The sequence below is a fragment of the Mobula birostris genome, chromosome 15, assembly GCF_030028105.1.
Source record: "Mobula birostris isolate sMobBir1 chromosome 15, sMobBir1.hap1, whole genome shotgun sequence".
Classification (NCBI taxonomy): Eukaryota; Metazoa; Chordata; class Chondrichthyes; order Myliobatiformes; family Myliobatidae; genus Mobula; species Mobula birostris.
The window spans coordinates 28,529,073-29,105,788 of record NC_092384.1 but is presented as its reverse complement, the minus strand read 5'-3'; the positions used below and the strand labels follow the sequence as shown (position 1 = coordinate 29,105,788).

At 43.0% G+C, this 576,716-nt stretch overlaps 4 protein-coding genes across 5 annotated transcripts; all 4 read right to left on the bottom strand.

The window, feature by feature from the left end:
- Positions 1-95,262: 95,262 nt before the first annotated feature.
- LOC140210517 (leukotriene B4 receptor 1) lies at positions 95,263-98,538 on the bottom strand. Its single transcript, XM_072279526.1, has one exon. It carries the CDS (start codon positions 98,488-98,490, stop codon positions 97,489-97,491), a length of 1,002 nt encoding a protein of 333 aa, XP_072135627.1. The 5' UTR covers positions 98,491-98,538; the 3' UTR covers positions 95,263-97,488.
- A 40,729-nt stretch (positions 98,539-139,267) lies between these two features.
- Positions 139,268-140,626, bottom strand: LOC140210275 (leukotriene B4 receptor 1-like). Its single transcript, XM_072279149.1, has one exon. The coding sequence runs from the start codon at positions 140,624-140,626 to the stop codon at positions 139,610-139,612; it is 1,017 nt and encodes a 338-aa protein (XP_072135250.1). The 3' UTR covers positions 139,268-139,609.
- A 100,748-nt stretch (positions 140,627-241,374) lies between these two features.
- LOC140210274 (leukotriene B4 receptor 1-like) lies at positions 241,375-243,477 on the bottom strand. Its single transcript, XM_072279148.1, has one exon. It carries the CDS (start codon positions 243,363-243,365, stop codon positions 242,352-242,354), a length of 1,014 nt encoding a protein of 337 aa, XP_072135249.1. The 5' UTR covers positions 243,366-243,477; the 3' UTR covers positions 241,375-242,351.
- Positions 243,478-260,453: 16,976 nt separating this feature from the next.
- bcar1 (BCAR1 scaffold protein, Cas family member) lies at positions 260,454-522,088 on the bottom strand. Of its 2 annotated transcripts, none has more exons than XM_072279525.1 (7): positions 521,607-522,088; positions 350,259-351,023; positions 282,578-282,754; positions 280,751-280,873; positions 277,166-278,416; positions 266,009-266,098; positions 260,454-262,975 (listed from the first exon to the last, which is right to left on the bottom strand). In XM_072279525.1, exons 1-7 carry the CDS (start codon positions 521,616-521,618, stop codon positions 262,466-262,468), a joined length of 2,928 nt encoding a protein of 975 aa, XP_072135626.1. In that variant the 5' UTR covers positions 521,619-522,088; the 3' UTR covers positions 260,454-262,465. The 2 variants fall into 2 exon arrangements, with proteins under 2 accessions (XP_072135626.1, XP_072135625.1); XM_072279524.1 differs by lacking the exon at positions 521,607-522,088 and adding an exon at positions 378,928-379,167.
- Between the last annotated feature and the right edge of the window lie 54,628 nt (positions 522,089-576,716).

Here is a 576,716-nt window from a genome sequence, read left to right as displayed (position 1 = left end):
TGGATTTTGCAAAGATAGGTAGGGTGGAGGGTGGTGCTGGGGAAGCAAGGGGTCTGCAGAAAGACACGGACAGATGGTCATACACAGAAAGATGGTCATACACTTTGGTAGAAACAATAAAGGCTGGACTATTTTCAAAATAGGGAGCGATTTCGGAAAGCAAAGGTGCAAAGAGAATTGGGAATCCAAGTGCGTGTTTAGCTTGCAGGTTGAGTTGGTAATAGGGAAGGTAAATGCAAAGTTAGAATTCATTTTCAGAGGACTAGAATATAAATGCAAGGATGTAATGCTGAGGCTTTAGAAGGCATTGGTCAGACCACATTTGGAGTATTGTGAGCAGTTTTGGGATCAATATTTAAGAAAGGATGTGCTGGTATTGGAGAGGGTCCAGAGGAGGTTTACAAGAATGACAGGGCTGACATATAAGGAGCATTTGATGGCTCCAGGCTGATACTCATTGGTGTTTAGGAGAATGAGGGGAAATTTCATTGAATTTAAAAACGCAAACATGAGGAAATCTGCAGATGCTGGAAATTCAAGCCGCACACATCAAAGTTGCTGGTGAACGCAGTAGGCCAGGCAGCATCTCTAGGAAGAGGTACAGTCGACGTTTGCCTCGCCTGCTGCATTCACCAGCAACTTTGAAATTTCATTGAATCCTACTTTATATTGAAGGGCTAGAATAGGGTAGACATGGTGAGGATGTTCAAATAGTGGGAGAGCCTAAGACCAAAGGGATACAGTCTCTTTAGAAGAGAGACGAGGAGGAATTTCTTTAGCCAGAGGGTGGAGAGTCTGCAGTGAATTCATTGCCACAGATGACTGTTGAGGCCAGGTCATTGGGTATATTTAAAGTGGAGGTTGATAAGTTCTTGATTAGTCAGGATGTCGATGATAATGGAGAGAAAGCAGGAGAATGGGATTGAGAGGGAATAAATAAATCAGCATGATCAAATGGTATAGCAGACTCATTGGGCTGAATGGCCTAATGGTACTCCTGTGTTTTATGATGTTATGGTCTTATTGAACTATCGTACTTAGCTGAAGAAGTCTACAATATATGAAATACAAAGCTGCCTTTTGTGCAGTGTAACCATTCCTGAGTTTCTTAATTGTTCTGGTGACAATTTCCATTGGCTGTCCCAGCTGTGCACAGCTGGACTCCTGTGTACATTTCTGACTACCACCCTGCTGGAAGGATCTGAAATCACTGAATATAGGAGAATAGGGTTGAGAGGGAAAATAAATCAGCCATCATCGAATGGTGGAACAAGCTCGATGGGCCATTTGGCCTAATTATGCTCCTATGACTGCACATTAATGTCGTGGCTATCAACGCAGCCAGAGGCTGGAGGTGCTCCAAAGATTGTCTCACATTTTGTGAACTTCCTCTCTTGTCAGAGTTAAAGGTGCAGCTTTGTCAGCACCAAGTACTGAACTCTAAAGTGGCCTGGATGTCCACAAAGGATGGCAATAGGATTTTGCTTTCATTGGTTTGCATATAAATTGGAACAGTCCACCACCTAAAAATGAAAGGGGCAACTGTGAGATTCCTATAGTCCCTTGCACAGAACCAGACGCAAGTTTGTATTTTTCCTGTCTGAAATCTGTTCAACAGTTATATGAAGTAAGATGGGAAGTGAATGGTGATTCATTGGGAGCTTTCATAAACTGACACCTGCAGGACACACTATGGAATACTTAGGTGATTACTAGGCCCACCTTGACTGCACCAGCTCTTGAACTAAGTTTCCAGCTGGTTCCAGTCTCTGCTTTTTCTCCATAGCCCTGAGAATTCTTCCTCTAAAAGTACATATCCAAAACCATTGCGTCTACTGCCACCATCCTTTCAACCAGTGTATTCCAAGTCAGAACAAACTATTGAATAAAAAAGATCCCCCTCACCTTGCCCTATCCATTTTTTTTACCACTTGTCTGTAATCTGTGGCATTTGGTACCATACCTCCTGCCAGTTTCCATCTCTCATATTTATCACAACATCTTGAAGCTTTGAGCATATGGATGAGTATTTTCATAGTGAGCCAAGTTCAATGTCTGAATATAGTTAATACCTTGAAAACCCACAGCCCCCCAGGCAAGAAACTTTCATGAAACCTTCAGTGTCCTCCTCTGGTTCACATCCAAAGGAATTAAAACTTTCTCAAAGTAAGGAATTTGAAATGTTGAATTGCAGGTATGCTCAAAGTGCTATCTGGGAAAGAGATACCTGTAGGAAATACCTAGTCTTACTAAATTATCATTTCTGAATTGTGGAGTCTGGAAAGATTAAGTAATATGCTAGAATTGTGTGCGTTCCCTAATTAACTGTGTGGTATGGCACGGAGCCGTGTAGATCAGAAGATCTCAGGTTTCAGCCTGCACGCAAACAGTACTGCTGCTGAGTTCCTGATAAAGCGTTTTATCCAGGATGTACTCTAATGCAAGGTTCACTTATCACTGATATGTATAGCAGGCAGAAAGATCACTCTCCATTTCCCCATCCCCGCATGGAGAGTCATGAATAAATGTCACTGATACAGAGATCATATCACCACTTCAGTACCCCAAGGTGAGACCTCTAATAACAAAATGTAAACATAGAAATATAGAAAATAGGTGCAGGAGTAGGCCATTCAGCCCTTCGAGCCTGCACCACCATTCAGTATGATCATGGCTGATCATCCAACTCAGAACCCTGCACAAGCCTTCCCTCCATACCCCCTGATCCCTTTAGCCACAAGGACCATATCTAACTCCCTCTTAAATATAGCCAATGAACTGGCCTCAACTGTTTCCTGTGGCAGAGAATTCCACAGATTCACTACTCTCTGTGTGAAGAAGTTTTTCCTAATCTCGGTCCTAAAAGGCTTCCCCTTTATCCTCAAACTGTGACCCCTCGTTCTGGACCTCCCCAACATCGGGAACAATCTTCCTGCATCTAGCCTATCCAATCCCTTTAGGATTTTATACGTTTCAATCAGATCCCCCCTCAATCTTCTAAATTCCAATGAGTATAAGCCTAGTTCATCCAGTCTTTCATCATATGAAAGTTCTGCCATCCCAGGAATCAATCTGGTGGACCTTCTTTGTACTCCCTCTATGGCAAGGATGTCTTTCCTCAGATTAGGGGACCAAAACTGCACACAATGCTCCAGGTATGGTCTCACCAAGGCCTTGTACAACTGCAGTAGTACCTCCCTGCTCCTGTACTTGAATCCTCTTGCTATAAATGCCAGCATACCATTCGCCTTTTTCACCGCCTGCTGGACCTGCACGCCCACTTTCAATGACTGGTCTATAATGACACCCAGGTCTCGTTGCACCTCCCCTTTTCCTAATCGGCCACCATTCAGATAATAATCTGTTTTCCTGTTTTTGCCACCAAAGTGGATAACTTCATATTTATCCACATTAAATTTCATCTGCCATGAATTTGCCCACTCACCCAACCTATTCAAGTCACCCTGCATCCTCTTAGCATCCTCCTCACAGCTAACACTGCCGCCCAGCTTCGTGTCATCCGCAAACTTGGAGATGCTGCATTTAATTCCCTCATCCAAGTCATTAATATATATTGTAAACAACTGGGGTCCCAGCACTGAGCCTTGCGGTACCCCACTAGTCACTGCCTGCCATTCTGAAAAGGTCCCGTTTATTCCCACTCTTTGCTTCCTGTCTGCCAACCAATTCTCTATCCACATCAATACCCTACCCCCAATACCGTGTGCTTTAAGTTTGCACACTAATCTCCTGTGTGGGACCTTGTCAAAAGCCTTTTGAAAATCCAAATATACCACATCCACAGGTTCTCCCCTATCCACTCTACTAGTTACATCCTCAAAAAATTCTATGAGATTCGTCAGACATGATTTTCCTTTCACAAATCCATGCTGACTTTGTCTGATGATTTCACTGCTTTCCAAATGTGCTGTTATCACACCTTTGATAACTGACTCCAGCAGTTTCCCCACCACCGACGTTAGGCTAACCGGTCTATAATTCCCCGGTTTCTCTCTCCCTCCTTTTTTAAAAAGTGGGGTTACATTAGCCACCCTCCAATCCTCAGGAACTAGTCCAGAATCTAAAGAGTTTTGAAAAATTATCACTAATGCATCCACTATTTCTTGGGCTACTTCCTTAAGCACTCTGGGATGCAGACCATCTGGCCCTGGGGATTTATCTGCCTTTAATCCCTTCAATTTACCTAACACCACTTCCCTACTAACATGTATTTCACTCAGTTCCTCCATCTCACTGGACCCTCTGTCCCCTACTATTTCTGGAAGATTATTTATGTCCTCCTTAGTGAAGACAGAACCAAAGTAATTATTCAATTGGTCTGCCATGTCCTTGCTCCCCATAATCAATTCACCTGTTTCTGTCTGTAGGGGACCTACATTTGTCTTAACCAATCTTTTTCTTTTCACATATCTATAAAAGCTTTTACAGTCAGTTTTTATGTTCCCTGCCAGTTTTCTCTCATAATCTTTTTTCCCCTTCCTAATTAAGCCCTTTGTCCTCCTCTGCTGAAGTCTGAATTTCTCCCAGTCCTCAGGTGAGCCACTTTTTCTGGCTAATTTGTATGCTTCTTCTTTGGAATTGATACTATCCCTAATTTCCCTTGTCAGCCACGGGTGCACTACCTTCCTTGATTTATTCTTTTGCCAAACTGGGATGCACAATTGTTGTAGTTCATCCATGCGGTCTTTAAATGCTTGCCATCGCATATCCACCGTCAACCCTTTAAGTGTCATTTGCCAGTCTATCTTAGCTAATTCACGACTCATACCTTCAAAGTTACCCTTCTTTAAGTTCAGAACCTTTGTTTCTGAACTAACTGTCACTCTCCATCTTAATGAAGAATTCCACCATATTATGGTCACTCTTACGCAAGGGGCCTCTCACGACAAGATTGCTAATTAACCCTTCCTCATTGCTCAAAACCCAGTCCAGAATAGCCTGCTCTCCAGTTGGTTCCTCGACACGTTGGTTCAAAAAACCATCCCGCAAACATTCCAAGAAATCCTCTTCCTCAGCACCCTTACCAATTTGGTTCACCCAATCTACATGTAGATTGAAGTCACCCATTATAACTGCTGTTCCTTTATTGCACACGTTTCTAATTTTCTGTTTAATACCATCCCCAACCTCACTACTACTGTTAGGTGGCCTGTACACAACTCCCACCAGCATTTTCTGCCCCTTAGTGTTATGCAGCTCTACCCATATCGATTCCACATCTTCCCAGCTTACGTCCTTCCTTTCTATCGCGTTAATCTCCTCTCTAACCAGCAACGCCACCCCACCTCCTTTTCTTTCATGTCTATCCCTCCTGAATATTGAATATCCCTAAATGTTGAGCTCCCATCCTTGGTCACCCTGGAGCCATGTCTCTGTGATCCCAACTATATCATAATCATTAATAACAATCTGCACTTTTAATTCATCCACCTTGTTACAAATGCTCCTTGTGTTGACACCCAAAGCCTTCAGGCTCGCTTTTACAACTCTCTTAGCTCTTATACAATTATGTTGAAAAGTGGCCCTTTTTGATGCTTGCCCTGGATTTGTCGGCCTGCCACTTTTACTTTTCACCTTACTACTTTTTGCTTCTACCCTCATTTTACACCCCTCTGTCTCTCTGCACTGGTTCCCATCCCCCTGTTGTGAACTAACTTCCTCTCGCCTAGCCTCTTTAATTTGATTCCCACCCTCCAACCATTCTAGTTTAAAGTCACCTCAGTAGCCCTCACTAATCTCCCTGCCAGGATATTGGTCCCCCTAGGATTCAAGTGTAACCCGTCCTTTTTGTACAGGTCACACCTGCGCCAAAAGAGGTCCCAATGATCCAAAAACTTGAATCCCTGCCCCCTGCTCCAATCCCTCAGCCACGCATTTATCCACCACCTCATTGCATTCCTACTCTCACTGTCACGTGGCACAGGCAGTAATCCCGAGATTACTATCTAACTCCCTGTACTCTCCTTTCAGGACCTCTTCCCTTTTCCTACCTATGTCATTGATACCTCTATGTACCACGACCTCTGGCTCCTCTCCCTCCCACTTCAGGATATCTTGGACGCGATCAGAAATATCCCGGACCCTGGCACCAGGGAGGCAAACTACCATCCAGGTCTCTGGACTGCATCCACAAAATCGCCTATCTGACCCCCTTACTATTGAATCGCCTATTACAACTGCCCTCCTCTTCCTTTCCTTACCCTTCTGATGTTTTACTGTTGGGGCAGCAAGGTAGTGTAGTGGTCAGTGCAACATTTTACACAGCGGTCACTGATGGGGTTCAATTCCTGCCCCTGTCTGCAAGGAGTTTGTACCTTCTCCCTGTGACCGTGTGGGTTTACTCCCACATCTCAAAGACGGACAGTTAAAGTTAGGGTTAGTGAGTTGGTGCTGGAACCATGGTGACGCCCCTGGGCTGCCCCCAGTACAGTCCGAGGACTCTGGTGGTTGTTCATTCAAATGACCAGTCACTAAGTTTCTCACTGGCAGGGAGACTGAAGGAACAAGACTTGGTGCAGCTCGTCACACCAAGAGATGCTGGAAGTCCAAGCAACACGCACAAAGTGCTGGAGGAACTCAGCAGGCCAGGCAGCACCTACGGAAAAAAGTAAACAGTCGACGGTTCGGGCCGAGACTCTTCATCAGGACTGGAGAAAAAAAGATAAGGAATTAAAGTCAGAATGTGGCGGGGAGGGGAGGAAACACAAGCTGATAGGCAAAACCTGAAGGGGGGGTGAAGTAAAGAGCTGGGCAGTTGATAGGTAAAAGAGATACAGGGCTGGAGAAGGGGGAATCTGATAGGAGAGGGCAGAAGACCGTGGGAGAAAGGAAAGGGGGAGGAGCACCAGAGAGATGGGATAGGCTGGTAAGGATGTAAGGTGAGAGAGGGAAAAGCGGGTGGGGAATGGTGAAGGAGAGGGTGGGGGGGGGTACATTACCAAAAGTTTGAGAAATTGATGCTCATGCCATCAAGTTGGAGGATGGTATAGAAGGAGTTGCTCCTTCAGCCTGAGAATGGCCTCATTGTATCAGTAGAGGAGGCCATGGACTGACATGTCAGGATGGGAATGGGAAGTGAAATTAAAATGGGTGGCCTCTGGGAGATCCCGCTTTTTCTGGCGCTCGGTGAAGCGGTCTCCTGATCTACGTCTGGTCTCACCAATTTACAGGGGGCCACACCGGGAGGACAGGATACAGCAGATGACCCAACTGACTCACAGGTGAAGTGTCACCTCACCTGGAAGGACTGTTTCTGGCCCTGAACGGTAGTGAGGGAGGAGGTGCAGGGGCAGGTATAGCACTTGTTCCGCCTGCAAGGCCAGGAGGAAGATCAGTAGGGAGGGACAAATGGACAAGGGAGTCACGCAAGGAGTGATCCCTGTGGAAGGCAGAAAGTGAGGAGTGAACGGAAAGATGTGCTTGATCGTGGGATCCTGCTGGAGATGGTGGAAGTTAAGGAGAATCAAGTGCTGGACACACAGCTGGTGGGTGATAGGAGATGTCAAGAGGAATCCTATCCCTAGTGGGGTGGCAGGAGGATGGGGTGAGGGCAGATGTGTGCAAGATGGAAGTGATGTGGTTGAGGGCACCGTTGATGGTGGAGGAAGGGAACCCTTTTCTTCGAAGAAGGAGGACATCTCCTTAGATCTGGAATGAAAAGCCTCATCCTGAGAGCAGATGCGGCAGAAACGGAGGAATTGAGAGAAAGGGATGTTGTTTTTACAAGTAACAGGGTGGGAAGAGGTATAGTCCAGGTAGCTGTGAAATTCAGTGGGTTTAAAATAGACATCAGTAGATAAACTGTCTCCAAAGAGAGAGACAGTGAGATCGAGAAAGAGGAAGGAGGTGTCAGAAACAGAGCAGGTAAATTTGAGGGCAGGGTGGAAGTTGATGAAGTCGATGAGCTCTGCATGGGTGCAGGAAGCAGCACCAATGCAGTTGTCGATGTAGCGTAGGAAAAGTTGGGGAGTGATTCCAGTGTAGGCTTGGAATATGGTCTGTTCCATGTAGCCGATAAAAAGGCAGGCATAGCTGGGACCCATGCTACGCCTTTTGTCTAAAGGAAGTGAGAGGAGCCAAAGGAGAAATTATTGAGAGTGAGGACAAGTTCTGCCAGAGGGTAGTGGTGGAGGCGAACTATTTGGGTCTGATGTCCAGAAAGAAACGGAGAGCTGTGAGGTCTTCTGGGTGGGGGGGTGGAGGCGTGTAGGGACTGGACATTCAGGGTGAAAAGAAGATGATCAGGGCCTGGGAACTTGAAATCATTGAAAAGACCAAGAGGATGTGAAGTGTCATGCTTGTGCTGCTGCCTGGGTCAGCGAGGTGTCGGAGGTGTCTGTGCACAAAGGCTGTGTGCAGTCTAACAGCGAGTGCTCATCTTATTCACTGTTCCAGTGTTGGCAAGACCCTGCTGGACATTGTTAACATGGAACACTGCAGGTCCAGTTCACTGGTTAATTGCAGGTGTGGATGGCGGGGCAGCTGCGTGGGCTCGGCCGTAGTGAGGAGAAAGTCTCAAACCGTGGTGTCGCTTGCTTACAGCCACCCAGGAGAGAGGTGTTGGAGTCAATGCCCTCCATGGAGTGTCAGGGGCAGTGTGGCATGCCGTCCAAGCTGGAGTTGGTGCTGCCCCCCAGTGCTCGCTGGGCAGATGACAAGCTATATTGTGTTCAACTGCAGAATGCTGGAACATTCGTGGATTCAGGGTCTTAGACTTTTCTTTTGTGTGACTGACTGTATTTTACTGATATCTTATATGCGCTTGCCACCTTATAGAAACATAGGTTTTTTACAGCACAATACAGGCCCTCCGGCCCACAAAGCCATGCCGAATATGTCCTGACCTCAGAAATTACATGTGTTATATTCGCCTTGTGCTGTGTATGACTGTTGGCACTGTGTTTTGCACCTTGGCCCCAGTGTAATGCTGTTTCATTGGCTGTGTTCATGGGTATTCATGTATGATTGAATGACAATTAGTCTTGAACATACCTATATGTTTTGATGTACATGTGACAAGTAAAGTGTATCTTTAATCTTTAAAGTGCAGGCAGACAATAAGGTACAAGGCCATGACAAGGTAGTGCAAGTTTTGTCTAGAAGTCCCTTGCTTGCTGTATATAAAAGCCACGAGAAGCAAGCCCCAGTCACTCCTCCTCTCCACCCTGTTTAGAGCTGTTCACAGCACCAACTGGCAGAAGAAGGGAGCCAGCTGAAACAACGGTGCTGGTGTCTCTAATGGAGAAGCGAAGGCTCAAGGCCTGTATTCTCTCTTCATGGGTCCTTCTGCTCTTGAAGCGTCTGACGGCCTCTTTTGATGTTGCTTTTTAATCGATATCAATATCATAAAATACTTCAGCTTGCCCCTTCTTGACGGGGGAAGTACCACTGAGAACCTGGACAGCAAATTCCAAAAACCGTCAGAAGTTGGAGCGGGAGATGACCCCTCAGTCACTGAAAACAGAATTCAGTCCAGTATCTCAGGAGTCAGGTAGTCAATCGATTACTCCTGGATAAGGTAAGTTCCTGAATAGATAAATTCCTGGGTGTTAACATCTCTGAAGACCTTTCCTGTGCCTAACATATTATGAAGAAGGCATGTCAGCAGTTATATTTCATTTGGAGTTTGAAGAAATTTGCTATGTCAGCAACCACTAGAAAATTTCTACAAATGTACGGTGGAGAGTATTCTGACTGTTTGCATCACTGTCTGGTATGGAGGGGCCATTGCATAGCAACAGGAAAGGCTACAGAGGGTTGTAAACTCAGCCAGCTCCATGGTGGCCACTGGCCTCCCCACCATCAAAGAAATCTTCAAAAGGTAGGGGCGTCAAAATGGCAGCATCCATCATTAAGGGCCCTCATCATCCAGGCCATGCCCCATTCTCATTGTTACCTTAGGGACAAGCTACAGAGGCCTGAAGACCCATACTCAATGTTTTAGGAACACCTTCTTCCCCTCTGCCATCAGATCTCTGTACAGTCCATGAACACTACTTCTTTATTTTGTGTTCTTTTGGCACTACATTTTTATTTTTAATATTCCTTATTTTAACTTAGAATGATTTTTTATATATTTTTTATATACAGCCGTAAAACAACATATTTCATGACGTTTGTCAGCCATAGTAAACCTGATTCTGACTCATTAGATACAAAAAGGAATAACCACTGTATTGAATTGAATTGAATTGACTTTATTACTTACATCCATCATATACATGAGGAGTGAAAATCTTTACATTACATCTCCATCTAAATGTGCAACTTATAGTAATTTATAATAACTAGTATGTATATCAGGACAGTCAATATAACATGGAAATACAATTGTATCAGTATGAATTAATCAGTCCAATGGCCTGGTGGAAGATGATGTCCCAGAGCCTGTTGGTCCTGGCTTTTATGCTGCATTACCATTTCCCAGATGGTAGCAGCTGGAACAGTTTGTGGTTGGGGTGACTCAGGTCCCCAATGATCCTTCGACCCCTTTTTACCCAGCTGTCTTTGTAAATGTCCTGAACAGTGAGTTCACATGTACAGATGTGCTGGGCTGTCCGCACCACTCTCTGCAGAGTCCTGCGATTGAGGGAAGTACAGTTCCCATACCAGGCAGTGATGCAGCTGGTCAGGATGCTCTCAATTGTGCTCCGGTAGAAAGTTCTTAGGATTTGGGGGCCCATATCAATCTTCTTCAACCATCTGAGGTGAAAGAGGCGCTGGTGTGTCTTTTTCACCCCACAGCCAGTACGTACAGACCACTTGAGATCCTCGGTGATGTTTATGTCAAGGAACTTAAAGCTGTTCAGCCTCTCAACCCCAGATCCATTGATGTCAATAGGGGTTAGCCTGTCTCCATTCCTCCTGTAGACCACAACCAGCTCCTTAGTTTTTGTGACATTGAGGGAGAGGTTGTTTTCTTGACACCACTGTGTCAGGGTGATGACTTCTTCTCTGTAGGCTGTCTCATTATTATTTGAGATTAGGCCAATCAGTGTAGTATCATCAACAAATTTAATTAGCAGATTGGAGCTGTGGGTGGCGAGACAGACATGGGTATACAGAGAGTAAAGGAGGGAGCTTAGTACACAGCCCTAAGGGGTACCTGCGTTGAGAGTCAGAGGGGCAGAGGTGAGGGAGCCCACTCTTACCACCTGCCGGAAGTCCATGATCCAGCTATACAAAGCAAGGTGAAAGCTGAGGTCTCTGAGCTTCCTGTCAAGTCTGAAAGGAATTATGGTGTTGAATGCTGAAGTGTAGTTCAAGAACATCTTTGTTATGAATTTGGAGGGTGAATTGGGTAATAATAATAATGAATTCCAATTTGACTGGAAGCAAAATGTGATCAACAGTCAGGTGGTTAACCTTTCCCTGAAGGCAATTACATAAACTAAATTATACAGTATCATCTTTGGGTAAACGCAAGATTGTTCAGAGCCAGACAGGGCAACTGCCGCTGAGAATGTGTGTGTGTGTGTGTGTGTGTGTGTATATATATATATATATATATATATATATCTCCTTTTCTGTTGTTTGCTCTGTGGAAGAGACCACCTTGATAACCACCTTAGCATTTTCAGATCCACAACTTCTTCCACTTCATCATCTCGCCCCATCCTGGTATCTCACCAGCTGCCCTTGAGGACTCAGTTAAGTGATTATAAAAGATGGTCACCTCATGGATCATGAGAGAGAATGGGAATCTGGGAGAACAACTGAAGAGAACCATTTTTCATCAAGAACTATGAGACTTTTAACTATAGCAGGGGTAGAGCTAAAGGGAGTGTAGATTCCTTGGGTGGAGAATTCAGGAAGCTTACTTTGCGGCACTCTTTAAGAATGCAGTTTCCTTTGTTCTCCACTCCAAATTAGGCAATGAGTCAGAGAAGAAGTCAGGTAATTGTTTAAGCTCTCATATAAAAAAACACCATATAGGTGTGGGCCCACATCTCAGCCATGACTCATGTCCTTAGATGAGAAAGTGGATGCCTCTGCACCATTCAAGTCATCCCTACTGACTTCGACTTGCCTCACCTGCTAATAACTTGCGGCAAGCTTCCACTGGAGATTTCTCCATTAGAACCTCCATCATACAATAGTAGAGTTAAGTTAGTTCAATCCTCACCTCAGGTGCTGTCCACATGGACTTTGCATGTTCTTCCTGTTAACATATGGACCACAAGAGTTTGGTGCTTTAATTTCCTCTCACATCCCAAAGGTGTGTGGGTTGGTAGGTTAATTAGCCACTGTAGATTGGCATAGCCTGTAGAATAATGGTTGACTCTGTGGCAGTTCATGAGACAGTGGGCGAATAAAATGGGCCGTGTGTAGGATTGGTGCAAACAGATGCTTAATGATCTACATGGACTTGATGGGCCAGTGATTCTGTTTCCATACTTTATGATTTACTTACTAAGCAGCAGACTATTCAACACTGTTTAAAGGACTGCAATATTTGTTTTCATGGGTACATGTTGGAGAAGTTGTAATGCAAAGCCAAGTGGTTGGTAGAGGTGTTATATATTGAAATTTCTTTGATGTAACATCAAGTATCTGAATTATTGTGCATGTGTTTAACATAATTATTATCCTGACCTGGTTCCATTGGTAGGTTTGACATATCTCATATTTCAATCCTGTTGACAACTTTGACTATCTACTTGTGAATAATGATTTGATCTGTTGTAGATGAAAACTTGCATTGACCTGACTGGGAAACTACAGCTGATATTTAATAAATATCTTAGCTCCTTCCTGCTCAGTCACACATATGAGATGGATGCGGGATCTCTATGAGGCTGAATTCTTGTTGTTCCTTTGAAAACATTTTATCTTTATAAAACAAAATATCTTATCATTTTTATGACGTTTGTCCTGGCAATTATTTTGCCATCAATCAGAAACTTTGAATCACATACACTAGTCAACAAATGTATTGAAGTTTCTCCAAGGAAAGAGATTTATTTCCTTCCCAAAAGTACATTAAGATTTTTACCTGCTGAGGTGGGGTATATAAAAATATCCAGGCTATACATCTGCATCCTTCCCATTCACTGTTACAACCCTTAGTGTTTTGCATGGCATTAATATGTTCTCTTGCTTTTTTTTTGATTCTCCTTATGATAAAATATTAGTCAAATACATGACCTCATCAATAAAAACCCTTTATCACTTTGCAAGCCATCAAGTGATTATAAGGGCTGAGAAGTTTGTTTACCCAGTTGTACATTTGTAATACTGGAAGATGAAGAGGCAATGATAATTCTGGAAAATATGTTTTTAAAGCTCCACTGGGCTGCAGAGGAGATCAATTCCAGAGAACAGAAAGATTTTTGCTTGACCAAGAATAAGCAATCCCATAACCATGCAATGATTGAGCTATTCTGGGAGATTAGCAAAGATACAGACCATTTGAAAATGAAAGAGTGCGTAGAATAATTAGCATGCATCATATATTAAGATTTGTATAAGGCAAAGGCTGGCATTTATAGAGATTGCAGAAGCAATCAAATACATTCTATATTTAAACCTTTTCTGTAAAGTGCTGGAGCCATTTGGGACATTGTCACAGATTTTGACATAGAAGTAATTGAGGGAGGTGAAGCTTAGAAATTGGGTTTAGGATTTATGGTACGAGGTTAGTATTAAAATTTTAAGTTTACGGTTTGCAGTGTTTCTAAGTTAGGACTTAGAGTCTAAGGATTAGTTTTCTGGTGAGATTTAGAGTTTAAATTTCTGTTTTGGTGTTAGCACTCGTGGTGAGTGGTTGGGGTTCAGTGTAAGAGTTTAGTATTACTTTGAAACAATAGGTCTAAGGGTTAGGATTATGGAATATGGGTTTGGAGGCAAGGAGTGCAATGATCAAATTCCCTGGCAAAAATCAATTTAACATTCCAGCAGCAAGTTGAAAATCTCTCTCAACAAGATTTAGCATCTTATCTTTGACAGGATGGAAACACAATTAAGTTTAGCACCAAAGCAAAAGAAGACATTGAAGCCTACGCATTCCTCGCTCTTCAAGATCATGTTATGTGAACGAGTTAAGCAGAAAGTTTGATCTCTTTCTTGACATTCAGTGAACTTTTCCTTTAGTCGTTGATTATATTCCATTCAGACAGAAGTCAAATAGCTTGCAAAAATCATCGTGCTACATTTTTAAATTTGCATGTGGTGCATGAATAATGAGCTGCAAGTGCCCCTACTAATTAGCATCAAGAGAGATCATGAGGGACGATGAACTGTGCAACAGCTGGTTGGTGGTATCTGAGCTAAGGCTGTTTGCTTGACTTTTCAAGCAAATAAACCTCATTATTTCTAACAATGGTTCTACATTCAATAATAACCCAGCTGCCGTGTGACTTGGGCATATTGTCTGCTTTTAGCTGCATTCTGCATATTCCAAATGTGCAGTACTGCAACAGACCTGGCATCAGGCCACTTAAACTGATCTCATCTGCTGAAACATGTGACTAGCTGATGTTTAATTACCTTAACCTTTATGGTTTTGGTAAGCTTAAAATGTGTTACGCTTCCTCATTCAGTTTGTGTTCAAATAAAGCAATGGGTTAATAATTGCTACAGACAGCTAACTTCCAACCAGTTCTCAATCCATTGGGATCAATGAACTCCCTTTGGCTTGGATATTTATTTGAATTTAACTCAAATTGGCCCAAACCACCAAACTAGATACAAGACCAGAAGACCATAAAACCATAAGACATCAGGCCAGAGTTAGGCCATTTAGCTCATCGAGTCTGCTCCACCATTTCATAATATCAACGACTAAAATTGTCCAGTCACAAATTCAGAATCAGCATCAGGTTTAAAATCATTGGCATATGTCGTGGAATTTGTTGTTTCATGACAGTAATACAGTACATTGCAATATATAATAATTAAAAAGTATAAATTACAATAAGAAATACATACATAAAATATTAAATTAAACAAATAGTGCAAAAAGAGAGCAAAATAAGATTTTTAAAAAGTGAAGTAGTATACATGAGTTCATTGTCCATTCAGAAATCTGATGGCAGAGGGGAAGAAGCTGTTTCTAAACCTTGAGTGTGTGTCTTTAGGCTCCTGTTCCCCTTGCTCGATGGTAGCAATGAGAAGAGGGAATGTCTTGGGCGATGGGGGGTCTGAATGATGGATGCTGCCTTTCTGAGGAGTCACCTTTTGAAAATGTCCTCAGTGCTAGAGAGGCCAGTGCCCAGGATGGAGATGGTTGAGTTTGCAACTTTCTTCAGCTTTTCCGATTCCGTGCAGTGACTCCTCCATTGCAGATGGTGATGAAACCCATTAGAATGCTCTCCATGGTACACCTGTAGACATTTGCGAGAGTCTTTGGTGACAAACCGTCGTTTCAAATTCCTAATGAAGTATAGCCAGGGTCGTGCCTTCTTTGTAAATGCATCAATGTGTTGGGCCCAGGATAGATTTTCAGAGATGTTGACAACCAGGAACTTGAAACTGCTCGCCCTTTCCATAGCTGATCCCTCAATAAGGACTGGTGTGTGTTCTCTCAACTTCTCCTTCCTGAGTCCACAATCTATAATCAATTCCTTGGTCTTACTGACATTGAGTGCAAGGTTGTTGTTGTAACACCACTCAACCAGCTGATCAATCTAACTCCTGTACACCTTCTCGTCACCATCTGATATCGTGCCAATAATAGTTGTTGCAGTTCAGATAGTTAGCTCAGGCAGCTGCAATTGACTTTGCTTTAATTTGAAAGTCTTGCATCACATATTTTCGACATCTCATGATCAACTCAGTGGCTGCTCAGTATCATGGCCAGTCTTTACCTCTTCCCCTTTCCCCTCCCAGCTTTTTACTTCACCCCCCTCCCCCACTTACCCACTTTCCCTCTCAGCTGGTCTCACCTATCACTGGCCAGCTTGTACTTCTTCCCCACCCCCACCCCCTTATTCAGCATTGGGCCCCGCTTCTTTCCAGTTCTGATGAAGTACATCAGAACTTCTGGCCCGAAATATCTGTGGTATATTCCCCACCATGGATGCTGCCTGACAGGTTGAGTTCTTCCAGCAAGACTGTGGGCAAGTCTGAATAGACCTGGTTAGAACTGAAGATCCATACAAACCCATCCCAGACATATCTGTAAGTAGAAGCAAGCTTCAGTAATGAAGTGCAATCCTGACAGAGGACACAAGTGGTACAGCAAGATGAACAGGTTATATATCATAGATCAGAGATTGGAATTTGAGAAAGCTTGGAGGCGTTTGAATTCCACTTGATGTGGGATTGTTTGAAAGCTTGCTTGTTCACGGCCGGTATTTTCCAGCACTTTTGTTTTAATGCCTTGATGTTTAAAAGGTTCTATAAGACAGGTTGTGATTGCATTTTAAGAAGTTTTGCTAAATGTGTAACCCTTGAGAGGAAGTCATTTACTGAACTAATTTGTGTGAATGGTCCGTGAGCAATAAAATGCTGCATGAGTTGGGACCACTGAAGAGAGAATGAGAGAGAATGTGTGAATGCTTGAATGAATAGCTGTTACTTGATTGTTAAATCTGTATTGAAAGATGCTTAAATTAATTCTGTGTTCTCGAAGAATTCAGCTGCAAAGATTCTTTTACATAATGTGAAATCAACTTGTAGGCAGTGTCTCTTCTAGAAGACGTGTGAATATGTGAGTGCTGGAGAGCCACATCCAGTTTTAAACAGAAGAGAGTTTGCAAATGCTTGAAATCTTGAGCAACAAGCACAAGATGCTGAAGGAACTCTGCAGATCAAGCAGCATCTTTGGAGGGCAATAAACTGTGAACGTTTTGGGCTGAGACCCTTGATCAGGATTTCCCCTCAATAGACACTGTCTGACTTACTGAGTTCCTCCAGAATTTTGTGTGCATTGCCCGTCCATCCTTTCTTTTCCGTTACTCTTTGGAATATGCATTAAAGATCTTCATTGCAGAAGTTAACTGTGATTTGCACACAAAGTGCTGGAGGAATTCGGCAGGTCAGGGCTGATGAAGGGTTTAGGTCCAAAACCGACTCTTTGTTCCTCTCTGCAGGTGCTGCCTGACCTGCTGAGTTCCTCCAGCATTTTACTCTTTGTGTGTTACTTTGGATTTCCAGCATCTGCAGAATCTCCCATGTTTATTATTAAACTGTGTATTTTAGCTGTTTCAGTTGCTCGTGAAGATTCTAAACGAAGAAATGTGCAAGCAAGGATATTTGTTTTTTCTCACGTGTTTGAAGTTTGTGAACTTCCATTTCTTTCCTTTGGAGTTGATGTGGGAGAGAAGGAAAGTTTTCCTAAATGTTTAAAGTATATTTCGGGTGGCACGGTACAGTACCAGCAACCCAGATTTAATTGCCATCATTGTCTGTGAGGAGTTTGTATGTTCCTCCTGTGTCTTCTGGGTGCTCCGGTATCATCCCGTATTCCAAAGACATACGACTTAGCAGGGTTAATTGGTTACACAGGTCACAATGGTATAATGGGGCGCCAGGGGTTTGTTGGGCAAGAGGGTGCTGTACCTCTAAATAAAAAATAAAGAAACTAAGTAAAACACTGTTTATTGTTAACACCTCATTTGAAGTTTTAGAATCCTTTTGGAAAGTTTTCTTATGTTGTAAATAGTTTTTTTTTGTGACTTCAGTGGGTTGTCTTCTAAAATTCAAAATGAACTGCCAGAATTCAGCTTATTCCTGTCTCCTAGAATGCAAATACGTAATGTGCTAGATGTTTGGCGTGTGTCTGGTAAATGAAAATGCAGATTCAGATTTGATCAGGGATCCATTCATTGCTGAGCACAGGGAACCAGAGAGAGAGAGGGCAGACCACGTAAGAGTCAGTGCACTAACAATCTTGCTACAAGAAACATTAGTAACAAACACCCACCCCTGGACTCTTAACTAACTACTCCTGATTGAAGCAGACGATAGATTCAGGGAGAATGAACAAAAATGCAGAAGATGCGGTTGTGCATGTCGGTAACCCGTGATGGAAACAGTAAAACGTGCAAGTAATTGTATTTTGTACTGACTGCAGATTCTGAGTGTTAGATGTCCAATCGTTAGATCAGGATAGAAGAATAACAAGAAAACAGATGGAAAAGGAATCGAGTTATGGCAAAAATGGGCTAGATCCTCAACCATGTAGGCCAGGCAGATCGAGTTGAAAGACAGATAGAAGAAATTTGCTCTAAATCTCAGAGGGCAGTATTCCAGACCGATGACATGGGAATGAACACAAATGAGCGGGGCCCTCTTGGTGGCAGTGATGAGCGAAATATACCAGGAGGAGGTGCCTTCAAGGTGAGATCCTTATTGCCACTCAAATATAGACCAGCGCAAATCCTCCTGAAAATGGATCAAAGGGACCTTCTGAGAAACGTGTGAATATTCTGAACTTTACATCCCCTGTCATAGATGTGAACTGTTGCTTATGATCTTCAACCCGAGACAAGCTAAGAAGGACTATTAGTCTTAAAATCATATTGCAATCAAATGGGTGAAGATAACTTTGCAAAGGGCCAGCATGGGATAAACTTAAAATCTTGATCTTGGGATAAGATAGCGAAGTGCCACGAACGACGAAGCCACTATCTTTAAGCACTGGTTGAATTCACCAAGAGAATGTTATCAAATGCCTGGAACAATGGTTCATTGCCATCACTGCTAGGTTCTTGTAGACCGCGAGGTAGTTTGATTTATAGTATCTACTGTATCGTCCCTAACAGGCTATCTACATAGTAAATGTAATTCAGGACAGCATCCTCCATGAAGGGCTTTTTGCTGCCTTTTTGAAATTGGAACACTTGGTTAGATTTTGACCTCCCTGGGACAGATATCTGTCTGGGTGCCCCACGGATGGGGTGGGGTGGTGATGAATAAATAGGCTTCAGTTTCTGTGTGGCTTAGTTATGGTCACAACACCCATTATACCTTTAGAGAGGATGTTCTGGCATTTTGACTCAACAACAGTGAAGCAGTGACAATAATTTTTCAAGTCAGAATGGTGCATGGCTTGGAGAGCAATGACTACATGGTAGTATTCCCATGCTTTTGCTGCCCTTGACCTTTGAGATGGTAGAGGTTTGGGCATGCTATCCGAGGAGTCTCGGTGAGCTGCTGCAGTGCCTCCTGTGGATGGTAGAAGTGGCTGCCACCATCCATCAGTGGCAGGGTGAGTGAATGATCGTGGATAGGATGCCCAACAATTGGTGTCAAAGTTCTTGTTGAAGGTGAGCTCACCCAGGCAACTACAGAATGTTCAAGTATACTCCTGTCTTGAGCATTGTAGATGGCTGACAGGCTTGGATGAGTTAGGAGGCAAGTTACTCTTCTCCTAACTCACCAACTCGCAACACAGTTTGTGGTTGGGGGTACCTCAGGTCCCCAATGATCCTTTGGGCCCTCTTTACACACCTATCTTTGTAAATGTCCTGAGCAGTGAGAAGTTCACATTTACAGATGCTCTGGGCTGTCCGCACCACTCTCTGCAGAGTCCTGCGATTGAGGGAAGTACAGTTCCCATACCAGGCAGTGATGCAGCCAGTCAGGATGCTCTCAATTGTGCCCCTGTAGAAAGTTCTTAGGATTTGGGGCCCATACCAAACTTCTTCAACCGTCTGAGGTGAAAGAGGCGCTGTTGTGTCTTTTTCACCACACAGCTAGTATGTACAGACCACGTGAGATTCTTGGTGATGCATTTGCCAAGGAGCTTAAAGCTGGTCACCCTCTCAACCCCAGATCCATTGATGTCAATAGGGGTTAGCCTGTCTCCATTCCTCCTGTAATCCACAACCAGCTCCTTTGTTTTTGTGACATTGAGGGAGAGGCTGTTTTCTTGCTTATTAAACAGCTGCATTAAAATGGTACCATGTTAAACTGGTGAGTCTGGGACTGACTATCTCCTCATAAGACTGTTGCCAAATGGTCTCAGATCAACCTTGCCTCCATGTCTGGGTGGATGAGTGGGTGCCTAGAAAAACTTACTGTACATTCCCAAACCAAAAGCCATAGATGAACCAGGAGGTTCACCGTCTGCTGAGGGCTACATCTGGGGCATTTAAGTCTGGTGACCCAGGTCTGTACAAGAAAACTAGGTAATGACTTGCATAGGTCTATTTCAAGAACTAAGAAACAATTCCGAGAGAGGTTAGAGGCGGCGTCGGATGCACGTCAACTTTAGCAGGTTTTGCAGGCCATGACTTCCTACAAAGCAAAACCCAGCATCATGAATTATGGGGATGCTTCACCTCCAGATGAGTTCAAAGCCTTTTATGCATGCTTTGAAAGGGAGAATAAAACTACAGCTGTGAGGATTCCTGCAGCATCCGTTGACCCTGTGATCTCTGTCTCAAAGGCTGACATCAGGTTGTCATTCAGGAGGGTGAACCGTCACAAGGTGAAAGGCCCCAATGGGGTAATTGCTAAGGCTCTGAAAACTTGTGCCAACCAACTGGCGGGAGTATTTTCAATTTCTCATTGCTGTGGTTGGAAGTTCCTACCTGCTTCAAAAGGGTAACAAAGAGCAGTGTAAGCTGCTTTAATGGTAATCGTCCAGTAGCACTCATACCTACAGTGATGAAATGCTTTGAGAGGTTGGTCATGGCTAGAATCAACTCCTGTCTCAGTAAGGATCTGAACCCTCAGCAATCTGCTTATCACCACGATAGGTCTATGGCAGATGAAATCTCAATGGCTCTCCATGTGGCCTTGGATCACCTGGCCAATGCAAATACCCATGTCAAGATGCTGTTTATTGACTACAGCTCAGCATTTAAGACCATCATTCCTACAGTCTTGATCAAAAAATACAGAACCTGGGCCTCCGTGCCTCCCTCTGCAACTGGATCTTCAACTTCCTAACCAGAAGACCATAATTTGTGCGGATTGGAAATAATATCTCCGCCTTGCTGACAATCAACACTGGCCACCACAAGGATGTGTGCTTAGTCCACTTCTCTATTCTCTCTACACCCATGACTGTGTGGTTAGGCACAGCTCAAATGCCATCTATAAATTTGCTGATGATACAACCATTGTGGCAAAATCTCTGATGGTGTCGAGAGGCTGTTCAGGAGTGAGATATACCAGCTAGTTGAGTGGTGTTGTAGCACCAACCTTTAGTAAGACGTTAGTAAGACGACACAACTGATTGTGGATTTCAAAAAGGGCAGAACGAGGGAACACAAACCAGTCCTCACTGAGCAACCAGAAGTGGAGAGAGTGAGCAATTTCAAGTTTCTGGCTGTCAATATCTCAGAGGACCTCACTTGGTCGCAACATATTGCTGTTGCTATAAAGAAGGCAAGACAGTGGCTACATTTCATTAGGAGTTTGAGTAGATTTGGTTTGTCAACTAAAACACTCTAAAACTTCTACAGATGTACCACGGACAGCATTCTGACAGGCTGCATCACCGATTGGGGGTGAGTGCTACTGCACAGGACTGAAAGTAGCTACAGAAAGTCATAAAATTAGTCAGCTCCATCAAGGATACTAGTCTCTGTAGTACCCAAGACATCTTCAAGGAGCGGTGCCTCAGGAAGGCAGACTCCATTATTAAGGACTCCCAGCACCCAGGACACACCCTCTTCTCACTGTTACCATCAGGAAGGAGGTACAGAAGCCTGAAGGCACACACTCAGCCATTCAGGAACAGCTTCTTTACCTCTTCCATCCAATTTCTAAATGGACATTGAGCCCATGAACACTACCTCACTTTTTTATTTATTTCTGTTTTTGCAGCCCTACTTATTTTAATTTAACTATTTAATACATATATATGCTTAATGTAAACCAGCTTTTTTCCTATATTTATCATGTATTGCATTGTACTGCTGCCACAAAGTTAACAACATATGCCAGTGATAATAAACCTGATTGTGATTCTGATCAACATACACTAAATGCTGGAGGAACTCAGCAGGCCAGGAGACATCTAAAAGAGTATAGTTGACATTTTGGGCCAAGACCCTTCATCAACACTGGAAAAAAAAGATGAGGAGTCAGAGTAAGAAAGTAGGGCGAGGGGAGGAAGAACCAAAAGGTGACAGGTGAAACCGGGAAGGGATGGCGGGTGAAGTAAAGAGCTGGGAAGTTGATTGGTGAAAGAGGTACAGGGCTGGAGAAGGGGAAATTTGATAGGCGAGGACAGACGGCCATGGAAGAAAGAAAAGGAGTTGGAGCACCAAAGGGAAGTGATAAGGTGAGAGAGGGAAATGGGAAGCAGGGGAGGGGGGGTGCATTACCAGAAGTTCGAGAAATCAATGTTCATGCCATCAGGGAATGGGAATGGGAAGTAGAATTAAAATGGGTGGCCACTGGGAGATCCCAATGGAGCACAGGGACTGGGCGAAGAGGTCTCCCATTCTACGTCCGATCTCACTGATACACAGGAAGACACACCAGGAGCCTGATGGCATGAACATCGATTCCTTGAACTTCCAGTAGTGACGCCCCCACCCCCCTTCACCATTCCCCATTCCCATTTCCCTCTCTCACCTTATCACCAACCTCTGGCGCTCCAACCCCTTTTCTTTCTTCCACGGATTTCTTGTCCTCTCCTCTCAGATTCCCAGCTCTTTACTTCACCCGTCCTCCTTTTCCGGTCTCACCTGTCACCCTGTGGTTCTTCCTTCCCTCCCCCACTTTCTTACTCTTGACTCCTAGTCCTTTTTTCCAGTCCCGACGAAGGGTCTCGGCCCGAAACGACAACTATACTCTTTTAGATGCCACCTGGCCTGCTAAGTTCCGCCAGCTTTTTGTGTGTTGCTTGGAGATCCTGCATCTGCAGATTTTCTCTCATTCCTGATTCTGATATCCTTTTACAATGATTCTAACAGCATGAATTTGTGAATTGTTCACTGTAATCCTTCTGTTGAATTAAACCTCATTAAGCATATCCTGACTGAGAATTCTAACATGGTGCCTTGCACCATATTGCAATTTAAAAAAAAAATTAAATTGCAACCACAGATTTCAGAATCAGATTGAGGTTTATTGTCACTGATATAAGTTGTGAAATTTGTTGTTTTGTGTTAGCAGTACAGTGCAGGCATTGCAATTACAATTAAAAGCAATAAAGAGGAAGAGTAACACACATAAAAGTCGCTGGTGAACGCAGCAGGCCAGGCAGCATCTCTAGGAAGAGGTACAGTCAACGTTTTGAGACCCTTCGTCAGGACTATCTGAAAGAAATGCTAGTAAGACCTCCCACTTTCAAATCTCTTGCCACTTTCAAATCTCTACATTTGGGTGCTCCAATTTCCTCCCACACCTGGAGGTTAATTAGCTTTCATAAATTGCCCCTAATGGAGGGGGTATGTGTAGGAGTTGGGGGCGGAGGGTTGGAAGTTGATGGGAATATGGGGAAAATAAAAACAATGATTGAAGTTGGGTTAGCATAAATGTGTGATTGATAGTTGGTACTGTGTGTGCAGTGGGGTGTTCCATAATAAATTGCTTTGTGAGCACAAGAATTGGACAAAAATAAGCTTACAAGCTGATTTCAAATTGTGAAACAGGCTTTTGGTGCGCTTCTATTGCCAAGAACATTAGCATGGACTTGGGAGTGCGGTGTGGGGGTGTGGACTGTCTTCTCATTTCACCTCCTGCACTTACCATGCTTCATTTCAGCCTGAAGACTTGCCCACTTTTAGGCTTTGGTTCTAAACGTGACCTACAACAGAAAAAGGAGGCCCCCACTTGGCTGTTCTCTTGTGGATTCCATGAGATGCTGAAGGCAAATTCCCGCTGCAGTCCTCTTCTGGTGAGAGGAGTGAGAGCCTCCGTCATACGGACAGGAATCCCAGTCCGCTGTGTGAAATCCAGCCCGACGGAGTAGGGGATTTGCCCACTCACTGAGCCAATTGCTCTGCCAACTCACTAATCACCGATGGTCACAGATAAATAGCAGGATTACAGTGCGTCTGACAAGTTTATTTCTGATCTCCCCTTGGCATATGTTGGGTAAGCTCATGGGTTCAATTCTAGATCTGCTCAATTAGCTGATGTTTTCTGGAGTATTCATGGTTTAATTGTTTTGATCCCATGGACAGAACACCAGGAGAAAGAAAACAAATCACAGATGGTACCTGACCAATGGACACTGTGAGAATGTCAAATTAGAGGACAGGGTGAAATCCGTGTTGAGAGAAGCACGGATTTATCCAGCGAAGAAACAGGATCTTTAGCCTGCTGAGTCCACACGCACTGACTCACCATTTTATTCCATCTGCATTCTCGTCAGCTCCCCCCAGGTTCCTCCACTCTCCCACTCACCCATAGACCAGGGCAACCTATCAACCCGTACATCTTTAGGAAATCGGAGGGAACTGGAGCATCTGAAGAAAGCCCATATCTCTGCTAAACCACCTAAGCTTTGTGAATATCATCCAAACTCTGAACCCAGCAATGGAAAATTGATGGTGAGGCCTACCTAACATCAACTTAATTCCACCATCAAGGTGCAAAGTGTTGTTGCTCACTCTTCAACCCTGGGTTATCTGCATAATAATGGCAGGGAGGGATACGAGATTCCCTTCCTGGCTTCCTGTCTACCGCCAACAGGAGTTCCAGAGGATAGCCCCATTGAGACACCTCTTGGAGAACATTGGCCCAATAATGAACATTTGTTTCACTCTGAGAACCTGCCTGCTTTTTAGGCTTTGGTCCTGTTTGTCATTACAGAGGTCCCTACATGGCTCTTTCCTTGTGGGTCCCTGCTCCCTGGTTAGTACTGAGAAAACCCTTCATGGTAACAGGAAGGTCAGTCTGCTGACATCAAACCCTGAATGGAGACAAAGTTCTGCCTTGCTGTGAACAGCCTGTAAACATTGCCACTATGGTTAGTTCATGGTGAGGTGGAACAAAGTGAGCCAGAAGTGATCCTCTGGATGTAGAATGGTGCTTTGCCATCCCAGGTAACAAGATTTAGGGATGAAAGTAAATTTGAAAAGGAAACAAAGTTTGCTGGAAAAACGCAGATATGATGAATAAACTCTTATCGGGCTTCCAACCAGATACAGGTATCAATTTTAACCGACGTTTCGATTACAAACTCTTCCATCTTCATCAGAGATGGGCATGTCCAGTCTGGTGGCATTTATACCCACATGGTCCGTCCCTCCTGATTAGTTAGTCCTCATTCAACCAGGTTTCCGCTGTCCCACCTGGTTTACAATTGAATTCCGGTTCTTACTTAGAGCAACACCTTCGTCTTTATTAAAATTCTTTTCTTCTAGTTTTATTTCAATGGCACCCTACACTAAAGCCATTGGTGCAACACAGTAATTTTATGCTGTCAAAGTCAATCCTATGGCTATAGGGAATGTAATGTTCTGCTACCATTGATTTCTCTGGGTAACCCAAACGGATACACCTCCTGTGCTCCTTGATGTGGGTTTCCACCGTGCATCCCATCTGACCGATATATGCTGCTCCGCATTCACAGGGAATCCTGTAGATTTCCTGAGTCCCAGATCACCTTTGGTAAGGTGTGATTTGAGCTTCCTTATGGGTTTGTATGGTATTAATCCGTTACTTCTTCAGGATCTTGGTGATCCTTCCAGAAACCATGAAAATATAGGGAAGACGGGTGGTAGCGATGGGTTCCTCCTCGCTGTTAGGTTTCCTGGTTTCTCCATCAGCCCTTTTAAGGGTACAACTGATTTTCTTCACCTTGTGGCCATTCTGTAAGAACATCATGCATAAACATCTTATTTCCTCGTGAAGACTATCTGGGTCCGAAATTGTTTTCGCATGGTTAATCAAAGTAGAAAGAACCGCTCTACATTGGGAGGTGTGAATGTGGCTGTTATTGTTGAGGTATAAGGCCGTTGAGTGGGTTTCCAATAGACACCATGTCCGAGGCTACCATCCAGTTTCCATCGTATTAGAATGTCCGGGAATGGGAGACAACAATTCTTCTCCATCTCCATCGTAAATTGAATGTTTAGATGTATGCTGTTCAGATGGTCGTGGAACTGTTGGAGTGCCTGGAGTTGATGAGGCCACACTGTGAAGGAGTCATCAACATATCTGAAGAAGCAGTTGGGCGTAAGGGTGATGAACTCAGAGCCCTCTCCTCAAAGCCCTCCATGTAGAGATGAGCAATTGCCAGAAACAAGGGTGATCTCATGGCCACTCCGTCCGTGTGTTCATACTAGTTCTCCTTTTAGAGGAAGTACATTGATTGAAGGGTGTGTTCAAAAAGGTCCATGGTACCCTTGACCGCAGGAAGACCAAACTGTCCTTAATGGGAACTCTCGTGAACAGGGACACCAGGTTGAAACTGACCGTTTTGGACTTGCCTGGTGAAGGAAGCCATTGAAATAAAACTAGAGGAAAAGAGCGTTAACAAACATGAAGGTCTCCCTCTAAGTAAGAACTGGAATTCAATTGTAAACAAGATGGGGATGAGGACTAACCAATCAAGATGGGGATGAGGACAACAGAGGTATTAATACCACTGGACTAGATGTGCCCAAACATCATCCCTGATGAAGATGGTAGAGTTTGTCATCAAAATGTCTGTTAAAATTGATACCTGTACCCGGCTGGAAGACCGAGAAGAGTTTAAATATTGTTGGCTTTACAGCACATTGAAACAAAAGCTATCGTTGTTTCACTGTCCTCATCCATGCAGTATACACGAAAGGGTTAATAATGGGTGTGCAACTAGAGGCAGGGTCAGGGTTTGCAGCATCCGGGGCCAAGAATACGCGGTCAAGATCCGGAATATAGGCTGGGTGTGCAGCTGGGGCCAGAGATCAGGAATACTGAACAATTGGGTGTGGGTCATATGTGTGCAGCCAAGCTGGGTTTGGGATTGGGATCAGGAACACTGGAGTTCTGTCATATGGGCTGGCTGTGCAGAAACTGGTTTGCATCGACGTTATTATATCCATGGAGGGGATGATCCAGTGTCACTTCAGACTTTGTTGTTGTTGCCAGCAGCCTTGATTTAATGCATGTTCTTTTGTTATTCATGAGAAGACAATGTTTCTCTGCGTCATGAATAATGACTAAGTGTACTTAATTAAATTTAGAGATCATGTAGTGTTAAATTTTGTTCTAATCTTTCAAGCATTCTAATAACTAATCAAAAATAAAACTGCTTGCTAATTTATTCATGGATAAAAGTTGCAGTATAAAAAAAAACTTGATATAGTTTGTCATCAACCAACAAATATTATGTGGATTATAGTCTTATATTGAACTAGAAATGACCAAGGCAGAGAACAAATAAAAATTACCTTCATATCAAGGGCCTGTATTATGCTGTAGGTTTTCTGAGTTTCCTACGACCACCAATTGCTCTCCAAGTGAGTATTATAGCAAGTAGTAAATTAAAAGGAAGGAGGTAATTGGAAGTTGAAAGAAGCCTTTTCTGTTAGTCATGCCCCAGTCCAGCAAGGAAAACCTGACAGAACATGTTGAAGCAGCTTGCGTAATCAATTTTTTTACAGGTGAAATAAGTAATTGAAATACAACTATATGTGGCGGGCCTCTCCTGTAGTTTTGTACCTGACTCACTGTAAGTAATTGCTCAATAAAAATTTAGCTCAACACCAAGTGAAAGATAGCCACATCCTGTTGTGTTGCAACATAATCATTCATGTAAAGATAAGCTGTTGATTTAGTTGTATAAAAAGCAATGATTTTTGGACTTCCTGAGAAATGCCAGCTGCACTACATGGAGCTCCGGAGCTTCTCTATGAAAATGGCACCAATTCCCAGATATCCATGTGAAACTAATGTCTTAAAATTATGGACCTTCTCTGGCCATGTCCCAGCAGTTTCTGATATTAGAACACTGCTCCTGTCTATTTCAATGAAGAGGAGTGACTTACAAAAAACTTTGGGGAGCACGAAACTATTGAATTAATTGAGATCACTTCAAGTTCAAGTTCATGTTGTTTTATTGTCATTTCAACTATAACTGCCGTCACAGTACACAGTAAAACAAAACAACGTTCCTTCAGGACCATGGTGCTACATGAAACAACACAAAACTACACTAGACTACCTGAAACAAAACAAAATGACACTAGACTACATGAAACAGCAGAAAACTACATTAGACTTCAGACCTACACAGGACTACATAAAGTGCACAAAACAGTGCAAGACAGTACAATAATTAATAAACAAGACAAATAGGCACAGTAAAGGACAAATTACAATATAATAATAATAATGTTTTAGCAGGAATTGAGAAAGAAATGAGCAAAAATTGCAGAGGGAGTGGAGTGGTGTTCAGTTGAGCGTGTGTCTGTGTCTGTATAGGTTGGTATCAGACTAGACCCTGGGAATTGAGAAGTCTGATGGCTTGGGGGAAGAAACTGTTACACAGTCTGGTCGTGAGAGCCCGACTGCTTCAGTACCGTTTGCCAGATGGCAGGAGGGAGAAGAGTTTGTATGAGGGGTGCGTGGGGTCCTTCACAATGCTGTTAGCTTTGTTAGTTTAATTTATATTGTTTTAATATTTTAAAAACAAGTATTGTTTAACTGGTTTTAGTAACTTCTAAATAAATGGCTACTCCTCTCTCCATGTGCTGGAGCTATGGAGACTGCCCCGGCTGTGGTGCTCTGTGCCGGCTGATATGATGAGCTGATAGGCGAAGCTTTGGGCCTGCTCTGGGCTGCTCAGGGGTTCGGATCTGAGGACTCAATTTTGGTTTGGAAGCTTGTTGTTCGCTTCAATTGTTTTCACGTTTTGTGGAGTTTTTTTCTTTCTCTTGCGCATCAGGTGTTGGTCTTTCATTTTTTTTCTTTAATAAGGTTCATTGGAGTTTCTTGCTTTATGGCTACCTATGAGCAAGCAAATCTCAAGATATGTCCTTTGATAATAATTGTACTTCAATTTTGAAGCTTATTGTACGTCAAGGACATGCTTGCTAACTAGCTTAGTCAAGAGGCGTGGCTTAGTAACCTGTCAAGAATTTATTAACCTGGCCGACCTATTGTCTCAGCTTGCTCCTGCCCCACCGAACTCATTTCTGCATACCTCGACACTGTTTTATCCCCCCTTGTTCAATCCCTTCCGACCTATGTTCGTGACACTTCTCACGCTCTTAAACTTTTCAATGATTTTAAGTTCCCTGGCCCCCACCGCTTTATTTTCACCATGGATGTCCAGTCCCCATATACTTCCATCCCCCATCAGGAAGGTCTTAAAGCTCTACGCTTCTTTTTGGATTCCAGACCTAATCAGTTCCCCTCTACCACCACTCTGCTCCGTCTAGCGGAATTAGTCCTTACTCTTAATAATTTCTCCTTTGGCTCCTCCCACTTCCTCCAAACTAAAGGTGTAGCTATGGGCACCCGTATGGGTCCTAGCTATGCCTGCCTTTTTGTTGGCTTTGTGGAACAATCTATGTTCCGTGCCTATTCTGGTATCTGTCCCCCACTTTTCCTTCGCTACATCGATGACTGCATTGGCGCTGCTTCCTGCACGCATGCAGAACTCGTTGACTTTATTAACTTTGCCTCCAACTTTCACCCTGCCCTCAAGTTTACCTGGTCCATTTCCGACACCTCCCTCCCCTTTCTAGATCTTTCTGTCTCTGTCTCTGGAGACAGCTTATCCACTGATGTCTACTATAAGCCTACTGACTCTCACAGCTATCTGGACTATTCCTCTTCTCACCCTGTCTCTTGCAAAAACGCCATCCCCTTCTCGCAATTCCTCCGTCTCCGCCGCATCTGCTCTCAGGATGAGGCTTTTCATTCTAGGATGAGGGAGATGTCTTCCTTTTTTAAAGAAAGGGGCTTCCCTTCCTCCACTATCAACTCTGCTCTTAAACGCATCTTCCCCATTTCACGTACATCTGCTCTCACTCCATCCTCTCGCCACCCCACTAGGAATAGGGTTCCCCTGGTCCTCACCTACCACCCCACCAGCCTCCGGGTCCAACATATTATTCTCCGTAACTTCCGCCACCTCCAACGGGATCCCACCACTAAGCACATCTTTCCCTCCCCTCCTCTCTCTGCATTCCACAGGGATCGCTCCCTACACAACTCCCTTGTCCATTCGTCCCCCCCATCCCTCCCCACTGATCTCCCTCCTGGCACTTATCCGTGTAAGCAGAACAAGTGCTACACATGCCCTTACACTTCCTCCCTTACCACCATTCAGGGCCCCAAACAGTCCTTCCAGGTGAGGCAACACTTCACCTGTGAGTCGACTGGGGTGATATACTGCGTCCGGTGCTCCGGATGTGGCCATTTATATATTGGCGAGACCCGACACAGACTGGGAGACCGCTTTGCTGAACATCTACGCTCTGTCCGCCAGAGAAAGCAGGATCTCCCAGTGGCCACACATTTTAATTCCACATCCCATTCCCATTCTGACATGTCCATCCACGGCCTCCTCTACTGTAAAGTTGAAGCCACACTCAGGTTGGAGGAACAACACCTCATATTCCGTCTGGGTAGCCTCCAACCTGATGGCATGAACATCGACTTCTCTAACTTCCGCTAATGCCCCACCTCCCCCTTGTACCCCATCTGTTACTCATTTTTATGCACACATTCTTTCTCTCACTTTCCTTTTTCTCCCTCTGTCCCTCTGAATATACCTCTTGCCCATCCTCTGGGTCCCCCCACCCCCCTGTCTTTCTTCCCGGACCTCCTGTACCATGATCCTCTCGTATCCCCTTTTGCCAATCACCTGTCCAGCTCTTGGCTCCATCCCTCCCCCTCCTATCTTCTCCTATCATTTTGGATCTCCCCCTCCCCCTCCAACTTTCAAATCCCTTACTCACTCTTCCTTCAATTAGTCCTGACGAAGGGTCTCGGCCTGAAACGTCGACTGTACCTCTTCCTAGAGATGCTGCCTGGCCTGCTGCGTTCACCAGCAACTTTGATGTGTGTTGCTTGAATTTCCAGCATCTGCAGAATTCCTCTTGTTCAAGAATTTATTCAGCAGTTTTCTGGATGGGGTCTGTTCTGTTTCTGCCAGTGCTCCAGTTACTTTGTTTAAAGTCTTGCCACTTATGAAGGACCTTTCCACTGAGGGTTCGAGTAAGATGGCGGCGTGCTCAATTGCAGCGGCCTCTCTGGTTCCAAACAAAGGAGTAACTGTTCGCCCTTTCGCTGGGTTATTAAGAACATCAAGTACAACAGGTCTACCCCGTTAGTGAGTTGCTCGATAGCGTGGAGCTGGACTTGTGTACTGAGTTCCTGCCTGCTACAGCACCTCAAGGAGGAAGGGCACGGTCCAACAAACAGTGCAAATGATTGCCTTTTTTCTTGTGGGCATTGGTAATGTAGAACACTGCAAGTCCGGTTTACTGATTCACTGGGGGAGAGGGGCTGCGTGGTCTCAGTTGTTGTGCGGACCTCGCCCTCAAGCTGGGGGGGGAGGGCGCCCGTTGCAGCCACCCGGGCGAGGAGACATCGGAGGCGGTGTGGCGCAACGGGTGTCCAAGCTGGGTTGGGCGCTGGCCCCTCCTATCAGTGCTGCTCTCCAGCGTACGCTCAGTGCAAGAGAAGCTGGGTCGCCTCGCCGGCGGCTGCACTAACATGAGATGAGGAATTGCTGCTTGTTCTTGCAGAAAAGGTGGCTCCAGGCCAAAATCCCATGCACCGTCAACCACTCGGGGACTCGGACTATATACATTTCTTGTCGTTGTACGTCTTACTGCTGTTGAAATTATCTGTGCGTTGTGCTGCGTTTTGCACCCTGGCCCCGGAGGAATACTGGTTTGTTTGACTGTATTCGTGAATGGTCGAATGGCAATTAAACTTGTACTTGATTGAGCCAGAACTTAACAAGAGTGTTGGGAACAGTGGATCCACAAAAGGCCCAACACCTGGATGAATGATGTGCACAGGTTAGAAGCTCTCTGTTGATATTGAAAGACCACAGACAGCAATGTCAAGTCAGATCAAGACACTGCACTACTGAAGTTTCCTGGCTCCTTGCCTCATAGAAGATACACATTTCATAGTCTGTCCATTAAAAAATACCAGAACAGGAATATCATTCCTTTGTCCTCTACGGAACCACGCTGGAGCAATATCCATGCACATCGTTCTCCACGCTGGTTATGGGTTACCATCAGCAAGACATAAATATGCCCATGGCTGCTCAGATCTATCTGAAGGGAGAAAATTAAATTATTCAACGGTAAAGCTACCCCACAAACAGGAAAAATGACAGCAGATAGTCTTCAGTACAAGGAATGTCTACCATTTAGGATTATCTTTCTTTTGGCAATTCAAAGTTCAAAGTAAGTGATCAAAGTACACATATTTCACTGTAGAGATTTACTTTCCTGCAGGCAGTCACAGTAGAACAAAGAAATACAACAGACTCAAATAAAAACCACACACAAAGTCTGACCATTAATATACAAGAGGAGACAATTCTGAAGATGAGTCCTGTCATTGATATTCAGTTTATTGCTGTTATGACTTTAGACGCCATTGTCACAAAGGTCTGTTTTCCAGCATATCCACTCCAAAATCCTGAGCTGCTATGGCCTCTGAACGAAGCCTCTGACAACTTTACCATTTTCTTGCAACTCTACTTGCCATGTATGCCCTTTACTTATTCTCACCATCAGTGCTAAGAGGAATACTTATCCACATCTGAGAGCAATTGGTTTATGACCTCTTCCTATATGCTGAAGCAACTTTGGACAATTATAAATAGGATCCAAAATACATGCCACTTTTGCCACAGCTAAAGGATAAGCCAGCCATTAGCCTGTAAGCTGTTGATGATCATAACACAGGTTGAAGTTTTACCTGCTGTTCATATTGTGTTCAGTTAAGCAAGTTAGAGAGAGCAAGCACTGGCAGGTGGGAACTCTCAAATGCACACATCCCACATGTTGACCTCTTTACAAATATAGAATTCAGCACAATTCTCATGTTCATGCAACCCATTACATAATGGGTCTCAAAAAGTCTTAAATTTTCAGACAATTTAACTATGAGCAAGTATGAAGAAGTAACTTTGCTCAAATATCTACAGAAAAAAAATGCAACAACATAGTCTCATCTACAACAAAAGAAAATCTGCAGATGTTGGAAATCAAAGTAATACACGCAAAATGCTGGAGGAACTCAGCAGGTTGAGCAGCATCTAGCAGCATCAAGCAGCATCCTGGCCTGGCCTGCTGAGTTTCTCCAGCATTTTGCGTGTATTACTTTGATTTCTATCAGTTTTTGTTTACTTTCCATTTTCCTTCACTTTCCTTCCATCCCTCTCCTATTCTACTTTGTTTGACCTCAGCCAGTGCTCCTAAGATCATCATTAGACCTGAGTTTGCACAACATTTGCGAACATGAGCTTTAAAATGTTGTTTTGTTTCTGAGTAAAGCCACCCCTTATGATATTTATTAGCATTACGTCTGGTGGATATGGTTTCCCTTTTCTGTTGAATAACTGAACCACAATCTTCTTCTATGCAGAGTCAGGTTTATTCTTGCTGACATACAGTATGTTGTGAAATTTGATGCTTTTTTGCAGTAGTATAGAGCAAGACTTAAAAATTGCAATGTTACAATAAATAAACAAATAAACAATAAATTAATAGTGCAAAAAGAAGAACAGCAAGGCATTGTTCATGGGTTCATGGATCGATTGATATCTGGTGGCAGAGAGGAAGAAGCAGCTCCCAAAAGTCGAGAGTGTTTGAGAGCATCCTGTTTGGCTGCATTATTGTGTGGTGCAGAAGCTGCTTGGCATCAGATTGCAAGACCCTTCAGAGCACAGTAAAGATTGCCAAGAGGGTCACTGGGGCCTCCCTTCTCACTATTTGTGACATTTACTGGGAGCGCTGTATACGAAGGGCCCAAAGCATTGTTGAGGATTCCTACCACCTATCCCACAATCTTGCTGACCCACTACAATCAGGAAGGAGATGCCGAAGCATCAGGACTAGGACTGTCAGACTGGGTAACAGCTTCTTCCTCGGGCTATGAAATGGATGTTTACTGTGTACCACCGGGGTTTTATCATTAGGACAGCAAGCTGTTCACGTCTTACTGTTCACCTGTGCTGTGCACGACATGCATTTTGAATTATATTCTATGAACTTATTTTTGGTAATACTTTGTTTTATGTGCTGTGTGTGATATATGGCTTGTGGGTGCACCGTGATCCGCAGGAAAGTTGTTTCGTCTGGTCGCAAGTGTGTACAGTCAGATGACAATAAACTTCAACTTCAACTTGAAAAGTTGTGTGTGCATCCTCAGGCTCCTGTACCTCCTGCCTGACGGTGACACGAAGAGGGAGGTATGCCCTGGATACTGAGAGTTTTTAATGATGAATGCCTCCTTCTTGGGACACTGCCTTTTGAAGATGTTCATGATGGTGGGGAGGGTGGAGTTGCCGGTGTCTACAACTCTCTTCGGCTGTTTTTCGATTCTGATCATTGGAGGCTGCATACCAGGGCATGATGCAACCAGTCAGATTGCTCTCCACCATGCATCTACAGAAATCTGCAAGTCTTGGTGACATACCAAATCTCCTCAAATCCATCAGAAGGCTAGTGTGCCTTCTTCATGGTTGCCTCACTTACCTTCCTGGTTACTCTCCTCCTTCCATTTCTTCCATGGTCCACCATCCTCCCTTATCAGATTCCTTCTTCTTCAGCCCTTTACCTCTTCCAAATGTCACCCCCCCAGATTTTTACTTCATACCTCCCCCAAATCACCCACCTCCCCCTTCACCTGATCTCACCTATTACCTTGCTAGCTTGCACTCCTTCCACCTCTCCCCCCAATACCCAGCCACCATCTTCTTATTTTGGATTCTGTCCCCTTCCTTTTCAGTCCTGAGGAAGTGTCTTGGCCTGAAACGTTCACTGTTTATTCCTCTCCACAGATGCTGCCTGACCAGCTGAGTTCCTCCAGCATTTTGTGTTCGTTGTTCAAGATTTCCAGCATCTACAGAATCTCTTGTGTCTTGTGTTTGTGAGTTTTCGGCTTTCTCAAGACAGCAACAGCTACCTCTCATGCCTTCACATTAGAAGCAGGCTAGTTTTAAGCAGAGTCCCATTAACAGCTCCTACAATATTGTGCTCGTATTACTCAAGAGGTTCTGTAGATGCTGGAGATTCGGAGATTTCCACACAAGAACCCCTGATGAGGCCAGTCCTGATGCAGAGCCACAGCCCAAACCAGCAGCTCCTCATTCCTCTCCATCATTCCTCCAGCATTTTGTGTGTGCTATTGTGCTCCGATACATGTGTGCAACCAATTAATTGCACTGTTAGTGCTGGTTAGATGCTGAAATTATTGAAACCAGCCTGAAGCTGCTATGTTGCTTTTGCAGCTATCAAAGATGCAATTGAACTGTGAGTCACATTTACTACAACAGACATAAAAGTTGCTGGTGAACGCAGCAGGCCAGGCAGCATCTCTAGGAAGAGGTACAGTCGACGCTTCGGGCCGAGACCCTTCGTCAGGACTAACTGAAGGAAGAGCTAGTAAGAGATTTGAAAGTGGCAGGGGGAGGGGAGATCCAAAATCGCAGTAGTGAATTTAAAAACGCAAACACGAGGAAATCTGCAGATTTATATACACATATTCTCTTAGAAGATTTCCTCGTGTTTGCGTTTTTAAATTCACTACTGCGATTTTGGATCTCCCCCCTCCCCCTCCCACTTTCAAATCTCTTACTAGCTCTTCTTTCAGTTAGCCCTGACGAAGGGTCTCGGCCCAAAGCGTCGACTGTACCTCTTCCTAGAGATGCTGCCTGGCCTGCTGCGTTCACCAGCAACTTTTATGCGTGTTGCTTGAATTTCCAGCGTCTGCAGATTTCCTCGTGTTTGTGTCACATTTACTATGTCTAGCTGAGTACAGGCAGTATGCTCCCGTGGGGTATCAAACCTATCTCCCATAGAGTTCCACTGCTTTGGCACTTCTATACTGAGTACAGTTCAGTGGTGCATGTGTTATTAGTTTCAACTGACAGATCTGATTTTAATGCCTGTGACTTACCTTTCAGTGGTCCACAGAAGGCACAGGCGCTTCTGATGTCATCGATCTTGGTGATGCAGGGTTTAGGTATTTTGCTCTAGTCTCTATTTGGGCAAAGTTTTAAAGTGAATTTGTTACACATAGATGAATGGTATTACTGTAAATAACAGGAGAATAAAGGTCTCCTGAACAATAGATCACAGAAGTTTTGATAGAATGTGTTTTATATAGGGTGCTACTGATATCTCGTGACTAAGAATTTGGACCACACTAGGGCTGCTTGGGGAGTCTAATCTTTAATCCACAATCCAAAAGGTAATGGCTTGGGTCCTGGATTTAACATTAGTAATTGCTTGATACTCAAAAAAGAGGAAATTACAGAACATTTTAACTACACTACATCTTGGTACCACTGTTGCAATATTGGTATTCAGCAGTTTTATAACTATTGCAAAAGCAATTGTCAGAGTAAGGGACTCCCCTGCAGAAACTTGCACCAATTTCACAGATAATTTATGTATTTAACCCAAGGTTAGTGTGTAAAATTTCTGAAGTACATCATTCACAGCAGCTTGATAGGCCAGTCACTCAACAGCTGCTTTGACAGAGTAATGATTGCCAAGGCCTCACCCAGTTCTCACAGATGGTTGCCAGTGCTGACCACTGTATATGGCTTCTATGGATTAAAGATTAATCCCTCTCATTTTCGTATCTTATTGCCGCGACTGATATCCTCTGGTGGTGAAAAGTTTGTTAAAATGTTCAGCTTTCTGAAAATATATTACTTAATACTTCAACTATTCAAGCTCTCAAATTAATTACCGTTCTGAATTTAATCTATAGTGATTAAACAAGACATTTTGGATTTATTTAGTACCTTTTAGAGGCTGGCTTCATAGGAAATATTTGCACATTTACAAGGATCCACAAACCATGGTTAATTAAGTGCCCAGCGGATCTATCCATTGACTTGTGACTAAAGCCTTCAGCATCCTTTAGCTTATAGTGAGTGGTTCCATCAATACTGTGCTTTGATGCCTGGACATTTCCCCCAGTGAGCTTCCCTGGTTGGGTCTACATTTTTCCAGCAGCCCTACTGGCACATTTGCAGTAGCAGCATAGCCCTCGTTACATTCCTTTGGCACTTTTTTTCCGGATCATTCACATTCTCTTTATTTCATCTTCACCCAAACAAGTACACAATAAGTAGAGCAACACACATCAAAGTTGCTGGTGAACGCAGCAGGCCAGGCAGCATCTCTAGGAAGAGGTACAGTCGACGTTTCAGGCCGAGACCCTTCGTCAGGACTAACTGAAGGAAGAGTGAGTAAGAGATTTGAAAGTTGGAGGGGGAGGGGGAGATCCAAAATGATAGGAGAAGACAGGAGGGGAAGGGATGAAGCCAAGAGCTGGACAGGTGATTGGCAAAAGGGATATGAGAGGATCATGGGACAGGAGGTCCGGGAAGAAAGACAAGGTGGGGGGTGACCCAGAGGATGGGCAAGAGGTATATTTAGAGGGACAGAGGGAGAAAAAGGAGAGTGAGAAGAAGAATGTGTGTATAAAAATAAGTAACAGATGGGGTACAAGGGGGAGGTGGGGCAGTAGCGGAAGTTAGAGAAGTCGATGTTCATGCCATCAGGTTGGAGGCTACCCAGACGGAATATAAGGTGTTGTTCCTCCAACCTGAGTGTGGCTTCATCTTTACAGTAGAGGAGGCCGTGGATAGACATGTCAGAGTGGGAATGGGATGTGGAATTAAAATGTGTGGCCACTGGGAGATCCTGCTTTCTCTGGCAGACAGAGCGTAGATGTTCAGCAAAGCGGTCTCCCAGTCTGCGTCGGGTCTCACCAATATATAGAAGGCCACATCGGGAGCACCGGACGCAGTATATCACCCCAGCCGACTCACAGGTGAAGTGTTGCCTCACCTGGAAGGACTGTTTGGGGCCCTGAATGGTGGTAAGGGAGGAAATGTAAGGGCATGGATTCCAGACCTAATCAGTTCCCCTCTACCGCCACTCTGCTCTGTCTAGCGGAACTAGTCCTTACCTTTAATAATTTCTCCTTTGGCTCCTCCCACTTCTTCCAAACTAAAGGTGTAGCTATGGGCACCCATATGGGTCCTAGCTATGCCTGCCTTTTTGTTGGCTTTGTGGAACAATCTATGTTCAGTGCCTATTCTGGTATCTGTCCCCCACTTTTCCCTCGCTACATCGACGACTGCATTGGCGCTGCTTCCTGCACGCATGCAGAGCTCGTTGACTTTATTAACTTTGCCTCCAACTTTCACCCTGCCCTCAAGTTTACCTGGTCCATTTCTGACACCTCCCTCCTCTTTCGAGATCTTTCTGTCCCTATCTCTGGAGACAGCTTATCCACTGATGTCTACTATAAGCCTACTGACTCTCACAGCTATCTGGACTATTCCTCTTCTCACCCTGTCTCTTGCAAAAACGCCATCCCCTTCTCGCAATTCCTCCGTCTCCGCCGCATCTGCTCTCAGGATGAGGCTTTTCATTCTAGGACGAGGGAGATGTCCTCCTTTTTTAAAGAAAGGGGCTTCCCTTCCTCCACTATCAACTCTGCTCTTAAACGCATCTCCCCCATTTCACGTACATCTGCTCTCACTCCATCCTCCCGCCAGCCCACTAGGAATAGGGCTCCCCTGGTCCTCACCTACCACCCCACCAGCCTCCAGGTCCAACATATTATTCTCCGTAACTTCTGCCACCTCCAACGGGATCCCACCACTAAGCACATCTTTCCCTCCCCCCCCCCCGCTTTCCGCAGGGATTGCTCCCTACGCGAGTCCCTTGTCCATTCGTCCCCCCCATCCAGAGAGACAGAGAGACAAAGGGGTGTAAAGTGAGGGTAGAAGCAAAAAGTACTAAGGAGAAAAGTAAAAGTGGCAGGCCGACAAATCCAGGGCAAGCATTAAAAAGGGCCACTTTTCAACATAATTGTATAAGGGCTAAGAGAGTTGTAAAAGAGCGCCTGAAGGCTTTGTGTGTCAATGCAAGGAGCATTCGTAATAAGGTGGATGAATTGAAAGTGCAGATTGTTATTAATGATTATGATATAGTTAGGATCACAGAGACATGGCTCCAGGGTGACCAGGGATGGGAGCTCAACGTTCAGGGATATTCAATATTCAGGAGGGATAGGCATGAAGGAAGGGGAGGTGGGGTGGCGTTGCTGGTTAAAGAAGAGATTAACGCAACAGAAAGGAAGGACATAAGCCGGGAAGATGTGGAATCGATATGGGTAGAGCTGCGTAACACTAAGGGGCAGAAGACGCTGGTGGGAGTTGTGTACAGGCCACCTAACAGTAGTAGTGAGGTCGGAGATGGTATTAAAAAGGAAATTAGAAATGTGTGCAATAAAGGAACAGCAGTTATAATGGGTGACTTCAATCTACATGTAGATTGGGTGAACCAAATTGGTAAAGGTGCTGAGGAAGAGGATTTCTTGGAATGTATGCGGGATGGTTTTTTGAACCAACATGTCGAGGAACCAACTAGAGAGCAGGCTATTCTGGACAGGGTTTTGAGCAATGAGGAAGGGTTAATTAGCAATCTTGTCGTGAGAGGCCCCTTGGGTAAGAGTGACCATAATATGGTGGAATTCTTCATTAAGATGGAGAGTGACATAGTTAATTCAGAAACAAAGGTTCTGAACTTAAAGAGGGGTAACTTTGAAGGTATGAGATGTGAATTAGCTAAGATAGACTGGCAAATGACACTTAAAGGGTTGACGGTGGATATGCAATGGCAAGCATTTAAAGGTTGCATGGATGAACTACAACAATTCTTCATCCCAGTTTGGCAAAAGAATAAATCAAGGAAGGTAGTGCACCCGTGGCTGACAAGGGAAATTAGGGATAGTATCAATTCCAAAGAAGAAGCATACAAATTAGCCAGACAAAGTGGCTCACCTGAGAACTGGGAGAAATTCAGAGTTCAGCAGAGGAGGACAAAGGGCTTAATTAGGAAGGGGAAAAAAGATTATGAGAGAAAACTGGCAGGGAACATAAAAACGGACCGTAAAAGCTTTTATAGATATGTAAAAAGGAAAAGACTGGTAAAGACAAATGTAGGTCCCCTGCAGACAGAAACAGGTGAATTGATTATGGGGAGCAAGGACATGGCAGACCAATTGAATAATTACTTTGGTTCTGTCTTCACTAAGGAGGACATAAATAATCTTCCAGAAATAGTAGGGGACAGAGGGTCCAGTGAGATGGAGGAACTGAGCGAAATACATGTTAGTAAGGAAGTGGTGTTAGGTAAATTGAAGGGATTGAAGGCAGATAAATCCCCAAGGCCAGATGGTCTGCATCCTAGAGTGCTTAAGGAAGTAGCCCAAGGAATAGTGGATGCATTAGTGATAATTTTTCAAAACTCGTTAGATTCTGGACTAGTTCCTGAGGATTGGAGGGTGGCTAATGTAACCTCACTTTTTAAAAAAGGAGGGAGAGAGAAACCGGGGAATTATAGACCGGTTAGCCTAACGTCGGTGGTGGGGAAACTGCTGGAGTCAGTTATCAAGGATGTGATAACAGCACATTTGGAAAGTGGTGAAATCATCGGACAAAGTCAGCATGGATTTGTGAAAGGAAAATCATGTCTGACGAATCTCATAGAATTTTTTGAGGATGTAACTAGTAGAGTGGATAGGGGAGAACCAGTGGATGTGGTATATTTGGATTTTCAAAAGGCTTTTGACAAGGTCCCACACAGGAGATTAGTGTGCAAACTTAAAGCACACGGTATTGGGGGTAAGGTATTGGTGTGGGTGGAGAATTGATTAGCAGACAGGAAGCAAAGGGTGGGAGTAAACGGCACCTTTTCAGAATGGCAGGCAGTGACTAGTGGGGTACCGCAAGGCTCAGTGCTGGGGCCCCAGTTGTTTACAATATATATTAATGACTTGGATGAGGGAATTAAATGCAGCATCTCCAAGTTTGTGGATGACATGAAGCTGGGTGGCAGTGTTAGCTGTGAGGAGGATGCTAAGAGGATGCAGGGTGACTTGGATAGGTTGGGTGAGTGGGCAAATTCATGGCAGATGCAATTTAATGTGGATAAATGTGAAGTTATCCACTTTGGTGGCAAAAATAGGAAAACAGATTATTATCTGAATGGTGGCTGATTAGGAAAAGGGGAGGTGCAATGAGACCTGGGTGTCATTATACACCAGTCATTGAAAGTGGGCATGCAGGTACAGCAGGCGGTGAAAAAGGCGAATGGTATTCTGGCATTTATAGCGAGAGGATTCGAGTACAGGAGCAGGGAGGTACTACTGCAGTTGTACAAGGCCTTGGTGAGACCACACCTGGAGTATTGTGTGCAGTTTTGGTCCCCTAATCTGAGGAAAGACATCCTTGCCATAGAGGGAGTACAAAGAAGGTTCACCAGGTTGATTCCTGGGATGGCAGGACTTTCATATGAAGAAAGACTGGATGAACTGGGCTTGTACTCGTTGGAATTTAGAAGATTGAGGGGGTATCTGATTGAAACATATAGAATCCTAAAGGGATTGGACAGGCTAGATGCAGGAAGATTGTTCCCGATGTTGGGGAAGTCCAGAAAGAGGGGCCACAGTTTGAGGATAGAGGGGAAGCCTTTTAGGACCGAGATTAGGAAAAACTTCTTCACACAGAGAGTGGTGAATCTGTGGAATTCTCTGCCACAGGAAACAGTTGAGGCCAGTTCATTGGCTATATTTAAGATGGAGTTAGATATGGCCCTTGTGGCTACGGGGGTCAGGGGGTATGGAGGGAAGGCTGGGGCGGGGTTCTGAGTTGGATGATCAGCCATGATCATGATAAATGGTGGTGCAGGCTCGAAGGGCCGAATGGCCTACTCCTGCATCTATTTTCTATGTTTCTATGTTTCTATCCCTCCCCACTGATCTCCCTCCTGGCACTTATCCGTGTAAGCGGAACAAGTGCTACACATGCCCTTACACTTCCTCCCTTACCACCATTCAGGGCCCCAAACAGTCCTTCCAGGTGAGGCGACACTTCACCTGTGAGTCGGCTGGGGTGATATACTGCATCCGGTGCTCCTGATGTGGCCCTTTATATATTGGCGAGACCCGACGCAGACTGGGAGACCGCTTTGCTGAACACCTACGCTCTGCCCGCCAGAGAAAGCAGGATCTCCCAGTGGCCACACATTCTAATTCCACATCCCATTCTCATTCTGACATGTCTATCCACAACCTCCTCTACAGTAAAGATGAAGCCACACTCAGGTTGGAGGAACAACACCTTATATTCCGTCTGGGTAGCCTCCAACCTGATGGCATGAACATCGACTTCTCTAACTTCCGCTAATGCCCCACCTCCCCCTCGTACCCCATCTGTTACTTATTTTTATACACACATTCTTTCTCTCACTCTCCTTCTTCTCCCTCTGTCCCTCTGACTATACCCCTTGCCCATCCTCTGGGTTCCCCCACCCCCCATCTTTCTTCCCGGACCTCCTGTCCCATGATCCTCTCGTATCCCTTTTGCCTATCACCTGTCCAGCTCTTGGCTCCATCCCTCCCCCTCCTGTCTTCTCCTATCATTTTGGATCTCCCCCTCCCACTTTCAAATCTCTTACTCACTCTTCCTTCAGTTAGTCCTGACGAAGGGTCTCGGCCTGAAACATCGACTGTACCTCTTCCTAGAGATGCTGCCTGGCCTGCTGCGTTCACCAGCAACTTTGATGTGTGTTGCTTGAATTTCCAGCATCTGCAGAATTCCTGTTGTTTGCACAATAAGTAGAGAATAAGTTTCCATGACTCTACAGTAGAGAATTCCAAATATTCAAGACCATCTGGAAAAATAAATTAATTCCCATCTGTTCTTCAGATGTTTTACCCCTTTAGCCTGAGGCTGTGACCTCTAAGCTCTAGATGCTGTCGCCAAAGAAAACGTTATCCTTTTATCTACCTTTTCAAACCCTGTGAAGGTCTATGTACATTCCAACATGATATCCTCTCATTCTTCCAAACTCAAGCAGGCATAGACCTAGTCTGCTCAACCTATCCTCATGGGACAAAATCAAAACCTGAGAACCAGCCTGGTGAATTTAGGTACACTGCCTTTATCAGCAGTATATCCTTCCTTAGGCAGGCAGAGCAAGCTAAAATATAATAACTTAGTCTGTTTATACCAAGGCTATATGCAATTGGAGAAAGACATCTCTACACATCTACATAAATCCCCTTGCAATAATTGCCATCTTAGTGATGGCATTCCTAATTTCTGCTGGCTTTTAGGTTTCAAATACAAGAACACTCATGAATTTCCAGATACCTACAAGCACCCTACCTCCTCATTTTCTACCACATTTTATAAAACATTCCATCTAAACCATCCTTGCCCATTCAGTCCATCTGACTACGTCCCCCAAAAACCTCCTGGCATCCTCCTCACAGGCAATACTGCCACCTAGCTTTGCATCATTAGCATTGTACCACTTTAAGTTTCTCACTGAAAGATGACCTTTGCACCAAGCCATGATGTTTGCCTCCATTCCAGTTCTAGGTCCTGCTTTGAGCCTGCTCACTATCCAATTTAGAGGATGTTTCCAGTAATGGAGGGAGCATCTAGGACCAGAGGACACAGCCTCAGGATAAAAGGACATCCCTTTAGAACAGAGATGAGGAGGAATTTCTTTAGCCAGAGGAGAATGAATGTGTGGAATTCACTTCCACAAACGGCTGTGCAGGCCAAATCACTGGGTATATTTCAAGCAAATCAAGGGAGAAAACACACCCTGTCTAACACCTCTCTTGATTTTCGTAAACTGACTCACTTCTCTATCTATTCTTACAGTGGCAGTTTGTTCCCAGTACAGATTTCCGATTAGGCGGAGGTCTTTCAAATCTAGATCTAGAGTTCCCTGTAATATTTCAAGTAACTTATTGTGCTTCACAATATTACATAAAATAAGAGACATCTTGGGAATCAAAGTTGGTGGTGAAAACATCAATAATTTCAGATATGCAGATGACACTGTGTTAATTGCAAGTACGGAGGAAGAACTACAAAACTTAATTGATATAGTTGTTGAAGAAAGTGCAAAAATGGGTCTATCTATCAATTGCAAAAAGACAGAATGTATGGTGATATCCAAAAAGAAGGAGAATCCTATCTGCAGGTTGAAAATAAATGGGGAAGACATAAAACAAGTACAGAACTTTTGCTACTTAGGAAGCTGGTTGACATCAGATGGCAGGGGCAACATGGTGTTGCAATGAGGTGACTGGAAGCGGACCCAAGTGCAGGACACAGGCATGGAGAGCAGGTTAGGATTCTTACTCGGACTTGAACGTTGACTTGGACTCAGAGCCTGGACTTGGACTTGATTTGAACACTGAGCCGGGACTCGGAACTTGGATACAGATACGGAGCTTGGACTTGGACCTGGACACGGAAATGACAACACCATACAACGACAGATAATTCGTATCACGGCTCGGAGCAGTGGCAAACAGCCTGCAATACTCAGCCAGACGCAAGACAACAAAAACAAACGACAGACAATTCGTATCACGGTTTGGAGCAGCGGAAAACGGCCTGCAATACTCAGCCGGACACGAGACAACAAAAACCAACAACCGCAGTCCAGTCGTATCTCGACTCCGGGTAGCTCATGAAGCAGCAAACGGCCGGCAAACTCAGCTGGACGACAGGCTCTCGATTCGACCCAGGAACTACAGACAACAGGCTCTCGTCTCAACCCAGGAACAGCAGATGACAGGCTCTCGACTTGACCCAGGAACTACGGACAACAGGCTCTCGACTCAATTCATTCTCAGCAGCCCAGAACGAGCATAGCCGCACTGCTGAGGTGACGAACCAGCAGCGAGTAGATGAAAGCCAGAGTTTTTATGCTGCCCGTTCGAATGAAGATCAGGTGCCCTAATCAAGGAGCCCAGTGGAAAACGGGGAAAAGGAAATTAACTGAAATGAGGAGTCAATGGACCAGACCGTGACATGTGGACATCAAAAGAAGAATAGGGATGGCAAAAGACACCTTTATGAGAATGAAGAGTATACTGACCAACACTAAACTAGGCATGACAACCTGCCTCAGAGTACTGAAATATTACGTTTATCCAGTCACATTATATGGTTCAGAATACTGGACAATATCTAGTAACTTGAGGAAACAAACTGAAGCAGCAGAGATGTGGTTTTTGGGGAGGATGCAAAGAATATGGACGAAATGAAAATCTAACGAGGATGTCATGAAGAGAGCAAGAACAAAAAGAGAAATAATGTATGAGATCATGAAAAGGCAACGTAACTTCATTGGACATGTGATTAGGAAAGCGGAGTTAGAATGCACAGTAATTATGGGAAAGATTGAAGGGAAGAAAGCAAGAGGAAGACAAAGACAAATGATGATGGAGACAGCAGCCAGAGAACTGGAAATGAATACCAATGAATTGACCCATTTGACCGGAAACAGGAGTGTGTGGGCCAAGGCAGTCAAAGCTCAAACTGGGCATGGCACCCGATGATGATGATGATGATGATGATGATGATATTTAAAGCGGAGGTAATAGAGTCTTGATTAGTAAGGGCATCAAAGGTTACAGCGGAAGGCAGAAGAATGGGGTTGAGAGGGATAATAGATCAGATATGTTCGAATGGTGAAGCAGATCTGATGGGCTAGATGGACTAGTTCTGCTCCTATGTCTTATGGGTTTATGGTTTCAATACAGTCATGGCTCATCCTCTGTCTCAGTAATGTTTTCCCATTCTTTCTTGATGCTTTTTGTGAATAGAAATCAATCCCTCGCTTCAAATGTACTTTGATCTCCACCACCTTATCTGGTGGAGATTTCCACTGGATCACCACCTTCTGAGTGAAGAAGCTTCTCTTCAACTTAGTCCTACATTCCCACCAATTCCATCCAGATTCTGTCACATTCATGTGGTCAAGGCAATTTACAGCAGCTGAATAACCTACTAAACCACACATCTTTGAGATGTGGGAAGAAGAAAGAGCTTCTCCTCAGAACCTACACAGCCACGTGGAGAATATGAAAACTCCACACAGAAAGCACCCAAGGTCAAGAATACAATCTGGGCCACTTTCACTGCAAAAGCGAAGCTCCAGGAGTTGCACCACGTCATGAAAATGTCAGTAATACTGGATTGTTTTTGTTCCGATGGATTTATTCCAAATGCAAAATGCCGTAGGCACTTTAGGGTCTGATTTCTATGCAAGTGGATGGCAATGGAAGTTTATTTTTCACCATGTGCCGAAAAGTTGATGTGAAGGAAACAGCAATGCCTCAGCAGATTAAATTACACCTACAGTTTGAATGTGCGCAAGATACAGATTAAACAAATCCACAGTCCTAGTACTTACTAACTTAACAGACGCACTTAATGAAAATATGCTAACCTTGTAATAAAAGCACACTGTTACTTTAAGCAGAGAGCACCATCAATCTCATGCATTAAATGCACAGATGAAGAGAATATGCCAGTAACGCTTTTATTATCCGGGGAATGTTGATTCATACATACATGTATTTGAATGATCCTGTTTACTGAAACAGAACATTTGCTCGGCCGGTTCCTGACATATTTTAAGGTGTTTCCTCAGCAGGTACAATTAAAAAAATTGAACCTTTTTCCTGTCACAGGGCCGTTCCCATTTGGTCACAAGCTACAACTTACAATGGTAGATGAAACCCCTCTGGGGTGGCTTTTTAACCTATTACTTTGTTCTCTATGCTGTTTTCTGTTAACTGGTGAAGCTGGAAAGCTAGTCCACTCTTTGTAAACAAAGTATCTACAATTTCTATTACAGTGCCTCAGTTTAATCACAAGGAAAACAAATTGAAGTCAGTGTAACACACACAAAATGCTGGAGTAACTCAGCAGGTCAGGCAGCATCCATGGAAATTAAACAGTCGATGTTTCGGGCTGGGACCCTTCATCAGGACATAACTGAAGTCATTCATGTGAAGGCTATCAAAGAGTCCGATAGTATCTGTGTTACTTTTGGGTCATTTTCTCTATAAACTTTGGCATCTTTATTTCAAATCACCTGTGATCCTTGCTAACTCTGATATTGAAGTAAATTTTAGTCCAGAACAATGAACCTTTCTGTAACTTGCTCTACTTACGTATTTAGAACCATCAGCAGGGTACTTCAACATCAGACCATGATCTCAATTTTAATGACACAATTTTGCTGAATAATAATGAATCAATGTACAAAATTAATGCTCAAAAAGATAAGTGCCCAAGCCAATGGATTATAAGCCTATTGTAAAGGAAAACCTACAGAGCTGCAAGAAGTCCACAGTTTTCCTTCCAAGTGCCCCTTCTGTTTATTGTACTAGTTCACACAGCAGATGTCATCTCATTGGCTTTTCACTCAACCCTGGAACATCTGGGTAGCAAAGATATATACATCAGGATGCTCTTTATCGATTACAGCTCAGCATTGAATATTAGCACCCCACAAAACTTACCAACAGGCTTCAAGAACTCGGCCTCAATATCCCCTTGTGCAATTCAATCCTTGACTTCCTCACTTACACTCCCCAGTTAGTTCAGATTGGCAACAACGTCTTCTCCACAATCTTCATCAGTGCACCATAAGTCTGTGTGCTTAGCCCCCTGCTCTACTCGCTTATGACTGTGTAAATGGCTCCAGTGCCATATTCAAGTTTGCTAATGACACCGCTGTCATAGGCTGAATCAAATTTCATGACAAATCAGCATATAGAAGGGAGATTGAAGATCTGGCTGAGTGGTGCCACAACAACCTCTTACTCAATGTCAGCAAGACCAAAGAGCTGATTATTGACTTCAGGAGGAAGAAACCGGAGGTCCGTGACCCGGTGCTTATCGGGGGATCAGAGGTGGAGAGGGTCATCAATTTAAAATTTCTTGATGTTATCATTTCAGAGAGCCTGTCCTGCCTAGCATGTAAGTCAATTATGAAGAAAACATGGCAGCATCTCCACTTCCTTAGGAGTTTGCAAAGATTAATCAAGACATTCAAAACTTTGGAAAACTTCTGTAAATATGTGGTGGAGAGTATATTGACCGGCTATATTACAGTCAGGTACAGAACCACCAATGCCCTTGAATAGAAAATCCTATTAAAGATAGTGTATACAGCCCAGTCCATCATGGGTAAAGGTATCACCTCCATTGAGCACATCTACATGAAATGTTGTTGCAGGAAATCAGCAAAAGGGGCCCCCACCACCCACGCCATGCTCTCTTCTGCCATCAGGAAGAATCTACAGGATACTCAAGACACCCACGACCAAATTCAGGAACAGTTATTAAACCAAAGCAGATAACTTCACTTGCACCATCACTGAAATGTTCCCACAACATATGCTCTCACTTTCAAGGACTTTTCATATCATGTTCTTGCTTATTTATTATTATTATTTCTTTCTTTTTGTATTTGCACAGTTTGTCATCTTTTGCATGTGGCTGAATGCCCAGTTGGTGTGGCTTTTCATTGATTCTGTTATGGTTTATTATTCTATTATGTCTGCAAGAAAATGAATCTCTGGGTTGTGTATGTTGACATACAGTAAATGTACTTTGGTAATAAACTTACTTTGAGCCAGAACTCTGTGAAGGCCTGAAAGAAAATAAATCTCAAGGTATGTGTACTTTGATAATAGATTTACTTTAAACTTTGAACTTTGAAGATCTTTTTTTATGAAAAGCCTTCTGCAAAGGAAAACTTACTGCAAGTTACTACTTACTTGTAGAAGCAGAGGGTCACAGCATTTCCAGTGCAAATCCCAGTTATGCTGTCCAGCACAAAAAAACTGACTTGCCATAAATTCTCTTAAAATAATACATTTCCTTATCAGGGCCCCTCGAGCCCAACTCCCTCTAACATCTGATTTGGTGACATGATCCATATAACATATAACCATATAGCAATTACAGCACGGAAACAGGCCATCTCGGCCCTTCTAGTCTGTGCCAAACGCTTACCCCCTACCCTAGTCCCACCGACCTGCACTCAGCCCATAACCCTCCATTCCTTTCCTGTCCATATACCTATCCAATTTTTTTTTAAATGACAAAATCGAACCTGCCTCTACCACTTCTACTGGAAGCTCATTCCACACAACTACCACTCTCTGAGTAAAGAAGTTCCCCCTCGTGTTAACCCTAAACTTTTGCCCCTTAACTCATGTCCTCTTGTTTGAATCTCCCCACTCTCAATGAGAAAAGCCTATCCACATCAACTCTATCTATCCCCCTCATAATTTTAAATATCTCTATCAAGTCCCTCCCCTGAACCTTCTATGCTCCAAAGAATAAAGACCTAACTTGTTCAACCTTTCAGTAACTTAGGTGCTGAAACCCAGATAACATCCTAGTAAATCTCCTCTGTACTCTCTCTATTTTGTTGACATCTTTCCTATAATTCAGTGACCAGAACTGTACGCAATACTCCACTTGGCAATTTCATGACTTTTGTTGGTTCAACAGCCCACGACCTGCTCATTGTGTTGATCTACTTAACACACCCTTCCTCCACCCTTTTAATGATCTGCCAGTCGACAACCACATCATCCCAACCTATTTTATTTCTCTCAGGAATGGTAAAATCACTGCAGAAATCCTGACTGATTATAGAGTCTAATTTCCAAGATAAATCAGAGAGAAAAGAGTTTTATCCTTCCAACCTGTTACTACCTTTCTCATTACTTTTGTATTTTATAATGGGTAAGAGCCAACTCAATCCAGTGCATAGTCAAAGGAACAAAGTAACTCAGGTCTTTATAGACTTTGAACCTTCAAAGCAAATTCCTGAATATCAATCAATTAAAAGTAATTTGGCTAGTTTAGTCACCTTAAAAACTCTGATTATAGGAAGCACATTGCTTCATTTCCTTATCTTGAACTATAAATCCTGTGACTCAGGGCAAACAGGACTCTGGAAAATGCATTGTAATACACGCTTAATGGCCACTTTATTAGGTACAGGAGTGGACTCCAGTGTTGTCTCCTGCTGCTGCCTCAGCCTATTCACTTCAAAGTTCGGAGTGTTATGCATTCAGAGATGCTCTTCTGCACATCACTGTTGTATAGCATGGTTATTTGAGTTACTGTCATTTTCCTGTCAGCTTGAACCAGTTTAGCCATTCTCTTCTGACCTCTCTCAAACAAGGCATTTTTGCCCACAGAACTGCTGTTCGCTGGATGTTTTTCATTTTGGTTTTTTTTTGCACCATTCTCTGTAAACTCTAGAGAATAATGTGCATGAAAATCTCTGGAGATCAGCAGTTTCTGAGACACTTAAGCCACCCCATCTGGCACCAACAATCATCTCACAAAGTCACTTAGATCACATTTCTTCCCCCCAGTCTGGTGTTAGGTCTGAACAACAACAACAGAGCCTATTGACTAAGTCCACATGCTTTTATCCATTGAGTTGCTGCCACACGATTGACTGATTGTATATTTGCATTAACAACAGATGTGCAGGTGTACCTAATAAAGTGGCCACTGAATGTATAGAATCAGATCCTCAGTCTCAGAGAAAGGTCCCACTGTGCATGATATTTTTTTTCATTTTTGAGTTGATTAGTCTCTGACTGAATGCTTATGGACTTTGCTGGCTTTGATTCCTTCATTCTTTATTTGTTTACTTCCGTAAAGTGAAATTTTGGGAACACAGTAGAGTCTGAAATAATAAAACATAGTATAATCAGTAGATTAGATGGCATTTGCCTAGAAATCCCATATACCAGAGCAGCCTGTTTAAAGATTTTTTCAAAGTATATCAAAGATGAGATGTTATTTTTTTATATATATTTAATAGGTGCTAGATTTTAAACTGATTCTAAGCAGCATATTTGAAACACAATGGAATGACTATGTTATGTTTACAGTTTGAAATCCTCAGGCATTTATTACGATGATGGCAAATAACTTTTCACTGACCTCCGATTGTTAGCTTTCTAAGCTAGGTTTGGCTGGAGAGATACCCAGGGGAATGAGAGGGTTAACATAATATGAGGAACGTTTGTCCACTCTTGGACTGTATTCCTTGGAGTTTAGAAGAATGAGGGGGGACCTCATAGAAACATTTCGAATGTTGAAAGGCATGGACAGAGTGGATGTGGCAAAGTTGTTTCCCATGATGGGGGAGTCTAGTATGAGAGGGCATGACTTAAGGATTGAAGGGCGCCCATTCAGAACAGAGATGCAAGGATATTTTTTTAACCAGAGGTTGGTGAATCTATGGAATTTGTTGTCACAGGGGCAGTGGAGGCCAAGTCATTGGGTGTATTTAAGACAGAGATTGATAGGTATCTGAGTAGCCAGGGCACCAAAGGTTATGGTGAGAAGGCGGGGGAGTGGGACTAAATGGGAGAATGGATCAGCTCATGATAAAATGGTGGAGTAGACTAGATGGGCCAAATGGCCGACTTCTGCTCCTTTGTCTTAGGGTCTTATGGTCTTATGGAATTTCAGAAGTTAGTAATGATCTCAGTTTAGGGAAATTGCACCTACCTCAGCAGATTTTCTGAAATTGCACTACCCCTCCATGTCCCTCAGAAAAGTTGAGAAGGCAGTTATTGTGAAGGCACATGTACTGCAAATGAGTGGGTGGGATGGAGTTTTCAGAATTAGCACCATTTTGGTCTCCGAGCCATATTGCAAATTGGCTGTGGTGGTATTGGTATCTTTGGTGCAATCATGGAATTTTTAGTTCGCTTCTAAAATTAAGAAATATTTAAGTCGCCTAGTTGGATTTTTTTTTGAATTAACTGATGCAGCTCCGACAGCGTTAGTGTTACTGATGTAAAACACCAGGATTTAGACATTTGTCAGGGAAGCAAACCTAAGGCTCTGAGAGTCAAATCATCATCCAAATGGGGCTCCTTCCACTTCTGACTCTGTTATTTTTATTCATTGTGAACGTATCTAGTTACAGAACATCGTTTTCATTTCACCTCAGATTTTGCAGTCAACATAGTCTGATGCCATGCATCACTTTTTCTGCACACTTGTTTCAGTCACATAAGACTTCCAGAGTGCCACATTTTTGTTAGCATCATAGAGTCATGAAGTGGAGAGAAAGGCCTTTGAGCCTACCGTTTCCATGACAACCACACAATCCAGTTTTTAATAAAAATAAAACTTCCATGAAAACAGCAAATTTGTCAGATGGTTTGCAATTTTCATTATAGAGTCTCCATGCATCCTGATAAGTAACAAATGGAGGAAACTGGATAGGTACCATGGTATATAACTTCCGATATATACAGTATATTAGGGGATATCTATCTATCTACCACCCAAGCCTTCTACTCTGCAGCAAGCAGGCTTCAACCAATAACTTGACAAGCAACTACAGGCAAGCTGCAGCTGAATGATTTACTTCAAAATACCTAGGTTATACTCGTTCACCAGTAACTTTGTGAAAAAGTTATTTTATTATCTGCTTCACACGAAGACACTGAACGGCTGCCAATACAGGGTAAATTATCACAGAAATTTAAACATTGGTCATTTCAGGTTAAGTGTCCTTTTAATGAGATAATAATTGCTAATTACTTCCAATCAAGCAGTGAAAATTAACCATTTTGATCAGGGTGCAGTTTCTGAGGATCTTAGAAATATATTTTAAAGAAGAAAGGTACGTCTCATCCGGAGTTTCTCCGGTTAGCGGACTATTTCCCTCCACGCCTCTCTGACGTAATGGGGAACGTCGTACGAGGCAAGTTACAGCAGTGGTTTGCCATTGCCTTCTGCTGGGTGAGTTTCCAAAGAAATTACCAGCTCGTAACACAGCACGGATGGAAAGCGTGCAGGGGAGCCGGCTGCATTCGAACTCAGGACCTTTCGTCCTGAAGTCTGGCACTGATATTTAAAACAACGGTTTTTATTAACTTTTCCTTTCTGACCTTCTTACTGTCTCTCTGAGTCAATTCTTTCTTTCCCTCCATTACTTGTTTAGTGCCTAATCTGACACTGAATTTGCCAACTCCAATTAACACTTCTTCTTGACCACTGTGCTGTCTATTTCAGCACTCCTATTATCTCATTACTTAAGGAGATACACAATTGTTTGCCTTCTTCAGTCAGATCCACAATGCCTTTTTCTCAATATCAGAATCAGGGTTAATATCAGCAGCATATATCGTGAAATTCATTAACTTTACAGCAGCAGTACAATGAAATATATGATGAATAAATATGGAGAACTACTGAATTACAGTAAGCATATATATGTCTATTAAAAGTTAAGTTAAAAATACGTAGTGCAAAAATAAACAAATACTGTAAGAAAGTAGTGAGGTGGTGTTCATGGGTTCACTGTCCATTTAGACATCGGATGGCAGACAGGAAGAGGGCATGGAAGAGGAGAGTATTACTATTATCTCAAACTTTCACTGAGATATCATGCAAAAGTTTTAACATCCGAAGCATGCAAGGATAAGATGAGTTTCTGGTCCCCACTACAGCAAATTCTGGTCCACTACAATTCCTGCAGCAAAACAGAAATAACATTGGAATCATAAAACCCTGGAGTAATTGAAGATTAAAACCAATGTTTTCTGCTTTTTCACACATAAACGGTGGCGCTTGATCTGTATAGTGATCTAACCAAACTTATGTAAAAGCAGTCCTTAAGGCAAATCAGTCCATTACAATACAAATTTGTTGATTGTGTTGAACACTGACGTATTCTAAGTATTACTATTGTCCAAGCGATTGAAGGCCGAGTGGAAAGCCAGTGAGATTGTGTCTGTTGTAGATCTATTGCAGTAATAGGTAGATTTCAGTGGGTCCAGGTTCTTGCTTAGGCAGGAGTTGATTCTGGCCATGACCAACCTCTCAAAGTACTTCACAGTAGATGTGAGTGCAACTGGGTGATAGTCACTGAGGCAGCTCACCCTGCTCTTCCTGGGCACTGACATGTTTGTGACCCTTTTGAAGCAGGTGAAAACCTCTGGATGCAGCAGTGAGAGACTGAAGATGTTCACCAGTTGGTTAGCACAGGTTTTCAGAGCCTTACCAGGGACACCATCAGGGCCACCATCATGAAAGATGTTCGGACGTCAGCTACCAAGGTGTAGATCATAGGGTCACAGGATGCTGCAGGGATTCGCAAAGGAGTAATTTTATTCTGCTTTTCAAAGGATGGAGCTCATCTCGGCGTGAAGTATCACAACCATTCATGATGTTAGGTTCCGCTTTGCAGGAAGTAATGGCCTGCAAACCCGGCCAGAGATGACATGCACCCGATTTCATCTTGACCTCAATCGGAATTGTTTTATCGTCCTTAAAATAGCCTTCCATATGCCATACCTGGACTTTTTGTACAGTTCTGGATCATTGGTCTTGAGTACCACAGATCTAGTCCTCAGCAGACTATGAATCTCCTGGTTCACCCATGGCTTCTGGCTTCAGTAAATCCAGTATGATCTCGAAAGCACATGCTCACCCACACAGGTCTTGATGAAGTCGGTGACAACTGTAGCGTATTCATTCAGGCTCGAAGATGAATTCCTGAATGTTGTCCAGTACACTGACTCAATTACGTGATTATCAATTGACTATGTGCATTGTACTGTGTTCATGACTACAGTACATTCGACAATGCTTTTGTGAAGGTTTGGTGCATTTAAATAGAGCTGGATGTAAGGATCTTTAACATATTTGCCTCTGTGGCCAGGGCAATACATATTCATTTGCCACTGCCTGTTTTGTTTGTGCTGATCTATTCAACAATCTTATGTATGTTAAGATTTATATTAAATACTAATATAATATAACAGACTAATTACCTTAGGCTGCAAGAGCAGCACCTCATATTCCGTCTAGGAATTCCACCAGCCTGATGGAATGAACATTGATTTCTCCTTCCTGCATTTTTTTCTCTTTCCCCCGCCGCACCACTGCCACTTACTGGCCAAGTGTTAAAGACCAGAGCTGAACAAGTGGCAGGAATATGCACTGAGATCTTTAACCCCTCACTTTGGCAGTCCAAGGTACCCACCTGCTTCAAGCAGACTTATACCGGTTCCTAAGAAGAATGAGGTAAGCTGCCTCAATGATTATCATTCAGTAGCACTTACACCCACTGTGATGAAGTGCTTTGAGAGGTTGGTGATGAAACATATCAACTCCTGACTAAGAAGTGACTCAGTTCCACTCTAATTTGCCCAATGGCACAACTAGTCCACAGCAGATGCGATTTCATTGTCTCTTCACTTAACCCTAAAGCATCTGGACAGTAAAGGTGCATATAGCAGCATGTTCTTTATCAAAAACAGGTCGCATTCAATACCATTGCCCCCTCAAAATTAATCAATAAGCTTAAAGACCTTGACTTCGATAGCTCCTTGTGCAATTAGATCCTTGATTTCTCAATTACAGACCCCAGTCAGTTCAGATTGGCAAAAGTATCTTCTCCGCAATTTCCATCAGCTTAGGTGCACCACAAGGCCGTGTGTTTAGCCCCCTGCTCTACTTGCTTTACATTTTTGACTGTGTAACTAAGCACAGCTCCAATGCGATATACAAGTTTACTGATGACTGTCGTGGGCTGAATCAAAGGTGGTAACAAATCAGCATATAGGAGGGAGATTGAAAAGCTGGTTGAGTGGTGCCACAGCAAAAACCTCTTACTCAATATCAGTAAGACCAAGAACTGATTAATGACTTCTGAAGGAGAAAACGAGAGGTCAATGAGCTTTGATTCATTGATTCTTTCATGGTTATTATTTTTTGTGAATTTATTTAGTATGCCTGTAAGAAAATGAATCTCAAGGTTGTATATGATGACATATATGCACTTTGATAATAAATTTACTTTGAACTTTGAACTTACTGAAAGTACAGTCTATGTTTTGGGCCAGGACTCCTAAACAGCAGAAGTGTCGACTGTACTTTTTTCCATAGATGCTGCCTAGCCTGCTGAGTTCCTCTAGCATTCTGTGTGCGTTGCTCGGATTTCCAGCATCTGCAGACTTTCTCTTGTCTGGAATCTCCAAAGTAACTGTATGTTGACAGATACTGTAGGTTATTTATATAACATATAACCATATAACAATTACAGCACGGAAACAGGCCATCTCGGCCCTTCTAGTCCGTGCCGAACTCTTACTCTCACCTAGTCCCACCGACCTGCACTCAGCCCATAACCCTCCATTCCTTTCCTGTCCATATAGCTATCCAATTTAACTTTAAACGACAACATCGAACCTGCCTCAACCACTTCTGCTGGAAAATTCCACACAGCTACCACTCTCTGAGTAAAGAAGTTCCCCCTCGTGTTACCCCTAAACTTTTGCCCTTTAACTCTCAACTCATGTCCTCTTGTTTGAATCTCCCCCATTCTCAATGGAAAAAGCCTATCCACGTCAATTCTATCAATCCCCCTCATAATTTTAAACACCCCTATCAAGTCCCCCCTCAACCTTCTACGCTTCAAAGAATAAAGACATAACTTGTTCAACCTTTCTCTGTAACTCAGGAGATGAAACCCAGGCAACATTTTAGTAAACCTCCTCTGTACTCTCAATTTTATTGACATCTTTCCTATAATTCGGTGACCAGAATTGTACACAATACTCCAAATTTGGCCTTACCAATGTCTTATACAATTTCAACCTTACATCCCAACTCCTATACTCAATGCTCTGATTTATGAAGGCCAGCATACCAAAAGCTTTCTTCACCACCCTATCCACATGAGATTCCACCTTCAGGGAACTATGCACCATTATTCCTAGATCCCTCTGTTCTACAGCATTCTTTAATGCCCTACCATTTACCATGTATATCCTATTTTGATTAGTCCTACCAAAATGTAGCACCTCACATTTTTCAGCATTAAACTCCATCTGCCATCTTTCAGCCCACTCTTCTAACTGGCCTAAATTTCTCTGCAAGCTTTGAAAACCTACTTCATTATCCACAACACCACCTAACTTAGTATCATCTGCATACTTACTAATCCAATTTAGCACCCCACCATCCAGATCATTAATATATATGACAAACAACATTGGACCCAGTACAGATCCCTGAAGCATGCCACTGCACACCCTCCTCCAATCTGACACACAGTTACCCACCACTACTCTCTGGCGTCTCCCATCTAGCCACTGCTGAATCCATTTTACTACTTCGATATTAATGCTTAATGATTCAACCTTCCTAACTAACCTTCCGTGTGGAACCTTGTCAAAGGCCTTACTGGTCCATATAGACAACATCCACCACTTTACCTTCGTCAACTTTCTTAGTAACCTCATCAAAAAATTCAGTAAGATTTTTCAAACATGACCTTCCACGCACAAATCCATGTTGACTGTTCCTAATCAGACCCTGTCTATCCAGATAATTATATATACCATCTCTAAGAATACTTTCCATCAACTTACCCACCACTGATGTCAAACTCACAGGCCAATAATTGCTGGGTTTACTCTTAGAACCTTTTTTAAACAATGGAACCACATGAGCAATATGCCAATCCTCCGGCACCATCCCCGTTTCTAATGACATTTGAAATATTTCTGTCAGTGCCCCTGCTATTTCCGCACAACTTCCCTCAAGGTCCTAGGGAATATCTTGTCCAGACCCAGAGACTTATCCACTTCTATATTCCTTAAAAGCACCAGTACTTCCTCTTCTTTAATCATCATACTTTCCATAACTACCCTTCTTGTTTCCTTTACCTTACACAATTCAGAACCCTTCTCCTTAGTGAATACCGAAGAAAAGAAATTGTTCAAAATCTCCCCCATCTCTTTTGGCTCCGCACATAGCCGTCCACTCTGATTCTCTAAGGGACCAATTTTACCCCTCACTATCCTTTTGCTATTAACATAACTGTAGAAACACTTTGGATTTATTTTCACCTTACTTGCCAAAGCAGCCTCGTATCTTCTTTTAGCTTTTCTAATTTCTTTCTTAAGATTCTTTTTACATTCTTTATATTCCGAGTACCTCATTAACTCCAAGCTGCCTATATTTATTGAAGATCCCTCTCTTTTTCCGAACCAAGTTTCCAATATCCCTTGAAAGCCATGGCTCTCTCAAACTTCTAACCTTTCCTTTCAACCTAACAGGAACATAAAGATCTTGCACCCTCAAAATTTCACCTTTAAATGACCTCCATTTCTCTATTACATCCTTCCCATAAAACAAATTGTCCCAATCTACTCTTTCTAAACCCTTTCGCATCTCCTCAAAGTTAGCCTTTCTCCAATCAAAAATCTCAATCCTAGGTCCAGTCCTATCCTTCTCCATAATTATATTGAAACTAATAATATTGTGATCACTGGACCCGAAGTGCTCCCCAACACAGACCTTCGTCACCTGCCCTATCTCATTCCCTAACAAGAGATCCAACACTGCCCCTTCTCTAGTTGGTACCTCTATGTATTGCTCCAAAAAACTATCTTGCACACATTTGACAAACTCCACACCATCCAGCCCTTTTACAGAATGGGCTTCCCAGTCTATGTGTGGAAAATTAAAATCTCCCACGATCACATCCTTGTGCTTACTACAAATATCTGCTATCTCCTTACAAATTTGCTCCTCCAGTTCTCGGTCCCCATTAGGTTGTCTATAATACACCCCTATAAGCGTCACACCACCTTTCCTATTCCTCAATTCCACCCAAATAGCCTCCCTAGACGAGTCCAATAATCTATCCTGCCAGAGCACCACTGTTATGTTTTCTCTGACGAGCAATGCAACACCTCCCCCTCTTGCCCCTCTGATTCTATCACACCTGAAGCAACGAAATCCTGGAATATTTAGTTGCCAATCACACCCCTCCTGCAACCACGTTTCACTAATAGCTACAACCTCATATTTCTGGGTATCAATCCATGCTCTAAGCTCATCCACCTTTCTTACAATGCTCCTAGCATTAAAATAGATGCATTTAAGAAACTCTCCACCTCCTACTCTCTGTTTATCCCTTAATGGAGAAAACAACTTTGTTATCTTTTTCTTCCTTGTCCCCTACATCTTTGGTCTGAGTGCTCCTGACCTCTGTTCCCTGCCTATCCTCCCTCACACACTGTCTACCTGCTTTCTCTATTTGTGAACTAACCTCCTCTCTCCTAGTCTCTTTAATTTGATTCCCTCCCCCCAACCATTCTAGTTTAAAGTCACCTCAATAGCCCTCACAAATCTCCCCGCCAGGATATTGGTCCCCCTAGGACCTTTTTGTACAGGTCACACCTGCGCCAAAAGAGGTCCCAATGATCCAGAAACTTGAATCCATGCCCCCTGCTCCAATCCCTCAGCCACGCATTTATCCTCCACCTCATTGCATTCCTTCTGTCACTGTCGCTTAGTACAGGCAGTAATCCCGAGATTACTATCTTTGCAGTCCTTTTTCTCAACTCCCTTCCTAACTCCCTATATTCTTCTTTCAGGACCTCTTCCCTTTTCCTACCTATGTCATTGGTACCTATATGTACCACGACTTCTGGCTCCTCTCCCTCCCACTTCAAGATCTCTTGGATGCGATCAGAAACATCCCAGACCCTGGCACCAGGGAGGCAAACTACCATCCAGGTCTCCGAACTGCGTCCACAGAATCGTCTATCTGACCCCCTAACTATCGAGTCCCCTATTACTACTGCCCTCCTCTTCCTTTCCCTACCCTTCTGAGCTACAGGGCCAGACTCTGTGCCAGAGGCACGGCCACTGTTGCTTCCCCATGAAACATGAAAGTTCAGAAACTGATTTAAATCCTTTAAACAGAAGAAAAAAAGAAATTTTAATATGAGCACCAGAAATTAGTGAACAAGAAATTTGAATAAATGGTGTCTCATGTGATTAGTTCACCACATCTGTGCACCTCCATTATATTATCACAACAAGGATGGTGCCGGTAGATTAGGTGAGCCGTTAAATGGGCAGAGCATTGCTTCAGAACTCTTCCCTATTCATTTTATACTTTCACTTCATCAGTCCTGCTTGAAAAACAGGACAACTTTTTAAAAAAGGTCTTTGCAGCATATTGTGCTTTCTTTCTCTTGCTACTTTATAAGTGCTTATTTCTTGTACCAACTTCATCCTGTGTGACCAGGAAAACAATAACAGGAAAGCAAGTTTGGTGCTCTAACCCCGACAAGATCCAGCTGAAAATGGCCCGGTTTGTTTGGAAGGTCATAAACTTGGCAGTTTGCAGTACAGAAATGAAAAGACTTGCAACGAAAACATGCAAATAAGTATTGAATATTATTCCATGAATTTATTTCAGTAACAAGAAAAACTGCCCCCAACAGCTGTCAAAACACTAGTTGCAAATGAAGAGACCCACTTCAGCATAAGGTAAAATGCAAATGAAGTTATCTGGTTCTGTGCAGTCAGTGCCTGATGGATTTTTATGCTATGAAACTCTGTGCTATAATGGATTGATCATACCCAGCTACTTCTGGTAGGCATAGGCCACCTTTCTGGGAAAAACCCTCCTGAATCTGACTGACATTTGGGGCAATAACTATTCCTGTTACTTTGCACTAACAGGAGAGTGCAAACCATGCACAGCTTATGCATTGAATTTTAATCAAACAGTTACATTCACATGTCAGCAAAAGATGAATCTTCTAAATGCCCTGTTTGTGTATATTATTCAAAAATACATCCTTCCCCAATGCCTAAGTAAACTTAACTTAGCTGAAGACAAAAAGAACAGCCATAAATATGGATAAATTTACATTGCATTTGATGCATTTGAAAGTAAGTACAATCTAACTTTATCATTGATTGTGAAAAATGACACCTGAGGCTAAAAGGTATGAAGTATATTAAGGTATAAACATTGGCAATTGTTCTTGATTTGTTTTGTCAGTAGCAGATTAATGTGAATCATTTCACTTGAAATCAGCTTTCAAGAACAGTGAAAGCCAGATATTAAATTATAAATAAATGCTTATAGCACTTCAGTATGATCATCAGTGGAGATAAGAGAGTCTTCTCTCCATGAATATATAATAATAATAATAATGACAACTTCCATTTGTTGCATTTATTACTAGGGAGAAAGAGGATTAAAGTACAGAACCATGTAGGACTTTCAAAGTTCAAAGTAAATTAATGATCAAGCTACATATTTGGCACTATATGCAATCCTGAGATTTGTTTTCTTGCAGGCATACACAGTAGTTCTAAGAAACACAATAGGATAAATGAAAGACCACACCTGCCAAGACAGACAAGCAGCCAATGCACAAGAGACTATAAACTGTATAAATACAATAAATAAGTAAATAAGTACATAAATAAGCAATAAATACAAAAAACATGAGATGAAAAGTCCTTGAAAGTGAACCCATATGTTGTGGAAACAGTTTAGTGACGAGGCAAGTGAAGTTGAATGAAGTTATCGCTTCTGGCTCCAGAGCTTGATGGTTGAGGGTTAATAACTGCTCCTGAACCTGATGGTGTGAGTCTTGAGGCCTCTGTAACTTCTTCCTGGCAGCGGTGAGAAGAGAGCATGACCCTGGTGGTGTGGGTCCTTGATGATGGTTGCTGCTTTCCTGTGACTGCGCTCATTGTAGATGTGCTCAATGGAGGGGCCATATCCACTTTACCCCTGATGGTTTGGGCTGTACCCACTAATTTTTGTAGCATTTTCCATTCAAGGACGCTGGTATTTCCATACCAGGCTACGATGCAACCAGTCACTATACTATTCACCACACATCTATAGAAGTTTGTCTAACTTTAGATGTCATGCCGAATCTTTGCAAATTTCCAAGGAAGTAAAGGCAAAGCCATGCTTTCTTCGTAATGACACTTATGTACTGGAGCCAGGACCGAGCTAATGAAATGAGCATGTAGGTATTAAGAAAAAGGATGTGCTGGAGCTTCTGGTAAACATCAAGTTGGATAAGTCACCGGGACCGGACGAGATGTACCCCAGGCCACTGTGGGAGGCAAGGGAGGAGACTGCTGAGCTTCTGGCGATGATCTTCGCATCATCAGTGGGGATGAGAGAGGTTCCAAAGGATTTGAGGGTTGTGGATATTGTTCCATTATTCAAGAAAGGGAGTAGAGATAGCCCAGGAAATTATAGACCAGGGAGTCTTGCTTCAGTGGTTGGTAGGTTGATGGAGAAAATCCTGAGAGGCAGGATTTATGAACATTTGGAGAGGTATAATATGATTAGGAATTGTCAGCATGGCTTTGTCAAAGGCAGGTCATGCCTTAGGAGCCTGATTGAATTTTTTGAGGATGTGACTAAACACATTGATGAAGGAAGAGCAGTAGATGTAGTGTACATGGATTTCAGCAAGGCATTTGATAAGGGTACCCCATGCCAGGCTTATTGAGAAAGTAAGGAGGCATGGGATCCAAGGGGACATTGCTTTGTAGATCCAGAACTGGCTTGCCCACAGAAGGCAAAGAGTGGTTGTAGACGGGTCATATTCTGCATGGAAGTCGGTCACCAGTGGTGTGCCTCAGGGATCTGTTCTGGGACCCCTACTCTTCATGATTTTTATAAATGACCTAGATGAGGAAGTGAAGGGTTGGGTTAGTAAATTTGCTGATGACACAAAGGTTGGAGGTGTTGTGGATAATGTGGAGGGCTGTCAGAGGTTACAGCGGGACATTGGTAGGATGCAAAACTGGGCTGAGAAGTGGCAGATGGAGTTCAACCCAGATAAGTGTGAGGTGGTTCATTTTGGTAGGTCAAATATGATGGCAGAATATAGTATTAATGGCAAGACTCTTGGCAGTGTGGAGGATCAGAGGGATCTTGGGGTCCGAGTCCATAAGACATTCAAAGCTGCTGCGCAGGTTGTCTCAGTGGTTAAGAAAGCACATGGTGCATTGGCCTTCATCAATTGTAGGACTGAGTTTAGGAGCCAAAAGGTAATGTTGCAGCTATATAGGACCCTGGTCAGACCCCATTTGGAGTACTGTGCTCAGTTCTGGTCACCTCACTATAGGAAGGATGTAGAAACCATAAAAAGGGTGCGGAGGAGATTTACAAGGATGTTGCCTGGATTGGGGAGCATGGCTTATGAGAATAGATTGAGTGAACTCGGCCTTTTCACCTTGGAGCAATGGAGGATGAGAGGTGACCTGACAGAGATGTATAAGATGACGAGAGGCATTGATCATGTGGATAGTCAGAGTTTTTTTCCCAGGGCTGAAATGGCTAGCACAATAAGGCACAGTTTTAAGGCGCTTGGAAGTAGGTCTAGAGGAGATGTCAGGGTAAGTTTTTTTTACGCAGACAGTGGTGAGTGTGTGGAATGGGCTGCCGGAGACGATGGTAGAGGTGGATATGATGGGGTCTTTCAAGAGACTCCTGGACAGGTACATGGAGCTCAGAAAAATAGAGGGCTATGGGTAACCCTAGGTAATTTCTAAGGTAAGGACATGTTTGGCGCAGCTTTGTGGGCTGAAGGGCCTGCATTGTGCTGTAGGTTTTCTATGTTTCTAAATAGCATCTGAAATGACAACACTGAGCAATTTAAAATTGCTGACCATCTCCTCCACTGATTCCTCCAGTGAGGACTGGCTCATGGACCTCCAATTTCCACCTCCTGAAGTCAATAATCAACCCCTTGGTCTTGCTAGCTTGGAATGAGAGATTGTTGCTGTGGTACCACTCAGCTAGATTTTCAATCTCTCTCATATGCTGATTCATCACCAACTTTGATTCAGCCAACAACAGTGGTGTTGTTAACAAACTGAAGTATGGCACTGGAGCTGTGCTTAGGTACACAGTCATAAGCACAAAGGGAAGAGAACAGGGGCCCAGCACGCAGCTTTGTGGTGCACCAATGCTGATAGAGATCTTGGAGGCACAGGGTTAAGAAGATTAGAGTTAAATGCGTGGCTCAAGGATTGATGTGGGAGAAGTGGGTTTGAATTCATGGCAAACTGGCATGGGGGAAGGAGAGAGATGTTCCTTTGGGATGGGCTCCACCTGAACTGTTAATGGACCAGGATCCTGGTGGATCGCATTACTAGGGTTGTGGATCAGGCTTTTAACTAAATAGCAGTGGGGGTGGGTTCAACTGATGGGAGAAGTATGGATAAAGTAGAAGAGAAAAGTGTGGATAAAGTAAAAGCAAAAGTTAAAAAACAGAAAACTAATGTGGAGTGCAGAAAAGTCAAATGCATAAGAGACGAAGATCACTCAATTTTAAAGGCACAATGAGTGTAAGGGCATTTTTTCAGAATTCCCGTAGTATTCGTAACAAGGTCAGTGAACTTGTGGCACAAATCAGTATAAAGGGGTATGATTTAGTGGCTATTATGGAGATGTGATCACAGGGTGGAGAGGATTGGGAATTAAATATCCAAGGATATCAGGTAACATGGAAGGATAGGAAGGAAGGTAAGGGAGGTAGGGTAGTGCTCTTAATTAAAGATGAGATCAGGGCGAGAGATGATATAAGATCTAAGGAGCAGAATGTTAAATCCATCTGGGTAGAGATTAGGAATAATAAAGAGATAAAATCACTGTTGGGAGTTGTCTAAAGGCCACCGAATAGTAACATTACAGTGGCACAGGCAATAAACCGAGAAATATTTGAGGTATGTAAGAACGGAACAACAGTTATCGTGGAGGACTTTAACTTGCACATGGATTAGGTGAATCAAGTTGGTCGAGGCAGTCCTGAGGAGAACTTCATAGAATGCATCCACGATAGCTTTCTTGAACAGCATTTTACTGAACCTATAAGGGAACATGCTATCTTGGATCTGGTCCTGTGCAATGAGACAGGTAAAATTAGCAAATCTTGTAGTTAGGGATCCTCTTGGAAAGAGTGATCACAGTATGATTGAGTTTCTCATACAAATGGAGGGTGCAATAGCTCGATCTAAAACCAGTGTATTATGCCCAAACAAGGGAGACAACAACAGGACGAGGGAGGAGCTGAATAGGGTAGACTGGGAACACCATGATGGGATGGTTAAAGAACAGTGGAGGGCTTTCAAAAAGATTTTTCATGGTGCTCAACAATAGTATATTCCAGTTAAAATCAAGGACAGTAAGAGTGGGGAGAGTCAGCCACGGATAAGGAAATAAAGGAAGGCATCAAACTAAAAGCTTGTGTGTACAAAGTCGCCAAGAGTAGGAAAACTGGAAGATTGGGAAAACTTTAAAAGCAACAAAGAACCACTAAACAAGCAATAAAGAAAGAAAAGATAGATTATGAAAATAAACTAGCACAAAATATAAAAACAGATAGTAAAAGTTTTTATAACTATATAAAGTGGAAAAGAGTGGTCAAAGTGAAGGTCCCTTGGAGGATGAAACAAGTGAATTGATATTGGGTAGTGAGGAAATGACCAAGGCTTTGAATGACTATTTTGTGTCGGTCTTCACGGTGGAGGACATGTCTAACATGCCGAAGAGAGGTGACATGGATGTGATGGGAGGTAAGGACCTCGATACAATAGCTGTCACTAAAGAGGTAGTGCTCAGCAAACTTATGGGCCTAAAGACAGACAAGTCCCCTGGTACTGTTGGAATGCATCCCAGGGTATTGAAAGAAATGGCAGAGGTTATAGTTGAGCCTTTGGTGATAATTTACCAAATTCTCTGGACTCTGGGCAGGTCCTGGCAGATTGGAAGAAGGTGAATGTTATGCCACTGTTCAAAACAGGATGTAGGCAAAAGGCAGGTAACTATAGGCCAGTTAGTTTAACATCTGTAGTTGGGAAAATACTTGAAGCTATCGTTAATGAAGAAATAGTGAGGCATCTGGAGAAAACTGGACCCATCATGCAGATACAGCATGGATTCAGCGAAAGCAGGTCCCGTTTGACAAACTTACTGGAGTTCTTTGAGGATATAATAAGTACAATGGATAGAGGGGAACAGATGATGTAATTTACTTGGATTTCCAGAAGGCTTTTGATGAGGTGCCTCATAAGAGACTTATCCAGAAGGATGCATAGTCTTGTGGGCGATATATTAGCATGGATAGAGGATTTGTTAACTAATAGAAAGCAGAGAGTTGGGATACATGCGTATTACTCTGGTTGGCAATCAGTCGTGAGTGATGTGCTTCAAGGGTTGGTTCTGGGCCCATAACTGCTCACGATCTACATTCATAATCTGGAAGAGAGAACCGAGTATAGTGTATCTAAGTTTGCTAATGACATTAAATTGAGTGGAAAAGCAAATTGTGCAGCAGATACGGAGAGCCTGCAGGGAGTCATAGACAGGTTAAGTGAGTGGGCAAGGGTCTGGCAGATGGAGTACAATGTTGGTAAATGCGGGGTCATCAATTTTGGAAGGAAAAATGGAAGATCAGATTATGATTTAAATGTTAAAAGATTGCAGCATGCTGCTGTGCAGAAGGACTTGTGAGTGCTTGTGCACGAATCACAAAAGGTTGGTTTGCAGGTGCAGCAGGTTATCAAGAAGGCAAATGGAATGTTGATCTTCATTGCTAGAGGGATTGAATTTAAGAGCAGGGAGGTTATGCTGCAATAGTATTGGGTACTGGTGAGGCCGTATCTGGAGTACTGTGTGCAGTTCTGGTCTCCTTACTTGATGGAAGATATACTGGCTTTGGAGGCGGTGCAGAAGAGGTTCACCAGGTTGATTCCAGAGATGAGGGGTTTAGGCTATGAGGAGAGATAGGGTCACCTTGGACTATACTTGCTGAAATTCAGAAGGATGAGAGGAGATCTTGCAGAAACATATAAAATTATGAAAGGGATAGATAAGACAGAGGCAGGGAAGTTGTTTCCACTGGTAGGTAAGACTAGAACTAGGGGACGTAGCCTCAAGATTTGGGGCAGTAAATTTAGGACAGAGATGAGGAGGAGCTGCTTTTCCCAAAGAGTGGCGAATCTGTGAAATTCTCTGCCCAATGAAGCAGCGGAGGCTACCTCAGTAAATATATTTAGGACAAGGTTATATAGATCTTTGCATTGTACAGGAATTAAGGATTACAGGGAAAAGGCAAGTAGCCATAGTCATACTTTATTGATCCCGGGGGAAATTGGTTGTCGTTACAGTTGCACCATAAATAGTTAAATAGTAATAAAACCATAAATAGTTAAATAGTAATATGTAAATTATGCCAGGAAATAAGTCCAGGACCAGCCTATTGGCTCAGGGTGTCTGACCCTCCGAGGGAGGAGTTGTAAAGTTTGATGGCCACAGGCAGGAATGACTTCCTACGACGCTCTGTGTTGCATCTCGGTGGAATGAGCCTCTGGCTGAATGTATTCCTGTGCCCAACCAGTACGTTATGCAGTGGATGGGAGACATTGTCCAAGATGGCATGCAACTTGGGGGACAGCATCCTCTTTTCAGACACCACCATCAAAGAGTCCATTTCCATCCCCACAACATCACTGGCCTTACGAATGAGTTTGTTGATTCTGTTGGTGTCTGCTACCCTCAGCCTGCCACCCCAGCACACAACAGCAAACATGATAGCACTGGCCACCACAGACTAGTAGAACATCCTCAGCATCGTCCGGCAGATGTTAGAGGACCTCAGTCTCCTCAGGAAATAGAGACGAGTCCATGGTCAGATCAGCCATGATCTTATTGAATGCCGGAGCAGGCTTGATGGGCAAGATAGCCTATTTCTACTTCTGTTTCTTATGTTCTTATGCTTTTTTGCCAATCTGAACTTACTGATGTCTGCAATTGAAGAAATTCATTCCACCGAGATGCAGCACAGAGTGTCATAGGAAGTCATTCCTGCCTGTGGCCATCAAACTTTACAACTCCTCCCTTGGAGGGTCAGACACCCTGAGCCAATAGGCTGGTCCTGGACTTATTTCCTGGCATAATTTACATATTGCTATTTAATTATTTATGGTTTATTACTATTTAATAATATATGGTGCAACTGTAACAAAAACCAATTTACCCCAGGATCAATAAAGTATGACTAAGAAACCAAGGATCCAATTGCAGAAGGAGGTATTGAGGCCAAGGCCCTGAAGCTTATAGATTAATTTTGAGAGGATGATAGTGTTGAATGCTGAACTGCAGTTGATGTAGATCATCCTGGTGTATGCACCTTCACTGTCCCGATGTTCCAAGGTTGAGTGAAGAGCCAATGAAATGGCATCTGTTGTAGACCTGTTGTGCCAGTAGGCAAATTGGAGCAGATCCAAGTTGCTTCTCAGGCAGGAGTTGATATTTCATCACCGTCCTCTGAAAACACTTCATTACTGTGGATGTAAGTACTACTGGATGATAGTTATTGAGAAACATGTTCTTCTTAGGCACTGGTAAAATTGAAGCCTGCTCAAAGCAGGTGGGTACCTTAGAGTGCCAAAGTGAGAGGGTAAAGATATTCGTGAACACTCCAGCCAGTTGATCAGCACAGGTTAGTGCTCATCCAGGTACTCTACCTGGGTTGGATGCTTTCCCTAGGTTCACCCTCCTGAAGGATGCTGTCATGTTGACCTCGGAGACTGAAATTCAGGAAGAAATAGCGAAACATTTAGAAAGGAGGGGTTCCATTAGACAGATGCAGCATGGATTCAGAAAGGGCAGGTCCTGTTGACAAACTTACTGGAGTTTTTTGTGGACATAATGACTGCAGTGGATAAAGGGGAACAGGTGGATGTCATATACTTGGATCTCCAGAAGGCGTTCGATAAGGTGCTGCATAAGATACGGATGCATGGAGTTGGTGGAAGTGTATTGGCATGGATAGTGGATTGGTTAACTAATAGAAGGCAGGAAGTTGGTATAAATGGGTGTTTCCCCAGTTGGCAGTCAGTGGTGACTGGGGTGCCGCAGCTGTTTACCATTTACATTGATGATTTGGAAGAGGGGACTGAGTGTAGCGTAGCAAAATTTGCTGATGACACTAAACTGAGTGGAAAAGCAAATTGTACAGGGGATGTGGAGAGTCTGCAGAGGGATTTAGATAAGTGAAGTAAGTGGGCCAAGGTCTGGCAGATGGAATACAACATTGGTAAATGTGAGATCATCCACTTTGGAAGGAATAATAGAAGAGCAGATTATTATTATTTAAATGGTGAAAGATTGCAACATGCTGTTGTGCAGAGGGACTTGGGAATGCTTATTCATGAATCGCAAAAAGTTGGCTTGCAGGTACAACAGGTTATTAAGAAGGCAAACAGAATGTTGGCCTTTATTGCTAGAGAGATTGAATTCAAGAGCAGGGAGGTCATGCTGCAACTATACAGGGTACTGGTGAGGCCACACCTGGAGTACTGTGTGCAGTTCTGGTCTCCATAATTGAGGAAGGATATACCGGCTTTGGAGACAGTACAGAGGAGATTCACCAGGTTGATTCCAGAGATGAAGGGGTTAACCTTTGAGGAGAGATTGAGTCGCCTGGGACTATACTCTCTGGAATTCAGAAGAATGAGAGGGGTCTTATGGAGTCTTGCTTCAGTCTCTCCAGGGCACAGGCCTTGGCAAAGTTGTATGGAAGACCGGCAGTTGCCCAAGCAGCAAGTCTCCCCTCTCCGCACCACCGATGTTGTCCAAGGGAAGGGCAAAGGCCAATACAGCTTGGCACCAGTGTTGTCGCAGGAGTTGCCAGAACGAGGTTGAAAACAACGTCGGACTGCCTTAGGGAATCCAGCTCTGGATTTGTCCTCAGGGTTTACTCCCAAAGCCTTTCCCATGAGTGGGTGTAGCCACAAGGCAGTGGAGGTTTGAAATCAGAGCTTTCCCTCTCTTAAAAAATGGACTGCCTTCCCAGGCTGACGAGCTCCATCTACCCGAAGCACTGGTTTTAGGGCACCAGGACCTGCCTTCGCCCCTTCTCCTGTCAGTAGAAACAGTTCCACCGGGCTTAGAGGCTAAGCCACACGAGAAGGCCAGGGGCTGGACTTGGTTGTCAGAGGCTATTTGAGGCATATGCATGAGGAGCACTTTTAGGTAGTGGGAGCTTGTCCCCACTACCACTCCTCGACTTGACAACCTTGGAATATACAAAATTTTGAAAGGGATAGATAAGATAGAAGTAGGAAAGTTGTTTCCATTGGTAGGTGAGACTAGAACTAGGGGACATTGCCTCAAGATTCAGGGGAGAGGATTTAAGACGGAGATGAGGAGAAACTGCTTTTCCCAGAGAGTGGTGAATCTGTGGAATTCTCTGCCCAGAGAAGCAGTTGAGACTTCTTCACTAAATATATTTAAGAAACAGTTAGGTAGATTTTTACATAGTAGGGGAATTAAGGGTTATGGGGAAAAGGTAGATAGCTGGAGATGAGTTTATGGACAGATCAGCCATGATCTTATTGAATAATGGTGCAGGCTCGATAGGCTGGATGGCCTACTCCTGCTCCTGTTTCTTATGTTCTTATGAAATTACAGGATCATCGGGGGCTGTGGGAGTTTGTGAAGTTTTCTCAAGGTTTTGATGGTCACAGTGAGCACAGAAGGCATTGAATTTATCTGGAAGTGAAGCTTTGTTGTAAACCTGTGTCACTTGGTTTCACTCTGTAAGAGGTGATAGAACTCAAGCCCTGCCACCACTGTTCAGCATCCTTCATTGATTCAAGTTTGGTCTGGAATTGGCACTCCACATGAGAGATGGCTTTCCAGGGATCTAACTTAACCTTTTGCTTCTTACTTGGTCACCAGACTTGAATGCCACTGATGTGTCCCTCCGCAGATTGTGGATCTCATGGTTCATCTAGGGCTTTTGGTAGGGGACAACTCTGAATGATTTAGTGGGAACATACTCATCTACAACTATTCTTATAAAGCCTGTGACAACCGTGTTGTATTCATTCAGATCCTCTGATGAGACCCCATCCACCAACTTGAAGCTATCCCCTAGATGATCCTCTGCCTCCCAAGACCACCTCTTTGTTGTCCTAATCTCCAGAGCCTTGCTCTTTAGCCTCTGCTGGAATGCAATTAAGAGAAGGACAGCTAAGTAATCAGAGTTCCCAAATTGGAATCTGGGTATGGAACAGTGGGCATTCTTAATCAGAGTATGGCAGTGGTCAATTTTGTTGGAACCCCTGGTGCTGCAGGTTACATGTTGATGATAATTGGGCAGAGATTTCTTGAAACAAGCCTGAATGAAGTCCCCGACATTGATTTGAAAGATGTCGAGGTAGTCTGTTCCTTGTTTGCTGATGGCAGCATTCAGTATGTCAAGTGCCCACATAACATCAGCCTTTGGCAGTATATAAATTGCAGTTAGGATCACAAGAACTCTCTTGGTAAGTAGAATGGTTGGCATTTAATTGTTAGATGTTCCAGGTCAGGGAAACAAAAGTGCAACAGGACCACTGCATCTGAGCACCTCAACGATTTTATCGTGAAACACATAACCCCACCATTTGCCTTCTCTGCATCAGCAGACCGGTCCATCTTGTGCATTGAGAAGCCCTCAGATATTTCCCAAATATCCGGCATATCTAGAGTGAGCCATGTCTCCATGAAACACAGAACACAACAATTTCTCATTTCCCTCTGATACAGTAAACTTGCCCTTAGGTCCTCGATCTTGTTCTGCAGCAACCGTACATTTACTAACAAGATGCCAGTGAGGGAAGTTTCATTCTGCAGATTTGTATTTATTTATTTCTTACATCCAAGGGAGTAAAAACCTTTATTTTGTATCTAGGTTACAATGCACAAGCAATAAAGAGGGGAAATGTGGGAGGATACTTCCCAAACACTACGATTGTATATTTGGAGTCCACCCCTCCTCCTTCTCTTACGGCAATGGTGACATACCTTCGTCTACTTAAAGGTGCCGTACCTGCATGCTTGAGAGTTCACTCTGTTGAGTCTTTCGGAAGATTGTGAAATCGCCAGTTCATTAAGATGGTTCAAAAGTACGTTTCTTAAAGGGAAATTTCAGGCTGCAGATTGCAGAAAGAGTTGTTGAGAGAAGTGTATGTAGAGGTTTTGTAAGCTTCCTGTAACATGTTGCCATGGTTCACTAGTGCCATCTTGCTACATCTTTGGCAAAACCATAGCAACATCTCTGGTGGAGTTAGCACATCTTCCCTGTAATCATTTGGGCTTCCCCCAGGTGCTTTAATTTTCTCCAAAAACGAGTGGGTTAGTATGTTAAGTGCTTCAGTAATTGAGATGCTGGAATCTGGAGAAACGCTCTGCTGAAGGAGCACAGCAAATTGGGATTCATATTGGTATTGGTTTTGGTATTGTCTCATGTGCCAGGATACAGTGAAAAACTTGTTTTGCATAGTGTTTGTACTGATCAAATCATTGCACAGTGCTTTGAAGTAGAAAACATGTATCAGTAATGGTGGCCATGAAACAATAAAGTTTATATAAATAACCTATGCGATTCATTAATGTTTTTAGGGAAGGAAATCTGCTGTCATTACCATCTGCTATATATTTGACCACAGTATGGCTCACTAGCTATTTTCTGAAAGCCTGTACCAGACTGCAACCATAATCTTCACTTGAAGGTTGGCGATATTATCTCCTCCTCACTGACCATCGCCACAGGTGCAAGCGAAGGATGTGTGCTTAGGCCCCTGCTCTATTTTCTATACACTCATGACCCTGTGGTTAAGCACAGCTCCAGTGCTACCCTCCAATTTGCTGACGACACTACAGTTATTGGACAGATCAGAGGTACTGATGGGTCAGTGTACAGGAACAAGTTGTGTACCTCAACAATAATCTCTCTTTCAATGTCAGTAAAACTAAAGAGCTGATTGTTGATTTCAGGAAGAGGAAAGAGGGTGAACATGCATTAATCTGCAGTGGGAGATGGGCAATGGAGAGAGTCAGCAACTTTAAATTCCTGTGTGTTAACGTATCAGATGACTTGTTCTGGGCCCAACAGGTTTGTAGATGCGGAGGAAGAAGCACCAGCATCTTTACTTTCTTCGGAATTCAAGAAGGTTTTTTTGACAGTTTACACTCTATCAAACTTCTACAGGTGGACCATTGAAAGTATCCTGGTAAGTTGCATAGTTGACTGGTATGACAATTCAAATGCACAGGATCATAAGAAGCTGCAAAGAGCGGAGGACCCAACACATACTTCACAGGCACATTGCTCACACAATCGAAAGTATCTGCATAAGACCATAAGACATAGGAGCAGAATTAGGCCATCAAAACCAGTACAAGAGCTACCATTTTATTAAGTGGCTACTGGGTGTAAATCTGTTGACCAAATGAGAATCAAAAATGCTGCAGATGCTGAAACTCTGGAATTAAAACAGAAAATCTGGAAGCACATAGCAGGTCAGCAGGCTATTCTTTAGAATTATTGAAGACAATTTTTAAACTAAAATATTTTAAACATTGACCTAATTTTGAATATTTCTTTTCCATCTCTTGTTTATCTCTTTTAATCTAATCTTTCATCATTTCTTTAATTTTTTTTATTTGACGTTGAATCCTTCTGCTAAAATTTGTTCATTTGCTAATCTATTAGCTCCATCGCTAACTCAGATCCCCTATGTGCTGCTCTCCTCACTGTGCTGTTAAACCCATACACCCCCCCCACCCCGCCACATCCAACTCATGTGGGCAAAGAGATGTTAAAACGAAATATGCATGAATAAGCCTAACCAGGCAGGCTCCAGCAAACTGTGGCTGATTTGGGCTCAAGAAATTAACACGGTGATGGAATGCACTGCTTGTGAGTGCAAATAGATCAGATATTGCAGAAGATGAAATTGATATCAGACTACTTGAACACATTTCAGATGATTGCGCATTGGACAATAACAGCAGACAGTTCTACAGTTTCCTCTATATCTGCTAAAATCTGTTTGTTTGTTAATCTATTAGCTCCATTGCTAACTCAGATCCCCTATGTGCTGCTCTCCTCACTCTGCTGTTAAACCCATACCCCACCCCAACCCCCACACCCAGCGCGTGTGGGCAAAGAGATGTTAAAACGAAATATGCATGAATAAGTCTAACCAGGCAGGCTCCAGCAAACTGTGGCTGTCTTGGGCTCAAGAAATTAACACGGTGATGGAATGCACTGCTTGTGAGTGCAAATAGATCAGATATTGCAGAAGATGAAATTGATATCAGACTACTTGAACACATTTTAGATGGTTGTGCATTGGACAATGACAGCAGACAGTTCTGCAGTTTCAGCCTCACCCCTACACCCCAGGCGTCGGAACATGTTCTTTACAGTGGAGTTCGTGTTGCTCTTGGTCTGTGAGAAGGTGGCAGGTAATCTGATGTGTTGGATGTGTGGATTTAACCCTGGAATTTCAGGACATAACCCTGATTACTAGAACGGTTGTTAAAATTCTTTTTATTCTTCTATGGCGGGTGCCTCATCTGCACAGGTGATGTTATACTACAAGGATGAACACTGATGTTTTCCCTCCATAGGGTTTGAGTGCCGGAGAAGGAAGATTGTTATGGAAACAACTTGGCAGCTGCTGTTTTAAAGCGGCCATGTTACAATCAGGTTATTCCTGCTGTTCGGGAGCACTGACTGCTTATTTCCATATCAAACAGGTGTCTTTGTAACTGCCTCTCTCCTCACCAGATTTTGAAGCACAAAAATACTTTTTACTGAGCTTTTAAAATCTGGTTTGGCCTCAACTTTGAAAATAAAAGCAAAGTTCATGGAGGAATAATCATAGGTTATGCCAATTGATTCCTAGTATTTATCAGGCTCCTGTGAAAAGTAGCCTGAGTGGCTTACTTAAGCATGTTCAGAAGCTGCTTTAACAGTAATTCTTCAACCTCTTTGCAAAAGAGGAACACCATTTAATAATACTTTTGACATCAGTTTGTAGCTTGTTGTTATTATAGATGTGAATTTATCCGGAGGAATACCTGGGGCTTCTGTGTTATATTCGACAGGCTGCAATCAGTAAGAGAGGTCGTTCGCTGGTGAGGCAGTGCAAGGTTTAAAACGAGCTCTGGTGTTTTTGGTTCTTTTTGGCTGGCTGCAATCAGTGTGGGGAAAATAAAAAGAAGGGAGTTGTAAGCAGAGCGTCCATTGTTGGAGTGGACCAGTGTTAGAGTGGTCAGGCTTTGGCTCAACAGGCTTGGGCAAGCACAGGCAGAGGCTCTAAGTAAGTAAGTTTTGAGTAAGTTTTTTTTTCCGTGAATGCATAACTAGTGCACTGTGAATAGGTTTGGAGGTAGTGGTATGTTCTTTGTACGGGATGTGGGAACTCTGGGAGCCCTCCAGTCTCTCTGATAGCTTCATCTACACAAAGTGCACCGAGCTCATTAGAGACCAAATAAAGGAACTGGAGCTGCAGCTGGATGACACTTGGCTCATACAGGAGAATGAGGAGGTGATAGATAGGAGCTACAGGGCAGAAGTCATCCCTGAGTTGCAGAATGCAGGTACCTAGGTAACTCTCAGGAGAGAGAGAGGGAATAGGCAGCCTCTGCAGAGTACCCCTGCGGCCGTTCCCCTCAATAATAAGTATACAGCCTTGGATACTGTTGCGGGGGGTGTGAAATGAGCTACCAGTGGGAAGCTGCAGTGACCAGGTCTCTGTGGCTCAGAAGGGAAGGGGGTAGAAGAGTTAGAGGAGTAGAAAGCAGGTCCTGTTGATGTTAAAGAGACACGCAGACGGCGTGATGCCTCCCAGGTGCCAGGGTTAGGGATGTCTCAGATCGGGTCCACGATATCCTTATGGGGATGGGTGAACACCTGAAAGTCATGGTACATATTGGTACCAAGAACATAGGTAGAAAAAGGGAGGAGATCCCGAAGAGAGCTTATAAGGAATTAGGCAGAAAGCTGAAAAGCAGGACCTGCAGGGTAGTAATCTCTGCATTGCTGCCTGTGCAACGTGTCAGTGAGGGAAAGAAAACAATAATTTGGGAAATGAATGCATGGCTGAAGAATTGGTGCGGGGGGAAGGTTACAGATTTCATTGGGATCTCTTTTGGAGATGGTATGACCTGTACAAAAAGGATGGGTTGCAAAACTTTTTTTTCAGATATATAAATTGTAAAACAGAGAAAAAAGTGGATATCAGACTGCTGGAAAATGACATTGGAGGGGTAGTAATGGAGGATAAAGAAATGGCTTATTTGGTTTATTTTGACCGCAAGATGTTTGTGACCCTTTATCTGGAACAATGGCTCTTAGTTTATCAATCTCCAACCAGATGAATAAGACTCTCAGTACCTGCCCTCTCAGAATCTTTCATGCCTCAATCGGGTCATCTTCTATTCTTCTATATTCCAGTAAGTAGAAGGCACTCTTACTCAAGTTCCCTTCATAGAACAACTCCCTCCACCCAAGCATCAACTGAGTTGAATTTATTTTGCAATCTCAGGTAAGTTTTTCCTTCCTTAGACAAAGTGACCGAAACTACGGCAATTACCCTGTTCCGTTGCAACATAGGCCCAGCACTTATAGTCATCAATGTACTGGAAAAAAATGGCATGAGACGGGCAGTCTAATTGGGACAGAAACCAGGACTCTTCCACATAGCTCACAAAATGCGCTGTTGCACAGACTCACATGGGCTCCCATCACTCTACATTTGATTTAGAGAATGAGACTGGAGATAGGAATAAGCTTAGCCAGGCAAAAGTTGCGGGGGGTGGCGGTGTTGTGGTCTGGTTAAGTCTGTGTTTAAGGAAGATAATAAAAGCCCCTGAGTTGAACTCCAATTGGAACATAGCTTATTATTAACATCCTTGATCGAAAATCAATTAATGAGAACTAGAAGTGATTTTTATATTCATAGTGATAAATCGGGTAAATTACTGGCTAACCAATTGAAATTTGATTCGGTTAAACGTCAAATTACTAAGATCCGCAAACAGGATGATACTTTCACAGTTGATCATGTTGGGATAAACCAAACCTTTCAAGAATTTTATACCTGTTTATATCATTCTGATTTTCCTCATGATTCTAATTTCATGCATGATTTTTTAAGTAAATTGAGTTTACCGAAACTATCTCCCGAAGATTGCCTATCATTAGAGACTTCCATTTCAGAGGAAGAAATAATAACTGCAATCTCATCATTAAATTCCGGTAAAGCACCCGGTCCCGATGGGTTTACAGTGGAATTTTTAAAATTTTTTTCCTCCATTCTTTCTTCTAAGTTGTCTAGAATATTTAAGGAAGCAATTAGTTTAGGTAAATTACCACAATCATTTTATGAAGCCTCTATTTCCTTAATTCTTAAAAAGAATAAAGATCCTACGGATTGTGCATCCTATAGACCGATTTCTCTTCTGAATGTAGATTCAAAAATTTTTTCAAAAATTCTAGCTACTAGACTGGAGAAGGTGTTACCTCAAATTATTTCCATGGATCAAACCGGATTCATCAAAAATCGCTATTCATCTTTTAATATTAGGAGGTTAATGAATATTGTTTATACCCCCTCACTTACTACCCCGGAATGTATTATCTCATTAGATGCTGAGAAAGCCTTTGACAGAGTTGAATGACCTTATTTATTTAATGTTCTTGAGAAATTTAATTTTAATTTGACATTTATATCTTGGATTAAATTGTTATATTACTCCCCGGTAGCCTCGGTCTGTACAAATAATTATAGATCTCCTTTTTTTCGTCTTTTTCGTGGTACTAGGCAAGGTTGCCCTCTTAGTCCTTTACTATTTAATATTGCTCTTGAACCTTTAGCAATTGCTATCCATGACTCGCCAAATATTGTTGGTATTACCCGTGGAAATGAAATACATAAACTATCATTATATGCAGATGATCTGTTGTTATATATCTCTAACTCGGAGAAGTCAATTCCTGCTATCTTAGATCTGTTAGCTCAATTTAGTAACTTTTCTGGTTACAAATTGAATCTTAGTAAGAGTGAATTATTCCCTTTAAATAAGCATGTACCTATTTATGGACGTTTACCATTTAAATTGGTTACTGATTCATTTATATACTTAGGTATAACAATTACCAAAAAATATAAAGATTTATTTAAAGCTAATTTTTTACCTTTAATTGATCAGATTAAACTTTTATTTACCAAATGGTCCCCAATCTCTTTGTCTTTGGTTGGATTAACGCTATTAAGATGATCATTTTGCCTAAATTTTTGTATATATTTCAATCGGTTCCAATTTTTATCCCAAAATCTTTTTTTGATAACGTGGATTCAAAAATTTCCTCATATATTTGGCAGAATAAAAATCCTAGGTTAGGTAAAAGATATTTACAGAAATCCAAGAAGGAGGGGGGACTTGCCCTCCCAAATTTTAGATTCTATTATTGGGCAATTAATATTCGATATTTAAAATTTTGGCTACAAGATTTGGACGCATCTTTAAACCCTCATTGGGTAAATCTTGAATCTAATTCATTACAAGGGTTTTCCTTGGGTTCGGTTTTAGGAACTTTACTTCCTTTTACTTCTTTTAAATCATATAAACAAATGAATAACCCAATAGTTAAACATACTTTACGTATATGGTTTCAATTCCGAAGATTTTTTGGGTTTAATTAATTCATTCTAGCAAGTCCCATTATATCAAATTTTCTTTTTCAACCTTCCATGATGGATCAAGCTTACTTTGATTGGAAAACCAAAGGTATAATATCTTTTCCCGATTTATTTTTGGATAACTGTTTTATGTCTTTTGATCAACTTTCTAATAAATATAACTTACCCAGATCTCACTTTTTTAGATATTTACAGATTAGAAACTTTTTAATTACTGTCTCTCCTAATTTTTCACACCCATATCCAATGGACACTTTGGAAAAAATCTTAGACTTAAATCTTTCTCAGAAAGGTGTAATAGCAATTGTATATAATATAATTATGAATTTATGTCCTGATGCCTCTAATAAAATTAAAGCTGACTGGGAAAGAGAACTTGAGATTAATATACCGACTGAAAAATGGGAAAAAATTCTTCAGTTGGTGAATTCATCCTCTGTATGTGCTAAGCATAGGTTGATACAGTTTAAAGTAGTTCACAGGGCTCATATGTCCAAAGATAAACTATCTCGTTATTACTCTTATATTAATCCAATATGTGACAGATGCCAGTCTGAGATTGCTTCTTTAACTCACATGTTTTGGTCATGTCCCTTGTTGGAGAAATATTGGAAAGATATTTTTGATATTATTTCAACGGTCCTAAATCTAGACTTACAACCTCATCCAATTACTGCTATCTTTGGATTACCAATGATAGACTCAAATAATTTAACCTCTTCATCACGAAGGATGATTGCATTTCTTACTTTAATAGCTAGAAGGTCCATCTTGTTGAATTGGAAAGAGATCAACCCTCCTATAGTATTTCATTGGTTTTCACAAACTATGGTGTGTCTGAATTTGGAGAAAATTAGAAGTGCAGTTTATGACCCTTCTATTAAGTTTGAAAAAATTTGGAGGCCATTTATTCAGCATTTTCATTTGATGTAATTTGATCATTTCCAAACTGGTTTTATTTCTCTGTACTGTTGTTGGAGGGGAGTGGAGGCGTCGACGCTGAGGTTTTCTTCTTTTCCATTTTTAAGTTGTTAGTTTTGCCCAAGTCTTTTAGTTTAGTTTAGTTTTTTTTTCTTTTGGGATGGTTTTTTTTTTCTTTTTTTTGTCTTTTTCCTTTTTTTTGCTTTATATTATCCGTGATCAGTTCTACATGTATGGGAGTTTTGGTAATTTCCACTATTTGGTTTTGCAATTACTCTTTTTTTAAATGTAACAATACATCTCATATTATTTGTATTATTGCTATGTTTTGTTTCTATATTTTGAAATTAATAAAAAGATTGAAAAAGAAAGATAATAAAAGCTCCAAGGACATCTTGGCATGGGATGGAAGAATTAAAGTGTCCCAAATGTAATTGAGGATAGACTGGATAAAGGAAGCATAGACGTTTTATCAGCTTAGCTCTAAACCTCCACACTTCTTTCCCTTTCCTGTCTTCCACTTCTAACTCCTTTCTGATGTGTATTTAATGTTTAAGTAATACTTAAGTGAACTTGTGTATATATATTGGTTGATTAAGCATTCTTGTTTGTTTAAGTAATTCATTACAAGTTATAAGTATGTATTAATATGTGAATTGCATACGTCATCACACTACCACTGGATACGTGTGTGCCTCGCTTGAAGCAAAACATGAAGTTTGACCTGTTTTTCGGATTCCCATGTCTTCCTTTGAATTAGTTTAATGTTTTGAAGTTATAAAACATAACTTTGCCAAGGAGCTATTTTTAGAATAAACTCGAGATGGCCACCAACCTGTTGAAGCGCAGCAAGACATTTGAACTATAAAAAAGCAGCGAGGTACATCGAGTTTTAAAAAGTGGTAGCACAGCACGTGTTCTCTGGAAGGGAAGACACGATTAAGTTTAAAATAAAAGGCAGTAAATGGAGGAATTCACGGATTCATAAAGAGTGAATACTGGGTGATAATAATCAAAAAAGCAGAAGTGGCTGGCTACATCGGAAAAATTGACACATTTGATTACACAAGAGGCAACTGGAATATGTAGATTTTAACAAAAATTATAATTCTAATTCTAATTCTATACTGAGCAAATTCAGCAGTATTTTGAAGCAAATGAAAAGGCAATGCAGTTTGTTTCAAAGTTTTACTGCTCCAACCAGACCAGCAGATATTACCTTTGCTGATATTGTCACAGTAATGATGAACATTTAGAATCAAAACTGTTGTTGGTTGCAGAACACTTTAGGTTTCATAAGCAAAATCAAAAGTAGGGGGATTCCATTTCAGTGCGTGTGGCCGAATTGAAGAAGTTGTCTGAGCATTGTCAGTTCAGTGATGGGCTTAATGATGCACTGAACGATTGCTTAGTTTGTGGAATCTTACCAAAAAAAATCAAAAATGGCTCCTAATCGAAAGAGCAGCTGTTATCACTGTTTCAATGGAAACCAAAGACAAAGGTGCAATAGAGTTGAAGTCAAGTATGGAAGTGAGAGTGAACAAAATTGCAACATCTAAGCAGAAACCAGTTGGCCAAAGAATTGTGTTGCCATTGTTGCAGGGTCTCACATACACCAAGCAAGTGCATATGTAACAGTGAAACTTGCAGAAAATGGTACAAAGCAGGGTACATGCAGAAAGCATTTTGGGCAGACAAAAATAAGTGGACAGTTCACAAACAGAAAAAGCTAAGAAGCCAAATTACAGTTTCAAAAAGAGCACTAATCTGCACACTGTTGATGAAACATCTGATGAGTGACTCAGGACTGTGTAATGTTGAGATTTACAATAGACAAGCAAATATGGCTTATGCTAGACGTGAACGACAAATTAATTAAAATGGAATTAGACACTGGTTCAGTTGTTTCAGTTATTCCACAAAATGAGTTTGATCAGTACTTCAAAGATACTGAACTGAAGCCTGCAGATATCCAGCTAGGAACTTGTATTGGAGAAAAGTTAACTCCTGTGGGAATGATGCTAGAGACAGTGAAATACGACAACCAACAAACCACATTGAGCTTGTATGTGGTAAAAGCCGGCTTTGTGGGGATGTGATTGGCTGAGACAACTATCCACCAATTGCACGCTGCCTGCCTTCCAATGAAGCCAACTGAAGTTCAAGTCAAGTCGTCAAGTCAAGTCAAATTTATTTATAAAGCACATTTAAAAACAACCCATGTTGACCAAAGTGCTGTACAAACCATAACAAGTAACTAAAATCACAAATACAAGAATATAAACAACAAGGCACACAGCTTATAGGCACAAAATAAACAACACATGAGCCTAGGCACAAGCCAAAAATCAGCCACATCAGGAAGATTCAAACGCTAGTGAATAAAGGTAAGTTTTGAGCCTGGACTTAAAAGAGTCAATGGAGGGGGCAGATCTGATAGGGAGGGGAATGCTGTTCCACAGTCTAGGGGCTACAACAGCAAAGGCGTGGTCACCCCTGAACTTATATTTAGATCACGGGACAGCCAGGAGCCCCATGTCAGCCAACCTGAGGGACCTGGAGGTAGAATAAAGGGTTAGAAGGTCTGTGATATAGGAGGGGGCCAGTCCATTTCGGGCTTTATAAACAAATAGGAGAACCTTAAAATCAATTCTAAACCGTACTGGTAGCCAGTGGAGAGAGGCCAGGATAGAAGTAATATGGTCCCTCTTCCGGTACCTGTCAGGAGCCTGGCTGCGGTGTTCTGGACCAGTTGCAGGCGGGACAGGGACGACTGACTGATCCCAGTATACAAGGAGTTGGAATGGTCCAAGCAGGAGGATATAAAGTGAATTAAGAAAGGTACTGGATGATGCCACAACTGCCTCCATGCCGAACGCCATGAACCATTGCCCAACAGAGGACAAACAGGTGTAGGTATCACTTTCTGTGCCTCTGTTTGGAAAGCATATTGGACTAAGGAAGGACCATGCTGCTCAGAGGAAGTGTGAAAGTGACAAAAGCAGAGGTTTGACTACAACAGTTTTTGTAAGCAACATAGAAGGACATAAGAAATAGGAGCAGCAGTAGGCCCTCTGGCCTGTCGAGCCTGCCCCACCATTCAATAAGATCATGGCTGATCTGACCATGGACTCATCTCCACCTACCTGCCTTTTCCGCATAACCCTGAGTTCCCCTACTATGCAAAAATCTATCCAACCTTGTCTCAAGTATATTTGCTGAGGTAGCCTCCACTGCTTCATTGGGCAGAGAATTCCACAGATTCACCACTCTTTGGGAAAAGCAGTTTCTCCTCATCTCCGTCCTAAATTTACTCCTCGGACTCTTGAGGCTACGTCCTCTAGTTCTAGTCTCACCTACCAGTGGAACAACTTTCCAGCCTTTATCTTATCTATCCCTTTCATAACTTTATATGTTTCCATAAGATCTCTCATTCTTCTGAATTCCAGAGAGTACAGTCCCAGGTGACACAATCTCCCCTCACAGTCTAAACGCCTCTTCTCTGGAATCAACCTGGTGAACTTCCTCTGTACCACTTCCAAAGCTAGTATATCCTTTCATCAAGTAAGGAGACCAGAACTGCACACAGTACTCCAGATGCGGCCTCACCAGTACCCAATACTGTTGTAGCATAACCTCCCTGCTCTTAAATTCAATCCCTCTAGCAATGAAGGTCAACATTCCATTTGCCTTCCTGATAGCCTGCTGCACCCGTAAACCAACCTTTTGTGATTCATGCACAAGTACTCCCAAGTTCTTCTGCACAGCAGCATGCTGCAATCTTTTACAATTTAAATAATAATCTGATCTTCCATTTTTCCTTCCAAAGTGGATGACCCTGCATTTACCAACATTGTATTCCATCTGCCAGACCCTTGCCCACTCACTTAACCTGTCTATATCTCTCTGCAGACTCTCCATATGCTCTGCACAATTTGCTTCACCACTCATTTTCGTGTCATCCGCAAACTTGGATACGCTACACTCGGTCCCCTCTACTAGATCGTTGATGTACATCGTGAACAGTTGCAGGCCCAGCACTGATTCTGCAGCACACCACTCACTGCCAACCGGAGTAACACCCATGTATCCCAACTCCCTGTTTTCTATTGGTTAACTAATCCTCTATTCATGCTAATTTCACCCCTAGCTCTATGCATCCTTATCTCATGGGAAGCTTCTGGTATGTTAATCAGAAGGTTACTTGTGAAATGTGGCTTGGGTTTAAGCCGGAAGAGAGTTCAAGAAAGTTGCAGACATTCAGTTTTTGTGAGTATGAAGAGCCAGAGTCTACTCTATGTGCATTAAGGTCATTGCATGAATTTCAAGCGGGTGACAAACGGCTGCTTGTAAAATAGATGTAAAGACCAAAGCCCAGCTGGATGAAAGGAAAGCCAAAGAGAAAGAAGTCAACTGAGTTAAGAAAACAGAAGATTCATCAGATGATGTTGTGGGTGAGTAAACCAAGAAGAGAGATCTGATTATAAAGAGAGTGAAAAAAAAGGTTTAGTAAGAGAATACTCCAGTGAGCTAAAAGCACCTTCTCAAGATCATGATGCACAAACTAGAAGAAGTAAAAGGATGGAGAACAAAGTTGCCCAGAGCATCAGAACCACTTGCTGCAGCCTCAGAGTCAACTTCTACAACCGTCATGGAGGAGGCCCCAGAACCCGTGATTGTTTCACAGCTGCAAGTCTCACCTGCCAAGCAGGAAAGACTTTATCTCACAGGAGTATGAAATCCACCACAGTGATTAAAGCTTTTCACCTGAATGGGACAATTTAACATTTACTATGCTGTGAATGTCTGTAGGTAGCAGTTGAGATACATTCTCTATTGAGTTGGATTTTATAGCTAAGAAGGGAGGAGCATTGTGTATTTAATGTTTAAGTAAAGTTTGAGTAAACTTTGTGTATATATATTGATTGATTAAGCATTCTTGTTCATTATATGTATAAATGCATGAATTGTATATGTCATAATACTACAATATGATACATGTATGACTCACTTGAAGTAAACCTCAAAGTTTGGCTCACTTATTACATTCCCATATCTTCCTTTGAATTAGTTTAATGTTTTGAAGTTACAAAACATAACACTTTCCCTCTTGATTGATCTATCCCCTTTGTAGAGGATATGTTTGCAAACCAATATGTGATAGGCATATACTCAGCCCCACAGCTACCATAACTACATATCCTCCTGGCCATTTCCCTGAAAGGGCACCCAGATTCTGTGGTTCTGATATGTATCTGATCTGACGTGGAAACCTTCCACACCCGCACTTCTGAAGTGTCTTCCTCTCTGCTTAAACATGCCAGGACTCTCAACCGTGCCTCTTCCATCTCATCTTCTGGCTTGGCACATTACTGCCCTGAGGACTTATTAATTAACTCAATAATTTAGTGAACTAATGCTTCCCATTCTGGACGGTGCTGATAAATGTTTACCAACCTAAAGCATTCACTGTTTATCTCTTCATAGATGTTGCCTAACTTTCTGAGTATTTGTGGCATTTCCTGTTTTCATTTCACATTTCCATCATTAATACCTCGCTGTCCTGTAACGTATGTGAACTTGTCCCCAGCATTGTGAAGTTTGGGCTGAGCCTAGCTGCAGCATGAGGCATCCATTCAGTAAGACCTTGTTGCACCATGCGTCCTTCATTGGAATGTTTCTGCAGAATGACACCTTTGACCACATGTCCATCAGGCCGTGGGCAGAGTAGATCATCCAAAAAGCCCCATGGGAGAAGGAGACGATGGGTGCTGTGGGATGGCTTTCCAAGCAGACTGTCATCAGGATGCCTCTTCACAAGAACTTACCACCAAACGCTAAGTCCTTACCTTACTGAGCGCACTAACCATCGGTTCCTTCTTAAGCATCGGTGCCTCACTCACAACATATGACACCCTCAAGATGACTGTAATGAGGATGAGACAATCATCTATCTCTCTGTGAACCATGCGTTTTCAAAGAAAGGAAGCAAAGGTACTTGTGGAGATTTGCAACTGAGAACACTCTGACCTACAGCTTTTCCCAGGGCTGCACACCAAGGCAGACATCAATTGCTGCTGGAAGATCATCAACTCAGTGAAAGACGAACTCGGCTCAGCTCGATATATCTTGGATTTCTAGTGGAATGAGATGTCTACAAGAGAATACAGCCTCCACAAAGCATTCACAAACAAGAGAAAATCTGCAGATGCTGGAAATCCAAGCAACACAGGCTAAATGCTGGAGGAACTCAGCAGGCCAGGCAGCATCTATGAAAAAGACTACAGCTGATGTTTCGGACCAAGACCCTTCGGCAGGACTGGCCTTGTAGGACTCGATTCTAAGGTTCTGCTGCCACGGGGGCTGGGTCCTGTGTAACATCCTCTCAAATGCTTTATGGGTGCATTGTTTAAAGAAGAAAAAACAATAGTGCGTTGATACTCTGTAACAGTATGTATTGATCTATATTGAACGTATGTTTTCTTGTGAAAGTTGCTGATATGATGATCTATGCCTGGAATGCTTCTGCAAGTAAGATTTTCTTTGCACTTCTGCATATATTTACATACTTGTATATATATGACAATGAACTCTATGTTGGCTTTGGCTTATTAGACCATAAGACCATAAGACATTGGAACAGACTTAAGCCATTCTGCTCATCCTCCTAATTCAGCTCCGCTAGTCAATTATGACTGATTTATTTCCCCCCTTAATCCCATACTCCTGCCTTCTCCATGTAACCTTTGATGCCCTTACTAAGCACAAATCTATCAACCTCTACTTTCAATATACCCAATGACTTGGCCTCCACAACTGTCAGTAGTAATATATTCCACAGATCCACTGCCTTCTGCTAAAGAAATTCCTCCTCTTCTCTGCTCTAAAGTGATATCCTTCTATTCTGAGGCTGTGTCCTAGACCTAGACTTTCTTGTCCTAGACTCTCTCACCATTGAAAACATTCTCACTATATCCATTCTATCCAGGCCTTTCAATATTTGGTGGGTTTCAATGAGATCCCCTCATTTCTTCTAATCTCCAGTGAGTGTAAACACAAAGCAAACAAATATTCCTCATACATTAACCATTTTATTCCCAGAATCATCCTGGTAAATCTCCTCTGCTTCCTCTCCAATCCCAGCACATTCTTCCTTAGATGTACAACTGCTCACAATTCTCCAAATGTAGTTGAACTTGGGTGTTATAAAGCCTCAGCATTACTTTAATATCCTAGTCCTCTTGAAATGGATGCTAATAATGCATTTGCCTCCCTTCCAACTGCAGAGAGTCCGTCCACAGACACGAAGACACAGGCTCAGTTCAGCGCAGGGCCAATTAAATGTCGCGGAGCAGCGAGTTGGCCCGGTCCTTCCCTGACCTTTTCAATCTGGCCTGGTGCAAACATCAGGTTCAGTCGCTTCGATATGCCCCTGGGGCCTGGATCCCAGATCGTCTTGACCTGTACCCATCCTCTCAAATTTAGCTTGGCACAGATCGATCGAACCTTGGGACCTTCTTCACCCTTGGCAACAGGCCCGCTGCCTCGCCTCGCCTCACCTCACCATGGTTCTGCCACATCGAATTGTCTCCAAATCCAAAGGGAAGTTACAGGCTATTGTTTGCAGTGATCATTTACCAGAAAAAAAAAGTGTGATTAGCACTTATTTATTTCCGTAACATGTCCAACACAACATGATGATGAGCTAAAGTCTCTACTGACAGGCTTTGAATGGGCCCTATTTTATGATAAGATGGACTCTTGTCCTCATTGTCTACCTTGTTATGATCTTGCACTTGATCTTTCAACTGAGCTGCACATTTTCGGTAGCTTTTACACTTTATTGTGCACTGTTATTGTTTTACCATATTCTAGCTCAATGTATGGTGTAATGATTTGATCTGCATGAACAGCTTTTCACTCTGTCTTGGTACATGTGGCAATGACAAATCAATACCAATAACAATCCCAATGTACTAAACTTTAATTTTTACATCAATAATTTGGCAGTTGAAATCAAATGTAATTTTCTATGAACTGGTGTGCCATATGCAAGCAATTATTTTCACTCTTAATTCTTATTTTTATATCCAGAAATGTTTTTTAAAAATCATCACAAAACATTTACAAGTCAAGGAAATGTTTTGAAAAGGAATCGCTGTTGTGGGAAATAATTTGTGTATGGGAAATTCCCACTGACAGAAATGTGATAATGATCATAATCTGTTTTGTAAGAAATGTTGATCAAGTGATAAATACTGGCCAAGGCACAAACTTCCTTCTCATCCTTGCAATAACGCCATGGGATATCTTATGCCTCGGTTAATAATGGTTGTGAGCAGTAATCGTTGCTTTAATAAAAATTGAAAATGCAGGAAATTTTCAACAAGCCAGGCAGTATCAGTGGCCAGAGAGACAGAATTAATATTTCAGGTCAGAGGATCTTCGACTGAAAAGTTCATTCTGTTTCTCCTTTCACAGTTGCTGCCCGACCTGCTATATGTTTCCAGCATTTTCTGTTTTTATCTCAGGTTCCCAGCAAATGCAGTTTGATGATATTTCGGTCCTTGCTTTAAGGTTGCCTCTCCTTTAAGGGTTTTATTTCCCTAAATATTAGGTGTTCCAGAGGCAGTCGGTGAAAATCCCTGCAATAAGCTGCACTGCCTTTGATTAATCTCCTCACATTTCACCTGTGTCAGTCAGTAACAGACCATCAGAAGTTTACAACCAACAAAGAGCACTGACGTACATTGGTAAAGAGAATAGGGCTGTTGAAGAGTCATGACTACCAGTATTGTGAAGTTGTTAAGGACAGTATAACTCCATGCATATCATTGGTTGAGTGAGTCTGGAAAGGTAATGATTAATAGTAACAACACTGAGGTCCTTGAGGAATAATTGTGTCGCACCTTCCACCTGTGCTGCAGGTAAAGAGATAAACCTGGAAAGCTGAAGTAGAAGACAGTACAGAACGGCAGTCCATTTCCAGGCTGGTCACATTGTAATTCAAAGTACAGGAGGCCGCCCATTTATACATCAAATGGAGATGTCCTTATTAACATCAACAACAATTTTGAAGAGGAACGTGAGGACATAAGGTTCTTCGGCAGACCAACTGTGATCAGTGGATACTCCATTTATAAAGTAATAAAAGACTGCAACATTGTTACAATTCACACCGTCAGAAAGTGCCAAGACCCGAAATCAGAAGTTAGGGGAAATAATTAATAATAATATCATCATCGGGCAATGGAACCTGAGCACTCTATTGGATTGCATGCTACAAAATAAGTTTACATGTGGACTCATTGGTGAGAGCACCCATCCAAGTTAATAAATGCATTAGATCTAATATTCAAAGATAGATAGGTATGTCTGTCAAAATAGCCTTAAAAATGGATGTAATTTTGGTTGGCATAGAACATTAGTGGAAACATATTATACAAAACAATAGCAGGTGTGAGGCAGGTGTCCAGGATTAAACCACATCTCTAGACTGAGAGTGGGGCAAGAAATAGAACTAGAAGGCGGCCCTCTTCAAAGTTCAAAGTTCATTTTGTTATCAGAGAGCATACAGGTCACCACATACAACCAGAGATTCTTCTTCTGTGGGCATACTGATCAAATCTATACGACGGTAACTGTAAACAGGATCAATGAACAACAAACTGTGCAAACACAGATAAAAATAAATACCAATAAATAACAGACATGAAATAATAAGATAAAGAGCCTTTAAAGTGAAGTCATCAGATGTGGGAACACCAGAGGTAGAATGAGTGTAGTTGTCCCCTTTTGTTCAAGATCCTGATGGTTGAGGGGTAGTAACTGCTCTTGAACCTGGTGGTGCGAGTCCTGAGGCACCTGTACCTTCTACCTGATGGCAGCAGCAAGAAAAGAGCATGGCCTGGGTGGTGAAGATCTTTGATGATGGATGCTGCTTTTCTACGATGATGTTTCATGTAGATGTGCTCAATGGTTGGGTAAGTTCTATCAGTGGCATTTAGCAGACGTGCGTCAGTCAGAGTCACAAGAAAGCTTGGGCTCAATTCCTCTAATATGCTGGTCTAAATAAGTGGAAGGGTGCCTTATAAAGTTCAAAGTACATTTATTAACAAAGTATGTATATGTTATACATCCTTGAGATTTGCCTCCACAAAACATAGAAACCCAAAAGAACTCATTTTTAAAAAGACCATCAAACACCCAATGTGCAGAAAGAGCAAGAAAACAAATTGTGCAAACAATAAAAGCAAGCAAATAGCATTCAGAACTGGTCCACAAAAGAGTGTCTGTCCACAGACACAAAGCTACATCCTCAGATCAGCTTAAATCGTTAACATCAGGTTCTGTTGCTTCGATACACTCTGGGGGCCTGGACACCCCCCCCCCCCCCCACCGGCTCGATTCAGCCTGTACCTGATCTTTCCAATTTGGCCCGTACCTGATCTTTCTGATTCAGCCTGTACCTGATCTTTCCAATTCGGCCCAGCGCTTTAATTAATCAAACCTCGGGACTTCCCCTGCTCCCAGCAGGGGGCCCGCTGCCCCGCCTTGCCACAGTTCTGCTGCATCGAATCACCTCCAAGTCCAAAGGGAAGTTACAGGTTATTGCTCACTGTGATAGTTTACTATTCAAAGTGTGATTAGAAACATAGAAAACCTACAGCACAATACAGGCCCTTCGGCCCACAAAGCTGTGCCGAACATGTCCTTACCTTGGAAATTACCTAGGGTTACCCATAGCCCTCTATTTTTCTAAGCTCCATGTACCTATCCATTAACAAAGTATTTAGTTGTTTTCTTTGGTCACCAGCAAGTATTCAGTAAGCTTCACCAGCGCCATATTAAACTGGGAGCAGAATTACAGAGAGACTTACATAAGTGAAAGTCAAATAATAGCAGAGGCTGGAAATCTAAAACAATAACCAAAGATGTCACAGGTCTGGTTGCAACTGTGGGAAGTGAAACTGAGTTAATATTTTCAATTGGATTGCTTGTTTCTCTTCCTATAATGCAGCCAAACCTGCTGGGATTTTCCAGCATTTTCTGTTTTTGTATTGGAGGTCAACATGCTTATTGTAGAGGCTGAGGATGAGGAGTGTGTGAACTGTATTTTACGTAGCACATCCACTGCAAATGGCCATAAACAAAACAGTAATTAAGGACTAAAGACTAGTAATCAAGACATTAATACACATGATTGGGTTGAGGTGTTCTCCGATCTTGGCAATTTACTTGCAAACGTGTCATCACCATACAAGGAGACATCATCAGTGCGCTGTCAATTGTGGTATGTCCTCCAAATGCTTGGTCTTTACATACTTATCAATCTGCTGATTGGTTGTCATTCTGGAAACACAATTGTGACGCGGGGAGGAAATTTCATCACTGATGGGTTGCGTGATCTAATATTGGCCAAGACCAGTGGTCTACGACATCCAATTTGGGGACGGCAGCAAATATTATGTCGGCCAAAGTGGGAGAAAGCTACCCACAAGAATCCATGAACGTCAATTGGTTGTGAAGCGGCAAGGCCAAATCTCCCTAGTCTCTACTCATGAAGATGGAGAGGGGTTCAAATTCGACTGGGTATCAGTGAAAGTCATGGTGCAAGCAAACACAGCTTGAAAGCGAATTCCTAGAAGCATGGTTTTCTATGAACAGTTCTGTAAACAAACATGTAGACTTTGATCCTATTTATGAGCCAGTGCAGGCAAAATTCCAGACCACAATGCACAAAGTTCACTGCGCAACCTATCAGCAAAGACATTTCCTCCGGAGTTTCTGAAACGACAACCAATCAGCAGATTGATAAGTATATAAAGGCCAAGCACTCAGAGGACTCACCACAATTAACAGCGCACTGATGATGTCTCCTCAAAAGGTGACAAAACGTTTGCAAGTAAATTGTTGATCAGAGAACAGCTCAACCCAACCATCAACCACCCGAGCTACACATTTTCCAAATATTTCCATTAATATAAATATTTGCACAGACACTTACTGCTTCAACATGAAGGGATTAGCTAAGTCCAGAGATTTGGTAGGGAGCTATTAGCAAAATAGTACATTAAAGTTGAGAACATATTCTGATAGAACCCTGACAACAATAGGACAAGTGAAATCAGCAGAAGACTAAATTATGACCTGTGGTGGCTAATAATGTGTACAGACTTAGTCCTTTAAAAAGTTGAACATGGGTTCGAAAAATACACTCAATGGCCACTTTATTAGGTACACGTGTACACCTACTTGTTAATGCAAAGCTCTAATCAGCCAGCCACGTGGCAGCAGCTCAAAGCATAAAAGCATGAAGACATGGACAAGAGTTCAGTTGTTGTTCTAACCAAGCATCAGAATGGGGAAGAGTGTGATCTAAGCGACATTGAACCTGGAATGTTTTTTGATGCCAGACGGGTGGTTTGACTATTTTGGAAACTGCTGATCTCCTGGGATTCCCACACACAATAGTCTCCAGTGTTTACAGAGAATGTTTACAATGAGCAGAAGGTCTGTGGGTACAAATGCCTTGTTAATGAGAGAGGCCAGAGTGGCTCAATTTGTCAGGAAGTGACAGTAGCTCAAATAACCACTTGTTACAATGGTGGTGTGCAGAACAGCATCTCTGAATGCACGTGTCAGACCACGCAGTGGAAGGGCAGCAGGAGGCCATGAACAAACATTCATTGGCCACTTTATTAGGTACAGCAGGGAACTAAAGAAATGGTCACTGAGAGTATATTTAATGTAAATACATCGAAACCATGTTTAAAGAAATTGCTGATTTAAAAGTTTCAAGGACAATATAGGGCACCAAGCACATTTACATGCTAATCCAAATGTTAAACTGATTAAATATAAACTTAGAGATGTACCCTCTGGGCCACTTTCACCAATATCCAGTCGATTAAACAGAAGCAATGCCGGGTATTGAAGATGGCACGGAGTGACTGAGCCACTTTTCATCAGAGTACTGCTTAAGGCAGCACAGCTTCTGTGAAGCTTATGAACTGCTCCTTTATAATAGAGCGGTTGATGATTAGTGGAACCTTCTGCCTATGGCTCAAGCATTGTACTGGACAAATTAGCTGGGTACAAAGACTTTTATCACTGAGTGTATATGGTGAAAGTCAAAGCTACTTGGAATTAAACACCCAGGATGGGTTGAATTCTTTTTTTCTTTTTATTTTGTAATTTATCTTTTATTGAAGTTCATCAACAAACAAACACTTCCATAAGATGTATTTCAGATACTGTACATATATATCATATAATCATATTTGTCACAAATCTCCACATAATACTTATCTGAGGTATACACTTATAGAAAGGAGAGGAAAGAAAGAACGATCGAAAGAAGAAAACTATGTACAAAGTAGGGAGTAATCTTCTTTTAACAACCTATTCATTGACTTGTGAGAATAAAATTAGGCCTATGAGGTGTTATGTAGTTAAACCATTTTTCCCAGTATGAATCAAATTGTTCCAACTTATGATTAACAGATGCTGTTATCTTCTCCATTTTGTAAATGTCCATTGTAATTTCCATCCATACATTTAAAGTAGGGTTCTCCTGTGATAACCATTTTCTGGTAAGGATCTTTTTACCAGCCACCAGCAGTATATTCATTAAATATTTATCTCTTTTCAACCATTCTTGAGGTATATACCCAAAATATATGGTTTTACTCTCTAAGGGTATTTCACATTTAAAGATGTCTTGTAGGGCATTATGTATCCCACTCCAATAGTGTTTGATAATGGGGCATTCCCAGAAAATATGATAATGGTTTGCGTTTTGATTTCCACAATTTCTCCAGCAAACAGGGAGGTTACTATCATAATGGGATAGAATGGGTTGAACTATTATACCTGGCCTCTGTTTTGGGTAAAACCTTGCCAACGATGGATAAGTGAGAGAAAGAAAGAGAGAGAGAGGGGCATATTGGCACTCACTTTACTGGCAGATGTAATGAAATTTCTTGTTTCATGGCAGCAGAACATTTCCATACATAATAATAATAATCTGTAAATGACAATAAGTATATATAAAAAATAAATTAAATAAGTAGTGCAAAAAGAGAGCAAAATAAAATAGTGAGGTCATGTTTATGGGTTCATTGTCTACTGTATTCAGAAAATCTGAAGCAGAGGGGAAGAAGCTGTTCCTGAAACGTTAAGGGTGTGTCTTCAGGCTCCTGTATGAACTTCTTGATAGTAGCTCGACCTGGGTGATGATGGATGCTGCCTTTAGAGGCATTATCTTTTGGAGGTGTCCTTGATGGTGGGGATGCCAGTGCCCATGATGAAGCTGGCTGAGTTTACAACTTTCTGGAGCTTTTTTTCCAGTTCTGTGCAATGGCCCCTCCATACCAGACAGTGATGCAACCAGTGAGAAAGTTCTCCACAGTACATCTGTAGAAATATACAATTGTCATTGGTGACATACTAAGTCTCTTCAAACTCCTAATAGGATATAGCCGTTGTCGTGCCTTCTTTGTAATTGCATCAATATGTTGGGCCCAGGATTGACCTTCAGAGATGGTGACACACAGGAACTTGAAACTGCTCACTCTTTCCACTGCCTGTCGTTCAATGAGGACTGGTGTGTGTGCCCCTCAACTTCTCCTTCCTGAAGTCCACAACCAATTCTTTGGTTTTACTGACGTTCAGTGCAAGGTTGTTGTTGCGACACCACTTAACTAGCTGCTCTGTCTCACTCAGGTGTGCCTCTTCATCGTCATCTGACATTCTGCCAACTATAGTGTCATCAGCAAATTTATGGATGGTGTTAGAGCTGTGCCTAACTGCACAGTCATCAGCGTAGAGAGAGTACAGCAATGCATCTTTGAAGTGCGCCAGTGTTGATTGTCAGCAAGGTGGAAATGTTATTTCTGATCCACACTGACTGGGTCTCCCTTTGAGAGACTAAAGAAGTATTTTAATACTCCCACCAGTTGGCTGGCATTGGTTTGCAGTGCCCTACCAGGTATACCATCAGGGCCTGACACCTTGCGAGTGTTTACCCTGTTGAAAGATACTCTGAGACAGAGATCATAAGGTCAACAGATGCTGCAGGGGTTTGCTCAGGTGTAGTTTTAATCTCCATTTCGAAGCACGCAGAGAAGACACGGAGCTCATCTGAGAGAGAAGCATCACAGCCATTCATAACTCTAAGTTTTACTTTGTAGGAGTTAATGGCCTGCAAACCCTACCAGAGCTGATGTGCATCCGATTCTGTCTCTAACTTCAATCGGAATTGTACGTGTCTGTATGCACACAGGTGTTTTTGCACACATGTTTATTGAAATACATCACAGGATTCAGGAAGTGTATTGGCAGTACTGAATCTACATAACACCATACTTAAAACCCGACCTCTATGCCTCTGTGCAGAAGGATGTGTTACTTAGATCTTCAAGTGGATAAAGCCAATCAAAGAGAAATGTGAGGCCATCATCAGAACCAAAAATATCCTAAATATGACTGAGTTCAAACTGTTATTAGGTCTCATCCAATAATCTGATTGTCACCCGATCATGGTACAGTCTTCCCTTCACTTCATCAACTAGTAAAGGAAGGCAAATTTACAGTAGTGAAGAAGAGATCATTAAATAGTTTCCTAGAATAATAAGTTGGAATCTCGATCTCACAGCGTACCTTGTTAAAATCTTGCACCTTATTGTTTACCTACGCTGCACTTCCTCTGTAGCTGATACACTTTATTCTGCATTGTTACTGTTTTACATTGTTCTACGTCAATGTACTTTGTAATGATGTGATCTGTATCAACAATATGCAAGACATGCTTTTCACTGTAACCCGGTACATATGCCAAACATTCTAATTCCAAATGGATTATTGTGAAAAAGGTCAAAACTACTTTTCAGTACTGAGCACCACCACACAAGACAGGATGGAGGAATGAAGTTCTCTCTTTGCCAAGCACGGTATCCCAGAAAACATCCAACAGGCACATTGTAAATCTATACTTCAGATAGATTCAATTTGATAAGTTTATTAAAGCTAACTGAATAAAACACAATTTCACTTCTCATTACCAAACACTTTGAGCAGTGAAGGAGGAACTGAAGAAACATTGTCAGTGGCATGTGAAACATTGTGATTATTTCTTCACTCACATTCAAATGAAGTATTAACGCAATGGGAAATGGTAATAATGGAACCAGCTTTATCATGTGCTATGCTGAACTGCTCTTATTTTCAGTTTTCTCTTGAGCAGTCTCACCTTGGTTCTCATCAGAAGTGTTACTTGTCCTTTCGTAACTTCAGGGAATAATCATCTTGAGATCAATCGTCTGCTTTGCTCTATTAGGCACTGTCTACTAGGTACTGATTATTAAGAAGTTCTTTTTAATGTATCAACATGCCTGTTCTCCTATCACTGCCTCAGTGTTTAGGGGCCAATGAATGTACCCAGATGTCTGATTGACCCTCTTTGATTTTTTAATTTAACCTAGTGGCAACATTTGTTGACTTGCTTTGTATATTACCGCTCTTCACAGTTGTAATTCTTTCCTGTTTGCTGGATCTCCACCTCTGCATGCCCTAGCCATCCACCCATCTCGCCCGAGAACCCCTCAACTAGGAATATCAATCGTGCCCATCATTAACCCATATGTCACGGGTGGCCACTCTGTTATGCTCCCTGCCCCCAACAGCCCATTTCTCCCCTCAGTTCATGGCCTCTGATTTCCAGAGTCCAATTCTCTTGGTTTCCTTTAATCCCAATCTTTGTACCCTTTAGTTTATGTATCCAATCTTGCTTCTTTCCGGATATATTGCTTTTTTTTAAAATTAAAAGCTCAAGATCAACTGTTTAATTGACAGGTGTTGACCACAGTAGGTCAACATCTATAAATTCCTCTAATACCTAACCCCTGCAGTCTGCCTGAACCAATCCAAGTGCTTAACAATGTCAACAGAGCAGCATGGCTCTGAATTCTATTAAAAGATTTTAAAGACTGAACAAGCTTGCAGATAAAATGTTATCTGGAACTACTGAAGATTAAATTTTATAAACCCTTGTGCACTGTTCTGACTTCCACACTCTAAGCCTTACACACATTAATTGTAACCTGACTTGGAACACAAGTCACTCCGGTGATCACTCAAAGGAGCCCTGTCTTCTGAGTAATTCCCTTGAGGCTGCCCTTCAACTTTAAATATTACTCACTCTTTAAAATATTAACTCACTTAAGCAATCATTTGAAGGAATGTTTTCTCATGTTTCCAGGAATCGGACCCAGCTACCTGCAAGTTGTTAAAGTGAATCACAATACAAAAAAAAGTCACAGAAATCACATCCCTGACAATTTGATTTGATTAGTACAATCCTTTCCTCTTTGATTGTCCCATTCTGATAGCCTTCTGCATTTCCAAGACTGTAGGAAATATAGAAGGAATCAATGTTCAATTATTAGCACAACAAAAATGCTTCAGTGGGTCAAAGTCTGAGTATATAAGTATTCTGCAAGTTTGGCATATAGAGAAGATTCTGATGATTACCACTTTCAGAGGCTGCCAGAGGCACAAACAGCAATGGGATAGACACCATTTTTGTTCCTTCTGTGCTGCCATTTTAATGTTTGTTGGTAGTCCCACACAGTGGCACAGAGAACAACAATACTCAAGTTCTAGCTGTATCCTGTTTGTACTTGCATGAACAATTCCTCAGCGTTTCTTCTTAGTCCACAGTCTGTTTTAAAATTTCTATACATTGTCCTTTGGTTCCTCATGGATAAAAATTGTCTGTTTTTAGTGCACATTGGTTTACTGTCAATAAAGAGCCAATTTGTTGAAGATTGGCTACAATGCTCTTTGCGCACAAGGAAAGAACAGTTTAAAGTGTTGAAGTAATATTTGAAAGGAAATGGGAAAAAATACATGACTTTTATTATTTCATTGGAATTAGTAAATCCAGTCATCTAATAAAGTGTTAGTCTAATTCTGTGACACACAAGATGTAATCAATTAGTATAAACTTCCAGCAAACTTTTCAATGAGAAATCAACCAGGTAATCTTTACTACAGGTGAGTTGAGTCACAAAGTAACATATATTTCTGGGTAAGATATCACCTATTAAGTTCAGCACCAGTGACCCGGTTATCTCTGCTGCATTTAACTTATGTACTATACACATTTTGCCATTGATATTCATGCAGGAGGGAATGGAGTTTTTCATTAACAGCACAATAAAGGTTTAATGATCTTGGGTGCTTTCCATTTTTGTCTCATTAATACGTTCCATAGTATATTCATCTTTAGTGGACCGATCCATTTGCTCAAATATCTTTACCATTACTGAAGATCGAAAGCCACTCCGCATACTCCTGGCAGCAAATGCATAAAGCATAGGGTTAATGCTGCTGCTGATGAAAGCCAATGCCCCAGTAACGTATGATCCAACTTCAGAAATGTGATCCAGCGTAGCTGATGCACCCGAGTCTGGCCTCACCATCAGGGAAGCAAATTCGATCACATTGAAGACATGGTAAGGAAGCCAGCAGACAACAAAAGCAATCACAATGCTGGCAATTAGCATTTCAGATCTGTTTTTACTCTTAAAAGTCATTTTGTTCACCCTTCTTGCAACATATGCATAACAGACAATGAGCACAGTAAAAGGAATCACAAATCCAACAAATGTCTCCAGTGCGAGGCATGTAATTTGTTGAGCTTTAGAGTCATACTCACGGGCTGAACATTGCTTCTTGTAATCTATCATCTGAACTCTTTTAATTGGAATGATAGGAACAGCAAAGAGAAAAGCCAGAATCCAAACAACAGCTATTACTTTGCAAATGAAGCTGACTTTCCGCCACTTTTGTGAAGCAAATGGATAGATGATAGCCATGAAGCGGTCAATGCTCATCAGCATGATGAAGAACACACTGCCATACAGGTTGCAGTAAATGAGATAGCTGAAAATTTTGCAGGAGGTTTCTCCAAAGACCCAGCTGCTGGTGATGGAATAAATCCACAATGGTAAAGTGATCAGGACAACCAGATCGGCAATGGCCAGGTTCAGGATCAGCAGAATTGTGGATGGCCACTTTTTCATCTTAAACAATATAACCCAGATAACCAGTGAATTCCCTGGAACTCCAATGAGGCATGTTACTCCAAGGATGATGCTTGCTGCTATGCCATGTTCTACGCCGAACGACTGATCCGTTGGTTCAGTGTTGTTTGTTGGCTCCATAACTGACTTTGTAACTCCAGCCAACAACACAAGACTATTCTGCGAGATTTCAAGTCTTAAATGAAACTTGCTCAAGGAATTGACAAATCAATGACGTTTCTGCTTTCAGTGTCATGAGTTGTATTACTAAATTCAAACCAAACTTCATTTGCCAGCAGTTCAAGATCAGGAACTGACAGCTAGGAAACGATCAACTGTTTTGCCCCTTTAGAAGGACCCTTGGATTTTTCTGTCTGGATTCACTGTTAGGTTAACTTCTTTCACACATTAAAGCTCTTAGTTCACTGTTAATTCTCTGTTTATTGTTTATTATTACATTTCTCTAAAGTATTTCTTGATCTTTGGATTTCTCTAAGTAAAATCAAGCATTTGCAGTAGACAATAAGAGGAAGTTGGTAAAGTAACCCACAACAACCTGCTTTTTTTTATGAGACTTTCATTTGTTTGTTAGTAGGAATGTAGAAGAAATGCTTTAGCAGTTGAGTAATTGCAGTATCTTGGAATGCGACTGCATTATTTCCACAACTACAGCAAAAAATTAAAAGACTGAAAGAGATTTACAATATATTCCCAATTCAAACTCTTCACCCACTTTAAGGACAGCATACTCGCTCACAGTAATCTGAACAGACCAGTACCATTGTGAACCGAATGCCAGATTAATGTTAACAGTTACATTTATGGTGTCCCAAAGCCAATATTTCAGCATGCTATTTAAGAGGCAATGATTTACTGTAACTTGTTGTATGTTCCATTATGAAATTGCCAGAACAATGTGGTAATAAATTCAATTCAAGTTATTGTAATCCTATACTTCCCCTAATGAGAAATTGGAGAAAATTATTTCCTTCAACTTAAATGTTATGTAAGTTTGGCTACAAACTGCTCCTCATTTTCTGCCTGTAAGACTCCACTTCCATGTCCTTCCTAAGATCTTGAGGGAAAAATTCAGCTCATCTCCATTTTCAAGCACAGCCTGTATTTCACACAGGAGGAATCATCCTCAACATTTCAATTTGGATAAAAGGCTGTTGCCATCGTTATTATAAATGTAACGCTTCTGGGAGGAAAGTCTACTGCCCTTACCTAGATGGTCTTAATGTGGCTCCAAGCACCTTGTAATGTGTTTAACTGTCTTCTGAAAAAGGCCGGTGAAGCAAAAACTTTTGGAGCAGCCAGTAAATGCCAGTCTTGCCAGTGATTCCCATATCTCGTATCCGAATAAATATTGTCTTGACCTTCAGTTGGTGGCTTTGTAGACAGGCAGACTAATTGCAGTGTGCTGCTCAGTTATTTTGTGTCTTCCACACCTGTAATTTGCAAAATGAGATGCCTACCTCAGACTTATACAAACATAACTTCTGTGTATACAGATTTATAGAAGGAGGGATTGGAAACAGCAAGTTTTCCTTGCCTGCTTCTTTCTGGGCACTAGGGATGTCCCTGTTGATGACAGAGTTCCTGACTCCCAAACTCACATCTTCTCACATCAGCACCCTTGATATTCTGACACTGTCACATATAGATCTCAGCAGATGTTGCCAAAACTTTTGCAACCAGATATGAACTCCCCCTTTAAGAACTTGGTGTAAGTTATGATTGTCCTTGATAAAAGACAAAACTTCACGCGAGTTTGAATGTTAATGTATTTATTAACAATCATGACTTCAGGTTGACCACATTTTACTTGGGATACTCCAGCCCGCCAAGAGCATGTGTGACCCATTTACCAACGTCACTCCTAGTTCCAGATGAACTGCTGCACTGGGAACTGAAGTTCTTTTTTATGTATACAAGTTACGAGTTTCTCGAGTTACATCAGGTAAGCATCCAAGCCCCTCAAAGACATCTGTGTGCTCTTCCAAGAGGGTTGCATGGTCACCTTTGACAAAAACTCTTTCCGCCAAGTTGAGCTTTTTGCATGCACTCAGACCTAATATTGGCTGTACTCTCTTTTCAACTATCAGGAGCTGTGCTTTTAGGTGTTGCCCATTGTGCTTGAAGGTCACTATACAGCCTCCTCTTTCTGGAACATTCTCACCAGCATAACCTACCACTTTTAAATTCACTGGGTAAATCTTGCTCTTTGATTTGAGAATTTTGTAATCATCCACAGATAACAGATTTACCTGTGCTCCAGGGTCAAGCTTGAATGGAATTACGGTGTCATTCACAGTCATTGGAATGACCTGTTCTGTTTTATCAGCAGCAGCAGTCTGCACAGAATCCACAAAGACTTGTTCCATTTCCTCAGCAACTGTGTGCACCTTCCGCCTGGTAGCCCAGCTTTGCAGCACTTTGCAAAATGGTTCTTCTTCCCACAGTTATTGCAGGACTTTCCGAAAGCAAGACACATAATGGTAAAGTGCCTACCTCTACATTTGCTGTTTGAGCCTCTCTGTTTGCTATGTTGTTGCTTTGGAAAATACCTTGTGATCTGTCCCTCTGTATGCACAGTTGTTTCTCCTTCGTGCAGCTCCATATCTTGAGATCATGTGGTCTCCACTGCCCTACACATACTCACAGCCTTTTCTAGTGTCAAGCTTTTTTTCACGGAGCAAGCTTTCTCTGGGATCCAACAAACTATTTTGTCTCTGACTAGTGAATCTCTCAAGTCTCCAAACTCACAGGACTTACTTACTCAGTGTGTGAAACTCAGCTAAGTATTGGTCAAAGCTAACACCTTGCTTCTCTTCACAGGAAAAGAATTTATATCTTTCAAGCTTTTTACTCAGGACAAATAGCCCTCAAATTTTGTCATCAAAGTGCCCACTGTCAAAGCTGTCTCATCAATTTGAAAGAGGTTATGGATGTCCAAAGCATCTTCCCCAATTACATGTAGAAGTATAGATGCCCTCCAGGTCTACTTGCTGCTAAATTGCAGTTGGAAGCACTTCCAGTTATCATTTAGGTTGCTGGCCAACTGCATAGCTGCAGAAGTACTTAGGTCATCCATTGTGGAATTTTCAGCACCTCTCCATTTATTCTCTTGGTGACCTTCTGGAAACAATGTGCTCTGTCGCCTCCTTAGCTGACCTGCTGCTGGCACCTTCTGTATTCATGCAGTCTTCTTTCCATTGGAACTTGGCATCTCGCAGCACCTTGGTCACTCGCAGTTTTCAGCTACACTTTGTATTTAGGCATCACGCTGGCTTCTGGCAGCATGTTATGTTTGTTCTTGATTAAGGACAAACTTTGCGTGGGTTTGAATGCTAACACATTTGACGAATAAACTCTTCTTTGGCTTCCAGCCAGGTACGGGTATCAACTTTAACCAACATTTCGATGACAAACTCTGCCATTTTCATCAGGGATCTTTTAAAAATTCCCTCCTGTGTCATGGTCATTTTTTCTCTTTCTTGAAAACCATCGAAAGGAAAGGAGCACACTCTTGCCATGAGTCTTTCACATATTCCCCATCACTGAGTCATTTGCTGCTTCATTTGACAGTGAAGATAGGGTAGATGTTAAAGAATTGAGGGGTGGAACTGTATGCCACATGCCTACATGTCATCGGTTCATCACCCCTGTTCTATGCCCTAAACTATGACAGCCTTATCCACTGCCCAATCTACCATGTTGCTGCTTTCAGAGGATCATAGACTTGAACCCCAAGATTCCTCTGTCTGTCCAAACTTCTTTAACACCTTAACATTTATTGTATATTCCCTCCCTCTATCTGACTTCTCAAAGTGCATCACCTTGCACTTGTTGACACTAAATTCCATCTGCTGATGTTCCGACCATCTAGGTGTCCGCATCTTTGGTCTGTTTGGAAAAGCTGAGATGATTTCTGCGTCAGATACATCTATCAAGGTTTACCATCACCTTAAGATTGGAGAGATTATCAAAGGAACACCCCCAGTCACGATGATTTATAACTGCAGGTTAGTACCTTTTGCCACCCTTATGATAAAAGTGGGTGGTGGGGGTAAATGGAGGGGGATAATTTAAATGGAAAGAGGAGAGGAAATAACCTACACATTTTCTGATTCACTAGATGGTATTTCATTAAACTGATAACATTTTGTGAGTTAAGTATGTCCAACGTCATATAATCAAACAAATTTGGCTGTCACCTTAATGCAGCAGTAAGAAATTCTTGCACTATTAGAGGCATGTCATTCAGACATGCACTGCTTACTCTCTCGGGTGGATTTAAAACTTCTCGTGGCACTATTTTAGAAAGGTGAGCTTATTTATTTTATTTTAAGAGACAGTGTGGAACAGGCCCTCTGGCCCAGCGAACTGTGCTGCCCAGTAACCCACCTATTCAACCCTAACCTAATCACAGGACAATTTACAATGTCCTTGGAGTGTGGGAAGAAACTGGAGTACCTGGAGGAAACCCTTGTGCACGGACTTTCTCACAGAGGACACTGGAATTGAACTCCAAACTCCAGTGCCCCAAGCTGTAATAGCATTGCAATAACCACTACACTATCCTGGTGCCCCAGTTTTATTCAGTGGCCTTCCAATAATTATTTCTCAATCAGCACCACTAACTGGTTGTTATCTGATTGTCATTGTGAAACCTGGCTGAGAAATTGACTTGTGTTTCCTTCACTATAGTAATAACCATACCAGGCAATCAAAGGCCGGTTCTCTAATATTATCATGGAAGGAGGTGGGAATGCCCAGAAGGCCAATGACCTAGAAAAAAGATAAAAAGGGAGACTCAAACCAGTTTGTTCAGTCCAATCAATATTCAAAATAAAATCACATGAAATTGATCTTTCCTTCTTACTTGTCTTGATATTTCTCCTTTTATGCTTTGTTCTATCGACAACCAACACCCTGGAGGCCTATAGACTTCCCACCTGTGTCTTTTTTCTCTTAATATTCATTATTTCCATATAAACGCATTCTGCATCACTATCCAACTGCAGTTATATCATTACTCAGCACCAGATAGAAGACTATGGACAAAGTGGGATTAGTATACATAGGCACTTGATGGTCTGCATGGATAAAGCTGGACTGAAGGACAAGCTTCTATGCTGTATGATTTTATGATTCTACAGCTTTAAGGATGGATATTCACTTTTCTTTTTGCTAACTTTGCTTTCTAATAGGTAAATGGAAAGCAGTAATCAGCTTGAAGTTAAAAACACAGCTTTGCAAACAAGCTCTGCACTTTGCAGATGCTCTGTTTGTGAGGAGCAGATACTAACCCAAAGCACCTGCTTTATTGCTGGTCAAGGTGTAGTATTAGACAATGGGTTGTTTAATTTGAGTTGTCAAAACAGACAAGCTGACTCTAAAGTTGATTATTTCAAGGATGCTTGCAGAACAGATTGACAATATCATGTAGCATATTGATAACTGATGTGTTTATAGTTGAAAGAATTTTATATTCTCAGAAATTAGCTTTACAACATTAATGGTAGCTAGCTAAGATTTTTATCTCCAAAAATGCTTTTAGAACATTTGTGTTAAAAGGATATCAAGGAAATATCAGGTGTATGTGAAGTCATCCAAATGGCTGAAAAGGATATAAATGTGGAGAGCAATTCAGGCTTACTAGGAATGGGGTAAGAAACATCAAAAAGTATGAACGAAGCAGGGGGTGAACAAGAATCCATTCCACCAGCTTCAGTTTCAGCAATGGACGATTCATTGTCTACATTGTGGTATGTCTTTTTAGTTTATACGAATTCTACCTGTGTATTGGATATCCTTTGTTCTTGATGTTGTTAAGAAATGTTTTGAATTTAATAAAACCTTACACCTACAATTTACCCTTAACAAGTGCTTTGTTTTGTGCATTATCCTTTGTATTTAAGAAATGATTTATGCTTTGTGGTTTGGGAATGGTTTTTGTTTTAGAAATAGTTTGTAATTTGGAAATGTTTTATAGCATTTCAAGATACACAGTAGGATAGAAATCCTTTGTGATGTTATGTACCCTGTAACTGGATTGCCAAACCAGCAGAAATGGACCACTTAGTTGGAGTCTGGTTAACAGAAACTAATAAAGTTTTATTAAAGAGTAAGTAACACAGTACTCTAATCGTACGGATATAAATGCAACAGGTTAGCAATGATAGAACACACATGTACACAGAACTAGGGTAATAGGAATCAATCAAGCTCTATCGCAGTCTAGGGGTAAAATGATCAGTCTCAAGTGACACAGAGTTCAGTTCAGCTTAGTACAGTTCGTAGTAATCGCTGTCGTGCCATTGGAGAGAGAGAGAGAGAGAATATGCAAATCTGATTCAGACAGACCTTTGATGTTCTTCGCAGTTAGCTTTCGGGCGAACCCTTTTAATGTCTTCTGTGGTCACCGACTGTGACCCCTCCGTTCCGGATACGACCGTTCTTCCACGGTGAACCCGGCACCTATTCAAGGGCGGACACACACACCAGGTTCCCACCGATCGTACCCTTTTTCACCCTGTGCATCTATGGTCAGTTCCCGTGATCAAACCTCCAAACTCCCACCGACTTGTGGGGGCACACCGCTCTTCCAGGGTCTGGTTATCTCGTGATCTCGTGGTGTGTGTCGTGCCTTAGCGAACCTGTTCTCTTTATCCCCCTGCTGGGGTATCGCCTGTCCATCAAACTTCAAACAGTTCAGGTTCAAAGCAACCGGTCTGTCAATATTCTGAAGTGTGTTTCTTTCTTGTTAATCTCTCTCTTCTCTCTTATTAGCATTTTGAACGTTTCTCCATTGTCTCTCTTATCTTTCTCATCAGCATCAATCTTCTGATAACTTGGTTTGTCGTCACACCCCTATCCTTCAAAGGATTTTTACCGGGGTAAAAATTATAGGCATGAATACATTATTAGATACACACTGATATATAGGGTCATCAGCTATTCGGCTAATACAGACAACTTTAAGTTGTCAACACCTTGACCGACAGTCAACAATCACATTTTCCATTCCTTTTATATGTTTTATTTTAATATCCTCTAAGACCAGGCTCCAACTTAGCAACCTTTTGTTTTTATCCTTCATAGTGGCCAAAAACACTAATGGGTTGTGATCAGTGTAAATTACCAGTGGTTTCCGCCCTGGACAAACATAACAGGGGACGTCCCACACAAACTTAGCATTCTTTGGCAAGAGCTTAGTAAGAGGGAGGGTAATATCCGCAAAGTTTTTGCAAAACTTCCGATAGTACCCCACCATCCCCAAGAACCTTCTCAGGGCTCTCTTGTCTGTCGGGGTGGGGACGTCCGAGATAGCCCGCACCTTAGCCTGCATCGGTGCCAGCTGCCCCTGTCCTACCACAAATCCCATAAAAGTGACCTTCGCATGGCCGAATTCACTTTTGCGAGGTTCACTGTCAGGCTGGCTTCAGCCAGCTTTTTAAACAGTTCTTCTACTGCCACAATGTACTCCTCCAACGTGTCACTCCAGAACACTAAATCGTCAATATATGCTTCTGCGTTCCTTAGCCCTTTTGTCCCTGAATTAATCATCCTGTAGGGGTGTTGCTTACCAGGCTGACCTGATGTGACAACAACACCATGTCCTGGCTCTTTGCATCGCCTCGGGACATCCGGACATATGTGTGTGTGCTGGTTAATTAGCTTTAGCAGCGGCTCACTGTGTTCGGGGGTTAAGTGAGAGAACTCATCAGCAAAGTTGGCCAAAACAATAGAGTTCTCCCATCTGGTCGGCACCATACTTACCTTTTCAAAATGGGTTTTCCCCTTATCAGGTGACACCCTAGCCTCATTAATTTTTGTGATAACACCGACTAGGTCTGCTCTCTTATCATGGCAAGCTGTTAGCATATCAATAGCCTGTAACTGTGTTAGCTCATGTCTACAATAGTCAATAGCATCCTTCCTCCTGTGCAGCCAGTAAAACTCTTTCATGATTCTATCCACTGCCTTCCTCACCCCAAAATGTCCACCGAGGGGTATCTTGTGGGCCAGGTTAAGAATCTCATCCCCATAAATTTTCGGCACTATCACCCCCCATTCCTCATCTGCGGGCATGGTGCGTGGTCTCCATTTCCTCATTAGTACTCCCTCCTTCACATAATAGCCCACTGGCTCCCTTTTTAATTCTGCTTCAGAGACAGCTGTCTCCGCCAAAACCATCAGCTCCTCGTCTCGCTCCTGTGCCTGTATAAATTCCTTCCTTGCTAATGATAAGTCTACCTCAACGTCCATTTCACTATGCCTCTCCTCACTTTCTAACCCCTCCTGGTACAAGGCTGGTAAAAACGTCTCATCTAAAACTATATTCACTTCGGCAGCGTTACTGGACATGCGCCGAGTCACTGCGCAAATGGGTTAAGCCTGTGAGTCCATGGGCGGGGCCTCAATGCTGGCAGGCTGGCTTGTCAATCTTACTGCTGGATACACCTCTCTGCCGGCGAGGTCATTACCGAGTAAGACCTCCACGTCTTCCATCGGTAGTTCGGGCCTCACCCCGATCATGACCAGTCCGGAGACCAAGCCGCTTTTTAGGTGTATCTGGTGCAAAAGCACTGCTTCAGTCCCCTTCCCAATGCCTTTTATCACCCTGACCTCCCCAGTCTGGGTCTCTGAACTACAGTCTAACACACTCTTTAAGATCAATGACTGACAAGCTCCAGTGCCTCTCCAGATCCGTACTGGAACTGGGTTTAACACCCCCCCCCCTTCACCGACACCAATCCGGCCGAGATAAACTTCTCGCGCCCTTCCTGAACTTTATCAGACCTCTTCTCCCCTAGCGGTTTGTTTGCCAGCTTAATACAGCCATTCGGAACCGTCATTTTTCCTTTCCCCGTCTCCTTCTTTGGGGCAAAGCACCTGGACGCAAAGTGACCGGCTTTCCCACAATTATAGCATAACGACCCCAGGAGACTTCCTACCAAACTGCTCCCGGTCTTTCTTATCCTTCTCACTAGTCTCCGGCATACGTTCTGACTTTTCTGGAGGACTCTCTCCGCCCTCTTGACTACCCTTCTGGTAGATTTTACTCGGGGTAAACTTCGCTTTGTGCGTTAACACGTATTCATCCGCTAACTTAGCAGTTGCGGCTAAGGTTTCTGCCTCTTTCTCATCTAGATAGGGCCTCATACCTTCAGGGACACAACCTTTAAACTGCTCAATCAGTATTAGCTGTACCAGTCTGTCATAATCCCCATTGACCCTTTTCGAGGCGCACCAACGCTCACAATACATCTGCATCTCACGGGCAAACTCTAAATACGTGTGGCCCCACTGCTTCCTCGCATTCCGGAACCTCTGCCGGTATGCCTCCGGGACCAACTCATAAATCCTGAGTATCGCCTCTTTCACCACATCATACCTCTGGGCATCTTCGGCAGACAAGGCCAAGTAAGCTTGCTGGGCTTTTCTTTTAAGTATGCTCTGAAGCAAAACAGCCCACTTATCCCTCGGCCAATCCTGACTTGCAGTGACCTTTTCAAAATGTAGAAAGTACCGATCAGCATCGGCCTCCTTAAATGGGGGAACCAGCCTAACCTCTTGGGTCGCCCTGAACCCTCCACTCTGGTTCGGCATGGGCCCCTGCGCTAGCGTCATCCTTAACGTCTCCAGCTCAAATTCCCTTTCCTTCTGCTTCTCTCTCATTCTAACTGCCTGTCCCTCTCTTCTCGCTCTAACTGCCTGTCCCTCTCTTCTCGCTCCAGCTGTTTTACCCGGAACTTGTGCTCGAGTCTCAATTTTTCAATCTGCAGCTGTACTGCTTCTCCACTAGGTTTGCCCATAGATACCACCTCCAGCTCCCCTTGGGGAAACACAGCTTTTGATACATAATGCTCTATGATAGCTCTGTGCATCTCCGCTCTCATCATTGTCGACTTCCCCTTAAAAAGATTCAACCGTTTGGCCACAGTTGCCAATTCTGATTTCCTGGCATCCTCTAATGCCTCCAAGGTTGGCGCCTTTAGAAATTCCTCAATATCCATTTCTGCTGTTTGCCCTTTCTTTCTTTCTGGAATTTTAACCCAATCAATGTACCCAGTCCCAAATTTGACGTTCAAAATCATGGACGAGATCCCCACTTATGTTACGTACCCCGTAACTGGGTTGCCAAACCAGCAGAAATGGACCACTTAGTTGGAGTCTGGTTAACAGAAACTAATAAAGTTTTATTAAAGAGATAAGTAACACAGTACGCTAATTGTACAGATATAAATGCAACAGGTTAGCAATGATGGAACACACACGTACACAGAACTAGGGTAATAGGAATCAATCAAGCTCTATCGCAGTCTAGGGGTAAAATGATCAGTCTCAAGTTACACAGTTTAGTTCAGCTTAGTACAGTTCGCAGTAATCGCTGTTGTGCCGTTGGAGAGAGAGAGAGAGAATATGCAAATCTGATTCAGACAGACCTTTGATGTTCTTCGCAGTTAGCTTTCGGGCAAGCGCTTTTAATGTCTTCTGTGGTCACCGACTGTGACCCCTCCGTTCCGGATACGACCGTTCTTCCGCGGTGAACCCGGCATCCAGGCAAAAGCGGACACACACACCAGGTTTCCACCGATCGTACCTTTTTTCACCCTGTGCATCTATGGTCAGTTCCCGCGACTAGACCTCCAAACTCACACCAACTTGTGGGGGCACACCGCTCTTCCAGGGTCTGGTTATCTCGTGATCTCATGGTGTGTGTCGTGCCTTAGCGAACCTGTTCTTTTTATCCTCCTGCTGGGGCATTGCCTGTCCATCAAACTTCAAACAGTTCAGGTTCAAAGCAACCGGTCTGTCAATATTTGGAAATGTGGGTCTTTCTCGTTAATCTCTCTCTTCTCTCTTATTAGCATTTTGAATGTTTCTCCATTGTCTCTCTTATCTCTCTCATCAGCATCAATCTTCTGATAACTTGGTTTGTCGTCACAGTGATAATTTGGGAAATGTTTAAGATAGAAAATCCTCTGTGAGTTTTAAATGTGTTTTAAGAATGTGTGGATTTAAACTGTTGAAAATAAATTAACTGTATTTTAAACTATGTCAGATGGAAGTACCTTCCACTTGGTAGGGAGAGGAACCCTGTCACTCAAATAGTGGGTATTGGCAGCAGAATTTGCCATGGAAAATAATCAGGGAAGTAAGCTAGCTTTTGAAGTTGGGGTAGGTACAGTATAATATCCCTCTAGTGAGAGTACTTGTGACTATTTATATCTGATAGGGCCTAAAGTCTTTGTTTGAGTTCAGAATCCAATACTGCATAAGTATATTATCCACAGGTTCATGTAACATCAATAGCATCCACTTAACCCTTAAAATGACATCTGCACCTGTAAGCGCTAGAGGAGACCTCTACAATGTTACCCAAGGAGTGCCTCTTACCTCTGATACTTAATTTTCCTTACCTCCTTTACAATGCATCATCAAGCTATGGCTATTTGTTCAGTTGTTTACCAAATGCTTTTTTATTTTTACTTGACCCCACTCTTGTGAAACTATGATCACTGGGAGATTTTACCACATCGAGCTCCTGTTGTTTCTTTTATAGTTTTAACTAAAATCCTCAGCTGAGGTGCAGATTAGTTCTGGATGGAGGAATGAAAGATTAGAAAAAATCATGAGACAAAAAAAATCCGCAGTGAGGTTAAATCAATTCAATACCCGAAGACTTAATTTTTGCAAGTACTTGTGCAGAAAAATATAATTATTTTCTTTGAAATACTCATCTGGAATTTGCTCAGGAAATCCAGAAGTTAAATCCCAAAATGAGATGCATTTCAATGTGATCGTACCAAATAGAATGGTTCCCTTCTCACTGAAAAGGTTCAAGTGAACCAAAAAGGGAGAAATCAGTTATGAGCCACAATGATAGGGCCTCGTTTCGAATATTTAGGGAGAAAATGATTTTTGAGGCACCTTGAAATGAATAATATTAGCTTATCTTTATATGACACAAGTGACGGCCAACCAGTCAATTCAGTGCAACGTCACAGTGTTGATATCTTCAGCACTCCTCTCCACATTCATCATGGGGGAAAAAAGAGTCCGAGTGCTCCAGACACCCAAAACGTCCCGACTGTAGGCATCAATATCCAGTCAAAATATTGGTCCAAACAATTAGCACCAAAGAACTGAAGTGAGGCGGTGTGTTAAAAAATCACTGTCCTTGACATTACGATGGCAACAAGGAACTCTGGTAACACTGTAGTCAAAGAGCATTAAAGGAAAATTTCTCCACTGGCTTGGTTTGTCCCTTGCCCTAGGAAAGATAGCACTGGCTGTGGGGGATCAATCCTCACTACCCCAGATGTTGCTGCAGGAGTTCCTCAGAGCTGTATCAATAGCCTAAGCATCAACAAGTGCTTCATGTATCTATGACTTTTCTGCCACCATGTGGTCAGAACTGGGGATATTTAGCTGATGGTTTTTCAAAGTTCAATTTTATTCACAACTCCTCCATTGATGAAGCAGTCCATAGGAGTGTAAAGCAAGACCCAGCTAACATTTGGGCTTGAGTCTAACTCTCTATCTACTCTTGACAGCCAATGCTTTAACCATTGCCGAGTCCCTCAGTCATCCAGCCTGGGGAGGGGTGGGGTGGGTGTGTGGGGGATGGAGCTAGATGTTCAGCTGGATTAGCCGCATAACACTAAGCTTGGGCACCCAGCACTGGGTGAGAGGCTGGCTATCCTGCAGTTTCTGCCACTCCAGAGCCTTCCCACTCTTACAAGGCATGTCAACAATGTGGTGGAACACTCTCCACTTTTATGGTTGAGAGGAGTTCCAACAGCCTTCAGAAAGGTCAATATAATTCAGGAAAGGGTAAGTCACTTATTTGGAAACCCATCCACAATTCCTAAACATTCCTTTCCTCCAGCACTGGCCCAATGTTCCTCCAATGTGAACAATCTACAAAGTACATGGCAGTTACTCATCAAGGTTACTTTGATGTCATTTGTCAAATCCACAACTCTTCCACTATGTTATAAGGTGGGTGTTGAAGGCGGATCCAAATGCATGACACAGACACTGAAGTACCAGGAGCAGGACAAGAAAGCAAGGGGAGTCAGGAAGAAATGACGCTGGACATGGACACAGGCCCTGGACGAGACAAGGACATCAGGCCTGGGCTAGGACTAAGACTAGGAAAGCGGGACCAGGACAAAGAACTTGGAACTAGGAGTCTGGGCTAGAACTCTGAGCCAGAGACTGGACAGAGACCTGGAACCTGGGTCTTGACTCGGGCTCGGACCCCGGATCAAGGCGAGGACAAGACGTGGCTACAGAACAGGACATGGAACTCCTGCACAGGATGAGGCACATGGAATGGACAGAACGAGAACACAAAGCCTTGACTTGGACAGGATGAGGTTCTAGGACTTGGCTTGGACTAGATGAGGTTCTAGGACTTGGCTTGGACTAGACGAGGTTCTTGGAAGTGGCTTGGAATAGATGAGGGACTCCTGGACAGGACGATGGAACACCAGCACAGGACGAGGGAGCACCAGCACAGGATGAGAAAACTCCAGCACAGGACGAGGAATCTCCAGCACCGGGCTGGGCGAGCTACTCCTGGGCTAGGCAAGGTACTCCTGGGCTGGGCGAGGAACTCCTGATCAGGGCGAGGAATTCCAGCACAGGACAAGGCTCTTGGACTAAGTTTGGCTCCGTTCTTGGACTCGGCGTGATTAGGCTCTTGGGTACGGAGCCGAGACTCTCTTTGGAGTGCAGGGCCGGGACTCTCCTTGGAGTGCAGGGCCAGGACTCTCCTTGGAGTGCAGGGCCGGGACCCTTTCTTGGTCGCAGGGCCGGGATGATTGCCGAGGTAACTGCCGAGGAAACTGTCAGGGATTCAGAAGGGGAGGGGAAGGGAACAGTCCAGCAAAAGAAGCTGAATCCCGAAACCATTTATGTAGCCTGCCCAAAACTAGAATCAGGTTCCTCGATTAAGGAGCCCAACGGAACCGGGGAAAACCCAGAATATGGATCAATGGACTGGACCATGAATCGGAATGTGGAATTCACGGACCGGACCATGACACACTAAGAAAGACGAGGCCAACAAACACATTGCAAAACCACCTGTGGTCCCATTTCCCTCCATTTCTCACAATATCTCGACTTCAGTGATCATTCACTGCTGTTTGGTCCTTAATCCTGAAACACCGCATCCACGAGCACTATGGCACCAGAAGTCCTGCAGTGATTCATGAAGGCAGCTCAACTATTCCTTTCTTAAGGACAATTACCCGTGGAATAGAAATGCAGGCTTTGATGAAAATGACATTGTTCAGGAAATTTCTTTATGGTTATATAATCCTAAATCAAATTGTGGTCCTGGACTGAACCTTCCAGAGCAAAATGGATGCATGGATCATGGGGAAAATAAACCTTTGGGACTCTCTTCAGAGCAAGAGCTACAGCGGAGTTAGATAGATTCTTCACAAGGGTTATCAGGACTATGCAGGAATCAGAATCAGGGTTATTATTTCTGTTTTATATGAATGTGAAAATTGTTGTTTTACAGTAGCAGTACTGTACAAAGATATAAAGTTAATATAAATTGCAAAAGAAGTCAATAGGGCAAATAAAAAGGAAAGATGAGGTAATGCTCATGAGTTCATGAACCACATACAAATGTGATGACAAAGGGGAAGAAGCTGTTCCTGAATTCTTAGTGTGGATTTTCAGGTTCCTGTAACTTCCCCCTAATGGTGTTAATGAGAAGAGAGCATCTCCTGAATGGCAAAGGTCCTTATTTATGGATAAATACTAAGAGATTCTGTAGATACTAGAGACACAAAACAAGACTCACAAAATGCTGGAGAACCTCAGCAGGTCAGGCAGCATTTATTGAAATGAATAAACAGTTGACATTTCAAATTGAGACTCTTCATGAGGACTGGAAAGGAAGGGGAAAGAAGGCAGAATAAGAGGTTCTGGAAGAGGGGAAGGAGTACAAGCTAGAAGGTGATAGGTGAAGCCATATGGGTGGTGGAGGAAGAAAGAAGCAGGGAGGTTATAGGTGGGAAAAGTAATGGGCTGGAGAAAAAGGAATCTGGTAGGAGAGGAGAATGGATCATGGGAGAAGGGAAAGGAAGAGGGGCAGCATCGTGAGGTGTCAGGCAGGCGAGGAAAGGTGAGAGGGAAGCCGGAGTGTGGAATGGAAGAAAAAGGAAGGAGGGAGGGGATTGATGTTCATGCTATCAGGTTGGAGGCTACCCAGATAGAATATGAAACTTGAAAATGGCCTCATTATGGAAGGAGGGGAGGCCTTGGATCAACATGTTGGAATGGAAATGGGGAGGGGGGTGGAATTAAAATGGTTAGCCATCTGTGTTATGTTTTGTCATTTCAAAACATAAAACTAATTCAAAGGAAGAAACAGGAGTCCAAAATGTGGGTCTAACTTCAAGTTTTACTTTAAGTAAGGCATGCACGCATCATGTGGCGACATGATCGTGTATGTAATTCAAGTATTTATACATATAACCCATAATGAATTATTTAAATGAACAAGAATGCCTAATCAAGTAATATATATATACGTAAGATTAATCAAATATTGCTGAAATATCAAATACTCAACCCTCCTCCCTGCTTAGCTATAAATTCCAACTCAACAGAGAAAGCATCTCAACTATATACACAGAATACTATATAATACAACCACTATATACAGACATCCACAGCATAGTAAATTTTACATTGTCCCGTTCATGCCGAAAGATTTAATCACTATGGAGAATTTCTTACTCTTGTGGGATAAATGTTTTTCTTGACAATGGGGATCTCTCTGCTGGGCAGGTGAAACTTGTGGCTGTCAAACAGTCCCAGGTGCTGGTGGTTGGAGGAGTTGGCTCTGAGACTACAGAAGTGGTTCTGACAACTGTAGCCACATTTTTTCTTCTTCCCTTTTCTTCTTCCTCCCTTTTCTTCTTCTAGTTTGTGCATCTTCATCTTGGGAATTCACTGAGGTATTCTCTTATTAACCTTCTATTGCTCCCGTTATGATCTGATCTCTCCTCTTGGTTCCCTCATCCACAATCTCCTCATCTGACAAATCCTCTGCTTTCATATCTCCATTGACTCCTTTCTTTTTGGAAACATCCCCTACAATGAAGTCAACTGAAAGCGAATTAAGGAAGGTACTGGATGATGACACAACTGTCTCCATGCCGAACATCGTGAATCATTGCCAAACTCTGTTTTCATATCTCCATTGACACCTTCCTTTTTTTATTTCAGACCATTTATTTTTGCCTGCCCAACATACTCTTTGTATGTGTCCTACTTTGTTGCATTTTCTGCAAGTTTCACCTTTAAACCTGCATTAGTCTGGTGTATGTGAGCCCCTGCCATAATGGTAACACAATGTGGCAATCTCTTCGATTCACCTACATATCAGCACTCACGTCGACAGTGATGAAATGCTTTGAGAGGTTGGTCATGACTAGACTGAACTCCTGCCTCAGCAAAGAACCTGGACCCATTGCAATTTGCCTATCGCCACAATAGGTTAATGGCAAACGCAATCTCAATGGCTCTCCATATGGCTTTAGACCACCTGGACGACACACACAACTACATCAGGATGCTGTTCATCAACTATAGCTCAGCATTTAATACCATCATTCCCCCCATCCTGATAGAGAAGTTGCAGAACCTGGACCTCTGTACCTCCCTCTGCAATTGGATCCTCAATTTCCTAACCAGAAGACCACAATCTGTGTGGATTGGTGATAACACATACTCCTCACTGATGATCAACACTGGCGCACCTCAGGGGTGTGTACTTAGCCCACTGCTCTACCCTCTATATACACATGACTGTGTGGCTAGACATAGCTCAAATACCATCTATAAATTTGTTGATGATACAACCATTGTTGGTAGAATCTCAGGTGGTGATGAGAGGGCGTACAGGAGTGAGATATGCCTACCAGTGGAGTGGTGCCGCAGAAACAACCTGGCACTCAACGTCAGTAAGACGAAAGAGCTGATTATGGACTTCAGGAAGGGTAAGATGAAGGAACACATACCAATTCTCATAGAGGGATCAGAAGTGGAGAGAGTGAACAGCTTCAAGTTCCTGGGTGTCAAGATCTCCGAGGATTTAACCTGGTCCCAACATATTGATGTAGTTATAAAGAAGGCAAGACAGCGTCTATACTTTATTAGGAGTTTGAAGAGATTTGGCATGTCAACAAATACACTCAAAAACTTCTATAGTTGTACCGTAGAGAGCATTCTGACAGACTGCATCACTTTTTGGTACAGAGGGGCTACTGCACAGGACCAAAAGAAGCTGCAGGAGATTGTAAATCTAGTCAGCTCCATCTTGGGTACTAGCCTGCAAAGTACCCAGGACATCTTCAAGGAGCAGTGTCTCAGAAAGACAGCGTCCATTATTAACCTCCAGCACCCAGGGCATGCCCTTTTCTCACTGCTACCATCAGGTAGGAGGTACAGAAGCCTAAAAGCACACACTCAGCGATTAAGGAACAGCTTCTTCCCCTCTGCCATCCGATTTCTAAATGGACTTTGAATCTTTGGGCACTACCTCACTTTTTTTTAAATATACTGTATTTCTGTTTTTGCACATTTTTAAAATCTATTCAGTATATGTAATTGATTTACTTGTGTATTCATTATTATTTTTTATTTTATTATTATTACTATTATTATTTTCTCTGCTAAATTATGTATTGCAGTGAACTGCTGCTGCTAAGTTAACAAATTTCACGTCACATGCCTGTAATAATAAACCTGTTTCTGATTCTGATTCTATGTATGGTGAAATGAATTCCCCTTCCTCTTGATTTCACTTATGCAACCTAAAGTGTCTGCCATCAACAATGGCTTTGGTTCTAGATGTTCCTGCATCACTTTGACAATATCAACAAAGCTCATTTCAGATGGATTGGTTGGAGTAGTTAAACTTCGAAGCAAACTGTATGCCTTTAAACACAATGCACTTAGCAAAATTGTTACTTGTTCGTCATTGGTTATTTCATTAGCATCAAAATATTGTTGAATTTGCTCTGCATATAAAATTCACTTATCTGCTGTGTCAATCTTTCCGATGTAGTCAGCCATTTCTGCTTTTTTTTTAATGATTATTATCTGCCCGTACTCATGAATTCTACCATTTTCTGATTTTTTTTACTGAATCATGTCTTCTCTTCTGAAGAACATGTGGTGAGCTGCTTTTTTTAAAACTCGACCATCTGAGCACATGTTGAGCTGCATTTTTTTTACCTACCATTGCTCTTACTGGACTTAAACAGGTCAGTAGCTGTTTGGGGTTTGTTATAAAAATACCTCATTGCCAATGTTATATTTTGTAATTTCAAAACATTAACTTAATTCAAAGGAAGGCAAAGGAATCTGAAATACCAGCCTAACTTCGAGTTTACTTTAAGTGAGGCATGCACATATCACGTGGTAGCACGATGACATATGCAATTCACATATTTATTCATATAACCCCTAACGAATGATTTAAATAAACAAGAATACTGAATCAAACAATATATATACAAAATAACATAAATTACTGAAATAATCGAACACACAGCAACTGGGAAATCCTGCTTTTTATGAAAGGAGAATATATGCTCGACAAAGTCATCCTCCAGTCTACATCAGGTCTCACCAAACTATGGGAGGCTGCAGTGGCAGCACCAGATACAACCAATGACCCTGGCAGACTCATAGTTGAAGAACTCAAGCATCCCTTCTGCCATCCAATTTCTGAACAGGCCTTGAACCCTTCTTGCTATTCCTTAATTTTGTACTTAGTATTTACTCTTTTTTTTAAAGTTATGGTGATTTTATGTCCCTGCATTGATTTTGATTCTGATCTCACTATTGAGCAATTCCGTATTGCTGAGTATCAGTTTTGCTGTTGAACCCTGAACCCTGAACCCTGCTCCCACTCTCACTACAGCGTGTGCTGCTCTCTGGCTGTTGTGCCTGTTACAGGCTGACACCCATCTCTGCCTAGTGCACCAGAAACTATGATGGCTGTTTTGATTTTAGCCAGATCCTTCAGTGGACATGCAGGCTATTTCTTAGTATTTCTTTGAGTGCAAATCACCACTCTTCAGTTATTTTTTTTATCAATTTCACAATCTTTTGAGACTTCCAATATGGTGCTGGTGTTATGTGCAAGAATGTTTTAGTACATCAAAATAGCTTAAATACAATTGCTGATCAGTCATGTTCTTCATCTCCCTTTAACATACTTTGTACAGAAGAGAGTGAGAAAAGGAACAAGCACATTGTGGCTAGCTGATTTCCATTGTCTGTGCTTGTTTCACAAATCCCCTAAAAGCAGAACTAACAGTCCATAAACATATTTCACAACATGGAAGGCTGCAATATGTATGTCTGAGAGAAGTTTATTATAAACTGAAGTATGAAAAGTTCAAGTGCTGTTTCTGCTCTCTGCCATATCATTCTCAAATATTGTTGTTTGTCCACCGGTTTCGAATCTGTCTCATTCCTGGGCATGCACTCTCACAGTAAGATGCCAGCGGCCCCACCATGGCATGAGGTCAAGTTATTTCTGGCGCAGTGTGGGTATCAAAAAGATGCCATGCTTGTTTCTCCGACGAGAGAGGGTGGGAAGTCAGCCAGTTCCTAAGTTGATATCAAACTTGCAGTTACGATTGGGTGCTGGGGTAGTGGGGGTTGTGTCTCATTGTAAGATGTGAGTGCTTGCTGCCCGCTCTGCACCTTGGGCCCAACACAAAGATACACTTCAGTAGGAGTTTGAAGAGATTTGGTGTCTCACTAAAACTTCGCCAATTTCTAGAGATGTATGGTTGATAGTTTCTGAGTAGTTGCATCGCCAACTGGTGTAGAGGCTTCAATGCACAGGATCAAAAGAGAGTAGTAAACTCAGTCAGCTTCATCATGGCACAACACTCCCACCTTCAAGATCATCTTTAAGAGGCAGTGCGTCAAGAAGGTGACATCCATCATTAAGGACCTGTACCATCTGAGACATGGCCTCTTCTCTTTCTTCTTTTCTTAGAGATATAGCATGTTAACAGACCCTGCTAGCCCAGCAAGCCATGTGACCTTTTAACCTACTAACCTGTGTTAGGGCGTATTCTGGAGTTATGGTACTGCATATAGCAAATATTAATTTCAACAGCAGCCAGTCTTCAGACCTGAACGTGGATAGTAGATTGAATTTAAAATGCAGCTCTGAACAATGGTCTTCTTGGAGCTGCCTTTTGAGATTTATTGCAGACAAAGAAACACTCCATTTAGCTAAAGATGCCTGCATATGTTTGAATGTGGCCCAGAGTGTCTGGAGGGTGGGTGTGAAGGTGGAGGTGTTAGAAAATTAAATGTAATTCAAAGGAAGCATTGTAGATACAGTGTAACTATAGAATTGTCCTGCTATTACCTTTGATCTTTAGCATATAAAAATGTCATGTAATATTGGGTCAGACAGGCCTCTTCTTCCAAAAGTTCTCAAACATGATGTATGCTGCTCATTTTACTGAATAAAGCCTTTTATATCCACTAGCTTCAGAGTTTCTCCAGTAGCCTTGTTCGCAGTCACATCAACCCGTATGTCTTTCAAATGTGGGAGGAAATTGGAGCACCTGGAGAAACTCCTTAAAGACAACAGCAGGAATTGTACCCAAATTCCTGGCACTGCAAAACATTACACTAAATGCTACACAATTGTGACACTCCTCTTACTAGCACTGGGGAAGAGGAATGGGAGCCCAAAGACCTACAGTTAACATTGTATGAACAGCTTCTTCCCCCCCACCACCCACCGTTGAATTTCTGAACAGTCCATGGATCTCACTATTCATGGTCCTCACTATTCCTCTTTTACACAATTTATTTCGTTTTGAAGCTTATAGTTTTTTATGCCTTGCACTGTACTGCCGCCACAAAACAACAAATGTCATGATATGTATCAATGATAATTCTGATTCTGGACTCAGAAGGAACAATTCTATTCCCTTCTAATAATCACTGGATATTTTACAGCCTTGCTAGGACCCTTATTTCAATATGGATAGGGATCCTTCCCAGAAAGACCACTGGATGTGGAATTCAAACCTCTACTCGACTTTTGACCTGCTGCTATGCAGTTGCACGAGAGCTTCGAATAGATGACAACTAAAAATCTCTCTACACAATGGAGGTATGATTCCATTTGAATAGAGAAGTAAAATGGAAAATCATGTAAGAAAGTTGTTCCTGCATTAAGGGGTTGAAATGGAGAATCAAAAATGTGCACGTGAAGAGGTAGAATGGAAGAATTTCTCCCATGCATTACAGATTGCTTCTTACAATGTGTTATGCATCCTATGTGTGAACAGACTATTTTAAATTTGGTACAAAAACAAATTGTTGGAGGAGCTCAATGGGTCAAGTAGCATCTGCAGAAGCAAAGGGATAGTTGTACATGTTGACATTTGGGGTCAATCCTGCATTAAGACTGAAAGTGTGAAAAACAAATAGCCAATGTAATGTGGTGGGGTGGGTGGTGGAGGTGGAGGTTGGATTCATGAGGATTAACAAGATAACTTGCAGTTAAAGATCCCCTAGGAGGAGGTGACCTCAAAGTGAGAGAATTCTGGATGCAGTTTGAGGATAAACACCACTGGATCAAAACCATGGTCTCCAGATGAAATAAGGAGCAATTATAATGGCATGAAGGGAGAGTTGTCTAAGGTAAAAAGGGAAATAAACTAAGGGCTAATAGAAAGCCATTCATCAGTGTATTTCATCAGAACTACTTGCAATATAGATTCTTGACATAAAACATCAGCTATTCGTATGCTTCCATGTGTCCAGGGAAGTGTTATGGTTGGAAATGAGAAAAAAGAAAGGTATGACCACATTAATGGGGTTATATTACAGACCATCCAGCAGTCCAAGGCATTTAGAGCAACAAATTTGCAGAAAGATCGCAGACAGGGGCAAGGAACCTAAGGTTGCTATAGTCGGTGATTTTAACTATCCACATATTGACTGGGACTCCCCTACTGTAAAAGGATTAGATGGGATAGAGTTTGTCAAATGTACTCAGGGAAGTTTTCTTAATCACTATGTAGAAGTCCCAACCAGTGTGTGATACTTGATCTGCTATGAGGGAGTGAGACAGGGCAGGTGACAGAAATTTGTGTGTATAAGAAATGCAAGGGAACACAAGAAAGAAATCAAGAAGGCTAAAAGAAGGCATGAGGTTGCCCTAAAAGACAAGGTAAAGGAAAGTTCCAAGGGATTCTACAGATATGTTAAGAGCAAAAGGATTGCAAGGGACATAACTGGTCCTCTGGAAGATTAGAATGGTGACCCATGCGTGAAGCCAAAAAAAATTGGGAGAGAACTTAAATAATGTTTTGTGCATCTGCATTTACTCAAGAGACAGACTCATTGTCTATAGAAGTGAGGCAAAGTAGCGTCAATTTCATGAACCCTATACAGTTTACAAGGAGGAGCTGTTTGCTGTCCTGAGGCAAATTAAAGTTGATGTAATTCCCAGGGCCTGGCAAGATGTTGTTTGGACCCTGCAGGAGGAAAGAAAGAAATTGCCAGGGCCCTAGCAGAGATACTAAAATCATTCTTAGTGACAATTGAGGTACCAGATGAATGGAGGAAAGGCAATGTTGTTCAGCTGTTCAAGCAAGGCTCAAAAAATAAATCAGGAAATAATGGGCTGGTGAGCCAAGTGGGCCAAAGTGACTCTATCTGTGCTGTACTTTTCTATGACTCTAAATGCAGCTTGACCCACTTTGTTCCTGCAGCATCTTGTTTTTTTCTAGCTCCAGGTCCCATCACCTACAGTCTCTCACGTCCCTATTTTGTCCAGTTCATCCATCTAACTAACCCTCGTCCTGGTACCCATTCCGTGAATCCATTCAGCATATTTTCCAAACCTTCACATCTGTCCTAAAGTGTGGCATCCAGAAATGGAATGAATATTCTACTTAAAACCAAAGCAACCTTTTGTTAAAGTTTATTATGCCTTTTTGATCTTTCATCATATCTCCATTTGTAAAGTACTAGATTCCAGATGCTTTTTTAACCAGATTTTCAACCTATCATGACATTTTGAATGAACTAGACACATATATCCTTGCGGGCAGGTGTGCTAGAGCTGTTTGGGAGGGTTTAAACTTATTTGGCAGGGAGGTGGGAAACGGAGTGATAGTGCTGAGGATGAGGTAGTAGGTTTACAAATGGAGGCAATGTGTAGTGAGACTGCTAGCAAGGAGAGACTGATGATAGGGTAAAGCTGCAGGATGAATTGCAATGCAAAAGGAACACAAAATCGAAAAGGGTAAAAACAGGACTGAAGGTGGAATATTTGAATGCGTGCAGTATATAGAGTAATGTAGATGCATTTGTAGCGCAGCTACAGATTGGCATGTATGAAGTTGTGGGCATTACTGAATCGTGGGAGCTTAACATCCAAGGATACACATTGTATTGAAAGGATGGGCAGGTAGGCAGAGAGGGTGGTGTGGATCTGTAGGTAAAAAATGAAATCAAATCATTAGAAAGAGGTGACATAGAAGATGCTGAATTGTTGTGGGTAGAGCTAAGAATCTGCAAGAGTAAAAATACCCTGATTAGAGTTATATACAGGCCCCCAAACAGTAGTAAAGATGTGGTCTAGAAATTATGTTGGGAGATTGTGGTGATATCACGTGTCATGTCTAAGAACGTGAATGGACAGAGTTCTGAGCATGCGCAGAGATGACAGAATGATCGAGAAAGCATGGCTGGAAGAAACGTGGTTGCTGTTTGCTGTTGTAAATAAAAGTTCTAGTTTTAATTCTTCCAGGATATGGTTTGTTCTTAGTAACCCACGGTATGTATAAAGAACACAACAGAGAGAGAAAATGTATGTCAAAAGAACAATATTACGATAGTCACAGGGAATTTCAATATGCAGGAAGATTGGGAAAATCAGGTTGGTGCTGGATCCCAAGAGGAGGGATTTCTAAAATGCCTACAAGATGGTTTTCTTAGAGCAGCTTGTGGTTGAGCCCACCAGGGGATCAGCTATTCTGGTTTGGGTGTTGAGCAAAGAACCAGAACTGATTAGAGAGCTTAAGGTAAAGGAACCCTAGGGGTATGTGATCATAATAAAATAAAATTCACATTGTAATTTAAGAAGGAGAAGCTAAAGTCAGACATATCAGTATTTTAGTAGGGTTAAGGGAATTACAAGGCATGAGAGAATTACGAGCCAAAGTTGATTGCAAAGGAACACTAGCAGGGATGACAACATAGTAGCAATGGCTGGAATTTCTGGGAGCAACTTGTAAGGCACAGGATATATATATATATCCCAAAGAGGAAGAAGAATTTGAAAGGCAAAATGACACAAGTGAATTCAAAACCAACATAAAAGCCAAAGAGAGAGCATATAACAGAGCAAAAATTAGTGGGAAGTGGGAAGTTATAGAGGATGGGAAGCTTTTAAAAACCAACTGAAAGCAACTGAAAAGTTATAAAGAAGGAAAAGATGGAATACAAAGGAAAGCTAGTCAATAATATTAAAGAGGATACGCAAAGTTTCTTCAGATATATAACGTATAAAGGAGAGGTGAGAGTAGATATTGGATCACTGGAAAATGATGCAGAAGAGATAGTAATGAGGGATAAGGCACTGGCAGACAAACTGAATAAGTATTTTGCATCATTCTTCACTGTGGAAAATGTTAATAATACGGCAAAAGTTTGAGGGTGTCAGGGAGCAGAAATGTGTGATATTGGCATTGCTAGGGAAAAGGTTCACCTGAGTGGTCTGAAGTTAGATAAGTTAACTGGACCTGATGATATACAGTGCCTATAAAAAGTATTCAGACACCCCTGGAAGTTTTCATGTTTTATTGTCCAAAAACAGATCTCCATTTAACTAATTATGTGACTTCTAAATCAATTGGCTATACCAGTGATGATTTGGTGTGTCGCTTTAAAGGGGGGTGAATACTTATGCAATTAATTATTTTGTGCTTTATATTTGTAATTAATTTAGATCAATTCGTCGAGATCTGTTTTCACTTTGTCATAGAAGAGTCTTTTTCTATTTATCAAGTGTCAAAAGAGCCAAATTAAATCCACTATGATTCAGTTTTGTAAAACAGTAAAACATGAAAACTTCCAAAGGGAGATGAGTACTTTTTATAGGCACTGTATATAATGTATTGATCTATTTCTTTTAGAGCAATGACTTCCCTTAGCACTACTCATGAACCTATGCGAATTGATCTCTTGCTTATGCATCACACTGATCTGTTTTCTCTCTCTCTCTCTCTGTCTCTCTCTCTCTCTCTCTGCAATGTGAACTCACCAGTTAACTTCACCTCCCACGTGCGTGCTTTTACTTAATTGATATGTAATTGTACAAACACAACAAATTGGCAATGAGTACAACCCTGAATGTCAGCAAATATCACCAACTGCACTGATAGTTATGGACAACAGACTTCAGAAGAGAGAGAGACAAAGATAGGAAAGAGACAATCTACATGGAGAAGACAGTCTCAGAGTCATGGATATGAACAAAAGGACACGTCACTAACTGCATAGTACACAGTGAGAGACACACAACTAGCAAAGTTAAAGTAAAAATAACATGCCGATGGCCTTAGTCAGGAAAGATGATGAACTTGATAGTGCTAAAGAGGACTGGGAATTGTTTATCACGAGGGTTGAACTGTATTGTAATGCGAACAGCATAGATGAGAAAAAGAAAGCTTCCACACTTTTTAGCTTAATAGGTGCTAAAACATACAAGCTTGTATGTAACTTAGTAACTCCTGACATGTCCTGCAAGCAAGACATTCGATGACATGTCCTGCAAACAAGGCATTCGATGAAATTGCTACAATTTTACAAAATCACTTGAGCACTAAATCATTGATAATAGCTGAGAGATATAGATTTTATAAAAGAAACCAGTCAAAGGATGAAAGCATTTTTAATACATTGCAGAACAGCGCAAACTCTCCCAATTCTATGACTTTAGAGATGGACTTCCTGATGTATTAAGGAGCAGGCTTGTATGTGGCATGCATAGTCAAAGCACTCAAATGAGGCTACTGGCAGAAAGAGACCTAACCTTAGAACAGGCATTGACCATTGCAATATTGTTAGAGACTGCAGAAAAGAATGCAGCAGAACTACAGAAAAAGAGTTTAGAATGTAAAATGCACAAAATGTCTCCGAATGGTGCAAAAAGCCAAAAATGTTATCTATGTGGCAAATCCTCCCATGATGCAAATGACTGTTGGTTCAAAGAATAAGTTTGCAGGAAGTGTCACAGACAAGGTGGCATAGAAAGTGTGTGCTAGTCAGACAAAAGGCACAACCAAAAAAAAACACACAGAATGAAAAGTTTCACACACAAAGCTAATCAAGTGCATGAAGTGACTAAATGTGAAACAGAATCAGACAGCACTGAGTCTGATAAAAGTGAGCTATCATGCCTAGCACTGCATAGTATTACTGAAGCACATCACCAAATCGCATGGCTCATATGGTGTAAAACTGGAAATGGAGCTGGATACAGGGTCAGTTTTGTCTATAATTTGAGAGGCCGACTACAACAAACTGTTTTCTAAGCTACCAACAGAAAATACCTCAGTGATGCTAAAGACCTACACAGGTGAAAAAGTGTCCCCAAAAGGCAAAATAAAAGTAAAGGTGACATTTGGAGGCCAAGCACAGCAGTTAGAGCTTTATGTGTTGAAAAATTGAGGGCCAGCACTTTTTGGACATGAATGGTTGAGAAAGATCCAACTAGACTGGTACACAATCAAAGCTCTCAATGTGTCATCAACAGGCAACTATGGCCCAAACGGTAACATTATCCAGAGACTGTCACAGCTGCTTAATGCTAATGAGAAAGTGTTTGAAAAAGGTATTGGTAAACTCAGAGGCATGAAGGCCAGAATTGAACTGGATGAAGAAGGAACATGAAGATTCCACAAAGCACATCCAGTGCCTTGCACATTATGTCCGAAAGTGGATGCTCAGTTGCAGAGCTTGGAGGCATCTGGCATTCTCTGCAAGGTTGGGTGGAGTGATTGGGCCATGCCTATTGTCCCGGTGATCAAGAAAGGGAAGGCCGGAGCTGTTCATACATGTGGGGACTTTAAATTGACCATCAACCCCGTGCTGCATAATGTGCAGTATCCTCTGCCACAAATAGAAGACACCTTTGCATCTTTGGCTGGCAGGGAGAGGTTTTCGAAGATTGGCTTGTCACAAGATTATCTGCAAATGAAGATCAAGAGTCAATCAGAAAGGTCCTCATAATCAACATTCAGAAGGAACTGATCCAGTATAACTGTCTTATCTTTGGCGTCAGCAATAAGATATCCCAGGAACACAATGTTACCTTGATGACATCATTGTGACTGGCAAGAATGATGAACAGCATCTCCAGAACTTTGGCAAAGTGCTTACCAGGCTGAGTGAGTATGGTCTGTGCACAAAACGAGAGAAACGTGATATTTTCAAGAATGAATTTTCGTATTGTGGACATGACATTGACAAGCAGGGCTTACATAAGTCACGAGAGAAGATTGAAGCAGTGCTGCAGGCACCTAAACCAGAAACCACATCACAACTCAGCTCAAACTACTACCACCAGTTTCTCCCAAACATTGCTACAGTACTGCACCCATTGAACGCATTGTTACAGACAGGAGCAAAGTGGGAATGGTCAGAAAGATGTGAAAGAGGCTTCAAGGAAACAAAGAGACTAATAACCTCAGATGAATTTCTCATCCATTATGACCCACCTCGGCCCATCAGACTGGCATGTGATGCATCCCCTTATGGCATTGGTGCCATTTTGTCCCTCACTGTGGAAGGTGGATCTGAACACCTGATTGCATTTGCTTCAATTCACTGACGATGCTGAATGCAACTACACACAGATAGACTGAGTGGCCTTTAGTCTAGTATGGGGAATAAAGAAGTTTCACCACTATCTCTACGGACAAAGGTTTACATTAGTGACAAACCATCAGCCCTTTGTGTCCACTGTCAATCCCAAGAAGGGAATCCCAGTAATTACGGCTACCCAGTTACAGTGTTGGGCACTTTTCCTAGGTGCCCACTCTTATGACATAGAGTTGAAGGTAACCAAACAACACAGTAATGCAGGCAGCTTGTCACATCTTCCATTGTTGGCAACAGAAGAAGAAAAGTCTTCATACTGTGACCCAGCAGGAGTGTTCCACACCACATGGACCAGTTGCTGGTAACAAATTCTGAAATACAAAGAGAAACACCAACATTGTCAAAAGTCTATGGCATCACCATACTAGGATGGCCAGCTCAGGGTAATCCTACATTTCCAGAGTTCTCAGTGAGATGAGACCAACTGTCGGTATGTCAAGGAACGCTGATGTGTGGATCTTGTGTTGTCGTTCCTTCTAATCAGCGCACCAGAGTGTTAAAGAATCTGCATGAAGGACACCAGGGTATAGTCAAGATGAAGATTCTCACCCGGAGCTATGTGTGGTGGCTGGGAATAGATAAACAGATTAAAGACTTGACCAAAGGCTTTTCAGGATGCCAAAAAGTTCAGAATGGACCCCCACAGGCACCGTTACATCCATGAGAGTGGTCATGGCAAAGAGTGCATTTTGACTTCACTGGGCCATTCATGGACTCCATGTTCCTGATTGCTGTGGACGCTCATTCAAAGTGGCCAATGAAGTCAACCACCTCAGAAAAGACTGTTTCTGCTCCAAGGACTCTCTTCTCCAGGAATGTCTTACCAGAACAAATTGTGAGTGACAACGGACCACAATACATGTCAGAAGAGTTCAGAATATTCATGAAGAAAAATGGCATCAGACATTTCAGGTCAGCTCTTCACCACCCAGCAGTGAATAGGTTAGTTGAAAGATTGATCTAAGCCTTCAAGAAGTCCATTAAAGCTATAGACAAGGAGGACATTGCTCTACACCACAAGGTGGATGACTTCCTTTGGAGTATCGGAACTCTGATCGTGCGAAGACAAAACAAACACCGGCAATGCTGTTCAAGGACGGAAATCAGAGATCTCACCTAGACCTCCTGAAACCAGATCTACGGACGGAAGTGCAGAATAGACAGTTCAGCCATTTGCCGAGTGAATCAACAAGGAGCTTCGAGGTTGGACAGGAAGCCCTAGTGTGTGATTACCAAGAAGAGAAGTGGATTCCCTGTAGGATAGCTACGAGAACTGGACCACCGATGTACACAGTGGATGTTGGCAATCAGACATAGAGACGTCACGTGGACCAGATACTGAATGCTCAGTCGAAGAGTACACCTGAGTCGACTGCATCCAACAAATCGGACATATTACAGCCACCAGACTTGCCTCTCAGTAGTGATCATGTCACTGACAGCAGTGTGAGACTGGCGACAGAGAAAGTTGTCTTTGACAAGACACCTGCCAAACCTGATGTCACAGGTCCAAAGGCATTATCCTGAAATAAAATGAGCGTCCCCAAAAGACTGAATCTTTAGTATAATGAAGTTAGTTATGGACTGTTATTGTGAAAGCATGTTTACTTGAATACAAGTTGTTAAAAGGAAGTTGAATGTTTTGTACATATACAGTTTTATGTTGCATTAATCTAACAGGGAGGAAATGTAAGTATGGACCTATTTCTTTTAGAGCAATGACTCCCCTTAGCATTAAGTATGGACTGGTAACTTACCTATGCACATTGATCTGTTGTGCACACATGAGCACTGATCTGTTCTCTCTCTCTCTCTCTCTCTCTCTCTCTCTCTCTCTCTCTCTCTCTCTCTCTCTCTCTGTGCAATGTGAATGCACCAGTTAACTTCACCTCCCATGTGTGTGCCTTTATTTAATTGATATGTAATTGTACAGACACAACAGTATACACCCCTGGGTTCTGAAAGAGGTGGCTGAAGAGATTGTGGTGGCATTAGTAATGATCTTTCAAGAATCAATTGATGATTGGCATGGTTCTGGAGGAATGGAAATTTGCAAATTTCAGTCCGCTTTTCATGAAGGGAGAGAGGCAGAAGAATTAAATTATAGGCCAGTTAGTCTGACCTCAGTGGTTGGGAAGATGTTGGAGTTGACTGTTAAGGATGAGGTTTCTGGGTACATAGAGGCACATGGTGACATAGTCTACAGTCGGCATGATTTCCTTCTGGGAAAATATTGCCTGAGAAATCTTTTGGAATTAGTTGAAGAAATAATAAACTATATAGACAAAGGAGAATCAGTGGATGTTGTGTACCTGCATTTTTAGTAGGCCTTTGACGGGTTGCCACACATGAGGCTGCTTAACAAGTTAAAAGCCCATGGTATTACAGGAAAGATACTAGCATGGACAGAGATTTGGCTGATTGGCTGGAGGCAAAGGCTGGGAATAAAGGGACCCTTTTCTGATTGGCTGCTGGTGACTACTGGTGTTCCACAGGGGTCTGTGTGGGAACCATTTCTTCTTACGTGATGAGAACCAACCATCTTCAGCTGCTTCAATGATGACTTTCCTTCTGTGATAAGGTCAGAAGTTGGGGATGTTCGCAGATGACTGCACAATGTTCTCAACCCTTTGTATCTCCTCAGATAGTGAAGCAGCTCATACCCAAATGCAGCAGGACCTGGATAATATCCAGGCTTAGGATGACAAGTGGCAAGTAACATTCAAGTCATACAAATGCCAGGTAATGACCATCTCCAACAAGAGAGGCTCTAACGATTGTCCCTTGACATTCAGTGGCATCACCATCACTGAATCCCCTACTATCAACATCCTGGGGGTTACCATTGACAGGAAACTGAACTGATCTGGCCATATAAACACCATGGCTAATAGAGCAGGTCAAAGGCTAGGAATCCTGCAGCATGTAACTCACCTCCTGACTCCCCAAAGCCTGTCCACCATCTACAAGGCTCAGGTCAGGAGTGTAATGGAATACTCACCACTCGCCTGGATGAGTGCAGCTCCATCAACACTCAGGAAGCTTGACACCGTCCAGTACAAGGCAGCCCACTTGAGTGGTGCCCATTCCACAAGCATCCAATCCCTCCACCATCGATGAACAGTTTCAGCACTGCAACAACACACCAAAGCTCCTAAGGCAGCACCTTCCAGATCCACGACCACTACCATCTAGAAGGACAAGAACGACAGATATCTGGGAACACCACCACTTGGAAGTCCCCCTCCAAGTCACTTACCATCCAGACTTGGAAACATATCACTGTTCCTTCATTGCCACTGGGTCAAAGTCATGGAATTCCCTCCCTAACAGCACTGAGGGTGTACGTATACCCCAGGGACTGCAGCGGTTCAAGAAGGCAGCTCATCACCACCTTCTCAAGGGCAACTAGGGAGGGGCAATAAATGCTGGCTTAGGCTGGCGATGCCCTCATCCCGTAAATGAATTGTTTTTTAAAAAAATGTCAGTGATTTGGATGACGGGATTGATCGCTTTGTGGCCATGTTTGAGAATGAAGATAGGTGGAGGGGCAGGTAGTTTTGAAGAAATAGTGAGGCTACAGAAAGGCTGAAACAGATCAGGAGAATGATCAAAGAAGTGGCAGATGAAATACAGTGTTGGATGTTCATGCACTTGGATAAAAGAAATTGAAGTGTAGAATATCCATGAAATCTGAGTTGCAGAGGGACTTGGGAGTCCTCATGCAGGATTCCTATAGGCTAATTTGTAGGTTGAGTTGGTGGTGAGGAAGGTAAATGTGGTCTTAGCATTAATTTCGAGAGGACTAGAGTATAAAGGCAAGGGTGTAATGTTGAGGCTTAGTAACGCACTTGTGAGGACTCACTTGGAGTATTGTGAGCAGTTTGAGCTCTTTATCTAAGTAAGGATGGGCAGACAATGGAGAGGGTTCAAAGGAGGTTCACAAAATTGATTCTCGATCGAAAGGCGTCATATGAAGAGCATTTGATGGTTCTAGGGCTCAACTCACTTGAATTCAGAAGAGTGATGGGTGACCACATTGAAACCTGTCGAATGTTGAAAAGTCTCAATAGAATGGATGTGGAGAGGGTGTTTCCTGTGGTGAGGAGTTTAAGGTCAGAGGACAACAGCCTCAGAATAGAGAGGTGTCCTCTTAGAACAGAGATCAGAAGGAATTTCTTTAGCCAGAGAGTGGTGAATTTGTGGAATTCATTGCCGCAGGTAGCTAGGCCCTAGTTAGGGTTAGGCCAAGTCATTGGGTATATTTAAGGCAAAGATTGATAGATTCTTGATTAGTCAGGGCATGAAGGCAGGAGATTGGAGCTAAGAGAGAAAATGGATCAGCCATGATGAAATGGCAGAGTAGACTCGATGAGCCAAATGGCCTAATTCAAATCCTATATCTTATGATCTTATGGTTTTATATATCCCGAGGACACACTTTGCCTGCTCTTTTAGAATTGTGTCCATTGGTTTGCATTGCCACTTTTCATTATTCCCAACAAAATGCAATGCTTCATTTTCTTCAACTACCACCTAAATGTCCAATTAATATCTTTGAAGTCTGTGACTATTCTCCGAACAGTTTACTGCGGTTCCACATTTTGTATTATCTACAAATGCACATTGACAGTGATGAAATGCTTTGAGAGGTTGGTCAAGACTAGACTGAACTCCTGCCTCAGCAAGAACCGGGACCCATTGCAATTTGCCCATCGCCACAATAGGTCAACAGCAGACACAATCTCCATGGCTCTCCACACGGCTTTAGACCATTTGGACAACACAAACTCCTATGTCGGGACTATAGCTCAGCATTTAATACCATCATTGCCACAATCCTGCTTGAGAAGTTGCAGAACCTGGGCCTCTGTACCTCCCTCTGCAATTGGATCCTCGACTTCCTAACCGGAAGACCACAATCTGTGCAGATCAGTGATAATATATCCTCCTTGCTGATGATCAACACTGGTGCACCTCAGGGGTGTGTGCTTAGCCCACTGCTCTACTCTCTGTATACACATGACTGCGTGGCTAGGCATAGCTCAAATACCATCTATAAATTTGCTGATGATACAACCATTGTTGGTAGAATCTCAGGTGGTGATGAGAGGACATACAGGAGTGAGATATGCCAACTAGTGGAATGGTGCCACAGCAACAACCTGGCACTCAACGTCAGTAAGACGAAAGAGCTGATTATGGACTTCAGGAAGTATAAGATGAAGGAACACATAGCAATCCTCATAGAGGGTTCAGAAGCACAGAGAGTGAGCAGCTTCAAGTTTCTGGGTGTCAAGATCTCTGAGGATGTAATCTGGTCCCAACATATAGAGGTAGTTATAAAGAAGGCAAGACAGCCTTATACTTTATTCGGAGTTTGAAGAGATTTGGCATGTCAACAAATACACTCAAAAACTTCTATAGTTGTATCATGGAGAGCATTCTGACAGGCTGCATCACTGTCTGGTATGGAGGGGCTACTGCTCAGGACTGAAAGAAGCTGCAGAAGGTTGTAAATCTAGTCAGCTCTATCTTGGGTACTAGTCTACAAAGTACCCAGGACAACTTCAGGGAGCGGTGTCTCAGAAAGGCAGCGTCCATTATTAAAGACCTCCAGCACCCAGAGCATGCCCTTTCTCACTGTAACCATCAGGTAGGAGGTACAGAAGCCTGAAGGCACACACTCAGCGATTCAGGAACAGCTTCTTCCCCTTTGCCATCCGATTCCCAAATGGACATTGAATCTTTGGACACAACCTCACTTTGTCTTTAATATACAGTATTTCTGTTTTTACATAGTTTTTAAAATCTATTCAATATGCTGCATGCAATTGATTTACTTGTTTATTTATTATTTTTAAAATTTTATTTATTATTATTATTTTTTCTCTGCTAGATTATGTATTGCATTGAACTGCTACTGCTAAGTTAACAAATTTCATGCCGGTGATAATAGACCTGACTCTGATTCTGATTAGGATCTGTCCTGTTATGCTCAGATCCATATCAGTAACGTCTGTCAATAAAAACTCTTGAGAAACGACTGTACTCCTCCTTCTAATTTGGTAAAACAACATTTCACAAGTACTTCTGTCCTGTTACATCATCGGTTTTTTGTCCATGCTGTTGCAGAATTTACTAAGCAATGGGTTTCAGTGCTTTTTCTGCAGCATCTTATCAAGTGCATTTCAGAATCAGGTTGATTATCACTGACATGTGGGGAAATGTGTTATCTTGTGGCAGTAGCAGAGAGCAAGATATAACAAAATTACTACAACTCAAAAAAAAAGACACTGGAATAAAAGAAGAATAGTGAAGTAATGTTCATGGGTTCATAGATGGTTCAGAAATCTGACAAGAAAGATGCAGAAGCTGTTCTTAAACTACTGAGTGTGATTCTTCAGGCTTCCTTTCACTTTGTAGTCCTACTCTGGTTTATCCTCCACCTCACACTTGTCTGGGTTAGATTCCATCTACCACGGGGACATATCTATGCTAATTTGCCCCAAGACAGCAAGCACCCCTCTTCTGTTATTTTGTAAAACAATAGACCTTGCTACTGTTTCGCCTCAATTCTAGACTCTGTGTCCATCTTCTGAGTACATACAAGTGTAAAAAATCCACTTAAGGCAACACATACACACAAAAGGACTGATTGAAGGGTGTTGGACTGAAATGGTAACTGTTTACTCTTTTCAATAGATGCTACCTGACCTGCTGAGTTCCTCCAGCATTTTGTGTGTGTGTTGCTTTGGATTTCCAACACTGGTAGATTTTCTGGTGTTTGAAATGCATTTAAGATCTTCCCCATCTCTTCTGGCTTCATGCACAGATTAACACACTGACTAGCTTTGCCCCTTCCTTTTCTTTTGCCCCTAATGTTGTACTTGTAGAAGCCCTTGGGATTCTCCTTCACAATGCCGGCCAGAGCAAACTGATGCCTTCTTTTAGCCCTCCTGTTTTCCCTCTTTTATTTTCTCCAGTATTTCTTACACTCCTCAAGCTCTTCATTGGAGCTTCCTTTTCTGCCTATACCTTCTATGCCCTTCTTCTTTCTTCTTTTTCTTAGCCAGATGCCCTCACTGTTGGAGAGGCTTGTGCTTGTGATGGAACTGGCAGACTCTACAAACCTCTTTCGATCCAACATACTGGAGCCTCCATTCCAGGAGATGGTGCAACCAGCAATGGCACCTTCTCTATCAAAGCTATCTGGTAATCACCCAAAAATAGTTCTCAGCATGAGTTGAGATAAGAAGATAGAACGCCTTCGAGAGGAAATAGACAAGAGAAAACATGCAAGGACACAGCAGACAGAAAATAGGATGGAAAAATTGTGAGGTCATCGCTCTGGTAGGACTATCGAGAAATGTGGTGCATTTTTAAAATGATGAAAGAATGGAGCATATAGATGTTCAGTAGGACCTCAGTGTTTCTGCACAGATTCACTTAAGGTTTGCAAGTGGGTCAGGCAAGTAATTAGAAAAGTGATGATTTGGGACACTGAAGCATGTATCTTTAATTATGTTTACTTACTTCATCAAAAAACTCATGTTGGTAAGACGTTTTCAACAATTCCCTGCAAGTTTTCTTCAATCAATCAATACTGCGACTTGATTAAAAATTCTGTGGCTGCTTATTGTTTCTAGAACTTAACCTACCCATGAAATTAAACTGGCTGTTCTGTAATTGCTGGGTTTTATCCTGCCATGCTTTTCTCGAACTAAGGTATAGCTTAAAGTGTAAGGTTTTACGCAGTTAACAATATCCCAGTCCTCAGGCACCAACCCTGAATCTTGAGATGTTTGGAAGATTACGCCCAGGTCCAGATGGATAAATTAGCCTCTGGTGCTTCCTCTTAAACAGTTTTGAGACCATCCACAATTGCAATGACTCCAACAGTTATCTTCTTCCTTTGCGAATACAACATCAGGGCAATCCCCATGTTATGGCTGTTCGCATTCTGAGAATTCACCAACAGAGAATTCACAAATCACTACCCAAAGAAATCTGAAATAAAGAATTCATGTGAAAAATGTATATAAATGGACACAATTGTTTTTTTTTTAAACTTGCATGCCTTCACATGTGCACAGATGACACAGTTTTGTGATAGTGGAAATCAAGATATGACCCACTTCTAAGAACACAACTCTTCCACTGTAATTAGTTTAGTACCTGATGCATGTTATCTACCTCAGTAAGGTATCCCTTTATGACCGCTAGTAGCTTCAGTCTCTCCTCTGACAACCTTTCTTGTGGTTACACACATTGTACTTACTGCTAGTCTTTTCTCATGATTCCTCTATGCCTCTTTTCCTCTGATGTTTCAGTAGCCATCTTGCTTCTCACTTGTGTCAACAACCTGACCTCTGTCGTATCTTCTTTTTGTTAACAGTTCTGTTGTACTCCTTACTTTTTTTCCCATCTTCCACAGAGCTTTGTCTGTAATTTCCATACCTTTCCCCACATGGATATGTATCCGTTCTTACAACTGAAACGCAAAGGTACTAGGGACTGCAAATATGGAAATCTTGAGCAACAAGCTATTTGCTGGAGGAGACCGGTGGGTCAAGCAGCAGTTGTGGGGGTGGGGAAGTGAATGAATTGTGGGCATCTTGGATCAAAACCTTGCATTGAGACTAAGAATGGAGAGGGGAGATAGGCAATGTAAAGGGGAGAGGCAAAGGAGTGAGAGTGGGGCCTGAGGTGATTGTAGATGGAGGGAGGCCGAAGAATGGCAGGTGGATTGATCTTCTGGTTCTCATCCTACCACTGCCCCCCCCCCCAATTTATACTGGCTACCCTCCCTCTCAACACTCAGACCTGATGCTGTGCTTCAATCCACAAATATCAACAATTCCCACAGATGATGCTCGGTCTGCTAAGTTCCTCCATCAGACTGTTTGCTCCTACAGATGAAACACCTCTGCTTTATAGTTATATCTTTATCTGGGCCTGATGTTTTTATGTGACTGAAACTGGCCCTTCTCCAATGAACCATTGATGTAGGTCCTTCTGTTTTTATTTAAAATTCTATGGAGATTGCTTCCCTGAAAGTAAAATTATTGCAGTGCCTGTTTGTCAGGTGGTTTCCTGTTGGTTCCCCAGGGGGCTCCTGAGAGTTCCTACGGAACTCCCTCATTTTGTGAACACACGAGCTGTGAATCTTGAGTAAACACACACAAAGGAACCTGATTTCGTGGATCCTGGTGAAGGGCCTCGGCCCAAAACGTCAGCTGGTTATTCCCCTCCATAGACTCTGCCCGACTTGCTGAGTTCCCCCAGCATTCTGTGCATGTTGCTACCTCACCTTGTGTCAGCGGAGGGCTCCTGCCACGGACAGTCTGCCAAAGCTGACATCTGTAAGTGCACCTCAGGCGCAAGGAGCTTTAGTCATCACCATCAGTGGGTTTAGAGCTCAAATACCACCGTGCCATCACTGGAATCTTCACAAAATCCTCCGTATCCATAGATACTGTACGGTATAGGGACAGAAATCCTCCGTATCCATAGATACTGTAAGATATAGGGGCAGAAATAGACCATTCAGACTATCAAGTCTGCTCTGCCATTCAATTATGGCTGGTAATTTTTCTTAATCCCATTCCTCCATCTTCTGCACATAATGTTTAACTCCCAATACTCATTGTAAGACACCGGTACCAATGTCAGTGTTCTCTTCCGGACCACAAGATTAGCACTGAAGCCCTAGTTACACACAAACATTGCTCACACGGCCAATATCTGTTGCCTGAGTTACACACTCAGTTTTGAGCTCTGTCATGCAAAAGGATTACCAGGTGGACGGATGAAAAGATTCATTGCTGTGCTCTGAGATAAAGAACAACATAACCAGTTTCTCTTGGGGATATCAGACCATGGTGAATCGATGCAGAGAAGACATATGTAGGATATCAGGGAGAACCTCATGTCTGTGTACTGGAAGCAGATAGAGGCTCAGAGAAGGCAGCAGATGAAGTATATTACACACACACACACACACACACTGAGACACACACACTCACACATGCTCACACTCATGCACACACACACACACACTCAAACACACACACATGCTCACACACATGCACACACACACACACACACGCTCAAACACACACACACACTCTCATGCATACAACTCACACTCACACACACATACTCACACACACACTCTCACATGCATACAACTCACACTCACACACACTCAATCACCCACCCCATCAAGCATCTCCTTCCCCACGGGTAGTAAAGACTACTCTTCCCTCCTGGCCTCAGCGTTCACCTCTAAACCCATAAAACGAGGGTGGAAGTATTCTCTACCCCAAGAGATGACCTAAGAAAGAAAAAAAGTGGTTAGAGCATTCTGACAGGCTGCATCACCGTCTGGTACTGGGGGTGGTGCTGGGGGGTGCGAAAGAAGCTGCAGATGGTCATAGATTTAGTCAGCTCCATCTTGGGTACTAGCCTACAAAGTACCCAGGACACCTTCAGGGAGTGGTGTCTCAGAAAGGCAGTGTCCATTATTAAGGACCCCAGCACCCAGGGCATGCCCTTTCTCACTGTTCCCATCAGGTAGGAGGTACATAATTCTGAAGGCACACACTCAGCAATTCAGGAACAGCTTCTTCCCCTCTGCCATCCGATTCCTCAATGGACATTTAACCCATGAACACTACCTCACTTTTTTAATATATATTATTTCTGTCTTTGCACAATTTTTAATCTATTCAATATACATAAACTGTAATTGATTTACCTATTTATTTATTTTTACTTTTTTTCTCCTATATTATGTAATGCTCTGGTTCATACTTTTACTGTTATACTGTAGGTATTTCATTTCGCAGTTCTGTAGGAGCAGTCTGTTCTGCTGGCAGCTTGTTTGGGTTGTTGTTGAAGATAAGGGAGGATGAGGGATGTGTGCTGTCCGATTAGGATGCCGGGACTGTGGGGAGGTTTTCCTCTCGAGGGACACTAAGGTTGAGCTTGGGGTTTTTTTTGGTTCAGCGGGAGATGAGGAGAGAAGACGTGGGGAGAACGAGTCATAGGATACAACCCAGTGGGCAACCCGTTTGTTTGAGATGGATTGCGAGCGACATTTGGAAGGTGGTGTGAGCTTTCACGCTAACCGAGGGCCCAGTGTGTGAGTGACAGAGAAGTTCAAGATGAACTCCAACTTGTGCACATTAGACTGTTTAATTAGAATGGGCCCCTTTCCTTTTCGTTATTCTTTACTAACCCTTTCGTTAAATTTCATCAATACAATTCCTTTAATCGTACGCAGTGTACTGTCGGTTATTTCGTGGCACTAATTTGTGACAGGGCAGCAAATTACACAGCATCCACACAAACCGGGGTTTGGGGTGGAGGAGCTGTCTGAGTCTCACGAGTTTGGCAGGACCCGGAGAGTGTTGTCCCTAGACTTACGCAGCCAAGGAAGCCAGGGGGTTTCATTATGTCTTGCATTGAACTGCTGCTGCTAAGTTAACAAATTTCACAATAATACACCTGATTCTGACTCCGATTCTAGACTGACCAAGATCAGGGATGGGCCTGAGCCACTGCTGTCAGTCATGGCCAGGGAAAACACCACACAGTCACAAAGGATGAAGGAACAGCTAACCTGAGCCTAGAGGACACCCATTTAGAGAGTTTGGCAAGACGTGAGGGTGACTTCTGTTATGTTTTGTAACTCCAAAATTTAAAAGCTAACTTCAAGTCAAAGACAGGAGTCTGAAATGCAAGTCTAAATTCATGTTTACTTTAAGCGAGGCTTGCATGTATCATATAGTAGCATCATGACATAATCAATTCATGCATTTGTACATACAACCCATGATGAATTATATAAAGAATGCCTACGCAAACAATATATTTACAATATTACTCTAATAGTAAATACACAACAACTTCAACCTGTTCCTCATCTTTCCATTCTGCAAACAGGGAGCTCAGGTGAGCCCGATCTCGGTTTACCATTTTGGTTTTCAGTGAAACCTTCTGAGTGAGGAACTGAACAGACAACTTGAACATGACATAAAGATTTATTCCGACAGCTTTTGCCTTGGCACGTAATTGTTATAATATAAAGAGCAATCTCACAGCAATTACTTAAGGAAGTTGCAGCCTGAAATCAGCAGTTCCCTTTTACAACCAACGTCGAACACATATTTTCACTTCATTTCCCACCTCAATGTTCACCTCATTTAAAAGGAAAAGAGAGAAGGACATTATACTGTACATACTAGAAAAGAATGCAACATTAACAACATCACAGGTTGTCTCAGACCTTTGGACATCTGATGAAAACAAAATCCCATTTGTGCTACCCTTTGATTTCACCTGGTCAGTGACTTCAGCACGTGCCAAAAATTTGCTGGGGCTCCCTTCGAATCGGCTTTTTGTTCAACAACAATAATGCCTTCAAACAAACTTTCATAATACTGAAAAGTCCCAACTTTACCCTATTTCCTGTTCTTTTTGGAAGTAATTATCCTTATCCAACCTTTATTTCATGATCCTTTTCAATCTTAGTACCCATTGACAAAATTCAACTAGATTTGCTTCATCTACAACATGTTCCCCGAAGGATAGGATGAGCAAATGGCAATGTGTCCCTTTGCAGTGACTGCACACTTCCTCCTTTCGATCCATTGGTAAGTTCCGCCTCATGGGTCCAGGAGCCAAGTTTAGTTTCACATTTACACACTTCAATATTTTCCAGACTCTTGCAAGATCTTGCGTTTACCAGCTCTTACTTTCTGCGAGATTTGCGATTTCTTCAAGTGAATGGTAATCAAGGCCAGGGTCCCATGAGGTTTGGGATTTATTGATGCTGTTTTCAGAGGAGCTTTTAATTTTATATCAATATACCTCTCCATCAGCAGAGTTGAACACAACCACCATTATGAGCACTAAAAGTGGGATAAGCTACACAAAAATAAAATCGACTCCTCAGTTGTCAAAATAGAGAAGACTAGGTTTAACTTGCAGAACTGTCAAATGGCACACAAGAAAAACCTCTGTGGAATGAATGCAAGGCAAGACACAACCACACCAGCAAAATGAATAGTTTTGTTCCACATTTGCTCCTTGCTGTCTTACACCCTTACAGATGCCCATATCTCTTCAGAAGCTCAGTCAGTTTGTTATATGGTGGGTAGAAGCATGCTAGGGAAGGATAAACGAGTAAATGCTGAGAATATTGAAGAAAAAGAAACAGTCTCCAGTCTGTATTTTGTTGACACCCAGTTTAAATGTTCTGGAGAGAATTAAGCTCTTCCAAAGTAAAGCTCTTTTTTTCGGTGGATGCATCCTTGCTTTTCTTCCAGGATTCTGCATAAGTCATCTGGTCAAAAAGCTTGCCGAAGGCTGACACTTGAAAACTATTTCTGATATTCCGTGCAGCAAATGCGTAAATAACAGGATTGGCACAGCTGTTGAGAAAAACTAAAGCTCCAGCGACCAGTATGCCATAATCATAGATATCATATAACATATCAGAAATGGCTTTATTAGTCTTGGTCATCAGTGCTATGACTGAAACCAGGTTAACAGCATGGTAAGGCATCCAGCACATGAAGAATACGACCACCACCATACCGATTACCATCCCAGTTCTGTTATGACGTTTAAAAACCATGCCTTTTAATTTCTTACCAATACACATGTAGAAAACAGACATCATCGAAAAGGGGATTACAAATGCAACAATGAATTGCATCATAGTGCATAAAATTTCCTGAGTCTCAGAGCTAAAAGTCCCGTACATGCATTGAGGCTGACCATTTTCATCATTGTCTAGCTCCTTGTACATTAAAACTGGAATTGCAAAGAGAAGGGCCAAGATCCAGACACATAACACCACCACACGCACCACCGTGACCTTGCGCCATCGCTGCGAGGTAAATGGGTAAGTGACAGCCACAAAACGCTCAGCACTCATCACCGTGATGAGAAAGACGCTTACGTACATGTTGCAGTGGATGATGAAGGTCAGGAGTTTGCAAAACACTTGTCCGAATGGCCAGCCATGCACAAAACTGTAGATCCACAGAGGCAAGCTGATCAGAACCAGGACATCAGCTATTGCCAAGTTCAAAATCAACACAACAGTGGGTGATTTCTGCTTCTGCATGTTGAAAGTTATAATCCAGATGACTAGTATGTTTCCTGGGATTCCAAGGAGGGAAGCCAAGCTTAAGATGACGGTAACTGCTGCAGTTTGTGCCACAGATGAGTGATCCACCTCAGTGACATTCAAATCCATCCTGACCGACTGAAGCGTCTTCCAACTTTAGACAAGTGGCTTCTTTGTTGAAGCAACTTCCTGATTTCACCGGAATCAGGCAAAGCCCCAAATGAGAGTAATAATGAATCAAGTTAACTGACATAAAGTGTTAAGATCACATGCAGAAATGCATAAATCCCTTCATACGATTGCTAGGACTATTTATGGTGAAAATATTGAAATAGATAAATGTTGTAAATGGGGAATGCCTTTTATGGCATTCTAGATAATAGCACCATCTGGGTAGCTTTCTTAAAAAAGCTACATAGGTCAAGATGTATAGAACCTGCTGTATCCTCTTTCTCAGATGTTGAGTTATAATGTGGTGAGTTACACGTATAACAAGACAACTTATTAGTCTGTCATCAGCTCCAGCTTCCTCTCTGTTGTCTCCATCTCCACTTCCTGCTGTCTCATGAAAACAGACAACATAATGGAGGACTCCTCCTCTCTGGCTGTTCTCTCCTCTTCCCTCACCCCCAATCAGGCAGAAGATACGAAGCGTTAAAAACTGCTGTTGCAAAACTCTCGGACAAAAATCTTGTACAATAAAGATGAACTCTCACAAAGCCCTGGCAGTTCTTCTACATCTGAATCTTCTCTTTAACTCTAACAACATATTCTACAATCCATTCTGTTATTGTCTTTCCTGTTGTACTACCTTAATATACTTATGTATAAAATTTTCTGTCTGAATGATATGCAAAACCAAGCTTTTCATTGTAACTCAGTGTGTGATAATTTAAAAAAAAACTCATTTCCCATACAGCTTTGTATGGCAGCTGCTCTGCCCAAGACGACAAGAAATTGTAAAGAGTTGAGACTGCATCCTTGCCCATCAAGCAAACCAGCCGTTCTTCCATTGACTCCACCTACATTAACAATGTCTTGGGAAAGCAGCTAACATAGTCGAGAACCCCCTCCACTCAGATCATTTTCTCTCCACCCACTTTCCACCAGCAGAAGATACTAAAGCTTGGAAGTACTACCACCAGGCTCAAAGGCAGCTTTCATCCAACCATTATCAGACTCTTGAACAGACCTTTCATGCACTCAAAGATGTAGTGTTTATCTCCCAATCTAATTCATTCAGGCCCTTGCACCTTATCTGTCTATCTACACTGCACTTTCTCTGCAACTGTAACACTGCATTCTACATTCTGTATTCCTTTTTATTACCTTGATGTACTTATGTATAGAATAACCTGTTTTGGATGGCAAACAAAGAAAAATGTTTCACTAGATCATAGTACTCGTGACAACTATAAACCGATTACCTACAAAACCTCACTGGCTCAACTGGTGGAAGTTCAACCAGCACTTATAAAATGCAGACCAGGGAAGTCACAGCTTTTAGTTTTTTGTTTGGTTTGCTCTGCCTTTGGTGACATCAACCAAGAGAAATGCTCCAAATGGTCCTCAATATGATACAAAAACTTGAGTTATCTGTTTAGGCTTTGGAGCCTTCTGTATCTTTCAATCTGACCATAGTTGATTGGCACCACAGCCAAACTTTCTTTTGATTTCTTGATACTTCTATGTAATAAAAATCTACTGACTTGAATACAAAATACAGAAGCATGAGCAAGCCATTCAATATGACTGTGGCTGATCTATCCAGGCTTCAACTCTTTTGTGCCAGACCCTACAGCCTCAATACTCCATAATGAACTCTTCTTTAAGTACCTCCAATGATCTAGTCACCACAACCCTCTACGGCAGAGAATTCTAGTCATTCAGCTGTCTTGGTCTTGAATCATTTGCTTTTCAGAGTAAGAGAATTCTTGATTCCCACAAACATTTAGGAAAAGTCATCCCTGATTTCAACACTGAGTAGCCCATTACATCTTCACATTTTCACGCTGGTTCCTGGTTTCCCCCACCAGATGAAATAATTTTGCCACAATCACACCATAAGGTCTCTCTAATATTTTATCCATGTCTACCTTAGCACTCCTCAATCGCCCAACCCGTTGGAGCAGAAAGCAAACTTGTGCAACAGGCCCTCATTACCTAGACCAACTAAAGACCACAAACGTTTTGCCCTCCTCTAATTTGCCAAGTAAACCAAGTCCAGAAGGGAGTGTGAGGAGAGTGGCTGAGATACTCAAGCCAGCAGATCAGCAGAAGGAAATTAAGCCAGAAATTAATGTTTCTTCATCACTGAGAGACAAGGTAAACATCCAAGAAACTGTCAAGCTACCAGAGTATCTGTAATGTATGGATCTACTTCTTTCAGAGTAATGTCCACCACCCTTAGCACTACATATTGATCTGTTGTCTGCACATGCATATTTCCCTCTCTCTCACCTTGCAATGTGAATACACCAGTTAAAGCCATCTCCCGCGTGTGCTTAGTATTTAATCTATATGTAGTTGTGCACAGACACAACAAATTAGCAACGAGTACGAACCTGAATGTCAGAAAATATCATGAACTGCATCAACAGTTACGGGATGAAACAGTGAGAGTTAAACAGCATGACAAAGTAGTCTGGATGCTAACAAAGGAACGTGTGAGTAACAGTGAAAGATGTGCTGAATTTAAAGTGAAAATAACGTGGCGATTGCTTCAGTTGGGAAAGTTGATGAATTTGATGGCACTAATGTAGGCTGAGAGTCATATATCGAGAGGGTTGAACTGTATTGTTACGCAGACAACAGGGAGGAGCAAAAGAAAGCCCCAACATTTCTTAGCCCAAGAACGTACGGTCTCTTACAGAACCCTGAAAAGCCGGTAAATAAGATGTCCAGCAAAATTGTTACAATTTTACAAAATCACTTGAGCCCTCACCCACTGGTAATAGCTGAGAGATTTAGATTTCAGTAAAAGAATGAAAGAATTTCTGAATACATTGCAGAACTGCACAAACTTTCCCAGGTCTGTGACTTTAGAGATGGACTTTCTGATGCATCAAGGGATAGGCTTGTATGTGGCATGCATAGTCAAAGCACTCAAACGAGGCTACTATCTGAAAGAGACCTGACCTTAAACAGGCATTGACCATTGCAGTATTGTTAGAGACTGTAGAGACTGCAGCAAAGGATGCAGCAGAACTACGGAAAAGGAGGTTAGAATGTGGAATGCACAAAATGTCCCGATGTGCACCCTATGTACAAAAAGACAAAGATTTTATCAATGTGGTACATCCTCCCGTGATAAAAATGACTGTTGGTTCAAAGTAAAAGTCTGCAGAAATTGTCACAGACAAGGTCACATAGACAGAATCTGCAAGGCAGGCAAAAAGCACAACTGAGTGAAAAGTCTCAAACACAAAATGAAGCAAATGCATAAAGTGACCGAAGGTAAAACAGAATCAGACAACACAGAGTCTGAGAAAGGTGAACTGTCATGCCTAGAACTGAATAGTATTATTGAGCAGATCACAAAATCATCTGGATCGTGATAGATGTGTCTGGTGTAAAACTGAAAATGGAGCTGGTTACAGGGACAGCTTTGTCCATAATTCCAGAGGCTGACTACAACAGACTGTTTTCTAAGATACCATTGGAGAAGACCTCAATGATTTTAAAGGCTTATGCAGGCAAGGAAGTGTTTCCCAAAGGCAAACTGAAAGTAAATGTGGCGTATGGAGGCCAAACACAGCAGTCAGAAAAGTGGAGTGCCAGCACTTCTTGGATGTGAATGGTTGAGAAAAATCCAACTAACCTGGCACTCAATCAAAGCTCTCAATGTGACATCAACAGGCAACTGCAGCCCACTAACCAGAGGCTGTCACAGCTGCTTAATGCTAATCAGAAGGTGTTTGAGAAGGGAATAGATAAACTGATCGAAGTCTTGGCCAAAAGCTGTTTGGGATGCCAAAAAGATCAAAATGCACCCCCACAGGCAGCGTTACATCCATTGGAGTGGCTGTCTTCACCATGGCAGAGAGTACATATTGACTTTGCTGGGCCATTCATGGACTCCATGTTCCTGATTGCTGTGGATGCTCATTCAAAGTGGCCGGAGGTTATGCCAATGAAGTCAACCACCTCAGCAAAGACTGTCTCCACTCTGAGGACTATCTTCACTAGAAATGGCTTACCAGAACAAATTGTGTGTGACAACGGACCACAATACTTGTCAGAAGAATTCTGACTGTTCATGAAGAAAAATAGCATCAGACATTTCAAGTCATCTCCTCACCACCCAGCAATGAATGGGTTAGCTGAAAGGTGTGTCCAAATTTTCAACACGTCCATTTCTGTACAGCAGAAGGTAGACAACTTCCTTTCTGTGTATCGAAACTCTGTTCATGCGATGACAAATCAGGCACCTGCAACGCTGCTCATGAACAGGAATTTGAGATCACACATAGACCTCCTGAAACCAGAACTACAGAGGGAAGTACAGAATAAACAGTTCAGCCAGTTCCCAAGTGAATCAGCAAGGAGCTGCGAGGTTGGACAGCAAGTGATTACCGAGAAAACAATTGGACACTTGGTAGGATAGCTACAAGAACTGGACTGCTGATGTACTCAGTAGATGTTGGAAATCAGACATGGAAACGTCATGCGGACGAGATTCTGGATGCTCAACCGAAGGACACACCTGAGCTGACTGCATACAACGAGACGGACGCATTACAGTCACCGGACTTACGTCTCAGTGATGATGTCACTGACAGCAACGTGACACTGGAAACCGAGAACGTTGTCTTAGACAAGACACCTACCAAACCTGATGCTACTCCACAGGTCCCAAGGTGCTATCCTGAAGGAACCAGAGCACCACCAAACAACTGAACCTTTAGAACTGTCAAGTTAGTTATGGACTGTTATTGTGAAAGCACGTTGATTTGGTATATGGGTTTATGAAAGGGAAATCGAATGTTTTGTACATATACAGTTGTATATTGCACTAATATAAAGAGGGAGGAAGTGTAAGTATGGATCTATTTCTTATCTGAGTGCTACTAGTACCATGTAACCCAGTACTACCTGTCGCATGGTCGGGTGGTCGGTGACTAAACCGGCTCCCCCACCAGGCTTGCCTGGTGAGGAGGGTGGCTAGACACCCTGCAGGATGAAAAACAAGACCTGTCAAAGGGCGGATGAACCCTCTCGTAGGGTCAACGACCATCTAGCAAACTCGTGCCATGAAGCACGGAAAGGGCATGCCTTGCATCAAAGCTTGGTCTGACCATTCACCACAACAGAACTTCCCCCAGCCGTCTTGGACCCCACCATGCCACTGGATCCGAGAGGGGATGCCGAGAGGGTGGGTCTGAACCTGTGCAACCCCCTATTCACCTAAAATCCACTCACGCACACGCTGTTCCTTTCTGAGGATTGGGGTATCCTCACAAACCTCCTTTGTACTCTCTGCAATGCCAGCATATACGTTCTAAGATTAGGGACAAAGCTGCTCAGAATGTTCCAAATGCAGCCTGACTAATGCCTTATAAAGTCATAGTATTGCATCCTTGCACCAGGTCTCACCTATCATCTGCCAGCTTGTATTCTTCCCCTTTCCCCTGCCCCCACCTTTTATTCTGGCTTCTTCCCCCTTTCTTTCCAGTCCTGAGGAAGGGTCTCAGCCCAAAACTTCACTGATTATTCCTCTCCATAGAGGATGCCTGAACTGCTAAGCTCCTCTAGCAGTTTATATGTTTTGCCCAAGATTTCCAGCATCTGCAGAATCTCTTGTGTTTATGATCTGCCAGTCACGCACACTTCCCACCTCCTTGTTGCTCATTCCCACCTCTATGTCCATTCCTTCCCCCCCCCCCACACCCCTCATGCACAGAACTGTTAATCTTCCAGAAAAGCAAATGATGGATGAGGAAGACCTACACACTGGCCATATAAAATGGTTTATTATTGTTACATGTACTGAGGGCCAGTGAAACTCATTGTGCTGTATGTCATATCTACAGATCATTTCATTACAACCATGCATTGAGGTAGTACAAGGGAAAACTGAAGGGTTACAGCTACAGAGAAAGTGCAGTGCAGGCAGGTAATTAGGTGCAAGGGTCATAATGAGATCAATTGTGAGGTCAAGTCCATTTTTATCATGCTGAGGACCATTCATTATGATTATAACAGCAAGGAAGGAGCTGTCCTTGAGTCTGACAGTAAGTGTTTTCAGGTTTTTGTATTTTCTGCTTAACGGGAGGAGGGAGAGGAGAGAATGACATGCCTTGCCCCACGCTGAGTGGGGCGGACAACTTGCAGAGAGGATGGGGGATACAGGTAGGGAGCAAAGGACTGGTCCAGACAATGTTTTAAGGGGGAGGGATAAGTGTTGGGGCCTCTCTTTCAGTCCTTTCCCTCCCCCTTGGCTCACAAAAGGATGTCTACCTCCAAAAACTAACCAAAGGAAAAAAACAGGAGTCAAGGACAACTCATGTATGTTTACTTTTACTTTTAGTGAGGTGCGCACACATGACATGGTAGTATAATGAGGTATGACATTCATGTGCTTCTTATATATAACCCATAATGAACTACATAAGCAAACGAAAATGCTTAGTCAAACACTGCATCTACAATATTACTCAAATACTATTGAAGTATTAAATACACTGCATCTACCTCTCCATAATGTCACATAGTTGCCCTGCACCGGCAACAGGTAGTGAAGTGAAGTTCAGTATTGATATTTCTAGAGTGAGCCCAGAGAGTGAGGAGCACCTCAGAGCCTCTCTCCACCCAACACACTGCCAAAGTCCAGGTTAGTTAAGGCTACATCCTACAGCAAACAAACTCATCTCTGATTAAACCGAACATGCCAGACAGGTAAAGGAGGTAAGGTGAAGGAGTCAGCGAGAGGAGGGTGACGGGGGTTTATGGATGGGAAGTGTCGGAGGACTTGGTAGGACAATGCACAGTGATGGGGAGATGAAGTGCTCAGTAATTTCCCCTTGGGGGCAGTAAGTGTCCTGTAGTGGACAAATGTAGATGAGGAATCTCAGGATAATTCTTAGGCTAGGCCTGCGGTGAGGGGGCAAAGGGTCAGAAGCAAATGGTCAACGATAATTATGTCCATGTCTCCTCCTCCCTCTCCCAGAACTGAACATCAGACACACTGTCCTCTCCGTTTCTGGGAGTGGGCGCTGAACACACTGCCATTTCCCCCTCTGGCAACAGGTGTCAAACACAGTGTCCTCTCTCCTATCTTTGGGAACAGTCATTGGACATGTCACCATCTCCACTATCTCTTGGACACGTAGTCCTCTCCTATAAGGTTGTGTGTGAAAAGGGTAGATGTGTTCGACTGACACAAACACACTGCCTGAGTCGGACAGAGGGAAGCTCCTATGCACCATCCCATCACACCCTCCCGGGAGCAGATACAGAGTGAAGCTCCCTCCACAACATCCTATCACACACTGTCAGAATCAGACACAGAAGCTCTTTCTATTTCTGTCCCAATCTAGAGAATGATTGAGTAAATGATTCAGGAAGACGACAAATCCTTTCATGGGTTGCTTCATTCTTCGATGCACTGAGGAAAGTTCTCTTTTACTGTTCATGTTGTTTATTGGTGAGTTCTCCACCAAGACTAAGCTCTGTGGGAAAGGAGATTAGAGCAGGAGGAAGAACTTCACCCCACTGACCAATTCCTTCCCCTCTCCTGCACTATCTACAATTCTGTCTGCTACCGTAACCACCACCGTCCGGAAAGTTAATGCCACCCTGCATAGGAACTGACAACACACAATGACCGGTTTGCACCCGCTCTAAACAAGTCTGCCTTTACTAGAGCCTTACCTGAGTTCTGCTCTCATAGAGGGACAAGTTTGGTGCATACACTGAGGGCTGAAAAGAAGATGCACAGCATGCTTTCCTCATGAGTCGTGCCTTTGAGTTCAAGAGTCATCACCTGCGTCCTGCCCATCACCAACAACCTGTGCGACTGTGAACCTACATCCCACAGGAGTTCCAGGGTCCTGGGATATCCACAGTTGTGTTTCTGGCCTTCCCAGGGCTACACCAGACCACCGTCACCATGGCAACCTGTTGCCAGAGTGGCTTGCCCCTCTGCATCTGGGCTCGGGATAGCACTCACCATCAGCACCTCCTTCCAATGGGAGGGGACCCACTGAGGTCCAAGGAAGAGGGCCTAAACCCAGTCCTGACAGAAGAGGAGACCCAAGTCAGCGAACAGGATCTTAGCCAGGACCTGGAGTGTGTTCCATCCCACTGCAGAACTCTGAGGATGAGAGCCAATTTCCCCATTCCCTGACTGGGCATTGAGACAAGGGTGGGAGGAGGCTGACTGAGCCCCAAACAAGTTTGGTGTGAGAGATCTGGGCCAGCTTCCCCAAAGGATTCAAATAGCAGGAGCAGCCTTTGAGATGGTTGCAGACAGGATAGGCCCTGCCTCCCTCCCCCACTCTTGGCCAGCCAGCTGGTGTTGGAACTGGGGAGTGGTCATGCTGATGGAGAAGAGAGTAGTGAGAAAGGGGAGGGAGTGGTAGTGAGGATTGAGAGGGGAGAGGTCATGAAAAGGGGGATGAAGAGGGGTGAGGGGGCAGAAATCGATAAAGAAGGAAGAGGGAGATCTGTATTAAGCAATAAAGTGACTCCGTGGAATAAATAGCCTTGCCTTGTGTCTCAGGGTTGAGTTCCTGCCCTTTCCACAGTGACCCAGCCTGCTCCCCACCCCTCCTGCTGTGCTTCCACCTTCCTCCCATCATTATTCCAGCGCCCCTTCCCTCCTCACCGCTCTTCCTATTCCCTGCCTCCCTCTCGGCTGCATCTCCTTCAGGAGCAAGCATTTCGCAAACCTCCCTCTTTCCCCGTCAACAATGAAGGGCATGTGAGGGGTGAGGGGAGGATGAATACAATTTCTTCCCCACCTTCAAAGGGTCAAAAGGGAAGAGCTGGGGGAAGGCTGCAGCAGTGAGGCGTCCTCAGTCTGGCACGACATGCCACTAAACCCTGACCCCAGTTGGTCAAGGACCATGTGGTGGTGCAAGTGCATCAGCCTCCCCATGTTAAACAAAGTCGCACACAAAGGGAATAACCCCACTGGGAGATAATCATACTTGACTAGAGTGATCTCATTACTACTACAACCAATAGATTAGCTCAAAGCCATGCAGTCCCATCACACTGATTCATGAATAGCAAAAGCAATTAAATAGCTGATAGGAGAAGGAGTTCACAGGGATGTTCTGTTTGCAGTGACGGAGGAGCCCAGTGTGTGCAACCTCTGTTTCTGCTGAGCTCTCAACATTAGAGATGGACATTTTCAACCAAATCAATTCATTTCATATCGTATTAAGAAGGGGCCGAGTGCACTTGGTGCAGTAAAGACTAAGGGTCCCCAAAAAGTGTTAGACACCACCAGGGCCATCAATCAGGAAACAAATTGCTAGTCAAAAGGTTCAATAGCACCTTGTACTTTCTTAGGAGGCATGACGAGGAGAAGTAAATGTCATGTGGGAAGTCTGGAAGCTTCTCAGGATCTATTTCATTGCTTGCTGATCTGTTTCACAAACAAGAAAAAAATCTGCAGATGCTGGAAAGCCAAGCAGCACGCACAAAATGCTGGAGGAACTCAGCAGGCCAGGCAGCATCTATGGGAAAGAGTAAACAGTCGGCATTTCGGCTGAGACCCTTCAGCAGGACCGGAGAAAAAAGGTGAATGTGGGGGCAGGTGAGTTGAGTTCCTTGGTGATCTGTTTGTCTGAAGAAAATCACCATTTGTGCAGAAGTCAATAAATGGGTTGGTGCTGGGCCGGCTGGTGGCCCAACAACATTGGCGCCAGACCCAGGAGCGGAGGTTCCTGGGTTCGAAACTAGTCGGGTCCGCTCCAAGTACGCTTTCCACCCGTGCCGGGTTGAGTGTCGAGACCGCAACTCGACCTCGGAAAATAAAGGGAAAAGTACTACGAAAATGTCTGTGTGAGGAGTGGTGCGCCACACAGTCTCTCTCTCTCTTGCTCCGTGTCTTGTAAAAGCCATGAAAAAGACATCATCACGGACGCACGCACGGGCGCACGCATGGACACGCAGACACACATGCACAGACGCGCACTCACGCGCACACAGAAACACGCACAGACGCACACGCAGACACACACGCACAGACTCGCACGCACGCAGGCACATGCCAAACAAAAAATGGGTTGGTGTTCAAGTGTCTACAGCAGCCAATAACGGATATAAACCTTCTTTGGGGGAGATATTGATTTGTACTGACTAGACAGTGGTAAAAGTGGTTTCCTTTCATTGTCTGCACAAAGCCAATGATTCAAAAGAATCTTTATAACACCATGTGCTTTCACTGGTAGGGAGTACGCACTGGATGTGTTCGTTCAGTGTATGACCCACAGACGCACAGGGAGTACTAATTGGGTAGAAACACAAAAACATGGGAAACATGATCAGAAGCAGGCCATTTGTCCATTTGAGCCTGTCCCACCATTCAATATGTTCATGGCTGATCTTCCATCTCTGTGCATTATTCCTGTTCTCTCCACATATCCCTTTATGCCTTTCAAAGACACAAGAGATTTCTGCAGATGTTGGAAATCCTGAGCAGCACAGACAAAACACTGCAGGAACTCAGTGGGTCAGGCAGCATCTGTGGAAGGAAATAAACAGTCGAAGCTTCAGGCCAAGACCCTTGAATTCCTGTAAGAAGTTCCTACATTCTTGCCAAGACTGCATGGGTTTCCTCCAGGTGCTCCGGTTTCCTCCCACAGTCCAAAGATGTACCAGTTGGTAGATTAATTGGTCATTGTAAATTGTCCCATGACTAGGCCGGGGTTAAATTGGGGGTTTGCTTCGCAATGCAGCTCAAAAGGGCAGAAAGTGCCCACTTCGCACTAAATCTTAATCAATCAATCAATTAATTAATTCCTCTAGTATTTGCATGTGTATACTTATATGTATATTGCATATACCTTTTATACCTTTAGTGTCTAACAATCCATCTCCTTATACAAATTCCATGGCAATCCATTTCAAAGAATCCCACAACTCACTCTAATTTCTTCTCACGTCCGTCCTAAATATCTTACAGCAGGACCTGAGATTCTGACCTCTGGTTTTGATTCCACCCCTCCCCTCGCCCAACCCATTCCAGCCCAGCCAGGGCAGTTAACCTCATTGCATCTAGCCTCTCAAACACTGTCAGAATTTTGTGCATTTCAATTCAATCCTCTTCACTCTGAACTCCAGTGAGTAAGGCCTGGTTAACCCAAGCTGTTCTTATGCAACACATCCCGGAAATCAGTCCAGTGATCCTCCATTGCACATCGTGCTAGCTATATCCTTTCTTAGGTCAGGAGAGTAAAATAGATAGATAAATAGATATACGTTATTGATCCCGAGGGAAATTGTGTTTCGTTACAGCCGCATCAACCAAGAATAGAGCATAAATATAGCAATACAAAATCCACAAACAATCAAACAACAAAATGCAAACTATGTCAGATGGAAAAAAAGTCCAGGACCAACCTATTGGCTCAGGGTCTCTCTCTGACCCTCCATGGGAGGAGCTGCAAGTTCGATGGCCACAGGCAGGAACAATCTCCCATGCCGCCCAGTGTTGTATCTCGGTGGAATATGGCCGGAGTCCAACAGCAAAAAGTTCAATATCCGGTCTACAAACACGTTCCTCGATCGCAATATGACCCAGATTGCACCATCCGTTGTTAATCAGAACAGCAAGCCCCCAATTCCTTTATGCTTACCACTCTCAGTGCACTTCCGGTCAGCCCGAACGGTCTGGGAGCCGTCCATGGAGAAGTTTTGATCGGGTATGTCCTCATGCAGCCCCGTTCCAGTGTAACACATAACACTGCACTCCCAAAATGTTCTCTGACGCCTGGCTAGCGCCGTGAACTCGTCCATTTTATTACCCACCTCTTCTCCATAAGTCTCTGTTGTCTCAACCCGGTCCTCTTTCCTCGACTGTGTGATCCCCCTCTGCATCCTCTGTGTGTTTTCCTCCAGATTTCAGCAGGGGTGTCTGCCGCTCTGCTCGCTAAACCGGCCGGCATAAGTGCAATCAGCTGGTCCCTGGAATAAACAATGCGACCACGCTTCTGTCCCGCTAAAGAGATGTGTCAGAATGTAACTATTTCCAGCGCTAAAAACCCAAATAAAACTCTCTCTACCAGCATGTTCGAGAGGGCACAGCTTCGACGTGTTACTGTGCAAAAAAGTACAAAACATAAGTTAAAAAGTAAGAAGAAAAAAGTAAGAATACTGGTCTGGAATGGCTGTAACAGGCTGCATGCACGACCGGCACATGCGCACTGTATTAATGTATTAATAAACTGCATTAATATTCCAGATGTGGCCTCACTCATCATTATCATTATCATTACGTGCCATGCTGTGGCCTCACTAAGGCCCCGTGTAATGTAACAGGACATCCTGACTCTTTCTCTCAAAACCTTTCTCAATGAAGCCCAACTTAATTCGCTTGCCTTACCTGTATATTTGTTTGTGGAATATTGAGCTGTCAGTCCTGTCCCTTCTGATTCACAGAGACAGATTCAATGCCAGAGGCCCGACTGCTGTGGTTTTCCTCTGCCAGGTCATCCCCTCCAACAGCATCCGAAGTGTTGCTGAAGGGGATGGCCACAGGGGTACTCTGCACCCCTTTCCCCTTCCTGACTGTCGTCCAGTCTCCTATGTCCTGCACCTTGGGTGCAAATGTGCTAACTATCACCCCCTCAGCTTCCTGAATGATCCAGAGTTCATAATTTCCAGCTCCAACTCCCTAACGCAGAGTGTTAGAAGCTACAGCTGGAATAACTTATTGCAGGTAAAGTTGTCAGGGACACTGGAGGTCTCCCTGCCTTCCCACATCCCACAAGAGGAGCATCCAACCATCCTGCCTGGCATCCTTACCATTCTAACTGTGCAAATATAAAGAAAGAAGACAACAAATAAACTTGGGGGAAAAATCGAGCTGCAGCTTTTTCACTTTCTTTCACTCAACCCTCTTCCTTGCAGAAGCCCAGAAGAGCTAAAGCCTCAAAGTTTCCACTCTAATCCTGTCCACTCCAACAAAGGTCACTCAGCTTGCCCCTGCCTTATTTTAATTTGCTCTTGCCAATAAATCCGGATTGTTGATCACTGAGACTGGCTCCGTGGCTCTGAAGGGAAGTGGAGGAGCTGTGGTGATAGGGGATTCATAAGTTTTGGGAATGGAAAGGAGAACAAGATTCCTGGGTGGCATGATGCCTCCCTGGTGCCATGCTCAAGAACATCTTAGGTCAACTCCTCAGCATTCTTAAACGGTACGGTGAGCAGTGAGAGGCTGTGGTCCACATAGGTACCAATGACATGAGTAGGAAAAGGAACAAAGTTCTGCTAGGTGAGTTCAGAGAGTTATGTTCCAAGTTGTAGGAAAGGACATCCAAATTCTAAATTCTTATCTAAATTCTGGATCTATTAGTAATAAATAGATAGGAAATTATAGTAGTAAGTTCTTACAAATGCTTAGATAAGTTGAACTGTACTTGAATTAGCCTGATGCTCTGAAGTACAACTATAATACAGCAGCTGTGATGCAAGTAGACTCAGGTTGAAGGAACTGAGAGCAAAAGCTGATTTTGATGACTGTCATCATCATCATCAGTATGTGCCTTGTCATATGATGTGGGCAATCATGGCCTATGACCATGATTACTCTTGGCAAAGTTTTTTACAGAAGTGGTTTGCCATTGCCACCTCCTGGGCAGTGTCTTTACAAGAAGGATAACCCCAGCCATTATCAGTTCTTTTCAGAGATTGCCTGGCCATAGTGCTTGCATAACCAAGACTTGTGATGTGCACCAACTGCTCACATGACCATCTGCCACCTGCACCCATGGCGTCCCCTGACCCTGATTGGAGGGGCTAGTCAGGTGCTACACCTTGCCCAAGGGTGACCTGCAGGCTAACAGAGGGAAGGAGCACATTACACCACCTCCGGTAGAGATGTAGGTCCAATAATTATTGCTATTACAAAATTCTTTGTTTGGATAATGGTAAACAGTTTCCATTTGTGCAATAGCTCTGACATCCCAAAAATATCTTTAAGCATTTAAACAAAAAAAATTGAAGCTGAACCACAGGAAGTAACCAAAAGTTTAATTAAAGAGGATCTTGGAAGAAGTCAGTCGTGAAGGGGTGCAGAGAATGAATTACAGAGCTACTGTACAAGGAACTTGGTAATACTCAAGAGATTAGAATTGCAGAAGTCCAGATATCTCCAAGGGTTGTAGACCTGAAGGAGAAATAAGGAATAGTAAGCGTATGGAGCCATTTAGGTTAAGAATTCTAAGATGAATAGGAGAATAGGACCAATCAAGTGTGACAGTGGAAAAGTGTGTATGGAACCGGAGGAGATAGCAGATGTACTGAATGCATATTTTCATTGAATTGAATGTATTCAATTCGGGAAAGGATCTTGGTGATTGTAGGGATGACTTGCAGTGGACTGAAAAGCCTGAGCATGTAGATATTAAGAAAAAATGTGCTGGAGCTTTTGGAAAGCATGAAGTTGGATAAGTCACTGCGACCGGATGAAATGTACCCCAGGCTACTGTGGGAGGAGAGGGAGGAGATTGCTGAGCCTCTGGCGATGATCTTTGCATCATCAATGGGGACGGGAGAGGTGCCAGAGGATTGGAGGGTTGCAGATGTTGTTCCATTTTTCAAGAACGGAAGTAGAGATAGCCCAGGAAATTATAGACCTCTGAGTCTTACTTCAGTTGTTGGTAAGTTGATGAGATGCAGGATTTATGAACATTTGGAGAGGTACAATATGATTAGGAATAGTCAGCATGGCTTTGTAAAAGGCAGGTCATGCCTTACGAGCCTGATTGAATTTTTTGAGGATGTGACTAAACACATTGAAGAAGGTAGAGCAGTAGATGTAGTGCATATGGATTTCAGCAAGGCATTTTACAAGGTACCCCATGCAAGGCTTATTGAGAAAGTAAGGAGGCATGGGATCCAAGGGGACATTGCTTTGTGGATCCAGAACTGGTTTTCCCACAGAAAGCAAAGAGCGGTTGTAGACAGGTCATATTCTGCATGGAGGTTGTTGACCAGTGGTGTGCCTCAGGGATCTGTTCTGGGACCCTTATTCTTCGTGATTTTTATAAATAACCTGGATGAGGAAGTGGAGGGATGGGTTAGTAAATTTGCTGATGACACAAAGGTTGGAGGTGTTGTGGATAGTGTGGAGGGCTGTCAGAGGTTACAGCAGGACATTGATAGGATGCAAAACTGGGCTGAGAAGTGGCAGATGGAGTTCAACCCAGATAAGTGTGAGGTGGTTCATTTTGGTAGGTCAAATATGATGGCTTGGCAGTGTGGAGGATCAGGGAGATCTTGGGGTCCGAGTCCTTAGGACACTCAGACCTGCTACACGGATTGACTCTGTGGTTATGAAGGCATACGGTGTATTGGCCTTCATCAATTGTGGGATTGAGTTTAAGAGCCGAGAGTTAATGTTGCAGCTATATAGGACCCTGGTCAGACCCCACTTGGAGTACTGTGCACAATTCTGTTCGCGTCACTACAGGAAGGACGTGGAAACCATAGAAAGGGTGCAGAGGAGATTTACAAGGATGTTGCCTGGTTTGGGGAGCATGCCTTTTGAGAATAGGTTCAGTAAACTCGGCCTTTTTTGCTTGGAGCGACGAAGGATGAGAGGTGACCTGATAGAAGTGTACAAGATAATGAGAGGCATTGATCTTGTGGATAGTCAGAGGCTTTTTCTCAGGGCTGGAATGGCTAGCACAAGAGGACACAGTTTTAATGTGCTTGGAAGTAGGTACAGAGGAGATGTCAGCGGTAAGTTTGTTTGTGTTTTTCTTATATGCAGAGAGTGGTGAGAGTGTGGAATGGGCTGCTGGCAGCAATGGTGGAGAAGGAAACAATAGGGTCTTTTAAGAGACTCCTGGATAGGTACATGGAGCTTAGAAAAATAGAGGGCTATGGATAAGCCTAGGTAGTTCTAAGGTAGGGACTTGTTCAGCACAGCCTTGTGGGCCGAAGGGCCTGCAGGTTTTCTATTTTTCTATGTTGTTAAGACCTCAGACAAAGTCAGCAAGTAAAATGTTGAGCATGGTAGGACTAATGTTCTGAGTTGCCTATATTTCAATGCAACAAATATTGTGGGAAATGCGGATGAGCTCAGGGCATGGATCAACACATGGAATTATGATGTTGTAGACATTACTGAGACTTGGTTGCAGGAGGACAGGACTGGCAGCTCAGTATTGTGGGGCTCCATGCAGGCACATTGGTCCATATTCTTTAATAGGTTCAACTTTCTTATTACTTACCGCTGTCAAGGTCCGGTCTGTGCATTCCTCATTCCCGTTATTTCCTTTTTCCCATGTTCCGTTGGGCACCTTGATTAAGGCACCTGATTTTCATCTCGAACCTGCAGCATAAAAGGCTCCGGGTTACAGCTACTCAATGCTGGACCGTCATCAGAAGTTCGTCACCGGAAGCCAGTCATCTCAGCAAGGCGGCTATGCTCGTCTCGGGACCGCCAAGAATCATGGACTCTGATTGCTTCAGTGCCGTGGCCGCTTAGTGAATTCAGTCGTTTTCGTGTCCAGCTGAGTTGCCAGCCGTTTTGCTGCTACTCCAAGTAAGATACGAATTCTGTCGTTTCCATGGCCGGCTGAGACTGAGTCAAGTCGAGAGCCTGTTGTCCGTTGTTTCTGGGTCGAGTCGAGAGCCTGTCATCCATTGTTTCTGGGTCGAGTCGAGAGCCTGCCGTCCACAGTTCCAGGGTCAAGCTGAGAGCCTGCTGTCTTAGCCCTTCCAGCTGAGTAGGCCCGGCCGTTTGCCGCTACTCCAAGTTGGGTATTTTGTCCCTTCGTTGTCCAAGTCCTTCCAGCTAAGTAGGTCTAGCCATTTGCCGCTACTCCAAGTTGAGTAGTCTGTCTCCTCGTTGTTCAAGTCCTTCAAGTCCAGCCTCGTGGTCCGTGTCCAAGTCCAGGCTCCAAGCCGTGTTCAAGTTCCAGGCTCCAAGTCGTGTTCTTATTCCAGGCTCCGTGTTCCAGTTCCAAGCTCCGTGTCAAGTTCCGAGTCCAAGTCGAGATCTAAGTTCCGAGTCCAAGTCCAGATCCAAGTCCAAGTCTGAGTCAAGATCCAAGTTCCGAGTCAAGGGCCAAGTTCTTTGTCCGAGTCCAGATCCAAGTCTGAGTCCAAGTCCAGATCCAAGTCTGAGTCCAGATCCAAGTCCAAGTCCATATCGAAGTCTGGGTCCAGATCCATGTCCAGGTCTGGGTCAAGTCTGAGTCCAGGTCAAGTCCAAGTTTTACCGATTGGTTATCCAACATTTACGTCCATGTTGACATTTTGTCCTCGCTCCCTGGCCTTCCTAGTAACTATCAATAAACACTATTCTGTTTATACTACCTCTGTGTCTGTGAACTGCGCTTGGGTCCACTCCTGTCCCAATGCCTCCTTGTAACAACCGCACAGGATCAAAACATCAAAAACCAGCCACTCTTTCTCCCTTCCTAATGAGGAAGAGAACACCAACTATAATTCCCAGCTCTAGAATGGTGGCACCCATCTGCTGGAACCTGGACTTGATAGTGAACTGAGCCCAGAGCAACATGGGCCAGACCTGGGTTATGGTTCTCCCAGACGTATCTTTGTTCCCGAGCTGGTTTATTTGGAGGTGATCAACTGGGGACAAGCTTTGAAGCTGCTGGACATCTAGGGGTGGCTCACATCCAAGAGTTCATCAAGAGACGTTGCTCCGGTTTCCAAACTTCATTCACCTCCCAGAATTGTTGAGGGACAACCCATTTACACAGTCTGGCAACTTTTGGACACCCGCATTGTCTGAGGTAAAATTTCATGGATTGGGAGGGATATTGCCCAGAAGGAGGAAACTGGATTCTGTCACAGGACACCCAGGACACTACCTCGATAGAGGACTTTCACCAGCACCTGGGGCATCGGGAGCTGGCTGTAAGAGTGGGGTTTCTGTCATGGTCCCAACTGAAGAGCAGCAGGTATCCAAGTTTTGGCGCTTAAGTTTGCCGGAGCATGGTCAGTTGCTGCCCTCCCTTTAAGACTTAGACTGCCAATTATTACTTATCACATTCCATCATAGAAAGACTGCACTTAAAAACCTCATGCCGAGCACCCAGTGCTCAATCATAAGAGTTCCATTTCTACTACTACTGTTTATGATTGTGCCTTTGGATTTCATTTGTGTCATCTTGTTTATTTTGAGTCTGAGTCTGAGTTAATCCTAGACCCTACTCTGCACTTGGGTTCGCCACCATCATTAAAGGAGGACCTGAGTTATAAGGAAAGATTGAATAGGCTGGAACTTTATTCCCTGGAATGTAGAAGACTGAAAGGAAACTTTAAAAAGGTATACAAAATTATGAGGGGTATAGGGAAGGTAAATGCAATCAGGCTTTTTCCACTGAGGTTAGGTGAGACTACAACTCAAGGTCATGGTTTGCAGATAAAAGGTGCATGGGTTGCAGATAAAAGGTGAAATGTTTAAGGGGAACATGAGGGGAAATTTCTTCACTCAGAGGGTGGTGAGAGTGTAGAACAAGCTGCCAGAGCAAGTGGTGGATGCAATTACAATTTCAATGTTTAAGAGAAGGTTGGGTAGGTACATGGATGGGAAGAATATGGCACAGGTGCAGGTTAATGGGACTAAGCACTTTAAATGGTTTGGCATGGACTAGATGGGCTGAAGGGCCTTTTACTGCGCTTTAGTTTTCTATGATTCTATGTTGCAATTTTGTTCATGCTACATTCTTGACTGCAACTCAGTTTTTCTTTGATAATGGCTATTTCAACTGTTCTTTTAAATGCAAGCTGTGCTTCAGTTAGGAGCCATTTAAAAATGCTTTTGTCAAAGACTCCACAAAATAAGTGATCTCTCAGTGCATCATTAAACCTATCACTAAACTGAAAATGTTCAGACAACCTCTTCAATTCCAACATGTACACAGAAATGGGCTGCCCTTCATCTGTTCTGCAATCGAACACATCTATCTATCCAATGCAGCCAACCATTTCTGTTTTTTTTAATTTATGATTATTATTTGTTTATAAACCTGTGAATTTGTCTGTGTTGTCTTTTTTTAAACCTGACTGTGTTCTTTCTCTGCCTTCTGAAGAGATGTGCTATGCTGCTTTTTTTTAACTCGAACATCTCACTGTGCTTTAACAGATCTCTGCTTCAAGTAAAACTTCCTTATTGCCCCACTGTTATATTTTGAAACTCCAAAACACAAATCTAATTGAAAGCAAAAAGGTGAGAGGCCCAGGAGAACTTGTCTTAGTTTCACTTTTACTTTAGCAAGACGTGCATGTATGAGTTGGTGGTCTGATTACACACATCATTCATGTACTATTACAGGTAACTGTATTGAATTATTTAAACAAACAAAGAATGCTTAATCAAACAACGTACAGATTGACCACTGACATTCCAGCGCCCTCAGTTCCCGAGCCTTGCTGGATTAACATTCATTAACTCTTTTTCCATTATAAAGGTACGTTTCTCTAACCCTATGATTAAATCACCCAACAACTCATTTAACTTGTCAGTGATAAATTTTTCAGTTTCATCATGAATGCTGCCACCTTCATCACTTGCAGTGTTTTTGTCAGCATTCAGAGCACTGTCTATGATTTCCGAGTCCATAAGGATATGCACAACAGGTATTTCGTCATTGTCAGTCATCTACTCCCGTAGATTTTCTTCATTAAGACTATTTACTATATGTTTGAAAGCAGGTCCTGTAACACTTTTTGCATACACGGGCAAATCATGAACAACTACTTTCTCCTTTGGTGCACAAAATCCTGTAAAATTATCATCAAGCTTCATTTCAGGTGCATAGGTGGCCATTAAATTGTCTCTTTTAAACTCCTGGATCTGTTGAATTTCCCGATGTCCAGCCATACGGGAGGAGTGATCCCATTCCAGCACTTTGGAATGCATTGCAGCAGGGATAAACAGCCAGTTGGGAGGTCCCCCACCTAGGCCTGGGTCCAACTGGGTGGCCCTCACCTCTGCCTCTGTTCCACAGATCACCGGAGCAGCGATACATGCCTGAGGAAAACTGGGCTGGATCGGCATTGTCCTCAGATCCGTCAAACTGCCGGGAGGGAGCGTTGGCCTTTGTATTCTTGCTGCCGGGACCATAGGAGAGGCTGAAATTGAACCGTGTGAAGAAGAGAGCCCACCGGGATTGACGAGAGTTGAGACTCTTAGCATCCTGAATGTAGGAGAGATTCTTGTGATCTGTCCAGACCAAGAAAGGATGGTCTGCCCCCTCCAGCTGGTGCCATCATTCCTCCAGGGTCTCCTTGACAGCCAGAAATTCCCGGTTCCAAACTTGTAACTCCTGTCGGCCGGAGTCAAGCGACGGGAAAGGAAGGCACAAGGGTGCAGCCGACTATCCGCAGAAGAGCACTGGGAAAGGGCAGCTCCAGTGCCGACATCGGGTGCATCCACCTCGACAATAAATGTCTGTGGTGGGTCTGGGTGTTGCAGCAGTGGGGCAGTGGTGAAACGTCGCTTTAACTCCGAAAACACTTGGTCAGCACCGTCTGCCAAATGGAATCCTGCCGAGGTCTTCTTGGCGAGTGCACTTATATGGGTCATGATAGAGCCGAAATTCCAGCTGAAGCAGCAATAAAAGTTCACAAACCCCATGATGCACCACACCTATTTGACAATAGATGGTTTGGGCCACTCTGTAACTGTCTGAACTTTACTGGGGTCCATTTCAACACTGGGTGGGGTATGTATATAGCCCAAAAACAACACCTGGTCTTTATGGAGCTCACATTTTTTGGGCTTGACGTGCAGGTTATTTTTGAGGAGCCATCTGAGAACTCTCTGGACATGCTGGAAATGTTCCTGATGAGAGCGCGAATAGATAAGGATGTCATCAAAATACACAAACACAAGGCATCCGTTAGTCTTGCGAGACCATGGATCTGCACTTGGAAAGTCTTCACACTCCAGGGCGCAGGCCTGGGCAAGGTTGTATGGAAGACAGGCAGTTGCCCATGCTGCAAGTCCCCCCTCTCCATGTCACTGATGTTGTCCAAGGGAAGGGCATTAGGACCCATACAGCTTGGCACCAGTGTTGTCACAGAGCAATGTGTGGTTAAGTGCCTTGCTCAAAGACACAACATGTTGCCTCAGCTGGGGCTTGAACTCACAACCTTCAGATCGCTAGTCGAATGCCTTAACCACTTGGCCACGTGCCCACACAAACACAAACTGGTTCAACGGGTCCCTGAGCATATCATTCACCAATGCTTGGAGTACAGTGAGGGCATTGGCAAGATCATAAGGCATCACTAGGTACTCATAGTGGCCATTAGAGGTGTTGAAAGCTGTCTTTCACTCATCGCTTTCTCTTATGGAAACCAGATTGCAAGAGTTGCACAGAACAATTTTGGAAAACATGGCTGCTCCCTGGAGATGTTTGAATGCAGATGCCAGCAGGGGAAAGGGGTAGCGGTGTTTCACAGTGATGTTCAGGGGCTGATAATTGATGCAAGGACAGGGCTTGCCATCTTTCCTGCTCACAAAAAGAATCCTGCTCCTGACAGCGAGGTTGACGGATGGACAAATCCCATGGCCGATGCCTCCTTGATATATTCCTACATTGGCCACCATTTCAGGATGAGAGAGGGAAAAGAGTTGGGTCCGGGGAGATGAAGTACCAGTGGCAGCTCAGGCAAATTAACCAGATAGAAATAGAGTTTTTCATGATGGTTGCCTTCAAGCTCAAGTTGGAGGGGTTGGGTGGAAAGGTGGATCTGGCCGGTGCCCAGAGTTCAACCATCCAGCGCCTTGATGTTGATCTTTTCTCTTAATTTCTGAGTTGGAACTCCCCATCTTTGAGCGAGAGAGACGCCCATAAGATTCCCAGCTGCACCAGGGTTGATAAACGCCTTAAGTCCATGGGTCTGAGACCTCCACGACAAGGACTGTACGGGCATTATACAATTAGGGGAAGCTGACTGCAGCAAGAACTGACCCCTCAGAACTCCCCTCCCTGCTGACGGGTATCCTCTTTTACTGGGACATACTGCCCAGAAGTGTCCTGGATCACCACAATAGAGGCAGGGACTTGTTCTCCTGCACCATTCTCGTTCCTCCTGAGACAGGCACATGCATCCTACTCGCATAGGCTCCTCCGTGGGCTGGGTGGTGGGTGGTGGGTGGTGAGGGAGAGGGAGAGGGCGAGGAAAGACGGTGATCAGGTGACACAGAGGAAGCTTGAAACATTCTATCCACGTGCCACTCGGTTACCCGGTTGTCAACTAGAACAGCCAGATTAATCAGGTCATCCAGACTATCCTGCTCATCCCAGACAGCGATCTCATGCTGGACCCCAGCGTTCAGTCCACGCTGGAAGGCAGTAATGAGAGATCTCTCATTCCAACCCATCTCTACTGCAAGCATGCGGAATTTGACTGCATAGGCCTTCACAGTACCTCAGCCTTGGCACAGGTCCAAGAGTCAGTGGGCAGCCTCCTGACGCTATATTGGAAGTCAAAAACCCTCCTTAACTCTACCACGAAATGTCAGAACGACTGGGCTGCGGGGTATCCTTGCTTCCGTAAAACATTGAACAGGCTGAGAGAAGGTCTGTCTAGGAGATTGACCATGTACACCAGTTTTCGTGCATCATCACCAAAATGACCAGGCTAGGCTTGGAATGTCAGTTTGCATTGGGTAATAAAATTACTGCAACCATCAGGATCACCAGAATATCTGCCTGGTGGTGGAATACTCGGTTCCTGTACGGATGCGGGAGTCTGTGGGGTCCGAAGGCGGGACACAGATCAGTTCCAGGCGCAGGAGCGGGAGCATTTGTAGCAGGGATTGTCGGGGCAGCAGAAAAGGAGGGCCTGCGAGACACGGGGAGTGGGACTGAGGCGGCTAGAGGCTGCTGAATTGCGTTGGAGAGAACATTAACAGCTGTCAGCTGACACTGGCTGTCCACAGTGTGCTCGTGGATAGTGGCCAAGAAAGCAGAAATAGCAGACATCTGAGTCCGATTGTCTGCGGTCTACTGTTCAACCGTTGCAGACAGGGATGATACCTGTTCTTCCAGTTGAGACTGGATTTGTCAGCATGAGATTATCTGCCTCATTGCCTCCATGACTGCACTCAGAACAGATCCCATTGCCTGTAGCTTGTCCCCTACCTGAGCAATGAATCTCACAGCCAAGGTCAGTGTCTCTCTCTCTTTGCTGAGTTCACCTTTGTGTGGTGGAGACTTGCTATCAACTGCTTCGGGTATGGCCCAAGTGCAGAACAAGAGACACTGAAGCGGGTCAATAGTTCACAGACTTTAATGTGAATAGAGTTAGAGGGAAAAGAAAACAATAAATGCTAGGCCAAACAGGGCTGTTAACTAAAACTCTCAAATGGAAAACAGAGCCAAGACTGCAGCTGAAAGGAATAACTAAATATAAAAAGAATACCACTAGTCTTCAGAGTCAATTGACTCGACAATCCAATTTCTCAGGCAAGGCCGAATGCAAACAGGCAGCGAAACGTTGCTGTGTTTTGCTCAAGTCTTGACAAGTGCTACGATGAAAAGCATGGAGTCAAATACCATCACAATTAAATAATTAGCTGGCACGTGCATATTCACAAGCGCAATTACCATATCTACTGTGCTGCCAAATCCGTGGTTGTGACGCCTTCATGTTAAACTCTTTAATAAATGTCTGTACAGAATTGCCAGTATTCAGCTCATCTAACAGACGTTTCATGAAAAGAGAGCGGCACTTGGCCTCGTAATTTCATCAGAATTAAAAGAGGTGCCGAACCATCAGCTTCCGGAAAATCAGTGGACAGCCTATATTTTCAATATTATTGAAATATTAAAAACTGCAACAAAAATATTTGGGCATCATTATGCCAAAAGATTTGGAAAAATTATCCGAATGCAATTATCAGCCTATATATAAAAAAATTAAGGAAGATATAACAAGATGGAACCTAATTCTTTTTCTTGGTCTCAGTTCAGGGATTGAATCTATTAAAATGAATATACTGCCTAGACTACTATATCTCTTTCAGACCCTACCAATAGAGATTAACCAGAATCAATTCAATGAATGGAACAAGATGCAATCAAGATATATATGGCAAGGTAAAAGGCCTAGAGTTCATCTCAAAACTTTGCAATTAGCCAAGGAAAAGAGGGGATGGGGCCTAGCTTCTCTTCGAGATTATTATTTTGCAGCACAGTTGAGAGCTGTGATATGCTGGTGCAACCCATCATATGACTCTCAATGGAAAAGCATTGAGGAGAGGATACTTTCCATCCCCATACAGGCAATTTTGACTGATAACAACCTACAAAGTTACATACATAATATTGACAACCCGTGGGTGAAATTGACTCTTAAAATATGGAAAACTATTATAAAAGAATATAAACTTGAGAGAGACATTGCGATTCTTAAATGGTGTGCATATGACTCGGATTTTACGCCGAATAAACTAGATGCTAGATTTAAGGACTGGACAGCGAAAGGAATAACAGCTATTTGCAATATAATGAAAGAAGGAACACTGTTCAGTTTTGAAATGCTCAAAGAAAAACACTTATTAGAAAAACAAGACTTTTAAAGATATTTACAAATGCGACAGTATTTTAATAGGTCGGTTAAAAATTTAACCAAGGCAAGTACATGTCTGATAGAGCTATTTAGAAAAGCATATAATTCAGACAATGGTAGTGGAATAATTTCAAGTGTGTATAAGGGTTTGTCAAATCTTAAAACACATTCAACTTCATACATTAAAACAAAATGGGTGAAAGAAGAAGGGATAATAATATCTGAGGAAGACTGGACAATAATATGGAGGTAGCAATGGAAGTGTACCAGTTCACAGAAATGGAGGGAGTTTGGGTGGAAAAACTTGATAAGATATTTTATTACACCCTGTCAGAAATCCCATGATGATAGTAACCCCCCTGTTTGCTGGAGAAATTGTGGAAATCAAAATGCAAACCATTATCATATTTTCTGGGAATGCCCTGTTATCAAAGACTATTGGAGTGGGATACATAATGCCCTGCAAGACATCTTTAAATGTGAAATACGCTTAGAGAGTAAGACCATATATTTTGGGTATATACCTCAAGAATGGATGAAAAGAGATAAATATTTAATGAATGTACTGCTGGTGGCTGGTAAAAAGACCCTTACCAGGAAATGGTTATCACAGGAGAGCCCAACTTTAAATGTATGGATGGAAATTACAATGGACATTTTCAAAATGGAGAAGATAACAGCATCTGTTAATCATAAGTTGGAACAATTTTATTCATTCTGTAAAAAATGGTCTAACTACATAACACCTCATAGGCCTGATTTTATTCTCACAAGTCAATGAATATGTTGTAAAAAAAAATCACTCCCTACTCTGTACATAGTTTTCTTCTTTCGATTGTTCTTTCCTTCCTCTCCTTTCTATAAGTGTACACCTCAGATAAATATTATGTGGAGATTTGTGACAAATATGATAATGTGATATATATATATGTATCTGAAATACATCTTATGGAAATGTTTGTTTGATGATGAAATTCAATAAAAAATAAATTACAAAAAACATTGCAACAGTTGGTTATTGGGAAAAGTGTTAAACCTCAATGCTGTAAGGGGTTAAGAATGGGTAGTTTGCCAATTGATTAGAATGCTAATAAGAATGTCTGGATGACTTCCAAAAATTTTTAAGAAAAATAGCTGATGAGTTGGGATAAGGAGCTACAGTGGGAATCAAGCAAAATTCTTCTGACTCTTGAAAATTAAGCAACAATTCGAATATTTGAGAAAAATCTGGCTAGAATTTCTGCCTACCAATACAACATTCTTGGTGCAGCCAATGGATATGGGAATCATAAAACATTTAAAGACATTGTACTGCAGAAAGTTGGTGAATCACATTCTCAAAGCAATTGAAGAAAAGCTGCTGACAGCTTCTTCAACAGCCAACGGAGGAAGTGCAGGGGTTAATCTTTTATGGGCAGAACAGTTTGTCACTGATAATTGGCAAGAAATAAGCGGTAAGACAATTCAGATCTGTTTTGCTCCATGTGGTTTTAAGCTCTCTGGCTTGAAGATGCCAGAAACGGACAGGAGTGAAAATGAAACAATTTCAGTACTTCAACAAGTTAGGAAATATGCGGAATGAAGGTATTGACAATCATCATGAAAGTTACAATGAAAATGAAAGATGCAATTGTCAAAAGCATTTTATCAAAACACTAAGGCAGGGAATGTGAAGACAAGCAAAATGATGAGGATGACACCGAGCCTGAGCTCGTGATTATACAGGATACCAGGATTACAACACTACTTCATGCAGAAAGGCGATGAAAGCAGTCCATTTGCTGCATGAGCTGCTTGAGCTGATTTTGTTTATTTACAGTCAATGAAAAAAATTGCAGTGAAGATGAATTCCTCCAATGGTAGCTATCATGAACTAATGCACAGTTTTATAGTACTTCAGCAATACAGTAGTGATAGTCTTTAATTAGTTCTGTATTTCATTTAAGTATATAATTTGTTACTCAATGGTAGCTTGTAGTTTTTATACCTTTTTAACTATTTCCATGAAAATTCAGATAATTGGGACAGCCGCTTAATCGGACCAAAACGCACTGTCCCAACTAACCAGAATCCACTGTGTATTCCTGGATTCGAGCTTATCAATGATGAAGGAACATCTTTGTATCTCTACATCAGGAAGGTGTTAGACTTTAAGGAGGATTTACAGGTGATTGTGTTCCTAACGTCCATGCACCTATATATCATTTCTATACTTCAGAAGCATCATCTGACATAGCTCCCATATCAACTGTCCTGCCACAAAAACTGGTTTAGATCTAGATTTGTCTGCTCTAGCACACAGCCAGATACTCTTATCATCTTCGACTACCTGCAAACCTTATGTCTTCTCAGTTTCTACTGTTCAGGTCCTGAATCACCTTGCAAAGGCTTCTGATAAATGCCTTCATTTTGAAATGTTTTTCCTTATTTCCCAATCCCTCCATGGCCTTGCCTTCATTCACTTAGCCACTTTCCCAGACCTCTGCATGCTCAAGATCTCTTTGCTGTTCCAGTTCTGACACACTGAATTTCAACAGCCTAACAGCACCTCCCCAAGGATGGTTGTATTTTAAACGTCCTACCAGTGCAGTCCGGTCACTAACATTGCTGATGTAATATCACTGTGACAGCTGTGTTAGTACTTCCTTGCTAGTTCATGACCATTGACTATTCTGACTTGCTCTCCGTAAGTCCACAAGACATTGGAGTGGAAGTAGGCCATTCAGTCCATTGAACCAGCTCCACCATTCCATCATGGCAGACTTATTAACCTTCTCAAGCCCATTCTCCTCTCTTTTCTCTGTAATCATTGACACCCTTAGAAATTAAGAACCTAGCAACCTCTATTTTAAATATACACAAAGACTTGGCCCCCACAGCCATCTGTGGCAATGATTTCTGCAGATTCACTACCCTCTGGCTAAAGAAATTCCCCCTCATCTGTTCTAAAGGGACCTTCTGAATTAAGATGGCACTGGTGAAGCCCAATGACTATTTACTGGCAGCAAACAAACCAAAGAATACAACTAAATACTTTATTAATAACATATTTTCTGTAAAAATTTATGGTAAACCATCACCGCAAACAATGTAGAGGGGAACGAAGGCAAGGCTGATTCGAGGGTCGAAGTGCACGAGTGCGAGGCGAAGTCAAGGTGAGGTCGAGTCAACATCAGTGAGAGCAGAACAGAGCAAACTCAGAACAGAGGAGAGGCAGATTCGAGGGTCATCTACCTAAACTGACAGCGAGGTTCAATCAACCTAAGTGCCAGGCTGATTTGGAAACGTCGGGTACAGGCCCGGAGCATATCGATGTGACAGGGACCAGATCCTCATGCGAGTAATGACCTGATGTTGGGACAGTTTAAGCACAGGGCCAAATGGATTCAAAAAGGCAGAGTGCCAGGACCAGAAGCAAGGGTTGGGACAGTACTGCTCAATGCTCCACAATGTTTGTTAGGCTCTGTGCCAAATTGAGGCTGAGGCTGTGGCCTGCACCGGAGCTTTGTATCTGTAGCTCCACGATGTTACTCAGCTCTGAACTGAGGCTGAAGCCATGGCCTGCTCCGAGCTTCATGTCTGTGGACTCACTTTCATTCTGAATGCTAGGTTTTCTAAAATTGACTCCTTCTACCTTAGGCCATGAATTTATCAATCACCCCTCGTAATTATAAGGAAATAAATGAAAGTTTATTCTATCAACTCATTTCAGCTCAGCATACCAGATGTACAAGGCGCTTTGAAGGAATCAGGACTCAGCACCATGATAGACAGGAAATGGCTGAATGATTAAAGAGCTAACCTCAGATCAGAACAGGAATGGAAACATCTGGATGGCAGAAACAATCATGAAAGTTGGGCTAAAAGGTGGATAATCCATTACAGCAAATGGTGACAAGAACATTAACTTAAAGAGAAAAAAAAATGTGTCCTAGATTCTTACACAGGCCTTACTGGCTTGTAGATGCCCTACCCTGAAGGAATCCCATAGTTCTTTCTGTTAGGCCAGAGGTGAAAGGAGGATCTCACTGAAACATAGGAAAACATTGAAAGGCCTAGATAGAGTGGATGCGAAGAGGATGTCTCCCATAGTGGGGGAGTATAGGGCCAGAGGGCACAGCCTCAGACTGGTTCAAGCTGACAAGAAGGTGACAGTAACTCAAATAACTGTGTTAAAACAGTGGTATGCAGAAGAGCCTCTCTGAATGCACAACACATCGAAACTTGAGGTGGGACCTTAAACCTTGAAGCAACAGAAGACCGCAAAACATACACTCAATGGCCACTGTATTAGGTACTGGAGATACTGAGTGAACTTCCCAGCTGTTAAAAAGGTCAAGCTCCTTCTCTCTTGTTCAGAAATGGATGTAGTTAATCCTCTGAATTTGAAATGTTTTCACTTCAGATTCTGAAACCTTTCCACAATGCCAGAAGTTTCCGCTGCGGGCTGAGTTTATGCAGCGGTCGCAGACGTTCGTTCTTTGCCCACAGACACAAACACTCACCACAAGTCTGGTGGTTTTTCGTTCTAAATTCTGCACATGCAATATACATGAAGGTGGATCTTTTTTTTCTCTCTACCCTAGCTTTCCTTCTGTCACAGTGTTACACATTTTTTAAATATATTTTTAGAACACTACATTTCAATTGGATTGGAGTTCTGAGCTAAGACTTCTGACTCTACAACTTACTTAATCTTCCAGTTTCACACAGGGAGCTCTGCACAGAATAGAGCGTACCAGTGAGTGATGAGATGTGACAACTAAAAAAATGGTATACTCAACACATTTCTTAACCATGCAGTTACAATATGTCCTCCACAACAAAGGTGACAACAGCAGTAATACAGATATCCCACCCTGCAAAAGCTTATTTCAGGGAGGTAGCACCCCCGCTCCCCCCCCCCCGTAACCCCATATCATCCCGCCCCCACCCCCCCGTCAACCTCCAAGGGTGTATGTAATACTTTGTTTAGTGATTTTGTCTAATCTGTAAACCAAGTTGGGTATATACAGAAAATGTGACATTAAAATAAGTGCTTATATTATATTATCATGTTTATTCCAGTATAACTTTAAGCAAGTCTACAAGGAGTTTGGTCTTATCATGTAAGACACCAACAGCGTAGCTCCTTGGCAGCCAGCCAGCTAGTTTAAATCAGGGGTCCCCAACCTTTTTTGCACTGTGGACCAGCTGACCGGTGGGGAGGCGGGTTGCGTGTGGGTGTTAAACGTGACCGGAATATAGGTGATAACTTTAAGTCACTTGTAAGTGGCTAATACACTCAATTTCTTTTCTGAAAGGGTTTATCGAACAAATTTAATATGAAACACACAGCGCATATTTTCCTCACATGAATGTAGTGATAAGTCAATTATTACAGTGATCCCCAACCTCCGGGCAGCGATCCGATACTGATCCATGGAGAATACAGCAGTAGCCAGAACGCACCCAGCACATCTTTAAGAAAAATGCCAAAATAAACAAGCCAATTGATTACGTGCTGGGCAGCACCTGATTAATTAGCTTGAGTATTTCGGCTTTTTTCTTAACGATGTGCTAGGTGCGTTCTGAACACTATGGTATTCTTCGCGGCCCGGAAGTTGGGGACCACTGAATAATAAGTCACTTATAAGTCAATAGCATCATAACATTTTAAGTAATGTTTGGATATTAAACACACAGCACATATTTCCCCCGTATGAACATATAAAATCATTGCAACACACCAATATCGCTGAATCAGTGGGAGCCCTGGGCTTGTTTCCCTGCAACAATACAGTTCTATCGAGGGGTGATGGGAGACAGCGATAATCGAAGGGGGTTCCTTATGTCCAGTCTATTCTGCAATTTAGTTTTTGTTGCATTCATTGCAGAGGTATGTTGGAAATGGAAGCAATGTTTTCAGTGCTTTCGTGGCTATCTCAGGATATTCAGCCTTGACTTTGATCCAGAATGCCAGCAGAAATGTTATGTCAAACATACTTTTCAGCTCGAGGAGTTGATCTTCTTCCCGCGCTGAGTTGGATGATTCACCGGAGACATTCACAAATGGGCCACGAACCCATTCCTTTGCACGTCTTGGGTCACTGATGACCTCGCGTGCATTCAGGTTCAACAGTGGGAGTGACAGGGAATGAGGAAAGGTGCAGCTGACTCATATCATTTCATATCGCCAAATCATATCGTTTCCTTGCGGCCCGGTGGTTGGGGACCACTCTTAGCACGAAGGGAGACCGATCAGGATACTCCCTCGCCCTCTCAAAAAAATCTATTTCCGGGATATTGTATGTAATTTCCAAGCGTCAGGGAGCCACTATTGATATGCAGGAGACTCCCAGAACTTCCGGGAGAGGTGGGATGTCTGGTAATAGATGGACTGGTTTTCACAGATCAGTAGGAACCCAAATCAAGCTACACACAGGACAAGCAGATTTAGAGGATTTCTTAAAAAGAAGTCAAAATATATCAAGAGTTTTTAAAAATTGTCTTTACTGATGCATCAGACCCTCAATACCCCAAGTAATAGCGTACTTTCTTATTCTACATCCCTTCTTTGGCACAGCTCGTCAATGAGTCAGATTTCCCCTGCTCCTTCTAGTTAGCAATATATTTTATTCTCTTTAAGTGATAATCCGCTTCTCCATTAGAATGTTCCCAGTGAGCCTGCTGGTCCTTTTTGACAGTGCATTCCACATCAGCTGTCACAAGGGGGTGCTGGGAACGGACCCAAATGCAGCACACAGACACTGAAGTACAAGGAACAGGACTTGACCAGTGTAGGGACGTGACAGGATTCAGGCAAGGAGCAGGGACAAGAATGCAGAGTTGGGCTAGGGAAAGTGGGACCAGGACTAGTAACCATGGACTAGGAGACAAGGCTTGGACTCCAAGCCCGAGACTGGACAAGGACCCAGAACCTGGGTCTTGCCTCGGGCTCGGACCCCAGAACCAGGCAAGGACATGACATGGCTTCAGGACAGGACGTGGCTGGGGTCTAGAGGCCTGAGCTTGGAGACAAGACAAAGCTCAGACTCTGAGCCCGAGACTGGACAAGGACCCAGGACCTGGGTCTTGCCTCAGGCTCGGACCCCAGAACCAGGCAAGAATATGACATGGCTTGCAGCTGGGGTCTTGGGCTTAACTTGGGATCCTCGAGACTTGGGGTCTTGGGTCTTGAGCTTGGCTTGGGATCCTCGGGGCTTGGCGTTTTGGGTCTTGAGCTTGGCTTGGGGTCTTGGGTCTTGAGCTTGGCTTGGGATCCTCGAGGCTTGGGTTCTTGGGTCTTGAGCTTGGCTTGGGATCCTCGAGGCTTGGGTTCTTGGGTCTTGAGCTTGGCTTGGGATCCTCGAGGCTTGGGTTCTTGGGTCTTGAGCTTGGCTTGGGATCCTCGAGGCTTGGGTTCTTGGGTCTTGAGCTTGGCTTGGGATCCTCGAGGCTTGGGTTCTTGGGTCTTGAGCTTGGCTTGGGATCCTCGAGACTTGGGGTCTTGGGTCTTGAGCTTGGTTTGGGATCCTCAAGGCTTGGGTTCTTGGAGTTTGGCTTGGGATCCTCGAGGATTGTGTTCTTGGAGCGGCTTGGGATCCTCGAGGCTTGGGTTCTTGGAGCTTGAGCTGGCTTGGGATCCTTGAGGCTTGGGGTCTTTGTCTTGAAATACTGAGGCTGATAACTCAGAGACTGGAGCTGAGAGACAGACTGGGAACTGAACATCAACATAGAGCTGAGACTTATCCTTCGACAAGCCAGGACTCATCTTTAACACAACACAAACATGAGACAGGACAGAACATAGACATAGAGCCAGGACTTCTCCTATGACAAGCCAGGACTCAACTTCATCTCCACACCAAGGTGGGACAGGTCTCTCCTTCAGGTAATAGCACAACGGCCAGACTTACCCAACAGAGGCAAGGACAAGACAAAACAGATCATCCTGCTGGGCAACGGCAAAACGGCCAGGCTTACCCCACAGAGGCGAGGACAAGACAAGACAGATCTCCCTGCAAGGCAATGGCAAAACAGCCTGGCTTACCCCACAGAGGCAAGGACAAGAAGAGACAAACACCAAAGAACAACAGACAACTCCATCTCTGTTCCGGGGAAGCTCCGAGTCTCAGTTCAGCCAACAACCTCAGCTGGCTACGGAAACAGCCAGATCCCTAGCTAGCTTGGAATGGCTGGCAGCCACTCAGCTGGCCCAGGAAACAGCCGAATCCATACCTCAAAGACCACTCTAACAAGTGGCAACAAGTCTCCATGAAGCAGTGGTCCTCCAACCAGGCCTAGAGATCACAAATGATTTCATCAGCAGATTGCTCTAAAGGGGACTGACAAGACAAACCAGCAGCCCACACTCATTCCCAAGGCTACTTATATTGCAAGCCCAAAGATGGGAATCAGGTGCCTATGATTAACTCAAACAAGGGTCAGCTGGAAGACCCAGAGTCCTGAATCCACGGACCGGACCGTGAACAGGAATGGGGACTTCACAGTCCGGACCATGACATCAGCAGAGCCTGTGCAAAATAATAACCATTCTTGCCAAATTCTGTTTATTTTTCCAACCATCCTGACCTTGACCTCCACCTGTTGCTGATCATTGTTCCTCAGAAAACAATATTTCCCTCTTCATTCTATCAAAATATTTCATTCTTCTCTGTACATTCTCCCTAAATTCCTTTTAAATCTCTCTGCGAATATGAAAATAGGTACAGATTCTCCACAGCCTCTATACAACTAATTATTAAGTTCAAAGTTCAAAGTAAAATTTATTATCAGAGTGCATACGTGTCAGCACATACAGCCCTGAGCTTCCTTTTCTGCAGGCATATTTAGCAAACCTATAGAACAGTATCTGTAAAAAGGATCAATGGACAACAGACTGTGCAAATGCAGATATAAATAAATAGCAATAAATAATGAGCATAAAGATAAAGAGTCCTTAAAGAGAGTCCATCAGTTGTGGGAGCACCAGAAGTAGAATGTTTTTTTCAGCAGTTTGATGGCTGAGGGGTAGCAACAGTTCTTAAACCTGGTGGTGCAAGTCCCAAGCCACTTGTATCTTCAATCAGGTAGCAGCAGTGAGAAAAGAGCATGGCCTAGGTGGTGAGGATCTTTGATAATGGATGCTGTTTTTCTATGGCAACGTTTCATGTAGATGTGCTCAATAGTTGGGAGGGTTTTACCTGCGATGTACAGGGCCAAATCCACCACCTTATGTAGTATCTTCCACTCAATGGCATTGGTGTTCCCATACCAGGCCGTAATGCAGCCAGTCAGCATACTTCCCACCAAACATCTATAGGAGTTTGCCAAGGTTTTTGATGTCAGGCAGGATCTCCGCAGGATCCTGAGGAAGTAGAGGCATTTTCCTTGCAATTATATTTGTATGATGGGTCCAGGTCAGGTCCTCTGAGATAGTGACAGCCAGGAATTTAAAGTTACTGACCTTCTCCATCTCTGATCCTCCAATGATTACAGGCTCATGATCCTTTGGTTTCCCTCTCCTGAATTCTGAACTCATTGGGGTCTACAAGTGAGAAAATCCAGGATCCAGTTGCACAAGGGGATATTGAGGCCTAGGTCTTGGAGTTTACTGATCAGTTTTGTGGGAATGATGGTATTAAATACTGAGCTGTAATCGATAAAGAGCATTCTGATGTACGCACCTTTGCTGTCCAGATGTTCCAGGGCTGTGTGAAGAGCCAATGAGATGCTGTCTGCTGGAGACCTGTTGCTTTGGTAGGTGAACTGGAGTGGATCCAAGTTGCCACTCTGACAGAAACTGACGTGCTTCAACACCAGCCTCTCAAAACACTTCATCACTGTGGATGTAAGTGCCACTGGGTGATAGTCATTGAGGCTGGTTACCACGCTTTTCTTGGGCACCGGTACGTTTGAAGCCTGTTTGAAGCAGGTGGATACACACACTGCCAGAGCGAGAGGTTGAAAATATCTGTGAACACACCAGCCGGTTGGTCAGCACAGGTCTTCAGTACTCGGCCAGGTACTCTGTCTGGACCAGATGCTTTCCTTGGATTCACTTCCTTGAAGGCAGCCCTTCAGATACTGAGAGCAAGGAATCATTGGGAGACCTGTGGGTGCACAGTAGTTCCTCCCTGTTCTAGTGGTCAAAGTGAGCATAGAAGGCATTGAGCTCATCTGGAGGTGAAACTCTGCTACCCCCATGTCACAAGATTTAACTTTGTAGGAGGTTATGGCACTCAAACCCTGTCGAGCATCCCTGGTTGATTCCAGTCTAGTCCAGAATCTCCACTTCACCCGAGAGATGGCTTTCCAAAGATCATACCTACACCTCCTGTAGCATTCTTGATCTCCAGACTTGAATGCCTCTGATCTGGCTCTCAGCAAATTCTAGATTTCATTGTTCATCCAGGGCTTCTGATTGGAGTAAACCCTAAATGATTTTGTGGGGATGCACTCATCCACAGTTGTTTTAATAAAGCCTGCAATGGTCCTGATGTAGTCATTCAGGTCCTTGGATGAGGTCTTGAACACAGCCCAATCCAATGAATCAAGGCAATCATGTAACTGTTCCTCTGCCTCCTGCAGCCACCTCTTAGATACCTTGCTCTCTAGGCTCTGTCTGGGTGCAGGTAGTAGGAGTACAGCCAAATGTTCCAACTTGCCAAAATGCGGTCTCAGTGAGGAATGATAGGCATTCTTAATCGTAGTGTAGCAGTAATCTAGTTTAATGGGACCTCTGATGCGACGGGTTACATTCTGGTGATAACTGGGCCAGGTTGTCTTCAGACAGGCCTGGTTAAAGTTGCTGAATATAATTTGCAATGCGTCTGGATGGGCTGTTTCTTGTTTACAGACAGCATCATGCAGTTTCACGAATGCTTGTTTATAATCGGCGGCTGGTGGTATGTAAACTGCAGTCAGGATCATAGATGAGAAGTCCCGAGGCAGATTGAATGGTCTACATTTAATCGTTAGGTGTTTTAAGTCAGGAGAACAAGAAATCGACATAACACCAAAGTCCTTGCACCAACAAGAATTGACTAAAAACCACACTCTGCCATCTTTTTCCTTACTGGAGTTCGCGGTTCGATCCATTCTGAAAATCATAAAACATCCGGTTGTATAGCTATGTCTGGAGTATCTGCATTTAACAAGCGTAGATCAAGATGACGCTGAGTTGCAGTCTCCTTCAAGGTTGTGGTTCAGGCCTAGTTATTTTTCAGATTCATAGGGATGCTTCTGAGGACAAAGAGGGGAGTTAGGGGACAGGTTAGGGTTTCACGATTGTGATGCAGAGAAGTTAGAGGTTAGGCTGGAGTCGAGACCTCTGCTCCTCGCTCTGTGTTCGAATGCCAGAGATGTGAACATGCAGTGAAGGACATTGGCAGTCTAGGCCTCCACTCCATACCCAAAGACCAGCGATGAGGACGACTGTTCCAGGTCGGTGGGTCCCAGAAAGCACAAGAGCTGGTGAGTCAGTGCATTCAAAGTTCGAGCCTGGAGTTCAAGGTCCCATTGTTGGCCAGTCCTGGGGCCATTACCAACGCTCAAACCCCTAAAGTCATTCAGAAGCCTGATGGCTGAACCTTGGAGACTGAAGACTGCGGGTCTGTCCTGGATTTGGGGGATCGTCTGTGATGCATAGGTAGGTGGGAGGCAGGAGAGGGGCTTGTTTTGCCACTGCGGTTTTGTTGCTTGTTGTGTTCTGCATTGCGGGCATGCTGTACTGCTGCTGGAATGTGTGCTTGTGTGGTGACACTTGTGGATGCCCCTGCACAGCTTTAAGCTGTTGGCTGTTAATGCAAGTAACACATTTCACTCTATGTTCCGATGCACATTTGATAAATAAATCTGAAACTTGGGATAATTCTATTAACTTCTTTAGGCATTCCCAAAATAGTTGACATACTTACACCGAATTGGAGCAATATTCAAAAGCAAGCTGAGATTCAACAAAAGGCCTTTCCTTTGCCTCCATTCCCCTTTTTAGTCATGGAACATAACTGAATGTAACAGCTTTCACAACCTGTCCTGCTGCCTTCAAAGATCGTTGTGTATTAAGCCCAATTCTTCTTCAGGCAGTCTCTTCAACCTGTGCATAGGTTCTGAGGAGACTAGTGATGACAACTTGGAAACCACAGATTCGTCCATATATAGGACAGGGGATGTTTGTGACTTTGCTTAAGATTCTCAATCATACTCCACATTTTCCTTCTCTACTTTAGCAAACATGGCCAGACATTCCTAGGTGTCAGTGGGAATGTTGCAGTTCTTTTCCATTGGCCGCTTGATGATCTCTTCCCATAATAGAGTTCACCCAAGATGCCTTCTGACAAGATAGGGTCACATGCTAAGACCAAGGAATAAAATGAGCCACCTCTCATATCTTAGGACCCATCACTTTGCAAAAGCAGCTTTGATGATGAAATTCACCATTGCCTTCAATGCCCAAACACAAACTTTGGTCAGTTGAGGGAAGGTGGGTTTGATCATCAAAACCTCACCGCGGACACAAAATTCATGATCTACAAGTGATTCCTGTCCTCCTAACTGAGACTTAAGCTACCTAGAGCAGGCACCTCGAGATAGTGTTAAAAATAATACTGTCTTTGCAAAATCTTTCATGTTCCCTAAGATGATTCATGGATCAATATTAATGCCCTCTCCCAGGCCAGCATTGATGTCCTAATTAAGCTCAATTATCATTTACAAGCCTGACACCAGACGTCCAAAAACACAGGCTGTAACAACTTCTGTCAGTGAGAGAGATGACCAAGCAAACAGAGGAAATAACATACTTCACTTCAGATGATATTTGCTTACACCATGGATTCTGGTTAATCAGGTCAGGCACTTATTTGGGATTAACTCTTAAAGGACCAAAACAAATCAAGAAAATTGCCAGGATTCCCTTCATTTATTTGGAACACTATACTGCTTAACTGGGGTGGGACACTGATCCCAAACAGTTTCGAGCCAGCATCAGGCCAACACACTTGTGTGGCTGTTAGACACCACACAGTGCTTGAAGCAAACAGTTTTTAAATAGCATCAGCTGCATGTGTTTGCATTCAAAAAGCAGTGATCTTTGTCGCTGATAGTTGTCGAGAAATAGTGCTGAGACAACTTGGAAATGCTTTGCTCACTGTGGTTTCAAGCACGCAGGCTTGGAGATGCCAGGAATGGCTGGGAGTGAAAATGAGCAACACACACAAAATGCTGGAGGAGCTCAGCAGACCAGCCAGCATCTATGGAAAAGAGTGCAGTCCATGTTTCAGGCCAAAACCATGGATGCTGCCTATATATATATATATATATATATATATAGAGAGAGAGAGATAGAGAGAGAGATAGAGAGATAGAGAGATAGAGGGAGAGAGAGAGAGAGAGAGAGAGAGAGAGAGAGAGAGAGAGAGAGAGAGAGAGAGAGAGAGAGAGAGAGAGAGAGAGAGAGAGAGAGAGAGAGAGAGAGAGAGAGAGAGAGAGAGAGAGAGAGAGAGAGAGAGAGAGAGAGAGAGAGAGAGAGAGAGAGAGAGAGAGAGAGAGAGAGAGAGACTCATTCACACTCAGTAGTCATTTTATTACACCTGTACACCTGCTCATTAATGCAAGTATCAATTAGCCAATCAAATGGCAGCAACTCAAAGTATAAAATGCATAAGAGCATGCAGAGATGATGAAGAGGTTCAGTTATTGTTTAGACCAGCGGTCCCCAACCACCAGGCCACAAGGAAACCATATGATTTGGCGATATGATTCAGCTGCACCTTCCCTCATTCCCTGTCACTCGCACTGTTGAGCCATTACGCACGCGAGGTCATTATCCGCGCCTCATCCATGTCAGCGCAGGAAGGAGATCAACTACTCAAGCTTGTAAATGACGGCAGGCTGAAAAGTATGTTTGAAATAACATCTCTGCTGGCATTCTGGATCAAAGTCAAGGCTAAATATCCTGAGATAGCCATGAAAGCACTGAAAACGTTGCTTCCATTTCCAACATATCTCTGCAATGAATGCAACGAAAACTAAATTGCGGAATAGACTGGACATAAGGAACCACCTTCGAGTATCGCTGTCTCCCATCACCCCTCGATAGGACCATCTTGTTGCAGGGAAACAAGCCCAGGGCTCCCACTAATTCGGCAATATTGGTGTGTTGCAATGATTTTATATGTTCATACGGGGAAAATATGTGCTGTATGTTTAATATCCAAACGTTACTTAAAATGTTATGATGCTATTGACTTATAAGTGACTTATATAACCATATAACAATTACAGTACGGAAACAGGCCATCTTGGCCCTTCAAGTCTGTGCTGAACGCTACTCTCACTGAGTCCCACCGACCTGCACTCAGCCCATAACCCTCCATTCCTTTCCTGTCCATATACCTATCCAATTTTTCTTTAAATGATAATATCGAACCTGCTTCTGCCACTTCTACTGGAAGTTCGTTCAACACATACTTCAAGCTCCCCTGATAATTGACTTATCACTATATTCATGCGAGGAAAATATGCGCTGTGTGTTTAATATTAAATTCGTTAGATAAACCCTTTTAGAAACAAAATTGAGTGTATTACCCACTTATCACCTATATTCCAGTCGTGATTAACAACCCCCCACCCCGAACAGAATCGCCAGAACCGATTTGTAGGAAAAAATCGGCACGTACACGCATGCACACACAGGTGTACACACATGCACACACAGGTGCCCACGCAAGGCTTCATGGTCATTGTAGTCTTTCTCAGGGTAAACACAATGTATTTGACTGCTACTCTTGTCCGTTGGCAACCCTACTCCACACACCACCCCCCCCCCGGGTCGGCCAGTCCGCAAGAATATTGTCAAAATTAAACCGGTCCGCAGTGCAAAATAGGTTGGAGACCTCTGGTTTAGACCAAAGGTCAAAGTGGGGAAGAAATATGTTTGGTGCTAGATTGTGTGGTTGGTTATTTCAGAAACCGTCAGTCTCCTGGGATTTTCACGCCAACGGTATCTAGAGTTTTCAGAGAATGGTGCAGAACAAAAACCAAAAAAAAAAATCCATTGAGCGGCAGTCCTGTGGGTAAAAATGCCACGTTACTGAGAGAGGTCAGAGGAGAACGGACGGAGTGGCTCGGGCTGAGAGGAAGGTGACAGTAGCTGAAGTACCCACGCATTACAACACTGGTGTCCAGAAGAGCATTTCTGAATATTCAACACATTGAACCTTGAAGTGGATGGGCTACAGCAGCAGAAGACCACAGACATACTCTCATTGGCCACTATATTAGATACCCCCTGTACCTAATAAAGTGGCCAGTGAGTGTATATTCAAGTGAATCCTATTTCCCAGCACGGCACAGGTCCCTCTAATCTCTTGTCATCCATGTACCTGTCCATATACTTATTAAATGTACAGTACCAAGTGTACCTGCCTCACCCAGTTCACCTGGCAGTTGGTTCCATAAACCTACCACCTGCATTGTTAAAAAAAAGTTGATCCTTAAGTTCTTACTAAATCTTTCAGCTCTAACAAAACTATATCTCTAGTTTTCAATACCCCAGCCCTGGAAAGAAGTCTGCTCACTCTATCCATGCTCCTCATGATTTTACATACCTCGATGAGATCACCCCTCAATATCCTTCACACTTCTGCCTAACTCTCCCTATAACTTTGTCCCTCAAGCCCTGGCGACATCCTTGTGAATTATTTTTTCAGTTTAATTACAATCTTCCTATCACAGGCAACCAGAACAACACAATGCATTAAACGCTGCCCTCACCAATCACAACACAACTTCCCAAGTTCTATATCATGTCTCAGGCTGAAAGTCATGGCTTTATCTACTGGTTTCTAGCCATAAGAGTGTAAACCCTCTTTGTTCTTTGTTCTTTGACTTTATCTTATTCATCTTGGAAACCCTTGTTCTTTTCTGATAACAAAAAGCATGCTTTATTTCAAGTGTGATCCTGAACACAAGTATGAATTTGACTGAAGTAAATAAGAAACTAGGGACCAACTGAATGATAATGTTATAAATTTTAGCCAAGGAATGTAAGGTGAAGTATTTTTAAATATCCCTCCGTGTTTTCCTGAAAAGTCTGCCAGTTCCACAAAGATGTCCTGAATTTTCCAAGGGGACTCCTTGTAGAGTGAAGTATTGGAGTGCCATAGAAACATAGAAAACATAGAAAGCCTACAGCAGAATACAGGCCCTTCGGCCCACTAAATTGTGCCGAACATGTCCTTACCTTGGAAATTACTAGGGTTACCCATAACCCTCTATTTTTCTAAGCTCCATGTACCTATCCAACAGTCTCTTAAAAGACCCTATCGTATCTGCCTCCACCACCGTTGCCGGCAGCCCATTCCATGCACTCACCACTCTCTGTAAAAAAACATACCCCTGACATCTCCTCTGTACCTACTCCCAAGCACCTTAAACCTGTGCCCTTTTGTGGCAGCCATTTCAGCCCTGGGAAAAAGCCTGTGACTACCCACATGATCAATGCCTCTCACCATCTTATACAACTCTATCAGGTCACCTCTCATCCTCCGTCACTCCAAGGAGAAAAGGCCGAGTTCACTCAACCTGTTTTCATAAGGCATGCTCCCCAATCCAGGCAACATCCTTGTAAATCCCCCCTGCATTCTTTCTATGGTTTCCACATCCTTCCTGTAGTGAGGCGACCAGAATTGAGCACAGTACTCCAAGTGAGGTCTGACCAGGGTCCTATATAGCTGCAACATTACCTCTCAGCCCCTAAATTCAATTCCAGGATTGATGAAGGCCAGTACACTGTATGCCTTCTTAACCACAGAGTCAACCTGCGCAGCTGCTTTGAGCATCCTATGGACTCAGACCCCAAGATCCCTCTGATCCTCCACACTGCCAAGAGTCTTACAATTAATACTATATTCTGTCATCATACTTGACCTACTAACATGAACCACCTCACACTTATCTGGGTTGAACTCCATCTGCCACTTCTCAGCCCAGTTTTGCACCCTATCAATGTCCCGCTGTAACCTCTGACAGCACTCCGCACTATCCACAACACCCCCAACCTTTGTGTCATCGGCAAACTTACTAACCCATCCCTCCACTTCCTCATCCAGGTCATTTATAAAAATCACGAAGAGTAACGGTCCCAGAATGGATCCCTGAGGCACACCACTGGTCACCGGCCTCCATGCAGAATATGACCCGTCTACAACCACTCTTTGCCTTCTGTGGGCAAGCCAGTTCTGGATCCACAAAGCAATGTCCCCTTGGATCCCATGCCTCCTTACTTTCTCAATAAACCTTGCATGGTGTACCTTATCAAATGCCTTGCTGAAATCCATATACATTACATCTACTGCTCTTCCTTCATCAATGTGTTTTTTAGTCACATACTCAAAAAATTCAATTAGGCTCATAAGGCACGACCTGCCCTTATCAAAGCTATGCTGACTATTCCCAATCATATTATACCTCTCCGAATATTCATAAATGCTGCCTCTCAGGATCTTCTCCATCAATTTACCAACCACTGAAATAAAACTCACTGGTCTATAATTTCCTGGGCTATCTCTACTCCCTTTCTTGAATAAGGGAACAACATTCGCAACCCTCCAATCCTCCGGAACATCTCCCGTCCCCATTGATGATGCAAAGATCATCACCATCTCCCTACATTTGTGCTGGCAGATCTGCCGAATGAATAACTTAGACCTAGTCCACATCCAGCATTTCCATGGAAAATTTCAATTCACTACAAGGTAGTGAGCAACATACCTAATTTATAATGTTTTAATTAATTGAGTTAATTTAATTATATTTAATTGCTTTGAAAAGTTTCCTAAATTTTTATATGTCTTATTTTTAAATTTAAAATGCTTTAGCAATTTTTCAAAATGTTAAGGGAATTACTCATTTCTAACATGGTTTGAATGCTTTCAATTTTTAAAGGCAATTTCTGACTGCTGTGATTGCTGGTTCAGTCTGGTGGTTCGGTTTAGCCAGTTGCTAAAGAGGAGATATTCTGAAAGTACAAATGCACCAGGATCAAACCATTTAGAGTAGCTCCAGCTTCATGATCTTGCTCTGGAAAATTCACTCCAGGTAAGCATAGCAAGTCTCAAAGAAAACGTCAGGTCAGGTTGGAAGTTTTGAAAGAGATTATATCTCCCTATTCTCCCACGTCACTACCTCTGTACCTGACTGGCATCCTGTCTACTCATCGGGTTTCTCCTCATCTACTGCTCCACAGTTCCTCCATCTTGCCGCACCACATCCTGCTTCTGTGGTTATTGACAGGCATTTTGAAAGTGTATCTATCGTTAAAATGCAAGGCAGCAAAATCTAGAGCAGTCAATGGAGAAATTCTAATGTTAATTGAGGAATCTATTTGAAGAATTGATTCCCTTAGCCAGCATGTGTCATGATCCAGAGTCTGTGGTCATTTATGGATCTCCCTAATTTTATATTTCATTGGTGTCACTTCTATGCTCTCAGCTAAAAGGATAGTAAAGAAAATCTCATCCATGACTTCGCTCGTGCTCACCAGTCCCTTCCCCTCCTTTTCATTTTTTTCTTTTAAATTTCATATAGAAGAATGCAGAATTCATGAGGATACATATTATGAATAAAAAAAATAGAATAGTACAGAATGCACTATATTCAAATCATACTATTGCAATCACAGTACCCCATATTCATAATCAAACAAATGAATTAAATTGAATTATAATAGTTTTATTATTAAAAAAATCTAAACCCACTACCAAGATCAAAGCTGTTTGGTAAAGAAAAGAAAGATAAAAAAAAAAGTCCTTATCACATAGTGATTTATGTTATTAGCCAACATCTGTACTTTAATGGCAGATTAAAGGTTTTGAAAATAGTTCAAAAAAGGTCCCCATCATGTTTGAAATCCTTGATTAGAATCAGAAATTGAATAATGGATCTTCTCTAAATTTAAGCATGACATAGCATCACGTAACCATTGAGCGTGAGTAGGCAGAGCAATGTCCTTCCATTTAAGCAACACCGCCCTCCTAGACATGAGAGAAATAAAGGCCAATGCATGCAAATCAGACGTCTCCAAAGTTATGCCTCTCTCCAACAATAACAAATAGGGCAGTCAAAGAATTAGGCTTAAAATTTACTTTAAGTACAGAAAAAGTTTTGAATACTTCCTTCCAGTATTTTTCAAGACTCGGACATGTCCAAAACATATGAATTAATAAAGCCTCTCCATTGTTACATCTGTCACAACAGGGAGATACACCGCATAAAAATGAAATAGCTTGTCTTTGGACATGTGAGCCCTGTGGACCACTTGAAATTGTAGGAAGGAGTGACTCCTCCCCTCCTAATTCCTTCTCTGATCCCTGAACTCCTCTTTCCCTAACCTCCTCTTGTCCAAAACTCTGTTTTCCTTCCCCTCTTGTGCCCTTATACTCCTGTTCTCCTTCCTTCCTTTTCGCCAGTCCTCTGGGTCTTCGTTCTGACTGTCCACCTTCCCCTCTATTCAGATCCCCTCTGCGTTTTGTTTTATCTTGCCTCCTTACTTCCCTGCTCTTGTTCTCCTCTCTTCCTGTTCCTTGCTCTCCTCTAAAACCCAGAAATCTATTGCTCTCCATTTTGAATGAATGTCACAACTGAGCTTCCACAGCGAGATAGAATGAGAGATGGAATTCCAATAGGTTACGCTCTTTCTGAGATAAGCAAATTATCCTCATCTCAGTCCTAAACGCCTACTCCTTGCTCTTAAACCCTGGTCTTTCAGCAAGGGGAATTGTACTCCCTACATCTAGCCTGAAAAGCCTTTAAGAATATATCAGTTTCAACAAGATCTTTCATGCTTCTGAATTCTCCAGTCCCAGTCTACTTAATTGCTCCTCATATGCAAATCCACTAACCCACAGCAGTCTCATGAAACTTCACTGCACTTCCTCTATGGCAAGTATATCCTTCCTTACTCTCGTAATCAGACCTTATTATAGTAAATAATAATTCACCATTTGCCCTCTTAACCCTTGCTGCACCTGCACGTTGACCTTCAATAACTTGTATACAAGCACACTTAGAGCCCTTTGAACATAAGTGCCTCCCAATCACTCATAAATCTCTTCTTTATGAGATCTTTCACCTTTTGCTCCACCTGCCTGTTCTCGTTCACACTTTCCCTGAACTGACATTTGCTGTCCTCTAAGCTACAGGAATAATTCCAAGGTTTATAGAAGATTGGAGTATGATAACCAGAGAGTTCCATTAACAGGAGCTGAGGTGGTGGGGGGTGGGGGTGGTCAGGAATTGTTGGTGGGCAGGAACAGAAAGTTCAAATGTTTCCACTAGTGGGTAATTCTTGAATAGAAGATCAGGGGATGATACTTTAAAACTGAGTTGTCTCAGAACTTCTCTCAGAGGGCAATGTATCTCTGGATTTCTCTGTCATGAAGACTGAAGGCTAAATCACTGAAGTTACTTAAAGAGGAGAAAGATACAGTTTTAAAAGATCAGGAATTGAGGGGAACTGTCAGAGAAGAGGAGGCAAGGGCTGGGACAGATCAGCCATGATCGTACTGAGCAACACTGACTCAGCCCACTCCTGCTCCTATTGTCTTGTGCTCAGCCACATCAGCTTCTCAGATACAGTGGTTTGACTAATAGTTCCATCAGTTCCTCATTTTCACTAGATGCTTATTAATCTAACACATCCTCTTTTGTAAACTTTCAAGTTAACCTTCAAGATGATTACTGATACTTTCATATTCTTCGTAGTTCCAAATTTTTTGAAGTTGTAAAATCATTTCATTTTCAATTGCAGTCATTCCAAGCCCGAATGTTTCGAATTACAGAGAGCAAGACAGACCTGAATTGTCTTACTGCTTATTTCTCACTATCAGTGACAAAAATCACTGCTTTTTGAACACAAACACATGCAACTGATGCTATTTTTTAAATATTCGCTGTAAACATGATGAGGCATCTAACAGCCACACAAGGGCAGGGTCTGGCACCAGTTAGAAACTGTTTGGTAACATTCTCCTGCCCCAGTTAAGTGGCATAGTGTCCCAAATAAACAAAGGGAATCCCGACAATTCTCTCGATTAGCTTTTGCTGCTTAAGATTTGTCTCAAATATGCAGCTGCCCCAATTAATCAATGGCCTAGATTAACCAGAATCCACTGTAGTTAAAAAGGTATAAAAAAGACAAAGTACCATTTAACTAAATAACAAATCATGTGTTCAAATGAAATACAAAACAAATTAGAACACAACCAACGCTATTAGAGTATGATAATCTGTGTTTTAGTTTCTAATAGTTATCGATGGAAGAACTTGTCCAGTGTACGCTGCGTGTACGGGGTGTCCAGGGAAGGATAGCAGCTCTTAGAAGGCTTGTCATGTGCATTCTGGGGCAGCTCACTCATCTTTGGTCCCCACCAGACACTCAGCTCTCACCTGTGGCTTCAACTATATGCTTGCATGCCACACCACTTCGAAAGGTGGACCAAACCAGGTGAGGGTCACCAGCAGGCCTCATACTCCATAAGGTGAGGGAGGGAAAAGGGATTAGAAATGGTGAAGGGGGGTGGGGTTGGGGCTACTACCGGAAGTTTGAGAAATCGATGTTCATCTCATCAGGTTGGTGGTCCTAAACAGTCCTTCCAGGTGAGGCAACATCTCAGCTTTGAGTCTGTTGGGGTCATTTTGTATGTCCAGTGCTCCTGGTGTGGTCTCCTATATATTGGTGAGACCTGGTGCAGATTGGGAGACCATTTCGCCAAGCATCTATGCTCCATCCACCAGAACAAGCAGGATCTCCCAGTGGTCACCCATTTTAATTCCACTTCCCATTCCAAATCTGTTATGTCAATGCATGGCTTCCTCCATTGTCATGATGTGGCCACACTTAGGTTGGAGGAACAACACCTTGTATTCCATTTGGGTAGCCTCCAACCTGATGGCATGAATATTGATTTATCAAACTTCCAGTAATGCCCCTAACCCTGCCCCCCCCACTTCACCATTTCCCATCTCCTTTTCCCTCCCTCACCTTATCTCCTTGCCCGCCCATCACCTCCCTCTGGTGCTCCTCTCCCCCTTTTTCTTTCTTACATGGCCTTTTGTCTCTCTCAGCAATCAGCTTCCCAGCTCTTTACTTCATCTCTCCCCCTCCAGGTTTCACCTATCACCTGGTGTTTCTCTCCCCCCCTCCCCACACCTTTTACATCCACTCCTCAGCATTTTTTCTCCAGTCCTGCCGAACTGTTTCGGCCCGAAACGTCGACTGTACTTTTTCCCATAGATGCTCCCCCAGCATTTTGTGTGTGTTGCTCAAACTGAGCAGAACTGGGAGTGCTGAACAGTGTTACTTACTGGTTCAGTGATGCTGGCAGACAGACATTCCTCCCATCCCTTCTCGCACTCCCATCACATTCTGTGAATCCCTCCGAACACTTTTCTTCACTTCGGACTTATAAACAGTTCACGTTACAAGCAATTTTGAGGAACAGAACTCTGCCAGAGCCTGGGACCTATGTGCAGGACAAACATCTCAATATCTACCACGTTAAGCCCACTTAGGATCTTATACATTTAATTGAGGTTACCCCTTATTCCTCTAAACTCTAAGTAATACCAAACTCTCTTGGTAGTAGAATCTTCCTATGTCAGGAATTAGTCTGTGATAAGAGGGTTAAACTACGAAGAGAGACAAAAGAGGTCATAAGAGGAAGAGTAATGTCTCCCTTGGACCAAGAGGACGAAAACAGTGGGCAGTGTTCCAGATGAGGCTTAACAACACCCTGTACAACTGTAACAAAACCTCCTTGTTTTTAAACTATAACCCCTTTGCAACAAATTCAACCCTTTTACAATAAGCTATCAGGGAGAATTGAAAGATTAGACTGCCAGGGGTGCTGTACCAGGAGCCAACACAGACCTGAACCTCTCCTCATGTGCGTTAACAGTTTGTAGGATATTTTAATTTTGTAGAGTTAGCTTGTGGTACTTGCCTCCGTTTTGGATGAGACTTTAAATGGAGGTGCCATCTGTCCTCTTGGATAATGTGAGAGATAATGTGGTGCTACTTTAAGGAAGGGTAAGTGAGTTATCCTGACTGTCTACTTACCTGGATGTGTGCAGTTTCAACAAGCCTGGCTCCATCTAAATTACAGCAGCCAACATGTTTGACATTCTCTCACCCTGATTAAACATCCATTCCCTCCACCAAAGGCGCCCAGGGGATGCACCATCGACAAAGTGCACTGCAGTTACTGGCTCAGGCTGTCCTGACACCACCTTCCAACTGTACCACCTCTACCATCAAGAAAAACAAGAACAGTCAACGCAGTGGAAAACCACCGTTATCACTGTGGCTTCATTGACGTTGGTCCTGGTCCTGGTCCTGGTCCTGGAGCTTCCTCCCCACTGTAGGACAGCTTTCACCAGCAGCACTGTAACAGCTCAACAAAGAAGCTCACCCCTAGCTTCTCAGTGGCACTTAGCAGTAAGTGCTGAGCTTTTAAGTTTACGTGGCAAAATGAAAAGGTGTTGAAAGCTTTTGGCCAAGGTTTCTCAAGCAAAACCACTCATGCAAATTACCTGATTTTTACCACATAGATATAGGTCACTGCCATGTTTCCTGCATTTCAACCGCACTTCAGTAGTATTTCGTTTGCTGTAGAGATCTTGAAAAAATAAAATATAAATGCAAACCGCCCTTGCTTTTATTATTCAATCACCTACCTTTTTTCTCTTTCTCCATGGTCCTCTATCTTTTCTCTTCAAGAATTTGTCTATTTCCCTTTTGAAAGTTAATGTTGAAGATATAGAACACAATTAAGCACACCAGGCGCCCTTGTCTGGTATACATTGGGAGGTGCTTCCTTCATGGAGTACTGTCCATCTCAGCCCACTCGTTTAAACAATGCAGACTGCAGCTAGAAATCTTTAAGTCCAGAATCAGTGCGGATTAGTTGTGGATTGGTCAGCAGCCTACTGCTAGAAAGACACAGGCCTGGTCCACTGAATGGTTTGAACAAAGATTCCTTGATGTGATCTTCAGACAGAAGGCCTAAGAAAGAGCATGATACATTTCCTGTTTGAGTCCCACCACAACATTAACACTGGGCACGTGTGAGATACTTGTTTGATTCATACTGAGGTACAGTCATGCAACTGTAGAACTATTAACAAGCAGCCTAGATCAAGATCCCTATGTACCAAAGATACCTGAGGAGCTGTACCTCAGTCACAATCAGGGCAGTCTTCTTGTCTTCATGCTTCATCCTCCACCGCAAACTATTGGAATATTTTTGGTCGAAGAACAACAAAATTGACATCAGCTATTAGGAAAGAACGAAACATTTGTTTCACTAGCAAATGTATTTCAGGCACAGTGGGCGCCCACTTGGATCCAATATGGCTTCAAAAGTGTGCTTGCATATTTGTCGAGCAAGTTGTGCTTGACAGTATATTCAGGAAATGTTAATATTGTAGGGTTCAACTTCGATATTCAGACCTCCAGATAATGATCTCTGCAACACACACAAAATGCTGGAGGAACTCAGCAGGCCAGGCAGACAGTAAGCAGTCAACATTTCAGGCCGAGACCCTAAATCAGGATGAAGTGTCACATTCTGTGTGTTTTGCTTAGATTTCCAGCATCCGTGAGTTTTCTTGTGTTTGAGTTTACAGATCTCTTTTAACTTTGCACAACTGCCCATGTGTTCAACAGCAGAATGGGCCTGTGACTAAGTTTATTAAAAGGAATCTATTGGACATAACTACATTTCACCAGGAGGCTTTTTTGTTCTACAGATTTTCAAAACTGCATTGATGTACAGGGAGAGGTGCCTTACATTGTCCTGACTACAAACTTCTACACAATTTATTCTAGGCGTAGTACTAAATGCACACCTGACAAGTGCGAGCCACTTAAAAGCCAGCTGATCAGAATTCAGGACCAACAGGTTCCTGTGAAGAAGCTCAGGACAACTGGATGACTAGGTATGTTGCAAATTTAGTGAAAAGGATAACGGAAGCAAGCAGAAATTGATCAGGGCCTTTGAAGAATATAAAGAAAGCAGGAGAGAACTTCAACAGGAAATCAGGAGGACTAAAAGGAGCCATGAAACATCTCTGGTGAGAAGGATTAAAGAGAATCCCAAGATGTTTAATAAATACATTATAAAGTGAGGGTAACTAAGGAGTGGGACAGCTTAAGGACAATGAAGGGAATTTTTGCTCTGAACCACAGGAAGTCAGCAAGGTACTAAACGAAGACTTCACATCGATATTTATCAAGGAGAAGGGCATCACGGAAAACAAGATCACTGAAGGGTCTCATGGCATTTTATGGCATGTTGATATCATGGAGGAGCAAGTATTGGGGCTCCTTCAGAACGTGAAGGCAGACAAGTCCCCAGGGTCTGATGTGAATTATCCCAGATTTTTCAGAGAGGCAAGAGAGGTGATTGGAGAGGCCTGGGCAGAGATTTTTAGCCACAAACAAGGTCCAAGATGATTGGAAAATAGCCAGTGTCAATCCTTTGTTTAAGAAAATCAGGAAATTATTGGCCACTAAACAAAATTACTGCTCAGGATTCTGAGGATCTATTTGCATCTGAAAAAGCATAGACATTTTAGGGATCAGTATTAAATTTATTATCAATGACATATGCGTTGGAATTTGATCTGTGGCAGCAGTACAGTACAAACATAAAAATACTAGAAATTGAAATAAGAATATACAAAAATAAATAAACAAGCAAACAAATAAGTAAGTAGTGCAAAAAGATTAAAACAGTGAGCTAGTAAAGTAGTGTTCATGGACCATTCAGAAACCTGATTTCGGAGGGAAAGGAGCTGTTCCTGGAGTGTTGAGTGTGCGCCTTCTAGCTCCTGTGCCTCCTCCTTGATGTTAGTAATGAGTAGAGGGCATGTCCTGGATTGATGAGGGGTCTTCAAGATGGATTGCCACCTTCTTGAAGCATCACCTTTTGAAGGTGATGAGGAGGTTAGTGCCCATGAGGGACTCTCTGCAACTCTCTCCAATTTTTTCTGATCCTGTGCATTGGTGTCTCCATTACAGAGACGGTGATGCAACCAGTCAGAATGCTGTCCACGGAACATCTGCAGAAATTTGATAGAGTCTTTGGTGACATACCTAATGAAATACAGCCACTGGGGTGCCTTCTTCGTAATTACATCAATATTTTGGGCCCAGGATAGGTCGTCAAATATGTTGACATCTAGCCCATGATGACGAGTGCGCACCCTGGATGACCTCCACACTTGCCAATGATGGGATCCCAAACACTAGGCTTCAAACTCCAATCTTGTTGAATGGCGTGCCTCTGGGGTCATCAGGCCTCGTGCCTCCTGTCCACACAGAACTCCGATCCCAGAACTCAACAATGACTCTGGGGCGTAGCTCCGGCCTTTGTCTTCACTAGTCTGCCGGTCCAACATCTAATCAAAGTTATTTCTTCAGCAGTTTGAACGGGGCACAACTGTGCAAGCGCATGGAGGTCGGCCAGTCAGAACAGCGGGAAGAGTTTAAAAGCGAGCAGTGTTGAAAAGGTGACGGTTATTTCTTCAGAGAGTTTGAAGGGGCATGACTGCGCAAGCGTGTGGAGGTCGGCCTGTGAAAACAGCAGGAGGAGTTTAAAAAGAAGACAGCTTTACAGAGTGGGCGCCATAGTAGAGGAAGACAAAGTGGGAAGGCTTTGGCTCAACGGGGCTTAGGCAATAAAGGGTCGAGGTGAGGTAGGTTGCCTGTTTAGAATACAGACAGAAAGAATGTGTGTGAGGCTGGTTTTCTGTGCTCGGTGTCAGACGTGGGAGGTCCTGGGGACTCCCAGTATCCCGGTCGGCCACATCTGCACCAGGTGCGTTGAGCTGCAGCTCCTTAGGGACCAGGTTAGGGAACTGGAGATGCAGCTCGATGACCTTCATTTGGCCAGGGAGAGTGAGGAGCTATAGGCAGGTAGTTACTCCAGGGCCTAGGGAGTCAGATAAGTGGGTAACAGTCAGGAGACGGAAGGGCAAGAAGCAGGTACTAGAGAGTACCCCAGTGGCTGTCCCCCTTGACAAAAAGTACTCCTGCTTGATTACTGTTGGGGGAGGCAGCCTACCTGGAAGCAACAGCAGTCGCACCTCTGGCATGAGGTCTGGCCCTGTGGCTCAGAAGGGTAGGGAAAGGAAGAGGATGGCAGCAGTGATGGGACTCTATAGTTAGGGGGAATCAGACAGGCAATTCTGTGGATGCAGGAAAGAAACACGGATGGTAGTTTGCCTCCCAGGTGCCAGGGTCCGGAATGTTTCTGATTGTGTCCACGATATCTTGAAGTGGGAAGGAGAACAGCCAGAGGTCTTGGTATGTATTGGTACCAACGACATAGGCAGGGAAAGGAAGGAAGTCCTGAAAACAGACTACAAGGAGTTAGGAAGTTGAGAAGCTGGACCTCAAAGGTAGTAATCTTGGGATTACTGCCTGTGCCACGTGACAGTGATTATAGATTATAGAGCCAGGTGGAGAATAAATGCGTGGCTGAGGGATTGGAGCAGGGGGCAGGGATTCAGATTTCTGGATCATTGGCACCTCTTATGGGGCAGGTGTGACCTGTACAAAAAGGATGGGTTGCACTTGAATCTGAGGGGGACCAATATCCTGGCGGGGAGATTGGCAAAGGCTATTGGGGAGAATTTAAACTAAGATTGCTGGTGGGTGGGAACCGAATTGAAGTGATGGAGGAAAGGGAGGCTGTCTCACAAATAGAGAAAGCTTGGAGACAATGCGAAAGGGAGGATAGGCAGGTGATAGAGAAGGGATGCACTCAGACCGATGGTTTGAGATGTGTCTATTTTAATGAAAGGAGTATTATGAATAAAGCGGTTGAGCTTAGACCGTGGATCAGCACTTGGAGCTACGATGTTGTGGCCATTACAGAGACTTGGATAGTGCAGGGCCAGGAATGGCTACTTCAAGTGCCAGGCTTCAGATGTTTCAGAAAGGACAGGGAGGGAGGCAAAAGAGGTGGGGGCATGGCACTGTTGATCAGAGATAGTGTCATGGCTGCAGAAAAGGAGGAAGTCATGGAGGAATTGTCTACGGAGTCTCTGTGGGTGTAAGTTAGGAATAGGAAGGGGTCAATAACTCTACTGGGTGTTTTTTATAGACCACCCAATAGTAACAGGGACATCAAGGAGCAGGTAGGGAGACAGATTCTGCAAAGGAATAATAATAACTGGGTTGTTGTGGTGGGAGATATTAATTTCCCAAATATTGATTGGCATCTTTCTAGAGTGAGGGGTTTAGATGGGGTGGAGTTTGTTAGGTGTGTTCAGGAAGGTTTCTTGACACAATATATAGATAAGCCTACAAGAGGAGAGGCTGAACTTCACCAGGTATTGGGAAATGGACCTGGTCAGGTGTCAGGTCTCTCAGTGGGAGAGCACTTTGGAGATAGTGATCACAATTCTATTTCCTTTACCATAGCATTGGAGAGGGATAGGAACAGACAAGTTAAGGAAACGTTTAATTGGAGTAAGTGGAGATATGAGGCTATCAGGCAGGAACTTGGAAGCATAAATTGGGAACAGATGTTCTCAGGGAAACATACAGAAGAAACGTGGCAAATGTTCAGGGGATATTTACGTGGGGTTCTGTGTAGATACGTCCCAATGAGACAGGGAAAGGGTGGTAGGGTACAGGAACCATGGTGTACAAAGGCTGTTGTAAATCTAGTCAAGAAGAAAAGAAAAGCTTACAAAAGGTTCAAAAAACTAGGTAATGATAGAAGTCTAGAGGATTATAAGGCTAGCAGGAAGGAGCTTAAAAATGAAATTAGGAGAGCCAAAACGGACCATAAGAAGGCCTTAAACAACAGGAATTCTGCAGATGCTGGAAATTCGAGCAACACACATCAAAGTTGCTGGTGAACGCAGCAGGCCAGGCAGCATCTGTAGGAAGACGTGCAGTCGACGTTTCAGGCCGAGACCCTTCGTCAGGACTAACTGAAGGAAGAGTGAGTAAGGGATTTGAAAGTTGGAGGGGGAGGGGGAGATCCAAAATGATAGGAGAAGACAGGAGGGGGAGGGATAGAGCCAAGAGCTGGACAGGTGATAGGCAAAAGGGGATACGAGAGGATCATGGGACAGGAGGTCCGGGAAGAAAGACAAGGTGGGGGGGGACCCGGAGGATGGGCAAGAGGTATATTCAGAGGGACAGAGGGAGAAAAAGGAGAGTGAGAGAAAGAATGTGTGCATAAAAATGAGTAACAGATGGGATACGAGGGGGAGGTGGGGCCTTAGCGGAAGTTAGAGAAGTCGATGTTCATGCCATCAGGTTGGAGGCTACCCAGACGGAATATAAGGTGTTGTTCCTCCAACCTGAGTGTGGCTTCATCTTTACAGTAGAGGAGGCCGTGGATGGACATGTCAGAATGGGAATGGGATGTGGAATTAAAATGTGTGGCCACTGGGTGATCCTGCTTTCTCTGGCGGACAGAGCGTAGATGTTCAGCAAAGCGGTCTCCCAGTCTGCGTCGGGTCTCGCCAATATATAAAAGGCCACATCGGGAGCACCGGACGCAGTATATCACCCCAGTCGACTCACAGGTGAAGTGTTGCCTCACCTGGAAGGACTGTTTGGGGCCCTGAATGGTGGTAAGGGAGGAAGTGTAAAGGCATGTGTAGCATTTGTTCCACTTACACGGATAAGTGCCAGGAGGGAGATCAGTGGGGAGGGATGGGGGTGACGAATGGACAAGGGAGTTGTGTAGGGAGCGATCCCTGCAGAATGCAGAGAGGGGGGGAGGGAAAGATGTGCTTAGTGGTGGGATCCCGTTGGAGGTGGCGGAAGTTACGGAGATAAGAAGGCCTTGGCGGACAGGATTAAGGAAAACCCCAAGGCATTCTGCAAGTATGTGAAGAACAAAAGGATGAGACTTGAGAGAATAGGACCAATCAAGTGTGACAGTGGAAAAGTGTGTTTGGAATCAGAGGAGATAGCAGAGGTACTGGATGAATACTTGCTTCAGTATTCAGTGCAGAGAAGGATCTTGGCGATTGTAGGGATGACTTGAAGCGGACAGAAAAGCTTGTGCTGGAGGTTTTGGAAAGCTTCAAGGTGGTTAAGTCACCAGGACCAGATGGGATGTACCCCAGGCTACTGTGGGAAGCCAGGGAAGAGATTGCTGAGCCTCTGGCGATGATCTTTGCATCATCAATGAGGACAGGACAGGTAACGGAGGATTGAAGGATTGTGGGTGTTGTTCCCTTATTCAAGAACGGGAGTAGGGATAGTCCAGGAAATTATAGACCAGTGAGTCTTACTTCAATGGTTGGTAAGATGATGGAGAAGATCCTGAGAGGCAGGATTTAAGAGCATTTGGAGAGGCATAATGTGATTAGGAATAGTCAGCATGACTTTGTCAAAGGCAGGTCATGCCTTACAAGCCTAATTGAATTTTTTGAGGATGTGATTAAACACATTGATGACGGTAGAGCCATGGATGTTGTGTGTATGGATTTTGGCAAGGCATTTGATAAGGTACCCCATGCAAGGTTTATCGAGAAAGTAAGGAGGCATGGGATCCAAGGGGACATTGCTTTGTGGATCCAGAACTGACTTGCCCACAGAAGGCAAAGAGTGTTTGAAGACAGATCATATTCTGCATGGAGGCCGGTGACCAGTGGTGTGTCTCAAGAATCTGTTCTGGGACTCTTACTCTTTGTAATTTTTATAAATGACCTAGATGAGGAAGTGGAGGGATAGGTTAGTAAATTTACTGATGACACAAAGGTTGGGGTTGTTGTGGATAGTGCGGAGTGCTGTCAGAGGTTATAGTGGGACATTGACAGGATGCAAAACTGGGCTGAGAAGTGGCAGATGGAGTTCAACCCAGATAAGTGTGAGGTGGTTCATTTTGGTAGGTCAAATATGATGGCAGAATATAGCATTAATGGCAAGACTCTTGGCATTGTGGAGGATCAGAGGGATCTTGGGGTCCGAGTCCATAGGACGCTCAAAGCTGCTACGCAGGTAGACTCTGTGTTTAAGAAGGCATACAGTGCATTGGCCTTCATCAATCCTGGTATTGGGTTTATGAACCAAGAGGTAATGTTGCAGCTATATAGGATCCTGGTCAGACCCCACTTGGAGTACTGTGCTCAGTTCTGGTCACCTCACTACAGGAAGGATGTGGAAACCATAGAAAAGGTGCAGAGGACGTTCCGGTGATGTCACCATTCAGAATGGCAGCTTAAATCAACAACTCCTCGGAAAAACGCATATTTTGCCCCATTAGTCCATCAAATATAAGATCTTTCGAAAATATCTGAATTGATGAGGGGGACAAGAATGGGGAGAAAGAATGGAGATAAAAAAGCACCACTACAGAGCCTATGGAAGAGAGAGGTACAGTGCGCGGCTCTCCTACACATGCGCACGGTGGCCAGGCTGACGCTGGGCCTCATTCAGGCGAAGCGGCAAATATGATCAGGATTCTGGAGGAGATGAGGGAAGTCCAAAAAGATATAAAACAGCAACTCAATGATACAAAGTCAGAGCTCGCCAACGTCAATCAGAAAATAGCGGTGGCAGAGACTCGAATTGAGAAGGTGGATGATTGCGTGCAAAACATGGAATAGATACTAAGTAAGACGATAAAAATATTAAATCAACAGGAAAGTAAATTGCTTGACCAGGAGGAAAGATTGCGACGGAAAAAATCAAGATTTATAATGTTCCCGAAGGAGCAGAGGGATTGTCGATGATGGACTTTGTAGACAAGCTGCTGCAGGAAGCGCTGGAGATCCCTCGGACTATGGAGATTGAAATTGAAAGGGCGCACCGTTCGTTTGTCCAGCAGTCTTCCAGAGACAGAGGAGGTAAACCGCGCTCAATAGTACTTAGATTCCTTCATTTCAAGAGCAAGGCGGAGGTTCTACGAAGGGCCTGGGGTAAGAGGAGGGTGTTTTGGAACGGGAAGTTAATATATTTCGATCATGATTACCCCCCGGTGGTCCTACAGAAACCGAAGGAATATTCCGAAGCAAAACGAATATTAAAGCAAGAAAAGATTAAATTCCAAACCCCGTACCCTGCTAAACTGAGGGTATTTTACCAAGAAGGGATATGACTATATCAGACAGTGGAAGAGGCAACTACAGACATGAATAACAGAGGACTGCCCATTACCGTGATCAAACCAAGGGAAAGTCTGGCTGAGCAGTTATCCCAATCTGCTTGGGAAATAGTAAGAGAACCGAGAAAGCAGGGGACGGGAGCAGGACAAGAGAAGGATATTAGGAAGAGACTGTGAGTTCTCCAAGGACAGCCCTCACCTCCTCCAGAAGAGCCTTAAGGTTTGGCTAACTTTAAAAGTGCTGGTAAACCAAACGGAAGCAATATGGACAGTTATATACCTATCTCGAGAAATACATATTATAATGTGAATTTTATATTACTCAATTTTTAAAATTAATTTATTCATTCCTTTGTCCCCACCTAAATGAGAATATATATATGGGAGGAATACACAGGGAAATCATTTCTGTGTAATGGACATAGATTTTTTTTACTTACTTTTATAGGTACTGCAACAGGGGCCCTCAACTCACAGGTAGGAGGGGCTATCCCCCACGGCTAGACTTTTCTTCTAGCCCAACCCAGGGTCATCTAGAGACCCAGCCTTGGAATTACACCTTTGTTACCTTTTTTGTTATTATTTGTGTTTCTTGAATCTTATTTGTTCAGGGAGTAGATCGATTAAGTTATATTCTGCAAATTTCAATGATATACTAACAGATAAATACACGTGGCTAAGGACAAAATAAAATTCATTTCTTTTAATGTCAATGGGCTGTTGAATCCAGTTAAGCACAGTAAAATTCTATCAAAAATGAAAAAAGAACAAGCCCATGTAGTATATTTACAGGAAACTCACAAGTGATAATGAGCATGGAAAATTAAAGAGAATGGGTTTCACTAATCTGTTTTTCTCCTCATATAAATCAGGACATAGAAGAGGAGTTGCTATTCTCATCTCAAGCAAGCTAAATTTTGAAAAAGTATTCAAAATGGGAGATAAGGAGGGCAGATATATTCTGGTAAGGGAGAATATAGATGGAAATCCAGTTACTTCATTGAATATATATGCACCGCCAGGAAGTGATATTAGTTTCTTCCATAAAATTACTAATATTATGGTAACGGAAACAGAAGGTCTCTTGGTATGTGGAGGAGACTTAAATTTACAATTACAACCAAAGTTAGACTCTTCCAATAGAAAAACTTATGAAACAAAGTCCTTACATAAGAAAGTTAACACTCTTTTTGAGGATGTTGGTCTAATTGATATATGGAGGGACTTTTTCCCCAACAGAAGGGATTACACTCATTATTCTGCCCCCCATTCCGTATATGCAAGAATAGACTATTTCATAACATTTGGAAAAGATAGAGACAAAATAATCACCTGTGGAATTGGGACAATAGAAGTAAGTGACAATGCACCTATATATTTATCTGTTGATTTTCACCTACAACCAAAGAATACTATTTGGAAACTAAATGCAAGTCTACTCAGTGATCCCTATTTTAAGGAACAAATTAAAAAAGAAATTGGTCTTTACTTAGAATTCAATGATAATGGAGAGGTTTCACCTCCCATTCTATGGGATACTCTGAAGGCGAAAATTATAGAGGGAAAATTATAGCGATATATTCATATAAGAAATAAAACATTAGCTGAATTAGAAAGTAAGCTGAAGGAACTAGAAAAAAAACACAAATTGAGTTTGACACAGGATACACTAGAGGAAACAAAAAATTAGGAATGAAATTAATAGTTTGACTACACAAGAAATTAGAAAAAACCTAATGTTTCTGAAACAGAGACACTATGAAAGTGGATCTAAATCTATGAAAATACTGGTGTGGAAAATGAAAAAAAGATAGCAGAAAATACAATTCATAGAATTAGGAATCCAAGAACAAGAGTGATAAAAAATAAGCTAAGTGAAATTCAAGAAGCTTTTGAAATGTTTCACAAAATTCTATATTCCAAAGTTCCGGGGGAAACTAAACCCAAATTGACACCTTCCTGAATTCTTTAGAGTTACCCACTTTAAGCAAAGAACAAAATAGAACAATGACTGCTGACATAACTGAAGCTGAACTAAAAACTGCAATTAGTAGGCTTAAATTAAGCAAGTCACCAGGATCAGATGGATATATGGCAGAGTGGTATAAAGCGTTCAGAAGTGAGTTAATTCCTATTTTACTCCTCACACTGAACTGGGCCCTAAGAAAGGTGCAAATGCCACTCAGCTGGAAGGAGGCGATAATCTCAGCTATACCGGAAGAAGGCAAGGATAAAATGGAATGTGGGTCATTTAGACCAATATCTGTTCTTAATGTGGATTATAGAATATTTACCTCCATCATGGCCAAACGATTAGAAGAGTTTCTACCCACACTGATACATAAGGATCAGACAGGTTTTACACAACAACACCAAACACAAGACAATATACGAAGAACACTTCACATTATGGATCATATTTTTTTAATGAAATTGAAGCAACGGTGATAAGCGTGGACGCTGAAAAGGCATTTGATTTAGTTAATTGGAATTTTCTTTACAGAGCTTTACATAAATTTGGTCTACATGACACAATTACTAAAACTATACAGGCACTATACGACAATCCTACTGCTAGAATTAAAATCAATGGATATTTATCTAATAGTTTTACCCTAGAAAGGGGCACGAGACAGGGTTGTGCATGGTCACCACTACTCTTCACGTCATATCTGGAACCATTAGCTCAATACATCAGACAAAATGAAGATATCAGGCGAATTACTATTAAAGGGACAGAGCATAAATTGGCCTGTTACGCGGATGACATTTTGATCTATCTAGGGCTACCAACATACTCTTTACCTAAATTGATGCAATCCTTTGAACAATATGGCCAATTATCAGGATACAAGATCAACACAGATAAAACCCAACTACTTTCATATAACTATAGCCCACCAAAAGAAATTGAAAGTATGGCAAATTGAAATTTGGGCATGGCAAACAGAGTCCGTCAAATATTTGGGCACCATTATGCTAAAAGATTTGGCAAAATTATCAGAATGCAATTATCAGCCTATATATAAAAAATTAAGGAAGATATAACAATATGGAACCTAATTCTTTTTCTTGGTCTCAGTTCAAGGATTGAATCTATTAAAATGAATATACTCCCAGACTACTATATCTATTTCAGACCCCACCAATAGAGATTAACCAAAATCAATTCAATGAATGGAATAAGACGCTATCAAGATATATATGGCAAGGTAAAAGGCCTAGGGTTCGTCAGAAAACTTTGCAATTAGCCAAGGAAAAGGTGGATGGGGCCTACCTTCTCTTAGAGATTATTATTTTGCAGCACAGTTGAGAGATGTGATATGCTGGTGCAACCCATCATATGACGCTCAATGGAAAAACATTGAGGAGAGGATACTTTCCATCCCCATACAGGCAATTTTGGCTGATAACAACTTACAAAGTTACATAAATGATATTGACAACCCATGGGTGAAATGGACTCTTAAAATATGGAAAACTATTATAAAAGAATATAAACTAGAGAGAGACATTGCAATTCTTAAATGGTGTGCATATGACTTGGATTTTACGCCGAATAAACTGGATGCTAGATTTAAGGACTGGACAGCTAAAGGAATAACAGCTATTTGCAATATAATGAAAGAAGGAACACTGTTCAGTTTTGAAATGCACAAAGAGAAACACTTATTAGAAAAACAAGACTTTTACCGGTATTTACGGATATGGCAGTATGTTAATAGGACGGTTAAAAATGTAACCAAGGCAAGTACATGTCTGATAGAGCTATTTAGAAAAGCATATAATTCAGACAACGATAGTAGAATAATTTCAAGCGTGTTTCAGGGTTTGTCAAATCTTAAAACACATTCAACTTCATACATTAAAACAAAATGGGTGAGGGAAGGAGGGATAATAATATCTGAGAAAGACTGGACAATAATTTGGAGGTAGCAATGGAAGTGTACCAGTTCACAGAAATGGAGGGAGTTTGGGTGGAAAAACTTGATGAGATATTTTATTACACCCTCTCAGAAATCCCATTTTGATGGTAACCCCCCCTGCTTGCTGGAGAAATTGTGGAAATCAAAATGCAAACCACTATCATATTTTCTGGGAATGCCCCATTATCAAAGACTATTGGAGTGGGATACATAATGCCCTACAAGACATCTTTAAATTTGAAATACCCCTGGAGAGTAAGACCATATATTTTGGGTATATAACTCAAGAATGGTTGAAAAGAGATAAATATTTAATGAATGTACTGCTGGTGGCTGGTAAAAAGACCCTTACCAGGAAATGGTTATCACAGGACAGCCCAACTTTAAGTGTATGGATGGTAATTACAATGGACTAAGACGAAGGGTCTTGGCCCGAAACGTCGACTGTACCTCTTCCTAGAGATGCTGCCTGGCCTGCTGCGTTCACCAGCAACTTTGATGTGTGTTGCGAGCATCTGTTAATCATAAGTTGGAACAATTTTATTCATACTGGAAAAAATGGTTTAACTACATAACATCTCATAGGCCTGATTTTATTCTCACAAGTCAATGAACATGTTGTAAAAAAAAAGATCACTCCCTACTCTGTACATATTTTTCTTCTTTCGATTGTTCTTTCTTTCCTCTCCTTTCTATAAGTGTATACCTCAGATAAATATTATGTGGGGATTTGTGACGGATATGATTATATGATATATATGTTCAGTATCTGAAATACATCTTATGGAAATGTTTGTTTGATGATGAAATTCAATAAAAAATAAATTACAAAAAAAAAGAAAAGGTGCAGAGGAGATTTACAAGGATGTTGCCTAGATTGGGGAGCCTGCCTTATGAGAATAGATTGAGTGAAATCGGCCTTTTCTCTTTGGAGCGACGGAAGATAAGAGGGTACCTGATAGAGGCGTACAAGATAATGAGAGTCATTGATTGTGTGGATAGTCTGAGGCTTTTTCCCAGGCTGAAATAGCTGGCACAAGTGGGCATAATTGTAAGGTACTTGGAAGGAGGTACAGAGGAGATGTCAGGGATACGTTTTTTACTTAGAGAGTGGAATGGGCTGCTGGTGGCATTGGTGGAGGCAGAAACGATAGGGTCTTTTAACAGACTCCTGGAGGGCTACATGGAGCTTAGAAAAATAAAGGGCTATGGGTAAGTCTAGGTAGTTCTAAGGTAATGACATGTTCAGCACAGCTTTGTGGGCCAAGGGACCTGTATTGTGCTGTAGGTTTTCTATGCTTCTGTGTTTCTATGGAAGTCCTTCGTCCCATGTCCACTTCGCTAGCCTTCAAATGCAAAGCACTGAGTAGAGGTCTTGACTCTGGTCTGACCTATAATTACCCAACATTTCTGTTTCTAAATCCTAATCTGGCCCCTAACTCTCCTCTCTGGCCCTAAAACCATCCCTACAAACATAAAAGTCAAGTAAGTTTGAGCCATGACCTCAGAGAAGCCATCTTGAGCAGTAGTTGGAAGGCAGACAGCATGCTTGCCTTGATTAGTGGGGTTGTTGAATATAAAAGTCATGTTATAGCTGTAAAAACTTTGATTTGGTCATAGAGGCCCACCAGCGCCTTTACTTCCTGAGAAAACTGAAGAAATTTGGCCTGTCCCCTAAAACCCTCACTAATTTTTATAAATGCATCATAGAAAGCGTTCTTCTAGGGTGCATCACAACCTGGTATGGAAGTTGTCCTGTCCAAGACCGGAAGAAGCTGCAGAAGATCGTAAACACGGCGCAGCACATCACACAAACCAATCTTCCATCCTTGGACTCACTTTACACCGCACACTGTCGGAGCAGTGCTGCCAGGATAATCAAGGACACGACCCACCCAGCCAACACACTTTCCGTCCCTCTTCCCTCTGGGAGAAGGTTCAGGAGCTTGAAGATTCATATGGCCAGATTTGGGAACGGCTTCTTTCCAACTGTGATAAGACTGCTGAACGGATCCTGACCTGGATCTGGGCTGTACACTCCAAATACCGGACCTGCCTCTCGGTTTTTTTTGCACTACCTTACTTTCCATTTTTCTATTTTCTATTTAGGATTTATAATTTAAATTTTTAATATTTACTATTGATTTGTAATCCAGGGAGCGGGAAGCACAGAATCAAATATCGCTGTGATGATTGTACGTTCTAGTATCAATTGTTTGGCGACAATAAAGTATAAAGTATAAAGTATTTGGAATAGTGAGTGCAGGTCAGGTTGCCATTGAGCAGAAATGACCTGGAGGCATTGGAGAGGCTACAGAAGACCATAGACCGTAAGACATAGGCCATTTGGCCCATCAACTCTGCTCTGCCATTTCATTTCCCTCTTAGCCCCAATCTCCTGCCTTCTCCCCATAATCCTTCATGCCCTGATTAATCTACCTCTCCCTTAAGTATACCCAATGACTTGGCCTCCACAGCCACCTGTGGCAATGAATTCCACAGATTCACCACTCTCTGACTAAAGAAATTTCTCTTCATCTCCATTCTAAAAAGACGTCCCTCTGTTCTGAGGCTGTGCCCTCTAGTCTTAGACAACTGCACCATAGGAACATCCTCTCCACATCCACTCTATTGAGGCCTTTCAACATTTGATAGGTTTCAATGAGATCCCTCCACATTCTGAAGGAGTTCACTAGGATACTTCCTGGATTTGAGAGCATGATTATTGGAAAAATTGGACACGTTTGGAATCTCTTACTAGCTCTTCCTTCAGTTAGTCCTGACGAAGGGTCTCGGCCTGAAACGTCGACTGTACCTCTTTCTAGAGATGCTGCCTGGCCTGCTGCGTTCACCAGCAACTTTGACGTGTGTTGCTTGAATTTCCAGCATCTGCAGAATTCTTCGTGTACACATTTAGAATGTTTTTTTTTCTGCAGCAATGGGGGCTAACGGGTGAATTTAGAAGTAGTAAAATTAATTAGAGGTGTATAAAATAAAGAGAGGCATGGGTCGAGTAAGGTCCTTTTCCCAGGGTGGAAATATCAAACACGAGAAGACACAGCATTAAGATGAGAGGGTGGAAGGGTCACCAAAGAAGACTTTGGCATGCTGACCTTTAGGATGGGACATGGAGCAGTTGTACAAGACACTGGTTCAAAGTTAAATTCAAAAGTACATTTATTATTGAAGTATCTTTACCATGTACAACCTTGAAATTCATCTTCTTGCAGTGAAGAGTATTTCCTTTGGTTTTGGTCACACTGCTGTAGGGGAGGTTTTACTAAACTGGAAAGAGTACAGTAAATATTTACAAGGCTGTTGCCAGGACTCGAGGGACTGAATTAACCTGAGAGATTAGACAGGTTAGGGCTTTACTCCGCGGCGTGGAGACGAGAGGTGATCTTCTAGGTGAGGGGTGTGGATAGTGTGAATACACTCAATCTATTCACCATGGTTAGGGAACTAGAGGGTTTACCTTTAAGCTGCGAAGGGAAAGATTTAATAGGCACCTGAAGGACAACCTGATTTTTTAACACAGAAGGTGGTACATGAATGGAGGAAGTGGTTGAGGCAGGTACAATAAGAACTTTTAAAAAGCAGTTGGATAGGGACATGGATAGAAAAGTTTCAGAATATGAGCCAAACCTGATAATATAGGGCTAGCTTGGATCGTCACCTTGGTTATCCTGTTTCTGTGTTCTGTGACTTTATGACTAATGAAGATTAATGAGGCAAGTTTTTATTACACAGAGGGTAGAGAGGGTAAGTGTCTGGAAGACACTGCCGGGGAGGTGGCAGGAGCAGATACAATAGCAGTTTAGGAGGTAATTAGGCAGGCATATGAAAAATCAGGAAACAGAGGGATACGGACAATGTGAAGGCAAATGGAATGAGCTGGATTTTCACAGTCATCATGACAATCAAGGGCCAAAGGGCCTGTTCCTGTCCAGTATTGTTCAATGGGTATATACCCCTCGGTGTAGGGGAATGAGCAGAGGGTATATGCCCCTCGGAGTAGGAGAATGAGCAGAGGGTATACGCCCCTCGGAGTAGGAGAATGAGCAGAGGGTATACGCCCCTCGGAGTAGGAGAATGAGCACAGGGTATACGCCCCTTGGAGTAGGAGAATGAGCAGAGGGTATACACCCCTCAGAGTAGGAGAATGAGCAGAGGGCCTGCAGATGCAGGGAGCAATTTTACAAGAGGATCACTGAAGAACAGTGTTTTCAATTGAAAGTCCTCAATGAGGCTGCCTGCTGCTACAGGAACTACAGTTTCAACAAAGGTTGACACCCACATTGCCAGGGTTGTCACACTGGCAACATTTTGGGCTCCTCTGGTTTGATTAGATTAGATTAGATTATGAGGACACTTGAGCTGGGGATACTTGCAGTGTCTCTCAGTTTGCTATCCATTGTTGCATGAGGTGACCACTTCATTCTCACTTCATTATCAAGGAGCGGACTGCAAAGTGAGTAGGTGGTTTTGCATGACTCACATGGTTCACCTTTGCTACCCATTGACTGTGCACTCACCATGAGGCATCAGTGGGACGTCCCACTACACTGGGTGGTTTACACTCCTGCTGCAGTGTAGCAATCAACAATCGTGTTTTCCTTTTTTTTTGCTTCTACACTCGAAAGGATATGAGCCATAATCTTGCGCAGTCTTGCATCAGATGGTTAGTGGAAACTTCCTTGCTTCTCGGAAATGGGCCTTCAGCTCAGCCTTTCTGTCCGCCAACCTTATGACATTAACTTAACCTTATTCAGCACACAGCCACATCGGCATTCAGATTCGAATGTGATGCGGTTGAACTTGGGTGTGATCGCACCTTCATTGGACTAGATTTGCCAGATGTCTCACCTCATGCAGATTGCAGGTCTAAATTGATATCAAAGTGTGAGGTTGCCATTTGAGCTGGTGTGTGGCAGCACCAAGGTTAGTGCCTTCATCTCTGCTGCTTTGTTCCTTTCATTTCATTGCTGACCTTTATGTTCTGCTTGGAAAAAGTCACAAGGGGTAGGGATGCTGCGAAAGGAGGGGGTAAAGCAAGAGGTATGTGTTTAGATCGTGCGCTGCCTCTAAATCAGAAACAAATGAGTGGGATAAAGTAGGATGTGAGAATACCATCCTATCAGTGATAACAAATCCAATTCTGATTCTGACAACCAAGCAACACACATCAAAGTTGCTGGTGAACGCCGCAGGCCAGGCAACATCTCTAGGAAGAGGTACAGTCGACGTTTCGGGCCGAGACCCTTCATCTTAGTCCTGACGAAGGGTCTCGGCCCGAAACGTCGACTGTACCTCTTCCTAGAGATGCTGCCTGGCCTGCTGCGTTCACCAGCAACTTTGATGTGTGTTGCTTGAATTTCCAGCATCTGCAGATTTCCTCGTGTCTGATTCTGACCAATATCTTTGGATCATTTCAGTCCGGCCACTAGCCACAGGGGCAAGGAGGGACTGTTCCATCTGGAGCAAACAATCCACCATTGCCCAGAGATCACCAGCCTCCTGCCTCGGTGACAGTACAGTCTTCAACAAGGAGCCTGGCTACAGGCACTTTGGCATGGGCTGGCACATCGCAGCGCTGTCTGAGAGCAAGCAGTTGGCTGCACGCACAAAATTCCTCTAACAGCCAAGGTTCAAGTGAGACCCCTTTTCACCGGGCGTCTCTAGAGACACGGCTCGCTAACCCCTCAGTAACAGCCACCAACACACCGGTGAGAAAACCATCTTTCTCAAACTCTGTACGTCCAGGTTCAGTATGACTTGGGAACCAGCAAAATTGAGAAGTAGGGATATCTTGACCACCCGACCCACTTTCTGTGCAAGTACAGTGTAAATACTGTCCCCATGCTATCAGCAGTCGGCAAGAAATAACAGATCGTATACCGCATACAATTATAAACATAGAAACATAGAAAACCTACAGCACAATAAAGGTCCTTTGGACCACAAAGCTGTGCCGAACATGTCCCTACCTTAGAAATTACCTAGGGTTACCCATAGCCCTCTATTTTTCTAAGCTCCATGTACCTATCCAGGAGTCTCTTAAAAGACCCTATGGTATCCGCCTCCACCACCGTTGCCACATGTCCATTCCATGCACTCACCACTGTCAGCATAAAAAACCTACCCCTGACATCTTCTCTATACCTACTTCCAAGCACCTTAAAACTGTGCCCTCTCGTGCTAGCCATTTCAGCCATGGGAAAAAGACTCTGACTATCCACACGATCAATGCCTCTCATCATCTTATACACCTCATCAGGTCACCTCTCATCTTCCGTCGCTCCAAGGAGAAAAGACTGATTTCACTCAACCTATTCTCATAAGGCATGTTCCCCAATCCAGGCAAGTTCCTTGTAAATCTCCTCTGCACCCTTTCTATGGTTTCCACATCTTTCCTGTAGTGAGGCGACCAGAACTGAGCACAGTACTCCAAGTGGGGTCTGACCAGGGTCCTATATATCTGCAACATTACCTCTCGGCTCCTAAATTCAATTCCACAATTGATGAAGGCCAGTACACCGTATGCTTTCTTAACCACAGAGTGAACCTGCGTAGCAGCTTTGAGTGTCCTATGGACTCGGACCTCAAGATCCCTCTGATCCTCCACACTGCCAAGTATTACCATTAATACTATATTCTGTCATCATACTTGACCTACTAACATGAACCACCTCACACTTATCTGGGTTGAACTCCATCTGCCACTTCTCAGCTCAGTTTTGCATCCTATCAATGTCCCGCTGTAACCACTGACAGCCCTCCACATTATCCACAACACCCCCAACCTTTGTGTCATCAGCAAACTTACTAACTCATCCCTCCACTTCCTCATTCAGGTCATTTATAAAGATCAGGAAGAGTAAGGGTCCCAGAACAGATCCCTGAGGCACACCACTGGTCACTGACCTCCATGAAGAATTTGACCCGTCTACAACCACTCTTTGCCTTCTGTGGGCAAGCCAGTTTTGGATCCACAAAGCAATATCCCCTTGGATCCCATGCCTCCTTACTTTCTCAATAAGCCTTGCATGGGGTACCTTGTCAAATGCCTTGCTAAAATCCATATACACTACATCTACTACTCCACCTTCATCAATGTGTTTAGCCACATCCTCAAAAGATTCAATCAGGCTTGTCAGGCATGACCTGCCTTTGACAAAGCCATGCTGACTATTCCTAATCATATTATACCTCTCCAAATATTCATAAATCCTGCCTCTCAGGATATTCTCCATCAGCTTACCAACCAGTGAAATAAGACTCACTGGTCTATAATTTCTTGGGCTATTCCTACTCCCCTTCTTGAATAAGGGAACAACAATCACAACCTCCAATCCTCTGGAATCTCTCCCATCCCCATTGATGATGCAAAGATCATCGCCAGTGGCTCAGCAATCTCCTCCCTCATCTCCCGCAGTAGCCTGGGGTACATCTTGTCCAGTCCTGGAGACTTATCCAACTTAATGCTTTCCAAAAGCTCCTGCACATCCTCTTTCTTAATATCTACATGCTCAAGCTTTTCAGTCCGCTGTAAGTCATCCCTATCATTGCCAGGATCCTTTTCTGTAGTGAATACTGAAGCAAAGTATTCAACCAGTACCTCTGCTATCTCCTCTGATTCAAAACACACTTTTCCACTGTCACACTTGGATTGGTCCTATTCTCTCAAGTCTCATCCTTTTGTTCTTCACATCCTTGTAGAATGCCTTGGGGTTTTCCTTAATCCACCAAGGCCTTCTCAAGTCCCCTTCTGGCTCTCCTAATTTCATTCTTAAATTCCTTCCTGCTAGCCTTATAATCCTCTAGATCTCTATCATTACCTAATTTTTGAACCTTTTGTAAGCTCTTCTTTTTTTTATTTTTATTGAAGGAATGACACAATACAGAATATATAATGGATTACTTTTTCCTCCATTATAGTATCGTACTCCCAAAACAAAGCTCTTCTTCTTGACTAGATTTACAACAGCCTTTGTACACCATGGTTCCTGTACCCTAACATCCTTTCCCTGTCTCATTGGAACGTACCTATGCAGAACTCCATGCAAATATCCCCTGACATTTGTCACATTTCTTCCATACATTTCCCTGAGAACATCTGTTTCCAATTTATGCTTCCAAGTTCCTGCCTGGTAGCATCATGTTTTCCCTTACTCCAATTAAACACTTTCCTAACTTGTCTGTTCCGATCCCTCTCCAAAGCTATGGTGAAGGAGATAGAATTATGATCACTATCTACAAAATGCTCTCCCAATGTGGGATTTGACACCTGACCAGGTTCATTTCCCAGTACCAAATCAAATATAGCCCCTCCTCTTGTGGGCTTATCTACATGTTGTGTCAAAAAAATTCCTGAAGACACCTAACAAACTCCACCCCATCTAAACCCCTCGCTCTAGGGACATACTAATCAATATTTGGGAAATTAAAACCTCCCACCACACAACCCTGTTATTATTACACTTTTCCAGAATCTGTCTCCTTATCTGCTCCCCAATGTCCCTGTTACTATTGGGTTGTCTATGAAAAACACCCAGTAGAGTTATCGACCCTTTCCTATTCCTAACTTCTACCCACAGAGACTCCGTAGACAATCCCTCTATGTCTTCCTCCTTTTCTGCATGCTGTGACACTATCTCTGATCAAAAGTGCCATGCCCCCACCCTGTCCTTTCTGAAACACCTAAAGCCTGGCACTTGAAGTAACCATTCCTGCCCCTGAGCCATCCAAGTCTCTGTAATAGCCACAACATTATAGCTCCAAGTACTGATCTACGCTCTAAGCTCATTCATTTTGTTCATAATGCTCCTCTCCTTAAGATAGACACATCTCAAACCATCGATCTGAGTGCATCCCTTCTCTATCACCTGCCTATCCTCCCTTTTGCATTGTCTCCAAGCTTTCTCTATTTGTGAGACAACCTCCCTTTCCTCCATCACTTCAGTTCGGTTCCCACCCCCCAACAATTCTAGTTTAAACTCTCCCCAATAGCCTTAGCAAACTTCCCCACCAGGATATTGGTCCCCCTGGCATTCAAGTGCAACCCGTCCTTTTTATACAGGTCACACCTGCCCCAAAAGAGGTGCCAATGATCCAGAAATCTGAATCCCTGCTCCCTGCTCCAATCCCTCAGCCACGCATTTATCCTCCACCTCATTCTATTCCTATACTCACTGTCACGTGGCACAGGCAGTAATCCCAAGATCACTAACTTCGTGGTCCTGCTTCTCAACTTCCTTCCTAACTCCCTGCCTGTAGTCTGTTTTCAGGACCTCCTCCCTTTTCCTCCCTATGTCATTGGTACCAATATGTACCACGACCTCTGGCTGTTCACCTTCCCACTGCAGGATATTGTGGACATGATCAGAAACATCCGCAACCTGGCACCTGGGAGGCAAACTACCAACTGTGTTTCTTTCCTGCATCCACAAGGTTGCTCGTCTGACCCCATAACTATAGAGTCCCCTATCACTGCTGCCACCCTCTTCCTTTCCCTACCCTTCTGAGCCACAGGGCCAGACCCTGTGCCAGAGGCGTGACCACTGTTGCTTCCCCAGGTAGGCTGTTTTCCCCCACTTACTCAAACAGGATATTTATTGCTAATGGGGACAGCCACAGGGGTGCTCTCTGGCCTCTGACTCCTGACCTTCCCTCTCCTGACTGTTACCCACTTACCTGTCTTCCCCAGGCCCCGGTGTGACTACTGCCTATAGCTCCTCTCTATCACCTCCTCACTCTCCCTGACCAGACGAAGGTCATCGAGCTGCATCTTCAGTTCCCTAACCCGGTCCCTAAGGAGCTGCAGCTCGATGCACCTGGCGCAGATGTGGCCGTCCAGGAGGCTGGGAGTATCCCTGACTTCCCACATCTGACACCGAGCACAGAACACCAGCCTCACACACATACAAGCAACCTACCTCGCCTTGACCCATTATCACCGAAGCCCCGTTGAGCCAAAGCCTTCCTAATCTGTCTCCCTCTACTACGTCACCCACTCCCATGACTGCCGCTCTATAAAGCTGTCTCCTTTTAAACTCTTCTGACTGTTCTAACTGGCTGACGTCCACGCGCTTGCGTAGCCGTGCCCCGATCAAACCGCTGAAGAAATAATCGTCTCCTTTTAAACTCTGCTCACTATTCTTACTGGCTGACGTCCACACGCTTGCGCAGTCATGCCCTGATCAAGCCACTGAAGAAATAATCGTCTCCTTTTAAACTCTTCTCGCTGTTCTTACTGGCTGACGTCCACACACTTGCGTAGTCGTGCCTCGATCAAACCGCTGAAGAAAGTATATTTACAAATGTCAGCTTTATCAAACAGTTAAGAGGAAAAAGAAAGGAAAAATAATAAAAAGAGCCCTTTACAGTTAACCCAGTCCTGATGTGCACAAAAGTTGGAGCTCATCTTGAAGTTGTCTTTAACTTGCGCGCTGGATCCACAGTCTGCATGAAGGCACACACCACCTTCTGAATGTCACTTGAAATCCATCTCGAAGAGACGGGCTCCCCCGTGGGAGCATTGGTCCTTTCTCCTTGAAGCCATTCCTCTGCACAAAGCACCTTGTGCAACAGGGACGGCATCCTCAGCCATCTTCCCTCCTGTCTTCTCCCAGCTCCTGCCAAAAAGACCTCGACCCCAGTCGTGTCCATCACAGAAACCTCTCCACCCAGTGTTCTCTAGAACCTTCTCCCAATTCCACATCATGATGGGCTGACACAACATTCCCACGTTAAACAACATAGCCTCTTATCTTCAGCTCAAACCTAAAAATGCTAAAAGCAAAACAGGCTGCTCTTACAGAACTGCTAAAATAGAATACCTGAAGCATAGCAGTAAAGATCTTACCAGGGTGTCACACACAATTCAAGCTTCTTTGTCATATGTACATCGAAACATGCAGTCAAATGCGTCATTTACGTTAACAACCAATACACCCAAGGGTGATCTGGGGGCAGTCTGCAAGAGGCCCCATAATGCTCCACAGAACAACACAGAACACAACAAGCAACAACAGCAAAAACAAGCCCTGTTCCTCCTGCCCACCTACACATATACACAGTCCTTTAACCCTCGGACGAGGGTCCACCTCCTGCCTGCAGTGGACATGGGCTCCGGCCTGCAGGCACAGGGTGGTTCAACCTCCACAAAGGACTCACAGAGACTCACAGACCAGGCCTCAACCAAAGGGCTTCAATTTCCAGCCTTTCCGATTCATCCTTGGGCCTCAAACCTTAGCACTGTTCCCAGGACACACCAATCCCTGAATACCAGGCTTCGAACTCCAGGCTCTCCAGTCAGAGCCCCTTTACCCACACCTCATTTAAAAACCTATTAAGCACAGTCTAGCACCAGAATCAACTAAAATCAATACATAAATTTAATACATTATTAAAAATATATAATCACATACTTTCACTTCAAAATATTCATTGGGAAGTTCCTGAAATGGGGATTTTCTGAGAACTGGGAAATGAGGTTTTATGGGCAGATTTGAAAAATGAGAAGGGATCTTGTTGGGGTTGTACTAGAGACGCAAAGTAGCCAATGAGAATGAGAAGAATAACGTGGAGAGAATGTGAGAAGTTGTAAGAATAACAGATTGCCACAGGAGGGAATCTTAACATTCCTAATATAGACTAGAACTACCATACTGTTGTCACAATTTGTATCAGCACAGCTGCACATAAGGCTGTGTGCTTAGCCCCCCACTCTACTGGCTTTATACTTAAGACTGTGAGGCTAACCACAGCTCCAATGCTATATTTAAGTTTGTTCACAATACCACCGTCGCTGAATGAATTAATGGTGGTGACAGATCATCATAGAGGAGGGGGATTGAAAATCTGGCTGAGTGGTGCCACAACAACAACCTCTCACTCAATGTCAACAAGATCAAGGAGCTGACAATTGACTTCAGAAGGAGGAAACCAGAGGTCCATGATCCAGTATTCATCAGGAGATCAAAGGTGGACAGGGTCATCACCTTTCAATTCCACAGATCTCAGAGGATCTGTCCTGGGGCCAGCATGTACCATATACATACATACATATATATATATATATACTGTATATATACAACCACTATCTAGACAGCAATAGCATAGTGAAGTCTATATTGCCCAATTCAGGCCTGAAGATTTAATCATTATTTCTTACTCTTGTGGGATAACACCTTTCCTGACAAGGGTGGGTCATGCTGCTTGGCAGGTGAGATTCATGGCTGCAAAACCATATCAGTTCTGGAGCGTCTTCCATGGTGGTTGTAGGAGTTGACTCTGGGACCGAAAGACATGGTTCTGACAGCTCTAGCCACCTTTCTTCTCTAACAATTAACACTTTCCTCATCAATTGATCAATGTGTCATCTCCGGATGACGTTAGGCACAATCTCCACGCGCAAAGGATGATGCAGGAACAGCTTAGTTGGTGAGTCGGTGGTTGCAAAAAGTGTTGCATTGCGATATGCAAGGAGGAAATTGGTGAGTTTCTGATTCAGTGTAGTGTATTCTGCTGACATTGCTTTCAGTACTTTCTTTAGACTCTGAACATACCTTTTCATCAAGCCATTTGTGTAGATGTAATTTGTCTTATTCCATTTATTTTCAGGAATGACTGAAACTGTTCCACAACAAACTATCATCCACTGTCACTGACTAAGTGTTCCAGAACACCAGTCCTTGAGTCGAGACGTCTCAAAACATCAACAGAATGCGAGGCTGTAGTGCAGACTACTGGGAACACTTCTGGCCACTTTGTAGCTGCATCCACCGCAATCAAGAAGTTTGTGCCCATAGCTGGTCTGGCATGAATCCTCTGTCAGGGCAATGCAAGCCATTGCCAGGGATGAAGAGGCACCTTCTGGACGTGTTGGCATCCCAAACACTATATGGTGAGCTGCTCGAATTGTTGACCTATCCCAGGCCACCAGACAAAGCTTTGAGCCAGTGCTTTCATTTTGACCACAAAGTAGCTCCTCCAACATTTCAGCTCTCAGATTGGATGGTACAGCAACTCTCAATCGCCACATGTCAACACCCCCGTCAAGGGTAAGTTCATCCCTGTGCTGGTAAAAATGGGGAAATTGGAAATCCTGCAGCACATTCCAGTCATTTTGGGTTGCCACATAGTCTTGGAACAGTGTGGGGTGTTTTCTGGGTTCTCTTTGGATCATCTCTGCTATAATAGGGAGACTTTCGATTTGCATTTGAATATGTCAAGAGGAGTGTCCTCTTTTGTAAATGTTTCTGGCATTTCCCTTTCCAATGGTAAATGGCACATCGATCATCATTTCCATGATTAGTTGTCCTCTTGAATTTAATCCCATGCAAGTACTGGTTAAAATGTTTTACACCCCAAACCAGATTCCAGGCCTCTCTGTCAATCTGTGCATAACTTTTCTCTGCAGCAGTAAGAGAACGTGATGAAAAAGCTACAGGTATTCACTTCCATCATTCACAACATGTGACATGACAGCACCTATACCATAAAGCGAGGCATCACAGGCAAGCTTCACTGGATGATGTGAACAGTGTCTGACATCTGCAGGACAGAGTCCGACATCACCAGTTCCTTTGCCTTTTGGCACGGCACCACACACCGCTTTGTCCATTGCCATTTCTTCCCAATCTGCGGTAATGAGTTCAAGAGCAGGAACACAATAGCTAGATTTGGCAGGAACCTGTTATAGTAATTGACAAATCCTAAAAATGACCACAACAGCATCATGTCGTTTCACCTTAGGCATCCATTACTACTTAAATTTTCGCAGCACACTGGTGTAATTCTTGTGTGTCAATGGTGTGACCAAAGTAAGCGATGTTTGGTTTAAAAAATTCCAACTTGCTGCATTGTGCTCGGAGCCCATAATCTTCTACTCTTTTTAACACTCTCTTGCGACTTTGGAGATGTTTCTTGTCATTCTTACTGGAAATAATGATATCATGTAGGTAACACTGAAAGATAGGGCAGCCTGGCAGCATCTGGTCCATAACTTTCCGACAAGGTGCTGGTGTAGATACAACTCCAAAAATAAGCCTATTGTAGTGATAAAGCCCTTTGTGAGTGTTTATGGTGAGAAACACTTTGGACTCCTCCTCCACCTCCATTTGCAGGTAGAACTCAGCAACTCAGCTCAGTCCGCTTTGCTGAAGTGTTTCCCTCCAGATAAATTTGCAAAAATATCCTCTATTCTGGGGAGAGTGTATTGACAGACTTTTAGTGGAAGGTTGAAGGTTGATGGCAACCTTAAAATCACCACAAATCCTAACACACCCATCCTTCACTGGCATTGCCCATGAGCTCCACTTAACCTTGGAAAGAGTTCCTTTAGCTCTCTCGCTACTTTATCACGGATGGTATAAGGAACCAGATTGACTTTGTAAAACATGGGTGTGGCATTTTCATTTAACCCTATTTTACCCTTCATATGTAACAGTTTTCCAAAGCCATCCTTGAACACTGCTGTGGCATCATCCAGTACCTTTCTTAATTCACTTTCAGTTGACCCTACTGCAGGGGATGTGGCATGCAGATGGTGGATGGATCTCCAATCAAGTTGTAGTGGTCTCAGCCATTCACGTTCTTGATTAGATACCTGCAGGCTTCAGTTCAGTATCTTTGAAATGCCACTCAAACTCATTTTGTGGAATGACTGAAACAGCGGAGTCAGTGTCCAATCCCATTTTAATTTATTTGCTGTCCACTTCTGGCATATGTAATATTGCCCATCTCTTGTTACATTTTCACAATGTAAATCTCAAGGCTACTCAGTCCTGTACCTCTCTCATCATTATCGGATTTTTCATCAACAGCATGCAGATTAGTGCTCTTTTTGAAACTGCAACTTGTCTTCTTATCTTTTTCTCTTCCCTGTGCAGTCCATTTAATTTTGTGTGTCCGACATGCTCTTTATACATGTCCTGCTTTGTTGCATTATCATATTTAAACCTGCATTGGTCTGGTGTGTGTGAGTCCCTGCCACAGCAGCAACATAATTTGCTCGGCCAGATAGATTTCTGTTTAGATGTTGCAATTTTGTTCATGCTCACTTTCGTTCCTGACTACAACTCAATTGCGTCTCTGTCTGCTGCTTCCATTGATAGTGTTATTTCAACTGTTCTTTTAAATGTGAGTTTGCTTATGCCCATCACTGAATTGACAATACTCAGTTAATTTCTTCAATTTAGTCACATAAGCTGAAATGGACTCTTCTTCCTTTTGATTCCACTTATGAAACCTAAAACATTCTGCAATGAATGGTAGTTTTGGTTCTAAATGTGCCTGCATAATGCTCATTTCAGCTGCTTTGGAGCAATTAAACTTATAAGCAAACTGTATGCTTTTCCACCTATCACAGTCAGTAAAACTAGCACCACTCTTCATTAGCTGTTTCATTTCCTTCAAAATACTGCTCAGTTCATTCATTATATATCATCCAGTTAACTGTTTTGCAAATGAACATGTCTACCTTTCCAATGTAGCCAGCCATTTCTACTGTTATTTCTCTTAATTATTATCATCACCTGAACCTGTGAACTTCGTCCATCTTCTGCCTTTATTTTTTAACTCAAACATCTCGCTCCCCTTCCGAAGAAAAGAACATGCTGTGCTTTTTTTTAACATGATGTCTTGGGTTCTTTTTAAAACTTCTTCATTGCCAATGTTATTTTTTGTAACACCAAAAGTTAATCAAAAGATTAACACAGGAGCCGGGAAACAGATCTGCTTAGTTTTACTTTCCTTTTCTTTAATAGGCACAATCATATAACATGATGGCATAATGACGTATACTATTCAAGTACTTCTTACATATAACCTGTAATGAATTATGTAAACACACGAAGTATGATTAATTGAACAATATTTTTACAATATTATTCAAATATTACTGTAATATTAAATACACTACATGGTTGAGAATATATTGACTGGTTGCATCAGGGCCTGGTGTGGAAACCAATTCCCTTGAATGGAAAGGGCTACAAAGTGTATTGGATTCAGCCCAGTCCATCAGGGGTAAAGCCTTCTCCACCATTGAGCACATCTACGTGGAGCGCTATCGCAAGAAAGCTGCATCCATCATCAAGGCCCCCCAACATCTAGGCCATGATCTTTTCTCACTGTTGTAGTCAGGAAGAAGGTACAGGAGCCTTAGGATCCACACCACAGTTTCAGGAACAGTTATTACCACTCAACCATCAGGATCTTAAACTAGAGGGAATAACTTCACTCAACTTCACTCGTCCCATCACTGAACTGCTCCCAAAACCTATGGACTCACTCTCAAGAACTCTTCATCCCGTGTTCTCAATACGTATTTACTTATGTATTTATTAGACCATAAGACCATAAGATAGAGGAGCAGAATTAAGCCATTTGGCCAATTGAATCTGCTCCACTATTTTATCATGGCTAATCCAATTTTCCACTCAGCATCAGTCACCAGCCTTCTGGCTGTACCACATTAGGCCTTCTCCAATCAAGATTCTATCAACCTCGGCCTTAAATATACATAAAGACTTGGCCTCCACACCAAATTCACCACCCTCTGGCTAAAGAAATTCCTCCTCATCTCAGTTCTAAAAGGACGCCCTTCTATTCTGAGGCTGTGTCCTCTGGTCTTAGACATTCCACAGGAAACCTCCCCTCCACGTCCACTCTATCAAGGCCTTTCACCATTCAATAGGTTTCAATGAGGTCACTTCTCATTCTTCTGAATTCCAGTGAATACGGGCCCAGAGCCATCAAATGCTCTTCATATGACAAGCCATTCAAAGCTGGAATCATTTTCATGCGCCTCCTTTGAACTCCTTCCAGTTGCATCACATCCTTTCTAAGGCTTTGTGGCTTTGTGGTGAAGTTTGCAGATGATACGAAGATAGGTGGAGGGGTAGGTAGTGCTGAGGAAACAAAGCGATTGCAGCAAGACTTAGACATATTGGAAGAATGGGCAAAAAGGTTACAGATGGAATACAATGTTGGGAAATGTACGATAATGCATTTTGGTAAAAGGAAAAATAGTGCAGAAAATCATCGAATGGGGAGAAGGTTCAAACATCAGATGTGCAGAGGGACTTAGGAGTCCTTGTGAAAGACTTCCAGAAGGTTAATTTACAGGTTGAAACTGTGGTAAAGGTGGCAGATGCATTATTGCCATTTATTTCAAGGGGTATAGAATATAAAAGCAAAGAGTTAATGCTGAGCCTTTATAAGACATTAGTCAGGCTGCACTTGGAGTATTGTCAACAGTTTTGGGCCCCATATCTCAGAAAGGATGTGTTGTCATTGGAGAGAGGCCAGAGGAAGTTCACAAGACTGATTCCAGGAATGAAGGGGTTAACATATGAGGAGCATTGGCAGCATTGGGCCTGTACTCACTGGAATTTAGAAGAACGCGTGGGATCTCATTGACACCTACTGAATGATGAAAGGACTAGGTAGGGTGAATGTAGAAAGGATGTGGTAGGGGTATCCAGAACTAGAGGGCACAGCCTCAAAATTGTGGAGTGACCTTTTAGAACAGAGGTAAGGAGGAATTTTTTAGCCAGAGAGTAGTGAATCTGTGGAATGCTCTGCCGCAGACTGCAATGGAGGCCAAGTCCGTGCGTATATTTAAGGTGGAAGTTGATTGTTTCCTGATCGGTCAGGGCATCAAAGGATATGGTGAGAAGGCAGGTGTATGGGGTTGAGTGGGATCTGGGATCAGCCATGATGGAATGGCACAGCAGACTCGATGGGCTGAATGACCTAATTCTGCTCCTATGTCTTATGGTCTTATGCTGTTATAAACATCTAAAAGAACTCAAATAGCATCTGTGGAGGCATGAGATGGCAGACATTTTGGGTTGATATCCTGCATTATTTATTGTAGACAGGGTCTCAACCCGATACTTTGATCACCTCTTTGCCTCCACAGATGCTGACTGACTTGCTGAAATCTTCCAGCAAAATTCCCCCAGAGGTACAGTAGACCTCAAGTATGCTGAAAATCTCAGGTGGAGACTTCCTTGGGAGGCTAAAGAAATCTGGTATGTTCCCTTCTAGCCTCACCAATTTTTATCCACACTGCAAGGAAAGCATCCTGGCTGTTTGCATCACAGCCTGGTGTAGTAACTGCCTGCAATAGACTCCAGAGACTGTGAATACAGTACATCATGCCAAACAGCTTCCCCTCCGCGGACTCGGTCTGTACCTCTCACTGCTTCAGTAAAGCAGTGAATATAATCAAAGACAATTTCTCTTCTCCTACCACGCCCCCCCCCCCCCCATTGGGCGGAAGATGCTAAAGCCTGAAAGCATTTATCACCAGGCGGAAGGGCAGCCTCTACACGCTTGACAGTCACTTTCGTACAATAAGGTGGACTTTTGACCTCACAATCTACCTCATCATCACCTTGCACCTTACTATCTACCTGCACCGCACTTCTGCTGTAGCTGTCACACTTTATTCTGCCTTCTGTTATTGTTTTCCCTGGCGTTACCTCATGCACCGTTAGAATGATTGGATGTGCATGCGAGACAAGTTTTTCACCACAGTACGCGTGGAAATAATAAATCAATTTATCAGTTTGAAACACTCTGATGTCACACGTGGAACATTAATTGGCATATTGACAAAGGCGTTGACAATCGATGATTTTTGAACACACATAGTAGTGTAGTCCCTGCATTTATGATGCAGAAAGAACTGATGAACCCAGTTAAAAAGTACACACATTTTGAATGGAAGCCTCATCAACTTCTCAAATTGATGAGTTCTGGTAAGTGACATTTCCATCAACCCTCGTAGATGAGTTACAAAAGATATCTGATAGGTAAATCTGCCAAAAAACCCCATGACTTTTTAGAAGATAAGATTCTGTCATTTGTTTTGCACAGGACTGTGATCGTAATCAAACTACTAGTTTGCACAGAAGTATGATTGTAATCATTCACTAGTTATTTCCATTATTAATTAACCTGTCGCCGCCAGTTTCATAGCAATCCAATGTGCTTCTCACAGAAATGAGGATACAGAGGAGTCAAAGCTTCATTAACCAAATCATCTTTGCTATGGTTTCATTTAGTCTATATTTCAGTCTATATTTATAGTAATGCCCTTTGGCCCACGACGGTGTGCTGACCTTTTAACTTTCTCTAAGATCAATCTAACCTACATAGGCCTCCATTTTTCTATCATCCATCTAACAGTTTCTTAAATGCTCCTAATGTATCTGCCTCTACCACCACCCCTGGCAGGGTTTTCCATATATCCAACATTCTCGGTGTAAAAAAACTGACCTCTGACATCCTCCCTATATTTTCCTCCAATCACCTTGAAATTATGCTGTCCTTTATTTCACTAAGTAGATAGTATGGAGGATAATTGCCAATGCATGAATTGTTTAGATGTTCCCCCTGTGACCATGAGCTTCCACTAGGTTTTGGTTGACCTTCCTCCCATTCCCAAAGACATACAGATTGCTGCCATTGATAATGGTGTACGCATGTGTCATGCAGAGCTGCAATTTACCTACTAGCTTATTGACTCATGAGAGAACCACAAGATGACTTGCCACATGTTGTCACGCTATGGAGACACAAGCTGTGGTACCACCTTGAGCAAGAATGAAGACTGATCTGATCTTTCTAATCACTTTTCATTGATAGTGAACACCTAATGCAGACTGAGGAGCTTTACTCCAAAAGCTTATTTCTCTTGGTTCAAATGCCCAAAGGCTATAACTGTAGCTAAATGTTTGTACAGTTAACCACAAACAGAATCAAATTTATTATCACTGACTTAGATGAAGTGAAATCTATTGTTTTGTGGCAGTAGTACAGTACAATGAGATAGAATTACTATAGAAACATAGAAAATAGGTGCAGGAGTAGGCCATTCAGCCCTCTGAGCCTGCACCGCCATTCAGTATGATCATGGCTGATCATCCAACTCAGAACCCTGTACCAGCCTTCCCTCCATACCCGCTGATCCCTTTAGACACAAGGGCCATATCTAACTCCCTCTTAAATATAGCCGATGAACTGGCCTCAACTGTTTCCTGTGGCAGAGAATTCCACAGATTCACCACTCTCTGTGTGAAGATGTTTTTCCTCATCTCGGTCCTAAAAGGCTTTCCCTTTATCCTCAAACTGTGACCCCTCGTTCTCGACTTCCCCAACATCGAGAACAATCTTCCTGCATCTAGCCTGTCCAATCCCTTTAGAATTTTATACGTTTCAATCAGATCCCCCCTCAATCTTCTAAATTCCAGAGAGTATAAGCCTAGTCGATCCAGACTTTCATCATGTGAAATTCCTGCCATCCCAGGAATCAATCTGGTGAACCTTCTTTGTACTCCCTCTATGGCAAGAGTGTCTTTCCTCAGATTAGGGGACCAAAACTGCACACAATACTCCAGGTGTGGTCTCACCAAGGCCTTGTACAACTGCAGTAGTACCTCCCTGCTCCTATACTCGAATCCTCTTGCTATGAATGCCAGCATACCATTCGCCTTTTTCACCGCCTGCTGTATCTGCATGCCCACTTTCAATGACTGGTGTATAATGACACCCAGGTCTCGTTGCACCTCCCCTTTTCCTAATCGGCCACCATTCAGATAATAATCTGTTTTCTTGTTCTTGCCACCAAAGTGGATAACCTCACATTTATCCACATTAAGTTGCATCTGCCATGAATTTGTCCACTCACCTAACCTATCCAAGTCACCCTGCATCCTCTTAGCATCCTCCTCACAGCTAAGACTGCCGCCCAGCTTCGTGTCATCCGCAAACTTGGAGACACTGCATTTAATTCCCTCGTCTAAGTCATTAATGTATATTGTAAACAACTGGGGTCCCAGCACTGAGCCTTGCGGTACCCAACTAGTCACTGCCTGCCATTCTGAAAAGGTCCCGTTTATTCCCACTCTTTGTTTCCTGTCTGCCAACCAATTCTCTATCCACATCAATACCATACCCCCAATACCGTGTGCTTTAAGTTTGCACAGTACCTCCTGTGTGGGACCTTGTCAAAAGCCTTTTGAAAATCCAAATATACCACATCCACTGGTTCTCCCCTATCCACTCTACTAGTTACATCCTCAAAAAATTCTATGAGATTCGTCAGACATGATTTTTCTTTCACAAATCCATGCTGACTTTGTCCGATGATTTCATCGCTTTCCAAATGTGCTGTTATCACATCTTTGATAACTGACCCTAGCATTTTCCCCACCACCGATGTCAGGCTTACCGATCTATAATTCCCCGGTTTCTCTCTCCCTCCTTTTTCAAAAAGCGGGGTTAAATTAGCCACCCTCCAATCCTCAGGAACTAATCCAGAATCTAAAGAGTTTTGAAAAATTATCACTATTTATTGGGCCACTTCCTTAAGCACTCTGGGATGCAGACCATCTGGCCCTGGGGATTTATCTGCCTTTAATCCCTTCAATTTACCTGACACCACTTCCCTACTAACAAGTATCTCCCTCAGTTCCTCCATCTCACTAGACCCTCTGTCCCCTACTATTTCTGGAAGATTATTTATGTCTTCCTTAGTGAAGGCAGAACCAAAGTAGTTATTCAATTGGTCTGCCATGTCCTTGTTCCCCATGATCAATTCACCTGTTTCTGACTGTAAGGAAGCTACATTTGTCTTAACCAATCTTTTTCTTTTCACATATCTATAAAAGCTTTTACAGTCAGTTTTTATGCTCCCTGCCAGCTTTCTCTCATAATCTTTTTTCCCCTTCCTAATTAAGCCTTTTGTCCTCCTCTGCTGTACTCCGAATTTCTCCCAGTCCTCAGGTGTGCCGCTTTTTCTGGCTAATTTGTATGTTTCTTCTTGGGAATTGATACTATCCCTAACTTTCCTCGTCAGCCATGGGTGCACTACCTTCCCTGGTTTATTCTTTTGCCAAACTGAGATGGACAATTGTTGTAGTTCATCCACGCAATCTTTAAATGCTTGTCATTGCATATCCACCGTCAACCCTTTAAGTATCATTTGCCAGTCTATCTTAGCTAATTCACGTCTCATACCTTCAAAGTTACCCTTCTTTAAGTTCAGAACCTTGGTTACTGAATTAACTATATCACTCTCCATCTTAATGAAGAATTCCACCATATTATGGTCACTCTTACCCAAGGGGCCTCGCACGACAAGATTGCTAACTAACCCTTCCTCATTGATCAATACCCAGTCCAGAATAGCCTGCTCTCTAGTTGGTTCCTCGACATGTTGGTTCAGAAAACCATCCCGCATGCATTCCAAGATATCCTCTTCCTCAGCACCCTTACCAATTTGGTTCGCCCAACCTATATGTAGATTGAAGTCACCCATTATAATTGTTGTTCCTTTATTGCATGCTTTTCTAATTTCCTGTTTAATGTCATCCCCAACCTCACTACTACTGTAAGGTGGCCTGTACACAACTCCCACCAACGTTTTCTGCCCCTTAGTGTTATGCAGCTCTACCCATATCGATTCCACATCCTCCTGGCTAATGTCCTTCCTTTCTATTGCGTTAATCTCCTCTCTAACCAGCAATGCCACCCCACCTCCTTTTCTTTCATGTCTATCCCTCCTGAATATTGAATATCCCTGAATGTTGAGCTCCCATCCTTGGTCACCCTGGAGCCATGTCTCTATGATCCCAACTATATCATAATCATTAATAACAATCTGCACTTTCAATTCATCCACCTTGTTACGAATGCTCCTTGTACTGACACACAAAGGCTTCAAGCTTACTTTTACAACACTCTTAGCCCTCATACAATTATGTTGAAAAGTGGCCCTTTTTGATTTTTGCCCTAGATTTGCCAGCCTGCCACTTTTACTTTTCACCTTACTACGTTTTGCTTTTACCCTCTTTTTACACCCCTCTGTCTCTCTGCACTTGTTCCCATCCCCCTGCCACATTAGTTTAAATCTTCCTGAACAACAGTAGCAAACGGTCCCCCTAGGACATTGGTTCCAGTCCAGGCCAGGTGCAGACCATCCTGTTCGTACCGGTCCCACCTCCTCCAGAACTGGTTCCAATGCCCCAGAAATTTGAATCCCTCCCCCTTGCACCATTTTTCAAGCCACGTATTCATCTGAAATATCCTCCTATTTCTACTCTGATTAGCACATGGCACTGGTAGTAATCCAGAGATTATTAGCTTTGTGGTCCTACTTTTTAGTTTATCTCCTAACTCCCTAAATTCACCTTGTAGGACCTCATCCCATTTTTTACCTATATCGTTGGTACCTGTGTGCACCACGACCACTGGCTGTTCACCCTCCCACTCCAGAATGTCCTGCAGCCGCTCAGAGACATCCTTGACCCTTGCACCAGGGAGGCAACATACCCTCCTGGAGTCTCGTTTGCGGCCGCAGAAACTCCTATCTATTCCCCTTACAATCGAATCCCCTATCACTATAGCTCTCCCACTCCTTTTCCTTCCCTCCTGTGCTGCAGAGCCACCCATGGTGCCATGAACTCGGCTGCTGCTGCCTTCCCCTGATGAGACATCTCCCCCAACAGTATCCAAAACAGTATATCTGTTTAGGAGGGAGATGACCTCAGGGGACTCCTGCACTACCTGCCTACTGCTACGCTGCTTAGTGGCCACCCATTCCCTTTCTGCCTGTGTAGCCTTTACCTGCGGTGTAGCCGACTCACTGAACGTGCTATTCACGACTTTCTCAGCATCGCGGATGCTCCAGTATGAATCCCATCGCAGCTCCAGCTGCTCAATGCGGTCTGCCAGAAGCTGCAGCTGGACACATTTCCTGCACACATAGTCATCAAGGACACTGGAAGTATCCCTGATTTCCCACATGCTGCAGGAGGAACAAACCACGGGGCCGATCTCAGCTGTCATGACCTACCCAATACGCTACAGCCTTGCCGCCTTCCTTGCTTCAAATAAAATACCGCTGCAGACTGTTCCCCTTTTAAAGGAACTTACCCAGTCTTACCTGACTTGGAGTGAAACTCGTCCTCAGACTCTGCTCGCAGAAGCCTCTCGAGACAAAGCCTTCCTACTCTGTCTCCCACTACTCCATCACCCGCTACAATGTCACCCACTCCGTCAAACTGCTCTCTTTTAAATACTCCCGCCTCAGGGACTGACTTGCACGCGCTTGCGCAGTCCTGTCCCGATCAACCACCAAGAAAAATGGTTGTCAAATTAAATAAACAGTACAAAATTAAAGGAATAAAGAGGCACTTTTCATGGGTTCGAGGAGTATTCAGAAATCTGATGGTGGAGGGGAAGAAGCTTTTCCTGAAATGTTGAGTGTTGCTCTTCAGGCCCCTCTACCTCTTCCCTGAGCTAGGAAGGAGAAAAGGACGCAGACGGTTCAGGTCCTTAATAATGGAAGCCACCTTCTCGAAACACCACACCTTCAAGATGTGCTTGATGGCGGGGAGGGTTGTACCTATGCCTACAACCTCAGGCAGCCTGGTGCAGTGGAGCTTCCACGCCGGGTGGAGATGTAATCAGTCAGAATGCTCTCCACAGTACATCCATAGAACTTTACAAGCGTTCTTGATGGGACATTGAATCCCATCAAACTCCTAATGAAGGAGAGCCGCTGGCGTGTCTTTTTTGCGACTGCACCAGGGCGCTAGGACAAGGGTGTACCGTGGTTTGTGGGCAGCCAGCACTCATGAGGGAGTGCTCATGGACCATTCAGAGGGGAGGAAGTTATCTCACAGGTCCTGAACCCTATTTTACTACTTTTAACTAACATACTGAATTTAATAATAATAAACCCAAGCATAATGAATTTAAAAGTTTATCACTCATATACAGTACATGAATGATTCAATCTTCTAGTACGTTTTTCTTTGGTACAGCTTGGAAAACACAAAGAACAGCAGTGCTGAAGTATTAAGGCTGAGGTATGCCTTTTCATCTAGTTTACAATTTTCTTTGTTTTTTTTAGCTATTGTTTGGAATGACTATGCTGCTACAGAGTCTAAAAGTTTAATTTTATCATATTTCCTTTACAGTTCTCTACTGTTGTTGAAATAGCTGTACATCTGTATGTTGACATGCTGTAAGTAAGATGACTCAGAGCACTTCACAGGAAAACAAAATGAGCTTTCTATTGCCATATTTGGAGCTAACAAAAAAAAATCACTGAAGTATGATCAAAAAATCATTGAAGTACAACATTATGTATTTTTGAAGTAAGAATAAAGAGGAGTAATATAAACTAAATGGCAACATTTTTTAAAAAGTGCAAGATTAGTGATACACACACTTACTGAAACTCTGTTTCTTTTTTAAGTACCTTATTGTCAAGATGGTCAAGATGGCGCCAGTGAACGACAATTCTTTGGGCAACATCTTCAAGATAGTCAATCATTTCAGTTTTTCTACGTCTTCTACTTCTTCCTTTTATCTTAATTTTGTTTTTGAAACTGTTGAAGCCTGTGACTTACAGTCTGTAGTTCAATGGAGTGAGCTAGTACTCTGCTGTCTCCGAGGAAACTCCAGGAGAGAAACGCCGGCACGAGCTACCATGGGGAGAAGCTCAGGGACAAGGTGAGGGGCCATGATTGACTACATTTCTCACTGATTAAAGCATTGAGGAAGATTGAAATATTGAGGCAAATGTGGAGGAGAGCGAGTGATTGGAGGAGAGGCCATAGGTTCATTTCGCTTTCCTCGGAGAAGCCACTGGTTCATGTCAGTGCCCTCATAGGGGCCACTAATTCAGGTCGCTGCACTCGGAGGGGCCACTGGTTCCAGCACTGCCATCTGGTCTGAGTCACTGGATTGCGATGCTCTCAAAGATGTTATCAAAATTCTGAGATTTATGGATTGGACTGTAGTTCATATTGGCCTCTTTCAGTTCTATGCTTTTTTTTCGTATTCTCACCCATTCTTTCTTGTTTCTGATTGGTGGGCTGGAACATTGGGTAATGTTAGATTTTTGTGCGAGGGAGGGATTGGGGACGTTTGGGGTTTGCGAGTTTTTGTTTCTTTTACTTTTCATGCGGGGGGGATTGATTGATGTCTTTTTTTCAACTACTTATATGGCTGTCTGGAGAAGACAGAGTTATATTCTGCAGACATACTTTGATAATAAAATGAAACTTTTAACCTTTGTTGAATTGTTGGTAAAAGTTCATGAGTAGTAAAATATCACAGGGGCAGACAGAACAGAGGCAAAGAAATTTCATGGAGTTTATCAGTAAACAATGATGCCTCAGCAGATTGATTATAGAAACCATAGAAAAACTATAGAAAAACCACAGCACAGAAACAGGCCTTTTGGCCCTTCTTGGCTGTGCTGAACCATTTTCTGCCTAGTCCTCACTGACCTGCACATGGACCATATCCCTCCATACACCTCCCATCCATGTATCTGTCCAATTTATTCTTAAATGTTAAAAAAGAACTCACATTTACCACCTCGTCTGGCAGCTCATTACACACTCCCACCACTCTCTGTGTGAAGAAGCCCCCCCTAATGTTCCCTTTAAACTTTTCCCTCCTCACCCTTAACCCATGTCCTCTGGTTTTTTTCTCCCCTTGCCTCAGTGGAAAAAGCCTGCTTGCATTCACTCTATCTATACCCATCATAATTTTATATACCTCTATCAAATCTCCCCTCATTCTTCTACGCTCCAGGGAATAAAGTCCTCACCTATTCAACCTTTCTCTGTAACTGAGTTTCTCAAGTCCCGGCAACATCCTTGTAAACCATCTGTGCACTCTTTCAACCTTATTAATACCCTTCCTGTAATTTGGTGACCAAAACTGAACACAATACTCGAGATACGGCCTCACCAATGTCTTATACAACCTCATCATAACATTCCAGCTCTTATAGTCAAAACTTGGATTAATAAAGGCCAATGCACCAAAAGCTCTCTTTATGACCCTATCTACCTGTGACGCAACTTTTAGGGAATTTTGTATCTGTATTCCCAGATCCCTCTGTTCCACTGCACTCCTCAGTGCCTTACCATTAACCCTGTATGTTCTACCTTGGTTTGTCCTTCCAAAGTGCAATACCTCACACTTGCCTATATTAAACACCATCTGCAATTTTTCAGCCCACTTTTCCAGCTGGTCCAAATCCTTCCGCAAGCTTTGAAAACCTTCCTCACTGTCCACTACATCTCCAATCTTTGTATCATCAGCAAATTTGCTGATCCAATTTACCACAATGTCATCCCGATCATTGATATAGATGACAAATAACAATGGACCCAGAACTGATCCCTGTGGCACACCACTAGTCACAGGCCTCCACTCTGAGAAGCAATCCTCTACTACCATTCTTTGGCTTCTTCCATTGAGCCAGTGTCTAATCTAATTTACCACCTCTCCATGTATACCTAGCGACTGAATTTTCCTAACTAACCTCCCATGCAGGACCTTGTCAAAGGCCTTACTGAAGTCCATGTAGACAACATCCACTACCTTCCCTTCATCCACTTTCCTGGTAACCTCCTAGAAAAACTCCAATAGATTGGTTAAATATGACCTACCACGCACAAAGCCATGTTGACTCTCCTTAATAAGTCCCTGTCTATCGAAATTCTTGTAGATTCTGTCTCTTAGTACTCCCTCCAATAACTCACCCACTACCGACGTCAAATTTACCGGCCTATAATTACCCGGATTACTTTTCAATCCTTTTTTAAACAATGGAACAACATGAGCCATTCTCCAATCCTCCGACACCTCACCCGTAGACGCCGACATTTTAAATATATCTGCCAGGGTCCCTGCAATTTCAACACTATTCTCCTTCAAGGTCCGAGGGAATACCCTGTCAGGTCCTGGGGATTTATCCACTTTAATTTGCCTCAAGATGGCAAGCACCTCCTCCTTTTCAATCTGTACAGTTTTCATGATATCACTACTTGTTTCCCTTAATTCCATAGACTTCATGCCAGTTTCCTTAGTAAATATAGACGCAAAAAACCCATTTAAGATCTCTCCCATTTCTTTTGGTTCCACACATAGCCGACCACGCTGATCTTCAAGAGGACCAATTTTATCCCTTACAATCTTTTTACTCTTAATATACCTGCAAAAGCTCTTTGGATTATCCTTCACTTTGACTGCCAACGCAACCTCATGTCTTCTTTTAGCCCTCCTGATTTCCTTCTTAAGTATTTTCTTGCACTTTTTATACTCCTCAAGCACCTTATTTACTCCCTGTTTCCTATACATGTCATACAACTCTCTCTTCTTCTTTATCAGAGTTGCAATATCTCTTGAGAACCAAGGTTCCTTATTCCTATTCACTTTGCCTTTAATCCTGACAGGAACATACAAGCTCTGCACTCTCAAAATTTCTCCTTTGAAGGCTTCCCACTTACTGATCACATCCTTGCCAGGGAACAACCTGTCACAATCCACGCTTTTTAGATCCTTTCTCATTTCTTCAAATTTGGCCGCCTTCCAGTTCAGAACCTCAACCCTAGGACCAGATCTATCCTTGTCCATGATCAATTTGAAACTAATGGTGCTATGATCACTGGAACCAAAGTACTCCCCTACACACACTTCCGTCACTTGTCCTAACTTGTTTCCTAACAGGAGATCCAATATTGCATCCCCTCTAGTTAGTACCTCTATATATTGATTTAGAAAACTTTCCTGAACACATTTTACAAACTCTAACCCATCTAGACCCCTAACAGTATGGGAGTCCCAATCAATATGTGGAAAATTAAAATCCCCTACCACAACTTTATGTTTCCAGCAGTTGCTTGCTATCTCTCTGCAGATTTGCTCCTCCAATTCTCACTGACTATTGGGTGGTCTATAATACAATCCCACTAATGTGGCCATACCTTTCTCAGCTCCACCCATAAGGATTCAGTAGACAAGCCCTCTAATCTGTCCTGCCTGAGCACTGCTGTAACATTTTCCCTGACAAGCAATGCTACCCCCCACCAGCTTTCATTCCTCTGCCTCGATCACATCTGAAACATCGGAACCCTGGAATATTAAGCTGCCAGTCCTGCCCCTCCTGTAGCCAAGTTTCACTAGTCGTTATAATGTCATAATTCCACGTGTCAATCCACGCCCTCAACTCGTCTGCCTTCCCCGCAATACTCCTAGCATTGAAATATATACACCTCAGAAGATTTTTACCACCACTCACAACCTTTCTATTTGCGGCTTTGCTTGAACTTCTAACATCATTTATTTTCACCCTAGCCTTACTGTCAGCTCTGGCACTCTGGTTCCCATCCCCCTGCAACTCTAGTTTAAAGCCTCCCCAATAGCACTAACAAAGCTTCCTGAAAGGATATTGGTCACCTTGTAGTTCAAATGTAACCCGTCTCTCTTGTACAGGTCCCACCTGCCCCAGAAGAGGTCCCAATGATCCTGAAATCTGAAACCCTGCCCCCTACACCAGTTCCTCAGCCACTTGTTCATCCTCCAGAGCATCCTATTCCTACCCTCACTGGCATGTCGCACAGGTAGCAATCCTGAGATTACCACCCTCGAGGTCCTGCTTTTCAACTTCCTACCAAGCTCTCTATACTCACTCTCCAGGACCTCCTCACTCTTCCTTGCTATGTCATTGGTACCGATGTGCACCACGACATCTGGCTGATCACCCTCCCAATTCAGAATGTCATGCAAGCGATCAGAGACATCCTTGACCCTGGCACCCGGGAGGCAACAAACCGTCCCGGATTCTCTGTCACGACCACAGAACCTCCTATCTCCTATCTGTACTGTCTAGAGTATTATGTCTTACTCTAGGCAGTACAGAACAAAAAGAATATCAGGACTGGGAGAAGGATCAAGAGAAATTTACAAGGCTGGTGCCAGGAATGATGAGAAGACTTGAGATACTGTGGTTGTTCTCTTTAGAGAAGACTGGAAGAGATTAAGTTGAGACATTCAAAATTCTGAGTGGTTTTGGAAGCAGACATAGTGAGACCTTCCAGTGGTGAGACAGCTGAGAAACACATGACTCAGATAGAAGCTCAATGGCAAAAAAATAAACCTAAGAAATGTAGGTTCAAGGCCTACTTACCTTTTACCAGCAATGCTTTGAAGGTGTTTGCTGTGGATTACAGTTGCTGCCCCACAGTTCCGAAGGCCTGGACCCATCTGGGTCCTCCAGTGTTAACTGTGTGGAGTTTGCACATTTCTCCTATGACTGTATGGGTTTCCCCCCAGATGCGCTGGTTTCGTCCACATTCCAAATTCAAATTAGCTTTGAGGTTTTTTTTTAATTTATTCATTTACGGGATGAGGGCATCGCCAGCTAAGCCAGTGTTTATTGCCCCTCCCTAGTTGCCCTTGAGAAGGTGGTGATGAACTGCCTTCTTGAACCGCTGCAGTCCCTGGGGTATACGTACACCCTCAGTGCTGTTAGGGAGGGAATTCCATGATTTTGACCCAGTGACAATGAAGGAACAGTGATATGTTTCCAAGTCAGGATGGTGAGTGACTTGGAGGGGGATTTCCAAGTGGTGGTGTTCCCAGGTATCTGCTATTCTCGTCCTTCTAGATGGTCGTGTTCATGGGTCTGGAAGGTGCTGCCTTAGGAACATCTGTTGTGGTGTTGCAGTGTTTCACGTGGATAGTACACACTGCTGAAACTGTTCATCGATGGTGGAGGGATTGGATGCTTGTGGAATGGGCACCACTCAAGTGGGCTGCCTTGTACTGGAGGGAGTCAAGCTTCTTGAGTGTTGATGGAGCTGCACTCATCCAGGTGAGTGGTGAGTATTCCATTACACTCCTGACCTGAGCCTTGTGCACAGGCTTTGGGGAGTCAGGACTAATTGTTGTAAGTTATCTAAGTGATTCAGAGTGGAATTGAGAGACAATATGTATAGGAAAATAAGTAAGGATAGGAGACCTGAAATAGTTATGATGGGCTGAGTGGCCTCCTATCTATTTAGATGAAAAATAATAGGAACTACAAGGTGCCAATCCTTGTTTGTAGGGTTTTTTGCAGAGGCTGGTGGTTAGGTCGCAAACATTTTGTCACCAGTCAAGGTGACATCATCAGTGCGCAATTAAGTTTTGTTTCTGCCAAGTGCTCGTGTTCATATTGGTCCAATTCGTTGTTCTGATTGGTTGGCTGTTACACTGGCCAATGTTACACTGCTCTCTGCTGGGTCCCAGCCAATTGGATAGCTGAGTGATCTCCATTGGCCCATATCCCTGGTGATCGGTCGCTGTGAATGTTGGTTCCTCGGATGTCCGCAGCTTACCCCTTGGCCCCAATCCCACAGACACATAGGTTTCATCCAGTTCAATATGCTTATTGACAAAGTTCTGTTGAAAACCAACATTCTAAGAAGCAGAAGTACAAAACAAAAAATCAAGTGAAATCTTCGAAGCATATTTCCACACATATATACTTCACTGATCCTAAAAGGGACTACTCTCTCCCTAGCTACCTTCTTGCTCTAAATATACTAATAGAATCTTATAGGATTCTCCTTTACCTTATCTGAGAGGGATATCTCATATCCCCTTTTTACCTTTACAATGAACTTTTTAATCTACTCCTCCATTCCCGATGCTCCTCAAGGAATTTTCTTGATCCTAGGTGCATATACTTGATATGGTCTAATGATTGTATATGCCCCCTTCTTTTAACAGACTAGAGCCTCAATATCTCTTGTAACCAAGGTTCCCTAACCATGTCATCTTGTCCTTATTCTAAGAGGAAGATGCTCGCACAAGAAAATCTGCAAACGCTGGAAATCCAAAGTAACACACACAAAATGCTAGATGAACTCAGCAGGTCAGACAGCATCTGTGGAAAAGAGTGAACAGTCAACATTTCGGGCTGAGCCCCTTCTTCAGTTCTCTTCAGGACCCTTCGTCAGGCTGCCCCTCAACCCTTCTTATCTCACTTTTAAAAGCTTCCCACTTGCCCAGCATCTACTTACAACAAACAGACACTCATATTCAACCTTTATGAGTTCTGGTTTTATGCTTTCAAATGTAGTCTTTCCCCAGTGTAGGACTCTTGGTTGTAGACCAGTCCACATGTGCTGTCGTTCTTCCAGTGTGTATATTTGACCTCACCATGGCAGCGAAGAAGGCTGAGGACACACAGGTTGGTGTGAGTTTAGGAAGGCTTATTGATGGACATCCCTTTAGAACAAAAGAACATAAGAAATAGGAGCAGGAGTCGGCCATCTGTTCCAGCTGGCCATGGACTCATCTCCACCTATCTGCCTTTTCCCCATAACCCTTAATTCCCCTACTTTGCAAAAATCTATCCAACTTTGTCTAAACCTTGTCTTAGATAAGAAATGAGGAGGAATTTCTTTAGCCAGAGGGTGGTGAATCTGTGAAATTCATTGCCACAGACGGCTGTGGAGGCCAGGACATTTTGGTATATTTAAAACAGAGGTTGACAGCTTCTTGATTATTAAGGGTGTCAAAGATTAGGGGCATAAAGCAGGATAATGGGTTTGAAAGGGATAATAAATCAGCCATGATGGAATAGCAGAGCAGATGATGGGCCGATTTGCCTAATTCTGCTCCTACGGGTAAGTCTTACGGGTTGGTTTTATCTACTACACCACTAAGGATAGAAGTTGACAATGAGCTATTTGATAAGGAAAGTGAAGAAGAGGTAGGCAAAACCCTCTTTGGAGGAAGTAGGATAACAGAATCTAGATATTGTGATGGAGAAAACAAGAAAGCAAATTGCAATCTTGATAGCGGATGTGGCAAAGCTGCATGATACTGATAGTGAACACAGGACACGTAGTCATGGTTTGATGTAAGAATGACCACAGCAGCATAATTTCAGCTAAGAATGGGGGGAGGTGTCAGATATCCTTCAGGAGTTATGGAGGGAGAGGAGGGGGAGTGCTGGTAGCAGCCAGTTGAAAACTTCATTGAACCTCTTCAACCAAGGACAATGAATTAACATCATTGTCTGCAGAGAGAGCCATCTTCCAGTGTGGTAGTATTTCATAAGACCAAAAGCCATAGAAGCAGAATTAGGCCAATCAGCTCATCGAATCTGTTCCACCATTCCATCATGGCTGATTTATTATCCTTCTCAATCTCATTCTCCTGCCTTTTCACCGTAACCTTTGATGCTCGGACTAATCAAGAAACTGTCAACCTCTATTTTCAACATAGCCAATAACTTGGCCTTCACAGCCATCGGTGACAGAGAATTTCACAGGTTCATCAGCCACTAGCTAAAGAAATTCTTCCTTATCTCTGTTCTAAAGTGATGTCCTTCAATTCAGAGGCTCTGCCTCCTGGCCTTAGACTTCCCCACTATAAGAAGCATCCACTCCACATCCACTCTAGCTAGGCCTTTCAATATCCAATAGATTTCAATGAGATCCCTTTCATTCTTCCAAAGTCCAATGAGTACAGGCCCAGAGCTATCAAACACTCCTCATATGCTAACCCCTTCATTCCTGGGATCAGTAGCATTAAGAGGAAATTCTAGACATGTACAATCATTCAAGTGCGCCAATAAGGGCTGGGTAAACGTCTATTTCACTGCTAGTCAGCAAGTGAAGCAGGTGTTATATCAGGGCAGAAGAATACTGGCAGAAAGCATAGATTACAGAAGTTCCTGCAGTAGCCACCATAAGGCAGAGAATCTGCATAGTAAAGCAAAGTGAGTAGTAAGAGAAAAAGAAAAGAGTAAGGTGTTTCAGAGGGGTAGGAATTCTGAAAAAGTAGTGGGTTCCAGTCCAACACAGGAACAAGGGAAAAAGCCCTCCTCACCACTGAGCACGTCTACAAGGAGTGCTGCCACACAAAAGCAGCATCCATCATCAGGGACCCCCACCACCCAGGGCATGGTTTCTTCTCACTGCTGTCATCAGGAAGAAGCCTTAGGTCCAACACCATCAGGTTCAGTAACAGTTATTACTCCTCAACGATCAGGCTTCTGAAACAGTGTGGATAACTTCACTGATCAGATTCCACAACTGATGGACACACTTTAAATGACTCTATAACTCATGTTCTCAATATTATTTATTTACTTTTTTTTGTTTGCAGTTTGGCTTCTTTTGTACATTGTTTGTAATGTCAGTCTTTTTGTGTACAGTTTTTCATTGATTCTGTTTTATTTCTTTGTTCTACTGTGAATGCTTACAAGAAAGTGAACCTCATGGTAATATACTGTGACATACAGTACACGTAATTTGATAGTAAACTTACTTTGACCTTTGAATCTGGGGCCACTGAAAGGCAGCTCATTATGAATATTCAAGTAAAGACTATCACTTCCATGGTGATTTAGGGATATCTGAATAGTAAGATATTCACAACACTGTGTTACAGTGACAAGCAGTTCAGTGGGAGAGTCTATTGTCTATCTGAATATTATAAAAGAACCTATTCATAGGGGCTTTAGGACAAGAGCTGGACCATTATAGGAATAAATATGCGAGATGAGAAATAAAAGACTCAGCACAAATTGTGTAGCAATGTAATACCAATTGAGGTGGTCACTGACTTTGCAGATGGAGAAAATGAGACACCTTGAGTTAGGAAAAAAAGCCAGAATTTCTTGTTCGGAGAACTAGTGAATAGCCAAAATATAGTGCAGATTGAGCTGGATGGATCAAGAGAGGACCACATTGTAATGTTTAGGCAGTTAAAAAGCTCTGAGGGATGTTGCACGACATATGGACTGAGTAAAGTCCGGGAAGAGTATGGCAGACCGACTGAAAACAGCTATGGCAGAGTTACTCCAGACAGGGGAAATCAGGAGAGAAGTACCTGTGAGATCAATGGAACAAGCGAGATCAATTCCGGAGGCAGCAACAAGATCAACAGGACCTGCAAAATTTGTTGTAAAATCTGTTTTTTGAAAAACCTGCAAAATTCATCCCTCTTCCCTCCGGGAGAAGGCTCAGGAGCTTGAAGACTCGTACGGCCAGATTTGGGAACAGCTTCTTTCCAACCATGATAAGACTGCTGAACGGATCCTGACCCGGATCTGGGCCGTACCCTCCAAATATCTGGACCTGCCTCTCGGTTTTTTTTGCACTACTTTACTTCCCATTTTTCTATTTTCTATTTATGATTTATGATTTAAATGTTTAATATTTACTAATTTTTACTATTTTTAATATTTAATATTTGTAATCCAGGGAGTGGGAAGCGCAGAATCAAATATCACTGTGATGATTGTACGTTCTAGTATCAATTGTTTGGCGACAATAAAGTATAAAGTATAAATTGAGAGGGAGCAGGAAGTACACCAGGAGAGGTAGGTATGATGGGAACAGCAATCTCGGCAGCGGTCATTTATGAAAAGAACTATGAGGTCAAAGTACTCTTGTTGAGGTCAAAGTGCGGGCTTTGGTGAGCCTCAGGCTTCAGTGGAGAATAACAAGGTAGATCTTGTTTCCTCTTTCTGTCCCTGATGACTGCAACTGCAGAAACTGTCCAGCTCCAGCTATGATTTAGAGCAGTTGGATCCTCCATGCAAGAAGTGTAGTAGAAAGTTCAGTGACACTGGTCACACTGTAGGTCCAGAAAAAGAGGAGAAAGCAGACCAACAGATGCAGAGTAATGAGCGCTGGTAGTGGATGATTCGATTTCAGCTGGTGACAGTGCAGAAACCCACTTGTTGCCCCTCTTCCAAACAGGTATAGCAATTTGAATACTGTTGAGGGGGTGGTGGAATGTCCTCTCAGAGGGAAGCAGCAGTAGCTGCTGGGTTTGTGGCTGCACAGCTAATGCACAAAAGGGAAGTAAAAAGTTTGGTTGAGCAGTTGTGGTGTTGGAGAGTGGCACAGAAAGGTATCTTCTGCAGCCAACAGTGAGACTCCACACTGAAGTGCTGCCTCCGTGGCGCCAGCATCAAAAAAGCCTTGGATTGGGTACAAGCACTGTGGAAAGGAAAGGGAAACATCAGGATGTCACAGTACACATCTGGAATATTGACCTAGGCAGAAAGAGGTTTGAAGTCTTGCAAGTGATAGTAAGCAGTCAGGTAGAAGACTAACAAAGCAGGGCTTTATGCATATTCACAATTGCTGGATTACTCCCTGTGAGACTTGCTAGTGAGGAACAAACAGAAGGCTAAAACAGAGGAAAACATGTCTAAAGGGCTGGTTGAGGAACAAAGGCTTTAAGGAAATAACAGGCAGGATTGGCAAAGGAGAGCCAGTGGACATTGTTTACTTGGTTTTCCGAAGGCCTTTGACAAGGTGCTGCACATGAGGCTGTTTCACAAAATAAGCCTCAAAATAGTTACACCCATTTAGAACAGAGACAAGGAAAATTTTCTTAAGCCACAGTGTGGTAAGTTTGTGGAATTCTTTGCCGCAGATGGCTGCACCAGTCAGGTCATTGGGTATATTTAAGACTGAGGTTGAAAAGTTCTTGATTAATCAGGGCATCAAAGATTATGGGGACAAGGCAGGAAAATTGGGTTGAGAGGAACAATAAATGCTCTAATTCTGGTCCTAGGTCTCATGGCTTTAGGTACTTGGGTTATTCGTACCACTCCTGGAGTAGCTGGGACCTGAAATAGAAAGACATGCAGCACCTAAACTGGAGGGGGAACCAATAGCCTTGCAAGGAGGTTTTCACAGGCTACATCAATCAAATTAGTTAGGCAGGGTGGGTTGCAACATAACCTCCTGTCATTTGAACTCATTGCCTCGACTAATAAAGGCAAACATTCCCTAAGCCTTATTAACCACCTTATCGACCTGTGTGGCCACTTTCAAGGAGCTATGGACTTGGATCCCAATATCTCTCTGCTCAGCAACACTGTTAACGATCTTGTCCTGAACAGTGTACCATGTCCTTGCATTTGCCCTACTGATGCACAACACCTCACATTTTTCTGGGTTAAACTCCATCTGCCATTTCTCAGCCTATATCTGCAATTGAGCTACATCATGTTGTATTCTTTGATAGCCCTCTACACTGTACACAACTCCAGCAATCTTGGAATCACCTGAAAATTTACTAACACCGCCATCTACATTTTCATCCAGGTCATTCGTATACATCACAAACAGCAGAGGTCCCACTCCACTAATTACAGACCGCCAGCTTGAACAGGTCCCTTCAGCCACTACCCTCAGTCGTCTATGCGCAAGCCAGTTCTGAATCCGAACAGCTAATTCACCACAGACCCCATTCATTTTAATCTTGTGGATGAGCCTCCGATGAGAGACTTTGTCAAATGCCTTACTAAAATCCATGTAGACAACATCCACTGCCCTACCCTCATCACCCTCTCCTGTCACCTTGTCAAAAAACTCAATCAAGTTGGTAACACACAACCTGCCACACACACAGCCATGATGGCTCGCCCTAATTAGGCCATGGGTTTCCAAATACCCATATATCCTATCCCTAAGAACTTTCTCCAGCAACTTCCCTACAACTGACATGAGACCTCCCGGTCTATAGTTCCCAGGATCTTCCCTTTTTCCCTTCTTAACTAGAGATACAACTTTAGCCACTCACCGGTCCTCTGGGACCTTGCCTGTGGCTATAGAGGACACAAAGATACTGGTCAAGACCCAGCAACCTCGTCCCTCGCCTCCTTTAATAACCTGGGTTAAATCCCATCGGACCCTGGGGACTTAGCCATCTTAAAGCTCCTTAGGAGGCCCTATAGTTACTCCTCCTTGATCTCTAAACACCCTAATGTATTTATACACTCACCACTGATCTCCAGGTCCTCCATATCCTTTCCCTGGGTAAATATTGAAGTGAAGTACTCACCAACAACCTCACTCACATTCTCCGCATACAAGCAAGTGTCCCCCCGCCCGCCCCGCCTTATCCTTGAATGATCCCACCCTCTCCTTAGTTATCCTCCTAGTCTTGATGTATGTATAGAATGTTTTAGGATACCCTTAATTCTATTTGCAAATAATTTTTCATGGCCCCTCCTGGCTTTCCTAATTCCCTTCTTTAGTTTTTTTCTAGGTGGTTAAAGGCGTCGGTCTAGTGATCTGAAGGTTGCTAGTTCAAGCCTCAGCTGAGGCAGCTTGTTGTGTCCTTAAGCAAGGCACTTAACCACACAGTGCTCTGCAACGACACCAGTGCCAAGCTGTGTCAGCCCTAGTGCCCTTCCCTTGGACAACATCGGTGCATGGAGAGGGGAGACTTGCAGCATGGGTAACTGCCGGTCTTCCATACAATCTTGCCCAGGCCTGCGCCCTGGAAACCTTCCAAGGCGCAAATCCATGGTCTCACGAGACTAATGGATGCCTATCTATCTGTATATACTCCTTATGTGCTTCATATGATCCAGATGTCCAAAGCTTTACATACGTTTTCTTTTTCTTCTTGACTGAGTTCATCGCCTCCCTGGACATCCAAGGTTCCCTTATCTTTCCATCGCTGTCCTTCCTTCTAACGGGAACATATTTTTCCTGTAGTCTATGCAATTGATCTTCAAACACCTTCCACAAGTCTGAAGTGGACTTGCCAAAGAAAAGGTGTCCCAATTACACTTCCATATGAGTGCAATTTCAGTATATGAAAGTTACTGTCATTTTGCTGACTCAGAATTCTACCCACAGAATTCATCTTACCCACAAGGCACTTGCTACCAACCAACTTTTGCCAGTACTATATTTATGACAATGCAGATGAGGCTCTAAATTAACACTGCTCATCTGTGTTCACCAAGGAGAAAGGCAGAAGACGGTGGATAGAGGGAGGATGTGAAAGCTGGGATATAGGGATGGGGAGCTTCAGAAAGGAAAGGTTGTTGTGACTGAAACCACAGCATCAAGTATCAAATCACAGTATCAAATAATACATGACTAACTACTATATTAGTCGATACATAAATAGTAGCAAATTGCTGAATTTTCTGTGAATAGTTTGGTGTTTAGAGTAAGTAATGTGATGAAATGACAACAGCTGAAGAAATGTGAGGCATGAAATGTTTTCATGAAGCTAATCTGGAGAGGTGATGCACTGGAATTACCAGTACCTGGAATGGATACCTCAAATGCTGGCTATAGCTCTTGTCGGCAAGAAGGCAAAGGGACTAAGTGAATTTATGATCAGTTCAATTTATAACTATGGTTATATATACACATATATATCTATATATGTATACACACACACACACACACACACACACATATATAGACAGAAAACAGAGAGCATATCATTATATATGAGGCATTATTTGTGCAAGTTTTTACAGAAGCTGTAAACAATTAACTCTAAATGTTTATATGTGTATACAGTTATTACATGCACTTACTACTCTTTATAAAGAAGCAATGTGGTGTGTATAAGAGTAAGAATCATTGTACCATGTATATGATATTTGATACATATTTATACAGACACCGCCAATAGCTAAGTGCGGCCTCAATTCATTGAAGGATGTTCTGCTGATAGCTCCACCTCTGTTATTTGCTTTTGGAAGTGGGGTCATTTATACATAGGGAAAATATCCTCTGACAAGTTACTGGGATACTGGGTTTTGCTTCTGGGCTATGATGGCGGTACAACTGTGAAGCATTCACACCACAGCAGTGTTTTTGCCAATCAGCACATATTGCTGCCACACAGACGACAGACAATTCAAAGCCAGACATCCTAGACCCAGATCCATTAGAAGCCAGCCTTCCAAACCTTGTCCCTACATTCTTTGATGTTAATAAATTTTGATCCAATTTCCGAATTCCCCTTCCACTAAAGTGGTAATCCATTCTCTAGTCTCCCCCTCCACCACCACCCAGAGCTCTCGATCTTCTAAATCCTCCTCCCCCACAAGTTCCTGATGCCCTCTCCAAAAATCACCATCTTCTTTGCGATGCATTCGAACAATCCCAGCTGTTCTCCCTCTAAACTTTCCCTCTACCAACGCCATGGGCTGATTGATCTTCCTGCCAAGTCCCACAGTCACTCCTGTGGTTCCCCTCCTTCAACATACTACAACCTCCACAATCCATCTCCCCGTCCCACTCCAAGACCTCCACCCTATAATGGTGGCCCCGTGCACAGTAGCAAATTCTGGATCTGAATGTTATTCACAAACTAAGCCAAAACTAGCCATAGGCCAAATCTGCCTCCAAATGCTATCTGGGTGACCAATTCTTATAGCACAACAGCCAGATTAGATCCAGTTTGGTCTTTATTCAACATGAGTTTATTGAACAATAGATCAGCAACATTATACATAATTTTCCTTATAATCTTTCACACAAGGCTAGCATCTGTTACCCATACCTAAAAGTTCTTGAGTGGCATCCATGAACTGCTGCATTCCATATAATAAAACATAGAACATGAATGTCTTATAGATTCTTTGTCCCAGACTTGATTGAGCAAAAGCAATATATTTTCACCTCAGGATGTTGTACAGCTTAGTAGTGGCATCCCCACGTACTTTTTCCCTTTGCCCCTCTAGGACGAGGACACTGCAGTAATGGGAAGCGCCGACAGAAAGCCTGTGTCTCAGTAACAGATGTGTATTTTGTTGACTGCACACATTGCAACCACTGCGCCCCTGTGGTGGAGGTGCCATGCTCGTTAACACCAGACAAACTAGTCTTGATCTTCGGGGAGATGTGACTTCATTGAGTAAACGTGAAACTGTATCTCCAGACAAGAAGTCTCTACGCACCAGATTTATGCCTTGAAAACAGTGCAGTACTTTCAGATTTAGAGGACAAGTTAAGCTCTACAAAACACCAACGTGGTCTCCGGTCAATGACTTCAGGAATGTTGGTGTAAATGCCGCTGAATATCAAGCGGAGGCTGATGAACATTTTTTGTTGAAAATCAATAGTCTCTTATTAATCAGAGCCTGGCGTTGTCTTGGTCTTGCTGAATGCACACACGCCCTACTTCATACTTCAACATTATACCGTGATCAGCCAACTTCCCCACTTCTGACTCCTGCTGGAGATCACCGATGCAGCAGCCGAGAGTAGACGGACATCATAATACACTGCTTTTTGTTGTTATCAGTTAAATGGGCTTTGAGTCGGAGAGCATGTTGTTGTTCACACTCAGTCACGTCCACTGTCTTTCACTGTAGTTGATATAGAAGAACGTTTTACTGCGGGATATGGGTAAAGGCTTTAATGTGCATCGACGGATGAAGCGGGCTCATGTTTTGAGCATATATGCCGATTCAGAACGAAGTTCGTGGTCATTCGACTCTCTGTCCCGTTTCTCTTTTAAACTGCTATTCATTTGCTCAAAGACTCTGGCAAGATTTGAAGCTTTAAATCCCGTTTTAAAGTTCCGAGCAGCGAATGCATACAGGATGGGGTTAACACAGCTACTTATAAACGCCAGGGCTCCGGCAGCGTCCTTTAATCGGTGGAAAATCACTTCCAGTGAATTTGAGAAATCGGCATTTGAGTTCTTTGTCAACAGCGAGGTAACACGGCAAAGGTTCAAAGCGTGATATGGTAGCCAACACACGACAAACGCAATCACAATGCTTGCGATTAACTTCCCCGCTCTGTTTCTACTTTGGCAGGTCATTTGTTTAATCCTTTTGGAAATGACGCTGTAAGAAATCATTAGTGTGATGAAGGGAACTAGAAACCCCGCCAAGGTTATCAGCAGGAGAAGCCCTATCTCCTGTTGGCTGGAGGAGTATACTCGATACATTGGGCGCCCCTTTGCGTCAAGCTTGATTTCAAGAGTCACATTGGGCAGAGCGAGAAGCATAGATACAACCAAAATGCAAACAATTACTTTTCTGATTGTTGCTTTCTTCCGCCACTTCTGAATGGCAAAGGGCTGGAGAACTCCCAAAAGACGCTCCAAACTCATCACCATGATAAGGAACACACTGGCGTACATGGACATGAAGATCAGGTAAACCGTCAGCTTCCAAAACCCAACTCCAAAAATCCACGCGTCGCTGAATGAGTAAATCCAAAACGGCAAAGTGACGAGAACCACGAAGTCTGCCACAGCCAGGGCCAAGACGAGTATAATCGTGGAAGATCGGCGTGTAATGTTAAAAAGAATTGTACATATCACTATCAAGTTCCCGGGTATTCCAATGAGACAAGACAAGCTAAGAACAACGCAAGCCACCACGTTTTCCACCGGCAAAGTCTGCACGCTCCCATTGTAATCGACAGTTGTATTGGAAATCGTCATTTAGATCATTCCTTTCATAAAATAAATTCTAACGGAAAATTACTTCCCCTGGAAACGCAGCTTTGTCTGGCGAAGCGCATTCAACGCTTTCTACCCGCTGTTAGAAATTTGCGTTGACTTCCGCCTTATATGGGTGTACGAAGGAAGTGCCATTAACTAAGAGCCCGCTGGTTATCAGAAACAGGAACTCGGGACTCGAGAGAAAGAACTTGAAGTGTACAACAGGTGTCTCCCGTGCTTTATTATTAAGTCACCGACAGAAAGAAAATAACAGGGCTGTCAAACAATTAACCTAATGGGGGGAAGGAAGATTTGATAGTTCATTTTTCAGTTGTTGCACCGATGTTATTCGTAGAGGGGTCAAAATCAGAAAATTACAAGCACCAGAGCTGGAGGAGTGCAGAGATCCCAAATATCTAGGGGCGGCAGGGGATCGTAGGGCTTGGCACACGCTGTACAGTACAAGCGACACGGGTTCCCACTCTTGCCTGTAAGGAGTTACCCCGTTTCCTTCTACAGTCCAAAGACCTGCTGGTTGATAACATTAACTGGTCATTGTAAATTGTGACGTGATTCGAATTTTAACTCTGAATGTTGCCAAACAGATTGCAAGATCACAATCTGTGCGGATTGGTAATACTGTAACATCTCCGCCTCGCTGACGATCAACACTGGCCCACCTGAGGGATGTGTGCTTAGCCCACTGCTCGACTCTCTCTATCCCACATAACTATGTGACTAGTTATAGCTCAAGTGCCATCTATAAATTTACTGATGATACAACCATTACTGGTGGAATCTCAGATGGAGACGAGAGGGCGGGATATCCCAGTTAGTTGAATGGTGTCCCAGCACTCGGCGCCAGTAAGACCAAAGAGCTCACTGTGGACTTCACAAAGGTTCACAAACGAGCGAACGCAAACCAATCCTCAAAAAATGATCAGAAGTGGAGAGAGTGAGCAATTTCAAGTTTCTGGGTGTCAAGGTCTTTGAGGATCTAACCTGGTCCCAACGTATCGATGTAGTTATAAAGAAGGTAAGACAGAAGCTATATTTCATTGGGAGTTTGAGGAGGTGTGGTTTCTCCCCTAAAACACTCAAAAACGTCTACAGATGTACTCTGGAGAGGATTCTGATAGGCTGCATCCCTGCCTAGCATGGAAGAGGAGAAGCTACGGCACAGGATCAAAAGAAGCTGCAGAAAGTTGTAAAATTAGTCAGCTCCATCTTGGGTACTAGCGTCTGTAGTATCCAAGACATCTTCAAAGAGCGGTGCCTCAGAAATTCGGCGTCCATTATTAAGGACCCCCATCACCCAAGACATAACCTCTTCTCATTGTTACTGTCAGGAAGGAGGTACAGAAGCCTGAAGGCACACACTCAGCGATTCAGGAACAGCTTCTTCCCGTCTGCCATCTGATTCCTAAATGGACATTGAATCCGTGAACACTACTTCACTTTTTACGTTATTCCAATTGTGCACTAATTTTAATTTAACATACTTACTTACTGTAACTGATGTACTTTTTTATATGATCATGTATTGCATTATACTGTTGCCGCTAAGTTAACAAATTTCATGACATATGCCGGTGATAGTAAACCTGATACTGATTCTGAAAAAGTACGCATGGGAGTGAGGAGATATAGCGTCAGGGTGTGGGCTGTGCGGTTTTGGATGACATGGGTTTTTGGAGGACGGTCTGCGAACCTTGGGGAATTGGGTGGGGGGAGGAACAGTGGATTAGTGGTGGCAGAGATGAAATCGGGTGATATGATGACGCTGGTGACTTTGTAACAAGTTGAGTTGACTTGTAACTGGAAGCTCAGCCCGTTTCTAAGCCAAAGCTGCAAATGGCCGTCCTCAGCTTCAGCAAAAAGAAGCAAGCGAGAGTCAGTGGTTAGAAAATTAGTATTGCAATGGAACCCAATGAAAATAAGATTAGACTGCCCAATGTTTAGTTGAAGGCAATTTAATTTCATCCAGTATTGGCCTTGGAGATGGTAGAGAGTTGGTGGTGGAGAAAAAGAATTAATTGTTGGTGATGATAGATTAACTTTAACAAGGTCATTGGAAAAACTTATGTATTCATCCTCAAAGCAGTGACGGCAGCTGAGACCAACCCAGATGCAGTTTCTTATCACCTCCAACAGTCCCCTAAGCAAAATTCAATTGCTTCTGAAATAAGGGCCATCATACCTGATTCACTATGTTTACTTAATACCCTCCATTCCTGACTGGAATAAGCCAGAAGCAGGAGGCTTGAATGCCCTATTGTTACCTAAACCCCTCTGACTCTCAACACAGGTGCCTCCCAGGGCTGTGTACTGAGTCCCCCCCCCCTTTACTCCCTGTATGCCCATGACTATGTCACCACCCACAGCTCCAATCTGCTAACTAAATTTGCTGAAGACACCACACTGATTGAGCTAATCTCAAATAATAATGAGGTGGCCTACAGGGAAGAAGTCATCACCCTGACACAGTGGTGTTAAGAAAACAACCTCTCCCTCAATGTCGCAAAAACAAAGGAGTTGGTTGTGAACTACTGGAGAAATGGAGAAGGGCTAACCCCTATTGACATCAGTGGATCTGGGGTTGAGAGGGTGAATGACTTTAAGTTCCTCACCAAGGATCTCTCATGGTCTGTCCATACTGGCTGTGTGGTGAAAAAGACACAACAGCGCCTCTTTCACCTCAGACGGTTGAGGAAGTTTGGTATGGACCCCCAAATTCTAAAAACTTTCTACAGGGCACAATTGAGAGCATCCTGACTGGCTGCATCACTGCCTGGTATGGGAACTGTACTTCTATTGGGAACTGTACTTCCCTCAATCGCAGGAATCTGCAGAGAGTGGTGCGGACAGCCCAGCACATCTGTAGTTGTGAACTTCCCATGATTCAGGACATTTACAAAGACAGGTGTGTAAAAAGGGCCTGAAGGATCACTGGGGACCAGAGTCACCCTAACCACAAACTTTTCCATCTGCTACCATCCAGGAAACGGCACCGCAGCATAAAAGCCAGAACCAACAGGCTCCGGAACAGCTTCTTCCACCAGGCCTTCAGACTGATTAACTCACACTAATTTGAGTGTATTTCTATGTTACATTGACTGTCCTATTTATTATAAATTATTATAAATTACTATGATTGCACATTGCACATTTAGACAGAGACGTAACGTAAAGATTTTTACTCCTCATGTATGTGAAGGATGTAAGAAATAAAGTCAATTCAATTCAATAAATTGGTCTATTCCACAAGCACTTTCCAGCTCTGTAATCTCTACCACCAAGACCAGCAGCTACAAGAGAACATCACCACCTAGAGGTCTCTTGCAAGGTACACCTCAAATCAGTGATGAGCAATAAATAGTGGTCTTGCCACAGCAAGACCCACATCCTGAAAAACCAAACAATTTTACAGTACTGTCATACTAGGTTAGATTAAGAGAAGCTTAATATCTGGAGAGAGTTATGGAAATACAAACTAAGTTTCCATTTCAAACAGCCTGTGGGTGTTTATTCTCTCATGAGTAATGATTTGTCCAGAAGTGAATTGCTTCACAATCAGTTTCTGTGCGCTATACAATTCAAGTTTAGATAAAAAAAAAACATGAACATAAATAGAGGAAGTTATAATACAAATTGAAATATCTGCAACTGTCTTCCTAAACTGTTCATATGTATAAAGTCTGCTTTTATAAAGCAAATCTGTCACCATTCTTCTCTGCTGGGTCTAAATCTAGGAAGTAATATTATAGGAGTATGTTAACAGTAGCACAAGAAGCCAACTCACCAACAGCTTCTCAAAGACAACTAGGGAGAATGACATATGCTGGCCTGGTCAACGATGTCCAGGAATTTGAAGGCAAAGGATTCAGCCGTGATGACATCATTGAATGATGAACTCACGTTGGAAGTGGCTATTGACTGGCACTTCACTGGTGTAAAAGATCATTTCCCACACATCATGCCATGCCTGACCATTTCATATCTCATTGTCATACACATAGATAGAATGCTTCATTTCGTGTGTAGTCGTGAACAGTAAAACTTAAACATTCAAAGGTATGACAGATTAACTAAAAGCCTGATAAATAATACAAGAAACATTTTTGAGAAGCAATTATTGTTAAACAGTACAATAGATGGGATTAACAAGTGCATCTTGTATTAATAGGAATGATTTTACTGACCTCGTAATAAGCAATAGCTTTGACCCAATGTCCTTAAGATGCCAGCTTACTTGGATTCACCTGGCTCCAGCTTTCTTTTTCTGTACTCTTTACAAATTCTGCTGTTATGGAGAAAAGACCATGAGGACAATCACCAATTTAGATATATCTTCCCCCAATTCCCTGACCTCGTCATTGGAAACAGGCAGCAATGGTTAGCTGCCAGCAATCCGTGCCAGTGGGGTATGTTTCTTGGAGATGATTATGCTTACATCATCCCTGAGGGCCTGAAAATGCCCTGTACTCATCAGGTGTGGAAGATAAGGTGTAAGCTTGTGACCAAGGCTCCACCCCACTAAGCTTAGAATTTCAGGAGTACAGTCTACTCCCAAGACCTTAACTTCCATTTGAGAGAAGGGGCAGGTGGCAGGGCAAGAGTGTGGTTGGGAGTGGGGTGGTGGGGATGCAAGCAGCAGTGGGCGAGAGGCAATGCAACAGGGACTGAGGTCAGGAGCATGGACCGGAACAGGGATTGGATTATGTCAGGGCCTGAGGCGGGCAGACTTGAATGGAGATAGGAATGGCTGGAAATAGGGGCCAGGACAAGGACAATGACCGACAGCAGGGGCAGGAGCAGGGATAGGAGTGTGGTTTGGAGTGAAAACGGTACCACAACTAGGATAGAAGTAGCAGTAAGGGTGGGAAGTAACTGGGAGTAGGGGGGCGTGGGTAGGGAGAGGTGGTGGCAAATGTATAACCTGGCGCCTGTGCCAGCATGAGGGGGGCAGATGTATTCCATATTTTTATGAAGTCACACACTCTTTAGTATTAAGTTCAGGACCTGAAAATGGAATTGGAACTGTTTTTTTAATTATCATATGTAGCAAGATACAGTGAGAATATTGTCTTGCGTAATGTTCATACAGATCAAATCACTACCATAAGATCATAAGACCATAAGACATAGGCCATTTGATCTGTCACATCTGCTCTGCCACTTCATCATGGCTGATCCATTTTCTCTCTCAACCACATTCTCTGCCTTCTCGCCATAACCTTTCACACCCTTATAATCAAGAACATATCAAATTCCATCTTAAATACATTTGTACATCCAATGACCTAGCCTCCACAGCCACCTGTGGCAACAAATTCCACGGATTCACCAACCTCTGGCTAAAAAAAAAATTCCTCCTCGTCTCCATTCTAAATGGTTATCCCTCTATTCTGAGGCTGTGCCCTCTGGTCATAGACACCCTACCGTAGGTAACATTCTCTCCACATCCACTCATCTAGACCTTTCAATATTTTATAAGTTCCAATGAGATCACCCTTCGTTCTTCTAAATTATACGTGCGTTAACAATAACAGAATGCAGAATGAAGTATAACAGCTGTAGACTCTGCAGCTCTCTCTAGTGCAGACCCTGAAGTGAGACGCCCATTCCGGAAACTATGGAGAGAACGAATGATGATTCTACTGCAATGCTGAGAAACCCTGGCCCACATCCCAAAGTGAGCAAAAACCTTATCCTGCTACAGAACCTTCACAAAACACCTGTCAGAGAGCAAGGGGAATCTCCTGCTTGAGATACAAACGGTACGGCAACAAGGAAGGCTAAAAACCGGAGAGTATCTGCTACTAATGGGTTTAATAAGACTGATAGTGTGAGGTCATTGTTTAACTTTTCAAAAGTGTCCTCAGTTGCATGAAGGTCGTCTGGAATTCCAACCAAACTAAGAACCAAAGAGACCACTGCACCTTCTGTAAGATTCATTCATTCCAAGTTATAGATGAATTGACAGGCAGCATTTGGATCACCTATACAGAGAAGGAAATTACCTCTTCTTGGAAACAACATTAGAAAATAGATTTGGAGAATGGGTAGCAACAGTTTGATTTTATCATTGTTTTTCACATTTGCTGGAGAAATTCAGTTGGGCGAGAGGATGTGAGCTCATCTGCGATGGAAATGAAACATGGGAAAATATTGACACTTCTTGAGAATCAACAAACAATGCGCTTGAGATCTGAAATGTAATCAGAAAATGCTGAAAGCATTCACCAGATTGGGCAGTATTGATAAGAAAAGGGAAAAGACTGATAATCAGAACTGGGAGAGTGAGAAAACAAGATAGTTGTAAGTATCAGAGCGGATGAGTGAGCGGGCAAAGGGAATATCTTTAAAGGGAAGGTCAGATGATTATGAAACCATCTGATTAATGAAGGAGGGAGGGAGGGAGGGAGGGGGAGAGAGAGAGAAAGAGACAGGGAGAGAGGGAGAGAGAGAAAGAGAGAGGGAGAGAGATGGAGGGAGGGAGGGAGGGAGGGGAGAGAGAGAGAGATGGAGGGAGGGAGGGAGGGGAGAGAGAGAGGAAGGGGAGAGAGAGAGATGGAGGGAGGGAGGGGAGTGAGAGAGGGTGAGAGAGAGAGGGAGAAAGAGATGGAGGGTGGGGGAGGGAGAGAGAGAGAGAAAGGGAGAAAGAGGGAGAGGGGAGAGAGAGTGAGATTGAAGTCAATTGGGGTGTTGGTGAGTGTAGGGATCTGTGTGTGAGGGGTCAGTGAGTAAGGGCTGTTAACTGAGGCCGGTTTGAGGATGATCAGTGAGTATGGGGGAGTTGAGTACTGGTGTATTGGTGAGAATGTGGTATTGGTGAGAGTTCGGTATCGGTGAGTGTGGGAGGAGGGAATTTGTGAATTTGGGTGTGGGGGTTCAGTGTGGGGATCATTGAGTTGGAAGAGTGAATGGGGTGGTAGGGAGTCAGTGAGTGTGGGAAGATTTGGAGAGGGAGGAGGGTGGACAATCATGGGGGGTGTGGAGGGGGGCAGAGGTGTCCATTGCAGGGAAGGAAGGAGGGGACCTATGACATGGTGTGTGGAAGGGGGATGGGTTTGTGGTGTTAGGGGTCTGAAAGAGTGTGAGAAAGGGTGTAGATGGAGGTTCATGGGGAGGGGGGTCCAGGCTGAATGGGTTAGTGGAGGAATCAGTGTATAAGAGCCTGAACCTACTTGTTGTTCTCATGAGTCCCGGTATGGTGAAGGACATCTACATGTGTGCCCCATAGATAAGTCTGTCTCAGATTTATACAGTAGACCCCTTGCACATGTCTGCCACTAACTAGACCAGCTTGTATGGAGTTAATCTTATTCCACATAATATTGAAGAGTGTGTGACCTCTAACAGTGTAAATTTCAGGACATAAGGTGTGAGGACACCCGTTCCTTGCCCCCCCTCAAAAAGCAACATACCTAAACTCAGGACGTTGCCACCCTGAGTGACTTACAGTGAACAAGAACACCAGCCTCAAAAACCAAACAAGTGTGTACCCCTTCCACTCGCCATCCTCCCCAGGCAAGCTGTTCCACACCTCAGAGGCTTGTAGTGAACCTCCTGTCTCCCCAACTCGCTCTGGACACCATGGTCACCAGCATGAATGGCCAAACCCTGGAAACTATGGAGGTACCAGAGAATAACCCCGCCCTCACACTGGAGAAACCCTTGCCCACATCCCAGAGGGACAAGAAAAAAGACAGCACCACTGCAGAAACTTCACAAAGCACCTTTTCTGCAGATATAAAAGGCTAAAAGAGAGATGTTTATCTGCTCTAGGCAGGTTTAGTTAAGATTAATGGTGAAAGACTACATTTTAACCTTACAAAAATGACCCCGATCACCAGAAGGTCAGCTGGTATTGCAACCAGACCAGACTAAGAAGAAGAGAAACCATGGTACCTTCTAGAAAGTGGAAGTGTCCTCAGTCAGACTCATAATGGCCGATGTACTGGTGGCATTTGAATCATCATTGCAAAGATTTGATGATTGGCTAGCAACAGCTTGATTTTATGTCATTTTCTGGAGAAACACAATTGGACGAGGGGATGAGAGCTTATTAGAATGTAATGCAAATAATGATTCAAGGGAAAATATTGCATTTCTTGAAAATCAACAAACTACAGGTGTTTGAAATCTAAAATGTTGAAAACATACACCAGATCAGGCAGTATTGATAGAAAAAGGGGAAAAGTCGATGATTCTGAAGAAAGGCAGTTCACTAGAACCAGGAAAGTGAGAAAATATTAATTTTACAGTGCAAATAGATTGTGAGGGAGAGACAAAGGAGTATCTCTAAAGGGGAAGGTCAAGTGATACGGAGCCATCTGGTTAATGAAAGACAAGAAGTAGATATTAAACCCGTGGGATGTCACTGAGTGCACAGATGTGTGTGTGTGTGTGTGTGTGTGTGTGTGTGTGTGGTGGGTGGGTGTGTGTGTGTGTGTGTGTGTGGTGTGTGTGTGTGTGTGGTGGGTGGGTGGGTGTGTGTGTGTGTGTGTGTGTGTGGTGTGTGTGGTGGGTGGGTGGGTGTGTGTGTGTGTGTGTGTGTGTGTGGTGTGTGTGGTGGGTGGGTCGGTGGGTGTGTGTGTGTGTGTGTGTGTGGTGTGTGTGTGTGGTGGGTGGGTAGGTGTGGGTGTGTGTGTGCTTAGTAAGTGTGAGGGATCAGTGAGTGTGAGGACGTGTGTGAGGGTTCAGTGAGTGTGAAGGGTCAGTGAGTGTGAGGGGTCGGTGAGTGTGAGGACCTGTGTGTGAGTGGTCGGTGAGAGTGAGGGGTCAGTGAGTGGATGGGAGGTAGTGAGTGGAGGGATGAATGAGAGGGGTGGCCAGAGAGAATTTTTGGGTCAGTGAGTGTGGGAGGGATGAGTGGGGGCTTGGACAGAGAGTGGATGGTGGACATTTAGTGATGTGAGTCTGTGAGGTGTGCCCATGAATGAGGGTGACAGTCATCTCATCTCCATCTGCCCCAGCCTTGGCCAGTTCAGTCTATGCAGTCTGCCCACAGCTGTCAACGGTACAGGCTGCAGGCCCCACCCAGAGTGCATCCTGTGATGCCTTCTGTGCTTCCTCCAAGTATTGCTGAACTGAACAGGGATCCACGGCAGGCAATGGCCATCAGAGGGTGGCGTGCTGACCATGTTTTACCTGACAGCTGCTGAGTCTGGACTCCCTGCAGGCACTATCCACCCAGCAAACTGCCTTCCCCTCAAGATCCTTTCTGGGAAGTGCCATAAAACCAAAACCATGCCATCTTAAAAACTACCCCCCCCCGCCACAATCTGATCTAGTTAACCCCGCCCACCCCTCTCTATTACCTCAGTCGGTGCATTGCACTCTAAACACTTTAAACCACTTTATAATGCTGGTTGCATTGTAAATACATGCTGGTATTTATGCAAATATTATTCTATATTCATACTTTTAACTTTATATAATTCTTTACAATGTTGTTTTTTTTTGGTTGTACCCACCACAGAAAATCCCCAATGCATGTAGAATTACAAATGTGGTGAATAAAGTTGATTCTTGATCCAGTGATCTGACTCGCAGAGCTTCTTCCATTCCAGTGTAATAGGATTAGATTGGCACCTTTGGAGCATCTGTCCTGCCTCTGAGGCAGCTCCTATCCTGGGATTGGGATCTGACACCTTTCCTGTCATGGATGTTTTTGTGTGCCTTACTGTGGACAGCTCACAATGCTTAACCGTTCTTTTAATGTTCCTGACAATAGCGTAACTGTATAGGTTGACTTTCCTTTGTCTGAAATTTGGTGCCTCAGTGGAAAGGCTGTCTGCTTTATTCTTCTTCTGTTTATGTCAGTGTAGCCATTATAGACCAACTGCAGTTCTCACTGCCACACCAGCCAGCTTGATGGGTCCAGACACGCAAACAGGACAATGGGAAAAGGTAAGGAGAACAGATTTCCAGAATGTTTTCCACAATAGCTTTACGATCCTCGTTGTGACGGCTGCGTATCAGATAAAAATGGCAGCTTTGTAACTGAGTTTAAACTCTAATCTGCTGTTGTAGCATTTGAACTCAGGTTTTTGGGTTGTTGCTCCACACCCTCAGGTTACTAATCTGATCATTTAAGTGTTATCGCCATGTCCTGCAACAAAACAGGATTGGGAATATTAACAGGATCAAGGGGAACTGTTCACAGTGAAATTCCAACCTGGGATATTTTATACTTTATTGTCGCCAAACAATTGGTACTAGAACGTACAATCAACACAGCGATATTTGACTCTGCGCTTCACACTCCCTGGATTACAAATATGAAATATTAAAAATATTAAAAATAGTTAAAATTAGTAAATATTAAAAAATTAAATTATAAATCATAAATAGAAAATAGAAAAATGGGAAGTAAGGTAGTGCAAAAAAACCGAGAGGCAGGTCCGGATATTTGGAGGGTATGGCCCAGATCTGGGTCAGGATCTGTTCAGCAGTCTTATCACAGTTGGAAAGAAGCTGTTCCCAAATCTGGCCGTACAAGTCTTCAAGCTCCTGAACCTTCTCCCAGAGGGAAGAGGGACGAAAAGTGTGTTGGCTGGCTGGGTCGTGTCCTTGATTATCCTGGCAGCACTGCTCCGACAGCGTGTGCTGTAAAGTGAGTCCACGGACGGAAGATTCGTTTGTGTGATGTGCTGCGCCATGTTCACGATCTTCTGCAGCTTCTTTCGGTCTTGGACAGGACAACTTCCATACCAGGTTGTGATGCACCCTAGAAGAATGTTTTCTACAGTGCATCTATAAAAATTAGTGAGGGTTTTAGGGGACAGGCCAAATTTCTTTAGTTTTCTCAGGAAGTAAAGGCGCTGGTGGGCCTTCTTGGCAGTGAACTCTGCTTGGTTGGACCAAGTCAGGTCATTCGTGATATTGGCCCCGAGGAACTTAAAGCTTTTGACCTGTTCCACTTGCGCACCATCGATGTAAATTGGGTCGTGCGGTCCACTACTCCTTCTGAAGTCAACAACCAATTCCTTCGTCTTGCTGACATTGAGGGATAGGTTATTGTCTTCGCACCATGCCACCAGGTTCTTAATTTCCTCTCTGTACTCAAACCCATCATTACCCGAGATACGGCCTACAATTGTTGTGTCATCAGCAAACTTATATATTGAGTTTGATGGAAACTTGGCTACACAATCATGGATAGACTTTTCAAATTGGAACACCTCACACTTCCCTGCTATTCTTCTGTGTCTCACTGACGTCTGCATCACTTCTAGTCTCTCATTTGCCTCCCTCCTTTTTAAGATCCCCCCCTTCCCTGCCAAACTAATTTAAACCCACCCCAACAGCAATAGTGTCCTTTCAATTCAAGCGCATCCCATCCCTCTTGTTCAGGTCACCTGTTTCCCAATAGTCTGCATCTCTGTCACTTTGCCATAACACCCTATTCCTACCTAGTATGTGGTACTGGAGGCAATCCAGAGATTATTACCCTCAGGATCCTACTTTTTAATCTCTTCCCTAGCTCCCCATATTCTCTCTTCTAGACCTTGTCCATTTCTCTATCTATCTCAATTGTGCCCGTATACTCAATGAACTCTGGCAGCTCAGCACCTCTATTAATAACGTTCCGGAGCTGCTTGGAGTCATCCTGGACCTTCAACACCAAGGAGGCAGAACGCCTTTCTTGAGTTTAGCCCTTTGTGCCTTCACCCTCCCCTGCTGAGTTCAGAACCAGTTCTGCTGCTACGGACCTGACCACTACTGTCAATCCATTTCCACCAACCCCCCAAATTCAGCCCTTAAACGGTATCCAAAACTTGTTCATGAGGAGGATGGCCACTGGGGAATCCGGTACCCCTCTCCTGCTCCTTTTCCCATGCTTACCCAACTACATTGTGACCACGTTGTTAAAACTCCTATATTATTCTCAAAGTTCGAAGTAAATCTTATATCAAAGTATATGTCACCATATACCACCTTGAGATTCACTCTCTGGTGAGCAGTTACAGGAAAACAAAAATAAAAAAGTGAACGAGTAATACTGAGAACATGAGTTGTAGAGTCATCAGCATCTTGCATATTCATAGGCGCAACCGACTCCTTCACACGTGCAGCCAGGAGCTGCAATGGGGAAGCACAGCTGCAGTGCTCGTAAATGATCTCCTGCAGGAGGAGCATGCCACTGTCCTTACTGCCAACCTGACAGTCTATAACATTAAAAGACCCTTACATGCATCTCTGTTTGTTGAAACCTCTCCACTCCCGTCCTTCCTCTCTCTTACCCCCACTCCCAACCCCCATCTTCCCCCTCCCCTACCATCCTGTCTTTCACACCCCTCTCCATCTCCCATGTCTGTCCCTCTCCCTAGCTTCCCCTACCATCACTCCTCTCTTTTCCCCATACCCTCCTCCCCATTTCCACCATCTTCCCCTCCCGACCCCCTCTCTTTCCCCAGTCCCAATACCCCCTCCTCCCCATCAACCCCTCTTCCCCATCACACCTTTCCCACCTTCCTCTACCCCTCCCACCTCCTCCTTCCCCTTCTCCCTCTCCCCTATCTCCTCCCTCCTCCCCTTCCTCTCTTCTCCCTCTCCCCTTCCCCATCCCTTCCATCTCCCTCCTATCCATCCCTTCTTCCCATCCCCTTCTCACAAATGGCCACTGTTGAGAAAATCTGGTTTTTATTGCCTGAGATACAGTTAACCAATCAGAATTGTTTTTGAATAAAGTTTCTTTAACCAATCAGAATGGTTCTTCTTTGAGCTTCCTTGCTGCTGATTCTGCTCCTGGCTCTCAGACCCTTAAAAGGAGTTCACTAATAGATCTCTTTTTGTGTTCATTGAAATATTCATCTTCACCCCTTCCAGTGCAAAGTAACTTTTACTACATATGTAAAATACCAATTATGATTACAAGGTGGATTTGGGCTAGCAAAAACATTGGCAGCATCTTGGCTAATTTTTGCTTCAAAAGCTCGTAATCATCATTTAAACACCATTCGTATACTATCTGTAAAGAATTCCCTTATATTCTTCACTACATGAAGATGTCCTTCACCATTTTGAAGATCTGGCTTATTTATCATCATAGTTTCATTTAAAGTAAAATCATAAAACAATCATTTGTGTTGCCTAGTGTTTTAAATCCTTGTAGAAATGTTAAGGGCAGCTATGGAGAACAAGGCCAACATATTACATAGACACAGTGATGGCTCTTCTCTGTATTAGCTTAAATGTTAAAAAATCTCCCTACTTCTCTGTAACCCAAGGACAGAACAAACAAATAAATGGTTTATAAGATCTGGACTTTCTATTTCTATTCCTGGAAATCTGGCTACTACCGGCCACTTTGATTTGCTGGTTGAAACTTAAATATATATTAAGAACTGCTAATTAAAAATCAATGAAACTATTATGATGGATCTGCTGGAAGACCATACCACTCCAAGAATTGAGGCTTCAGAAAGAATTAGCAATAACATAAGGGAGCTAGAAATATAAACTGTATTTTTTATTATTAAAAGGCCTCTGCAAAGAGAACGATGCCAGAGCTAATGGAAATTACTTTGACCACAAAGGCCAACTGTGAAGAACATATAATGGATGGTTTAATCAGTCAATTCAAGTTGGCATTCAGAAAGCAATTGCTGATCAGAACAGCTTATAGTTTATATTCTCTGCTCTCATCTGCAGGGCACAGAATGTAATTCAGGCATCAAGAGATGCTGTAACATGGTAAATTATAATTACTCTAACATTTTATGATAAGTGTCAATGTAGATTAACATTATGTGCATTATTTATATTGTACCTTGCATAGATTGCTAATATTATAATGAATCAGATGGCATTAATTTCTTAGGTGTAAAACTATCACTGAATATAAAATGACTTAATTACTTTTGAAAAAATGCAAGTATAATTAAGTTTCTGTTCAAAATGCTTTGGATACAATATTTCAGTTTGTTTCCTTAATTAATTCATCTATCATTTGCTTCAGTACAATCACTCTGTTCAAACACATTTAACAGTAGGTTGAAACAAGTTATTTTTTGAACTGAATATCAGGCAGCTTGCGAGGGAATTTGAAAGCCCTCACCAGCTTTATTTTCTCCTTTTTTTTGTCTCTAATCATGAAATATCACAATGGGTCACCAGCAGATGAATATGAATGCAATTGCTTCAACTTTCTCTCTCTATTCCAGCACCTGTTTTAAAATAGTTGGATTAAAGCCTCTACTAAAATAGTTCGCAGCGGAACTCAAGGCAGTCAGAATGAACACCCATTCATGACAGAGGTCATAAATTTCCTTACAAAGAGACAGAAAAATAAACCTGGACATCTGTTGTGGTGCTTACTGTTTAGGTGAAAGAAATGACACAGTCTAAAATAGTAACTGGATTTCAATGAATATACTGTATATAGTCAAGCATTACTGACTTTATCCAGGTTTCTTCATATAGGGGATGTATCAAAGATTGTTCTGTATTTTTAAGTTTTAATAGGAAGGAAATTCAAACTCCAAAAATACTCACTAATTTAAAAAAAATCTAATATTTAATCTAGCATCCTATTATCTTGCAAGTGATTTAATTTGCAATAAAGGGCAATTGGGAATCTGATTTTAGATGAGATTTCATTCAAATCACTTATACCTGACCTGTAGCCATCACCCAGTTATCTGCAAAGAAGGAGGCACACTGAGGAGAATCATCAATGACATCAAAGATGACATCAAGATCAATCATTGTAACTGAAGTGTATAACGTGGCAGTTTAAGTACCTTTCCTTGGCATTGAAAACTGGCCGGGAGATTCTGAACGTCAATATGTTCAGCGTGGGGCGAGGGAGCGGATAATTGCCAATATTCACCAGAAACTGAATTGTACCATAAATGCTCTGGCTGCAGAGGAGCAGGGGAATCTTGGGACCACTTCCATTAAACTCTACAATTTGCCGTGCCGGTTGATAGGTTGTTAAGAAGGGATTTGGAGTGTTTGCCTTCATTAGTTGGCAGATTGAGTTCGAGGGCTGTGAGGTAATGTCGCAGCTCTATAAAACCCTGGTTAGACCGTACTTGGAATATTGGGTTTAGTTCTAATCAGCTCATTATAAGAAGTGCTGTGGAAGCTTTAGAGAGGAAGCGGAGGAGATTTACCAGGATGCTGCCTGCAGTAGAGAACATGGCTTATGGGGAAAGGTTGAGCAAGCTGGCGCTTTTCTCTTTAGAGTGAAGGAGGATGAGAGATGACTTGATAGAGGTGTGCAAGATGATAAAACTATAAGACCATAGGAGATAGCAGCAAAATTAGGCCATTCAGCCCAGTGAGTCCGTTATGCCATTCCATCATGGCTAATCCACCTCCCCTCTCAGCCCCAATCTCTTGCCCCACAACCTTTCACGCCCTGACTAATCAAGACCCTGTCAACCTCTGCCTTAAACATACCCGATGACCTGGCCTCCACGGCCACCTGTGGTAATGAATTCCATAGATTCACCATCCTCTGGCTAAAGAAATTCTTTCTCATCTCCATTCCAAATAGTCGTCCCTCTTATCCTGCAGCTGTGCTCTCTGGTCCTCGACTCCCCCACTACAGGAAACACCCTCTCCACGCCCACTCTATCTAAGCCTTTCAACATTCAATAGATTTCAATGAGATTCCCCCTCTTCCACAACCCCACCCCCAACATTCTTCTAAATTCCAGTGAGCACAAGCCCAGAGCCAGAAAACACTCCTCATATGATAACCCTTTCATTCCCGGAATCATTCTCGTGAACCTCCTCTGAATCCTCGTCAAGGTCGGCGTGTGGCTTTCTTAGATAAAATGCTCACAATACTCCAAGTGAGGTCTCATCAGTGCCTTATAAAATCTCAGCATTACATCCTTGCTTTTATATTCTAGTCCCCTCGAAATGAATGCTAACATTGCATTTGCCTTCCTCACCATCGACTCAAACCGCAAGTTAACCTTTAGGGTGTCCTGCATGAGGACTCCAAGTCCCTTTGTATCCTGGATTTCAGTTTAGAAAATAGTTTACACTTTTGCACCTTCTACCAAAATACATGACCATACATTTCCCAACACTGTATTGCATCTACGACTTCTTAGACACAGTAGAATAGGGAAAGTCTTTCTGCAGCCTTTCTGCTTCCTCAACACCACCTACCCCTCTAGCTACCTTTGTATCATCCACAAACTTCGCCACAAAGCCATCAGTAACGTCATGCAAATCATTGACATATAACATAAAAAGAAGGGGTCCCAACACAGACCCCTGTAGAACAACACTGGTCACCGGCAGCCAACCAGAAAAGGCTCCCTTTATTCCCTCCCAGTCAGCCAATCCTCTACCCATGCCAGTATCTTGACTGTAATACCATGGGTTCCTAAATTGTTAAGCAGCCTCCTTGTCAAAGGCCTTCTGAAAATCGAAGTACACAACATCCACTGACTCTCCTTTGTCTAACCTGCCTGTTTTTTCCTCAAAGAATTCTAATAGATTTGTTAGACAAGATATTCCCTTAAGGAAAAGTAAGAGGCATAGATTGAGTGGATAGGCTCCCAGAGCAGAAATGCCTAATACCAGGGGACACAATTTTAAGGTATTTGGAGTAAAGTATATGGGGGATATCAGAAGCAAGTGTTTTTTTTTATATAAACACAGAGTGGTGGGTGCATGGAATACCCTGCAAAGGGTGGTGGTAGAAGCAGATATATCAGAGTCATTTAAGAAACTCTTAAATAGGCACGTGGGTGATAGAAAAATAGGAAGCTATGTAGGAGGGAAGTGTTAGATTGATCTTAGAGTTGGCTGAAAGGCCAGCACAACACTGAGGGCCGAAGGGTCTGTACTGTGCTGTAATGTTCTATGTATCACAGCAGCTGAGTGGCAGGGAATCCTCTTTCCACTGCCACCCCATGTTTATTTGATTAAAGAAACATTCAAAGCTTCAAGTTGAAATGACTGGACTTTATAATGGAAATTAGTGCTGCATCAATAAGGGCTTTTTCCTGAAAACCAAATGGATCCCCAAAGTCAAAGGCAGTTCCAAAAGTGCACTAACAAAATTTGATTGTTTTTGCCTTCTCAGCCATAAACACACAACTCACATTTATGGTTCTTAAGCCTGTTTAATAATTAAAAATAAATCCAGTTGAATATAATACAAAAGTCAACAGCCACCCTAAACCAATCACTGTGCGAGAGAAATAAAAAATCTGATGGATATGAACCAATATGCACGGTAAAGAATACATCACATTTACAGTAGTGTTTCACCAAAGTGTTAAGATCAGAATCAAAATAGAGGAAAAAAATACAAAATAGTTTTTAAACTACCAGGGGTTTCTAGCATGACTGTAAAATCGCCAGCAATGAATATTAATGTCAGAATTATTTAAAACCCTTTTACATTGCAATTCCTAACCCATAACTTGGTTTAATTTTAACATATACTCTTATGGGCAATGGGTTCTAACTGATTAACTTACTGAAGCAGTACTGTGTTAAGTCTGGCACCATTGGGCAGTATCTCGAGAGCCCAAGTGTTGGAAATATTTTACTATGTTAGTTATTGCAGAACAGTTGCTGTGCCAAGATTTGGTTTGTTACATTGTCCACTTCTGTTCGTGTACAGGTCAGTGCACGGCACACAGGGGCTCTGTGCCCTTTCATCCATTGACTAAAGCCTGGCTGCCGAAATCTATTTCCCGTAAAAGCAACATCAAGAGTCTTTGACCAGCATTCATTTGTCAGACACCATTGCTTATATTCATATAATGTGCAGACATATACAAACAAAGATACATTTCTTACAACATTATAACCCTCCAATTACATCAAATACCAGCCAGTAAAATTTCAAACATACATAAAATTTTCTATATATAAATGAAATCTGGAGTGTGTTAGATGATAACACATGCAGATTGCATAACTAAAGCTTAAAACACGGTCCATCAAACTCATTTAAGTAGAGTACACCCAAATGGCTGCAATTGTCAACAATTCTTGTGCAATGTAAAGGGGATGCTAACTAGTGTAATGTAATAAGATTATGGACTCCAGTAATTGACTGATCAAAGGCCGTCAGCTCTGAAGCAAAGTGATGTTATACTGCAGTTCCAACAATAATGGTAGAAACTGATGCCTCCAGGCAGTCTTTGGTTAAAAAGTTCAAAGGAAGTTCTCGTACTTTTCCAGTCATTGTTTCAGCTGAAACCCAACTTGGTCTATTCAACAAATCACTTTTGCAAATATATTCATTGCAAATGTTAAACACAATATTTTTATACAGTTTTGTATAAAAAAAGACACAGAAACTTAAATACGTCACTAAAATGACACTGAAGGTCAGTAATATTTTTTGCTTCCCCACACCATGAGATCCAATGTGAATGCAAGCTGCAAATGATTTTAGCTCTGTTTACCAGCAGAAGCTTTTAATAATTTCAAGGCACCAATTCATTTGCATTTTCTGAAAAGGGCTGGCAAAAACTAATGACAAATATTGAAATGTAATGGAACGCATACTGCCCACCAACTGAGGTATGATTCAAATCCATCTGAAAATTTTAATACAGTTTCTTTTTTTAAAGCATATAATGAAATCAGATCAGGTAAGTTTATCACCTGCTTGTTAGCTCCTCATTTTCTTTGCCCCTCCACAGAGAGGCCGTTAATGATGTTATACAGAAATATAACTCTTAATTCAGCAGAGATGTTTCATTAATTAAAACAGCCCCATGACAATGACAAAGTGACTTAGTTAATTGTCACAGTAGAAAATTGCTCTATTTTAATGATCTAATAACCCACCTTTCACTTTTAATGATGTTTAAACTAGAACTCATTGGTTCGCAATTTAAAATCGACCATGAAATTATTTCCATTTTGTGTCACAGAATGTAATGTTAAAATAACATTTAAAAGAGAAAAAGGAACTACTACAGCATTTAGAATTTAAATATCCTTCTGATTAATAAGAAACGGCGGAGTCTAACAAATCAAAAGCTCTCTTCCCTGGATGGGTACGTGGAAGGCCAATATTTACAATAATCCATTTACAGCTGTCCTTGATTTCAGTCTCAAAACGTAGTCTCGGCTGCAGTTCCCTTTCTGATTTACAGGGCTGCTAACTGGCCTAGCATCATCTTGAACTGATGTGTACAGTGCGACAGTTCAGTAACTCTGTCCATCATCTCTTTGGCAGCAGGACCAGATGGATATTGCAACGCTGCTGTCTTTGTTGTAATGACAATATACTTGAGCATCTCGCAAAGGAGGTTACTGTAGTGTGTAACTTTATTCCGAACCTCTTGCGATTTAGCCTGACGAGAGAGTGTGTCCCCAATGAAGACCAACTTGTGTGCACTGAGAATGACAAACTTGCTGTGAGCCACAAAGATTTTTGGGGGTTGGTTGGTATTGATGGAGGTGAAGAAGGCATCAATGGCATTGATTAATGTGGTAACATTTAATTCGCACTGTTCTGAGTAAAACAAAAGGAGCTGCTTGTCCGAGGGGCTCAGCTTGCTCTTCACTTGCCCGTATTGGTGCGTTGGGGTCCAGTTCGACAGGTCATTTTCAATAGGTCGTGTTACTTCTTGCTCAAGACGCTCAAACTGTTTAACCTGAAAAGGCAAAAATAATAAAGATCAATAATCCTTTCTCACATTATAGAATTGTCGCACAGAGATGCAACGGCCAAGAAAGTTCACCGACACCACAGTTTCCTCAGGACGCTAGAGAGACTTGGCATCTTCCTGTTGACCCTTACCAGTTTTTAATCAATGGAGATAGCTTTATTTGTCACACGTACATCAAAACATCCGGTGAAATGTGTTGTTTGCGCCAAATCAAATCAGTGAAGATTGTGCTGGGCAGCCCGCAGAGTGTCAACCGTGCTTCCAGTGCCAACGTACCATGCCCGCAACTCTCTGACCCCAACCGTATGTATTTGGAATGTGGGAGGAAACCGAAGCGCCCGGAGGAAACGCACACGGTCACGGAGAGAACGTACTGTACAAACTCCATCGAAAGCATCTTACCCGACGCATCATGGCTTTGCTCTAACTGCAGAGAACCGTGGACACAACCCAGCATTTCACAGAAACAAGTCTCCCCTCCATGGAATCTGTCTATACGTCTCACTAACTCGGTAAAGCAGACAGTACAAGAAGACCCCATCCTCACCAGACATTTTCTCTTCTAGTGGACGGAAGATAAAACGCCTGGAAGCATGTGCCACCAGACTTGAGGGGCAGCTTCTACCCTGCTGTTATAAAACAATTGACTGGTTCCCTGGTGTAACAAAATGGACTTCTGACCTCACAATCTCCCTTGTTATGAATTTGCACCTTATTGTCTGCACTTTCTCTGTAGTTTTGCACTGTACTTTGCACTCTGTTATTGTTATATCTTGTCCTGCCTCAATGCACTGTGTAATGATCTGATCTACATGAGCAGTGTGCAAGAAAAGCTTTTCATTGTATCGCAGTACACGAGAATAATAAACCAATTCCAACTTACTGAAGAACATGAGAAACAGGAGCAGGGGTGGACCATCTTCTACATTAGTGACTTTTCCCTTATCACTGAATTCCCTTAACATCCAGAAATCTATGGGTCCTTGTTTTGAACAACCTGAAATGACTAAGCCACCGTAAACCTCTGGGGCAGAGAATTCCAAAGATTCCCCACCCTCTGAATGGAGAAACTTCTCCTCATCTCAGTCCCACCAGCCTTCCCCTTGTTCTTTGATGCCTGGCTTCAGACTCCTGAACCAGGGTAGACAATATCCCTACATCCAGCCTGTCGCATTAGAATTTTATAAATTTCAATACGATTTCCTCTCATTCATCTAAACTCTAGTGAACACAGGCTTAGTCCACTCAACCTCTTCTCATATGAAAAACCTGCCGTCTTTGGAATCAGTCTAATGAATGGTAAGGATATCCTTCCTTGGGTCAAGAGACTAAATTTGTATACAATTCTCCAGGTGCAGTCTAACTGAAGACCTATATAATTTCTATAACAATTCCTTGTTCCTATATTCAAGTACCCTCACAATAAAGGCTAACATACAATTTCCTTCCTAATTGATGGTCTCCTCCTTCTGGTATACTCTCACCCATTCAGCTTGTCAGTAAACCTTAGAAGCCTCTTGTTGGATTGGGTTGTAGAATAATTTTTTTTTGTTGTTTAACTTTCTTATGTCAGATGTGTTTTTATATAACTATCTATATAATTGTGATTGTTTAGAATGTTTTTCAGTGGTTACAGTTGTCTCTGTATTTTTTCTGGAAACTTTTGTTTCAGTGATGGGTATCATATTATTGGAATCTGCCTATCTGACTGGTTCATGTTATCAATGGAATTTAAAGTTATCTGTGGTCTGGTATAAGAAGACCAGACCACCTTTGCATGTTCTCTTTTCTTTCGGCTCTTTCCCTGCCTGCTCTTTCTTCATTCTCCCCCCTTCATCTTCTCTGTCCTTGTAACACTTAATGAAACAATCAAAAGTCAACAAGTTCTATGGCACATTCTTAACTTCCAAACAACCTTTGGATCACAAAAGCACCAGGATCCAACAGTCTTTATGACCTTTGACCTGTCAATGCTCCTGCCATAGCCAAGTCTATAAACCAAGCTGTGTGGCCTAATGGTCATTATAAAATAGGTACATATGTGCATTTTCTTCACATCAGGAATCAACCCCAGTAAACCCCATGGTTAGCTCCACCAAATCATAAATGGACTATCAGGTGAAAAACCAGAGAAACAATTTCCTACATGCTGAACTCCACAGGAGAAGCAAACACTCAGGAAAATGTCCCTGCAACTTTAGAAACGTATAGCTGTTTACACAGTGAGGACCAGTGGATGGGAAGAACACAGGTTCCTTTGCAATTTTCACCCATTTTCTCTCATAAAGCACCAGTTTGAAGTGCTACATGTGTGGTAGTCTTTCAATGAGTCATAGTAAAATAGAAACTCGGGGATAACTATTTTAAGTATAATCCTAAACTCTCTCATCATTTGTATCCACAGGCACATATATGCGCCTGTTTCTCAGCCAGGAGCTATTGAAAACAGTAATTGCTCCCTCCTTGGTCCAGGTGAGAGAGGCAAAGAACAGCATCAAAAGCAATTGCAGCATCCCCACTACTGTCCTGGTTCAGAGGTCAATGAGAGAGCTAGGTGATGGAGTTTTGCATTGACTACTAACAACCTTGTTAAAGATCTTAAAGAATATAACTACAAAACCATCCAGTAAAATAATGTCATATCTTTATGGGACTGGGTTATATTTTTCTCCCCCTCAGCAGCATCCTTTCACACACATCACCCAATTCTTCAATCTTGGGAGTTTTTGTTTCAGGAGTGATCTCAGCCCAAAGCCAGGAGGTTCACAGAACAGGATTCAGTTCCTAGAACTAATGCAACGTGGTACAACAATCCTATCCTGTGTGTAGCAGATAGAAAGCGGGGGCATTATATTTTCATTGCTTGGATACTGATGGTTCAGGCCTCGTTCTGATGCATTTGAGCGATGAGCCCAATGGAAGGCTCGTCTTTGTTATGTCAAATTCTTATCACTGTGTACAATTGAGGGTTATTAAATGAATATCCTGTTCTTTTTGCATTGTGTATGGTATTCTCACCTGCTGCTGCTCGAGCTGGGCTTTGCCTTGTCGTATGATGTTCCCTTTCTCCAGCAGCTCCTTTTGTGTTTTCTCAAATTCCTCCTTGCCCTAAAAACGAACAAAAGAGTGCGACATTAAAAGCCTTGCCCTCCCTGTCCTAATGGCAGACACGGCCTACAAGCAACAGCAGTGCTGAGAAGCTGGTACACAACACTGTCATTCAATGCTTTTACATTTTGGTTCAAAACAATCCTTGCACACTGCTTACAATGACAAGCATCAACTCGCCAAATATTCTGTACAGGGAAAATGAATGATGCGCCCAACACAGACATTGAGCATTCCTCATAGGCGTACAGTCAAAATAACTCGCAGCTTTAACTTCTAGACATGGACCATGGAGCCAAAGCCAGACGTGGTAAATAGACTCAGTGCACCAGAGCTAGGGAAGAGGTGCATCAGCTTGCAACAAGTTTACCCCCGACGATCTCCTGTCATGCTGGAGCGATGGGATCAGGGTTATAGAACCAACTGCTCAAAGAACTCAGTAGGTCAAGCAGCATCGGGCGAGACGTGCATTACATGAATTGTTGACGTATCGGGTCAATACCCCACAACAGCATGGATCAGAATTAATTTGGATCACAAAGCAGCGAGTAGGAATGGTTTCAGAGCTTCCCTAATAAAGCCAATGACCAATATGTTCAGGAAATAACAGCAGGGAGAATAAAGCAACTGTTTGATACAACAGTTGATCTATGGAGTCACCTCAGACATAAAAAAAACAAATTCTATCAGTTCCAAACCCCTATATTTAACTCATATCCCCTTTGCTTTCTTTGCCCAAAACCCCTGGTCTTAAACTATTCTCTAACAGGATGGACCCTTCTATCTAGCCCATGAAAACCTCATACATCTTCAAAGCTCTGAAGCTCCCTTACACTAAGCAGAACAGAGCAACTGTTCCTATCTGACTAAACAGCTGCAATCTCTCAGTCCTGCTGGAGAGGGGAGACTGCCTTTTGATTGATGGTGGGATCGCTCTGCTGCCGGAGAGGGAAAGGCCAGCGTCGTGCCCAGAGAATGTTACCCATGTTTTCTGCATTTTGCATATGGACTTGGACTATTTTTTTTTTCAGTCTTATAGTTTCTTGTATTGCATGTTTTTTGTCCAATCTTTCTCGTTTTATTGTGTGCAAGGGATTTGGGGATCGATGTGCCTGTTCCGGTTTTGTTTTCTTGTGCAGCGGGGAGGGATTTGGGGTTGATAATCGTGCTGCCTTTCTTTTCCTTCTTGGTTTCATGGCTATCTGAAAAAGAAGAACTTCAGAGTTCTATACTTTGATAATAAACTAATAAACATTTAATTCTCAGAAGTATCTTCTGCACCATCTGTAGAGCAATTCCTTTCTCCCTCGAGTAAGGTTACCACAGAAACAGATCCAATACAGGAACTTTTCAAAGGAATGAGTACTTGGAAAAGCAAAAATTCACCAATCAAAAAATAGGGGCCATTCAGCATGGGTATTTCAGCAGAGTGTGCTCCAGTGAGTGGAGAGTGTCACGCTGTTGTTGTAGCAGCAGAAGTCTTTGTAATTAAAGAGAGTCAATTCATAAATGGAAGATTTACTGTAGTGTAGTTGGAATTGTGGCCTAACCAATGTTTCCTATAAATTCAAAAGCACCTCCCTGTTCTTGTACTCCATTCCTCTAGTCATAATTTCCAGGATCCCACACACTTGTTAACCATTCCTTCGACATGCCCTGCCACTTTGCAGGTAACCACCTCACATGGTACCTGCAGAACTGTTGGAACAGTGCAATTCAGACGATACACAGTACCTTCTATAGAAGTTGCTGCCTATTCAGCATCTCTTCTGATAACCTGAAACATTAATTCTTTCTATGTCCAAAGATGCTGCCCAACCTGCTGAACATTTCCAGCATTTTCTGTTTATATTTCAAGTTTCCTGCATCTGCTGATTTTTGACTTTCATACCTTAGTCTTCTACCAGTCTATTGTTGTCCTCCTCTTTTTGACACATTTCCTAGCTTTGGGCTATCTACAAAACTTGGGTATGTTCTCCACCATACTCTGACCTCTGGGTGAATCTAATATCTACAAGTCACATTCTGGGAAACATTTTTTTACCACTTCCTTCTGTTTTCAGCCGTTAAACACAGGGACTTTTGATATCCTAAACTAATTTATCAAATTCGAACTCAACTCTGGGTAAAAAATTATTAATTTCAGAAAACAATTAAAGCAGTAGAAGTCCATTGAGATAGAACATAAGAACTGAACTAGACTCTTGACCCTGTTCCACATTTGATGAGTACACTGACCTTGGCTTAATGACATTTTAACCCTTTGTCTACCAAAATCTGTCACTTTTAAAATTATCGGCAGAACTATCAGTCCCCACATATCATAGAACAGAATTCCATGTGGTCCACAAGGTTCAGGTTCAAGTTCAAGTTTAATTGTTATTCAACCATACATGAATATCCATGAACACAGCCAAACGGATCAGCGTTGCTCCAGGGCCAAGGTGAAAAACACAGTGCCAACAGTCACACACACCGCAAGGCACATATAGCACATATAATAGCTGTAGAATACAGTTCACACAAAAAATATATAATTCAAGTCCCTGAGTCCATGAATATTGCAGCAGTCTGTAGTTGAACATAATTAAGAGCATCCTAAGGAGAAGAGATAGAATGGCAAAATACTTAAGAGAGGGAATTCCAGAATTCAGGGCCTACAGTCAACACTGGCATAAAGCAGAAGGGCAAACATAGGAGTCTGCAGATCAGGAGACTGCAGGAATTCAGCAGGTCAAACAGCATCTGACGATGCAAAGCGGTAGGTCAATGTTTCAGGTTGAGACACCAAAAAGAACATTGTGAACTGGGCAACATCAGGGAACACACACGTACAGTGCCTTGTACTGGTGAGGAAATGGTTCACAATCTTGTGTTTGGATCAGGTCTTGAAGCAGGGAAGAAGAACTGATTTAGAGGTGTATAAAAGTCCTGATGGATGGCTAGGTTAGGAAATCAAATAAGGGCTCCTGTTTCCTATTTTTATTGAAAATCGGAAAGGGGGATAAATACGCTGACACTGGATCTCAGACCCATTGCATTACCAAAGTTAGCAAAACTTCACAAATATACAGACATTTTCCTTCTCTCCCAACAACTTAAGAAGATCAGAAAGGTTCCAGAGGAACAATACACCATGCACCCTGCCAAACTCAAAATGGAAGCTCTGATTATAGTAACAAGGGCATTAAGGCAAAAAACAAGAGTATAATACTTTATTTTAAAAAATACAAATTCTCTCAGGGCTAAAAAAGATGAATTTCCAGACCCACAACTTTGCACAGGTTGTGAAGAGGTTGAAGTCGAGTCAAGTGTAATACTTGATAAAATATAAGGCTGTCTGACAGAAATGGAGGGCAAAGTCAGCCCCATTTTAAACCTCATGGAAGAAGCCATTTTATTCCATGCAATAGCAAAACCAATACCACTAGGTAGCGCTGTAAGACCAAGTCTTAACAAAGGGGAAACTTTTTACTTTCTAAAACAAGGCTGGATTTGCAAATACTGGTGTTATTTTACCCACTATGATAATGTGCACATGGATTATCTCCTTCAATCTGTAAGGAGTGGTTATAAACTGAGCAGGTGATAAATGTGCTTCCAAGAAGACATTGGAGATTACAGATTACAGATCTGGAGCAACGATCTGGTGGAGAAACTCAACAATTCATGCGGCATCTGTGGAGTGAAATGACCAGTTGACATCTTGTGTCAAAACCTTTCATCTGGACTGATAAAGGCACTCCCAATTTAGTATTTATCAAGATAAAGAAACACCATCTTAATTTGTTGTTAACCAAAAGCAATGATGTGGGGATTAATGGAGACAAAAAAAAGGATTGTGATACAGCAAGAACAGTTTAACCTCTTTATGCACACATTCTTTCCCTCACTCTCCTTTTTCTCCCTCTGTCCCTCTGAATATACCTCTTGCCCATCCTCTGGGTCCCCCCCCCCCCACTGTCTTTCTTCCCGGACCTCCTGTCCCATGATCCTCTCCTATCACCTGTCCAGCTCTTGGCTCCATCCCTCCCCCTCCTGTCTTCTCCTATCATTTTGGATCTCCCCCTCCCCCTCCAACTTTCAAATCCCTTACTCACTCTTCCTTCAGTTAGTCCTGACAAAGGGTCTCGGCCTGAAACGTCGACTGCACCTCTTCCTACAGATGCTGCCTGGCCTGCTGCGTTCATCAGCAACTTTTATGTGTGTTGCTTGAATTTCCAGCATCTGCAGAATTCCTGTTGTTTAACCTCTTTATTAGCCTGGTACACAATGTTTCATGTTTTTTTTAAATTAAATTACTTTTGGAATGGCATTCTCTCACTTTGTTGTGTCTTTAATGACAAAATTACTAACATTATTAGATTAAAAGTAACCTTTGCATTTTTAATTTAAATGTAGCATTTACTGTTGCATCATTATGATAAATTTGAAGTTGTTTTTTATATATTCTGAAGAATTCAAGGTTCTCCGGTTTGTTTATAAAGCACTGAATGGGCTGGACCCCTCCTATATCATAGACCTTCTAACCGCTTATTCTACTTCCAGGTCCCTCAGGTCAGCTGACATGGGGCTCTTGGCTGTCCCATGATCTAAACTTAAGTTCAGGGGTGACCACCCCTTTTGCTGTTGTAGCCCCTAGACTGTGGAACAGCATTCCCCTCCCTATCAGATCTGCCCCCTCCATTGACTCTTTTAAGTCCAGGCTCAAAACTTACCTTTATTCACTAGCGTTTGAATCTTCCTGATGTGGCTGATTTTTGGCTTGTGCCTAGGCTCATGTGTTGTTTATTTTATGCCCATAAGCTGTGTGCCTTGTTGTTTATATCTGTGTTTCTAGTATTTGTGATTTTAGCTACCTGTTATGGTTTGTACAGCACTTTGGTCAACATGGGTTGTTTTTAAATGTGCTTTATAAATAAATTTGACTTGACTTGACTAACAAGGTGACAATAAAAAGCTTCAGTTTTAAATGGCAGAGAAACTCACATGCAAGTGTAAATAAGCCAGAGCCTTTATTTAAGATCTCTATCACATCGAGGCACAATGTATCAGTCTCCTTGCTTCCCTTTCCTCAATTATATCTTCATCACAAGGTCGTGAACCTTGCATATTCCGCACTTGCACATTTCCTGGTGTTGCTTGGCTCATAATGTTGCACTTGGTTTTTGATTCTTGCCATTTTTTTTTCACAACTCTCCACCATCTTGGCCAACGAGGTTCTGTAACCCCACCCCCACATCGCACACCCCACTACTTTCTGGAATCCTTTGATTTCCCTTCCTCAACAAAATAAAAACAATAATTTGAAACAAAATTTACATTTAAATTAAAAACAACAGGATGAATAATTTAATGCTTGTATGTTTAATTTAACTCTACCCATTTTAATCCGACAATTTTAGCTTTAATTTTCTTTGAAGGGACTGATATAAATATCAGTAAAATTAAAATATACTGCAGTTATAATGACTTTTTGATCATTTCTGACTAACTGAAGGAAACCAGCATGAACATTGTGCACCAGGCTAATAAAGAGGTGAAATGATCACATTTTTTTTCTCCTATGCTGTTTCAAATATCTCTAAAGATTTCTTTTCCATCATGCAGTTAGGAATAGCAACTGCTATTGTCGTGATGAAAAGCAAAAACCAAAAATATATGATGGAGAAAAAGGCCAAGGCAACAGGAGGGATCAGAGATTGGGCAGATGGTAGAAGATGGATGAGGGGAAGAACTTATCGTACTGGTCTCAAACTCACTCCCTGATAACGGGACAAAAGCTTTCAAAATGAGATCGAATAGGTGCTTGAGAGAGAACAATGAGTGGCAGTGTAGAGAAACAGCAAAGGAATTATTGCGAGTTGCCCCAGCAATTCTTGGATCGTACGAGTACATCCCATGGCAGACTAAAACTTGGCACCATTTAGGAGGGAGGCATACGCTGGACACCTCCCATTTTATACCTTGAAATGCCCCACAAATTGCAACCACGAGGTTATAGAGTATGGAAGCTGGCCCTTCAGCACAATGACAGAGATTTCAATCAGAGTTAGTCCCAACTGCCCTCACTTAACACACATCACTGTAAACCTTTTTTTAATCCATGTACCTGTCCAGGTGTCTTTTAAATGTTGTCAGTGTACCTGTCTCAGCCACTTCCTCTGCCTGTATTTTCATCACTCCATGGGTGAAGAAGCTTCCCCTCAGAACCCCTTTATATCTTTCTCCATTATATTCCCTTTCCCTGGGACAAAGACTGCATGCATTCACCCTGCCTGTGCTCATCTCTATCTTATACTCATCTCCAAGGCTGACGGGTTGTAGGTCCTTTCAGCAGCTGAGCTGACTTCACATAACGAAGGGGGCCCCGGTGATTACAAAAACTCATAGATTAGAACTCCCATTATAAAAACATCCCAGGTCATCTCTCCAGATTTATGGAGGTCAATATATCTGCAATAAACCTTTTATAAAGCATTAGTTTAACATACTAAAACAATGAACCAAAGTGATCTGCAAACATCTTTAGCAGCCACAACTCCCTGTCTCACAAATTATTTTATGAAAGACTTCTGAGCCTGTTTGTTTTTAGCTAAAGTGTGTGTTCTTGACTGATGTCAAGTTAACTATCTCAAGCTTGCAGCCAAGTATACATAAGCTGCCAGATTCATTTCAGAAACTGGGCCATCAGTGGCGACAGGGATGGGTGGGCCTCACTGGCAAGGCCGGCATTTATCACGCATCCACATAGGCCCTCAGGAAGGGGACAGTGAGTTACTTTCTCAACCTGCTGCATTCTTTCTGGTGCGTTCGGTCAGGAGGTCCAGGATTTACAGCCAGCCACGTTGCAGGACAACATATTAACAGTTTGGGTTGGACGGGTCCCCCAGACCCCGCAGTCCTCATCACTTTTTGTGGCATTGGGCGCAGCCAGAGCGTGTGAGCGAAGAGCTAACTGCGGACAATGCAAACTGAAGCCAACGTGCACCATTGACTGAGGGAACATACAGGGTGGCTGTTCGGCTGCCAGTCAAGCAGATTGCTTTTGTGGTGGATGGTGCTGAACATCTAGAGAACTATTGGTGTTGCACTCACACAGGCCAGTGGAGAGCATACTATCACATTCCTCATATGTGCTTTGGAAGTGGGGAAGAGGTTTAAAGTTCATCAGGCAGTGATGCAGGACAGCCGGTCTTCAACCTGCTTGCGTGGTTGATTCAGTTGACTTTCTGATCAATGATGACCCTTGCAATACTGATGGCTGCTGGGCCCAGTGATGGTATCTTGCTTGACAAACCTGTTAGAATTTCTTGAGGAGATTACAAGTAGGATAGATAAAGGGGATGCAGTAGATGTTGTATATTTGGACTTTCAGAAGGCCTTTGACAAGCTGCCATGCATGAAGCTGCTTACCTAATTAAGAGCCCATGGTATTACAGGAAAGTTAATGGAGTGGTTAGAGCATTGGCTGATTGGTAGGAGACAGCAAGTGGGAATAAACAGATCCTTTTCTGGTTGGTTGCCAGTGACTAGTGGTGTTCCACATGGGTCACTGTTCGGACCACTTCTTTTTATCCTGTATATCAATGATGGAACAGATGGCTTTGTTGGAAAGTTTGCAGAACATTGGTGGAGGGGCAGGTAGCGTTGAGGAAACAGGTAGGTGCAGAAGGACAGACTAGGAGAATGGGCAAGAGAGTGGCAAATGAAATTCAATGTTGGAAAATGCATGGTCATGCACATCGGTAGTAGAAGTAAATGTGCAGACTATTTTCTAAATAGGGAGAAATCCAAAAACTGAGATGAAAAGGGACTTGGGAGTCCTTGTGCAGAACACACTAAAGGTTAACTTGCAGATAGATTTGGTGGTGAGGAAGGCAAATGCAATGTTAGCATTCATTTCAAGAGGACTAGAATACAAGAGCAGGGATGTGATGCTGAGGCTTTGTAAGGCACTGGTGAGGCCTCACCTTGAGTATCGTGAACAGTTTTGAGCCCCCCATCTAAGAAAAGATTGGACAGGGTTCAGAGGAGGTTCCCAAGGATGATTCCGGAAATGAAAGAGTTATCATACATGATAACTCTGAGTCTGTACTCGCTGGAATTCAGAAAGATGCGGGGGGGGGGGGGGGGCAGTGACCTCATTGAAACCTTTCAAATATTGGAAGGCCTAAACAGAGTACACGTGGACAGGATATTTCCCATGGTGGGAAAAGTCTAGGACATGAGCGCACAGCCTCAGGAAAGAGGGGCATCCATTTAAAACAGATGAGGAGAAATTTCTTTAGCCAGAGGGTGGTGAATTTGTTGGATTTGTTACCACAGGCAACTGTGGAGGACAGGTCATTGGGTGTACTTAAGGCAGAGCTTGATAGGTTCTTGATTGGACATGGCACCAAAGTTACGGGGAGAAGGCCGGGGAGTGGGACTGAGGAGGGGATAAAAGGATCAGCCATGATTGATTGGTAGAGCAGACTCGATGGGCCAAATGGCCTAAATCTGCTCCTTTGTCTTACGGTCTTGTATCCATTCCTGGCGGTACTTCTGCACAAAGCCATTGATAGAATGTAAGAGTGGGGAACGTGTCAGGCCGTAAGCTTCTGTATTATGGCAGTGTACATTCTGTTAATCTGATCAATCATTCTAGTTAGCCCACCCCATCTCCTCTATGTATCACCCCTGCCAATGCACTGTAAACACGTCAAATCACTTTTTATAATGCTGTGTACATTGTAAATGTATTCTGGCATTTATTTATTTATACAGGTTTTGTTCCATACCTGTCCTTTAATCCTTAACTTTATTGGGTTTTTTTATAAATAGAATTCTTTTTAATTGTTGAATGTTGGATGTCTCACCCTGACGAACACACCTCAGCAAATTCCTAATACGTGTAATTGTATATAGTGATAAAGTTGATCCTTGATATTATTAGTCCACAGCGCAACAAGAATGCCCAAATTCCAGCTGCCAATGTAGGACAGTACGATGAAGGACAACTCTGGTCGGAAGACAGGACTTTTGGCCACAGACAACGTGCAACGGTCACTTCTGCTAGTCCTTCCATGGACAATGCATCTGGTGGACTGATGAGGGTGAGTAGACGTACTGGTACCTGGTGTGGTTGGTTCACTCATTGCCTAATGCAGAGCCAGTCGAGCATAGTGGTCCTCCTGGGCTTAGTCAGTGTTGGTGCTACCAAGCAAATCTTGCTGCTGGACGCTAGAGTTCTGCATCCACCGTTCTTCGCTGTTCTTAGTGTCTCTCCCAAGTGTTGCTCAACACAGAGGAACATTGATACATTGGCTGAGGGAAGGCACAGGTGATCAGGAGGGGGTTTCCTTGTTTGATACGTCATGGGATCTGGAGCCAGCATTGAGACCTGCTCCCTCCCACCTGTCCACAAATGTGCCCCCGCACCAGTGGAAATGATCACTACACGGTCTCTGTGGCTGCAAGTCCAGTCTCCTCAATGAATATGAAAAAGGTATTGTGTGTCAGCTGAAAATTGAGCATCCTTGTGGTGCGGTGGCCCAACAGCAGCAACTGAATGTTCATCACCGTAACGCCTGCCACTCCCCACTCAAACATGGCTGATGACGTTCATTCTGCTGAATGGACAGGTACTGTCAGTGAGGAGACCAGCACATTGTAAAACAGGCTTCTGTGAAGACAACTGCTGCGTGTCTAGCCTGTCAGACATCTCCCTCAGTTTAGACACTGGTCCCCAGATATCTGAGAGGAGGACATTGCGAAACAAACTGGACTAGAGACAACTTTGGCAAGTTCAATGCCCATCGTCTAACCCATTATATTCCTTGCCATAATACAATTGAGTGACCTGCTAGGTCACATCAGGGTGTGTTTAAGAAGTCTGTCACATAGGGTACAGGTAGACCAAACCAGGCAAGGATTTATCCTATAAAGGACATGGGTAAATCAGAAGGATTTTAACAGCAGCCTGGTAGTTTTCATTATCAATGTTACTCGATGGGATTCCCTTCTTCTCAACCCTTCCCCGCAGCCACACCATACATACCCCATTCTCAATTTCCACATTATTCAATTGAATTTTAAATCTACAGCTGTCGTGATGGGAGTTAGTACACATCTTGAGATTACTAGACTGAGACTTTAGCCATAGCGCCACTGCCGTATGCCTCTTTCACAGGCGTCCATTCAACTGATGTCAGGATGGAGCCAGCTGAATGGACAAGACACACCCAGGTACCGTCAGTGAGGAGACCAGCACACTGTAAACCACGCTTCTGCGAAGACAGCCGCTGCTGGCCTATCCTGAGGAAGGCAAGCTAAGGGAATGCTTCCCATTTTGGAAAACTAATCATTTCTAATCAAGAATATACTAGAAAAATAAACAGAACGATGCAAAGAGGAGGGCAAACAGCAGAAACCTAATCCTTTCTGAATGAGCAACGTATAAAGCTGACGGTGGTCTGTCCTTTAAAGACGTTTCTTGCGGTGTACTCAACTTTTTCCTCAAATTTAATCTGGGTTGATTATTTTCCACTGACAATGTTATTTCTGCTTCCACCCAAGTACACTCACTCTTCATTGGTGCACTGCCACACAGACTGAAGTCACCACTGGCGCTCTACGGCGGCACTGCAGCTAAAGTTTATCCTGACACCACAAGCCTCCCTCGTCCAACAGCAGAGGCCCAGGCACTGGTTTACTTCCCTACCGAGTTCACTATCAGGCAGAGGGTACAGAAGCACGAGCTCACAAACCAGCAAGTTCAGGAACAACCACTTTCCTGCAATTACCTTTAACTTGACTGTGCAACCCCAACCCTAGCTCAGCAACCGTACACTACAGACCATCTCCTGCACCACCGTGGACTTGCGTCTCCTTTCTTGCACTAAGGTCTTGCTGTCCCACAGTTTATAGTTTCCACTGCATGGCTTAATTTTATGCACGGTTCATATTCTGTGCCTCTGATGCTGCTGCAGGCTGTTCCCTGTAAATGTACCTGACCGTACTTGTGCACAGGACAATAAACTCAAAACCATCTGCGGCTACCGTAATAGAGTGATCATCACATACCTGCAAGTGAACGTAGTCATAGTCCTCCATCCAGCCACTGCCATTGTTGTCGTACTGGGTATCTGGAGAGCCTTCAGCCGTGTATCGTGGCGGGGATGGCAAAGGCCTGGCCTGAATATTGGCCTTGTCTGTTAATCCTGTCTGGTAATTTGTTATGCTGTTATTATTTGAGTGGCTGACACTCTCGTGGCCAGGCAGGGGCACGCTGGACTTATCTCCCTGCTGCTGCTTTGTCCGTTTGAAAAGCAAGGAAGCATTGCCGTGAAGGAATGAGGCTAGCTGCTTGGTGTCATCGGGGATGCCCCGCGAGTACATCACAAATCGGTCAAGGTCATCGGCAGAGTTTTGCTTGTTCATTACTAAAACGTTCAGCGCCCAGCTGCAGTTGTCCAGAGCCTGGCTGTACTTGAGCAGTAGCTGGTAGACGTCATCCATCTTCTGCACCTGCTTGCTTAGCTTTGTGTACAAAGTGCGGTCAGTCGCCTGGGTGGAGTTTGCAACAGCTCCACGCGCAAACTCCAGAAGGTCCTTGACAGAATTTTTCACTCTTTCAACCCCAGCCTTGATGTTCTGCACATTGGCCTCCATATGCTCTCGACTCCTCCAGCTAGTGACAACAAAGGACATGAGATAGGAAACAGAGCTCTCCACACTTTGCTGGTGCTTTGCCAGTATCTCCATGGCTACCTCCAGGTCCAGGTTAAGCTCCTTACTACTTGGCTTGGGCAAGGCATTTGAGGATTCTTTAACAGGAATAACGTCAAGCGAAGATGTTGAAACATTGCTCCTTGTACTCCCTGTGCTGGAAGCTGAAAGTCTTTTGAAGCTGCTAGTGATTTCTTCTGTGGCGGCATCTCTACACACCTGAGGGGGTACATCATAAACGTAATCCCCAGCAGACTCCTCAGCAGAGGGAACCTTCCCTCCAGAGGACGGAACACCTAGATCCCTTGGGAAATCATAGACATCCTGTATGGACGTCTGATATCCTCCAAGTATCTTCTGACTTGGAGGAACATCATAGATTTCCTGGTTGAGGGATGTGTCTGCTAGTTTCCCAGCTGGTGGAGGTATATCGTAGACATCATCAAGTGGATAGTTGTCATGTGGAGCAGGTGTTTGAGATGCGAACCTCAAGGGATCTGCACTCTTCGGTGTCCTGTGAGAGAATGATGGTGGGACATCATACGTATCTTCAGAGACAGGGCCATCAGTAACATCCTTACTTACAGATGGTGGGAAGTCGTAGACCTGCGTGAAAAGAAAAGGAAATACAATCTTTCAGCTACTGAGATACATTCTTCAAAGTTCAGCACCACATGACCAGCCAAGGTCAGGGGCTAATATTCTGGGTATTCTCCCTTTAAACTGGGCATCTATCCTATCCCAATAAAATATGGCTTCGTATGGCCCAGTCTATCAGAAAAACCTGCCTTCCCTTCCAGTGACTGTCTACCCTTTCTGCTGCTTTGGGAAAGTAGCTAATATAATCAAAGACCCCTCCTACCCAGCTCCCCCCCCTCCACTGGGCAGAAGATACAAAAGCTTGGAAACACCCATCTGCAGGCTCAAGGACAGCTTCTATCCCATCATTGTAAGACTATTAAACATAGTTTACCCAGCCGTGTCCCTTGCACCATATTACAGCACTAGACTTCCTCTTTAAATATGTACTGCATTCTGGTACTGTATACACCTTTGTATTATCTGAACATACTTGTGCTTTGAAATTATCTGTATGCGTGACATGCAAAACAAAGTTTTTCCTTCTATCTTGCTATGTGACAATAATAAACCAATTATCATTGACCAGCCTTGGTTTCCATGAAGGGCAGACAGCTCATTCCTGCAGAGGTGAATAAAGACACCAGCCCTGCAATCTCCAGGAAAGTCAGAGCCTTGCCCAACCTCAGCGATGGGGAGAGCAAGAGGCTATTAGTGGGCCAAAAGACAAATTGCTTTAAAATTTTAAGCAAAAGAGAAATAGTTGTGGAAAGTGTCTTGCAGCAAAAATACCTTTGGGGGGGTGGGAAATAGAGGTATCTCGTAATACAGTCTATATTTCCGCTGCTCGTTTGGGTGCACTTCCAGGGCTGTGCACTGACACATCATCAAGGCTGATCGAGGATCCAAGATCTTGCATTTAATCAGGAATTTCAATGATGCTTATCTCGGGTGGAAACCGGGCCATCTGCAGAAAGTCCTATGACCCCAGTGAATGATCTATCTGATATGCGCACCATGCCAACCCCAAAATCAGTAGGTCCTGACTCTAAATGCAAGTTGTCATGTTTAAATAAAATGACATGCCTAGAAATTGGGCCTAATGTCCACACCTTTTGCCCTGGCCACTCACAGAAAGCAATTTTGGCACCAGTTCAGTGTTTGGATGCCTGTGAAAGCCCCATCCACAATGCCATTGGACAGAACATTTTCTGTCACAAACCACTCCTGATTCACCTGCCCCTCGTATTTCCCGCGCACGGTGGTGTCTTCACTTGCTCGCCAACGGAGACTAGGTCAAGGGGCTGTGACCTTTGTTGCTAACATGGGAAGAGATTGCATTGACAGGAACAAATCCTGCTCGATTTAAAGGCCATCACTAGTGCATTCATAAATCCCCTCCCTCCCCAGTTTCCTCTGTGCAGTTACTGACAGCAGGACCAATTACAGCTTTAAGTATCAATGTGCTGTTTGTCACTGAGTCAGCTGCTGTCGGCAGTGACTGAGGGCCTCCCTTGACACAAGACTGATCAGTTCGCTCTGCATGGGGGCTCCATCTGGAAAAGGAATTAAAAAGCTCAATGTGATTGAACGGACATATAAGACTGAACTATCCCGTGCATGAAACAAAGAGGCTCCCTCTTACATCTCACTGGGTCACACTACCTGATGATCAGTAAGGATAAACTATCCAAAAAAATATGGGGCCCCAATTTCGGGAGAGATTAACAATGCTGAAGCCAAGATAACATGGCATATTCACTGAACTGATCACAGTATCATACATTGAAAAATCACAGCACATAACCTGGCCCAGAGTATACGGGGAATATCAAATTGTTCTGATAAATGAGATTTTATTTAGCAGGAATGATTAACTCTGAGAATGGGGCACTAACCTGGAAAAGACATTTGCTCCAAATACCAGTGGGTCTCTGAAAATGCTAGCTTTAAAAACCGTGCCAGTCTGAGAAGCCAATAGTGCCCTCCCCCCTCCTAATTTGCTTTCCAAAATATATTTTCTCCATTCTTTCCCCTTCACTGAATTCAAAGGGAGGGGGTAGATCTCCTACACATTGATATTGGTGGTCTAGTTCTATGTTAGTGTGCACATGTGTCTGCACACGTGTGTCTATGAATGAAGGCTATGAACGGATCGTTCTCATAGACTGTCCATGTTCCTTCAACAATCCATGCACGGCTGCCAGGAATAAGTAGGTCACCTGCAGGAAATCCAACTTGTAATCCCAAGTTTCTTTTCAGGCAGACAGACACAATAATTCAAACAACAGTGTCGCAATATTCCACCATGGAGTCAACAGACATCTTAAACACGTTTTCTGAGAAGAACTAGGTACTCACTATTTGTTGAGTCTGGAGCTGGTGCTGTGGATTCATTTCTATACTGGGGGGAACATCATAAATTTCTTGTGATTTATCTCTGTTGTTAGGACCTTTCATTGCCATGGGAGGAGTATCATATACCTGACAGAAAGGAACCGAGATTAAAATATTGATTTCCAGACTTTAAACACTATTAATCCTGTAAAATTGGTGCTTGTGCTTAGAAACGTTTCTCCAAGGACTTTATCTAGGAAGAATCAGGCACCATTTCCTTTCACTTACCACAACCAATCCAATGGATATGCTCAAAAGTATCCATCATGACAAGCACCGAAGGCTTGGTGTCCTATCTCCCACTGAAGTTGATGCAAATTCTTTAAGAATTGCATTTATTCCATATCCCCTCTGAATAGTTAAATTCCCATGACCTTCACTGTGCGTAGTACAATCCCCTATACTCCATATCCATCTGGTATTCTGCAATAATTTTAGAGGTTTATTAGAGACACAAGAAGCGGTTTCTTTATAAAGGGATATATTGCCATCAGTTTACAACCTTTCTTTCCTTTAGGGGAAAGGAAAAGAGCGGAACATTTGCCACCACAATGATCTGACTGTGACTTCCATTGAACTGGCTTAATGGGTTGAATAATCTATTCCTGATGCTCTTTCCTTTATACTGTGTGTGTGACCCCAACAGAAAACCTAACCATGAATTTATGAGTACACGTTGAACACCACTTATCCGAAAACCTCAGAAATCTGAATTCTTTTTGAGCGCTGACATGACATCACAAATGGAAAATTCCACACGATGCTGGGTAGGTTCCCAGGCAATGCGCAGGTCTCTGCACACCACAGACAGTTCTGAGAAGTGACCTCACATCCGTAATGAACGGAAGCTAATGAGAAGTAGAAAAACACTCCATAAAGCCAAAACTAGAGATCTCGATTGTGGATTGAAAGAGTTGACTTGTCAACATCGGAGTGAACACAGCCGCTTAACGGTATGCTGATCATAAAACAAACAAAGATCTTCGAAAATTGAAGGTAATTGTGAATATTCAGCAGACCGGTTGCAGAAATTTAAGAAGAGGCACGGCATTAAATTTTAAAGCATCTGCTGATCACGGAAATCTGGCGCCAGAACAAATCACGATGTTGATTGTTTTTAGACCTTAGATACAACCAAAGCAAATTCAAATACAGTGTGCTGTGAGCTTTTAATCGAAGCACGGCATCATAGGTGGAGACTGTAAGCCTGCCGCTGTCTGTTGCGGTTCAACAGCTGGTTCAGGTATTTCCCAATGCTGCTGAGCTGCTTTCGTTATCCAGCACACATTATTTTTTCATATTAATGATATGGAATAACTTCTGCTGTTAAATACATACGAGTGATGAGCAAGTGTAAGACCAAACTGCTCACTGGTAGCACATAAATTCAGTCCCAAATGATGGTGATCGCAAGCCATTTCATTACATATTCCAAAATACAAAACAATCTGAAATCCGAAAACACACAATGTTCCTCTAAAAGTTGGCAAATTTATCAATTTATCTCAATGAATTGGGAACAATTTTTACTGCCAAATTCCCTTATAAAAAACAAAATTTACTGTGTATTACTTGAGGACTCAAGGTTGTGAAAGGCACTACGTAAATGGAATCATTCCTTTCTTTTAAATCAAACAATGTTACTATGTTGTTGAAGGAAGTGAGATATAGCTAAGTTCTGAATGCATCACTTAAAACATAGTTAATGCTAATAACAATGGATTGTTTTTTATTCATTTACTATAATGTTGAATATTTGTGTGTTTTATTAAATGTAAAACCATTACCCACCTCTTGCCCATATTGATTGCCAGCAGATTCTGTTCCTCCTCTATTTGGAGGGACATCGTAAATCTCCTGCAGAGTACCCGGAGGATTTCTAGATGGAAGGACGTCATATTCATCTTGTTCCATCTGTGGAGGTGTGTCATAAACATAAACTCCTCCAACTCTAGTCGGAAGGACTACCTGCGAAGACAAGGAAAAGTAGCTCAGTTCATAGTTCCAGTAAGATTCAGCAACCCTTCTGTTCTGATACTGCAACTGATACTGGCTAATTAACAAATCATTGTCCAGATTCTTGTATGGCTGTTGGCCATCGAATTTCCATCTCCATGCGTCCTGCAAAGCCCTTGCTTGAATGGTTTTTGGGAATAGCCAGAGATGAGTGTTTTACATGAATCACTGACAACGCAACCCAGGAGTGTCACAGGTGTCAGCCATGATGACCGTGACACATAAGCTGAAATTTCAAATGAGTGTTCCAGTCCCTTAATCAATTTATTACTTATTAAAATAGACAGAACTCATTGGAGCATCACTGGATGGGAAGTATTAACAGCGCGGTTTCTAATGCGGGAGTATGCAAACTGGTTCACTTCCCAACAAAATACGCAACCTCAGTGAACACAGTGACATGTATGAGATTCAGTTTGGGAACAACCTTACAGCAGGCACATTAAAGGCCGAGGTACTAGGTGGCAAATTGCGGGCATTGTATAACCACTCAGCACAACAACACAATAAACAGCTCATCCACAGAGCAGGTACAACAATGGAGAATCTGTGGAGACCATCTGGAAATCATGTCTTCCTTCAGTGGTACTGATTATTTTTAGTTGCTTCTTTACAATGACCAAGAATCCATACTTAGAGAATTGATCACATTATCCAGGCTGGAAACTCCAAGTACTGCTGGGCTTTCCTTCTCTGGCCGAGATGCTGCTCCCAGGCCCTGCCTTCCCTCTTTCAGGTGAATGTTTAAGAATGTATAAGTTCCTATACACAAGAATGTATAGGAACTTATCTTCACTGCCTGGCACATCTGTCATGATGCCCAGCAAGTCTCACCCTACTCCAGGCCCAATCTAGCCAAGTCTTGGTATACCCGAAGAGTAACTTCCACCTTTTCCTCTACATCTGGAGGTTAGTTAACTTTCGTACTGATAATCTGCCTCTGCTCATGGCATCACTCTCTTTGGTCATCCACCACTCCTAGACTTGAGACATGAAAAAAATTATCAATGGTGAACGCAGCAGGCCAGGCAGCATCTATAGGAAGACACTTCGGGCCGAAACCCTTTGTCAGGACTGATCTTCCTATAGATGCTGCCTGGCCTGCTGCGTTCACCAGCATTTTTTGTGTGTGTTGCTTGAAATTTCAGCATCTGCCGATTTCCTTGTGTTTGCGTTAAAAAATTATCAATTCTCATTTTTTTTTGGTTCCAGCATGGATCTGCTCTTGTGAGCATCCATTGAAATTGAGGTCAATATTTCTCCCTCAGAACCGATGATCCTGTTATTATGAGACTCCTGTTCATGCCACTTTAGTGACAGAATCATACGGCATGGAAATACGCCTCCTTGGCCTAACGAGCCCATGCAGACCAACAACGAGTCTATCCAAGCCGACTGTGGATAACTCATGCACGAACTCATTCCTTGCAGATATGACTTTACATCAAAACACTTCACTGGCTATTGAGCTCGAGGTCATGAGCAACACTGCACAAAAGGAAGTCTTCAGATGGATTCATGCACATGAAATAAACGTCAAGCGATTTTAGAAATGTGTGTGCTCTTTTCCCATGAACCGTTGGGATGATACAGATCATGGATCATGGTTGTGCTGACAACAACATCTTGGCAAGGATCAGGCGACACAAAGCAGACGGGAATGAAGCAGTCCAAAAGCCAATTAGTGAAATCCATCCGCCCCACGTGCGAGTTGGTTGCCTGGGCTGTGCAGGAACATTGCCCAGGATGAAATAATACCACCAGAAGAAAGGAGCCGCAGGAAGCAGTGTCCTCATCTATCTGTTCCAAGAGAAAACCAGCTGCTGACTTGAGATTTCAGCAGATCCTGAAAATGTAACGGAGCTTCCTTACCGAACTATCAATTATACCAACAATCCAATGAATGACAAATACTATGGCCCTTTCAAATGCAGTCTGTTAGGTTTAGTCAAAAACTGTTGGAATCCAATTTATTTCTATTATTCATAATAGTCTGAAAAAGTATTTTCTAAAACAATGGGGACAGAAGGAAGAGCATAACACATATGTAGCAGATGTAGGAGGGAAGGGTTAGATTGGTCATAGAGTGGGTCAGCACAACATTATGGGCCAAAGGGCCCAAACTGTGCTGTACTGTTCTAGGGCAGATAATAGATTATTTAATAAATTAGAGTCCCTTGGCAGTCCCATAACTCAATGATTTGCAAAAACCTAGTTTAGTGTGCACAGCACTCTCACCTTTGGTTAAGAAAATACTCCATGCTGCTTATTTAGAGATACAGTGTGGAATGGGCCCTTCAGCCCTTCGAGCTGTGCCGTACCGGCAACCCGCAATTAACCCTAGCCTAATCATGGGACTACTTACAATAACCGATTAACCTACCCGTTACATTTTTTGGGTGGTGGGAGGAAACCGGAGCACCTGGGGGAAAACACATGCGTCCCACAGGAGAACGTACAGAGACTCCTGACAGAGGACGCCAGAATCGAACTCCGAACTCCCACGCCCCCAGCTGTAATACTGTCATACTACCATGCTATTATTTTGAGGAAAATCAGTCGTTTTCCCCTGGTGTCTGCCAGTATTTATCCTTCACCCAAAATCACTAGAACAGATGATCTGATTTTTTTTTGTGTGAGTGGGCCTTGCTGTTGTATCTCCTACGTAACAAAACTCTCTCCGCATATGCCTAGGAGGGATCTGCGTCCTTTACCTGGTCTGGCCTACATCGGAGTCCAAGCACATTAGTGCAGTCAACTTAAAATGGTGCTGCAAGCCACTGTGTCCGATTATTTCTCATTTCTCACACTCCCTTACAACAGGGGAGACCATTCAGCCCATCAGGTCTGTGACAGCTCTCAGAGCACAACCACCAACCTCACCTCCCACCAGCCCCTCCTTTTCTCCTTTCAGCTTATCCCCATTTTCAGATCCGTTCGCTCCACCCTGAGCTTGCCCTCACCCCACCACACTCGGGGCACGTTACGGCAGCCAGCTCATCTGCCGGCACGTCTTCGGCAGGTGGGAGGAAAGTGGAGCACCTGGGGGGAAAAAATGCTGAAATCCCGACACTTGGCTCACTGGCGTTGTGAACCAGCAGCAGCACTACCTGCTGCACCACAATACCAGCTGCTAAAAGATTACATGTTGGCCTTATTTCTACAGAGCAACCAGCCCTCCCCTCAAACAAAAATCCGGATTATTTGAAACACTTCAACCACGCTCCGTTATAGCTGAAGGACTATGAGGCATCCTGGTACCAGGCAAAGCACCGAGTAAATGCAGATCGCTTACAATAAATTAGAACCATTAATGTTAGCATACGCTTACAGTAATCCTTTAACATCAGTTAGCATGCTGATTTCTTTCGGTGCTCCACGGTCAGAATAAATTACAAATGTCTAGGACAGTACATGGCACCAGAATTGAATAACAGCAGCAGGACAGAGGGTAAAGAACTGCCACCTCAGAACAAAAGTCCAAGCCTCATTTGAAGTTATCAGCACCAGGACTGAACAGAGTTCCACCAGGCACAATCAGCCCCACTTTAAAAGCGGTCGCTGCACAGAAAAGCAAGGTGTACAGGAGGCCCTAGCGTGCCCCCAGTTAATTTTATTCAGCCCTAGCCTCCCAGATTAATTAGGCTCAGTCACTCACTGCTTTAAAAATAAAAACCGTGGGGTGTGTTTTGCCACCGCAGGCACCTCCCGAGGTCGGATGAAACTGCTGGTGTTGGCGCAATTGGAAAGCTGCTGCAGAGACACAGCTGCTGGTCGGATCCTGCCAGGAGACTCTGCACTTTGTAGCTGCAGGCTCAGGGCCGAAGCGGGCTGCGAGAAATGCATAGTTTCTTGTGGAAGGGTGCGTGGGTGTGGGAGCTAAAGTGTGCCCCGGGCTAGCTGCCAGTAATGCAGACCAGCAACACTTAAGCAAATGTGTAACAGAATTGAGGGAAGGGGGAAGGTGAAAGGAAACAATTGTATCCGATCTCAGATTTGCACAGTCAGGTTTAAACCCACGACGGGGTTAGTCTTCCTGCTGAGAGAGGGATGGATGCCTGATGTTCTGCCTAAATTAATGAGCATTAATTAGGTAGGGCACCACTACTCTGCCTCTACAATATACAATAGCCCTGAGTTGGCGGCCAGAAATTATGGTTTGATACCCAAGCAGTTAGAGTTCAGTCACTTTACTGGTTGGTACGCCTCTCAGCTGCCTTCACAAGAGAAAATCTTGCAATCCAGGGTAACTCACTGCCGCACACAAAACTGTGAACCTCAAACTCAATACACAACCCGGAAGTGCGAATAGACTTGAGGGGTCGAACGTCCTCTCTTACATTGTCAGGAAACATGATAGAAATGTGAGATGCGAGGTGTTGGCAGCAGCAAAGGTAGGAATGATCGGTGTACTGGGCTCAGGTAGAAGGGGTTGAAAGGGAATTTGCCCTGTCTGCCCTGGGAATTAGAATTGGAATATTACTACCACATGTACGAGATCACTGAAAAGTTCACCTTGAATACCAAAGTCAATGGTGAAGCAACCCCAAAATGAAATGCCACATTCTTGGCTGCAACGCGGCTTCATAAAGATCAGATTATTACACAGTGCATTGAGGTAGAACAAGTTAAAACAATAACAATGCAGACTAAAGTGTAATTGATACAAAGTGCAGTACAGGTAAACAAGGTGCAAGATCATAATCAGGTAGATTACAGGGTCAAAAGTCCAATTTATATACTGGGGAACTATTAAGCAGAGTTATAAAAGCAGGTAGAAACTGCCCTTGAGCCCTGTTGGTTTGTTCTTTCAAGCTTTTGCATCTTCTGCTGAATGGAAGAGGGGAAGAGAGAATTCCAGTGTGGGAGGGATCTTCGATTATGCTGGTTGCTTTACTGATGAGGCGAGAAGTACAAACAGAGTCCATAGAGGGGAGGCTGGTTTCCACGATGTGCTGAATCACAACTCCACAGTTTCTTGCAGTCACATGCAGAGCAGTTGCCATACCAAACACATAAAATATTCTACAGATGCTGGGAATCCAGAGTAACACACACAAAATGCTGGAGGAAATCAGTGGGTCAAACAACATCTATGGAGAGCAATAAACAGTTGATGCTCCGGATGGAGACCCTTCATCATGACTCAGCCCAAGACACTAACCGTTCATTCCTCCCCATAGATGCTGCCTGACCTGCTGAGTTTCTCCACCATTTTCTGTGTGTTGCCATACCAAACCATTATGCTTGCAGGTAAGATGCTTTCCATGATGCATTACTAAAAATCGGTGAGGGTCTGGCAGATACAAAATGTATCTCTTTTCCAATGATTTTATTGGAAATAGCCTGGGCTGTGAACATCGAAGAGAAAGTAACTGAAGTCAACATGAAGCCCCCAAGATGAAATGTCACATTCTAGGCTGTGACATAAACAACACAAATTAATTTGCACAACTTGTGAAGATCCAGGTCAAAGATACAGTCAACACAAGAGGAGAGGAATACCAAAGTTACATAAAATCATAGGACAAACTGCATTTTGCATCTGCGGGCCCACCTTTAAATCTTATTTGAAAACCTGCTGTTGTCTTTATGAAGAACGCCTAAGACTGTACCGACAAGTATGAACCTCTATTTTTAAGCCATTTGTGGCACTGAGGGGGTTGAGTTACTTGACAAATCACTTGATCTGTTCATGTCTAAACCATGTTCTGCAGTAGGTTCCCAGACAACCCAGCAAGCAACTTGTGTTTCCTTCAGACTAAAAATAGATCCAAGGAACAGCTAGAATTCTTGTAAGAAAAATAGTAAAACGCTGAGATAATTTTAGTGCTTCCTGGCCTGGCTGAGGCACTTCAGAAAAGAGGCCAGAGCAGGGGCTTTGCAAGATGCTTTGAATGTTAAGGAATTTTTCAGGTTTTTGTTCCATTGGATTCATGGCTAGCTGTAGGAAGAAAACATCCATAATGGAAATCTGGTACCAGACGGATTGATTTCACTGCAGCCACCATGTGAGAAATGGTCGGTTGCTTTGGACACCATGTGAAGGTGGAAGGTGGTGATTGGTGCCGTGGGCCAAGACACTAAATTAGAGAGTTAGTTAATATAAATCCCAGGTCAAATCTCATGGGTGAAAACGCCAGTGATTACATGTTTTGTCATGGGAGGATGAGAAACAGCTCGCCTGCTTTGCTCCACATTACCATTCCGTAAAATAAAACCTAATGCCGACAATTCGTGAGGGCATCTTTTCTATCGAACACTAACTGTCTTGATCCACTGCGGTCGGTGTGGTGAAGTTGCTCTCATTGTAGTATTGGTCAAGGGGAGGAAAGAACTCAACCCAGTGACGATGAATGGCCCAATGCGTGTTGTTTCCTGGAGCTTCTTTCAGGAACTGGAGAAGGAATGTCTCCCGCAGCAGAAGACTTTGCATACAATAAGTATTCTATTGAACCTTGCCTGGGAGTAACCTGTTACCCGCAGAAATATCCATGCTAGAGTAAGCCGCTTTGTTACAGCTGTTGCAAGGAATGGCCAAAGTAAGACAAGGACATGAATCAGTTAGGGGCACAACCAGCAGACAATTTATAAGGGAGACTTAGAACCTACACTCAGGGGCCATTTCATCAGGTACCTCCTGTACATAATAAAGTCACCGCTGAGTGTATGTTCATGGTCTTCTGCTGCTGTAGCCCATCCACCTCAAAGTTCAAGATGCCCACACGTTGTGCATTCAGAGATGCACTTCTGCACAACACTGTTTGTGATGTGTGGTTATTTGAGTTACTGTCGCCTCCCTATATTTTCAATCAGTCTAGATATTCTGCCCTGACCTAGCTCATTAACAAAGGCACTGCTGCTCACTAGACTTTTTTTATTCTTTTTCACACCATACTCTGTAAACTCTAGAGACTGTTGTGCGTGAAAATCCCAAGAGATCTTCAATTTCTGAAATACTCAAGCCACCCCGATTGGCACCAGCAATCATTCCACGTTCAAAGTCACCTGCATCACATTTCTCCCCCATTCTGATGTTTAGTCTGAACAACTGAACCTCATGCTTTTATGCATTGAAATGCTGCCACATGATTGGTTGGTTAGATAGTTGCATTAACCAGCAGGTGCACAGCTGCACCTAATAAAGAGGTTACTGAGTGTAGAACACAGAACATTAGAGCACAGTACCGGCCCTTCGGCCCACAATGTTGTGGCAACCTTTTATCCCACTCTAAGATCAATCTAACCTTTCTCACTTATCATCTATGAGACAATCTAAGAGTTTCTTAGATGTCCCTAATGCATCTCCCTCTAAAGCCGCTCTTTGGGGGGTGTTCCACACACTCACCACTCTGTGTACAAAACTTACCTCCAACGTTCCCCCCTACACTTTCCAATGTAATCACCTCAAAATTATGCCCCTCTGTATAAGCCATTTCCACCCTATGAATAAAATGGGGCTAACCACTCAATCAATCTATGCCTATTATCATCTTGTATACACTTACCAAGTCAGCTCTCGTAATGCACTGAGTTTGTGAAGGGTTTAATTTAAGACAGAGATGTGGATTTCACCGGCTGTCTCTGTGCACATTACTCAGTCCCCTCCTTATTTCTATCAGTGCTACCAAACAGTCTCAATATTAATTCAGCCAACCAACACAAACTCAGTTCTTGGAAAAAATAAGGCTGGGGGGATCTTAACTTTTTTTGAACAAAAATCAATATGGGGTTAATAACTCAGAATTGCCTTGTCTGTAAACTTTGACATAGTTTGCCATAATGGAGTTTATTGTTTTCGGCAGATATTAGAAATCAATTGGGTTTTGTTATACATGTGGACAATGTGACCTTGATCAGTACTTTTAATCTTCGCTCTGCACTACAAAACCACACTGTGTTCCTATTGTCCTTGTTGCTGTAACTAATGATTGAAGCCAAAATGACTGAACTCGTTACATATCGGCAGCACTGCTCAATGTGGACTACTTGGTCATATAAGATCTTTCTCCTTTATAGTTGGGTATATTGAATCATATCTTCTGCCCAGCTGAAGGGGCCTGATGAGCTGGAAATGATGCAAACTGTCTGTCAACGTATTGGATGTCAGAGTGTTGCACTGCAGTTCCCACAGTGACGTCCTTCATTAACTTACTGAACATAAAGAATAGCTCACTAAATTCAAAAACAAAATGACGTTGTTATGTGAAAAAAATACATATTAAAGGCTTAGGAAAACCTCAGTTAGAACTACAATACTGCTGTGTATGCAGACTGCCGTAAAGAGCTGGGAGGCTGCTTTTAACCCCGAAGGGGATAAAGCAAGCTAATCTGTTTAGATTTTCCGAGGAGAGCCTTGTTCAGACTGGTTCGAAGTTCCAGACACCACTGCAGCTTTTACGCCACTAATCACAGAGGGCCACGTATCTCCCTGGTTTTTAACTTCAAGGTAAAACGTAGACATGAGTAAGCAAGTGACTAAACCTTTATGCCAGCAACTGAGTTAGTTCAGAAAAATGGAAACCACATCACAATATTGCTGCATTTACAAACGTAATTTTAGTTACTGAGCTTTGGTGGCGAGAAGAATGACAGCAGGAATATTGGGCACAGTTGGCAGAACTATTGGTGTCCTTAAATCTGAAGAAATTGCTATTGGACCACAAGTTCAGTACCAAAGATTTAAGGCAGTGTTGTTTTCATGAACCCAGATATGACGTACATAAACAAGATCCACGTGTGATGAGGTATTTTTGTACATTTCTATTGAAAAATGGAATTTCTAAAATTGGCTTAGGATAAAAGATCATATGTAATGTGATTTCAGCAATCCCCAGAACTACTAATCTACTAATTGGATAGTTACAGGTTCTCTCATGTCTGTATAGGGCCTCTTGATTGCAATTCTTCTACAATTAAATTCATAAATACACATAATGTGATGCAATTTACTAGAGCAAATCATACATTAAACTTTATAAAATAGTTATATTCCTACTGCCACCAATCCACACTCAGTGGCCACATTATTAGCGACCTCTTGTATCTAATAAAGTGGCCGCTAAGTGTATGTTTGTGGTCTTCAGCTGCTGTAGCCCATCCACTTCAAGGTTTGACGTGTCATGTGTTCAAAGATGCTCCTTTCCCCACCACTGTTATTTGAGTTACAGTCGCATTCCTTCTAGCTTGAACCAGTCTGGCCATTCTCCCCCGACTTCTCTCCTTAACGGCACCACACGGAACTGCTGCTCACTGGATGCTTTTTGTTTCTCACATCATTCTCTGTAAACTCTACAGACTGTTGTGCGTGAAGGTCCCAAGAGATCAGCAGTTTCTGCGACACACAACCACTTGTCCCCACAAGCTTCAAGATTGCCACCATCGTGCCAGTGCCGAAGCATTCTACTGCCACGGGCCTGAATGATTTCCGCCCAGTTGCACTCACCCCCATCATTGCAAAGTGCTTTGAGAGACTGGTTCTATCACACCTGAAATCCTGTCTGCCCACTACCCTGGACCCCCATCCATTTGCCTTTCGCTCCAACAGGTCAACAGAGGACGCCATCTCCACGGCACTTCACTCTGCCCTGACCCACCTGGACAGCCCCAACTCTTACGTCAGAATGCTGTTCATTGACTTTAGTTCGGCATTCAATACTGTGATCCCCTCCAAGCTGATCGCCAGACTTCGCCAGCTTGGTATCAGCTCATCCCTCTGCAACTGGACCTTGGACTTTCTGACTAACGGACCCCAGTCAGTTAAGTTAGACAACCTCTCCTCCTCCACTCTCACCCTGAACACTGACATGCCTCAAGGTTGTGTGCTGAGCCCTCTTCTGTACTCCCTTTTCACCTATGAATGTGTTCCTGTACATGGTTGTAATGCCATAATCAAGTTCGCAGACGACACCACGGTGGTTGGCCTGATCAGAGGGGATGACAAGACGGCCTACAGGGACGAGGTCCAGCACCTGGCCACGTGGTGTGCCAACAACAACCTGGCCTTTAACACCCAGAAGACCAAGAAGATCATTGTGGACTTCAGGCATGCTAGGAGCCACACTCACGTTCCCATCTACATCAACGGCGCTGCAGAGGAGCATGTATCAAGCTTCAAATTCCTTGGTGTCTACATTTCCAAGGATCTCACCTGGTCCCTGAACTCCTCCATCCAGATCAAAAAGGCGCAACAGCACCTTTATTTCCTGCAGAGCATCAAGAAAGCTCACCTCTGTCCCAGGATACTGACGGATTCTTACCGCTGTACCATTGAGAGCATACTCACCAACTGCATCTCAGTGTGGTATGGCAATTGTCCCGTATCGGACCGCGAAGCACTCCAGCGTGTGGTGAAAACTGCCCAGTGGATTATCGGCACCCAATTGCCCACCATTGAGAACATCTACCATAAACATTGCCTGGGCAGGGCGAAAGGCATTATCAAGGATGCATCTCACCCTAACCATGGACTTTTTACTCTCCTCCCATCTGGTAGGCACTACAGGAGCCTCCACTCCCACACCAGCAGGCACAGGAAGAGCTTCTTCCCTGAGGCTGTGACCCTGCTGAACCTCACATCACAGCGCTAAGCAGTATTGCACCCATATTGTACTGTCTCAGTACTTTTATATTTGTGTGCTGTAGCACTTACTTTTTATTCGCAGTTATTTTGTAAATAACACTATTCTTTGCATTTCTGGTTAGATGCTAACTGCATTTCGTTGGCTTTGTATCTGTACTCGGCACAATGACAATAAAGTTGAGTCTAATACCAAATCTAATCTAACAATTATTCTAGTCAAAATCACTTAGATGATATTTCTTCCCTATTCTGATGTTTGGTCTGGACAACAGCTGAATCTCTTGACCACGTCTGTATGCTTTTATGCATTGAGTTGTTGCCGCATGATTGGCTGATTAGATATTTCTGTCTTCCACACATCAGAGATATTTATCAGGAGTGCTGCAGAAGCAGGGCCATTAGCATTATCAATGATCCCTTCCAATCTGTCCAACATCTCTTGACTCTCTACCATCAGGTAGGAGATACTGGATCATTAACACCAGACCTGTTAAGATGGGGAACAGTTTCTTTCCCAAGGCTGTAAGACTATTGAACTCCCAATAACCACCCAGGCCTCACCACCATTAGCCTTATACTTTTAATTCCTACGTTGTGTTGTAAATGCACCTTATTATTTGTTAATTTATTTCTGGTAAGATTATTTACGTGTTGTGTGTACGAGTTATATGTACTGTAGTGTACACCTTGGTCCAGAGGAACGTTGTTTCATTTGGCAGTCAGGATAAACATATACTGTTAAATGACAATAAACCGAACCGGAACTTAATTTAACGAGCAGGTGTATTGGTGTAGCTACTAAAGTGACCACTGACTGTAATTGCTCAGCTCTAAGTCCACAGTGAAACTGGATTGTATCACTACTACAGGACAGAATCCCCATAGCCGGTTTCTTTCTTGATTGCATTAGCAATCTTCACAATCATTAGTCTCACCACAATCCAGTACAAATTGGAATGGTGTCCATTCCAAGCTGGTCTGTTGCCAGAATCGATATGCAACTTAGACAGCAAGTTTCAGAGTTTGTCAGTAAGTTAATATATAAAGCTATCCTAGGCTCTCACAAGCTGAAAACTGCAGCAGTGAGTCACAAATCTACTAAAGCAGCTCTGCATTCACATTAATATGACCCTCCTCCTGTCTTTATTCATCTAAATCTACTATTATTGCTCTTTATTTTTTCCCTGATGTGCTTGGCCTGCCTGCCTTTAATGCATCAAAATTATTCACCTCAACCACTCCCTATAGTAATGAGTTCCATATTCTCCCCATTCTTCTGGCTGAACAGTTTCCTTCTCGATCTTCTGTTGGATGGCTTGATGACGGCTGTGCTGATGGTCTCTGGTTATGCTTTTCTCCAGTAGATGCACTCTTTTTTTCTCTCAATCAAAACCTTTCATTGTTTTAAAGACCTCAATTAGGTCAGCTCTTAGCCTCATATTTTTCTAAGAGAAAGGATGCCGTTTATTCTTTATTGATGCACCTTCCCAAATCTCTGCACCCCCACCAATTATACTATAGTGTTTCCTATGATATGGCAACCATAACTTTAACACAGTAGTCTAACTGAGGTCCAGTTAAAGTTTACACAGTGAGCACAACTTCCCGTCACTTTTCAGTTCTCTGACGGATAGTGGACATCAGTGACAGGCAGATGCTAGAGAAAATAAACGTTCTCAGCTCAAAGCAGAAAATGGTAACGGAATTTTAAGAGGGGCTCAAATTTATCAGTGATTTTGAATGACTGTCTTTCCAGTGGCCTGCAGATTAATAAGCAAAGGTAGAATTACTGACAGAAGAACCAGCAGGGAGGAGAGGAGAATTTATTTCATGTGAAAGGCAGGTACAAACTGGAATTCTTGCTCAAAAGGACAGTGGCAGCAGATTCAATCGTGACTTTCAAAAGGACAAACGTAACAACAAATTCAGAGGTAAAAGAAGGAAGCAAGGAAGTGGAACCAATCAGCTGTTGGTATGTTGGGCCAAATAGTCACTCCCTGCATCATTAGATAACTAGGCTCAAACAAGAAGATGGATTATACTCAATTCATTGTCATTGTACTCTGACGGCTTGAAATCTAAAGCCTCTACTTTTTTATAAATCAATTAAACCAAGCTGACATTTAAGATGGGTAGCCTGTGCTTAAAGTTTTTTTTAAATGGACTGTGATAGAGGATCGCTTTAGCCTTGTTAAAGTGACAACCATTATTCAAAGTTTGTAGCCTGAAACCATCATTGGCAGGACCTCTCGTTGCAATGACTATCACGGATGTAAATACTGAGAGACTTGAGAGCCTAATTTGACAGCTCACAAACATCTGGGTATCTTGTCAACCTCAAACATCCTCATGGTGGTCCAATCCACAAGCCAACCTTGTGTCGTTTGTTCCTGTGTAGAATAAATGATTAGATACCACTATCAGTCATTCCTGTTACAATTCCCCTACTACAATGAATAAATGTAACTGAATTGTCACACAGTACAGAATGCTAACTACTCCAGATACACTGATGTTTAACCAAGCTTTACAGTGTGCAATCTCAACTTATACTGGCTTTGTTTCAAGTTTTATTTCCTGCCACTGTCACTTTAATAATCACATACTGGTGTTGCAAATTTATGCAGTGCCTTATGAAGTAAAATCAGTAACAATATTTGACACAAAGCCACAATAGAAGGTTTGGGGGGTGGGGGGGGCTGGTATTAGGACAGATAACCAAAACTCTCTCTTAAGCTTTTACATGCAAATATCTCCTCAACACGTAGGCACCTCCGATACAAGGCAGGCACATGCAGAGGGTATGGGTACCCCTACTGTAGTAACTTCAACTTTGAAAAAGGCACACTCGACAACTTCATGCCCAAGAAACAACTTTGTCTCAAACTTCAAAACCGTCATGTATATACAGAGGCTTTCACAACCCGTACGACATGGCAGGCACACTATATACAAAGCCCACCGGAAGTAAAAAAGAACGGAAGAAGAATCCCCCATTATCCTAATTAGTAATAACTTACTTTTAATAATGCTCACATTACAACACCTACTATGTGAATAATCTGACTGACATAACCAGTAGATTTGATCTGGATCTACCTGAATTGTTAAAATCACTCATTATTCGACTACCTACTTTCCTGATAGCTTAGAGCTAACAACATCACACAAGGCCTTACTCAAGATGAATGTAACAGCTGCTGTGTATAATAATATATTCCTTATAGCAACAGCAGGTGACATGGCTCATCTGGGAATTCTGATCAAACCAGTGAGTTCCCCACAAACTATTCTCTTGTGCAATGTCAGTAATACCCCACCAATTCTCTCCCACCCATTTATGCTAGGCTTCATTTACAGTAGCCAATTAGCCTACCTACCTTAAACCTAAAATAAGTGCAACATTTGAGACTGGCTCTGTCATACATGACATAAGGGTCAACAATGGCATTGCAAAGAAGGCAAAGGAGGCATTTCAACTTTGAAGCCCAGTTTTGCCTCGTGAGCCAAGTACAGCTTCACGAGCACAATCATAGGGTGAGAATAATATATCTAAAGTACAAGCTATAGGTATCAGTGCATTCAATAGAAATTTATGTTTCTATTTATCTCCTCCTCCCATACTGATCAAAAGTTAGGCTAATATACTGGCACTGAGGAAGTTGAATATCCATTTGAATCCAAAGTTTGCTCACAGCAGGAGTGGATTTTCTAGAGAGTAACATTTTCAGCAAGGGCTTTTTATACATTTATCACTCCATGTCACTAAATTGGTAGCGATTTGAAATTGTAATTTACAATTTCTGACCCAGAATTTTAGAAAGTCATTGAGGCCCAACTTCTCTTGGTTGACATTATTTTAAGCAAATTAGCATAGCATAAGCCCTTTGACTTTGGTGTGAAACAATTTTGGAGTCTGATTGGGTCTAATAACTCACTCATGTGTCCAGTGACCATTCAGAGATCATTCAGAATGTCACACTTAAGCAACCGTACATTCAAATAAGATTCAAAAGGCAGATGTCTGCAGATAGATATAATCACAATAAGTTCAAGAACAAGAGCAACCAAAACCAAGTCCACAACATTAGACAATACTTCCAGTCATCCTTCCTCAACTTCCTTCCTGTTGGGTTGATTGCTCAATGCAATCTAGGGGAAGGAAGAAAATTAACATCACTTCCAAGGGATCCATAAAACAAGCACACAAAGCTCAAGGGAAGGAAACTCTACTGGGGTCTGGATCTGTACTGATCCTGACACATTTTCTATGCTATGCTAATATGTTGGCCTCTCCTACCTCCTGAACGTTTGTTCTGGGCCCCACCAATTTGCCAAACTAAAATTTAACATTGCTGATCAAAGCATTCTCATCTTCCTCGCTCTTTTGGCTTAAGGTTCTCACCTAAGGTTCCATTGCCACAGCCCAACTCACAACATGCCTCATATGCACGATTCAAATCTTGCACCATAACCTACTTTGACTCCCAGCTTAACAATGCCTCAGTTCACAACTCTCACTTTTTGGAAGTCCCTCTTGAAATCTCATCTCTGCTGGCTCCCTGTCTTACTCCTGACACATTCCACCTTCAAACACCTATGGTCTGAAAATCCCCCTCCCTGAATATCAGTCTCTCTGTTTCCACCCCCAACAACTCCTTAAACTCCACCTCTCTAACCAAGCTGTCCTTATATCCCCACGTTGAACTCAACATTAAGTTATGTTTGATGACACTTTAAAGTGCCTTTTAATAAGCCAAGGACACAATACATAGAGAACTGTACATGTTGGAAATCTAAAACAGAAACAGAAAATGCTAAAAACACTCAGCAGGTCAGGTAGCAGGAAAGTGAGGAGAAACGGGGTCAACATTTCATTTTTGGAGACTCCTTGACAGAACTGAAAAGACGACAGTGCTCTTTAAGCTGCAACGAGAGTGGGGGAGGGGTTTTCTCCAATGGGGTAAAACCAGAATTACCGCAGGGATATGGTTACCTGGTGAATGAGTGAATAGGAGCAGTCAGAGTTGACAGAAACTAGAGAGAAGAACATGGGATGCAAAATGCAGAGCCAGGGGACTGCCTGACAGGTCAGGATGGGCACGTTCTCTGCTCCCACAGAGAATATATAGGGAGTAAAAGGAGACGACAAAACCAAGATGAGCCAATGTTTCAGATGGATGACTGAGAAATTAAGTTACCCAAAGTTGGAAAATTTAATACTGCGGCAACATTCACAGTTGGACAGCGGAATAAACTGCGTTCAGTGTTCACCACGAGGTCTCATTTGGTGACTGCCTTGTGGAACGTCTGTGTTTATCCACAGGGACAGCTTCCTGCGGCATGTTACTCGAGTTGGTCATCCGGTGTCACTCTGACCTCTCCGTCTGTGGCGGGCCCAAGGCAAGCTTGAGGAGCTGCACCTCATCATCCACCTGGGCCACTGCAGCATTCTGGACTAAGTACTGAACTCTACAACTTCAGGTCATTTAGTTTCTCAATCTGTATAGTCAGGCTGACCATCCTCGATCAGAATGAAAAATCTGATTACCCAACGTTGTTAGCTCTCCCCCCCCCGCCCCCTTTTCCTCTCTGGGAGTAGAAGATACGCCTCTAGGCACTTCCTGAGCTGCTGGGCACATCCTTCAGCTCAGCGTTACCCAACTCCCATTTTCTGTCCAGTTCTTTTTGTTAATGTTCTCACCCATCAGCAGCTCTCATTCAACTCATTGACCAAGTAACCACGTTTACAGCTTATCCCCACGGTGACCCCAGTTTTACCCCCATTGCTCCCTACAGCTTCTATGAGCTTCTTTATTCTGCTTTTCCGTTCTGACAAGGAGTCCGTAACTTGACGCATTGACTCAGTTTCTCTTCCCACAGATGCGGCCTGACATGCTGAGAATTCCTAGCATTTTCTGTTTTTGCTGTGGTACAATAGTTGCGTCTGTGCGGAGTCTTCCACGCTGTGTGCTGGCTTTGAGAATTTCACTGTCGAAGGCAGCCAGTCCTAGTGATGCCATTTTGGACGAAGCTCTATCCAATGGCAGTGTGCATCAGGGATCTGAATACAAGCTCAGTAGAGCCCGATGTGAGGCTCACTGTGTCCAAATGTGCATTCTTGACAGGCGAGGTTGCTCAGTTGGAAAACCAACTTGTAATAAAAGAACTGAGAGCAATCATTCATAGTTAGCCATGGTAGAAAAAGGGGCCAGATCCACCTACAAATTGAAGCATGGTGACCAACTGCTCTTAAGATGTGGAGAACTTATTTGTAACTCTCCTCCACTTCTTGCATTTTCTGGATCAATTATCCTGCTTTTATTGTGAGAAGTTATTGTCGTTTCTGTCTGCTCCATTCTTTAAGCAGACACTGTTTGCCAAGTTAGTCAATGGTGTCCAGCAGACACTCCAGTCCAACGCATTGACTGATGCTGTCGATAAATGCCATATTGTATCACAATGTGCCAGGTACAAGTCTGAGCATGTCAGTTCTCTGCATGCCTCTACTCAGCATCTCCAATCTCCTGCTGCAGCAAAAGGCCAGGGGAAACAGACCGCTGGCTCAGCCTATCACAGCAAGGGTATGAAGCACAAGGCAGAGGCAACTCATGTGAGAAAAGGGATAAATTCTAAAGAGGCAAGGGAAACGAGCTTTTCTTCTTGTGTAAAGGCGAGAGGTAACTTACATTTCCTTAATGACCCAAATAAGCACAGTGCCACATGCAGTGACTGGAAGCACTGAGCGTACAATGATGCCTGCCACGTACAACTGATCATTCTCAACAACTGGAGGGGAAGAAAACTATTCTTTTGCTAATACTTAAAGAAATAATCTGGCGGCACCATGGTATCACCCTTGGAGATAGTATTTTGTATTTTAATTAAAGCTTTATCTTATGCCAAATCCTCTGTTCAAGCCCTTGGAAAGGTGGCCTACATTTCTAACTGCCCCTTCAGATTTTATTTATCTAAGAGAAATGTTTACATGAAAGGAAAATATTGATAGCACTTATATGGGACCTTTCACAACCTCAGAAAGGCTCCAAGTGCTGTACATCCATTGAAATACTTCTTCTGTTGGTCCTGGTACAGGGTCTCAACCCAAAACATTGACAATTCCTTTCCTACCATCTACGCTGCTCAGTCTGCTGTGTTCCTCCAGCGGACTGTCTTCTGCACTGAGATAAATACATGTTGAAACTAAGTCACCATTAGCTGAAAGAAAGCACCACAGACAGGAACACACTCCCTCTGTACCACAATGAGATTTGTGTCCACATCACCTGAAGGGGCTTGAATTTTCCAACTTACGGGATAGATTGTCTGCAACTGCACCATACCTGACAGCCTCTCAGGTTAACAGCCCACCTCTAGCAACCCCTTAAGCTTAGACTACTCAACTCTTAATCTGATTGTTGTTCAGAAGGGTACCTTAGGCCTTGAGCACTGCTGAATCTCCTAATGCAAATCATCTAACCAAATCCTTCAACAAATCACCAACAAACCACTATGAAGTATACCTAAACAAATGCCTTCCAATATTCAAGCATTTACTTCTCAGACAGTTCCAGATCTTAGTCAAGTGACCTTAGTGGGATTCACTGTCACTGTGCTGTGGATAAAGGGACTGGGTTATTGTCTTCTTGACATACCAAAGATTTGTTGAAATGTAGACAGAAAACGGAAACGAAATAACCCTGAACGGGCAAACAGAAAAGATAGGTCTCAGTTAAATTAGTACGCCTTGCAACCAGCTTTGACAGCTTTTTACAAATGAAGAATGACTACATTGTCACCACACAACTAAAGGATTCTATGCACAATCTGTGTAAATCATATCTCAGTGCTTAATCTGCTAAATCTTCTTTCAGCAGAATGCCAAATGTCCAGGCAATGAAGTGCCCCATAGGTTAAATCTGATGTCACTCTTTTCTGCCATGTCAGCAACTGAAAGCAATTTAATTCGCTGCTTTGAAGGGAAGTGTTGCAAGCCAAGGTTGTGAAGAGTGTGTTTCACTGCTGGGAGCATCTGTCCAGCACCACAACACTAGCCGGTTCACTTGGAGTAGTTTCTGTGTCTGATTACTGAGATGTCAACAGCTTTTCTGTTCGGTGAGGCCGTTTTAATAAAGGTTTGAATATAAATTTCTCTTTTCGCACTGCATCTCAAAAAAAAGTTCATGGGGGCGGAGGATCCAACAGTAGTCAAGGATGCACAAATGCAAGAGCAATGTGGTATCTTTTCAATGGTGGAACACACAAATGGTGGCGTCACAGAGACATGAAACAACAGAGCCTTCAGTCACAGGGATAAACCACGGATGGACGTGAAGGGCTTCACAATACACTGCTAACATCGACAGTCTAAATTTACTTCACTTTTTCCTCCAATTCAGTCCTGTGGATTTTTCTCCTTTGTACCCTCACGGTGCAGCTCCTTACTGCAGCTTAATAGTCCAGAAGTTCTCAGCGTATGCTCAGTCACGTTGATCCGTCACTGCAAGATGTACCACTACTAACTCTATTGGCGGTAGGTCTGTCAGGGTGACTACTCTGGAGTACACGGGTGAACTTGAGGCCATAGCCAGGGCTGCTGAGTCATGGGAAGGGAGACCTGGGAAGGACACTATGGAGCAATGGTGGGCTGAGACCTAACCAGTGGTCTCCATTTAGGTGGGGGGGGGGTAGTATAGGCCTGCTATAGTACATTGTGGGAGGGGGTTAATCAGGGCTTTTGAGGAGCTGAAATGTGGAAGGGAGGAGCTGAATGATCAAGAATCTGGGTTGAGAGACAGGTTGAGGGAAAGGCCCCAGGGTAAAGGGACCAGCCAGAGTTTGGCTCTCGTCGCAAGGCGGAGGCAGGCTGAGGGAGCGTATGCTCCGAAAGCCAAGTTGGGCTGAAAGTGGCAACCCAGACAGACTTCAGAACCAGAGTGCATAATTTCTCTCAGCTACACTTGAAACGGAGCTGGGAATGACATCAGTGTGTATATCCAACAGGGAAAACTCATCTACGCAAGCACAATTAGTCAGTGCAAGTGCCTGAATAGATTTGTAGAGTGGTGCAATTTGACCTAGAAACCATTACAATTGCTTCCCACTTTGGAATATAAAAAAAAATCAATTTTCATTTGTCTGCAGAGCAAGTTTCTGTCACTGAATTTCTAGGTCAGTTTTTCCTTCACTAGGATCAGCTTCACTTCTCACTGGTTTACTATCCTCCCACCTACGTTCTGCAGCCCACACTGACATTGGGTCATTTCCCCTCCCCGATGTGGGTCATCATCCCTTTGATCTTTTCAATCTCACTGGTGTCAGCACCATAGTCTTTGACCTTTCACCAATCTCAGGACCCTGAACATCCTGCAAGGGTGCGGTGGTACTTTTAAGGCGGCTCTGTTCAGTGGATGCTGTCGGCAGCATCCCCCTGCCCTTGGTAGGTTACAGTACAAAGTAAGTGACCTCTGCACCTCCCAAATGTGCTGGCAGCTAATTTATCACAGCAGTCTGAGAATCAATAACAACTCCCTTTATATTGGTCCTCTAAGACGAGTGACGCCCGGTTACACCAAAGCAGCCTTATGCTTCGAAGACAATGATCTCTAATAGAGGACTGTACCTCATTCCCACAACACAAGTAATCAATGCAAAGATGCTTCGTGACTGGTTTTACATCTGCCTTTACGTCATTTATTAAAATAGGTGGCTGGCTGTTGTGTGTGTGTCGTGTGGATTCCCTTTTATTTTGAAAGAACTGGATAGCACTTATCTGCTGTAACACAGAACTAACACCTTATGCAGATCAGCACATAAATTTTCAGTACATTTCTTACTCTGGTTCTTCCATCTTCACCTTCCACGCTATAACCATTCTGTGAAATTGGCAGTTACCTCCTTTCTCAAAAAAATCCCTCCCCTCATCTCTGTAAACAAATGCTCCTTTCCCCAACTCCCTTTTCTCCCCAGTGCCACTGATGTGCTACAAACTTCCAGAATAGGCTTGAATTCCAAGTCTGAATCTATCCAGTGAGGCTTTAGTCTCCGTCATAAAACCGAAATAGCTCCCAAATGTTAGCCATGTCACAAACAATATTCTTGCAAATGATGCTGTCTGAGAGCCAAGACGGGATGAAGAAAAAAAACTCTGAGAACTGCTAAAACTAAGTGACCATTCTTGGTTCCTGCTACAAACTCCATCCTTTGTGAATGTTCGAGGGAGAACGAGAATCTCTGTCACTCTGGTATCCGGAGTGTTGGTTGTCATTATTGGCGCCGTCACCAATATCAACTGTTTTACCTTCCATTGTGCTATCCAAGCCTTCTCTCGCTGGCTTCAAAAACATTTCCCCAGCCTTTCTGGCCTCTACACTTTACCACTCTAGGCTGGCCTCCCCCATTTCAGTCCCCGTAAATCTGCAATAGCCAAAATCCTGCTGTCTTGTCATAGGCGCACTAATCCACTGTTGTTCCAAGTTATGAAATATCTTCATTTTCAAATTCTCATACTAGTTTCCAAACATTGCCATGGTTTCATCTCTCCCTATCCCTAACCTTCATTTGTCCTAGCCTCCCAAAATACCTGTATGCATCCTCCTACGAATGCCTGCATTTTATTGTCTCAAATCTGGAAGTCAGTATTCGTCCTCCTTTGTGAATTTTTCAAAGCATATCTCTGACCAAGCTACTTGTCGTCTCCTTTACTATCTGATGTGGTTCAAAATCAGTCTTTGTCTGATTACTAAGTCACTTCACTAAGAGGTGCTACATTATTAAAGCCTGTTAGTGAAGCAAGAGCTCAGTTAAGGGCCATTGTAAACAAAATAAATAAATAAATGCAACGCATTCATTGTCTTCTTTAATTTAATGACATCCTATATTGACTCTTCCAGGTTGCCCAAGCTCCCTCGGTAACTCCTGACACAATAAAAACAACTTTAGTCAGAGGGAAATCTTCAGTTTTTTAACCCTTCACAGAATCTGACCGTTCTGCATTCTGTCCCCCATAGTGAAGTCTCCCCACAGGTGTTGTTGAGTCTGACAGCTCTAATGAGACCACTTAATCTAATGACACATCCTGCAATAATCTCTTATTCAATAACCATTCATTTGGTGTAATCCTGTTTTACAATAAGTTTAATTACTGCTTCATTAAACCAGGAATAATAAAGCCACTCTTCAGGCTGTCTGTGTTTCCATTGATCATCGTGCAATCCATCCATCAGTGTTAGTGCCAGAAAATACAATCACATTATTTGTTCAATCAGAACGTGGTCATGAAGATCTTTGGACCAGCCTCACTGGACTGAGTCTGGTAGAGAAACTCCGGCTGAGTTCCACTGGAGATCAAAGGTCAGGGTGGTGGGCATCCAAGACAGTATGGGCAGGTCTTGGGTCCTTGCCCAAGGTTTCTGCCATAGAGTTTCTTGTGGGCCTTACCTTCTCCTTTTCCAATAACCTAGACACTAGCTTCTTCCTTGAGCCAGGGTCCTGCTTGGATAGAAAACAGGAGACTGAGAGTTCCAGCAATGCCAAGAATCCCTTCTTACTGAAGTCATGGTTTAGAGGGAGTAAACACCTCACAACTGGGCAGCTCATCAGCAGATGCATGCAACATCTCTGCTTATGTCCTGTCTCCCAGTTAATGAGGCAGTTCCTTATGCTGGTGCACAGTGGCAGAAAGATCACCCAGTGGGTTGTCCCTCAGATTTCATTTCAGCCCAGGACACTGATGGCCATATCACCTCAGGGGCAGGATGACCAAGCGTCATTTGACACCCCATGCTTGGCTCTACAGAGTCACTCAAAAGCAATTGAAAAGATCTGGTTTATTCGTCATTACTCATATTTAGAGATGTAAAGACCAATTCCAGCATTCTCATTTCCAAACCAGCTGATACCAGCCAGTGTAGTACATCTCTGACACCTTCCCAAATCTGTCATGTTCAGAAATTTAATTATATTTATGATTTATTTATTTTAGGCTGATGCCTTGAAATACTTAGTAATATAATCTGTCAACTTCCAAAAGTATTGCTGGTAAGATTCTTAAAGACTCTCTTGATCTGAGGCTGAACACTCATCTACACTGAATAACAGGGGATTCCAGCGGAGGAGCAGAGCGGGAAGAATCAAAGACATTATTATGCCTGTAGATTTGTAACATTACTAACCTAACAGGAAAGTAAGCATTCTTCCAATACCAGAAATCGAAAGCAAGATCAAGGCTTCTGAACTAAGAATCGGTCTACTTACAATTCGTTTTACACACACACAAACAAAATCCATAAAAAGTACTATGCTATCAAGACACAGTAACAATCCAGAGTGTTTGCAGGGTCATATAGGACATCTTTTCTTGCTGACAGAATGTTACTTGTCTGTACAGTGTGAATTTAATAAAGCAGCGGAACTGAATTGTGAACAGTTAATGTCAAAACAGCATGGAACAAACTAACAGATACATAGGGATTTTATCCAGCAAGGCACAGTTACAATCTAGAGGATACAGAGGATGTGCAAGGTCATGTCCAGCACAATCTATTGTTGTGTATGTAATATTTCAGTAATATTGTAAATATATTGTTTGATTATGCATTCTTATTCATTTAAATAACTGATTACTGGTTTGAATAGCGTAAGTCATCACGGTACAAAGTCATAACGCGGGTGCCTCACAAAAAGTAAAAATGAAACTGGGTTCCTGTCTATTTCCTTCAATTAGTTTCATGTCCAGGGGTTACAAAACATCACAGTGGCAATGAGGAAGTTTTAAACAAACCTGAAATAACTACCTACAGTAGTCACTTTTCAAAAAAATGTTTGAGTTTTAAAAGAGCGCAGCACACTTTCTTCACGGGAGGAGAAGATGTTCGAGTTTTTAAAAAGGCAGGAAACAGACGAAATTCATGGGTTCATAGACAGTGAGTACCAGCTGATAATGAAAATAAATTTAAGGAAAAACAGAAATGGCTGTCTACATCAGAAAGTTAGGCTTGATAACACAAGAGATAACTGGATGTTGTATAATCAGTAAGTTGAGCAGTATTATAAAGCAAATAAAAAACGAGTGCCAATTTTGCTGAGTACATTGGCATACAGTTGGCCTACAAGTTTAACTGCTCCAAACAAACCAGCCAACATGAGCTTTGCTGACATCAGGAAAGTAATGCAGGGACATTTAGAACCAAAACCATTGTTGATTGTAAAATGCTTTAAGTTTCATAAGCAGGATCAAAAGGAAGGGGAGTCCATTTCAACTTATGTGGATGAATTGAAGAGATTGTCTTGAGCATTCTGAGTTCAGCGATGGGATTAATGATGCAATGAGAGAACACTTAGTTTGTGGAATCTTACAAGAAAGCATTCAAAAACAGTTCCTGACTGAATCACAACTTACCTTTAAAAGAGCAAGTGAAATAGATATATCAATGGAATCAGCAGACGAATCATATTGAGCAGCAGTCAGGAATGAAAGTGACCGTGAACAAAATTGCAAAGTCTAAAGAAAAAACTGGCCTTGCTAACCAAATTGTGTTACTGTTGTGGCAGGGGCTCACATACACCAGATAAATGCTGATTTAAACGCAAAACTTGCAGAAAAAGAAAGTTTGAAGTTAATAACATCTCCTTCTACCTTAGGCCACAAACTTATCAATCACCCCTAATGAGTTATTAACTTCAAACTTTCTGCATAATCACTCAAAGAGTTGATCTGCATGTGCATGTAATGAGAGCTGCATAACTCATCTCCTTCTACCTTAGGCCACAAACTTATCAATCACCCATCTGTGGACACTTTCTAGAGGTCCAAGATCCATATGTTCCACGACCGTTGGACTAAGTGTGTAAGTGTAGGAGGAGACTATGCTGAAAAATAAATGTGCTAGGTTTTCTAAAATTGACTCCTTCTACCTTAGGCCACGAACTTATCAATCACCCCTCATATATTACTTAAGCATTGTCTTTCTCCCCCGACCTCCTGTCCCTTGATCCTCTCGTATCCCTTTTGCCAATCACCTGTCCAGCTCTTGGCTCCATCCCTCCCCCTCCTGTCTTCTATCATTTTGGATCTCCCCTCCCCCTCCCACTTTCAAATCTCTTACTAGCTCTTCCTTCAGTTAGTCCTGACGAAGGGTCTCGGCCTGAAACGTCGACTGTACCTCTTCCTAGAGATGCTGCCTGGCCTGCTGCGTTCATCAGCAACTTTGATGTGTGTTGCTTGAACTTCCAGCATCTGCAGAATTCCTGTTGTTTGTATTACTTAAGCATTCTTGTTCTTCCAAATAATTCATTCAGGGTTATATGTAAAAGTACAGGCACCTCTCTAAGAGTAAAAATGAAATGTACATGTTCTCTCGGGCCCCAGTCTCTTTCTTCCAATTAGTTTTATGCTTTGGAATTACCTATCCCTTTACTTTTCTGGTGCCATCAGTTGACATCATGCAGTGAATTCTGGGATTGGGGTTACAGCATTTTCTGCCCGCAGAGAAAGGCATTTCTCAAAAGTACTGCCGCCAGAATGCGGTATGACAAAAGGGCCAAGTGGTTTATTTCAACAGTCTACAACGTTCACCATTACATCAACAGCCAGCTAATTAAATCGATGTTGCTGTGCCTTCAGATCCATCACCTAATACAACAGGGACTGTCCAGTGTTTTATAAGAAAGCAGCTACAATCATCTGGATAAAGACCCAGTGAAATTTTGTGTGGGAGTTATGCACCCAGAAGGTCAGATGGACCTGAACCAGCTGATCAAGAATGGTGCCCCAATGCAGGACCACGGAAGCTTCCATGGTTACAGCCAGATAGCTGTCAGGAGGTGCCCATGAAGATACAAATGCAGATTACAAATCCTGCACTTTGGGGGAAGTACAGGATTCGTAATCTGGGTGCATACTCCCACACAACTGTTTAATCACAGCAGGGTAGAAACAGCATGAAGCAATTTTGAGGATTCTTTTTCATGCAAAGCTGTCTGATGCTGTGAACACACTTTCACTATTTGTAGTTCTCAGCAGCATCAGGACCATGAAAAATTTCACTGGGTCTTTATCCAGGTGATTGTATCTGCTTTCTTATAAAACACAAGACAGACCCTGTTAGTCAGTTGTGTTAGGTGATGGATCTGAAGGCACAGCAACATCGATTTAATTAGCTGGCTGTTGATGTAATGGTGAACGTTGTAGGCTGCTGAAATAAACCACTTGGCCCTTTTGTCAGATCGCATTCTGGCGGCAGCGCTTTTGAGAAATGCCTTTGCGAGCAGAAAATGCTGTAACCCCAATCCCAGAATTCACTGCATGATGTAAATTGATGGTCATGCTGAGTGACAGACACCAGTATGCCTGGAGCCCAAACAGGCTGGAATTCTGCACTGATGGAGACCCCTCAGTGTGTTCCTACAGCAGCTACACACTGTGTAGTATGAGAATCTTCAACCATTTGAATAGGGATTTTCAACACAGAGATCAGGGAGGAAATGGTAATCGTGTTTCCACAGATTTTCAATATTAAAAAGTTATTAGTTCTATTTTAATTACTAAAAGCAAATCTAATAATTTTAAATATATCTAAAGAAATGTTAGAAAGCCTCGAAGTCTGGCAGAAGGCAGAGCTCCACCCTAGCCTCCTAAAAGACTGTTAGGAAGTACAGGCAGATGATTAGAAGAAAATTGCAGTCAGCAGGAAGAGTTGCAGTGTAACATGGGGACAAAGTTGAAAAGGGTGACAAAGACAGGATTGAGGGCATTATGTTTGGATAGATGATTGGCTAATTGGTAGGAAGCAAGAATGGGAATAACGGGAGTCTTTTCTAGTTGGCTGCCAGTGACTAGTGGTGTTCCACACGGGTTGATGTTGGGGCCATTTCTTTGTATGCTCTAAGTCAGTAATTTGGATGATGGAGTTGATGACTTTGCGGCAGAGTTGGTGTGCGATACAAAGATAGGTGGGGGGCAGGTGGTGCTGAGGAAGCAGAGAAGTTTCAGGTAAGACTTAGATTGTGAGAATGGTCAAAGAGGTAGCAGATGGAATATAGTGTAGGGAAGTGTATGGTCATGCACTTTGGTAGAAAGAACAATAAAGTAGACTATTTTTCTAAAGGGGCTAAAAATTCAAAAATCTGAAGTGCAAAGGGACTTGGAAGTGCTCGTGCAGACTCCCGAAAGGGTAACTTGCCAGTTGAGTTGGTGGTGAGGAAGACAAGTGCAATGTTAGCATTCCTTTCAAGACTGTTGAGGTCTCACTTGGAGTATTGTGAGCAGTTTTGGACCCCTTATCTAAGAAAGGTTGTGCTGATATTGGAAAGGGTTCTGAGGAGGTAATGAAAGGGTTATTGTATGAGGAGCATTAGATGGCTCTGGGCCTGTACTCACTGGAATTTAGAAGAATGAGGGGGACCTTATTAAAACCTATCAAATGTTGAAATGCCTAGGTAGAGTGGATGTGGAGAGGATGTTTCCTATAGTGGGGAAGTTTAGGACTAGAGGGCACAGCTGCAGAATAGAGGGACATCCATTTAGAATGGCAATGAGGAAGAATTTCTTTAGCCAGAGAATGGTGAATCTGTGGAATTCATTACCATATACAGCTGTGGAGCAGGTCACGAGGTGTACTTATGGTGGCCGTTGATAGGTTCGGGTGTAAAAGGTTACAGGAGGAGGCAGGAGAATGGAGTTGAGAGAGAAAACGGATCAGCAATGATGGAAAGGCAGAGCTGACTCAATCAGCTGAATGGCCTAATTCTGCTCCTATCTCCTATGGTCTTACCTCTTAAAAGCTAGTTGATTCCAGTGGATTGGTCATCTCAGGGTTCAATAGGGCAGCTCTGAAATCACAAGACTCAGCCAGATGTGGTTAATACTGCCGATGGAGTTGGCTATGTGGAGGAGGTGGGTCCGGGCAGAGGGCTGAATCATGCTTGATAGGGGAGTTGAAAACATTAAAATGGAGGAGAGAGAGTGTGGAAGAGACTTGGGCAGAAAATTAAGAGTTCAGATCCTAGGCATTGAACATATTTCTGTCAGTCAGTCGAATGATTAATATCGGCATGTACAACAAGCCTAAACCAGGGGAACGCTAAGGTCTCGTGGGTAAGCGTGCTGGAGTATGTCACAGGCATACAGAGGGACACCGCTGTTCCACAACTCCAGTGACCCAGGTTCTATCCCAGTCTTTGGTACTGTCTGTGTGGGGCTTCACCTGGGTGGTTTGATTTCCTTTCACGTTCCTAAGCTGTGTAAATCAGAGTTAATGTAAAGAGTTGATGGAAACATGAGGAGAATAAAATGGGATTAGTGCACATGGATGCTTAACGGTTGCCTCGCACTTGATGGGCTGAAGGACCAGTTTCTATGCTGTATGATTATATGAGTAAGGAATGATTATCTAATTGAGGAATTCTAAGCAAAGAAAATGCAAAGCTGGTGCACTACCAGACTGGGAAACCACGTAGATGTGCAAGTTCTGGGACAAGAATGGATATGCACTTAGCATGACTCTATTATAGCTCGGGTGGGGGATCAGGGTTCACAGTTCAATTCCAGCACCACCTGTATGTTCTCCCCGTGATCGCGTAGGTTTCCCCTGGGTCTTTTCGTTTCCTCCCACAGTCCAAAGACGTACCAGTTAGTAGGTTAATTGGTCATTGTAAACTGTCCTCTGATGAGGCTAGTGTTAAATGGGTGGGTTTCTGGGAGGCACAGCCTGAGGGGCCTACTCCACACTAACTCTAAATAAACAAACAAACAAGCTGGAGTTTATCAAGAATCGGACGTCAAGCCAAAGAGCACGGGGACAGTCATGTTGAGAGTTTACAAAGGCATGGCTGAGGGTTTTCCGAACGGGTGACCTGACGCAGCGGCGAGGTTGGGTGTTACAGAAATGGAAATGGCACAATGTACACTGAGAAGTTCAGTTCAGCAGTCTGTTACCTCCAACAGTCATCAGCAAGGGAAATGGAGCTTGTGGCGGGATTCAAAGTCAATGACTTTGATCGTCCCGATACCTAGACAGAGGAAATTATTGCTTCTACAAGACTGGAGTTCAAGGAAGCAATTCAGCAACATAAAGACGGTGGAGGAAGAGAGAGACAGAGAGAGAGACAGAGAGACAGAGAGAGAGACAGAGAGACAGAGAGACAGAGAGACAGAGAGACAGAGAGACAGAGAGACAGAGAGACAATATGAAATCAGAATATAATTGGCTAAAAATCACATGCAGCTGTAGATCTTGCAGACTTTCAACCTGTCCCGTACAAATCAAGGCCGATCCAGTTTTGCATCAGATTCTCCTTTCTCTGTTTCACAGATCAAAACAGAACCCGCTTAATACTGAACATTCTCCACCAGAAGTAAAGATTTCAAAAATGTATATAAAGTTAGTTCCCTTTTTGCTCAATTCTAAATCTTTGATCTATTATTCGGAGACTATGCCCCTTGCACTAGACTCTCCAATTCAAGGGGAAGTCTTTGCGCATCCAACCCTATCAATCTCTCTCAGAAACATCAATTTCAGTGAGATCACCTCTTATTCCTAATTACTCCGGCAATCATCATTACTTATTCTCCATTAGTGACCAGGGCTTCAATAAAAGAGATTGTTACTTTGGTCAGAATAAATTACACGAACATACCACTTACAACCTTTTAAATCATGTGAACCTTGCACCAGTTATTATTTCTGTTGCATTGTAAGCAAAAATGTAAAACCAACTGTGATGCCATGGAACTATATGGCATAGATAGGCAGTGTGTTCCTTTGGCTCATTGAGAAGGGATATTGTTAAGTAAAGGGGGTTAAGTTAGCTGACCAGCATGGGCACAATTTAAAGCACTTTAATGTCCATTTCCTTCCATTAGAAGTAGTGAATCTACTTTACGCACTGCAGAGGACATCAGGGGAAAGCAAGACATCTTAACAGAGAAGTAACAAAGGTTGCCAGAGGTTAAATTGATCTGTTTAAAGATACCATCTGTGGCACAGAGTAAACTGTCTCCTGCTCATACTGGTTCACTGAACAAGATGGACCATATGACTTAACACTTAGCCAAATTAGTCCAAAGGTCTCAGGTTTGATCCCTAACTGTCCAGGCTGGCCAAGTTCAGCAGTGCCAGTGTTTTACTCAGTGCAGAAACAAAGGCGGCAGGAGTGGTAATTCATCATTGACCTGAAGGATTTTATGTCATCAACACCAAGGCTTACTTTCAGTGAGATCCATTTCATTAGAGGACCATAGAGAACTTAAATCCACCCCGACTCGAACCTAATGAAACAACAACCAACCCAACCCTGGCACTTATAACCTTTTCCTCATCCAACCTTGGCATAAATATAACAACCTCAAAGGTGTCAACTTGAGGATGAATCATGAAAATCTGAGCAAGAATAGAAGACATATGCATAAATATGAAGCAAATTATCCTGACCTTGAAGGTAGGCTTGCCCTGAATATTTTATCCATAGCAAACAGCCCGGGGTCAGAACAATAACTAGGCTCTCATCCTAATCTCTTGATGCAAAGCATCAATGTTATGTGAAAATCTCAGCTGACTCCTGGAGAGGTCAGACAGCTGATTCTCTCCAGCAAAGGGTCTGATTTAGCTGGAGGGATCTGTACCAGAGCTGGGAGACAACCAAGGCCACGTATCAGCAATTCCATTTACGTCATGCCCAAGCAGTTATCACAAAGTCACTGAAAACAAACCTGGTAAACATTTATCCTACACATGTTCAAAGGACGATCCACCCTGTGGGTATAAACTATGGCAGACTACAGCTGCTCCTGATCTTATCATTGAGTATGCAGCCTCAGGCACTCATTAGTCTCCTGACCGGCCTGTTGGTGCAACTTCACCACACATTCGATAACATATGGTGCATATGTTTTATTCAGCACAGTAAATCACCTCAGCAATGTAATTTGGCATTTAGACCTACAACAGTGACTCTGAAATTTACAATACCTCACTACTAAGTCCTAAACTTCGACACATGCTAACTGAAGACCTCGCCCCAGATAAAGATCACACCTGCCTGACAGCAGGTTCAAAGTCAAAGTAAATTTATTATCAAAGTACATAGATGTTACCATATGCTAGCTGGAGATTCATTTTCTTGCAGGATTAACTGGAAAAAGAAATAGAATATTTTATGGAAAGCTATACATAGACAAAGCTGATAACCAATGTGCAAAAGCCTGGTTGGAAATAAAAATAATGCTGAGAACATGGGCTGTAAGGAGCCCTTAAAAGTGAGCCTGTAGGTTGTTGAAATAGTTCAGAGTAGTGATGAATGTAGCTTATCTGCACTGTTTCAGGAGCTTGATAGTTGTAGAGTAAGAACAGCTCCTGAACCTGGTGGGGCAGGACTTCAAGCTTCTGCACCTCCTGCCAAATGGTGGTAGCAAGAAGAGGTAACTGAGGAATTACCACAAAATATGCATTTCATTGTCAAGAGACTATTCTGTTCAAAAATATTCTGTTCTTATTAGTAGGTGGGTAACTCACTGCTCACCATCAATCAGGGTTTGAATTCTGATCTCAATACCCAAGAACTGTAGCAGCAATGGGAAAATGTGCGTGTAATTCAGGAAGCCAGGGAGCTCAGATCCAAACACTGAGTCAATGTTCCTGGAGATCATCTGCCTGATGAGTTAGGATGACATCAGATTTGTCTCCAATTACAGAAAATCTTCACACACACACACACACACACACACACACACAGATTCAGGAAGAGAACAGTGATAGGCTGTCTAGAAATATAGTACAGTAATGTAGCAGTTAGGGCAATGCTTTACAGTACCAGCAGTAAGTTAGGGGTTCGACTCCCACCGCTGTCTGTAAGTAGTTTGTACGTTTTCTCTGTGACAGCATAGGTTTCCTCCTACATTCCTCCTAAGGCATTCAGTTGGGGTTAGTGAGTTGTGGGCATGCTATGTTAGTGCTGGAAGCATGGCAACACCTGTGGGCTGCCCAGCACAGTCCTCACTGACTTGATTGACACAAATGATGCATTCCACTGTTATGTTTCTATGTACATGTGACAAATAAAGCTGAGATTGACAGATCGTCATTGCTTCGAAGAAATTGTTGTTTCGTGGAAGTCTCTCCTTAATGACTGTATAAATTACATGGACTTTTGAATTTACCACTTTAAGTCTGTGCTTCGATGAGAACTCTTTAAGAACAGTTTGACTGTTTGTTCAATATAGTCACCTAACTGTTAACTTCCGGTTGAGTTAGTCGCTTGTTTACTTTTCGATGTTTTGAGCAGAGGTTAATAAATATCATCGTTTGTTTATATAACCTGACTCATTTTCATATCCATTGTTGCTGGACACGTAACAATGTGCACACAGCTAAAAAGTTTTAATTAAATATCTGGCCATTTCCAGAACTTTGTTCCCAGCTTTTTTTTAAATGTTCAGTTTCAACATCTGGGTGCTGCTGGCAAGGGAAAGCTAACATTTATCACCCATCCTTGATTGCACAGTGAGCCTCCTTCCTGAATGTCTACACATCCGCAGATGTGTCAGGCAGGGATTTAGACAATTAAGGATGATGTGAGACTTGCAGGGTGTTCCCAGGCACCTGTTGACCTTGTCCTCGATGGTGGTAAAGGTCTCTGGTTGGGAGGTGCTATTGGAGTAACCTGCACAAGCAACCACAGTGCACTTTGTAGATGGAACCCACTGCAGCCTCTGTGATCCAGTGGTGTGCAGGATCAATGTTAGAGCGACCGATTTGGGGGGGGGGGGGTGACACAAAATGGGCTTGATGGTGTTGAGCTTATTGAGAGCTGTTGGTGCTGCACACACTCAAGCAAGTAGAGAATATCCTATCCTGTTCTGAACTTGAGCCTCCGAGGCGGTGGCAGGACCTTCTGTGTCAGGACGGTGAGTCACGCACCATAAAACTCGGCCTCTCATCAACTCCCACAGCTGTGGTATTTATGTGGTTAGTCCAATTTTGTTTCTGGGCAATGATGACCCCCCCCCCAAGACTGCTGATGCTCCTACAGTCATTTGACATAAATCAACATGGAGAGCACTGGGCACAGTCAAGACAGTTTGCTTTGACACCTTATGGTGTTAATATTACACTTGAAAAAGGACAAAGGAGTGCATCCAACAGAAGCAGCTGGTTTCCTCATTTTTTCCTTAGAGGTAACCCCTCCTACCCATCATTCATTGCTACTGTCATGTCAGAAGACCCTGGATGGCCCTTTATGAGGTTTCATACGCAAGGGCTGTTCTTTTATCCATGAAGTCTCCACACAGTTCACGCCGATACTAGCATTGAAGCTGAGCCCCTAGAACAAAGACACTGCGTTATCCGTACCTCTACCACGCGGGTGATGCCTTCAGCTAAATCAGCAACAAGTTCTGGGGAAACCACATGTGCAGATGAATGAGGAGATCTACAGGCTGTGGTTAGAGAGACCCCACTCCTCCATGGGCAGACCTTGCTGAGTAATTCAATGGTGAAATCACCAGCAGGGTGAACTTGCAGCACCAGCCGACAGAACCAGCAAATATCCAAACTGGGCCTGAATATTAGTTTAGATGCAGAGTCTCATTCCAGAAGTAAATGGATTTTGAAAACAAGCTTTAAAAAAATTTTTTTGACTCATTATTTCCCTTAATTTTATTTTTCCTCTTCAATCATAATTTCACTTTGTGCATAAGGATTTAAAAGTCATTAGTATTCCTCATTTCTTTACTACCTGGCTTACCAATTGCTCATCTCAGTGATGATACCTTTACCCAATTTGCTGAAAATCCTCCATGTTGCTTGACCAGCATCGAAGCCCCAGAAAAGACCATAAGACATGGGAGCATCGAGCCTGCTCTGTCATTTCATCACAGCTGATCCATTTTTCCTCTCAGCCCCAATCTCCTGCCTTCTCCCCGTACCCCTTCATGCCCTGACCAGTCAAGAATCTATCAACCTCTGCCTTAAGTATATGTAAAGACTTTTCCTCCACAGCTGCCTGTGGCAGCAAATTCCACAGACTCACCACTCTCTGGCTAAAGACATTCCTCCTCATCTAAAAGAACACCTCTCTACTCTGAGGCTGTGTCCTCTGGTCTTAGACTTTCCCACCATAGGAAACATCCTCTCCGCATCCACTCTATCGAGGTCTTTCAACATTCAATAGGTTTCAATCAGATCAACCCTCATTCTTCTGAATTCTAGTGAATACAGGCCCAGAGCCATCAAACGCTCTTCGTCTGACAAGCCATTCAATCCTGCAACCATTTTTGTGAACCTCCTTTGAACCCTCTTCAGTGTTAGCAGATCCTTTCTAAGATAAGGGGCCCAAAACTGCTCACAATAGTCCAAGTGCGGCCTCACCAGTGCTATATAAAGTCTCAACATTACATCATTGCTTTAATATTCTAGTCCTCTTGAAACGAATGCTAACATTGCATTCGCCTTCCTCACCACAAAATCAACCTGCAAATTAGCCTTTAGGGAATCCTGCACAAGGACTCCCAAATCCCATTACACCTCAGATTTTTGGTATTTTCTTGTCACTTAGAAAATAGTCAACCCTTTCATTTCTTCTATCAAAGTGCATGACCATACATTTCCCGACACTGTATTCCATCTGCCACTTCTTTGCCCATCCTCCTAACCTACCTAAGTCCTTCCGTAGCCTCTCAATTTCCTCAAAACTACCTGACCCTCCACCAATCTTCATATCGTCCACAAACTTGGCCACGAAACCAACAATTTCATCACCCAAATCTTTGACATATAACATAAAAAGAATCAGTCGCAACACAGACCCCTGTGGAATACCACTTGCCACTGGCAGCCAACCAGAAAAGGCTCCCATTATCCCCATTCTTTGCCTCCTGCCAGTCAGCCATTGCTTTATCCATGTTGGTATCTTTCCTGTAACATCAGGAAAGCAGCCTCATGTGTAGCACCTTGTCAAAGACCTTCTGAAAATCCCAGTAGACAACATCAACCGATTCTCCTTTGTCTATCCTACTTGTTATTACTTCAAAGAATTCCAAAAGATTTGCCAGGCAAGATTTTCCCTTGAGGAAACCATGCTGACTACGGCCATTTTACCATGTGCCTCCAATCAACTCCCAACATTTTCCCAACCACTGAGGTCAGACGAACTGGCCTATAATTTCCTTTCTTCTGCCTCTCTCCCTTCTTGAAGAGTGGAGTGACATTTGCAATTTTCCAATCTTCCAGAACCATTCCAGAATCCAGTGATTCTTGAAAGATCATTACTAATGCCTCCACAATCTCTTCAGCCATGTCTTTTAGAACCCAGGGGTCTGGTCCATCTGGTCCAGGTGAGTTATCTACCTTCAGACCTTTCAGTTTCCCATGAACCTTCTCTCTAGTAATGGCAACTTCACACACCTCCTGACTCGTCATGAGGTATGTAAAGTTGTCATTGTCTCATGCCTCATGCTTTGCAGTGGGTCAGAAATGACAAAAGTGTAAATTTCCACTGACTGCCAAGCCTACAAAGTGTCAGTGGGTTAGCGGTGTGCAAGGTGAATAAGGACAGTCATTCATTTGAGAACAAAATCTAGTTATAAAATTATGCACTGTGTCGGCCTCTGAGTTTGACGTGCATTTCCCTTGAAGTAGACTCTGATGTTGAAAAACAACCCTTTGCACGTATTACGATTGATGAGGACAAAAAGAACTTGTACTTAAACAGCTACTGATAACATCAGTTCAAAATATCCAAAAGCTTTACACTGTGCTGTTAGATGCTGGCATCCATTTGCTGATATTTATGGAGCCAGAGAGTAAAGACTACACTATGTTATGATGTTCCATCAACAAACTTTCAAACAAGTTTAATTAGAAAGTACCCATGGTGCTGATAAACAACACACTGTACTGTTTAAATTGTATTGTTCCCTTCATCTTCTTACACGGCAGCTCAGTAGGAACTTGTTTTGAGAGGATCAGCAGCTAATTACAACTCCTGAACAGATTTTACTTGTGACCTGTTCCAAGCACAGGCCGGGGTGCCAACAAAAATTAGTCTCCTTATTGTTTTGTCTGGAAAGTTTCATCCAAACTTCCTTTACTAACTGGAAAACAAACTTTCTCACCATAATGCTCAGCACAAATCACTTAGCAGGTTTCATAACAGGGCGAAGCTGGGTTAAGATCAGTACATAGGCAATTGGAGCCATTTTTCCATTCTTTTTACATTTCATAAATAAACTTTATACATAAAAAGATGTACAAGGAAGGCAAAACAGTACATGCCTTGTTTTATATTCATAGTGCTATCAAGTCAATAGACTGTATTTATAATGTCATGTCAATATATTTAAGCATGGAGCCAGATTGAACAGTTAGGGTGTCAGCACCATGGGCGAGAGACGGGCCAGTTCAGCTCTCTGCTCTGCACCATTACTCAGCTCTCCGCCCAGCTGAGGCTGTAGCCTGCTCCTGAATCAGCTGCAGTGATGCCTGGCTTTGTGCCTGCGGACTCACTTTCATAAACTTCAGCTCTGAATGCTATTTGCTTACTTTTGTTGTTTGCACAATTTGCTTTTTTTTCCCCCCCCCACTGTACATGGGGTGTTGACTGACTTTTTTAAAAAATGGATTCTATTGGGTTTCTTCGTTTTGTGGCTGCCTGTAAGGAGACAAATCTCAAGGATGTATAATGCATCCGTACCTTGATAATCAATGTACTTTCTACAAAGCACCAATGTCACTCATGTGCCACCTCTGGGCAACGCACCCTTCGAGCAGATCAAAGCACACCGCTCAGTGAGTAGATGATCTTCCAGCAGCACTGGATATTAGTCTTGGTGTGTCCTTGGGGATGTTCCATGAATCAGAGAGGCCTCTGATACGCAGCTGCTCAGGATGAACCAAGGTAAGGACCCGGGCATCATTTTCCAGACCTTTTTCGCAAATGCACTGCCCATAACCAGGTGGATGATAACTCTCATCATAGCCCTCTCAAGGGCAGCATGGATTGGGAACGTGGCTTGAACCATGCCAGTACGATTTGACATAGTGGGCCCCTCTAGCTGCCAACCAAGCAAGGTCTTGGTGCTTGCTGGCGAGTTCTAGTGATGGGCCATTTTGCCCGATAACTGGCAATTTGCTCGATATTCGGCATGCCCTTCTCCAGCAGAGCCAGCAGGATGTTCCATGCTGCCCTCGTCCTGATGGACACGTGGCCAGAGGTTTTTTTCTGCAGAAGCTTTCCTACGAAGGACATGCAGTGCAGCAGTTCCAACAGAATGAGGCTTTGCATGGCACCAAGGCCAGGCACACACTGCACATCACTGGGGACAAGTAGAACCGCGGTTCACACTGATGCCTGGTGCTCGCGTACTTCAGTTCCAGAGAGGAGCTTCAGTTCAGTACCGAGGGAACGTGGCAGTGCCCACAATGTCACCTTCCAGGTAAAGCAATGTACCGTTTGACCTCCGGTGGACATAAAATCTCTTGTGCCTCTATTTTTTAGGCAGAACAATAGTTTACTCCTCAAAGCCCTAAAATATTTATTCCTCAGCCAACATAACTAAAATGTTTACTTACACATAATGACATGTGGTGCTTTCAATTTTGCAAATGGCTGTTCCGATTCCTATACTGGGGAATTGATACAGGAGCCTGAAGACCTACACTCAACAATTTGGGAACAGCTTCTTCCCTTCTGCTGTCAGATTTCTGAACGGTCTGTGAACTTTTATTCTACACTATTTAGCTTTTTAATAGTAATGTTGCATGCCCTTAATCTGTACTGCTACCATAAAACAACAAATATCATATCATATATTTCAGTGACAATAAACCCGATACTGATTCACAACAATAACCTTCAACATCAATGTCCTTCAGAATTCCAGTACTGTCCCCTGCACTTCACCCTGAAAACCTCCTAACAACCTGCAATAGTCTCTGGAGCTAGTACAGCTCCTCGCCCTCACTCCTATACCCATCTCCAGATTGTGATATCCTCCTCTCCTCCGAAGGAACATCGCCTTTGGATAGAGGACGCACTCACGGAGGACTGAGATGAGGAGAAAACCTTTACTCGGAGGACTGTGGTCCCTCTGAGGTCCCCTCCCCAAGGGTAGTGTGTATTCAGCCACCGAGTAGTGTTCATTGGATACTGAGGATCGGTCAACTATGTGAAGAGGGCAGAAAATAAACTAGAATCCTATTGAGTAGTGGAGCAGGCTTAAGAGACAAGTGGTCTCGGCACACTTCTGCTACCTGTGGGCTGACTTCAAAAAGAATTTCACTGGCTTCATATTGCTTTGAGTCATCCTCTGCTGATAAGAGGCTCAATGTCGGTGCAAGTCTTTAAATATAATTTTCTCTGCGGGATTTGGTGAAACGTCCAACCAGAATACTTGTATGGGAGAGTTAGTGCAGCATCGGCTCTCCCATTGGCATCCTCGATGGTTTGTAACTGTGAGCCACTGGTTCTGCTTCCAGCTGCCACATTGGTAACTGCATATCATTACAAACAATGCTAATTTGAAGGAATCCACAGAGCTGATAAACATCACAGCTGGTAGTAGAATCACTGCTCTCACCACTTCCTCTCCTCAACTCTGTTGAATCTTTCTGCCAAGGGCTGAAGCTATTTACAAAAGCTTCGGAGGCTTTAAATTCAGATGCAATCCCGTGCAGTCCGATCCGATCCTCTGCTTTGTTGGAACATCGATCAACATCCTGGCTTCTGTTCTTATCATTGGTGTCACAATCAAATCTACTGAAGCAATGCAAAGCACAGGAGAGGAAGGTTTGCAGGGACAGAGAGTGCCTGGAATTATGCCATTGATTACACTGGACCGTACATACTGGGTCAGGCCTGGCAAGGACTCGAGTCTGAAATGCAGTGAAATCATAATGATTTATTCACTCACAAGTGGTAGCCCTTGGTGTCTGATTCAAGCCAGCACCAATTTGGATGCATTAATTCTATAATCTGGCAAAGGATTCATTAACAGAAGAATGCAATCACCACATTTCCTCTTTCTGCCACTCGCTGTGATCTCCTTCCACACTCAGCTGCAGACCCTATTCACACCTCGATTCAATTCATTTGGATATCCTAAAACCCGATGCCAGGGGAACTGGAGTTGAATCTGCTCTTTGGAACCAAAGATGTATTGTGATAATAACAGAGAAAAAGATTTTTTTAAATTCTACTAAGTTTAAATTGGAAATAGGAGTACTAATCGAATTTGGACAGTGCCATTACCAATTCAGAAGGTTAATAGGTGTTTTTTTTACACACACACACAAATCAGAACATGTGTCAGTTTATTAAGTCACTTTGTACACATGCAGTCTTGTATCAAACTATCAAAGCACAGGAGATCTGCAGACCAATGGCACAGTACCTTGAGAGGATGCAATCACTCTTTACAAAGCCTCCATAATGTGCATTTATTCAAAAGCTGAGTCAGAGGAAACCAAGACAATTACTGACAAAGAAAACAAAGAATTGGAAAAAAACATTCATCGAAGCAGCTCTTGTGGAAAATCAGTAATTTCTGTACTTAAAAATCCTGCTCATCTACAACCTGTAAATGTTGGTAGGGAAGGCAATATGTCCTTGGTGATAACTTATCATCCCATTAACCTACCATTTGCAATGATAGTCTCATCTTGTGTAACAGTCTCCTGGCTGTTCAGTGGCTGGGACACATCTTAATTCATACGTACTGTGGCCTGGCTCTGAGCCTGTGTTTTTGTGCCTCCCAGCTTTGCCATATTACTGCACAGGACAAAATGGCAGAGGAATTCCTCCAGCATTTTATGTGTTTTGCTTGGATTTCTAGCATCTGCAGATTTTTTCTTGTTTGTGATTGGATTACTACACAGGACATCAGATTAAGCAGTGCGGAATAATCAACATGTTGATTTCCTGCACTCCTCGTTTGTCTGGGGTCTCCTGCTCTTCCAACATTTTGTGGAGTCCCAATATCTTTGCATTTGTTATCTGAAAGCACAGGCAATCTCTCATTCCAGATTAAGATTCATACTGTTAGTCAAGTTATGGCATAGTCCCTAAACTCTGATGTGCCCACTGTAAATCTCAGTACCCATCTCTCTGCTCTGAGGCAATGCCTAAAACTTACCTCTTTAATCAAATTCAACCAACCACCAAAATGTCACCTTTGGTTCTGAGGGTTTATTTTTTAGTTAATTACATTTTTGTCAAGCAGTTGGGATGTTCTCCCACTTAATTTCTCTCTTGCGAAAGCAAGATGATGTTGGCATCCAAACTACAGCCAACCAGAAGGTCATAGTTCAGATCCCTGATCAGCAGAGTTAGTGGGGCTCAGCTGGTGTGACTGAAAGCAAGTCAAAACTGGTCTCGTCACCCTTGGTTACTGAGAACCCAAAGCTTTCAAAATGACTATCCCATCAGAAACTCCAAATTATTTTTGGGAAAGGCAATAATTCTTTTTAAAAAATGATTAATTTAAAATGTACCCACACAGAGAAAGCTTTTAAAAGGGCAGGAAGAGATCTGAAGGTAAAGTTCTCTCCCAATGACAAACAATTGTCACCTAATTTACTGCTCACTCTTCGCATCTCTGATGAGCTCCCCCCCCCCCACACCATCCCCATTCATTCTTCAAATTTCTGCACTGAGAAAATTTTTTGATTACCGCTGTAATTCAAATGTCGCTCCGCCCCCCCCCCCCCCCCCCACTGTCCGCACTAACACTGCTCCCACACATCACTGGCACCTGACAGTGTTAATGAAAATGGAATAATTGGCAGGATGAGTGCTGTCACAGAGAGAGAATGGAATAAATAAAATGTTTCTTCCTCCTTGGAGGAGGTCAAGGTCCAACTTTTTCCCACATTTTCCCTCACAAATAACAGATACTCCAAAATGTGCAAAGTAATATTTTTCAAAAGGTAAAGATCATCTTTGTATATAGAGTGGGGATTGTTGAAAATTACTAAAATTGATAGATTTTCTTATCAGGTTATATTACTAGAACAAATACAGTTAAGATAGAGGTAAACAATGATTGGGGGGTTGTTTTAAGGGATTGACTGGGGTAACACACACAAAACACTAGAAGGACTGAGTAGGTCAGGCAGCATTTATGGAGAGGAATAAACAGTCAGCGTTTCAGCCAAAGACTCTTCATCGGAGATTGACTGGCCTGCTCCTGTTCCTCGATGACCCATGAAACAAGGCCAGTAGTGGCAAGCTCCAAATCCAGAAGGGCTCATTGATCATACGTCCATTGGCGTCTGAAAATAATTTTAATTTAATTTATTTTTTCTTCTGGAATGTTTGCTCCATCCCAACAGCTATGCAATATAGTGCCAATTTTTCATTAGTTCCCCCTTACCACTTGACATTTTTGTCATCCGAAGCAGTGTTATTTAGAAGTTAGCCATCTTCTGAATTGCTACGCACCTCCAATGGGCAATGATTTTATTCCTTTTTAATGCATGAAAACTGTAAATATAACAAAAGTCACAGGTCAAAGCATTATTGGGTGACAATCTGTCCAACTGTTGAGATACACAGACAGATCAGTTTTGTACACCTGCTCCAAAGCCTCCACATCCTTCCTGTAAGGGGGGAACCAGAACTGCACAAAGTACTCCAAATCTGCTCTAAACCAAGTTCTATACAGCTGTTTCCTATGACAAACAGCTACTGATAACTCCACCAATTTTTGTGTCATCTATAAGCTTATGAATCTATATATAGATATAAATATGCACACACATACTCAGTGTATTCCTGTTAACTAGGCCATCAGTTAATTGGAGCAACCATTTAATTGGAACAACAGTAAAAGAATAAAAACTAATTGAAAATATAGCTGGGATCCTTTTGTTTATTTGGGATACTGTACTTCTTAATTGGGACAGGAAACGATTGCCGAACAGTTTCCAGCTAGTGTCAGCCACATGTACTTGTGAGAACGTTAGATAATACACTGCTTAGAGCAAACAGTTTTTCAGTAGCGTCGGGTGCATTCGTGTTCAACATCCAGTGGCTTTTGTCACTGATAGTTGGCGAGAAATAAGCAGTAAGACAATTCAGAATTGTTTTGCCCACTGCAGATTCAAGCATTCCGGCTTGAAGAAGTCAGAAACAACCGGAAGTGAAAATGAAATGATTTTGCTGTTTCAACAAGTTAGGCACAACAAAGGATTTGAAGTTATTTGCAATCATCTTGAAGATTTGTAGGATGTAATCGTCAAAGGCATTGCATGAAGGCAGTTCATTATCTGCTCTCAGTGCCTGCAGTGATTTTACAGACAATAGACAATAGGTACAGTAGGCCATTCAGCCCTTCGAGCCAGCACCGCCATTCACTGTGATAATGGCTGATCATCCACAATCAGTATCCATTTCCTACCTTATCCCCATAACCTTTGATTTTGCTATCTTTAAGAGCTCTATCCATCTCTTTCTTGAAAGCATCCAGAGACTTGGCCTCCACTGCCTTCTGGGGCAGAGCATTCCACATATCCACCATTCTCTGGGTGAAAAAGTTTTTCCTCAGCTCCGTTCTAAATGGCCTACCCCTTATTCTTAAACTGTGGCCTCTGGTTCTGGACTCACCCATCAGCGGGAACATGCTTCCTGCCTCCAGCGAGTCCAATCCCTTAATAATCTTATATGTTTCAATCAGATCCCCTCTCATCCTTCTAAATTCCAGTGTATACAAGCCCAGTCGCTCCAATCTTTCAACATATGACAGTCCCTCCATCCCGGGAATTAACCTTGTGAACCTACGCTGCACTCTCTCAATAGCAAGAATGTCCTTCCTCAAATTTGGAGCCCAAAACTGCACACAATACTCCAGGTGTGGTCTCACCAGGGCCCTGTACAGCTGCAGAAGGACCTCTTTGCTCCTATACTCAATTCCCCTTGTTATGAAGGCCAGCACGCCGTTAGCTTTCTTCTCTGCTTGCTGTACCTGCATGCTTGCTTTCAGTGACTGATGTACAAGAACACCTAGATGTCGTTGTACTTCCCCTTTTTCTAACGACTCCATTTAGATAATAATCTACCTTCCTGTTCTTACCACCAAAGTGGATAACCTCACATTTATACACATCAAACTGCATCTGCCATGCATCCGCCCACTCACCCAGCCTGTCCAAGTCACCCTGCATTCTCATAACATCCTCCTCATATTTCACACTGCCACCCAGCTTTGTGTCATCTGTAAATTTGCTAATGTTACTTTTAATCCCTTCATCTAAATCATTAATGTATATTGTAAACAGCTGCGGTCCCAGCACTGAACCCTGCGGTACCCCACTGGTCACCGCCTGCCATTCCGAAAGGGACCCGTTAATTGCTACTCTTTGTTTCCTGTCAGCCAGCCAATTTTCAATCCATGTCAGTACTCTGCCCCCAATACCATGTGCCCTAATTTTGCCCACTAATCTCCTATGTGGGACTTTAACAAAGGCTTCCTGAAGGTCCAGGTACACTACATCCACTGGCTCTCCCTCGTCCATTTTCATAGTTAAATCCTCAAAAAATTCCAGAAGATTAGTCAAGCACAATTTCCTCTTCGTAAATACATGCTGACTCGGACCTATCCTGTTACTGCTATCCAGACGTGTCGTAATTTCATCTTTTATAATTGACTCCAGCATCTTCCCCACCACTGACGTCAGGCTAACCGGTCTATAATTCCCTGTTTTCTCTCTCCCTCCTTTCTTGAAAAGTGAGACAACATTAGCCACCCTCCAATCCACAGGATCTGATCCTGAATCTATAGAACATTGGAAAATGATTACCAATGCATCCACAATTTCTAAAGCCACCTTCTTAAGTACCCTGGGATGCAGACCATCAGGTCCTGGGGATTTATTTTGTTCATTTATAGTCAATCAAAAGATCATGACATCATACACTGGATTAATTCCAGTGTAACTATTAGGAACTAACACACAGTTTTATAGTACTGTAGTAGCTTTGGGAGTGTTCTAACTTGTTGTGCTTTTCATTTAAATACATAATTTCTTACTCATTTAAACAATAGCTTGTCCTTAAGCAACATAAGTAGTAAAAGCAAAAATCTCCTTTTTCTTTTGATTTTCCACATCTGCAGCAATTCCTATTTAGTTAGAATAACATTTTTGACGGAGACCTGCTGCTGACACTCTAACATTGTTGAAGTGATGGCACTGAGCAGCATTGGGACTGCATTGGTAGTGGCTTTGCAGTGGGGTGGGGTGAGGGAAACATTAAGACTCCTGCTGAAAAAGCGACCAAACTCTTTCTGCATTGAGCTGCTTGTCGGTGAGTGTAAACGAAAGTGAAAAGAAGTCCTAGCCAATCAAACTACGAGGGAATATCAGTAAATTACCAACATTGCAAGAGTGTGCCATAGATTGCATTTCTGCATGCAGATATCCCTTGTCCAAGCAGTGGTGTAGCTAGAAGAACTGCTGCCTTACCGAGTCAAGAGACCCGGGTTCATTCCTGGCCTTGGCTGCTGTATTCGTGAAGTTTACAGGTGACTCCCCCCACCCCCTGTGAATATGTGGGTTTCCTCTGAGCTCTTCATTTTCCTCTTACATTACAAAGGCACGTGGGTTGGTAAGATAATTGCCCACTCTAAATATTCCTTAGCGTGAGGGTAAATGATTGAATCCAGGGGAAGTTAGTTAAGAATACAGAGAGAATAAAAGAGGTATTGTAAGATGAAAGTAAATGGGTGGCTGAGGTCAGAGTGGATTAGATGGACTGAAGGACTGTTCCAATTTGTACCTCTCTATGAATCTATGAACAGATATTGAATGTTTGAATAGAATATAAGCTGACAGCCATGTGCTAGCTGTGGAATGCAACTTATAAATGACTTATTCTTAGTAGTTGCACAGGGAAGACCAAAATTTTGGCTCAAATAGTCTTCAGGTACAAATCTGAGCTGAGGAGCCTCGTTTAAAACACATTGTTATTGCTACAAGTCAAAGAGAGGGTGTGAGTGTGTGTGGGGATAGGGGAAAGAGAGGAGAGGACAGAGAGGAAGGAGCTGAAATTGTATTTTACTTTTCATAGTTTACAACTTTTTAATGCCAAGAATGCACAGAACAAGCATGCGAGGCCATCCCATTGCTTTTAATATCCTGGTGCCAAAGCGAAGAGAAATATTTTTGATTAGGAAGGAAGAAGAATCATAAGCAGGTGCCATAACTGAACTCTCCAGTTTTACTTGTGGGCAGTGATTGAAGCAGAAAAAGGGCCCAAGTCAACGAAACATTCCACCTCGATTTGGACATAGCTGCAATTAGAATGAATCTTTTCAAGTCCGAGTGTCTGCGTTCTGTTTCAGGAACATCCAATACCATTGCAATGTTACTTACGTTTGGAATTCCAAGCTGCAGAAACAGCAGCTGGCAGTTGTTCCAGCTGACCCAGTGACAGACAGCCAAGAGTGGGTGGGAAACGTACGACTAACACAGCACTTCCTTCCTCTTCCAACAGCATTTTCTGTGCAGATAACCATCCTGGGTCATATGCTTTTACAATTCGCAGATCAAACTTGTACTGGAATGGGCCCGGCACAGGAGGGTAATTGGAGGTTAAAACTCCACATACAGACATTTCTTCTCTTAAAGATAGCATCTTTTTAAATAACTCTTTCCAAGCTCAAGGATACTGGTGAGAAAGTATCCATTGTACAATATTTAAATCCTGGAAACATTTGCTTTTCACTGAGGAGTACCGCAACAAAGGTAATGTATGATGAGGACGGACATCGTGTACAGTGAACAATCATTTCCCTGTTTTGGCTCAATGAAACAAATCCACAGACATAAAATCTCCATGAAATGGAACCAAATATTCATTCAGATTATGATCGGGACAACGTAATCTGAAATTAGATGAAGATGCAATCTCCAGGCAACAAGTTATAAACAGTTATTGAAACGCCGAATGCAAATAAGAAGGAGAGTAGCAACAACTGAATACAAACATCATCCCCAAAGTGGAAGCAGTTTGGAGAAAATACTCCAGAGAATCCAGATGGAACCCTATGCTACTATGAACGCCACTTACACTATGTCAAAACTTTCAGTGATGCCTGCAACTGGCTTGACCAATATGGCTGCCAACTATACTTAATCTTCTCTCTCCGTGACCAGTCTCCTGCATTCCATCCTAGCCCACCACCAGACCAAACATTTGGCCCAGAAGCACCGAATTCCAAACCCGTGACTCAACACGAGTGAAGAGATCATCAGTGCAACTCATGATAAAAAATGGACAGGCACGCGGAATGCAATCTTTAGAACAACCATAAAAGCCTCAAAACTTCAATCAAAATGTACACATTGCTTAGTCTGATCCAGCCCCGTTGTGCAAGTTACACGAATTCTGCACTTTTCCATTGGATCGGTTTGGGATTTAGATTGCGCCAAACAAGTTCCTGCTCTTTGCAAGTTCTTTCAATGATTATTTACTCCCTTACAGAAGCAAAACTGGATTTCTTTGCATCCATTGATTAAAATTGATTTGCCTTTTAGTCGAAATATCGTGCAAGCATATAAACCAGGCCAATGTTTAAAATCCAACATAAAATCTGAAATCTGTTGACTTAATCCAGGCTGTTGTGGCTTAGACAAGTAACTGTCAATCAGTCGGCCTGCTTTGATATCATTTTCTTCTTCAGCATCGCCGTTTGACTAAACTCCCACAGCTTTTAGCAGCTGTTTTGATTCTAGCCCCTAGGAGGCACCCAAGAGCAATGCAGAGTGAAAGACCCTGGTATTTATTCTCCTCTTCTGCAGCTTGTTTGCACTGTTTCGACACATTCCAATCTATACTGCTCGGGTCTTTAGACTAGAAAGTAATGACTAGCTAATTCCATTAAAAATTTGGAAGGAAGTGAAATTGGCCATTGTATATTAGGGCTGGTTGTAGGATTCAGGAACACTGGAAAAATAAGTTATGGGGCAAATTAGTGAAAGAATGGGACTTTTCAGTGCTGGCACACACTAGAAAGGCTAAAAGAGCCTCCCTCTACATCGTAAGGAAATATGAAGGAAGTGGACTCTAATCTAGTTGCTTTATCTAAATGTCTAGAAGTGGCTCTTTGGAAGAATTAACTCGTGCCTAGAAATGAAGCCCAGTTGGTGGCATTTAACATGCTGAATAGCAGAGGCAGTGCATCTGACATTTAGGTCCATTGACTTACTTCAATGTGCTCCCAGCTGGGGATGTATCTCTAGGCACTGGAGTTTTCCGAGGGTGGATTAATGTCCTGCATTTACTTGCTAATAAAAGGGCTACACATGTCCAGCCACTGCTCAGCTGTTCACTACGACATGCAGAGATATTTGGGAAGTGCGGTTTATGAAGCCTGCAGAGGAGTTGGACTGGAATATTCAATTCCCGGATCATTAGAGATAACATTTCATGTGCTAAGGAAACTGCTTAATTTATGATGTCGACAAATTTTAATCCATGTTCCCATTTCACCGTCACGGCATGAATAGAATGAGACCTCAATGTGTCACTGTGGAGCAAGTCAGCTTTGCATAAGAGAACATCGATCAGTCGAGAAGTGTATGCACAGTTTTACCTCGATTCAAGAGTGGAAATACATATGGCTGAGAACACCAAAACATTTCGCATTTTAATGCTGCAAATGCCCAGTGCACTCAATGGCAAGGCTTGTTCCTATTTTGCATGCAGAATTTCCCAAATTAAGGTCTGAAATTTAGAATTTGTTAATTTCTTCAGAAATCCTCCACTGAAAAACATTTGTTTCCCTTCATGATTTAGAAACCAAACTTTTTTTTTTGGAAATTAAAGAAAAATAATTGCATCTCAGCCAAAAAAAAAAAATTGGGGGAATTCAGTGTGTTGATCAGCATCTGGAGGAAGGGAGGGATTGTCAACATTTCTCAGCCCAATCCTGCATCCCAGACTGAAAAATTGAGCATTCTTTATCCTACACGGATGATGCTCAATCCACTCACTTCCTCCGGCAGTTTGATTTTGCTCCAGATTTCAATAATTTCAGCTTTCCATCTCTGCAGCCTTCATAACTTAAACTCCAATGTTATACAAACCATAGACAATTACACAGTGGCATAGAGTGAAGTGTTTCTGAATGTGTACATGTTATTTGCAGATGACAGCACAGAGATTGCTTTATTATAGGGGTACCTAACCAGAGATCCATGGACTCCTAGCTTAACGGCATTAAAATCGCACTGTACTCACCTAAGGTAGTTTATAAATGAAGGCTGTGATCAACTGCATGGCTCACAATATGGTCTTGGCAGGATTCTCAATGCAACACTGCACTCATCTATTGATCCAGTTCCTTCCCCGACTATCATTACTGGGTCAGTACACATCCACCAAATGCTTTCCTTATCCATGGTGAGTTGGGGCTCTTGCAAGTCTCCTGGTTGGTGATGACCAGCAAGATGACTGCTCTCTACACTGTGTAGACAATCTGGAAGGGGCAGCTTTCAAGAGGTTAGACAGCCATGGGCAGCATCAGCCCGTTAGTGGAGGCTGACTCCCTGCTGGTCTAGGACACGGACTACACTAAAGACAAGGCAGTTCAGCAGACTTTGGCCAAATAGCCCTTCTGCTGTTCAATAAAACCAGAATCAATCTTTTACTTTGCTACTTCTTTCCTATATTAATCCCAAATCGCATAATGTCCTTAATAAATAAAAATCCATAGATTTGTCCTTAATGGACAACTATTATCTGGCTCTGACCCCACCTGGTGAAAACATCGAATGTGCAGCTACTTGCCAAACACCAATAATATTTCAATGAGATCACATCTCCTAACTCTAGAGATTGTAGACCAAGTCTGCTGAATCTCTCCTCAATGGACAGTCCCAGCAATCAGACTGGTGGTCTTCATTGACACCATCCTTCCCCAGGATGGGAGACCAGACCCGTGTTCAGTACTCCAGCCACCTTCTCAGCACGCCAGACTGATGATCCACCACCCAGAGTGAGGATACTCCTAAACGCAGCAAAGCTCTCGGCCGTACCTTCTTCGATTTCTGTTAAAAACACAAGAAGTTTCCTAGAGCAAACTGCCTGCTTAGATCTTAGAGTTCCTTCCTCCTCCTGTGGAAATGCTGCTGTTCTGGAAATGGGTGCTTCCATTGGAAGGGGTGTAGATAATAATGATGGCTAAGCCATCACCCTAGGTTACAGTGATACTGAAGGTTCCATCCATGCCCCCTGTACTATCCCCTGTGTGGTTTAGGACTATTTATTTGACTAGTAGATTATAAATGTCCATAAACCATCACCTTTAGTTCCTCACTGCTGCTCATCAATGAGAAAAGTATGTTTAAGGTAGACATTGCGCCTTGCTCAACCAAGCACTGCAATGCAATAGTGAGCTCAAAGGACACGGAAGCTCACTGCCTGCCCCTTCCAATGGATACAAAAGTCCCTTGGCACCCTGCAAAGTACAGCAGCAAACCCCTCCCAGGCTCTGTAAAGCATTCCTCGACTAGAAACGGATTACCTGATCATTAGTCACAGGGCCAAGTAAATGTGACTGTTCGTGTGATTGATGCAATTCATTGTTCATAAGGCACTTTTGAGGTATTGTGAGAATGTGAAAGACACTGTATGAATGCAAGCCCTTTCTTGCCTAGTGGGGCAAATAATCACTCCCCCCAACACACCCTGCTACTCATAGCTTCTGATATGTGATTTTCTTAGTAACTACGTAAGTATTTGTTGTTTAATATACACCCAGTGGCCACTTTATGAGGTACACCTGCTCACTAATACAAGCATCTAATCAGCCAATGACGTGTCGGCAACTCAATGCTTAAAAACATGCAGACGTGGCCAAGAAGTTCAGTTGTTGGTCAGACCAAACATCAGAATGGAGGAGAAATGTGATTCAAGTGATTTTGACCATGGAATGATTGTTGGTGCCAGTCAGGGTGGTCTGACTATCTCAAAAACTAACTGCAGATCTCCTGGGATTTTCATGCACAACAGTCTCTAGTTGACAGGAAAAGGTGCGAGAAACAAAATAAAACATCCAGTGAACAGCAGTTCTGTGGGCAAAAACGCCATGTTAATGAGAGGTCAGAGGAGAATGGCCAAACTGGTTCTAGCTGATAAGAAGGCGATGGCAAGTCAAATAATCATGAGTTACTACGTTGGTTTTGGGCCGATGGGGCTCGTCAGCCATGGTTGGCAGCTCATCTAAGGGGAGGAAAACTGATCTGAAACCTCTGCTGCCTTGTGGTTATACCCACTCAAGGGGAAGGCTTCAGGAGTAAATCCAGAGAGAAAAACGTGGAGCTGGAGTCCCTAAGGCAGTCCTACGTTGAGTTCAACGCAGACCTGGCAACTCCTGTGATGCTGCTGGTGCCAAACTGTATCGGTCTCTGCCGTTCCCTTGGGCTCATCAGATGCACAGAGAGGGGGAGCTTGCTACATGGGCAATCGCCTGCTCTCCATATTGTACTGCCCTGCCTCGTGATATCTAGACATCTAGAATGCAACATCCACGGCTGACCCTGACTGACAGAGGCCTCATCACAACGGCGCTTTGCAGAAGAACATTCTAGAATGCACCACATCCTAAACTTGTTTAAATAGTTTCAGTCACGCATGGCAGAGATTACAGGAAACAACTGTACATGGCAAGAGCTGAGGAGAGAATAACACACCCTGAAATGATATGAAATTGTCGAACCTTGAAGTGGACAGGCAACAGCAGCAGATGATCACAAACATACACTCAGTAGCCACTTTATTAGGTATGGGGGGGGGTGTACCAAATAAAGAGGCCACTGAGTGCAAATTTGATAAGTGGTGTTCTGAAGAAAGTTCTAGAAGTTTGGTTGTATGGTAAAGAATACTGCTGTAGTGCCAGCTATTCAAATTAGGTATCATAAAGATTGTGCCTAAATTACCATTGTGTCAAATCAACAGTGGGGCCTTGATTAGAATGACACATTTTAATACGAGTCTTCTTTCTTTACTGATCAAGATATGTGTATAGGGTTGTCAAGTAACACGAGTTAAACTCCCACAATCCCAAAGTTATTGATTAATTCACCTCAGAGGAGGCCTAGAATCCAGACAACATTCCTCTGAACCATCCCGGCTTTAAGAGGGCAGCAAACATTAACATTCTGGGTTTCTGGTCCAAATGACTCAAGTTAATTAACTAACCAACCATTTGGGAATTCAATCAGCTCTGATCTTTCAAAGCCAATCCCAATTCTAGTCATGACAGATTCCTGAGGAGATGGTACCACAGATAGTTTCATATCAGTTCAGGGTGTGTTGTTCTATCCTCAGCTCCTGCCATTCACAATTGTTTCCAGTATTCTCTGCCGTGCGTAACTGAAACTATTTAAACACACCTAAACCACACACTGTGGAGCACTGTCGCATTGTTGTTTTCACAACTGTGGCCAAAAATACAATTGTTTGGATAGCCACTTGCCTTCAAGTTGGTCAGTCGTGTGCCAGTTAGTTCACAACTAGCCGATGACTGGTCTTAGTTCAAAGCCATTCATTAAGCAATTCAAGGTGGCATTCAACAATGAACAAGTCTCACAGAGTTCAAGCCTTTGCAGTCAGTGTGGGGCAGAATCAGAATCAGGTTTATTATCACCGGCATGTGATGTGAGATTTGTTAACTTAGCAGCAGCAGTTCAATGTAATACATAATATAGAAGAGAAAAAAAATAAATATTTTTTAAAATAATAAATAAAGCAACTACAGCATATGTATATTGATACTGAATAGATTAAAAATGTGCAAAAATCAGAAATACTGTATATTAAAAAAAAGTGAGGTAGTGTCCAAAGCTTCAATGTCCATTTAGGAATCAGATGCAATCTTTATGACTCCTCATTTAAATTTGAACAGACCTGGAGATCTTTTATTCAATATTTTCATTTAATGTAATATATACCCTTCTTGATTTTTTTTACTGTTTTTAATGGAGGTCGGGATTGAGGACGTGATTTTAAGTTTTTTTTAACTCTGTTTGGTTTCAAGTTAGCCCATTGCTTTGCTTTTAGTTAGTTGCATGGTGGGTTTTTTTTGGGTTTTTTTTTTCCTTTTCTCTATTGATATATATATATATAAAAATTAGTATACTATTATGTTACCTTGGTACGTTATGTTTAAATTACATTGTATCATTTTTTTTGTATTAATATCTTCTGTAATTTTATTATATTCTAACAGTGTATTAGTGCCTATATGGCTTACCTTTTTGTATACTTATTCAATAAAAAGATTTAAAAAGAAAGAAAGGAATCAGATGGCAGAGGGGAAGAAGTTGTTCCTGAATCGCTGAGTGTGTGCCTTCAGACTTCTGTACCTGATGGTAACAGTGAGAAAAGTGCATGCCCTGGGTGCTGGAGGTCCTTAATAATTGACGCTGCCTTTCTGAGACATTGCTCCCTAAAGATGTCCTGGGTACTTTGTAGGATAGTACCCAAGATAGAGCTGACTAGCTTTACAACCTTCTGCAAGCTTCTTTTGGTCCTGTGCAGTAGCCCCTCCATACCAGACAGTGACTCAGCCTGTCAGAATGCTCTCCATGGTACAACTACAGAAGTTTTTGAGTGTATTTGTTGACATGCCAAATCTCTGCAAACTTCTAATAAAGCATAGCCGCTGTCTTGCCTTCTTCATAAGTACATTGATATGTTGGGACCAGGTTAGACCCTCAGAGATCTTGACACCCAGGAACTTGAAGCTGCTCACTCTCTCCACTTCTGATCCCTCTATGAGGACTAGTATGTGTTCCTTCATCTTGCCCTTCCTGAAGTCCACAATCAGTTCTTTCATCTTACGTTGAGTGCCAGGTTGTTTCTGCGGCACCACTCCACTAGTTGGCATATCTCACTCCTGTACGCCCTCTCATCACCACCTGAGATTCTACCAACAATGGTTGTATTGTCAGCAAATTTATAGGTGGTATTTGAGCTGGGCCTAGCCACATAGTCATGTGTATGTTGAGAGTAGAGCAGTGGGCTAAGCACACACCCCTGTGGTGCGCCAGTGTTGATCGTCAGCGAGGAGGATATGTTATCACCAATCTGCACAGACTGTGGTCTTCCGGTTAGGAAGTCGAGGATCCAGTTGCAGAGGGAGGTACAGAGGCCCAGGTTCTGCAATTTATCAATCAGAATCGTGGGAATGATGGTGTTAAATACTGAGCTATAGTCAATGAACAGCATCTCGACATAGGTGTTTGTGTTGTCCAGGTGGTCTAAAGCCATGTGGAGAGCCATTGAGATTGCATCTGCCGTTGACCTGTTGTGGTAATAGGCAAATTGCAATGGCTCCAGGTCCTTGCTGAGGCAGGAGTTCAGTCTTGTCATAACCAATCTCTCAAAGTATTTCATCACTGTTGATGTGAGTGACACCGGGCGATAGTCATTAAGGCAGCCCAGATTATTCTTCTTAGGCACTGGTGTAGTTGCTGCCTTTTTGAAGCACGTGGGAACTTCTGCCGTAGCAGTGAGAGGTTGAAAATGTGCTTGAATACTTCCGCTACTTAGTTGGCACAGATTATCAGAGCCTTACCAGGTACTCCATCGGGACCTTCCGCCTTACAAGGATTCACTCTCTTTAAAGGCAGCCTAACATCGGCCTCTGAGACAGAGATCACAGGGTCATCAGGTGCAGCAGGAATCTTCACAGCTGTAGTTGTGTTCTCCCTTTCAAAGCGGGCATGGAAGGCATTGAGTTCACCTGGTAGTAAAGCTTCGCTGCCAGTCATGCTATTGGGTTTCAATGACCTGGCATTGAGGGATTAGGCAACAGGATAGATCGATGGGCAGAGGGGTCAGGAGACTGGAGGAGGTTGGATTGGTCAGAGGTGAAAGGGTGGTGTGCAGAGGGTGGACGGAAAGAGTAAAGGTAACTGTTGATGCCCAGGGTGAATAGAAGGTGGTTTGCAGAAGGATCTGGGAAACATAGTCATAGTCATACTTTATTGATCCCAGGGGAAATTGGTTTTCATTACAGTTGCACCACAAATAATAAATAGTAATAAAACTATAAATAGTTAAATAGTAATATGTAAAATATGCCAGGAAATAAGTCCAGGACCAGCCTATTGGCTCAGGGTGTCTGACCCTCCAAGGGAGGAGTTGTAAAGTTTGATGGCCACAGGCAGGAATGACTTCCTATGACGCTCTGTGCTGCATCTCAGTGGAATGAGTCTCTGGCTGAATGTACTCCTGTGCCCACCCAGTACATTATGTAGTGGATGGGAGACATTGTCCAAGATGGCATGCAACTTGGACAGCATCCTCTTTTCAGACACCACAGTCAGAGAGTCCAGTTCCATCCCCACAACATCACTGGCCTTACGAATGAGTTTGTTGATTCTGTTGGTGTCTGCTACCCTCAGCCTGCTGCCCCAGCACACAACAGCAAACATGATAGCACTGGCCACCACAGACTCGTAGAACATCCTCAGCATCGTCCGGCAGATGTTAAAGGACCTCAGTCTCCTCAGGACGTATCAGATGAAGGAGGAAGGAAGGGTGGCTTTCAATGTACCTACTCTAACAAGGCCTTGAAGAGGTGGCCTCAGGTAAATCACATAGAAGCAGGCTATACTAGTGCTGATAATTTCAGAGATAGCATCCAGGCACATACATGGTCTGTCTGTGGTTGTCTGTACCAATATGCCAGATACTTGGAGGCCCCAGAAGGAAAACCACAGACTTTGTACAAGTTGTCTGTTCCTACTTTTCATTTTATTGAACGTGGATTGCAAAACACGATAAACAGGGCACTATGTAATCCATTCTCCAAGCCACCATGCATAAAGGAGGCTCTGTCTAACCATTCAATCTTTGAAAACATTTAGTAAGCACAGTGTTAAGCATAAGCCTCCAGTTTGTGCTAAATAGACAGGAATGTGTTTTAGAAACTGCTGCTTCAGACATTCAGAGTCCCAAATGGTATTAAGATGCAATAAGGTATTGCACACTCCACTCTAGATCCATACTGCACGGACCGGATCGGGGTTTTGGAGCAAATTATAGAATTAAATCAGACCACCTCAGCTAACGTGTGATCAATGTGTACAACAAAGCACGTGACCAGAGAAGGAGGCAGCACGAGAAAAGCATGTACACCAAGCCCCAAAATGTACACGGGTGCATTGCAGTTCAACATAAACCGACGCGGTTGCTAGGGAAACAGGCAAGATAATGGTGATGTGCATATGTGGGGGGGGAGGGGTGGCAGGGGATGGGACTGCGGGAGGACTGTGAGCGAACGGTTTGCAACTGCCACGTTCTGCCAGTACAGACCGCTGACAGGTTCCTGAGGAGAGCTGCCTCATGCTGTTCAGCCTGAGGTGTGCACCTTTTGCACAGTGATGAGTCAGCACGTTCCTGTGGGCTGGACAGCCAGTGACCTCACCAACAAGTACAGCCCTCCACATCGTTTCCAGGAAGACAGTAGCCAGCAAGCAGGTGCCCTGCCTTTTATAAAGATATGTCAATTTATGCAATACCAGAGGAGTTCACCACAGTGAGGCGGTCCCCTTCAGGGCACTGCCTAGATGATACAGGCTTGAAAGTAATGTGCTCTATCCCCCACACCCAGGGTCGCGCCAGTACTGTTTCCTGGAGCAGGCACAGTTGCTACATCACAGCTCTAGCAGACTGGGCTTGAACCTGACCTCAGCTTCTGTCAATGTGGCACTCGGACATGCTCTGGGCAACACGTGGCACTCGGACGTTCTCTGGGCAACACGTGGCACTCGGACATTCTCTGGGCAACACGTAGCACTCGGACGTTCTCTGGGTAACACGTGGATTTCCCCCACGTGCCCTGGTTTCCTCCCATGTCCTGAAGGTGTACTGATTGGGAAGTTAACTCGACACGGTAAACTGCCCCAGGTGTGTTTTATCTGGGTGGAGTTGATGGGACTGCGGGGAGTACGATTAATATCAGTGGGTGTTAGTGTTGGTATGGGCTCTGAGGATCAAAGAGACCAGTTTCTGTGCTGTATAAATTCTATAGCTCTATGACTTAGGACAAATTCCAATATTGTTCACCGTGCCCAAATAAATTCAAATATTTTACATAGAAGTGGTGAATAATTTCAGACTTCTGTATCAGAAATAATCAGGTGCCTCACCAAAGCATCATCAATACACCCTATACATGTCTCCATTTAAAGGGAGAGAAGGCTGAAGGGAGCTCGTGGTCGAGCGAGCTCCAAACCACAAGAGGGCCCACTAGCAGGTAGCTCGGGACACCAGTACAGCCCTGCCTCATGCGAGCACAACTTGTGGGTCAACAGCAAGTCCCCTCCCACTCACTCAACAATGAATGGGTTGGAGTTTTACACCCATTCACACCCGAATGTCAATTCACAGTAAAAGCAATAAACAGCAGCACTTTATGATTGCAATGCCAGAGACCTGAAATAAATCTACAGAATTTACAGCTCATTCCAAAATAATGGGTTCATTTTGCTCACCCTCTGCAACACTTCACTTTTTTGCTCCTTTTTCTCAGCTAAAGTTGTCAGTTGTTGCAATGAACCTGGTCTTCAAAACAGCTGTGTATGGAGGAGTGGCTACCCTGCACTGTCTTATTGACATTGACTATCCCACTGCATGAGAACTATCCACAGGCAGCATCTGGTTGGAGCGTCTACATACTCACCAGATAGTACAAGTTAGCTTCTTATTCCTTTCCTCCACGTGTTGTACCCTCTGGAGCACAGCTGAAACCAGCTCATTCAGCACTGAGAAACCAACGAACTGTTGAGGAGTCTGCTGCAATGTTGGCTGCAGTTCAACAATTTACTTCGGTGTTACCAAAATTTCCATGCCCAAACTCCCGGTTATAATTGAGAGCCTTTGCCAAATCAAAGCCAGGCTTGTTCATCCAACTTTCACAAAATGGTAAAGTGAAAGTCATTCACCAATTCCATACAACACACATAAAAGTTGCTGGTGAACACAGCAGGCCAGGCAGCATCTGTAGGAAGAGGTACAGTCGACGTTTCGGGCCGAGACCCTTCATCAGGACTAACTGAAAGAAGAGGTAGTAAGAGATTTGAAAGTGGGAGGGGGAGGAGGAGATCCAAAATGATAGGAGAAGACAGGAGGGGGAGGGATGGAGCCAAGAGCTGGACAGTTGATTGGCAAAAGGGATATGAAATGATCACGGGATGGGAGGCCTAGGGAGAAAGAAAGGGGGAGGGGGGAAGCCCAGAGGATGGGCAAGGGGTATAGTGAGAGGGACAGAGGGAGAAAAAGAGAGAGAAAAAGAATGTGTGTATATAAATAAATAAATAAATAAATAATGGATGGGATACGAGGGGGAGATGGGGCTTTAACGGAAGTTTGAGAAGTCAATGTTCATGCCATCAGGTTGGAGGCTACCCAGATGGAATATAAGGTGTTGTTCCTCCAACCCGAGTGTGGCTTCATCTTTACAGTAGAGGAGGCCGTGGATAGATATATTCCATAAATCTCTATTCTCTTTTAGTTACAAAGTCTGCTTTGGGTGCCTACCACTGCCACCTAAGCCCACCCCAAAATTTCCCCAAGTCTTATGTGCATTAATTCCAGAGGACTAGAATATAAAAACAAGGATGTAATACCGATGCTTTATGAGGCAATTGTTATACCGCATTTGGAGTATTGTGAGCAGTATCAAGCCCTTTATCTAAGAAAGAATGTAATGGCATTGAAGAGAGGCCAGAGGAACTCACAAGAATACCTGGAATGAAAGGGTTAACATATGAGGAGTGTTTGATGGCTTTGGACCTAAACTCACTGCAGTTTAGAAGAATAAAGGGGGAATCTCACTGAAATATGAAAGACCTTGATGTAGTTGATGTGCAGAGGATATTTTCTACAGTGAGGGAGTCTTGGACAAGAGGGCACAGCCTCAGAATAGAAGGACCTCCCTTTAAAATACAGATGAAGAGGAATTTCTTTAGCCAGAGGATGGTGAAATCTGTGGAAAGTATTGCCATAGATGGCTATGGAGACCAAGTCATTGGGCATATTTAAGGAGGAGGATGATAAGTTATTGGTTAATAAGGGTGGGAAAAAGGCAGGAGAATGGGATTAAGAGAGAAAACAAATCAGCCACGATCAAACGGCAGAGCAGGCTTGATGGGCCGAATTCCACTCCTAAGTCCTATGGTTATGTTCTTAGGTTCTTTCTCCAACTCATTCTCAGTCAGGGATTGGGGTGGGGGGGGGGGGGGTGCACATGTTACTGTTAATGCCTCATTGACCAGGATAGCTACCACTCTGGGGTTCCCATCAGCCCATTTCAAATGCAGTAAATATCTGGGAGGCATCCAGTGCTCTGAAAGGCAATAAAACTACCTGCTATTTCATACACTTCAGTCATAAAACCTCGGGCATCTTGTAGAGGACACTCTGAGATTATTTTACTCGTCATTAATGGAAAGGACTCGGTAATGTGAAATACAATTTATAGTCCAAAATGTAATTGTGTGCTTTAAAGTACCAGCTGCATTACTGAGAGGCTGGAGCTGTCTGCTCCCCTCTCCAAGGCATCAAATTAGTAAGGAAACAAATTCATGAATCACATTTCAATTCCCCTGGCAGATGCACATTCTCTAATATCTCAATCAACCATGGCTTGCGGTGGCTTGACAGATTCATCTTCCACGAATGAAGCCTGATAAAAGGCAGCAACATCTTGCGTGAATGAATGAACTCCTCAAGTGCTTATACATTAGTCAGAAGCCAAAGAGCTACCTCATATTGATCTCTCCACTGAAGTATTAGAATCAGTGGGCCATGACGCCAGGACATTGATAATCATTCTGAAGCAGAACTACAGCATTTCACCAACCAGTTCATACATTGTGCTGACTCCACAACCAGTGAGTGGGGGAGGAACACAAGAGATCCACAGGATGGGGAAGCAGCAGAGAGCTACAGTAGGGGTTGATGAGGAGTTCAGTAGCAAGGGTGTGGCCTAGAGAGGGGATGGAGTAGAGGACATCAAGTAGATGTAATATCTCTGTGAGCAGTCTGTATTGTGATCAGTCCAGGGCAAGATGTTGGGTACCCAAGGAAGGCTGATAGCAAGAAGCAAGTACATAAGATAGCAACCTGTAGGTGCATCTAAGCATTGAACTCCACAGCCTCAGGCCACGTCAGGAAGTTACCACTGAAACCATAATCCATTTCAAAGTGGAATCATATGAGTGGACTCCCCCTGAGTCTGATCCACCACAGCTACACTGCATCTCAATCTTATCCAAGAAGGTTAGCTGGAAATTTAAATAGGTCTAAGAGTCTAATATCAGTGGTAGAGATGTTACTGGAAAAATTTCTGAAGAACAGGATTACTCCACACGTGGGAAGACAGGGATTAATCAGTAATAGCATGACTTGTTCGGGGGAGACCTTACTTGACCAACTTCAATAAACTTATTGAAAAGTTACAAAATACATTGTTGAGAGCTGTGCTGGTGACAGTCCCCATAGACTTCATGGAGGCCTTTGATAAGATAACACGGGAGACTGGCCCATGGGACAAGTTGGATAACTGGATCTAAAATTTGCTTTGTAATATGAGGCCAGACATGATGATTGAGAGTTGTTTTTGTGACTGGAAGTCTGAGACAAGTGATGTACCACAGGGATTGGTAGAGGTACTCTTAATGGGTGTTATACAATATGCAGTACATTAAATGATTTAGGAAGATGTGATTAATGTGCTTGCAGATAACAAAAAATTGTTGCCATTTATGATGGTGATGAGGCAACCTTGGGCCTCTAACAATTGATGTTAGTGAGATGGGCTGAGCAATGGCAGGCGGAATTCAATCCTGATTAATGTGCAGTAATAAAGCTTGGCAGAATTAATTTGCTAGAAAAGAAACAATGAATGGTAGGGCCTAAGGGTGCTTTGAGGAAAAAAAGGAAGCTTGGTGTACAAGTCCACAGATCCCTGATAACAGCAGCCCGTAATCAAGAACTTGCCTTCATTACACAGGACACAGAAAACAAGAACAAGGTCCTAATGGCACAACTATTTTAGGGCACAGCTGCAGCTCGTGTGCTGCTCTGGTCACACTGGACAGGGTGCACAGCAAAGTCACCAGTTTGTTCCCTAGGATGGCACATTCAGCCACGAGGAGAGAGCAGACAGGCTGGGTTTGTCTTTCCTTGGATGGAGGAAGCCTGAAGAGAGGATCGGAGTGAGGTATACCGAGTCCAGAGGATTAAGTAGTTAGAAACCTTTCTCCATGGAAAATGTGTCTAAATCTAGGCGGTGCAGGTTTAAGGCATGACGGAAGAGATTCAGGGAGCCTAGGGAAGACCTTTTTCACCCCCAAAGAATGTGGAACACACCACCAGTCAAAAGGTTTAAGCAGTATCCAAACAAACATCAAGGTATATGGACCAGATACTGGAGTAAGAGATTAGTACAAATGGGTACCTGATGACTGGCTGAATGACTCAACTCCTCCAACATGTTCCACTCCATTTACTCCCTTAGTCCCACAATCTTTAACAGTTTACCCCAACGAAAACTTGTCTATCTCAGCTCTCAGGCTGTTAATCAATTTCTAGCCTCAATGCTTGAGTTCCAGATTTCCTTTTTATTGAAGATATCTATTCTGACAACAGCCCCTGAATGATCTAGCTCTACTTTCAAATGTATGTGATTTCCACTTCATAATAACCCCAGCAGAGGAAATTGTCTCTCTATCCATCTTATTGTCCCCTTTGATCATCTTAATTACCTCAATTAGACTCTACGTAATCCTCAATGTTCAATAGAATATAAAGCCAGTCCAAGCTACAGCATAGCAAAAGCCTTTAATCAATTTTATTTGCTGCATATGGTATCAGACATGTGTCAGCAGAACAAAGAGCTCTCCTACTAGTCACAAAATCTTTTCTCAATTAATTGCAAAGGTCTTTTATTTTGAGGAAAAAAACTTACTCAGCTGTTCTTTCAAGGGGATTAAAGGTGTTGAGAAAGTGTCGCAAAACATTATTTTCTCTGCCATTTTCACAAAAATTGTCTTCCTATTTGAAGCAATATGTGTCACTGTGTGCTGTGCTGGCTCAAGATTTGCTAATTCGTGGCCTGGGGCTAAGAAAATGGGGCAGGGCTCTGCAATGACAGAACAGTGAGAATCTGAGAGAGGTGCGAATTAAAAGAGTGTAGTACTCTCAGAGGGATGGAAAGTAATTGTACAAAAATTGAAGGCAGATATATATCACCAACGAGAAAATCTGTAGATGCTAGAAATCCAAGCAACACACACCAAATGCTGGAATAACTCAGCAGCTATGGAAAAAGAGTATAGTCAACGTTTCAGGTCGAGATCTTTCATCAGTACATATATATAGCTAGGGTGCCTAACACTCCTGCACAGTACTGTAGTAATTTTATGAATTGCACTGCACTGCTGCCACAAAAAAAACACAACTCCTTACGTGTGTGCCCCAGCAGGATATGCACCAAAAGGATCTTGCATATAAAATACAGGCCAAGTATTGACAATGTTGAGTCAGTCATGGATATGTAAGCAGAGCTGGGTGCCTGACTCTCACCACTCTACTGTGCAGCAAACAAAGCCAATTTACACAGAGAATAGTGTAAAGAGCAGAAGAAACAGACTGATCCTACTTCTCCCTATAAATGCAAGGTAAGCTCTTCAGGAAAGTACAGGATAATTAAATGTAAATCAGCTGAACATCAAACTCTGCCGGCTGCGTGCTCACCAAACCTGAAGCATCTCCATCCTGTCTTTAATGTTCTGTATATATCATCTTTACGAACACACACAGTATAAAATATACAAGAACAGTCACACCCACTATAAAATATGCATTTCAAATCCATCTTCATTTTAATGAGATTTACAGGGAGGTGTCGTTTCCTGCTCGGTAGTTCTGCCTGCCGCACCTCCAACAGTGCCCTTAGGTCAGCTGCACGGTTGTCAATAAAGTTGCGTCAAAACTGAGCTGACTCACATCACTTGCCCGAGTAAGAATGGGCGGGATCTGAAAACCTAGTGCACTCTGCCTTGAGCAATGGAACTTCGTCAGCCAGATCTAGCGTAATGCATCTCTTTAGAGCGTTAGCACTTTAAACACGCTGCTCATCACAGCACCACGTCTGCCAGGTGTCTTCGACGATTAGAAGGTGTGGAAGAGGCAGTACTGAATAAATTAGCTCCTTCCAGAAACCCATGGTCTCTTATCGAGCCCATCTTTGGAGCAATTATAAAAAGTTAATCAAACAGGTCCATACCAGTTCCAAATCTCAGTGTTGTCAAGCAAGGCTTCCCCATTGCCTCAACACTTCACTCATTTTTTCTTATTCCCATGTTGCAGTTCGCCATTCTACAAGCTTCCTGCTGGAATGAGAATGACCTACAGGACAAATGGGAAACTCTCAACCCACGGCACCAACCAAAATACACAGGTGACCCTTGTGCGTGGTATGTTTGGAAGTCAATCTCTGAATTGTCATTGGCTCATTCACTGAAGGGCAAGGGATAATGGGCCGTACACAAAAGTCCTCAACCAAGTTGACCACTCTGCTCATCACCTCCCAATAATAACGGCTCCTGACTTGACCCATGGAAAATACGGATCACCTCCTATTTCTCGGGAGCTACTTCTCAGCAAAATCAGACCACAGTGCTGAGTTGCAACACTGCCTTCAGTGCATCAGGACAACCTTTGAATGTCTTGAGGAAAATGGTATTTGAAGATCAAGGTCTCATACCCATCACAAAGCTCATGGTCTACTGGACAACAGTAATCCCTATTTGTTTCTGAGATATGAACAACCATCAATAGCTATCTCAAAACACCAGAGAGAGGCCATCAATGGCATCTCCAAATCCACTGGCAAGGAAAAGCAAATTAACATCAAAGTCCTTTCCCAGGCAGCATTGCCACCAAAGGTGATCCTAATCACTCAGTTAGTTCCTTTGGCAGACCCCTTCATTCATGTGCCCAATACCTGCAAAACATTCTCCGTTCCAAGCTCTGTTAAGGCAAGAGATTATGCAGTAAATAGAGAAAATGAGAAAGCATCTTTGCGCAACTAGAACAATATCACTGATTCATTCCTAGGAATCCCCAACCAAGGACTGCCAAAAATGGAGGCGTAGTGAGAATCTCAACTCCTTTTGTCGGGAGCCCCACCTCCAAGCTCACCCTCCCTTCCACCCTGTCATACTGCCTCTGGTCTACTTGCAGCAGAGTCTGTGGTTCCTACACTAGTCTTATCAGCCACCTCAAAATTCACAGAACCAAGACAGAAGCAAGCCATTCTCAGCTACGAGGAAGAGCTCAACTAGCTAAAGATAAAAAATTATTAGCTTACACACCAGATGTTCATACAAACATTAAGATCATTAAAGCCAAATCATCAACCTCAAATGCCAAATTTCATCAAGACAATTACCAGTTGAATGGGAAAATGAAACTTTTATTTAGCTGGATGATATGGATCCTTAAATTTAACCTACTCAGAAAGTTGATAAAATGCCTCACTGTCTAACAAAAAGAAAGCTGTGTCTTTGATGAAAATTCAGTGAAGAAATCTAAACTATTAAGTTCACTATAAAATACACACATTTTTAAAAATATCCTCAAGTCTTTATATTATTGAATTTACCTACTCTATGATAGGGTCGTAAAGAGAGCTTTTGGTACGTTGGCCTTTATAAATCAAAGTATTGAGTATAAGAGTTGGAATGTTATGGTGAGGTTGTATAAGGCATTGGCGAGGCCGAATTTGGAGTACCGTGTGCAGTTTTGGTCACCAAATTACAGGAAAAGGATATTAATAAGGTTGCAAGTTTACAAGGATGTTTCCGGGACTTGAGAAAGTGAGTTACAGAGAAAGGTTGAATAGGTTAGGACTTTATTCCCTGGAGCATAGAAGACTGAGGGGAGATTTGATAGAGGTATATAAAATTATGATGGGTATAGACAGAGTGAATGCAAGCAGGCTTTTTCCACTGAGGCTAGGGAAGGAAAAAAACAGAGGACATGGGTTAAGGGTGAAGGGGGAAAAGTTTAAAGGGAACATTGGGGGGGGGCTTCTTCACACAGAGAGTGGTGGGAGTGTGGAATGAGCTGCCAGATGAAGTGGTAAATGCGGCCTCACTCTTAACATTTAAGAAAAACTTGGACAGGTACATGGATGAAAGGTGTATGGAGCGATATGGTCCAGGTGCAGGTCAGTGGGATTAGGCAGAAAAATGGTTCAGCACAGTCAAGAAGGGCCAAAGGCCTGTTTCTGTGCTGTAATGTTCTATGGTTCTATGTTTTATGATTTAGAATATCTGGAATTTCCCAATTTCATCCTACACAATGGATTAGTGCATAGAGCAGTTAGATAATATTTCCAACTCTAAAAAGGTTCTGTTGAAATTTGATCCATTTTAACCCAATAAATTGTCTTCAGTTTGACAGCATATAATCTCAATGAACATCTAGCTGCACAACATTGGAGATATTTATGTCCCTGTTCTACGTGCAGCTGCCTGGATTCAGGTCTGTGGCTTGCTCATCTGCTTCTACAGAACATGATCAAATGAATCTCCCAAATTTCTCCTCTTGCTTCTCCAGAAGTCCCAAGTCTGCAATGAAAATAAAGTGCCCAATGAACAAAATTCAATACCCAGGATCAATAAAGGGTGAGGAGGTGGCTGAGTATGGGGACATGGGGAACAGGCCCAGTGTATACTTTAGGAGGTAAAGAGCAGAGACAAACTAAAAGAGCAGGACACATGTGTCTCCGATCAGTTGATATATGTGTGTAATAGCTCAATATATTATCTGAAGTAAAGAAAGGATATCACCCCAGCTTAAAGAGATAAAAATTAGCTTTATTTGTCAGATGTACATCGAAACATCCAGTGAAATGCGTCATTTTGCATCAACGACCAACACAAGATTGTGCAGGGGGCAGCCTGCAAATGTCATCACGCTACTGGTGCAAACAGAGCATGCTTGTAACTCACTGTCCCTAACCGTACATCTTTTGCAAAATAGGAGGAAACCGGAGCACCGAGAGGAAACCCACACTGTCATGGGGAGAATGTAACAAACTCCAATGAGAAAGCAATGGAGATCAAACCCTTTTTGGCACCGTAAGGCAATGGCACTAACCACTACACCACCGTGCCATCCCTCATGCTTTGCAGCACCCCACAAAAATATAATGTCGGGCATTTCCATAACATAAATCAAAACCATTGTGTAACTGCGCCACTGTGGTGTAACTGCACTTCATAGGTTCAAACTCCGTGCTGTGTTTGTGTGATCAGGTCTTCGGGAATGCGTCTGCCCGTTTGTTTTTAAAAATGCTGATTGCCGTTTCTGTTAGTTTTCTGAACTGATTCAGTAGCACAGCACAAGAACCTGTCACCTGAGTTCAGTTGATGGCTCACCCCACCACTGAACCCATGGAATAGAAGGCCCATCTGTTTGGGTGCCAATCTGCTATTGTGCCTTCCCACATGAGTTGAAGTCGTGATTCTACATACACTTTCATATATAAAAAAACAGAAAATATCCCATTATAACATGTTCCCAAATCAAACAGCCCTAGGCTATTCAACCCATCAGTTCCATACTGTCCCTTTACAGCTAATTAATTAGCTCTGCTGACTTGCTCTTTCCTCATTATCCTGCTAACAGTTTGTTTACAGGTACACACCCAATACCCTTTTTAAAAATTTCTAATGAACCTACATACACTGCACTTTCAAGAAGCATATTTCAGATCATAACAGCTTGCTACTTGAAAACAATTGTCCATATTTAGCAACCCTTACACCCAATTTTTACAGCAATTATCTTTAATCTGTCTCGCCTGATTACAAATACCCCTCTACTGGAAATTCTCCCTATTCTGTAGGCTAACAGATTTGGAACATTTCAGTTGTTTCTCTTGATAGGAGAAACTTAGGCATTAAAACTAAAATCCAAGTCTGAATGTGTGTTTGATCCTAACTTGAATGGACAGACAGTTCATGGGAATCTCAAGAGCTTGACCTTTAGTTACATAGCATAAAAGGAACAAAAGCACAATAATTCAACCGCCCTGATCTTAAAACATAATGAGCAATATATTACTGTTGCAGAGTGTTGCAAGTCCCCATCTGTTTGTGACATTAAGTGAACCATATTACCAACTATTTCCCATTAACAGGGTGTGCTTCTGCACCAGCTGGCTGCTGGCAATGGTCCTTCTGGTTCAGACTAGACTCCGTATACTTTCCTCTAAGTGAAAATTAGGATCAGGGAGCTGAAAGACACTTCTAATTTGTTTAAGGCAAGAAAGTTGGCTGCACTTTGAGCATTAAATGCCCACTGCTCTTGGGACTCTTCTCCAATTACCTATTCCACCTGCAGGTATATGAGTAATAATGCAATTTACTAAGTGCTGGAGATTCAATCGGAAATGTTCCAAATTCGTTAGCCTAAATATGGAGAATTTCTAGTGCAGGACCATCGGTAACTAGATGTGACAGATGCAAAATAATTACTGAAGGAGCAGGGTGTGTATTGATAAATGAAGAGAATTATCATTATGCAGTGAGCTGGTATGATCTGAAAAACAGTGCTTAAAAACGAGCAAATGCCACAATGTTCTGCTTGTTAAAAACTGTGTGCACATTGAAAACCTAATTTACTACCAACTTGTCATAGGATCAGTTTACTCCATAAAGAGGAAATAGCTTCATCAGGAACCTCTTTACAATGTAAACAATAAAAGGAAATTGCAATAAAGCTTAATATCCTTCCATAACATTACTATTTCTAAGTATTAAATACAGATGGGATGGTCAAGGACAATTGGCTAGTTAAGAGTTACTGGAGCCCAGTAGTGAGTGGGAGATGAATTCATTTCAAAAGAAAAACTCATTAACTTAGAAGTGCTTCATCATTCTTATTGTAACACTGTGCTAACTCATCTTGTTGGGTAACCCTCTGAGTCAACATAGTGAACCATACCAGGGAGATGGATTAGAATTTTTTTTTAAGAACAGGAAAAGGTCACTATTAAATTATTCTCCTTGGATCTTTCAATTGTTTCTCTCTCCAGAAAAGTTCCTATCCATTCCAAACTCATTTACTGCCTTTTTAATGGTTTTTCAACTAATTCCAGAACATCAGCTCCTCTTGGCTTTAGTTGCCTTCGTTATAGTCCATATAACTAAATGTTCCACCAACTTCCTCATATATTTTGTATCTTACTAATTTAAAGGCACTTGCTGCACCAATCAAGCCTTGAAGCAAGCTGAAAGAGAGTTGGCTGTTGACTACTGATGTTCCAGAGCACAAGACAATAGGAACCAGGTTAGTCTACTTGACCCCACAGGCTGGCACTACATCCAATATGGTCAAGGCTGATATACCCCAGACCTCATTTCCTCTTCTCTGTCAGTTTCCCACCACCTTGAATTTATCATTCTTTCATAAATCTACCCCTTCTTTAAATATCTCCAGAGACCCATCCTCCACAACCCCACAGGGGAGTGAATTCCAGAGATTCTCCACACAAAACGAAATGGTGCCAGTGGAGAAAGTGGCTTAAACTTGAAAAATTCTAACAGCATCATGTGTCACCCCACTTACAAGATCACGCCATCAGACACCTTTTTTGCCTGCATTATTGTGACGGATCCCTCACTGGTCATCCTGAGCTGTTCCCGTATCAAAATTTCTAAGCCTCACCAACAGGAAGGTACTGAGAGATAAATGCAGAAATTTACTTCATACATTCCCCACAGGCATTAATGGCAGAAAACGCTTGGTGAGATATGCCACAAAGGTCATCGGTTTGTGCAGTTCACTTACCTTTCCGACTGGCTTTGTTCCTTCCCAGTTTCTCTTTTCCAGAGAAGGAGGTACTTGATAGATGTCCTGGGCTGGATTCATGGAAGGGGGCACTTGGTAGATGTCCTGGACTGGATTTATGGATGGAGGTATTTGGTAGATGTCCTGTCCAGGACCCATGGATGGGGGCACCTGATAGATATCCTGAGGTGGACTCTTGGAGGGTACCTGATAGATGTCCTGGGTTTGACTCAGAGATGGGGGCACCTGATATATCTCCTGGTTTGGGTTCATGGACTGGGTCAAGTGGCCTTGAGTTGCTGTCTTCTGATACAAGGTCTGATGCTGTTGCTTTGTTGGGGTAGCCGGGTACTTGTTTGGCTGGTTCTGTAGCGCAGGAGGAACCTGATACAAGCTCTGCTGTACTTTGCTTGATGAGGGCATCATATAGACATTGTCTCCCTGGGGCAGGTAAGCCGGATGCATAGCTGTATACTGTGAGGACTGGGATGGCATTTGGTAAACATTCTGTTGTTGGTAAGGCTGTTGTGATTGTGGGGACTGTTGTGCCGGGCTGGAATTTGGCTGCTTTTTCTCATACATTCCCACCAGGATCTTTAGCCTGTTTCCAGGCACGATACCTTGCCGTCCATGTAGCGAGCAAAGCCACCAGCCATCCAAGCCTCCTGTGTTCCGTTCCAAAACCGTCATGATATCCCCTTTGCGAAACGTCAGTTCATCTGGTGATTCGGCCACATTGTCATACAAGGCTTTAGCCAGTACATTCTGGAAGAAAAGTAGTTGGAGTTAAATAAGCTTGTCTGATATATTGACATGACCTGCATGCACAAACCTTGATTACAGTATATGTTCTTCTAGACAAAATTTCAAATCAAATAATTGCATGAATAAATTTGAAAAATACTGGTTTTAAATCGTTTAGATAATTAATTTTCAACTTGTCCCATTTATGATGTTTTCTTGTGTTACTTAGTGAAAAACCTAGAGCTTATCTCTTATAAATAACCTTGCTGAAATCTTCAAGTAGGTAAATATTTTTCCACATAACATGGACATGGCGGTTTTGAAGAGCCAGTTTCTGTGCTGGACAACCCCATGTCTACAATGTGATAATTACCAATCTCTGCTATCCTGCTCACCAGTCCAAAGGGTTAAGTGTGTACTGTGTGACAGATTTGATCGGAAAACCGATTGCCCTTACTGCACCTTTTGCAAAGTCACCAAATTGCTTCAAGGTCCTTAGTGAATAAGGTGCACACGCCTGAGCAGAGATGCCAGTTAAATTAAATCACATCCAATGACATGCAACCATATCTGAACACCATTTCTGGTAAATTCAGTTCCATCTGCAAAGACCGAAAGGACCTGAGCCACTTCAGCAGGAGCAAAACTCTACGGAAAATAGAGCCCTTTTATGCTGAACTTTAGACCAAATAAGGCAGCCCATACATATTTTACTCTGTCAGTCACCTTCAGGATGTGCTGTATGCCCAACCATGAACCCAAAGCCTCCCAACCCAATCACGGCCCATCTTATTTTGCCACAGCCAATCATCCTACACTAATATACTAATCTAACCCTCCAGTCCTGACTGAATCCCCTCCTCAGTCCACTAAATTACACTCCAAACCTCCTCCATCCTTCACCTTTTAGAGTCATAGAAGGCTACAGCACAGAAAAAGGCCCTTCAGCCCATCCAGTTGATGCCAAACCATTTCAAAGTTCAAAGTGTAGCATTTGTTATCCAAGTCTGTATACCATCTACAACCTTGGGATTTGTCTTCTTGCAGGCAGCAACAAAACAAAAAAGCACAATAGAATTCACTAAAAAAAACCCACACCACAAAGACAGTCATATATCAAATGTGCAAAAAAAAAGAAAGAACAAATCGTACAAACCATCAAAAAGAAAACTCAATGGGCCAAATGGCCTAATTCTGCTCCCATATCTTATGGTCATATGGCGACACACACAAAATGTCAGAGGAACTCTGCAGGTCAGGTAGCATCTTTCTAGAGGAATAAACAGTCAATGTTTTAACTGCAACCTTTCCAGTCCTGGATTTGCAGAATCTCTTTGAGTTTATTATTTTCTTTTTTTTTTACAGTGCCTTTTATAAAGATAGTGCAACATCCATCAACCAAGGCCCACACCGTCCTGGTGACGCCTTCCTCTCGCAGCCAAAATCGGGCACGAAGTTCCACTCCACAGGTTCAGGAACAGCTCCCCTCCTTCAACCATTCGGTTCTAGAACTAACCCGCACAAGCCTAATCACTACCTCAGCATGGGACACGATGACTACTTTGACCACTGCACCACAATGGACTTTGTTAATTTGTGTTTTAATGGTGTCTGTTGCATACTTTTGTTAAATTTATATTTTATTGATTTTTTTTGGCAAATGATGTGAATCTGATGTTATGTGCCTGTGACGCTTCTACAAGCAGGATTTTTTTCATTGCACTTGTGCATATGACAATAAACTCCACTTTGATGCTGAGGGCTTCAGTCTACCCCAAAGTGCTCAAAAACCAGCAAATAGCTTCTGATGTACAGGTGCTCTTACTTGGATACAGCAGACTCCCAGAACTGAAGAGTTAATAGAGAAAAGCCAGCACCACAAGATCCCACTCTCCGTACGCCAGGAAAAGCGGGATCTCTCCAGGTGGCCACCCACTTCAATTCTACTTCCCATTCCCATTCTGACATGTCGGTCCACGGCCTCCTCTACTGCTATGATGAGGCCTCACTCAGGTTGGAGGAGCAACACCTTATATTCTGTCTGGGTAAACTACAACCTGATGGATTGATTTCTTGAATTTCTGGTAATGCCCCCCCTCTCCATTCCCATTTCCCTCTCTCACCTTATCTCCTTACCTGCCCATCACCTCCCTCTGGTGCTCCTCCCCCTTCCCTTTCTTTCACGGCCTTCTACCCTCTCCTATCAGATTCCCCCTCCTCCAGCTCTTTATCTCTTTCACCCATCAGCTTCCCAGCTCTTTACTTCACCCTCCCCCTCTCCCAGTCTCACCTATCACCTGTCCCACCTTCTTACTCCAACTTCTCATCTTTTTTTCTCTAGTCCTGTTAGAGGGTCTCAGCCCAAAACAGCAACTGTTTACTCTTTTCCACAGATGCTGCCTGGCCTGCTGAGCTCCTCCAGCATTTTGTGTATTTGTATCATTTACAACCAGCCTTTCACAGAGTGAGACATGAAGAATTAAAAGGCATAAATGGAAAAACAGTGAGGTGCATTTTTTAAAATATCAGGTAAAACAGAATCCAATTCTTGAAATAATCCCTGACGATGGTGCAGAAATAAAAGTGACTAAGTAGGTGGGGAAGTTAAGACAGTACAGGAATGAGTCAAAAAGTTAATATCTTTTCCTCAATGCTTAATTTTACCATTCACGCAAGGAATTGCCACATAATCCTATAATGCACCATTAGAGAGGAAGGAATAATTGGGGCTACCTCTTTTGGCTAACTACAATCATATTGTTGATAACTTGCTTCTGGGATACCAGTGACAATCACTTCCCCACATTAAATCAGCCTAATCTAGAGGAAGGATGATAGTTTGGACCTGCCTGCAGAGAAAAGACAATTAAAAGGCAAGGAAACAAGGAACGCCCAGCTAACATCATGTAGCTTCCTGTAGTGAACATTCATCTCCTGCCATCAGAGTCACCAGCCGTAAACATCCGATGATAAGGTTCATGAAAAGCTGCACAGAGCTGAAATGCAGATAGCAATAGGACTCAGAGCTATTTGTCACGGTGTCTCCTAACTTTCCCAATTTCCCCTATTAATACATTTCCTTGTAAAAACTAATCCACCTCAGTTTTGTCACAGCACATTCCCCTTTAAGAACAATCCATCGTTTAACTTAGTGAAGATCAATTGACAGATAACATTCAAGTCTATCAGAACAGCAAATTAATGTCCTTCCTTCAAAATTAGTCCTTTGTCCTCAAGGGCCTCTTTGGCTCCATGGAAGCAGCATTTATAATGATAAGAACTTCTAGCAGCTACCAAACTGTCAAAGAACTACTTTCCACCCTCTTAAATGAATACGTAGTCATACAACATACATCATAGAACATGGGACTTCAGTAAGGACTTTGACAAAGTGACAGACCGATCTGGAAGGTTACGTCGCATGAGAATTAAGACATGAAGCCACACTCAGGTTGGAGGAACAACACCTTATATTCCGTCTGGGTAGCCTCCAACCTGATGGCATGAACATTGACTTCTCTAACTTCCGCTAATGCCCCACCTCCCCCTCGTACCCCATCCGTTATTTATTCTTATACACACATTCTTTCTCTCACTCTCCTTTTTCTCCCTCTGTCCCTCTCACTATACCTCTTGCCCATCCTCTGGGTTTCTCCCCCCTTCCCTTTTTTCTTTCTCCCTAGGCCTCCTGTCCCATGATCCTCTCGTATCCCCTTTGCCAATCACCTGTCCAGCTCTTGGCTCCATCCCTCCCCTTCCTGTCTTCTCCTATCATTTTGGATCTTCCCCTCCCCCTCCCACTTTCAAATCTCCTACTAACTCTTCCTTCAGTTAGTCCTGACGAAGGGTCTCGGCCTGAAACGTCGACTGTACCTCTTCCTAAAGTGGATTCAGAAGTGGCTCACCGATAGGAAGCAGAGGGTGATGGTTGAAGGTTGATTTTTTGACTGGAGCTCTGTGAATGTAGAGTGCCCCAAAGGTCAGAGATGGGACCTATGTATGTTATTTATTATTTATGTAAGTGATTCTGATATGAATGTACATTGCATGACAAGCGGGTTTGCTCAGGATACTACATGATGAGGTCCTGTTGACAGTGAACCACGTTACAATGAACTACAAAAAGACCTTCATCGGGTAGGGAGTCGGGTTACAGAATGGCAAATGCATTTCAATTTAGATAAGCCTGAAGTGGTGCACTTTGGGCAGTCAAACCAAGATAGGTCTTGTACTGTGAACGGCAGGGCACTGATAAGTGTTATGGAACAGAAGAACCTGGAGTACAAGTACACAGTTTGCTGAAAGTGGCCTCACAAGTAGATGTGTGGTGAAGGTGGCAATTAGCAGACTGGCCTTCATCAGCCAGGGCATCGGTTAGGTTTAGGGACATTATATTGCAAGTCATTGTAGATCTTGGCAGTATTGTGTACAGTTTTAGTCACCCTGTTACAGGAAAGGCACTGACAAGCTAGAAAGGTGTAGAAGAGATTTATGATGATAACGTAAGAACAGAAGAAATAAGAGCAGGAGTAGGCCATCTAGCCCGTCGAGCCTGCTCTGCCATTCAGTAAGATGATGGCTGATCTGGCCATGGACTCATCTCCTCCTACCTGCCTTTTCCCCCATAACCGTTAATTCCCCTACTACGCAAAAATCTATCCAACCTTGTCTTAAACATATTTACTGAGATAGCCTCCACTGCTTCATTGGGCAGAGAATTCCACAGACTCGCCACCCTCTGGGAAAAGCAGTTCCTCCTCATCTCCACCCTAAATCTAGTCCCCTGAATCTTGAGACTATGTCCCCTAGTTCTAGTCTCACCTACCGGAGGACACAACTCTACTGCCCCTAGCTTATCTATCCCTTTTCATGATGCTGCCTGGACTAGAGGCCCTGACTTCTAAGGAGAGGCCGGCACTGTGGTCTTTATCCTTGAAGTGCGGGAGAATGAAGGAAAAACCTCATAGAAGTCTGTAAAATCATGAGGGATGTGGATGGTCATAGTCCTTTCCCAAAACTAGAGGGCAGAGACACAAGAGGGGAGAGATAACCTCTTTACACGGAGAGTAATGAGTGCCTGAGATGAGGTGTCGGAGGAAGTGATCGAGGCAGGCACAATTACAACATATGAGAGCTATTTGAATAGGGGAGGAATTTGGAGAATTATTTGCTGAACATGGACAATTGGGCAAACATGAGGAAATGTGCAACACACATAAAAGTTGCTGGTGAACACAGCAGGCCAGGCAGCATCTCCAGGAAGCGGTACAGTCGACGTTTCGGGCAGAGACCCTTCTCGGCCTCGGCCCGAAACGTCAACTGTACTGCTTCCTGGAGACGCTGCCTGGCCCGCTGCGTTCACCAGCAACTTTTATGGACAATTGGGACTAGGTGTGGTCGTCCTGGACCTGTTGGGCAGTGTTACTCTACTACACTACAGCGCACAGACAGCCCATGATGTATGTACCAAGTATAATGTAAACTTCAACTAATTCCTTCTGCCTGCACACGATCCACATCCCTCCATGTTCATTTCCCTATCTGAAGCACTACTGTCACAATCATGACACCTCATTCCATTACATCAACAAGGGGTTTAAATACAATGCAATCACCAGAATCAGATTACATGATATGAAACTTGTCATCTTATGGCAGCAGTACAGTGCAACGACACAAAATTACTGCAAATTACAAAACAATTAAATAGTGCAAAAAGAAAGGAATAATGAGGCAGTGTTCGTGAGTTCATGGACAAATCAGGTATCTGTTGGTGGAGGGGAAAAAGCTGTTCCTAAATCGCCGAGAGGATGAAGGTGTTGAACAGCAGCTTGGCGTATGCTTTGATATTGTCTATGTGCACCAAAGTGGAGAATGGCAAGCCATTGAGATTGCAGTTTGCCTACCATAATAACAGGTCTCCAGCAAACGTAGAGGGTCCAGGTCCGTGCTCAGGCAGGAGTTAATACTAGCCATAACCAACCTCTCAAAGTACTTCATCACAATAGTCACAAGTGCTACCAGGCTGTAGTCGTTGAGGCAGTTCACTGTGAACTACCTGAGCACCGGTTTATTACTGCCATTTGGGGGGGGTGGGAACATCAGATCACAGCAGTGGGAGGCTGAAGACACCCTTAAACACCTCAGCAAGTTGGTCGATACAGGTTTTCAGTACCTGGCCAGGTACACCGTTGAGGCTTGATGCATTGCACGGGTTCACCCTCTTTAAGGATGTTCTGACATTAGCCTCCAAGCCGACACGATGTTATTACCCCTTTTGAAGCATGCATAAAAGGCACTGAGATCACCGGGGAGTGAAGCACCACTGCCATTTATGCTATTAGGTTTCACCTTGTGGTAAGCGATGGCATTAGAACCCTGCCACAGTTGTTCTGCATTCAACTGTTCCTCTAACTTCTTTTAAGTCGGGCTTGGACTTCATGAAGGATTCTGGACCACCAGTCATGGACATCACAGATCTAGTCTTCAGTCGATTGTGAATCTCCTGGTTCATCCAGGGTTGCTGGCTTGGGTACGTTTGGTCTTTTAGCAAAGGCACGACTGTGTCCATGCAGGTCTTGATGTAGTCAATGATTCATTCAGATCCAACGTACAGTAGCGTAGTAGTTAGCGCAACGCTATTACGGCTTGGGGCTTTCCAGAGTTCGGAACACAATTCCAGTGCCCTTCGGAATGCGTGGGTTTCCCCTGGAATGCTCCAGTTTCCTCCCACGTTCCGAAGATGTAAGGGGGGTTTAACTGGTCTTTGTAAATTGTTCTGTGATGAGGTTAGGGTTAATCGTGATTGTGGGATTGCTGGAATGGCATTGCTCGAAGGGCCAGAAGAGCCTACCCCATGCTGTATCACCAAATAACATAAATAAATACAAAGTGTAAGATGAATCCCTGAATATGGTCCAGTCTACCAATTCAAAGCAGTCCTGTAACCACTCCTAATCCTTCCCCTCCCTTGACCATACCTTGGCAGTGCTCACAATTGGTACTGCAGTCCTCAATTTCTTCCTTTCCACTGGGTGTCGCAGTACAGCCAGGTAATTAGACTTGCCAAACTGCCAGATGGTATGGTAAGCATTCTTTATGGTAGCGTGACAGTGGTCAAATGTCTTGGCTCCTCTGGTTCTGCAGGTGACATGCTGGTAGTAACTGGTCAGAGGTTTATTCAAGCTAGCCTGGTTGTCTTCCCTCACAATGATCAGAAAGGCATTAAGATGTGCTGTCTCCAGACTGCTGATGACAGTACTCAACTCCTTCAGTGCTAGCCTGATGATTGCCAATGGTGGATTGTACACTGCCACCAGGATGACAGTGGAGAACTCTCTTGGGAGGCAGAATGGACAGCACTTGACCGCCAGATGTTCCAGGTTGGGGACCATATCTGTGCACCAATCATAAAGTAGACAGTGGTGCCTTTGCCTTTATCTGATGTTGTCATCCGGTCCATGAATTGGATGGTAAAGCCTATAGCTGGAGTGCTGTCAGGAGAACCATGTCTCTGTGAAGCAGAGTACACAACAGTCTCTAGTGTTGTTTTGATGCTGCAGTCTTGCTCAGAGGTCCTCAAACTGATTTTCCAGAGAGCAAAGGTCACAAAGACTGCATTAAGATGCTTTTTAATAAGCAAGTTGTTCAAATACTAGTTTGAAATAAGTGCACATCACAAACAGAAGAACATCAAAAAAAAATAGGTTAAACAAAAACAGATTTTCCTTCTCATTTTGCCTGAGGTAACTCAGACGGACAACATCAGGAAAGCACCCAGACTCCAGAAAAAAAAAACATTCCTGTCAGAACCAGGTATACTTCCTGAAGACTCACGAGACAAAGAGCATTGCACATTTTGTTTATGATAGTTGTACAGTAATCAGTGGAAGAAATGTTGACGTTGTATATTTTCCAAGTAATAGCTTCACTGAGTTAAGACATCTGGTGAGAAGGGAGTTTGGGAGACTTTGTTCAACACAAATTAGCCCTCACTGTGGGTAGGGAAAGGTGTGAGAAGTGGTGGCAGAGGGGTGCGCTGGGAGTGGATCTGGAGGTCCAATACCAGTGACAAATCAAAGTATTCTGTTAAATTTTAAAGTCAAAACTGTTTTGAATTAATATCTTGATTAAAATATAAGTTCATGAATTGTAGTTATCTGCTACTAATGACAGAGGCAGACCAACATAAGAACGTTACTGCATCCAAATGTGTAGCTGTTTCACACTCAGTGACTTGCCAATAGTAATTTCCAAATTCCTGCTACACAGCTCCACTGCCAACAATGATACTCATTACGTGCTGTCCTCCATTGAGGGCTAAAAGCTTCACCTACACCAGAAAGTGTCAGCAACAGAAGGCTTAGACAGTTGTCCAAAACAGCAACTTCTGGCTTAAATACAAGTTTGAGGACAAAGTGGGAGCTGTTTGTTAATGGGAACGGAATCGCAGTCGTGAAGTATTGCTACCTTACACCTTTCTTAACAGGGTAGATCTCCAACTTTGACATTTCTTCCTGTGAATATTCTGAGAATAGCGGAATTGGATTTGCTGTTAATCGAAGTCACTGCCAAGCTGGCTCTGGTGCTACCACAACAAAAAGGGGTTTTTTTCCACCTTGAACTCAGGTCACCAGGAAGTAAAACAATAGCCCAGGCTAGAGAATTGGAACACATGATAATGAACACAACGTAAATAAAGCACTAGAAAAAATACTCTCAACATGATTGACTCTAATAATTGTTTCTAAACCTGTTACCTTAACGAAAGTACTTGTTGTTCAGGAGGTAATTACTTGGCATGACAAGGTTACGAAAAGTGTGGCATAAACACAAGCTCTGGTTCACTTTTTTATTCTCCTGACAATTCAAATAGTTGCTTCTTTAAAAGTAATAATTTCCAATAATGAAGAATCTTTACAATAGACAGGCATCTTTCTATTTGAAAGAAACAAAACAATGTGACCTGCGGTAAAAATGAGACATGGGAGCAAATGAGACCATTCGGCCCCTTCAGTTTGGTTTGCAAATCTCTGCCAATCCCTTCCTTTAGCACATCAGGATCCAGCTCGCTTTGCTTTCAGTAGTGTCATCAACTTTGACCCGAGTCACCAAAACAAGCGATATAGTTCTAATGCCTCAGATATAAAACAGCATCATATACAACATAGTGGTTTACACTTCAGTCCTGGCCTAGATTCTCTCTCTGGACATAAATGCGCTATTAACCAAACCAGGCTGACAACTGCCAGCAATGCTCCTAGTTTGTGTGGCTTGGTGAGACCTAGGCAAGCCCGTGCTCTGTGCTTCAGGTGGGTCTGCACAGAAAGCTTGAGTTCCTGTTTCATTTGAGTTTAGGAGCAACGATCAATGAAAAAAATCACTGTTCCTGTCACATCCAGAAAACTTCTGTCAGATATGCCTTTGAGGGACAGGATTATAAATCCAGCTGTAAATATCCAGACTGTGAGATATCTTGAAGCTACTTTGGTAAGACCCCCGCTATTCACAATGATCTGGGCGAGGGAGCTAAACACAGCATGCATTTAGTTAGACTTGCAGATGACACAAGACAGGGAGGTGCAGTGGGGAGTTAGAGCTGTGAAGGGGAAGAGAATTCAACGTGATTTGGACAAGTCAGCCCATGTATGGCTATGCAGAACAATGTGGATAAAAGTGAAGTTATACACTCAGCTCTTACAACAGGAAAAAAAAGTTTATTTCCTGGCTGGTGATGGACCGGGAAAAGGGAAGGTATCATGAGGCCTTGGTGTCTTTGTATGCCAGTCCCTGAAAGCAAGTATTCAGGAAGGCAACAGTAGGGTAGCTATTGTTGTTGTTGTTCAACTGTTAAGTCGAGTCCAACTCTTCGTGACCTCAAGGGTTTTCATGACAAGATACGGAAGTAGACTGTCAGGCCTTTCTTCCGCACAGATACTGCTGCTGCCCAGGTTGGGACCCGGCTGGGTTTGAACTCAGGACCGTCTGCCCTGAAGTCCAGAGCTGATACCACTACACCAGCAGCCGGCCCAGGGTAGCAGTTAATGTAACACTATTACAATGCCAACAGCCTGGGCTTAATTCCACCACTGTCTGTAAGGAGTTTGGACATTCTCCCTGTGACAGTGTGGGTTTCTTCTGGGTGCTCTGGTTTCCTCCCATATTCCAAAGACATACAGATTGCTAGGTTTAACTGCTCACATGTGTGTAACTGGGCAGTGTGGGAGCATTGTCCCAGAAGGGTCTGTTACATGCTGTATCTCTAAACCAGGGGTTCGCAACCTTTTTATGCCATGGACCCCTATCGTTAACTGAGATATCCGTGGGCCTCTGCTCTAAGTAAATAGAAATGGTACATTGCCTGCCATTGCAAGAACAATACACAAGAAACCATGTCCTGATCACATTATGAATTGAGAATGGCAATTTAGTGCCAGAAATTGCATTGTTTAAACCCATCTTGACCTCTTCCATGAGCTTAGATGTCTCTATCTGAGGAATGATATTCTTGCCAGTGGAGGTAGTGAACATTTGTTGCACAGAGCTGAATTCTGGGATGGCAGGACTAACACACAAGGACAGATTGTGTTGCTTTGGCCCATAGTCAGTGCAGGATAAAAGCAGAGGATGTCAAAGGAAGCTATAACATTCTAACAGAGGATATTCCCAATAGTCCAGATCCAGGGGTTCAAAGTATGGTGTATGCTGTTCAGAACACAGGTCATGAGAAATCTGTGAAATTCTCTCCCACAACACTGCAAGTCAGTAAATGTATTTTAAGGAGGAGAGAGCTATATTTCTTATTGCCAAAGGAATTATGAGGAATGTTGCAGAATGGGTTACTGAAAATATTATAATGTTGAATAAAGGGGTAGGTCTGAAGGACCGGATGGCCTACTTTGCAGTTGTCCATGTTTCTACAGCCAAGTTACAGAACTGTGACTACTTGTGAGTTTGCCCATTCAGAGAGAAACTGTGTGCTTCTTTGAAGGGGTCGTATTCTAGCATCACGCTCACTAAAATAAAGTGACTTCCGCAAAAATGGCTTGCCAGTCTGACCGCCCGGTGGGTGGTGGAGGAGCTGAGTAAGCTGCTGGCCCATAAACCCCTCACTACCACTCCTGTTGGAATTGCAAATGTGACTCCGAGCTTTTCTAGAAACAGGAAGTGCTTGTTCCATGAGTCATGGGCAGTTCTGCTTCATAAATCCTGCGAACTGTAGCACTAATTGCCCAACAACAATTTTTAAACCCAAGAATGCGGATAGCAAATACTAAATTTGGTCATTTTCTCTCCAAAATGTGTCATGGTGTCATGACATGTTTTAGATTCAGCCTATGTTTCTGGTATGCAAAACATGATTTCCTCTTCACTCAAAGTTTAAGCAGCCCTATTTTTTCAATAGCAGAGTTCCCTCTGAACAAAGACTATTCTCTGGTACTGATGGGATATCCACACCGAGCTCAGTCCATTGACCACTGAAATACTGTACAGTCATTGTCATGTTCGACTCCATTCTTCTTCACATTCAGCTCGGAGAGACCACTGGGGTTTATACAATTTCAAATGGAATACCAGTTATATGTCTTCTACGTATCAAGAGCCTCCTCAACATTCAGATTCATTTATTTATCACACTTACATCGAAACACACAGTGAGAGTGAAATGTGTCATTCGCGTTCACAACAAACACAACCTAATGATGTGCTGGGAGCAGCCCACAAGTGCCACCACGTATTCTGGCGCCATTGTAGCATGCCTACCACATTCAGCGGAACAACATCAGAGAGAGAGAGACACACACGCACCCCTCCAACACCAGAGCAGGCCAGGCCTTCACTGGACACGAAGACATCATCCTCTGACTTATGCAGTGGACTCACAGACTCAGGGCTTTGACCATTGGGCCTCAACTTCTGATTGACCTTAGGGTTTCGACCTTTGGTATCAACCCCAGGACTCGCCCAGGATGACAGGAGCCCAAACTCTGGGGCTCCTCTACCCAAGGGGTCATTGCTGACCTGGGGTGGGCACCAGCACTCAGCTACCCTGCCCTTTATCCATTGTGCCTGCCAGGCTGACATCCATCTATGGATATCTTTTGTCCGCTGGCCTTCGAATGTGGGAAGTGGACCAGAGGCTTACACTCCGGCCTGACTTCTCACTCTCCACATCCATGTCCCTAAACCCTAAGCTAGCACCTAACCCCCACTCTGCCCCCAAAAATCATCCCTACGAAGCTAAAAAAACACCCAAGTTTGAGCGACAACCTCGACAGAGACACAAGACTTTCTACTGATTAATTCCTTGATGTGGAGTCACACAACTACTCCAGTCATTGGCATTTGTCCCTTAAACAACATTTCCTCATTTACTGCTGTTTGTAAGCTCTTCTATGCACGTATTCTGCTACCTGACACAAATGATTTGGTCTGCCCCATGAAACGCGCTGTATTATTTCTCTATATCAATTCAATAGCAAACATAATACAGGATCTTTGTATGAAACCACATTAATAAATCAAAGTAGAACAGAGAACAGGCCCAGTGTTGTGCTAAAAGCTTCATTCTCTGTACATTCATTTGCCCATGTAATGACCTCTCAAATAGCTCTGTTATATTTGCCTCCATTACCACCCTGGCAATGCATTCCAGATACCCACCAATATCTGTGCACATCTTCTCTAAATTCACCCCTTATCACTTCATATGCATCCTTTCCGGTATTGGATATCTTGACCCTGGGATAAAAATACTGGTTGCTTATCTCTGCCTCTCATAATCTTCCACTTTCTATCAAGTCTCCCCTCAGACGCCACTGCTCTAGGGAAACAACTCAAGTTTGTTCAACCTCTCCTTTTAGTAGGTGTCCTTTAGTCCAGGCAGCAGCCTAGTAAACCTCTTCTGCTACTTCTCCAAAGCATCCACATTCTTCCTATCATGGGCAGACCAGAACTGAATGCAATACTGCAGATGTAGCCTGACCAGAGTTTTATAAAGCTGCAACATAACTTTCCAACTCTTGAACTCAATTCCTCAACTAGTAAAGGCAGGCTTGCCAGGTCCCTTTCCCACCACCTGTCAACCCAAGCAGCCACTTTCAGGGAGCTATGGACTTTGACCCTAAGATTCCTCTGCAGATCAACACTGTTAAGGGTCTAGCCGTTAGCAGTGTACTGTCCTTTAGCATTTGATCTCCCAAAGCCGCAGCACCCCATACTTGGCCGGATCAACGTCCATCGGCCATTTCTCCACCCATAACTGCAAATGACCTGTTTCCTTTGGCAATCTTCTACACTATCGAACAACACCACCAACCTTCGTATCGTCTATGAACTTACTAACCCAGCCATTAATGTTTTCATCCAGGTTATTTATATACTGTACATTACAAACAGCACAGGAAAAGGTACTGATCCTGCAGGTCACCATTAGTCACAGATCTCCAGCGCTCACTCATGCACTCTGCTTTCTCTGGGCAAGCATATTTTGAATCCAAATGGTCAAGTCACCATGGATCCCTTCACCTGAATCTTCTGGATGAGCCTACCATGAGCGACAATGTTAAATGCCTTACTAAGTTCCACAGCTCTACCTTCATCAATCACCTCTGCCCCCTCCTCAAAAATCTCAATCAAGTTAGTAAGACATGACTTGCCTCACACATAGCCAGGATGACTATCTCTAATTAGGCCCCCATTTTCCAAATGGTCATAAATCCTATTCTAAGAATCCACTCTAATAACTTTTTCACGTTGATCTTAGATGAGAAACATTCTGTTTACAGAATAGTTATTACTGTGCATCTAGGGTCTTGTTACCAATGCACACAGTGGGTTTCTCTAGTTATTACATCTGACCCAATGATATTAAACCTGCAGAATGATGGTTTCTCCCAGTCATTGCATGATGTCAAAATGGCTTCTGCAATTTTTTTTTCCTCCCAGTTCATTTTCAGACAGGAGCAGGCTAAGGACTTGACCTGTTCAGTGGTTGACACTGAGTTAACACTTCCATTGTAAGCAGGAAGCAAAAACATTATTGTTTGCCTCCTTTGGATGTTTTCCAATTCAAGTTACTTGCAGGATGTGTAGACTTGGCTGGGCTGTCAGTGTGAGCTGGACTGGGCTCGGCACTCTGCAGTATATGCAAGGCGTGATGTACCACCTTGGAGAGAATGGCCTTCTCTAAGTTCAAGGCCGTTCGCTTGTCCAAGAAATACCCAAGGTCCAGCGTCACTCATGGGACTGTCCGGAACCAACCAGAGCACAAAATAGGATGGGAGGTACGAAATGCCCATTTCAACCTTGGTTTATTAAATATAGTGAGCTTCTACACACCACCAGTGCAGGGTATTTCCACAGGCTGAAGGCACTTCAGGAAGTTCAGAGATAATGCTGGTTGGCTGAAAAAATGGAGGGCTATGTCAGAGAAAGGGCTAAATTGATCTTAAGAGTAGTTTAAAAGGTCGACACAACACCGTAAGCCGAAGAACCTGTACTGTTTTGTTAACCAAAATGCCCCAGAACTCAACCAATTCCTTCAGAATTCCTAAGACACCAGCTCAGGGAAAATATGCCCTTTTTATCTTAAGTTATCAGATGAAGGTTACACTCAGCTCAACAGCAAGACCCTGATGGTCCAGTTTCCAGTAAGACCTCGATAAATTGGGCACAAAAGAGGCAAAGAGTTTGGCAAATAACATTCAATTCGATCTGCTATGTTTGAAGTGCTAACTAAGCAAAGAGATTCCACCACTCACACAATCAGCTATACACGTGCACATGGGATGCACACAATCAAGTAATGTGCAGGCGCAGGGCTGAACGCTTCCAACCAACAGCAGAGTCGGAGTGTTGCTGACACGTGGCAGACCGGGAGTTACTTCACAAATGCCTGACTGGATTGATCTTGGTTGAAAGCTGTGCTGTTGACACATCCTCCAAGCACGAGATGGGCTGTCACTCCCTCCCAACCAATCTGTTGCATCAGCTAAATCATGTGCCAGGACTTCAGTCCAGCTTCCACTACATGCTCTGCCCTCATCCTCTCTAGCCAGGCCTGAAATCTCAGTGGAATCCAGCAGCAATGTTGTTGTAGGAGAAATCTCATCATTATTGCATTATCAGTAACAGCTAATTTCACTCAGTTAACCTCTAGCATTAACCTTGTGACTGCTACAGTAACTCCAGCAGTACTCACTCCAGAACAACATTTTCTTCCTTCTTTCGCCCCCAAATCAACCGACAGGAATGTCTGGACTCTGAAATTGTATAGCTTGTCCTGACTTGCTTTGCCTTAGCTGTCAGCAAGAGCCACTGTTGAAATAAGATCATTTTCTCTTCTGGTCATCAACCCTTTGCTGCAGGACTAACTCAGGGAACTTCTCTCTCTCTCTTTGGACTTCATCTATTAATCCTCTCTCCTTCTGTGGGCGAGTCCTCCCTGCTCACACTCCAGGGAGGTCAGCCCTCCTGATGGAAAAGTAAGTATAAGAACAGGAACTTAACAATTTTCCTCTTCTTGGAGCTGCTAAAATGGTCACAGGTCACAGTTGTGTTGACGACAAGGATGGCACATCAGCCAGGCCCCTCTCTGTAGGACGTGACAAAGTCAAAGTCTGTCCCGAGCCTTATAGGTTCATCAGGCCGGCGCTTAGCCAGTTTCTGTGGCGTGAAGCGACTGAAAGTACGAGGCTTCCCCCGCCCACCTACCCCCTCCGGACAGGACGCCAGTCTATCATGAGGTTAACCCCTAGCATTTTGCCGGTACCCATTTTCAGCTGGGTGGACTGGAGCAGTGTGTGGTTAAGGCCTTGCTCAAAGACACAATGCACTGCCTTGGCCGAGACTTGAACCCACGACCTTCAGATCATGAGCCCAATGCCTTAACCACTTGGCCACGCACCACACTCTGTAGTGACATGAGGAGGAGAATATAAACCTAGTTGTGCTTCCTGCTGCAGGTCACATGCCGGTAACAAGATGTTGATGGCAGAATCAGAAAAGGCCACAGGATCATCACAGTCCAGTAGGCCACCAACACTCGGTACAGACCGGAAGCCAATTGATAGGGTATTGCAGTATGGACAAAGGACAGGGGCAAACTAAGTGCCAACACTTCACGGGCAGCCTTTCCGACAGGGAAGCTGCAAGGAAAGGTTGCTGAGTACTCAACTTGGAGTAAAGTGGGATGCCAAGGCAGACGGTAGTTCTATTCAGCCCAAGGTTCTGGTTGCTAAGGAGGTCAGAGACAGTGAAAAGGGCACAGAGTTTGTGCTACGAGTCACCTCCCTGAAAGAAAAGGAAGAAATGCCATGGGTGCTGCTGAAAGAATTTGCAAACACTTCTTGCCCAAGTTGCCTGGGATGATTTGCAGGTATGCAATTGTGAGGACTAAAAATTGGAGAGAGAGAAAAAAAAACCAGCAGTCAAGACAAAAAAAAGAATTCAAGTTCAGAACATAGTCTAGACCAGGGGTTCCCAACCTGGGGTCCATGGACTCCTTGCTTAATGATATTAGTCCATGGTATAAAAAAGGTTGCAAACCCCTGGCCCAAACTATTTGAAGTGATTGCACAGTTTCTGAATGTCTACGTTAAACTAAAGAGTCCACGGGAGAGGTTGAACAATCAGAGTCAGAATCAGATTCATTATCACTGTTCTATTTGATAAGAAAAGTGCTGTTTTGTGACAGCGAAGCAACACCGACAGGCATATCGTGCCACTCGTTACAGTGGGGAATGCCAGAAGAATTGTATTCACACCAGCAGATGCAATGCCATGATTCAAAATTGGCTTAAAACCAAGACTCGGGAGGTGAAAATTGTTTAATATGAAATACGAGCAGAGTATAACTGTGAACATTTACACCAGTAACTGCATTCCTTTCAACACGTCTCTGCCCTAAATTCATGATTTATGTTGGAATCATCGGAGGGGAGAGCAAAAGGCTAGGCCCCGCTGCCCCATTCCCAGAAGACTGGACCAGCTTGCTCTGCGTGCAATGATGGAATGTCTCAAATCAATCCTAATAAGCCAAAAGCCAATAACTCCATATGCTGACGCACGTACTTCGACAAACAGTGATGCTGCAGTTTGGAAGGATATGTGCCCTTCAGGTAAAGAATTATAACAAATTCTTGACTTCTTTCTACCAGAACCCCTCCTTCAGTTTCTCACCCTAAAAGTTGACATCGTATTTTGGTTGCTGACTCCTCCACAAATTGAATCACAGGAAGCAGGCTCTTCAGCCCATCTATCCTGATGTCTCAGTACCCAAGTAAATGACCCCTGCTTCTCCTCTTCCCTTTTCCAATTCTTCCCACTTTCTCACCTACTCCACCCAGATCCGACCACTTACCTGTACAGCAGGGGCAATTTACAGTGGCCATGTTACCCATCATCTCACATGCCTTTGGGACGTGGGAGGAGATGGGCAGGAGTGGGTGAAGGACAGGCAGGACTAGCAACCCTGTACCCAGGAATACAGAATTTTCGGGTGAGGCGGGGAGGGATAGTAAAGAGGGAGCAGTATCCAGTTAGTAAATTAATGCATTATTTCAGTATCGAGGGAGCACATCATAAACGGCTCCTCAAATAAGGCCACATGGGTATAGATCAGGAACAGAAAAGATGTTGTCATGTGTGGAAGAGGTGCATTACAGAGCCCACAACAGACAACGGGGAGTTACAGCAAAGTCTTGTAAACAGAATAACAGACCGGGCCTCAGAGCAAAGCCAAGCAAGCTTTCTTTTTTGGCCAGGAGGCCAGCTAAACCCATGAGCAAAAGACCATATAAGATTACGCTTTGTCTGGTTTAGTACTACCCATCTCCAAGGAACAGCAGAAGTACATGGAGAGCGAAAGCAGTAGATGCGGCTGAACTACTGTATGCGCTTTCAAGTTTGACACTTGTCAGTTCAAGTTGCAGGAGCTAACATCCGTGCCCTGGCTCAGCACACTCCCATCATTAAATTAATTTCCTCATGCCAAAGGCAGAATTATGGGACCCCAAAAAACATAAAGGCCTACTTTAGCGCTGTTAGTGAGGGGCCAGTGCATGCAGTCTGTATCTCACAAGCAAAAGGAAATGGAATATCTTCACATTTCAGAACAGGCAGAGTTGGCAGCATTCTAGGGGCAGCATTCTTTTTACTGCATTCTTTAGAAACAAAATCTCACCACAGTAATCTATGCAGATTTATAAGTAGATTGTGTGACTGCTTTTACACTGAAGTTATTGGGGAGCTTTATCCAGCCGGCTCAGAACGTTTACACCTCACCAATGGAAAAATCAAACACAATTCAACAAATTTTCCAAGAGGGGTCATCCAAGAATAAAAGGCAAGAGATTGCTGTGGCTTCAGAGCATCACAAGACTGCTCCTAGATGCAAGACATAAATGTAGACTATCAGAAGAAAGCCACATAATGCAACTATGCCCCCAGATTAAACAAAAGCAAGTTACTCTTGTTTGTAGACAAAATCATTAATGAAAAGGAAGACATAGCAGCCAACATTTCAGAAACATCAACATTAGGCTACATCGAGAGCTGAACTTTTAAATTGTACACATACACTTACAAAGCAGGCCCCACCCACATCACCCAACAGCAAGCATTATTTCTAGCCACAGGATACTTGTGGCGAGACTCTTGTGTACCAGAACTCTATTCAGATCCCGGATGAATAACAGGAAACCAAATCCACCAGGAACAGAAAAATATCCATTCTACTTTTGAAAAGTAAACAATGGCCAAGAGGTGTGGACTATTCTTGTCAAAATAAAACAGTTGTCTACGAGCTGCCCTTTTTCCATCAATCATCGTAGAGCATTTAGCTTCCTGGTGGTGGGAGTGTGGCCACCTGGTGATTCAGGTGCCTCGCTGACATTCGCCCAAGTCACGTCAACCACTGGGCCAGAAAGTGGCAAAGAATGTACTCAGTAAAACACATCAGTGAAGACTAAACCCAGAGCAGTTTATAGGTTCGTGAGCAGCAGGTCCATGATGTAAAGCACATCAGAAGGCGTAACAGGGAAGGAATTAACTGAGCAGTGAAGCTCAGACATCATGGCCCAATATTAGCACAAGGTTTTCCAGACATTGCTCTAACTTCGACAAGTTAAGGGAGAAATCTGTATGAAAATAATTAGCTTTCCCATCGATTCCACCAATCTACCACTACCATTTCAAAAACACCTCTAAACTGGGGCATTATTTCAAGCACTTTGGATTTCTACAGTCATTCCCTCTGTGTTCAACGGAGTCCAGCAATGCTAATCCATGGTCAATTCGGAGCTGTTTTATGTTTGCGTGGGCCCCAGTAACGAGACTGCTGACAATGATTGAATGGTGTGAATTCCAGATATCATCTTCCACCAGATCCCAACCAAAATAAAACCAGCTTAAAACTAGCCCTCCTGTAACTTCCCTTAGGATAAATTTTACCAGAGTTTATGGAGACCTAGTGTGGTTGTCAACTCTTTTCTTTAAGCACAGTAGTCTTTATGTCCTTATGAGGAATTCAAACCAAACTTATTTGAATCATCCTGATCTACAGATTTACTGAATGGAATCTGGACACATTCCATCCCTTTTACTCAGGAGCTTTCAGTAACAGTCTGACATTGCACAACTGCATGCCAGTGTATGCTGCTCACTGCACAGCTTTCAAATGCTTGACGTTCCCCCCCCCCCACTCACAATAATCCATTCACCCATTTCCACACAGGTCTCATGGGCTGTTAGGAAAAAGAAACCAGAGTAGGTGGGTAAATGGCCCCCTTTCAAATGAAACTAACACAGAGGGTGGGAGGAGCAGCAGAAATGGTGATCTTTTCTCTGAATTACTGAGTTGGTTTCCCAGAAATGTTAGCAGCGTTGGAAAGAGAACAGTGGGCAAGATTTTGATGACCAATACCAAAACAGATTCACGTGCAGACAATATCTTTCACAAGGCATAAGGCAATGCAACCCATGGAAAACTTGCTGGCTCCCTCAACATACCCAGCAATTCTTCCCCCTCCCTCCCACCCACAAACTCTTCTTCCTCCATCTCTTTATCAATCAATACCTGTTTCTTCTCCCAATCAGCTTCTCACCTCATCTACAACTGAAGGTCATACATTCATAGAATATACATAAGAGCACTACAGCACAGCACAAGCCCTTCCGCCTGTGACGTTGCACCTCAACTTTAACCTACTCTAAGATCAATCCTCCCTCCTACATAACCCTCCATTTTCATTTAAAATCATACATGTGCCTATGAGTTTCTTAAATGCCCCCAATTTATCTGCCTCGACCACCACTCTCTGTTTAAAGATTTTACCTCTAATATCCCCCCCATACTTTCCTCCAATCACCTTAAAATTATGCCTGTTTGTATTAGCCATTTCCGCCCTGGGGAAAAAGTGCCTGGCTAGTCATTCTATCTATGCTCTTTTCATCTTGTACGCCTCTATCCAGTAACCTCTCATCTTCCTTAGGTCCAAATAGAACACATAGCTCGCTCAACCTACACTCAAAAGACATGCCCTCTGGGATTCATCCTAGCATGTAGCTATCTTGGACTCTGAACTCAAATTTCTCCTCCTGCTGTTCAAATCCAAGTCACCATAATTATTACAACATCATCACAACAAAAGTTGAATTCGAACAGGTTTTTACAGTTTAGAGCCTCAATCTATCTGTTGGAAGAACTCAGTTAGTCAAGCAGCCTATGTGGGAGGGAAGGAATTGTCAATGTTTCAGGTTAAAACCCTGCACAAGACTACATGTACTACATTCACTGCTTACTTTTCCAGTAAAGATCATGAAACACACTGTTCAATAAAGAAGAAAGACTAGAGAATAGAAAAGGGTGAATTGGGTTAAGAATACGTGCAGCAGGCACTGAAATCATGAGCGCACTTCTTCAGGGTTACTGCAAGGTTCTGCCTGAAAGATATGTAAGTAATTGTGTTCCCCGATAATCCGTTTTGTTATGACTAGCCTAGTACGAGAGAGTACAGTTGCACATAAACTAGTAACAAAAATAGCTTCTTTGGGATTTCTGATATGCTGAGATTTTAGTTAATGATATAAAAAATGATCCTATTCCCAGCAGGCAATCTTACTGTTTTATTCACAGACCCACAGTTCCTCAAGTCAAGCCAAAGCACAGACTTGTTTCACATTCCCTACATATATATAAAAAACATTTACACAATTGAGTAAGACGGGGGTAAATCTATCTTGATTTTTGATAAGCACCTCTCACTATGAGCTCAAAGAAAGAACAAAGTGATAGACACAGTACGCCGATCCACAGCATTTAATAGCCAAGTTGCTTCAGCCAGTTCACTGAATTTGGAGAAGGCTCCTGAAGCTCAGCTCAGATAACAACAAGCACAGTTAGTTCTTCCTACATTAAACATAACAATCTGTCCCAACTTGTACCTGGTGACGTTAGGCGTGTTGGAGTTTGCAACTCGCTATCAAACAAGGTTGGGTTTGGCATTCAGCGTGTATTCTTAACAGCCCCGGGCACAGTTCTGTAAGCGTACAAAACCACAGGCTGCCGTGCAATTCACTTGAAGTTCTCGATTGCTCAACGGCTCCTAAGTTACTCCAGTACATCATGAAGGAAAGCAGTATTCCAAGGATGTTAGTGGCTCTACAAGACACATCACTGTCACCAAGAGTCATGTTGGTAACATTACTAGAATGGTGTTGACCACAAATCCCCTCCCTCTACTGGCTGCTCTCCAGAAATAAAACCAGTCTAAGCTTTGTGGAACAAGGTGGAGATATACAGATATTTGAAAGATCATTTACTTGAAGGTTATATAAAAGAGTGAGACCAGTAGAGATCAGTAATGACATTACTGAATCGTGAAGGGCCTGATGGCCTATCGCCGCTGCCATTTACTTGTCCTCCCATGAATGATCAGCTTGTACTGGTCTGCAATTCCGTCACAGGACTAAGCTGCGCTGCCAGCTGACTGGCGATTCCGCGAAGAAATGCTAACCTGCTGCACAGCATGGCTCAACACATTTCAGACTTCTCCACACCGGAGAGTCCGTGGAGAGGGAGCACGCGAAGCCCATACAATCACTGGAATTTTACTGGGATAACTGGGCACTGGAGGGGCTGGAGAGCATCTTCACAGTGAGGACTTCAGTTTAAGATTGTTCCGAGCATTGCAAATAAGTTACTGTTTTTAAAAAATGCTACAGCTTGTGAAGAAGGGCCACGGCTTCGAACTAAACTGCAGTAAACCAGAGGAAAGTTGCTGACTAGCTGAAACTTTAAGACTATTTCTCTTTACTCAATATTTCTCCAACAGCAAATAGTGCCTTACTATCAATTAGATTTAAGAAACTGATAGGAGTTATATAGAGGCCTCTGAACAGTAACCAGATTGTGGGCTACAAATTATAACAGGAGATAGAAAAGTCAGGCAAAGAGGGCAATGTTGCTATAGTCATGGTGGATTTCAATACGCAGTTAGACTGGAAAACTCAGGTTGGTGCTGGATCCCAAGAGAACAATTTTGTCAAATGCTTACAAAATAGTTTTTTTTAGAGCAGATTGTGGCTGAGCCCACCAGGGAACAGCAACTCAGGATTAGGTGTTATGTAATGATCCAGTTTTGATTAGAGAGCTTAAGGTAAAGGAACCCTTAGGAGAGAATGATCATAACATGATAGAATTCACCCTGCAATTTCAGAGGGAGAAGCTAAAGTCAGGTATATCAGTATTACAGTGGAGTAAAGGGAATTACAGAGGCATGAGAGTAGAACTGGCCACAGTTAATTAGAAGGGGACACTGGCAGGGATGACAGCAGAAGGGCAATGGCTGAAGTTTCTTGGAGTAATTCAGAAGGTGCAGGAAAAATGAAACATTCTAAGGGAGGATGAGACAACTGTGGCTGACAAGAGAAGTCAAAGATAACATAAAAGCAAAAATGATGGCATACAATATAGCAACAATTGGTGGGGCGTTAGAGGATTGGGGAGCTTTTAAAAACCAACAGAAAGTAACTAAAAAGCCAAAAAGAGAGAAAATGAAATACGAAGGTAAGCTAGCCAATGATATAAAAGAGGATACAAAAAATTTTTTCAAGTATATAAGGAGTTAAAGAGAGATGAAAGTGGATATCAGACTGCTGGAAAATGATGCTGGTGAGGTAGTAGTGGGAGGCAAAGAAATGGTGCACGAACTTAATAAGTATTTTGCGTCAGTCTTCACTATGGAAGACACGAGAGTGTCAGGGGCAGAAGTGAATGTCATTGCTACTAATAAGGAGAAGGGGCTTGGGAAGCTGAAAAGTTTGAAAGTAGATTAGTCACTTGGACAAAGGTACCTGAACAGATTGTGATCTTTCAGGAATCAGTAGACTTGAAACAGTTCCAGAGAACTGGAAAAATGCAAATGGCACTCCACTCTTTAAGAAGGGAGAGAAGCAAAAGAAAGGAAATTATAGGCCAGTTATCCTGACTTCAGTGGTTGGAAAGATGTTGGGAGTCCACAATTAAGGATTAGGTTTCAGGGTATTTGGAAGCACATGATAAAGTAGGTCAAAGTCAGCATGGTTCCCTTAAGGGAAAACCTTTCTTGCCAAATCTGTTGGAATTCTTTGAGGAAACAACAGGCACGATAGACAAAGGAGAGTCAGTGGATGTTGTTTATTTGATTTCCAGAAAACTTTTGACAAGATGCTCCATATAAGACTGCTTAACAAGATAAGAGTCCATGGTATTACAGGAAAGATACTAGCATAGATATTAGATTGGCTGATAGCAGGAGCAAAGAGTGGGAATAAAGGGGACCTTTTCTGGTTGGCTGCCAGTGACTAGTGGTGTGTTGCAGGGGTCAGTGTTAGGACTGCTTCTTTTTACATTATATGTCAATATTTTGGATGAAGGAATTGATGGCTTTGTGGTCAAGTTTGCAGTTGATACAAAGATAGGTGAAAGGGCAGGTAGGGCTTGAGGAAGCAGGGTGTCTGCAGAAGGATTTGGGGGAATGGGCAAAGAATGGCAGATTGAGTATAGTATAGGGAAGTGCATGGTAGAAGGAATAAAGGCATGGACCATTTTCTAAATGGGGAGAAAATTCATAAATCTGATGAGCAAAGAGATTTGGGGGTCCTCATGTAGGATTACCTAAAGGTTAACTTGAAGGTTGAGCTGGTGGTAAGAAAGACAAATGCGATGTTAGTGTTCATTTCAAGGGGACTAGAATACAAAAGCACGGATGTGATGCTGAGGCTTTATAAGATATTAGTCAGGCTCCATTTGGAGCATTGTGCATAGAAAAGATGTGCTGGCATTAGAGAGTCCAGAGAAGATTCTCAAGAATTATCCCAGGAATTGAAGGGTTAATATATGAGGAGCAGTTGGTTGATGCTTCTGGACCTATACTCGCTGTAGTTTAGGAGAATGAGGGGAGATCGCATTGAAACCTATCAAATATTGAAAGACCTAGACAGAGTGGATGTGGAGAGGATGTAGAGAATAGAAGGGCGTCCAGTTAGAACAGTGATGAGGAAAATTTTCTTCAGCCAGAGTTGGGTAATCTATGCAATTCATTGCCACAGATGGCTGTGCAGTCCAACTCTCTGGGTGTATTTAAAGTGCAGGTTGATAGGTTCTTGATTAATCAGGGTGTCAACGGTTACAGGGAGAAGGCAGGAGAATGTGGTAGAAAAGGATAATAAATCATTCATGATGGAATTGTAGGGCAGATCCAATGGGCTGAATGGCCTAATTTTGCTCCTATATTTTATGCATTCCAGGGAATCCAACCTGATTTTACGGAATTGTTCCTTTGTCATGTACTGCCTGCTGTTACTGCCACATTATCGATGCAAAAGTGCATCAAAATTTATTAAACCCCATCTTCCTGTTCATTCCAAAAAAGTCATGTATATAAGTATAGGCATTTATCCAGCGGATTATTTCTTACTAATTACATCAGAGAAGAGGCCATTCAGCCCCTCCCCCAAGCCCATGCTGGCTCCAGAATAAATCCCATCAGTGTTAATGCCCCTCTGTTTATTTTCTCTGCAGCACTGCAGCTTGTTCTGCTGAACATGGGTCACAGGAGCTGTGGTCTGGCGGCACTAACTGCTGTTTTACCACAGGAGCCCGTCTAAATCGAGGAGAACCTGGATCAATGCTCCTCAATGTACCCCTTTCCAAATGGCATCCAGAGGTGTCACTGTTTCTCAGTGCTCCGGAAATTATTTCATTGGAAAATTAGCCATGTTCAGTCTTTGCCCAGGCCAATATATTTTCCTCAATCAATAAACACCCACCTCAAAACAGATAACTTGGTCATTGCACTGTTTACTGTGGGAGATGACCAAGCAGAAATTAACTATACGTTTTTCATCCTTACAGGAAATTCAACCCCACTCACTAACACTCCAGTGCTTAAGTCACTGCAACCACCCGTGAAAGGAGGAAAGTTTAGCTTTATTTCCCACACGTACATCAAAACATAGAGTGAAATGTGTCGTCTGCATCAACTCAAGTCAGTGAGGATTGGGCTAGACAGCCCGCAAGTGTCGCCAGGATTCCAGTGCCAATGTAGCATGCCCACAACTCACTAACCTTACTATACATCTCTGGGACGTGGTCACGGGGAGAACGTACAGACAGTGGTGAGAATTGAACCCCGATCTTCCAGCTGGCACTGTAATAACATTGTGCTAATCACCATGCTACTGCATCCCATCCCATACACCCCTCCAGCTCGCTGGGAAACTCTGCGCAGTCTGTACCAGGCTGCACACCAGGATGGTGTTGCTATTATGTACAGGGGGTGGGTGGAAGGAGGAATAGTTTTAGGAATGGTCCTTAAGAGAATAAAGGGAGATGGAAGGTCTGGGGGGAAGGTGTTGTTGAGGGCCACTTGAGGAAGGGTGAGGAAGTGACAAGGGATGTGCGACAGATCCGGTGGGTGGGCCGAAGAGGAAGTGGGTAAGTAAAGGTGAGAGGTGGCGCCTGAAGGACAGAAGGAGGCCAAAGGGAAATTAAGAAGGTGATTGGAGACTGAGTGAGTTACACAAGTATGTGTGGTCAATTTGGATACTGAAAAAAAATTAAAACAAGGTGGCTACCTCATGCCTAATTCACCCTTCACTTAACTACACAAAGCCCTCACTATCCAAAGATTTGTTCCTCTGATCTACTGTCTTTAGATGGGAGCTCACAAATGCCAGAGTGGTAAGACCTTGGACCACAGTCTGTGTCTCCAATTATTCTGGACTCCTTGTCATTAGTCCAAGACGTGGGAGTTGGCAGGCAACCTGTCCGCCCAAAAGAAAGCCACAGGATCACAGGCAGAACGTGTGGACTCCACACAGATAGGTCCCAGGACCTGGGTCTCCTGCACTGAGGCAGTGGCTCTACCAGCTGAGCCACTGTGCCCATCACTTCTCCCAACATTAACTAATTCCCATAAAATCAACAAACTGCGACAGCTGGAGACCCTGCAATAAAAACAGAAAATGCAGTTCAGATAGCATCCGCGGTGACAGACCCTGAATTAACCCTCTGAGTGCTCCTGCATTTTCTGCTTTTATTATTTCATTTCTGCCAGCATTAGATGAGGGCAGGTTTAGAAATGATTGGCTGTTCTCAAAGCGGAACAAGAGAAAGTCTTCAGATGCTGGAAATCCGAGCAACACACACAATATGCTGGAGGAACTCAGCAGGCCAAGCAGCATCAATGGAAAAGAGTACAGTCGACGTTTCGGGCCGAGACCCTTCGGAAGAAATGGAGAGAAAAAAGATTTAAAGGGTGGGCACACTGAGTCCCCATTAAAGATTTCGGCCCGAAACGCCGCCTGTTTAGATGCAGCCTCACCTGCTGAGTTCCTCCTGCATTTTATATGGTGCTCTGGATTTCCAGCATCTGCAGAATCGTTTGTGTTTATGCTAACAAAGGTAAATTGGGCAGAAGACAATAAAGAAGAAATCTCAGCCCAAGGAGAAATGAAGAGATTCCCTTTAAAGGTTCATTTGCTGACCAACCTTGTTCGGTCAAACCTGTTTATAATTTATATAACGTCCTTTGACCGGAAAGCTCTCATTAAATGTACTCTTCGGGTAACTTGTAAAGTTGTTTTAAAAAACAGGTATGTGTAGCACACACAGAGTTTTAAATTACACCCTTCTATTCAGCTCACCTTGACTGTAGGCTGACACCTGCCTTTTGTGATTAATCAGCTGGGGTGAGCTGTGATTTCATGTCCTCGGGGCACGAATCTCACTCCACCATCGAAATACACACGCCAGCTCACACAAGCTCCTTCCAGCGTCTTACGTAGCTGAGCTGCCTACCTACGGGTCTGCCAAGGTTTGAAACCCACCTTTTACTCTCCTCTCCATCACTACACCGCCCCCACCCCATAAAAATAAAGTCCCAAAGTTTATTTCTCTCCGAACTCGCAATCCCAACCGAACAGGAAGCAACGAGGACTCTTCACTGCCGTAAATAACGCTCACGGCTAAATCCGATTGCTGGAACAAACTTGAAACCGGTACAATGACAAAAGGCGTGAGGAAAACCCTACACTTTTCTACGTGCAGTGATTTTCTTTAATGGGGCTGCTCCGCCGCTGACCTCGGCTGTCTGGATGTCAATAAAAGCGCGGACTTACGGACCCCGTCGCTGACAAGTTGCAGGGCGAGACCACAACAAACTCCTGGAAATGGGCCCTGCTTCTCCAAGCGTCCGAGGGACCGACTGCGCCTCAGCCGCTCGGTTCGTCTCCGCAATTTAGCGGAAAGCTAACGCGACAGCAGCGCCCCAAACACGTCCAGTGACCAGCGAGGGGCTCCCGACAGATAACGGCGCAGCCCGGCATGAAAAGTTGCAACCCCAGACATTAGCTTTTACTGACCACTCAGTGTAACACTTACCAAGTAGTTCATCATTGAGTTCGTTTTCCCCCCTCTCCGCGATGTGAAGCCTCTCCAGGTCCCTGAAAATAAAAGTCCTCCACCGCTCTCCTGTAGCGTGTTTTAAGTTTAATACATCATCTAGTAGTGTGACCTCACTCGTGTGGTATGAGATACTGCGAGCTACTCGCAAGCACACTGCCTGGGAGTGAATGCTCGTTAGGTAATCTTATACTTTCCACAAGATTCAGACTCCCAAGGTCTCGGGCTGCGATATGATTGGTTACAGTCAGTCTTTTCATATAAATGAGCTCCCACTTAGAGAGCTACGGTCAGAAAGCGCCGCCACTGAATGGCGCTGTGTAGAACAGAGACACGGCATTAAGGGAGTAGAGAGTATACAGTACTGTACACTTGAAATGTCCCCGTTTTACAGTCTCTGCTCCTTTGAGGAAAAGACCGGTTGATACCGAAACCTTAACTATGGCACTAAACACATGGCCCGACACGCCATAAATACGTGCGGTTCTGCGGATCCAGACTAACACACACAAGATGATGGAGGCACTCAGCAGGTGAGGCAGGATCTGTGGAGGGGAATAAACAGCCAAGGTGCTGGAAAGTAGTGATCCCACCTCCATATGAATCACCCACGGTAAAAGTACTTTCAATGCAAAATCTTCCAAATTCATTGCACGGATAAACAAACCATCTCAGTATCCTCCCCCAAACAACATCTCCTACATCGAGTCTCCAGTTGTACTCATTTGGTTCAGTTGGGTAGGACACATCATGTCCAGTCCCTAACCAGACCACTGAAACAGGCACTCTAGAGAAGTGGTTACCAGACAGACGGAGATGATGATTCAGGAAAGTGCTCAAAGCCACCAGGAAGAAAAACAACTTCACAACAAGCAGTGATCTGGAACACAGCCCAAAAGGCAGAAGCAGCATTTGTGCTGATATGGAGACAGAGGATGGCATTGCATGGACACAGGCCATTCAGCCCACCACATACATTCATGCTGGCCACTTCTCCCATCTACACTAATCCCACTTGTCCACACTAGGTAGGTATCACATGGCTTCCCTATTTAACTGCCTGTCTAAATGACTCTTAAAACAGCGATTGCATCCAACTCCGCCAACTTCCCTAGCCACAAGTTTCATATGTCAACAACTCACACCACAACTTTATCATTTCCTGTCAGTCACTTTATGTACAGACTCTCCTGTGTCTAGCGTCACTTTATGGACATATAATCAATCAATTTATATGTTATCTTATGTATTTATATTCATTGTGTTTTTTTTGTGCTGCATCAGATCCAGAGTAACAATTTTTCTGTTTTCCTTTACACTAGTGCACTGGAAATGACATTAAACAATCTTGATTATTGATTCTCTTTTAAAATATTCTTCTCAAACTTTAAAGCTCCTTCCTCGTACCTTAAACCTATGCCCTCTCGTTTTTGATACACTTACAGCGGGAAAAAAATTCTAACCATCTATTCGATCCAAGATATTCTGCAGAAGAGTATAATTTTATTTATCTCCACAAGATCAGAGTGTATAGAAACTCTTTCACTCCAGGGAAAGCAAACCCAACTAATCCAATCTCTCCATAACCAAAGTTCTCCAATCCAGGCAACGGCTGGCTGAATCTCCTCTGCACGCTCTCTGACACAACCATATCCTTCCTAAAGTGTGGAGACCATAGTGTACACAATACTCCAGGTGCAATCTAACCAGAGTTTTGTAAACATAACATCCTGACTTTTACATTCTATGCCCTGACATATACTATTTACCTGAGTTGTCAATTCTGGGGAACTAAAGTCTCAACCCCAAGGACTCTCTGTTCACCAACATTCCCACAGCACCCTATCACTTACAGGAGTAAATTCCACCTCCCATCACTCTGTCAGTTTTCCATCTCATCTCTATCCTGCTGACTCCTTAGACAACACCACCAACTTCTGTGCCTTCACCAATTTGTAATCATACTGCCTCCTTTCACATCCAAATTATTAATATACAAGGGTCCTAGTGCTGATCTCTCCAATACACTATTAGTCACAGATTTCCAATCATAAAAGCATCCTCCAACCATACATTCTACCTCCTAAAATCCAATGAGCCAGCCTACCTGTATCCTTATGTCCTTTATCATCCTGGGCCAACCTTCCATGCAGGACCATATCAAATACTTTATTAACATCCACATAGGCAATGTCTGTCACTCTACCTTCATTAATTGCTTTAGAAATGTCCTCAAAAAAAATCAATCATGTAAGTGAGACAGGAATTCCTTACTGTCCCTGATCAGCCCCTATCTTTGCAAATGTATGTAATCTTAGACCTCAGGATTTTATCTGATATTTTCCTCACTCTCCTGTGAGTCTCATCAACCTGTAGGTTACCTGGCTTATTGCTGCTACCCTTTTTAATAGAGAAATAAGATCAGATGCCCTCCAATCTTCTGCACCTCACCTGTGGCTAATGAAAATGCAAAAAGCTCTGTCCAGTCCCCAGCTATCTCCTCCCTTGCCTCCCATTCCAACTCAGGATAGATCCCGTTATGTGTCCCATAATATTTATCTGCCATTATGTGTCCCATAATATTTATCACCTCCACCTCCCATTGACTAACTATTGGGAGGTTGACAGTATAACCCCAGCAAGGTGATTACCCCACTCCTGTCATTCCTCCTGTAAGACCTCATAGGATGATCCCTCCAGGACATCTTCTCCAAGTAATGCCATTATATTTTCCCTCAACTCCACTTTTGCATTCACCTTTATCATTTCTGAAAACTCTAGAAGACAGAATATGAGGTTGCCAATCCCTCCTTCCCTTGACCGCATTTTCTTTATGTGATATCACAATTACAAGTGCTGATCCATGCTCAAAGATCATCTGACCTGCCTTGAATTAAAGTAAATGTGATCTCCCAGCTGTTTGCAGGGATGCAAACCGAGACAGACATTAACTGGCGCTGGAAGATCATGAACTGGATGAAAGTCACACTTCTGCCTGCCACTGGAGGTGTCTCTTTTATTTCAAAACTCGACTTTGCTTATAATAAATGCCTGGAAAGAAAGTATTCCACAGTTGCCTCTCTGGTGTCCTTTATTCAGTCATTTATTTTTATTGCAATATTCACTGATCCTCTGAACCTTCTCTTACCTCTTATCCTTCTTGCAACATACTGCATATATCACCCACCTCTACTACCAATCCTCACTCCATCATCTGCTATACAGCCCTTCTCATTGATTTTTGCATTTATTGATTTAAATGTGTCAATGGCACTGCCAGCAGTTAAATCCATCCCACCCCCAAGTGAATGTTGGAGACACAGAATCCAGAGTAACAATCTGTTGGGGGAATTCAGCAGGGGCCAGCCAGCACTGGGGGGTGGGGGGTGTGGAATGAATTGTCCATGTTTTAGATTGAAACCCTGCAACAGGACTAGGGTAGCATTTCTGCTTTGATTACAGTGATCAGAGGGTAGATTGTGCCCTCAAATCTGCTGCTTCATGAAGCAAGTCTTCCACGAATTTTCCTCAAATGCATTTGCATATCAAATACAAAATCCATAATCAGTTTGCACAATTGGGAGCAATTTAAAAGGCAATTTTCAAAAGTTTGCATCAAAGCCCATAATATTTTAAAGCATGAATATGTGCCTTTTCATTAACAAAGCTAAAAAAAATATACACAAAATTAAGCAGTTTTAAATAGTTTCAATTCACAAGTTCTGAATAACCTAATTTTGGATGACTGAACAAAGCTTAAGGTACTTGGAGACATTTACTAGTTATTTTAGCGCAATCACGAGTTATCTTAGTATCAGTTTCTTTGTACATTTTCATTTTTATTTTAGACTTTTAAAATATGCTCAATCACACACAGGTGGCATAAAAAGTACCTTACTTTTTAAATTCTCCTTCAAGATCTGCATACAACTAAATTACTATCTTTCAACAATCGTTAATTCATTCTGTGCATGTCATTGCCAAAACTAAATCCAATAAAATGGAAAAATAAAAATCATAGAAACTCAGTCTTCACGGAACACAATTTGAAATTAAAATTATCCAGTTTTTTGACCGTGCTCCACTGATTTCAGGCATAAAATCAATGGAACACGCAGATTTTGTCGTCATCGGCGAGGTCTAGGGTTGATACCAAGATCGATTGGAATTCAGGAAGTCGAGGCATGATGGCTGGAGGGCCAAGTCTACAAATGCCTGTCAGTTCGCTGGCTAAGTTGAAGCCCAGCTTCTGCAATTCCAAGTCCACTGGACACTGGAGGTCAAAGATGGCCAATACTGGGGTTGGAAGCCTGTGTTGTGCATGGGCCGGTGGGTAGGAGGGAGAAGACAAGGCTTGTTTTGTTTTTGTTGTTTTGTAGCTTGCTGTGTTCTGTGTTGCTCTGCCAGGCGTGGTGGGCATGCTATGTTAGCACCAGAAAGTGCGTCAACACGTTATGGACTGCCCCAAGAACGTACTTGGGCGTGTTGGCTGTTAACGCAAATGACACCCTTCACTGAGTGTTTCGATGTATATGTGATTAATAAATCTAAATCTTAATCATGTTAGGTTGAAAGAAACAGTACAATAAAGTAGAAGCTCCATCACTCTGATCCTGCTTCAGCTTTGACATCTCCTCTGCCATTAGGTCATCCACAGGAGGGAGACAATATCAAAAAGATCCAGTTGTGAACAGGTTTGAAAAGGAAGAAAAAAATGGGGTATTTCCAAAATCCTACGTGTAGATTTCATACACCTTTGGGAAAACCTTGAGACACTGTATAGTGTGATTGTGGTGGAACATGCTTTCAATTTTATTGCTAATTGGGTCTCATCCTGCATAGATTTACTTTTTTACCTCTTATAAATGGCAAGAAATGGCTCTGACCACAGAGGAAACAAAATCAAACAAAAATGTGATACGACAATTCACATGGCCCCGTTCTGTCAGAATTTTGAGCACTGCTGAGAAAGTGGCCTGACAGTTTTCTGCAAACCTACAGCTTAGTACATCAGCCTGCTGATAAGACCAAACCGCCATACTTCCCTTCCCCCTGGATTTCAGCATCTCACAGTTAGGTTTCTTCCTCCCAGGAATATTGAAAATTGCCCTGACAGATGCACCAGACTAGAACATGGAAACATTAGTGATCACAGGTGACGTGCCACAAACAAGCACATAATCTACAGTTTAAATGAAATTTACACAAAATAAGCACTATTTTAATAGCATATTTTATTGTCAATGCCACAGTATGCAACACCCCAGGTTTTCTTGGCTGCAAAGCATGATCATTTTATTTTATTACTTTCATTAGTTGCAGTTGGTCCATTAGAATCAAGCATTTTTTTTAAAGAATATGGTTGACTTGTGGGGGCAGGGCGTGGTGCTGCATGGTAACATTACAGATAATGTTACATGATTATAGCAGCAGCGATCTGGGTTCGGTACCAATGCTCTCTATCAGGAGTTTGTACCTTCTCCCTGTGACAACGTGGGTTTCCTCAACATGCTCTGGTTTCCTCCCACATTCCAAGATGTATATATTAGTAGGTAAATTATTCACAAGGGTGTAATTGGATGGCATAGGCTCCTTGCTCCAGAAGGACCTGTTACCGTGCTGTATCTCTAAATCATAAATTGTTCTGCAAAGGATGTCAGGGATTTTTTAAAATTAATTTTTTACAAGTTTCTACAATACAACAGAAAAAAAACACCAGCAAAAAAGAGATTTATACAGTGCAAAACAAGCATGTCTAATATACAATGCATAACAGTAAAGAAAAAGCACCCAAAATAAATCATATAAAGTTAGTATCCTCCCCACCTTCCCACTACGCAACTCCAAGCCAACCATTTCGATGTAAAGAAAAGTTAAGCAGAGCTTTTGTCACCACAGAGCTGTAAATATAAAAACAAGCATATTGCCTACTACCTAAACTGTAATGTATTTCACATGAAAAAAACCGTAACCAGAAAAAAAGACTGAAAGTAAGGGAATAAAATACAAAAAAACGAGGATAAACCTTTAATCTAAAGAGGAATTATGAAAATATTCAAGAAAATTGAACTTTCTGTCCGAATTAAGGAAAAATACTTAAAAATTTTTGTAAGAAATGTCGAAGTTGGAGATATTGTAAGAAGTGTGAGTATGAAAGAGAATATTTATCAACTAATTGTTCAAAGGACATCAGTCTACCTTCTTTAAATAAATCCAAAAAAGAATTAATACATTTATTTTTCCAAAGTAAAAAATTGGATCACTCAAAGAAGGCTTAAAAAAGTAGTTTTGATAAAGTAAACTACAAGGCTTAAACTTTTTAAGATTAAAAAAATTGCAGAACTGAAGCCAAGTTTGTAAAGAATCCTTAATCACAGGGTATAAGTCTAAATTAGCAACTTTAGCTAATTGTATAGGCAAAGCAGCTCCCAATAACAAAGTTAAATAAAACTGTTTCACAGCTTTCAATTCCAAATCTACCCAGATAGGCCGATCCTTCTTATCAACCCAATATAACCAAAAGGACATGTATCGCACTGTCCGAATTAAGAAGTGAATAATGAATCTTTTCAAGGTCTAAGCGAAACATAATGTCTCTAAGCCAGTGAGAATGAGTGGGTGGGGCAACATCTCTCCACCCCTAAGAAGAACTAAACGTCTAGCCAAAAGAGAAGCAAAAGATAATGTTCGACGTTTAGTCAGACTCAAATGCATGTCAACTTCACTCAAGGTGCCAAAAAGAGCAATCAAAGGGTTAGTTTCTAAGTGGCAATTAAGAATATGGGATAAAGTTATAAAGGGGCGTAAGGAAATATTGAGGAGGCTTGACCCAAAAGCAGAGCAGTGGCAATGGCTTAGCAGTAAACAAAATTTTACTAATAAACTGCAAAATAACAAGCCACGGGTGGCCACAAAACAAGAGAACAGATACAAAATACAACAAGGCGACAAGGTAACTGAAGATTAGGAGCAACAGGTTGAGGCTGGCTGGTTCAATGAGTGAACAAGGTCTGGGGATGAGAGTTGGGTTTAGATGGACTGCAGGTGATGAGTTGGAAATGAGCAGCAGGTAACTCCTGTTAGCAGAGTGGAGACTAAGAAGTGCCTGCCTGTGCAGGCCTGACAAAGGAACTAAATAACACCAAATGTGTGTCTGCCAACCTGTGGTGAATTGGCATCAACTGGCTCATGTATAGAACCTGCTCTGCAAGATGAATATATAGTAAAATATCCTATAATACTATTTCAAACACCCGAATTAACATCTCAGTGTTCTGTCAGTATTCTCCTTCAACCGACACACTAAAATAGACTATCTGAACATGAATCATACTGTATTTGTGGAACTTGCACAATGCAAAATGTCTACAGTGCTTCCTTTGTTGTAACAATGAGTAAACTTCAACAGTACATTGTGGTGGAATGATCTGAGACACCCAGAGGTAAAGGAGACAAGATATAAACGAAAATCCTTATTTTAAGAGGTCTATGATCCCCATTCAGATGAAACTGGTACGAGCAGAAAACCACGTCTCATCTGTCCACTAATTCCTGATAAAGTGGACTGTGTCACTGACTCCTTCGCTGATAAAAGTTTCACACTACTTAATTTATGGATTACTTAATGGGATGAGTAGATGCGCATTTATAGACACAACAAAATTACAGGACCCTCCTCCCTCCTCCCTCCTACTCCAACATGAACTGAACTATTCCAAATGAGCATTCAAGTGTAACGAAAGGGACGCCGAGTGCAAGCACTGCAGTATGGCAGGGATCAGTTTAGCTCTGTTCAGTTATGATTAAGGTCACAAATTTAGTTTTGTATGCTTTTATAATTCAGTTTTTTAAAATAAAAAACATCAGAAAGACAATAGCACAGTATGACAACTCAAACAGGAAAATCATGGGTCCATCCATTCCTCCTGTCATGAAAGTGTGTTATATTATTTATCAAATTTCATGATTGTTTATTCTAGTTACTCAAAACTTGTGGATTTGTAATGCCAACATTTCTTCGTTGGCCACAAGCACTCCCTCCCGTTCGGCACAGCTCTGCTGAAAAAAAAGTCTGTAGGAATTGTTTATTTACACTAGATCCCTTATCTCGAATTGATGCCCACGGTTCAGGAATTAACAGATAAGGATCTGCTCTGAACATACTCAACCCTTTCAGATTTTTAAAACCTTAAACCAAGGGAGAAAGAGTCCTGGATTGTTGGAACAACACTCCTAAAACCTGTCCTGGTCAAACTCTGTCCAATCCAGTTTGTCGAATTAAACAGGAGCATGCTTATTTAAACAGAAGGACTAAAATTGAGCATCACCTTTAAGAAATTAGACTTCCTTATTTTTCATATGCTGAACAGACACGACAAGCTTCACCAGCCCGGTGACCAGCAAAATAAAATCTCAACAAAAGATGAAAGCAGTGAACACCATGTTAAAATCAAGTCAGTTGGGCAATTTCTTCCCTGAATCAATATGCCAGAACTTTACCTGTGCAGCTTTCAGATAGCTGTTCCCTCCAGGACTCATAGTTATTGTGCTGACTGATGAGAAGACAGTCAGAACGGCAAAAAAAATCACTGCTTTGGAGATGAAGGGAACCAAAGGATGGGGGTCGCTGGATGATCCTGTTCTCCAGCTTTTCCGGACACAATGAGCAGACCCCATGGGCTACTATGCCATGAATGGCCTCAAGCAATGGGCCTAAAGGGCTGCTGATCACAGCATTTTAAAATGAGGTGCAAAATATAATTTTACTGTGATCTTTGCAATCTGTGAACAAAACATTAGCAATCTCTTTAATTCACATCTCTTTACTAAGAGATTTACTAAGAGTTTGCTCCTTGTGTTACACATTTGTTTAAAAATTGGAGGTCATGGATTGCAACTCCACAATTTCCTTCAATGAGTAGGTTCCATGTTCAGCACCTTGTGGGCAAGAAGGTCTGTATGTTCTGTAGATTCCTATGCTCTATGTTTTATGTTCAATAAGCGTGAAATGGGCACTGTGCACAAGATGGTGCCCTGAGAAGCAGGCCAGTCTTTGGATAAATGTTGTCCCTACGAAGGCCAATCATGTCCAGAGTACCCAGCCCAATTTTCCAGCAGTTATTGATCAACTGAGAAATTATCATTAGTGCACAGAATAGCTTTTATATTTAAACAATTCCTAAAAAAGGTACACATTTAGGTCCACTTTTAAGGGACTTTTTATTTATTTATTCAGTTATAGGATGTGGTCGTCACTAGCTAAGCCAGCATTTATTGCCCATCCCTAGTTGCCCTTGAGAAGACCATAAGACCATAAGATATATGAGCAGAAGTAGGCCATTTGGCCCATTGAGTCTGCTCTGCCATTCAATCATGGGCTGATCCAATTCCTCCAGTCATCCGCACTCCCCTGCCTTCACCCCATACCCTTTGATGCCCTGGCTAATCAAGAACCTATCTATCCCTGCCTTAGGTACACTCAATGACTTGGCCTCCACAGCCGCTCGTGGCAACAAATTCCACAGATTTACCACCCTCTGACTAAAGTAATTTCTCCACATCTCAGTTCTAAATGGATGTCCTTCAATCCTGAAGTCATTCCCTCTTGTCCTAGAATCCCCTAACATAGGAAATAACTTTGCCATATCTAATCTGTTCAGGCCTTTTAACAAGGTGGTATTAACCAAGAAGGTGGTGATGAGCTGCCTTCGTGAACCGCTGCAGTCCCTGGGGTATACGTACACCCACAGTGCTGTTAGGGAGGGAATTCTATGATTTTGACACAGCGACAATGAAGGAACTGCAATATGTTTCCAAGTCAGGATGGCGAGTGACTTGGAGGGGGATTTCCAAGTGGTGGTGTTCCCAGGTATCTGCTGTTCTTGTGGTCATATTCTTAATACAACCCCCAATTTTAAGATGAGCACCTTAATAGAATTATAACATGCTTTCCTCAGGTGAAAATTAACCATTTCAGAATTTTATGATGGACTGTTTTGGGGGCCAAAGTCAAATTCAAGTTTATGGTCATACTCTATGCACAAGTAAAAGTCTGCACAGGTACAATGAAAACTTACTTACAGTAGAATTCAGAAGAAAAGTTAATTAAACATAGACACACATTATACACAATATTTACAAGAAAGCACAATTAGAACAGGGCAGCATGTTAGCATTGTGGTTAGCGACCTGGGTTCAATTCCCACCACCGCGTGTAAAGTTTGTACATTCTTCCCGTGACCACGTGGGTTTCCTGCTGCTGCTCCGGTTTCCTCCCACACTCCTAAGACGCACCAGTTGGTAGGTTAATTGGTCGTTGTAAATTATCCCGTGCTTAGGCTCGGATTAAACTGGGGGATTGCTGGGCAGCGTGGCTCGAAGGGACTGTAGCTCAATAAATAAAATTAAATGAAAACGACAATTTTAGAACAAAGTGACCAAATTATTCATAGTATTACTAACTGCAGTGATCAGGATTTCGTTGGTTGGTTCATGAACTGAATGGTTGAAGGGAAGTAGCTGTTCTTGAACCTGGTGCTGTGGACTTCAGGCTTCTGTAGGTCTTGCCTAATGGTAGATGTGAAAAGACAGCAAGGCCCAGATGATGGGGAATCTTTGATGGGAGATGTTGCCTTCCTGAGGCAGCGCCTCCTGTGTATACCGCTACTCGTGGGAGTAGTTGTGCCTATGATATATTGGGCAAAGTCCATGATACTCTGCAGCTTCTTACATTCCTGCATATTCAAATGGCCACGGCAGAGCAGACTGCAACCATTCAGGATACTTTCAACGATTTGTTAAAGTGGTCACTGGCAAGCCAAATCTCCTTAAACTCCTAATAAACACATGGACACACTTTCTTTATGATTGATCAATGTGCTGGGCCCTGGACTGGTCATCTTACATGTTAAAGTGCAGAAATGTGAAGCTATTAACTAATTCCATCACTAATTCCCCAAAATAGACTCATGCATGTAAACCCTCTCGCCCCTTCCTGAAGTCAGCAATCAGCTCTTCGGTTCTGCTGATGTTGAGTGAGAGCGATGATGGTCAATTTGAAGATGGCATTAGAGCTGTGGTCAGCTAGACAATAGTGTGCATAGAGAATAGAGAGTAGAGAATAGGTACCTATATTGATGGTTGGTAAGGAAGAGATGTTGTTACTAATCCTCACTGATTGAGGTCTGTCGATGAATAAGTCGAGTTACCGGAGACAGAGGGAGTTACAGAGACCCAGCTTTTGAAGGTTAATGATGAATTTAGATGAGATAAATGCATTGAACACTGAGTGTGGTCAAAGAACAGCAGCCTGACATACAAATTTCCAGATGGCTCAGAACTGAGTGAAGACTCAGAGAAATTGTATCTGCTGTTGGCCTGTTGTGATGACAGACAAATTGGCATGGATCCAAGGCAGGAGTTGATTGGTGCCATAACCAACCTCTCAAACCACTTCATTACGGTTGATGTAATTGGCACTAGGTGGTTGACACTGAGGCATGCTATCATGTTCTTCTTGGGCACTGGAAAAATATCGCTGACCCTATTAAAGCAAGTGGCAACCTCAGGCCACAGAAGCAAGAGGTTGAGTATATCCGTGAATACTTCAGCCAGTTGGTCCACCAGAATTTTCGCACTCGGCCAGGTATGCTATCTGAACCGAGCACCTTTCATGAGACTTCGCATGTTTTAGTGGGTACACACTCATACACATGTGTCCTTACGCAGGAGGTAACAACTGTGGCACATTCACTTAGGTCCTGATTGGTTTCCCCATACCTTCCTTTTGCACAGGGATTGTCTATTTGAGTGCGCACACCGAGATTCTACACTTGCTAGAAATACTGATCGACCCAGACGACACGCTGGAGGCAACTTGCAGGTCAACGGAGGGAATTTAAATCTTCAGGCCATGCCTCTCAGGGATTTGTGCTGATATTATTTTGTGATTGAATATTCTGGATCGTAACTGTATGCGCTGTGAGTGAGTATATGTTCTGCGTTTTGTACCTTGGCCCCAGAGGAACAATGTTTCATTTAGCTGTGCATGGTTGAATGGGAATAAACTTGAACCTGAATTTACACAGTCGACATCTTGGGTTGAGACCTTTCACCAGAACTGGAAAGAAAGGGCTTCCTTCCTTTTGCCTTCCGGCTCCTGCAGCAGTTTCTTTGAGTGTTTATCTAATTTGGGTGTTTTCAGTTAGGCTACAGTGTAAAGCTGGACGTTGCCCTGTGGAATCTCCACCACACCTACACCTTCACCCACACTCCCTCCCCCATCTCCCGACACTCCAGTCCTCAGTGATGCTGGCTGCACAGACCCCTAATGATACGCAGCAGCTGTGGGATGATTAACCTCTTCCCAAGTACTCCTAGTGAAAAGATTCTGTTTGCAAGCCATTAATTCCAGATGGCAATGTCCTTTCAAATGCATTTTACAGCTTGCTGTATTTACAATGGACATGTGATTAAGCTCAGTGATTGCTGTGACACAATTTATAAGGAGCTAGCTAGCTAAAAATAATTTTCCCCTCCCCCTCCCCACTTCTTCTGTTCCCCATTTTGGCCTCCTACCTCTTCTCACCTGCCTATCACCTCCCCCAGGGTCCCTTCCCTATACCTACCTGGCGTCACCTTCTAGCTATCTTCCTCCTTCCCCCCCCCACAACTTTTTTATTCTGGTATCTTCCCCTTTCTCTTCCAATCCTACAGAAGGGTCTCAGCCCTAAATGTCGTCTGTTTATTCATTTCCATAGATACTGCCCGAGCTGCTGAGTTCTTCCAGCATTTTTTGTGTGCTGCTTTGAATTTCCAGCACCTGCAGAATTTCTTGTGATTAAACAATAATATAACCTCCTTTATTCAGAAAACTGAATTACCAATTTCATATTTCACTTCAGTAAAGCCAAGGAATATTCTTTACAACTCAGAATAAATTTGATTGAATAGATATTATTGCACTGAGTCAATTATGTGCAGTGCAGATTAATTCAACATAAGGAAGTTAGTTGTGAATACTTTCCCCATGGATCCAAAAGAAGAAATATCCTTCTCCTTGAATTATGCTGGGGAAAATCCAAAAATGAACCTTTCTAAACATTTAGATTTCCTCTTAATATTAACGTCTAAGAGACAGTCAATTAGTTCATCTCCATAGTGATAATATTTCAAACCAGCAGTTTGAGCTGCAATGCCCAAAGCAGTAACACTACTTGAGAGTGAGAGTATTTGTAAGATGAAGCTCAGCTTCTGCAGTTCAGCCATAAGTACATTAAACTGCCAGCATTTTATCATTGTTATTTATAAACTTTGTATGTTTAAGCTCTATCTGTTGCGATTCGAATGAGAAAATGCAGGAGGGAAGCAAACTGCACCCTAGGTTGTTTTCAATAAATGTGATGTTTACACATTTATACTAGCTTTAATGATCTTATTTTCTTTAAATCATCTCCCAACCTCTATTTGGCCAGCCTGATCCGTAAAGTCAGCAGAGTTAACACTTTTTCTCTTTGTGAGGTTGATGGCCCAATTGATGGCCCAAGATGGCACCAGCAAGACATGCAGCATTTGTGGGCAGCTAACAAAACTACCAACTATTCTACTAGATAAACTTTTTCTGGACTACGATCACTGCAATCCGCAGCCTGATATTTCCCTTTAGGAGTTCCATTTCCATATGATCTGCCGACTTTGCTGAGGGATTCAGTGAACTCAACTCTTGAGAACGCAGTTACGGCCGCAGCGCCCATTGCTGCAGCAGATTTGGGTCCAGGTCGAAACCTTGGGCCGGACTGAGGCGGTGGGGCCCGAGCAAAAAACGAACCAGTGTTTGCCCGATTTAAGCACCAAACCAGATTAAAAAGATTAAGGCGTCAAGGCCGAGGGTGAAGGATGAACCAGTGCTCAGTCACTGCTCTGAGAGGCTTTACCTGCCTCAGCGCAGAACTGGCTCCATGGCTGTGGGCTGATTTCTAGGGACTCTGCGGTTCAAGATCTGTGTGTTACTCGTTTACTTTTTTTTAATTATTTGCGTGATTTGTCCTTTTTTTTGCACTTTGGATATTTGATGGTCTTTGTTGTGTGGGTTTTTTTGTGGATTCTAATGTGTTTCTTTGTTTTGTGGCTGCCTGCAAGAAGAGGAATATCAAGGTTGTATATGTCTACAAAAGGTTTTCCCACCAGGGGACCATGGACCCCTTGCTTAATGGCATTGACCCATGGCATATAAAAGGTTGGGAACCCCTAGTACACAGTATATACTCTGATAATAAATAACGTTGCCTTTCGTTTAATATGCTCCCGGAGTTCCACCACATTTACTGCTGCCCCCAGTCCTCCCAACCAATGACGTGGAAACTGTCTCCATCCCTGATGTCTTAGTAAGTGAGCAACAAAACTGGCCCTATATCTTCGCATTTCCCTCGACAAGATAGAAGACACAGCGACATTACGGTTAAATTCCTGAACAAGCAAATCCGATCTAAAACAGGAATTGGAGAATTTAAATTTCACCACTGAGGTATATTAGATTAGATTAGATTAGATTCAACTTTATTGTCATTGTGCCGAATACAGATACAAAGCCAATGAAATGCAGTTAGCATCTAACCAGAAACGCAAAGAATAGTGTTATTTACAAAATAACTGCGAATAAAAAGTAAGTGCTACAGCACACAAATATAAAAGTACTGAGACAGTACAATATGGGTGCAATACTGCTTAGTGCTGTGATGTGAGGTTCAGCAGGGTCACAGCCTCAGGGAAGAAGCTCTTCCTGTGCCTGCTGGTGTGGGAGCGGAGGCTCCTGTAGCACCTACCAGATGGGAGGAGAGTAAAAAGACCATGGTTAGGGTGAGATGCATCCTTGATAATGCTTTTCGCCCTGCCCAGGCAGCGTTTATGGTAGATGTTCTCAATGGTGGCCAATGGGGTGCCGATAATCCGCTGGGCGGATTCTCTGGAATTCTAAAATAAAACACTTCAGTAATTACTGACATGTTGTAAGAACTCACCGAGTTTATAAATCTCTTATAAAGAGGAAAGTTTTACCTAGTCTGTCCTAATTTTACCGACATGGCTCCAGATCCACAGCAATGACCTTGAACCTTGCTTGCTCCCGAATGCGTAGCAAACCTCACAATTTACGAACAATTGGAAATGGGAAGCAAATGCTGACTTTGCCAGTAACACTCACAACCTACAAATGAATTACAAACCTTTTAATTTCAGGAGACTCTCAGACCCTCCGGAGACCTACCAATCGCCTTTTTGGTATGTTTTCTTTGGACCACACTGCACTTTGTGTAAATTTACCAAGACCCACTGCAAAAAAAATAAAGCAAGCAGCAATACAATGAGCCATATGTGTTGCTTAAGCAACAAACATCTATTTTCCCAATACATTACTAAAACACTGTGATGTAAAGCTGGTTCTTTTGTTTCAGTATAAATCAGATGCTTGATCAGAAAGTAAGATCTTTCCCCAGGGCCTCACATACACCCCCCCACCCCCCACCGACCCCTTCAGAAACAAGCTCATGTGAACATTTCAGGAATGCAGTACATTCCCGGAGAACTTTATCTTATCCCAGTAATGGAGGGAATGGCATTTCCTCTCCAGGGCCAATGTTCTCCAGGGTTACCTTTGCTATTTAGTAATGAGCTCCCAAGCACAACATACAAGTAAATTAAAGACTTGTAGGTCCTCCCACAAACGAACCACTAACTTCACATCCACTTACAGATTTTGTAAGGCTTGAGAAGACATTTGTGGATTGGGAGAATCATGTTACAGGGCACAAATTTATAGGGCACTGGAACCTTTGAGTACAAAATGATCTTATATCATGCTTGCCGTCACAGAAATTGTTTAATATATTAAGCAATATAACTGAAAAACAATAGAGACTGCACACCACTTGCTGGATTATCATTGTAATTTTGCATTATGTATATTGTTGGTTTTATGTTCATGTGCTATGGTCTGACAGAAAATATTTTAAAAGGTGGCACCATCTGCCTCCTAGGCTCCCGTTTTAGGGGAATGGAAATCTAATGTGCAGTTGTACTGACAGGCTTGTATCCAGCATAGCAATGCTCAGGTAACTGCCAAATGTGTGGTATTCTGATTGGTTGTATCACGGTTGGTGTGGAAGCACCAGTGCCCAGGAACAGAAAAGTCTGCAGCCCGGACCATCACAGGCCAAGCTCACCCCATCACTGAACACATTTACAGGGAATGCTGCCACAAGGAAGCAGCATCCATCATCAAGGACCCCCACCCCCCACCACCCAGGCCATGCTCTCTTCTCAAAGAAGATAATAAAAGCTTCTTTAAAGGGTAAAAGAGAGTCGAGGGTAGATATAGGACCAATACAAAATGATGCTGGAGATATTGAAATCAGAGACGCAGAGGTGGCAGAGGAACTGAAAGCGTATTTTGCATCAGCCTTCACAGTGGAAGACATCTGCAGTATACCAGACATTCAAGAGTGTCAGGGAAGTGAAGTTTGTGCATTGAAAATTACGACTGAGAAGGTGCTCAGGAAGCTTAATGGTCTGAGGGTGGATAAATCTCCTGGACCTGACGGAATGCACCCTCGGGTTCTGAAGGAATTAGCGGAGGCATTGACGATTATCCTTCAAGAATCGATAGATTCTGACATTATACCGGATGACCAGAAAATTGCAAATGTTACTGCACTATTTCAGAAGGGTGGGAGGCAGCAGAAAGGAAACTATAGACCTGTTAGCCTGACAACAGTGGCTGGGAAGTTGTTGGAATCGATTGATAGGGATGAGATTATGGAGTACCTGGAGGCACATGGCAAGATAGGCCAAAGCCAGCATGGTTTCCTGAAAGAAAAGTCCTGCCTGACAAACAAACCTACTGGGATTCTTTGAGGAAATTACAAACAGAGTACACAAAGGAGATGCAGTGGTGTACTTGGATTTTCAGAAGGCCTTTGACAAGGTGCCACACATGAGGCTGCTTAGCAAGATAAGAGCCCATGCAATTACAGAGAAGCTACTAGCATGGGTGGAGCATTGGCTGATCAGCAGAAAACAGAGAGTGGGAATAAAGGGATCCTATTCTGGCTGGCTGCCAGTTACCAGTGGAGTTCCACAGGGGCCGGTGTTCGGACTGCTGCTCTTTACGATGTATGTCAATGATTTGGGCTACGGTATTAATGGATTTATGGCTAAATTTGCTGATGGTACAAAGATAGTTGGAAGAGCAGGTAGTGTTAAGGAAACAGAGAGCCTGCAGAGAGACTTAGGTGGATTAGGGGAATGGGCAAAGAAGTGGCAAATGAAATACAATGTTGGAAAGTGTATGGTCAAGCACCTTGGTGGAAGAAATAAATGGGCAGACTATTGTTTAGATGGGAGTGAATTCAAAATGTAGAGATGCAAAGGGACTTTGGAGTCCTTGTGCAAGATACCCTAAAGGTTAACCTCCAGGTTGAGTCGATTGTGAAGAAGGTGAACGCAATGTTGGCATTCATTTCTAGAGGTATAGAATATAAGAGTAGAGGTGTGATGTTGAGGCTCTATAAGGCACTCGTGAGACCACACTTGGAGTATTGTGTGCAGTTTAGGGCTCCTTATTTTAGAAAGGATATACTGACATTGGAGAGGGCTCGAAGAAGATTCACGGGGATAATTCCAGGAATGAAAGGGTTACCGTATGAGAACATCTGGCAGCTCTTGGACTGTATTTCCTGGAGTTCAGGAGAATGAGGGGGGGATCTCATAGAAACATTCCAAATGTTAAAAGGCCTGAACAGATTAGATATGGCAAAGTTATTTCCCATGGTAAGGGATTCTAGGACAAGAGGGCACGACTTCAGGATTGAAGGATGTCCATTTAGAACAGAAATGTGGAGAAATAACTTCAGAGGGTGGTAAATCTGTGGAATTTGTTGCCACTAGCGGCTGCAGAGGCCAAGTCCTTGGGTGTATTTAAGGCAGAGATAGATAGGTTCTTAATTAGCCAGGGCATGAAATGGGTAAGGGGTGAAGGCATGGGAGTGGGGATGACTGGAAGCATTGGATCAGACTTGATGGGCCAACTTCTGCTCCTATACCTTATGGTCTTATGGTCTTCTCATGACTACCGTCAGGCAGGAGGTTCAGGAGCCTTCGGTCCCACACCACCAGGTTCAGGAACAGTTATTACCCTTCATTCATCAGGCTCCTGAACCAGCATGGTTAATTTCACTCACCTCAACAATGAACTAATTCCACAACCTATAAGCTCACTTTCAATGACTCTATAACTCGTGTTCTCAGTATCAATTAATTATTTTTATTTGCATAATTTGTCTTCTTTTGCACATTGGTTGTTCAGCAGTGTTTATTTATGTATATTTTTTCAGAATTTCTATCATATTTCTTTATTTTCCTGTAAATACCATCAAGAAAAATCATCTAAAGATGGTACATGGTAATATTTACATACTTTTGATTCTAAATTTACTCTGACTTGTGCGGCAAGTATTTCAGCTGCTGAGCAGGTAGCTTACTAGGGGCAAAGTGAACCCCCAAGCACAGGCAGGAACACAGGGGGTCAGGGACGGAGGTGGTGCTGGATATAAAAATGGAGTGAAAAGGTAATCCAGTCTCAATTTATTTTGAAGGAAAGTGGAGACTGTGTGACGCAGAGATGAAGCAGTTTCATAGCTACATGGAACCAGGTTCAATTCTATCCTTCAACACTGAATTTATGAAGTTTGCCCGTTCTCCGATGACATTGTCAACTACATCAGAGGCTCCAATTCCCTTCTCGCATCTCCATGCGGTAGGTTAATTTGCTACTGTAAACTACCCCTTGTGTAAGAGACTGCTGAGAGAATTAGTGAGTGTTAATGGACAACATGAGGGAGAGTGGATGGCAGGTATTGATGGGATTTCTCTAAGAGCTGGCATACACTAATGGGCCAAGTGGCCTCAATCTATGTCACAGGAAATGCATAAGGACATGCAGCAAATGTATGGCTTGCTTTGTAGAGGCAGGACCAGCATTTGACTATCCTGATAAGAGTTTCAACATTCAGATTCATATTTATTTATTTATCTTATGTACATCAAAGTATACAGTAAACTGTGTTGTTTGTGTTAACAACCAGCACAACCTAAGGGTGTGCTAGTGACAGCCCGCGAGTGTCACCACATGTTCCGGCTTACCCAAAATGTTCCACAGAACAATACAACCATCAACGACAGCAACAAATCAAAAACGACAGCAAGACCAGCCCTTTCCTCCCGAGTAACACCCGCAAAATGCTGCAGAGATTCAGCAGGTCAGGCAGCATCTGTGGAAAGGATGTTTCGGGCCGAGACCCTTTGTCAGGACTGAAAAGGGAGGGAGGAGAAACCCAAAGAAGGAGGTGGGGAGGGGAAGGGAAGGAGTAGAAGCTAGAAGGGTGATAGGTGAAGCCACGTGGAAGGGGTAGGGGGGAATGAAGTGAGAAGCTGGGAGGTGGGGTGGAAAGGGGAAAGGACTGAAGAAGAAAGAATCGGATAGGAGGGGAAAGTGGACCATGGGAGAAAGGAAAGGAAGAGAGGCCACAAGGGGAGGTGATAGGCAGATGGGAAAAGGGAAGATGGGGGCAAGAGTGGGGAATGGAAGAGGGAAGGGTCGGGGGAGACATTACCGGAAGTTAGAATAATTGATATTCATGCCATGAGGTTGGAAGCTACCCAGACAAAATATGAGGTGTTGCTCCTCCAAGCTAAGAGTGGCCTCACCGTGGCAGTAGAAATAGCCCCTTTACTCACTGACACATGTCCACCCACTCACACAGAGAGACATGCTTCCAACCCCAGGACAAGGGGCCTCCGGGCCTTCAACTGGTCCAAAGATGATGAGTCCCTGGCCCAGGCTTTCAACATGGAGCATCCAAATGCTGAACAGACCAGTTGGTCTGTACCTGTTTGACTACTGGGCCTCAAATTCCAGACTCACAAATTTGGTCTTCAATCTTTGGGCTTTGACCCCAGGATTTGTTGATTTGCCGATCACGGTTCTTTGCTCTTCGGGCCTCAAATTCCAGACTTGCACTGACCTCTGACTCCAGGACTTGACAAACTTGGGGGGGGGGGGGGGGGATGTGATGGTGGTCACTGGCCCTTGTGCCTTCTGCCCACAAGGACCTCCACTCTCGGGACTTGCTGACATAGCAGCCATTGACCACAGTGATTGCTGGTCTTCATCCTTAGCATCTGCTGACCCCATATCCATCCACAGGGGCACTGTCCTTCTGTTGTGGAGTGCTCCAACCTGAACTCTGACTGCTGCCTCTAACTCTTCATTACTGCTCCTGACTTCTAACTCCCCTCATCTCTGTCCCTGAACCCTATCCTGTCCCCTAATTCCCAACACTGCCTCTAAAACCATTTCTATGAACCATAAAACCACTAAGTCAGACCCACAACTTCAATGGACATCACAGCTCAGCGCCATCTTGATTGGAAGATTTAAATTACGGCCTGCAGACAAAGCCTCCCAGGGCTGAGGTAATCTGACTCTGAAGAGAAAGTGTGAGCAGGTTTGGAAAACATTTCTACTTCCAGCATTGTGCTGGCGCCTGGAAGAACATAGGTGCTTCCTACACCTCCATGATCCACATAACCATCATCACCATTCTCAATGCCAACTCCCCCCACTAAGACTAAGCTTCTTTCCCTTCAATATGAACCTGCGGCCATAAACTCCCCCAACCAGGAACCGCTCCCTATTGTGGGCCCGAAGTTTCCTCCCTGTAACTCCAGGCACCCAACACCAGCACACTCGCTACCAAATACTGGCTGCTGCCAATGTCCGGCAGCCCACTACCTTCCACAGAGACCCAACCCCCAGCTTCTCCAAAGCTCTCTCCACTCCCCAGCTGCTGACTGGTGCGACAGGAGTGACGCCCCAGCCACTCAACATTCAGCCATTTCTGGCAAGCGAGGGACAGTGAAACCAAACCCAAAAATTTAAAACCAGGTGCTGATGCTGACGACTCCTGAGAAACATGAAGCCCTGAGACTTGTGGCTGTCCCAGCTTCCCAGACAAGTTGCACATCAGGACAGTCCACTGCAAGGACAGCAAATGACAGATCCAGAGCCTGTAGGTGGACTCCATGGATAACCAAGACTATTTAGCCAGACTAGTCAGGTTCAATTTCTGATCAAGTTTGTATTAGCCGAAGACAAATCTGGTACAATACAGAGACCTACGACAGGAAAGAATTTCAGGTTCCTGCTTCATACCTGCATTCAACCGTCCTGTCTGCACATGATCTGCACAAACGGACCAGATCCATTCATAATTCAGTGTGTGCGAAACACGTGTTAGCCTGAAATGCCAACTGCTTATTCCCCTCCTTAGATGCTGCATGACTTGTGGAGTTCCTCCAGCATTTTGTGTGCTGGATCAGAACCAGCTGTAATGGCCCTCGAGTTTCGCTGCCTACCACCATTCTGATATTCACAGTGGGCTTAGGGTAAGATTTATTCACAGCTGTTCTGTACCAAACAAGAAATAAGACTGGGAAGAAGTGATGACAATAATTATGTATGAACACAAGACCTGGTCCTTATGTCCCAGCAAATGTTGTTAGAAAAAATCTTTGGTATGGATACACTCTGAAGGAAACACATTGAGTGGAGATATCTGAGAAATATCAATTTTACTCTTGTCTCCTTTCCTTGTACTATTTGAGATTCTGATTGGACTGACTTGGTGATAGCATGTGCTGACCTTCAGGAAGAGATGGTGGCAGGAGTGGAGTTAAAAATCTCAGAATCTGGTTCATCTGCATAGGAATGCACAATGACAAGAGATATTGTCCACTGCTATTTTTTCCTCCCCTCTTACCCACCCTCCCACAAAAACATTCCCATCTCAGAACTTGCTAACTGCTCGCTGTTACCGAGCTAGTGGGAACATAATAAAAACTAACATTACTCTGCTGTTGCTTCTGTTAAGCGCTGTTAGGAATTTCTGCTAATAGACAAATTTAAATTGCAAAAGTCTGCATCCACTCCATCACTTCCATCCAACCGTTGCGCTAGTCAGAGGACAGTCAAGGATAAGTGAGGAGATAATGCAACCCCGTAATAAGCCAGCGTGTATCTCATTATCTCCAAATTCAGCAGGATTGAAATCCAGCCCCCTGTGGCCCCTCAAGCACAGGAAGGTAGTTCCATTTAAATGGAGATTCTTGCTCATGGGCTTTTTGCATCATCCTGTCAGCATGCACGAGGCTATTAGGAGCCTCTTGGACAGGATAGCAAAAAGCTTATTTACAACAAGGAATCGACATTACCTGTCACTTTTAAATGAAAATTCCTCAGACGTATTCATGTCAACCTCAACATAACCAGAGGAAGTCTGCCATCACATAGGTCCTATGGTTGAAAGACATTCCAACGCAACGTTAGCAGCTTTAGGGCAAAATTCTGACCAACAGCTACACAGCTCACAGCTTTTACTGTTCTTCTTAAGCAGAACTTTGGAAGTGATGATGATTTGATGATGATTTGCTTCCAGCCCGGTTCTGTAACGTCAGACATGTCTGACGAGGCCCTGTCATCTCTGCCACAGGTGGGACTCGGAGTGATTGATGGGCTTTGCAGGTGGATCCTTTGGGAGATGGTGTATTCTTTCCCCAACTTGCACTGAGCTTCTAGGTGCTCTCAAAGAGATGTAAGATTTTTAATACCCCCGCAAATGCTCCTCATCCATTTTGAGGAGACACAGACCAATGCTAATGACACCGTTATCATCTGTCCAGGAGGCTACGAGGGCATTCTTAACTCATATCCTCAGTCCCCCTGGTAATCCTTTGCCATGACAGAGCTCCAGAGTTTCATATCTGCAGTCTGCTGTCAGGCATGTCAGTGACGTGGCCTGCCCTTCAGAGATGGCTGATTATAACTCGTGTCGGAGTGCCTGGGATGTTGGCCGGGAAGAGCATGCCGACATCCACTCACAAGGAGCAGCACACCGGTACATCGAGTAAAGCTGCTGCCTCAACCCTGAATGTGTGGAGTTTGAACATTCAGCCTCTGACAGCGCGCATTGTCTCCGCACATCCCAAAGGTGGTAAGTTAATTGGCCGTTGTAAATTGCCCCTGGTGTGGAGGTGGAGGAAGTTGAGGAGAATGTGGGGGGGGGGGGCAAGGAATAAAAGAAAGAGATGCTTGTAGTTTTAATGTGAACATGTAGTTAACGGCCAACATGGACTGAAGAGTCTGTTTCCATGGTTATCTCTTGCTACTGGATTTGGGGGATTTCAATAGACAGTACTGATGATACATCCCTAGTGCTTTGAAGAGTCTGAGCGTTAAAGATTTTAGCACAAGTCTTCGTGAATTTCCCCAGCCACCAAATCAGTAAGAAAATCTCGACAGGTAGCACCTCACTGGCAGATACTTCCTTTATGCTTTTAGAGGATGTGGCTATCGCTGAAAATGCCACCATTTATCATCCACCCTTACCTCGCCTTTAACAGAAGAGTGATTTCAGGGTCCAGAGTCAAACTTAGACTAGATAGGGAAAGAACCCTTGCTGAAGGAGGTTAATGAACTAGACAGATTTTAACCACAAGCCAGTAGTCTCACGACTATCGTTAATGAGGCTAACTTTAACTGCTGACTTAAATTTAATTATTTGAAGCTAAATTCTTCAAATCCCACCATTGCACTTGATCTGCCCTCTGGATCAATGGTCGGGATCTCTACCTGCTAGTCCAGCAACATTCCCATACTGGAATTCACCACACAGGAAGCTGGAGACGGAGCTGCATAAATGAGACAAATCCATTCATGGACCACAAATAGAGCAATAGTTGGTAACCCCACATCAGTTACATCAACGGTGCAAGACTCATGAACTAAAGAGAAAACAAAACACCACAAGGGCAGTGAAAGTGACATAGAAAAATTAATCCCGACAAATTCTCAACAAGTTAGTCAGCATCAGCCGGGATTTACAACATTTCGCACACAAATGTTGATTTCTCAGTCAACTGGAAGTTCAATGCTAAGTGAACATTTTGGAAAAAATAAAGCTGAAATGAAGCTGGAAATTTTCTGAGGAGTGGCAGTAATTACACGCACCACAACCAGAAGCCAGCACAAGCTCAAAGATTCAAAAGAAACTGACACAACTCACAAAATACTGACAGGTTAAGTGTGCCCCTAATTATCAGTCTTTGACTTATGAAAACAAAATAGTTAAACAGACTTTTTACCTTAAGCAGTAATCACTCAGATTTCTTCACTGACATTGAAGAGCAAAACACAAGAAAACTGTAAGCTAAGGACCCATTGTTTTAGAGAATTGTGTTAAATGATTCCAGGGTGCTGCCTCCAGAATTTATTTTAGTAATTTCTTTAAAATGTATGCATTCCAATTAACTGAGAGGTTTTAAAATTTTTAAATCTGAAAAGCAAATGGAAAGGATAAAGTAGCATTTGGACTTTCAACAGCCTGTGTGTTCTGGTTCATTCTGATAAGTAACCCTCCCACGTCCAACACCCAACCCCCACTGACTCCTATCACAGGACAACAATGTACTCATCCCACCCTTTCCTTTTCTCTGCCAGTCCATACGGAAATCGCCTCCTCCTCCCTCAGATCATTCTCCTTCATTCTTTTCCTTCCTGCCCTAGTGAGAGCCAGACCTCCTAACCTCCTCCAAGTCTTTGTTCATTGGCATTCCTCTGCCTGCACCTTCTGTTCCTATAGTCATAGTCATAGTCATATTTTATTACTCCCTGGGGAAATTGGTTTTCCCTCAAACATCCCACAACAGCTACAGTTTCAATGGTTGGCTCCTTTTATTTCACACACAAATCCACCAAGACGTTGTTCTTGGCTTCTGGTTGACTTTCATCGCACTGCACTGCTATTGGCTTCTACCTACATAATCAAAGACTCCCACCCATCCCAGACATCCTCTCTTCTGCCCTCTCCCATCAAGAGGAAGGTACAAAACTTTTACAGCATACACCACCAGGCTCAAGGACAGCCCCAATATTATAAGTCTATTTGTTTTTTCTTTCTCTCTGGGCATTGGGTGTTTGACAGTCTTCTTACTTTATGGGTTCTTTTGGGTTTCTTTGTTTTGTGGCTGGCTGTAAGGAGACAAATCTCAAGGTATACATACCTTGATACATATCTCAAAGTATACATACTTTGATAATAAATGTACTTTGAACTTTGATTAAATACGTAGCTCACGCTTATCCTACTGTTGTCGGACTCTTAAATGGATCTCGTGTACGATAACAAACGAGAAAATCTGAACATGCTGGACATCCAAGCAACACACATACAAAGTGCTGGAAGAACTCAGCAGGCCAAGCAGCATCTATGTCCTGATGAAGGGTCTCAGCCCAAAACAGTGACTGTTTACTCTTTTCCATAGGTGCAGACTGGCCTGCTGAGTTCCTCCAGCATTTTGTGTGTGTCTGTTGTATGATAAGGTGGACAGTCAAGCTCACCACCTACCCCAGTATGATCTTGCATTTCATTGCTTACTGTCTCCGCACTGTCTGTAGCTGTGACACTTTACTCTGTACTGTCATTGTTTCACCTCAGTGCACTGTGTAATGATTTGATCTGTTTGAATAGTACACAAGACAAACTTTTCACTGCAGCTTGCCACATGTGACAATAATAAAACAATTCCATGACCAAAAGCTCTCTACATTAGCATCATCCACCCCTTGTTATCACTACAGTCATGGGGGCATGTGTGATCCCTGAGGATTTTAGCCCTCATAAGCAATAATCCGAATGAACTGTTGGAAGCAGAGGAGTTTGGCGTGAGTCAGCAGTGAGTGGAGGTATGCCTAGCCCACCGATATTCACCCACCAATACAGAGTAACTGAGGGCGCCACTGAAACAAATCCATTGGGACCAACCAGTAGCAGCTGGCATGAACAGACTGCCGTACACCCCCTGGTTATGGCAGCCTGTTACTTGGTGTCCCACGTGCCCTCAGGATTGATTGTACTGATCCATCACATGCGAAGCCTGCGTAATTAGAGAGGAGAGTGCAATCTTGCAGGTTTACCCCTTGACGCATAATTTAAGCCCATAATACTTTTTCAAGCCGAAACTAGTTGACTTCACAAGTCCATCCCATGAACAGCCATTTCAATTTCCTAGGAGGGGTTCCACATGCTTGAAGGAACCAAGACAGAAATAAAACAGTTTTCCACCTGTAGAGGTTCCCACCCTGGGGACCACAGACCCCTTGTTTAATGGTATTGGACCACGGCGTAGAAAAGGTTGGGGACCCCCGCTCTAGTGTGAAGCTTCTAAAAGAAGTAAAATCATTTTCTATTACTGGATCTAAACTACAAACATCTGATAATTAAACAGCAGGATCAAGGAACAACACAGTACAGGGAAACCATCTTGAATAACACTTGCAGAGAGTCAGTCCTGCTTCCAGAATCATAGAATCACCAGCATATGTCATGAAATTTGTTGTTTTGTGGCAGCAGTACATTGCAATACAAGTGTTCCCTGCTTTTCGAACGTTCGCTTTATGAAACCTCACTGTTAAGAAAGACCTACATTAGTACCCTGTTTTCGCTTTCAGAAGGTGTTTGCACTGTTGCGAAAAAAAAGCAGTGCGCGAAAAAAGTCAGCGCGTGATAAAAGGCAGCGTGCACCCCGAGCAGCCACTCTCCCCCGGATTCGGAAGAGCATTGCTTAAACACATGCCTGTGAGCAGTCATTTGCAAGATGAGTTCTATGGTGTCGGAAAAGCCTAAAAGAGCTCATAAAGGTGTTACACTTAGCGTAAAACTAGACATAATTAAGCGTTTTGATCGTAAGGACAAAGTGAGTTTGGCTTGTGGAAGCTGACGAAGATGATGTTGAAGAGGTTTTGGCATCCTATGACCAAGAACTGATAGATGGGGAGCTGATGCAATTGGAAGAAGAAAGGATAACAATCGAAACCAAGTTCATTAGCAAAATGAACGTGAAGCAACTGCGTGTGATTTTCGCTGCAATGATAAAGTACGACTTTAATTTTGAAAGGGTACGTAGGTTTAGGGGATATTTGCAAGATGGGTTGAGTCCTTACAAAGAACTGTATGATAGAAAAATGCGTGAGGCTCAGCAGTCAAGCAAGCTTTCCACATCAGCTGCAGCAGACAATGAACCTCGACCTTCGACATCAAGGCAGCCAGTCATAGGAGAAGATGAGCTGACTGCTCTAATGGAAACAGATGACGAGATGACACCCCAGTGTCCCACCACCACAACACCCAGACCGCAGACAGATACTGTACCGATTCGCGGAGAATGCAGCAGTAGCCAGGAGGCACATAGCACATCTTTAAGAAAAAAGCCAAAATAAACATGCTAATTAATTAGGTGCCGCCCAACATGTAATCGTCGGCCCAGATCAGAGATGACGCAATCAGCAATCGTCTCTGATCTGGGCTGACATTTACGTGTCAGGCAGCACCTAATTAATTAGCATGTTTATTTCGGCTTTTTTCTTAAAGATGTGCTGTGTGGCTCCCGGCTACCGCTGGACCCCTGCATGCTTCACAGTTCAGTATCTGTCGGTGGCCTAGAGGGTGGGGGCCACTGCACCACCCAAATTCCAACTCAGTCCAACACACCATCATCAGTGTGCTCAATGTCTTCCCGATTCCGGTAAGTGATACTACACTGTACATACATTATTTCTACTTTATATAGGCTGTGTATTTTTACGTGTTATTTGGTATGATTTGGCAGCTTCATAACTTAAAGGTTACCGGGGAGCGCTTGCGCCGTGTTTTTGCCAACAGCGCTTGCGTGAGATTTTCACTACGGAGAACAGTGCAGTAAAGATTGTGGAAAAGTATTTCTACTTTATATAGGCTGCATATTTATCATATCATTCCTGCTTTTACTATATGTTACTGTTATTTTAGGTTTTATGTGTTATTGGGCATGATTTGGTAGGTTATTTTTGGGTCTGCGAACGCTCACAAAATTTTTCCATATAAATAAATGGTAATTGCTTCTTCGCTTTACGACATTTTGGCTTACGAACCGTTTCATAGGAACGCTCTACCTTCGGATGGCGGGGGAAACCTGTACATAACAATAAAGAACTATAAATTACAATAAATAAATAATATATATATATATAATTAAATAAGTAGTGCAAAAAGAGAGCAAGAAAAAAGGGTAAAAGATAAGGTAGTGAGGTAGTCTACATGGGTTCATTGTCCATTCAAAAATCTGAAGTGAACGGGAAGAAGCTGTTACTAAAATGTTGAGTATATGTCTTCAGGCTCCAGTACCTCCTCCTTGCTGGCAGTGCTGAGAAAAGGGCGATGGGGGTCCTTAATGATGGATGCAGCCTGTTTGAGACATCGCTTTTTGAGGATGTCCCCAATGCTGGGGAGACTAGTGCCCGTGATAGAGCTGGCTGAGTTTGCAGCTTTCCTCAAACTTGTGCAGTGCTCCCTCCATCCCAGATGGTGATGCAACCAGTCAGAATGCTCCCCACAGGTGTACTCGAGTCTCCTCAAACTCCTAATGAAATATAGCCACTGCCGTGCCTTCTTTGTAATTGCATCAATATGTTGGGACTGGGATAGACCTTCAGAGACGTTGACACTCGGGAGCTTGAAACTGCTCACCCTTTCCACTGCTGATCCCTCAGTGAGGGCTTCCCCTCAACTTTCCCTTCTTGAAATTCAGAATCAATCCCTTGGTTGTACTGACATTAAGTGTAAGGTTGTTTTTGCAACAGCACTCAACCAGCTGATCTATCTCACTCTCACTCCTATACGCCTCCTCGTTACCAGCTGAAATTCTGCCAACAATAGTTGTGTCAATGGCAAATTTATAAATGGCATTTCAGCTGTGTCTAGCCACACAGTCCTGGGTGTAGAGAGGGTAGGGTAATGGGCTAATCATGCCAGTGTTGACCGTCAGCGAGGATGAAATGTTATTTCCGACCTGCACTGACTGTGGTCTTCCGATGAAGAAGTTAAGGATCTAGTTGCAGAGGGAGATACTGAGGCCCAGGTTTTGGAGTTTGTTCATTAAAACTGAGTGTATGATGGTGCTGAAGCTGAGCCATAGTCAATAACAGCAGCCAGACGAAAGTATTGCTAATGCTCAATTGATAAAGGCCGAGTGAAGAGCCAGTGAGATTGCACCCACTATAGATCTGTTGTAGCATGAGGCAAATTGCAGTGGGTCCAGGTCCTTGCCTAGCCATGACCAACCTCTCAAGGTACATCATCACAGTAGGTGTGCATGCACCTGGGTGATAGGCACTAAGACAGCTGATCCTGCTCTTCTTGGTACTGGTATTTATTGCCCTTTTGAGGATGGGAACCTCCAACTGCAAAAATTCAAGATTCAAAGTACATTTGTTATCAAACTATGTAAACAGAATACAACTCTGTCATTTGTCCTCCCACAGGGACGAAACAAAGAAACACCATGAAAGCTGTTCAAGAAAACACCAAACACCCAATGCGTGAAAAAAGAACAACTGCGCAAACAGCAAGAAGGAAGTGGGCAACGCATAGAATATCAAACGTCAAACCAGGAATCCAGTAGTATTCAGTTTAGTTCGGTTCAGTGTCACACTTCTAGCCCAGTTCAGGCTGTACGGCAAAGCATTCTTCACTGAAGCACCCCAGACTACATCAATCGCCTCGATCAAACCACTCAAAAACAGCAAAAAAAAGAGTAACCAGAATCCAGGAACACATGCAACATGAAGATCAAAATCCCCCAAAACAATTCCACAGCCTCTCCGATTAATACTTTCAATGTGGACCCCAAGGCTCCTGCACTTTCCTGTGATAGCAGCTAGCGAGAAGGAGAGGAAGACCAGTCAAATGCAGGCAAATGTTGCTGAACACCCGCCCCTCTTCCACTCTCATCCTCATCGACTTCAATCTTTTTTGACGCCTCAATCAGAGAAGCAATGGAGTCAATCATTGGCTCGCACCCCGTTTCCAGGCTGTCAGGCTTCCAGGTTTTCAGTGCCTTACCAGGTACATTATCTGGGCCTGATGGCTTGCGAGAGTTCACACTCTTGAAAGATGTTCTGACATCGTCCTCTGAGACAGAGATCACAGAGTCACCAGATGCTGCAGGGATTTGCACAGGTGAAGTTTTATTCTCCCTTTCAAAGCGTGCACAAATGGTATTGAGCTCATCTGGGAGTGAAGCATCACAGCCATTCATGATGTTAGGTTTCACCTTGTAGAAAGTAATGGCCTGCAAAGCCTGCCAGGGCCAATATGTATCTGATTCCGTCTCTAACTTCAAATGGAGTTATTTTCTCACTCTTAAAATAGCCATCTATAGGTCATACCTGGACCTCTTGTGTAGCCCTGTATCACTTGGTGCTGAATGCCGCAGGTCGGGAATCTTCCGGAGGGAAGGCCTCAAAATCCCCAGCTTTGCCTGCTGTTGGCGACCGAGATTGAGGTTGAATCGTTCAGACAGAGATGGTGCTCAGTACTCGGTGTCGGAGGGCTGATCGGAGCTCGAATTTTTCAGACGACTCAGAGTCAGACTGTGGTCGGGCATGGCAGGGAGAGTTTTTCTTCCTTCTCCCGTCTGCGTGAGATGTGGGACATTTGAGAGACTTTGAACTTTTTACTGTGCTCATGGACTTCTTCATCAAGTTATAGTATTGTTGCACTGTTGTAACTATATGTTATAATTGTGTGGTCTTGTTAGTTTTTTCAGTCTTGGTCTGTCCTGTGTTTTGTGATATCACACCGGAGGAAATATTGTATCATTTCTTAATGCATGCATTACTAAATGACAATAAAAGAGGACTGCGTGTCTTCATAACCTAAATCTAAATCTAGTCCTCAGCAGGCTACGAATCTCCTGACCCATCCACGCTCTTAGTCTGCATGTTTTTACCACAAGTGTCTGATAAATGAAAGAAGTTAGTTCCACCTCTCTTTCCAGAATGGGAAAACAATTCTCACAATTTTAGCTCCATTGGCTATTGTGAGCAATTTTAGCTCCCATATTTAAGGAAGAATGTTTAAGCATTGGATAAGGTCCAGAGGAGGTTTACAAGAATGATCCTGGGAATTAAAGGGTTAATATCTGCAGGGTGTCTAATGGCTCTGGGTCTGTACTTGCTGGTGTTTGGAAGAACAAATAGGAATCTCACTGAAACCTACTGAATACTGAAAGGCCCTGACAGAGTGGACATGCAGAGGATGTTTCCAATCGTGGGAGAGTCTAGGACCAGAGGACTCAGCCTCAGAAGGGTTTCCCTTTAGAACTGAGATGGAGAAGAAATTTCTTTAATTAGAGCAGGGCTTTTCAACCTTTTTTATGCCATGGACCAATACCTTTAAACAAGGGGTCTGTGGACCTCAGGCTGGGAACCCCTAAGTTAGAGAGTTGTGAACCTGTGGAGTACATTGCGACAGACACCTGTGAAGGCCAAGTCATTAAAAGCAGAGGTTGACAGGCTCTTGATTAGCAAGGGTGTCAAAGGTTATGGGGAGAAGACAGGAAAATTGGGTTGAGATGGAAAATAAATCTGCCATGACTGAATGTTGGAGAAGATTTGAATGCCTGAATGGCTTAATTCTGGCTCAGATATCTTATGGTCAGTCCGAGGGGTTGGCAACCTTTTTGCCTCTGTGGGCCAGATCGCATATTAATAAGTGGACGGTGGGCCAGATAAATGCCATAAAAAACTTGAAATATGGGAATTATCCATTTAAATACATCTAGTTATGTTTTGCCTCAAATTAATGAATAACGCATGCTAGAAAATTATTTGTGCTTAAGGTTGCCTACCCCTGGTCTATCCCATTCACCATATACATGGTGGAAAACAAGGCACAAGCTAGTGACCAGGACAGTCCCAACATCGTGCAAAGCACACCGATGAATTGTCAACAGAGTGTCAACCAGTTGGTCTTCCTACTATTGGACAGGACCCATAGATCCAGCGTCATAAATTCTATCTGTTCCTGCTGGCAAGTCCAGCATGGGAATCTATAAAGTAACTGCTCATGTCTGTGGTTGTATTTCATACAGGCAGCAACCTGCTTCTGCTACCTGACAGCAATCCAATCTTGTTGGTCAGCAGAGAGCTCAACAAATGCAAAGCTTGAGGGAGCCGCCCCATGCTTGGTGATCCTTGACTGCCAGTGCACAGCATTACAGCCCATGCATTCAAAACAAGAGAAGAAACATAAACACATACATCTTTTCACTCAACAACAGCCAATCTGTTTGTTTCCTTCAGGTGTCCTTCACCAGCAAAATACTTCAAAAAAAGAAACTTTTGGTCGCTGATTTTCTCTCTTTTCACCAGAGAAAGTGGGACAAGGGAACAGGAGGCTACATGCAGCTCAAATGACCACTTTCATCACCTCAGGAATTGGCACCATTTTCTAGATTAAGCAACAAAGTTGGAATGAATTGCTCTGTTCTGATATTTATCAGAATGTATTGATTTAAAAGATAGGAGCAGGAAAGACCATATGTCCCTTCTCACCTGTTTCATCATTCAATAATATAACTTATCCATACTTCATCTCAGCTTCACATTCCTGCTTGTACTTAGACTCTCTTTGGTCCTAAAGTTTTGTCCATCACTGCCCTGACTTTGTTCAATGATTCACCACCAGCAGCTCTGTAGGGCAGAGAATCCACGAATTTATGACAATGATTCCTGGGATAAGGGGCAACAGATATTAGGACACATTTGACAGCCTGCAACTATTTTTCTTAAAGACTGACCTTTCACTGGGTGAGCAGTTAGACAGAAAAGTGGCCACTGTTCCTTAAGATTTAAAATAGCTATAGGTAAGAATAAGCATGGTCCTTGTGGGAGAGTATGAAATTGGAGCAGGGCAAATTAGGAGAACATTAGGCTGGATGTTAATTGGAAACATCTATTTATGGGCAAGTCCATATCCGACTTGTAGATGTTTAAAGACCACCTGTGCAGAGTACATGACAGGAGGGTTCCAGTCAGAAGAAAAGACAAGGATGGCAAGGTAAGAGAACCTTGGACGTCGAGAGAGGTGATGAACTTAGTCAAGGAGGAAAAGGTCAAGTACGTAAAGTTTAGGAAACTAGAATCAAACAGAGCCCTTGAGGATTGTAAAGAAGCCAGAAAAAAAAAACTCAAGAAAGAAATTAGGAAAGCCAGACGGGGCCATAAAAAGTCCTTGCTAAGTAGCATTTAAAAGAATCTCAAGGGGTTCTCCATACATTAAGAGCAACAGGACATCTGGAGAGAAGTAGGACCACTCAGGGATAAAGGGGGGGACATTTTCTCGGAGGTGATGAGGTCCTTAATAAGCACTATACATCAGTATTTACCAAAGAGAAGGACATGGAGGATGGGGAGATCAGTGCCAAGCTTATTGATATGCTAGGGCATTTTGAGGTAAAGGAGGAGGCAGTGTTGGGTCTTTTAAACAGCATTAATGTGGCTAAGTCTCCGGGGTCTGATGGGATATACCCAAGGTTATTGAGAGAGGCAAGAGAAGAGATTTATTGGACCTTGACTTTGTGTGCTCTCTGGCCATAGACAAGGTTCCAGAGGACTGGTGAGTAGCTAATGTTGTTCCATTATTCAAGAAAGGAACCAGGGATGATCCTGGAAACTGGTAAGTCTCATGTCAGTAGGGAAGTTACTGGAGAGAATTCTTAGGGGTAGGATTTACGAGCATTTGAAAAATCATGACCTAATTGGGGAGAGTCAGCATGACTTTGTGTGGGGCAAGTCATGTCTTACTAACTTCATTTTTGAGTTTTTTGACAAGGTGACGAGAGTGATTGATGACAGAAGAGCTGTAGATGTTGTCTATATGAATTATATTAATGCGTTTGACAAGGTCCCTCATGGGAGGCTCATCCAGAATATTAAGCTGCATGGGATCCACAATTAATTAGCCATTTGCATTCAGAACTGCCTTCCATTGACAACAGAAGATAATGGTCAGAGGGACATCTTCTAGCTGAAGGTCTGTGATTTGTGACGTTCTGTAGGGATCTGTATTGGGACCTGGATGAAAATGCAGATGGGTGGGTTAGTAAGTTTGCAGATGATGTATAAAGCTTGGCTACACTATGGATAGTGTAGAAGACAGGCAAAGAATACAACGGGATATAGGTCAGTTGCAGATATGGGCGGAGAAATGGCAGATGGAGTTTAACCCAGCTAGCTGAGAAATGTTGCATCTTGGTAGGTCAAATGTAAAGAGACAGTAGACAGTCACCTTAGAAAGAGGAGATATAGGATCAGAAAATGTAGAACCCTTGTGGGTAGAATTAAGAAACTGCAAGGGTAAAAGACCCTGATGGAAAAGATATGCCGTAGCCAGGATGTGGGGTACAATTTACAATGGGATATAGAAAAGGCATGTAAAAAGGGCAATGTTGTGATAATCATGGGGGACTTCAATACACAGGTAGATTGGGAAAATCCAGTTGATGCTGGACCCCAAGAGAGGGAACTTGTATAATGCCTATGAGATGGCTTTTTAGAGCAGTCTGTGGTTGAGCCCACCAGGGAAATGGCAGTTCTGGATTAGGTGTTACGTAATGACCCAGATTTGATAAGGGAGCTTAAGGTAAATAAACCCTCAGGAGGCAGTCACCATAATATGATACAATTTACCCTGCAGCTTGAGAAGGAGAGGTTAACATTGGATGTATCGGTATTACAGTGGAATAAAGGGAACTAGAGAGACATGAAAGAGGAACTGGGCAAAGTTGATTAGAAGGCAACGCTATCAAGGATGATGGCAGAACAGTGTTGGCTGGAGTTTCTGGGGCGCAATTCAGAAGGCACAGGACAGATATATCCCCAAGTTGAATAAGTATTCTAAAGGGAAGATGAGGTAATTGTGGCTGATTAGTGAAGTCAAAGACAGCATAAAATAAAAGAGAGGATATGTAGTACAGCAAAAATGAGTGGAGAGGTAGAGGATTGAGAAGTTTTTAAAAACCAACAGAAGGCAACTAAAAAGCCCTAAAGGGAGAAAAGATGAAATATGAAGGGAAGATTGCGAATAACATAAAAGAGCATACAGAAGTACAGAATGAAAGGGATTACAAGGATGTTGTTCTGCAGAGGGTACTTGCTTTGAGATGCTTCATTGGTGTTAGCCCTGGGGATCCTGATTTCAACTCTGCACATCGCACCGCACAAAATACATATAAATGGTGTGAAAGGATATGGAGAGAAAAGAGCCACAAGATTAAAGGAACTCAAGCTGTCAGCTCTAGGCAACATGAAAGAGTGACATCATTCAGGTAGATTACATTTGCTGTGATGTGAGAAAGGTAAATATCCCAAAAAGAAACAATAAGTTATATGAGAAAAAGTGTATTTAAAACAGATACTGCACAAAGTGTCTGCTCAAAGGGTGATCAGGTTTGAAATAATAGCTTCTGCAACATTGGCGTAGAAAATACATGCTTGCTCCGCTGATGTTGATATTACTTCAATAAAACATATATAAATGAGTTACAAGCATTCTAGATAGGCTTCTTGAGAGATTATGATGTTGGATAAGGTCTAACAATCAAACAGTATACATTCCTACAACACCTAACAGAGGGTTGATCCATCTGGAACTGAATGCCACTAAGTACTATTTCTTTCAGGATAAAGATTAAAACAAATACAATGGCCTAATGAATGAGTAGAAAATGCCACACTTGATTTGTACTGTTAATTATTGAAAACATATGTTCTACATTTCCCCTAAGACAAAGTTAAATCACTCAAATTCCCTCTTAAAGCGAAGAGTCAAATCCAAATATCTGAAAATTGCTTCCAAGAATCAACCATGGAAAATTGAATATAACAAAGAGCACATTCACAGTGTCGACAGATGATACCAAATTTAAACAGACAGTAAACGAGGACGGCATGAGCAGCACACCCCTAACCTTCCAAACCTGAGGGCAAGCTGCTGTCTCCATCTTCTGTTTTGGGTTTTATCTTTTAGAGGGTCACTGAGCTGTAGAACTACATTCACAATATTGGAAATACTGTACCCAATGAATGGGAATAAGTAAAAGCAGTCCATGGCTAAATAGAAGTCTGCATTGTAAATAACCAGGCTTGACAATGTTAATTAAATCACTAAAAAGGCTCTGACGTGAGATTTTACTAAAGACAGGATGAATGATTAAATCAATGAACAGGTTTTAGCATTTACAATGTCTCACCGCATAAACAGATCAATGCACCTCGGTAGCAAGAAGAGGGAAAAAAATTCTGCACTGATAAATCCAGCAGTGAATCCTGGGCTCCAAAAGGAGAAGTGAAATAATACAATTTTCAGGTGGGGATGGGATGAAATTCTGAATGGATTCCTATTACTGAAATGGAACCACTGTCATCAGTAGAAATTACAGCCATCGTGACCAGTGCCTGAAAAAAAATCTGTAGCATTGGTGGGCGTGGAATCATTTGTGGAATTACTCCCAGATATAAAGGTCAAATCAGTCCTACTCCCTTACTTTAATGTTTCCCTCTTCGCCATACAAATGGCCACCCATTCTGAGGTACGTAAGTATCCTTTAGGATCTATTCCAGAGTTTAAAAATTAGCTTTGTTTGTCACATGTACATTGAAATATTGAAACATATAGTGAAATGCGTTGGTGGTGTCAAATCAAATTTGTGATGATTGTGCTGAAATAAAAAGGACACCTTCAGGGGAAGACAAAATTGTGACTTTCATCTAGTTGATGAACTCCCAGTGACAGTTAATGTCACCATGCTTCCAGTGCCAACATAACATGCCCATAACTCACTAACTCTGACTGTACATCTTTTAAATATGTCTTATATTTCCCTTCATCAGTAGGATGACCCCCCTCTCCTTTTGCATTCCTTTCTATCATATTTGAAACTTCTTTGCCACAGAATCAGGTACCCCGACCTCTCTCAACCACATTTCCATTATTGTGACATCATAATTCCAAATGATGATTGTGCTCTAAAATAATCCAATCTGTCTGTAAAGTGCTTTGAATTAAAGCAAGTGTGATCTCCCAGTTGTTCCCAGGGATACAAAGTGAGTCAGACATTAACTGTCACTGGAAGACTATCAACTGGATGAAAGTCATACTTCAATCTTTAATGATGAAGAACTGAGTAAAGGAAACCAGAGAGGTGACTCTGGGAGCATGTCTTTCCAGGCATTTATTATAAATAGTTTTGAAATACAAGAGACACCTTCAGGGGCTGACAGAAGTGTGACTTTCATCCATTTGATGAACTTCCAACAACAGTTAATGTCATCTCAGTTTGCATTCCTGGAAACACTGCGAGATCATATTTACTTTACACCACACCAAAGTTGGTATGGTCTTTCAATGATTCTATTTTGGATTTATTGAATATGACCACAAGAAAATGAATCTCAGGGTTTGTATGGTGACATATATGTATTTAGGGGTGTATGGGGTGTCAGGGAGGGGTAGCACCTCTAGTGGGGGAACATGTTGCGTCCTTTTCAAGGCGGTTAGTCCAGCTTTGGTCCCCACCTGGCACTCAGCTCTCACCTGCGGCTCCCCGTAGCTGTTTGCATGCGACAGTGGCCACACCCCGGGCAATGGCTTCGACAAGCCGGCTAAACCAGGTGAGGGTAGCTGATGGGTCTCAAACCCTCAGTGAGATAGGGAGTTGTCTATTCCAGCATGTGAAGACAGACTCCGGCAGTTTGAGCAGACGAGACCAATGGAAGGTCCAACGGTCAAGAAGGCGATCTCTGCAAGGGTCGTGTAACGCGTAGAGCACGACTAGACACAGGAGACGTCCTGGTCATCCACTGCGCCTAGTCCCAGCTCCAGCTGTCTCGACTCTTGTCTTGCCACTGGATCCAGATGGAAATTGGGAAGAGAGAGTGAGGCTGACGCTGTGCAACTCTCCCTCACTTAAATCCAAATCACGCGCTAGTCTCGACACCATCATCATTTGACTAATGGTGTCGAGGTCTTCATCGACGACGATGGACGAACACACACATATGTATTTTGATAATAAATTTGCTTTAAACTTTGAACTTTAATTCAAGACTTGTTGTTGATTACTTATGTATCTGAAGAGAGGAGCACAGCACTGGAAGGGAAAGCAAAGCCAAGTTTGGGGAGTACCAGTGGCTGAGCTTGGACAGGAAAGAGAGTGGACAGTGCCAATGGCTCAGAAGAACAGGCAGATTGAAGGGCAGCAAAGCAGGGAAGGAGGGAAAGAGGGTAATAGAAGGAACACCTGCATAAGGAGAGACAGATAGGCATTATAGCATGGATGAGTGCACTGTATATATCACTCTTAGGAGCAAAATATTCTTGAAGTATCAAGTTCAAGTTTTTTGTCATGGCATATAAACCCAGGGTATAAATTGCGTTAAAATCAGCTCTTTGCAGCAACATAGAACATTATCTCATGAGAGAACACAAAAAAAGGTTTCCTCACACAGTTACAAAGAGAAAGCAAGTGTTAACGGCAGCTTGGGTATGTTGTAGGACATCTCTTTCTGGGAGAGAATCCCCAACACTCATTGTCCAGAGCATCATCTTTAAATTCACATACTCCTGGGGCGTAGACCAAGCCAGCTGCAGGTGTTACAATACGACTTAGAGGGTCTTCAGATAAGTTCCTTGCTTCATTGCAGATTGTTATACACCAGAATTATTACATACAAAAGTCCCATCAAATTCCCACAAGCTCTTCGCAGAGTAACCCTGTCAATTCCCTATGATTACTCTCCCTCAATTGTATTTCCACCTGAAAGTCCGGATTGATTCCTTTCCCATACACCTAGTGAGTTGCAAATCATAATCACCCTGCATTTAAAAAAAACAACATCATTAACTTGTCTCTGATTAACATTTTACAATAGCAAAATCTTGCTATTTTTAAAGAGCTAGCATATTAAATTTGAAAGAGCTACAAAACTAGCACTAGGAAATATGTTTGGTATGTTCTAAGGAGAAGCTTAAAACCAGAAGACGTAGATGCAGGGAAGGAATTCCACATCTTGTGGCCCGTGGTCTTGAAGGTAGTTCACACACAGAGGGGAATGGTCAATCCTATTCAACAGCCCCCACCAGATTTGTCTTGACATCTGGAACAGATGGCACACATGCTAGCATGATATGAAACGACACTAAGCAGGCATCTGCCATATAATCAGAAAAGTGACTGCCACCTAATCACGGACAGGAGAGCGAGAGATATTGGCTACACTGCAGGGATGACTCGTGTAATGTGGAATTCCTCAAGAAATAACAGGAATGCTTCAGGAAATCATATTCATCTTTTTTTAAAAACCATTTTGACTAACTCGTGTACAGCGCAGAGGAATGAAGCCTCCCAGTTGACAACAGGCCAGAGAATGAAACATAAATTTCCTGCAGTCTTCTCGTCCTGCCATACAATTGCCTGGATGAAGTTTAGTATTATATTTCCTTTAACATCAAACAAAATAGTTGTCCTTTCCAGTATATACAGAAGCAGAAGAGAATGAAAATGGATTCTTTACCCAGAGCTCGGTTTTAAATTTCATACTTATGATCAATTTGTCTTTTCTCAGTATGGGTAGTTCACTTCATCCACTTAAGTGAGGGGACATTACCAGCCACTGAAGGACCCGCTGCAGGTTGGGAGGTACATTTCAACCATATAGCTTTAGGGAAATGCTGAGGAAGATCAAATGAAGGAAAACAAAATAATTAGATATGGGGCTGCTGTTAACAGCAGGGCCATAGAACGCCTGGAACAAGGCCATCTGCTAACACCTCTGATTCCCATCTGACGTCCTCTTCAACCTGTATGAAAGGTAGAAAAGGAATCTTATACCTATCCAAAGCGGGACGGGGGGAATGCATCTAACCAGTGCTCTGGAGCTCACCATTTGCAAATATTTATACAGACCGTAATCTACTGACAACAGAGTACATACATGTCACCACATACAGCCCTGGGATTCTTTTTCTGCAGGCATACTTCGCAAATCTAGAGAAAATCGAAAACTGCAAACATTAGGAACTGCTACCTGTAAAAAATCTGTGCTAATGCCAATATAAATAAATAGTAATAAATAACAAGCATGAAATAACAATGTAAGAGTGTTCAAATGTGTGCAGCTATCCCCTTTTGTTCAAGAGCTGAATGGTTGAGGGGTAGTAACTGTTCTTGAACCTGGTGGTGTGAGTCCTAAGGCGCCTGTACCTTCTACCTGACCGCAGCAGTGAGAAAAGAGCCTGCCTGGGTGGTGAGGATATTTGATGATGGAACAGTTATTACCCTTCAACCATCAGGCTCATGAACCAGAGGGGATAACTTCACTTGCCCCATCACTGAACTGTTCAGACAACCTATTCACTCACTTTCAAGTACTCTTTGTAATCTGGATATTTATTGTTTGTTTGTTTATTTGTTTACATTTGTTGCCTGGTTGGTTGCCCACCCTGTTGAGTGCAGTCCTTCATTGCTTCAGTTGTGTTTCTTGTACTTATTGTGAATGCCCACAAGAAAATAAATTTTAGGGTTGTGTATGGTAACATCTATGTACTTTGATAATAAATTTACTTTGCATTTTTAACTTTGAATTTTGAGTATGGAACAGGATGAAGGAAAGACAGAGTTAACCAGTTTGGTCAAATGTTATTGAAGATTTTAAGCCCAAATGACAAAACTAGATTTGTTTACCATCTTCCTACAAATTTGAATTGGAGATTATGATTCAATTCCACAAACAATTCATATTAGAGATGCCAGAAACTCAGAGCAATACACACAAAATGCTGGAGGAACTCAGCGGGTCAGTCAGCGCCTATGGAGAGGGATACCCCATCGATGTTTCGGGCAGAGACCTTTCATCAGGACTGGAAAGGAAGGAGGAAGAAACCAGAATAGATTCCAGATGGTTGGTTACCAAAATAAAAAGGAAGCCAGTCACCCTTTACCTATATCATGGCATGGCCACAAAGCAAGTTTGAGGCAAGTGGTGACAGATATATGAATCACAACTAGAATCAAGTTTATTATCACTAACATATGTCACGAAATTCATTGTTTTTGTGGCAGCAGAACAGTGCAAGACATAAAAATTGTTATAGTTCCGATAAAAGTACCTTAAATAAATAGTGCAAAAGAGGAATAGTGAGGCAGTGTTCATGAACCGTTCAGAAATGTGATGGCAGAGGGGTTGAAGCTGGTTAAATCAGTAACAGTATGGGTCTTCAGGGTCCTATACCCCCTCCCTGATGGTGGTAATGAGAAGAGGGCATGTCCAGATTGTTTAATCAGACAGAACATTTTATCAAGCAGCAGAATATTACAATGATAACACTCTCACTTCTACACAAAAGCTCCAACCTGGAGGCTTCAAAAGGATAAATCTTTGGCTGCAGGCAGCAGCATATCAGCTGATCGCTGTAAATCACAGTCCTGTAACCAAGATGAAAGTCACTTTGACCAAGCAGTTGCTGCTTGGTACCAGGTACACCGGTGGGAGAGGCGAATGCTGTGGCATTGCCCCCAGAGACTGCCGCCCGCTGATTTGATACATCCATCACGTGAGCTCAGTTGAACGACATGCTGACTGTGTCTGTTTGGTGCTGAGGTCAAGTCCAACATTTTGCTTGTGATACAAAATCCCTACAGTGACTTTTACATGACATTTTCAGGCAAAGTTCTTTTGTTCAACCTGTGGTTAGTAGGGAAGGGATTCTAACGTCACCAATGCACAGTGCATATCCGAGACTTCCTGCTGTGTTCTTACACTTGCCATGGCAAGGAATACATTATAACCATAACAATCAATCACATTGATCAAGGGGGAATTACCGAACTAAAAAATAAATTAAGAGGCAGAAAGACTTCCTGATCGCTTGGTAACTCCTGTTATGAATAAAAAGCACACATCTTCTCAAACCCAGGAATCAATCCCATGGTCTGACGTACAATCCTTGGCAGGTGATAGAAAGGTCTATTTCCACATTATATTTAGTCTTGACTGATTTCCTCCATAAGCCTTTTCAATCCCATGATAAAACAGGTTATGGTTTTGTTGCTATGGACACAGGATCAAATGCATATAGAATTGCACAGCTTTTATATTAGGTTTCATATCCTGCTGCAGCAACACTGGAAAGTGGCAAAATTGATTTATTTTGTTTAATAATAAGGATAATGAAGGCACCTTAAAATTAGAAATACAGTTGATTGACAGTTATTTTGTTAGGCAACAGTATATTAAAGGTTATAGAACCAAAGCAGGTGGATTAATTTGAGATATGGATCAGTCGGGAAGTAAATGAATACTGGGAAAGAATTAAGGGACTGAATGGTCTACCCTGTTGCTATGATACAGGCTAAAACGTTGATTTATACTTCGGTGGATTTGTCCAACAAACAGCCGAGGCACACACTCCAGGAAGGTCCTAATTCACACTGATTAACTCATCCCATCTGTGGAAATGGCAGAGACACTGCGCTAGAGAGGAAGGACCATTCAAGATTTAATCAATAAGAAAGAATAATGATAAAAGAAAAATATACAGAGAACAGATGTATCTGCTTTCGTTTGATTTTTGGCAGCTTGAGTGAACAGTGAGGAGGAACCTGGGTAGAGTATGCCTCTTCTCTCCAAACCTGTTCATTTGTTGTCATCTTCTCTTCTGACGCTGGCTGGTGTGGTCCACATCCCCAAGCAGCAGAACACTCCAAAGGGTTTCGAAGCGTTCACTGTATAATAATCGGCATGCAACACCACTGCAGGGACTTTGCAGAAAACTCATATTTCCGCTCCCACACGATGACCCAACCCAATCATTCTTTACAGTAGAAAGTGTTTGACCTTTTTATTATTCTGCCTACACATGCTCACTTTGAATTCCTTGGTATTATCATTTCAAAGGACCTCTCCTGGGCTCAGCCCATAAGTGCAATTAGGAAGAAAGCACGGCATTGTCTCTACTTCCTTAGAAACTTGTGAAAATTCAGCGTGACATTAAACTTTTATAGATGTGTGGAGCAGAGTATAGTGACTGGCTGCATCACATTCTGCTATGCCCTTGAATGGAAAATCCTACAAAAACTAGTGGCTATGGCCCAGTCCATCACGGGTAAAGCCCTCCCCACCATTGAGCACATCTACATGGAGCATTGTAGCAGGAAAGCAGCATCCTTCATCAGTGATCCCCACCACTCAGGTCATGCTCTCTTCTTGCTGCTGCCATCAGGAAGGTGGCACAGGAGCCTTAGGACCCACACCACCATGTTCCGGTACAGTTATTACACTTCGAGCATCAGGCTTTTGAACCCAAAGGGGATAAATTCACTCAACTTCACTTGCACCATCACCGAACTGTTCCCATAACCTATAAACTCACTTCCAAGGACATTTATTTCAGGTTTTCAGTACCTAATGTTCATTTATTATTATTAGCTATTTTTCTTTAATATTATATTTGCACAGATTGTTGTCTTTTGCACTGGTTGTCTGCCCTGTTGGTGCAGTCTTTCATTGACTCTATTATGGTTATTGGATTTATTGAATATGCATGTGTAATATCCTGGTATTTCATTTTAGCAGTTCTGTAAGAGCAGCCTGTTCGGGTTTGAGCTGAGATAAGGGGCTTTGTTGTTCGACTTCAGAATGTGGTGTCAGCCAATCAGGATGGTGGAATTGGGAGAAGGTTCTAGAGGACGCTGGGCGGAGAGTTTTCGTGAGGGACGCTGGTGTGGGTTGAGGTCTTTTTGGCGGGAGCAGGGAGGGAAGATGGCGGAGGATGCTATCCTTGTTGCACAAGGTGCTTTGTGCAGATGAATGGCTTCAAGGAGGAAGGACCAATACTCCCGTGGGAGAGCGAGACGGATTCAAGATGGATTTCGAGCGACATTCGGAAGGTGCAGTGTGTATGTCGAAAACAACGGCTTCTGGAAGACTTGAGCTCCACTATGCACATGAGACCGTTTACGTAGAATGGTCCCTTGTTATTTTTTTTCTTACTTTCCTTTAATAACTGGTTGCTTAAGTTAACATTCTTAAATATACTTCTTTATAATTGTATGCAGTGTATGATCTGTTATTTCTGGCCAACAGGCAATTGCTGGGGGAGGCAGTAAATCATACAGCATTCACTCAAACCGGTGTTTGGGTAGGGAGACATCACAACCTCGTGGATTTGGCAGGACCAAACCCCAGACATACAAAGCCCTAGAAAGATGGGCTTCTCGCTGTGGAGTCCAGTGGCTGTTAGTGAGGGGGTAACAAGCTGCATTTCCAGAGACCCCCAGTAAAAAAGGGTTTCACCCGCATGAAGATGAATCTCAGGGTTGAAAAGGTGACATATGTGTACTTTGATAATAAATTTTCTTTGAACTTTGAACACCAACCCAGCACCCAGGCATAAATCAGTGACATTGTTGGGAAAAGGGTGGTTTTTTCCCATTTGAAGGACAACCTGAAAACAAAGTGAATGCCTGTATCCTCAAGTACTGCAGTGGAGTGGACAGTGCCCAGTCAGTTCAGCCATGAACTATCCCTTCCAAAGAAGCTTTCCTGTGCATTCCACCACTAGCACACAAATACCTGCTCTGATCCGTAAGTGTAACCTGTAAGGGGTATAAGAAGCAAAGTTCAATTAGGCCAGTCTGGAAAGGACCTGAATTGGCAAGGACATGAGAGATGAGGGATGGCACTGACTGGACTGCACTCCATTGGGCAGCACAGATTGAATGGGCTGAATGGTTATCTTCAAAATGCTACATTAAGGCAACATCACAGCAAAAAACTATTTAAGGCATCCGTTAGTCTTGCGAGACCATGGATCTGCACCTGGAAAGTCTTCACTCTCCAGGCCGCAGGCCTGGGCAAGGTTGTATGGAAGACCGGCAGTTGCCCATGCTGCAAGTCTCCCCTCTCCATGAAACTAATGTTGTCCAAGGGAAGGGCAAGGGCCGATACAGCTTGGCACCAGTGTCATCGCAGAGCAATGTGTGGTTAAGTGCCCTGCTCAAGGACACAACACGCTGCCTTGGCTGGGGCTCGAACCCACGACCTTCAGGTCGCAAGTCGAATGCCGTAACCACTTGGCCACGTGCCCACAGCAAAAGATTATAACCAGATTATTACACTTCAAAAATCTCAGTTCCTACTCATTGTAACATTACAACATGATGTTAACATTATAACATTAACATTTTTGATGTTTTAACTTGAGAAATCTAGCTTTGATCAATTAAACATTTAAATACAATTAAAAAATGTTAAAATCATGAGTTAATTGTGGGTTTAAATGCACTATAAAACAGTATGAAACATCGCTAACTTTGAATAGTCCAAAGGAAAAGCACACTCTTTGAGGAAAGGGGAAGCAGAGTGGGCTTTAGAAAAGGGGGAGATAGAGAGAGAAAGTTAAAGAAAATGGGCAAATCAAAAGAGAAGGAGTGGGAAAGAAGAGAGAAGGAGAATGGGGAGCAGAGAGAGCTGCAATGGGGAGATAGTAAGAGGAGAAGCTAGAGATGAAGAGAGAATAGGAGGAAAGAGATCATACAGGCAGTAGAGGGAGTATATGGAGAATTGGAAACCCCCCCCCCAGCTCAACTCCTTTTTCTATATTCCTCCTCTCCCATCTCTCTCTGACCATATTCCTCCTCTCCCCAACTCTCTCTCAGATGCTCCCATTTCACACAGCAGGAGTGGGAGCTGAGGCCTAAGCCTGCAGGTTTGTAAACTGTTGGGTTAAGCTTAGTACATCTAGCAGTGGATAGTCTGGGCCACAGCCCAGTGTGACTCCCTCTGATTTAAATCTTTTACCATTAGACCACTAAGCTCAAAAACCCATGAGAAAAAATAGAGACTTCCTGTCCAGTCAGAACCATTTACAGTCCAGATATTTCTGATATTTATCAGTGTACATTATACATTACAGTTTATAATACTTGACTATGGTGGATTAGAACTCTACCATCTGTGTGATATACTACGTTGCTACTGGCCATGCTAAAGGCCCAGCACTCTGCAAGAGATTCTTTTTTTCAGTTCTACATTCTTCATTGTCATTACAATATTAATGTTGAGATACTTGTGTAAGCAGAACATTCCTGTGGTCAATTGAACCACGTGGGTTACAGCACAGAAGATGCCAAATCAGAGATTTGTTGGGAACCGAGAAGGAGGTGTGTAACAGGATACAAAAGAAGTCCCAGAGGAGTTTTGTGGATTCTTAAACAGAAAATTTGAAACAAAGTACCATATTCAACAAAACATGGTGACTAAACATTTGCCTCCCACATCTTGACTACCACATTCTACGTTCAGAATTTCTTTCTGCCCTCAGTAACATTTCCTCCCACAGCTCTGTACTTTGATCTGTGATGACAACACAGAGCCCAACGCTGTCACACCTTGTAACTCACTCGAATCCTATCAGCGTGTCATGTCTTTTGAATCTGTGACAGCCTGTGTCTGGATCATGTTTCACTGTATTTTGTGGTAATGAAATGATTACGGAACCAGCATCGGAACTGAAGTAGATCTTATGGGTGGGTCAATAATTAGAATTGGTTTATTATTGGCGCGTGCTGAGATACAGTAAAAAAAGGCCCTGTCTTTCATACTGTTCATACCAGATCATATCATACACAGTGTGTTAAGGTCGTACAGTGCAAAACAATTACAGAATGAAGAATGAAGTGTAACAACTACAGAGAGAGTGCAGTGCTGGTAAACAGTAAGTTGCAAGACCATAACAAGGTAGATCATGAGGTCAAGAGTCCATTTTGTCATACTAAGGAACCATTCAAGCCTTAAAAGAGTGGGCTAGATCAGAATTAGCCGGCATGTGTCATGACATTTGTTAACTTGGCAGCAGCAATACAATGTAATACATGATAATATAGAAAAAAAGTAAATCAATTACAGTAAGTATATAGATATATGTATATTAAATAGTTAAATTAAAAATAGTGCAAAAGGCAGAAATAATATACATTTTAAAAGTAAGGTAGTGTTTATGGGTTCGATGGGTTTGGAAATTGTATGGCAGAAGGGAAGAAGCTGTTCCTAAATCGCTGAATGTGTGCCTTCAGGCTTCTGTACCTCCTTCCTGACAGTAACAACGAGAAGAGGGTGATGGGGGTCCTTAATAATGGATGCCGCCTTTATGAGGCACGGCTCCTTGAAGATGTTTTGGATATTGTGGAGGCTAGTACCCAAGAAGGAGTTGACTAATTTTACAATTTTCTGTAGCTTCCTTCGGTCCTGTGCAGTAGTCCCCCCGTACCAGACAGTGATGCAGACTGTCAGTATGCCCTCCACGGTACAACCATAGAAGCTTGAGTGGTTTAGGTGACAAACCAAATTTCCTCAAACTCCTAATGAAATATAACTGCTGTCTTGCCTTCTTTATAGCTGCAAATCAGTATGTTGGGACCAGGTTAAATCCTCAGAGATCTTGACACCCAGGAACTTGTATTTGTTCACTCTCTCCGCTTCTGATCCCTCTATGAGGATTGGTTCATGTTCTCTCATCTTAACTTTCCTGAAGTCCACACTCAGCTCTTTCATCTTATTAACATTTAGTGCAAGGTTGTTGCTGCGACACCACTCAACTAGCTAGTATATTTCGCCCCTGTACGCCCTCTCATCTCCATCTGAGATTCTACCATGGTTGTATCATCAGCAATTTTATAGATGGCATCTGAGCTATACCTGAGTCACAGGTACAGAGAGAGTAAAGCAGTGGGCTAAGCACATACCCCTGAGGTGTGCCAGTATTGACCATCAGCAAGGAGGAGATATTATCACCAATCTGCACAAATTGAGTTCTTCCAGTTAGGAAGTTGAGGATCCAGTTGTACAGGGAGGTACAGAGGCCCAGGTTCTGTAGCTTATTGATCAGGACTGTGGAAATGATAGTGTTAAGTGCAGAGCTATAGTCAACAAATAACACCCTGACATAGGTATTTGTCCTTTCAGGGATTAGTATCTTTTGCCCGATGGGAGAGGAGAGAAGAGAGGATGTCCAAGGTGGGTGGATCTTTGATTACGCTGGCTGCTTGACTAAGGCAGTGAGAAGTAAAGACATAGATGGTTTCCCTGATGTTCTGAGCTGTGCCAACAACTCCCTGCAGTTTCTCATGGTTATGTGCAGAGAGAGCATTTGCCATACAAAGCCATGATCCAGATAGGATGCTTTCTATGTACATTGATAAAAGTTGGTAAGGTCAACGGGGACACATCAAATTCCTTAAGCCTCCGAAGTAAGTAGAGGCCTTAGTAAGTGTTTTTTATTGCCTGTGGCATCTATGTGGTTGGATCAGTACAAGCTATTGTTGAGAACATGTGCAATCCTATGAAATTTAGGCTCTGCACCCTCCTAACCTCAGAAGCATTGATGTAGACATGAGTGTGTGCATCACATGCCTTCCTGAAGTCAATGACTTGCTCTTTTATTTGCTGACCTTGACACCATGTTACTAAACTCTCTAGCTCCTCCCTGTACTCTGTCTCACCAATACTGAGATACTGTATGACCCACCACAGTAGTATACGGTCATCTTTAAATCCAAATTGTGAACTAACACTTCTTTGTTTAATGCTTTATTGAGTCTTGCTTGTGCAATTTCACCTACTTCTCAACACCAACCTTGCCTTAGTGAGTTGCACTCTCACCTGCGGATTTAAGTCCAAGCCAAGAGGCTTGATCACGCAACTTGGACTAACAGTTCAGCAGATCCTCCAAGGAACCGCAACACTGCCTTTAAGTAAGATGTTATATCAAGGTCCTCTCTGCCCTCACAAGTGGACATAAAACATCCTGAAACAATATTTGAAGATCATGCAAGATCTGACAATATCAGTTATATGGTGTTTGGATTCACTACTGTTTACGTGTCCTTGCTGTGTGAAATAGTGCCTGCCACCCACATTAAGTTAAATGTACTTCTGTTCTCCCATAAAGCTTCCTGAAACGTCCTGAGATCATGAAAAACAGTTGTTTTTTTTCTTTTATCCCCTTTCTTAAGTAGTTTGAGGGAACTATATTTTAAAAAATTCCAAACCACTGTAAGGATTTAAATCCAGATTATTTTGTGAGCTCCTCCTCTTGCATCACAGATGGAATTGTGTATTATTTCCTTAAATATTTAGTCTAAGAAACAGTCTATATGCAGCACATCTGCTAGACAATGGATGTTGTTCTGTATATTCAATATTAAGCCAGAACAAATACCTCCCCAAAATAACAGCTGACTTCCCCTCATTATTGCTGAATTTTGTAGCTGCAGCTTTGTATTTCAGCTTGCCATTTGATCTCTGTGGTCCTGGTTAAACAGTGCATTCCAGATGGAATTGCATGCCAGCTCCCGAGCTGACCAGCAAAGGTTCAGGTTTCACTAACTTTTACACTCAAAACATTCCAGGCACATTGCTCATCCCATGAAAAAAAAGTTTTAGAGTTTAGAATCACAGAATCACACAGGAAAGGAGATCATTCAGCCCACTGTCTGTCCCTGTACAGCTGTGCAAGTGTGCCCACATCTCTCCTCCCCTCTGGAAATTATGCAACATCTTCCTATTTAAAAATTACTACAGTTTTAAATCAGCATCCACTCTCTCCGGCTACCCATCCCATAGGATGATGATGGTTCCTTTCAGTCAGTTAGTGGGGTTTGATAGGATACCCCACTCCTCAGAAAGGAACAGCGTGAGCGTGAGTGGATTTTAGGTGAGTAGGAGGTTGCACTGGTCTAGTCCCACCCTCTCGACATCCCCTCCGGATCCAGCGGCATGGTGGGGTCCAAGACAGCTGAGGGGAGTTCTGTTGCAGTGAATGGCCAGACCAAGCTTCGATGCAAGGGATGCCCTTTCCGTGCTTCACGGCACGAGTTTGTTAGATGGTCGTTGACCCTACGAGAAGGTTCATCCGCCCTTTGACAGGTCTTGTTTTTCATCCTGCAGGGTGTCTAGCCACCCTCCTCACCAGGCAAGCCTGGTGGGGGAGCCGGTTTAGTCGCTGACCACCCAACCATGCGACAGGTAGTACTGGGTTGCCAGTAGCACTCAGACGATGACCTGACCAGCGTCCACTATCCTTTCAGGCAATGCATTCTGAACAATATGATCCAAGAGGGAATAAGAATGCTGGGGGAGCTCAGTAGGTCAGGTAGCTCCCATGGAGAGGAATGGACAGTCAGCATTTCAGCCCAAAATGGCAACTGTTCCTTGTAAGAGTCTCAGCCTGAAACGTCGACTCCATAGATGCTGCCTGAGCTGTTGGGTTCCTCCAGCATCTTGAATGTGTTACTCTGGATTTCCAGCATCTGCAAGATCTCTTCAGTTTGAGATCCAAATGGACTTCAGTTTTGGTTATTTTCCATCAGTATTGGTAAGGGGATAAATGAATGATACAAAACTAAGAAAGACGCAATAGCTGCTAATCACTGTATTATCTCCCCATAATTATGTTGGACTTAGGTCAATGGAAGAGCACTTTTTGAAATGTATTGAAAGGATTCCCACAAAACCATAGCTCAGGCATAGCATTCCCCCCCAGAGTCAGAAGGTTACGTGGGCTGAAATAACAGTCCTTGGTTGAGGAGATACAACAGGCTGTCTCATCATTTATTTCAGATGTTAAACCAAAACTCTTCACCTCTCTTGGGTGGATGTGAGATCCCATGGTACTGTTTCAAAGAACTGCACGGATTTCCCCGCAGGGTCCTGACCAATATTCATCCCCCCAACCAAACCTAAAACACCTGCTACCTCCTTATAAATTGTTGACCCTCACTGTGTACAAATTAGCTTTCACATTTATTATAATAACTGTGTACAGACAATAAAAGTCTTAAGGTCGTCCCGAGGTCATTTTAGGCAGCAAGGAATGCTGGGCAGTTTTTCTTTCTCTTCGTATTTATAGAAATCCACTATTTATACAGCTCAGTTCTAAATACAGAAATCAAACAAAACAGACTCTGCAGCTTGGTGCGTGTTGCTCTGCCAATGACAAACACTTCCTGAGAATGAATAAACATGGTCAACTATCTGAACACGCACAGAAATATTCCTACTGCACAATCAAGATTTCACCCAGTTCTCTTTTAAGCAGAGGAATGGTGTGCCCTAGACTGTTAATGGGCAGGAACAATCTGTAATACATTTTGTAATATTAGCCTTTAATCTAGCAAAACTCCAGAATGCAGCTTACAGGCCTAAACTTAGGACAATAACAAAGGCATAGATGATACTAGTGTAGCCCTTTAACAGTTCCGCTGCAGCATCTGTTCCAATGCTGTTAGGGAGTTGGGTATGAGAGCAATAGTTAATTGTAAAAGCTCATACCGATTACAGTAAAGGTTTGCAGTCATGGTTTAGAGTGGGAATACCAGCTTGTTTCTCAGCTTAATAGAGACACAAAGGCCAATGAAATACCTTGATGAACGGTTCTGGTCCAAAACATTGACTGTTTATTCCTCTCCGTAGATTCTGCCTGATCACAAGACCATAAAACATAGGAGTACAATCAGCCCTTCGGCCCATCTAGTCTGCTCCGCCATTTCATCATGGCTGATCCATTTCCCTCTCAAACCCATTCTTCTGCCTTCTCCCATAACCTGAATAATCAAGAATCTACCAACCTTTGCCTTAAATACACCCAATGACCTGACCTCCACAGGTACTTGTGGCAACAAATTCCACAGCTACACCAGTCTCTGGCTGAAGACATTCTTTCTCATCTCTATTATAAATGGATGTCCCTCTATTCTGAGGCTGTGTCCTCTCATCCTACACTTCCCATCATTAGAAATATCCTCTCCAAATCCACTCTACCTAGACCTTTCAGCATTCAATAAGTTTCAGTGAGATCCCCCATCATTCTTCTAAATTCCAGCGAATAAAGGCCCAGAGCCATCAATTGCTCCTTACGCGATAAGCTTCTCATTCCCGGAATCATTCTCATGAACCTTCGCTGAACCCTCTCCAATGTCAGCACATCCTTTCTTAGATAAGGGGCCCAAAACTGCTCACAATATTCCACATGAGGCCTCAGCAGAGCCTTATAAACCTCATCGTTACATCCTTGCTTTTATATTCTACTCCTCTCGAAATGAATGCGAACATTGCATTTGCCTTCCTCACCAACGACTCAACCTGCAAATTCACCTTTAGGGAATTCTGTACAATGACTCTCAAATCCTTTTGCACCTCATATTTTTGAATTTTCTCCCCATTTAGAAAATAGTCTATGCTTTTATTCCTTCTACCAAAGAGCATGAATATACACTTTCCAATACTGTATTCCACCTGCCACTTCTTTGCCCTTCTCATAATTTGTCCAAGTCCTTCTGCAGACTCCCTGCTTCCTCAATATTACTTGTCCCTCCCCCTATCTTCATGTCATCTGCACATTTGGCCATAAAGCCATCAATTCTGCAATCCAAGTTATGGATATACAACATAATAAGAAGCGGTCCAAACACAGACTGCTGTGGAGCACCACTAGTCACCGGCAGCCAATCAGAAAAGGCTCCTTTTATTCCCACTCTTTGCCTTCTGCCAGTCAGCCAATACTCTATCCATGCTAGTATCTTTCCTGAAATAGCATGGGCTATCCATAATTTATCCATAATTCCTTGAAAGCGGCATCATAGGTAGATAGGATCGCAAACAGAACTTCTGGCACATTGATCTTCATAAATCAAAGTACTGAGCACAGGAATCGGGATGTTATGTTGAAGTTGGGTAAAACATCAATGGGGCCAAATTTAGAGTATTGTGTGTAGTTCTGGTCACCAATCCACAGGAAAGCTATGAATAAGAGAAAATTTACAACAATATTTGTGGGACTTGAGGAACTAAGTTATAGGAAAAGGTTGAATAGTTTCGGACTTTATGCTCTGGAGCGTAGGAGAATGCGTGGAGATTTGATAGAGGTATACACGATTATGAGGGTATAGATAGAGTTAATGCAAGCAGGTTTATCCCACTTAAGTTGGGTGAAACTAGAACTGGAGGTCAAAGGTTAGGGGTGAAAGGCAAAATATTTAAGGGGAACCTGAGGGGGATCTTCTTCACTCAGAAGGTGGCATGAATGCCAGAGGAAGTTGAGGATGGGGGTCCAGTTTCAACATTTAAGAGAAGTTGAAAAGATATGGAGGGTTAAGATTAGGTGCAGATTGATGGGACTAGACAGAGTAACAGTTTGGTATGCACGAGATGGGCTGAAGGGCCTGTTTCTGTGTTGTGGTGCTCTATGACTTTGATTCACACAGTGAATGGTAGGGCTCTGGGGAGTGTGATAGAACAAAGGGATCTGGGAGCACAGATCCAGAATTCTTTGAAAGTGGCATCACAAGTAGTTAGGGTCATAAAGAGAACTTTTGGCACATTGACCTTCATAAATCGAAGTATTGAGCACAGGAGTTGAAATGTTATGTTGAAGTTGTATAAGGCGTTGGTGAGGCCAAATTTGGAGTATTACATGCAGTTCTGATCACCTACCTACAGAAAAGCTATTAATAAGATTGGAAGAGTACAGAGAAAATTTACAACAATGTTTCTGGTTCTTGAGTTATAAGGAAAAGTTGAATAGGACTTTATTCCCTGGAGCATAGGAGAATAAAAGGAGATTTGATACAGGTATACAAAATTATGAAGGGTTTAGGTAGGGTTAATCCACTGGGCTTGGGTGAAACTAGAGCTAGAGGTCATGGGTTAAACAACAAGAGATCAGGAGAAACCACAGCCAGGTCAGGTGTTGAGAGACTGAGTAAAATTTATAGAAAACATCAGACTTCAAATTATTATCCCATTAAAAAGAGAACTTGAATTGCCAAAAGCACATTGGACTAAATTCAATCAATCTTGCTTTGCAGGAAATCCTTAAGCTCTTGCTTCTTCTTTGGCTGGGTGACCTCAGAACAAGACAAACTGAAAGCATTATGCATATCCATCAATTCTGCTGCTACATGGAATGAATAAGAAGGGACTTCGTGCATATCTACATCAAAAACATCCCAGCACTCAGATCTGAGGTAAATCTGTATTCATCACTTGAATACCTCAGCCACGGAATCCACTGTTTCCAAGGCACATCCATCATTGTGGGCTGAGCAGGGGACAATTCCCATTGTGTGCAAGGATTTTCTCTATGGGCTGCTTCATAGGGTCAGGATTCATATAATGAAGTGTCATACTCAGTCGCACAGAGAGCATTGTATAGGCACAGAGAACGGTTTGTTTAATACAAACCAGCAGCTGTACAATCAGTCAACAGCTCCGATCATGTGAAACCAGCATCTGTGCCTCCGGATCATTCATGCTCAGGCAGGTTGGAAGTGGCTTGCCTTCTCTATTTGACTGTCACTGACCTTTCAATGAAGTTTACATGAAATGCAGGGGCCCCTGAGGCAAACAACACCTCCCTCGAGACAGACAGGACAATATCTCCCTCAGGGGCCCTAAGGTGGACAGTGCCTCCCTTGGGGGCACCAAGGTAAACAACACCTCCCTCAAGGGCACTTTGAAGTGGGCCGTGCCTCTTGAAGGGCACTCTGCTGTCAGCTTTCAGAACTTTCGGAAGCAGCAAGTTTGCAGGAACTAGAGCATCTAATGTCCCACTGAGCTATGGCGTTCTGCCTCCGAGCTGGGAAGGAGTGTGTAGGAACTCTTGTGTGTGTCTTCAATCTAACACGCAAGAGGGGATCTCCAAGAATGCACATTCTGCCCACTGCTGCAAGCAACTGAGGAGAAAAATGGACAGGATGTTTGAATACTTTCCCTATTTATTTTGAACACTTCATACTTATTGGCTATAACAACACTGGAGATGAGGGGGGAAAGAAGGCTAAAGTCAAATTCACAAAATCCTATACTGAAACCTTCAGGTACTGTCCAACCACAAACATCAGTCTCAAACTTTGCTCCAGGAATTAGAGAGCATCTGAGTTCACAATGTGAGTGGAACATTAAACTAAGACCCCATCTCCTTGCTCATCTGGACATTAAGATCCAACAGCCTTGCAGTTTTCTCTTGTCCTGCCCAATATTTACCCCCACCCAAATTCACCATACCCTGCCGTTGCGGAAGCAAACCTGTTCTGTGGAGACTGGCCCCAGCATTACACTCTGTATCAATCGACATTGCTTTTGGTAGCTGCAGGGAATCCACAATCTATTTGCCTTCTTTCTGTACTGTGATATTCTGCGATTTCATGCTGGCAGAGTGTGCACGTTCACCTGGGTGTGCAAGGCAGTGACAAGAAATAGGACTTCCATCCACACCACTCTGGTAGTTCCAATTAATCAAATTAACTAGACTTTTGGGTGTTAATCAATTGATATAGAGTTGATGCAGGAAAACAGCCATAACCAAAGCTAATGGTGGAGTAAGCATGAAGAGCCATGTTTAGTTCCTGTCACCTGCATTTCGATCTCGCCATTCTTGATGAATTCTGCAATTTGGTTATTTCAACAAACATCTAGCAAAGGCACCTCATCATTATCTCCAGCAAACAACAATGCTTCAGCTTGTTTTTTTTTTACTACGCACCCGCTCCCACCACTTCGGAGAATACAGGGAATGGGGTCTGACTTGCATTGTACAACTCGTACATTTTGCCAATATTCTCACTCTCTAACTGCTCCCATTCACTCACTGATCAGATAACTTCTTTGCTAACTGTTATGATTAGGGTTTTGCCAGTTGGTTCAAGAATCGTATGGTTGAAGGATGGTCACCATTCTTCGATCTGGTGGTGTGGGACTTCAGGCTTCTGTTCTTTCTGGCCAATGATAACGTAAAAAGATGGCATGGCCTGAATGGTGGGGATCTTTTCCGAAGGCAGCATCTCCCGTAAATACTACCAATTGTGGGGAGGAATAAAATTTGTTTTTCTTTTGTTATAATTGTGTTCTTTCTTGTAAGGATCACGTATAACTTACATTGATGCTTTTCCTGTGATGCTGTTTACATGCTGTTATGTGCCTGCAAAACCTGATTACATGATGTTATGTGAGTGTGAACCCTGGTTGCATGATGTTATGTGCTTATGAATCCTGTTTTCATGATGTTATGTGAGTGTGAATCCTGGTTACATGATGTTATGTGCTTGTGAATCCTGTTTTCATGATGTTATGTGAGTGTGAATCCTGGTTTCATGATGTTATGTGCTTGTGAATCCTGTTTTCATGATGTTATGTGCTTGTGAATCCTGTTTTCATGACGTTATGTGAGTGTGAATCCTGGTTACATGATGTTATGTGCTTGTGAATCCTGTTTTCATGACGTTATGTGAGTGTGAATCCTGTTTTCATGATGTTACGTGACTGTGAATCCTGGTTACATGATGTTATGTGCTTGTGAATCCTGGTTACATGATGTTATGTGAGTGTGAATCCTGGTTACATGATGTTATGTACTTGTGAATCCTGTTTTCATGATGTTATGTGACTGTGAATCCTGGTTACATGATGTTATATGCTTGTGAATCCTGGTTACATGATGTTATGTGCTTGTGAATCCTGTTTTCATGATGTTATGTGAGTGTGAATCCTGTTTTCATGATGTTATGTGAGTGTGAATCCTGGTTACATGATGTTATGAGCTTGTGAATCCTGTTTTCATGATGTTATGTGAGTGTGAATCCTGGTTACATGATGTTATGTGAGTGTGAATCCTGGTTACATGATGTTATGTGCTTGTGAATGCTGCACAACTACCTTTTTCATTGCATCTGACAATAAATTCAACTTTGATTTTGATTTTGATCTACCCCAAAGTCATTCCCCTTCCCCTACTCACTCTGAAGCTTGACAAGTTTCTCGTCTCCTTCCCAGTTCTGTTGAAGAGTCTTTGACCTAAAATATTATTTTTGGTTCTCTTCCCATAGGTCTTGAACTGAATTGGTTTGGCACTGGTAAGTGTGAGTGATGTGGAGTATTGCTTTAATTTAATACAAAGTGGATCAGTAGTGGACTGAACTCCAACACTATACACTGCACCACCAGAATCTGAGGCAGTGGTAATTACAACCTCGAAACACTTGTATCCCTGTGTTAAATAAGATTGTTTTCAAAGGCTGCAGGCCTGGTAAAGGAATTCTCCTTTATTGTATTGGCTTTATTATATTTGGAGTTCTACTGCACAGCTCAAATGGTTGTAATTACAGAGGACTGGTACAACATCAGAGCTCATCAGCACACAAGACATGTTTCCCATACCTAGTCGTAGTCAATGCCCTTAAGGTAGTGATTGTTATCTCAGGAGTGCAGGATTCTCTCTATCAGACAAGCACTGATCATGTCTGTAAGTCTTTTCTTCTTCCACGTCAGCCATCCACCAAGACTCAGAAGAACAGACTGAAGCAGATGGATTCCTTTTTCCCAAACATTAGCTCCAATCTGCTAATTAAATTTGCTGACGATACTGCACCGATTGGCCTAATCTCAAATAATAATGAGGCAGCCTACAAAGAAGAAGTCATCACCCTGACACAGTGGTGTGAAGAAAACAACCTCTCTCTCAATGCCACAAAAACAAAGGAGTTGGTTGTGGACTACAGGAGGAATGGAGGCAGGCTAACCCCTACAGACATCAATGGATCTGAGATTGAGAGGGTGAACAGCTTTCCTCGGCATACACATCACCGAGGATCTCACATGGTCTGTACATGCCAGCTGTGTGGTGAAAAAGCACAACAGTGCCTCTTCCACCTCAGATGGTTGAAGAAGTTTGATATGGGTCCCTAAATCGCAAGAACTTTCTACAGGGGCACAACTGAGAGCATCCTGACTGGCTGCATCACTGCCTGGTATGGGAACTGTACTTCCCTCAATTGCAGGATTCTGCAGAGAGTGGTGCGGACAGCCCTGTAGATGTGAACTTTCCACAACTCAGGACATTAACAAAGTCAGGTGCCGCAGCATAAAAGCCAGGACCAACAGGCTCTGGAACAGCTTCTTCCACCAGGCCATCAGACTGATTAATTCATTCTGATACAATTGTATTTCTACGTTATCTTGACCGTCCTGTTTTGTACATACTATTTATTATAAATTGCACATTGCACATTTAGACGGAGATGTAATGTAAAGATTTTTACTCCTCATGTATATGAAGGATGTACAAGTAATATTAAAGTCAATTCAATTCAATTCAATTTCACCTTTCAGAGAAGAATCCTAAATGACACTTCCCTGTGATGTTTGCTTGCAATCTACTATTATAAACAGAATTACATTATAACTGCAAGTTGGCAACCTTGAGGTCTACCACAAGCTACCTGTGGCCAAGGTGGCAGATGAATAAAAACTGACCAACCTTTTGCTAATGCCGTAACCAGCAAGTCCCTGGATGCAGGAATTCCACAACTTACAAATGTTTGATTGACTTTATTTCCATAATAACTCCTTGGGTAAACAAGCCCACACAATTCTCCACTCACAGGAACACAGTACAACAAAATTGCCATAACATACCCTCAGTGGTCACTTTATTAGGTACACCTGTACACCCACTCGTTAATGAAAATATCTAATCAGCCAATCATGTGGCAGCAACTCAATGCATAAAAGCATGTAGACATGGTCAAGAGATTCAGTTGTTGTTTAGATCAAACATCAGAATGGATATGAAGTGTGATCTAAGCGACTTTTGACTGTGGAATGATTGTTGATACCAGATGGGGTGGTTTGAGCATCTCAGAAACTGCTGATCTCCTGCACAACAGTCTCGAGAGTTTACAGAGAATGGTGTGATAAACAAAAAAAAAACATGCTATGAGCGGCAGTTCTGTGGGTGAAAACACCTTGTTAATGAGAGAAGTGAGAGGAGAATGGCCAGATTGGTTCAAGCTGACAAGAAAGGGACAGTAATTCAAATAACCACAGTTACAACAGTGGTGTGCAGAACAGCATCTCTGAATGTACAACATGTCAAACCTTTAAGTGGATGGGCTACAGCAACAGAAGACAACACCAGGTTCCACTCCTGTATCCAATAAATTGGCCACTGTATTTTGCCCAATGTATCAAAATGAAACATTTTTTTCCACCAGAAACCTATCCCTTTTATAAATCAAAGAATGATTGTACACTCACTCTCTCCCAGTGGCTATGTGCTTGGCCGTGAGAACTTCCTGGAGATTTTCAACTACCTGCAACTTAACGTCCTATTACTTAAAGCGCAATGACATCCCAATATACTTAGCTGTCTCTGTGAGTGGGTAAAGCTCAATTGCAGAATGCATGGGAGAAAACGGCATCTCTCCCATATAACCATATAACCATATAACAATTACAGCACGGAAACAGGCCATCTCGGCCCTTCTAGTCCGTGCCAAACTCTTACTCTCACCTAGACCCACCAACTTGCACTCAGCCCATAACCCTCCATTCCTTTCTTGTCCATATATCTATCCAATTTAACTTTAAACGACAACATCGAACCTGCCTCAACCACTTCTGCTGGAATCTCATTCCATACAGCTACCACTCTCTGAGTAAAGAAGTTCCCCCTCATGTTACCCCTAAACTTTTGCCCTTTAACTCTCAACTCAAAATAGAATAAATAATTCCCATTAGAATAAAGCTCAAAACAAATACAGAATACTTCTCCAACACAACATTATTTAACTAACTACACAGACATCTTTCTCGCTTGACATACTTTACTTTTAAGTTTTCCACAGCTTTATTTTAGGTACCATTTTTCTAAAAAAACACTTTCCTTTTAAATTAGCTGACCATTAACCCAACCCCACATACTCCCCCCTACCCCCAGTTCATTGCTAGCTGCTGTCTCAATTGACCTGAAGTAACCTTTCCTTGCCATCTGTGCCCTACTGACCAAGATCCATATGCACTTAGTGAACCAGTTCCTCACTGCTCCACCTGGTACCTGCTACTGTAATATGGGTGTCGAACTGCCTGGTGAAGTGTTCGCTGTCACACGTCATTACTTTCCCGAAAGCACGTGATTAAAATGCACGGCCCAAAACGAGAAATAATTTGCATTGAACAAAGGAGAATAAAAAAATGTTAAAATATTATGGAGTGGGAGAAAGTAGGGATTCTTCACCTCATGGTTGCTGATGTACATCAAGAGGTGAGCAGATGGGCCTCTGAGCATTCACATTCAGGTTAATAGGCAGTTAGTCCCACAGAGTCGCCTACTGGTAATCACCACCCATGAAGGAAAGTCTGAGGAAGCAAAACGATAAAGCCCAGTATTCAAGTGACTCATAACCCAGCCCTTTTACACCAACAATGACTTTATTATTGGAGCTGTTCAGTGATGTAAACCTTTATTTCTTCAAAATGCTGTTGTACAAGTGGTCCTGCAGAGTGACATAATGAGAGGAGAAAGCAAAGCTGTCCATACAGATGATCTCTTCCACCAGTACATTTCTGGTTATGTCAAAGTTTTTGACACGAATGACTTCACGTGTTTATTGAATTCAGAGCTCCTGTAGGGAGCTCGCCATAAGCTAAACAGGCAGCCTTGAATGGATAGGGAAAATTACCAAAAGGCCATATCTGCAAACAGGTTTCCTTAAGCTGCCGAGCAGGGAGAAACAAGAAACAAGATTTCTTTTTGGGAAATCAAAACATGAAGTCTGAACTAGAATACAATTTTACATGGGGCTAACGTTTTTGGGCCAGCTGGTGGCGCAGTGACATCAGCACCGGACTCCGGAGTGAAGGTTCCCGAGTTCGAACCCAGTCAGGCCACTCCCGGGCACGCTTTCCATCTGTGCCAGGTTGAGTGTCGAGCTCGCAACTTGGCCTCATAAAAAAAAATGCACTGTGAGAAGGACATGGGGGACCACTCACAGAATCTTTCCTCCAAGACGAACCACCTGAAAAGTGGTCGCCAAGGCTCTGGCAGAGTATGGCACACAGAAAAAAAAACGTTTTTGGAAATGAACTTAAAAAGTTTGCGTAAATTCAATTTTAAGAGGTCACCTAAGGGAAATTGGGGTGTATAAGCACTCAGTGAAGGAGTTACTGGTGAAAACATACATCGTATGTTTGTGAGCCAAGTGAAGGAGCAATCAACTTAGCCAAAATGCTACTGCAGGGCAGGTCACTGATAGGAGCTTTTTTCTGGAGAGGAAAAGCTGGCTGGAATTCCGGCTTCAAGTTTCCTCAAGAAACATATTGATACTGCAAACCAAAAGGGTAGAGGCTATCTGACATCTTTGCAAAGTTCAAAGTTCTTAATTTTCATTGTTGAGGTTCACAGATGGACTCAGGCCATGGATGAGACACTAGGAGGTATATTGACATTGGATTTGGAGCTGTATCCCAGAACCAACTCAAAGACTTGCCAAAGGGTCTCGGTCCAAAATGTCGACTGTGCTTTTTTCCATAGACGCTGCCTGGCCTGCTGAGTTCCTCCAGCATTTTGTGTGTGTTGCTTCAATGACTTGAGGAGAGGTTAAGAAAATTACCACAGGATCCAGGGCAAGGAAAATAAATTTTAAGACCACGATCCCCCCATACAAAGTATGGTGAAAAACAACAGAGAATTCTCCTTGGGGCTTGGACTTGAAGCTCTGAAGTTTGAGATCAGAGTTTTCCTTCGCCAGATCTGCTGCCAACCATGGCTAAAGAGCCCTGTCTGCCTGAAATGGCCAGTTTTAAGGCACCAGTAACCCATCTTTGCCCCTTCTCCTGTCAGTAGAAATGGTTCTACCGGGCTTAGTAGCTAAGCTATACTTGAAAGCCAGGAGCTGGACTTGGTTGTCTGAGTGCAGTTGAGATGTATGTATTGGGACCATTTAATAGGTAGAGAGAGATATCCCCACTATAACCCCAAAACACTCCTCCCCAGCTATAACAACCTTAAGGAACTAAACCTATATTAGATGCATGGGAATGAATGGCCTACACCTCTTCTGGCATCCTTCAGAAGGATATTTCTATCAAAGATTGCATAAAAATATCCAAGCAGACAAGGAGATAAGTTCATATAAACCTAGTTCTTAAGCCTAATTTTAATTGGAACAAATATAACAGGGACATCAATGCTCCCTGTACATTTCAAAGGTGAGATACTGCTCTAGAATGAAACTATTTTCACTGAGGTAATCACTGTACTGAGAGAGTGAAAATGCGTCACTAGGACAGAGGAAACATACAAAGTTTTCCACATTAAAGAACGAGCCTGGATCTTTATTGATTCTGTCAGAAAAAACTGACAGTTTCCATTGTAGGTCCCACAGGGAATAGATGGTCCCGAAGCGGGGGTAATGAGGAGATGATGTGATTGCTAATTCTCTCAAAACAGAGTAGGTAGGTTACATTTAGAGTGCATTTGTCGTACAGAGTTAACACTTGCCTGGCCATAAGCAGACATGGCAGCAAAAGACCTATCAGAATCAAAGTTCTAGAACAGATACCACCATCAGAGCACAAGAGAAACTAATGAACGTTGTATGTCTGAGGGGAGACTTTTCCTACTTGACAGACAAGTCAATGAAAAGTGTTCTGGTGATTACTAATGACCCATCACTGGCTGTATTTTTATTTAAAAAAAAAGGACATTTCTGATGTCAGCTCAAGGCAGCAATTCAAAACCCAGCTCACAAACTCACAACATAAATGTTACTCAGCCTTCCCTGAGAGAGTGCTTTAATATCTGGACCACTGTCAGTGAAGGCAGCACAGTGAGGAGGTTCTACAGCTTTAGCATTCCCAGCTGATAATTGTAGTTCACCTCCATGTACGACACAGAAGCACCTTCCGCATTTTATTCAGGATTTTATCTGTGAAACGTCCTGAGAAATTAGAGCTGTACAGACACCTCAATCATATGGAGATAATAAAGTAGTGGTGGAGTTAGTGGGTGGAGGTGTTGATCAGCCTTCCTGTTTGGGGAACATAACTGTTTTTGAGTCTGATGATCCTGGCGTGGCCTCCTCCTGATAGGAGTGGGATCAATAACTGTGAGAATTACTCAGTTCTGTCCAGTGTATGCTGTCTACCATGCAGTGTTGCTTTCTCACCAGCTTGGTAACTCATTTCCAAGTACACCCAAACCGTCGCCCTATTCAGGATCAATTGCCAAAGTTTCATTCAATTAAAAAGTCATGATGAAGTCATCAGCTTCAGTCCACACTACAAACGCCATAATCTAGCCTCCCTCTCTTCTTGCTCTCTCTCTCTCTCGGGCAACTGGGAAAACTGATGTGGCCGTGCTGTCATATTTGATGCCAGCCACCATGCTCATTCTGACCTCCCTAAACCAGATAACATCTGAAGCTTTGCTGCCCATATCCTACCTGGTACAAAGCTCCATTGACCCATCTTTCAAAAAAAAAAATTTTAAGTTAATATTTCAGGTGCTAACTTAAATACCACGTATGACGAATTTCATTTTCCGCACAGAGCAAAACTGAATCAAATTTGTGCTTTTGCTTCTAGTTAGTTCTATATGGCTGATCTACTCAGCTAACAGGAGAAGATCACTGTTGCTGGACTTCCTGTAGATGTCCCCTGATTGTAAATCATTTAGAAAGAAGAAATCCAAACAATAGATTTCACAAATGACATACTTCTACCGTCGACTGCAAAATCCAGGTTAATCTTCAAAAGTAGCACAGACAAAATGCTGGAGGAACTTAGCAGGTCAAGCAGCATCTATGGAAATGAATAAACAGTCGATATTTTGGGCCAAGACCCTTCTTCAGGACCGCAAAGGATGGAGGTAGACACCAGAATAAAAAAGTGGAGAAAGAGGAAGAAGGATAGCTAGACAGTGATAAGGTGATAGGTGAAGCCAGGTAGGTGGGACAGATAAGGACTGGAGAGGGAATCTGATAAGAGAGGAGAGTGGACCACAGGAGAAAGGGGAAGGAGGAAGGGATAGGCAGGTGAAAGGAGGATAGAGTGGGGGAATAGAAGGTGGGGGGAGGGAAATTTTTACTGGAAGGAGAAATCAATACTTATGCCATCAGATTGGAGGCTACCCAGGCGGAACATAAGGTGCTGCTCCTCCACCCTGAGGGTGGCACAAGAGGAGGCCATGGAACGGGAATGGGAATCAGGAATAAAATGTTTGGTCACCGGGAAGTTACACTTTCTTCGATCTTCAAAAGTACCGACAAATTATTTAATTCACTGCAACTGTGTTAGAGAAGAACAAAGAGACCAGTGAGGTTCCTTCTTTGTAGCTACAAAAAGAAAGTCACCATTAGCCAGGAGGCTGTTGTCAACAAACACTTAACTCTAATACTCTGATGATATTTTCTAACTGCCTCAATAGAGTGAAACCGTCTACCCGCATTCTATAACAAAAATCAGGGCATCAAGAATCATTATTTTCCCCATTTAGTCTCATTGACAGCAACTTAAATCTGCAGAAATTAATAAAATTCTGGTAGTTCACCTGCAAAAAGTACTTGGATACCATTTACATTGGGCATGCCAGACAAAAAATGAAACATAGTGACATATTATTCATCAAAGGGAGAAATCAAAAACAGACCTTCTGAAGATTAGGGATGATCTATTACATCCAGCATTCAAGACTGGGCACAATAAATCAAAAAAGCACAGGAACTTACTGTACTTACCATCATAAACAAAACAAACTTGGTTCCGATGCTACACATACAAAATGCTGGAGGAACTCAGGAGGTCAGGCAGCATCTATGGAACAGTCAACGTTTCAGGCCGAGACCCTTAGGCAGGACTGGAGAAAAAAGGATGAGGAGTAGAGTTAAAAGGTGGTGGGGGGGGGGGGTGAGAAACAAAATTGATAGGCAAAACCGGAAGGGGGGTGGTGAAGTAAAGAGCTGGGAAGTTGATTGGTGAAAGAGATACAGGGCTGGAGAAAGGGGAATCTCCCTTTGGTGCTCCTCCCTCCTTTTCTTTCTTCCGTGGCTTTTTGTCCTCTCCTATTAGGTTCCCCCTTCTCCAACCCTGTATCACTGTCACCAAACTTCCCAGATCTTTATTTCACACCCCCCGCCCCACCGGGTTTCACTTATCACCATGTGCTTCTCCTTCCCTTCCCCCCACCTTTTAACTCTACTCCTCATCTTTTTTTCTCCAGGTCTGCAGAAGGGTCTCGGCCCAAAACGTCAACTGTCCTCTTTTTCATAGTTGCTGCCTGGCCTTCTGAGTTCTTCCAGCATTTTGTGTGTGTTGCTTGGATTTCCAGCATCTGCAGATTTTCTCCTGTTTGTGATTGGTTCCAATGCTCTTCAATCACCCTACACTTACACAGTTTAAGTGGTAACTGCTTCATAAGTTGAAGCCAATTTGTCCTTACATTTGCTCATCAGTCCTATGTAGGGCTCTTACACTAGATACACTACTTACCTTAATATATCAATAAAAATTTAAACCCATATAAGCGTTTTAACATTGCACAGATGCATTATCAAAAATACATAGGCTACAATCCAAAGTAGAAGACGTTGGAGGTGATGCCACAAAGCTTGGTCAAAGGAGGGTTTTAACCAGGAAAACTCTTCCATCTGTATAGTCAGTCCTGAAGAAGGGTCTCAGCCCGAAACGATGACTGTTTATTCATTTCCATAGATGCCCCCTGACCTGCTGAGATCCCCCAGCATTTTATGTGTGTCCCTTTCCATTTTTAAAGCATTTTTCAAGACCTCAAGATACCCCAACACCTTCTTACAGCCAATAAAGTGTGGTCACTGCCACGACGTGGACAATGAGGCAGCCATTCTCTGTATAGCAAGGTCCCACAACAACACAACAATCAGGACTGTCAAAACAATGATGGCTTCAGTGTTGGAATTTTGTTTGAGGTAAAAACAAATCTGAGCAGAAAACTAGGGAGAAGTCCTGGACTTACTTCAAAATCAGGTAATTAGTAAAGAGTGGATGGAGTTGCAGCTATAGTGAATGACGTTCACAACAGCACAGTGGTGCTTTGAAGGGCAGTGTGGGATGGTAAGGTTGAGGTGGTGAAAACAGTGGGTGATACATTAGCGAGTCAACCAGGGTGGAAGAGAATATAACTTCTCCCGGTGAATAGAAGACAACGAGGAAATGGTTTGGACAATCAAATACATGAGCACATAAAACCTTGTTCAACCTCTTGTCTAGAAATTAACTGACATGATCTCTGTCTGAATCATTCAAGATACCCAAATGAATACATGAACTATTGCAGACAAAGATATCAGGTAACATTTAACTGTAAAAAAGGTAATAGAAATCTCTGTTCTTCTCCCACAGAGCTTTAAAGAATAACTCAAGCATTTCAAAATTAAGATTCATAGATTCTGGCCAGGCATTACTGCTTAGGCCTCTGAGAGATAGTATTAAGATGCAAGTCTGTAATGAGCAAACTAGACTGTGGAAGAGGCTCAAGAAGTTGAGTGGGTTTCAGCTACCCACACGACCCTGAGATTTCATTAGAGTACATGAAAGAGCTCAGGGATAGTAGTCTGTACTTACTCAATGTGTTATAACTTGGCACATCTATGGAGCTTCACTGAACACATTGTGCATGCAATCTGCTGATGTATTAATTCTAAACTGCATTTAAAACAGAAGAAAGCTTTTCAAAAAAAGAACTGAACTATTCCTCGACCTGGTGCCAGGATTGCTTCCAGAACTCTGCACACCAACTCTCTTCTGAAACTCAGAGCACCACCAGAGGAACTTTATGCCAAGTTGTCATGTCATATGCTTTCCTAGTATAACAGTACAGATGGATTAGAACACGCTCAGGGCATGACGTTGGTAGTACAATATAAAATTAGTCTATTTCTGTAGTATGGCATACTGAAGCTCGATGCATGTGGTACAATCAGCCTGGGAAATAAATGAACATCCCCACCCCCTTGGGTTTGTTACATCATTTCCATTCAAAAGTTCAAAGGTTCATTTTATTGTCAAAGTATGCATGTACAATACAACTCTGATATTCATCTTCTCCAGATAGCCATGAAATACAGAAAAAGCATGGGTGTTGTTGAATGAAAAAGACAGCAACCAGCCCCCACCCCCCTCGCGCAAAAACTAACAGATTGCCCACATGAAAAACAGCAACTAGAACATCAAACTCACAAGCCCCAAACCCCTCCCTCACATAAAAAGCAGCGACAATAACATCAAATTTTCATTACTTCCGACAACTAATTTCTTTAGCCAAGGCATATTTCTATGCTCACAGAGTGTGGAAACTACTGTTAACGTCAGGATTCATTGCTCATTCCCAGGTGTTCCTGTACCAACCACAACTCTGGGTCTGATGAGACTGGGCAAGGATGGCAGATATCATTCCCCGAAGGAAATGTTGAATGGGAAATGGATTTCACGGTAATGTTACTAAAATAATTCAGAATCAGAATCAGAATCAGGTTTATTATCACTGGCATGTGGCATGAAATTTGTTAACTTAGCAGCAGCAGTGCAATACATAATGTAGGAGAAAAAAATAATAAATAATATTTTAAAAATGATAATAAGTAAATCAACTACAGTATACATATATTGAATAGATTTTTAAAAACATGCAAAACCAGAAATACTGTATATTAAAAAAGTGAGGTAGTGTCCAAGGGTTCAATGTCCATTTAGGAATCGGATGGCAGAGGAGAAGAAGCTGTTCCTGAATCGCTGAGTGTGTGCTTTCAGGCTTCTGTATCTCCTACCTGATGGTAACAGTGAGAAAAGGGCATGGCCTGGGTGCTGGAGATCTTTAATAATGGACACCGCCTTTCTGAGACACCGCTCCCTGAAGATGTCCTGGGTACTTTGTAGGCTAGTACCCAAGATGGAGCTGACTAGATTTACAACCCTCTGCAGCTTCTTTTGGTCCTGTGCAGTAGCGCCCCCCCACCCCATACCAGACAGTGATGCAGCCTGTCAGAATGCTCTCCACGGTACACCTATAGAAGTTTTTGTGTGTATTTGTTGATATGCCATATTTCTTCAAACTCCTAATGAAGTATACCTGATGTCTTGCCTTCTTTATAACTGCATCAAAATGTTGGGACCAGGTTAGATCCCTCAGAAATCTAGACACCCAGGAACTTGAAGCTGCTCACTCTCTCCACTTCTGATCCCTCTATGAGGATTGGTGTGTGTTCCTTCATCTTACCCTTCCTGAAGTCTACAATCAGCTCTTTCATCTTACTGATGTTGAGTGCCAGGTTGTTGCTGCCGCACCATTCCACTAGTTGGCATGAATCCTTTTTTATATTTCAGAGTCATATTTTTGCATTTAAACTGCTAGTCTGGTATCTCAACCACTGGGCCACCCTCCAATCAATTCCTTTTCAAGTGACTTCCCCTAGCCTGACCCTAGCAGCTAAAACCCGACTCTGAGCACAACACTAAAATGTGAGTGCTCCAACTAAAATACGTGTGTCTGCATCATAAAGGTGATCAGCCCAGGCACCCACGAAGAAAAAGTGACTGCTGACATTGAACGTCTCAGTGACTGCTGAGCATGCTGCTCGGTGACAGATCTCCAGCATTACTGAAGTGGATAGGAAACATCTGTGGCAGAGTCCACTAGTAGAACAAGTCCAGTTTTCAGCACCAGGATCTGTCATTGACCATATCTGAGGCATACCACGGAGTTGCAGGGGCAGATCTTGGTTGCTGTTGTAACAATGAAATGTCAGACAGGTGTTGAACTGTTTAATGCACTCAAGATTCAGCACGCAAAGAAAAGCAGTCTCAGTGTTTCTTTGAGTAGCAAATGTAAACTTCAAGGGCAGTTTTGATTGCATTAACCACAACACTCAAGGCTGCTGTTCAGAAGCATAAACATTTATGAATCTGATGAAGGGGCTTATACATGGACTCAGTCAGCTGCATCTCTATGGATGAAATTCCTCAGGTTCAGCAGCAATAGATTTAAAAGGCTAGGTTCTCCTATGGCAACAAACCTATTCAATGTACCATGGCAATGGATCCAGAAAGTGCGAGTGCGACTCCTGATCAACCCCACCCTCCATCATTAATACAGATTACACAAGCAGTGTTACCCTGCAAACTGGCGAGCTTAAAAAGCTACTCCTTGCACTGGTCAGTAGGCTAAATGAAACTCTCTCACCTGACCAGTACCAAACTGGATGAAAAGCAAGATACACCCATGTGATTTGAGTAAACAAAATGAGGCTGAAGCGGCCAACCACGCTGATGAACTCGGCAATATATGGAGAAAGCACCAGCTCACTGCATGTGTGTCGCAATTAGTCTGTGCTCTGGAGAGAGGACCACTGAGTCCCTAGCACCTGATCACCTTCCAGCAACCCTTACTGAAAGAGGAGAGGTTATGGAAGAGAGCAATGTCAATGGTTCTTCCACAGCTCCCTCTCCAGAGAGAGCTGGCACCATATCTTACACAGAGTGAGGTATAACCACATATCATCCAGAACAACCTTATGTGACACTAGGCTTTCATGATCAGTGAGAGACACAGAGAGAAAGAGGAAGAAAAGTAAGCCAGAATGCAAAAAAAAAGCCAGAAAATCATTCCACTTTATGGGTGACAAGGAATTCCAGGCTTAAAGCTCATTTTCCCACAGAGATATAACTACTAAAAGAATTCTTCTCTGTAATATAGATCTTACTATCAAGTGTCACACACTGACTCTTTAACCTGTCAATTTGGCACAAATATGGATGTAACTGAAAAAAGAAATGACTTACAGGAAAGATTCACCAGTCTATCTAGCTAGACCCACACAGTGATACTTTCCATTAACCCACTGTCACTCTGCACTATCAGAGTGCGTGACACAGCCCCACAGTCTGAAGTGAAGATGAAAATGGATGCACAATTCCAAACAACATAACGTCTGTTCATTACGACAGCTTTAAAGGTAGAGCATGGAAAATAGTCCAGTGGCAGCACACTGCATTCTTGTCAGATAGTTCTCACTCCCCCATGTGCCAAGGAAAGAATATACACATAAAGAGGATGAATGATCATTGAGGCCGAACAAACAATGGAAAGCAGAGTCAACAAACAGCCGTGGTTACGTGCTTCCTGTGGGACTCGAGCTGCTGAGCAGCCCAGGCCTGCAACAATGATGCATTTCATTACCACATGGTGACTGCCAGGGGTTCAGTCATTCACTTTGCCACGTCTGACCTCACTGCAGAGTGATAAAAGAAACCCTCCACTTAGAAGACTTCTGGCCAATCTATTCCCTTCTTCTCTCCCACCTCCCGCTCTGTGGGTCGCTTGGGGACTTGATGAAGCAGCCATTCACCTGAAAATGTTAATTCATCATTCCACACATCAGAGTCAGAAGATTATACGCTCATACTTCATGTCAGAGACCTGAGCACATAATCTAAACTGACAGTCCAGTGCGGGACTAAGAGTACTGCACTGTTTCCATCAGATATAGGAACAGAATTAGGCCATTCTGCCCATTGAGCCTGCTCTGTCATTCCATCATGGCTGATTTATTATCCATCTCAACCCCATTCTCCTGCCTTCAACCTTTGACATCCTTACTAATCAAGAACCTATTAACCTCCACTTTAAACATACCTAATGACTTGGGTCTGTGGCAATGAATTCCACAGATTCACCACCCTCTAGTTAAAGAAATCCCTCCTCATCTCTGTTCTAAAGGGACATCCATGTATTCTGTGCCCTCTGGTCCTAGACTCCCCACTGTCGGAAACATTCTCTCCATGTCCTCTCTATCTCGGCCTTCCAGCATTTGATAGGTTTCAATACCCACCAACACTCAATCTTCTAGATTCAAGTGAATACAGGCCCAAGAGGGAGATCGAAAATCCAGCTGAGTGGGTGACATAACAATAACCTCTTACTCTTAATCAGGAGCCTCATGACTCACACCACCAGGTTCAGGAACAATTATTACCCCTCAACCATTAGGCTCCTGACCCAAGGGGATAGCTTCACTCAACTTCACCTGCCCCATTATTCAAATGTTCACACAACTTATGGACTCACTTTCAAGAACTCTTTATCTCATGTTCTCGATATTTATTGCTTATTTATTTATTATTATTATTTCTTTATTTTTGTATTTCTACAGTTTGTTGTCTTTTGCACACTGATTGAACACCCAAGTGGTGCGGTCTTTCATTGATTCTATAATGGACTTATTGAGTATGCCCATAAGAAAATGAACCTTAGGGTTGTATATGATGACATATATGTACTTTGATAATAAAATTACTTTGAGTCTTCAACTTTGATGGTCAGTTTCTCCCCATAATGGCAGGTTGGATGCCTCGAATGTTCAAACCTCTGAGTTAGGGAAATTAAAGTTCTGGATATGGAAATAAAACTCAAGAAGGAAGAAAACAAAGAATCGATGTTAAAAAGAGAATGAAGAAAGGAGAGAAAAAGCCAAGAAAAAGTGACAAAGAAAATGAAGGACTAACCAGGATATAACAGTTCCCTTTCTTTATGTGGTGTAGAGCAATGACCCCATTCTCACGCAATTGCTCATACCTTCCACTGGTCAGGTAGAGATTCCATATGCTTCCACCATCGCACCCACACAAATGTCTTCCCTTTTCTTGCTAATGATGGCAGCTGTTTCTGAGAAGACATTACATCAGTTCAATCTCTCCACAAATACACACATTCTTCCAGCACGGTGTCCTCAGTACATGCCACATTCACATTAGAAGATAGTTCAGCAAGGATCCCTGCATAGTGAGCAGTAATCTTACAGTAACCTTCCCAAGACCAACAATTCCTTTATAAATATTGGGAAAGTTACCCTGCTTACTGGAATCACCTGAAATCAACTCGTTTTTGGCCAGAAGGTTTCATTCTCACAACACATCCTACTACTGCTGCAACATCAGAAAGCCAGAGATGAGATCACAAATTAACCTTACACTGGTTTACAGCTTCTTACAGGATCTTTAGAGCGGTAGTTGAAAGCACTGTCGCCAAAACTTTGCAATTAGCCAAGGAAAAGTGGGGGGGGGGATAGGGCCTATCTTCTCTTAGAGATTATTATTTTGCAGCACAGCTGAGAGCTGTGATATGCTGGTGCAACCCATCATTTGACGCTCAATGGAAAAACATTGAGGAGGGGATACTTCCCATCCCCATACAGGCAATTTTGGCTGATAACCTACAAAGGTACATAAATACTATTGATAATCTATGGGTGAAATGGACTCTTAAAATATGGAAAACTATTATAAAAGAATATAAACTAGAGGGGGATATTGCAATTCTTAAATGGTGTGCATATGATTCGGATTTTACGCCAAATAAACTGGATGCTAGATTTAAGGACTAGACAACTAAAGGAATAACAGTTCTTTGCAATATAATGAAAGAAGGGACACTCACCAGTTTTGAAATGCTTAAAGAGAAACACATTAGAAAAACAAGACTTTTATCGGTATCTACGGATGCAACAGTATGTTAATAGGAGGGTTAAAAATGTAAACAAGGCAAGTACATGTTTGATAGAGCTATTTAGAAAAGCATATAATTTAGATAACGGTAGTAGAATAACTTCAAGTGTGTATAAGGGTTTGTCAAATCTTAAAACACATTCGACTTCATACATTAAAACAAAATGGGAGAAGGAAGGAGGGATAAGTATATCTGAGGAAGAATGGACAATAATATGGAGGTATCAATGGAAGTGTACCAGTTCACAGAAATGGAGGGAGTTTGGATGGAAAAACTTGATAAGATATTTTATTACACCCTCTCAGAAATTCCATTAAGATAGTAACCTCCCTGTTTGTTGGAGAAATTGTGGAAATCAAAATGCAAACTATTACCATATTTTCTGGGATTGCCCCGTTATCAAACACTATTGGAGTGGGATACATAATGCCCTACAAGACATCTTTAAATGTGAAATACTCTTAGAGAGTAAGACCATATATTTTGGGTACGTGCCTCAAGAATGATTGAAAAGAGATACATATTTAATGAATATACTGCTGGTGGCTGGTAAAAAGACTCTTACCAGGAAATGATTATCACAGGAGATCCCAAATTTAAACACATGGATGGAAATTACAATGGACATTTACAAAATGGAGAAGATAATAGCATCTGCTAATCATAAGTTGGAACAATTTGATTCATACTGGGAAAAATGGTTCAACTACGTAACACCTCATAGGCTTGATTTTATTCTCACAAATCAATGAATATGTTGTAAAAAAAAAGATCACTCCCTACTTGTAGATAGTTTTCTCCTTTTGCTTGTTCTTTCTTTCCTCTCTTTTCTATAGGTGCATATCTCAGATAAATATTATGCGGAGATTTGTGGCAAATACGATTATATGCTATATATGTACAATATCTGAAATACATCTTATGGAAATGTTTGTCTGATGATGAACTTCAATAAAAAATAAATTGCAAAAAAAAGAAAGCATTGTTGCCAACTCAGATCAGGGAAGAATAAGGACAATGTTAATTTGTCATGGTTAATTCCACAGAAGAATGACACCTTGCTACACCTACGGATTTGAATAGGTGGGGAGGACTTCTTTTTCAGAAGGTAAACTTCATTTATCACTCTCTTGGTGGTCTTGGTCAATGGTGAAATCCAAATAATCAATCCATCACTTGTCAGTGTCAAAGCAGCAAGCCTGCACAAAGTGCTGCACAGTAAACACTGCTTGCAATGGCTTGATTTGCAGCTTTAATGGATACTTCAGAGCACCCTGCACAATAACTGTAGCCACCAGTGGGATGAAGGCTCGGGTGTACAATTAGACTTAACATGGCATCCTTTGCACAAAGAGCTTAGCATGGCAATCACTCAAAACACAGAAAGCAAAATAAAACTCAGTGCACTTAATTGACGTCTTAAACCAATTACAACGTGAATGGTGGCAGGAATCAAGTTGCATCAGAGGCCACAGCAAGGTCATTGGAGAAGACTATTGTTAGGAAAATGAACCAACATAATGCACATTGGACCTCATGAGGATCCCTCAAACACCATTCAAAATAATAATCAATACCCTACAGTCTACTTAACAAACATTGTAAATAGCAGGCATGGTAGCCTGCTTTTATCTCGGCATCATGTTCTTCTGTTTGCCTGCAACATTCATTTTCGTATAAAAAGTGGGAAAGTGCATAGAGATATTGATCACACCTGTAAAAAATGTACTAGAAAAAGGTCTTATTCCACAGTTCTTAATTTCTTCTTCCTCTTAACACGCAAAGTTCAAAGTCCAAAGTAAACTTATTACCAAAGTACCTACGTCACCACATACTACTCTGAGATTCATTTTCTTACGGGCATTCACAGCATGTACAAGGAAACACAATGGAATTGATGAAAAATTGCACACAACAAAGACAGACAAACAACCAATGTGCAAAAGACACAGCAGGAACAGTTTTACTGTACTCTCCAGTACAACACATGGATGAACAACACAGGCTACCTCTGTCTTCATCCCCTCTGTGCCCTGAATCTACCATCCACACCTCCACATACTAACTATCATAGCGATCTTCAGCTCCCAGCTTCCACCAACTCCCCAGTCATCATGGGCTCACCTTCACTACTGAGCAGGTGAGAAGGGCTCTGGGGAAACTGAGACACGGCAAAGCATGGGGACAGGACGGTGTGAACCCCAAGGTCCTTAAAGAGTGTGCTGAGCAGCTGTGTGGAGTTCTCCAGTGCATTTCCAATCTGACTCTCAACCTGGAAAGGGTCCGGACTGTGCGAAAAACATCATGTGTGGTCCTGGTACCCAAGGAGGGCCAACTGGAAGTCTTGAATGACGACCGTCCAGTGGCCCTGACCTCACACATCATGGCTGGACCTGGCTCACCTCCAACCCCTGGTCAGATGAGCCATTGGTCCCCTACAGTTTGCCCGCCAGGAGCACACTGGAGTTGATGGTGCTATCATCTACCTGCTGAACAGTTCTCCCATTTGAATAAACTGGGCAGCACTGTGAGGGCCATGCTTTTTGATTTCTCAAGTGCCTTCAATACTATACAGCCCTTGTTGCTGGGGAAAAGCCCTGTTCAATGCAGGTTGGCACTTCCATTGTACCTGGGATAATGAACTAAATGAATGGCAGACCACAGTTTGTGCAGCTTCAGAGCTGTGTGTCAGACATGGCTATAAGCAGCACTGGAGCCCCACAGGGGAATGTATTGACTCCCTTCCTGTTTACCTTGTATACTTCGTACTTTACATTTAACACTGAGTCATGTCATCTGCAAAAGTTAAGTAAGTACTTTAAAATTATTTGATTAATTTTCATAAAACATTAATAGAGGCATTTTAAATGGTTCTCAACATCATTCAGGATTCAAAGCTGGGGACAGGACTCTATTGGCCATCAAAGGTTTCTACAGAGGTTTCACGAGCAGGCCTGTTGTGGCCCATCCATATCAATCCATTCTATCCATATCAATCCATTCTACCGGGCTGTCTCCAATCCACTCCTAGGTTGTCTGTAACAGCGAATCTCATGAATCAATAAAATATAGATCGTAGAACATTATGGCACAGTACAGGCCCTTCAGCCAGTTTTTTTAGCCTACTGACCCTCCCCTCCCACATAGGCCTCCAATTTTCTAAGTGTGATTACACGAATGCTGTGGGGGGGAAAGTGGATGGTGAACACAAGTTTGGAAAATCCAGAGTGAAGCAGTCACCTCCACACACCCCCTTTGGCCTCTTGTGTTTGGGAACATAATATTTGCTTCATGAAGTAGATATCACAGACATCCCACCTCTCCGGGAAGATCCAGGAGTCTCCCACATATTGATAGTGACTCCCTGATGCCCGAAAATTATATACAATATCCCGGAAATAGATTTTTTTGAGAGGGAGAGGGAGAGCGAGCATCCTGATTGGTCTCTCTTCGTGCTAAGAGTGGTCCCCAACCACCGGGCCATGAGGAAACAATATGACTTGGCGATATGAAACGATATGAGTTATTTGCATCTTTCCTCATTCCCTGTCACGCACTGTTGAACTTGAACGCACGTGATGTCATTACCCGTGCGTCATCCATGTCAGCGCGGGAAGGAGATCAACTCCTCGAGCCTGTAAGTGACGGCGGGCTGAAAAGTATGTTTGACAGAACATCTCTGCTGGCATTCTGGATCAAAGTCAAGGCTAAGTATCCTGAGATAGCCACAAAAGCACTGAAAACGTTGCTTCCATTTCCAACATCACATCTCTGCGAAGCGGGGTTTTCTGCAATGAATGCAACAAAAACTAAATTGTGGAATAGACTGGACATGAGGAACCCCCTTCGAGTATCGCTGTCTCCTATCACCCCTCGATGGGGCCATGTTGTTGCAGGAAAACAAACCCAGGGCTCCCACTGATTCAGCGATATTGCAGTGATTTTATATGTTCATACGGGGAAAATATGCGCTGTGTGTTTAATATCCAAACGTTACTTAAAATGTTATGATGCTATTGACTTATCACCTATATTCCGGTCGTGATTAACACCCGCGCCCCCCCCCCCCCCAGTCAGCCAGTCCGCAAGAATATTGTCAATATTAAACCGGTCTGCGGTGCAAAAACGATTGCAGACCCCTGCAAAGTAGACCTACCACTTTTCTCTGTGGGCGGACTTTACAGTCGACCTCAAAAATAATGACAGTGTTGCTCGCTGCACTGGTTGCAACAGTGACCTTTCTATTGTCCATAGTAGGTTAAAATGTAAAAGACATGTTGAGGTGAGTTTAACAGGTGTCATTACAGCATAGCTAACGTTATTTAAACTAACTGGCTAGCTGCCAAGGAGCTACGCTATTGATGTCCTACGTGATGAGGCCAAACTCCCTGTAGACTTGCTTAAAGTTGTAATAGAATAAACCTGATAATATAATATAAGCACATATTGTAATGTCACATTTGCTGGATATACCCAACTTGGTTTACAGATTAGACAAAATCACTAAACAAAGTATTACATACACCCTTGGAGGTCGATGGGCGGGGGGAGGTGAGGATATGGTGTTGCAGTGGGGGGGTGCTACCTCCCTGAAATGGTGGTGATACCTCCCTGAGATGAGTTTTTGCAGGGTGGGATATCTGATTTCAGCACAGCAGTAAAGTTAATGAACTAGCATCCATGGGTATGGATCTAGTTCTGAAAAGGAGTTCAAATATCATCATGACACAAAGTGAATTTCAACTGAAGGGATCAAATGAACTGGAATTTTTAAAAAACAACAAATATGAACTGGTAGATTTAAAAAGGAAAACTGCCATGCTTGCCCTGGCCAGCTCTGAGGTCAACATGGGGTTAACTCCTCATTAACTGTTGAAATATTCCATGTTTTAATAAATGGACCAAAATGCCAACAAAAATGTGTAGCTTGCAGCGGTTTTTAAAAGATGGTCCTGTCTTCACAAAAGGCCTGTTTAGCAAAAAGGAATCTGAGCTGGATATTATAGACCAAGTTTTTTTAAAAAATTAACAAATCATTAAAAATAAAATTTTACATTAATGAATTTTCGACCAAAAACTTGAGAATGAGATTTGTCACCAGCCCTCATGACAATCTTAACTACAGAAACCTACAGGATAACCCACAGATATTTTTTGTTTGGGTTGATTTAAAATATACTTTAATGTTATGAGTAACAAAAGCATGAAAACAAGATATTTGAATAAAGCATCAGAGTCATATCTCAAACAGGTCAAGGAATGATCTAGGGATACAGGTACACTGACATATTGAACTCAAACACATTTGTATAGTCAGCTGGGGGTACAGAGACATTTTTTAACATTTATGCAGCACTTTATGTCTACAGGGACACTGACTATTTAAACAATAAGCTCCGGGTACGCACCATATAATCTAAAGACTTCCAATTATTGGTGTTGAGCAGAGAACGGCAACTTTTTTCTGAATGTATAATTACTAACACCCTCAGCTCCAATTAACAACATGCATTCGACTGCAAGTGTTTATGAAGATTATTGTGTTGTTGAGTACTACACATGTTGCAGATTATGGGAAGCACTTTATAGTCAATGTAATAAAGTAATTAAATGATGAATGTTGAGAATCATTTTTGATTTATACACTGACATAAAATATGTATATTTGGATTCTACAGCTCTCTAGTTTTGAAACATCACTGCTCATTAACAAAGCCACTGGCAGCGCGGAGTACAGCTTCCCATTGCAAGACAAGCTGGATTTTGAGAATGTGTTCAAAGACTGAATGGAAGAGAAAAGAAAGGTCATGAACTCTGCTCTGTTAAGCCCCCACGGAGTCATTCAACCCATCACCAAAGCAGTGTTGTTAAACTGCAAGTCATTTATCATCAGGTCAATCGACAAACATGGGAGATTTCTTGGCTCAGAAATATGGTGACATTCTTTAAATTGTTTGGACTAAGAATTGGTACTTCCAGGCCACCATATCTCATCAGTTCTGGGGCTTATTATTTCTCATCAACCCTATCCAGCTGTAAATAAACCACTGGTGAAACTCACAGTGATGAAAGGGCTGCCAGCTCTCGCAGGTTTTCACGTGAAAGGTGGATTTTCCAGGCACTGCAGAAGCCTTTCCTCTTTGTAATATTCTCAATATCATAGGCCAGGAAACCACCACCCCACATGCCCACCCCCAGAGTACTTGCCCGAAACATTTTGTTTATAAGCAGATATTTGTCAGTGTGTGTTACCTCCCTGCTGCCTTCTACTGCAAATGAAGGTCTAAATCATTTGTTTGTTTTTTTGCTTGTTTATTTATTGAGATACAGCCCCTCTGGCCTCCCGAGCCGTACAGCCCAGCAATTTAACCCTAGCCTAGTCACAGACAATTTACAATGATCAATTAACTTACCAACTGGTACATCTTTGGACTGTGGGAGGAAACTGGAGCACCCAGAGGAAACCTACATAGTCACGGGGAGAATGTACAAACTCCTTACGGGCATCGGAGGCAATCGAACCCCGGTCACTGATACTGTAAAGCGTTGTGTCCTCACTGCGCTACCATGTCCTCACAGTCAGTTCCACTTTGTCATCATAACATAACACTTCAGTCTACTACAGCAAGAGCGAGAGAGAGAGATAGGTAAGACATAGAGAAGTCCAGCATCAAAGTGTTAACTCTCTAACCTAGCTAGTAAGCAGTGGTGTAGAAGACATTTTCAAAAAAATATTAAATGCTGTGGGTGAGTTTGACCTGGACTGGTGGAGCTGGATCCAAATATAACTTTATAAAAAAGAAAAATTACCAGGGCCAGGAATGGAATTAACTGAATAGTACTTTTTCAGTGCAGGCTTCCCTGAGTCTGGATCAAGGTGACAGGACTCTGCAGAAAAGTGGCGCACTGTTTTTTGGCATTCTTATTCTAAGACTAGTTTATAATATACTGCATGACATGATTGTAAATCGGCTTGTTACAACAAAGTAACTCTTTGTAACGCAGTGTAAAGTTCTGTTTACGGGATCTTTGCTGCACATTTTGTGCCTGGCAACCCCAACCGTGATGCCGATAACAAATGCCTCCCTACCACAATCCAAAACCATTCCTAATGAAATTGAGCACCTATATGAAAGAATAATCTGATATGTCCTGAAATAATTCTGACATTGAGATCTCCAGACTACCGAAACAAAATAATTTCATGGAAGTGAATAGCAACCACAGTGAGTAAATGTCACATGATCAGAAAACATGTGAATATCCTTCAGATAAGTCCGAACACAGATGTCAACCTGGGTTCTTGCAGGTGTAATTCAGCTATGGCCACATCCTGCTCCGGGGCTAATGTGACCTCCTGGAACAGCACCCTCCCTCTTTGCCTGTACATGCATTAAGGAACGGTGGAGAAAATGGAGAGAGGCAGGAGGCCAGATTGGAAGGCCCTGTGAGACATTGGCTTCGAGTAAGCTCTTTCAATCATGAAGGGGGGGGAAAAACAATCAGTGAGATTTTTGTTATTGCCTTCTATTACATGTAATCAGAATGGCCATTTCAGTCCCACTCTTCACTTTAAACAGATTAAATGTCAAAAGAATGTGCCAGCAACAACATCTTTAAAAATTATTTTACACATGAATAGAGGGCTCTTGATGTACAGAGGGATTTTGGGATCCAAGTCTATTGCTCCCTGAAAGTGGCCACTCATGTCAATAATCTGGCATACAGCATGCTTGACTTTATTAGTCAAGGATCGGGGCTACAGAGTGTCGTGGGAGCTGAATTCTGAAGGAAGGCAGTTTTTTTTTTAAAACTTCTTCGAGTGCAAGAAGGGCGAGACTGCACAGGCGCGTGACGTCAATAGGACCGCGCGGAGAGTTTAAAAAAGCAGGTTGCTGCTAACGGCAATCTTTTGGGTCAGGACTAACAGAGCATTGTGGGAGCTGAATTCTGAAGGAAGGCAGTTTTTTTAAAAAACTTCTTCGAGTGCAAGAAGGGCGAGACTGCGCAGGCACGTGACGTAGACAGGACAGCGTGGAGAGTTTAAAAAGGAGACCACACTATACAGCGGGCAGCAGAGTGAGTGTGAGCAGAGTGTAGGGCTTTGGCTTCAACGGGCTTCGGCAGTAAACGGGAAGAGGTGAGAGCGAAGCGCCAACTCTTTTTTTTTCTCCCCCCCCCCACCCTTTCGCGAATCGGCCCAGACAGACAGGAACAGCAGGGCTCTCACAGCTAACGGTACAAGCTAACGGTTTAAAAAGTTTGTCTGTTTGGCGAGGTAAGTGGGTGAGTAGACTTATTTTTCCTGTTTCATTCCTGTAGAATTAGATAGCATGCCTGCAGGGTTAGTGCTTTGTTCAGGGTGTCAGATGTGGGAATCCTGGGAGACCTCCAGCCTCCCTGATGGCCACATCTGCGCCAGGTGCACCGAGATGCAGCTCCTCAGAGACCGTGTTAGGGATCTGGAGCTGCAGCTCGACGACCTACTGCTTATTAGGGAAAGTGAAAAGGTGATAGACAGGAGCTACAGGGAGGTAGTCATCCCTAGGCTACAGGAGTCAGAAAACTGGGTCACTGTCAAGAGAGGGAAGGGAAATGCCCGGTTAGTGGAGAGCACACCTGTGGCTGTCCCCCTCAGCAACAAGTATCTTGTTCTGGATGCTGTTGAGGGGGATGACCTGACAGGGGACGCCCACGGTGACCGGGTCTCAGGCACTGAGCCTGGCGCTGTTGTGCAGGAGAGAAGGAGGGAGAAGAGGAATGCAGTAGTCATAGGGGATTCCATAGTCAGGGGAATGGACAGGAGATTCTGTGAGCCTGATAGAGATACCCGCATGGTGTGTTGCCTCCCAGGTGCCAGGGTACGGGATGTCTCGGATCGGGTCCTGAATATTCTAAAGGGGGAGGGTGAGCAGCCAGTTGACTTGGTACATGTTGGTACCAATGACATAGATAGGTCAAAGGAGGAAGTCCTGAAGAGAGATTTCCAGGAGTTAGAAAGGAAGCTGAGAAGCAGGACCTCCAGGGTAATAATCTCGGGATTGCTACCTGTGCCACGTGCTAGCGAGGGCAAGAATAGTAGGATCAGGCAGATGAGAGACTGGTGTAGGGGGCAGGGCTTCAGATTCTTGGATAATTGGGATCTCTTCTGGGCGAAGTATGACCTGTTCAAAAAGGACAGGTTACACCTGAACCCAAAAGGAACCAATATCCTGGTGATAAAGTTTAATAGAGGTGTTAGGGAGGGTTTAAGCTAATTTGGCAGGGGGATGGGAACCGGAATGACAGAGCGGAGGAAGGGGAAAGCAGAAATAAATCTAAGATAGTGAGCAGTAAAGATGTCAGGAAAGACAGGCAGGTGATGGGGCAAATTTGTAGCCATTGGGATTAGTTGCAGTGCAATAAAGTTGCAGTGAAATCAAAGTGAAAAGTATCAAATACTGGTCTTAAGGTGTTGTACTTAAATGCACGCAGCATAAGGAATAAGGTGGATGATCTTGTCGTACAGCTACAGATTGGCAGGTATGATATTGTGGCCATCACTGAGACCTGGCTAAAGGATGCATGTCTCTGGGAGCTGAATGTCCAAGGATACACGGGTGTATCGGAAGGTAGGCAGAGGGGGAGGCGTGGCTTTATTGGTAAGAAATATTAAATCATTAGCAAGAGGTGATATAGGATCAGAAGGTGCAGAATCTTTATGGGTTGAGCTAAGAAATCGCAGGGGTAAAAGGACCCCGATGGCAGTTATTTATAGGCCTCCAAGTAGCTGCAGGGATGTGGACTACAAATTACAACTGGAAATAGAAAAGGCTTGTCAGAAGGGCAGTGTTATGATAATTGTGGGGAATTTTAACATGCGAGTGGATTGGGAAAATCAGATCAGCACTGGATCTCAAGAGAGAGAAATTTGTAGAATGTCTGCGAGATGGCTTTTTAGAACAGCTTGTTGTTCAGCCCACTAGGGGATCGGCTGTACTGGATTGGGTATTGTGTAATGAACCAGAGGTGATTAGAGAGATTGAGGTGAAGGAACCCTTAGGAGGCAGTGATTGTAACATGATTGAGTTCACTGTGAAATTTGAAAAAGAGAAGCCGAAATCTGATGTGTCGGTATTTCAGTGGAGTAAAGGAAATTACAGTGGCATGAGAGAGGAAATGGCCAAAGTTGACTGGAGAGGGACACTGGCGGGAAAGACAGCACAGCAGCAGTGGCTGGAGTTTATGCGAGAAGTGAGGAAGGTGCAAGACAGGTATATTCCAAAAAAGAAGAAATTTTCAAGTGGAAAAAGGATGCAACCGTGGTTGACAAGAGAAGTCAAAGCCAAAGTTAAAGCAAAGGAGAGAGCATACAAGGAAGCAAAAATTAGTGGGAAGACAGAGGATTGGGAAGTTTTTAAAACCTTACAAAAGGAAACCAAAAAGGTCATTAAGAGGGAAAAGATTAACTATGAAAGGAAGCCAGCAAATAATATCAAAGAGGATACTAAAAGCTTTTTCAAGTATATAAAGAGTAAAAGACAGGTGAGAGTAGACATAGGACCGATAGAAAATGATGCTGGAGAAATTGTAATGGGAGATAAGGAGACGGCAGAGGAACTGAACGAGTATTTTGCATCAGTCTTCACTGAGGAAGACATCAGCAGTATACCGGACACTCAAGGGTGGCAGGGAAGAGAAGTGTGCGCAGTCACAATTACGACAGAGAAAGTACTCAGGAAGCTGAATAGTCTAAAGGTAGATAAATCTCCTGGACCAGATGGAATGCACCCATGTGTTCTGAAGGAAGTAGCTGTGGAGATTGCGGAGGCATTAGCGATTTGATCCTTCAAAAGTCGATAGATTCTGGCATGGTTCCGGAAGACTGGAAGATTGCAAACATCGCTCTGCTATTTAAGAAGGGGGCAAGGAAGCAAAAAGGAAATTATAGACCTGTTAGCTTGACATCAGTGGTTGGGAGTTGTTGGAGTCGATTGTCAAGGATGAGGTTACAGAGTACCTGAAGGCATATGACAAGATAGGCAGAACTCAGCATGGATTCCTTAAAGGAAAATCCTGCCTGACAAACCTATTACAATTTTTTGAGGAAATTACCAATAGGCTAGACAAGGGAGATGCAGTGGATGTTGTATATTTGGATTTTCAGAAGGCCTTTGACAAGATGCCACACATGAGGCTACTTGACAAGATAAGAGCCCATGGAATTACGGGAACGTTACATACATGGATAGAGCGTTGGCTGATTAGCAGGAAACAGAGAGTGGGAATAAAGGGATCCTATTCTGGTTGGCTGCCGGTTACCAGTGGTTTTCCACAGGGGTCCATGTTGGGGCCGCTTCTTTTTACATTGTACATCAACGATTTGGATTATGGAATAGATGGCTTCGTGGCTAAATTTGCTGACGATACGAAGATAGGTGGAGGGGCCGGAAGTGCTGAGGAAATGGAGAGTCTGCAGAGAGACTTGGACAGATTGGAAGAATGGGCAGAGAAGTGGCAAATGAAGTACAATGTTGGAAAGTGTATGGTTATGCACTTTGGCAGAAAAAATAAACGGCAGACTATTATTTAAATGGGGAAAGAATTCAAAGTTCTGAGATGCAACGGGACTTGGGAGTCCTCGTACAAGGTACCCTTAAAGTTAACCTCCAGGTTGAGTCAGTAGTGAGGAAGGTGAATGCAATGCTGGCATTCATTTCTAGAGGAATAGAGTATAGGAGCAGGGATGTGATGTTGAGGCTCTATAAGGCACTGGTGAGACCTCACTTGGAGTACTGTGGGCAGTTTTGGTCTCCTTATTTAAGAAAGGGTGTGCTGACGTTGGAAAGGGTACAGAGAAGATTCACTAGAATGATTCTGGGAATGAGAGGGTTAACATATGAGGAACGTTTGTCCACTCTTGGACTGTATTCCTTGGAGTTTAGAAGAATGAGGGGAGACCTCATAGAAACATTTCGAATGTTGAAAGGCATGGACAGAGTGGATGTGGCAAAGTTGTTTCCCATGATAGGGGAGTCTAGTACGAGAGGGCATGACTTAAGGATTGAAGGGCGCCCATTCAGAACAGAAATGCGAAGAAATTTTTTTAGTCAGAGGGTGGTGAATCTATGGAATTTGTTGCCACGGGAAGCAGTGGAGGCCAAGTCATTGGGTGTATTTAAGGCAGAGATTGATAGATATCTGAGTAGCCAGGGCATCAAAGGTTATGGTGAGAAGGTGGGGGAGTGGGACTAAATGGGAGAATGGATCAGCTCATGATAAAATGGCGGAGCAGACTCGATGGGCCGAATGGCCGACTTCTGCTCCTTTGTCTTATGGTCTTATGGTCTTATGGTCTTATAGTATGGCACTTAAGAGCCAGGAAATTGTCTTGTAGGTATGTAAAACTCTAGTTCGGCCACTTCTGGAATATTGCATTCAATTCTGGTCATTCGATTACAGGAAGGATGTGGCAGCTTTGGAGACAGCGCAGAAGAGATTTACTAGTCTGTTGCTTGGAATAGATGGCATGTGCTATGAGGAGGAGTTAGACTAACTAAGGTTGCTTTCTCCGAAACAGCAAAAGCTGAGGGGAAACCTGATAAGAGTTTATAAAATTCTGAGAGCCACAGGCAGGGTGGGCCGCCAGTATCTTTTTCCCTGAGTCAAAATGTCTAATTCTTGAGGACATGTATTTAAGGGGAGAGGGATAAAGTTCAAAGGAGATTGGTGTGTATATAATATTTCAGTAACATTTGAATAATCTTGCATATAAATTGTTTGTTTAGGCATTTTGCTCACTTAATTCCAGGTTAATGTACGTTAATTGTACACATTATCACACAACCATGCCTCAGTTAAAGCAAACTCAAAATTACACCTGTATTTGAGACTCCCATGTCTTCCTTTGAATTAGTGTAATGTTTTGAAGTTACAAAACATGACAAGAGTTGTGTTGGGCAATTTTTGTCTTTTTTCAATTGCACTGCCGGGGGTGGTTTTGGAGGCAGATGTTACTGAAGTGTTTAAGAGGCTCTAAGACAGACATATGAAATATACAAAATGCAAGGACATGGACCATGTGCAGACAGAAGCATTAGTTTAATGAGGCATCATTAGCTTAATTAGTTCTGTACAACATCGTTGGGCCAAAGGACCTGTTCCTGTACTGTACTAATTGAGTTAATGTTAAAATTAATGTCTGGACTCCAGCAATGTCACAGAACAAAGGAAGCATGCAGAGCTGAGGTGGCTTTGGATCAATCTGTAGTACGTGATGAACCAGTACACCACACTGAGCAGCTTCAGTTCATTAACAGGGTAAAGTGCTGCTGCTTCACACTTCCACAGACCTCAATCCTGACCTCAGGTCATGTCTGTGCACGATTTGCACGTTCTCTGAAAGGTCATCAACCCCAAAACATTAACTCTATTTCTCTCCCCTCAGCTGCTGCCTGACCTGCTGCGTATTTCAAGCAGTCTATATTTCCTGACAACGCAGAAGTCCGGGTCTTCCTCACCACGGGGATCTGATGGGGAGCCATCGGGAAATGGAACAAAAGTGAATGCATCAAAGGAAGGAGAAGAGAAAGAGGAGACAGAAGTTGGTAGGTGGCCGAGCACTCTGTCGTGAATATCCACAACTCAGCAGGAGCACTCAAAAATAATAGCATCTGATGCAAAACTGCTCATTACTTTCAGATTCACAAGCAGCCCCAGACCCCAGAGTAGATCAACCCCAACCCAAGTGAATTCATACGAAGCAAAATCAAAACAAAAGGGAATTAGATATATAATCCAGCTCTAGTATAGAAGAGACATACATAAACTGATGTGTGTGTCAGCAGATGCTCTTTTCTCCAGTTTGTACATGGACTAGGCAGAATGACAGTTCAGCACGGACTGGATGGGGCAAAAGGCCAGTTTGTTTGTGGCTGTGCTCTATGACACCATGACTGCCATTTCACTTTTTGAAGACACTCAGCCTCCCGAACTAGCCTTGAGCTGTACGTAGTACACAGTGCAGCAGGTTTCAAACTTTCTCTTTCTAACTCGGATTGTTTCGGACTAACTCTTTGGTCCTGGTTGCCAGCACGCCAGGATTGAACCGGTTTTGCTGACAGCGGAAGTCGAGTCCTCTGTAAACTGGATGCTGAAGGCAATCCAGGTGAATACAATAAGGACTTTAAAAGTGACAGCTTCAGCTCTATTCGTTATAAGTACTGGATAGGGGTAAATGGCTTGACAGGTTGCAACAGTTGCAACAATTACTAGCACACAATGAAACTGCTAGTAAAACATCCAAACAAAATTGACAACCCTAGACTCAGCACTTGACCCCTCTTTGTGCTGCTGTGTTTGTTTCGATGTGCCAGTGCTGGGAAACAGAGCACAGAGGCTTGTCGGCAATAATTCTGACAATGCTTGCTCACCGAAAGGGTTAAACATCCCCAGATTCTGAAGCTAAGCGCTTCTCCTTCCAGCACAGCTACCGTTAACAACACCGCCAGGAGCAGCAGGGAAAATGCTCCCAGACAGAAATACAACTTGCCTCATAACCCAGGCCCCCTTAATCACAGCATCTGACAGTATATCACTGGGACTTCTGATTTCTTAAAAAAATATCAGGACTGTTGGAAATAAAATGGCATCACATTAAACAAGGCACAGTAGCAGTTACTGTAGTGACCACAGTGCCAGCTGTAAGACTGGGGTTCGATTCCTGTTGCCGTCTGTAAGGAGTTTGTCTGCTCTCCCCATGACGGCAGAGGTTGGCCCCAGTTCCCCCCCGCCACAGTCCAAGGACGTACAGTTAGGGTTACTGAGATGTGGGCATGCTTTGTTGGCACCCAAAGGGTGGAGGCACTTGCAGGGTGCTCAGCACAACCCTTGCTGACGTGACTTGACACAAGCAATGCATTTTACTGTATGTTCCAATGTTCATTTGACAAACAAAGCTGATGCTGAGTAACGTTAATCATTAACACTTCAGCAGGATGACATTGCACTGATGGAGGAGCACGCCAAGACCAGGGAATGACGACAACTCGCTCTTCATGTAGGCACATGAACAGGCAAGGTCAGAGTTCATGCACATCTGCAATGCCCTCACTAGGAGACAGGCTACCCAGCCTTCACCAGAATGACTTGCACAGAAAAGCAAACACTTGCGTGATGTACAGAATAACAACTACTTAACCTGCTTCATTGCTCACAGTTGTGATGTGAAAAACCTCTTTTACAGATTACAGCAGCCCGAGGGGCAGGTAACTCAATCAACCTCCCCTATTCTGCCTTCTTGGCGGGTGTTGAGCCCCTCCGAGTGAGGGCTACAAGCAGTGACAATTGGGATCTGATTATGCCGAGGCTTCTTTGTTTAGTCCTCTGGGAGTAGCAAGCAATGGGAATGCACATTCATTGCTCATTATCATCCGACAGTTCTGGAGACGGTTACTGAAGATGATTATTTCTAAAATAAGAGAAGAAAGGAACCTCACTGTCTACCTTCAGCATTAGCGGTGATGCATTAAGGTGATACACAAAGAGGAAGATTGCCAACAAAGAGGGTAATTGAAACTAAAGATTCTGACCACCTCATTGTATGAAGATGCAGCAGCTCTGGAGAGGGTGCCGAGGAGATTTACTAAAATGCTGCCGTGACTGGACAGCATGTGTTATGAGGTGAGGCTGAGCGAGCCGGGGCTTTCCTCTTCGGAATGAAGGAGGATGAGAGGCGACTTGGTGAAGGAATACAAGGTGATGAGAGGCATAAATAAAGTGAACAGCCAGAGACTTTTTCAAAGGACAGAAATAACTAATACGAAGGGGCGTTATTTTAAGATAATTGAAGGAGAGTATGGAGGGAATATTAAAGGTAGATTTTTTTTTACACAGAGGATGGTGGGTGCATGGAACATGCAGACAGAAACGGTGGTAGAGGGAGAAACATTAGGGGCATTGAAGAGACTCTTAGGCACATGATGAAAGAAAACGGAGGGTTATGCAGCAGGGAAGCGATAGTTTAATCTCAGAGTAGGTTTAAAAGTCAGCATAACACCATGGACTGAAGGGCCTGCACTGTGCTGTGTAGTTCTTCGCCTGCGTATTCAGAGAAAACAAATCAGCAGGGTAAAAAACAGGAGAAAATCTAAACCATGCACCATGACAAAAAAAAAGCAAAAAAACTGACCTTCAATGAATTGAATTGAATTGACTTTATTTCTTACATCCTTCACATACACGAGGAGTAAAATCTTTACGTAACGTCTCTGTCAAAATGTGCAACGTGCAATCATAGCAATTTATAATAATTTATAATAACTAGAACAGTCAATGTAACATAGAAATACACTCAAATCAGTGAGTTAATCAGTCTGATGGCCTGGTGGAAGAAGCTGTCCCAGAGCCCGTTGGTCCTGGTTTTAATGTTGCGGTACCGTTTCCCCATAGATTGTGGCTGGGGTGACTCAGGTCCCCAATGATCCGTCGGGCCCTCTTTTCGCACCTGTACAGATCCTAATCAGTCTAATCCCAAAACAAGCAAACTCTGATCTCAAGCAACACACATAAAAGTTGCAAGTTTTCTGCAGATTTCCTCATGTTTGCGTTTTTAAACACCGATCTCAACATCTTAGATTTAATGTTGGAAGGAGGACATGGTATGAGTCAGATGAGAAGTGGCTTCAGAACCATATCCATCCCCAGCTAGTACTTGCCCCAACTCCCATGCAGCTGCTACCAAAACAGCCCAGCCGTTAACACGGGGTGTCCGGGGCAGGTCCTGGAGGCTGGCTGGGGCAAAGGTGGAATTAGATTAGGTTAGATTAGATTCAACTTTATTGTCATTGTACCAAGTACAGATACAAAGCCAATGAAATGCAGTTAGCATCTAACCAGAAATGCAAAGAATAGTAACACACATCAAAGTTGCTGGTGAACGCAGCAGGCTAGGCAGCATCTGTAGGAAGAGGTGCAGTCGACGTTTCAGGCCGAGTCGAGACGTCGACTGCACCTCTTCCTACAGATGCTGCCTGGCCTGCTGCGTTCACCAGCAACTTTGATGTGTGTTGCTTGAATTTCCAGCATCTGCAGAATTCCTGTTGTTTGCGATGCAAAGAATAGTGTTATTTACAAAATAACTGCGAATAAAAAGTAAGTGCTACAGCACGCAAATATAAAAGTACTGAGACAGTACAATATGGGTGCAATACTGCTTAGCACTGTGATGTGAGGTTCAGCAGGGTCACAGCCTCAGGGAAGAAGCTCTTCCTGTGCCTGCTGGTGTGGGAGCGGAGGCTCCTGTAGCACCTACTGGATGGGAGGAGAGTAAAAAGCCCATGGTTAGGGTGAGATGCATCCTGTTTGCTGAGCCCATGTGCCAGTTGCAAATGTCATCCACAATACAACACATAGAGCTGTCACAACTAACCAAAGGCAACAACTTGTATTTCAAAGCAGGGCACATCACCATCGTGTTATCTCACAAAGGATCAGTGTGCTGGAGCTGGCTGATGTAGGTGATAAAAGGTGTGCTCAAAGAGCTAAGTTTTAAGAGGAGGACCTTAAACAAGAGAGGAGACAGTCCAAAGGGAATCACATAGTCTGTGACCTAGTTAGCTCACTTTGAGTACAAAGAACCTTTTATGTCCAATTTCACACAGAAATCCATCCCAATGTGTTTAGACACATTTCTAGATTATTTAAGATCAAACCAGACTGTGAATTTGAACAAGTGGTGTACAGAAGTCTCATTATGTCATTCTTTTGCCTTTTCCAACTTCTCCCTCAACGTTTTCAATCCCCACCATCAGCTCTGAAAGGATTCATTCCTTTACTACAGCCTGGCTCCGCAGTTCTCTTGTAGTAGCCTGGCCGGACGCCACTATTCTTGGGTGACCTTTCAGTCTGGGTGCTGCCAGAGAAGGCAAGTCAAAATAAATCCAATGTTGCCCTCACATCATATCTACTGTGTCTCTGCCTGGCAAAATGGATGTATTATAAATGGGAGGAGACCACTTGTTAAATCGGAGCATTTTGCACCTTTACCCAGTCAAAATCCAGGAAACCCAGCACCGCCCAACAACTGGACCACAGACTTGCTGAAGTCCGTATTCTCCCTTCAGAAGAGGGAGCTCCCGGCCAACTTTTATAAAAAGGAGCTGCATTCAAAAGAAAATAAATCCGTTGGATTACGAAACTGACAGTGAGCAATGCCGCCAGCTTAATCAAAGACCCGACCCACCCTGGACATACTCTCTTTTCTCCTCTCCCAACAGCAGAAGATACAAAGGAAAGAATCTACCATTCGGCTCTATCCCACTGTTAGCAGACTCCTGGATGGGCCTATTGTTTGATAAAATAGAATCTTGACCTCATAATCTACTTTGTTATGATCTTGCACCTTGACTACCTGTACAGCACTTCCTTTGTTGTTTTTGCACTTTATTCTGCACTGTTTTATTTTATCTCAGTGCAATGTGTAATGATTTGATCTGTATGAGCCGTATGCAAGACAAATTGTGCACTGTAACTTGGCGCATGAGACAATAATAAACTAATTCTAATTGAATTGACGTCAAACTGGCCCTGTGGCTCTGAGGATGCAGGATTAGCAGAAGCATCACCAAGGCTGTAGACAACTTAAAAACAAGGTTTAATTGGTAATACTCTCACCTCAGAGTCAGGTTGGAAATTGGTTAAAAATCTGAGCATGACAATGGAACCATTCAGCACAGTGCTGAAGAACTGCTATGTTGGGAGATACTATCCCTCACAGAATAACCTCAGTCGAGAGCCTGATTCGGATCCAGACTCACACATCAAAACACACAGTAAAATGTATGTCATTTGTGTTCACAACCAAAACAACATAAGGATGTGCTGGGGACAGCCTGCACATGTTGCCAACATAGCACATGCACAATGTTCAGCAGAACAATAGCAGCAAAACCAATTCCTACACACACACGCGCACACACACACACACACACACACACACACACACACACACACACACACACACACACACAACCAGCAGTTAAGTAAAGGCCAAGAGTCTACCTAGATCATTGTGTCATGACCCAGGATACAATTAAGAGCAACGTTTAACACCTCTACTTCCAGACACAAATGAAATCGATACGGACAGAAATTCCATTAATCATCAACTAGCTCTTAGAGCTAGACAGAAAACAGGCAAAACAGCACCCTGCCACCAAGAGACTCCCATGCCTCTGACTGATGTTTCTGCTGTCGGTTTTTAGCGGTGCAAGTTCATTGGCATCTGGTTCTCCGGTTCTGAGTTAGATTACGCAGTCCAAGTGTATTCTTTAAGACAATCATTGGTTCTCCCCGTACTTGCAGGTTATAAATTTCTGTAGATTATGCAGCAGCTCAGAACTAATGACATGCTGGGGGGAGGGAGCGAAGAATGCAACCCAAACGAGTGTATAAGCGGGTTAAAGTTGTAGCTAAAGAGGATTAGGGGAGAAATTCACTGCCACCAGCAGTCTGAATAGAGGGCTTTTTAGAAATCAGCAGTAGAATTTTGATGCAAATATCAGCTATACCGGAGGGGAAGGAGGGGGATGAGGTTGGAGGGTTTCTTCTGGGGTGTATTTTTACCAACACAATCTAAGCACGGGTTTCTTAATTAACAAATCAGTCTCCATCCTTTCCCAATACCCGACCGGCAAACGTTTACAGTATTGCGTTCAACATTTTCGACCCCAATTAAGGGTCATATTTGATGATTTCATCAGAAGGGAAATATCATCAGTTCATTAAACCACAGTCAGGTTGATGTTGAAACATCATCATTCTAATTGTCACGAAGATTTCCTTTTAGATCAGGAGCTCCCAACTTTTTTTATACCATGGACCCCTACCATTAACCCCAGGTTGGGAACCACTGTTTTAGATGGAGGATCAGATCGAGCCATTACATCATCTGATTGGCATTTACTTTACTAGCAGGCCAGAGAAGACCTGCTTCACACACAAGCTTTAGGAGCTGTATGGTTCTCACAGCTGGAGAAGAAATTGTTGGCATTTATCCACTGAATCACAAAGGATTTTCCCCTGGAATCACAGAATGATTACAGCACAAAAGGAAACCATCCTATCTACCACTTTGTTCTTGTTCAATACAAGAGCACCCAGTTGGTTCTACTCCTTCACCCTCTCCCTCCAACGTCTTTCAATTATTTATACAGTCTCCTGTTGAGTAAATCCACCTTCCCTGCACCCTTCAAAAGACGGTTTTCCTCCTGTCACAAACAGGAGAAAAGCTGCAGATGCTGGAAATCCAAAGCAACACACACAAAAAGTTGGAGGAACTCAGCAGGCCAGGTGGCAACTATGGAAAAGAATAAACAATCAACATTTTCACCCTTCCTCCTATCATTTCTAATTCCATTGCCCTCTGAATCCATTGCACTGGGGCGGCAGTGTGGCTATAACAGCGCCAGCTGTTCCTACCTTTGCTTGCAAGGAGTTTGCCTGTTCTCCCCAGGGCACATGGGTTTCAAGTCAAGTCAAGTCAAGTCACTTGTATTGTCATTTCGAGCATAACTGCTGGTACAGTACACAGTAAAAATGAGACAATGTTTTTCAGGACCATGGTGCCTCTGGGTGTTCAGAATCAGAATCAAGTTTATTATCACCGGCATGTGACGTGAAATTTATTAACTTAGCACGGCAGTTCAATGCAATACATAATCTAGCAGAGAAATAATAATAATGATAATAAATAAAATAAAAATAGTGATAATAATGAATAAACAAGTAAATCAATTACTTATATTGAATAGATTTTTAAAAATGTGCAAAAACAGAAATACTGTATATTTAAAAAAAGTGAGGTAGTGTCCAAAGATTCAATGTCCATTTAGGAATCAGATGGCAGAGGGGAAGAAGCTGTTCCTGGATCTCTGAGTGTGTGCCTTCAGGCTTCTGTACCTCCTACCTGATGGTAACAGTGAGAAAAGGGCATGCCTGGCTTCCTCTCGCATTCCAAAGATGCACAGTTAGGATTAGTGAGTTTTCGGCATGCTATGTTGGCACTGGAAGAGTGACAATACTTACTGGCTGCCCAGCACAATCCTCGGTGATTTGATTTGACACAAACAACACATTTCACTGTAAGCTCCAATGTACATTTGACAAACAAAGCTAAAGCTAATCCTTACCTTTCTCTTTAATCCAATCAGTTTCATTGAACATCCTCTGATCTTGATCCCTGTGCCATTGGGAAACAGTTTCTCTCTCCATCTATCTTGTCCACAGCCTTCATTACATTACACACGTCTATCAGATTTCATTTCAATGTCCTTCTCTAACCAATTCCTGTAACTGATGCCTTTCATTCCTGGAAGCACTCTCTGCTGTGGTCCCAAGTTTATTATTTGTCTGCTCTTAGTGTACCTTAAGCTGATTGGCTTTCATTTTGCTAAAATACGTGTCCTCTGTTGCCAATTCTCCCTGATCGCTGTCCCATCCCATGGGATTGAGCTGAGTTGGCTTCTGATGCATCTCACAGTCAAACAATTGAACTAGAATCAATACAACAGTCACATGTGAATAATGACGACGTAAGTGTGAGGGAGGAATGCTTTTAAACAACAAGGATCCAATGAGGAGAAACCATTTCAAGGGACGGAATGGCAGTGCACCCCTACTGAACTTTGTTGGTTCACTTATAAGAGAGAGGATTTTCTCCAAGAATCTCTTTCTGAATTGCCAAATGCTGCCCTCTCTCTCTGATGCAGTGCCTTCCAAAGAAGATTGGATCTCTGTTGATGGAAATTAGAGCGGCATGAGGTAAAGGGTGCACAGAGTGGATATGGGTGCATTGAGTGGACATGAGTGCACAGGAGGGTGGCCTTTTCTTATCCTTTTCTCATGTTGAATTGTGATCCAGGTAAAAACGAAGAAGGGAAGACATGTGTTGATAACATACTGACAGACCATTTAATTGCATGACCATTTGACAATCATCCTTATGATAATTATCAGTTGTTCTCTACTTTCCTTGCACCAAGGAAGGTGTAGGCAAAAGTTGGGGGTGTAGGCAAAAATGGGGAAGAGGTGAAAATATTTATTTTATTTACAAGTGCTCAGTTTTATTAAATAGGATGTTACACTGGTTAACATCTCAATCTGATTACTGTTAGTGAATCCAGTTAATTCATTTACACTGATACCATCAGTGTTTGTTTTGTTGCTGCCTTATTTGTAGATAATATAATTTCCATTTTATAATGAAGGCAATTAAAATAAAAACTATGGAATATAGAATAAATTGATCGTGTGTGTGTGTGTGTGTGTGTGTATGTGTGTGTGTGTGTGTTTGTGTTTACACGTTTGTGTGTTAGTGTGAAAATAGGAGTAGAACAGGATGCAATTGCCACCTACCCTACCCTATACTAGGCAACACGGCAGCTTTACTGAGTGCTGGGACTCAAGACAAACGTCCCAGTGCAGACATCAGTGGCTCGACACCATGAAAGGACCATTGTTAGCACTTGCAGGAAGCTATTTCCTGCTTTAATCCTTGCAGCCACTTCTGCCCAAATTTATTGTCCACAATAAACAATGAAATCTGCAGCAACATTCTTCATCACTGCAGTCTCTCTCAATGAAGGGTGCACACAGCACAGAAATAGTTTTAACCATATCTCAACCTTATCTCCTCCACTTGCACTCCTCCAGAATCCTCTGGACCGAAGTCCATTTAATGTTTCCTACAGCCATGGCTGAGGTAGTAAAATCACTGAGTCTGGAGTCAGTTGATGGTGTAGCCTAAATTGACACTGTATTGGGATAGCAACACACACAAAATGCTGGAGGAACTCAGCAGGCCAGGCAGCATCTATGACCTGCTGAAGGGTCTCAGCCCAAAAAGTTGACTGCACTTTTTCTCCATAGATGCTGCCTGGCCTGCTGAGTTCCTCCAGCATTTTGTGTGTTTTGCTCGGATTTCCAGCATCTGCAGATTCTCTTTTGTCTGTATCGGGAGAAGTACAGTTTATCAAATGAGCTATTAACCTTGGACAAACAGTAAAGATAGTATGGTATATCCAAAAAGAAATTTTGCAACCTATCTCCTTTCACCTCCAATGATGTAGGCAATATATAACTCTCTATCAACATTACCAAATACAAGCATCTGCTCACCATTTCATTGCTGGGGAAAAGTCAAAATCAAAACTGCACTACAGTGAAATAAATATAGAAATAAATACGAAGGTAAAGTAGCCAAAAATATCAAAGAGGATACCCAAAACTTTTCAGATATATACAGTAAAAGAGAGGCGAGAGTGGATATTGGACCAGTGGAAAGTGACACAGGAGAGGTAAAAAAATGGGGGACAAAGAAATGGCGGACAAACTTAGTAAGTATTTTCTGTCTGTCTTCACTGCAGAAGACACTTGCTGTATGCCCCCCCCCAGCCCCACCTTCTTGTTCAGGCGTTTTTCCCGTTCCTCTCCAGTGCCGATGAAGGGTCTCAGCCTGAATAACTGAATCCTTATTCCTCCAGTCCATTACTCCAGTCACCTCACTTAGTGCATTAGATTATGAGGAGCCATAATGCCAAAAGCCATGGCATGATCGTTCAATTTTCATGTTATTGGCCTGTTGTTAGAATTGAAGATGCTTGTTAGCTACAATAAAAAAAAATGGAATGGGTAAAAACTGAACACTACAGCAATTCTTTCAGTCTAAAGCTGTGCTCTGAGGCATTTTTTATTGGGGATAGGCTGAAATACCAGATTGTTCCAAACTGTTCCAGCAAATACAGAATTAATCACTCTGCCACTATGACTGCAGGAATATTCCTAATCAGCCTTCAAATGATGATAAGCTGCCTATGGTGTTCAATGCATTTTATCACAATGCCGGAGCCCTGTGGGGAGAATCTACCGCTAAAGAGATCCCTTTGTCTCGATCAATGATGTCATTCTTTACAGCAACTGTCATTTATCCTTCAAGTGGCTTCACAATGCCATCTGGTACAATATGCAGTCCTTCGCTTCTCTCCACTCAGCGCAGCGCTGGGTGTGTGTGGGGGGGGGGAAGCCCAGAGTGCTGACGGGGTGGGGACATCATTCAGCAACTGAGGAGCGAGGCCGGAAGCTGTTCCTTTTGCAGATGGTTGTCAGAACATGGAACGATTTACCCACAGGTGAATGAATGGTCCACCGCAGCTTTTGAGAGACAAGCATCTTGAAGCAGGGCTGCAGGGAGCGTTTAGGGCAATGCTATTTGCATCACTCTGGCAAAGAATCAGTGCAGGCACAATGGGCTGAATGGCCTTGTGTGTGTTGCAAGTGCCTTTCACAGGTACATATGCATCTAAACTTATAGTAAATATATATATGTGGGGGCCAAGGTGTGTGCCCAATTAATCAGTATTCTGGTTCAGATGTAAGGTCACTAACTTTCTCTCTCCTTTGAAGCTCAGAAGCTGAATCAGGTTTATTATCACTCATAATGTCATGAAATTTGTTGTTTTGAAAGCAGCAGTGCAGTGCTTAAAATACTATAAGTTACAATAAGAAATATATAAAAAATAAATAAATCGTGCAAAAAGAGATCAAAAAGTGAGCTAGTGTTCATGGATTCGTGGTCCGTTCTGAAATCTGACGGCAGAGGGGAAGAAGCTGTTCCTAAAATGCTGAAACGTGTGTCCTGAGACTCCTCTACCTCCCCTCTGAAGGTAGCAATGAGAAGAGGACATGTCCTGGATGGCGAGGACTGATGAACGAATGCCACCCTCTTGAGGTACTGCTTACTGAAGATGTCCTCGATGGTGGGGAGTTGTCCAACATACTGAGTATTTCCCGCACTTTTTATTTTACCGAGCTTTCTTTTTGCATTACCTAGCCAGACAGTGTTTCCAACAGGCTATTCGGCTGTGCTGGGATTTGGGGTGGGCACAGGAGGTCAAGACAAATATTGGCTTCTTTCAATAACTCCCCAAGAGGTTTTTTTTTTGGCTTTACTGGATGTTCCTACACCAAACCTGGGGCAGATCAGAAACTAATTTCTCCTTTGAATGTTTCTGATGACGTAATGGTCAGAGATCTTGTCCATCACCCAAACAAAAAGACAAAGGAGTGTTAGTGGATGCTGTTTACTGAATTTTCTGAAGGCCTTTAATAAGGTGCTGCACATGAGACTTCTAAAAAAGGGTAAGAGCCCATGGAATTACAGGAAATTTCAAAATTCAAAGTAAATTTATTATCAAAGTACATATCTGTCACCATATATAAACCTGAGATTCATTTTCTTGCGAGCAATCACAGTAGGTACAAGAAACACAACAGAATCAATGAAACCCACACTCGACAGGACGGACCACAACCAATGTGCAAAAAAAACAACAAACTGTGCAAATACTAAAATAAAGCTAAATAAATAAATAAATAAACAATAAATATGGAGAACATGAGATGAAGAGTCCTTGAAAGCCAGTCCATAGGCTGTGGGAACATTTCAGTGATTGGACAAGTGAAGTTATCCCCTCTGGTTCTAGAGCCTGAAGGTTGAGGGGTAAAAACTGTATGGACATAAAATTGGCTGACTGGCAGAAGGCAATAAACAAGGTCTTTTCTGGTTGACAGTCGGTGACTAGTGGTGTACTGCAAGGGTCTTTGTTGGGTATGAAACTTTTCACATTAACGATCTGGATGGCTTCGTGGTCAAGTTGATACAAAGATAGATGGATGAGCAGGTAGTCTGCAGAAGGACTTGAACAGATCAGGAGAATGATCAAAGAAGTGGCAGATGGAATAGAGTGCAGGGAAATGTATGGTCATGCGCTTTTGTAGAAGGAACAGAGGTGCAGACTATTTTCTAGACAGGGAGTGATTTCAGGAATCTGAGGTGCAAAGGCACTTGGGAGTGCTAGTACAGGACCCCAAAAGGTTATCTTGCAAGTTCAGTCAGTAGTAAGAAAGGCAAATGCCATTTTGAAATTCATTTTGAGAGATCTAGAATATAAAGGCAAGAACATAATGCTGAGGCTTAATAAGGTGTTGGTCAGACTGCATTTGGAGTATTGGGAGCAGTTTTGGGTTCTATATCTAAGAAAGCATTTGCTGGCATTGGAGAGAGTCCATAAGAGGTTTAAGAGAATGATCCCAGGAATGAAAGGATTAACGTATAAGGAGCATTTCATGGCTCTGGGCCTGTACTCATAGAGTTCAGAAGAATGAATGGGCCATCTCATTGAAACCTACTGATATTGAAGGGCTTCAACAGAGTGGATTTGCGAAAGACGTATCCAATAGTGGGAGAGCCTAGGACCAAATGGCACAGCCTCAAAATAGATGTCCCTTTAAGACATCTCTTTAGAACAGAAGTTAGGAGGAATTTCTTCAGCAAGACAGTGATGAATCTGAGGAATTCATTACCACAGACTGCTGTGGAGGCCAAGTCATTTGGTATATTTAAAGCAGAAGTTGATAGGCTCTTTAATGGTAAGAGCGTGAAAGGTTTGTGGGGGAGAAGTCAGGACAATGGGATTGAAAGGGAAAATAAATCAGCCATGAGTGACTGAATGGGGGAACAGACTTGATGGGCTTAAATGCCTAGTTCAGCCCCTGCGTCGCCTGGTTTATTAAAGCTGGATATACGTCATGGGCACCAGGTAGCATAGTGGTTAGCACGACATTATTACAGCTCAGAACGTTCCAGAGTTGAGAGTTCAATTCTGGCGCCGTCTATAAGGAGTTTGTGTTTGTACATTCTCCCCGTGAATCACACGGGGTTCTCCCAGGTGCTCCAGGTTCCTCTCGCAGTCCGAAGATGTACCAGTTTGTAGGTTAATTGGTCACTGTTAATTGTCCTGTGATTAGATGTTAGGCAAGTGTTGCTGGGCAGAATAATTCGTTGGGCCAGAAGGGCTGGTTCAGCTTTCAATCTCTAAATTAAAAATATGGAGGACCCAAGGGCCTTTTTCCACATGACTCGAAAACACGCCCGAGTGGACTTCCAAAGATCAATGCACACTGTTCATTACAAAGTTTAAAATCCTTTAGAGGACTGTCTTACTGCAGTTTAAACCACCCCAATAGTAATGCCACACAACTGCTTTAAATATTTCATGACTACGATCCCCTTTCCCACAGATCAATACCTCTCACCATTCTCAATGTGAAAAAGGTCGGTTCCCGTGATGGGACCCATCGTATAACACAAGATCATTCCACTGAATGGCACATAAATACACAGACAGATTGTGCTATTGCATTTTCTATTCTATTCCCTAAATGGAGATCACAGTCAGAGGCAAAAACAAAAGCCTCCGCCACTGGAAGATGCAGACATCCCACCCTGCAAAAACTCATTTCAGGGAGGTAGCACCATCAATTTGTGGGAGACTCCCAGAACTTCCGGGAGAGGTGGGATGTCAGCAATAGAGTAGCTCCTTAGCAGCTAGCCAGCTAGTTTAAATAACGTTAGCTATGCTAATGAACAAATGACACCTGTTAAACTCACCTCAACATATCTTTTACAGTCTTAACCCACCATGGGCAATAGAAAAGTCACTGTTGCAAACAGCGCAGCGAAGAACACTGTCATTATTTTTGACCCCTATTAGGCAGGGGTACACTTTAGTGTAGTCTGGGTGACGCACGTTTTATATTTTCTTTTTTTGGAACACTCTGCCACTCTGACTTTTTTTGGAACTCTCTCACTCTTGCTCTTGCTCTCTTGCTTGTGGTCGCTCTCACTCGTGCTCGCTCTCTCGCGCTTGCTTTCTCGCTCTCTCTCGCGCGCATGCACTCTCTCTCGTGGTCGCTCATTCGCGCTTGCTTTCTTGCTCTCGCTCTCTCACTCGCACTCGCTGTCTTACGCTTGCTTTCTTGCTCTTGCGATCGCTCTCTTGCTCTTTCTCGCGTGTTCTCTCATGCTCGCTCTGAAAAAAATCAATTTCCGGGACATTGTATATAATTTGCGGGCATCAGGGAGCCACTATTAACATGCGGGAGACTCCCGGAACTTCCGGGAGAGATGGGATGTCTGAAGGTGCGGAGGCTGAAGAAATTACAGAATGCAGCAGGAAACAAGAGAAAATCTGCACATCCTGGAACTCCGAGCAACACACACAAGTGCTGGTGGAACTCAGCAAGCCAGGTAGCATCTAGGAAAGGAGTACAGTCGACGTTTCGCCTGTTGAGTTCCTCCAACATTTTGCATGCGTTGCACAGAATGCAGCCAGCACAGCAGAGGGATCCTTGCAGAGTTGGACAGGATCATGCCATGCACCACTGAAGCCCAAGGGATGGGCCGGAACAGGTGGCAAATAACTTGGAGAAATCCCAGCCCTCCTTGGTTCAGGTTAGATTTAGCCACTTCTATTGAGAAGGGCAACACAAAGGACCTGCAACAGCATAGAAACACCGGCAAAACAGCTCACAGGGATAAATTGTTCATGTCTAAAATGTCCACATCAAAAGTGAACTTTTACTATACATCTAACCAGCCAATCTGTACAAGATAAGGGTACTTTAACTATTATAAGTCCTGCCCTACCTTGCATCTTCAGGCTCTATCATTTATGTTGCTCACTTAAAGAGATCACTGAGTTCCTAACTACCCGCGGTATTTATATATTGTTCCCCTGATGGAATTCCACTCATGGACAAAACCTGGTGAATTTAAATCCCACATGACTTCTGACCGTGGCTAAAAGTCAGGACTCCACAGTCAGCAAACAAGGCTTTCAAACCCAGTCCCTTCTGTGTTTCATTCCATGCCTGGAGCAGAAAAGCAAAAACCTGACATTATACAGTAGCTTTGAAGTAAAAACCCCCAGCGTGTTGTGAGCAGACAAAATTTGACACCACATAAAAAGAGGGACGGTGAATATAAGCTTGGTCAAAGGGGTAGGTTTTAAGGAGTGTCTAAATGGGTAAAGTCAGGTGCACATTAACTTGGACGAAACTTCTGAGGTGACACACATGAATAATGACTGTGACAATGTACTGAAGGCCCAGAAGTTCAAACAAGATGCAATGGATCTGTTTCACAGGCACCTTCCCTTGCCTCAAGGCAGCCTGAATACCAAAGGCACTGAGACAGGCTGTGAGCCCCCATACACCTCTGTGTATGAACAGGGCACAATTAGCATAAAGAACACAATAAATATAAACACATAATATTAGCCTATATACATCGGCTGCCTGCATGTACATAAAGTGATGCTAGGGACAGGCATATCTATATATAAGGTGACCCTGAAAGGAGATGATAAAGTAGTGGTGGTGGAGAGCAGGGTAGATAGAGGTGTCCAAGATCTTGGTGCTCAAGATACAGGTGTTCAATATCTTGGGGAGAAGGTTGTATAATGGGGAAAAAAAAGAACATTATTTGTCTGGAGATGGATGAGTTATCAGAGGGGGAAAAAGTGACAGAAAGGGAATATTTCCAGGACTTTGGCAAATGAGCAGAGGACTAGCAGAGTAGCTCCTTCAATTGTACAATGGGCAGAATGGTCTCCTTTTATACTGCAGCATTTTATGTGTACTGGAGCCAGCACACAGAATTATAACTGCAGAAGAGAGAATGTGGCAGGCACTTTGGAAGGAGTCCAAGCAAAACAATCTAACCAAAGTAATTGTGTGCTTGCAGCATATTGTAAACTACAACGGATACAGTGCTGTAAAAAGCAGAGGCAGACAAGAGCTCTCCTTAGGATAACCCAGTGGGCTTTTATTCCTCAGTCATTGTTAACAGTGTGTTTCCTTCCAGTTCATTGTATCAGATTCTACATTCACTGAGGTCGGACTGGCTAATATCTGTTCCTGATTATGCAAGGTGTTTCCTAACATCTGCACAAGGGTTAGACAATAAACACAATGCTGGTAGACCCTACTCGCCAGAAATAAGAGCTGGTTTCATGAGGAAATACCCAGATGTGTTCACTACCACCCCTCACCTCAGTAATAAAACACAGGGACACAGCTTTCGCCCTGACCACAGCACTGGTGATTTTCACAAAAAGGCTGTATCATCCGATTAAAGGCCGAATTCAATGCATGAGTATGAAAAAAACTATTACTGGAATGCACCAACCACCCCCCTCTCCACCACCAGTCTGACAAAACCTCTCTATAAAAGATGTTGGTTTCAGGCTGACAGCCAGTTTATAAAAATTCCCAAGTTTCATTCTGCATCCCTACAGTATTGAGCTAAGCTCTTGTGCAGAGCCGTGTGTGAAATCTAATATCCCCTTTTCCTTAACCACTTGTGATGTTACTTCATGGAGTAAAAGTCAGGTTTTTCCCCTTTGTGAATTTGTGCTGAAATGATACTTATCAGGTTATTACATCACAGATAATCCATAATTTTACAACATCATTTTGGATTAGTAAGTCTGTTGTTGCTAGCATTACATCTCCTTCCTTAAAAAAACAGATACCCAAGTTCATTCTGATTCATTGATCCACCCTAGCATTCAATTACTTCATAATGACCACCAATTTATTACTGATCCTCTAGCTCAGGGGATCACAACCTGGGGTCCATGGACCCCCCCCAGTTAATGGTAGAGGTCCACGGCATAAAAAATTTGGGAACCCCCTACCCTAGCTGGTCTCAATTCATTGAGGTGAACGGCATCAACTCTGGTGACTTACCGATTGCACACTTTCTTTAAGCTTGTCTTAGACTTCCACCCTCGTTTACTTCAAAACATTAAACTAATTCAAAGGAAAACAAGAGAGCCGGGAATGTGTCTAACTTTGTGCTTTACCTTAAGCGAGGCCCACCCATATCATGTGGAAGTGTGATGATGTATGCAATTCACTTATTTTTACATATAACCCGTAATTAATTATTTAAATGAACAAGAATGCTTAATCAAACAATATGTGTACAAGATTACTCAAATATTAGATACACAACAGTAGTCCTTTGGAACCTTGTATGTACTTCAGGGAGGAATCACTGTTCATATCTTCCAAAGTGATTGCATGAAGGAATAATCACATTTCAAACAAACACACTGAGCCAGTTCAAAATTTCACTGACCCAGCCTAAACTCCTGTGCAAGGTAGCTCATGACTTTATGACCAGAGTCAGGGAAAGAAGAAGAGCAAATCACTAAATCTATCAACTTCTTAAAACTGAGATTTGTCATTGCAAGCCAGAGATTTAGAAAAATTACTGGAGATGTTCCAATGAACAAAAGAGGCAATAAAGCCATTTTACTATCTTTGCAGAATTCCTACTCTCGTGCTTATTGTTTTGTACATGGGCTCACCCACTTTAGCCCACAAACTGAGCCAGTCATTTAAAATAAACCTCTGAACAGACATGCTCCGTCAATCCACTGTTCTCCTCTAGAAACTCAGAGGCAAATGTGAGCTGCGGTGCACTTAAAAATATGATTGAACACAAGAAAAACCTCATACAGTCCATTCCCGATTAACACGTTAAGTAACTTGTCAAAAATCTTTAGGTGCGATTGGGCTTTTCAAAAAACAATTTTTTTTTGAAAAAGCTGATACGTAACTTGCAGCAGAGCAGCCTGTCACATCATTGACTCTGCGAATCACTGGCTGCATCGTAAATACTCCATTGAGTCCCAATCCTCTTCCTCCATCAACCCAGTTGTCTCAAAGCTGACGACAAACACGGCTAGTCTCGGAACAAGCGATTTTGATTATCCCACCTCTTCCATTGTGCAGTTCATGACCCTTGTGGTATTCTGAAGAGGACAGATGGCCTATTTTGATATTCTTGACTTCTCTCGTCGAGATCTTAACTTTATTCATGATGACTCCAGGTGTCTCTCTTCTGTAACACTTTAAATGCCTACCAGCCCAGATGCAAATGCTGGATAACTATCCAAAAGGTAATAAGTGAAACAGACAGCAACAACAAGTCACATCATCAACTAATCTACTGATTCTCATTCTCTCTCTCTCTCTTGCTGGTTGGTGCAAACTAGGTGTGTCGAAGAGCCTGTTTCCATGCTGTGCAACTCTATGGCTCTTAACTCCATGAAGAATCATTGCACAGCCTCACTAAGCTCTGGGTACCAACAGATGTCTTTCTATTTGATGACACAGACCGGGGACCAGGTTTGAAAGCCACACACCAGTCAGCATTTACAAGGACCTCAGAGGCCAAATTTCACAGGCCAGGATGCTGGCAAATGGATGCCACACTCCATAAGTGCCCTTAAAATACAGTCAAAGTAATATTTGTCTTTAGGTGATACCATGAAACATCTACAGTCAGCTCAGCCACGAGTGAGTGCAATGCCAGCTTTCAGACCGTAACAGAAACAAAGAGCGGCTCAAATGATGTCTTGCACCTTACATCACTGCTCACAGGGGTCCCCTTCATCTATCCAGCCATAACTCTCACCCGCCTTCCTCAGCTCAGCCTGAAGGCTGCCAGTTCCAGGTCACAGTCTCATCTGGTAACTCAGTGCATTAACACCATTATCCCATTGGTCCTCACGGGATCTCGTTTGTCAAAAATAATTGCCCATCAGGTTTCTTATGCTGTAAAAGCACACACACACTTCAGAAGAACTCCATTAACTTAATACAAAAACTGCAATGGCTCAGGTGCTGCATAAATACTAGTGCCACTCGTGTAAAAGAGATTAAATGGCCAGTTGGACATTGATGATCTCTGTCACCATCTGAGATGCCGCGAGTTCTCAGGGTGTCCTGGCCAATATTGATAACAGTCCAGATGTCCATCAACGATAATTGTTTCTGTGTGAGGTTGTTATTTGGAAAATGATTGCTGACAGAATCATCATTCCACTTCAACATCTGCTGTTTTTAACACAATATCTACTTTCCTACTGAGGGCTGACAAGGTGGCAGCTCATAACCAAATCTAGTGTTCATTTTGTTCAAATGACATTACATTTTATAGCAGGAATATGCCTGGGGATACTCAATGCACAATTCCTCCTGCGGGCAACGATAATTTCTCACATTGTGTGCTAGCACAGTGGCATATCTGGCTCCCTATGGCACAACCTGTCAGGTCTTGGGCTCCACTTGCCCATTCCTTACAACTGCTGTGCCCACAGAGGCGGCAGAGCTTAACATATTTCTAATCAGAACAAACAAGTTCTTCTCCACCAGCATGTAGAGTTTCTCCGGCATTATTTCACCCACTTGTTGGAATAGTCAGAGTTGGAAGTAGACCATCTAAACATCTCTTCATCAAACAGTTCATATGATCAAAGAGAGACCACAGGACACAGGAACAGAATTAAGCCATTCATCCCATTGCATCTGCTTTGCCATTCCTTTGTGGCTAATTTATTAACCCTCTCAAGCCCATTCTCCTGCCTTTTTCCCATAACCCCTGATGCCCTTACCAATCAAGAACCTATCAACCTCCACTTTAAACACACCCAGTGACTTGGCCTCCACAGCCGCCTGTGTCAATGAAGTCCACAGGTTCACCACCCTTTGGTTAAGGAAATCCCTCCTCATCAGCTCTGTTCGAAAGCGACATACCTGTATTCTGAGGCTGTGTCCTCTGGTCCTCGACTCCCCCACTACAGTAAACATCCTCTCTACACCCACTCTATCAAGGCATTTCAATAGTCAATAAGTTTCAGTGAGATCCCAACCCCCCCCACCCCCCCCCATTCTTCTAAACCGAAGCTAGTACAGGCCCAGAGCCACAGTCATCATACATTAACCCTTTCATTGCTGGGATTATTCTCATGAACCTCCTCTGGACCTTCTCCAATAAGACAACGTGTGTGAATATGTCTGTGTGGGGGACAGAAGTTGCAGCAATACAGGAATGTCCTTTAGCCTACTAGAGGTCTTCATTCTAACCAGACTGTACTAAAGCTCACACTCCCCAATGAAGCCATAAATTCTGAGAAAACCGCCTGTTTTGATTTGATATTGGAAGACATTTACTCATGATCAAACCTTTAACCCATGGGATCACTAATATAACAATCCCACTGCTAAAAAATGTCAAAAACAAACTGATCTGAAACTAAATAAAGCCTGTGCTTGTTCTCACTCCAGGCCACAACTATGGATCAGAGCCAACACAGGGAGTTCCCACTGTGCATCTAATACACATTCCTCAAAGTTATTTACTATACTCAACACATCAAAGAAATGTTCAGCAGGCTGCTTAAAGATGAATTTTTTTTACCAAAGGAGGACTGGATTCGCAAATATGTTTAATGAACCTTTCATTGTTTCCTTTGCCAAAGTGGCAAAAACAACTGAGGTGATTTTGGGCAAAGGGGAAGGAGAGCTCTTAATGGTGCTGCGCTGTTTTGTAAAGATCAGATTTAACACATAATCTTAGTGTGGCAGCTCTGGATTAATAATCCAATAACATTATAAAGAAACAATGCAAGTTGTCCAGAGTCCTGGAGCAATGAAAGCAAGGACACAAATCCCATCACTGCACTCGAGGGTGTAAATTCACTCAACGTACCTCAGGGATAAAAAATGAGTGTCAGTAATGATAATGTGAAATAACCCATTTTGACCACATGAAAATTTGAGCCCAAAGCAATCTTAACAGCCTTAAAAATGTAAAAGCAATCCAGCGAGTATAAAAACTCGCTATCAAATGGATGTGTCTTGCTGATCAGAGCTAGATTGTAGGGAATAGCAGCTTAGACCAGTGGCCAATCAACGGCAACAGAACTGCTATAAAAGACCACCACGCAGACCACCTGGCATTAACCTAAAGCTTCAAACATGATTCACAGTGCACAGTGTTCCTCAGCTACATTTTGTTCTTTATGCACAAACTAACAGAATTGTCCAAGTAAAGTCTGATGTAGTCATGCTGTCAAGAAGCTACCAACCATTGGCATGAACCCTTCCCTTCCTCTCTGTGCTCATGCTCTGTCCCAACAGTTGGCACCATAGTGGTACACGGTCAAAAGGGAAAACATGAGCAGAGCAGTGTGTTTGCCGCCTACAAAATCCACTGCAGAAACCCACCAATACTTGTCATACGCACAACCTGGACTAGGGGAAATCTAAAGCAAAATGTCATGCACAATATCCCAATCTGGAAATATGCCGGGCAGGATAAGAGACTTTTGCCCATGGCAACACCATCCAAACTCCCTCCCGACACTAACATCAAGTTAGTACCTCATCACTCAAGGGCAACTGGGGACTGCCAATAAACATACAGTTCAAGTTTAAAATGATTCAAGTCAGACAAGAATCATATTCCACCAGGATATTCTACCATCTGACAGCTTGAACACGGAATTCTGCAACTTCAGACAACCTGTTTCCTCTCAATTCCCTTATTTTCCTTCTGAAGGTCCCTTCACACACACCATTTTGTCCAATCACCCCTCCACCCCAAGCTCCCTCCCACCACCTCTACTCCCATCCCCAGCTCCCTATCACAGATTTCTGCCGCTTCGGTCTGTCTGTCAGCCACACACTCCAGCCACCGGGACCCCCTCCCACCTCAGTTCCTTTCTGACCCTCCCCTCTCCCTTATTTGCTTCCAGACTCCACCTTCCTATCCTATCAGATTCCACCGTCCAGTCTCCTTTGCACCTTAACCTATCACCTCCCAGTCTCTGTAGCCATTTCCACCTTTCCCCTCCTCTATCCTTGCTCACTGCACTTAACTTTTGCTCCACCTCAGCCTTTCAGCTTTTTATCCTGACTAGCTCCCTCTACTCCTTCAGCACTGTCTCGATCTGAAACGCCAACTGTCTACTTCCCTTTACAGATGCTGCCTCACCCACAGAGTTCCACCAGCAGCTTGTATTTTGCTCAAGCAGAGTGTCCCTTGTGAGAAATGGCCATTGCTCTTCCCTGTTAAAGTTGGCACTGGCAAGACATGGTGATGCTGTACTGGCAGCAAACAGAACTACTGACAGTTCTCCAACCTGATGGCATGAACATCGACTTCTCTAACTTCCGCTAGGCCCCACCTCCCCCTCGTACCCCATCTGTTACTTATTTTTATGCACACATTCTTTCTCTCACTCTCCTTTTTCTCCCTCTGTCCCTCTGAATATACCTCTTGCCCATCCTCTGGGTCCCCCCGCCTCCTTGTCTTTTTTCCCGGACCCCCTGTCCCATGATCCTCTCGTATCCCCTTTTGCCTATCACCTGTCCAGCTCTTGGCTCCATCCCTCCCCCTCCTGTCTTCTCCTATCATTTTGGATCTCCCCCTCCCCCTCCAACTTTCAAATCCCTTACTCACTCTTCCTTCAGTTAGTCCTGACGAAGGGTCTCGGCCTGAAACGTCGACTGCACCTCTTCCTAGAGATGCTGCCTGGCCTGCTGCGTTCACCAGCAACTTTGATGTGTGTTACTGACAGTTCTATTAATTACACCTTTTCTGGATTATGCCCACAGCAATCCACAGCCTGTAACTTCCCTTTGGGAGTTGGGCTTCTGAGCAGTCTGTACGACCTGACATTTTTGTTGTATCTTGAAGAATTCAGTGAACTGGACTCTTGAGAAAGCAGGTACAGCCGCGGCAGCCATTGCCGGAGCGGATTTTGGGTCAGATCGAAGCGGCAGGGCCCGGGCCTGACAGCCAAAAACAAACCGTGTTCAGCCGATTCAAGCACCGAGCTAGATTAAAAAGATCAAGGTGTCAAGACCCTGGGTGAAGGATGAACCAGTGTTCAGCTCACTACTTCGTGATGTTTACTCACCTCAGTGCTGGACTGACTCTGCAGCCATCAGCTTCCTGGAATGGCTAAAACTTCGAACTAGCTTCATAGCTGTGGGCTCACTTTTGGGGGCTCTACAGTTCATATTCCCTGTACTTTGTTGTTTATTGTTTGCCCAATTTTCTTTTCTGCGTATTTGACAGTCTTTGTTGTGTGGGATTTTTTAATGGATTCTGCGAGGGGTGATTGATAAGTTCGTGGCCCAGGGTAGAAGGAGATGAGTTATTAACTTCAAACTTTCTGCATTATCACTCAGAGTTGAACTGCATGCGCATGTAACAAGAATGTCTTGGAGCTCCAGGTGGTCCACAACAGGGATGATTGATAAGTTTGTGGCCTTGGTAAAAGAAGGTGAATTATACAGCTCTTGTTACATGCACGTGCAGTTCAACCCTTTGAGCGAAAATGTAGAAAGTTTGAAGTTAATACCTCATCTCCTTCTACTTTAGGGCACGAACTTATCAATCACCCCTGCTGTGGACCACTTTCTAAAGGTCCAAGATGCTGACTTCCACGAAGAAGGGATCTGTATGCTCCACGACCGCTGGACTAAGTGTGTAAATGTAGGAAAAATAAATGTGCAAGGTTTTTTAAAATTGACTCCTTCTACCTTAAGCCACGAACTTATCAATCACCCCTCGTATTGTGTTTCTTTGTTTTAAGGCTGCCTGCAGGAAGACAAATCTCAAGGTTGTATGAAGTATACATACTTTGCTCATAAATATCCCTCGAACTTTTGAATCGCCCAGCTTTTGAATATTGAGAATATCATTAGCTTGTGGCCAAACGTGATTCCTGGTCTCGTGAGCATGGTCTGCTTCAACAGCTGAGCAGTGATCAGTGGAGATGGAACTTTGCACAATACCTGCCACGTAATCCTCCCTCTGACTGTGCAAGGGAAGAAAGGATCCCAATTGAGTTTCCTTTCAAGAAGTTCTTGATATCTATTCACAATATTTATCCCATAACTTTGTTCCTCTACACCAATTCTAAACTTCAAAAGTAATAGCTGATCACATTATTTTATTTCAGCACATGTAATACTTCATACTCAGCTGTGCTGAAGTTCATTTCAAAGTTCAAGTTCAAAGTAAATTTATTATCAAAGTACATACATAGCCCTGGGATTCATTTTCTTGTGGACAAACTCAATAAATCCAATAACCATAAAAGAATCAATGAAGGACCGTGCTGAGGGCAGACAACCAGTGTGTAAAAGCCAAGAAACTATGCAAATACAAAAAGAAAGAAAAAAAGAAAATAATAATAATAATAATAATATATAAATAAGCCGTAAATATCACGAAAATCAGATGAAGAGCCCTTGTTGTGGAAACAGTTCAGTAATGAATGAGTAAAGTTGAGTAAAATTATCCCCTCCGGTTCAGGAATCTGATGGTTCAGGGATAATAACTGTTGCTGAACCTGCTGGCATGAGTCCTGGGTGGTGGGGGTCCCCGATGACAGATGCTGCTTTCCTGGAACAATGCTTCATGTAGATGTGCTAACTGGTGGGCAGGGCTTTCCACTAGGTCGTATCTACTACTTTTCGTAGGATTTTCCATTGAAGGACATTGGTGTCTCCACTACCAGATTGTGATTCAGCCAGTCAGTACACTCTCCGCCGCACATTCATTGCCAAAGTTTTAGATGTCACGCCAAATCTTTGCAAACTCCTAAGGAGGTAGAAGCAATGACGTGCTTTCTTTGTAATTGCACTTACGTGCAGGGTCCAGAACAAATCATCTGAAATTATAACACCAAGAATTTAAATTTGCTGACCCTCTCTACCTCTCATCCCTGATGAGAACTGGCTCACGGACCTCCAGATTCCTCCTCCTGAAGTCAATAATCAGCTCCTTGGTCTTGGTAACATTGAGTAAGATGTTATTGTTGTGGCACCATTCAGACAGATCTTCAATCTCCCTTCCTATTGCCTGGGAACTGACTGGAGTCTACAAGTGATGAAATCGAGGATTCAGTTGTACAAGGAGGTATTGAGACCAAGGTCTTGAAGTTTATTGATTAGTTTTGAGGGGGTGATAACATTGAATGCCACACTGTAAACTTTGCTGCCCAGATGTACCAGGGATGAGTGAAGAGCCAATGAAATGGTATCTGCATTTGTCAATTTTGTGCAGCTCTGTTTGAACAGAAATGACTCACAAAAGATAAGACACTGAATGAAGGGCCATCTTGAGGGCTCACTGAACCGTAACATCAAAGTCAGTGTTATAAAGGTATCAAATTACTGCAGCAAAGTCTGAAGGTTCAGACTTGCAACATCCAGCTTGCAATCTGCCTGTAAAAACAATATTAATCAATACAGCCATCAGCGGGTTTAAGCTGTTTGTGTAGGGAAGACCATTATGTTTCGTAACTCCAAAACATTAAGCTAACTCAAAGGAAGACACAAAGGTCCGAAATGTGAGTCTAACTTCCTATAGTATTTACTTTGATAGATTGCGTATCGCATGGTAGCGTCATAGTGAATGCAATACACTTACCTTTACATGTAACTGATAATGAATTATTTAAACAAACAAGAACGCTTAATCGAACAATATATTTACATTATTACTCAAATACAAATGAAACATTAAATACACAACAAAGACAACCGAAGAGGAAGCTGTATCTTCAGGATCTTCACATTAGAGCTCAAAATAAACCTCAATGTGTGCAAGTTGTCGCTCTGATTTCAGATCGCCATCTTACATCCCTTGGTTTACAGATCCCAGGTCCAATGTTCCTGAGAATTATTACGTAGCCTGTAACATTGCATTACACTCTCAGCTGAACCCAAACCCTAACTAACCACCTATTTGCAGGGTTGGACAGGAATCCATTAAGCATTGTGGATGAACATGAAATAAAATGAAAGGAATACCAAGGCCTTACATCAAGAAGATAGAGCAGGTTCCTCCAAGTTAATGCTTATTGGTCTCATTTTGTGCTTATAGAGGGAGATGTTTCACCTTGAGATCTCACAATGAAGAGTCCTTCACATATGAGGCTGATTTACTTCCACTCCATTTTTGTGCTTTCTGTGAAGGCCAATGTGAGACCCTCAGACTCTACCGGGCAAGAAGGGCCTGAAATGGAGGGCACTTTGGGAGGTGGTGCTTTTGCCATTTACGCTGCGTTAACCTCAACACATTTGGGATGGTACCCACACCTCGAGTCCAACATGTGGATAACCTCGGGTCTGTTCCTCTGCTGGCAATCTCTTCCCTTGACAGGCTTCTGAATGGAGTCTCTGTATCAGCAAACTGGTGCTGGTAAAAGGGCAACTCATTATAGGAGTAGTAACTAATTATAAGTGGGGCAACAATGATAGAGATGCTGGCTTGGGGCAACAATGATAGAGATGCTGGCTTGGGGCATCAACGATAGAGATGCTGGTTTGGGATAAGACACAGACACTTATTTATCCAGCAGATGGATCTTGCTGTGACAGTGTTATTTGTATCTCCTCTATGTTCTGAGATGCTTGCTTTTGGTAGTCACTGCTGCCCAATAGAACTGTTCACTGCACTTGTCTTGATTTTCAAATCCTCTTTTCTATAGACAATCAAAGGCTGTTCTGGCGGACAAAAGAAGTTTATTGGGAGGCAGCCCTTGAGATGTGGAAGCTGCCTTTTTCTTGACAGGGTTCTCATCATGGGACTTTTATTGTCATAGGATGAGAGGCAGATCAGTAGCTGGTCTTTGTATGGTCAGCATTAACTCAGGGACCCTTCCTCTCATACGCTTCAGTCAACAGGTTGACAACAATCTTGAGCTCAGCTCCGAATGTGTATACCTGCCAAAAGCAGTTCAACGATAGTTGAGGTGACCTTGCTTCTGGAGTGAAGCCAAAAGTATATTGTCTCATTTTAAATGTTTTATAGATGAAGTTTCACCTTGAGCTTTACACAAGGTGAGAGAGCAAGGCTTGAGTCATAACAGATTCATTCAATAAATTTATCTCACTGACTCACATACAACCACCATTTTAAGACATATTGAAGGAGCCAGTTTAAAAGGAATATTTTCTCTCTTACCACCCTACCATTAAACCATAAATTATATATCATTGTCAGAGCCCTATTTCATTTTCACAAGCCTTAGTCTTCAGATGACTACATTCTTAGAATCGATGTGGGCGAACATCGACATTTTGGATCTTTGTTAGCAAGTAGAACTATATAAGACCTTAGTTATACTCCACTTGGAGTAGTGTGCTCATTTCTTGTCATTTCACTACAGGAAGGATGTGGATGCGATAGTGAGAGTACAGAGGAGATTTACAAGGGTGTTGCCTGGATTGGAGAGCATGCCTTATGAGAATAGGTTGAGTGAACTTGGCCTTTTCTCCTTGGAGCGACGGAGGATGAGAAGTGACCTGATAGAGGTGTAGAAGATGATGAGAGGCATTGACTGTGTGGATGGCCAGAGGCTTTTTCCCAGGGCTGAAATGGCTAACACGAGGGGGCACAGTTTTAAGGTGCTTGGAAGTAGGTCACAAGGGGGGATGTCAAAGGTAAGTTTTTCCACAGAGTGTGGTGGGTGCGTGGAATGCACTGCCAGCAAAGGTGGTAGAGACGGATACAACAGGGTCTTTTAAAAGACTCTTAGGTAGGTACATGGAGCTTAGAAAAATAGAGGGCTATACGGTAGGGAAATTCTAGGCAGTTTCTAGAATAGGTTACATGGTCACCACAACATTGTGGACCAATGGGCCTGTAATGTGCTGTAGATTTTCTATGTTATAAAACAAAACAGCTTTTAAATAGTGGCAACAGAGTTCTCATCCCAAACCTTAGTATGCCTAATCTCTCCCTGAGGTTACTTTCTGTGCATTTTAAAGTCCTGAAGAAGGGTCTCAGCCCAACACGTCAACTATCTATTCATTTCCACAGATGCTGTCTGACCTGCTGAGTTACTCCAGCATTTTGTGTGTGTTATCTTAAACACATTTTGTTCAGCTTTGCACCATCAATAGCATGTTGCTGATAATCAGGTGTAGTACTCTAGAAAGGGTCTATGCTAGAGCTCTCTCAGAGGTTCCTGGAGCACTATTTTAATAAAGCACCCAATCTTGCTCCTTTTCAACATTTCCGTGCATATATGGTAGGTTGTGGAGGCAATAGTTGTCACAGACGCCAAAGCTAATGTCTGCTTCAACCAGTTTCACAGGCCTGCTGGGCGATGGCATTTAGATAGATTGCCTGGCCAAGCAGGTATGAGTCACAAAATGATGACACTGTTCTTGGATGTCTTCGCACACCCTAAGGCCAAAAGGAACATGAGGAATTTAATTGATCTTACATCCCACTACAAAATTAAAATGATGATTTTTACTGTTACCGAACGATGGAATGTAATAAATAAAAAGATTCACTACCCAAGTTTGCAAAATATCCATCTTCTCAAAAGCCCCATGCAGAAGCAGTTTCTCTGGCAGCCTAATTGAAAGCGCACGAACGTTTCCAGAGACTGAGAACACGCTTATCTCAGCAAATTCTGACAGTACCACATTCAACAACAGATGGGTTTATTAAAATAATACACTTGTGTGACTGAAAGAACGAGAGAGAGAGAGAGAGAGAGAGAAGGGACAGAGGATTCAGCTTGGCATAATGAAATAATGTTAGAGGTGTGAAGTAACAGTTCTCTGTGAAAATATTGAGTTATCTGAATTCTACACCACACTGTTATTCACGTTAACAAAGAACACTTTCACCATTCAGATATTGAGCTCAATCCCCTGATTAATGACAACCAACACATGAGACTCTGCAGATGCAGAAAATCCGGAGTAACACACACAAAATGCTGAAGGAACTCTGCAGGTCAGGCAGCATCTATGGAATTCAGTAACAGTTGATGTTTCAGTCGGAGACCCTTCATCAGGAGTGGAAAGGAAGGGGGAAGACACATCATAAGCCTTCTTAATCACCCTATCAACTTGCACAGCAATTTCGAGGAATCTATAATGTAGACCCCAAAAATCCCTCTGCTCCATCACACTGCTAAGAATCCTGTCATTAACCCTGTACTCCATCTTCAAGTTCGACCTTCTGAAGTGCTCCACTTCACACTTTTCAGATTGAAATCCATCTGCCACTTCTCAGCCCAGCTCTGCACCCCATCAATGTCCCTTTGTAACCTATGACAACCTCCTACACTATCCACAACACTACCAAACTTCATGTTATCTGAAAACTTATTAACCTACCCTCCCACTTCCTCATCTAAGTCAACTATAAAAGTCACAAAGGGATCCCAGGACAGATCCTTGTGGGACACCACTGGCCACAGACCTCCACATAGAACACACTCCAGCTACTACCTCCCTTTGACTCCTGTGGGCAATTCTGAATCCACACAGCCAAGTTTTCCTGGATTCTATATCTCCTGACTTTCAGTGCGCACCTACTAAGGAAACCATAGTTCTAAGTCCAAATACACCACATTCACTGTTCTACCTTCATCAATTTGTTTTCTCGCTACCTCAAAGAATTCAGTCAGCTTCGTGAGGCATGACCTGCCCCTCACAAAGTCCTCATCAGCCTATGTTTCTCCAAATGCTCATAAATCTCATCTCTAAGAATCCTCTCCAATAGTTTGTCCACTACTGATGTAAGACTCACTGATCTATAATTCCCAGGATTATCCCTATTACCTTTCTTGAACAAAAGGATAACATTTGCCAATCTCCAATCTTCTGGTACAAATTCTGTGGCCAATGAGGACGTAAAGACCTCCCACCACCAAAGGCAAAGCAAGCTCTTTCCTCACTCTCCATAGAATCCTGGATATATCCCATCTGGCCCTGGAGACTTATTCATCCTAATGTTTTTCGAAAGCTCCAACACACTCTCTTTCTTAGCGTTGACATGTTCCAGCATATTAGTCTGTTTTACACTGACCTCGCATTTGTTAAGGTCCCTCACACTGGTGAATACTGAAGCAAAGTATTCATTAAGGACATCTCCTACTTCCTCTGATTCCAGGCACGTTTCTTCTTTATCCCTGATCGGTCCTACCCTCACACTTGTCATCCTCCGGTTCTTCACATATGTGTAGAATGCCTTGGCATTTTCCTTAATCCTACTTGCTAAGGCCTTGTTATGTCTCCTTTTTGCTCTCAGAGATCTCTTTATATGCTCCTTCCTGGCTATATTACAACTCTCCAGAACCTTGATTCTTGCTTCCTAAACCTTAAGTATGCTTCTTTCTTTCTCTTGACTAGACATTCCACTTCTCTTGTCAACCATGGCTCCTTCAACCTACTGTCGTTTCCTTGCCTCAAAAGGACAAACCTCATGCAAGCACTCCCTAAACAACCTTCACTTTTCCGTTGTGCATTACCAAGTCCCAGATTATGCTCCTCAGTTCCTGTCTAATAGCATCATAATTAGCCCTCCGCTAATTAAATACTATAACGTACTGCCTGCTCCAATCCATGTCCAAGGTTACAGTAAGTATCAGGGAGTTGTGGTCAGTGCATCCTGGCTGCTCATCTACCGGGAGATCTGTCACCTGTTCAGGTTCTTTGCCTAGTACTAGATCCAGAATGGCCTCTTCTCTCGTCAGCCTGTCTACATATTGTGTCAGGAATCCTTCCTGGACATACCTAACAAATTCCACCTCATCAACACTTTTTGCACAGAGGAGGTGCTCAATATTAGGGAAGTTGAAATCACCCATGATGGCAACCTTGTAATTTTTGCACCTTTGCAAGATCTCTCTGCTGACCTGTTCCTCTTCAGTGTTGCTGCGGTTATTGGGATGGGGTGGGAGAGTCGTCTATGGAATATCCCAATAGAGTGATTTCTCCATTCCTGTTTCTGACTCCCACCCATTCTAACTTCATAGACGATCCCTCCAGGATGTTCTCCCTTTCTGCAGTTGTCCCTGATTAGCTATTCTACTCCCGCTTTTACCTCCCTTCCTGACTCTTTCGAAGCATCTTCACCCTGGAGCATCCAGCTGCTGTTCCTGCCCTTGTGACAGCCAAGTCCCTGTAATGGCCACAGTGGCATATTCCCACCACTGTTCATGTTGCCCTAACACTTGCTTTCTACGCCAACTGATATTGCAGAGCTAGTCGCAATTATAGTTAAGCAGCACAGAAACAAGCCCACTGCCCACCTCATTTACGCGAACCATCACCGCCCATTTACCACAATCCTCTTCTCCCCTACAATTCTCTTGTCACCCACCAGCAACTAGCATACCTTTGACAGGTGAGAGGAAACGAATGGAAATTCAAGCAGTCTCAGGTAGAGCATGCAGACTCCACACATGAAGTGCCTGAGGTCAGAGTCCAACCGGTGTTGCAGGAGCTGAGAGGCAGCAGCACTAACTGCATAAACAGTCACTCAAAAGCTGGAAACCTGGCTCTGTGACTTTGGTCATCCACTTTCGCGGAAGGAGCTAGGAACAGTTTGTATGTGTTGGCAATGTGAAGATTGCCAAGAGCAGGACAATCCTCATTGGGAATTTTGGCAACACTTCAGGTCTGGCACTAGCCCTTTCCTCACCCAATCACATTCCACCTGATTCTCGGAGTAAAGCCCTCACTCGAGTGCGCTGACACATGAATTCAGAGATCGGTCTGTTGGCCAGCTTACATGTTGCAACGCTTGTAGGTCTCAAGAAGCAAACCTTGTTGCAGCCACTCTATGCTGAAAGGCAAGTGGGTACCATTCAGACAGGATCATTCCACACAGCACAGTGAGGGTGTGATAAACCTTACAGCTGGGCTGTGGGGGGTGGGGGGGGGTGGAGCCACATCAAGACATTGATGGTTAGCAGACAGTGACAGGAAGCCAGGGAGCCCACGGACAGAGATGGGTGCTGCGTAACTGGAGATTCGTAACGTTCCCACAGACAGGGTGTAGAAGGGAGGTCAGAGATGAAGGACGCCTCTGCACGTTTGCTGAGGCTGGAGGAACAACTCGCGTGCTCACGATACTTCCTTCCTAATGGATCCAGCCTCGCCCATTAGGCTAAAATAAAAAAGGCAGGGGCATGCAGCTCCTTAACAAAAAGAGCACAAGGCTGATCCACCTGCTGGATGCTGGTTGGTCGCTGGTCTGCCATTATAACAAGGAGAAGGCTGGTTGGTCCCTGCTCAGGTCTTTGAACAAATGGAGCTCAGTAGAAACTTCCTGTTATTTTCCTGTTGAGGTGTGGGAAAGTGAGAGTTTAAAATTATCACATTACCGGAACCAAATCCTGTCTGAACTGAAGCGATCAGACTATCAGGGATAGTCATGAGATCTGGTATGAAGCATTCAAAATACTCAAGTATTTTTGAACACTGCCATATGAACAAGAATGCACATAAATAGCCCTCCAGTTCAATTTCTCACAAATATAATACTTTGTGCATCAAAGCATAATTTCCACCCAACTCAAAACCACATGATCCCTGAAAGAGAAGAGGAGGTGCATAACAGGGGACTTCCCTGCCATAAAACTCCTCATTTCCCTCCCATACTCCTACGGACAGCCTCCTCTCTTCGAGACAAAGACACAAGTCTAGGAGATCACTCCACCCCTCATAATTCCATACCATAAACCTGAAGCATTAACTCCAATGATCTCTCCACAGACACTGCCTGACCAGCCAAGTATTTCCAGTATTTTCTGTTTTTATTTCAGAATCCCGACAGCTTCCCCTCTTTAATTTTCAATTCTGATGCAGGACTCCGGTCTGAAACATCAACGGGCTTGATTCGCTGAGTTTTTCCAGGAGTTTCAGTTTTTGCTCCAGATTTCTGTACCTGCAGTCTCTTGTGTCAACAATATAGGACTTCATTTAGAAGTGTCAAAATGCCTATTCACGGTAGGCTGCCAACTTCATGTTGGGATCTTGCTCATCGCCATGCATTCTGGATGCTGGCTAATTCCAGGCATTTGTGACGGCCAGTGTTACAGATACCAGCTCTGGGGGGGGGGGGCGGGGAGGGGGATGCCCATGGCAGCTCAGTGGGACCGTAAAGGGAGACAGGCAGTTTATTATAATGGCTGTGAACAACATCTCTGCTAACAAAGAACGCCGCCCTAAATGTCAACGCAGCACATTTCACACAGGGAGATGAACGGATGTCTAAGCTGCATTTCGGTAATAATAAGCAAACGATGAAATCCAGAGTGAAACACGTGTCACGTGTCGGTCTCGCGGTCAAAAACTGCAATACAGTTCATGGCATGTCAGAGTGAGAGGAGAGTTAGTATCACCTTGCCAAAGTGACCACCTTTGACAGCTAGAGTAATGTCTGCGTGGAATCCGACTGTAACATTCCTAATGGGATTGACTTTTGTATTTCTACAGGGATCTCCTAGTTTACAAATGAACTGTGCCCATTACTGACAATAAAGTCTCATGATGTAGATGGTTTTGCAGATTGTGCTGAAATGATTCGAACTGGAAATCACCTGTCAAAAATGACTACCTGAACTTATTCCCTACGGTGATCATTATAGCTTGAATTTCACTGTATTATTAATAGGGAACAGCATCTCAAACACTCTCTTTGTGCACTGGCTCTGCACTGATACTAATAAGGTATTATTTATTCATTGTTGTCATATTGTTTAACACCAGATAGATATCATCTCACCCACAGTAGTAACTCCCAGAAAAACAGAAAGGCATCTGAGAACTATCTAGCACTCAAAAAGAGGGCAGAGCAGAAGTTGGGGACAGTCCAAAGTTTGGACTCTAAAGCATGGGCAAGGTGGAAGTTGCCAATTTGGAAATGGAGATTGAGATGAGCGTGGTTGCACTTCATGGAGCAGAAGGACTTAGCATGGTGCCAGGAAACCAGAGAGGGTATGTATGTAACTAGAACAGACGGCTGAGGCAAGTCTGTACGGGGATACACAGGGTAGCAGTTCTTGAAGCAATTCATTAATGAAGGGGGATACAGAGTGAACCGTGGATGCTTGTGTGAGCTTCCAACAGGAGAAATAATCCACCTTGGACAGAAAATATTTGTCAGAAAGGGTTTTGGTAGGGATGCTAGAGAGTTGTAATGGGGGTGTTCTTACCCAGGTAATATGTGGTGGTTGTGTGGAAGGTCCTGCCAGGGATGGTGGTAGAGGCAGATGTATTAGGGACATTCAAGAAACTCATCAATAGGTGCATGGATGATAGAAAAATGGAGGGCTATGTAGGAGGGAAGGGCTAGATTGATCTTCGAGTAGGTTAAAGGTCGGCACAACATTGTGTGCCAAAGGGTCTGTACTGTGCTTAGTGCTCTATGTTCTATAGTATGGAGGAGAGAGGCCATGCTAAAAGAATGGAGATTAAAAAGTAAGAAACGAATTCTGTCCATCAGATTTTACCTAAAAGGGGCAAAAGAGTTGACATGAAAAGCAAGCATGTATTATACTACCACATACCCCAACAAGCAGCAAGTCTAACAAAATAAACTGGTGATCCAATATAATTTAGAGAGAGAGAGAGAGAAATAATTGATTTTTTTTCTCAGATTGATCCAGTACCACAAGCAACTAACCATGTCTCTTTGTTGATGCAGATCGGGTGCTGGGAGTGGTTTAACTGGCTTGACAAAGACATCTTCACGCAAGGCATGGCACTTTAATAGAGTAGAGTATTGACAGAGCCATTGAGTGAGCCAGAAGAAAGGATTTAAAACAAGGTCATTTCTAAAGAAACACAACCCAGGCAAGATACACCCGTTCCCTGGACATTTGGAAAGTCACACTGACATGTTCAACGTGAAAATGAGACGCTTCACCAGGTTTTTTTTAAACACACTGTACTAAGTTCAAATGCAAAAAGCTCTAAAACATTTAACAAAATATACCACATCAGAATCTTGCATCATTTTTTAATTTCCACCTCGCAAGATGAGACAATTTGTATTTTTTTTGTTGGTCATGCTCCTAGGCAATGAATCTTCACTCAGTTACTAAGCATCTGACCACCGCAATTTTCAAACATCTCCAGCTGTTTCTCTTCCTCCAAGACCAGGCATAAAACACACAGTGTCAAGAAGAACATTTCCTTTCTAGTAGAGATGTCAAAGTTTGCTTGATTGCAGCTGCACGACATGCCTGGAGATGCTTCGCAATGCTAAAGGTTCACAAGGTGAGGTGCAGTACCACTGACACTAGTGCAGACTGTTAACTATTCAGGGATGTGGGAAAAGTAGATTACTGTAGTATACTAAACATAACTGGATGGCAGAACAGAACTGTGACATCAGGATATCAGGGGCCAAAAAACCATTCCCATCACGTGCAATACACACGTTCCAAGACAAATACCCCAGGGAGAAAAACTGCAAGACTCTGGGAGAAAGTGGGGATAGGAAGGGGCAGTGGTTGGAAGAAACTGACTCAATGTTTGGAAGAGCTAGGGCAGCCTCAATGACCCAACTGTCAACGTGCTGAATTGTACTGTACCCTCCTAGGACATAACGAGGATTTTTTGCTTGCCCTAACAGCACAACAGAGACTTAATACCAATTTTCTTCAGGGTCCAATCAAACACTGCTCGATCAATTTCTTAGTGGGTGAATTATTTCCACATTCAGTCTCCACACTGCACCGCACAAGGCACACAATCACACTGATGGATTTTATTATGAAGTTCTGCATACACAGCGATCTTCATAGTGATGCGGCTGCCTCCTCTGGCGAAGCCTTTGTTGGGCCTAACGGACCACAGGCATCCCTGAGTACATATGCACCTTTTGTTTACATGACCGCAGTTGAAGCAGAAGTTTCAAAGGTTCATTTATTATCAAACTGTGTGTCCATATACAACTCTGAGATTCATCTTCTCCAGACAGCCACAAGACAAATTAAGAACATGAAATTCATTGAGAGAAAGATCAAATCCCCACCCACACAAAAAGGAATGGCATCCTGATCATCGACCCCAAAACCCACCTTCCCCCATACAAAATGCAAAACTCCAGACAGGTCACAAACACAGGAGATTCTGCAGATGCTGGAAATCCAGGGGAACACACATAAACACTGGAGGAACTCAGCAGGTCAGGCAGCATCAATGGTGAAGGGTCTTGTCCTGAAATGTCAACTGTTTATTCCTCTCCAAAGATGCTGCCTCAACTGCCGAGCTCCTGCAGTATTTTATGTGTGTTACTCGAGGCAGATCACATTGTTTTTGCAAATAGCGTAAACCTAAACACACACACACACACACACACACACACACACAAGCAAATTGTCAGACTGAAGATGCATGTGTGATATATATTTAAATAAGACCCCATCAACACCCTTAACAAAAACACAGTTGGAATAAAGAGTTTGTTCAGCATTCTCTCCAACTTTCATTCCACAATCAACTTAACAAAATCAGGATGGCCTGGTCCTGATCGCAGCACGCTTAGTGGGATCTTGCTGTGTACAACATGGGCACTCTATTCCCCAGGTTACAAAGTGACTAAGTTGCACATGGTTGGAAAGTGCTTTGGACTGATCGAAATCATGTGTCACAATTCTTTCTTTCGATACCTGGTGAGAAACGGAATATGGCAGAAATCTCCAAGATGTCCAAAAGCAGACAGCAGTAATTATGAGGAAGCTGTTGGCAGCTTCTTTTCTAGTCCCTGTTGAATAAAGGTCTTATATTCTGGCAGGTTCTTTCATTCATTTAAGGTCAAGTTGATTTCCTGATGTGCAGCAATAAATCCAATGAATATATATCTGCACAGTAGATTCAGAGCAAGTATTTCTAAATGGCTAACAGTAAATGTCAAGGCATAAATCTGTGAAGGGTTCTTAAATCATCACTGTGTGGCTGTGCTCTGTCGTTCCAGTGACAGGCTTTGTATTGTAAGTAAACCCCCATGGGCAATCTTTGCCCCTGTGTCTTGTCACTCTGCCCAATCACATAGCAAATCCAGTCAAAGCAAAACTAGGAAGGAAAGAGACTAGCAAAATCACTGTATGACTGCAGTTAAACCCAGCGTGTTGAAAGAGGCGGAAAAGCTGAAAATTAGAGCCAGTGAACAATTTAGAGTTCTTATCGGTTTCCATGGGCAACTTCCCATGCTTACAACATTGACAAAAAGTTATCCAATAAAAGCAGAGCATTGTTAATACAGAATGGCCAGTACACTTTAAAGCAACATTAAAAAAAAGTTTGCAAATTAGCAAAGGTGCAATGGTCAAACAGAGAAAGAAACTGTCACTACATTTGGTACTTTCTTCACTTCATGACTTGTTGCAATGCCTTCAGCTCTCGGGTCACTTAGTACTGCAAATACCTGCTTCACCCTCTGCACCCTTCTCCTCTCTGAAAACATCTTCAAAATACTCTTCCTCAACCAAGCTTTTAGTTGCCTGACCTCAGAGTTCCTTGTTCTGGTGTCAATCTCACACCAGAGGGATCATTCTCTGGATGTACTCACTCATTACAACACACAAGGCCATTCAGCCTGTTCGCTACATGCCATCTCCCAGCAGAACAATCCGTCAATCTCCATTCCTTGCCTTAAATACACACCATTCAATGAAAGGATCTTGATTAAGCATCAGCCTTGTCACTTCACCATCCATCCACCATCAGCGTCCATAAACTATTTGCTCTCTTTTTGCACTACTTATTACATATTTTATATGTATGAGAGGGAGGAGAAGATGGTGGTGCGATGCAGCGCGCGCGGCCGTTCCGAATGATATCGTATCCGTGAAGTGGGATGCCGTGCTCAATCCTGATTTCATAGAGAAAAAGCACGGAGGAACATCTGGAGTAACTTCTGAAATGTCTGCTTCGCTGCCGCTGCTACTGCGCGATCGAGAATCTCCGGAGGGGAAGGCCCCAAATCCTCGGCTTTGCCTATTGCCTGTTGCCGGGGCCGGGGTCGATGCGCGCGGCAGAGATGGGGCTCGGTGTCGGAGAGCTGGTTGGAGGCTCGGAGCTTTCGGACGGACTCAGAGTCGGACTGTGGTCGGATGCTTCTGGGACGCTGCATCGGCAAGTTTGCGGCGCTGGAGGTTCACCGTCTGCATCAGATGATGGGACTTTCGAGAGACTTTGAGACTTCTTACCGTGCCCATGGTCTGTTCTTTATCAAATTACGGTATTGCTTTGCACTGTTGTAACTACATATTATAATTATGTGGTTTTTGTCAGCTTTTCAGTCTTGGTTTGTCATGTGTTTCTATGATATCATTCTGGAAAAACATTGTATCATTTCTTAATGCATGCATTTCTAAATGATAATAAAAGAGGACTGCGTGTCCTCATAATCTAATCTATTTCTTATTGTGACTTACGGTATATTTTATGTATTGTTTTGTACTGCTGCCACAAAACAACAAATTTCATGATGTATGTCAGTGATAATTGACTTGATTCTGATTTCTAAGAAGGGAATGGAATTCAAGCACACCTTGATCAGAGAGATGAAGCAAAATGGGAAAAGGTTTGTGGGTACATAATTATCTTTTGGGTTCAATTGCCTGCTTCTCTGTCATAAAACTCTAAGTAATTATTTTGCCATGTAACTGTTTTAGCAGATAAATTGACATGGCTATTTTAAGCATGGTGGTGCTTCTTTTAATGCAGTACTGTGTAATAAATCTTCAATCACTAATTACCCAGACACAGTATAGCAATGGCACTTTTGGCATCCTGCACCCACAACACATGGTAAACAGATGACTCCACTCACACAGTATAGCATCAGAACAAAAAAAATCACAGTTTTAACAACTGACAATGTACAAAATAACTAGTGATAAAGCAACTGCAGAGTCAAAAAAAAAGGCACATGTTGTGCTGCAGAGTTTGGCATAGTTCAGGAAAAGTATTTTTGCACAGATTTTTTGATATTCTTGGAATTCATCCCAGGTAACCAAAAGAACAAGGAATTCTTTCTCTTTGAACTTGCTTTATGTTGTGGTTTTTCTATTTGTGCTTTATAAACTTCTCTCTCCATTTTTAGGTGCTTTGTACAAAACAGAAGTGGTATGGATAAGGTACTAGATATTTTCATTCTGCCCTGGAGGGAGTTATTGTCACTAATTGGTACCCTCAAAATCTTGTTATCCAGCCAGCTGGAACCATTCCAGATTAAACTGAAAATACTAGGAAAGCATTCTGCAAGAAAAAGAAGGGGGTAATATCCCGTCAGCTCATTGCATATTTGCAAACACAAGGACGAGATCTGTACTTACCTGCTGTGCACAGAAATTCATTGCAGTTCCTTTTGTTCAGTTTTGATTACATTGATGTATTCATGTCCAACACAATAAAAATGTGCATGAAGAATTCTTGAAGTTAATTTTTTAAATCCTCTGTTTTTATTTGTCCACAACTTCTTACAATGGAGGCCTTTACTTGCTGTAGACTCCAGGATAATCCTGGAAGACCTTCTCATCTCCATCAGTGTGAAATGGTAGTTCACACGCACAAGCTATCTCCTGCATGTCCTTCATTCTCAGTGAGGCAGTCATGTACCAAAAATATCTTCCTTCCTCCAACATTCCCGGTTTTTATTTTCTTACTCAAGGATACTGAATCTTTGATGAGCAGAGTGCCTGGGCCCTTCATTGGCCCATCACTTGAACATTCCTATATATAATAGTTGATTTACAGTGGATGGGGAGAGGAAGACAAGAGGGAGACACCACGAAGATTATCCTGTCTGTTTGCATCACAGCCTGGTATGGAGCCGCTAATGCCCAAAGACAGAAAAGCCCTCAAAAAGTGGCAGATACAGCTCGGTCCGTCACATGGAAAGCTCTCCCCAGCACTGAGGGCATCTACAAGGCTTGCCACCACGCGAAAGCAGCCACCATCATCAAGGACCCCTACCACCCAAGTCACGCTCCCTTCTCACTGCTACTGCCAGGAGTAAGGTTCAGGAGCCTTAGGTCCCGCACCACCAGGTTCAGGAGCAGTTATTACCCTTTAACCATCAGGCTCCTGAACTAGTGTGAATAACACCTCAACTCCGAACTGCTCCACAATCCATGGACTCACTTTCAGGGACTCTGCAATTCATGTTCTCAGTATTATTCAATCATCCAACTATCCATCCATCCAGTTATTTATTTGCACACTTTTGTCTTCTTTTGCACATTGTTTGTTTGTCAGTCTTTGGGTGTAGTTTTTCATCGACTTTATTGTATTTCTCTTTTCTACTGTGAATGTCTGCAAGGAAATGAATCTGAAGGCAGTATGTGGTGACATATATATGCTTTGAATTCTGAGATTTGATAGCACCCAACACTTAGGAAAAGTCCAACCTCGTCGACCGTGTCTCAGGGGTGGAATCAGAAGGTTATGGGAGGCTGAGGTAGGGGGTGAACTTTCCAGAGGCTCAACACAAAATCGTGGCTGATCCCTCAGTGCAGTGCAGGGAGTGCACCAGGGTGTCATGTGGCCTCGGAGGTGGACAAGTGTAAGGAAGACCACGTGACACATGTCTCTGGTGCCCTGGTTTTCATTTATCCTTCAACCGCAGTGCATGACAACGACTGTGCAATTTGATGCAGTGGCTCAGTCTTACTGTACTTACAAGACTTGGAGAGTTAGAGATTGTAAAAAGTAAAGCTGGGAATCCAGATCTCTCTTTCTATTTCCCTCCTAGTCTCTGTGCAATTTTCTATGTCGGGGGGCGGGCACGGTTGGTGATCAGGTGCAGTAAGGATTGCTGCTTCTCGAAATCAAGGACATATGGCTGACATGTAAGGCAGGCTGCAGAATTCCCTCAGCCCGGTGGGAGCCTGCAGTAGTGCATGAGCTGTTATGTACCATGTTACAACAGACAGTAAGTGACTAACAGTCTGACTACATTTGAATTGCCAGGAACCCTTCTCAGCACTGTTCTTTAGTACTCCCCCCATCCCTCTCAATATTCCCTGGGTGTGCCATGTGTGAAAGTCCCCCTGTCTGAATTGTGCCCAAAGTTGGGATGTGCCCTTATGTTTTGCTACAAATCACTTCCCTTCAACCCCTCTAAAGTGAGGGAGAAGTCCAGCCCAGAAAATCTTCTCTATCCGCCCTCTCATATTTCACAATCCACCTAGCAGGAAAAAACATACCAGTTGCTGGGTAGTATCTTATTGTGGTCTCAGGAAGGTAACTTTCATTAAACATCTCTTCCAAATGGACGCAATTGAGATGCCCCTAGATTCTATTTTTTTATAGTGCTGTAAAGCATAGCAAAGCTCAATGAAACCCACTGAACACTGGAAGGTGCACAGAATGTTTCCAATAGTGGCAGAGTCTAGGACCACAGGATGAAGCCTCAGAGTACAAGGGCATCCCTTTAGAACAGAGATGAGGAGGAATTTCTTTAGCCAAAGGGTGATGAATCTGTGGAATCTGAGGCCAAGTCATTGGGCGTATTTAAAGCAGGGGTTGATAGGTTCTTGTCAAAGGTTACACTGAGAAGGCAGGAGAATGGAGGTGAGAGGGAAAAATAAATCAGACATAATCAAATGGCAGAAGAGTTTTAATGGGCCAAATGGACCCATTCTGTTCCAATACCTTATGGGTTTATGGTCTTAAGGATCATGGAATTAATTATTGCTGCACAGGAGGGAACCAAATGGCCAATAGAAACCATGCCAACTGCTCAGAAAACAAACAGATCAACCTTATTCCTGCCTAGGAGGCAAAAGAAGCACAGTGGCTCAGCCGGAAGAGCAGCTCACATGACACGGGTTCAAACCTCACCCTCAGTGATGTCCATACAGAGTTTGCACACTCCTGTGACTGCTTAACTGTAAGGAAAGTGGTAGAATCTAGGGGGAAACTGGGACTAATATAGGATGGTCAGCACAGATTCGGTGGACCAAAGGGCCTTTTTCCATGCTGCTTGAGTCCAGGTGGGAGGAGAAAAAAAATCTCAAACCCTGACCACCAGCCAATGATGCCTGATATAACCTTGAGCTTGTAATGTCAGATTAAACCTAACCATGAGGTCTCTGCTAATGGAAAAAGTTAGCAGCAACGCTTCATCAATGATTAATAACCAGCTGGGTAATTTCCCAAAGGTGATGACAATCTAGCAATCTGTATGTCAACAGGGAACTCCAAGAGCCACACATCACCAGTGAATCAGCACCCCCTGGAGAGAAAGCTGGCCAACAAAAAAAAGGCAGAGACGTCAGTCAGTGGCCGGCCAGCCTCTGATGAACTTATGTTGAGTTGTGGAGCTCAGAGTTGACCCTTGGCCCATTTTCTTCAATAATCTCCCTTGAAATTTAATTCTGGCAGTCAGCCCATCCATTTTAAAATTTCAAATAAGGGATTGTGAATTTGTGATGATTCTTGTTTCCCAATATTTAAGCCAAACACTACAATACACACACACACACACACACACACACACACACAGAGCAATGAGTTTGAACCCTTCCCATAGCATTCAATGAAGTTACCTGGTTAGTTTCACAACAGCTTTTAACCTTTCCTTCAGGCAGCTGCTTTCAACTCCCAGAAATTGCTGACCCATGTTCAATGTTCAAAATTCAGAGTAAATTTATTATCAAAGTACATACATGTCACCAGATACAACATCGAGATTCATTTTCTTGCAGGCACACACAATAAAGCCAAGAAACACAATAGAATCAATGAAAGACCATGCCCAACAGGATGGAAAAACAATCGATGTGCAAAAGACAATGAACTATGCAAATACAAAAGAAAAAATAATAATAATAAATAGATAAGCAATAAATATTGAGAACATGAGATGAAGAGTCCTTGAAAGTGAGTCCATTGGCTGTGGAAACAGTTCAGTGATGAGGTGAGTGAAGTTATCCCCACTAGTTCAAGAGCCTGATGGTTGAGGGGTAATAGCTGTTCTTGAACCCAGTGGTGTAAATTGTGAGGCTCCTGCACCTTCTTCCTGGTGGCAGCAGCAAGAAGGGAGCATGACCTGGGTGGTGGGGGCCCTTAATTATAGATGCTGCTTTCCTGCAACAGCGCTTTGTGTAGATGAACTCAATGGAGGGGAGGGCTGAACAATATCCAATACCTTTTATAGGATTTTCCATTCAAGGCTATTGGTGTTTCCGTACCAGGCTGTGATGCAGCTAGTCAATAAACATATCATCAGACATCTATAGAAAGTTGTCAAGATTTAGATGTCATTATTACAAACCTTCGAAAACTCCTAAGAAAGTAGGGTCACTGTCGTGCTTTCGTCATAATGGCACTTACTTACAGGGCCCAGGACAGATCCTCTGAAGTGATAACACTGAGGAATTTAAAGCTGCTGACCCTCTCCACCTCTGATCCGCCAATGAGGACTGGCCCATGGTCCTCTGGTTTCATAGAACATAGAATAGTACAGCACAGTACAGGCCCTTCGGCCCACATTGTTGTGCCGACCCTCAAACCCTGCCTCCCATATAACCCCCACCTTAAATTCCTCCATATTTCTTCCACCTAAAGTCAATAATCAGCTCCTCGGTCTTGCTGACGTTGAGTGAGAGGTTGTTGTCGTCACATCACTCAGCCAGATTTTCAATCTCCCTCCTATATATTGATTTGTCACCACCTTTAATTTGGCCAACAACAGTAGTGTCGTCAGCAAAATGAAGAACAGCATTGGAGCTGTGGTTAGCCTCACAGTCAGAAGTATAAAGCGAGTAGAGCAGGGGGCTAAGCACACACCTGTGCTGATGGAGATTGTGGAGGAGATGTTGTTGCCAATCTGAACCGACTGGGGTCGGCAAATGAGGAAACTGAGGGTCCAATTGCATAAGGAGGTATTGAGGCCTAGGTCATGAAGCTTATTGATTAGTTTCGAGAGGATGATAGTGTTGCATGCCGAGCTGCAGTTGATAAGGAACATCCTGGTGTATGCATCTTTGCTGTCCAGATGTTCCTGGGTTGAGTGAAGAGCCAATGAAATGACATCTGCTGTGGACCTGTTGCTCCGATAGGCAAATTGGATTGGATCCAAGTGGCTTCTCAGGCTGGAGTTGATACGTTTCATTCCCAACCTCTGAAAACGCTTCATCACTGTGGATGTAAGTGCTACTGGATGATAGTCACTGAGTCAGGTTACCATGTTCTTCTTAGGCACCGGTATAACTGAAGCCTTCTTGAAGCAGGCGGGTACCTCAGACTGCCAAAGCGAGAGGTTAAAGATAATGGTGAATACTCCAGCCAAAGATCAGCACGAGTCTTTAGTCTCAACCAGGAACCCCACCTGGTTCAGGTACTTTCCATGGGTTCACCCTGCTGAAGGATGCTCTCACATCGGCCTCAGAGACTGAAATCACACAGTCATTGGGGGCTGTAGAGTTCGGGAAGGTTCTTCCATGGTTTGACAGTCAAAGTGTGCAAAGAAGGCATTGAGTTCATCTGGGAGTGAAGCCTTGTTGTCATCTATGTCACTTTCACCTTTGTGCAGGCAGACTCTTGATAACTTGCTTAATGGACTAGTCATTTTTGTTTTAATGCTTTCCTCACAATATGGGAGGCTATTTGGCCCATCAAGTTTATGCCAGCTCCATACGCACGCCCATTTCTTATTTCTCTGTAAGCTACTCTCCATTGCTTATCTATTAACCCTTTCTAATTTCCCTGCCAGCCACCTGGACGATTAACTTAATCACAGGGAGAACATATAAACTCTAACCAGAGGTTGGGATCAAACCCATATTGCAAATTCCTGTGGAAGCTGTCAATACAGGGCTTTCCCCTATGGTGATGATCAGTACAAAGTGGAAAATCAGTGGTACAATGCAGAGCAAAGCATTTGCTTCACTCACATGCAAATCCAGTCTATTTATTTCAGATAATATTTTTGGGTGAATGTATAAAAGAGAAACATGACATGGGCAAGTCAAGCATACTTGTGGGGGGCATTCCTCACACCCCTTCTAGCTCTATTATAGACTGTATATAACTATTCAACAGCTCAAATTTTTACTCATCCAGGATGCAGAAAGGAAAACTGCAAAGAGCCGATAGCAGAGAAACAGATTATTTATCCCAACAGGTTCCCACCAGTGTTTATCCTCCATGAGCCTTGCTTTGCAAATCCTTTCACCAGATCCTCCAGCACATTTTATCTTTCTACATTAAGATTGCTTTCCCTTGAAATTCTCGTTGTTTTTCACCTCAGTCACTGCATGTTGTTGAAAATCCAACATTATCACCGGTTACTTTCTGGGAAAGTATGTTTCCTCCGCATTGCTTAACTGAAGAGTTAGTAACGGCCGTGTCTCAATATCCCTGTTAATGGACTCAAATTCAAAGTACATTTATTATCAAAGCACGTATACTATATACAACCTTGAAATTCGTCTCCTTAAAGGCAGCCACAAAACGAAGAAACCCAATAGAATTCATTAATAAAAAAGACAGTCAGTTTCCCAATGTTCAAAGGAAAAGAGCAGACTGTGCAAATAATAAAACTTAAGCACATAACATTCAAAACTAAAGTTCACGAAAGTGAGATCACAGCCACAAAGCCAGTCATCACTGCAGCAGGTGTAGGAGCCCACTACTTGCAGGCCACAGCCTCAGTTCAGCACAGGGGTGAGTAAACCTTAGTGAGCAGTGAACTAAACACCACATCCCTCACCTCCAGCCCTGACACCCTGATCTCTTCAATCTGGCCCAGCACTTAAATCAGCCGTGAATGGACTCATCCATAAATGTAAATATTTTTTCTATGTTACCTAATCGTACCACATAAAAATATAAAGGTCTTAACCATCTTCACTCCTCATGAGGAAATAGCTGGGCATTCTGATTAGATGGACTTTACCCCACCTTGTTAAGATTTGCGAAGGTTCATCCAGTAAATCAAAGCACTAAATTAGCTGCACATGTATTTCTTGCCAAATAACAATGATTTTTGTCACTGATAATTGGCAAGAAATAGGCACTAAGACAATTCAGAACTGTTTTGCTCACTGCGGTTTACAGTATTCAGGCTTGAAGATGCAAGAAATGGCTGGGAGTGAAAATGAAACCATTTCACTACTTCAACAAGGTAGGAACTGTGAAGAATTTGAAGGTATCCACAATCATCTTGAATGTTACAATGACAATGAAGATTTGGAGGATGCAATCATTGAGAGCATTGTATAAAGGTAGTCCACTAACTGCACTTGGTGTCTGTGCTGATTTTGTTCAATTACAGTCAATCAAAAGAACAGAGCATCATATACTGGATGAATTTCTCCATCAATAACTATTGGGAACTAATATATAGTTTTATAGTACTATAGTGGTATTCGTAGTGTCCTAATTTGTTCTGTATTTCATTTAAATACATAATTTATTACTCAGTTAAATGGTAGTTCATCCTTTTCACACTGATCTAACTGTTTCCATAAGCTTTAGCTAATTGGGGCAACTGCTTAATATTGCCAAGATATACTGGTCCTAACATCAAAGTTGCTGGAGAATGCAGCAGGCCATGCAGCATCTCTAGGAAGAGGTACAGTCGACGTTTCGGGCCGAAACCCTTTGTCAGGACTAACTGAAGGAAGAGCTAGTAAGAGATTTGACTTTCTTCCTAGCTCTTCCTTCAGTTAGTCCTGACGAAGGGTCTCGGCCCGAAACATCGACTGTACCTCTTCCTAGAGATGCTGCCTGGCCTGCTGCGTTCACCAGCAACTTTGATGTGTGTTGCTTGAATTTCCAGCATCTGCAGAATTCCTCGCGTCTGGTCCTAACATACCTCAATTAACTGGAATCCACTGTATTCCAAGTTTATTTTACAAACAGTGTTTAAAAAATGTTCATATCTCCAATGGCGAAGCTCCCATTTTAGTCCAGCCTCCCTTATCCAATGCCGTAACTGCTGTGGCATCAAATGTTACACTCGAATCAAGTCACTTTAGAGGATGGAGCTAACAGTAGCAATCAGAGTCCTTTCTTGTGTTGTATAACAGACAAATGAGCTAAATTAGCGCAAGCTGCCAAACAACACAAGCAAAATGAAATGCCCGTTCAAAATAGCTTTATTAAAGAGCATAGATTTACCTGCATTTCTTTTTCAAGACCTAATTTCCAATGTTTGCCATTGTTTAACAGGCTGCTTAGCGCTCAGTATCTAGAGTGCTGAAGCCCATCATTTCCCCCCAATAAAATAACCCACTGCATTCCCTGACAATGACAGCACATTCTTTCCAATATCATTTTAAAAAAGGAAACACCAAAGCTGTTAAAAATAAAACTCCCTTTACAAATCTCTTTACAAATTCTATGTTCTCCCCCTCTCTCAAGAGTTATTTTCAGTCAGGTGTATTGTTACCAAGTGCTGTATCTGAAAGCCAGCTCATCGGAATCAGATTAACGTGTAAATGAATAACCAGTGGAAAATGGTTCAGTTGCTCTGTGACCTTTTGGGACTTGTAGAAGTTACATGAGTACAAGCGAGACAGGTCAATGATCAGCAATCCTTACATGGGTCCAAAAATTGTCATTTCATCACATTGCCTCTCAAAGGAATACAAAAATTACGAGGTCCAAATCAGTAATAAGCCGTGCCTAAAGAGAGAGTAACAAAATTCAGGCTTCAATTTACTTAAAGCAAATGTGGGACAGAAAGAGGTCCAAGCAGGAAAAATGTTATTGATCATATCTGCTTACACACTAATTAGCAGCAATTGATAGAGACAGAAGATGGATCCATCTCTCTGAAACTGGTGAGTAATTTATCTCAAACCACTTTATAACTATTACTGGACACCTTGAAGCTTTTTTTAAGGTTTAGTTTGGAGGATATCCACATCGATGGCAATAGCCTCTTTTATTGTTGATACCTAATTGCCCGAGAGTGTACCAGTTCACAGAAATGGAGGGAGTTTGGGTGGAAAAACTTGATAAGATATTTTATTACACCCTCTCAGAAATCCCATTATGATAGTAACCTCCCTGTTTGCTGCAGAAATTGTGGAAATCAAAATGCAAACCATTATCATATTTTCTGGGAATGCCCCGTTATCAAAGACTATTGAAATGGGATACATAATGCCCTACAAGACATCTTTAAATGTGAAATACCCTTAGAGAGTAAGACCATATTTTTGAGTATATACCTTGTTGAAAAGAGATAAATATTTAATGAATGTACTGCTGGTGGCTGGTAAAAAGACCCGTACCAGGAAATGGTTATCACAGGAGAGTCCTACTTTAAATGTATGAATGGAAATTACAGTGGACATTTACAAAATGGAGAAGATAACAGCATCTGTTAATCATAATTTGGAACAATTTGATTCATACTGGGAAAAATGGTTTAACTACATAACACCTCATAGGCCTGATTTTATTCTCACAAGTCAATGAATATGTTGTAAAAAATAAGATCACTCCCTACTTTGTACAGTTTTCTTCTTTCGATTGTTCTTTCTTTCCTCACCTTTCTATAAGTGTATACCTCAGATAAATATTATGTGGAGATTTGTGACAAACATGATATATATGTACAGTATCTGAAATACATCTTATGGAAATTTTTGATGATGAACTTCAATAAAAAAATTAAAATAATGAAAAAAAAAGAAAAGAAAGTTGATTTCAGTGACAGGTCTGGATTCACATATAGGACAGCAACCATTCTGCACTAAAGAACGACAGAGGTATACAGCAAGGAAACAGACACTTTGACTTACTGAATCTGTGTCAGACATCAAGTATTCATTTGCATTAATCCCATTTTATCATCTCTAAATCCCCATCAACTCCCCTGAGATTTACCACTCACCTACATGCAACAGGCAATTTACAGTAGCCTTTTAATAATCCAATAGCAAAAGTTACCACTTTTTTTTTAAAAATTACGTATTTTATATAATAACTTGTACTTAAATTCCTCAGCTGCCTTGATGGGATTTGAACTCGTGGTCTAAGCATTCAAGATGCAAATCCACTATTCTACACCATCACGCATACCATTCTCATGGAATGTCAGAACTTTATTAGGACTGACAGTGGCTTTTCAGCCCAATGTGACCAGCATTTATTGACTTAACTTTTCTCATCCCGTATAAATCTATCCAGTGATTCCCATCCCTGCTCTATCCTGAAAGCTATGCTGCTTTATTTAGCACATTTAAAATAAATATTCTATTATGACAGCCAAAAAATCTGCTATCAGCACTTTTTCCAGGCAGTACAACTTAAGACTGCAGCTCACAGGGGAAAAAAAGTATTTCCCTTTTTTTGCTAATTGCCTTAAACCTGACCGTTCTCTTTCCTCTCAGTAGTATTCTAAAACTAACTTTGTTTTCTCGCTTTTCCAGATCTGATCTGAAACATTAATTCTGTTCTTATTGTAAAGAACCTACCTGATCAACTGTATGCATCCTGCAACTTTTGATTTCAGATTTCCAGCAGCTGCAGTACAGTTTGCTTTTTGATTTTCTTCCTCTTGCCCGTAAATTACCTTCCAGTCCCACCTGTAGATTCCACCCACCAATTTGAATAAAATTTCTCAAAATTTGAAATTCCTCTATGAGATCTCACTCTATTCTTAGACTTTTTGAGAACAACCTCTTCCTCTGCCTCCCTACATAACTGGAGCTATTCTAACAATTCTGTCTGTGCTCTCTTTAAGAAGCTTTTCAAAAGAGCCATACCTGAATTAGGCTCACTGAAGTTCAACTATTAATTTGTATGGGTCCAGTTTAACTTCATTGCTTGTATGTTCCATGCCTCTAATTATAACATCAAATATCCCAATTGCTTTTGCTACAGTCCTATCAGCTCTCACTGCCACCTACATACAATAAGGAAAAAAGGATTCTCAAAGCTTGAATAGACAGCGGAATTTCAATTGCCAACTATTATTAAAGAGTGCCTAAAAACAATTTATGCAAAGTAGAAACATTAGAATTATAAATATTAAAATGTGTTTGTTTGGTTTTAAATGACACCTCTTTTTTTTGCTGCCGTACAGTAAGCGAAAGCAGATTGAAAGCTGCAGGAGTCCACAATTTGTTTGTTGTTCAAATCTACAGCCTACAGCCAAACGCACAGCTTCATTCCTAAAAATCCAATTAATTCCATTCCATATGTGACACCGAAAGGGGGGATTTGCTGGGATGGCAGACCATGCCAGGCTGCTCACACACTGCCCGTTCGCTTGATGTCATCACACCGCATGCCCTCCATATATGGACATGACATCCCACTCCAAGGGAGGACCATTGCTCAGTGAAGACAAGGTGTCATTCATAAGGAGGATGGAAAGTGTCAGTTTTATCCCACCAAATGCCATGAGGATGACAGGAGAGTGAGAAATTCAGAAACAGGCAAATGAGATGCTGTCCTTGAGCAAAGGTCATTGTGCAGAAGTAGGCACTTCAGCTCCCTTAGCATTTGAGATCGGCTGCATGCGGGACACGGGACACCATTCTCAGTTAGCTTACACACTAGATGGGGCTCAGGGAAATGTAGGGTTTTGGTGGTTGTCTTGGGGGAGGGTTGGTGGATAAGGTGCGGAATGAGATGATGTCCATTAAACTCAAGAAAACATTAGAGTGCAGACAAATGCTAGAAAATGTCCAAAGGACCAAAGGAAAGCCCCGAGAATCTGAATTTTAGAAAAATCGTAGAAAGGAATCTGCAAATACTCAGGTGGGTCAGCAACTGGGGAGAAAGTTTGAGGCTGATGGTCTCTTGGCAGAATAAGGAGTAGGTGGAGATTTAGCATAATACCGAGGAGGAGACAGAACGACAACTGTGGTAAGCAATCACATACAAACAGCAACTGTTGGTATTCTATTAACACCACAAGTTCTGAGCACAGTACTGTATGTGTGTCTCCAAACAAGTAATGATTCATAAGTAATTGTAAATGATGGCTGACTTTGACTGCTAAAGAAATGCATAGAGCTTGGCCTTCCATTTTCTATACATAGAAAAAGAATCCTTTTCCTGCTAAAACTCAGAAGGAATAACTGAAAAATGTTTTAAAATCTTCTATATAAGCAAAACAAGGAACAGGATCCCTTTCCAGGAGAGCTCTCAGCAAAGGGCAAGAGTTCAATAAATCGCTGAACACGATAATGCAAAGCCGGTAATGATAAAAGATCAATAAAGCTGTTAGTCAATATTCAATAACAGACAACGAAACACTCTGCAGAAACCTTGTGACTCTATCTCAGAACTGCTGTAAAACAAAGGTCACTTCACCACATAGAAAATCAAGGAACTGCCATCATTCAATTATATCAGTAAGCATACAGAATAAGAACTAACCTAGGAAAACGTAATATTTACTGATATACCTGATGCGTGTGGACTTCCAAACCATTGCTCCAAAGAACAATTCTTTGCGTGATTCACTATCATTCTAAGGTAGAGCCATTATGCACACACAGCCTTCAGTGCAAGTTCAGGAAAATTACCTGCTTTTTCACACAAGATTAAATGGGCATCTAATGTTACCTACCAGTTTCCTACCAGAACACATGAGATTTTGCAGTAAACAATCTTTGATTTGGTTTTGAAAGGTTTCACAGACATTTGATTCTTTCACACGAAACTACTGTTTTTGATGACTACAAGGCTAACTGTTTCATGGGATATTTTACCCTGTACCACAAAAGGTGCAGAATAAAAGAGGCTTCATAACCATGGACAACAGCACTCTGCCCTCCTTTTTCCTTTTATGAACATGTAAGATCACAGAGTTATGAATCACTAATTTAAAAACGATGATCCAAATGTATTGCAGAGAGCACTAATCCCAGACGGTACAATGGTGCTTGTAACCCAGTGCAGGTCAAGCAATAAATACAGAGACAACAGGGATGGCAAGGGATGACTGTAGTAAAGTAAAACAGCTAAAACCGGTGATTGGAAACAGCCCCTAAACAAGAGGGCCTCCATCAATTAGCAGCTTATTAGCTAAAAAGATTGAACATATATATACATAATGGAACCAATGGCTGGTTCTGGCAGTTGTGGTGAAAGACAGTTAGAATGTTAATTTAAATCATATTTCCTTTCTCTTATACAAGTGCCTTGTCTTTAACTTTATACTTCATGTTTTATTAGATACCACGGGAGATTTTTTTTAATGAAGCTATGATATCACAACAATAACACAGGTTTTAACGGGTTGGTGAGACGAAGTGTAAAATTTAACTCAGTCTTTGAATATTTATATCCAATGAACTAAGTGGCTCCATCATATTACCTTACTGACATTTCAGGAAAGCAGTTTTCCCAATTCCATTGTTTAGTACAGCACAGCATGCCTCCATCATCCACGTCCTCACTTGTGGCATTCTAAATTCTAGCCTTGCAGTATGCAAGTGGGCAGCCATACCTCCCGCATGAAGGCAACTGCATTCAAAAGAACTTCACTGTATGTGAAGCGCCTTGGGGACATAAATGGTGTTGTATAAATGCAAATTCTTTTTATATTTTTCCCCTTCTTTCTCTTCTAACCTCGTTTGCTGAAGATACTGAACTTGTACTGGTGTACAGTTCCATAGTTAAGAGTGCATTGTCCATGTTAGAGTATAGCTAATGACTTGATTTTACCACTCTCATCAGCCTGGATGAACTGTAAAAGCTGTCTGCTGCTTTATACTCTCCACTGCAGTCTCATTCCAATGTCTTATTACAGGGCATTGAAGAAAACCAATTTCTTTTTGCCAATTTGTGCACAACACAATCCCACGCGGCAATATTGGGTTCTTCCAAACATTTTGGGAAGTTTTGAGGCCATGAATGTCACGATATAGATATATTCATGCAACTTCCGTAAACATTCACTTTTGAGAAATATTGATTAGGTGCAGGAATCCTGGCTGATTACCTCGACTGTTGCTAATAGCAGAGATCAGATAACAGAAGACATGGTTCAAATGTGAAAATAATAGAGGACAACCCTGACCTCCAGCATTGGAATGTCAAACTCGGCCTTCTTTCAATCAGCCATTACACAGAGAGCTCCACTATTACAAGGACAATTGGAAAGTAAGTGTTTTGAATGTTGCAATGTGTTGGATGAGATAAAATGCGTAGGAAGCCATGAATTAAACAAGATGGTTTATTTCATACAAAGGCAGTGGCAGTATGAATGTGAATTGCCACTCCAACAGCAGATTGCTTTGTAATCGTTTTTTCAGCATTGCAGAACTAGTGAGGATTTACCACTTCTATATAAAAAAGTAATCTCCCAGTAACTAAAATCCTGTTAAATGTTTTTTTCGAAAAAAATACACAGGGAAGTCCAGAGTCTAAAAGGCAATTTCTACAGAAGATTGCAACAGAGAATAGAGTTCAAAACAAAATCTTATTGCACCTGATAATCCAGTTACGCCTTGCTATTTTCATTTCCCCCCAAACATAACAGTTATCAATGTTAACAGAATATAATTTCAGAGTGATAGTCTGTCCATCCACTATTCAATAACCTCCACTCCACTATCCTTTCCCCACAACATAGATTTCCAAGTATATACCCAATTTCCTTTTGAAAGCCAGCATTAAATCGTCCTCCAATGCCCTGTCTCTAGAGTTTACAGAAATCAGTTTGCAAAACAAAAACAAAGACAGCCAGTGGGCAGCAGCTCAGTGGGCAAAAGCAGCTTGTTAATGTGAAAGGTCAGAGGAGAATGGCCAGACTGGTTCGAGCTGACACGAATAATCAGGCATTACAACAGTGGCTACTTAACAAGATAAGAGCCCATGGAATTACAGGAAAGTTACATACGTGGATAGAGCGTTGGCTGATTGGCAGGAAACAGAGAGTGGGAATAAAGGGATCCTATTCTGGTTGGCTGCCGGTTACCAGCGGTGTTCCACAGGGATCAGTGTTGGGGCCGCTTCTTTTTACATTGTATATCAACGATTTGGATTATGGAATAGATGGCTTTGTGGCTAAATTTGCTGACGATACGAAGATAGGTGGAGGGGCCAGTAGTGCTGAGGAAACGGAGAGTCTGCAGAGGGACTTGGATAGATTGGAAGAATGGGCAGAGAAGTGGCAAATGAAGTACAATGTTGGAAAGTGTATGGTTATGCACTTTGGCAGAAAAAATAAACGGGAAGACTATTATTTAAATGGGGAAAGAATTCAAAGTTCTGAGATGCAACGGGACTTGGGAGTCCTCATACAGGATACCCTTAAAGTTAACCTCCAGGTTGAGTCAGTAGTGAAGAAGGTGAATGCAATGCTGGCATTCATTTCTAGAGGAATAGAGTATAGGAGCAGGGATGTGATGTTGAGGCTCTATAAGGCGCTGGTGAGACCTCACTTGGAGTATTGTGGGCAGTTTTGGTCTTCTTATTTAAGAAAGGATGTGCTGACATTGGAGAGAGTACAGAGAAAATTCACTAGAATGATTCCGGGAATGAGAGGGTTAACATATGAGGCACGTTTATCCGCTCTTGGACTGTATTCCTTGGAGTTTAGAAGAATGAGGGGAGACCTCATAGAAACATTTCGAATGTTGAAAGGCATGGACAGAGTGGATGTGGCAAAGTTGTTTCCCATGATAGGGGAGTCTAGTACAAGAGGGCATGACTTAAGGATTGAAGGGCGTCCATTCAGAACAGAAATGCGAAGAAATTTTTTTAGTCAGAGGGTGGTGAATCTATGGAATTTGTTGCCACGGGCAGCAGTGGAGGCCAAGTCATTGGGTGTACTTAAGGCAGAGATTGATAGGTATCTGAGTAGCCAGGGCATCAAAGGTTATGGTGAGAAGGCGGGGGAGTGGGACTAAATAGGAGAATGGATCAGCTCATGATAAAATGGTGGAGCAGATTGTGCAGAAGAGCATCTCTGAACGCACAACATGTCAAACCTTGAAGTGGATGGGCTGCAGCAGAAGACCACTGAGTGGCCACTTTATTAGGTACAGGAAGGACCCAATAAAGTGGCCACTGAGTGTAAATTCATATTGTACAAAGGCCACTTTTGTGTCACTCTTGTATGTGTGACTTAGGGTTAAGCTGTTAAAGTGTACATTGTCATGAACGTTAATCCATAAAAAGTCAGGAGCAGCTGGTGAAGGAGAATGAGCGCAGTTCAAGGTTTCTCCCTAATTCCCCAACTGGGTGCACAATGATATTCTTTATTGACACTGTGTTAGAATTGTGGGGCTCCCCATTAAGGGATTTCTACCTTCTCCTCAATTGTTCAAGACGACCAGCTTCCTCGTCTGCTCTGTTGGGCAGCAGAGGAGGTCCTACCAATAATGTCCTCATCCCTAAACTAAAGACTCTACTGGTTGGCCTCAGGGTGACCAAATGGACTGAATTCACCAACAGTTTACTGGCTTATTCCTAATCTCATCTCAATAGGTATCTCTGCATCTGTTCACTTTCTAGTATACTCGGCCTGCTTGGGTATCCCAATAAAACCAGATCTCCAGTAGCAACACACAAAAACTGGAAGATCTCAGCAAGTCCGGCAGCATCTATGGAAAGGCAGAGTCCGCGATAAAGCCGAGACAGGAAAGGGAAAGAAGTCAGAATAACAAGTGGGTGGGGGGAGCAGAAGGAGTAAAGCTAGAAGGTGATAGGTAAAGCCAGGTGAGGTGAAAGGTAAAGCCAAGTGAGGTGATAGGTAAAGCCAGGTGAGGTGAAAGGTAGTTGAGTGGGTGGGAGAGGGGAAGTGAAGTGAGAAACTTCAAGAACCCCAATGATAGCTGTTTCCTTCCGGAAGTCTAAAACTAGGAGCGAAGGATCCCGGAGGAAATGTCCGTATTTCTCCGCGTTCTCTAGGAGAACCGCCTGATCAATATTCAAAAGGGGGAAATAGTACTTGACTAATATTTTATTCCCGTCATTGTTTCGTTTTGGAAATAGCAACCTGGAGAAAGAATCACTGCCGGTTATGTTGGTTGGGTACCAGGAATGATCCAGTAACTGCAATCCCATACACTTCTATTCTCGCACAGATTTTGCAAACAATTGGGGGAAGGGGGCTTTAAAACACTTGGAAGTCGCACTCTTAACGACACTAACAGAGAATCCGGCATATATCCCACCGGTTCTACACTGTAGAAGAACACTTCGCCTCAAAATAATGCACTTCAGTTATCCTACAGTTTCAGCGGTAACAGTAATTGTAAAAGGAAAGGATTGTAAAGTTGTTGCCGTCACATTTGTAAATAATCTGCGGACTAAAGTCAGAGAGAAATAAATCACGAATCCCCTCCCCCCTCAATAAAGGAGCAAAATAACAGCTGGCATATGTTTTCCCAGGACCATCATTAGAATGGACGAGTCAACCTCTCGCTAGTCCTGTAAGAGGCAGAGGCAGGCGGACCGATGCCTGTCCCGGCTGGGGCCCGAGCTCCACACACACACACACACAAACACAGAGAGAGAGAGAGAGAGTGAGTCCGCGGTGCCGGGCTAACATTACCAAACGGCACTACAGATATCCAATGCATTAGAGGGACGGAAATAATCACAGCTGCAACGAGCTGCCCAGTTTGGAATAATTGGAAAAATCCCAAATTATCCGTGATCCTCTATGCTATATAGCCAACCTGGGTTGCGCTGCATCAACACACACACACACACACACACACACACACACACACACACACACACACAGAGGCAGGAACCGATCCGGACTTCATAGTGTTGAATGCGAGACATACTTACTGGCACAGACATCTCCTGCTGCTCGTCTGCCCGGCTTGCCCGGTAAACGCTCTGTGTCACAGCGAGTGTTTGTTTCACGCCAGTTTCCTCCTGTGAGGATGTCCGCCCGATTTTTTCCCCCTTCGATGACGATCAGCTGGATCCCATATTTCTCTTCCGCCGAGGACTGTCACCCACCGTTCAACTTGCAGCTCCTTGCGAGCAGCTGCCGGGTCTGTTGTCCGGCAGCGGCCGTTCAGTGACAAGCGCCTGCTGCCTCTGACAGCCCGGCGCCCAGCTCACTGCACCTTCCTGCCTCGCCTCCTCTCTGCTCTCCCTCCTGTCAGCCTCTCTCCGTCCGCTTCTGCGCCCGCAGCCCACCTCCGATCAGCAAATAAAACAAAAAAAAACTTCTGGCGGTGTAGCGCAGGCTGACTTCTCCTGGTCCTGCCTCGGTGCGCACCGGCAGCGATCGCGATCGCGATCCTGATCCCTCTTCCAGTGTTCCCCCACCCCACCCCCGCTACTCCGATGACGAAATCCCACAACTTCACCTTAAAGGCGCCGCCAAACCAGCAGAGCGCAGGCGCCGGGACTTCGATCTGGTTTAGTGGGCCGAGGTGTTGCTAGCGGAGTTCCGCTCCCTCCGTATCGTTGCCCAGGGTAGTGTTTTGTCTGGACTAATAACGGAATTTAAAGCAAATTACAGTGGCTGGGGCTTATTGTCTGCTTTGTCACTTAGCGCACGTGAATAATAATCTGAAGAGTTGAAGGGGGCTTGATTGAAAACACAATGTACCATTCCATTCCCTGCCTCACCCCTCCCCCTCTCCTCTTCGCTGGCTGCCTTGCTTCTCCACTCTTAGTCCTGACGGAACGCCTCAACTCAAAACATCGACAATTCCTTTCCCCTCATGGAAGCTGCTCGACCCGCCGAGTTTCTCCACCAGATTGTGCATCGCCCGAGCGTCCAGCATCTGCAGTCTTTCGTGTCTTCAATTCCATTCCGCACTCAAGAGCGGGTTGAGACATGCTCAGTGACTGCTTCTTGTTTACATTGGCAATCCCTGTGGGGGATAGTACCTGTGTGGAAATGCTTTGAACAAGGTGGCTTGCAAAGCCCTTCAGCAGCGCTCGCAGTGCACAATTATTCATTCAAACAGGCGAACCACATTGAATATCAACAACACACATAAAAGTTGCTGGTGAACGCAGCAGGCCAGGCAGCATCTCTAGGAAGCGGTACAGTCGACGTTTTGGGCCGAGACCTTTCGTCAGGACTAACTGAAAGAAGAGCTAGTAAGAGATTTGAAAGTGGGAGAGGGAGGGGGAGATCCAAAACGATAGGAGAAGACAGGAGGGGGAGGGATGGAGCCAAGAGCTGGACAGTTGATTGGCAAAAGGGATATGAGAGGGTCATGGGACAAGAGGCCTAGGGAGAAAGAAAAGGGGGAGGGGGGAAAAAGCCCAGAGGATGGGCAAGGGGTATAGTGAGAGGGACAGAGGGAGAAAAGGGAGACAGAGAAAAAGAATGTGTGTATATAAGTAAATAACAGATGGGGTATGAGGGGCAGGTGGGGCATTAACGGAAGTTAGAGAAGTCAATGTGCATGCCATCAGGTTGAAGGCTACCCAGACGGAATATAAGGTGTTGTTCCTCCAACCTGAGTGTGGCTTCACCTTTACAGTAGAGGAGGCCGTGGATAGACATATCAGAATGGGAATGGGACGTGGAATTAAAATGTGTGGCCACTGGGAGATCCTGCTTTCTCTGGTGGACAGAGTGTAAGTGTTCAGCAAAACGGTCTCCCAGTCTGCGTCGGGTCTCGCCAATAGGGAGCGTCGCATCGGGAGCACCAGACACAGTGTATCACCCCAGTGGACTCACAGGTGAAGTGTCGCCTCACCTAGAAGGACTGTCTGGGGCCCTGAATGGTAGTGAGGGAGGAAGTGTAAGGGCATGTGTAGCACTTGTTCTGCTTACAAGGATAAGTGCTGGGAGGGAGACCGGGGGGGAGGGATGGGGGGGACGAATGGAAAAGGGAGTCGTGTAGGGAGCGATCCCTGCGGAATGCAGAGAGAGGAGGGGAGGGAAAGATGTGCTTAGTGGTGGGATCCCGTTGGAGGTGGCGGAAGTTACGGAGAATAATATGTTGGACCCGGAGGCTGGTGGGGTGGTAGTTGAGGACCAGGGGAACCCTATTCCTAGTGGGGTGGCGGGAGGATGGGGTGAGAGCAGATGTGCATGAAATGGGAGAGATGCGTTTGAGAGCAGAGTTGATGGTGGAGGAAGGGAAGCTCCTTTCTTTAAATAAGGAGGACATCTCCTTCGTCCTGGAATGAAAAGCCTCATCCTGAGAGCAGATGCAGTGCCAATGCAGTCGTCGATGTAGCGAAGGAAAAGTGGGGGACAGATACCAGTATAGGTTTGGAATATGGATTGTTCCACAAAGCCAACAAAAAGGCAGGCATAGCTAGGACCCATATGGGTGCCCATAGCTACACCTTTAGTTTGGAGGAAGTGGGAGGAGCCAAAGGAGAAATTATTAAGAGTAAGGACTAATTCCACTAGACGGAGCAGAGTGGTGGTAGAGGGGAACTGGTTAGGTCTAGAATCCAAAAAGAAGCGGAGAGCTTTGAGACCTTCCTGATGGGGGATGGAAGTATATAGAGACTGGACATCCATGGTGAAAATAAAGTGGTGGGGGCCAGGAAACTTAAAATCATCAAAAAATTTCAAAGCGTGAGAAGTGTCACGAACATAGGTAGGAAGGGATTGAACAAGGGGATGTTGAATATCAACATTTCTATGTGGAAAATGGCATTTGGACAGGATGGCACTGCAGCAGGACAGATTTTTTTTCTCCTCCTGGACTGAGCTCCACACCCTGCAGAAAACAATTTAACACAGCAAAATCAATGTGTACTTCAATGAAGACTTTTGCCACTCATCAAAACCTTTGGACCTGACATATCAACAATCATTTCCTCTCACAGACGCTGCTCGACCTGCTAGGTTTTTCCAGCAGGTTGTTTGTTGCTTTGAATTAAATTACAACTTTTTAAAATTATCATTATTATTACTGCTTGAGCTTTTAGAGAGTGTGCTCAGTTTTTCTGCGGGAGGAGGGGTTTGGGGGTTGCTGTGCCTGTTCCATTTTTGTTTGTCTTTTTTACTGGAAGCTGGGATTTGAGGGTTGATGATCGCGCTGCTTTTCTTTTCTTTCTTGCTTTCATGGCTACCAAGAGAATTGAAGAATTTCAGAATTGTATGCTTTGATAGTAAAATGAAGCTTTGAACCTTTGATTATTCTGTTGATTCTTAATTTATAAATACATTTTTCATTTCTCATATTGTACTGCTGGTTACTCTAAACGCAGGTGTCACCTTATTGCCTAGTACCTTCATTCCCAAGCTGCTTGCTCAATCATCATTTACTTTAGCCAGTGATTTTCATAGAGGTTCTTTGCAGTCCACTTGTTATTCTGGTCTTACTGCACCTGCAAGGTTATCCATCTTTCCACCAGTCGTCCATTCTTCTGCACATTCGTCTGTTCTATCATTTGTACATTTTTGTTCTCATCCCTGCTGTCAAGCCAGTCGTCTGCACACAACCCAAACTCTATACGACCCACAAGGAATTCTGCAGGTGCTGGAAATTCAAGCAACACACATCAAAGTTGCTGGTGAACACAGCAGGCCAGGCAGCATCTCTAGGAAGAGGTTCAGTCGACGTTTTGGGCCGAGACCCTTCATCAGGACCCACCAAAGAGTCTCGGCCCGAAACATCGACTGAACCTCTTCCTAGAGATGCTGCCTGGCCTGCTGCGTTCACCAGCAACTTTGATGTGTGTTGCTGTATACGACCCAGCATTCTTCACAACCAATAAGGTGGTGTCTTGGAAATGTAGTCCTTGTTGGAACTGAGCAAACACGTAAGCCAATCTGCGGTAAGATTCCAAACGAGAAAATCTGCAGATGTCAGAAATCCAAGCAACACACACAAAATGCTGGAGGAAATCATCAGTCCTGCTGAAGAATCTTGGCCCGAAACGTCGACTCAACTTTTTTCCATAGATGTTGCCTGGCCTGCTGAGTTCCTCCAGCATTTTGTGTGTGTTGCTGCGGTGAGATTCCCATGTAACTACCAGTTTAATACCTATGACTGTGTGGCTAAGTACAGCTCCAGCGCCATATACAAGTTTACTGATGGCACCACTGTTGTGGGCTGTATCAAAGGGGGTGATGAATCAGCATACAAGAGGGAGATTGAAAATCTGGCTGACTGGTGTCATAACAACAACCTCTCACTCAATGTCAGCAAGGCCAAGGAACTGATTGTAGACTTCAGGAGATGGAAACCAGAGGTCCATGAGCCAGTCCTCATCGGAGGATCAGAGGTGGAGAGGGTCAGTAAATTTAAATTCCTGGGTGTCACTATCTCAGAGGACCTCTCCTGGGCACATCATGTAAATGTAATTGTAAAGAAAGCACGACATATTAGGATAATATGGAGATTCAGCATGACATCAAGAACCTTGACAAACCTCCATAGATGTGTGGTGGAAAGTGTATTGACTGGCTGCATTACCACCACACATCTATGGAGGTGTGTCAAGGTGCTTGATGTCAGGGCTGAATGCTCCAGATTATCCTATGAAGTAGTGGATGGTCAGTACTTCTGAGACAACTGGTACATATTGAAACACTGTCTTAGGAAAGCAGCATCCATCATCAAAGACTCTCACCACCCAGGTCATGCTCCTTTCTCACTGCCTCCATCAGGTGGAAGGTACAAGTGTCTCAGAACCTGCACCACCAGGTTTAAAAACAAATACTACTCAACCATCAGTCCCTTGAACGAAAGGAGATGTTCCCACAACCAATCACCTCACTTTAAGGACTTTTTGTCTTGTTATTTCATGTTCTTGTTATTTTATGCTATTTATTTATAATCGCATTTACACAGCTTGTTGTCTTCTATGCTCTGCTTGCTCTTTCATAGATCCTGTTTACAGTTACTATTCTATAGATTTGCTGAGTATGCCCACAGGAAAAAGATCTCAGGGTTGTGTGTGGTGACATGTATGTACTTTGATAATTGAATGAATTGAAAGCAAACCAAGTGGAACTTCTGTGTTTATTTTTTCATCCAGCATTTCTTATGCTATAACAGGAGGGGGAGATAGGGGCAAGCAGAAAGGTAAGGACGAAGAAAAGGACTAAAATAAATTATGTTTAAGGTTACAAAACAGACCAAAAAAATGATATATACACCTATTTCTTTCCTAGCCCATGTTCACGATACATGTACAAAATAAGATCATTTGACATCAATATTATTTGGAAATTAATCATCCTGATTGCAAGGTAGCTTATATTTTAATGTTTCGTGATTGTATATTGCATTCGTACTTGTATAACAATTTATTCTAGCCACTTTCCTCAGAAGTAATAAATCATATCACCAAAAGCAAAGGTAATATAGAATATATTTCCAGCATTGCAGAAGCAGATGATTTCCTGTATTCCAGGACCTTCAAGAGATGTAATCTGAGTTAAAAACAATTGTCCTTTCCCATTCACCCTCTCACATGACAAGCAAAGTGGAGCTAAAAATATTGTGCAAACCCTGCAAGACCTTCTTGGTAATGGCCAGCAATTATTGGCCATCTCTAAGCACCCCTATGTAGTGATAGAGAGTGTCTTCTTGAATGGCTGCAGTTGGTATGGTGAAAGTGTGCCCACCACACTAAAGGGTAGGGGCATCCAGGAAATGTACCATGCGATGATGGGAAAACATTGCCAACACATTGCAATTTGGCATTTAAAGTGAATATACCCCATTATGAGTAAGGCATATTAAATTTCAAAATTCAAAGTCAATTTATTATCAAAGTATGTACTGTATGTGTCACCAAATACTACCCTGAGATAGATTTTCTTGCAGGCATTCACAGTAGAACAAAGAAATACAATAGAATCAATTAAATAAAACTACACACAATGACTGACAAGCAACCAAAATACTAAAGAAGACAAATGATGCAAATACAGGAGAAACAAACAAACAAATGAATAAATAATACTGAAAACATGAGTTGTAGAGTGCCACAGCTGCAGACTCTGCCACGGAGCTTGGGCACCCTCCCAGGCGGGCAACTGAAAGGGTTCAGCAATCACACTCACAAGAATGCACATTTTAGCTAATTAGGGTTTCTCGGTGGTTGTATTTAACTCCCTTCCTTTCATTTTGGTCTTGTTGAGTCTTGACGGAAGCACAGCAATGACAATGCTCCCTGCTTACCTTAGTCCACATTCCCGGAAACTCAGTGAACTGTTCATTCCGCTTTCAGTCTCCCTCTCTCTCTCCCTCTGTGCATTTTGGCCATCACCAAACACCACGTCAGCAAGACTCAACCATTAAAAAGGACACAGTGGAGAGAGAGCAGCTGACCTCAGCCTTCAGTTTCGTTGGTCAGGTAGAGAGAAGTTAAAGTCAGTGGAGATTGAATTGGCAGAAATGACAACCGTTCTCAGAATGGCAAGACCAGCCCAAACCAGAGTTTGTTGGTCAGCAGCCTTCTACCAGAACATTCCCACTCCCAGCATCTGCACCTCCCAAATCCTCCTCTCCAGCAGTGTCAACACCCTCAGCCACTAATGTCCCGATTCCCTTGGCAGCTTCTGGACCTCAACTGAGTGTTCCTCCACCAGGCAGAACTTTGGTTCTCGGAAACTTTATTACCCAAAGTTGACATAGCCCAGCTCGTTTGGTTCAGTGATGTTGCATTTAAACTGGTTTACATGGTTTCTTAGATAAATCCCCACTCAGTCTGTTCTAATTTCTACAAGGACAATGTTCCCCTGCAGCCAGTCTTTCCGGCAATTTGTAGTTGAGTTCAAAAGAGAGTTTGATCTTCCAGTCTGAGGTCAGGAGGTTGACAACCGACTGCTGGACCTGCATCTAGGGAAAGGGACAGTGAGGGACTACACAGTAAAGTTCTGCACTCTTGCAGTTGAGATGAGATGGAATGAGAGATCCCTCATCACTGCTTTCCAGCATGGGCTAAGAGCAGGGGTTCGGCATGAGTTCATAGTGCCTGGACGATCTGATAAATCTGGCCAATCAAATCATCAACCGGGCAACAGAGTGGTTCAGAGAGAATGCCCCAAGCTTCAAGTCTCCTACTCTTTAGATCATCCTCTCTCTCGAAACCCAGGCATTTATTGACTCCCAGGCAGGCAGGAACCTTGTGGATATCTCTCTGCCTCAAAAATGGGGAGTTCCCACTGAACAATTCAGAAAAAATATTGATGTTGAGGCTCTGGATGGTTGGCCTCAGGGTACCAGCAGGATCCACCTTTCTACAGTACCCCTCCAATTTGTGCTAGAAGGCAACCATAGGGAACAGCTCTCCTATCTGGGTGATTCACCTGTAATGGCTCTGGTGCTTGGCCTTTCCTGGCTATCTTTGCACAACTCATGGATCAATTGGTCCCTAAAGGTGCTTCAGGAGTGTGGACCAGCATGCCTGTCTACCTGTCTAGGTCCAGCTCAAACCCCTGTCAGTGTATCCCCTCCTGTGCCAACTGCTAGTGTGGACTTGTCTGATGTTCCAATTGGATATGCTGACCTTCTTGAGGTCTTCAGGAAGAAGAAGGCCACTTCCCTGCCTTCATGCCAGCCATTGACTTCTTACCTGGTTCTAGTCCTCCCAGGGGCCAGCTCTTTTCCCTCTCCTACAATGGTGGAAGAATATATCAAGGAGGCATTGGCCTTGGGATTTATCTGCTGTCAACCTTGCCAGCAGTGGCGGGTTTCTATTTTGTGATCAAGAAGGATGGCAAGCTCTGTCCCTGCATTGATTATTGGCCCCTCAACAACATCATGGTGAAGAATCATTACCCTCTTCCCCTGCTTGGCTCTACATTTGAACATCTCCAGTGAGCAACCATATTCTCCAAGATAGATCTGTGCAATGTTAACAACCTCACTTGCATCCGAGAAGGGGATGATTGGAAGACAGCATCCAACACCTCCATTGGTCACCATGAGCACCTCATGATGCCATTAGGTCTGGCCATTGCCCCGGTCAACGATGTGCTTTGGGATATGTTGAATCAGTTTGTTCTTATGTATTTGATTGATATTCTTATCTATTCACACTCTCACCAGGAATACATTCAGCATGTCTGGAGGGTTTTCAGATGGGTCCTCGAGAACAATGTCTACACCAAGCTAAAGAAATACAAGTTCCCCAAAGAGCAAGTGTCATTCTTGGGCTACATCCTCACCCCTTCTAGTGTTCAAATGGACCCATGTAGAGTTCAGGCAGTCACAGATTTGCCCAAATCATCTATGGTCAAACAGGTGAGGTACTTCATGGGATTGAAAACTTCCTTCACCACGTCATCAGAAACTATAGTTCCATCACTCTTCCCATAAGTACACTCACCAAGAAGACCTCTGCAGGATTCCTATAGACAAGTGAAGCAGACCAAGCATTCTCAGAGTTAAAGCAACATTTTACCACTGCCCACATCCAGTCCATTCATCATCAAAATTAATGCATCAGATTGGAGTTGTGCTCTCCCAGTGCTCTTCTGTGGATGTTCAGCTGCACCCTTGCACTTTCCTTTCCCATCGTTTGAGTCCTGCAGAGTGTAATTATAATGTTGAGAACCGAGAGCTTCTAGCTGTCGAGGAAGCCCTGGAGGAATGGTGATACTGGCTTGGGGTGGGGGGTGCAGAGCACCCCTTTCTGGTACAGACAGATCACATGAACCTCTCCTACATTCATGACGTCAAGAGACCCAAATCCAGTTGGACTCTCTTCTTCACTCAATTAAATTTCATCCTCACCTACCATCCTGGCAGCAAGAATACCAAGGTCAATGCTCTCTCCCACCAGTTTGGCATCATAGAGGTCAATGCCTATCCAGAGCTCATTCTTCCTCGCTTGTACATAGCTACCCATGATTTGGGGAATAGAAACAGAAGTGAGGGCTCCCCAATATTTGGATCCGGAGCCAGGTGGGAGACCTCTAAAATGGCTGTTTGTTCCTGCCACTATGTGCCCCAGAGTACTGGAGTGGGGTCACCTTCCCATTTGGTTGGCCATCTGGGGATTCAATAGATCTTGGAATTTATAAACAGTCTATTTCGATGGCCATCTATGCTCCAAAGATGTCCACAACTTCATCTCTGCATGTCTCACTCGTGCTCAGAACAAGACATCATGTCAGCGCACTGCTGGTCTGCTCTGCTTGTGCCCCACTGCCCCTGGTCCCACATCTCAGTGGAGTTCATCACACATCTGCCTCCATCAGATGGGAACACTACCATTCTGGTAGTTGTGGACCAGTTCTCCAGAGCAGCCCACTTCATTGCTCCTGTTACCTCATGAAACTGCTAGTTCTGTGGTTCAGCATTTGTTCAGGCTGCACAATACAGTGTCTGATCGAGAACCACAGTCCTTGTCCTGTATTTGGAAGGCTTTTTGTTCTCTTATGGGAGCCGTAGCCAGCCTCTCATCAGGTTTCCTCCCCGAATCTAATGGCCAGATTGAGAGATGTATCAGGAGCTGAAGACAACCTGTGCTGCCTTTTCTTTTCCCACTCCATGATCTGGAGCTCCAAATGGGTTTGGATAGAAATTGCTCACAATAACCTCCAGTCATCCTCCACTTGCATGTCCTTCTTTGAACGCCAAAAGCAATTCCAGCCACTGCTCTTCCCTGACCAAGAGATTCCTGCTTCTGAACAGTTGGTCGAATGCTACAGGTGCACGTGAAGACATGTCAGGGCTTCTCTGCTGCACACTTAGAAACAATATGCCCAGCAGGCTGATCAGCTCCACCGACGGGAAAAAATATGACGAACATCTGGAGATTTTCCTTCAGAATCTGTTTGGTACTGTATCACTGGCATATGGCAGGAAACCTGTTTTGTGGTGGCAGTACATTGCAATACATAGTAATAAAAACTGTGAATTACAATGGAAGTATCAATATATAAAATAATTAGTGCAAAAAGTGAGAATAAAAAAAAACTGAGGAGGTGTTCATGGGTTCATTGTCCATTCAGAAATCTGATGGTGGAGAGGAAGAAGCTGTTTCTGAAACACTGAGTGTGTTTCTTCAGGCTCCTGTACCTCCTCCTTGATGGTAGCAGTGAGGAGAGGTCACGTCCTGGGTGATGGGGATCCTTAATGATTTTGAGACATTGCCTTTTGAATGTATTCTGGATGGTGGGGAGGCTCATACCCATGATGGATCTGGCTGAGTTTACAACTTTCTGGAGCTTTTTCCCGATCCTGAGCAGATGGTGATGCAACCAGTTAGAATGCTCTCCATGGTACATTTGTAGGAATCTGTGAGTGTCTTTGGTGACATACCAAACCTCTTCAACTCCTAACGAAGCATAGCTCCTGTCATGCTTTCTTTGCTAACACATCAATATGTTGGGCCCAGGATTGATCCTTAGAGGTGTTGACACTCTGGAACTTGAAACTGCTCACCCTTTCTACTTCTGATCTTTCGATGAGGATTGGTGTGTGTTTCCTCAAGTTCCCCTTCCTGAAGTCCACAATCAGTTCCTTGGTCTTACTGACCTTGAGTGCGAGGCTGCTGTTGCGACATCACTCAACCAGCCAATCAATCTCACTCTTGATCGCTTCCTCGGCACCATCTGAAATTCTGCCAACAGTAGTTGCATCATCAGCAAATTTATAGATGGCATTTGAGCTGTGCCGAGCCACACAGTCATGGGTGTAGAGAGAGTAAAGCAGTGGGCTAAACACGTACCCTTGAGATGCACAAGTGTAGATTGTCAGTGAGGAGGAGATGCTATTTCCGATTGGCACAGACTATAGTCTCCCAGTGAGGAAGTCAAGGACCCATTTGCAGAGCAAAGTACGGATGCACAGTTTTGGAGCTTTTTGATTAGAACTGAGGGTATGATTGTGTTGAATGCTGAGTTGCAGTCAATGAACAGCAGCCTGACATACTTAATACTATTGTCTAGGTGGCCCGAGGCTGTGGAGAGCCAGTGAGATTGCATCCACTGTAGGCCTATTGTGGTGATGGGCAAATTACACTGGGTCCGGGTCCTTTGAGAGTAGAGAGCCACAAGTTGGTCCCATGCTACGTGGAGAAGGCTTCAACAGAGCTTCCTATAGTCTGGGCCTATCATCATCTATAAAGATTCACCTAGTGTTCCATGTTTCCCAGCTCAAGCCAGTGACTTCCTCCCCCGTAGCTCCAGCCACCCCCACTCCCTCTTCTTCCCGCTTGGCAGACAGGACCCTGGTCTATTCTGTACGGCACCTTCAGGCATCTCGCCAAGTGCGGGGCAGGGTCCAGGACATCATGGATTGGGAGGGTTTGGCCCAGTGGAAGGCCTTTGAGTTCCAGCTCATGATACCCTGAACAAGTCTCTTCTTCCAGCGGGCACAGCTCTCTGCCACCTAAGGAGCTGCACCTAGGAAGAGGGGCCCTGTTACAACCACAGAGTCTGGACACACCCTCACAGGTGGGCCACTGAAAGGGGTCAGCAATTACACTTTGAGAATGCACATGCCAGATATCATAGGTTTCTTGGCGGTTGTATTTAACTCCCTGCCTTTCACTTCAGTCTTGCTGAGTCTTGCCTGAAGCACAGTGATGGCAATGCTCCCTGCTCACCTTAGACCACATTCCAGGAAAGAGGATTACAATCCAGACGGACACTGAAAAGGAGTGGTATTAATTTAGTGTTAAATTGCTCCAGTGACAGCATTATAATTTAGTTTGAGAGTTTTAGGTTAGTGGACTTGCTTGTTTATTATTTTCCTTCTGTTGTGTACAGTTCTTTTTAAAACTCAGTGAACTGTTCATTCCACTTTTGTGTGTCTCTCTCTGAACTTGAGCCATCATCGAACATTGTGTCCTAGAGTTCTTGAAAGTGAGTCCATAAGTTGCATTCTGTGATCAGTTCGGTGTTGTGGTAAATGAAGTTGGTTCAAGAGCTTGACAGCTGAAAGGTAATGGCTGTTCCTGAAGCTAGAGGTGTAGGACCTAAGGCTCCTGTATCTCCTTCCCAATGGTAGCATCGAGATGAGAGCATGGCCTGGATGGTGGGGGTCCTTGATGATGGATGCTGCTTGCTTGTGGCAGTGCTCTTTCTAGATGTGCTCAATGATGGGGAGAGCTTTTCCTGTGATGAACTGGGCTGTATCCGCCACTTTTAATTGGTTTTTCCATTCTTCGGGACTGGTGTTTCCACAGCAGACCATGATGCAACCAGTTAGGATACTCCCCACTGTGCATCTAAAGAAGTTTGTCAAAGTTTTAGATGCCATACTAAATCTGCGCAAACTTCTAGCAAAGTCGAGGCATTGCCGTGCTTTCTTTGAAATGGCACTTAGGTGCTAATCCTTGGACAGATCCTCTGATATGATCATGCCGAGGAATTTAAAGCTACTGACCCTTTCCACCTCCGTTCCCCAATGAGCACTGGCTCACGGACCTCCAATTTCTTCCTCCTGTAGTTGATAATCAGCTGTTTGGTTTTGCTGATGTTGGGTGAGAGATTGTTGTTGTGGCTCCACTCAACCAAATTTGCAATCTCCTGCCTATACGCCGATTCATCACCGCCTTTGACTTGGCCAACAAGTCAAGTCAAGTGAAGTTTATTGTTATTTAACTACATACATATATGTAACATATATAATGTATATAGAAATGAGATGATGTTTCTTCGAACCAGGTGTAAAGCTCAGTAGCACGCATAACATATGATAACTTATGAAGGTAAGGATAAAATCCGCAGATGAATCACACATGAATATCAAGCTAAAGTATGTTGATATTAAATATTGTAAGGTACAGAACAGATTAACGAGTGACACTTTGAATACGATGCACAGGGAGTTCAGAAACCTAATGCCCTGGGGAAAGAAACTGTTTCTCGCCCAGCCCATTCTTGTTTTTATGCATCGTACTCTCCTACCTGACGGTAGAAAGTCAAAGAGGATGCTGGGTTGATGGGTGGGATCCTTAATAATACTGAGGGCCTTGCGTACACAGCGCTGCTGATAAATGTCCCCAGTGGATGGTAGGGAGACCCCAATGACCCTCTCAGCTGCTCTCACTGTCGGGACTTCTGGTCCGATGCTCGACTGCTCCCATACCAGATGGAGATGCAACTTGTCAGGATGCTGTCAGTGGTGCTCCTGTAAAATGCAGTTAAGATGAGGGGTGGGGGGCCTTGCTTGCCTCAATCTGCTTAGGAAGTGGAGGCACTGTTGTGCTTTCTTGTTCATGGAGGTGATACTAAGGGACCATTCGTGATGTGAACTCCCAGTAACTTGGTGCACTTAACCCTCTCTATGGAGGAGACATATATTCACAGGGGGAGTTGATTTGTCTGCAAATTCTTGAAGTCCACAATGATTTCCTTTGTCTTCTCCACATGTAGGCTTGGGTTGTTCTTCTCACACCAATCCACCAGCCGCTCCACTTCCTCTCTATACTCCATCTCGTCATCGTTCTTGGTAAGGCCAACCACTGCTCTGCCATCCGCAAGCTCGATGACGCAGTTTGAGCAGGGCCCTGCGACACAGTCATGCGTCAGCAGTGTGAACAGCAGCGGGCTGAGACACAACGGTGGTGTCATCATCAGACTTGAATGTGGCATTGGAGCTATGCTTAGCCCCACAGTCACAAGTGTAACGCGAGTAGAGTGGAGGCCGAGCACACAGCCCTGTGGTGCACCTGTGCTGATGGTGATTGAGGAGGAGATCTTGTTCCTAATCCAGACTGACTGCGGTCTGCAAGTGAGGAAGCTGAAGATCCAGTTACACAAGGACGTATTGAGTGCTGGGTCTTGGAGCTTATTGATTAGTTTTGATGGGATGATAGTGCTGAATGATGAGCTGTAGTCATTATCCAGATGTTTCAGAGCTGAGTGGAGAGCCAGTAAAATGGCATGTGCTGTGGATCTGTTGTGACGTTAGGCAAATAGGAGTTGATCCAATCCATTCCTCAGGCAGGAGTTGATATGCTTCATGACCAAGTTCATCATCCACCCTCTGTGAAATACCTATTCCCTTCAGAAGGATATCAAGGGTCCCTTTCCCTTTCACTAACACCATTGAACCATAATCTTTGTTAACGAGATAACAATATAACAAATTCAAATTGTTGGATTAAATTTTAAGCTGTTAGATAAAGGTTGCAAATCGCTCAGATCCCCTGCCCAATGCTGCAGTTTCCTGTCCCAGTGTGTCCTGCATTTTGAAGTCCAGCTATATCTGTATTTTATGGACCGAGCCAAGACGGACTTCATCATCTCTCTCTTGACTGGGTGAGCTCTGACCAGGACTGCCTCTAAACAGGAAAATAAAACCCCCATTTGCAGCAGATATGAAAATTTCACCGCTAAGCTGCTCTGGGTTTTCAACCATCCAGAAGGTGGAAGAGAGGCAGTGGATTAGATACTTTGCCTGCGTCAAGGCTAACTCTTGGCGTTGGATTACACCATGCAATTCAGGACCCTCGTGGCAGCTGGAATTCAGAAGTGCTACTGGACCATTAACACCACGGCCTCTCAGAGCGCTCGAAAGATGAGTTGTCCACTAGAGAGATGCCAACCAACCCTGAATTCCTCATCGCTCTGGCCCTCTCTGTATTGACAGGTGTCTTATGGAATGACCCTCCAGATAGTCAGCCAAGCCCCGAGTTCCATCCCCATAATTACATCAGTCTGCAGGACTGCATCCAGGCCCAGACAGCTTGGGAAGGCTCTTTTAACATCCCAAGAACACAAACATCAGTGGAGAAACAACTTGTTTCACCTACTGTGGACCACTCCAACCACGATTGCATTAGATGCCCACTGTGTCCAGGAAACAGCACCACCAGGTGGAGGCAAGAGACCTTCCATCTGGTAAGCTCTCCCAGGACCACCTGCCTGCACTTTCAGTTGAGTTCACCCTGTAAATCCGTGGAGATGAAGGAAACCCTCGACCCACTAAAGTCCCACAGGAATACCACTATGTTGCCATCACCTTAAGTAAGAGGGAAACTAACACCCTGCCACCTCACAGACAACACAACTTGCGTGATGAACCTCCTCGCGAGCACCACCCCTCCCTGAGGTTGTCTGTTCTCCCTCTCCCCTCCTGAGACCCAAGCCATGAATGACGGCATCGCCAAAGCACTACAGCATTGCTTCATTCATCCATGCCAGTCTCCAGCCAGTGCAGGATTCTTCTTTGTCAAAAGAAAGATGGGGGGAGTCTTCATCTCTGCGCTGACTACTGTGTACTCAGTAAAATCAACATTAAGAATCATTGTCCGTTACCCTTGCTGGATAGTTCATTCTGAACACTCACTCAGTGGCTGTCCACTCAAACTCTGCCCCTGTACAATGACTCCTGAAAGCTCTCACCTTGGTTCCTTGTCCATTCAGGATTACCCATCACGTCAATCCAGTCACTTACCATCTCCAGCTGCCGCCATCCCTCAAGATCACACCTAACTTCCACATTGTCCATGGACCAATTAACCCACCTGAACCTGCTCCTTCAGAGCCTAGGATGGTGGAGGGTGGTCTAGTGTACACGGTTCACCAGTTTATGAATTCACGTTGTCATGGAGAGAGTGTGCAGTGCCTGGTCGACTGGGAAGGGTATGGCCTGGAGGTGAGTTCTTGGGTGCTGCTTGGTTTCATCTTGGATCCATTGCTCGCTGAGGAGTTCTACTGGACCCATCTGGATTGCCCTAGGCTGTCATGTGCCGACCAGTGAAGGGGGACAGGCATGGACAGGCACTTCCCAGTCTCTACCCAGCTGACAGGAGTCTCGTGCCACTTGTTTACAACTCATCACCTGCAACCTATTTAAACCCAGCTCTTATCCACAGCCCTTGTTCACTCATTGAACCAGCCAGCCTCAGCTAGTTGCTCCTAGCCTTTAATTACCCTTTTTGCCTGATGTGCTTAGTATTTCTTCTCTTTTGTTTTGTGGTCCCTCGTGATTTATTATTTTGCAGTTTATTGATAAAGTATGGTTCACTGCTAAATCATCTTCACTGCTCTGCTTTTGGGTCAAGCCTGCATTTCCAACAATTCCTCTGTTTTCAACAGACCACAACAGCTCCAATCTACATTTCTATGAATGAATATAGAAAAATTACTGCACATGTTAAAAATCTGACATAAAGACAGAAGGTACTGGAAATGGCAAGGCAACCGGGATCTTTGGATAGAGAGGCAGCTTTAGATTAAAGTCCCTTTATCAAATGGAGGTAAAAACAGAAAACAAGTTTGTCTTAAGTTATTTAGAGGATGAAGGAGGAATTGATTAAATGAAGGGAGTACCGCTACACCCTTTTATAAATAAGGTAGAAAATTATCTCGAGGAGCTTCACAGAAGGGTGAGGAGACACTGAGCTAAAGAATGAACTGACGGTTCCTGTGATGTCATCGTTCAGAATGGCAGCTTAAATCAACAGCTCCTCCGGAAAAACGCATATTTTGCCCCGTTAATCCATCAAATATAAAATCTTTCGAAAATATCTGAATTGATAAGGGGGGCAAGAATGGGAAGAAAGAATGGAGATAAAAAAAAGCACCACTACGGAGCCTATGGAAGAGAGAGGTACAGTGCGCGGCTCTCCTACACGTACACGTGGTGGCGAGGCTGACGCTGGGCCTCGTTCAGGCGAAGTGGCAAATATGATAAAGATTCTGGAGGAGATGAGGGAAGTCCAAATAGATAGAAACCAGCAACTCAATGATATAAAGTCAGAGCTCGCCAACATCAATCAGAAAATAGTGGTGGCAGAGACTCGAATTGAGAAGGTGGATGATTACGTGCAAAATGTGGAACAGATACTAAGTAAGATGATAAAAATATTATATCAACAGGAAAGTAAATTGCTTGACCAGGAGGGAAGATCATGACGGAAAAATATCAGGATTTATAATGTTCCTGAAGAAGTGATGGGATTATTGATGATAGGCTTTGTAGAAAAGTTGCTGCGGGAAGCGCTGGAGATTCCCCCGACTATGGAGATTGAAATTGAGAGGGTGCATCGTTCACTCGTCCCACGGCCTCCCAGAGACGCAGAAAGTAAACCGCGCTCAATAGTACTTAAATTCCTTCGATTCAAGAGCAAGGCAGAGATTCTGCGAAGGGCCTGGGGTAAAAAGAGGGTGTTTTGGAATGGGAAGTTAATATACTTCGATCATGATTACCCCCCGGCGGTCCTACAGAAACGGAAGGAATATTCCGAAGCAAAACGAATATTAAAGCAAGAAAAGATTAAAGTCCAAACCCCATACCCTGCTAAACTGAGGGTATTTTACCAAGAAGGGATACAGCTATATCAGACGATGGAAGAGGCAACTACAGACATGAATAACAGAGGACTACCTGTTAGCGTGGTCAAACCAAGGGGAAGTCTGGCTGAGCAGTTATCCCGATCTGCTTGGGAAATAGTAAGAGAACCGAGAAAACAGGGGACGGGAACAGGACGAGAGAAGGACATTAGGAAGAGACTGTGAGTTCTCCGAACACAGCCCTCACCTCCTCCAGAAGAGCCATAAGGTTTGGCTAACTTTAAAAGTGCTGAGAAACTAAACAAAAGCAAAAATAGACGGTGATATACCTATCTCAAGAAATACGTATTATAATGTGGATTTTATATTACTCAGTTTTTAAAAAATTCATTCATTCATTCCTTTTCCCCCACCTAAATGAGAATATATACATGGGAGGAATACACAAGGAAATCATTTCTGTGTAATGGACATAGATTTTTTTACTTACTTTTATAGGTACTGCAGCGGAGACCCTCAACTCACAGGTAGGAGGGGCTATCCCCCACGGCAAGACGTTTCTTCTAGCTCAACCCAGGGTCATCTAGAGACCCCAGCCTTGGAATCACACCTTCGTTACCTTTTTTGTTATTATTCATGTTTCTTGTCTCTTATTTGTTCAGGGAGTAAATCGATTAAATTATATTCTGCAAATTTCAATAATAATAAATACACATGGCTAAGGACAAAGTAAAATTCATTTCTTTTAATGTCAATGGGCTGTTGAATCCAGTCAAGCGCAGTAAAATTCTATCAAAAATGAAAAAAGAACAAGCCCATGTAGTATAATTACAGGAAACTCACTTATGCGATAATGAGCATGGAAAATTTAAAGAGAATGGGCTTCACTAATTTGTTTTTCTCCTCATATAAATCAGGACATAGAAGAGGAGTTGCTATTCTCATCTCAAGCAAGCTAAATTTTGAAAAAGTATTTGAAATGGGAGATAAGGAGGGCAGATATATTCTAGTAAGGGGAAATATAGATGGAAATCCAGTTACTTTATTGAATATATACGCACCTCCAGGAAGTGATATTAGTTTCTTCCAAAAAATTACTGATATTATGGTAACGGAAACAGAAGGTCTCTTGATATGTGGAGGAGACTTAAATTTACAATTACAACCAAAGTTAGACTCTTCCAATAGAAAAACTTATGAAACAAAGTCCTTACATAAGAAAGTTAACACTCTTTTTGAGGATGTTGGTCTAATTGATATATGGAGGGACCTTTTCCCCAGCAGAAGGGATTACACTCATTATTCTGCCCCCCATTCCGTATATGCAAGAATAGACTATTTCATAACATTTGGAAAAGATAGAGACAAAATAATCACCTGTGGAATTGGGACAATAGATGTATGTGACAATGCACCTATATATTTATCTGTTGATTTTCACCTACAACCAAAGAATATTATTTGGAAACTAAATGCAAGTCTACTCAGTGATCCCTATTTTAAGGAACAAATTAAAAAAGAAATTGGTCTTTACTTAGAATTCAATGATAATGGAGAGGTTTCACCTCCCATTCTATGGGATACTCTGAAGGCGAAAATTATAGAGGGAAAATTATAGCGATATATTCATATAAGAAATAAAACATTAGCTGAATTAGAAAGTAAGCTGAAGGAACTAGAAAAAAAACACAAATTGAGTTTGACACAGGATACACTAGAGGAAACAAAAAATTAGGAATGAAATTAATAGTTTGACTACACAAGAAATTAGAAAAAACCTAATGTTTCTGAAACAGAGACACTATGAAAGTGGATCTAAATCTATGAAAATACTGGTGTGGAAAATGAAAAAAAGATAGCAGAAAATACAATTCATAGAATTAGGAATCCAAGAACAAGAGTGATAAAAAATAAGCTAAGTGAAATTCAAGAAGCTTTTGAAATGTTTCACAAAATTCTATATTCCAAAGTTCTGGGGGAAACTAAACCCAAATTGACACCTTCCTGAATTCTTTAGAGTTACCCACTTTAAGCAAAGAACAAAATAGAACAATGACTGCTGACATAACTGAAGCTGAACTAAAAACTGCAATTAGTAGGCTTAAATTAAGCAAGTCACCAGGATCAGATGGATATACGGCAGAGTGGTATAAAGAGTATAGAAATGAGTTAACTCTTGTTTAGCTCCCCACACTGAACTGGGCCCTGAGAAAGGCGCAAATGCCACCCAGCTGGAAGGAGGCGATAATCTCAGCTATACCGAAAGAAGGCAAGGATAAAATGGAATGTGGGTCATTTAGACCAGTATCTGTTCTTAATGTGGATTATAGATTATTTACCTCCATCATGGCCAGACGATTAGAAGAGTTTCTACCCACACTGATACATAATGATCAGACAGGTTTTACACAACAACACCAAACACAAGACAATATACGAAGGACACTTCACATTATGGATCATATAAAAAAAAGTGAAACTGAAGCAATAGTGATAAGTGTGGACGCTGAAAAGGCATTTGATTCGGTTAATTGGAATTTTCCTTACAGAGTTTTACACAGATTTGGTCTACATGACACAATTACTAAAACTATACAGGCACTATACAACAATCCTACTGCCAGGATTAAAATCAATGGACATTTATCTAATAGTTTTACCCTCGAAAGGGGCACAAGACAGGGTTGTGCATGGTCACCGCTACTCTTCGCATTATATCTGGAACCATTAGCTCAATATATCAGACAAAATGAAGATATCAGGGGAATTACTATTAAAGGGACAGAGCATAAATTGGCCTGTTACGCGGATGACATTTTGATCTACCTAGGGCAACCAACATACTCTTTACCTAAATTGATGCAATCCTTTGAACAATATGGCCAATTATCAGGATACAAGATCAACATAGATAAAACCCAACTACTTTCATATAATTATAGCCCACCATGAGAAATTGAAAGTAGATATCCTCGGGCATGGCAAACAGAGTCCGTCAAATATTTGGGCATCATTATGCCGAAAGATCTGGCAATGGTAAGTGATGGTAAGAATTGGAGGAGATGGCAGTTGAATGTGTGGCTGAGGAGTTGGTGCAGGGAGCAGGGTTTTAGATTTTTGGATCAGTGGGATCTCTTCTGGGGAAGGTGGGACCTGTACAGATTGGATGGGTTGCACCTGAACTCGAGGGGGAGCAATATCCTTGCAGGTAGGTTCACTGGTATGGTTCGGGAGGGTTTAAACTAAGTTGCAAGGGGGATGGGACCCAGAGCGATAGAACAGTGAAAGAAGTGCATGGAGTAAAGCCAGATATAAGATACAGAGAGGCTTTGAGGAAAGAGAAGCAGAATAAACGGTGTAAAGACAGTAAGGTAGAAGGGCTGAAATGTGTGTACCTCAATCCAAGAAGCATCAGGAACAAAGCTGATGAACGGAGAGCTTGGATACATACATGGAATTATGATGTAGTGGCCATTACAGAGACTTGGCTGGCACCAGGGCAGAAATGGATTCTCAATATTCCTGGATTTCAGTGCTTTAAAAGGGATAGAGAGGGCGGAAAAAGGGGAGGAGGGGTGGCATTACTGGTCAGGGATACTATTACAGCTACAGAAAGGGTGGGTAATGTAGCAGGATCCTCTTTTGAGTCAGTATGGGTGGCAGTCAGGAACAGGAAGGGAGAAGTTACTCTATTGGGGGTATTCTATAGGCCCCCTGGTAGCAGCAGAGATACAGAGGAGCAGATTGGGAGGCAGATTTTGGAAAGGTGCAAAAATAACAGGGTTGTTATCATGGGTGACTTTAACTTCCCTAAGATTGATTGGCACCTGATTAGTTCCAAGGGTTTGGATAGGGCAGAGTTTGTTAAGTGTGTCCAGGACGGAATCCTGTCACAGTATGTGGACAGGCCATCTAGGGGGAATGCCATACTAGATCTAGTACTAGGTAATGAACCGGGTCAGGTCACAGATCTCTCAGTGGGTGAGCATCTGGGGGACAGTGACAACTGCTCCCTGGCCTTTAGCATTATCATGGAAAAGGATAGAATCAGAGAGGACAGGAAAATTTTTAATTGGGGAAGGGCAAATTATGAGGCTATAAGGCTAGAACTTGCAGGTGTGAATTGGGATCATGTTTTTGCAGGGAAATGTACTATGGACATGTGGTCGATGTTTAGAGATCTCTTGCGGGATGTTAGGGATAAATTTGTCCCAGTGAGGAAGATAAAGAATGGTAGGGTGAAGGAACCATGGGTGACAAGTAAGGTGGAAAATCTAGTCACGTGGAAGAAGGCAGCATACATGAGGTTTAGGAAGCAAGGATCAGATGGGTCTATTGAGGAATACAGGGTAGCAAGAAAGGAGCTTAAAAAGGGGCTGAGAAGAGCAAGAAGGGGGCATGAGAAGGCCTTGGTGAGTAGGGTAAAGGAAAACCCCAAGGCATTCTTCAATTATATGAAGAAAAAAAGGATGACAGGAGTGAAGGTAGGACCGATTAGAGATAAAGGTGGGAAGATGTGCCTGGAGGCTGTGGAAGTGAGCGAGGTCTCAATGAATACTTCTCTTCGGTATTCACCAATGAGAGGGAACTTGATGATGGTGAGGACAATATGAGTGAGGTTGATGTTCTGGAGCATGTTGATATTAAGGGAGAGGAGGTGTTGGAGTTATTAAAATACATTAGGACAGATAAGTCCCCGGGGCCTGACGGAATATTCCCCAGGCTGCTCCACGAGGTGAGAGAAGAGATTGCTGAGCCTCTGGCTAGGATCTTTATGTCCTCGTTGTCCACGGGAATGGTACCGGAGGATTGGAGGGAGGCGAATGTTGTCCCCTTGTTCAAAAAAGGAAGTAGGGATAGTCCAGGTAATTATAGACCAGTGAGCCTTACGTCTGTGGTGGGAAAGCTGTTGGAAAAGATTCTTAGAGATAGGATCTCTGGGCATTTAGAGAATCATGGTCTGATCAGGGACAGTCAGCATGGCTTTGTGAAGGGCAGATTGTGTCTAACAAACCTGATAGAATTCTTTGAGGAGGTGACCAGGCATATAGATGAGGGTAGTGCAGTGGATGTGATCTGTATGGATTTTAGTAAGGTATTTGACAAGGTTCCACACGGTAGGCTTATTCAGAAAGTCAGGAGGCATGGGATCTGGGGAAGTTTGGCCAGGTGGACTCAGAATTGGCTTGCCTGCAGAAGGCAGAGGGTCGTGGTGGAGAGAGTACATTCAGATTGGAGGATTGTGAGTAGTGATGTCCCACAAGGACCTGTTCTGGGACCTCTACTTTTCGTGATTTTTATTAATGACCTGGATGTGGGGGTAGAAGGGTGGGTTGGCAAGTTTGCAGATGACACAAAGGTTGGTGGTGTTGTAGATAGTGTAGAGGATTGTCAAAGATTGCAGAAAGACATTGATAGGATGCAGAAGTGGGCTGAGAAGTGGCAGATGGAGTTCAACCCGGAGAAGTGTGAGGTGGTACACTTTAGAAGGACAAACTCCAAGGCAGAGTACAAAGTAAATGGCAGGATACTTGGTAGTGTGGAGGAGCAGGGGGATCTTGGGGTACGTGTCCACAGATCTCTAAACGTTGCCTCACAGGTGGATAGGGTAGTTAAGAAAGCTTATGGGGTGTTAGCTTTCATAAGTCGAGGGATAGAGTTTAAGAGTTGCGGGGTAATGATGCAGCTCTATAAAACTCTGGTTAGGCCACACTTGGAGTACTGTGACCAGTTCTGGTCGCCTCACTACAGGAAGGATGTGGAAGCATTGGAAAGGGTACAGAGGAGATTTACCAGGATGCTGCCTGGTTTAGAGAGTATGGATTATGATCAGAGATTAAGGGAGCTAGGGCTTTACTCTTTGGAGAGAAGGAGGATGAGAGGAGACATGATAGAGGTATACAAGATATTAAGAGGAATAGATACAGTGGATAGCCAGTGCCTCTTCCCCAGGGCACTACTGCTCAATACGAGAGGACATGGCTTTAAGGTAAGGGGTGGGAAGTTCAAGGGGGATATTAGAGGAAGGTTTTTTACTCAGAGAGTGGTTGGTGCGTGGAATGCACTGCCTGAGTCAGTGGTGGAGGCAGATACACTAGTGATGTTTAAGAGACTACTAGACAGGTATATGGAGGAATTTAAGGTGGGGGGTTATATGGGAGGCAGGGATTGAGTGTTGGCACAACATTGTGGGCCGAAGGGCCTGTACTATGCTGTACTAGTCTATGTTCTAAAATCATCAGAATGTAATTATCAGCCTATATATATATATATATAAAAATTAAGGAAGATATAACAAGGTGGAACCTAATTCCTTTTCTTGGTCTCAGTTCAGGGATTGAATCTATTAAAATGGATATACTGCCTAGACTACTATATCTCTTTCAGACCCTACCAATAGAGATTAACCAAAATAAATTCAATGAATGGAACAAGATGCTATAAAGATATATATGGCAAGGTAAAAGGCCTAGAGTTCATCTCAAAACTTTGCAATTAACCACAGAAAAGGGGGGATGGGGCCTACCTTCTCCCAGAGATTATTATTTTGTAGCACAATTGAGAGCTGTGATATGCTGGTGCAACCCATCATATGATGCTCAATGGAAAAACATTGAGGAGAGGATACTTTCCATCCCCATACAGGCAATTTTGGCTGATACCAACCTACAGTGTTACATAAATAATATTGACAACCCATAGGTGAAATGGACTCTTAAAATATGGAAAACTATTGTAAAAGAATATAAACTAGAGAGAGACATTGCAACTCTCCAAAATGGGAGAAGGAAGGAGGGATAAGTATATCTGACGAAGACTGGACAATAATATGGAGGTTTCAATGGAAGTGTACCAGTTCGCAGAAATGTTGGGAGTTTGGGTGGAAAAACTTGATAAGATATTTTATTACACCCTCTCAGAAATACCATGATGATAGTAACCCCCCTGTTTACTGGAGAAATTGTGGAAATCATAATGCAAACCATTATCATATTTTCTGGGAATGCCCTGTTATCAAAGACTATTGGAGTGGGATACATAACAACCTACAAGACATCTTTAAATGTGAAATACGCTTAGAGAGTAAGACCATATATTTTGGGTATTTCCCTCAAGAATGGTTGAAAAGAGATAAATATTTAATGGATGTACTGCTGGTGGCTGGTAAAGAGACCCTTACCAGGAAATGGTTATCACAGGAGAGCCCAACTTTAAATGCATGGATGGAAATTACAATGGACATTTACAAAATGGAGAAGATAACAGCATCTGTTAATCATAAGTTGGAACAATTTGATTCATACTGGAAAAAATGGTTTAACTACATTACACCTCATAGGCCTGATTTTATTCTCACAAGTCAATGAATATGTTGTTAAAAAAATCACACCCTACTCTGTACATAGTTTTCTTCTTTCGATTGTTCTTCCTCTCCTTTCTATAAGTGTATACCTCAGATAAGTATTATGTGGAGATTTGTGACAGATATGATTATATGATATATATGTACAGTATCTGAAATACATCTGATGGAAATGTTTGTTTGATGATGAAATTCAATAAAAAATAAATTACAAAAAAAAAGAATGAACTGACAAAATTGTAAGTGTTGCGGGATACAAAAGTTGTTTTGGGACAACGTTGGAAGCTTATGTGATAGAAGGCACGACTGCTAATGGTAGAAAAAGGCTGAGAGAATGGAGTGGTTGAAGAAGAGGCAGAGTGATTGACAACAGGTCTGACTTGTAATCATGCAGGACTTGAGGGGATTTAGGCACGGAAGAAGTTATTGACATCAGAAGATAGAAACCGCATACCGATTCAGCACAATTTAATTGTTAGACTTAGTACAGGATAAAAATATGCCCTGCAATACTGTGGAAGAAGTGACGTCTACATTGGCACAAAATAGCCTCCAGAAAGGGCAGAGGTGGTCATAAATGGAAGTGGAATCAGGTGACCTTTGTGATGGGGTGCAGTGGGATTCCAGCTTCACGAGGTCTTAGAACTGAATCAGATGCTGAGGTTGCAAACAGTCTAGTTCAAACTGAGACAACAGTCAGGAAGAGGAAGGGGTATTTTTCATGTGGGTTTACATTTATAGTTTGAACTACAGACACTAGCTTTGCTCTTTCCAAATAGTTTGCTTAAGGCAGTTACTGTTCCTGCAAGTCTAAATTTCAATCTGTCAACAAATTAGTACTGATGTGAGCTGAAGTGAAGGGGTTAAGCTCGAAACCATCAGCAATTGCCAAATTTGCAAATAACAATGCTAAGGGATAATTCATGAATTGGCAAAGAGAGAGGTCAAAGGATTGATGGCCAGGGATGCTGGTGAATATGGTGACATACTGGTTATGTTACCGGACTATACCATTTATCAATTGAAACTGAGTTGAATCCAACTGCAGGAGTTAGCAAATTCAAAATAAATTTGGAATAGAAAACCAATTGTAACCATGAAACTCTCAATTATTATCAAAACCCACTTAGTTCACTTTAGGCAAGGAAATTTACCATCATTACCTGGCCTAGCCTGTATGAGACTCAAAAACCCATGAATGTGGTTATCCTTTAAATGCCTCCAGAATTAGTGACAATAAAAGTTGGCAATACCAGCAATATCCACATGCTGTGTGCATAACTAAGAGATGATAGCAAAGGGAAAACATTACTGGTGATATCTGGACCCTGTTCAGATAGGTAAGCATGCAATCAAGTGAGGACAGCAAAAGGGAACGATAACGTAGAAGTGGTTTGGAGTAGGTTGATGTAATTGATTTTGTCTCCAATCTTAGTTTTCTCTATATATTTTTGACAATATTTCTTTCTGTATCATATAACTTTCAAGCTTTTTGGTGTTCTGCCTGAGTCCATATATCGCAATTTGGTTTTAATCCTAACAAAATATTCTTTAATAAGATAGAGACTACTTCTCAAAAGAAATAATAATTCTAGGGACAATTTAATTTCTTCTTATTAAGTCTATCACCCCTCAGTCCTGCATTTGAAAGACAGTACCACTGATCATGCAGCTTTCTCTCAGTCAGTTAATGTTAAGAATGGGACACAGTCTTTTGCAGCTTAGTCTCAGAATGGGGGCTCGTCATTTAAGACTGAATTGAGGATGAATTTTTTCTTTCAGGGTGTTGTGAATTCTTTGAATTCTCTATCATGGCTGCAGATGCAGAGATTGAGGACAATTAAGAGTTGAATAGCTTAAGTTCCTTTATAAAATTTTTGTTCAGTTTGGGGACTTTTTCAAGTTTTTATTGGTGTTTTACAGAATTAGTTGGTTTCAATGATTAAAAAATTGATCACAAAAACTATCAACTTGCGTAGCTCATAAACACGAAAGTCATGGTGTTAACAACATTCCCAACCACAATGCCAGAGGGAAGGAATTGCAAAATTTCTAATTCAGCCCTTACAATACCTTCATGACAGAGCATAGACAGGACACTTACAGCTGGACTGCATTGTTCGGGCTGTCATCAAAAGTAATGTTTTTGTTTCATTACTCACCACTTTTACAGTAAATCATCAATCATTGTTAGAAATAAATGGAAAATTCTTGCTGCAAGGCTGGTGTGCATGTGGCAGAGGTCCTGCTACAAAGGCCTTACTGTGAAATAACTTGGCGAGATGTGCACCCGTTGGAGAACATCATGGTTCCCAATAGCGCATTCCTCTAACATATTTATGAATATTTCTACTTCCCCGTGCCCTCTTTTCACTTCAGTTACAGTTTTAGTTACTGACATCTGTTGAAAGTGGATTTGTTAATTCTATGAGATGTGCCCACTGTAGATGCTTATTGAAGAATTCTTTTGTTAGGATTAAAACCAAGTTGAGATCTCAAATCTAACACACTGTGTTTACAGGTACCCACAGAAATTTCAGCCCAGTGATATTCTCAGGTTCCCTCAGCATTTCCCTCTGGTATTTCTTCAGCCAAGTCTACATTTTCTTTTTATGAGTTTATGTTTGGTTTACATCCCAATTCTGCCTGTGCGTACCCTTCTCCGACTGTTTTCAACACCATCAGCCCAGTGACCGATGCTTCCCACAAGCAAAAGGGATTCATTCACTGGCCCACTGTGCACATTCAGAAAACCACATGTTGTATTCAGAGAGCAAAATGTAAATTCTGCAAGCTTGACATTTATTGCCAGAGTGGAGTTCTATTGTTACCTTTTTTTTCTAATTAGGACTTTGAGATATTCTTTCAGGCTTTACTAAGTAAAACTCAAAATTTTAAATCCCAGGGATATAGGCTGAGAAAGACAGCTCTTGAACTAAAGAAGAACCGAAGGTTTTGGGGTTTGCACAGAAAGTGATATGAAGAATATCTACTATCATTGCATGATTCTGTTCTGCACTCCTCTCTTTGCAGAACTCTGTTTTGTGCTCATCATTGTATTTATTATTGCTACTTAAACTGGTTTCTCTGTCAACAGGAATTTCACCGCACTCTGGTATTCATGACAATAAACTAATCTGATGTGATGAGAACAAAGATTGGAATAATAGAACAGGGTCAAGGGGATGTATTTGCATGTTTCTTATATTTTCATGTTCTGAATTAGAAACAACATGCCTCCCAAATGAACTAACCTGACATATGAGTGATGAAAACTCAAAAAAAAAAGTGCAATATTTGAATTAGATTACATTTTCCTGGTGATAAAAAGTGAATCAAATCAACCTGAATACTAATATATAATTTTCATAAATTTCCCTTATGATTAGCAAGCTGGTTGTACAACAGAAAATAAAGAATATGGGTTTAAAGTAAAATTAGTAAATAGAAACCTACGAGAATCAGTGCCTGTATCATTATTCATCAATACATAAATAAATTAGACTTGAAATCATAAGTACTGTTTCCATATTTGCAAATTACATCAAATTGGGGAATATGTTAACAGAGAAGATGACAGGAAAATAATAAAATCGCAGGATATATGTAGCAATTTACCTTCACTATGGATGAGTGTGAGTTGATATATTTTAGCCATGAGAATACAGAAGCCACATACTGATTGGAAAATGTGTTAGAGAAACACAGGGATCTGTGAATACTGATACAAAATCACAAACAAAAAGCAATACAAGTCAAATGAAAAAAAATAGAAGTTTTGGGATTCATTTTTGAAGAAGCATTTTTGAAGGGCATATTAAATTTGAATGTAGCCTTGCTCAGGCTGGACTTCGAGTTATATGAACACATTAAAAGAAGGACAAATGGGAAAGTGCAAAAAGATTCACTAAAATATCAACAGAAATAAATAATTATGGAAGCCAGTAAAGATAGATTGAGCTGTCATTCTTTAGATGAGGAAACATTCCACGTGAACCAACAGAGGTTTTGTAAAAGGAGAATAGTACAACATAGAAAAGTGTGGATAAACAGAATTAGGAGCTATAAATAATAAACAAGGCAGATGCTAATTCATGCAGTTAGGAAATAGGGAGAAGCATGTTGCTGATGCAAATTGGAGAGATTTATTCTATGGACAGCAAGACAAAGATGTGAGGAAGAAACTTTGCTAATTATGTCAAATGAAAGAAGATGGAAAGGGTTCACATTGAGCACCATCTTCAGCTCAGATTTAACAGGTCGAATAGCAAGTTTCAGTATTGTAAATACTTTATCATCTATGTCAATAATTTGGATGAGAATGTACAGAGCATGGTTAGTAAGTTTGAACACAAGAGGTTCTGTGGATGTTTAAAAATCCACAGTAACACATATGAAATGTTGGAGGAACCAGCAGGTGAGGCAGCATCTATGGAAAGGCATAGGTTCGAGGCTTTGTGCCGAGACCCTTCATCAGGTTAGTAAGGTTGCAGAAGGTACTCAAAGAGGTGGTGTTGTGGACAGTGAAGATCATCAGGAATTACAGAGGGATATCTATCAATTGGAAGTGGGGGCTTAGGAATGGCAAATGGACTGTAAGTCAGTTAAATGTGAGATATTGTACTTTGGGAAGACAAATGAGAGTAGGCCGTTTACAGTGAATGACAGGCTGTGGGAAGTGCTATTGAACAAAGGGATCTAGGAGAACAAGTGCATTAAAGTGGCATCAGAGGCAGACAGCATCGTGAACAATGCTTTCGGCACACAGGCCTTCATTAGTCAAGGCATTGAGTACAGAAGTTGAGATATTACGTTGCAGTTGTACATGACTTTGGAGTTCAGCTTTGGTCATTGTGCTGCAGGAAAGATGCTGAAAAAAAGCACAGGAGAATGATGAGGATGCTACCAGGGTTCAAGGGACTGAGTTATGGAGAGAGGTTGAGCAGGCTGGGACTTTATTTTCTGGAGCATAGGAGAATGAGCTGTGATCATACAGAGGTGTTTAAAATCACGAGGAGCGGCCGGTGGTGTAGTGGCATCAGCTGCAGACTTTGAGGCAAGTGGTCCTGTGTTCGAATCCGGCCCACCTCCTTGCACGCTTTCCATCCGTGCTGGGTTGAGCATCAAGCTAGAGACTCAGCCTCATAAAAAACAGAAAAATGCTATGGAAACAGCAAATATGCCACCTGATGTGCCACAAGGCATGAAAACGAACAGCAATAACAAATTCATGCGAAGAATAGGCAGGGTGAATGAATTCAGTCTTTGTTTTTACCAGGGTTGGGGAATCAGGAACCAGAGAGTATAGGCTAAAGGTGAGGGGGGAGAAATTTAATAAGGATCTGAATGGCAGATTTTTTATCCAGAGGATGGTCAGTATATAGAATGAGCTGCCAGACAAAGTGGCTGAAGCAGGTACATTAGCAGCATTTAAATGACAGATACTATACATAGATATGGTCTGAGGGATATGGGCCAAAGGTGGTCAAATGGGACTAGCTTAGGAAGGTAGCATGAGTCATTTGGGCTGAAGGGCCTGTCACAGTGCTGTATGACTTTATGACTCTATGACTTCCACTGCCTTGAAAATACACGGATTAAAGTCAAACTTCGGAGAACAACTGAGGTATTGATACCAAAGCAAATGTGGTCAGTGTTGTTAGCAATATAATTCCTGCTGTTCAGGTTTCCTATTCGTTTTTTAATTTGTGCTCCACTATTTTCTGAAAGTGCATTAGTAATTTTTCAAGTAGGTACCATATTTTCCAAGAGTGTTATTGAAACTGTTTTTAAGGAAACTTCAAAAATTTAAAAAAATTCCAGTAATTATGTGCTATTTGCTTATGATTAATTCTAAACAGTATTTTCTCATTTTGGAGTAATATGCAAGCGTGTACTTGTTTTCCCTGTGGGGTAGTTTTGCACATGAGGAGATTATTCATTGCTCATGAGGCAGGAAAATGTGGAGATCAATGCGCAGCCTCAAATCCACACAGGGGAGACTTTTCCTTCACTCACTAACAACTTCTGAATGTCCTCTTTAGACGTGCAGTAACTCTCTGATCAAACTAGACACCATACATTCCACTACCTACAAAATATATCAGGGGCACATACAAGGCAACTATGTTAAAACAGGCTATAAAGTTTTCTTTGGAAGAACATTACATTAGACTAACTTTATTTGTCGCGTGTGCATCAAAACATACGGTGAAATGTGTAATTTGTGTTAACAATCAACGCAGTCTGAACATGTCTTGGGGACAGCCTGTAAGTGTTGCCCAGCTTCCAGTGCCAACATTGCATGCCCACAACTTACTAACTCTATCTTGTACATCTTTGAATTCTGTGAGGAAACCAGAGCACCCGGAGGAAACCCATGAGGGGATGGAGAGAAAGTACAGACGGTGGTGGGAATTGAAGCCCATACCCAGAGTTGACAACCATGAAGAGACTAGCTGGCACTCAAAGGTCCAACACTATCATGACACAAGACAAAGCCATCTCATATTCATGGGTTTTGAAGCGAAAGATCGTGTATACAGTATCAACAGCTTTTGCACTCTGGCTTGTGGGCAAAACTGAGATCTATCATTACATGTGGAACTAAGTTTCAAGTTCATAATGACTATTAATATTAATTTCAAAGATATTTGCCACATGGTTCCTGAAGTGAAAAGCTAGTCTCTCATGATTAAAGTTCAACTTGGTGATATTTTTGTAAGCTGAGGTGGGGACATGAGCCTTACGTTCATCCTGCTCTGGGTGACATGGAAAGGGTTTAATTGTGCTTTATAATTCCAGAACCCACTTTCCAACACAAACCAACTGAATCTTCATATGGTGATTCAATAACTGGGTGAAGGGTAGTAGATGAAGTGAAGACATTCATTGCGTCGCCTCCTAGGAGAAGCCTAGAGAAGGAAGCCAAATCTGTATGTGTTCCTCAGGGTGTGGTCTTGCTATGATCATAAAAATCATGGCAAGACTTTCTGCCTCATATTGCCATAAAGGCTTACTTGCCATTTGCCTTCTTAATTGTTTCTTGTATCAAGGGGTTACCTCTATGTGATTTATTTACATGGACAACTAAATCACCCTCAGTACTATCGCTTAGTACTCTCTTAGTAATCTACTGGTTGTAGTCACAGATGAGTCAAACATTTAATCGATAAATGACCTTGTGATTCCACGACACTTTGTCTTGGAGCCCTTTGGCGGATCTTGTGCAGTCATTGCATCATTCAGAGTCTCCAGTATTTGCACTCTCCCTGCACGCTCTGCACATAAAAAAGCAGGATATATCTTTCTCCTGGAGGAGAGCATCTCTGGTGCAGAGATGGACAATATGCTTGGGGACTTTGTTAATGTCCCTAGAGCAGGCCTGGAATGATCCTGAGGTGAAAACATTTTAGGGCAACTGTGCCCCTCACATACAGTGACAAAATCATACATGACAGATCTCTATTCCCACCTCAAAGTTCAAAGTATAATTTATTATCAGAGTACTTGCATGTCACCACATACAGCACGGAGATTCTGTGAAGAAATAGTCTCAGAAGGCATTGTTTTTCTGAGTATTAATTAGAACATCTATTCCCTTAAGATTTAGATAAAGTCTTCAGCTAGAGCCTTTCTCCTCCTTGTTCTCCTCCAGCTTCTGAGAGGTTGCAATGTTCTCCAGCTTCTCGTTCTTCATCCCAGAGGTTACCTTCACATTTCTGATGTGCATGGGTCCCTATCATCTTCAGTTTGCCATGTCATGCTAATAAGGTACACTCACAGCTTATAAGCACCATTGTGCTTTGCAGCTCAATTATATGGCCCTTTTTTTTTTGCAACTTCTTTGCCATCTCTCCAAAGCTGACATCCTGTTGGTTGATTCATGTAATTTGCATAAGAGGAGGTGAAATGCGATTATTACTGTTTGCTTGATCATTGGAAGGCAGGAAATCAATGAGGTTGTACTTTTAAAGGAGCAATATTTATGGTTTCTTATCTCAAAGCTTCCTGGTTATCATGTTGGGTCTCTTTATTGCTGAGTTCTTGTCTCGGCACTGATGATGCTTTGAAGAGCCATATGGTAGAATCACTCTCAGTCACTGAAACCTTTGGCTTATAGTTCAGATCCTTTCTCCTCAAACAACAAACAAGACACTAGAGGAACTCAGCAGGTCAGGCAGCATTTGAGGGAGGAGATAGACGATCGATGTTTCAAGTTGAGACCCTTCATTCAGTCTTCCCAAAAAGTTGACTGTTCTCTTCCTTCCACAGACACTGCCTGAGCTGTTGAGATCCTCCACTATTTCCTTTGTTGTTGCAGCCTCCAGCACCTGTAGTTTCTTGTCTCACCTCCTTTTTCCACAGCCATTCCTGATGCTTTATCTTTCTCCTTGTGAGTTTCTCGGATTATTGCATGATTACATATATTCGATTATATTTCAGTTAAGGGTGCTGGCCAGGCTTTTCACAAAGGTCACACAAATCATGATTCAATTGTCAGAATTGTACGATCAAATGGATGGGAGCATGGGCTGAGTTAAAATATCATCATGTTAATTTTGATCTACCGTGCAATTTCATTGTTATCTCCACCATGAAGCAGCGTGATGTTAAATCCAATTTTACTAAATTGGCTCGGGAATTGCAGGAGCCATGGGGTTTCGGAAGATTGCCAATTTGCATAGCTCGATAGAGTTGATTGTGAAAGAGGTGAACCATCAGAGAGTGAAATTTCTTTTGATGCAATCTGATGTGGCAGCGTGATGTGCCACACATAACACAACCTGCATTGGCAGTGCCAGCTGATCAGTTTACCCTCCCCATTTGTCCGACAAAGAGAGAACAAGCTGGACAAAAGCTAGCATGCAGGTGCAGCAGGTAATAAGGGAGGCAACTGGCATGATGGCCTTCATTGCAAAAGGATTAGAGTACAAAAGTAGACATGTCTTACTACATTAGGAATACTCTGGGCAGTTTTGGTCTCCTTGCCTAAAAAGTTATATACTGCTATAAGGAACATGAAGTGAGCATTCACTAGACTAACTCTTTGTATTGTGGGCTTGCTCCAAGAGGAGTGTTTGAGTAGATTAGACTTTGATTCTTTAGAATGTAGGTGAATGAGAGATTATCTCATTGAAACATATGGACTCATGGGGGTTTAACAAGGTAGATACATCGAATGAAGGGGAGATCAAAAACCTAAAATTAGGGGTCACAGTTTCAAAATAAGGCTTAAGCAGATTTGGAAATAATGTATTTCTGTACCAAGATGGTGTTGACTCTTAAAATTCTCTAAACTCGAAGGCTATGGAGGCCCAATCACTCACTGTCTGCATTTATAACAGAATCTGATAGATTTCTGGGTATCAGAGGAGTCAGGAGAAATGGCAGGAAGGATCAGCTATGACCTTGCTGAGTGGCTGAGCAGGTTTGAGGAGCCAATACATCCTCATCTGCCCCCCTGCTCCTATATCACATGCTCTACCATTCCTGTGTAAACCGCTTGCTGGGCCAGGCAACCATGGAGATGTGGGTGAGATTCATTTCAAGCCACTGACTCATGCCAACAGTGTAGATGGCCCAGCTTGTAAAAATGGACTCAAATTTGGCTTCTGCTTGTCCTCATATTCTTTCTCCAAAAAGCAAAGATGTAGGAGTAATCTCTCAAGGAAACCCACTGCAACATGGCCATATTGTTGGGAAATAGTGACAACACTCCAGTGGCTGCTGAGTCCCTCAGTTCAGGCAGCAACAAAGCAAAAATGGCTGAGAAATGGATGGAAAAGACGGAATAAAACCTTATCCCAATGAAGCTTTTATATTGCATTCAGCCCCTGGTGCCCATGACTGGGATGTGCAGATGACTGTTAGATACAGTAGTTAAATACTGTCTATATGATGCCATCAGAACAAGGGTAATCCATTGACATTAAACTCTCATAGGTTGAAAAAGAGTCACTTCTTGAGCTGGCACAGACAAGATTGTGCCAATGGCCTCCATCATTGCCGCATGATCGTACCATTAAACCCCCTGGTGTAAAGAATTATAACAGGCCTAATGGCTTAAGGTTCTCTAATTCATTCCTAGCTTCATTATAACATCAATTGAAAGTTTCGGCTTTAGAATTTAAGTTCACACTTGAGGAATGGCTAATCGGGTAATCGGCCATTTAATAGGGGCTACATGACTAAACTTGCAGCATAATGAGTTCAAGTAATGAAACTGAAATCTACTGCCTCCAAATGTGATTTTTACAATTTGTTTCAGAATGTGTATGTTATTGACAACTTCAGCATTGATTATCCATCCTTAAAAGCTCTTGAGTTATAACACAATTGAATGGCTTGCTCTGGTAGTTCAGAGAGCAGGGTGGAGTCAACCTAAATATCGTGAGTCTGGAGTCAAATCTGAAACAGAATGGAAAAGGACAGCAGACTTCATTCTCTGAAGGAGATTAACAGATGGGTTTTCATGACAATTCAGCATTTTCATGATCATTATGAATAAAACCTTTTAAAAAAATCAATTCCGCATTGTTTAATTAACTACCATGCCAACAAAGATCCATGGTGGGATTTGAACTCACGTCCCTGGATTGCTCAGACTTCTGGATTACTAGCCCAGTAATTTAATCACTGTGCTACCAGAAGTTCCTGCGGGCTCCAATCCTGTACAATGTTATTAACTCTTAATATCTTGTGAAACAAGCATTCAACTATAACAGTGATTGCTGATGATTTCCTCTACATAATTAAAGTCCCTCACCAACTTCTCCGGTGAATTCAGGATTAGCAACGTAGTCAACCAGCATTGTACAGGCTGCCAAAGGAAACATTCTGCCAACAGGACGCAGATGAAAGGAAAATGGAACCAGTGACCGCAGGACTGAGAAGGATTTCTTCTAATTTTTTCAATAATTTTCAGTGGTGTTGAACCCAGCCTATTGAAGGAGTCAGGAATGCAAACATATCCTTGACTATTCCAGTATCTGGCTTCAACACCATGAGAATATTGCAGAGTATAATTAAGCAAGTGCCAAGTTAATCAAGGGTCAATCAAGTTTTATTTTAATATACTAAGGATTAATGTAACAACAGCCTAAGTACAGTCCAAGGGAATCTTGTTTACTTCAGCTTGCATGTTTAAACAAATACTATGCACATGCCATTCGATGCCCCTCTATTTTAGCAAATCACAATGAACAGGTACAGGAATGCATTCCAATCAAGATACTCAGGATTTCAGTGGAGAATCATTCTGTGGAAATATTTATCGTTTGTGGCACTTCAGATCTTTGTATGTTGACCGTTGCCCTGTGTAATAGGTGTACATTACCAAAGGAAGAGAGGCAGCCTGGTGCAATTCTAAACTGACACTGCTGCCTTTAATGACTTGTAAAGGAGCTTGACACCTAGAATTTGGGGATCTTGCTCAGAATCCTGGCCCTGGTGTACATGATTCTTGGCACTAAAAGCAAGAATGAGAAATACAATAAAGCACTGTTTTGGGGAAGAGTATTGAGGTGAGGGGTGGAGGAGAGGTTCTGTCAACCTGATGGCATGGACACTGACTTCTCTAACCTGTTAATGCCCCTCCTCTTCTTACCCCATCCCTTATTTATTTATTCCCCCCTTCTTTCTCTCTCTTTTTTCTCCCTCTGTCCCTCTCACTATATTGTCCACTGATGCTCCCCTCCCCCTTTCTTTCCCCCTAGGCCTCCCGTCCCATGATCCTCTCCCTTCTCCTGCCTTGTATCCCTTTTTCCAATCAACTGTCCAGCTCTTGGCTCCATCCCTCCCCCTCCTGTCTTCTCCTATCATTTTGGATTTCCCCCTCCCCCTCCCACTTTCAAATCTCTTACTACCTCTTCTTTCAGTTAGTCCTGACAAAGGGTCTCGGCCCGAAACATCGACTGTGCTTCTTCCTATAGATGCTACCTGGCCTGCTGTGTTCCACCAGCATTTCGTGTGTGTTGCTTGAATTTCCAGCATCTGCAGATTTCCTCGTGTTTGCTGTCAGGTACATGACTGGCTTCCTCAATGATATAATTACAAAATGGCAATTTAGATGAATACAGACCTCCTTAAACATAAACATCCCTAGTAGCCTTTGTCTCACCGGGAGCCGAGCAGCAGCTGCAGTTAATCAATCCAAGCTAATGTACAAAATATTGCAAAACAACAAAAATAATCCAGAATGACTAAATTCTTTGCATACTGTTATGTGCAGGCCCTTGTAATTTAGGATCCAGATTTGAAAATAAATACGCTGTCTACTTCCAATGATCTTTTCACTTGTCGCAGTGCAACGACATTGTCCGTCACATCCTCCAAGTTGCAATCTCTCATATTTGCCATGTTTCACTGTCATAATCTCATTTAAACTCCAACATGGCAGAACGGGCTGACGATCACCCAGTGCTGTTTTTGCCCACAGCTTCCAGTTCGACTGAGACAGGTAATCTCTGTGGATTACAAAAGGAATCAACAGACAGTGATTCAAAAAAAAACCATCAAGTGTGAAGGCACACCTGGATTTCATGCAATGGAAAATTCTTCAGACCACAGTGGGAGGCATTGAGGACAAGTCTGGCGAATCCAGGGATTTCCTACAACAATCTGAGAAATGCACAGGCTCAGAGTCAGATCTCTTTTCTCAGTATTATGATTCTCAGTGAGCAATCAGACATGGGGAATTTAAAAGGTTTAAAAAAGCAATGTGAGTAAAGCAGGGTGTTCCTGTCTGTGGGTCACCCTCCTGCACCACACAGCCCCCTGGCCCATTGCCTTCCCTCTCATATAAGCACACACACATTCATTCTCACCATACACATAAACATACATGATATATACATACAGCTACAAACACACCCTGCACACACACACACACACTGTACCCAACCTTATCTATCTTTATTTATTTGCACAGTTTGTCTTGTTATGCATGTTAGTTGTTTGTCAGTCTTTGTGTGTAAATTTTTTATTGATTCTATTGTATTTCTTTGTTCTACTGTGAATGCCTTAAGAAAGTTATGTATATGTACTTCGATAACAAATTTACTTTGAAGACTACTCATGTATATGCACAAACATAAGACAACCATGCAAACAAAAATACCAGGTGCACCCCTATTGACATCAATGGATCTGGGGTTGAGAGGGTGAACACCTGTAAGTTCCTCAGCATACACACCACCAAGGATCTCACGTGGTCTGTACATACCAGCTGTGTGGTGAAAAAAGCACAACAGCGTCTCTTTCACCTCAGACGGTTGAAGAAGTTTGGTATGGGTCCCAAGGAGAGCCATTTTATTGAAGTGGAAGAATTCTAATCTACCTATGGTCTATTTTTTTGGATTTCCTCCACTATGTCCTGTTTAAGTTTAGAGAAAATAAGAAGTCGGACATTTGATACATCCTTTAAATTTGAGCAAATATGGCCACTTTTTATCCAATATTTTCATTTAATTTGATTTATTACTCTTTTAATCTTTTTTTTTTGAAGTTTTAGATTTGATCAGAAAGTCTTTTTCTCTTCTTTTTTTGGTCATATCCTCAAAATAGACTGCCCAGTCCCTTTTTTTTTTGTTTTGTTTGTTCTGTTTTTTTATATATGTAGTGTAGTAGGTTTTTTTTTCTTTTCATTTAAAACCCAATGTTTTTTTTAAACCAGTAAAAAGATTAATAAAGAAAGAAAGGTATGGGTCCCAAAATCCTAAGAACTTTTTACAGGCGCACAATTGAGAGCATCCCGACTGGCTGCATCACTGCCTGGTATGGGAACTGTACTTCCCTCAATCGCAGAACTCCGCAGAGAGTGGTGTGAACAGCCCAGCGCATCTGTACATGTGAACTTCTCACTGTTCAGGACATTTACAAAGACAGCTGTGTAAAAAGGGCCCGAAGGATTATTGGGGACCCGAGTCACCCCAACCACAAACTGTTCCAGCTGCTACCATCTGGGAAATGGTATCGCAGCATAAACGCCAGGACCAACAGGCTCCGGGACAGCTTCTTCCACCAGGCCATCAGACTGATTAATTCACACTGATAGAATTGCATTTCAATGTTATATTGACTGTCCTGTTATACATACAATTTATTACAAATTACTATAAATTGCAAATGGCACATTTAGATGGAGACGTAACATAACGATTGTTACTCCTCATGTATGTGAAGGATGTAAGTAATAAAGCCAATTCAATTCAATTTGCAGAAACACACACACACACACACACACACACACACACACACACACACATTAACAACAGCCAGAGATTCAGCCTTCAGGTCTGGAGACCGGGAGGCTTACAGTTCAGCCAAGGCCAACCTGAGGAGGAGAATCTCTCAGGCTAAACACATATACAAACAGATGTGGCATGGCATACAGGTCATTACAGACTTCAAACCACCTAGTACTGTGCCCCCTTCCAGCTCTGTTTCCTTCCCTGATGAGCTCAATTACTTCTACGCTCACTTTGACCGAGAGAACGAGGTCACCCTCAAAGCGGATCTCCCACCTGGTGAACTGCCTCTCTCACTTTCCACCTCCGACGTTTGCCCCACCCTGAGCAGGGTGAATGTACGGCAGGCAGCTGATCCAGATGGAATACCTGGCCGTGTGCTCAGGGTCTGTGCTGAGCAGTTGGCCGAGGTCTTCACGGACATTTTTAAACTGTTCCTGGCCCAGGCAGTTGTCCCCACAAGCTTCAAGATCGCCACCATCGTGCCAGTACTGAAGCACTGACTTATGTCAGAATGCTGTTCATTGACTTTAGTTCGACATTCAATACTGTGATCCCCTCTAAGCTGATCGCCAAACTTCGCCAGCTTGGTATCAGCTCATCCCTCTGCAATTGGACCTTGGACTTTCTGACTAACAGATCCCAATCAGTGAAGTTAGACAACCTCTCCTCCTCCACTCTCACCCTGAACACCGGCATGCCTCAAGGCCGTGTGCTGAGCCCTCTTCTGTACTCCCTTTTCACCTATGACTGCGTCCCTGTACGTGGTTCTAACTCCATTATCAAGTTCGCAGATGACACCACAGTTGTTGACCTGATCAGAGGGGAAGACGAGACGGCCTACAGGGACGAGGTCCAGCACCTGGCCACGTGGTGTGCTGACAACAACCTGGCCTTTAACACCCAGAAGACCAAGGAGGTCATTGTGGACTTCAGGCATGCTAGGAACCACACTCACGTCCCCATCTACATCACGGAACTGTAGTGGACCGTGTATCAAGCTTCAAATTCCTTGGTGTCTACATTTCCGAGGATCTCACCTGGTCCCTGAAATCCTCCATCCTGATTAAAAAGGCGCAACAGCGCCTTTATTTCCTGCAGAGCATGAAGAAAGCTCACCTCTGTCCCAGGATACTGACGGACTTTTACTGCTGTACCATTGAGAGCATACTCACCAACTGCTTCTCAGTGTGGTATGGCAATTGTCCTGTATCGGACCGCAAAGCACTCCAGCGTGTGGTGAAAACTGCCCAGTGGATTATCAGCACCCAATTGCCCACCATTGAGAACATCTACCATAAACGCTGCCTGGGCAGAGCGAAAAGCATTATCAGGGATGCATCCCACCCTAACCATGGACTTTTTACTCTCCTCCCATCCGGTAGGTGCTACAGGAGCCTCCGCTCCCACACCAGCAGGCACAGGAAGAGCTTCTTCCCTGAGGCTGTGACCCTGCTGAACCTCACATCACAGCGCTAAGCAGTATTGCATCCATATTGTACTGTCTCAGTACTTTTATATTTGTGTGCTGTAGCACTTACTTTTTATTCGCAGTTATTTTGTAAATAACACTATTCTTTGCACTTCTGATTAGATACTAACTGCATTTCATTGGATTTGTATCTTTACCCGGCACAATGACAATAAAGTTGAATCTAATCTAAAAGAAACAGACACACATTGACAAAGACTGTTGAAAAGAAAGATGCATTGGAACGGGGAGGCTGGTGGGGTGGATGGTGCAGGCCTGGGGTCACTTCCCTGCTGTCCAGAAAGAGAGGGGTTGGAAACAGAGGTGTGGAGGATCAGCCTGGCGTAACTTGAAGAGGTTAAAATGGGAGACAATAGAAGTTGGTTGAGAGTGTAACTTTCTGCAACCTAGTAATTCTCTCTGCTTCTGAACCATTGTCAAACTCCTGTGCTATGTTTAGAACACAAACGAGGCCAGTTCCAAAGAGCTACTTAACAAAGTGAAAATTGTTACTTCAGTACATCACTGGGTCTGCATCAAACCCTTTACCTTTTAAATGTATTTCATCCTGGTCTGCTCTTTTCTTCTCATTTTACGTATTTTGTTAAATTTTACATAATGGTATTGCAGTCGGCCATTTGGCCCTCTAGACTGTCCTGGCTCCCAGAGCATTTCCATTACCCAACACATTTGCCTGTAACCTGTTTATTCGCACACCCATTCCCATTTCTCTTGCCACCCATCTGCACTGAAGGCAACTTATAGTTGACAATTAACCTACCACTCAGCATGCTTCTGGCACTTGGAGGAAACCCATGGTGTCATTGGGAGAAGGTGCAAACTGCACAGAGAGCACCCAAGGGCAGGATTGAGCCTGGATGTCTGGACTATTTCCAATGTGCTACCCAATTACCGGGCGGGAGGAGAAGATGGCGGCGTGACGCAGCGCGCGCAGCTCTCCAGTGAAACGATATCGCATTTGTTAAATAGGGTACCGTGCACAATTCTGATTTGATGGAGACAGCCATGAGAAGCATGGAGGAACATCAGGAGAAACTTCTGAAATGCCCGGTTCGCTGCCGCTGCTACTGTGCGATCGAGAATCTCCGGAGGGAAGGCCCCAAAATCCTCGGCTTTGCCTGCTGCTGGTGGCCGGGGCTGGGGTTGAAGCGCTCGGCAGAGATGGTGCTCGGTGCTTGGTGTCAGAGGGCTGGTCGGAGGCTCAAAGTTTTCAGACGACTCAGAGTTGGACTGTGGTCAGGCATGGCAGGGAGAGTTTTTTTCCTTCTCCCGTGCGTGAGATGTGGGACTTTCGAGAGACTTTGAACTTTTTTACTGTGCCATGGCCTGTTCTTCATCAGGTTACGGTATTGCTTGCACTGTTGTAACTATATGTTATAATTATGTGGTTTTTGTCAGTTTTTCAGTCTTGATCTGTCCTGTGTTTCTGTGATATCACACTGGAGGAATATTGTATCATTTCTTAATGCATGCATTATTAAATGACAATAAAAGAGGACTGCGTGTCCTCGTAATCTAATAATATAGGCCATCCTCCATAAAGAAGAAAGAAAGAATTAGGCTGCATACTTACTGCTCATGATGACAGGGAGAAATTGCTATTCAATAACTGATATTTGCTTATTTCCAGCATTGGCATGAGGATCTCGATATACGTGATGAGGAAAGCTGCTTTGAGGATATAAGTGCTTCTATTTTACTGGGCAGAAGTCTTGAAGCAAAATTGAAAGAAGGGAGGGTAAGAGGGAGAAATGGAGGAAGAAGTTAAGAAGACAAGATAGGATAAGACTTTATTTACACCGAAGGAAATTATTGTTGCAAGGCTGCTCAGTCAGAAACATATCCTTTATAATATAAGCATTGAGGTACGAAAAAAAACACAAAATGTGTATTAACAATAATGTGGTGTTGGTGGTGCATTGTGGTGGAATCAGTCGGTTACGAAAGGTGCTCTTCTGTTTGTCCAGTATGTCATGAAGGGGGTGAGAGGGATTGTCCATAATGCTCCGTAGCTTCTGAAGCACCCTCCTCTCAGACACAACCACCAGGGAATCCAGTTCCACCCCCAGAACAGAACCAGCCGTCTTGCCAAGCTTATGGATCTTCTTGGCGTCAGCTGCTCTCACCCTGCTGCCCCAGAAGACAACAATGCAGAATAGAACGCCAGCCACCACTGAGTTGTAGAACACCTGCAGCATAGTACTACAGGTCTTGAATGACCGGAGCCTCCTCAGGAAGTACAGGCAGCTCTGTCCCTTCTTGTACAGAGCCTCTGTATTTTTAGTCCAGTCTAGTTTATTGTCCAGGTGAGTTCCCAGGTACTTGTAGGCTCAGACGAATTCCACATCCATTCCCTTGACGGAGATGGGAATGCAGGGTGCTTTCACCTTTCTGAAGCCCACCGCCAACCCCTTTGTCTTAGTGATGTTGAGCTGCAGGTGATTCAGCCCACACCACTCAACAAACTCTTCTGTACTCAGCCTCCTGACCCCAGCTGATAACAGCCCACAACTGCCAAAGGTAGAGGAAATGGAGGAAAGAAGGAAGGGAGGGAAGAGAATAAAAGGGAAGAAGAAAAACAGAGAAGGATGGAAGAAAAGAAGTGAGAGAAATTAAGTGACATAAAGGAAGTCAGGGAGGATGGGAGGGAGGGAAGAATGGAAGATGGAAGGAACAAAGGAGAAAGAATTCAGAAAATAGCATTGAAATATGATAATTTATAGCAACTAATCATGGTAATGCTTTTGGGGAAATAATTTACAATAAGGACAAGATCATACTTTCCCTTTGACGCATACCTTGGTCAAGTATGATCTGTTTTAGTTAAGTGGAGCATATTATTGAAAACTAGGTTACCCAGTTTGAGATTTGATTGCAGTATGAATGAAACAGCTCTATATGGGAAAGGGAGTCAGTTCTTGATTTCATGTACCTCATATCTTTGTAAGCAGAATTTCTCCTGAAAACTTTTAAAAAATTTATCCAGGAGGGGACATGCCTAAGAGAGGTCAAGCAGGGGCCACCATGAGAGATATGAATGCTTATCCCTTAGCATTGAGAATATCTGTACCTACCCTTTCAAAGTATGGCAGGTTTAAATTCCTCTGCATGCCTCAGTGCCTGTGCTTAAACTTGGGGGACCATAGATGATGTGTGTAAGCTTGGACAGGGAAAGCATTGGTTAGCACTAGCCTCAACTGATGCTGCCGTCCCCTTCTGGATTGGGAAAGTGATGACTATTTAACAGCACCCACTGTTGTTGGCTGAATCAAAGGTGGTGACGATATAGAAGGCAGATTGAGAAACTAGTTGAGTGATGCACTCATTCAGTGTCAGCAAAACCATAGAGCTGATTATCACCTACACAAGGAAGAAGCTGGAGTTCTATGAGCCAGTGCTCATAGGTGAATGGAGGTGAGGAGGGCCAGTAGCTTCAAATTCCTTGGCATTAACATATCCGAGGATCTGTTCTGGGATCAGTACAAAGAAAGTGCAACAGCATCTCCACTCATTTAGAAGTTTGCGTAGATTAGACATGTTACCAAAATGTTACTGAGCATTCACTGGGCATCTGCTCTGCTAGTAGACTACTCACCACAACACATTGAGTCATCAGCTCTCCTGTGAACTTAGCCTTGACCTCCAAAGTGATGCAAGTTGGAAATGCTGCTCAAGTCATGGAACCTGCCCTTATAACTTGATGGGATCACATATGGTATTTCTAGAATATGGGAAGCTTGTTTTCAAAACCAGGTTGGATATAGTTCCAAGTAATTTCATTTCATGTGCAAAATGACATTTAGCAGAAATAAAATTGAACTACAGTCATCTTATGAATCTGCTAATATGAAGAAGATGAGTCCCATGATGCTGACTGCCACAATATTCAATCAACTGTGACATTATGAAATGGTTATTAGAGTAAGGCATGTAGTCATTATATGCTCAACATTCAAAGCTTCTAATCTCAAGATAATCACTTCCCCCACACTGTTAGAACTGCTTTTCCTAAGTTAAAATTGTGGGTCTTCTTTTCTTTGCAAATGCTGCTCTATCCAATTTCACATTGAGAATCAAGGTTGTGTGGACCATGCACATGAAAAGTTCAGGGGAAATTTCATGATTGATTCCTACTGATTTGGATTTATTACATCCCACATAGTCCACTTAATAATGTGCCATCCATAATCTACAGACATATTTTATAAAGCAGCATGCATTCTTAAATTAATATAACATGACTATGTAATTCCAAGCTTCCTTAGAGAGCAGGCAATGGAGTGTACGTTTGGGTAACTGCTTCACAAATAGCTGTTGCAAAAGCCTCACAACACATTTTATTTTGGAGAAACCTGCTAAATGTTCCACAGAAGGATTATTATCCCCTGTTTTACAGATAAAGGCTAGTGGCCCATCTAGACACCATTGCAAAACAGCAACAAGGCTGGTTTATGTGCCCTAAAACTGAGTTACTAACAGAAATTCAGCCAGACCCTTTTTAAAATCATGCCTGATTATCCATCCCACTAATCATTTTGAGATCCTTTGGCTCTAACACAGGGTATTTGACCTAAAACGTTTCTCTTTCCACAGATTTTTCTTGACATACCAAGTGGGTGTTTGATGATTCTAAGCCTGTACTTACTAGAGTTTAGAAGAATGGGGAGGGGGGGGGGAATCATTGAATATTTAGAAGCCCAGATAGACTGAATGTGGAGAGGATGCTTCCTGTAGTGTGGGAGTCTGTGACCAAGGGTACAGTGTCAGAATACAAAGATGTTGCTTTAGAACAGAGATGAGGTGTAACATCTTCAGCCAGAGGGTGGCAAATTTGTGGAGTTCATTGCCACAAACAGCTGTGGAGGCCAAGTCATTGGGCATATTTTAAGTGAGATCGATAGGCTCTTAATTACTAAGTGCATCAAAGGTTACGGGGAGAAGACAGCAGAATGGGGTTGAGAGTCATAATAAATCAGCCTAGATTGAATGGCAGAGCAGACTCAATGGGCTGAATGGCATAATTTTTTTTTGTAATTTACTTTTTATTGAATTTTATCATCAAACAAACATTTCCAAAAGATGTATTTCAGATACTGAACATATATTTCATATAATCATATTTGTCACAAATCTCCACATAATATTTATCTGAGGTATACACTTACAGAAAGGAAAGGAAGGAAAGAACAATCGGAAGAAGAAAACTATGTACAGAGTAGGGAGTGATGTTTTTTTACAACATATTCATTGACTTGTGAGAATAAAATCAGGCCTATGAGGTGTTATGTAGTTAAACCATTTTTTCCAGTATGAATCAAATTGTTCCAACTTACAATTAACAGATGCTGTTATTTTCTCCATTTTGTAAATGTCCATTGTAATTTCCATCCATACATTTAAAGTTGGGCTCTCCTGTGATAACCATTTCCTGGTAAGGGTCTCTTTACCAGCCACCAGCAGTACATCCATTAAATATTTATCTCTTTTCAACCATTCTTGAGGCACGTACCCAAAATATATGGTCTTACTCTCTAAGGGTATTTCACATTTAAAGATGTCTTGTAGGGCATTATGTATCCCACTCCAATAGTCTTTGATAACGGGGCATTCCCAGAAAATATGATAATGGTTTGCATTTTGATTTCCACAATTTCTCCAGCAAACAGGGGGGTTACTATCATAATGGGATTTCTGAGAGGGTGTAATAAAATATCTTATCAAGTTTTTCCACCCGAACTCCCTCCATTTCTGTGAACTGGTACACTTCCATTGATACCTCCATATTATTATCAGTCTTCCTCAGATATTATTATCCCTCCTTCCTTCTCCCATTTTGTTTAATGTATGAAGTCGAATATGTCTTAAGATTTGACAAATCCTTATACACGCTTGAAATGATTCTACTACCGTTGTCTGAATTATATGCTTTTCTAAGTAGCTCTATCAGACATGTACTTGCCTTGGTTACATTTTTAACCATCCTATTGACATACTGTCACATCCGTAAATATCAGTAAAAATCTTGTTTTTCTAATAAGTGTTTCTCTTTGAGCATTTCAAAACTGAACAGTGTTCCTTCTTTCATTATATTGCGAATAGTTGTTATTCCTTTAGCTGTCCAGTCCTTAAATCTAGCATCCAGTTTATTTGGCGTAAAATCCGAGTCATGTGCACACCATTTAAGAATTGCAATGTCTGAATGGCATAATTTAGTTCCTACGTCTTATGTTTTCAGCATTTTCTGCTTTTCCCCATCTCTCCAGCATATGCAATTTAACAAAAAATCAGCTCTTTGATGACTAGTTCTACAATTTTGTCACATTGAAAAATATTGCCAAATTGTTCATTTGCCTCAAAATTGTGTTTATCTCTGGTAGAACTTGATATAGTGTGATGCCAGCTATTGCTGTTTAGGAGGAGTATTCAACAAAGGACGTGTTGTTTAATACTGTAACTCGACTGGAGAAAGCAGAACACCAAACAGCCAATCAACACTACACTGACATTGAGTCTGGGGTCTCATTGCTTGAGGGAATGGCGTTGGTATTGGTTTGTTATTGTCACAGGTACCAAGATACAGTGAAAAACTTGTCTTGCACACTGTTCATATAGATCCTCTTGTCACAGGTAACAAGAAACAGTGAAAGTTTTGTCTTGCCTACTGTTCATACAGATCCTAGCACAGTGCATAGAGGAAGAGCGAAGTAAAATGCTAACAATGCAGAATAAAGTGTAAAAACGACAGAGAAAATGCAGGGCAGTTGAACAATGAAGTGCAAGATCATAGCAAGGTAGCGTGTGAAGTCAAGAGATCATCTTATCATACGAGAGGACCATTCAAGAATCTGATAATACAGAGTAGAAGCTGTTTTTATGCCTGGAATTTCTCCCTTCTGCCCTCTCCCATTAGGCAGAAGACTCAAAAGCCTGATAGCACACACCCCCAGGCTCAAAGACAGCCTCATTTATTTTACATCTTATTCTGCATTGTTACTGTTTTACCCTGTTATCCTGTTCTACCTCAGTGCACGGTGTAACAATTTGATCTGTATAAACAACGCAAGACAAGTACTTCACTGTACTTTGGTACAGGTGACAATAATAAACCCATACCAATCCCAGATAACACACATAAAAAATGCTGGTGAACGCAGCAGGCCAGGCAGCATCTCTAGGAAGAGGTACAGTCGACATTTCGGGCCGAGACCCTTCGTCAGGACTAACTGAAAGAAGAGTTAGTAAGAGATTTGAAAGTGGGAGGGGGAGGGGGAGATCCAAAATGATAGGAGAAGACAGGAGGGGAGGGGTGGATCTGAGAGCTGGAGAAGGGAGAGGATCATGGGACAGGAAGCCTAGGGAGAAAGAGAAGAGGGGAGGGGAGCCCAGAGGGTGGAGAGCAGGCAAGGAGTTATAGTGAGAGGGACAGAAGGAGAAAACAGAGAGAAAGAAAAAAAGGGGAAAAAATAAAAATATATATAAAATAAATAAATAAGGGATGGGGTGTGAAGAGGAGGTAGAGCATTAACGGAAGTTATAGAAGTCAATGTTCATGCCATCAGGTTGGAGGCTACCCAGACGGAATATAAGGTGTTACTCCTCCAACCTGAGTGTGGGTTCATCTTTACAGTAGAGGAGGCCGTGGATAGACTTATCAGAATGGGAATGGGACGTGAAATTAAAATGTGTGGCCACTGGGAGATCCTGCTTTCTCTGGCGGACAGAGCGTAGGTGTTCAGCAAAACGATCTCCCAGTCTGCGTCGGGTCTCGCCAATATATAGAAGGCCACATCGGGAGCACTGGACACAGTATATCACCCCAGCCGACTCACAGGTGAAGTGTTGCCTCACCTGGAAGGACTGTCTAGGGCCCTGAATGATGGTAAGGGAGGAAGTGTAAGGGCATGTGTAGCACTTGTTCCGCTTACAAAGATAAGTGCCAGGAGGGAGATCAGTGGGGAGGGATGGGGGGGACGAATGGACAAGGGAGTCACGTAGGGAGAGATCCATGCGGAAAGCAGAAAGAAGGGGGGAGGGAAAGATGTGTTTGGTGGTGGGATCCTGTTGGAGGTGGCAGAAGTTACAGAGAATAATACGTTGGACCCAAAGGCTGGTGGGGTAGTAGGTGAGGACCAGGGGAACCCTATTCCTAGTGGGGTGGCGGGAGGATGGAGTGAGAGCAGATGTGCGTGAAATGGGAGAGATGCGTTTGAGAGCAGAGTTGATTGTGGAGGAAGGGAAGCCTCTTTCTTTAAAAAGGGAAGACATCTCCCTCGTCCTGGAATGAAAAGCCTCATCCTGAGAGCAGATGCGGCGGAGATGGAGGAATTGCGAGAAGAGGATGACATTTTTGCAAGAGACAGGGTGAGAAGAGGAATAGTCCAGGTAGCTGTGAGAGTCTGTAAGCTTATAGTAGACATCAGTAGATAAGCTGTCTCCAGAGATAGAGACAGAAAGATCAAGAAAGGGGAGGGAGGTGTAGAGAATGGACCATTAAGGGCAAGGTGAAAGTTGGAGGCAAAGTTAATGAAGTCAACAAGCTCAGCATGCGTGCAGGAAGCTGCGCCAATGCAGTCGTCAATGTAGCGAAGGAATAGAGGGGGACAGATACCAGTATAGGCTTGGAACATGAATTGTTCCACAAAGCCAACAAAAAGGCAGGCATAGCTGGGACCCATACACTTTTAGTTTGGAGGATGTGGGAGGAGCCAAAGGAGAAATTGTTAAGAGTAAGGACTAATTCCGCTAGACCGAGGAGAGTGGTGGTAGAGGGGAACTGGTTAGGTCTGGAATCCAAAAAGAAGTGGAGGGCTTTGAGACCTTCCTGGTGGGGGATGGAAGTATATAGGGACAACATCCAGGGTGAAAATAAAGCGGTGGGGGCCAGGGAACTTAAAATCATTGAAAAGATTCAAAGCATGAGAAGTGTCACGAACATAGGTAGGCAGAGATTGAGCAAGGGGGGATAAAACAGTGTCAAGGTATGCAGAAACGAGTTCAGTAGGGCAAGAGCAAGCTGAGACAATGGGTGTGCCAGGACAGGCAGGTTTGTGGATCTTGGGTAGGAGGTAGAAACGGTAAGTGTGGGGTGTGGGAACTATAAGGTTGGTAGCAGTGGATGGGAGATCCCCTGAGCGGATAAAGTCGGTGATGGTGTGGGAGACAATGGCCTGGTGCTCCTTAGTGGGGTCATGATCGAGGGGTAAATAAGAGGAGGTATCCGCGAGTTGTCGCTGTGCCTCAGCAAGGTAGAGGTCAATACGCCAGACTACAACAGCACCCCCCTTATTGGCGGGTTTAATAGTAAGGTTAGGATTAGTGCGGAGGTAGTGGAGAGCAGAGCGTTCGGAAGGAGTGAGGTTGGAACTGGAACAAGGTGCGGTGAAGTCGAGATGGTTGATGTCCCGTCAGCAGTTAGCAATAAAGAGATCCAGAGTAGGCAGAAGACCAGAGCGGGGTGTCCATGAAGAGGAGGAGGGTTGAACACAGGAGAAGGGGTCATCGGTAGGAGTGGGAGAGTGCTCTCAAACACATCTCTCCCATTTCACACACATCTGCTCTCACCCCATCCTCCTGCCACCCCACTAGGAATAGGGTTCCACTTGTCCTCACCTACCACCCCGCCAGCCTCCGGGTCCAACATATTATTCTCCGTAACTTCCACCACCTTCAACGGGATCCCACCACTAAGCACATCTTTCCTTCAACCCCCGCCTGCTTTCTGCAGGGATCACTCCTTACGCGATTCCCTTGTCCATTTGTCCCCCCCACCATCCCTCCCCACCGATCTCCCTCCTGGCACTTATCCATGTAAGCGGAACAAATGCTACACATGCCCTTACACTTCCTCCCTTACCACCATTCAGGGCCCCAGACAGTCCTTCCAGGTGAGGCGACACTTCACCTGTGAGTCGGCTGGGGTGATATACTGCGTCCGGTGCTCCCGATGTGGCCTTTTATATATTGGCGAGACCCGACGCAGACTGGGAGACCATTTTGCTGAACTGTTTCTGTCCACCAGAGAAAGCAAGACCTCCCAGTGGCCACACATTTTAATTCCACATCTCATTCCCATTCTGATATGTCTATCCACGGCCTCCTCTACTGTGAAGATGAAGCCACACTCAGGTTGGAGGAACAACATCTTATATTCCGTCTGGGTAGCCTCCGACCTGATGGCATGAATATTGACTTCTCTAACTTCTGTTAATGCCCCTCCTCCCCTTCACACCCCATCCTTTCTTTCTTTCTTTATTTTTTCCCCCTTTTTTTCTCTCTCTCTTTTTTCTCCTTCTGTCCCTCTCATTATAACTCCTTGCCTGCTCTCCACCCTCCGGGCTCCCCTCCCCCCTTCTCTTTCTCCCCAGGCTTCCTGTCCCATGATCCTCTCATATCCCCTTTGCCAATCACCTGTCCAGCTCTTGGCTCCATCCCTCCCCCTCCTGTCTTCTCCTATCATTTTGGATCTCCCCCTCCCCCTCCCACTTTCAAATCTCTTACTATCTCTTCTTTCAGTTAATCCTGACGAAGGGTCTCGGTCTGAAACGTCGACTTGTACCTCTTCCTATAGATGCTGCCTGGCCTGCTGCGTTCACCAGCAATTTTTGTGTGTGTTGCTTGAATTTCCAGCATCTGCAGATTTCCTCATGTCTGCATTTTTAAAAACCAATACCAGATAATGTGTGGAAAGTTGCTAATCTGCAGGGGAGAAGAGTGAAGAATGTTCTTGACCGTTCTGGGCCAACGAGGAAACTGCACTTTGTAGCCTGGATTTGACGGCAACTTGAAGGGCACTCACTGGACTGAAAATGTAGCTGCTGTCATTCTGGAGTGTGTTTGTGTTGCACTGAGCAGCCAAGTACTGATACCTCCGCATTGCTGGTAACAATTCATCTTTTCAACCACGATCAGTGCAGCACCTAAAAACGTTTGGCACCAACAGGTCAACTGCGGACGCGATTTCTCTGGCTCTTATCCCTGCTCTGGACCACCTGCATTCATATGTCAGGCTGCTGTTTTTCAACTACACCTTGGTGCTCGATACAGTTATCCCATCCAAACTTATCAAGCCTCGAGACCTGGGCCTTTGAAACACCCTCTGCTTGACTTCCTCATTGGCAGACCCCTATTAGTGAGTATTGGTAACAACAGCTCCTTCTCGCTGATCAGCAACTTGCCTTGTCCCCATTCACTCGCTATACACAGGACTGTGTGGCTAAGCACAGCCCCAACGCCATCTTCAAATTCACCAGTGACACTACTGCTCTTCTATGAAGAGTCAGCTTCTCGGAGTGAAATAGGTCGCCTGGTTGAGTGGTGCCACAACAACAGTCAAAGGTCAAAGTCTGAAGGTCGACAGCAGCAAAGCTAAAGAGTTCATTGCTGACTTCAAGAAGAGGGGAAGGAGGGCAACCAAGCATGAGTCTACACTGAGAAATCGGTGGTAGAGGGAGCCAAGAGCTTTGAATTTTCTAGGTGTTAACACACTGGATGACCTGTCCTGGGCCCAGCAGAAAGATGACATCATAAGAAAAACATGCCATCATCTTTACTCTCTAAGGAGGTTCAGGAAGTTCAGCATATCACCAGAAGCACTAACAAATTTCCAAAGATGTACCAACAGGTATCTTATTGTGCACACAAAATGCTGGAACTCAGCAGGTCAGGCAGTACCTTAGGACAGAAATGCACAGTTGATGTTTCAGACCAAGACCTTTCATCCCAAGACATTGTGCTGAACTAATTAAACTAGTAATTAAATGCCTAACTAAATTAATCCCTTCTGCCTTCTCCATTTCCCTTAATGCTCTGCACGGTCATGTACTTATCGAAGAGTCTTCAAATGCTTCTATCGTAACCATCTCCACTACCACCCTTGACAACCCATTCCAAGCACCCACAATCTCTATGTTAAACAAAAGCTTGCCCCACATATCTCCTTTGAACTTACTTCCTCTTACAATAAATGCATGCTCTCAAGTATTGGACATTTTGACCCTGGGAAAATGATACCGGTTGTCTACGGTCTCCCCTCAGCCTGTACTACTCCAGGGAAAACATCCCACGTTTGTCCAACCTCTGCTTATAGCAGATGCCCTCTTACCCAGGCAGTGTCTTAGTAAGCCTCTTCTGCACCCTCTCCAAAGTCTTTACATCTTTCCTATGAACACACTATCTGAGGTGATAGTGGAGGCAGGTGCTCCCGCAACATTTAAAAGGTGGTAAGATGAGTGTCTGAAATCCCTTGGAAAACAGGTCATTCACTAATGATGTTAATATCTAAGTAAAATGGCAATTCATATAGATCTTGATCCCAGAGGATTCTTTGCCTTCCTAATGTTGGGTCAACCTGTATGGATTCCCAAATCTTCAATTGGGATTGCTGCTCTGGAACCATTGGGGTGGAGTCAGGAACATTATGCTCTACGTTGCATCACACCATAATTAAGTATCCATTGAGTTATTAGTTCACTGCTCGCTGGAAACCATTTCAGATTGCACAATATCCATAATCAAGCATTTCTTTTCAAAATAATAATTTCCCTTTCCCTTGCTGACTATGAGACACAGCTCAAGGTTCACATTGTCTGAGCAGGTCCATTTCATGTTGGCCTGCGGCCAGCAGCAGGGGACAATTCAACTGCAGAGCACACCCTGATTGATGAATAATCAGCAGGATGTCTGGTTCATCCAGGGAGTACCATTGCTCCCTGTCCCCACCTACCTCATGACAGATCGCTGAGGCTGTGCATGATGTTCGAAACAGGGAGAATTGGTAAGATGCTAACCCTAATGAAACTCATCTGAGTAGGGTAGAGGCAACTTGGAGGGAACTAAATCTGTGAAATATCTCTATGGATAAAATAAATTGTACAGTTGAAATAAAACAATGAATAAATGAATAAAAATTACAGCTGATTCATATATTAATTTCCTAGCGAGCTTTTATCATTCATAGAAATGGCTTATTAGCTGTCAGTCAATGGAAGACATAAATTTAAATGTATGGCTTGAGCTCAGGAGGAAGAGTTAAGGGAATATGACTACTCGAGAGCTCCTTGAATGAGCTAGTATGGCTATAGGGGCCGAGTGTCCATTTTCAGTAATGCCAGATAGTCATATTTATCTGTGATTGAAGGTAAATAACTTAATCAATGTTCAGCCTTGGGGACCTTGGATCCTGAGGGGAGAGGAAACTAGCACCTGTCCAACGTCACCGGACATTAATTGTAGGCCTCTTTTTGACCTGTGGAGCATGTGCATGCATTGAGCATGGATGGGGAACAGCATGCAGACCTATTGCAAGCAACCAGACTAAACAGGGAAGAGGCAGTAAGATAATAAATTTTAGCAAAAGAAAATCAGTCATCAGGAAGAGGAAGAATAATTGGGCTGCTCCTATGATAATATAGTTTGCTGAGTCACTCAAAATTTCCTGCTCAGAATGGATGAGTCTGCATTCAGCAGGCTCTGTGCCAAAGAGGCACCAGGTTCCTAACAATAGCCCTGGGCCTGAATTAGTGAATAATGAGGTTCTTGTCTATTTCCTGGGACAGCCTCATTGTTCCTGCTGAAAAGCAGGAGAGTTAAAAGCCCATCTTACAATAAACAGTGCAGAAATAAACCATTTGGCCCAAGTGATCTGTGCCAATGTTTTTGTATCAAGAGGCTCTACTCCCTTCCTCTTTCATCTCCTCTCTCAGCACAGACTTCCCTTCCTTTCTCCTTCATGCATATTCAACTCTCCTTCAGCACATTGGCACTAGCCACTTAAACAGTCATTGTGGCATTGAGCTCCATCTGCCAACCAGTCTCTGGCTGGAGGACTTTCCCTCAATTCATCCATTGGATTTATTATTGATGATAATCTTATAGTTTTAGCTTCAGTGTTGCCCATTAAGTGGCAATTTCCATCTATGGCAACAAATCAAAGCTTCATAATCTTAAACAGCTTCACAACAGTAGGCATTTTGCCCATTAATTCTTTCAGGAAAAGTATGGTCTCTTCATAATTCATTCTTGCACCTTTTATATCCTTTCTACAACTGTATTTGGAACTCCTAGGCTGCTCTAAACAACATTTGATACACAGTTAATGTATCTTCCCTTCATTTATTTATTCTGATAATATGTCTCATTACCTTGCACCTCCATCTTCAGAAACTTGGGTTTCTGTACCTCCGGATGCTTTTTTCCTTCTGCCCCATTTAGACTTATTATTCAAGCATACATAACTTCATCAAAATCTAACACCTACCACTTGCTTCCTTGGAAATGTTTTGGCATAGTGCATAATTATATGTTTACTCTTAACTTCAATAATTGAACATGCCTAACACATTATGCTATTACAAAGCAACACACACAAAACACTGGAGGAACTCAGCAGGTCAGGACAGGGTATTGGTCCAAAACATTGACTGTTTATTTATTTCCATACATGCTGCCAGACCTGCTGAGTTCCTCCGATGTTTTGAGTGTGTTGCTTAGGATTTCCAGCATCTTCAGAGTTTCTCGTGTAAGAGGTTTCTTTTTTTTGTGTCACTGCATAGTCTAATTAAAATGGCTTCTTTGTTATGTTATAATTGAAAGGGCTTCTTTGTTATGTTAACTACTGAGAAAGTCCTTCCCGCTAGCAGTTTGTTTGAATCATGTTACTGATAAGATGTTATGAACCAATTGCGATAATTGTTATGTTTTT

Coding starts and splice junctions, on each gene's coding strand:
- LOC140210517 (XM_072279526.1), bottom strand. CDS start 98,490: ATGGAGCCAACAAACAACACTGAACCAACGGATCAGTCGTTCGGCGTA.
- LOC140210275 (XM_072279149.1), bottom strand. CDS start 140,626: ATGGATTTGAATGTCACTGAGGTGGATCACTCATCTGTGGCACAAACT.
- LOC140210274 (XM_072279148.1), bottom strand. CDS start 243,365: ATGACGATTTCCAATACAACTGTCGATTACAATGGGAGCGTGCAGACT.
- bcar1 (XM_072279524.1), bottom strand. Junction 266,099..277,165: donor ATGACTACGTTCACTTGCAG/GTATGTGATGAT, acceptor GTTCGTTTTTAG/GGCAAGGAGGAATTTGAGAA. Junction 262,976..266,008: donor CCCAGCTCGAGCAGCAGCAG/GTGAGAATACCA, acceptor TTGCCTTTTCAG/GTTAAACAGTTTGAGCGTCT.